The 576,716-nt window shown below is 37.5% G+C and overlaps 3 protein-coding genes across 12 annotated transcripts in view; 1 reads left to right on the top strand and 2 right to left on the bottom strand.

The window, feature by feature from the left end:
* The window catches only part of Gabrg3 (gamma-aminobutyric acid type A receptor subunit gamma3), a 581,387-nt gene extending 511,233 nt beyond the window's left edge, over positions 1 to 70,154 (bottom strand). The window contains exons 1-3 of the mRNA XM_021728962.3: positions 69,597 to 70,154; positions 64,049 to 64,197; positions 23,450 to 23,517 (exon numbers count right to left, since the gene is read on the bottom strand). Of these exons, the coding sequence (XP_021584637.2) occupies positions 23,450 to 23,517; positions 64,049 to 64,197; positions 69,597 to 69,649 (270 nt within the window). The 5' untranslated portion in view covers positions 69,650 to 70,154. The remainder of the gene's footprint in view (positions 1 to 23,449; positions 23,518 to 64,048; positions 64,198 to 69,596) is intronic.
* A 25,805-nt stretch (positions 70,155 to 95,959) lies between these two features.
* On the bottom strand, positions 95,960 to 171,812 carry Gabra5 (gamma-aminobutyric acid type A receptor subunit alpha5). Of its 8 annotated transcripts, none has more exons than XM_040274465.2 (11): positions 171,685 to 171,811; positions 170,015 to 170,074; positions 169,488 to 169,647; positions 154,687 to 154,808; positions 152,056 to 152,123; positions 151,732 to 151,952; positions 120,402 to 120,484; positions 108,509 to 108,652; positions 105,614 to 105,766; positions 101,943 to 102,154; positions 95,960 to 97,276 (listed from the first exon to the last, which is right to left on the bottom strand). In XM_040274465.2, exons 3-11 carry the CDS (start codon positions 169,571 to 169,573, stop codon positions 96,974 to 96,976), a joined length of 1,392 nt encoding a protein of 463 aa, XP_040130399.1. In that variant the 5' UTR covers positions 169,574 to 169,647; positions 170,015 to 170,074; positions 171,685 to 171,811; the 3' UTR covers positions 95,960 to 96,973. The 8 variants fall into 8 exon arrangements, with proteins under 8 accessions (XP_040130399.1, XP_040130400.1, XP_021584649.1 ...); XM_040274466.2 differs by lacking the exon at positions 171,685 to 171,811 and adding an exon at positions 171,375 to 171,671; XM_021728974.3 differs by lacking the exon at positions 171,685 to 171,811 and adding an exon at positions 171,409 to 171,671.
* On the top strand, positions 106,147 to 502,431 carry Gabrb3 (gamma-aminobutyric acid type A receptor subunit beta3). 3 transcript variants are annotated; one of them, XM_021728975.3, is made up of 10 exons: positions 106,147 to 106,480; positions 238,674 to 238,721; positions 284,692 to 284,783; positions 285,005 to 285,072; positions 437,432 to 437,652; positions 456,342 to 456,424; positions 459,349 to 459,486; positions 480,019 to 480,171; positions 486,257 to 486,501; positions 497,773 to 502,431. In XM_021728975.3, exons 1-10 carry the CDS (start codon positions 106,383 to 106,385, stop codon positions 498,106 to 498,108), a joined length of 1,482 nt encoding a protein of 493 aa, XP_021584650.3. In that variant the 5' UTR covers positions 106,147 to 106,382; the 3' UTR covers positions 498,109 to 502,431. The 3 variants fall into 3 exon arrangements, with proteins under 3 accessions (XP_021584650.3, XP_005316951.2, XP_005316953.2); XM_005316894.4 differs by lacking the exons at positions 106,147 to 106,480; positions 238,674 to 238,721 and adding an exon at positions 283,660 to 283,803; XM_005316896.4 differs by lacking the exons at positions 106,147 to 106,480; positions 238,674 to 238,721 and adding an exon at positions 284,370 to 284,562.
* Positions 502,432 to 576,716: the final 74,285 nt, after the last annotated feature.

Below are 576,716 nucleotides of genomic sequence, written 5' to 3'. Positions count from 1 at the left end.
GAAATCAGGAGCCATTTGAAGGTAAAGATTCATCAGAAGCTGGGCCTGATACAAAATAAAAAATTTCAATCTCCTTACTCAAAAGTTAAGAACCTGAAGACAGAGACATCAGAACATTAAAGCCCTTGTCTATGCATGAGCCACATCCTGACACCTACCTGAAGCAGCTGGGCACTTCTCATTAGTCTCTGACCTCTCCAAGCCACATTCTTACTCCAGTCTCTTAGTGCATATGTCCTAAAAAGAGCTACATGCCAAGTCTTATGGGCACTGAGTCAGAAGCATGAGGAGACCCTGGTGTGGTGAGTAGCAGGACCCAGGCACATGGAGGGAAACAGGAGCTGGCTATACTAGAAAAATCTGGTGAGGATGGGGACTTGTTTCCTCTTGCAATGGACAGCGGAGGGAGTTGAGGAGATATAGAGACAGCAGGCATTGTGAGGAGCAGGACCCTGCTATTTGGGCCATAATCTGGGTTTGCATTTGCCTAACTGGAGGATTCTGAACTACAAGAGGTTACATCAGGGTGACAGCAGTAATCCCCTATGACTCTGGGAAGAAATTTAAATTTAAAGCAAATTTCAGATGGTCATTTGAGAGGAAGACATCTTTCTTTTACCTGGAAAATTACAATGCCTGCTCTCCCTCAGGGAGCTGACTGATGTTCTGATTTCAAGGTACTGTGGATTGGTGACAATGGCAGTCTCAGGGGGCTGAAACCTGCATGTGTTTCTCATACAGCTACGATTTTCATTTTGATGAAGCCAGGAACTAGGTTTAAGAGTGGAAAGAAATAGGAACCCCAGCTTCCCTTCCAGCCTTCCCTGTGGAGGGTCCAAGATCTGGCTCCTTAGGCTATAAGCTCCTCAGCTCTCAGCCTGAGTTCTCCAGCAAGAACCAGTCAAAAGCCCTGTCTCTGAATGTAACCATGTCTGTCCTCAGGGTCTATTGTGGCCTTGGTATCTGGAGTTCAAGAGTGTTTCTCCAAAGATTCTGATGTCCGCCTGGCTCAAGTCCTAGCCAGGGTCTAGCTCACAGAATGGGCTAGCCTAGAAACCAGGCTGGTGTCATCTCTCTTTGTTTTTTTATTAGTTGTTCAAAATATTACAAAACTCTTGACATATCATATTTCATACATTTGATTCAAGCAGATTATGAACTCCCATTTTTACCCCCTATACAGATTGCAGAATCACATCGGTTACACACTAGTATGGCAGTATGTAAAAAAGTGAATGTGTAAATGGTGTCATCTCTTAAGAAGAGAGAAATTGGGCCTCTATGCCCTCACCAGAGGAAATTCGCACATGAGCAACATAAATGAAGTTCTTGGGTAGAACAGTGCAGATGTAGCCTGTGGGCACTGACACCACCCCCACCCCTGTCCCTTCCCCAGCAAGGATCCTTCCTGGTACCTCCTCCCAGGACGGACAGCACAGAGCAGCTCTCCCTCATTGACTGTTTGTTTTAACGTTACCAGATGTAAACATGTTATTCTCAATACATTTGCTCAGACCCCTGTTCATTGGATCCTCTCCTTTTCTGTAATTCAGTTATTTCACAAATTAAATTCTTATCTGGATTCAAAACATTTAACAAAATGACCTCCAATTAAAACCTAATAGATCCAAATAAAGACAAAGTACACAATTAAAGATTGTCTCCCAGGCAGAGGTAATCCATCTTGACTCCACTTTTAGCTTAGAAATAGATTTCACAAGGCCTCTTCCAGATCAGCAAAGTCAGTAGGAACCCAAGAGCAAGTACAGTATAATTTTCATCTCATGCTGCTTAAAGCGGAGTCTCACCATAACTCTCAGGAGCTAAAATTTCAATATTTTAAGGACGTTTGCAAAGTACAAATATGAAAACCTTAAAAGTGTGCACTGCCCAACATGTGCCAAGGATTGAAAATTCTCTTGGCCTTATTCAATAAACACAATGTTGATATAAGGGGAACTGACAGGCCTTTTCTTCTGGCTGAAGTTTTTTACATGCAGCAGATAAATGAGAACTGAGAATCATGAACACATATCTGACTTTTATAATTAATTATAATATGACCTTGGGGCTCCCTCTAAGCCAGGCTGTGGGCACATCTTTTTAATCAAAATGACAGTCAGTACCTAAGAATGGCAGTAATGAAAAAATTGAACCTCAAATACTTCAGTGATTCTACAGATAATTATGGCCCTGTGGCACTTAAAACAAGGCAAAAGTGCATCCCTGGGTTTTCTATATCCCTCTATAATGTAGCCACCAAGGCTACAGAGTCTCATTGCATACAGAAATACATGGCCAGAATATTCCTTCGGAGCACAGCAGTCTGAAGATACTCAATGTTGGGTTTTAAATGAATGTTCGGAATCTTATCTCTGAAGAATAATGGAGCATGAAAAAGTATGCACCAACTAGCTGAGTAAGCCACTGATACCATATGGTCCCTCAGAAGATATTATCTTATGTTGTCTTTCACCATCTCACAGCGTTGAGAAAGAGTCGCCAAAGAAAAATTTTAAATAAGTAAAATCTATAAAGCAAGAAATAAATGTAGCCACAATAACACTTTCACTTGGATATTATTTTGCCTGAAAGCATTAAATTACTCTGAATTTTGTTGGAGGGCTGCAGATGTGTCTGATTCTATTCTACTACCAAAAGGAGAAAGCTGGATGACACAAGATTTCTCTTCCACTTCAAGACCAGTGTGATGTTTTAAAGGCATGCAACAATTTTCAGATCTCCAAAAAACATACCTCATATGTTCAAGAATGATGAAACACCAACACACTGTGACTTTGAAACTGGAGTTCACAGAATGTGCTACTAATATATTAAAAAGCCAAAGAAGTGTGAAGGATCAGCTTTTTCCTGCAACATGGAGCTATGAAACAAAGATGAAAGAAGCAGGAGGGTGTGTACATAGATGATAAGGATGGATGAGACCAACCACTCAGTGTTTAGAGATTGAACACACAGTCTAGGAGAATCTATGGCTATTTTCATGTTGCTGGAGAAAATAGGACTGAATGGGGAGACACTGAAAAAGTAGAAATGATTTTTAAGAGGTTTAAGCACTCAACAGTATCCCATCCTATTCTCCAGCCCTTACTCATGATGCTCCTGTCTGAACCTGACACCCTGAACTGTTCTCATGTCTAAAGCCACTGCCTCCTTTGGCACAGCAAATACAATCAGCATCACTATGCCCAGGGAGACTGAAACAGTACTCCAAAATTAGCCAGTGGTTCTCCATGCATACTGGGTTGATTGGCCCATTGGTGCACAAAGTTTTGCTGCAAAGTGAATCAGAGCCTTGGGAGCCAAGATGCTTACACATGTGCATATGAGTCTGGACCATGTTCTCACTGCCCTAGGTTCCCTGCCTCTGAAAAGATGCCAGAAATTCTGATATCACATGCTCTAGGAGGACTAAATGAGATAATATGTGCAAAGCATTTAACACACATTGGAAACTTGGTAAATGCTAGTTACTTCCTCTTTCTTCTTCAGTGAATGTGCCTCTGCTTTTGATAAAGCGAAGTAGCACTGTTGCTGACATCTTCTGATATCTAGCAATTTCAGGAGATTTATGGTTTTGTGCTTTAGTGGAAAGCTGCTTAAATTGATTGTTGCCAAAGCATATATCATTTCATTCATTCTAGATAGTTTATCTTGCAGTAGATACTAGGAGGCCTCCAAAAAGAGAAAATGGATGAAGAGACCCTATTAGGCTGTGTGCAAACTAATAAATTTGGAGCATAACGAACTAACTTTTGCCAGTTTTTCCCCTGGTCAGAACAATGGGATTTTATCCTTGTTGGAGTTTCTTGGGTGTACCCTGCTGCACCCAGCACAAGGCCATTGCATCCTCCATTTCCTTCTGTTGAGGGAACCCTGAACATGACAGCCATCACTGGCTGACCTCTGCTCATTCCTCAAGTCCCTCAGGGAACCCTCTGTTGACTTCTGACCACAGTCCAGGTCCTGAAGGACATCACTACAGGACAGGTTTTCACCCTACTTCCACAAGTGACTCACTGGAACCTAAATAATCATCTATCATCTATTTTGGTGTTTATGTGAATTAATTAATGACTACTGCATCTTCTAGGGAATATCATCTTGGTTTCAGAGAGCATGTCTCACTTTTCTCTTAGAAGAGGCACTGGCAAAAAGCAGATGTGCGGTCCTTACCTTCTAAAACAGCTTCCAAACATCTACCCCACAAAGCATTCAGTCCTCAGGTATATGTTCATGTGTGGGCTGGCACAAGTGGTATGCTCCTATCAAACAGTATGGCCAAATTATAAACAATTGCTGCTAGAGTTTGAATTGTCCTCCAAAGTTTGTGTATACAGTGTAACAGTATTGAGAGGTAGTGCCTCTAAGAGGAGATCCATTAGGAGGGCTGTGCCTACATGATTGGATTAATATTGTTATCTCAGGTTAGTTTAATTATCACTGGAGTGGGTAGCTGATGAAAAGATGAGTTCGACCCCTTTCACTTCCCTTACCCTTCTCTCTCCCCTTTTTTCTCTCTCCTATACTTGAATATTCTCTTTTGTTCTTCTGTCTTCTCACATGGAATGACTCAAAAAGAAGGTCCTGGCCACAGACTGGCTCATTTCTAAGAAAGAAATCCCTGTTCTTTATAAATTACCCAGTCTCAAGTATCTTGTTGAAGCAGCATAAAACAGTCTTACATTTTCTTCTTCTTCACCCTCCCTTTCTCTCTCTCAAAAAAAAAAAAAAAAAGAAAGAAAGAAATCTGCCTTGTGGGGAAGCTCATGATCAAGGAACTGAAGAAAGCCATGCAAGTCCAACTAGGAACTCAGGCTCTCAGTCCAGCAGCCGAGGAGGAACTAAATTCTGCCAACAACCATATGAGTGATGCAGGAAATAGCTTTTCCCCATATCAAGACTTAAGATGACCACACATCCAGCTTTGTCTGAAGCTTGGGAGAGACCATGGAGCATAGAAGCCAATCAAACCATGCTAGAATTCCTGGCTACATAAGCTGTGAAGTAAGAAATGTTTAAGGTCAAGGGTATGCAATTACTCTGATTTGATCATTATACAATGTATACATATATGAAAACATCACAATGTGCCCCATATATACATACAACTGTGAGGGAAATCATGGATGTGTTCTAAGTTGTAAGAAACTAAATGTCCCAACAAATTTGATCTAATCAATAATTCTTCCTACGTTTTGCTAAGGAAGACTTCACTAGAGAGTGAGTGAATATTATAATTTGATGGAAAAGATGGAAATAATTTCACTAGGTGGAGAACTTCCAGACAGGGAAAGGTAGGTTCAGCTGTAAAAAAGAAAAAAAAATGTAGTCATTGACCATCTGGTAAGGGTCAGTCATTGATCCAGTGGCCAGTGGTATACCTGCCCTTGACAGCATACCACACAAATGCAACACAAGTCCTGTAGACAGGAAGGTGACAATGATTCTCTGATAAACATCTGGCACACATCTCCTAGGGCTTTACAGTCACACCAGCCTAGCCTAAAGTGACAAGGAAGGTCTTCTCCGGGGGAGGTCAGCCTGATTTAAGTCTGGAGGGCCATAATTATCCTGCTAAGCATTTAGGTACAGCAATAGCTAAGGTAGAAAACTTCCAAGTGTACTGTGGAAAGCCTGACACCCAAGGAGTCAAGGCTGACTGTAGAAGTACCAGGAGCATGGAAAGATGTGAAATGACTATAAGGAGTGACCAGGAGCTCCAAGGTGGGGGATGCTCCTGAAACACCACACCAAGACTTAGTGATATGTTGGATGAGGTGGAAGGGAAGGGGAGGAACCAGGGATGATATCCAAAGAAGATAATGGATATGAGACAGGCAAATGGGCATCCCAGGGAGACATGTTCTATCAGAAGGCTGCCAGGCTCACTTTGCCCAATCTGGGAAGTGACATGGCAGGCATGTTGATGAGGGAGATCCTGTTGTAGGGGCACACACCTGTAATAACTACAGTTCAGAAGACTGAGGCAGATGGATCATGAGTTCAAGGCCAGAATCAACAACTTAGCAAGACCCGGTCTCTAAATAAAATATACAAAAGTGCTGGGGATGTGGCTCGGTGGTTAAGCACCCCTGGGTTCAATTCCTGGTACCAAAAAAACAAACAAACAAACAACAACAAAAAAAAAAAACCGGAGGGATGGAGAGGGAGCAGTAGAAGGGGCTATGGTGTCCAGGCACAGGGATTTGCAGACTTGTCACCTGGCCAGCACACCTGGAAAAGATGGAAATAATTGTACCACAAAACTGGTGACAAGATACACTTGTAAAGTAAAGGCACTATCAAAGATGATTCCATGTTTACTGCTTTGCTTTCTTTATTTTTCATTAATTTTATTTTTGATTGACATATAATATTTGTACATATTTATGATGTTACATTATTTTAATTAACTAATTCAGTAAATGGACCTGCTGTTAAAAATATGGAAACCAACAAGTAAAAGTTTACTTAACAGAATGATTTAGGATGTTCAGTTTAAAAACTGTAACCTCACAAATAATCCAGAGCCCTATCCTCAAGCAATAGGGTCTTTCTGGCCAATTTCATTAGTCCAGAATTATTCAGAACAATTTCAGAAAAACAAAGGGGAATTGACTTCACATGGTCACTTTTTATATCATGTTAAATTCCTTTTCAGTGCTTAAAACTTAATTGCTTTATTCATTCACATATCTTTCTCAAAAATTCTAACTTATAACTTTGCAGGCAAGGCGGGGAAAAAAGGAAAGAAAGAAGCCACTATGTAAAAACTTTCTTTGATGACTCCAATTCATTTTCAATTTCTGGTATAGTTCAAGGATGAGTCTATCTTTTAGACTGCAGTATTATGAAAGAGAAGGTTAGAGCCAATTAGAGTCAAGAAACAAAAGGTGAGTGACTGCAAATCACTGGCAAAACTAATTGTTGGCAGGAAATTTTTAAAGTTTCTTGAATATTAGAAAATCAAATTTCCTTTATATGTCACAGATGCATAGAGTCACAGGCCATCAGCCTTGGAAGAGACTAGAGATGCCGCCATAGGGGCAAATTTCTTCTCCCCAGCAACCACCCCCTCCAACATTTTGGTTTTCCTGAGTCACCCCCAGAGATCTGGCAGCAGTCAGCTCTGCCTTATGGAAGGAAATGTGCAACATCCTGACATCAAGGCTCAGGTATTTGATCTATTCAGCTTTGTCCTCTTGCAGAATTTCAAGCGCTCTTCAGTGGACAACAGGTAGTAGGCAGGAGTTGATGCAGATGGAAGCCTGGCAGCCCAGCACCTCTCACTGCCCTGAGAGCACTGAGTGCTCCAGGTGGAAGTGCATTGACTGGACTCCACCTTCCTGGAATGCTTGCCTCACCTTCACAGGCCCAGCCCCTCTCGGCCACCCCAAGCTCTGGTACATCATTAGGTCCAGAGTCACAGGCAGTGGAGCAGCTATTTAGCCAAAGTAGAGATAGCCAAGGCAACAAAAAGAAACCAGGGAATGAACAGAAGTTGGCAGAAGTGGAAATGGGAAAAGCATTTCAGTGAGGAAGAAATAAGAAGAGAGTTTCTGATGTGAGTAGCTAAATAAATCCAAGGGAGAGCCACAGTCAGATTACAGGAGAATTGTTGAACCACAATGCATCATCAATGGCAGCCCCTAGGGGATGGACATGAGAGGCAACTGTTCTTCTTGCCTGCAATTTCTACTATTTATTTAAAACAAGCCCGAGAATATAGTTTTGCCTTGTAAGGATACAAAAAACTGACAGAAAAAAATTCTGAGCTTCCTTGAGAGTAGTAGAGCACTGTAACTAAATATTGGATCTCTCATTAGAGTTGAGCTGGAAAATGGATTTGGTATGCTCAGTGTTGTGAAGGGCTCCTTTTCATGTCTTCATAATATCTTTCCTATGGAATGGAAGGCCACTGGATTCAGTTTCCTTCTGGTGCTGTGATTCCTTATACACAACCACTGAGACACAACAGGGACTGGAGGCCACTTCATGGTGCTGGCCAACAAGACAGTGGTGCCTAATTGTGAGAAGATCTGCCCTCCTGTATCTTTCTCTCTTATTCAACAGGAGATTCTCAACATTTCTGGAACAGGCAAGCCTCAGAGTCCAACTCTCATATCCTGTTCTCAATAGAGCAAATAGTCTCTGCTTAGCCAAACATCGACGAGGTTCAAACTTTCTACTATGATGATACACTTCCTTGTAAAACGCAATTTTAGCAAAGACCACTACTAAGTCCATTCAACAAGAATTTCCCACCGTCAACCCATGATCACCCTCAGATTCTCATTCTCCAACCTTTTAGCTGATTACCTTGGCCTGGACTTCAGCAGGAGCCCTGATAGGTTGGTTCCACTAGAATTTGTCTCCTCTTAGTAATTTTCCACCTACTGACTGCTGCTTCTTGACATTACACCATGACTTTTCTTTGTGGTATGAAGAAGGGAGCCAGCTCTACACTGGGGTCACTTTCCCCTTGGAATAGTCCTGAATAAAATGTGCCTTCACCACTTTCCTTATTATCTGCTCTGGCTGACAAGTGTTTTTCCTCCAAAATGAAGAAAGTAGAGACATCATGCTAGTGTCCAGAGACTACAACTTTTCAAAACAGTTACTAAGTAGGTATAGGAGAAACATCATCAAAAGGCACTGAACTATGATTTTTCTTGTTGACTTTTACCACCTTTTTGCAAGATCCTCCAAGACTGTTTAAAATTCCAGGGATTATGTATATGTGTGTATATGTATATACACACAAATGTATATAAATATATATAAATGTGATAAATATACATAAATGTGTATATATACAAAAATGTGCATGTGTAAAGGTACACACAGAGGTTCTTAAATGTATTTATTGGCATATTTATTTTTGTTGCAACAGTTGCTGATAGAAGGAACATACTCAGTGGTGATGGTGGATAGACTTCTGAGAAGAGAAAAGGCATCAATGTGAACCCTGAAGAAAAAATGCAGTATGTACAGAAAGAAAACTAGAGAGTTTGCAAAAATTTATTGTTCGTTTCAAAATAGCCAAAGGAGGATTCTTAATGTTCCCAATACAAAGATTTAATGAATGTTTGAGGTAATGGATATGCTAATTGCCCTGATCTGATCCTTACATGTTATATATGTATATTAAAACAACACATGGCATCCCCAAAATATACACAAGTATGTGCCAAATTTTATTAAAAATATATTTTATACTGCCAAAATAGAAAAAGGAAAGAATAAAGAAAAGCTAGAGGATCTTTCCAGGGGGGGATAGGATGAGAAAGGCATGTATGGAAAGGGGTGTCTGGGGAAAAGCTGGGGGATCTGCGTGCATAGAACACTGTGTATCTGAGCGCGTGGTGAGGAGGACGCTGAAAGGAGGTGCACTGCAGAAGAGCCCCACTGCAGGCCAAGGAGCCTTCACTCCACAGGCACCTGGGAGTCTCCCAGGGCTTTTGAACAAAGGGGCAATGAACTCAGACCAATCTGCTCGATGGAAACAGTACACTCCTATGAAGGTTTTATGAGTGAGAATTATACACAGAACAGCAGATGAGGAAGCTTTAAAGCTAAACACAATGTAAGCCTGACAAGGGAGCGGGAAAAATAAATAAATAAAGATACCGAGCAAACAACTCTTTGAACAAAATCCCAAGTGTCTACTGTGTCATTAGGAGATACATTTCAAAACCTGCAGTGGTTGCCTGAAACTTCAGATAGTACCAAACCCTATAATTTAATGCCATTTCCATCTTAACTAAACACTTATCTTGTCCTGCCACTGTAACATTTGCAGTTTGAAGTGCAACAGCAAAACTAACATGAATTTATTTTTTTCCACAGATATGAGATTCATTCTTACCATAGATCTTAGTAACTTCAGTATATGATTTTGCATTTTTCGTTTTGTTTTTTTTTTATTTAGTAGAGAACTTTGGCCTTTTCACTTAAAGGAAGCAATTTACAGCTTCTCTTTGGTACCTTTGAACAACCAGCATAATTATTCTTTGTGCTTTGGGTACATTATTAAATAAAATAAAAATTACTTAAACACAAGCACTGTGACACCAAGAGTCATTCTGACATTCAAGATGGCTAATCAATGACTAACAGACAGGTAGATATATAGCATGGAAATACTGGACAAAAGGGTGTTTCACATCCAGGGTGGGATGGAGTGGGATTTCATCCCACTGGACAATTGAAATTTAAAACATATGGATTGTTTATTTTCTAAATTTTCCATTGGATATTTTCAGACCTTTGTTGACTCAAGTAACTGAATATCAGAAAACGGGAAGTACTGTATCGGAAGGGAAGAAGGGCAGCAGGTGGCAGAGGGAATGAAGACAACCCTCCCTCCCCAAAGCAGGTGGGAGAAGGATGGGCAGTGAAGAGAGGCAAGTCACTGGGAGTCAGAGTGTGAGTCCCAATAGCTCCACATGAGCATGAGGAGACATGAGAGGCAAATGAGGTTGTTACTCTTCCCAAGGGCTACATGGGAAGAAGGACATGCCTTACCAGACTACAGGTGGGGTAGCCATGTTTGCCCCATGATGTTTCACATTGAAGAGAGAAAATATGCACAGTTTTTACTCTTTCTCTGAAAGATGTTTTTCCCTCACTCATTCTTTGCCAACAGTTCTGTACCCGAGCTCATACTATATTGACATCATACTGACACCTCATCCCCCTCCTGCATCTACCCTCTACCCTGTTTTTTTAACCCCTTTAAGACAGACTCTCACAGTCCTGAATGGCCACACTGTATTGCTCACACTACCCCTCAGGCTGCTGTGAGAGTGGGGATTCCTGGAGAAAATGTGGTTCTTGTTTCTGAAAAGCATGAAATTCCAGAGTGTGGTTTGTGCAGCTTGTCCTGGCCTGAAGACCATTATGCTGATCCTAACACGAGGACCAGGTGAAGACACTGGTGTCCAGGAATGGTCAGCACAGGGAAGAAATTATATAGCACCAGGTATAGGAGGGTAGGCTCACTTGCAATAGGACCAGGAGAGATGATGATCCCTTTGATGCTGGAATCTAGAAGAATGCCTGGATATTGGGAAGTAATAAGACCTTGGCAGAAAATGCCATGACTGAGCATGAGACCTTGGGCAAAGTGATGTGTTGGTGATACCATGTCAGGTGGCTTCTGCATATTTCAGAAAATTCCTGACTACTCAATGTAAGTTATTTCTGTTATTCTCAATTTGGAATGATATTTATGGTCTTTTCTATAAAAATTATCAAGTTATTAGATGCTCTCTGATAAGTAAATAGTCCTAAGTCATTGCACCATAACCCAAAAGAAAACCATATTTAACTAACATGCTTTTGAACTGTGGCTTCATTTCCAGAATCCTAAATCATGCTAGAAGTTTAAACTGACTGACCCACATATACACACACTCCTTGCTTTCTTCCATTTTACACATGTTACTGGATCTCTCCTTCCAACTTGTGCAGTGAGGCAAGGCACACGCACACTGGTACACCCCTACCTAGTTTAAAAAGTGTCTATCATGGACACATGACCCACATGGTACAGGCAGCAGGTGTTATGAAAGACACAAAGATGCAATGACAGTCTTTGACTCTGGTCTCTCAAAGCTAAACTCAAAGGATAAAGATGTGTACTCCCAGATGACCTGTGCATTTAGTGCTCTGTGCCTCACATTGTTCAAATGCCAGATTGTATTAGTGGAAAAAGATGATCATGGTCCTGCCTTCCAGAACTTATACCCCTAAAAACCACCCACATCCCAAGTCTGTTATGCTGCTTCTTTTCCCAAACTGCTTCCTTCCTCCCTCCATAGATCCATGTTTCCCCACCCATCAACTAGAAGTCAGCTCTGAGTCATACATCCCTGTTAGATTGGGAACAAAGAGAAAAACAAATTCATTCTCTGGAGGATCTCTAATTCTCATAGAAGAAATGAATCTGAAAATGAATGTAGTTATCAGTCATTCGGGGCATCCTGGTTGCTCTGATGCTGTGATTTAGGGGTGGTGTGGTGCTTATCTTGACATGGGGGATTCAAGACCCATGAAAATTTCACTGTAAATATGAAGAGGGGTGCAGTAACCAGCAGGGTTGATGACAGCAAGTCTCCCTGCGAGGCACAGCTGCGCTTTTTTCTCCATAAACCGCTCTCAGCTCACATCTTGTGATGAACCCCAGTACCCCCCGCCCCTTCAGAGGACATGAACAACTTTGCTTCTCAGGATAGGAATTCCAGGAATTATTTTTCATATCCCTGGACCAGCTATGGGTAAATTTAGGCCCTGGATTCAAGTCCTATTTCTGCTTACCCTTTGTAGGCAGGTCTCGTGTTCTTGATTTTTAAGTTTGATGGAATTCTCCAACTCAGTACAGCTTGCTTGGGTGTGAATATTGTATCTCCCCCCATCCCCATTCATACATTAGAATCTGGTATTCAATGGGATTGTATAAAAAGAGCATTTGGGGAAGTGGTTAAGTTATGATGCAGGTTCCATCCTCATAAGTGGGATTGGTGGCCTTATTAGAGAGGTCAAAAGGAGTTGCCTTGTCCCTTTTGCCATACAATGACACATAGAAGGCACTATGTTGGAAGCATAGTGCTGGAGAATTGATCTTGGACTTCCCAGTCTTCAGAACTGTGAGGAATACATTTCTGCTGTTTATTAATTTCCCAGTCTAAGATTGGTTGTTATGGCAGCCTGGACAGACTGAGACAGGACTACTCCAATGACAGTGACAGAGAGTAGGATCAGAACCTGGCTGGGAGAGCTCACAATATTGCTGAAGAGTGATACAAATAGGGATGCCATGGGCTGCTCTGTGGCACCTATCACAGAGCACACCAATAAGGACGCCAAGGCCTGCTCTGTTGCACCTGTCATCAGATCTGTCTGGAACTCTGAATTCTGAAAAGGGAGCAAGGGCAGGCAGTGAACTCCAGCCTCCTAGGCCAGCAGCCAGCCAGTACCATGTAGGATGTAGCAACCTCTCATAAATGAAGAGAACCTGGGCCTGGCATTAATGCCAGGGTTGCCATAATGAAGTACGACAAAGTGGGTGGCTCAGGATCTCACCGTTCTGGAGGCTGGAAATCCAGGATCCAGTCAGCAAGGTAGCTTCCTTCCGAGGACCCTGAAAAAACATTGACCCATGCCTATCCTTTAGGTGCTGGGGGTTGCTGGCCATCTTTGACATTCCGTATCTTATAAATGCCTCATCTCAACGTCTTCCATCAGGTTCACACTGTTCTCCTTATGGTGTGTGTGTGTGTGTGTGTGTGTCCCAAAATTCTCTCCTTTTGTAAGTTATTTAGGAATAGAGCCCACCTTATTCCAGCGTGACCTCATCTTACCTAATTATAACAACCCTATTTCTAAATGAAGTGGCATTCTAAGATATTGAGGGATACAACTTCAAAATACAAATTGAAGGTGGAGGAGACATAATTCAACCCACAAAAGGTTCCATGGATGTGATTTACAGATGTAGATGTAGTCTTGCCTCCAAAGAACAGGGGCAAGTCTGGTCTTTCAACTGTTTGCATAGTCAGGGTAAAGCATTGTTTTTAAAGGTAAACCACACTGCATAACTACTGTTTAGCACCTTTCATGCATTTCCTCCTGAACCAAGAGTAAAATGTAAACAACTCACCATGGTCTACAAAGCCCTCCTGTGATCTGGCATAAACTCTTATGTCTAAGCTCTCTCCTTCTTCTTCCCAATTCCTATGTAGGAAACCTTCATGGTGTAGTCATACCTACATGTTTAATTTATACAGGTCATACCTATCTACTTGGAAATGTCCACGGTTTGAAATAACATTGTGAGTGTGTGGTGTTTCAATGTCTTAAATTATAGGGGTTAAATTTCATAAAATGTTTTGTCTTCATTTATTCCATTCACTATTTTGTTCCCATTATCTGATTTAGTATCTGCTCCACTGCAGATACCTAGTAATATTTATTGAATTAATAAACACTCTTAGGATGTGAACCACCTTTGACTTCTCCCAATCCTTATTGCCTACATGTATTTGATCATATCTTGGGAATTACATTTCTCCTCTCCACATCCTCCTCTATAGTATACTGCCACTACGCAGACTCAGAACTCACCATTTCTCACACTGAAAAGTCACAAAATTTCCTACCATGTTTCCCTAATTCGGTCTTCCTGGTCCCTACTGTCATCATCTACAATGCTAGAGATATTTTTCTAAAATATCCATGTGACCAATCACCCTTAGGACCTTGTCACCTGAACAAATCCTCAGCACAGAATGGCTGGGCTGTCCACCTATACTCCAAACTCACTGCTAGTATGCGCTCTGGTCATAGCAAATTGCTACCTTATCTGGATTGTGCAAGGGCTTGCAGGAACCTCCTCTGGGTGAAATGGAAGCAATTCTACAGATGTTTTCACAAGACATCCAATCCAACAGCCATACCTTTCAAGAAAATGTTTTGTTTTTTTTAATGCAACATAAGGATGTTCTTTTCAAAGACACACATTGTAGTGTGCAGAATGAGAAATATCAATTGTCAAGTACACAATTGAAGTGGAAAAATTTAAGATGAAAAGTAAAATAAGAATCTGTTCCTTCATTTGAAAGAGTTTGTGCATGAGATGACTAGTAACAAAGGCCAGCTGTTTTATTATTGCAGATAGCTCAGTGTTCTTAAATTGCTGAAAAGTTCACATCCATTTGTGCAGTGGACATGAGTGCATATTACAAAGTAGCATCTCTAAAAATAGTGAGAAAATCCAAGATACCAAGAAAACAAAGAGGAGACGTGATATAAGTTTAAAATTCATCAGTTTCTACATTGAAGACATACCCTTTAGAAGAGTTCTTACTGATTCCGCTGTTCTTTTAGGGATAGAAAAGAGAATTTGGTGGCCCTATAATTAAGGGAGATAGTCTTTAAAATATGATTTGAGATTTGTAAGCCTTAACTCCATCAACCTTAAAATTGGGTGATTATAACAATGGCCTCTTAAGTTTAATGTTAGGATTAAATTCTGGAAATACTGTGCAATAGTTTGGATTTTGAATATCCCACAAAGGCCATGTGTTAAAGGCTTGGTCCCCACGTTATGGTGCTATTGGGAAGTGGTGGGACCTTTAAGAGGTAAGGCCTATTGAAAGAAAGTTAGGTCACAGGGGTATATCTTTGAAGGGAATATTGGGATCCTAGTCCCTTTCTCTCTTTGCTTCACAGCCACCATGAGGTGAACAGACTTCTCCACCATGCACCATGATATACTGTGCTGCCATAGGACCAAAGCAATGGGATCAAGTTCTGAACACTCTGAAGCCATGAGCCAAAATAAACCTTTCCTCTTTTAAGTTGATTTATCATAGGTATTTTGTCTCAGAATGGAAAGCTAACACACAGTGGAAGCAGTGAATAAGTTGAGCTAACATTATTAAAGCAAGAAATATGCATCTTTTAACTGAAGAAATCGTACCCTCGAGACATGGCAGTGGGTATAGGTTTGCAGAGCATGTGTGCATTCATATATATAGACCCCCAATGGGGCATGCATGTGAGAGGCAGAGGGTGAAAATGATGCTTTATTCATTCATTCATTTGACAAACATTTATCAGGCCTCTGACTGAAACCTAGGAGTAGACATGTGACCAAAGAGACACTCGGGCTTTCAGCCAAGGCTCATGGTCAAATGAGCATCTGCTATAGACAGAGATTCTCTGGATCTTAGGTTAAAAGCGCCTTTCAAGGAAAGATTTTCTTTGGAGTTTTTTTTTTTTTTTTCTTTAGTACCAGAGATCATTCCCGCATGATTTGTGTGGCTCCTCCAGAATACTCTATTGATCAATAGAGCAACAAGCAAATTTTAATTACTATTATTTCTATTGTTACTAGCATGGAAAGAGCTTTCTTTTGTTGATAAATCACATCTTGAATATATAAGTTTAGTGTGAAAAAGTGTTATTTTTAATTTCTTAAAATAATATTAAAATTACATATGAGACCATCCTCTTGAACAACTGATAATGGGCCAAAAATTTCTATTAGTTTATTTTAATCAATGCATCAATATTCTCAGGGAAAACTGAAAACACTGGTCCCTACACCACTCTTCTTAAAAAATAACCTGAGGGCGGTTTGGGAGGTTCTCAATGCAAGAAAAAAATAATTTTTTAGTAAGGTTCCTTTGGGCTTTACTCTTGCCCCAAATTACTCCTTGTTATCTATTCCAAATTAAACCTTATTCCATATAAACTTAAAATATTGAACAGTTTATTGAAGAAGCTGTCCTTTCTCCAATGTATGTTTTTTGTGCCTTGGTTGAGAATTAGTTGGATGTAGACACATAGGTTTATTTTCCAGGATCTCTCTTCTGTTCCATTGGTCTCTTTGCCTGATTTTATGCCAGTGCCATGCTATTTTGGTTACTATGGCTCTACATTATGTCTTTAAATCAGGGGTTGTGATGCCTCCAGTTCTATGCTTTTTGTTCAGATTGCTGTGGATATTTGGGGTCCTTTGGGCTTCCACATGAATTTTAGGATTATTTCTTCTAGTTCAATGAAGAATATAGAATAGAGATGAATAGAGTTTGGGAGGAGTTGTAGGGGGTGGATAAAGGGAGGATGGATTTGATCAGTTATCACTCTGTATATGCATTTAAATATCACTGAACCTTAATGATATGTACAATTAATATTTTAATAAAAATAAAATGTTTTAAACATTTTTTCAAAGTTTGAAAGTTTTGATGGTATAACTTATACCAACACTCCCACTAAGAAAAAATATAAAACCTAGACAAAATACAAGTTAAAAAAAATCTTTTTGAAGAAGCCAAAAACAGAGCAGGCAGGCTCCCTGGGGTAAACTCCATTTCCCAATGCTGTTTCTCCCAGGAACTTGTCTCTTGTTGGCCTTGTGCAAAATGTGAAGGAGCTGGGCAGAGAGCAGCTGCTAAGATAAAAAATCCAGTTGAGCTTGAGGCAAAAACTGCAGTTCAGTCAAAACAGGAGGAGCTGTGATTTCAAAGAACACAGTAACAGAAAAGTGAGCCAAGATTAATGGTTTCCCCCTTGATCCATTTTCTGTCCACATTGTACAGAGTAAAGGGTTGAAAGCAATTATAAAAATGACTAAAAAGAGGAGCCAAATTTTAGCCATTTTATGGAGCTTTAATCGGGATCTCTGGGGAACCAGATTGGGAAGACCAGAGCCCAGCTGAGCTTCAACAATGCAGATCAGCTGCACAACAGCTCAGACCTTCAGAGAGGTGGGCAAACAACACATAAAACCTCTGCAGATTTTTGTGCACAGTCAAAATTGCCAGGCCTGTCAAAAAAATGGAACCAAGCATGAAAACAGACTATAGAAATGGAATCAGAGCCCAGATACTGTAGTTATCAACTGTGAATTTAATGGTTAATGTGTTCAAAAACACAGTTTGCAGAGTGGAGAATATAATCAGAGAAAAGACATCTATTAGAATCAAATAAAATTCGAGAGCTAAAAAGCACAGTCACTGAAATTAAGAACGCAACTGATAGCTTCAACAAATCACTGGACTCAGATGAAGAATGACTTAGGATGCTGAAAGAAAGGCCACAAGGTTTCCCACTAGTGAAGCAAGGAAGGCAAAAGTAAAGAAAAGATAGTATAAGCAATGGGACAAAGGGGACATGGGAGAAATATGTAACCTTCAAGTTCCTGGAACCTCAGAACTTGAGAAAAAGAAAATGGTGTTGAATCAATATTTTAAGAAACACTAGTTACTTCTTGTGGTAAGAACAGTAAAAATTGTCTTGTGGAGCTCTTTGAAGCTTCCAATGCATTAATGCTAAATTTATTCATTCTAAGGTACAAACAGAACCCAGTGTTTATCCCTTTTATTTAACTGTAATATTGTACCCATTGACAACTTCTCACCTTCCTGCTACTTGTCTCCTCTACCCAGGTGCTGATAATCACCATTCTACTCTTCTTTGAGATCAATTTTTTTTAAATCTCACCTAAGAGATCATGTGGTACTTGTCTTTCTGTGCCTGGCTTATTTCACTTAACATAATGTCCACCAGTTTCATTCATGTCATTGCAAGTGACTGAATTTCATCCATTTTATGGCTGAAAAATAGTCACTCATATGTTGAAAGACACTTAAGTTGATTCCATATCTTGGCTATATTACAAGTGTTCTCAATACAAAGAAATGGTAAATATTGAAGGTCATGGATATGCTACCCACCCTTGTTTGATTTTTACACAATGTACACGTGAATCCAAACTTGGTTAAAGTACACCATAACCATGTACAATTATTATATGTCAATCAAAAAGAAAAAGAAATAATGAGCAACAGTTTTGATGGAAGGGATCAAACCACAGATGCAAAAATTGCTATGACCCTTTTATGGAATAAATATGAAAAAAATCCTAAACAAAATTGGCAGCATATTATAGTAGCCAGCACTTCTTTTGGACTTTCCTGAAACTAAACACCTTCAAGAAAGTTCTACAGAGCAATAAATCAACCTCCAACAAGATCAACTTTTCTGAAATGGAGTTTATCTTCTACAGATCTTAATAAGGGCATAGCTGCCTGGTATCATTTCTTAAAGTTTCAAATAAAAGGGGAACAGAGCAGCATGAGGTTGGAGGTCCTCACATTTCCCCCATGACTCTTGTTGCTACATAATATCCCATGAGTTTTATTTATCATATAATGAAATTCTGGTGAAGTTTAACTTGTTCCCATGACTTACACAGCCACCCCCCATTAATTTATGGGTAACTCACATTATAGTTACATCATGCTGACTCACTACCTGTCTTGTACTACCTCAGTCTGGAGAAGCCACATATGGTATAATTCCAAATATGTGACATTCTGGAAAAAGTGAAACTATGAAAAATGTAAAAAGATTGGATCTCATCATAGGTCATGGGGAAAGAGGGGTGAACTGGGAGAGCGCAGATGATTTGGGGGGGAGGACTATGAAAGTTTTGGATATAATACCATAATGATGAACACATATCAGGGATCCTTCTGTCCAAATCCACAGGGTATACAGCATTGAGAGTGAACCCTAATGTAAAGGGTGCACACTGAGAATTCTCTGTACTGTCTATGCAAATTTTCTGCAATCCTAAAGCTTCGCTAAAAAATAAAATCTACTAATTAATGCTTTTTTAAAGGAAAAGCAATCCGAACACTAGACTCATGCTGAGCCTTTTCATCTCAAAGGTCTTGGTTAAAGCAGCAGCTATACTGGTGCATACATAGAGTTGCATTATCACCAGACTAACTGGAGAACAAGCCTGGGTTACCACCAAGTGGGTCATAATGAAATCCTTGTTCTGGAATTTCAATGAGCTTCAGTTAACTCAACACAAATAAGAATAGATTCCCCACTATGATCTATAGAAGACTAACTTAGATGAGACCAGCAGCATAGAGCAGGTACGAGAGCACTAGTTTTCTTCTTTCTTTTCCTAAAAGGCTACTTTAAGTGGATATTCTCAAAAATAAACCCACAAGCTCCCCTGCATGCTGCTTTAAAAAAAGAAAAACTGCATGGTCCTGAAACAGTTCGTGCACAATTCTGATGAGAAACTGTACACATTTAGAAATGTTGTCATGACAAAAACAGAAGCTGCTACGAAAGCACTGTGCAAAAGAATATTCTCCTGGTCCCATCTGAACGAATTCTAATCTCCTTGATAACTAGCAACAATGTTGATAACTGCAGGATAAACAAGACAATCAGAGTCAACCTATTCAAAATATTGAAATGAACCTTCATTTTCATTTAGCAGGAGGAAGGTCTGAAATTAAATCTTCAATCTTAATAATGTCAACAAAAAGCCAAATAGGGAAAAGGCAAAGAGGAAGAAATAGTCCTTGTCTTCCCTAAGTTACTGATTGCTAAGTGGCTGTTTGAGGGGAAAAATCATCATGCTATCAGGCTTTTGCTTTATGGTAAAACGCCAGTACAAATTTACATCCTGAAACCCTGCACACATCTCTAAATGGTGCTTTTTTTCCTGTAAATATTCTTTGTTTTAAGTCTCTCACATTTTTCTGATTATGTTTTTTTTTCAATTGATGATTTTGTCTTCAATACCCATTTACATAGTCAGTTCTCTACTTTTAAATTTTTATTGTTGGAAGGCTCAAATTTTGCTTTTAAGCATTTTATATTCTTTTACAATAGTATAACGTGGCTTCACAGATACAATGGGTTTATGTGATGTGTTCCCCAAGGAAAGAAGCAAAGTGTATCAAATGCAAAGGTAAGAAATTCTCATCCTTCAAGAGGCAGCATGGAGGCCCACACTTCAAAAGGCCTTGGACACCTCCCAAAGGTCAGCAAGATATTTCCTCCTCTGGGGAGCTCAGCATTGAGCTTTACACCTGGCACCTAATGCATTTGTGCAGTTTCTTGCCCCAGGGTAGAAATTCCTTCATCTTATTTTACCTGAATCCAACACAGTGCCCTAACACAGTAGAAACTGTTTAGTGAATGAACAAAGAGAGATACAGAGAGACTCACCCACAGAGAACATAGAAATTATATGTATAAACGTGTGTGTGTGTGTGTGTGTGTGTGTGTTTTAAACAAACCCTTGCCTACCCCATGCTTTGTTGAGCTGAGGTATGTCAGTAGTATATTATCTCTTCCTCATGAAATTAGATGCAGGTTGGAAGGACAGCAGAATAAAATAGACATTATTATTGCTGTGGGTATATACATGACTGCATGACCAATGTAATTCTGCAAGCTGTACACTCAGACAAATGAGAAAGTATATCCCATCTGATTCAAATGTATAATATATCAAGATCATTGTAATGTCATGTGTAACTAATTAAAACAAATAAAAAAAGAAATTAGATGCAGGAACGGCCTAGATTACTTCAGCTCTGCCAGGAAAGGACCGTAAACATGCCACTATTTCCAAAGTAAAACATTTGCTATTGATCAGCTTCTCTACTATTGCCTGGAGAGCTGCTTTGGTTTCACAAAATAAAAGCAGCAACATTCATTGTCCATCTTTTTACTATAGTAGAGTCACATTCTTGAAAGAAAAACATGGACTAAATGAAATTTCAAGACATTCAGGGCATTTTTATTGTTGTTGTTTTTTAAATAAGGAGGTTAAATGAAAAAAGCTTTATGTTCCTTCCCTGTTCCAAAAGAAACCCCTAATATTGGTCACTTGCTATATCTCTGTATCAGGATGTATGTGTTGCTTAAGCCCAAGGATTTTTTTTTTTTTTTTGAGAAGGAGGCCTTAAAATCCCTCAAGCCATTTTGATTAGGAAGTTCCTTATCTTTAGATGAAAGGGCCAGAGTTTAAGATTTTAAATCCTTAATGTCAAATGTGTGTCCTTACATGGTTGTTTTTTCTTTAAAAGGGTGAAAGGAGGTTTGACCAGAGATTTTGCAGGAGTTGAATTAAAAGCTAATCTCATGAAGTATGATCTGCACATATCTAAGATAGAAGTGGGCTTTGCACTTTTCCAAACACTGTGATCTGTTTTGGACAAACCTTAGGGCAAAGTCAAATCTTTGCCATGGCTTCAAGGCCTCAGCCTGAGAAGAAAGGGTGATACCCCATGCACCCACCCCCTGGGCATTCCTTGGGACATAAATCTCTCCCCAGTCCTGTCACACATGAAAAAAGCTTTATGTTCCTTCCCTGTTCCAAAAGAAACCCCTTTCCATACTGTCCTACCCAGCAAACTTTGCCCTGTCAGTCAAGTTTCAGATTGAGATGACCTCAGTGGAGAATCGTGTTCTGTTCTTCCAGTTTTCCTGTGGAGGGTGCCTAACTTTGCAGAGTTCTTATCATATGAGGGTAATATCACACACTTTGCATCCTCTTCTGACACCGTGATTTCCCGATGATTTCAACAACAAAGCTTAATACTGAGCACAGAGTAGATTTCAAAGCTATAAGAAATCCCTATATATACAAATGTGAGAACACTTTGTTAAAACAATTCGGTAACTATACATCTATAAAGGTACCTTTGTTTTCAGTGTTAGGCACAAATTACTGTAACATATAAAGCTGATAAATAAAATGCTATGTAACAAACATAAGCAAATAAAACTTCAGAATAATAAATAAATACATTAAGAAATGATTACTCTCACACAGTCGACTAAGTAATTACTTATCATGAAAGGGACTATGAGATTTGTAGCTTGATTTTATTACAAAAGCCATCTGTAGTCCATGGGCTGTATAAAGTAATTCTCTTTTATTCATTTTACCTTTATGTTCCAGTTTATTGATAGATGTTATGGAGATTTTTTATTAATTGGGTGATTGAACCCAGAACTTCAAACATGCAAATACATGCTATACCACTGAACTACACACACTCAGCCCCAAGAATGGTTTTTTTGAAGGATTTACCCATATGTATAATTTTACCCCTCAATGGAACCTTCATATCAACAAAGATAAGAACACTTTTAGAATCTGGCAGTGCAATCTTGCTACTAATTGTGGAGGGTTTATTTCCATCCACAGAATACTGCAATGAAAAGAAGACATGTGATTTAGCATTTTGGGTATTCCCTACTTTCAGTCTCACATGTCCCCCTTTCAGGACAAAATGTGTAGGAATGAGCACAGGAAAGGCCCCCAGCACCAGGCCATCTATGACATGGCTTGGGGCTACAAATGCAAGCCTGCTCCGGGAAACCTTCATATTCCCACAGGTGGAACACACAGTACGCATCCTGAAAGAGGAGGCTTGTATCTTATTTTACAGCATATCAGCACTCGCTGAGCAGCTAAGCACCTTTTCATGGGGAAAGACTTCTTTCACAGTAAATAATCCTTGGCTCAATTTGGTTGTAAGTCTGTAGAAACACCCTTCTCAAGGAAAGCATATACTTGATCCCATACTTTCTCCTGAAATAAATAAACAATGACAGCTGATGGACCCTCAGACATTTCCCTGAAGACAAGAGTATAAACTGGGTAATCACCAAAACCTTTCTGAGAAACACTTAAAGGCAGATCTTGTTAAACAAAAAACCAAAAGTAACAAGCTGACATTTATATTCACTCCTAATATTAAATAGCTCAATTAAACAATGATCACACAATTGCAAGTAATCCCATCTGAAAATCTATGTGCTGTAAATATCTGAACAGAGAAGAAGAAAGTAGGAACATTTCTTAATCATCAGAGCAGTGTCTCGCTGCTTACGTCACAAATTCTACCTCTTGATTTTTTTAATCATCTTCAATATTTAAACTACCAACAAATGCTATAGATTTAAGAAGTGAATTTTGAGTTTTAAATCTACATGGTAAATCTCAAGCAGAAATCTACAATGAGAATGTAAACTAAAAGGGGTGCTACAGTCATCAGATCAGAAAATAAAATCTTCTTACCATGTTTATTGATGACACAGGACCAATGCTGTTAACATAAATGTCAACATCAATTACGGTCGGTTTTACTGTGGAGAAAACACACATATGTTAATACTTTATGCTAGAAAGAAGAAGAGAGCACAATTCAATGCCCCAATGACTCATTCACTACTTACATCTCGAGGCTTGTTGGAAACATATGGGTGAATTTTTCTTTGGTATCTGTCTTGCATTTGCAATGCAAACCCTGCCTGTCTTACTTTTTGAAATTTTCAAGGAGAAAATCCTACTTGTATTTATTAAGTTCTAGGAAAATAAGACTTTATCCAATGCAAGTTGCTAGTGGAATGACTACAGATATTCTATAGCAGTACATAATTTTATAGCAAATATATGAGATAAAATATAAGACATTATATAAGTAATGTAATGTTAAAGCTTTGCTATAATACTAAATACTATCAGGAATGTACCAGTATTCAGGTTAGTTATCTATCACATGGCTGTCTAGCAAATTCCAAAGTAAAGTAACTCAAGACAATGTTCTAGTAAGTTCATTGCCAAAGAAAAATTTAAAAAAACATTGTTTATTGATATTATTATTATATAAAGACACACATATATCTCAGAGTTAAATTCTATAACTTAAAAATAAAGAAAATGTCAGTAAGTCAATTTCTCTTCCAAATCTTCCGTGCATTAACTTATGAGCATATAAATGTTATATGATCAGAAGATGTGATAGCTAATGTCGCACATCAGGGTTAAATCAGTTTGTTTGTCTAATGAAGAAACAGAACAACAATAACAAAAATAGTTTCCCCTTTCATGTCAGAAATCAAAATGAGTGAGTCCAGTAATGAGACTGCCAAGTCAGCAGACTTCTAAATCAGGGAGTTGATATCCTCTGAAAGGTAGGACATTCCCTTTCTCACCATTTAGTGACTAGCAAAGGAAAGGACAGAGGCAATTTCAGAATATTTCTGTCCAGAAGGAATATGAACAAGACTTAAGAAAATTTCCACATGGAGTTTCTATGGAAACAAGAGCAGTTGTATCTGCAATTATTTCAATGAGCCTTCTTCAATTTTGCTAAATATCTGATCATTCACAAATCGACTCTGCACTCCACTTTTCAGACTATGAGTAGCACCTCTGAGCTCTCTATCTCTTGTAAAATTGTGTATCCAATATAACTTGGGCAACAATTTTCATAATACACAAAATGGAACAATGATTCTGAATTTGAACAAACTCCTCAAACATCTGACAGCACAACGAAGTCATATTAGCTCTAAAAAGCTACCAGCATTTTTGGAAAGAACAACCCAACAAATGCTATGCACTACGTTCCTAGTGCCTGAATTTCATCAAAGCAGTATTCTACATTTTAGATTAAGCTTTACTAACAACTATGAGAATTAAGTATCATCTTTTTTCAACCTCACTAGATTCGATAAGTGTTCTGTCTGCAAACATTGCATAAACTTTATGTCATACAGAAGGCTGTAAAGTCAATCACTTGGGTACTTACCTTTTCAAGAGACATTTCTGGCAATTCTGCAATATTTACTACTCTTTAAATTTTCAGAGCTTTTTAATCTCATCACATTAATAGGACCTATAGATATAAAGCCTTAGGAACTTAAAGTAGAAAACAACAAATATATTAAGTACAATAAAGGTTTTAAGAGATAGAAATGTGGAGTAAACACACATGCACAAAACCTGAGGGAAGCTAATTGTTTTGGTACATCATCTCTTAAGCAGAATCATGCTAGCATGAATGAACTATTTACGAAAGTTGCTCTAACAACAGTACTCAGGAAAGAGACTGGCAGTTCAGGCTTTATAACTCAAAGACTCAAGATTCACCTCTGACAAATTACCTTTGACAAGGATGCATGGTCATCCAATGGGGAAATTAATCTTTTTAGCAAATGTGGTTGGGAAAACTAGATATCCATAAGCTAAAGAATAAAGTTGCATCCTTACCTTACGCCACATAGAAAAATAAACTGAAAATGGATTTAAGACCCAGATGTAAGACCCAAAACTACAAAAGTGTCAGAAGAAAGCACAGGGGAAAAGCTTTGTGACATTAGCCTTGGCAATAATTTCTTGCATTCAATACCAAAAGCTCTGGCAACAAAAGAAAAAATGGATGAATTTGACTCCATCAAAATTAAATCTTTTGTGCAAAAAAGGCACAGCAGAGTAAAAAGGCCACCCAGAAAATGTTTAAAATATTTGCAAATCATATATTTGACAAGGGTTACAATTCAGTTCAGAAAGAACTTCTACAATTCAATATTAAATGTGCAAGGAATGTAAATAGACATCTCCAACAAGGAGATAAATGAATGACCAATAATCACATAAAAGAATGATGAACAACTTTAGTCACTAAGAGAATATAAACAGAAAACAGGAGATACCATTTTTATGCTTTATGAAGGTTACTATTAAAAATAAAACAAAAAAATCAGAAAATAACATGTGTTGGCAAGGATGTAGAGAAATTGAAATCCTTGTGCACTGGTACTAAAAAGCAAGATAACACAGTCATGGTGGAAAACAGTACTGAGGTTCCTCAAAATTAAACAGAATTACCACGTGACCTAATAATCACACTTCTTGGTATTTATATAAAGGAATTAAAAGCAGGGATTCAAAACAGACATTGGTACACCTATGCTAACATCAGTGTGATTCACAGTAGCCAAAGGTTAAAAGCAATTCAAGTATTCATCAACAGATGAATAGATAAACAAAATGTGGAATACAATAGAATGTTGTTTAATCTTTAAAAGGAATTAAATGCTGGCACATGCTGCAACAGGAATAAGCATTGTGGATTTGATTTTGAGTAAATAATACTAATTACAAAAGGACAAATACTGCCTGAGTCCATTTATATGAGTTATCTGGAGTAGTCAAATTCACAGAGACAGAAAGTAGAATGGTAGTTGGCAGAGGCAGTAGAGAGGGGGATGGATACAGATTTTGAGATGGGTACAGAGTTTTAATTTTTCAAGATAAAAAGAGCTCTGGATGTGGATGGTGGTGAAGGCTGCACAACACTGTGAGTGTGGTTAACATCACTGAACTGTGCACTTAAAAATGGTTAAAATGTGGCTCAATTGTAGAGTATTTGCCTTGCATTCATACTGCCCTGAGTTCAAGCCCCAGTAACACACACACACACACACACACACAAATGGTTAAGAAGGTAAATTTTATGTTTTGTATATTTTACCACAACAACAATTTTCAAATGCTAAATCCTAGAGTAAGAAGAAGGATAAAGAATTGCACAGAGGTAGAAAATCTACGAATGGCAATGAGAAAGAACAATTCTCCCAGAGGAAAGAAAAAGTAGACTATTTTCAGTGTTCTGACTTTTGTGGGGCTGTCCAAAGGATTGATTTCTGTGTGGTTTGAGCTAAAGTGCTAAAAGAAACAAGCTAACAGGTTGGTGAACTCTGAGAACAAAGTCAAGGATGGCTTGGTTTCAACACCAGAGTCTGTAGAACTATAGACAGATATTAAGGAGTGCTCCAGTACATCAGTTTGTTATAACACCAAAGAAGCTGCAGTACTGCAGAGATATATTAGCGAAAGCTTCTGAGTAGGAATCAAGACACTTCTTCAATTACTTTAAATGAAAAAGTTCAGAGAGGACACATCTAAAGGAAAGGCTTGAGAGGTCTCCAGAACCTCTGGCCACTCTCATTGATGAAAGTCCTTTCTGTACAAAACTAGACCACAAAAAAAAAAAAAAAAACTAAGAAAGGTGGCTGATTTTTCAAATACCAAAGTCCCACAAAAGATAACAAGGCATATATAAATAAAGGAAAATATGACACAGTCAAAAAGATAAATTAAATCTCCAAATCTGACCCTAAAAGGGATCTATGAATTACCAGACAAAAACTCAAAAATACTGTCACAAGGATGACCAATTATATTTTTAAAAGCACAACACTAAATGAAATCAGTGAAATAATGCATGAACAAAATTAAAATATCATTAAAAAGCTGAGAAGAGAGAGCAAACAACAACTACAGCTATAGAATACAAAATTAATTAATTGAAAAATTCATTAGTGGGATTCAACAGCAGACAACCAAGCAGAAGAAATCAGCAACTTCAAAAATAGTACTTTGAAATTATCAAGACAGAAGAATAAAAATAAAAAGATAATAAAGAAAAAGGGCCAGAGGCAGAATCACACACCTGTAATCCCAGTAGTCGGCAGGCTGAGGCAGGAGGATAACGAGCTCAAAGCTACCCTCAACAATGGCAAGGCACTAAGCAACTCAGTGAGATTCTGTTTCTAAATAAAATACAAAATAGGGCTAAGGATGTTGCTCAGGGGTTAGTGCTCCTGAGATCAATCCCTGGTAACCCCCCTCCCAAAAAAAAGAAAAAGAAAAAAAAGATAAAAAGATAAATGAACAGAGCCTACAGACTTATGTACACCACTTTGGGAGTTCCAGAAGAGGAAGAAAAATAAAAAGGTACATGGAGAACTCTTTGAAGAAAATATGTCTAAAAACTTTCGAAGTCTGAGGACAAAAACTGACATACCAACCAAGGAGATAGAAGAATTTTCAATAAAAATCAATCTAAAGAGACGTACATGGAAATACACAATAAGCAAACTGTCAAAAGCCATAGACAAACAGAATCTTGAATGAAGAGACTTGCCATGTACAAGGATTAATTGTCATTAGAATTCTAAGTTGTCAAAAGAACAAATTAAATCTCTAAATCTGACCCTAAAAGGGATCTATGAATTACCAGACAAAAAATCAAAAATACTATCACAAGGATGACCAATTATATTTTTAAGAGCACACCACGAAATGAAATCAGGAAAATGATGCATGAACAAAATAAAAATTACAAATGGAACATTCTCCAACTTTGCAAGCTAGAAGAGAGTTAAAGGACAAAATTGAAGTGCTGAAAGAAAAAAATATAATGTCAATCAAGAATACTATATCCAATAAAAATTGTCCTTCAAAAATTAGGGGTAAAGCAAAATATTCCAAGATAAACAAATGCTAATGAAGCTATCACCACTAGATGTGCTCTATAAGTAATGCTGAAGGGAATCCTACAAGTCAAAGCCAAAGGATGAAAAAAGCAATATGAAAATTAAGACTTGCTTGTAAAGGTTAATATACAGAAAAATACAGAATCCTGTAATTTTGTAACATATGTGCACAAATCACCTTTAAATCTAGTATAGAATTTAAATACAAAAGCATCAAAATAATAACAAACAGATGTTAATTAATATAATGTACAAAGAGATAATTGTATCATCAATACTATAATGGGTAGGGAATAATTTTAAAGGAGTAGAGTTTTTATAATTTTAAGATATTTTATGTAAGTACAATGATAACCACAAAGAAATAAAAATGAGAAGAGAATCACAATATATTACTCAAACAAATCAGTGAAATAAAACAATAGGGCAGCAAGAAAGGAAAGGAGAGAAAGCTATAAACATGTAATGGGAGGAGTAAACAAAATAACAATAGAAATTCCTCCCTTATTAGAAAAGTCATAGATTGGCTGAATGCAGGAAAAAGAAAAATCCAACTAATTATGATCTACAGAAGACGCACACCTTAGATACACACATAAGGTCAAAGTTAAACAATGTTTAAAAGATCCGTGCAAATGGGCATAGGAATCTAACAAGAGCAAGAATAACTATACTTCTATCAGACAAAAAAGACTTGAAGACAAAACTGTCATTAAAAAAAAAGAAGAAATTATACAATGGTAATGCATATAATTCATCAGGAAGACATAATAAGAATAAATACAAATGCACCTGTATTAGACAGTTTACATATATATAAAGCAACATCAACTGAACTGAAGGGAGCAATAGGAAGTAACACAATAAATGTAGGACAGTCAAGACACCACTGTCACATGTTAAAAAAATGACTAAACAGAAGATAGACAAGGTAAAAGAGAACTCAAACACTAGAGACCAACTGGACTGAATAACCATACACAAAACACTATGCTTGACAAAAACAGAATATACATACTCTTAATTACAAATGAAACATTCTCCAAGATAGACTACATAGTAAGCCACAAAACAAGCCTTCACAAATAAAGAAGCAAAATAATGCAAAGTACCTCCTCCAACAACAAAGGAATGAAACTAGAAATCAATAACAGAAACAAGAAAATTGATAAATACAAGAAAATTAAACAACTCCCTCTTAAACAACTAATGGCTCAAGAGAAATGACAATGAAATTTAGAAAATAGCTCATGACAATGAAAAAGAAAGAGCGACATACCAAAACTAGTAGAATATTGTGAAATCAGTAATCTCCTTTAGGATATTAAAGCAATAAATGCTTACATTTTAAAAAAAAAAAGAGCAAAGATCTCAAATCAACAACTTGACTTTACATCTCAAGGATCTAGACACAGAAAAAAAAACAAGAAAATTTAATTAAAAGAAGGATATAGTAAAGATGAGACAGAAATCAATGAAACAAACAATTAAAAAAATAGAAAGGATCCAAGATGGCAAAGTAAAGGAAATACCATTTCTGGCTGCTCTGTGCATGAATCCAAGAAAGCAGTCAGGCAGCTTTTTTCTTTCTCTCACTTTCTTGTCTTTTTTTCTTTCCTTTTTATTTTTCTTCTCCCTCTCTCCCTCTTTCAACCTCCTAATTTTGACTATTTTTACTTCTTGTAATTTTCTAAATACATATATGTGTTTGTTTTTATGCATCCTCCTGTCCTCCCACATACTTGTCTACCCTGAATTACCTCCTGTCTATTCCCTGCTACTAAAGCTCTTCATTAGAGTTCTCCTCCAAATTTCCTAAGTTGTATTAACCCCATCCCCTCACATCTTTCCCCCTTAACATAACATATATGCTCGACCCCCAGCACTCTGTCCACCACCAGAAACTGTACACCTTTTATGAAACTACTGATTATATTTTAAATAATATTTGAATCCAACTTTTCTATTGAGACTAACTATAAATGTCTTAATAACATAATTTGCTCATATGTGATGTATTGTTGATATTGGGAACCGTCAACATTGTCCTTCCCCACAAAGGAAGGATCCTGGAACTATACAAGAGCACTACAAATCTATAGGGTAAAAACGATAACACACCAGTCCCACAGAGCTGGAAAGAAATGCGAGCAACATGAAAAGACAAGGGAAGAAAGTACCACAAACAATTCAAGACAACACATCATTAGAAGAATTAACAGCTACAGCAGAAAAAATAACAGGTACAGATTACAGGATATACATGAATCAGATGTTTTAGAATCTCAAAGAAGAATTGAGATATAAATACACTTTGACAATGAGCTACATGAACAAATCCAAGAAGCAAAATATTACCTTTACAGAGGGATAGAGGTTATACCAAAAAAAAGAAATCCTTGAAATGAAAGAAATAATAAACCAAATTAAAAATTCAAATGAGAGTATCACCAGCAGAGTAGACCACTTACACTTAGAAGACAGGACATCAGACAACAATGATAAAGTATAACATCTTGAAAAAAATGTAGACAGCACAGCGAAAATGATAAGAAACCATGAGCAGAACATCCAAGAATTATGGGATAGCATAAAAAGACCAAATTTAAGAGTTACTGGGATAGAAGAAGGCATACAGGTCAAAACCAAAGGAATGAGCAATCAGTTCAATGAACTAATATCAGAAAGCTTTCCAGACAAGAAGAATGAAACGGAAATCCAAACCCAAGAAGCCTACAGTGGAAAATCACAAGAGATCCACAACAAGACACATTATAATGAAAATGCCCAACATACAGAATAAGGAGAAAATTTTAAAAGCCACAAGAGAAAGAAATCCGATTACATATAGGGGTTAACCCATTAGGATAATGGTAGGTTTTTCAACACAGACCCTGAAAGCTAGACGATTCTGGGACAACATATTTCAAACTCTGAAAGATAATGGGTTCCAACCAAGAATACTGTATCCTACAAAACTAAGCTTCATATTTGAAGATGAAATAAAAACCTTCCACGATAAACAAAAGTTAAAAGAATTTACAGCTAGAAAACCAGCACTAAAAAACATCCTTGGCAAAATATTTCATGAAGAAGAAATGAAAAACAATGATAAAAACCAGCAGAGGGAGGTAGTACACTAAAAGAAAAACTAATCAAAGAGGAAAACCAAGTCAAGTTAAATAACAAAAATAAACAAATATGGCTGGAAACAGAAACCATGTCTCAATAGTAACCCTATATTTTAATGGCTTAAACTCACCAATCAAAAGATATAGGCTAGCATATTGGATTTTAAAAAAGATCCAACAATATGCTGCCTACAGCAGACTCATTTGATAGGAAAAGACACACAGGGACTGAAGGTGAGAGGTTGGGAAACATCATATCACTCATATGGACTGTGGAAACAAGCAGGGGTTTCCATCCTCATATCAAATAAAGTAGACTTCAAGCCAAAGTTAATCAAAAGGGATAAAGATGGACATTACATACTGCTCAAGGGAACTATATGCCAACAAGACATAACAATCATAAATATATATATTCCCCAAACAATGGTGCAGCTATGTTCATCAAACAAACTCTTCTCAAGTCCAAGAGTCAAATTGACCAAAACACAATAATCTTGGGTGACTTTAACATCCCTCTCTCACCACTGAACAGATTTTTCAAACAAAAGTTGAATAAAGAAACTATAGAGCTCAATAACACAATTAATAACTTAGACTTAACTGACATATATAGAATATATCAACCAGCATCAAGCAGATACACTTTTTTCTCAGCAGCACAAGGATCCTTCTCAAAAATAGACCTTATACTATGCCACAGGGCAACTCTTAGCAATACAAAGGAGTAGAGATACTCCTCACACATGTCTCATCAATAGTAATTCATCACCACGCATTTTATCAGATCATAATGGAATGAAATTGGAAAGCAACAACAAAATAAAGAATAAAAAATTCTGCATCACATGGAGACTGAACAGTATGCTGTTGAATCAACAATGGATTACAGAAGACATTAAGGAGATTAAAAAATTCTTAGAGGTAAATGAGAACACAGACACAACATATCAAACTCTCTGGGACACTATAAAAACAGTACTAAGAGGAAAATTCATTGCATGGAGTTTATTCCTTAAAAAAAGAAAAAGTCAACAAACAAATGACCTCACATTACATCTCAAAGCCCTAGAAAAAGAAGACCAAATCAGCAGCAAAAGCAGTAGAAGGCAAGAAATAATTAAAATCAGAGCTGAATCAATGAAATCGAAAAAAAGGCAACTGAGAAAACTAAAAGTTGCTTCTTTGAAAAAATAAATAAAATTGACAGACCCTGAGCCATGCTAACGAAGAGAAGGAGAGAGAGAACACAAATTACCAGCATATGTGATGAAAAAGGCAGTATCACAACAGACACTACAGAAATACAGAAGATAATTAGAAATTATTTTGAAATCTTTTACTCTAATAAAATTGAAGACAGTGAAGGCATTCATAAATTTCTTAAGTCATATGATCTGTCCAGATTGAGTCAAGAAGATATACACAACTTTAAACAAAGCAATATCAAGTGAGGAAATAGAAGAAGCCATCAAAAGACTACCAACCAAGAAAAGCCCAGGATTAGATGGATACACAGCTGAGTTTTACAAGACCTTTAAAGAATAACTAATATCAATACTCTTCAATTTATTTCAGGAAATAGAAAAAGAGGGAGTACTTCCAAACTCATTCTATGAGGCCAATATCACCCTGATTCCAAAACCAGGCAAAGACTCATCGAAGAAAGAAAATTTCAGACCAATATCTCTAATGAACATAGATGCAAAAATCCTCAATAAAATTCTGGAAAATCAAATACAAAAACATATCAAAAAGATTGTGCATCATGATCAAGTGGGATTCATCCCAGGGATGCAAGGTTGGTTCAACATATGGAAATCAATAAATGTAATTCATCACATCAATAGACTTAAAGATAAGAATCATATGATTATCTCCATAGATGCAGAAAAAGTATTTGACAAAATACAGCACCCCTTTATGTTCAAAACACTAGAAAAACTAGGGAAAATAGGAACATATCTCAATATTGTAAAGATGATCTACGCTAAGCATCAGGCGAACATTAGTCTAAACAAGTAAAATTAAAGGCATTCCCTCCAAAATCTGGAACAAGTCGGGGATGCCCTCTTTCACCACTTTTATTCAATATAGTTCTTGAAACACTGGCCAGAGCAATTACAAAGATGAAAGAAATTAAAGGAATAAGTATAGGAAAAGAAGAATTTAAACTAGCACAGTTTGCTCTTGATATGGTTCTATACCTAGAAGACCCAAAAAATTCCACCAAAAAACTTCTAGAACTAATAAAGGAATTCAGCAAAGTAGCAGGATATAAAATGAACACCCATAAATCAAAGGCATTTCTGTATATCAGTGACAAGTCCTCTGAAAAGGAAATGAGGAAATATTCACAATATCCTCCATTCACAATATCCTCAAAAAAAATAAATAAGATACTTGGGAATCAACTTAACAAAAGAGGTGAAAGATCTATACAATGAAAACTACAGAACCCTAAAGAAAGAAACCAAGTTAGACTTTAAAAGATGAAAATATCTACCTTGCTCATGGATAGGCAGAATTAATATTATCAAAATGACCATACTACCAAAATCACTATACAGATTTAATGCAATTCTGATCAAAATCCCAATAGCATTCCTCATAGAAATAGAAAAAGCAATCATGAAAAACATCTGGAAAAATAAGAGACCCAGAATAGCTAAAGCAATTCTAAGCAAGAAGAGGGAAGCAGGTAGCTTCACTATACCACAACTTACAGGGCAATAGTAGCAAAAACAGCATGATATTGGCACCAAAACAGGCCAACAGACCAATGGTACAGAATAGAGGACACAGAGACTAACCCACAAAATTATAATTATATTATATTGGACAAAGGTGCCAAAAACATACACTGGCGAAAAGATAGCATCATCAACAAATGATTCTGGGAAAACTGGAAATCCATATGCAACAAAATGAAATTGAACCCCTATCTCTTACCATGCACAAAATTTAACTCAAAATGGATCAAGGACCTAGGAATTAAACCAGAGACTCTGCGTCTAATAGAAGATAAAGTAGTCCCTAATCTTCATCATGTGGGATTAGGCCTCAACTTTCTTAATAAGACTCCTATAGCACAAGAATTAAAAACAAGAATCAATAAATGGGATGAATTCAAACTAAAAAGTTTTTTTCTCAGCAAAAGAAACAATCTGTGAGGTGAACAGAGAGCCTACATCCTGGGAGCAAATTTTTACCCGTCACACATCAGATGCAGCAATAATCTCTAGGGTATATAAAGAACTCAAGAAGCTAAGCACCAAAAAAAACAAATAACCAAATCAATAAATGGGCCAAGGACCTGAACAGACACTTCTCAGAAGAGGATATACAATCAATCAACAAATATATGAAAAAATGCTCATCATCTCTAGCATTCAGAGAAATGCAAATCAAAACTACTCTAAGATATCATCTTACTCCAGTCAGAATGGCAGCTATTATGAAGACAAACAACAAATGTTTGCGAGAATGTGGGGTAAATGGTACACTCATACATTCCTGGTGGGACTGCAAAATGGTGCAGCCAATTTGGAAAGCAGAATGAACATTCCTTGGAAATCTGGGAATGGACCACCATTTGACCCACTATTCCTCTTCTTGGACTATACCCAAAGGACTTAAAAACAGCATACTACAGGGACATAGCCTCATCAGTGTTTATAGCAGCATAATTCACAATAGCTAAACTGTGGAACCAACCTAGATGTCCTTCAGTGGATGAATGGATAAAAAAAATGTGGCATTTATATACAATGGAATATTACTCAGCATTAAAAAAGAATTAAATCATGGCATTTTCAGGTAAATGGATGGCATTGGAGAAGATAATGCTAAGTGAAGTCAGCCAATCCCCAAAAAACAAATGCTAAATGTTTTCTCTCATATAAGGGTGACTCATAGTGGGATAAGGAGGAAGAGCATGGGTGGATTAGATTAATTCTAGAGAGGGAAGAGGGGTGGGAGGGAAATGGAGAGGGAAGGGGATTAGCAAGGATGGTGGAATGTGATGGTCATCATTATACAAAGTACATGTATGAAGGCTTGAGTTGGGTGTTAACATACTTTATATACAAACAGAGATATGATAGTACTTTGTTGCATTACAATTCTTAATACACATATATACTACAATTTTTTCATATCTCTGTATATAATGTGTATTAAGAATTGTAATGCAACAAAGTACACCTATAACAGCATAAATTGACATGAACATACTTTATATAGAGAAATATGAGAAATTGTGCACTATATGTGTAAAAAGGATTGTAATGCATTCCACTGTTGTCATGTATTTAAAAAAATGGAACAGAAAGATTAGAAGAGCCTGGGTCCCTGATGGATGTATTGAACAGTTTATTTAGGCCTGGATTGCCTACCTTTGTATGGCTCATTTTGTAAGAAAAAGAAACCCCTATTTGTTTAAGTCAAAACACACACACACACACACACACACACACACACACACTCACACACAGGCTGATTCATAGTGGGGTAGGGATGGGGAGCATGGGATAAATAGATAAACTCTGGATAGGGCAGAGGAGTGGGAGGGGAAGGGAGGGGACATGGGGTTATTAATGATGGTGGAATGTGATGATCATTATTATCCAAAGTACAGGTATGAAGACATGAACGGGTGTGAATATACTATGTATACAAACAGAGATATGAAAAACTGTGCTCTATATGTATAATAAGAATTGTAATACATTCCACAGTCACATATAAATTTTAAAAAAGGAAAAATAGAGAAAAAAATCAGTAAAACCAGAGCTGGTTTTTTGTAAAGATCAACAAAATTTACAAGTCCTTAGCTAAACTAATTAATAAAAAAAGAATGAAGACTCAAGTACCTAAAATTTAAAATCAAATGAGATATTGCAACTGATGTCACAAAAATAAAAAGGTTTATGAGAGTATTGTGAACAATTATATGTGAACACATTTAATAACCTAGACAAAATGTATAAATCCCTAGAAACATACAACCAACCGAGAGTGAATCATCATGAAATTTAAAAAAAAAAAATCTTAACAGACCCATAATTAGCAAGGAGATTGAATCAGTAATAAAAACCTCCAATATAGAAGAGCTTAACACCAGATGGCTTCACTGGTGATTTCCACCAAACATTTAAGGAAGAATTAACACTAATCCTCCTCAAACTCTTCCAAAAATTAAAAATAGGGAACATTTCCAAACTCCTTCTATGAGGCCAGCATTGCCTGATACCAAAGCCAAAAACACTACAGGAAAGAAAATGATAGGCCAATATCCCTGCGGAATTTCAATGAAAAATCCACCCAACAAAATACTAGAAAACAGAATTAGCACATGAAAATCAAAATACACCATAACAAAGTGGAATTTATTCCTAGAATGCAAAAACTGTTCAAGATACAATAATCAATCAATAAAATACACCACATTTAAAAAGAAAGAAGGAAAGCATAATCTCAATCGACTCAGAGAAAGCATTTTACAAGATCCAACATCTTTCATAATTAAAAACCCCTGATAAACTGGGATTAGAAGAAAAGTACACCAACATAATAAAGATGTATGTAACAAGCCCATAGCTAACAGAAAGTTCACAGAAAACATAATCAAAAATGTAGAAAACTTAACATTACACACACAAAAAAAATCTATTAAAACTAATAGAAAAATTCAGTGAGGTTTCAGGATATAAAATAAATGCTCAAAAACCAGTTGCGTTTTAGCCAGGTGCAATGGTGCACACCTGTAATCCCAGTGGCTTGGGAGGCAGGCTGAGACAGGAGGATCAAAAGTTCAAAGCCAGACTTAGCAAGCCCAGGTTCTAAGCAACTCAGTGAGACCCTGAATCTAAATAAAATACCAAAATAGGGCTGAGGATGTGCTCAGTGGTTGAATGCCTTTGAGTTCAATCCTCGGTACCCACCCACCCCCCCCCACCAAAAAAATAAAAATGGATCAAAGGCCTAAATGTAGTACCTAAAACTAAAAAATTTCTAGAAGGACATATAGGGGGAAACTTCATGATCTTGTATTTGGCAATGATTTGTTGACTATAACAGCAAAATCCCAGGTAATAAAGCAAAACATAGACAAAAGGACTACAAAAGTTCTTCCCAGCACAATAGCCAAGAGGAAGAAGGACACTTCAGTAGATTAAAGCATGGATAAGATAAAACATGGCATAGCTATATGATGGAACATTATTCAGCCTTCAAAAAAGAAGGAAATTCTGTCACATGCTACAACATTAGGATATTGTGCTAAGTGAAATAAGCCAGTCACAAAAAGGAGAACTACTGGGTAATTCTACTCATAAGAAATATCTAAAGTAGAAAAAAAAATCCAACTGTGATATGCTGTGATTTTATTACAACTAATTCAGTCTAATTAGTACAAAATAGTTCATTTTCATTGAACTATTTCAAATTTATTTCACATTCTACTCTTTTTACCATTTTCCAGTATTACAAGTTGATTGATTTTTTTATTTGGTCTTAATAATAATAGCCTCATACAATGGTTTAGATTTTGAACATCCCTCAAAGGCTCATGTGTTTAAAAGTTTGGTCCCCAGCTTGATGATATTGGGAGGTGGTGAAAATTTCTAGAAATGTGGCCTCTTGGAAGGTGTTCAGGTCACTGGTAGTATGACTTCAAAGGGAAGAGTTGCATCCCAGCCACAAGGTGAGTAGTTTTGCTCCACCATGCATTTTCTGCCATCTCCATGTGGTGTCCCTACCAGAGGTCTGAAAGCAGTGGGTTTACCTGAACACAGAGTGGAACTTCTAAAACCATGACCCAAAATAAGCCTTTTCTCTTATAAGTTGATGGTCTCAGAAATTTGTTATCTTTACAGAAATCTGACTAATGTACTTCCTTTCTAAGCATAAATGGTAAATCTTACTCTTGATTTCCTACTTGCCTATCTTAATTCATTCAGTGCATAATTAGTGGGTGACTGCTGAGCTACCCAGAGTTCTAGAGTCTGAGACTAAACCATAATCCAGGCATAAATTCCCTACTTTTACAGAGTTTAAGTTTTACAGTAGAACAGACATTAAACGGGTAAAGTAATTAACAAACCAGATATTTGAGATAGTGATACATACCAGAAAGGAATAAAACAAGGTATTGAAATAAAGAGTGACTCTAGTGTAGGAAGGAATCCTGCCTTAGATACAGGAGTTCACCCCTGCCACTCTTACAGCCATTCTACCCTGTATGATTAATACTGAATTAACTGCAGTTGGTTTTGAATAAGCATATGACCCAGTTACATCTAATGAGTTATGAAGAAATATATATATATATATACAATTTTCATTCCAGAAAAATATTGAAATAGGGAAAAATACTTGAAGGGATTATAGTAAAGAACTAATAAAAACTGATGAAAGACATCAAATTACAGGTCCAAAAAAATCCAAGCCCAAATAATAATAAATATAAAGAAACCCATAACTGGGCATATCATTATCAAACTGCTGAAAATGTCAGTAAAGAAAAACAATCTTAGGAGTAAGCTAAAAAAAAAAAAAGAAAAGCAGAAATACTGCATAAAAATAAAATTTATCAAAATAATGGCTGTTGTCTCATAAGAAATAACAGAAGCCAAGAAAACAATAATGCAAAATTCTTGAACTTGAAATGCTACGGAAAAAAAACGTTAACCTCTAATTTTATGCCCAGAAAAATGTCCTTCAAATATCAAGATGAAGAACACATCTTCAGACAGAATAAATTCTGAGACTTAATCTCCATCAAATCTGCACTGTAAAAAAAAAAATCAAGGAAATTCTTCTTATTAGTAGTAAATTATAATACATGGGAGACTAGATTTTCATGAAGGAATGAAGAGTACCAGAAAAGATGGACTTGGCACTTGTTAGCCACTATTTAATTTAATTCAATCAAAATTTATTATGGCCACACTAGAACAAGTGATTACACTAAGGGAAAAATAAAGAAACACTAAATGTAATGCCTTAAGATTCCTGCTGAAGTAAGGAAAATAAGGCCTACATGTTTGTATAGAGAACAAAGCTAAAAATAATATATTCTAATAAAAACTGCACATGTATTATGGAGTTTACCATGGTTTGCAGAGAAATATTCATTGATGAAGTGACCTTTTGTAATGAAGATATAAATATAGTAAAAAGAAGATAACCCAGGCAATCAGACAGCAGAAATAGCTGCATAATACCAAATATAGATCATGGTTATCAAGTAGACTTCCCTGTCTTTAATTTAACTAGTATTAAACATGCATGAAAAAAGAAGGGAAAATATTTTTAGATGAATAGCTTAATTACTATGAAAATTTATTTAGAGAAGAAGAAGTTTGCATTTTATGTTGCATAATTTTAACAAGTAAAGTTTTTGTGTCATAAGTGACTTTATTTGTGAGATTTTCATTATGTTTTGTTTTGGTAGTAGTGGTGATTGAACCCAGGGTCTCATGAATATTAGGCAAACAATCTGCTACTGACTTACATCCCCAACTCCAAATTATTTGAGCAGCAGTAGAAAGCTGTAATGATAAGAGATGTGTAATCACCAGGCCAATTGGGACCTTCCATATATGTGAAGATCAAGACCTTGACAGACTAGCCTTGTATCTGATATTTCCAGAAGTAACTAAGTACTAATATTATCTAGACCCAAGCAATAGGTTTGGAAAATAAATATTAATACATGGAGATGGTGGTTGGTGCCATAAAAGGATATATAAACAGAAGAAGCTGAAAGCTCACCTACTGAAGGACCAAGTGATGTCAAGAGAAAGCGATGCCAGAAAGGGGTTAGTGGGTTAGTAGTAGAAAAGATAATTCATTGAAGTATAGAAAGGTTTTAAAGAGAAATTACCAAGGATCTACACGATGCCATAAAGAGAAAAGAGCATTTTCAAATGGGGTAAGACAATTGGAGAATTAAAAAAGGAAATTATGAGTAATACTCTCTGCTCTGAATTATGTCAAGGACCAAATGCTAAATAGAATGAATTAAGCTCTTTAAAACTAAGAGGGTCCTGTATTTGTGAGGAGTAATTTGGGACATCAGTGTGTTGTAAAATAGGGAGAAAATGAGAGGAGAAAAGGAAGAAGAGTGAAATTAAAGTAAACCTCAAGGGATAAGAGGTGACGGGGGAAACTCAGCAAAAGGTGTATAAATGAATCGATACCATGAAGCTTACCAACCCTAAGTAATCTAACTGCTATTTTCCAATATCTAAACTAATGTTTTTCAGGATCTTTTCCTAAATTCAGTACTGCCTAGGGGTATTATTTTGATAGTGAAGCTACTTTATTTTTTCCAAGTTAAAAAAGAAAACAAAGTTAATATATTTCTAGAATAATTAATTAGCTGCTTATTCCAACTTCGGAGTTGGAAGCCTTTCCATCCTTGTGATCAGAGCATTATATGATTGGGATCTTTCAAGTCAAAGTATTAACCACAATGGGCCAGGATTCCTAGGCAGGTGGGGGCAAATGGTTCTAAGTGTCCAACATATCAGCCTAGGATGTAACACATCAGCTTAAGTATGTAACATATTAGCCTAAGTATGCATCATCTGTAGCCCTGTTTGCCTTTTAAGACTGTGGGAAATTGGCAAGGGAATATAGGATTCCCACCTGAAGAACTCTTTACATCTTTGAGGAAATGCTTCACTCTGCTGTATGCATGATCACTGCAGCACGTCTGACCCTTCCTGGCTGCACTTTCTCATCTAGCTTCAACTCTGGATTGATGTCACTGTGCTTGGAACATCAGACTCAAAATGAGGTCTGTCTTAACTTTAAGGACACACCACAGTTTGAATGAGGACGGTCCTAAGTGTAAGATCAGCACTCATTAGTTGTCCAGTGGCATTTATATAACATGATGATGGTCTTTGGCAGTTACTTATTCAGTAAAGTCTAAGGCGAACGAATACATACCAGAAGTTGAAAAATATTTAAGTTTCCCATACCTTTCCCAACTTTTTTTTCTACCTGTTTACAGCTTTTGGTTGTTGTTGTTTATCTATATACCTATATAATTACATAGGCAGGTGCAGTCATCTATCTTTATTAGTGGAGTTTTATGGACCACCCTGAAAATAATTCCATGAAAGCTCAAGTCCCATATACAAATCAGGTATAGTATTTGTATATAGCCTACACAACACATAGCTTTTTATATACTTTAAATAATCTCTAGATGAATTGTAATAACCAATACAATGTAAATGTTGTGTAAATAGTTGTTATAATATATTGTATAAGAAATAATGAAAAGAAAGTCAAATCTGTATATGACAAGTCTGTACATGTTCAGTACAAAGCACTTTTTCCCCAAATACATTTAGTCTGTGGTTCATACCCTTGATATCTGAAGGGTATGCAAACCCTTCAGATATCAAGGAAAATGGGTATATATGTCCCTATATATGTACTGAAATATAACAATATTTTAATCTTCATGTGTTCCTTAAAAAAATACAAATACCTTGGTAAAACTAGTACTTTCCTATTTAGTCGAAAGCATTAGTACAAAATGAAAGGAAAAGTGAAGACTCTAAAGACAAATCCACCTCATCTGATTCCAGCACCTCTGGATTATTCTATATGGTTTCTGATCAATATCCAAGACAGGGAAAGAGTAAAGTCCAGACTCTGTCTTCTAGATAGTACCACGGGCAGCATCTGAACAGAGCGTGGTGCTCACCAGCTTGCTCTCCCTTCTTACCTCCCTACCTCTCTTCTCTGAGTATTCCCCACACCATGGGGGCTAGAGATGGACTGAGAATGGGAACAAATTTTGGATTTTCCTGTGACTCAGTCTCTCACTAGGGGCTGCTGTAAAGGCTCATGGAACCCATCATCATTTGAGCTGAGTTTTACCACAGAGCCGCAAGGCAAGTGTCTGCTCTTGGTGACCCCTGACAGCAAGCACGAGGCTGTTCTGATGGCCTCATTTGCTACATTAATATTATCTCTTTTTCTTTTCTTCCAACTTCAAAAAAAATTTACGTGTGCATCTTTACAAGGGGAAGTTAGTGGTAAAGGGAATTTGTGAAAAAAAAGAAAAAGAAAAAAAGAAAGTTGCCAGTACCCAACTATTAGGCAAGCATTATAAGAATTCAAGTAAACAGCAAGATTCATTAGTTTTATTTACAGAAGCCAAAGTGGCCTGCCAACTTCTAGTATAGCAGAATCCAGGCCACTATACTCTGGATTCTACTTTTCATTAAATCTCTGAGTGATTATCACTCAAAAGATTCCTATCCTATTTATATTGAGAGAACAAAGAAAAACAATCATATTTGGGGAATTAAAATTAAGAGCATGTGCATATTCTTTGAATGATAAAAAGTATTCACCTGAATATGCAATCCAAATGTTCAGACTATTAACAGTTAGCCACTAAGAAAGCCCAACACAAAAGTCCATGTCATGTATTACTCCACTTTATTGTGTGTGCAGAATAGAAAAATCTATAGTGACAGAAAATAAACTAGCGGCAGCCAGAGACTGGGGACATTGGAAGAATAAGGAGTCACTTCTAATGTGTGGTGGGAGTTCTTCTGGAGTTTTAAGAATATTCCAGAATAAGTAGTGAGTGTAGCACAGTTTACAAATACACTAAACCATCACTTCACTGTACACTTTAAAATGATGCATGTTATGTGAATTAAATTTCAATTTTCAAAACAGGAGTCAGTCATGGGTTTTAGCATTTTAGGTTCATTTTTAGCCTTCTAGAATAAACACTGATGCTAAATATTTAGTGACTATGTGCTAATAATGTATTTTATCAAGTTGATACACATTTTCAATATTTATTGTAAATGTAATTTTTGTGATTTCAAAAATGTATCTAAAATATGATTGCTTAGCTGGATTCTTCTAAATGACCCCTATAATGGAAATGCTTAAATAGTCTCAACTTTCTCCCAGTATCATAGGTACTAGTAGCTGTGATATGTTTAATGATTATTTGTATTATTCTCTATAAAGAGAGGATGAAAAATAGATACAATTTACTAAACATGCTTTTCCAAGATTTTGCTTTTGGAAAATATGTGAGTAGATAAAGCCTGAAAGCCCCGGGACAGAAGAAGAGTGGGCAGCTATGTAGGAGACCAAATATGTTATCCCCTTTCACCAGTGTTCTTGTTCACTATGCTTAAGCTTTTGCTCTAGAATAGTAAATACGAACAGAAAACACCACTGAGTGTCCTCAGAGTGTGAGTCCGGGCAGTAGCCTTCAGCAAACTGTGTCACATTTTAGGTCTGAGTAATGTGATGGCCAGAAGGTTCTGAATTTTTAAATAAAATACTGATTATTTCAAAACACTTGTTTTGTTGGAAGATTAGTTTTATTGGTGGGAATATTTTAAAAGTTGAAATGTTTTTATTGGTATGGCTGGGAAAGGTAAAATTGTTTCTTTTTTTAAGAGAGAGTGAGAGAGGGAGCGAGAGAGAGAGAGAGAGAATTTTAATATTTTATTTTTTTAGTTTTCGGCGGACACAACATCTTTGTTTGTATGTGGTGCTAAGGATCGAACCCGGGCCACACGCATGCCAGGCGAGCGCGCTACCGCTTGAGCCACATCCCCAGCCCTATTTCTTATGTCATCATTTTAAAATGTCTATACCCCACACATACAATAGATACTACACGATATTGGTTACTGGTCTACAGTCTGGATCTGAAGTCCCCTAAAGGCACATGTGTTAAAGGTTTGGTCCCCAGTCCAAAGTGGTATGGAGAGGTGGTAGTGAAAGCTTGGGAAGGAGGAGCCTTATGGAAGGTCCTTGGGTCACTGGGGCCATGTCAGGTTCTCAAAGGGATCGTGGGACATAGTCTTCTCCGGCTCTTTGCCACCTGGCTGGGGACGTAAGCTATTTGGCTTGCCGTATGCATCCTATTATTATCCAGTATCCCTCTCAGAGTTTTAAACACAATGTGTTCACCTGATCATGGACTGAAATCTCTAAAACCATTAATCAAAATAAATCTTTAATTGTTATAAATTATTTAACTAACACTCTAATTCATAATACCCAAATACTCCCTAAACTGTCTACTTTGCCCTGACCAAATCCTAAAAGGCTGAGTAAAGGTACCTACCTGTCTTCAAGGGAAAGTCCAACTTGCCCCCAGGTTTTGTTGTTGTTGTTGTTGTTGTTCATTTGTTTGTTTGTTTTTTGTGGTTCTGGGGATTAAACCCAGGGCTTTGTGCATGTGAGGCAAACACTCTACCAACTGAGCTAGCTACATCCCCAGCCCTTGCCACTACTTCTTAAATTAGTCAGTTGGTTCATTCAGGCTCAAGGACTGCGGAATCACATTATCCCACATTTGCCATTCTTCCCACAACCTATATGATACTTGTTTGGAAATATAGGGAGATAAATATTAAACCATCATGAGTACCACTAAACTAACAAATGTACATCCCTATCTTTGACAAACATGACTTAATAAGGAGTGTCCCAGTAAGAAAGTAGCTGAAAGGAAACACATAAATCCTCCTCCTACTCCTAAATTAAACCCCTCAAACCAGTGACTAAGAGATATAAGGTCCTGCAGAGAAATAATCAGCTTGCAACATTAAACTCGGCCAGGATGAAGGCCACTTCAGTTCCCATTCAAGATGGAATAATGGGAATTAGATTCACTTTCTCATATGAAACAATCAAAACTCAGAGAAAATATATGAAACAATGGGGCAGGGGATTAGCAAGGATGGTGGAATGTGATAAAAATCATTATCCAAAGCACATGTATGAAGTCATGAATTGGTGTGAACATACTTTGTATACAACCAGAGATAAGAAAAATTGTTCTGTATACATGTAATAAGAATTGTAATTATTCCACTGTCATTTATTTTTTTAAATCAATAAAAAATAGAGTATTAGGCAATGAAAACAGTGGTCACTAGAATTGGAAACAAGCAAAATTAACTCTACAATTACCCAATAATATTACTTTCAAAGTTTCTGGCTTGAGGCTCACAGCAAGCCACTCACACAGAGTTCAGTTGACTCCCTGAGTTTAGGGGATGAAGTTCAGAGTTTAAGCAGACCAAAGCAGTGACAAACAAAAATCAGAAAAGGGAAGAGCTCTACAGCAGTAATCACAGAGATCTAAAGAGGACCCTTCTTGGGAAATCAGTGCAAGTATGTGAGGAAGCCACCTCAAACCTATGAGAGAACTCTCTGAAAGAATTACAGTGTTCATAAGATAGACTGAAAATAGTCATAGTGCACAGGGATTTGTATAGAGTACTCAGGAAAACCTTGACTTAGTAGAGGAAAACTTGTAGCCCTAGAGTCTGCTAGAATACATCTCCAGATCTGCTTCCTAAACTTAAAAGGCAAACTTCAGAGGAGGAAATTGCTTCCAAGTAACTTAATTACACCTCAGAATGACAATCAAAAATATTTATAAGGGGGATCCAAGATGGTAGTCTAGAGGGAGGCTGTGACCTTAAAGTTATTAGAGGATACCTGACAGCTGCTCCCATGCAGGAATCCCAGCTGACGTGTCCGCACAGGTCCCCCAGCATCAGCACCTGCACAAGGCCTCCAGCCACTGCTCCTGGGTGGACCCCTATGTACAAGCCTGGGGCTCCCCAGGTCACCACCGTATTGAGATACTGCAACCACTGCCATAGTCCCCTTAATGCAGGAGCCAGCACTTGAAGACACCATACAGGGTCTGGAGACAGCTGTCTGCCACAACACTACACACCACAGAGCTGCATCTCCAAACACACCACCCAACACCATCACCTGGCCCACTCAAACACCTCATCTCTGAAAGCAGCCGCCTCCATCTTGGTATGTCTTTGTTGCCATCTTGGGTTATCCTTTCTACCACCATCATCATCGTTAGGTGGGGGCAACTCCCAGCTTGGCACACCAGCTTGGCTTAGAAGTAATATCTGAGGACCCCCAACTCCTCCATCTTCCCTGCAGCCACTAACCCAGCACAGTGCTTGCAGCTATGTGGCTAATCCGTAGCTCACAAAGCCTGGTCCTGATCTGCCTGATACAAAACAGCTCTTGGAGACAGGTGTGCAGGCCCCAGAGCACAGCCCACAAGACCTCAGGAGAGAGGTTCCCGATTGTGAAGTAGAAATGAAGGCGGTAAGTGAGATATAGTCTATAGACTAAATTAGAGACCAGGAATAGTGAGGTCTATAGGCAATATAAGGAGATAAGACCAGATGCCCACATCACACAAACAGGACCCAAAGGAGATCCTTGGGTTGCAGTCTTCCAGAGGGGAATGGAAAGTGCTATTCCCCACCTCGAAGAGTTCTGCCTCCAAGACCAAACCTCCCACCCAAATAACCTTCACCATCCTGAGGGTGGAGATACCAAAAACAACAGACAACCCCACCTACAGGATGAGAGATAAAACAGGAAAGATACTGAACTCCAACAGAAGCAATCCTTTCATTTTCTGTTGAGATTTTTTTTCTTTTCGCTTTTTTTTCTTTTCTCTTTCTTTTTTTTTTCATTTTGTTTTGTTTTCTCTCTCTTTTCCCACCCTCACATTCCCAACATTTGTGAAACCAAGTACTTTTCATGCTTAGGTTACTAAGGACTGGTTTATCTGAACAGTATATTACACTTTGTTGTATATTCTTTTATCTTCTATTTTTTTTCATTTTTTCTCTTTCTTAATTTCTGTATTTGTTTGTTCTTTGTACTCTCTCTATTGAATTCCTACTTACTTTTCTTCTCAAAATCTCTTTCTTTCCTATCTCCTGCTACTAGCCAACTTCAATTGATTCTTTCACACTTCCTAAGATCTAATAACTCTCTATATTATCACCTCCTACCTCCTTAACATCTCATCCTACACCCCTCCTCTGTTTCTCTCTTTGTTCACCATCAGAAACTGTGGACGCTTTTGCAAACCAACTGTTTATATTGTAGATAATGACTGAATTTACAATTTCTGTATATTGTGACAATATCATAAATGTCTCAATAGAAGCTATTTGGTTTAAAGCTGTTTATTGTTTATATTGGAATCTGTTAATATTGTTCTCCCCCTTAAAGGAGAGGAGAACAATATTAACAGACTGCATGGACACTATAAGCCTATAGGGTAAAAACTGTAATACCCTGGATCCGCAGTGCTAGAAGAGAAGACACATGAAAAACATGAAAAAAACAAGGGAAGAAAGTGGCCCAAACAAACCAAAATACTATGTTATAAGAATCCATGCCAACACAACAGAAAAAATTATAGAGAAGCAGTTCAAGATGTACATTAATCTATTCAGTTAATTAAAGGATGATATAAGAGAGCAAATAAAGGCAACAAAAGATCTCTTTGATAAAGAGCTACATAAGAAAATAATAAAGAAAGCAAAAGATTACTTAAATAAGAAGATAGAGATTCTGAAAAAAAAACTTTGAAATGAAAGAAACAAGAAACCAAATTTAAAACTCAATAGAAAGCAATACCAACAGATTAGATCATTGAAGACAAAACCTCAGATAACGAAGACAAAATATAAAATCTTGGAAAGAATGTTGACACACAGTGAAGATAGTAAGAAACCATGAGCAGAACATTCAAGAATTATGGGATGACATAAAAAGTCCAAATTTAAGAATTATTGGGATAGAGGAAGGCATAGAGTTTCAAATTAAAGGAGTGAACAATCTATTTAATGAAATAATATCAGAAAAATTTCCAAACATGAAGAATGAATTGGAAAATCAAATATAAAATGCCTACAGGACACCAAATGTACAAAATCACAACAGATCCACACCAAGGCACATTATAATGAAAATGCAAAGCATACAGAATAAGAAGAAAATTTTAAAAGCCACAAGAGAAACGAGAAGATCCTGGAACAACATATACCAAGCTGTGAAAGAAAATGAATGCCAACCAATCTTATATCCAACAAAATGAAGCTTTAGATTTGATGATGCAATAAAAACCTTCCATGATAAGCAAAAGTTAAAAAGAATTTACAGGGTCAGGGTTATGGCTTAGTGAAAGCACTTGCCTAGCATGCAGAGGCACTGGGTTCAAACTCAGCACTAATAAAAATAAACAAATTAAATAAAGTGTGCCCATCTAAAACCAAAAGAAAAGAGAAGAAAAATTTACAGCTAGAAAGCCTGCACTACAGAACATCCTTAGCAAAATATTCCATGAGGAGGAAATGAAAATCATCAAAGAAATGTATTACAATAAAAGAAAAAATCAATCAAAGGAAATACCACATCAAGTTAAATGCCAAAAATAAACACAAATTTCCGGGAATAAAAATCATTTCTCAATAATAACCCTGAATGTTCATGGCCTAAACTCACCAATCAAAAGACATAGAATGGCAGAATGGATCAAAAAAAAAAAGATTCAACAATATGCTGCCTTAAAGAGATTCATCTCATAGGAAAAGATATCCATAGAGTGAAAGTAAAAGGTTGGGAAAAAACATACCACTCACATGGACTGTAGAAACAAACAGAGTTTACATCCTCATCTCAAATAAAGTAGACTTCAAGCTAAAGTTAATCAAAAGGGATAAAGAAGGATATTTCATACTGCTTAAGGGAACCACACATCAACAAGACATAGCAATTATAAATATATATGCCCCAAACAATGGAGCATCTATGGTCACCAAACAAACTCTTCTAAATTTCAAGAGTCAAATAGACAACACACAATACTACTAGGTGATAATAACATTTCAAGAGTCAAATAGATAACAACACAATAGTACTGGGTGAAATTAACATGCCTCTTTTGCCTTTGAATAGATGTTCCAAACAAAAGGTAAACAAAGAAACTATAGGACTCAATAATACAATAATAATCCAGATTTAACAGACATAGATAGAATATTTCATCCATCAATCAGTGAATAAACTTTCTTCTCAGTGGTACGTGGATCCTTCCATGTACTGATAAAACAGACTATATACTATGCCACAAAGCAACTCTTAGCAAATACAAAAAACTAGGGATACTACCCTACATTCTATCAGAACATACTGGAATGAAATTAGAAATCAATGATAAAATAAAAAATACAAGCTCCTCTAACACCTGGAGACTAAATAAATATGCTACTGAATGAACAATGGGTTGCAGGAGGCATCAGAGAGATTAAAAAATTCTTAGAGGTAAATGAGAACACTGATACAAAATATCAAAATCTCTGGGAGACAATGAAGGCAGTACTAAGAGGAAAGTCCATTGCATGGAATTCATCCCTTAAGAGAAGAAAAAGTTGAAAAATAAATGACCTAACATTACATCTCAAAGCCCCAGAAAAAGAAGAACAAATCAATGCCAAAAGCAGTAGAAGCAGGAAATAATTAAAATCAGAGCTGAAATCTATGAAATTGAAACAAAAAAAAACAATTGAAAATTTGACAAATGAAAAGTTGGTTCTTTGAAAAAAATAAATAAAATTGACAAAAATTTAGCCATGCTAACAAAGAGAAGGAAAGAGAAAAATTACTAAAATTCACGTTGAAAAAGTAAATATCACAACAGACGGCACAAAAATGCAGAAGATAATTAGAAAATATTTAAAAATTTGTACTCCAATAAAATAGAAAATACTGAAGGTATCAACAAATTTCTAGAGTCATATGATTTGCCCAAACTGAATCAGGATGATATACACAAATTAAACAAATCATTTTCAAGTAATGAAATAAAGACACAGAAGTCTATAAATAAATAAATATTTAAAAAGAAAGTCTACCAATCAAGAAAATCCCAGGACAAAATGGACAAAATCAGCTGAGTTTTATAAGACCTTCAAAGAAGAACTAATATCAATACTCCTCCAATTACTTCATGAAATAGAAAAAGAGAAAACACTTCCAAACTCATTCTATGAGGCCAAAATCACCCTGATTCCAAAAAAAGACAAAGACACATCAAAGAAACAAAACTTTAGCCCAATATCTCTATGAACATAGATGCAAAAATTCTCAATAAAATTATGGCAATTGAATACAAAAAAATATTAAAAAGATAGGGTACCATGATCAAGTGGGTTCCTCCCAGGGATGGAAGGTTGGTTCAACATACAGAAACAAATAAATGTAATTCATCACATGAGTAGACTTAAAGATAAGAATCGTATGGTCAGCTCAATAGATGCAGAAAAAGCATTAAACAAAATACAACAACACCCCTTCATGTTCAAAACACTAGAAAAACTAGAAATAGCAGGAACATATATAAACATTGTAAAAGCTATCTATGCTAAGCCAAGACCAACATCATTCTAAGTGGAGAAAAATTGAAAGCATTCCCTCTAAAAACTGGAACAAGACAGTGATGCCCTCTTTTATCACTTCTACTTAACATAGTTCTTGAAACTCTAGCCAGAGCAATTAGACAGATAAAAGAAACTAAAGGGATACAGATAGGAAAAAAGAACTCAAACTATCACTATTTGCCAACAACATGATTCTATACCTAGAGGATCCAAAAAATTCCACCAGAAAACTTCTAGAACTAGTAAGTGAATTTGGCAAAATAGCAGGATATAAAATCAACACCCATAAATCAAAGGCATTTCTGTACATCAGTGACAAGTTCTCTGAAAGAGAAACTAGGAAAACTACCCATTTTACAATAGCCTCAAAAAAAACCTTGGGAATCAACTTAATGAAAGAGGTAAAAGATCTCTACAATGAAAACTATAGAATGCTAAAGAAAGAAATTATAGGAGACCTTCGAAGATGAAAAGATCTCCCTTATTCTTGGATAGGCAGAATTAGTATTTACAAAATGACCATACTTCCAAAAGCACTATGCAGATTTCATGGAATTCCAATCAAAATCCCAATGACATTCCTCATATAAATAGAAAAAACAATCATGAAATTCATCTGGAAAAATAAGAGACACAGAATAGCCAAAGCAATCCTTAGCAAGAAGACTGAAGCAGGTAGCATCATTATTCCAGACTTTAAAATATACTACAAAGCAATAATAACAAAAAGAGCATGGTATTGACACCAAAATAGACTTATAGACCAATGTTACAGAATAGAGGACACAGAGACATACCTATATAAATACAGTCATCTCTTATTAGACAAAGGCACCAAAAACATATATTGGAGGAAAAAATAGCCTCTTCAACAAATGGTACTGGGAAAACTGGAAATCCATATGCAGCAAAATGAAATTAAGCCCCGATCTCTCACCATGCACAAAACTCAACTCATAGTAGATTAAGGACCTAGAAAGTAAACCAGAGACCCTGCACCTAATAGAAGACAAAGTAGGCCCAAATCTTCATCATGTCAGATTAGGCCCTGACTTCCTTAATATGACTCCTACAGCACAAGAAATAAAACCAAAAATCAATAAATGGGATGGATTTAAACTAAAAAGCTACTTCTCAGCAAAAGAAACAATCAGTGAGGTGAATAGATAGCCTACAGAATGGGAGCAAATTTTTATCACAAACACCACATCAGATAGAGTACAATCTCTAAGATATATAAAACACTCAAAAATCTTAATACCAAAAAAAAAAAAAACAAATAACCCAAATAATAAGTGGGCTAAGGAACTGACAGACACTTCTGAGAAGATGATACACAATCAACAAATATATGAAAAAATGTTCAACATATCTAGCAATTAGAGAAATGCAAATCAAAACTACTCTAAGAATTCATCTCACTCTAGTCATAATAGCAGCTATTATGAAGACAAACAACAATAAGTGTTGGTGAGGATATGAGGGAAAAGGCACACTCATACATTGCTGGTGGGACTGTGAATTGGTATGGAAGACTTGGAATGGAACTATTATTTGACCCAGCTATCTCAATCCTCAGTTTATACCCAAAGGACTTAAAAACAGCATATTACAGGGACACAGCAACATCAATGTTTATAACAGCACAATTCACAATAGCTAAATTGGGGAACCAGCCTAGATGCCCTCCAGTAGATGAATGGATAAAGAAAATGTGGTATACATACACAGTGGTATATTATTCAGCATTAAAAGAGAATAAAATAATGGCATCTGCTGGCAATAATGGATGAAGTTGGAGAATATCATGTTAAGTGAAGTTAGCCAATCCCAAAAGAACAAATGCTGAATATTTTCTCTGATATGTGGATGCTGATCCATAATGGGGATGTGGTGGGGAGGACATGGGAGGAATGGAGGAACTTTAGATGGTACAAAGGGAAGAGAGGGAAAGGAGGGGTTGTGGGGTAGGAAATACAGTGGAATGAGATTGACATCATTACCCTGAGTACATGTATGAAGACATGAATGGTGTGACTCTACTTTATATAGAACCAGAGACATGAAAAATTGTGCTCTGTATGTGTACTATGAATTGAAATGCATTCTTCTGCCATGTATAAAAAATTAGAATAAATAAATAAACTTTTAAAAACAAATAAACATGAGCCTAGAATGTGAAAAAAATAAAAATAGTAAATTAAATGAAAAATATACAGAAGTGATAATACAGATCCAAGTAGAAATCAATGAACTAGAAAACAGAAAAATAACACATAATCTGAGGATTTGTGTGCTGGCTTCTGTATTTTAAAAAGCACCTTTTTCATTAGTGCATATTATATAGAAAAATGTTTTTCCTGGCATAATCATAAGTGTTTACAACATATTTTAATCATATCCATCCCCCCCTCCACCTTCCCTTCCCTTATCCTCTACCTATTCTTCTTCCTTTTCTCCAATAGTTTCCTTTATATTTTCATGTTTTCTTCTTTTCTCTCCTAGACTCCACATATGTGATAAAACCTATGATGCTTGTCTTTATGAGTCTGGTTTATTTCACTTAACACAATGATCCCCAGAACCATTCATTTTCCTATCAATGGCATGATTTCATAATTCTTTACAGCTGAACACTATTCCATTGTGTATCTACATCACATTTTCTTTCTCCATTCATCTGTTGACTGGTACCCATACAAACTTCTCCAGGCAATTCTGGTGCTGTGCCAGATCTGTAAGCTGCTGAACTAAAATTCCTTTAGAATCCCTTCATAGCACAATAATGTAGGAAACTATATTCTTTATTTCTACACTGTAATTTGTAGAACAGCCACCCGGTGCCTATGTGCATTGTAATGCTTTCTAAAGGGATCTGGAAAATATTGTGAATCCAGATGTTAATTGTAGAGTGATGAAAGGCAGGTGAACAGAAGTCTCAAGCTAAGACAAAGCTTTTATGATGCAGAGCAATCTAAGGGCTCTCTTCCAGCTCTCAGGAACCAAACTGAAAGAGAAGCCAAAATAGTGTGGGTCTGGGAACAACGGAAGGTGGATACCCAAAGTGGCCTCAACCACACCCTGGGACGGGTATGATTACTTGTAATTCTTACAGTGGGGCTTGGATGCAGGTTTAATTATCCCTTTAGAGACAAACCTAAATGGGGTTCTCACTGTGAATCTGCTAGTAACTGGTGGGAAAGCCCATGGAGTCTTTCTCCTTAAAATGCTGTCTAATCCACATGAAGCTATTTTGCTCAATTCCTGGACTAGTCATGAACAAACAAAAAATATATCATCTGTTATTCTATAAACAGAATGGAATGTTCAAATCAAGGCCAGTCACTAGGTTATACTTAGGAACATGTGACTAGAGTGGTTTGCCAAATCACATATAAGGAAAAAAACAAATAACTTATGCAATGAGTTCTCATTATACATTCCCTATAAGAAAAAAATCCTCACACAAATGATTAATGAACTGAACTGTTGGAAGGGCTCTAATGCACAGGATTCAACCTAGATAAGAGTACCATGGCAAAATCCTAAATGCTAAGGTGTGTTTGAAGGACCCTTGCCCCATACCATGGGGAATGCACAAAGAAAGGTCACCTGCCAACAGGTGTGTAGCTGAGGTCTTAACCCAGCGGCCTGAAGATGCCTAATTAGTCTCTCATAGAGATGACAGTTATAATTTCTCCATAAAATTGGTTCTCCACCTCCCCTATGCATTTGAATTAACTTTGTGGGAGAATCGGTTAACTAACTCTACAGTAATAGCTTTTACTTCAAGCACAGCAATTAAGAATGTCTGTTTCCTCTCCTCCTACATCTGTTCTGAGAGTGGAGTGAATACATTTGAATTATTTTCTGGATATACAGTAATTGCTAGAAAATGACAACTCACTCGGCCGTATGGTAGGCTGTGCATTTTATGGGAAGACTAACCAGGCTAAACTATATGTACAGGTTGGCATGGTTACCTGATGTGCATGGCAAAAGGACAGGAAAGTTGGACTTGAGCTAGCTACAAGGTCATCCCACAGTCAGCAACAAGCCTGGGACAATTGGTTGTGAGCTATCAGTGCCGGTGGATGCAGGGACACTAAAATACCTAGTGCTCTACCTTCAAACTCCCTTTTCCTCAAACATACAAGCCTTTACACTTCATTTGTATTTGTCCTTCATTCTTTTGAATAAAAACATTGGTTTACCTATTTTTCTCCCATCCTTCCTTGTCCCACCCCCCATGCTGGGGATTAAACTCAGGGTGTCATGCATGCTAGGCAAGTGTTCTAACACTGAGGTCCACTCCAGGTCCTCCTATTTTTTTTTTTTTACAATATGAAAAGAGTAAGAATGAAGGACAGTGGTCTACATCCATGATCAATCATAATACTTAATAAAACATTTGATTCTCTGCACAGCTCTCTTTTTACACATTTCAGAATTCTCTCAAATGAATTATCCCAACCGACACTCTCAAAACCTGGTGGCAGGACATGACAGGAGTGTTCCATTTACACACACCAGGACCAGCTCAGAAAGATCAGGGAAGGGTGGCTTTCTCTTTTTTGCACTGGCTAATCCAGTTCTCTCTCAGAGAGATTACATCTGTGACCAGTATTTCTGAAGTGTTCAGCTTAGAGTTGATGGCAGCTTCACTATGCTTATAATTTTTCACTGAAAGATATCAAAGAGCTGCATAAAAAAATTGTTGAAAACTATCTCTCACTTATACTTGGAATCAAAAAACATTGATCTCATAGAAGTTGAGAGTGGAATGGTAGTTACCAGAGTTGGGGGTAGGAAGGATGGGGAGAGGTCAATGTGAACTAAGTCACAGTTAAAGAGAAGTAAATTCTGGTTTGCTATTGCACAGCAGGGTAACTAGAGATAGCAGTAATGTACCATACATTTCAAACACCTAAAAAGGATTTTGAACATTTTCTCCACAAAGAAATAAATGTTTCAGGAGATAGATCTGCTTACCCTGATCTGAACATTTCGCAATACAGACATGTACCAAAAAACACATGATGCCCCATAAATTTTTACACTTTTTATGTATCAACTAATTTTTGTAAATCCTAGTTTAAGGGCCACTTTTTATTTATTTTAGCTGCTTTAAAATACATTATCTGCAACAAAACTCACTCCTGACCTACTTGGGTATCATGGCACCATTATTTGGTCATTTTCTCTTAACCCAGGTGGGCAGGAGCTTCTGCTGATTTTGCCAGTTGGAATGTAGCTGTGTCACCTCAATTCCCCTGAGAAAATACCTGGGTGTCATGTCCAGCATTGGCAAGCCTGAAGAAAAGCAGTCCTGAAGGGCATCTCCTCCAGTGTTCTGACTCAGGTGGGGTAGGTGCGTACCCCCAGAGCACCTCAACTCCTCGCCCACGCAAAGAGCTTCCTCCTAGGATATTTCTTCATTTTGTATTTAGAAGTTTTAACTATTCTGGGAAGATACACTTTAGAAAAGCCCAGGAAAGAAGTGCAGATATGCAAACACTCAAGTCTTCTGTCCATGGACATATCCACGGACATGGCCAAGAGAAGATTATTCAGATGTTCAGCCTGAATTAAGCAAAACTGTCAGTCACTTCTACACATTGTCCATATCTCCTCAGAGCATTATCCATTCACCTTTAAAAACAAATATATAATTTATCATTTTTTCTGAACATGATGTATTCGGCACAGACTGTCCAGATAAGAGGGCAGGAATTTGTATTCTCTAATATAATCTGTGTACAGGAAAGTGGTTTCTTGAAATCAGAAGAGAAAGAAATTCTCTGATTTTCTGCAATTCTTTTATTAAAAGGTTTTTTTTCTCCATCAGCCTTTCCCAGCTCACATGACAAGATCTGCTCTGTAGACAAATGACACCCTGAATGACCCTGAACCAGTAAAGGACATGGCTTTAGCATTACTTAAAATGATGGATAACTTAAGGAAGGGAACTGAAACAGATATATCCATAATTTAAAAGTTGATTGAGGAGATAGAATAGCTAGGAAAGTAGCAAGTATTTTTAAAACATAATGATCACAATTTGTAATATAAAAACTAATTAGAGGCTTCCACGCAGATACATTACTTCCACGAAACATCAATGAAACTGCACAATTCCTTCTATTTATTGTTAACGATAACAGTGATGAGACATTTAACATACTTCCTGATGTTGGACCTTGGGGCTGCCATTGGATTACATATGTCGGGATGTGGCAATGTATACAAATGCATTAATAATCAGGAAGTAGGAACTGTGTCCTCAAAAAACACAAGGACAAATTCTTGGCTGGGAATTTTAGAAAGTAAGTAATAATGTTGTAGAAACAGTTCTGTGATCACACCACATCATATAATCCTCAAAGCAGCACTTCTTACTTTGTTCACCCTCTTGTAAAAATGAGGAAAGAATGGTAGAAGAAACAAGGGAGTGACTGGCTCTTGATGTACCCCAGTGGGGAGGTAAGTGGGGGACAGGTTTTGAAGGAAGAATCCGCGTAGGAGATGACAGCAAGGCTTAAAAAAAAAGGTACAAGAGAGCTCAGTGAAGAAGTGTGAGACACAGGCCAGGCAACAACAACATTGAGGGTCCAGATGAGGGAAACAAGTTTGGTGTGCCTACACACAGAACATGTGATTCAGACTGTCTGGAAATGGAAGTGCAGAAGCCAGGAAGAGCCAGATAATAGCTTGCTTCTTTGCATCATTAAGGGACTTGGACTTTATCCTAGAAGCAAAGTAGAATTTTCAAGGGTTTCAAATTAAACAGTCTTAACTGACTCCAAAGTGGGAGCGCCAGTATCTACTCTTAAACACTCTTTGTAGAGCCCTCCCCCCCACCTTCCTACGCTAACAGAAGAACACAAATGCAGAAAGCATCCAGGTTACTACCCAGCTTCCCCACTGTCCCAGTCCCAGTATAGGGCTTGGGGCAGAGACAATGTTCAGGACACATTGGATGACTACCTGATGGAGCAAATAAAGATAAGGGAGATGAGCAAATAAACTGGCAATTACCATAAACTAATGATAAATCAATTTGAGCACATTATGTAAATATAAGTTCATGGTATCTTGATGATAAAGCATGATGGTTAGAGCAAATAAACTTGATTTGAAAAAAAATAATGAGAAAAGGAATTCAGATATTTATGGGAAGTTTGCCTTAAAGCACAGCTCTTCTGAGTTATAAAAGAATATGGTGTCTAATTCCTTTACCAGGAGATCTGTTTTTTGGCTATTATTGTTCTCTAATTGAATAGCTGCAAGTTGTTGGATTCTGTTCATCAGACACTAGCATTCAAACAACATAGGAAGATGCATTTTGAGAGGACTCAGTGATGATGAGCTTTCATCAGGCACTCTGCTGTCCCAAGGACCATGACAATGTGCATGGTGGTACTTTAAAGTCAGGAAACCAAACAGCAGCAGCATGCTTTATGGATTTATATTTAATTTTTTTTTTAAATCTCTTTCACTCGGAAAGCACAAGGCCCTTCTCATATGTAACAATGAATTACGAGAACCAAGTGACAGCATGTTATTTGGATATGGATGCTGTTTTATTTGGAAAATTCACAATTCTTCATGTGCACATTGAGAAAATACAGTGGTCTTTTATTATCTTGCCTTCTTGTGGTCAAGGACTGTCCGAAAGTAGGTGAGTACAGTATAGTAAGATATTTTTAAGAAAGAAAAACAGAGACTACATTAATGCAACTTTTATTCCAATATATCATTATAATAATTTTAATACTAGTTATTGTTGTTATTGTGCCTAATTTATAAAGTGAATTTTACCTTAGGTAGGTATTTAGAAGAAAAAGCATAGTATGTGTAGGGTTTAGTACCACATGAAATTTCAGGAATCCAGTAATAAAGGGTCTTGGAATATATTGAGTGGATAAAGGAAGATGGCCATAAAATCTCTAGAATTGTTCATTCTGCTTGCCTATTTCATCTTTAAGAACCTTAGTAATCTCATTCCAAGTTTTCCTCTGTGTGTCTAGTTGGGGGTTACCCTGTTTCTTAATAGGCTTGCCTTGTGTATTCTATAAATAGTGCAGTGGATAAGTGATCTTGCTGCAGTCAGAGAGATCAGTGTTGGAAGCTAAGCTCACTCATTTTCTTCCCATGTCCAATTTTCCCATCTCAGAATATGAATGTAAGGCACTTCACTGCATCCTAGCACACAAAGAGCAGAGTACCAACTAGACTAAACTTGCCCACAAATGAAAAATGTTTCTTGCTCAGGTTTTCTAATGTCAAGTATATTGTCTGACAAACAGTGATGAAATTAGTAACATTCTCTAAATCGTCTCATCTATGTGAATGCATGATAGCTGCCCACTTTTCACACTGGATAGACTTCCTTGATGATTCTTATGTGAAAAACTGATGACAATTGAATTTATGAACCTTGCACAATGGGAATTTAGATGTACTGCTCACTGAATGTTTTAAAGCTGGAAGGAAGGTGAGGAGTAATTTAGTACCTCTCATTCATTGCACAACAGAGGGAACTGAGGCACAGAAAGACGTTATGACTTCTCCAGTGTTTACTATAATTTGCATGCATTCTTAAACTCTCCCCACACTACCCACAATGACTTTGAATTTTATGCCTTTTGGAGTCAGGGTAATTCTAGATCTTGTTATAGGTAAATTGGAGTCCTGGGCTTGGAAAATTGGAAGGATGGTGTGGCTATATAGTATGAACACTGGCAAGCTTATGTGCTTTAAATGAAATAAAGCACCATGGAGAAGAAGAAACAAACCACAGACTGGAAGCATCCTATGAAAAATAGAACATATCATGCAATCCCCATGTTTCTCACTACTCTCATGAAGATGATGTAGAGCTATACCTGCTTGTGTGCACCAATTTTCTTATAGCCAAACACAGTATTCTTATTTTTAATTAGAAAGTATTTTTCAATCAAACAAGTGTTAATCTATCAAAACAAACAATAGAAAACGAGGCAGAAAATAAACAAAGACACAGAAGAACTTAACACTTTTCAAGTGCTCTAGAACATTCACCAAGATTGATCATATCCTGGGCTATAAATTATATATTAACAGGTTGAAAATGAGCTTTTATTTAGAGTATGTTATTGAATCAAAATGGAATCAAAATAGAAATCAACAACAGAAAACAAGATAATTCCAAAATTTTGAAAATTAAAAAATCATTTGTTTCTAAGTAATCTATGTGTTAAGGGACAAAAATCTTGGGAAATTTTTAAAAATACATTGAATTAAATAAGAATAAAAATACAACAAATCAAAATTTCTGGAATGAAGTTAAAACAATGCTCAGGGGACAGTTTAGAGAACCAACATTTACAAAACAAAAGAATGTCTCAAATCAAGAATCTAAGTTCCAAATCAAGTAGAAGACCACGCAAGCAGAAGAAAGAAAATAATAAAAAAAGCAAAATTTAATTAAATGGGAACATTAAAACAACAGAAAAATAATGAAACAAAAAGTTGACTCTTTGGAAAGGTCAGTGTAATAAGCTTGTAGAAAAAAATGAGAAAAGATGATGCAAAGTACCAAGATTACAAATAAAACAGGAGGTCATAATATGCCCAGCAGACATTTATGTGTCTTTGCATGTCAATTTGAAAAGAACTGAACAGTTCACACAAACTTGACCCCTTCAAAGAAATTGACCAATTCCTTGTAAAGCACAAACTACTGCAACTTAACCCAATATGAAACTGATCATTTGAATAAAGTCATTATTGAAATAAATTTGTAATGGAAAATGCTCCCAGAGAAGGCATCTCCTGGCCCAGAATGTATCATTGGAGCAGTCTATCAAACATTTGAGGAAGTAACACAAACCCTTACATGACACAAAATATATTCCAAAACACAGAAGGTGAGGGAGTACTTCCATACATATTTTATGAAGCTGGTATTGCCTGGCACCAAAACCAGTTTAAAAAAAACAAAAGAACAAACAAACCTATAGACCAAAGTCCCTCATGTACAGAAATGCAAAAAATTCTTAATCAAGTATTAGCAAGTATTTGCAAACAATAATTCAGCAAAGAATGAAAAGAATTTTTTTAAAACAGTATGACTAAATAACATGACTAAGTTTATTCCAGGTATGTAATACTGGTCATGTACTGGAAACAAGAAATCAATCAATACTATCCACCCTGTTAACAGGCCAAAGGAGAAAAAAAAATCACATGATTCTTTCAATTGATACAGTAAAAGCACTTGGCAAATTTCAATACTCATTCATGATTAAATAAATAAATAAGTCATAAAAGTAGTTATTTAGGAAAATTTTTCAATTGGACAAAGAACATATACAAAATACCTCCAGCTGATATCTTATTTAGTGTTGAAACACTGACACTTTGCTCCTAAGATCCATAAAACAACAAGAATGTCCCCTCACATCAGTGCTATTCATCATAGTGCTGGAAGTTCTAGCCAGTGTAAGTCAGCAAGAAAAGGAAATAAAGCACATACATATGGAGAAACAAGAAATAAACTTCTTATTTGCAGATGACATGATGGTATACATAGAAAACCCTAAGGAAACTTTCAGAAAAAAAAATCCTAAAACTAGCAAAACTCATAAACTTCAGCAAGTCAGAAGACACAATATCAACATACAAAAAGTAATTGCATTCCTGCATACCAGCAATGAACAGAGGAAAAATACAATTTGAAAATACAGTACCACTTACAATCACTCTAAAAAATAAAATACTTTGGTATGATCTAATAAAATATCTTAGAACTCATGTTAACCACTAATATAAGAAGTTAAAGATGATGTAAATAAATGGAGAGAGATTATGTTCATAGATTAGAAGACTCAACACAGTAAAGCTGTCCAGTTCTTTTCAAATTGACATGTAAAGTTTCAACACAATTCTCACCAAAGTACCAGCAAGATTTTTTGTAGATACAACAAGGTTATTCTAAGATTTATATGGAAAAGCAAATGTACTATAAGAGTTAAAATAATATTAAAAAGAGAATAAATTACTCTATCCAATTTCAAAACATATTGTACAGCTGCAGTAATCAGAACTGTGGGTACTAGTAGTGTGGCAGACACACAGATAAACAGAACAAAATAGAGAACACAGAAAGAGCTCATACTAATCAAGCCATCTGATTTTTCACAACTGCCTAAAAACAATTCAACAAGGACAGTCTTTTCAACAAATGCTGCTGGAGTAATAGGAGATTCATGGGTCAGAGGGAAGATAATAGATCAAAACCTCACACCTTTATTTTATATAAAAATTAACTTCAGTAATGATTTACAATGTAAAACAGAAAAGGATAAAATTTTACAAGAAAATCCTAGGAACTATAGCTACTCTTAAGAGTTCTTAGACGTTAGTCTAAAAAGCATACTCCATCAGCAGAAAATCAAGAAATTAGATTCGTCATCAATATTACAATCTTTCCTCTGTGAAGGAAAGATCCCATTGAGAGTATGAAAAGGCAAACTACAGAGAGGACTAAGGACTCATATCTGGAACTCTCAATAGAACTCTCAATACTCGAAAGTAAAAAGACAAATACATAAAACCAAACAATCCAACTTTTAAAAGGGCAAATAACATGAAAAGACATTTCAATCAAGAGGATGTGCTCACAACAAATAAGCACATAAAGAGAATTCAATTCCACTAATAATTAGGGAAATACAAATTAAACCACAATGGGATGTTAACCTATTAAATATCATATCTAATACAGCAGCTAAAATAAAAAAAATGGTGACAATGCCAACTGCTGGAAAGAACACAGAGACGTTGGATCCCTCAGATATTGCTGGTAAGGATGGGAAAAGAGTCCAACCACTTTGGAAAAGAGTGTGACGGTTCCTTGAAAATAGAAGTTGAGAGTAGAATGGGGGTGACCAGAAGCTGGGAAGGTGGAATGGAGGGATAAATGGGGAAAGGACATGTTCTATAGTTTAATTGGTAGGAATAAGAAGTTCTCATGTGCTTTTACATAGCAGAGTGACTGTAGATAACAAGTATGTACTATATATTTCAAACATCTAGAACAAAGGATTTTGAATGTTTTTACCATAAAAAAATATTTAAAGAGATTAAGTTTACCCTGATTTAAATATCACACAAAACACATGTGTCAAAACATAATATGGAATCCCATAAGTATGTATTTTTTGCCTCTATTTGAATCAAATGTATGATATGTCAAGATCATTGTATTGTCTTGAACAACCAATAATAAAAAAATAAAGTTTTCAGTGAACAAAATAAAAAAAAAACAAAAAGAAAATAAATTGAAAAAAATACAGTAATCATAGCAATTATACTCCTGGGCCTTATCACAAAGAATAAAATTGTATGACCACCCAAAAATCTGCATACATGTGGACCTATCATTTTACTTATAATAGACAAAACCTAGAAACAACCAAAATGTGCCTCAATTGATGAATAGATAAACAAACAATGGTACATCCATGCCACAGAGGACTATTCAATGACTATAATAAATTACTGATACACAAAACTGCTTGAGTGGATCTCAAAATTATTTTGCTGAATGAAGAAAAGTCAGGGGCAAGGGATATAGTTCAGTTGGTAGAGTGCTTGCCTTGCATGCACACAGCCCTGGGTTCAATCCCCAGCACCACCAAAAAAAAAAAAAAAAAGTCCAACTCAAAAGGTCAATGACTCCATATACTTAACATTCACCAGAGGACAAAAATATCAGAGTGGAGAACAAAATAGAGGCTGGTGTTAGGAATTTTAGGAAGGAAGGGAGGTGTGACTATAAAGTGACAGCAAGAGGGAATCTTTGTGGTCATGAATTAGTTCTGCATCTTAATTTCAATGGTCATCAGACTAATATATATGGGATAAAATGACAGAGAACCACACATAGACACATCAGATCCATGTTAAACTTCTGGCTTTACTATTATTCTATAGTTAGGAATTGTGTGATGCGTACAGAAAACCTCTGTGCTATCTTTGCAACACTTTGTAAATTTTATAATTATTTAAAAATAAAAACTTTAAAGTTTCATAATAGTATTTCCTATTGCAATAACAAACAATACTCACTTCCAATATCCGGCCTCAGCTTTTTATCATATTCTCTTAGCAATTTGTTAAGAATAAGAGTTACATCAGTGTCTTGGGATTTTGGAGCCAAGACCCACTTTTGGTTCGATGAAGAATCTTCATATTCATCCTCTTCCACCTTTCTGGACCTGTAATCATAACACAAAAATGTGACATATAAGTTGCAGAAACAGCAGCAGGAAGTGCCTTAAGTTTGTCCTTTACAAGTACCACTGAAATGGGTAGAAAGTCCCCAGTTCCCTTATTTCAACCACTCACATCAACTACAAAATTTAAAAAGTAAAATGAAGTATACATTAGAAAGAATTCAACAGGAAAAATGCAACTGCTACTAATATGGCATAATGTTTTCATTAAATGTCACAAGACCATTCCCTGTCCATGTTAAACTACAGCCATTGTGACAGGTAAATTAATGAACAGTCAATAGGCAATGGGCCATCCTTGAATGCATCTTGAGAAGCTCCCAAGGTCAAGGCACTAACCTTCCAGGGATTTGTCAGAGTTCACTTTATCATGTTGTCTCCACTTCCTACCACCAAAATCTCATTCTAGTTGAAGGTGAGAATAAATTTTGCAGAAGGGATTCATTAAAAATAGTTGGTTCTGACTATGCTTTTCTTGGAAACTGGAATCTAGGGCTTGAGGTAGGCATGCAGACATTCTGGGGTATCTTGCTTTACCAGCACTCTTGCCAGGGACAACAATCAGAAAAATGGTTGGTGAATATCCTCTGGCAATTTTACATGTTTAAGTAAAACACAAACTGATTCATTTCTTGAACAGCAGGCTACAGCGATATTAGGAATAAAATTTAATATGTCTTCCACATCTTGGATTCTTAATAAGTGGATCCCAATGAATGCTTGGGTGTCTCTGCTTGTTTTGCAAGGCTGAACATGGAGATTTCCTCTCCCAGCTGATAAACACCAACAGAGTAGTTGAACTGAGAGGCCTCAAGATGACAGGCAAGTTTTCTTAGTGAGTGAAGCCATCTCAACCACACAAACATTTGGGCTTGGAAAGCACAGTCTCTTCTTCCCTGAAGCAGCATTTACTTGCAGGTGGACTGTCACTGGCTGGCAGGAAAGCTTGTAAAACAAACCAATCACCTCCTTTCCAGTTTGTCAGTGTATGTGCCTTGACTATTTTCTCCTTCACAAGAGAACAAAACACAGAAAAGAAAACTGCATTGAGGTGGATTTGTCCTGACTGGGTATAGGCTCATTTCTGTTCATATTCTCAGCCAGGAAGCAAAAATGCCAATGCTACATTAGGGCACTTGGGCTCTGGGAGATGAGTTTCCTGAAGTGAATATTTACAACTGACTAAATGATCTATAGTGAACATGAAATTAGTGAAAATTATGAACATTTTAAAGTTCAACCCTTCTAAAGTCTTCAGAATCATATGTGTATATACTGTAATACATAAAATGTATATATGCATGTAAATGAGTCTTTTATGAGTATTAAACCATATGGTAGACCAGAGCAGTTTTCAGATACTCTAAACCTGGATGAAAACAGTTGTCTCTCCTTATATCCTGCAGGACTCCTGCAGATATCCAAAAAAGGGGATGCTCAAGTCCCTCATATATAATAGCATCATATTTGCAATAATCTCCAGATATTTTAAATCATCTCTAAATGACTTAAAGTTAATAAAATATAAATGCTATTTATATAGTTGTGACACTATATTATTTAGAGAATAATGACAAGAAAAAAAATCTGTATGTGTCTATCAGAGATAATTTTTTTTCCAATATATTCAATCCATAGTTGATTGAATCTTCAAATGCAAAACCCCTGGATGTGAAGGGCCAACTGTAACATGTTTATGAGACGCTGATATTGAATATATATCATGTCTTGTAGAATGACTTCTTGAATTCATTCTAGGCTGATCTTAAACTGTAATTGTATTTCTTGAATACCTATTTGCCACAGGTCAAAATAAAACATCCACAGAAAATATAAATTGCTGTGGATTTTTATTCACACTGAACACTCACCATCAATAAGAATTTATAACATTTAGGACATATATTCAGTAAGGAATAGACTAAACTGGTAGCAATGGTGCATACCTGCAATCCCAGTAATTCTGGAGGCTGAGGCAGGAGGATCACAAGTTCGAAGCCAGCCTCAGCAACTAGGCAAGATCCTAAGCAACTTAGCAAGACTGTCTCAAAATAAAAAGAATTGTGGAAGTGGCTGAGTGGTTAAGTGCCCCTGGGTTCAATCCCCAGTGGGAAAAAAAAAAAAAGTCAACATTCATAAGACTGATTTTTTAAAATAAAAATAGCATTACAGAATGTTACATGTTATTATAAGATGTTCATGTTATCAAGGGCAATATAAGGAATGTAAATTTTTATCATCTTGCAAAAACAAAATGAAGCGTGGTTTTACACAACTGGAAGCCAAGCATTGCCCACAGGACCCGGCAGATCATTTCAGATTTGGAGACTATAGAAAGGTGTTTGGAGACTGTAGAAGGCGTTTGAAGACTGTAGAAAGAGGCGTAACTCTCCTGGTGGATCATGCACAACATTCTCAGGACACCTTTCAACTCAGTCACATGCATTCCTCTCTCCCTCTGCCATGTCTCTCTCCTTTATTCCCTTTCTTCCCGGCCACGTTCCCCTACCCACCACTACAGAACCGGATTATAGTCTCTAGATTCAGTTATTTTCTACTGCCTCACTGGTCACATGTACACAGATGGAGCACACTCACCGGCTCCTCCTCATTACATGCACAGCCTTAGTTTCTGAAAATTACTTTGATCTACTTCAATAAGAGGTATTATAATGAGTCTAATTCTCCCTCTAGTGGTGGTGAGAGGGTTTTCCTGAAATTGCATAAGCTTCTTCCTAGTGTCCATGGCAAGTGAAAGTGGGGGAACTGAGAAGGGGAAACTAGGAATGTTTTGTCTCACCCTTTCAGGAGGGACAGCCAGGCCTCCAGCTCTGAAGCTGAGTGGCATAATGCATAGTCTGGGCAGGGGGAGGGGCTTTGACCCCTCAGCTGCAAGCACTGTGCTTCTCCAGATCCTGAAATGAAGCCTTATACTGCTCATACCAGACCTCCCAGCCCCACAGGAAAATTCCTGCTATGATAAAAAACAAATCTCACCTCAGTGGACCTACAAGCTGGATAAAACAGAACTTTTCTGTCTTTCTGACTTCTAAGTGAGTTACATATTATCTTTATGAACATTCTGTTACTTGGATTGTGGGATCTTAAAAAAAATCACTGAAATTCACTTTAAAAATAAATCAGTGATGTACTGTCGTTGTCACACAACTGTTCAGTACTCAGATGTTATTCTCATGCCATATACCTTCTCTTCATAGAGAAAGATAGAGGCAAAGTATGAAGTATTTTTAGACACTGAAAAAAGCTACTTAACCTCAGAAAGTAGGTAAGCATCCTTAAGGCATCCTCAATGTCCTGGTGTGATTCAGTGTGTTTTACTGTATAATAAATTTACCAATGGGGGGCTGGATGGGGAGCCCCATAAACTCAGAGAATTACTGATACACCAAGCACACAGGGTCAGAATCTTTTATCACAGAACTTCAACTCTAGGAAAGCATGCCAGAATGCAAATGAGAACACTTTCAGAATTAATAGCTATTTTGAAAGATGACACAGGGCATCAGATTATTTTACATGTCTGTAAAACCCAAAGAACAAAAGCCCTTTTCATAGGAGAGATACATGCAATAAAATTAGTATAAAATTTAGACTTTTTTTCCCAAATGATGTGCAATCATGACTAGCAGGCTGGGAATTCAGATAAAGAACATATGAAAATCAGCAGTACATTTGCCTTGGCCAAATGAAAGGATTCAGAATCCTAAGAGATTTTATGTGTGTTTGGGAATCCCCAGAAACCTGGCTGCTAACAATCAGATATTATGATATCTTCCTACTGAGCACAATGGATAATGAAGAAAATAGGCAATTCTAGAATGTTCGTCTATAGATCTAATAGTGGATTACCTAATGCTAAAACTACAGGTCATTTCTTTGAATTGGTGACAATAGAAAGGTCATGTAGATGTGACTCTTGGCATTTATGTTGTGACTAGTGTTGTCTACCTCCAAATAGACTTATCTCCAGGCTCAGAAGACTGCAAACACCACATTTCCATGTGTCTTACCAGTCCCCTACTTATAAAGAAAGAAACTTCATCTGAAAGGTTCAAGGGGTGCTCTGTCTCATTGAGAGTGCTGTCTATGAGTCATCAGTGGAGTTTGCCTTTTACACACAGAACTCAGCAAAGACCAGTGGTTTGAAGGAGAGGGCCAGGGTTTTCTTCCCGCATTTTTATCAGAGAAAGGAAGAAAAGAGTACCCTTCAGATTTTGTAGAATTTATTAATGTGTGTTCCTAGTTCCTTGTTATTTCATAAATATGAATGAAAATGCAAGACCTACTAAGCTGCAGAACTTGTGACCCACCAGAAAGGTCTGCAATTCTCTAACTTCCAGATCCAGGAAATGGACAAATGTCACAATTAGAGTGTTTGGGAAATAGAGGTGTGCTGTTATTCCTAGGGTTAGTGTAGGGGAAGAATCAGGGAGCTGCACTGATTTTCAAAGCGCAAGATAGTCTGCAAGATCTAGCCAGAGATCCAGGCTTGGAGACAGATCAAACCATACCCAGAAATTCTAGTGTGTTTACAGCAACAGGGCTTAACCCTTTGGATCCTGCTACCCATCTACCCTCCTGAGCCCTTTCCATCTCTTCCTGGAGGGTTTCTAAACTCTCATTAGCTGACTGATGTTCTGGGAGGAAGACTAAGGGTATTTATGGGGAGATCATTTTTTATATTACTAGTCAGAAGATTTAATAGCAATGTCAATATGCTTGCTTTATTGGGATAAGTGTATGCTTTTTTATGTGTGAGAAGTGGCTGATCTAGAAGGGCAGTGTGTATGTTTTGAGTGTCTGCAGGATCTGGCAGGGGTGTACTTTCAGAGAAGCAGAGCTCTAAGATGCCCACCTGGCCCCAATCCCTCCACTTCCCTCCAAACCCCTTAGCTGGTGTGGTCTAAACCGGGAAGCCAGGAAACCACCATTCTGGGGTCCTGGAAATTTTCAGAATGACAGAATTGATTGAGAATGTCGGTCAATGCCTATATAAGTCCCTGGAACATTTGGGATGGAGACAAGGGGTAGACAAGGAGATAGATGCGGTCAATGCCATATTGTTTATCAAACCCCCTTAAAAACCACCAGATCCTAAAAAAGGAAAAAAGAGTCAATTTATTTCTGAGTCTCCATATTTCCGGCTGAAAAGGGCTGCAGCCACCCAGCCTGGAGAGGCAGAAGGCTTTTCTGGGGATAGATGGGACAGGTGAGGTGCCGGCTGACTTCCCTGTCTCTGTGCCGCAACCTAGCCGACGGTCGGGCGCAGCACGGACTTGGAGCCGGCAGACAGCGCCCCCCGCCGCCCTCTCGCCAGGCTCCGGGCCTCCGGAGGATGCTGGGGACCCCGCGCAACTTACCGTGCATGCAAGCCCGAGAACAAGCAGAGGAGGAGGATCATCTTCGGGGCCATGGTGTCCTGGAGCTCGGGGTGTAGGGTCCCAGGCCTCGGGCTAAGGCTGCTTACTCCGGAGCGTGGACTTTGTCTCCACAAGCTCTTCCCTCGCTCGTTGCCTTCGCTGCCGCTGGCTGCTGCGCGACCAGGGCTCCGATCCACTACAGCGGGACAGGTGTCGGCTCCCTCTGCTAGCCGCGCCCCCGACGGCCGGCGGGTGTGCGCGCGGCTTCGCGGGGCGCACACTGAATGCCAGGCTACCGCGGCGCGCCAACCCCGCCCGCGCTCTGGCGCCGGGTCTGCGCAGCCGGGTGGCGGGGGAACCTGGCCTCGCAGTCTCTAGTCCCCACGCGGCGCCGCCCACCCCACCGGGAGCCAAGAACCCAGAGCCAGTCGCTGGTGCCTGGCCGCAGACTCTCCGCGGTGTGCGGCCGCCGCGCGCTCGGAGGTGGGGGCAGCGAAGCCCTTCCTTTGGTAGCGCCTCTGAGGCGGTCCCCGCGGGGAGGAGTTTCCCAAATTACACGCTTGACAAGGCGCAGGGAAGACAGCCAGATTTGAATGGACTCAAGAGTTTGAGGCCACAAAGGGGGCGGGGCTCCGTGGGGGAGGGGAGGTTGGGCATCCCGCGGGGAGCCAGAGGAAAGGTCCCGGGGATTGACACTTGTGGAGAAAGCTCCCGAGTTGGCGTTCCTCCTGTCATTTCAACACGAGGTAATTTCTCACCAGCGCTCCCTGACCTCCTGTTTCCCGCCTCTGCCCTTAGTCTTGGTTTGGAGATGCCATTGTAAAACGGTTAAGATGGCTAGCCGAACCGTCCTTCCATCCCACACGTGGGGCTAAGTCGCTGAACTTCTGTGCCTTACTAAGATTCTGTGGATTATTGGGAGCAAAGCACGCCCGCCCGATGTGTCCCTTGCTCATGGAAAAGAAACGAAAGCATACCAATTTAACAGTAAAGGTGAAAAATACTGGTAAAGGCAGGGAAGAAGGATCCTAAGTCAAAAAGGAAAAGATGTTCTCTTTGGTTGAACTAAGAAGTGCGCTTCATTCCATGAGTTTTCATAAAGATTGAAAGTTGCATTTTAGTTTTCATTGGTAACAATCACTCAGAAAACCAGTCCTTTATTATGTAAATATCACAATATCAACACAGTAAACCCACTAGGAATTTTGTTTTTTTATCCCCCCCCCAAAAAAAACCAAATAGTTCTTAGAAAATATTTTATATTTTCAACTACCATAGAATAGAATCATGGATAGAATCATGGAAGGTTGTGATAACTGTTTCTTCAATGGTTTTGTTCATAAAATATATAGAATAGTAAGTTGAGTTTCTCTGATGCTCTCCTCCTTGTTTCTGGATTCATCAACATGAACAGGAGCATAAAGTGGAGTGAAGTTGTTGGTGATGCCTATATTTTTGTTTATTTGTTTTTAATAATAGTGCTGTCACCTTGGCATTGTGATCTTCCTGTCTCTGTGAGGTCCTTTCCATGCCCAGCCTCTTCCCTTCCATGGGCTCTTTCTGACATCTTCTTCTGCTTGCCTGTCACTCCTACATCAGTGCACATGCCCACCTCAGATCTTGATTTCTATTGAGACTCCTGACATTCTTATATTTTTCTAGGGCCAAAACCTTACCACTTCTTGAAGCTTCAGGTGATTATAAACCTTAGTATAGTGTACCCTACTCTTTAATTTCTGTACCACACAACTGAGCCCACTAAAAATCAGTTGAACACAATAAAACCCATTATTCTATATAACAAAAATGCACTAATAAATCAGTTAAATGATGACTTGTTCCTTAATTGCTTCCAGAAATACAGTCATCTCTCAATATCCTCAGAGGATTGGTTCTAGAACCTCTAGGGATAACACTATGTGAGGATGCCAAAGTTCCTTATAAATAAAATGGATTAATAGGTACAGTTAGCCTCCTCCCATTACTTATAATACCTAATACAATATAAATGCTATGTAAAGTTATTACAATGTATTGTTTATAGACTAGTAAAAAAATCTATAGCTGTTTAGTAGAGACATTTTTTTAAGAAAATATTTTGTATCTGAAGTTGGTTGAATCTGAGATATGGAGGACTGCCTGTATGTCAAGTCTGCACATATTTTAAGTGTGCTATGATAAAAGGCTTCAAGTATAAAGAAACATTTTTATGTTTTCATTTTTAACATATTAATTGTAGCATAGGTAAGAAATAATCATTAGATACTGATAATTTAAAAGAGGCCAAGAGCCTATACAATGAACTCATTTTAACCCTCATAGTATTGTTCCCATTTCACAGGTGGAGAAAAGGCACAAATAAGTTGAGTCACTTCCCCAAGATCACACAGCTTGTAGACAGCTGATGGAAAGGGGGCAGAGACCTGAAACCAGTCATTGGTGTGGGAAAGTTAAAACTCAGGCAGTTCCAAGCATTCAGATGTTGAGTTCAATAAAACCAATATGTCAGTCTTAATAAATATGCCATACTGCCTCTCTGAATGGGAGCTCAATAGACATTGATTAGTTCTTTGAGCAAAGTTTTAGACTCTTTTCTGTGTTCTTTATTTTGGGGGTATAAATACAAATGCTTACAAGCTGTTTATAATAGAGATTGGTTCTTGAATGGTTTGTAAAATATCAGTATAATGAGAAGTGTACAGACACTTTTTGTTTATTTTTCGTAACAGTCTATGGAAAAGAAAATGTAATGCTCCTTTTACATCCCTTTGTTGTTATTCTTTTCCTTTCTTGCATATGCTAAATGTTATTATATTATGAATGAGTTCAACACTGATTACTTCTGGGCATTGAAATGCTTTGCTCCATTTATTGGACATAGTGGGTCATCCTGGTACACCTAATATTTTTACCTTGGGAAGCCCTCCTTGCCTGATGGTTTCTGAAAAAAAGGTTTGTGTGTGTGTGTTTTGTTTTCATTTGTTTTAAAACTGAATGAGTTGAGAAGGAGAGAAAATTCAAAGCAAGTTTTCTGTGCATAAGTGTGAAGGCAAAATACAAGGTCAAGAATTCTCAAAGGACAAGCTACCAGACTGATTTTCCTCCCTTGCCTACGTTGACCGGCGGGGATGCTTTTCAGAATAAGAGCATTAGGCACCCTCCATCCTGCCCTAACCTCACCACCTGTAGCAGAAGTTGACAGTTCCACTCCGGACGTGGGCATTACATTGCCCTCTCCTAGCTCCAAAGAAAAGAAAGGGAGATTAAAAAAAAAAAGTAAATAAAAAGAGCGGTACTTAATCATAAGGGGTAAGGGTTGGAGATCGATGAACAAAAACAAAGCACTTATATCTCTATAAATATCGAATGCACTCAAGCCATGAGCACTGTTTGCCATTCTCAGGTCCTCCACTCAGAAGGTTTTTGGGGAAGACCAGGGCTGGCCCGCGCTGCATGTGGGTTGAGCTGCAACGGAGCTGGAGGCGGGGAGCAACCTAAAGGGGGCGGGGAGACTGGCTGCCTTATGGGATCCTCTTGTGGCTTCTGCGAGAAATACTTCTCAGGATTCCTTTCATAGCTTCCCTTCACCTCCTACAGGCTCTAAGAAGCAAAGCCAGCCCTGGAGCTCAATGCACTTGGACCAATGTGTCCCTGATATTTTCTTAGTGGCTTCTGAGTTCTCTGTTCTGAATAAAATCTCAGCCATTCCCAAAATTAAATTAGGATGTTTTATGCTTTAATCCTTAAAAGAAAAAGCACCTTTCCCTCCTCAACTTTAAAGAAACTTATTATCGAGGAATAAGACTCATAAAAGAAAATGCACTAATCTTTAAAGTATGGCTTAGTGACTTTTTAAAACAAGTATATATTATAGGTGCACAAGTATTGTTTATATATAATCTATATTACCGTATAATACATTTTGTCCCTGCCTCTTCCCAATGTCTGGACTGTCTTGCAAGTCAATACTGACACTGACACTAGACAACACCTATTTGTCTTCTGTCACAATAGACTGATTTTGCTCACTTTTTCACCTCACAAAAATACAAGCATGTAGTTTCTTCTATTTAAAGGCTTTCTCTCAGCAGATACAATATGTGTGAGGTGTTCCCATATTACTGTGTGTAGCAATCATGTATTTTTTCTTATTGCTGCACATAGTATTTGATTGTGTGAATATACCAATCAGTATTTATTTGTTCCCATGCCAATGGGCATTTGGATTGTTTGAAACTATGAGATATCATGAATAATGTATCATGATGTAAACATGCATGTAAAGGTATTTCGGTGAATATATGTACTCAGTTCTCTTGGCTAGCTGACTAAAATAGAATTTCTGTGTTGCAACAAAGGCATAAGTTTACTGATAATAAATATTCCTAAAGACATTTTCAAAGCAGCTGTTTCCCTGCATCACCCACTGGCTATATAAGAGTCCCATAAGCAGCCTTGATAAAATGAGGCCTTGCCGTTATTTTTAATTGTAGCCATTCTGATATTTCCTTCTAGCTTTAACTTCATGAAACTCCTTTCAAATTCTTATTAGCCATTGGAGTATCTTATAGGAAATGTCACTTAAGTCTTTGCCTAGTCTTCCACTGAGCCTCACTTCAGCCCCAAGGGCCTCTTTTGCCTCTGTCCATTTCTAAATTAGATTGTTTGACTTCTGTTTAATTGTAGGAGTTCTTAGTGCATTTTGATGATGAACCCTTTAATGTGTGTGTGTGATGAATATCCTTTTTCAGTGTATTGCTTGCCTTGTGTGCTGGTCAGCTTTCCAGTACTATAACAAATATTTTTAAAAAGTTTTGTTTATCTGGACTCACAGTTTTGGAGCTTCCAGTCCATGATATATTGGCTCTTTTGCTTTGAGTATGCGCCAAGGCAGCACATCCTAACAAGGAGCATGTGGTAGAGCAAAGCTGCTTACTTCATGGTGACCAGGCAGCAAGAGAGAGGAAGAGACTAATGTCCAAGAGCACTACCCCAGTAACCTAAAATATCACATTGCACTCTACCACTTTTTAGTAAGACCACCCTAGGGACCATGTCTTTCACATATGGTCTTTGGGGGACTTTCAGATTCAAATCAGAACACCTTGACATTATCCCAATCATGTTTCTTTTTATGATTTTTGTCCTTTGTAACAAATCATTGACTACCCAAACGTCATAAAGATATCCTATTGTTTTCTTTCAAACACTTAATAAGAAAGTCCTTTTAAGAATAAGTTCCATTTCTAATTAATTTTAGTATGTTACCTGATGTGTGAATCAATGTTTACTTTCATCAAGATAAATAATTGATCTTATATGGTATATTTAAATATCATACTGAATTCATATAAATTATTTCCCATATAGGATGCATCTTTTTCTGGACTTTGTTCTCTTTACCTATTTGTCTATACTTGGTTCAATACTATACTTTTTTAAACTATTACAGCTTCAATTGCTCTTTATATCTATTACTTTTAGTAGTATGAACTTATTTATGTTTTCACTGTTCTAAGTTCTTTACATTTCGACATAAATCAGCTTGAAAATTTTTCCCAAAATTTTAACTATACAACAACTATTCACAAGCTTACAAATAAATTTTTGGGGAATAATATTTTTAAATTCATGTAATATTATCTAACCCACAGCTCGGAATCTAATTTTCCTATTGTTCCAATAACGTCTCCAATAGCCTTTTTCCCAGATATTCCAAGATCCCATTTGGAATCAGATGATTCCTTAGGTATCATGACCCTTCAGTCTCTTCTTAGTCTGAATTAGATTGTTAGCCTCTGTTGGTCTTTCATAATATCAGGAGTTTCAGTGGACCTGAGATTTTTGTAGAATACACCTTAAGTCTGAATCTGGCTGTTCAGATCAGATTCGGGTTATGTATTTTGGTCAGAAATATGACATAAGTAATGCTGCCTTTTTTCAATGTATCACATTAGGAGGTATACAATGTTGATTTGTCCTGTCTCAGGGCACACTGATTGTTTGGTTAAGTTGCAGTCTGCTAGCTTTCTCCACTATGAAGCTACGTTTTTTTGTGTGTTTTACATTGTTAACTATTCTTTGGGGAAATTATATGAGAATACTCAACTATTTTAGTTTTAACATGCATTGGTTGTTCTTGTTTGCTAGTTGTAAAATGGTGATTTTCTAGCTTTAATGTTCCCCCACATTTATTAGTTGGCTATTATATTATAATGAGGAGTTTCTCTCTTCCTCTATTATTATTTTCAGTACGGGGCTCATGACTTCTTGTTTTATCCACTGTACTTTAATCCATTTTCATCAATAGCTATTGTTCATACCATAACATCAGTCTCATAACTGTTACCCAAAACAGCGAAGTAGAAGCCTCTTCAAACTGACTCCTAACAATTCTTAGATTTTTTTAACCTTTTTCTCAATTGAAAAAAATTAAAAATTGAAATATTTTCTATCTTTATTGATGTGTTGTCAAATGAGACTATAGGTAATAGCAAAATCATATTATATATATTTAAAGTGTATAATGTATGTTTCGATATATCCATTAAGTAATGATCACCACAATCAAGTCAGTTAACACATCTTTCACATGCACCCCATAGTTATTTTCCCTACACTGTGTTCTAAGATGTTCTAAGCTCACTCATATTTTCTTTCCTTTGACCCTCAATTTTAAACTTTCTCCATGGTTCTTTTTCATGAAGAATGAAGTTTAGAAAATAAGATCTAATTATTCTGAATTATTGTTGACTGCTTAGAGACTTTTTAAAGAACAGAAGAAGAATATGTTTGTCATATATTGGGATCTAATACTGCTGTTTTATTATCTGTTGAGAGCCACAGCCAAAGGGGCCCCAGCAAACTTCCAGCTGCCAGCAAACTTCCAGCTGCTAGCTGATGATTGGCTCACAGCAGCCCCAGCAAACTTCTAGCTGCCAACTGATTGGCTCCTCTGCAGTGATGCTCATTGGGTTGTTTCCCCGCCTTTTAAGACCACAGAGCTGCTCATTGGGGGACTTTTTTGGCTCCGCCCACCCGACCCAGCCAATCCGCCTCAAGAGCAGGAGGAGCGGGGGAGGTGGAGAGGCTTGTGGGAAGCCGGTGGTGGCAGTTGGGCTCTGAAGGTTTTTCTGAAGAGCTGTGTGGTTTGGCATGTGTGTGTGTGTGTGTTCTAAAAATAAAGTTCATTTCTTTTGACAAGTGGCTCCTGAATTGTGCCCAGCCAGACTGTGGCATTTGGTGGCCCGTACGGGGAACAAACCCGAGACCCAGCCAATCTGCCTCAAGCTGGCAGCTATTATCTATTAGGATTAATGGGCTTATACTAATGTCGTTCATAGAATTATTCCTTGCCCTGAACATTTCCTAATTGTAATTCTCCTACAGTGAGATTCTCAGTTCTCAACAAAATTAATTTATTTTCAAATTTACACAACCTACAGTGCACACAACATAGTATCAGAATGAAGTGACCATATTGCAGTGAAACTAGAATGAGTTTCAGATTGTTTTCAACTCTTCTCATTCTCTTCTTTAAGAACACAAAACAGTAATTAAACTATTGTGCTCCAGAGCTTCTTGATTTAGTTTATTTTTGTTTTCTCCCTTTGAATTCATCTCTTTCTATTTGTATTCAAATTTAGAACTTTTCCCCCATTATTTTGTACTTTAATACAATTTTATTTTTGAGTATGAAAAATTTAACTTTGAAAATGAAAAATTTTAACTTGATTCCAAAAATCAAAACTACTCCCAAATGAATAAGAAATGCCCAGAGAAGTGTCATTCCACTACATCTTCCACTTGCTCCCATCACACACACACACATACACACAAACACTCTCTCTCTCTCTCTCTCTCTCTCTCTCTCTCTCTCTCTCTCTATCCATTTCTCATTTCCCTTTTTTGCCATAATATTTAAAACTTTTGAACATTTCTGCTTTAACTTCTTTAATAATATATTCAGAAATGTTCCTGTTAATACAACTTTATTAATTCTACAAGGTTACATAGTACTCTACCTATGTAAATATAATTTTAAATCAATCTACTTTATTTGGCTATTTTAGAGAAACAGAGTCCATTTTTTCATTATAGTAGAAATTAGAAAGGGAGAAAAATATCCCTATGGGGAAAGAAATTTCCCAACATTTGACTAAAGTATATATGTGCCCTTTGACCTAGAAACTTCTAGCAATTTACTCTGAAGGTTCATCTCCAGAAGTATGAAAATAGGCATGCACAAGGCTATATGTGTATTATATACAATTGTAAAATATCAGAAGCTACTAAAATAGTAACAACTCTGTGGTCTTGTTAATAGAGTAAATTTTCAATTTACTCTGTGTTAAATTTTGAATGTTATATGTTATGCTTAACATTTACATGTTAAATTTTACCAAAGGACATTTTATATTTTAGCAAATTATTTTTTCATGTCTTTGCAGTTTTTCTATCAGATATATTTTTGTCTTACCCTTGAATTGTAAGAATATTTATTTTTATATATTATAGGTGGGAGGCATTTTTCTATGGTATATTTTTGCAAATAATTTCTTCCCACTTGTCATTAGTCTTTTGGTGTTGCTTATATTTTTCTCCTCATGCAATTTTAAAAAAGTATTTCTCTAGTCCAATTTATCTGTATTTCATTGCATCTGAGTTGGAAACAGAAACTTTTCCCTTAGCCCCAAGTTATCAAAAATATACCCTGTATTCTGCTACCTAACTGATTTCATTATTTTTTGCATTTGTATATCTGATCCACCTGAATCATACTCTATGTGAGAAATGGATGTAACTTTAACATTTTCCAAATGGCTTCCAAATACCCCCACACTGTTGAAACCTTGACTTTGCCTCAGAGATTTGAAATACCACCACCATCGGGTACTACATTTTAACATGTACATGGATTGATTTTTAGATTTTCCTTCTAATTTACTGGCTGATTCTCTACCAATGTGCTAGAGCCACAATTTTGTTTATGGATACTTTATGTTATGTCTTCATATCTGTTTGGGCTAGTGTTAGCTCAGCTCAGTTTTCTTTTTCAGTATTTTCATGTTTGCATACTCAGTTTTCAAAATTCTCAACTGCCATAACTCCAAAACAAAGACTTTTTCTGGGATTCTATGAAATGGATAAATTAACTTATGGAGAATTGACATCTTTATAATGTTGTCCTATAAGATAACAAGGAATATTTTTTCCTATTTATGAGTATGTTACATAAGGGTTTCATATTTCTTGTTAAGTTTATTGGTAAGATTTTTAAATTTTTAAAATTTTTTTTAGTTGTAGATAGACACAACACCTTTATTTTATTTATTGATTGATTTATATGTGGTGCTGAGGATCAAGCCCAGTGCCTCTCACATGCTAGACAAATGCTCTGACACTGAGCCACAATCCCAGACCAAGATTTTTATATTTTTGTTTCAGTTGTCAGTAGTGTTTTCTTATGTCTTATAATGGCTTATTATTTGTGATGAGAATGCAATATCTCAATGACTTTTTTACACATGTATGTTTATCTGTTATTTTATATTGTGTCTGCTATTTTATATTATTCTTATATTTTGCTCACTTTCTTAATTTTCTTAATATTTATGATAGTTTTGGCATTGATTTTCTAGTGTTTTCCAGATTTACTAGCACATTCTCTTCAGATTGGGATAGATGTATTTCTTTGTTCCCAATGTAGTAGTTTTCTTTTATCTAATTGAACTGACTTAATTTTTTGAAGGTTATTTATAATTAGGAATCAGTGTGGAAACTTGTGAAGACTTTTATCAATGGAAATAATCAGATAATTTTTCTCCATAGGAATATTATTAATTTACTATTGTTGAACCATTCTTATATTTATAAAATTGAATTGTAAGTTTTATGTGTTTTGAAATAGTTTATTTGGCATTAGGATTAGGTGATCTCCCGCCCACGTCCCATGCGGGTGGTGGGAATGGTGTTCCCCTCTGTGGAATGGGCTGGCTGAGAAATAAAGGCTAAGAGAAATAAAACAGTGAAAAAAAATACAGAACACAAGACAGTAGTTTCAAAGCCAGGACAGGATGGGCAAGCTGATCAGATGGATTGAGCTTCAAGACAAAATGGAGCCCGTGCCTGCTTTATTTGTATCAGGAAACATCAAAGAGATCCTATAGAATGTTCTTCTCTAAAAAACGTTAAAGGTGGGTTGTTCAGTTCCTAATGGATTAGGCCCATCTTTGGAGCTACTATGAGGAACCTTCCTAGCAGAATAAAGGGAAAGGTCACATGCATTGGGTGACCTATTCCTGTGGGAGAGCCACAGAAATTTCCAAATGCCAGGCCTATCTCTGCCTGACTACCACGAGAGAAGATCCTCATGTATTTCACAGATGGCTTGCCACAGTGATCTTTATATGTGTGGTATGATTCCTCTCAAGGCATCTGAACTTTGTGTGTGTATAAGTTTCTTAATAATTTTCTCCTTTTTTCCTATGGAAAATGGACTCCTTTGCCATTCTGTGCCTAATCAGGTCAATTTCAGTATTAAAGTATATTTTCCCAAGAAATTGTCCATTTCATCGACATTCCAAAGCTTTTGAGTGCTGATGTGCTAAGTTGTCTCCTATGACATCTTTTTCCTATGAATTAATAGTATCATATATTTCATATACTCTCCTTTTCCCTGATTAAGTGAACATTTTATTAATCACCAGAGTTTTGATTCATTAATTACATCCATTGTTTTTGTATATTCTATATAATTAAATTCTACTTTAAACTTCAATTACCTTGTTCTTTCTTTTGATATTTTTGTTGTTGTTCCATAAAGCCTTTTGAAAGGGAATTCAGGTGTTTTGGTTATTGTTGCATTTTTCATGTATATGGATATGCTTCTAGTATGCTCCAACTCTAAATCTTAAACCGAGACAGTCTAAAGTCAAGGTGATGATAAGCATGATTTTACCAGGTATATTCCCCTAGCTCGTACCACAACTGAGATTTCAAAGGTCATTCTACCATCCTATCAAGCCAGCTGTTCTAGGGAAATAAGGAACATAGCAAATAAATACAGTAAAGTAAATATATAGTAAGTAAGTACAGCAAATTCCATAAAGAAGGGACCCACTGCCATACCTCATCTGTTGTGAAGTGAGCTGCTTGATCAGAGGCAATACTATGTGGAATACTGTGGCATTGGGTGAGTTATTCCCTGGTGCAGAGAAAATTGGCTATGGCAGAAGCATTATGGACAGGGAAGGCAACTTTATAACCAGAGGTTCTACTGCCACAGGAAGAACTGAATGCTGCCCCTTCCAAGATAGAAAGAGTTCACTGTAATCAACTTGCCACCAAGTAGCTGGCTGATCATCCTGAAATGCCATATCTAGGCCTCAGTGTTGGTTTATGCTGCTGGCATGTTGAGAACTCCACAGTGTCTATAGTCAGGCTGATGTTAGTAAATGAAAATTCTTATTGCTGAGCCCCTGTATGACTTCCATGCCTACAACTATGGACACTTTGTTCATGAGCCAAATGGGCAATGACAGTGGTAGTTGGAGAAACAGGCTCAGTAGTAGCCATAGAATGAGTAGTCTATCTGCCTAATCGTTAATATTCTCCCCTGTTAGGCCATCTGCTGGTGAACACCCACAAGGGACGTGTGTGTGTGTGTGTGTGTGTGTGTGTGTGTGTGTGTGTGTGTGTGACGTATCTTCACATTTTATGCACAGAGTGAGAGATCTATCTACCACCTTTCCCCCAGATCACCTTTTCAATAATATTCCAATTGTGTTCCCTTGAAGTAACTGACTGTCCAGTCATTTAGGGATCCTCATGTTCTGAGTCAATAGGCAAAAGTGACAATTGATATAATGACTGAAGTGTTTAATTCTGACTATCAAGGGAAATCTGGGCTATTACACAGTGGAAGTAAGGAAAAATATATCTGGCAGACATGAGATGCCTTGGGCCTCTCTTAGTGTATTGTGTTCTCCGATTAAAGCCAATGGAAGACTCTAGCAATCCAATTCAGGCTGGACAGCTCATAACCAGTGCCTTTCAGGAACAGGTCTTTGGGTCATCCCATTAGGCAACGAACCATAAGCAGTTGAAATTCTTGATGAGTCAATACGAAATGATTAGTGGAAGAAGGTCCTTAAACATGTCCGCTGCAACCACATGGCCAGTTTGAATAATTATAAATGTTTGCTCTTTATTTTAGTATAAGCATGTTTGTGTATATATACAAGTATTTTTGTTTTCTTCCCTCTACTATCCTCTGATATAAAATGTGCTGATGATAGTCATTTTATATCTCTTTAAGTTACAAGACAGCAAGTTATAAGAACGCAAATCACTGCAAATCTGCATTCCTGGAATGGGGGAAATGTTATCATATTTTTTCTTGTATTTATGTTAGTTGCATCATGTTAAGTAGAAATATGATTTTGTTATGGTCTTTATTTGGAGACAAAGTATAGTTTAAGGAGATATGTATGGTGTCACATTGACAAGGGGTGAACTATAGTGGCATTTTTATATGTCAATTTGGCTAGGCTACAGCCCGCAATTATTCCATCAAACACTGATCTAGATGGTGTCACGAAGGGATTTTTGCAGACATAATTAAGGTCTCTGATCTGGTGACTTTAAATTGGAAAGATTATCCTCAGTAGATCTAATTTAATCAATTGGAAAGACTTAAAAGCAAGAATGAGGCGAGAGAGAAAGTGTGTTCCAGCTAGCTCCTGATCATCTCTTCCTGATGACTTCCCTGATGACAGGCTTTGGACTTGCTTAGCCAGCCCTCACATTAGGGATGCAATTACATATCTGTATCCATCCTCTATATCCATATGTCTCCTACTGATTCTGCTTCTCTAGTTTTGCTCACGGTGAATATAAAAGTATGAATTATCACACTTATGGAGTGTGATAATTCTAGCAGCAAGTTAGGAGGGTCACAAAACAGACTGTGCTTCCTTGCAGAGACAATACCCAGGAAACAGGAAGAAGAATGGGTTCACATGAGGAGAGAGCCTACAGATTGGGAGAAAATCTTGATCGCATGCACCTCTGATAAAGCATTAAAGTCTAGGATATCTAAAGAACTCAAAAAAACTTAACACCAAAAAAATAAAAAAAGGGGGACCCAACATGGCGAGGAGGCAGCACTTTCAATACCTCCACAGTAATGGGATCAGAGAGACCCATTAATACACCTACATGCTACCTGCTGAGAAACTTCTAGCAAAATTCCGCTGAAAGGAGACCTGCTGGGAATTAGTAAGTTTATTGAGGTGTCAGTTTGTCCCAGACGAGTGAATCTCCGCCACGCGGCACAGGGGCCCAGTCCCGCCAGCCGCCGCCGAAAGGCCGCTGCTCACCTGGCGGCGAACGTTCGAACCCACTGCCTGCCCGGGCCCCTGCCGGCTCGGCTCTGTGAACCGCCCCCGGTGGTTCAGCGCTGCAAACGAACCCCCCCAGGTTCAGCGCCACAAACGACCCCCCCCCTCGGGTGAACAGCTCCCACCCGCCCAGATCTGCGAACAGCCTTGCCCGCACAGCAAACGGGCCCCCGCCCGCCTGGCTCTGTGAAGGACCCCGCCCAACTGGTGAAAGGCCCTGCCCGCCCGGCTCAGGAGGCGACCCATGTGAAGGGACCCTAACCAAGCCTTTATGAAATAGCGAACTGGGAGCTAAAACCAGAGATTGAGTCAGACCAGAGACAAGCCAGTCCCACCCCTCCCTTCGGATACTCCAGCAAGGAGCCAGGGGCCTGCCATAGCAGAGAGGGGAAGTCACCAGAGTTCAGCCAACGAGATTCCTTCCCAGCGGAATCTACTTTAGCATGTGTGTGACTCCCACCAACACCAGATACAAACAACCAGGAAACTTCAAAAATCTCTCCGTGGGCATGACCATAAGGGCCAAGGGACTCCCGACCCCCAACTCCCCCTACCGCCAGTGACGTGGGCGTGACTGTAGGGGCGGAGGGAAACAGAGAAGACTCCCCACCCCCAACTCCCCTAACCGCCAACAGAGAGGGTGTGATGGTAGGAGCGGAGGGAAACAGAGGGCACTCCTGACTCCCAACTCCTCCTACAGCCAGCAGAGTGGTCCTGATTGTAGGGGCTGAGGGAAGCAGAGGGGATTCTCGAACCCCAACTCACATTACCACCAGTGGTGACACCCAAGGTCTTAGCCGCCAGCTTCCCAGGGCATGCCCACCAAAGGGGTCCGGAAAAATTAAACTATTGACTCTCAGACCACAGCTCCACAACACTGGGGCTTAGATGAATGATAGAGAGAGTGCTCAGTTGTTCGGGAAATAGGGCACGCAGTGGGGCTGAAAGTGTAACCAGATCCTTGGGGAAGCGCCTCTGGTGAGCAGGACCTGGCTGGCTGGCAGGAGGAAGGGGAGGAGAGGCCAGAGAAGTGAAACGACTCTGGACTAACAGGATTGAGAGACTCCCAGGAGCCGCCTTACAGGGATTACTGTCGACACATAGAGGGCAAAACTCAGCTTGGAGGGCACAGCTCTGCCTACGGGAAGAGAAGAAAATGGATCTCTAAGACCTAATTTAATTTCTTATTTTATTTTATTCTATTTTTTCTCTCCCCTTTTCCTTCTTTCTTTCCCCTTTCAAGTTTTATTGTTCTTTCCATTCTCCTCTATTCTATCTATCTCCCTCTCCTTCTTTCTTTTTAAGAGCACCTTCCTTCCCCTTCCCCCAAACTTTCATCCCAAGCATTACGTCCTCCATTACATGTAATTGTCTAAATGCAAATAGGTGAATGTTTCAAGGCTGTCTATAGGGCTCCTAAATACCTAGCTATTACCAACACCCTGATCCAATCAACGGTTAGTATCCCTCTTCAGTAGAGCAACCTTCTAAAGTAGCCAAGACATACTAACCCTTATACCTTCATAGCACCTAACCTAAACATAAAGTCCTAAGAACAAACAACAAATCACTATATGCATACAGAATCGGGAAGCCCTTTATAAATTGAATGAATCAGCTTTAAAGTACGATAAAGCCCAACATCTCTAGGCATAATCTCCCACCACAAAGGAGAGACAACAGAGATATACAAAGCCAAAACAAATTTATAGGAGAAAGCAAAAACACAGCAGACAAACAGAGCTGGAAAGTAATGTGAACATCATAAAAAAAACAAGGGAAAAAAGGAGTAAAGACAATGCAGGACAACTTAAGTCTACAGGAGGACCTAGAAGCATCAGAAGCATGGATAGGGAAAGAACTCAAGACATACCTAACTCAGATGGAAAGAAATATTAGAGAAGACATGAGACAGCAAGTCCAAGCAATAAAAATATATTTTGAAAATGAATTAAACAAACAAATTCAAATGGCAAAGAACGAGATTTACCAGGAGATAGAGATCTTAAAAAAAATCAGACAGTAATCCTAGAAATGCAGGAAACTATAAACCAAATTAAAATTCAAATGAGAATATTACAAATTGACTAGATCAAGTAGAAGTCAGAACATCAGATAATGAAGACAAAGTTTATCAACTTGAAAAGAATATAGTCAACACAGAAAAGATGCTTAAATCCCACAAGCAATCTATTCAAGAGATATGGGATGTCATAAAAAAAACAAATTTGAGAGTCATCGGGATAGAAGAAGGCATTGAGATTCAAACCAAAGGAATGGACAACATATTAAATGAAATAATTCTAGAAAACTTCCCAGAGATGAAAGATGGAATGGATTGCCAAATCCTGGAAGCCTACAGGACCCCAAACATTTAAAATAATAATAGATTAACTCTAAGACATATAATTATGAAGATGGCCAACATACAGAACAAGGAGAGAATATTAAAAGCTATGAGAGAAAGGGGGCAGATTATATTCAGGGATAAACCAATTAGGTTAATGACTGATTTTTAACCACAGACTTTGAAAGCCAGAAGATCCTGGAACAATGTATTTCAAAAGCTGAAAAATAATGGATTCCAACCAAGAATACTGTATACAGCAAAATTAAGCTTCAGATTTGACAATGAAATTAAAATCTTTCACAATAAACAAAAACTAAAAGAATTCACAGCCAGAAAACCAGCACTACAAAGCATTTTGAGCAAAATACTACAAGAAGAGGAATTGAAAAATAGTGCCCAAAACTAACAGTGGGAGGTATCTCAGTAAAGGGGGAGGAAAATAACCAAAAAGTAAAAACTAGCCAAACTAAAATAAATAAATAAATAAACATGACTAGAAGTACAAATCATATTTCAATTGTAACATTAAATGTTAATGTCCTAAATTCACCAATCAAGAGACATAAGCTAGTAACCTGGATCAAAAAAACGAATCCAACAATATGCTGCCTTCAGGAGACTCATATGATAGGAAAAGACATACACAGGCTGAAGGTGAAAGGTTGGGAAAAATCATACCACTCACATGGCCCTCTGAAGCATGCAGGAGTGGCCATACTCATATCGAATAAAATCAACTTCAAACCTAAGTTAATCAAAAGGGATAAAGAAGGACACTATATACTTTAAAAGGAACCATCCACCAATAAGACATAACAATTATCAATTTGTATGCACCAAACAATGGTGCGGCAACATTTATGAAACAAACTCTCCTCAAGTTCAAGAGTCAAATAGACCACAACATAATAATTATGGGTGACTTCAACACACCACTCTCACCATTAGACAGATCCTCCAGACAAAAGCTGAATAAAGAAACTAGAGAACTCAATAACATAATCAATAACCTAGACTTAACCGACATATATAGAATATACCAACCATCATCAAGTGGATACACGTTCTTCTCAGCAGCACATGGATCTTACTCAAAGATAGATCATATATTATGCCATAGGGCAACTTTTAGTAAATATAAAGTTGTGGAGATAATACCATGCACCATATCTGATCTTAAAGGAATGAAACTGGAAATAAATGATAAAAGAAGGAAGGAAAAATCCTGCATCACATGGAAAATAAACAATATGTTACTGAATGATCAATGGGTTACAGAAGATATAAAGGAGGAAATCTTAGAGATAAAAGACAATACAGACACAACATACCGGAATCTATGGGACACAATGAAAGCAGTTTTAAGAGGGAAATTCATTTCCTAGAATTCATTCCTCAAAAAAAGAAAAAAACAACAAATAAATGAACTCACACTACACCTCAAAACCCTAGAAAAGGAAGAGCAAAACAACAGCAAATATAACAGAAGACAAGAAATAATTAAAATCAGAGTGGAAATCAACAAAATTGAAACAAAAAAAAACTTAAACTCACCAATTAAGAGACACAGGCTAGTAGAATGGATCACAAAACAAGACCCAACAATATGCTGTCTACAGGAGACACATTTGATAGGAAAAGACATACATAGACTGAAGGTGAAAAGTTGGGAAAAATCAGATCACTCATATGGACTTCGGAAACAAGCAGGAGTGTCCATACTCATATAAAATAAAATAGATTTCAAGCCAAAGTTAATCAAAAGGTATAAAGAGGGACACTACATACTGCTCAAGGGAACCATACACCAAAAAGACATAACAATCATAAATATATATGCCCCAAACAATGGTGCAGCTATGTTCATCAAGCAAACTCTTCTCAAGTTCAAGAGTCAATAAATGTTATTCACCACATCAATAGACTTAAAAATAAGGACCATATGATCATCTCGATAGATGCGGAAAAAGCATTCGACAAAGTACAGCATCCCTTTATGTTCAAAACTCTAGAAAAATTAGGGATAACAGGAACATACCTCAACATTGTAAAAGCAATCTATGCTAAGCCTCAGGCTAGCATCATTCTAAATGGAGAAAAACTGAAGGAATTCCCTCTAAAATCTGGAACAAGACAGGGATGCCCTATCTCACCACTTCTATTCAATTTAGTCCTTGAAATACTAGCCAGAGCAATTAGACAGACAAATGAAATTAAAGGCATAAAAATAGGAAAAGAAGAACTTAAAATATCACAATTTGCGGATGACATGATCCTATACCTAGAAGACCCAAAAGGGTCTACAAAGAAACTACTAGAACTAATAAATGAATTCAGCAAAGTGGCAGGATATAAAATCAACACGCATAAATCAAAGGCATTCCTGTATATCAGCAACAAAACTTCTAAAATGGAAATGAGGAAAACCATCCCATTCACAATATCCTCAAAAAAAAATAAAATACTTGGGAATTAACCTAACAAAAGAGATGAAAGATTTATACAATGAAAACTACAGAACCCTAAAGAGAGAGAGAGAAGAAGATCTTAGAAGATGGAAAAATGTACTCTGTTCATGGATAGGCAGAACCAACATTATCAAAATGGCGATATTACCCAAAGTTCTCTACAGGTTCAAAGCAATGCCAATCAAAATCCCAACGGCATTTCTTGTAGAAATAGATAAAGCTATCATGAAATTCATATGGAAAAACAAAAGACCCAGAATAGCAAAAGCAAATCTAAGCAGGAAGTGTGAATCAGGAGGTATAGTGATACCAGAGTTCAAACTATACTACAAAGCAATAGTAACAAAAACAGCATGGTACTGGTACCAAAACAGGCAGGTGGACCAATGGTACAGAATAGAGGACACAGAGACCAATCCACAAAATTACAACTTTCTTATATTTCATAAAAGGGCTAAAAGCATGCAATGGAGGAAGGATAGCATCTTCAACAAATGGTGCTGGGAAAACTGGAAATCCATATGCAACAAAATGAAGCTGAACCCCTTTCTCTCGCCATGCACAAAAGTTAACTCAAAATGGATCAAAGAGCTTGATATCAAATCAGAGACTCTGCACCTGATAGAAGAAAAAGTTGGCTCCGATCTACATATTGTGGGGTCGGGCTCCAAATTCCTTAATAGGACGCCCATAGCCCAAGAGTTAAATACAAGAATAAACAAATGGGACTTTCTTAAACTAAAAAGTTTTTTTCTCAGCAAGAGAAACAATAAGAGAGGTAAATAGGGAACCTACATCCTGGGAACAAATTTTTACTCCTCACACTTCAGATAGAGCCCTAATATCCAGAGTATACAAAGAACTCAAAAAATTAAACAATAAGATAACAAATAACCCAATCAACAAAAGGGCCAAGGACCTGAACAGACACTTCTCAGAGGAGAACATACAATCAATCAATAAGTACATGAAAAAATGCTCACCATCTCTAGCAGTAAGAGAAATGCAAATCAAAATCACCCTAAGATACCATCTCACTCCAGTAAGATTGGCAGCCATTATGAAGTCAAACAACAATAAGTGCTGTCGAGGATGTGGGGAAAAGGGTACACTTGCACATTGCTGGTGGGACTGCAAATTGGTGCGGCCAATATGGAAAGCAGTATGGAGATTCATGGGAAAGCTGGGAATGGAACCACCATTTGACCCAGCTATTGCCCTTATCGGACTATTCCCTGAGAACCTTAAAAGAGCATTTATAGGGATACTGCCACATCAATGATAATAGCAGCACAATTCACAATAGCTAGGCTCTGGAATCAACCTAGATGCCCTTCAATAGACGAATGGATAAAAAATGTGGCATTTATACACAATGGAGTATTACGCAGCACTGAAAAACGACAAAATCATGGAATTTGCAGGGAAATGGATGGCATTAGAGCAGATTATGCTAAGTGAAGCTAGCCAATCCTTAAAAAACAAATGCCAAATGTCTTCTTTGATATAAGGAGAACAACTAAGAACAGAGCAGGGAGGAAGAGCATGAGGAAAAGACTAACATTAAACAGAGACGAGTGGTGGGAGGGAAAGGGAGAGAGAAGGGAAACTGTATGGAAATGGAAGGAGACCCTCATTGTTACACAGAATTACATATAAGAGATGGTGAGGGGAAAGGGGAAAAAAAACAAGGGAGAGAATTGAACAACAGCTGATGGGGTAGAGAGGGAAGATGGGAGGGAAGGGGAGGGGGGATAGTAGGGGATAGGAAAGGTAGCAGAATACAACAGTCACTAATATGGCATTATGGAAAAATGTGGATGTGTAACCGATGTGATTCTGCAACTTGTATTTGGGGTAAAAATGGGAGTTCATAACCCACTTGAATCAAATGTATGAAAGATGATATGTCATGAGTTATGTAATGTTTTGAACAATAAATAAAATATTCTCACATTTAAAAAATAAAAATAAAAAATAAAAAGAAGAAAACAAATAACCCAATCAATAAATGGGCTAAGGAGTTGAACAGACACTTCACAGAAGAAATACAACTGATCAACAAATATATGAAAAAAGTGTTCAACATCTCTAGCAATTAGATAAATGCAAATCAAAACTACTCTGATTTCATCTCACTCCTGTTAGAATGGCAATCATCAAGAATAAAGACAACAATAAATGTTGGCGAGCATGTGGTGAAAAAGGTACACTCATACATTGCTGGTGGTACTGCAAATTGTGCAATCACTATGGAAAGCAGTATGGAGATTCCTCAGAAAATTGGGAATGGAACCACCCTTTGACCCAGCTATCCCACACCTTGGTTTATACCCAAAGGACTTAAAAATCAGCATATTATAGTGATGCAGCCACATTAATGTTTATAGCAGCTCAATTCACAATAACTAGACTATGGAATCAACCTAGGTGTCCCTCAATAGATGAATGGTAACGAAAATGAGGTATATATACTTGATGGAATATTACTCAGCTTTAAAGAAGAATGAAATATGGCATTTGTCAGTAAATGGTTGGAGTTAGAGAATATCATGATAAGTAAAATAAGCCAATCCCACAAAACCAAAAGCTGAATGTTTTCTCTAATATGTGGATGCTAATTCACAATAAGGTTGGGGGGCACTAGAGAAGAATAGCATTACCTTAGATTAGGTATAGGGAAGTGATGGGAGGGGAGGTATGGGTATGTGGGGATAGGAAAGATAGTAAATATATGTAATCTCTGACCTAAGTCTTTGATCCACTTTGAGTTGATTTTTAAGCAGGGTGAGAGAGATTTAATTTTATTTTGCTACATGTGTATTTCCAGTTTTGCCAGCACCATTTGTTGAATAGGCTATCTTTTCTCCAGTGAATGGTTTTTGGCACCTTTGTCTTCATGAGCATATTCCTGGTGATCTCTCTGCAAGTAGGAGCAGCATTGAGATCTTGGGACTGCATATCTGTTTTTAATTGTTATGTTTTCAGATATATGAATCGTTTAATCTTTTTAAAATGTCCCTCTTTGTATCTAATAGTATTTTTGTGTACTAAAGTTATTTTTTTCTTATATTGGTGTAACCATTCTAGAACTCTTGGGGTTACTGTCTTCATGGTATATCTTTTTGGTCTTTCAATCTAAACCTATTCATGTCTTTGAAGTTAAAAATGTGTCTCTTATTGACAGCAAGCAGATAGTTAATTCCCCCACCCTTTTTAATCCAGTGTAACAACCTCTGTCATTTATATGGTTGAGTTTATAACAGCCATTTTGCTATTCATTTTCTAAAGGTCTTTTATTTTCTTTATCTATGATTTTCTACTTTTTGGCCTTATTTTTATTTAAGGTTTTATTTCCCTTTATCTCTTTTCTTGTCTTCTAGGACTCTAACTATATACTGCTGGTTTATGTGATAGTGTTACATCAGTGTTTCATGCTGTTGATTTATTTTTCCATTCTTCTTTAATTTCTGTTCCTCAGACTGAGTAATACCTATCAACTTATTTTCAAGTTTGCTACCTCTTTATTCTCCCTGCTCAAATCTGAGACTCTAGTCAATTTTTCATTTTAGTTATTATACTTTCTAATTTCAGAATTTCTGTTGGGTTCTTTTTAAAAACTGATTTTGATCTCTTCTCTCCATTTGCTAATACATTGTCATTGTAATTTTCTTTGCTACTTTAAACATAGTTTCTTTTACTTCTTTGAATGTATCTATGATAACTGATTAAAAAAAAAAATATATATATATATATATATATATATATATTAAATCCAACATATCAGCACCAAAAGGGCCAGTTTCCTTTGATTGTTTTATTTTGCATACAGGTCACATCTATTTCTTTGCCTGTTTCCTAATATTTTCTGTAAACTGGACACACCACACATACATCTTAAGAGATTCAAAATCAAATCATTCTTCCCCTGAAAATTTATTGCTGATCCCCTCTCCTTTTTCTCCTTCCTTCCTTCCTTTTTTTTCTGTATTTTCATAGGGCTTTTCTTATTTTTTCCAATAACTTTCCTGGACTCATTCTATAGTATTTTCATTCACTGTATTGAGGTATTTTCAAATTTTAACTCTCATTTTTATTTTCAGTTTTGGCTTTGTACAGATTACCTTCACTTCATATCAGCTTAATATAAAAATTAAGGTTCGGCAAATGATTAGACACAGTATTTTCTTGAGTGCTTTATGTTAGCAAGTTTCTCATACTTCGTTATGAGAATCAGTGTGTGGTTTGTATCATTTCTTCAAAGTTCAGATAATTAGCACTTTTTTGGACACTTTCTTAACTGTACAAATATCAGTGTACATGAACACAGGCTTGCAGATTCTCGGGAGCATGTCAGAGGTTTTGATAGCTCCTATGGACTAGATCTGATTCCCTAGATCTTTCTTTGACCATTATGTTGACTTCTTTTTTGCCCCAACTTGTATCACTGCCTTGGGAAGCTGCACCATCGACCTCCTCTAATTGATGCTGATTGCTGTTGAACTCAACAATGCCTTGGGAATAAGATAATTCCATAGAGCTCCAAGTCATGTCAAATAGTGGCAAGCCTCTGGGAACGAAACTTTTTATAGAATTACAAATTAAATCAGCTCCCTCTGGTGGCAGCAAGATTGCTGGTCTTCATGGTACCATATCAAGGTCAGGAGATGGGAGTTAAATAGTTTGGTAGTTATTTTCACCAAACACTTAAAATTCAGAATTATAATTTCACATTTATAATTTTATAATTTGTCATATGTTATTTCTTATACTTTAAGAGTTCTGAAATGACTGCTTTGGATTATTTTTCCGGTTTTTAAAACTTTTGACAGGGAGAGGACTACTAAGAACCTCAGTTCACAATTACAAAAGTCTCACATCTAGATGATAAATTTACATGGCCACCCCACATAAAGGATCACACCATTACTCAAATCCAGACAGTTGTCACCACATGGTATTGTATTGCCAGAATTGTTAGGTCAACGATAGTTAAGTTTATAAAATACATGAAATTTTCATTTTGTAATACGTAAGAAAAAATTTTCCTGGGATAGGATATGACCACTATCGAAATCCCTACCTGAAGGGGTTTCATCAACTCAAGTCTACCCACTTTCCAGTATTCATTCCTTCAGTCAGTCCATCTTCACTGAACCTTAACACTGAGCTGCTAGAGGGATGGTGGGAACAACATGAAGAATGTAGAATTAGTATATTCTGTATGAGGTCAGTTAGAACTGATTACAAATTTTCCTTTCTAAGATATCACTTTGTAATATATACTGTTTGATACTTGGTTTTGCCTTTCAATTTGAATGCAGAAGAGCTATGTAATCCTATTTCTTCAGAGGTTTTTTTCTGAGTATGTCTTCAGAATTTTATTTCAGAAATTTTGAAGAGAATTTTTGTGTGTGTGTGTGTGTGTGTGTGTGGTTCTGGGGATCATAACCAGTGCCTTGAACATGCTAGGCAAGCATTCTACCACTAAGCTACCTCCCCAGCCCAGGAAATTTTTTTTGAAGCCCAAATTTCCACAAAGATCCCATGCTTATTTCAAAATAGGCTATATAGAGCCTTTGAGTTGAGGGTTGATAAGACTATTGAAAATGACAACGACAAACAGATAATCATGCAAATCTTTGATGAAATGAACCTTTTTGCACACTTCAAAAGCTCTCCCTTTCATCCCTGCAAACCTGTTAAGTAATTGCTATGATCAGAGTAATTCATATTCAAATACTCACCATGTTTGCTCAGGGCATTGATTGTCCCAGATGTGCTACTATTGTAAAAAAGACATTAAGACTAATTTTTAAATATTTAAAACACTGTTTTCACAGAGTAAACTGTGCCATTTCCAATTTTCCAAGGAAAAGGTTCTTTTTAACGTGAAGCTAATTCTTACAATGAAGGCTAATGTTGATTAAAGACTCAGTGTCATAGTTAGTTATGGTTTCTACTTGAGGTAGATCATTCCTGACTTAACCGCCATAATCATTCATATCAGTTCTCTGGAAGGAGCAATCTCATCAAAATACTTGGCTTCAGTCAGTGCATTTCCCCCACACCCCCTCTCTGATGGGTAGGGGAATGTTACCCAAACTTAGGACCATTCCATCAAGACCTGTTTCTAAGATCACAGTAACACAAATTTTACCCAAGAAAGGACAGATTTAAACATCATGTTTTAGTATTAAAAGAAATTCTTTGGGGCATTTTTTTAAAAATGTAGTACCGGGGATTGAATTCAGGTTCTTGTATACTTAGCTCCAGCCCATTTTAATTTTTGAGACAAGGATCTCATTAAGGTATTTATTCTGGCCTCAAACTTATGCTCTTTCTACCTCAGCCTCCCAGGAATCTGGGATTTATAGGAGTATGCCTCCAAGATGGTACCACTCTCTTAATAGAGTTTTCAAGGTCTTGAAGAAAGATTTTTCATTTTAGGTTACAATTTTGCTCAACACCAGTAACATTGTAGAAGCAATTGCATGGTGTTATGAACTGAGACTTAGGAACTCAGAAGTGCAACTGAGACCTCCATTTTATTCCTAATTTCTGATATGATTTTGAGCCCATTCATTTTCCTCCTTGGGTTACAGTATCCCAATTTATAAAGCAGAGATTTCCCATTTAATGAACCTACTTCACATAACATGTCCCATGAGAGACATACAGCACTCAGCACTATATCTAAGACATTAACATGACAAATAGATGAGAAGATTTATAATATCCCTACCAATCTTTGACAGAGAGCATTTGCAGTACTATTTTAGTTTCTCCAAAACATTTAAACCCAATTATTGAATGCAAACCAGAACAAGTTTATCCAAGGTTTTCCTGAGATGGACTTGTCAATTTCTAAGAAAGTACAGAATTAATTCTGATTATGGACTTGATATCTTCTATTTGAGGCGATATCAAAAGGGATGTTTGAATACCCTCGTTCTAAAAGTAGGACATTATAATTTATAATTACTTTCTGAAAATTTTGTTTCTTTCCCTGTTATCATTTCCCCCAAGCTTATTCTTTATTATGTTCTAATTAAAAATAACAAATCCTGAAATATCTGCAATACAAAATCAGAGATCTGAAAAGGAATATGCTCTTTTTTCACTAAATATTTAACAGTTTAAATTTTCAGCAGCATGTAATACAGTAAGCATATTTCTAAACTGAAGCTCAGCAAGGGTTTTCTGTAATAAAAGTTAGAACATGTAAAAAAAATCACTACAACTTGATAAGGAAGACATCCCATCCCATCAGGTCTGAAATAGTCAAGATGTACATTTGGTGGTAACTTACAGTATCTTTTTCTCCAAACTGCAGTACAAAACTGCAGTTAAAGAACATGTGAGAGAAATATAACAATGACAAATGAAAACAGGAACTTCATATTGAGCTTCAGGTTTGCTGTTTTTGTGACTTTCATGTTGTAATGTAATAGAAAGCACACACACTATCCTAAAGATAAAATCATCACTTGTAACAGGGAAATGCTTTTTATGGGAGCACTGAAAAGCGTCCTTCCTGTTACCATATTATTTGTGAAATCCTAAAACCGGTTATCCATGAGGTGATGGAATATTTGCATATTTAAAGAACCAGGGCATGTGATCCATTTAGACAGGCCTGCTTTTTTATATTATTGGTTAGTAGTCATAACTCCATTTTTATGAATCTGGAATTCCAAGTAAGCCATGGAAGGGGCATGCCTGTTGAAACTTATTCACACAGTAAGGAGAAGGTCCAATTGTAGTACTCTGCTGAGTGTTCACAGACTGCTAAAGGAAAGTGCAGAGCTAAGACCAGCAGTCACTAGACCCACAGAAAACACAATGGAAACACACTGCAGGAAGACTCCATCAAGTAGAGGCCTAAGGGACATTACATAACTGAGATGTAACAGGACAGACTATCTGGCTGTACCTGTGTGCCCTCACTATAGTCTAATCAAGTTTTCTCTCCAAGTCCTACTCCACAGAATTAGTTTGGAGCAGGGGGTAGTGGTAAGTTTTAGTTTCTTTTATTTTTTTCCCTAAGTAATTTCATGATAAGTTTCTTGTACATTGTTTTAAGGAAATGAGTTCACTTAAATGTGAGGTTCTTTTTAAAAAAAAAAAAAAAAAAGGATGTATGCCCAAAAGATCAGTTCATTTATTGTTTTTTAATGAACATTGAAGATTCATATACAAAAGCTAACAGCAATAAGTCAATCATGAAATACATACAAGGAAGTATAATGGAAAATAACTCAAGTTACAATTTCTCACCACTGAAGCACTACACGCTGATGGCAGCGGGAGGTGGTCAATGTTCTGGAGACTGTGAACATGTGGGTCAAGGCCAAGAATGTCATCAAACCTCTTTTTGTTTTAATATCTCCTTTTCTTTCTTGGTCATTGTTCAGTTAGTGGAGGGGTTAAAGTGGGGTGGGAAATAAATTTCTTCCGCCCCCACAACACACGAAAAAAAAAAAAAGAATTTTTAAGCCTAACTGCTTAGAAATTTTCCTTGGGGAAATATTTGGTAGGCTAATCTAGTATACTATATATTTCTGTTATTAAATTTCTCTGCATAAATGTTTGCCTATTCTATTTCATAATGTCAGATCATGCAGTACCTTTTTCAAATTTCAGAATAGTAAGAATTATCAAAGGCAATTGATTTTTGGACATAAATGTCCACTGTTTCCCTTTTAATGAAAAATGTGCTCTCTGTGATCTTTGTCTCTTGCAATAGTTGGTCAAGTAATAATCATGGAGCATTTCCTAAAATATTTATCTGTTGGGAAATCTTGTATGAAATGACATTCGAAGTATAAAAAACATTGTTAGGTAACACTTGGAACAGTTAAAAATATACTTATCTTGTTGTAAACTATCGATGTTGAGATACTGAGCATCTGAGTGTCAGAGTCATTGCCTTCTGTTTTTCTAGAAAGTTGTTTGCTTTATTTACCAATGAGACATCTTCAAAACATCTGAAGTTACATATAGAAACATCAAGGCAATATTATTTGTACATATTATTAAACATGCAAAAGTTTCCTGAAAGTGCCCAAATATGGAGAGTCCTCTTAGCTCATCCTCTCCCTTGTACCATTTTGCTGGAAGTATGGCTTCCTTGGTGTCTGGGAGTGTGGTGGCTTACTTTGGAGAGGCAGCTCCTTTAATCACAGGCTCCCTATTCAAATATGTCGCCCAGTAAACCAGGTTGAAAGTGCCAAACAAGACTGGGAATACAATTCGGGACATTTTATCAATCTTGCTGATGCTGTTGTAAGTCTTTTTGCTTTCAGAAGTCTTCTCTTCAGAAGGTTTTACAGAGACTGAAGATGCATTTGAGGTCCCAGCTGGGGTCTGTTCTTTTGGGATGTTTGGTGGGTGGGTCATCTTCCCAGTAGTAAAAGCATTTGTTGACTTATTTAGTATGAGGTCACGTTCCTTTTTCTGCAAAATATAATAAAAATGTAAGGACATGCCATCCGCAGGCAATTGACCCCTCACTTTGAAGGTCTAAAGATATACCTTTCAAAAGATGAAGAAATATCAATTCATCCCTGATAGATGGCAGGCCTCCTTGGAGTTCTAAGTCTAAATAACCCAAAGAGCCACCACCCAGGGAATATGTCATGAGCAAGAGTCAGTACTGATTTTAATGTTGGACATTTCTTGGAAATCTAGCATAAACTGAAGACTTCTCTTACACCAGAAATTAATCATCATTTCTTTACCTTTATGAGCATCAGTCAGATGAATGTGTGTGGTTACAAAGGAATCAATAGGAGAGCTCTAGAGAATGGGTGCTTAAGAATCATTATGAAATCTTTACCCTTTAGGGTAAGATGTCTTTCACTCAATACAGTGCTTCTGAGAATCATTCATGTTGTGGCTTATTTCAGTAATTTATTCCTTTGATGGTTGAAGGGCATTTCTTTGTATGAATATACCACTGTTTGTTTCTTATGGATGGATACCTAGAAAGTTTCTGATCTTTACTAATATAGATTCAGCAGCTGTGAACATTCTGTGACATGTTTTTTTGCTAGCATGTTTCATTTTTCTTGGGTATAAAATTCTAGAGGCAAGTAAGATTATTAATGGAGGAAAAAATCAGGATAGTGATTACTTTTGGAGAGGTGGGAACAGAAACTTCCTGCTAAGAGGCATAGTGAACTTTCTGGAAGCTGATGATGTTATGTACCTTGATATAGATCTGGAGCACATGGGTGTACGAGTTTGCCAAAATTCAGCAAAGGTAATCTTAATAATATAGTCTTTAATGCCATATGACTTTTACTTCAAAAACAATAAAACAACAAACCAACATGGAATTCTAGTTAATTGTCTACATAATGATGTATTTATTTAGAAGTGTACTGTCATCTGAAATTCATTTTGAAATGAATCAACATATAAGATGGATTGATAAATGAAATAAAGTAGATGGGGTAGAGAGAGAAGATGGGAGGGGAGGGGAGGGGGGATAGTAGAGGATAGGAAAGGTAGCAGAATACAACAGTTACTAATAGGGCATTATGTAAAAATGTGGATGTGTAACAGATGTGATTCTGCAATCTGTATTTGGGGTAAAAATGGGAGTTCATAACCAACTTGAATCTAATGTATGAAACATGATATGTCAAGAGCTTTGTAATGTTTTGAACAACCAATAAAAAAAAAGATGGATTGATGGATGGATTAAGGATGGACGGAGAGAGAGAAGACAGATGGTGATGACATAAACATAGTAAAATATTAATAGTGGACAGGTGTTCTTTGTAAATATTTTTAAACATCTGTATGTTTTAAACTATGCATAATAAAATGTTGGAGAATAGGTATTTTAATTACCAAAATAATTTAATCTCATTAAATAAAATCTGGAAAACAGGATAGAAAGTGAATTGAAATATATAATCCATTAAAAATAGGGGAAAGATACAGGCTGAGAGGATAAGAAAGGAGGGAGTAAGTGTAAGCAGGAAGAGCAAATGCTGGGCCAGGTGCAGCTGTAAGGAGGGAGTGGGAGGGAGGGGACCACACATCAGAAACTGGCTGTGTACAAACACGCACCGTCATCTGAGCACCATACCAGTCTGCCAGAAGGAATCAATAACCTTGCCTTACTGCTTTGGATGGTTCCAACTCTGGGTGTAACCAAGGAAAGAGGCACTTGAGGAGATACAGTGGTCCCTCAGTATTATGAAGGGATTGGTTCCAAGATCTGTCTCATCATCCCACAGAATTCAAAATCCAAGGATATTCAAGTCCCTGACATAAAATGGCTTAGTATCTGTCTTTAACCTAAGAACAACCTCCCATATACTTCAAAACATCTCTAGTTAACTTATAATACCTAAAGCAATGTAAATGCTTTGTGAATAGTTTCTTTACAGTAAGTAGTTTAGGGAATAATGACAAGAAAACAGATAACACAAGTTCAATGCAAACATTTTTTTTCCTCAAATATTTTAAATCTATAATGTTTGAGTCCAAGGATGCCATACAAAACCCATGGATTCAGAAAGTTAAAGGCACATCAGTCATGATAATGTGTGTTTTTAATTAAGAAGCATTAGCATCAGGAAGGAGCAAGTACTCAAGGACTCAAGAGAGTCTAGATTGTTATGGTGGACATAGAGGTGTACCAGAATCCCCTTCCAGAAAGAGGTTGCTGGCCAGCTGTGGGCAGTATTATTTCTTTCAGGAAACACCTTAGCTGCAGAAGCTGCCTGTCTGAGTCACATCGTTCTTGAGGAATCAGACACCTGGGATGGCTAAGTCCTGGCCATGGCCCCAGAATGCTTGCTCCAGAGCTTCCCAGTTATCCTCGGCTTTGCTGGGCCTGCATCACCCAGGGGAATGTCTTCTGCTGAATCTCACTTCCTCCTCTGTGCTTTCTCAGGCCCTCACCCCTGAAAACTACTTTGCACCTAAACCCTGATCTGGTGTTTGCTCCTGTAGATCCCAGCATGGGACAGAAGTGAACACAGTCTATTTTCACATCCCTTATATGTCTAAGGGCAGTTTACACAAGTAGATAAGCACTACGCTGACTGACTCAGTCATGGGCCTCCCCAAAAGTCTAATGTTTTCACTGCACAAAGCCCTACTGGAAGGAAGGCTGGAATCCCAGTACTGTGGTCTTCTGGGGAAAAAACACCTCATCTCAACATTCTACAAGACTGATGGAGGCTAGTTGGTTATTCTAGAAGCCCCCTCCTTCTTCCAGGTCTCCATTCAGATCTAGATCTAGAACAGTAGGCTGGCTGAGTGTGAATGTGTCAAATGATAGTAATGGTGACACTGTTGACAACATTCCACAACATTTCAGGTCTCTCCATTCACCCTGGGCTTTACTTTCCTACTAGACTCACAATCATGGACCAGACAACTTCAAGTAATGCACTGGTTTCTTGATAGCTCTTCTACTTCTGACTTAGCCATCTTCACTCTGTTACCGTGCACCATGGAAGACCTAGTAAGTTGGTAAGCATTTACCTTCCAGCAACCCAGACCTAGGTGCAGGAAGCATCTTTTCCTCAAACTCCTTTCTTGTTCCTTCCCCCATTAAATATCCTCTTTGGTTCCCCTTCATCTGTAGGATCAAGTTCAAATGGTTTGGTCAAGAACCTTCACAGTCTGAGAACACCCCATCTCTACAAATGTTTTCCTGGCTCCCTACCCATTGTCCACTGCAGTCAGATCAACCCTGTTCCTCGTAACACTGACACACCCACCAAACAGGTTCTATATGGTAGAAACATCCCACACTGGGGCAGGCACACACACAGGCAGCAAGCAGGGAGCAGGAAGCCCACCATTTGCCTACTTACATAAAATACTACGTAAAAGCACAGAGACTGTTAAAATAGACCTTGTGCATACACAACAGATTTATTTGTTCTGTGCATGATATAATTAGCAGTTTATCATGTGCTGTTTAATTTTCTATCCATGTACCATACTCTCCTACTCAGACCTTTCCTTCCCCTCTTCCATGACAAGGCAAGTTCTGCCTAGCCTTCTTCCAACAAAGTGAGCTGGACTTGGAAGTGGCACTTGCATGAGTGACAATGGAGCACAGGAGTGCACACTTGGCCTCGAAAATGAGAGAGTCAGATGGGTAAAGTCAAGTCAGACCTTTTGAGTTTTCTCAGGAAAGGAAATGTGTCAACTCTAAGAGCATACCCGGCTGTGGATGGGACAGAAATGAGTGCCCTCAATGGAACCAGTGTCCTGGGCTGGCAGTTACTAATTTGTGGTTCATGGTAGGGAAGTCAGGACATATAACTCAAGTCTTCTATAATGCCTTCTGGGACTCCTTTCAAGCAGATTTTCCAAAAGAAAGATCGAAGCTTATTTCTAAGTCTTCCCCAACGACTCTGACCTCTTCTCTCGGTACAAAGGATTTATTTGTTCTGTGCATGATATAATTAGCAGTTTATCATGTGCTGTTTAATTTTCTATCCATGTACCATACTCTCATCTCCCAAAGGATATGATTCAGCTTAGATTCTTGTGTAACTCTTTTTCCTTCAAATGTTCCTTAAATTTGGGCACAAGTCACCTGTTAAATACTTGATGATTAGTTGTTTTGAACAGAGGAATACTTTTCACAAAGCATGTGCATGTTTTAAGTTAGCCAAATCATTTAGTCAGTGGTACTAGGCATGATTGGCTGATGGATGCTCCCATGAGGCTGTGTGCCCTCTCTCTGGTTTGAATGCCACCCCGAAGAAGACACATTGCATGGGGAAGTGGCAAAAGATCAAGCAGGAGAATGAATCAATTAAAATCTGGACAAGTCATACCTGAAGAGATAGGAGTTATTTTTTGCAAAATTAGGCATGAATATAAACAAGTCCAAACCATTTAGCTAACAACAATTTTGACTGAATAAAATTGGTGATTTGAAATATATTAGAAAAGTGATCTGCTGTTTAAAAAAAAAGAATTTGTAAGGGACTTGAATATAAGGGAAGGAATCATTCTGAGGTTGAAGAAGAAGCAAGAAGGAGAACCTCATCTCTTATTTAGACACAGATTCAAGTATGCTTTCTTGGTCAAGGGAACCTGAAAGAACGGAAAAGGAAGAAATTAAAGCCAGTACCTTGATCTTGGCTGCTTCCAAGGCTTTTTTGCCATCCCAGGCCCAGCCTCTCTTTGTAAAGTAGTTGACTGTGGCAAACTCAATCAGCGCAGAGAAGACAAATGCGTAGCACACAGCAATGAACCAGTCCATGGCGGTGGCATAGGCCACTTTGGGCAGGGAGTTCCGAGCACTGATGCTGAGTGTTGTCATGGTGAGCACAGTAGTTACCCCTGCAGGTAGATTGGAGAATGGAAACAGATCAGCAGGGCCCTCGCTCGTCCTCTGCTACAACACTGCCAAACAATGACACAATTGTAACCCCGGCCTGTACCTGCCTCTGTCTAGATGTGTTCATAATATTTCAGGCATTCATTGCATTTTAAATATCACTTACTCAATATGTTTCTTTCCTCTAGAAAACAAACTGAGGAGGCCAGGGATTTTAGTCTGATATCTACATAGCTGTTTCTGCTTTTGCTTGGACCAAGCCAAGCAAATCATTGGTGCTTAATGAGGACATTTTAAGTGAATGGTGTGTCTTTGTGGCATTAGAACAATTTCCATTGGAAAAATGGCAATTATGTTCACACAGCATTTAGCAAAGTGTGTCACAAAGATTTGCTATGTGTTTTATAAGTAGTTGGTACAAGGCAAATTGATAAATTGGACTTTCTTTCCTTTGGATTAACCCAACCTGCAAAGTGCAACTGGAACAATGTATCAGTCTGAGCATGTCACTCCCTCAAAGAAGGAAAAACATCCCCTCAAACTGTTGTGCAAGGCACCTGCAGCCTCTAGGGAAATGTTATAGTGACCATACAACAAGGCCAAATTCCTTAGGGGGAAGCATTCCTTTAGAACTGCAAAATTATGGGTCACCCTTTGGAATGGAGTCGTGATTGCCATTTTGCAGGAGAAATCCTGAAGATATAAAAGCACTTAGCAATGTGCCCACATTCCCCAGCTGGTAAAGGAGACATCCCATCTTTGGAGCTAGGCCTAAAGCTTCAGTTTGTGTGCTTTCTACATGCTAACCCTGCCTCCCTTTCCAAAAAAGTTTTTTTCTGAATGGGTGTGTAACAGTGTTTGGGATGTGGGTATAAACATACTTGCTGTGGGTCAAACAGTGAATCCCTTAAACTTCATATAATTAAGCCCTAACCTCTAGGAACTCAAAATTTGATCCTATTTGGTAATATAGTCTCTATAGAATTAATCAAGTTAAAATAAGGCCATTAGTTTGGGCCTAGGTCCAATATGACTGGTGTTCATTACAAGGGGGGGAGGGAAATTGGGGGCTGGGGTTGTAGCTCCATGGTAGAGCACTTGCCTACCATGCTCAAAGCCCTGGTTCCATCTCCAGTTCCCTCCCTCACCATAAAAGAGGAAATCTGGAGACAAATAAGCACATGCTATAAACACTCGAGTTGTGCTAACCACAAGCCACAGAGCTACCAGAAGCCAAGGACAGAGGCTGGAAACAGATTCTCCCTCACCGCCTTCAGGAGGAACCAACCCTACCAACATCTTGGACATCCAGCCTTAAGAACTGTGAGACAAGAAAGCTCCGTTGCTTAAAACACCCAGTCTGTGGAACTTTGTTATGGAAGCCACAGGAAACCAATATAGTACCAAGGGAACATAATATTGCTGGTGGTCAGAGCAGTTATCTGTTTTCAGACCAAGTCATTTCTTAAAGATATTTATGTATATTCTTTGAACATAATCTCTGCATGGAATTAATGCTTAATGAGACATCATTAGACATCTTTGATTTTTCTTAGGAATCAAATAATCACTGTGCTTGGAGGAGGAATTCTGTGCCAGCCCCTTAAATCTTCTCAGGTTGCTTAACTTCTTAACATGCATTGGGAATCTCCAAGAGGAAACAGACTCTACCAGGCTTGTCCCCAGCCCATAGTGCTATTGGGAAGTGGTGGAAATTTTAGGATGTAGAGACTGGTGGGAGGTCTTCCAGCATTAGAGGCATCTGGGAAGCAGATACTGAGATCTCAGCACATTTCCCTCTCTCTTTCATTCTCTATCTCATATTCTGATCATGAGGTGAATGTTACACACTTCTGCTATGATGAGCTGCCTCATGGAAGGCCCCAAAAGCAACACGGTCAACTTACCATGGACTCCAAAACTCAGAGTCAAAATGAACCTTCCCTTCTTTTAAGTTAATTTTTATCTCAGGTATTTTGTTACCATAGTAAAAATCTGACTTACAGTGAATTTTAAGGTGAGAGTCAGAGATGTTCAACTATGTCCACTGTGCCAAGATACCTACTGAGCTACATCTTTCTGTACTGAAAGTCTTAGGAATATAAAATTATGTTGTTCTAGAATCTTATTATATAATAGCATCCCTCAGGAGATTGGTTCAAGGACCTGCTCAGATTCTAAAAACCTAAGGATGCTTAAGTTTCTTATATAAAATGTCAGAGTATTTGCATAGAATCTATATGCATCTTCCTATGTACTATAAACCATCTCTATATAATTTATAATACCTTATACAATGTAAATGCTATGTAATAGTTGTTATGCTACATTTTTGGGAATAATGACAAGAAAATTTTATGTTCAGTAAAGTCGCAACTATTTTTCAAATATTTTCCATCTGTAGTTGGTTGAATCAAGGAGATGGAATTTTTGAATAAAGAGGGTTGATTGTAAGTGTGTGTGTGTGTGTGTGTGTGTGTGTGTGTGTGTGTGTGTGTTTAATTTGTCACTATCATATTGAATATATAAACTGCCACATGGTGGTTAATTTTAAAGTAGTATTTACACTTCAAAGGAAATGCCTGATAACTTACAAAGTAGTACTTTATGAGCACTGTAAATATACTACAGCAAAATCTCACCTAAGAGAGATATATGCAGGCAATTTTAAACCTTAAAAAGTACTATCAATGAAAGGCTTTCCAAATGGGAATAATTATAAAAAAAACTATATATTTTTCTCTAAACTATCATTCATAGAGAAATCCTAAATCCCAATGCTTAACCTTAAATTCTGAATTAATTGGTCAATTTGTTTCCCAGATCACAGAATGGACAGGCAGCACTCGATGTCTGATGGATGTGTTAGCCAGCTTTCCCTTATTGGAACAAAATACCTTAGGTAATCAACTTTAAAAAAGGAAAGGTTTTGGGCTGGGATTGTGGTGCAGAGGTACAGTGCTCGCCTAACACATGCGAGGCCCTGGGTTCGATTCTCAGGACCACATAAAAATAAAATAAACGTATTGTGACCAACCACAATGAAAAAATAAATATTAAAAAAAAGGAAAGGTTTCACAATTTTGAAGGTTTCAGTCCAGAGTTGCTTTTGAGCCTGTGGTGAGGCAGCGCATCATGGAAGAAGTATATGGTGGAGCAAAGTTGCTCACCTATGGTGGCCAGGAAGCAAAAGAAAGAAAAGAAAGAGACCACTGTCCCACAATTTTCTTTGTGGACACAGCTCCTTCCCATTACCTAACTTACCCTGTCTCAGAGGCCCCACCTCCTAAAGGTTCTACTACTACCCAATAGTGTCACAGGCTAGAGACCAAGTCCTTAACATGGGCCTCTGAGGAACAATTGAGTCCCAAATTATAGCAGTGGCAGTGCTTTTGTTACATTGAAGGTGGTTATATCAGTCACAGAACACTGATGTCCAAGCCTGGTTTAGGGACACTCACCAAAAACTGTCCTGGCTGGGACGGATTCTCTGTTTAGCCAAAAGGATACCTGGGATAAGATCACTGTCATTATGCAGGGAAGGTAGGTCTGGATGACAAAGTACCCAATCTTCCTTTTCAGGTGGAAATGGGCCGTCATAATTGTGTATTCACCTACAAACAAGCAAATTAAGCAAATTAATGCACATCAGGCCTAACTGGTTCCAGCTCTAGTCAGGAGAGTCCAGGCCCCTCCCTCTATCCCTCCTTCATCTTGGACAAGGGTTTATTTGTATTATTTTGGTTAATGAGAGGACAGAGGAGGATGTATAAATTTCTTGACAGTCCTTTTATAAGTCCTTATAAAGTCCTTACTTATAAAGCAAGTCCTTTATAAGTAAGTCTTTTGACCCTCAGCCTTTGAATAGCCTTTGCTGATGGATGCTTTTCCTAGGGAAAATCAGATTTGTGTGTTTTACTAATCCCTGGTCACAATCTGTGCCATGTTCTGACCCGCCCCCTCGCATGCCACTGCAATCAGGATTTCAGGATTTAACCTTTGTCGAAATAGCTCGGAGTATCTCAGAGCCCTGTTGTGGGTGTACAGATTCTTCCTATTTCGCAGCTGAGGAAACTCCAGGAAGGTGGACCGACCACCATCCCCCAAGGGCTCTGTGCTTGCCCAGGCTGGTTAGAGGGTAACCAGCAGGGTCACTTCCTGACAGCTCCTCTCTTGGACTGTCCACCAGAGCGTCCTCTGATCTTTAAAGTCAGGAAAATTTCCTTGGGGATGTCCCAGAGCCTTCTCTGGATTTGCCTGGCTGTGTGGGAGGCAAGAGGGGACCTCCCACTCTTTGCAGAGAACGATGCTGTCCTGATGGTTAACTGGTAAGGAGCTGAGGTGGTGGGTGGGCTGCTGGTCGGAGGGAAAGTGAGGCCTGCTGGGCCAGAGTCTTGTTGCCACTTGAATGTGCATCTCCCTGGAGAGATGGGAAGGATGCTTTGACATGTGTATGCTGAGCTAACCTGATCTCAGGATGACACTTCTTTGGTTGAATTGCAAGGAGTCTATAGTATGGCTTGGGAGCTGGGCTACCCTATGGACAGGGAGAGGGCAGGCTTGGAGGCTCCACTAACCCAGACCCTGGGTAGGGTATCTCCTAGAAGGGGAGTGGTCTGCTGGTGGCATGTGTAGTGGGCAGTGTGTTGGGAGGTTGGAGGCTGATGCCAGGGCCAGTACTTACTGTGGGCTGAGTTATGTGAATGCTCCCGATTGCTTTTACTTACAATATGTCAAGAGATGAAGGAGTCATAAGGCAACATGTGGTAAAAATCTGCCCTCTTATAGACAGGGAGTCAAGTTCTCAGCAATGTCTGAGACATACTGCAGTGATGGGACATACTTTCCCCATAACCCCAGGGCAGGCAAGAGCAGACGAGAGGGGCTGAGTGGGCTCCGACATGGAAGAAGGAAACAGGGATAAACTGAAGGGTTAAGGGATACGTTTAGTGGAAGGACTGGATCATTAACATTGATCCAGATTTTCCTTTTCTTAATACTTGAAGAACACGTGAAATGCAATTCTACTTCTGTACACTAAGGTTTTGAATCACTCCCGTACTTTTGATTATTTTTTGTTGTTTTCAATTTATTTTTTTGAGTTGGAGGTAGTAAAATCAGGTGACACTTAAACAGATCCTCTTTGGAGAATGCAAAAGGGGGCAGAAGCCTCAATTATCAATTTTTAAAGAGCTACATGAAGCAAACACAAATGGTATCATCCTGCACAAATGGTATCATCCTGTGTTGACACCACAGTTCCAAACTTCTGCCATACCACCTTTTCACTCATTTTCATAAAATCAGACCATTTCTGTTTCCTCGCCCTTTTTTCATGGTAACAATTGGTGAAGCTATCCTGCCAGGCTCTCCTCCATCCCTCAACAATGCCATGCACAGGGTCCATCAGTGGGCCATGACCTGACCCTATGCAAGTGCACGTAGAGGAGGCAGACACAGACCTAAATGCCCTGTGTACTGCCTGCTAGTTACAAAGGCGAGTGTTGCAGACACACAGACACATGGTGATGCTGACAGGGCTCCCCTGAGGACATACTCTGAGACTTAGAACTCAATTGTACTTAGGACTTGTTCCATCCTTTGGGCTTTTTTCCCTCTGCTATGTGGGGACTCTCTGTACTCCCTTAGCCCTCTGTCCCACCCACAGCAGCCTTGTGACTGCTAGAGTCTAACCTGCTCTCAGGAGATGTTAGACCACACAACTTCAAGGCCCCAGAGATCAACTGCATGATGTTCCTTTGCCCTCTCCACTCACTTTAAATCAGGTGAATTCAGGTTTGGACTGCCCCTGCAGGTTCAGGCCAGCCCCCACAGCTGGGATTGACAGCATCTGCTTCCTTCTCAGTACCAACTCAGCTATTCCTTTTATGCTGCTTGGTTATATTTTCCCCAGATTCAACCCCAGGGAGATCTTCTCTGAAATGTTCAGAGCAGAGACAGGAAAGCAGGTAACAAGAGTATTTGTAAGAAGTCGTTTCCCTTTTCTGAAGAGACTGCACCTCACTGTTCAGGCAGGGGGTGTTATATAAGCAGGTCCACTCACCCCCAGGCAGGGCTTGCTTACACTGTGGCAAATGTACTACAGATTAATGCCTCACATGCTCTTTAATTCCCCGGATGCTGCAGCTGGTGCCTCTGTGTGTGTGTAGCTGCAGGGAGGGGTCTGTCCAGGAGCCCTTCTTTCAGCCAGCACTCATGACAGCTATGCTGTCAAGGATAGTGCTGCTGGCCAGGGCATGATGTGCCCCTTGTGGAGCCCCTGCAGAATGGGACACAGAACCCTGTGCTTCCAGAGGGTGTGGTGTTCTGCAGGTCCTGGCTGCACAGGCTCTCACCTGTGCTGGTGCTGATGTTCTCAGTGCCCACTGTCTGCCCCATCAGGTGGTACTGGTTCAGTCTAGAGCCATCTTCTGCCACCACCACAGACTTGGTGGAGCCATTGGTCCAGACATACACGACCTCAGAATTAGGATATGCATCTATGGGGCGGAAGACAGAAAGTGTTATGAACATGAAATCACTCCCAGCCTGGAAAATATAAAGAGGTTGAGAAGCAAGAGAGAGAGAAATGATGGGGACTTCTGGAAAGTTAATGCTGAATGACCTAAAAAGTGCAGGGTGGTCAGAATAGGGCCACTGAAGCTCAGGTCCTTCCCACTTTTGAAATGCAAAAGGCCTGGGTGTTCAGAAGCCAGTGCCCTCTGCTTCTTAGTATGTATTTTCTCTTTTAATGAAGCAGTGAGAATATCAGCTCTGCGATCAGATTACCTGTATCTTCTCCAGCTCTGTGACTTTGACAACTCACTCATCCTGTGCCTCAGTTTTTTCATTGATAGAATGAGCTAATAAGAGCACCTACTTCTTAGAGTTCCAGTATGATTGTGTGATCTACATAGTGACACATATGTGTGGCACACTGACAACTTTTGCTACTCTAAACCTTTCTCTCTGCAATAGGCATGTGCTATCAACACTGTCCTCAGGAGAAGGGTAGATGGATAGACAAGACCAGGTGCCCCCATGAATGTTACCTTACATGGCATGGGCACTGTGCAGATGGAAAGATGGTGCTGTATCTTAAAATCAGGAGATTATCCTGGATTATCCCAGTGAGCCCAATCTTATCACAAAACAGAGAACTTTCTCCAGCTGGAGCCAGATGAAGAGATTTAAAACATGAAAAATGTACTCAACTGGCCATTACTGACTTTGAAGATGGAGGAATGGAGACCCAGGGAAAGAGAACTCAAGGTGCAAAGGTCCAGGGGCAGTAGCATGCCTGAGATGCCTGAGGCAAAACAGAGCATACCTAGAAGAGGGAAGACCTAAGGCCAGATAAAACAGAGCTTTGAGGCATTTGACTTTTTCTCTGAGCCAGGAAGACACTGAAGAGGAGAGTTAAGCCAATTAAGTGACCTATTCAAATTTATGCAATAAAAGGACCCTCATATGAGTGAGTCAGGAGAGTAGAATGCAGGTGGAAAAGGGACAGAAATGGGAGAGTAAAATTAAAACAATCCAGGTGAGAGGCAATGATGGTAATAAATGAAGAGGAAAATAGAATACATTTTTCTAAAACATGCTCATGTAAGATACATGATGGGAGCTTTGAGAGGAAGTGTGTAGTTATTTGCACTGAGTAGACTGGCGAGAACCTGGAGGGCACTGACCTCTAGTGAAAGAGCAGTATAATGTGTTGGAAGAAAGAGACCTGTAATATGTGGAGCTGAGGGATGCTGATGTGTGTGGGGGTGGGAGCACACAAGCCCCGAGTTCATAGCAATGGTCTCATTGTGATGTCACCTGAGGCACTGGGCTGGGAGGTCACCCAGGGAATGCTGATGAATAAAAGAAGAGGATGAGGCACAGCTTCCCAGTGTGTTGTAGGGTCTAGAGTTTAAGGAGATGAGGAAAGCGGAGTTGCAAGCGGCCACCACAGCTGGGGGGCACAACAAATATGTTGTCACACGGGGCTGCACGTGATAGCCAAGGGGTGGCCAGAGAATCCAGCAGGGTTCATCTAGGCAAAAGTAGGTGTGTAAGAGCCTGTGTATTCCAGGACCCTTCAGGTGAACTGGTACACCCGCCTCAGTCTAGCCCCAGAACCTGCATGGATGCCATGTGGAGCCATGGCACCTTCAGAACAAGGCTGTGTGCCTTCTCTCCCAGCTCCTCCAACAGGGCATGACACTAACTCCTGACTGAGCAAAGCCAAGCACTGTCATACAAAAAAAAAAAAATACAAATGCTTCTGGAGCTGGGGGATACGTTAGAGACACAGGCTACAAGGACAGTCTCTCTCAGTAGGACACATGTTGTGGAATCCCCCAGCAGCTGTGGCAGCTGAAAGTACCTTCAACAGCCATTCTTAGTTCTTACATGCCAAACCATGTCCTGTCAGAGATTTTAAAAGAGAGAAGCCAGAGGAATGATGGAGATTATGCTCAAAGTGTGGAAGCTTCTTTGCTAATACACACAACTATCCAAATTCTTATTCTATGTGCAAACAAGTATTCATAATAGTCAAAAATTATAAAACAAGCATGTATATAGCAAATACAGGGCCATCCCATGCGCAGCTCACCAATATAGCTCACCATCCTGTTTTCCCAAGGAAGTATTCCAAATTTTATGTTTCTAGAAGCATTTATGTTCTGGGGATGGATTTACCCATATCTTTTCTACAAAATCTGTGTTTTTATGCGCATTTGATTAGTTTCTTTTCATTATAGAGCTTGATACAACATACTTTTGGATATATGCATCCCAAATATCTGCTCTAAATATGTAGCTCTTTCACCTTGTTCATGGCATTATTTGGGGGGCAGATAAATATTAATTTTAATGTAATCAAATCCATCATATTCTAAGTTAAAGTTTGCTTTCAGCATCTCTTTCCAAAAGCCCTCCCCATTGCTCTCTCATATACAACACTTGAATTATACAAGGTTTAATATGTTGCCTTAAGTATCTGTATTTAAGTATCAGATACCATTTCCCCGTGTGCATTTCAGTGTGACCACACAATCATCAGTGTGTCTTCCCCCTTCCCTCACTTGAAGTATCTGCTCTGGCAGGAAAGACTGCATATATCAGGAGCCTGCTTTCTCCTCCCTTGATTCTCTTTCCACTCCCTCTCCTTTCCCTGTTTCAAAATATTGCAATCATTCAGATGTCAGGAGAACATCCACAGGTAGGAGGGTAAGGCCCCCACCCTTCCTTCCTCAGGGGATCCTGGATGTTCTTGGCCCTTGTCCATCCACATACATGATAGAATCAGCTTATTAGGATTTATTTGAAAACAAATTCCTCAGGAGATCTGTACTGGAAACTAGTGGATCTAGAATATAGGTGAAACAAGTTTGGGGAAACAAGATGCCCCACCTGGAGTCTTTTCCATCATGGCATGATGTGTCCACTCATGAGTTCACATCATCTATATTGAAATATCTTTCAGTAAATTCATATCATGTCCTACACAATCACCTTGCACATCTTTTGATAGATTCCCCCCACCTTGTGATATGCAACACTCTTTTTTCATAACCAACATACCCTGTCTGAAAATGATGGCCATGTGGGGGGGGCAACTTACAAGTTTGCTGGGCTGGGAGCATGAGAACTAATGATGGGATCCTAATGTTGATATGCACATTAGTAAGATCTATACAGAAGTAAATAGAATAGCCATTTATTTATTTAACAATTGACGAGACACCCTGGAAGGCATGCTTAGCTCTTTTTTTAAGTGCATGTTGGGTAGTGTTCTTGTCAACCTTTTTCTAAAATTAGCATGACCTTCTCTTTTCAAGTTTTAGGTAATATAGAAAGGTGTTTTCACATGGACAACATTGGAGTTCTCCTAATGAAAATTCTTCCATTGTAATTTTCTTGTCTCCTGGGAAGATGTGCATTTCAGGGTGATGAATGTGTGTGGGGGGTAATGCTGCTCTTCCCCTTGGCAAATGGCTTTCTAAATGTCCAGTCACAGGCACCGTTGGGCATTTTCTGCAACTCCAATGGCCCCCTGGGTTCCACATAAATGACAGTGAGATTTCTTTTGCCTATTATGTAAATGTTGCAGAACCTTGAATAATGCAGGCCTGTGGATACTCAGACATGGATTTGAGCAAAGCAGTCTGGCTGGATTCTGTCCAGGCTGTAAGTGTGGATTGCATAGAAGAGGCTAATGAAGCAGTGTCCTCTGGGTAGGGAAAAAGCCCCGCTTCCTGCTGTCTCCAGACTAGCTCAGGCTGGTCCTGCACCTGTTATCCTGTGCACCTGTTCTGTATATTCTCCTCAGCTCATCTGCCTCATACCAGAGAAATCTCCTGCCCTGCAGCTGGCCTTGTACGGTGGCCTCAGTCATAAATGTAGGCTTCATTAACCACCCCTTCTTTCCATTTCCGTACCCACAGGAGACTGGGAGTTTGTTCCCTGGAGAGAAGTATGGTAGATCCCCACATGTCTTCGAAGATGTAAATGGGTTGGGAAACATGAATACCAAAGCTCATGAAAGGAGCTCAAAGCTTGGGGAAGTAAGTTTTGATACAAAACAGTTCTGAGACTTAGCTAAGATTATAGAAATTCATCTAAAGAGAGCCCAGAACACAGAAAATATTGTTTTTCTCATAGGTGACTACTTGATGCCAAGACTGCTAAGAAAGAAAAAGAAAAGGAGTGAGGACTAGCATGAGATGCTAGGGAGACAGGCAATGCCTGGGACACGGGGTGCTCTGGAGAAAGGTGAGATCCAGGGGCATAGATGGCTCCTAATGAGGAAGCAAAGGTGCTGATGGGAATCATTGCATCTCAGAGGTACAGAGGTGGAAGTGGTGGCTGGGACAGTCTTGGCCTGGTAGGGCCACTGACTCCCTATCCCATCTCCCCTCCTGAATGTAGAGCTGCGCATCATTTCCACTGTAGAACTGGGATGGCACATAGCTTCAGATGGCTCCTCCTCAGGCTCTGAGGCTAAGAAGCATGTTGGCCAGGGAGTGCACTGCCAGCAGGGAGGGCTGAGGGATCACCGGCCCACGTGGAGACCCCTGTATGTTACTTGGACCTTGCTAGGCATGAGTCTCTCCATTGCTGTGGGGTGGACAGGAGATTAAATTAGCAATATGTACCTTCCAGTCAAGATCCAATAAAATAGCAATTGTAAGTAGATAAAAGTCATTTGAAAGCACAGCAGACACTATCTACAACACATTATAATAATTCACATGTTTTTGCTTTCTAAACTCTTAAATATTAAAAGCTCTTTTGATGTGGATGATGCTAATAGCATTAATAATACCAACAGCAAGAGGCACTGTGGCCTCCGGCATGTCTGGCAATGTCAGCACAGAATCCTGAGTTTCACTCTCATCAAATTAAAGGTGGAAATAAATGACCACTCATGTCCATTTCAGCTCAGATGTTTAGCAACCAACACTAAACTCTTCTCTTTGGGTCAGCGATGTGGCATTCAATCTTTCAGCTGGGACAACAGTAAAGGAGGCAATCAGGTTTACTGTGCTATCATTTTTCATGATTTAGAGTCCTGGAAAACAACACTCACCCTCCTCTGACCATACATCAACAGGGCTGTGCAAGAAGGCTTGAAACATGTTCACTCACAACTGACTGGGGAATTCATCATCACTGCCCTTAAGGACTTTCCCCTCTGGTTGACACTTTCTGACCTCTTCTAGCATTGCAAATCTCTAGTAGAAGGTAGTGATAATCGACTGCTTACATAGAAGGCCTTTCAGAAGTCATGTGTTTTTGTTTAACTATTAATGAAATAAGAAATTATGATTCTGACATTCACTATCAGAATGAACTTGGACAACCTGCTTGAGCTCTAAGCCTCTTATTTTCCCACCTGTAGTTTTTGCAAAAATAACACCCATCTCCTAAGGGTTGTAGTGAGAACAAAGTGTATGCATGAATATTAAGTATTTAGAATATGCCCATCACACTGTAGATGCTTAATAAATAATAGCCACAGTGAGTATAACCATATGTCAAGAAGGATTTTTGCTTGGTGTCTAACCCAGTCTAAAGAAAAGAGATTTCTATTTGAATTTTCTCCTCCCTTATTCCCTCCCTCCCTTCCTTCCTTATTTATGTTGTGGATTGAATCCATAGGCTTCATACATGGTAAGCACTCACTCCACCTCTAAGCCTCCAGCCCTTAACTGAATTCTGATTGTCAGCAGATCTAATTTTTGAGGAAAATAGTCAGTCTCATTTGACAGACTGTGCAGGGACATCCAGGAACTACTAACAGCCATGCAAAAGGTCTGTGTTGCTCTGCATTAATTACATATGATGTTAGAGAAATGCAGGTTAGAATGTCACAAGTAACTAGTATCTTTGTGATCTGAAAATGTACAGCATTTGAGTTCTCTGAAGCCTATGTCTCTAGCTTCCCTCTCTCTTCTAAAACCAGGGTGGGAATAAGCATAGCAACTACCTTATCAAGACCCTGTCACACATTACCTGTATGACTGTAGTCTCCTGGGTTGGAAACTAAATCCATAACTGACATTGTGGCTTGCATAACATAGAGAAGAAAAGTTTGCAAAATATGAATATATTTAGATGTGGCATCTTGAAGGGTCTAGCAGAGGCCCAATAATCTTGCTTTAAATTTAAGAGATAAAATAAATCAAGAGGGTATTGCACAGCCTTTGCCTTATCCAGAACCAGTTAAGAGGTAAGTGAGCAATCAGCAGATGGGATGAACAGATAACACATCTGCCTTATTACCAACTATGCCACCACTGTAGATCATGAAGCACTTCACCAGCTCATAGTTAAGTCCTTGCAAAATTACACAGGGTCTGAGAGAACATGATAAAGAAACTATGCTCTCTGTGTTTGTGGACTTTTAGTAGAAATAGATCAGGAAAGAAGGACTGTCACCTTCCCAGCAGAAAGATGCTCTGCCTCAATGACAGGAGTAAGAAGCACTGAAGGAGGATGAGAGTCCTCAGAGAAAATCTCTTACATAATTTCCTCACTTTCATAAACCACTTCACTTTTTTACCTTCAAACCAGCAGCTTCTCCCAATTACGACCAGCTTTCACGTCACCTTGTCTTAAAATCACAGTGCTATCTTTGAATCATGCCCCTCTTTCATCCTACATATTCTGTTTTCATATCTGGCCAACAACTCCTCTCAGGTCTTATCTCTTCTACCTGCTTCTTGGGAATTTCTAGCTCTTGATGTCACCTCCAGGAACAGTCAAATCAGTATGTGGTTCCTTTGTTCAATACGCATCACCCGCTCTGCCTGCTACTTTTAGAAATACTTTTGTATTTATGGTCTTTCCTGTTTAGCTTGTAATGCCATTCTGCCAGTTCCCCAAAGGAGGCTTCCCCTCTTGTTAAAATGTATTTTTAATTGACAAATAAAAATTGTGCAAATTTATGGGGTACAAAGTGATGATTTGAGCTATGTATACAGTGCAGAAAGATTCTGTCAACATAGTTAATATATATCTATTACCTCACTAACTCATCATTTTTTTATGTGTGTGATGAGAACATTAGCAGTCAATTTTATCAGCTTTGAAATACACATTATTATCAACTGTGGTCAGCATTCTGTGTAATAGACCACAAATTCTATTCCTGTGGTCTACTGAAATTTTGCACTCTGAAACCAACATCTTCCTTGTGCCCATCCTTCTCTACCCACACCCAACCTCTTGGAACAATCCAGTCTCTTTGTTTCTACGAGAATCCAAAAACAAGCAAGATCATACAGAATTCATCCTTCTGTGACTTGCTGATTTCAGAGGAGGTTTCTCATGTCATTCTAGACCTGGACTAACAGAGGAGGGGTTTTCTGTGTTTTGCCCTTATTTCCATTATATCTCTTTCTATTCAAATCCTACCAGGTTCATTTCAGATCCCCATGGTGAGCTATCTTTTCTGTGAATCTCAAATGGCTTTAAGTTGCAAAAAGATATTTAATCCAATGATCTACATGTGTCCATCAGCTCCTCAGGAGAAGCTCATGGTTGATACTTGTGTGTTCCTCCTTGCACCAAGCAGAGAGCCGAATGCTTTCCATGCCTGCTACAGATCCAATGTTTGTGTCCCCCAGAAATTATATTGAAATGGAATCCTAAATACGATAGTATTAGGAGGTGGGCCTTCACAAGGTCATCAGGACATGTGGGTGGAGCCCTACAAGTGGGATTAGTGACCTTATAAAACAGATTCTCTTGCTCCTTCTACCATCTCCTCTATGAAGAGGAAGCAGGCCCTTAACAGCCACCAAATCTGTCATCAACTTGACCTTGGACTTTCCAGACTCCAGAATTGTGAAGAATAAATTTACATTGCTTATAAGCAGCCTAATTTATGATATTCTATTTTAGCATCCCAAACAGACTCTAAGACAGTCCCTTTAAAACAGCAGTTCTTTTAAATAGCAATTTTCCTAGTCCATTTGAGTGCCTTCTTATTGTGTCTTCACATGGAAGAAGGGCAATCAAGGCTCTCTGAGACTCTCATCACCCCATCATCTCCTGAAGGCCTCATCTTCTAATGCCATCACATTGGGGATTAGGTTTCAATACGTAAATTTGGATGGGACACAAACATTCAGACCATGGCAATAATCAAGTTTAACTAATTAACCAACACAGTTGATGAAACAATCTAAACTCAGGCACAACACAGAAAAAAAACTTCACTGTGTTTCCAAGACCTCAGGCACTGTGACATATTCACATCAGACTTGGAGAAACCTGGGTTCTAGATTGTGCATAGTCATGCTGAGTTGCTATATACTGGAGATGATGAATGCAACAGCAGGGTCATGATTCCACACATGTAAATATATTTACAGCTCACAACAGGGAGACTGATTCCTGATTTCCTAGATGCCCACCAAGGAAGCCTTCAGTTCTAATTTAGCATATATTTTCAGAAATCCAGATAAATTTAAAATTCAATGTTCATAAATCCAGATATTATCTCATAATTTAATATTTAATTCATTGTTCTACAAACAAAATGAGCAAAAGAATCAAGACATTTTCTTTTTTGAACAATTTTGATGTGTTTGAGCATTTAATTTCAAATGGAAACCATGCCATTATCTTTAAGGATTTCTGTATAGACTAGGAAACATCCTCTATAAGCTAGGACTAATTTCAACATTTGTTTGAATTCTTGAAGCTGGAGGCAGCAATAACAGAAATGCCTGCTGCTAATTCACTTCTGCATTAGAGAAACCAGAGCATGTGGCTCATTAGAATAACGACACATATTTGCATTCCTTTGTCTCCTAATAGCAGAGAACTGTTGGATTGGGTAATTTGAAACTCATTATACTATCACATTTAGCCTATGCATACTCAGATGCCTGTGGTATAAGTGAGCAACTTGGCCAAGCATCTATTTTTAGAAAATCCAAAGGATGAAAGGCATTTTGTAGAGTGGCATTTCTTCTCCTAAAATAATTATGTCTTGAACTGAAATCACATAAGCTGACAAAAAGCTATATTTATACAGTTTTCTATCTCTTGGTCATTGTATAAAACATGATATCAATAAAATCCTTTGAACTTTTTGCAAATTGTGGTCATTAACAGTAAATATACACTATTGATCGATATCTGAATCAACTCAAATCCATCTTCAAAATACTGGGCAGATAAAAAGAAATCTGGCAGGACAGTTCAAAACATCTACTGAGTTCGAGAAGTGCCTCTGCTAGTTTTATTCTATATATTTTGTATGATAGTGATCTTATTTAGTTTCATTGAATGTAGAAAGGGAAAAGATCCCACCAGCTGATTACTTCAGTTTTGAATGTGATAAATGATTTAACTGCAGTGGGTTGGCTGTCGAGTATGAGATAATTTAGTGAAGAAAAATTAGGTTGTCACATATTTTTCATCACCAAAAATTGCTCTCGAGTTGCTTGCCCTGAACACAATTACCATTAAATCTAGGCATCACAGTGACTTGAACTTATTTAACCAAAGGACATAGTACCACCACAGTATGAAAAAAACAAAACAAATAAACAAACAAAAAACCTTCAACTTTTCAGTGTTCTGTTTCTGATCAAATCAAAGCATAATTTTCCTATACTGAGAGTGGTATAATTTTAAATTATACAACTAATTTTCCTTGGGAGATGTGGACCACTGATTCTTTTTTTTTTTTTTGGTTGTTCAAAACATTACATAACTCATGATGGACCACTGATCTTCCTCCAGAGATGTGAATAAGTAATTTCCTACAAAAATGCCTTTGGAATCTTTAGTAAGTTTTTTTTTGTCACAAGCTATGATGTCCATAGTCACCCGGTGTAAGCAAGTGATTTAAATATATCCCGGTGACAATGCCCTTCTATTACATCATTCCCCCAAATAAATGTACATGCTAATCTCTCTTTAGCATTTGAAGACCATAGTTTGAAAAAAGACCAATTATTTCCATCTCACTTTACTTTTGGTTCATCACTCATACTTATCTCTCTTAAATTCAAAAGTCCCTTTAAAATGACAGAGTAATAAAACTCTTGGAGTCAAAAAAAGGCTCCACTTCCAGGAATGGCAAAGTGGCTGCTATGAGGTAACAACCATTAAGTCTGGACACCAATAAAAAAAATTACTCCCTGAAGGATCTGGAGAGAGGACAAGTACAGGCAGAAACTAAAGGGTGACACATGGAAGAAGCAATGGCTTTTCCCTTAAAAGGCTGTGTGTCAGTACTGTGAGGTGGCGCTAAGCTTCAGACAGGATTCCTCAGTCTTGACGGTGTGAAGAATCAGAGGAAGAGTCTGTAGTCGCCAAGGCAATGCAGCTGGAAGGTGAGACATCAAATCCTTGAAATTAAAAGAGCCATGGGGAGGAAGCCCCAAGTGTGATATATTCTGATGTACAAAATCTGCACCCAAATTTCTGTCTTACCCCCACACTAGGTATTTGCATGCATGGAGCATGGTCCCACCAGCCCAACAAAGGTCAAAGAAATACCTGACATGTCAGCTGCTGCCTGCCAGGGAAAGGCAGTCTGGAGTTTGAACTCAGCCAAGTTAATTGGTTTTATATATAGAAGTATGATTATAAATAGAAGTGCAAGTGTAAATAGAAGTGGAATATATAATTAAAACTCTATAGATTTAACAGAATCCAGAGTCCTTATAAAATAACCAAGTAGAGCATGCATCCAACATCCAGGCTTTGAATCCTTCCCTAGGGACAGAAACCTCACTTCACCTCATACAGTTGATCAGGGAATCCGCAGAGTTAGCAAATCTAGACACCAACAACTGGGAACAAGGAAAAGGAGTAGGACGAGGGCCTACTTGGACTTTCAGTCACCACAGTCCCATACCCTTCCCAAGCTCAGCTCAGTGTAAGTGGATGCAAAACACCAGCTCCCAGATTCTTCCTAGGGAGGGAGAGGCAGATCATGGATCTAGCATCCCAACTTTTCTAGGTGCTACACAGATGTCTGGCTTCCCATGGAGCCTGCCTTTGAGCACCAAGGGGACTCAGCACTACCCAGTCACCTAAGAGCCAGTGAGAACAGAGATGGCAACTGGTCTCACAGCCCATGCCACTGGTTCAGCACACAGCAAACAGGGAGAAAACCCTAGATCTCAGCTGCTCTCTGGAAAAGAAAATAGTTGGATGAAGCATCCCATAATACAGCTTTTCTGAGATGCCCGAGGAAAAGGTTTCAGTCTTGTTAGTTTCTGAGTGCCAATGAGACCCAAATACCTTGTGGCTGTTTAAAACAACAACAAAAAGACGTAGATTGGATGAGACAGAGATCTCCAGAGTATCTTGCCAGAAGGACTGGTGAAGGTCTTCTCCTGAATATAGTCAGCTCAGTTAGACTGGGAAGCCTCCTCCCCCTTAGCTCATGTGTTAAAGGCTTGTCTTAAGGGTGGGATATTGGGAGGTGGTCGAGCCTTTGGGAGATGGAAGCTTGTAGGAGGTCTTTATATCTCTGGAATACAAACTCAAAGGGGACTATGGAACCCAAAGACTTCCTTTTTTTCTTGCTCTCTGACTTATGATACAGGTGGCCATATTTTCACTTTAAAGACAAGGAAACTAATGTGGCAAGGACAAAGCACTCTCTAGTCTTCTCTGATTGCACCATACTGTGCTCATACACAACCTACATTCTTCTCCATGAATGTGGAATTGACCTCAAAAGTATATCCAGGGTTCTTACTTATGAAAATAACTTACAGCTGCCAAATTTCAGAGGGCAAGCATGGGCATCCATCGGGAAGTCTTCAAGTTGCATGGGGCACTCAGCAGAGATGGTCAAGCTGAAAAAAAAAGAGATCAGACCTTTAAATGATTCACTGTCTACTGAGCAGCTGCCTTGTCCCAGAAAGCCATATCAAATACTAATTTTAACAAATACCTTTTGTGTTATTGTTTAAAATGTCTTCACTAAAGTACCTAAATTTGCGTAGTAGTAGATGAGTATCATTCAGAAATAAGGCTTAGAATCAAATCCACTCAGCTTGGTATGTGGTTTCTCCCCTCCCATCTATATACATAACTGCTTGTAAAACAACTAAAGATGCACTTAAAAGTATTTACTCTTTGTTTCCCATCCCTTATTCATCATTATCTAAAAAGGGTTACCTTGATGAGGCTGAAAATATACACATTATCTAAAATAGCTCATGAGCTCAAAAAAATGTAAATCAATGTAGATAAATGCACACAGTTTTACCAGAACCTGGCTATACTCATTGTTTAATAGATTGATATGAAACCGTACAGTAAGTAAATGTAGGTTGCAATAGGAATGCTCTGGTAAAACTGAATTTGCTTTTTAATTCAAGCCTAGTTTTCCTAATAATAACACCAACAACCACCACCACCATCACCAATAACTACAATAGTGATAATAATGACAGTGGACCTGTTTGTGCCAGGAACTGTTTTGAATGCTTTACCTACGTTCACTCATGAAATCATAGCAGTATGATTAGATCCCTTACTATTATGACCTCAGTTCATGGAGGAGGAAATTTAGTGTGTAGAATAAGGAATCAGACCCTAAATGCAAGGCTCTCATGGCAAGATCCTCTGCTGCCAGCTTTTGAGTGCAGAGGCTCCCTAAAGGCATCTGCTGCTTGCCACACAGCCACAGGCTCTGCTCTGGAAGAAGCAAGTGCACTTGCAGAGCTACCACATGTGGGAATTCCATGGTCTGCACAGGGCTTGAGGGTGCTCCCCAAAAGTTCATATGCCTGAAGCTTGGGCCCCAGTGTGGGGTTATTGAGGTGGTAGAAGCTATAAGAGGTGGGGCCTAATGGGAGATGATTAGGTCACTGGTGCCACTGCCTTTGTAAGGCCTTAATGTAGTTCCTACAGGACCCCAGTTAAAAAGTGACAGACTGGCCCTTGAATCTGGAGTCCTGTCTTACCACAAGGACACTTCTGCTCATGCCTCTACCATTGTGATGTCATCTCCATGAAGCCCTCACAAAAGACTGAACAGATGGAATCACCTGACCTTGAACTTTCAGTCCTCAAAACAAAAATCTCCTTACTTTATTCATTACCCAGCATCAAGTATTTTGTCATAGTCACAAAAAATGAACAAGAATTTTTATTTATCTTACAGACCTTTTTCTAATTAAAATTCCAAATTGTATTGAGCTTATCTTCTGTTTCTTGATTTTCTTTCCATTATTTAAAATAAAATGAATTATATAAAATGAAATCATAAGACAAAACATTTGACTTCAAATGCATGTTGTCTACTTCTAAAGCAAATAATAATTCCATTTTAAATAGCACTATGGTCAATGCCTCATTGTATTATATTTGAACACTGCTTAAGCACCCAGGAGGAGAATCAAAATGTAAAAACATTCATTTTTACCTTTATTACTTCCTCCTATTAATATAGATTAAACTATAATTATTAGATTGGGCACATAATTCACACTTGCTGATTGTAGACTGAGTAGTCAATGCGTGCATTGTCTGATTGAAACTAAAATGTGACCAGTGGAAAGAGGTCTGTGCCCATCAGGAGAGAGAATTCTCCATTCACAATACTATGAAAGACAGTCCCTCAAATACATAGAGTCCCAGAGAGCTATAAGTACAAATGGACAGAAGTCTCATGTTGAAGCAAGGAGATGATTTTTAAAATGGCATATTCCATGTATATTCATAAATTATGAGAAAATACAGAAAAAAAATAAAAAGGATAATTACAAATACCTACAATTTTATTGTGAATTTACTTGGTACAGGTAACCCAGAATTCTTCTATATGTATGTATATTTTCTTTTCATTCCTGGTATTTAAAATGCATTCTTTTTTTAAAACCCAACATTAGAGCTGAAGTATTTCCCACATTACTAAAATCTACATAATTGTGACTCTGAGGGACTGAATTTTTAATTCTAGCATGCATGTGTATGTGTAATAACAAATAAACTGTTGTTAGATTTTTACATTATTTTGCATGACTGATAATCTGCAATGGATCTCTTCAATCATAAACTATGAAAAAAAGGTACATTCTAAGAGACTATGAAATGGGTGAGGTAAATAGAGATTCACTTACTACAATTATGAAAATTAGGAATGAAAAAGCATAGTCTGTGAGAGTGGTATTCAGACAACACAAAGGAAATAATGTTGGTTTTTTTTTTAACGTGGTTGTCAGCAAACTTAAGCAATTTGTTGAGTAAAACAATAACAAACAGAGAATTTAAATGACTCAGATATAATCTAGAGAATAAAATCACAAGTGATCTCAGAATATCTAGAATTTCCTTAAGAAGCAAAATTTTAATAGAGAACCAGGACAGACAGACATATATATATATCTGTGAGAGCAGGTTCAAAACAATAAATGTGAGAGCACGTGGAAAGACAGGGTAGTAGGGGCTCTTTGGGTGGGTTTATGGCCTCCCTTCTAACAATTCATGGACCAGGGAGACAGGAACACCCAGGGCCCACCACTGGAGCAGTGCGGGGAGTTCAGGGGGAGAGGGTAGTTCAGGTGATTCTGCCTCCACCCAGCTTGAGTACTGAGCCTGCAACCAGCAGACCCAGCTCTGAGTCGCCCCCTACTGACGACATCATGGGTCCACTCCCATCCCCAGGGCAGATGTGGAGATGGTGCCTCAATGGCAGAATCTTCTTTTCAGTCACAGCTATGTCTCTAAGACACCTTAACTGGGGTTCTGGTTCCAGCAAACACTCAGTTTCCACTGGATCTGTAGACTGCCCGGAAACCAGGTCTATTGGCTGAGTTCTTGACAACTTGATGACTTGCGATTAGCTCCTCCTTTCCTTGCTCTGTGCTGGTCTGCTTCATTCCACCTTCCCACTCCAGGTACCACAGTTCAGAACCTCTGTTGTCCATCCCTATTTGTCAGAGCAAGCCACCCCCTAACATACACACACACACACACACACACACACACACACACACACACACACACGTACCCAGGAAACTTGATACCCCCCTTGGGCACACTACCCATTCCTGGATTACGACTGGTTTCCTGGCCAAGACCATGCACTTACAAGGGGAACCAGAGCCCTGTGCCTGTCATGGTGGGATTCACTCTGGCTGGTTGATTCCCAGAGCTACCCATCTCTGGAAAATCACTGCACTGACAACATTTAAAGGTGGCATTCTGCAAGGAAGTCACACCAAGGTCTACTTTTAGCATACTGTAGGAGTGAATGTGTCTGCAGGTACGTGCATGTGTGTGTGTATGCGGGTACGTGCATGTGTGTGTGTGTGTGTTATAAGGAGGGCAGGGCATAGTAAGAACGTGCAAAGACAGGTCAATAGAAATTAGCTGGATATTATGGTTTAGATATGAAGTATCCCTCATTAGCTCATGTGTGAGACAACACAAGAAGCTGAGAGGGAAAATGATTCATCAATGTACTAATCCCCTGATAGGGATCACCTGATAACTGTAGGCAGACACGGTGTGGTTGGAGGAGTGGGTCAGTGGGGGAGTGCTTTTGGGGTAGATATAGTTTGTCCCTGGTGAGAGGAATCTCCCTCCCTCCCTGCCTCTCTCTCTCTCTGCTTTCTGGTGCCATGTTTCCAGCTGCTTTCCTCTACCACACCCCTCCACCATAATATTCTGCCTTACCTTGAGCTCTGAGGGATAGAGCCCACCTTCTATAGACTGATACCTCTGAAACCAGAAGCCCCCGAATAAACTTTTCCTTCTCTAATCATTATTATCAAGTCTTTGGGTCACAGCAGCAAAATAGTTGACTGAAATATATATATAAAATATATGGATCTATATTAAAAAAAGATTCTTTAAAATGCTTCCAGTAAAAACATAAAAAAAGAGTGCTTTCTATAATTACCACCTCAATAAATGATTAAGTTTCAATGATTAGTCCTCAGTTTTATAGAGCTCCTTAGAATCAGAATCTAAAACCTCAGAAAAGTATACTTCATCTATGAAAGTGTCTAACAAATGAATTAATTATTCAGATAAGTCCTCCAACAGCAAATGTTTCAGCCTGAGTGAGAGAATAAATTTAAAATTCTTGATGCCTTTAAATGTCTCACAACAATGGTTTGTGCTTATGTCTCTAGAGGGAAACTTCTATTCATGGGGTCTTTGAAATGTAAGGGCCTTGATGTATGTCCAACCTCCTTCACAGAGAACTGAGATCAAAGCCCTCTAGGAATGGTTGACTATCATAGCTCAAAAGTGCCAGTCAGGTTACTGAGTCCAGGAATTCAGTATTTTTTTTCCAAAAGTCCAATTTACGTTTTACTTCTAATTTCTGTTAAGACAGTTTAAGCACTGACTTGTTGGAGCATAAGGTCCCATTTGTGAAAAACCTCTTAATTGTAGGGTAAAGAAAGACTATTTTGTCAATTAAGATCATTGTTCCGTCTTGGATTTTTATCATCCTAATTGAGATCTGACCAAAAGCAGCAGCTCACAGGTGAGCACTTTAAGACAGATAAAACAACCAAATTCTAGAGTAGCTTTAGCATTGAATGAACTAACTCTTCCTAACTCCTCTGGTCAAGTTTTCTCATTTGAAAAAGAATGATAACAGCAATTGCTTTTATAACCAGAAAGAAATAATTAATAGTTACAAAAAACTGGTTAAAAGTGTTGGTCCAAGACCAGAAATTTAATAACAATAAGTAATTGAAGAAAGTGTCCAGATTCCTAGCCATATTCTCTTCAGATTTGAGACCTTCTCACCCATGTAGAAATACAGCACTAATGCAGTGGAAGGTAGTGCCATGCTGGGCAAAATAAGAACTATGCTCACCTGCTTATGTTCTCAAGCACAGAAACCCCAAGCCTCTGAATGCAATCTCACATGGAAAAATGCTCTGCAGATGTGATTAGTTTAAGGCTCTTCTGAAGGAGAGGTTTTTTCCTGGATTATCCATGTGGGAACAATATAATCACAAGGGTCTTTATAAAGGGGAGGCAAGAGCATCAGTTTCAGAGATGCGATGAGGGAAGCAGAGGTGGGAATGATGTGGTTGAGAGCCCAGGAATGCAGGTGTCCTCTAGAAACTGGAAGAAGCAAGGTAAGGATTCTCCCCTAGAGCTTCCAGAAGGAATGCAAACCTGCCAACACCTTAATTTTAGCCTTATAAGATTCTTTTGGGGTTCTTGACCACCAGTACTATAATATAATAAAATGTGCTATTTTAAGCAAATAAGCTCTTGACAATTTGTTACACTGCCAACAGGTAACTGATACAAATTTTGATATCTGGAAGAGGGAAACTATTGTAATAAATTTCTGAAAATGTGGAAATGGCTTTGGAATTTGGCAGTGGGTAGAGGCTGGAAGGAAACTGAGATAAATAACAGAAATCCTACATTACCCTAAATAGACTGTTCCTAGACACATGGGTGTTAAGGACTCTGTACTGAGGATTTGCAAGAAAGTGATGAGCATGTATAGAAAACTTATGCTGTCATTGAGAATAGCTAAATGGCCAAAAACATACTGTTGTTAGAAATACAGAGATCAAAGGATCTGCTGGTGAGAGTCTGAAGGAAACGCAGAGCAGGCTGTTGGAAACTGTAAGAGAGAATACGACTGTTGTATAGTGAGAGAAAGCTTGGCTGAACTGTATCTACAGTTATGCAGACAGCAGGACTTACAAACAATCATAGTAACATAAATAATGGCTCCTGAAAACATAAGGTCTTCATTCCTGGAGCATGTAAACATTACCTTTCATGGGAAAAAAGGTCTTTGCAGATGAGAATAAGTTAAGGGTCTTGAGATGAGGAAGTCATCCAGGTGTGCCCTAAATGCAATCATCTCTTGAGACAGGCAAGAGATGAAACACAGAAGAGGGAAGGAGATGAAAACAGAGATGACAGATGTGAGGTGCTGAGTTGCTGGCTTGAAGAGGTAGGCAGGAGCCTTGGGCCAAGGAATGCAAGACAAGGACTCTAAAAAAGGTGATGAATTTTTCCCAAGAGCCTCCAGAGAGCGTGTGGAGCTCTGCCAACATCTTGATTTTTGCTCCAGTGAAACTGATTTCAGATTCATGTGCTCCAGAAGCTTAAGAGAATGAATTTGTGTTGTTTAATGCCAACAAATTTGTGGCAATTTGTCATAGAAGTCATAGGAAGCTAACACAATGATGAAAGTTCGTACCTACAGGAGGATATTTCCAAGCCAAGTGTTGAAGTTGTGGCCTGCTTTCTTTCTGCTTCTCATAGTAAAAAGTGAGGGGCAGAGGAGAGAGATGGAATGGAAAGTTGCTAATAAAAGAAAAGACCCTGAATCAATGATTTGGATAACTCTTAATTTTTCTAGGTTGCAAAAGAAAGGAAATATACTACAATTATGACATTCAGTGTCAGAATGGCCTGGTCTTAAGAGAAAAACAAGGGAGTCATAGGACAACGTTATGCTCATGCATCTGAACAACACAGAAAGCTTTCTGAGATTATTAGATGTGTGACTCAGGGGCCGCCTCTGTCATGTAAGTGGAAGCCAGAGATGAAGAGGGGATTATCCATGAACAAGCATAGAAGAGCTGCTTGTCAAATGGCAGCAACATTTGAGACATCTATGGGAGACCCATGAGATTCTCAAAAATTTTACATTAACAGAAACACTGCTGCATTGGACTGAATGGGACAGAGGACACAATGAAAGAATGTACCAGACTCCCAACATCCTAGAGGCAGGAAACAGGTTGACAACACTCAGCTTCAAATATGTGCTACCCTATGGAAAAGGAAGGAGGCTCCAAGGCCACAACCTCAGACACACAGGGCAGGACCTCACATCACAGAGCTTTAGTGCCAGGCCTTGAAACCTAATGTCGTTTGTATGGCTGGATTTAGAAATTGCTCAGAAATGGTGCTTCCTTTTTCCCTTACCATTTTCTCTCATTTCAAATGGGAAGGTCTATTACTGCTCCCTTATTCCTGTTTCAGTATTGCATTTTTGGAGCAAAGAGCCTCCTGCTTCCTAGGTTCTACAAATTCACAGATGTAGAGGAAATGTGCCTCAAGATAAATCACAGCAGATCCTCACCCAAAGCTGATTTAGACGATTCAGATGATGAGATTTGAAACTTTTGAGCTGATAAATTTTAGTTGAGATTTTGTACATTAATTTGATGCTGTAATATGTTGAGTCTTTTGAGGATATGCAGATGGAGTTAATGTAGTTTGATTGTGGGATGGACATAAATTTGGGGGTCCAGACTGTACATGAGGCAGGAAAACTAATGCCCTTAATCCTAATGCTCCCTTACCTATGAATATATCCTTATGTAGCAAAAGGGCCATTTCAGATATGATTCAGTTAAGGCTCTTGAATACTTGCAAATGCATGTTTATTACGGCTCTATTCACAATAACCAAGACATGGAATCATTCTATGTGTCCCTAAAGCTGCATAAAGAAAATAGGGTTATATATATATATATATATATATATATATATATATATATATATATATATACACACACACACACACACACACACACACACACACACACATATATATATACACACACACACACACACACACACAATAAAGCATTATTCATCCATGAAGAAGAATGAAAATTATGCCATTTGGAGGACTATGGAAGGACATCATGTTAAGTGAAACAAGTCAGACTCATGAAAACAAATATTCCATGCTTTCCCTCATACTTGGAAACTAAGAAAAGATAACCTACAAGTAAAAGAGGAACTTTTAGGGAAAGGGAAAAGTAACTGGGAGTAGAGAAGCAAGAGGGAAAGAAAGGGAGGGCATGCTCAAAGCATGATATATGCTTGTGCAGAAATGTCACAGTGAAACACATTAATATGCTTTAATAATTATAATTTAAAAAGTTAAGACTCTTAGAAATGGGGACACTCTCTTGGATTCTCCTGGTGGGCCCAATGTCATCAACTGCAAGCTACTGGAAAGGGAGAGACTCATACTGGAGGTAGAAAGTGAGGTGAGATAATGGAAACACAGGAGAGTGAGCAGCATCATGACCCATGGAAACAAGCATCCTCCAGAAGCTGAGAAAGAGAAGTAAGTGGGATCCTTCCCAGTGAAAAGCAACTATGTGGCAATGTGTCATGGCAATGGTAGGAAATTCATACAGCAGTTTCCATACAATAAGACAGAAGTAATATTTATTAATTGTATAACCAGTTGCAACTATGCTGAATGTTCCCTAAGTTTTATTGTTGTTCTGGAGTTTTAGGAGTTGAATCCACGGACTCTCATGTGCTTAGTCAAGTGCTCTACTACTGAGCTGCACCCTCATCCCCACCATGGAAGTTTTTCACAAAGCTGACAAGGAAATTTGGAAATATTAGCCAATTTATAAATACTCACAAAGTGTTCGTGTCAATGAAAATACAGACTCGGTTAATGAAATCAGTACTTCACACAGTGTCCTGACCTGATGAGTATTGGCCAGCAGACCACACCTCTCTGGAACCACACAGGCAAGGCACTGCCTTTCATAAAGATGCTACCAGTGACTCTCAGGCAATATTTGAAATCCTTTCGGGGGGGGGGTGTTCTGAAAGTCAATATTAACATGTATAAAATGACTGATGCTATGGAAAAGAAACAATGTTTATTTGGTCATGATGTTTTTACAGCCTTAGGAGCCTGAAAGAACACATCAATGCTTCATTCAGGTGCCTTTCTAGTCCCCAGAATTGTATCCATCTGAAAGACTGCAGGGCTCAGAGGTGCAGCCGCACTGGTAGTGCCCACCTGGCCTCAGAGGAGGAGCAGGCTTATCGCAGTGTGGCCTTGTATGATGCCTCTGGTTTACCCACACAGGTATAAGGCTGAACAAGTCTGTTCAATACTCTAGCAAGGAAGAAGCCACAGAATTCTCCTGGTTCTGTACCTGAGTCACATCCTGAGATATACTAGAACTATAGATCCACATTTTGTGCTATGGCAAGGGGGCATTGAAAGGAAGCCCAGCTCTGAGAATCACATACTCATTTTTCCTGTATTTGACTCATCTCAAAATTGGCAAATGAAGAGACATCTATCCACATCTTCAATTACAAAAAAACTGGCACACACATACACACAGACACACACACACACACACACACACACACACACACAGCAGGCCTCTGTATCCATGGAGCTTCCACCTCCGTGAATTCAATAAACTAAGGATAAGAAATATTCTGAAAAAAAAATGCATCTGTACTGAACATGTAGACCTTCCCTTGTCACTATTCCCTAAACAAAACTGTTTAACAATGATTTAGATAGTGTTTACATTGTGTTTGGAATTTTTAGTAAGTCAGATGCTCTTTTAAATTACATTTAAAAAATGAGTATATAGATGTTATACAAACACCAAGAATTTTGGTATCTATGGAATATTTTTGTATCTATGGTATCTCTAGAACCAACCCTCCCAAAATAAGGGCAAGTGTAGGGTGTGTGTGTGTGTGTGTATGTGTGTATGTGTGTATGTATGTGTGTGTGTGTGTGTGTATGTGTATACGCAGGCATATGTGTGTGTATAAAAAATTAAAGTCACCAGTGCTAGGAATACAGACATTCTTCTTTCTCCTTCAGAAACCTTCCCAGGTATGCTGCCTAATGCTAAAATCCCACCCTGTTGGAGTTTTCTCCCTTACACTCCTTCACTAAGGGGAAAAACAAAACAAACAACCCTCAAATTGTCTTCTAAAGAAAAGAATATATGAACATATTTGTTTTCTTATAAACAATCACTAACATGATGTTCCACTTGTATTATTTTGTGTACCTGCTAGGAATTGCCAATGTTCATGGGAACCTAACTACAATTTAGAATACTATTTTGAAGAAAAATACATTCTAAAGCTTAATTAAATACATAAAAATTGAACATTTTAAAATATGAATGTTGATCAGCCAAGAACAGTGTCTGCCTCATCAGGAAGATCACTGCCAGGCTGACCGATGCCTGTCTTATTACTGACTGGTGTGGGTACTGGTTGTGTTCTGTGATGGTTGTGCATCCACTGTAACGGATTGTCTTGGATCCAGGCTGACTGCAGGACTAGTTTCTTTCAGGAGCTGGGCACTGTACTTGTCCTGGTTTGCCAAGCTCCTTGGGGATTTGTGCCTTAGCACTAACCCTGAACCCATCCAACTCCAAGGCCAGGAGTGGAGTCGGGGAGTATTGCCTGAAATGAAACAGAGGCAAGTCCAAGCAGGGGCTGTTGAGGTGGGAGAGTAGGAATAAGCAATAGAGAGCTGGAATAAAGTTCACAGTGACCTATTTTAAACAATAGAATTTAAATTTGGTGAACACAATCTTTTTAAAAAATAGAACTTAGTGTATTATTTGAAATTTTAAAGTCTTTCAAGAAAGATTATGTTCAAATGATACATGTTTTCATTTACACAACTGTAGCATTCCATGCTTTAAAAAAATTGACTACTGAGATGACACAAATGTCTTTTTGGAAATGGATCTAAATTCTACAACTCACTTCAAGCTTGAGTTACAGAATTCATAAGTTGTTTTATGGCTAATTAATTTCATATGCTTGAATATAATAGGATGTATGGGACACCAACCAGCAGAATTATACTGGACTAAAAGTGAGGTCTGCACTATTTATTAGAATTTTCATTCCCCTTCAACTGTTGGAAAGATGTCACCAACTGTTATTGATGTTGGGAAATTAGCATAAGTTTGATAATTTTGAAAAGCTAACATATTTCTTATCCTACAGGGACATAAGCTTTATTGAACTGTTTTGATTAATATCACTATTTGTTTTTTCATTACTCATGTCCTGAAGAAGGCATCATAATGATGGGTGTGAGAGTGGGAATGTTTTGTTTAATTTTTTATGTGTATTTATATACTCAGCAATAAATATACCTTAACAGGTCAAATGTGGAAAAATAAACATAAGCCTGAACAATAAAATTTGCTGCAAAAGAGGAATATCACAAATATGCAAAGGAGTTACTTTCTCAAAATGAAATTCAAAGTTTAACTTTGAGAAATTCTTTGAGATATTTCTTTAAGCATAAAGCATAAGACAAAGAATAGCATGACATAGAAGAAAGCAGATGGACAAGTCTGTGGAATCAAACAGAGCCAGCTTCTATGATTCAAAATTCTGAAGCAGATTCCATTATATAGGAGCTATCTTACAGTATTATTTAAGGTATTGACATACCAACTTAAAATATGCAGCACAATGCATGACACACTGTAGATGTTTTAAAAACTCTAAGGAAGAAACGAAGGAGATATCAGAAACATTGGCAGATTGGGGGACTCCAAAAGTCTGTCCATCCAGAATGACCTGGCAAAAATTATAAACATCAACCTTTGTTTGAATTTTGGAACCTACAAAAAAAAATCTTACAACAACTAGAGGGATACTCAGTGAAGACAAAAGCACCTGGACTTCAGTAAGAAAGTTCTGAGGCATTTTAAATTACCAAGTACCATCCCCTGCTCTCCAAGTCTACCATAATCCTTGGCAATGGCAGCCCCATTCCTGGTGCAGGTGGCTGGTAACAGAAGCAATTCGAACCTTATTATCAAATGATATCTGTTACTTGTTTTGATCTATCTGAGGTTCCCTGCTTTTGTTTTGCCTGTATCAGAGATTTCCCAGACTGATGTCCTTTCCCAGACAGCATTTGTCTAAAATCTATCCACAGACTCGGGGAGGTTTTTTGATGCTTTTTCCCCCAAGGGGGAGGAGATGGTTTTCATTTTGGTTCAAGGCATTTAAAAATCTGTAGGATAACTATGTAACCACTAAGCTAAAGAAACAATGGCCCCATTTGACAAACAATATAGAATTTACCAAATTAATGGAAAAAAGAAAATAAACCTCAGCAAGCATTCAATATCTATAACAAGCACAAACAACAAATACTATGAAGGTGATGAGGATAGAATTTTCAGAGTTACCACATTACAATTTTTTAAAATGCCTATTTTTAATTAAAAAACAAAGCCCATGAAGAAACAAAGATAGGCTATTTAAAGTGAAAATAAAAATTAACAGAAACTCCCTGAGAATACAAAGACATTAAACTTCTAGGAAACAAATTAAACCAATTGTCTTAAATACCAAAGAACTAAAGAACACCACGCACAAAGTAATAATAAAGGAAGCACAGTACCCAATATCTCAACATACAGAGTACAAGTGAAGAGAGAGAAGTTAGGAAAGAACCAAACAGAAACTCTGGAGGATAAAGACAAGCAAACGAAGCAAAAACACAACTGAAGCAAACAATGTGCGGAGAGTTTCAACAGTAGAATGAAAAATATTCATCAAACTTGGAGGTAAAGTAAAATGAAATTATCCAGTCTGAGGAGGAGGAGGAGAAACAGAAAAGAATGAATAAAAATGAACAGAGTCTCAGAGAGGTCTAAGACACCACCAACATTACCAAATCAAGGACACAGGAAGTCCCAGAACAAGAGAAAGGGAGAAAAGAGAAGGAATAATTGAAGAAATAATGGCTCAAAAAGTTCTAAATTTTATAAGGAATATAAATTTAACATCTAAGAATCCCAGTGAGCTCCTGGTAGGATAAAGTCAAAATAGATATAGATTAAAATACATTATACTAAAATTGTCAAAAGCCAATGATGAAGAAAGAATCATGAAAGAAGCAAAGAAGAAGCAATATATAATGAACAAAGGTACCTAAATAAGATTAAACTGATGATTTCCACCAGAAATGATGAAGAGGCAGTGCAATGGATTACTGAATGTGTTTAAAGAGAAAAAGCTATCAACCAAGAATTCTATTTCCAGCCAAACTATGCTTCAATATTAAGGAGAATTTAATATATTCTAGATTAAAGGTCACTGAAGAAACATTAAAAAATCAATTAATGTAATCCATCAGATCAACAAGCTAAAGAAAAGTTGTACAATCTTACATTAGATGCAGAAAAGGCATTCGACAAAATCCAATAACCATTTGTGACAAAAACTTACAGTAAACTAAAACTACTGGGGAACTTCCTTCACATGATAAGAATTATCTCCAAAACCCTACAGCTAGCATAATTAATGGAGAGAAATTCAAAGTTTGCTTCTCAGTTCAGAACTGAGCAAAGATATCTCCTCTCAACACCTTTTCAACATCATTCTAGAAACCCTAGCTAATAAAATAGGATAAGAAATGCAATTTAAAGATATCTACAGATTGAAAAGAAAATTATAAAATTGTCCATAAGTACAGATTATATGACTTTCTATGTAGAAAATATAAAAGAACAACAATAATAATAAACTCCTGGAACTAATATACAAATTAAGTAAGGTCAGTGGATCCAAGATTAATATGCAAAATTCAATCATTTTCTCACATATCAGCAATGAGCAAATAAAATTTAAATGAAAGACATATTGCCATCCAAAATTGAAATATTTATGTAAAAATCCAACAAAGATGTACATGATATATGTGAGAAAAACAAGAAGACTGATGAAAGAAATCAAAGAACTAAATAAATGGAGGGAATTTCCATCATCATTTATAGGAAAATTCAATATCACTAAGATGTCAACTCTTTACAACTTGATCTGCACACTCAATGCAATTTCAACTAAAATCCCATAAAGTTATTTTGTGGATTTTAACAAATTGATTGTAAAATTTATCTAGATAGACAAAACACTGTGATTAGTCAGCACAAGATTAAAGAACAAAGTAGGAACAGTGACAGTACCAAACTTCAAGGTTTATTACAAAGTAACAGTGGGGGGTAGAGGATGGGGCTCAGTAGTAGAGCACTTCTCTGGCATGCATGAGGTCTTGGGTTTGATCCTGACCATAGAGAGACAGATAGACAGATAAAGTGACAGTAAACAAGTCAGTGCAGAATTTGTGAAACAATGGACAAAGAGATTAATAGGAGAGAAAAGAGGGTGAAGAAATGACCCACAAAATATTGTCAACTAATATTTGACCAAAAAGCAAAGGCGATGCCCTGGAAAACCATAATCTTTCAATAACTGATGCTGGGACAAATAGACATTCACAAAAATCCATTCAAAATAGATCACAGGACCAAATGGGAAATGCAAAACTATAAATCTCTTATAAGAATAAATGAATAAATTTATTATCCTATGAGAATAAATGACCTTGAGTTTGCTAATGACACCTCAAATATGATAACAAAGGCACACTCTATGAAAGAAAGAATTGATAAGTTAAAATTCATTAAAATTAAAATTTCCTAATCAGAGAAAAAATTAAAACACAAGTCACAGATGGGGAGAAAGTGCAAAGACATATCTGACAAAGGACTGTTAAATGAAATATTCAAGGAATTCTTAAAACTAGACCACAAAAAGGAAACAACCCAATTAACATATAGTTTAACAAACCAACCTTAGAAGTACCTCACCAAAGAAGACATAGAGATGACAAACAAGCATAGAATACTCACATCATATGTCATCAAGGAAATGCAAATTGAAACAATGAGATGTCATCACATATTTACTACAATGACCAACTCCAGTACACTGATGATAGCAAATGTTGGAAAGCATGTGGAGAAAGAAATTCTCAGTTTTTGCTATTGTAAATGCAAAATCATACAGCCAGTCACTTTGGAAGTTATTCTGGCAATTTGCTACAAAACTAAAAAAAAAAAAAAAATCTTACCGTAAGATCTAGCTTTGTGATCCTCAGTATTTATTCACAAGAGTCGAAAAGTTGTGTCTACACACAATCCTTCACAAGAATGTTTACAGTAGCTTTTTTCACAATCACCAATACCAAGCAACCAAATACGTGCTTTCATAGGTGAATGGATGAAGCATACTATATCCAGACATAGCAATGGAATATTATTTGGTACTAAAAGGAAATGAGCTTTCAAGCCATGAAAAAATATGGAGGAAACCTAAGTGCACATTAGTAAATGAAAACAGCCAGATAGAAAGGTTACATATTGTATGATTCAAACTACATGATATTCTAGGGAAAGGCAAAACTATGGAGAACATGACTGCTGGGGTTTGTGGGGAGAGAGGGATAAATAAGTGGGGCACAGAGGATTTTTAGATCAGCAAAAAATATCACATGTGATACCATAATCTAGGTATATATCATTCTAATTTTGTCAAAATTCATAAAAAGTATAACATGAAGAGTAGACCCTAATGTAAGGGGGAATGATGGCATGTCAATATAGGCTTGTCTATTAAAACACATGTACCACTGTAATGGGGAGAGGGAGGCAATCCCTGTGTGAAGGCATGCAGAGTAAGGGAAATCTCTGCACCTTACTTTCGACTTTTCTGTAAATCAGAAACTGGTCTGAAAAATCAATTATTTTATAGGACTTAATAAGTTGGAAGAGAGTGTATAAAGGAGGTTGTATTTGATTGGGGCATGCTCAATACACATATGAGTATATTATACTAAATTCTATTATTATGCACAATGAATACATGTTAACAAAAAGGAAAATAAAATCAATTATAAAATTTTAAAATATATAAAAAATTAAAATTTTTTAAAAACTAGGAAGTTCATTACTTAGTAACTTCCATTTAGTAGACTTGACATATAATAAATGATAAAGGCAGTCCTGTATGAATAATTAAAAAAAATACTAGACAATAATTCAAAGCTACTGAAGAAAATAAATGACAGAAATTGCATATATAAATACAAAAGATGGTACTATATTATTATATTTTTAGTTTTTAACCCCTGTTTTATTTCACATGTTTTTTCCAAAATTTTTTAGTTGTTGATAGACCTTTATTTTATTTTATTTATTTGTATGTGGTGCTGAGAATCGAACCCAGTGCCTCACATGTGCCAAGTGAGTGTGCTACCACTGAGCCCCAGCCCAGCCCTATCCCACATGTTTTAAAAGACAAATGCATAAAATGATCATTATAATTCTGTAATAATGAACATACTTTGTACAAGGATGTAATCTGTGACAACGAATAACATAACAGGGGACACGGCATAACAACAAAGTTTCTTATACTATATAAAATAAGTTGCTGTTAATTCAAACTAAGTTGTTATAAATTTTGATGTTAAACATAATCCCCAGACAAAACATTAAGAAAATAATTTTAAAATATGCAAATAATAGAATGGAAATAAAAATTATATACTGGGAAAAATTAACCTTAAAAGAAGGCAGTAACAGAAGAATCGCAGAACAAAAAATGAATAAGACATATAGAAATAAGCAGAAAAAAATAAAGAAGTCCTTCCTTGTCAGTGATTACGTTAAATGTAAATGGATTAAACACTTTGATTTAAAGGCAAAGATTGGCAGAACTGCTGGGCACAGTGGTGCATGTCTGTATTACCAGTGGTTTGGGAGGCTGAGGCAGGAGTATCATGAGTTCAAAGCCAATCTCAGCAAAAAGTGAGGTGCTAAGCAACTCAGTGAGACCCTGTCTCTAAATAAAATACAAAATAGGGCTGGGGATGTGGCTCAATGCTCAAGTTCCCCTGAGCATTGATTGGCAGAATTGATAAATAAATATAAATTAATTATATACTGCCAATAAGAGACACATTTTAGTTCCAAAATATATTATAAAGTTGAAAGTGAAATGAAGGAAATGCATTCCATGCAAATCATAAACAAAGAGAGCTTTAGGACAAAATTTGTTAAAAGAAACAAAGAAAGATATTGTATAATTTTGATAAGAAGTTCAATTCATCTAGAATACACAGAAACTATAAACATAAATGAAGCTCACAATAGAATCCCCAAAATATCTGATGGAAAAAATGATAAAATTCAGAGAAAATGGACTATCCTATAATAATAGTGAGACATCAATAACCCATCTTAAATAATGGGTATAGCATCAAGACAGAATATTGAAAAGAAAACAGAGACTTCAGCTGCACTATAAACCACCTGGACTCACAGACACATAAAGGACACTTGATCTAACAAGGGCACAATACACATTGTTCTCAAGTGTGCATGAAGCACTGCCCAGGATAGACCAGCTGGCAACAAAACAAGACTCAAATTTAAAAACTGTGAAATTATACAAAGTATCGCTTCTGACTGAAACATGGATTGAAACCAGAAATCAATACCAGAAGGAAAACTGAAAAATTTATGAATATGTGGAAATTAAAGAACATACTTCTAATGAAGAAATGGGTCAAAAAAATATAAGAGAAATTAGGGAAAAGAACAATTTTGAGATGAATGAAAACAAAAATATGACCTATCAAAATTTATGGGATATGGAAATAGTAGTTCTCAGTAAAATTTATACCTAGATACACTGACATTTAATAAGGAAGATCTCAATTCCATAACCTAACTTCACATACAAAGGAACTAAAACAAAAAGAATGAGCTAAATAAATAAAGCAGAGAACAGAAAGAGAAAAGCTTGCTGGGCTCACAGAAGAGTCAGAGGAGATGCTGACTGGTGATGGGGAAGCCAATCTTCTGTATTATAGATGCTGCTGCTTTCAATCTTTAAATCCCTTCTTCCAGATTTCTGAGCACCTCAGATAACACACGAGCACTTCTGAGTTGCTATTTATGCCACTTTATGTGTTATACTTTAGCAACCCAGAATCTTTCAAATGATGACCTCAGGTTCTTCCTTGGTAGAGCTGGTAGGAAGGGTGTGTTGATGTATGTGAGTGTGAAGATGAAACTTTATACACTAAGATTCTCAGAAAGTGGCCTAAGAGAACCTCTCCAGAGTGGCGGTGCAGCAGTGCAAGGACTGGGGGGACTTCGTCCATTGCCTTTACTCCCTGGGCAGCCAGACTTAGTTTTCTGTATTCAGAGGCTGGATGGTCTGAACTTTCTATCTGCCTTTTCAGAGACAGTAATAAAATTCATGGTTATTCAGAAGCATCATTAACCCATGTACACAAAGACACCTCAGAGCCTTTACAAAGAAGGAAAATACTTTCCAAATTATCCTTAGGTTTCTGCATAATGTAGGGCAGAGAAGTGATCAAAAGGTACAAGGCTCCAGAGCAGTGTGAGGTTGGAGAATAACACAAGGGACAGAATGATGTCCATTTGATAGCCCAGGAGGGAGAAGTGGGAGGTGGGGAGAAGAGCATCACCCCTTGGCATGGAAGGAAGGTAGAGGTTTGCTGGGCTCTCATGGAGACCCTGGACCCAGCCTGGCTCACAGGACTAAATGGACATCTCCTCTGGGCTGAGCACTGTGAATAGGCTCTTTTAGCTTATATTTACAACCCTAGGGGACAGGTACTTTAACTGTCATAACATAAGGAGAAATTTATTAGTAGCAGAGCTAGGATTTCAATCCAAGCAGAATAGCTCCAAAGCCTACACCAAAGTTAAGAGTAGAATCCAAAATTTACAAGTTATTTCACAGGCTGAAACATCCTAAATCCTGAACATCCTAGAGATTCCTGCAAGGAATCAGAAAGACTTTTACAGTTGTCTTTGCACCTGTATTTAGAGGGAATAATAAGAGACACCAAGAGCCAGGCATCAGCTGAATGACAGTAGCAGCCCTCTGGGGAAAGGTGAAGAGTTCCAGTGGATGGAGGGGAAGCTTTGGTAGCTTTGGACTACAAAGAAAGGCCAAAGTTTTGTGGCAGAAAGAATGGAAGGGGGTCAGCAATAGACAGAACCAACTGGTTAACAAAGAACTAAGCAAGCAGCTACAATGTAAGAACAACTCTGGGCTGCTGCAGACCTCAGCAGAGGGCACAAGAGAGAAGCCTGCAGTCCACCAAGAAGAAAATCAGGGCTTGAGGGTACTTATTTGAAGGCATATAAGCAAACAGAAGTAAAACCCATGGAAACAACTTATTTTCCAGAAGAGCAACTCTGAGATTGGAGGACAAAGCCTTGGAGGAACCCTATGTTCTGTTCATCCAGCTGTGTCTCTAGGTCCATGCAGCTTGGCAAGGTCCCATGTCTCTGTTCAATCCTTTACCAAGCAGGGCAAAAAACGTGTGCCCAGGCTCCTCATGGGGGAGCACAGCACCCACCTCGGGTGCCTCAAAACGGCACCCTCTATGTAGACTGGGGAAAGCAGTGGTTCTGATGACCAGAGGGTACAGGAAAACAGGTCCACGCAACCAAGAACGGTGAAGGCAACAGATCCAGGGGAGGGAAAATGGGAGAACAGACTCTAACCCGGAGAAGATCCTGGGCAATGTGGAACTAGCTTTTATAAGTGGGCAACAAGGGAAGAACCACAGTCTGAGAAAACTGCCTGTTGTGTCTTTTAGGGAGGCAGACAGGAGCCTCTCTGTTATGGTTTGGATGTGAGGTGGCCCCCAAAAGCTCAGGGAAGTTCAGAGTTTCAATGATTGGGTTAAGACAGCCTTAGCCTAGTCAGAGCATTAACCCCCTAGTAGGGATTAACAGGGTGTGGCTGGAGGAGGTGGATCACTAAGGGCGACTTTTGGGTTTATAGTTTGTCCCTCATGAGTGGGGCACTCTCTCTGCTTCCTGGTTACCATGAGCTGAGCTGCTTTCCTCCTCCACACCCTTCCACCATGATTTTCTGCCTCACTCTGACCCAAAGTAATGAAGTCTGTTGTCCAAGGACTAAGACCTCTGAAATAGTGAAAGTCACAGATACTTTTCCTCCTCTGAAACTGTTCAGGCAGTATTTTAGGTCCTAGAGGCAAAACAAAAAGCTGACTAAGACACCTTCATGCAGGAGGATCACAACATGGCCCTCACCTGTATCACCTCGCTGATGCCTCTTCCAATTAAAGGAGATGCCTAGAGGGACCATCCTAACTTTCAGATGAGGGTGGGGACTCAATGATGACGTTGGGTGTGCAGTGGTGGAACCACCCACAGACCCTCAAGAGGTCTGGAGGGATCCGTGTTCCAGACCTCTGCCAGCCTCTCTTTAAGGAGTCAAAGAAGAGGATGGGAATGTGGCTCAGCTGTGGAGCATCTGAGCCCCAGAACCAACCAATCTCTCTCTCTCTCTCTCTTTCTCTCTCTCTCTCTCTCTCACACACACACACACACACACACACACACACACACACACACACACACGCTCACTCACTCACTCACTCACTGAGAGTGATACCATTGAGAGACAAGTGTAATAGATGGAAACATGGAAACATGAACCCCTTCCAGGTGGGGTTTGTTCGACTTCCTTCCTCATGTGAACGCTGGGGCTTGCTCACACAGAACTCCAGGTGCATGACTTCCTCCTAGGGTGGCCTGGCTTTACCCTCCAACCTCAGGATCTCCTCACCTGCAGTGAGGAACTACTGTAGCTACTCCACCACTTCTGGGGGGTAAGGGGACGTGCGTAGGGAATTGTGTGGCCTGTGAAGGTGGTCAGGAAAGCCTACAGAGGTGGTGCTGGCCTACACTTTCCCTAAGGCCAAACCAAAAGGAATCAGCCTTGCCCTGATCCTTGTCCATAAGAAGGTCTTAACTCCTGCTGTCCCCTGGCCTCCTTCCCAACAGCCTGAAGCACACATTCACATAACTGCATACTGACTCCTGAAGCCATGGTTCTGCACACGCTGGTCTCTGTGTCCAGAAACCCTGGCAGCCCCAGCTCAGGCAGGGCCACATTACCTCCTCCACCCAGTCTCACCCCCTGAGGTCGCCCTGTGGACTGCCCTGCTCCCCAGCCCCTAAGGCTGAGCGGGTGGTTCCATGGATGGTGCTGGTTCAACTTTTTCCACACAACTTTAAGTGGGTGAAAGGAGGGAGCAAGTGGAGAGGAAATGATGGCTACAGGATGGGCTAAGCAGTGTGAGAGGAAGGGCAGGGCCGCAGTGCAACCAGCCCAGCTCCCCACCTGGGCTAGGTACATAGGTTACACAGCAGGAGACTGGCCAGACTGCCTTCCCCTCCTTATCCAGTAAGAGTCGGGAGATGGGAGCCCTTCTTCTCATCACACACCACACACAGCACACAAGCCCACTCACACAATCACAAACACACCCCCACGATCACCTTCTTACACCATACACACGTGCACACAACTGTACACACCACACTCACATACACACCCACTCACACACCAACACTCATCACAACTGCACCCCACACACACCCCACATACATACTTTAACTATACACTATACCCATACACACACCATACACTCCCACACACACACACCCACTCAGATACCACACTATATACCAACACTCACACAGCCATTCATGCTCACTCACACATCCACACTCACTCATATACCACAAAGACACACTCACACAGACAACCACTCCCACAAAAACACACTCACATTCTCCGACACCTATACATACTCTCTCACACACATGTACCCACACTCCCTCAAACACGACACACCCCCAGATCACACAATCTCTCTCTCTCACACACACACACACATACCCATGCATACTCAAAAAACATAACGCACACTCATACACCACAATCATACACAACACTCACACACCTACATACAGATACATATGCACGCTCACACACACCACTCCAACTCCAGCACTACTGTCCTCAGTGATCATTCCTCCCTGCAGATGGCAGGGAGGGAGGGGTCCCCCAGCATTACTGGAAATCCTGGGTCACCCAGGCAGGAAAGAACAAGACCCAGTGTCTTTGGGGCTGATGGAGCACACTGCATGCAGGCTCAGGTCTGCCGCTGGGCACCTGGGGAAAAGCTGAGCCACACACCCTCTGGCTAACAGTCACACAGAAGTCTCTTTGGATTGTTTTCATCTGTGCCGGATATCTTCATTTAGCCACATCAGAGACTGCACAAGTGTAACATATTGAAAATGGAATTCAACGTTTCTCTGACACTTTCAGGAAAGCCCTGGTGCCTTTCAAATGTTCCCATTCATTCACTCATTCCTTTGTGTCATTATCTTGGGGAATGGTATCACTTTGCAAGACAGACCTGGGAATCATTTCTGACACCTCCCATTTGTCACCAGTTTTAAATCTATCAAGTCCTGTCCATTCACCTCCAAAATGTCACAGACATGGTCTATTTCTTCCATTTCCCTGGGTGGATCATAATCCCCTAAATTCCTGTTCCCTCTGATAATCCTAATGCCTCCAATCATTTTCCCCACACACAAAGTTGCCTCAGGTTTGATTCCTCAGCCTCATGCCCAGTACACAAGGATGAACCCCACTCACTCACTGGTCTTCACCCACCTCCTTAAACATATGCTCTGTGGACAGCCACGCACACCTCTCCTCTACCTACCCAATGCCACATCATTCCTGAAGTGACTCCCAAAGAAAAGCTTCAGTAGAGCCAGTACTTCAGCCAACCCCAAGGGCCCCTCCTATTAGTCTAGCCCATGTTCTTTTTCTTCTCTGTGTTTTAATTCCAACAGACTAACAATTCCATGCTATCAATTAATAGTGTGTGTTCACTGACCTTATTAATATTGTGTGAAGTACTGTAGAAAAAAATTACCTTCAAGGGCTACGGGTGTAGTTCAGTGGTAAAGAACTTGCCTCGTATGTATGAGGCCATGGGTTCAATCCCCAGGATTGCCAAAAGTAGAAAAATAAAAATCAATTTTAATTAGGAAAAAAAAGTTCAATAACAAAAATTAAATTGGCAATATATTATTTTCTTGTTGGATGTCTAGGAAAATATTTATGGGTTTGACCATTCATACTTCTAGAATAATGCTTTAGAAAAATCAGCCTATTAGGAATGTAGCTTCAATACTTTTAATTTTCCTTTAAATATCTTGAAACTTTGCTTAAGTACAAAGATTCCCTGAGTCTTTGTTAACTGCACATGTGACACAGCTGAGAGCAGCTAGCTACTGCTGGTCTAGGTGGGGTGGACACACATATGATCAGGGTTCAAAGTGGAAAAAACAGGATCCCTAAAAATGCTTCTGATTCTAAGATTGGGCTGAATTTCCAAAGGAACTCTGTGGCAACACCAAGGTCCTATACATGTGCTGTCCATTGTGGAAGCCAACATTCACACCTGGCTATTGATTGAGGTGTTGCTAATATGCTGAATTGTTAATTTTATATAAGGTTAATTTTTAAATGTCATAGGTTTCTAGTGGTTACCAAATCAGACAGCACACATTATAAAAGGCAAAAGCAAGACTCTTGAGATTCCAACCTCCCTGGGAAGCAATTTGGGCATGGAGAACTCTTTTGCAACTTCTTCCACTTCACATCAGGCAAATACCTAATTATTTTCCAGGTAAATATAGAAATCCTCACTGCATTAGTTGCATTACTATGAGACAATGACTAGAATTTTCTAATGCCTATTGTTGTTGGCTGATCTGAGGGTCAACTCAGACTCAAGAACCACACGGATGACAGCATGCATGAGATGAGACCATTCATATCTGCCAATTAAAAGGACCACACTCTTAGTTGAGATTAGGAGGGCTGGTCCTTCAACCCTTCCCCATGAGAAAAAGAGGATTTTTTTTCTTTTCTTCTTTTTAACCAGCTTTTGACATTGACTCAGAACCCCTGTTCCAGTGCCTGGGGTGCAGGTGCAGGCTGGCTGCATGACAGGAAGGGCTCTAGGCTAAGGACAGGCTTCCTATGTCCTTCAGAGGAATGTGCTACAGAACCACAACACCTTTCATTTCCCTGGAAGTGCTTCAGTAAGAGCCAGTACTTCAGCAGGGCCCTCTGGAACAGTCTGTCCTGTTTTTTCCTCCATGCAAATAGGCATGGCGCCACCTAGTGGATATTATTTTCAGTCTGTTAGCTGAACAGAGAGTGTGCAGGTTGCTTAGGTTTTTTTTTTTTTTTTTTTTTTTTAAGAGAAAGAAGAGAGAAGAGAGAGAGAGAGAGAGAGAGAGAGAGAGAGAGAGAGAGAGAGAGAGAGAGAGAGAGAATTTTTTTAATATTTATTTTTCAGTTTTCAGCAGACACAACATCTTCATTTTACTTTATGTGGTACTGAGGATGGAACCCAGCGCCCCGAGCATGCCAGTCGAGCGGGTTACCGCTTGAGCCACATCCCCAGTCCTTTCTTAGGTATATGTTACAATAGGGACAGGCAAGCAGGTTTGGCATTTTGGGCTTTATTGATGGGTGGATTCCTGTGTATTCACTTTTACCTGCTTCATGGGATTTATTTATTAATTGGGATAATGATGGCACCAAATTCTTATGGTGTTGTGCAAATTCAATGAATTTGTTTTTCTGAAGCACCTGGCTTATAACAAAAGACACAGAAATTTTTTGCAAATTAATGAGCTCATCAAATCAAGTGATCCTTTTGATTTAGACATAACTGAATGCCTGGACTTTTGTGTGTGTGTGTGCATGGCAGGAGGGTATTCTGGATCAAAGCCCAGAGCTGAGACTCTAGTCAACTTGGCTTTCAACCAAGAATGTTGGAACTTGTGTCCCTATGCATGTAAGTGGCTCTCTCTAAGAAGGTCCCTACTCAGGCAAGGGAGACTGACATGTCAGCCGTGCAGAAGCTACAGCTATTACTAGGACTGGATGTGTCCGCAGCCTTTGAGATACTGTAAAATACTTTGAAAGAAAGCAAAAAATGTGTTAGAGATGGTCCATTTGCAAAGTATGGGGAGGTCCTTTGTGAGATGTGTGCTCAACAGTCCAAAACTATGGACTGACTGTAGCAATTGTGAAATAAGACCCTCTATAATAGACCAAGAATAATTCTAGTCATGTTTTTGAACCAAATATGCAAGAAATATATGTTTAAATGACTTCATTTGTATTCTGCAAGTACAATGTTTTAGCCAAATATAAGCTTGAATCTTTATGAAACTGGCACAAACCAAAGCACTGAGCTTGTTTGCAAAAGAGGAATTTCTCTGGGTCTCCCTTCTAAATCCCTCAAACTGAGGTTGAACAGAGAGACAACCTCACTTAAGAAAAAGTGGTCCCATTCAGTCCATTACTGTTCATTCCTTCACAAACATGCATTTAGTTCCTCTTTATTGCCAGGTGCTGAGATCATATGGAGTACGGCTGTCTGTCAGTAGCTGCAGGGAATTGGTTGCAGGACACTTCATTTTCACATTCAAAGTATCAGAAAGGAATTAAGAGAGACAATCTCTACTCCCACTGTTGGTGAAAGTCAAATTTGTGCAAATTTTACAGAGAATAATTTGAAGATATATAAAAAAGATTTATCTTTTGTCCAATTCCTGCAATTGACCCAAAGCATATATCTGCGTGCTGGAATCACAATATTATTTATCAAGTGAAAAAAGGAAATAGGATGAAGTTTTGTTATAGATACACAGAATTTTGTTACAGAATATCCACATGATGAAATGTGATGTATCATGTTTCAGAACAAACTCTAAGACACAGAAAAATGTCTTCAATACATTTTAAATAAATATCTACCTAAAGAAGTTTTCAGAGATTGATACCACTTAAAAACCATAGGAGACGCTGTAGGTGTTCACACAGAAATGCACATATGTATGTATGTATGTCTATACACAGAGACACAGGCACATGACCCACTCCCAGATATTAACATTGATTCTTGTTGGCTTTGATATCAGACTTCTTGAATTTTTTAATCCTATTTGTTTCTGTCATTATAAATAAGTATTACCGTGAAATTTCAAGATGAGTTGGTTCACAAAAGCAGATTTTAACTGGACATTGATGTGTGTATGTATATATGCTTGTTCATACACACACACATATCAGTGTCTAGTTAAAAAATTATAGGGCTGGGGATGTGGCTCAAGCAGTAGCGCGCTCGACTGGCATGCGTGTGATCCGGGTTCGATCCTCAGTACCACATACAAACAAAGATGTTGTGTCCACCGAAAACTAAAAAATAAATATTAAAAAAAAATTCTCTCTCTCTCTCTCTCTCAAAAAAAAATTTAAAAAAATTCTAGCTATATATATTCAATTTTCTTCAAATACATTATCCATAAACCAAACAAGTGTAACACAATTTCTTCCAAGTGAGTTTCTTGGGTTACTTTGCGTGTTGTGAATCACCAAACATAAATGTGACTATGCTGCCCTCGAGTGGCCATTCGAAGAATATGCTTATTTGCTAGCTGTTCTCAAAAGAGTCTTAGACCCTATAGCTCTTCCACATTGTCAGAAAAATAATTAATAATAAGGCAACACAAAGGAAAAAAATTATTCTAAGAGATTAATATGAAATTATCAAGGATTCCTGGCCACTAAATTCAAGAACTTGAAGTTTAGTCAGCATAACCCCAAGGTACATGATCTTCTCGATACCTCCTATTTCTTCAATGTGTGGCAAATATTTGCCCATTTAATGATGAAAGTCTAAACAGAATATAAACAGATATAAGAACTTGTCTTCCTCAAAATAAAAACATCACAGAAGAAAACACTGTGCACAGAAGATGACGCAGAGTGGCATTCGATACCTGACTCTGGTGTTAGGCTACTCAGTGCTGTGTGCTCTGTTACAATGGGGAAATGGTTAACATTCTAGAACATTTACCCAGATCTTTCCCTCAGTTGGACAGAGTGAGGGTGGGCAGAAGAGCTCTTATGAGACAGACATAATCATGTGATTCTAAGAAAGCCCGCCTCCTAAGTAAGTCCTTGCTCTTCTGACACTGAAGACTAAGACAGGCCCCTCATGGTGCATCCTCACAAGAGTTTGCACTTCTGGAGAGTGAAAAAGAAATAGAGATGAAAGATGGCCATGTCTACCAGCCGTGTCTACCAGAGGTAATTACCCTGCAGCAAAGGGCTTGTCTAGCAGGGAATCGGAACCCATCTACTAATGACCAAAAGTTCTATCCGGAATCAAAAGCAACTATGAAAGTCGGCCATGGTGACAATCATCCATCAATATCCTGGATGGACTAGAGCTAGTCTCTTACTCCTCCATCCCTGCAAAGGAGGCCAGGATGGAGTGACTGCGCCACCATGCCTAATGTTTGAAACTCCGCTTTGGAGATGGCTTTGTAAAATAGATCTATTTGCTGAAAGACTCTCCAGGAGTAATTGTTCAATCAGATGACTTTACCATGGTGTGAAAGTGATACACATTTAATAGACAATATATTTAAATTTTGTATTCAGCCTTTTCCTGGGCTAGCAACATGCCATAGCAAACCAAATCACAGCCTCCTGTCAGCAACAGGATCATGAGGGAATCTGACATTCCACTGTGTGCTGCGTTGCTAAGCTATGACATTTGGGGTAAGTGCATGAAATGCATTTTCAGCTTATGATATTTTCAGTTTACAACAAGTTTATGTAAATGTAGCCCTACTGTAAGTTTGGGAGCATCTGTACTGTAAAATGTCCTTTTGAACAAATTAATCCATAGCTGGGCACAGTGGCAGATGCCTGTAATCCCAGCGACTTCCGAGGCTGAGGCAGAAGATCGCAAGTGCCAGATCAGCCTCAGTGACTTAGGGAGGCCCTGAGCAACTTAGAGAGATCCTATCTCAAAATAAAAAATAAAAAGGGATAGGGGTGTGACTCAATGGTTAAGCACCCCTGGGTTCAATCCCCAGTATTCAAAGAAAGAAATAAAGACATTAGTTCATATTAATTATACAGAATAGTGGGTTTCATTGTGGCATATTCATATGTGGGGGGGGGAGCATGGGAAGAATAGACAACTTTAGATAGGGCAGAGGGGACAGAGGGACAGAGGGGAAGAGAGGGGGCTCGGGGGTAGAAAAGACGGTGGCATGAGATGGACATCATTACCCTAAGTATATGTATGAAGACACGAATGGTGTGACTGTACTTTATGTATAACCAGAGATACGAAAAATTGTGCTCTATTTGTGTAATATGAACTGAATGCATTCTGCTGTCATATGTAACAAATAAGAATAAATAAAATAAAATATAATTTTATCAATATGATTGAACCCAGAGCCTCAGGAATACTAAGCACTTGCTCTACAACTGAACTACACCCCCAGCACCGAATGTTCTCTTTTGGAGGATCCAGTGGGAAATGTTTGTGTCTCTTTTGGGGCTTACACTGAGTAGTTGGTGAACTGTACCTTTCAACCCTGTAAAGAATGACCCATTGGTCATAGAAAATTCTTCATAACCAACGTTGTCAACTAACTCTAGGCAAATGCCTAAGGTTGTTTGACAGGTATATTAGGATCAAATGGCATCTGCAGCTGACTTTCTCTTGGCTTCTTTTAAATCCCCCATGAAAATAATTCCATCCTGCTAAACTGTGTATATCTTTGAATTCTCATTTAAACGACTTCTGGGATGTGATAGGAATTTTACAATACAAATCTTCTCCAGATACAATTACTCTGAAGCTACATTTTTAAAGATGGTAACTGCATTTCTAGATATTTGTCTTAGACTAAAAGGGCATCACACAAATCCTAGTTTGTTTTACACTTTCATGTTTCACTAATTACAAAGTTTAAAGACACAAGATGTAGCTCCGTGGTTAAAGCCCTTCTCTAGCATGTGTGAGATCATGGGTTCAATCCCCTGTAGCAGACACACACACACACACACACACACACACACACACAAACTAAAGACACAATGTTATTTAAAAAATTTACCAGCTTTTATATTTCTTCCAATGTTTGACATCACAAGTCATGTCACAGCAGATACCTTTGTACATGAAGCGTAGTTCATGTTTCTAATAATTTCCTTAAGATGGAGACTAACTGGGAATCACTGGATCAGGGTACCATTGGTTTTACAAGGTGTTTTTGACAGCTTTCTGTTACTAGAAGAAATACTTGAGATAAATAAACTTATATAGAGAAAAAAGGGTTTTTGGCTCATAGTTACAGAGGTTTCAGTCCATGACTGATTGTCCCCTTTGCTTCGGTCCTGTAGTAAGGCAGTACATCATGTGGAAAGTGTGTGGTGGAGTCACACCACTCACCTTATGCCAGGGAGTGAAAGAGAGAAAAGGAAGGATGTGGAGTCCTGCAATCCCATTCAGGGGCACACCCCCATTAACCAGAATACCTTGGCTGGACTCCACCTCTTAAACTTTCCACTGCTTCTCAGCAGGGTCACCCTAGGCATCCAGCTTTTATCACTTGCACCTTTAGAAGACATTCAAGATCCAAATTAGAGCACAAGTCCTGACAGGCGTGGCCCAGTGCTGAAGCCAGAGGCCGTGCCCCAAGTGCCCCGTGATGGGGTGGGGCACTGGGACATCACTTCACGTGATTTCTATTTTTAACAGGTTCGTGTTGCCCTCTCATCATTTTGGCTAAGTCAGTAACATGCAGTATCACCCCCTAGCTCTAGCTTCACCACATTAAAATTCATAGCACCTTGAAGAGGAACTATTTCCAATTCCCAAATGTTGTATATGACTGAAAAAGAAAACTCATTATCAACTTTGCAGCTCATTAGCAGAATTCTCTGCATCAACAACCCCTCATTACTGCCGACAAGTGGCTCCCATTCTCACCTCTCACTGACTCCCTTCTAGTTCTAGGCATGACACTCTGAAGAGGGTACTAAGAAATCTACCCTACATCTAATAGTGCCACATTCTTCCAATTGTCAAATATGAGCTCAGACCTGAGCTCAAATTCTCATCCCATCACTAGCTGTGTGACCCTAGGATAATTCTGAGCCTTGCTTTCTCTGAGTGTTAAAGGTCATGGTGTCATCTGGCTAGCAGGGTTCCTGCAGGGCTGGCACATGGTGCTCAGTAAGAAGCCCCTCTCCCACCTCTTCCCCTTCTAATCGGTGGTCCTACCTCCCACCACCAGATTCAGGCAGTGATACATCGATGGTAGCCTCCCAGTGTATTCCAGAAATACAATCGCTCATTTCATGCTGCGTTGTTTAGGCTTTGTACCTGACCCCCGTGACTGGGTGATAAGAACTAAGGACAACAATCCAATGGGGACTGTTGTATCCTACAAAAAACACACAGGCACCCCCACAATGATCACACTGAGTCAATCCCTCAACCCAGCACCCTGGGTAGACCCAGCAGACTCCTCTGCCACCACACAGGGTTCTGCTCACAGGCTGAGATCGCACTCTCCATACCCTCTCTTTTCCTCGGGAAGGTGACCAAGCCCTTATTCTCAATTTTGGCAACATTTCTTAGTTTTTCAATACACTTTGCTTCATGGAGAAGGAACTGTCCAAGGGCAATGATGCCCACAACCCACACATCCATCAATGGGAAGAACATGCACAAGATCATTATAAGGAAAAGCAAGGTACAAGAAAAAAAGAATGAAATGCACGGGTTGTGTCTCAAGACTGCTCATGGGAGTTCCTTATGGGGTGATGACGAGAAGGAGAAAGTTCTGTTGTCAATCAGGTTTGCATGTCAAAGTGTTACTCAGAAAATACATGAGAAAATACAGCCTCCAAAGATGACAAGAGCAATATGAGTTTCCACTATGATTACTTATTTTACATATGAAGTTTAAGAGATTGTAGCAAGAGACAGGGAATTCCATAAACCCACATCTATCCGTGTGCTTTATTTATTTATTTATTTTTTCACTTGGCTTTGGTGGCTTTTTTTACATTTAAAAAAAAAATTCTGAAGCTGACTTAAGCCCACCCTGAAAGTTTTGAGAAACTAGAAAGGAGCCTCTCTTGATGGTCAATTTATTGATTTACTGAAGGAGAATGAATAATGCAGGGGAAAAGATGACTAATGAACATTTGAAACCAGAAATACTGAAATTTAACCTCAGCCGTGCAATGTAATCAAAGTTTATGAGAAATGGACTTTTAAAACTTGAAAAGGTTGCATGACTACAACATAAAAAAGGATTATTTAAAGGTTTCAATGAAATTTTTATAAAATAAATTTTCCCTATCTTACATTATCTGGGTCACTAATTCCAAAGATGCTCTTGAACTAGAATAATTTAAAAAAAAAAAGTACAAATAACTAATGGCTCTGAACCCACAGGCGCTAAAGCAAAGAACTGTCATGAGCTGTGGCATGGGAAGGGCAAGAGTATGAAACACTGAAACGCACCACGCAGGCTGCAGTCCCTGAAACCCATCCTCAGACGGATTGGACCCCAGGACCTTGGGACTGGCCGGGTGACCTCGTCCCTGCACTGAACCCTGGCTGGGCCAGCTTCCCCCATCCCATGCCCTCGCTCACCGCATGGTGTAGAGCAGAGTGCCATCGTCCTCCAGGCGCAGCAGCTTGTTGGGCGTGGTCATGTTGTGCGCGATGGACTTCTTCCCGTTGTGGAAGAACGTGTCTGGGGTCCAGATTTTGCTGGCAAGGAGGTTGTTGAGAGGGAGGCGCTGCATGGGCCCCTTGAACCGAAGCCTTTCGTCTTTCCAGCTTTGCCGAAAAAACACATCTATAGTGTATTCCTAATGCAAAAACGAGGGGACATCTGAATCCAAGAGGGCAGCGGCGGAGTTCTTGAGGGGTCTATTTAGAATGATCTAGGAGGGGCCAGGCCCCGTGACCTACCATTTCCGTGTCGGATACAGGACCGAAGCTGGTGACGTAGATGTCAGTCCGCACCTGAGTGATTCGCTCTGAAACAGAGACACAGGTTGCTCCGCGCACGGACTCACCCTGCACCTCCGTCACACTGTGTTTGGGCATTTATGATGTGTTTGGTAAACCTAGAGGGCTGGTCAGAATACCCAGTGGAACTAAGCTGCTCCAACTATAACGCAAATAAAATGTCCATCACATAAAGAAAGCCCAGCTTGGCTGTCATTGTACTTCTGCCCTCCTGGGCTGTCTTTCTGCATAAGAGACCTGCTGAGTCTCCCAGTGGGAGCTGGGTAGTAGCATAAACACCTGAGCTTCAGCTTCTTCCCCCATAAACCTGGAGTAAGAATGCTAACCTGCAGTGCATAAACAGTGCTTTTGAAAGAGTTGGACAATTCAGGATGGGGGAAGCCGATTCAGGGGTAGCTCCAGTTAAGGAAAAAAAAATGGAGCCACCATGTAGTCTCCAGGGAAAAGAGGAATGAGAAAATGCTCTGGGTGTGCTCTCAGACAAGGACAGCTCTCAGAAGGGAAGACCCACTTCTCCATGGATGGCATTTCAATGGTTAGAAATTTCTATCATGGGAGACTACTGTATCAGCTAAAATTATTGGAAAATATGATAAAGTGATACAAGTGGTTAATAATATTGGGGAAATTTTTGTGTGTTCTCTGGGCACCACTGAGGCCCAGTAACCCCTGTAGTACAAACCACATTCAGAATGTGCTTCATCCAGTGTTGGGTGTTAAAGGACCCCAGACTTCCTGATGATATCCCCATGGGCTCAGATCTTTTCTCTCCCAGCATCTCCTTGCAGTGGACATCTACTTTTATGATGTGTATTTGTACATACACAGGTGTTTGGTGCTTTGTGGTTCTGGTGCCTGTCTCCCCACTGAAACATAAGCCCCACTGCACCCTGAGATTCAGGGTATCCCATTAAGCCCTCCTGTGTATCCTCAGGGCCCCCAACCTGCAGAGTTGTAAGGCAGGCTGCAAGAACGGAGGACAACTCAGCAGGTCTCTCTATGCCTTGACCTCACTGAATATGTCCAAAAGGGACAGGAGTGCTGAACACTGGGGCCTGGGAATGCCATTCAGAGGGCAGACCAGACATTGTCAAGGAGTCTTTTCCTTCCTGAAAAGTCGGAGAATGGCAATTCATGCTTTAAGTGAATCTCCCTTTAAAAATGCAAATATCAGAGAATTAAACCTTTTCCTCCAGAATGTGTTTGCCAGAGGGTGTCTACTTCACCTAATGAAGCAAGTTCAAATGCACTACATCTAAATTGGTTATAGCCAAACACATTAAACGTGCCTGGAAACTGCACACTATCTTCACCATAAAATTAGCTGTGCCAGTTGTGCCCTGGAAGAACAATCCATTATCAAGTTTTTTTTTTATTTTTTTATCGGTTTCTCTCAAAGCACAGTCGTCCTTCCCTTATCTGTGCTTTAACTTTCTGAAGTTTCAGCTACCCAGTGTGAGCTGAGATTCAAAAATAAATCTGAATCTCAGCTGGGGTTGTGGCTCAGTGGTAGAGCACTTGCCTAGCACATGTGAGGCACTGGGTTCCATTCCATATATAAATAAATGAATACAATAAAGGTCCATCAACAAATAAAAAAATATTAAATGGGAAATTCTAGAAATAAGTAATTTGCTCTAAAATAACTTTTACTGCAGTCTATTGTTATAATACTCATATATTGTTATAATAGTCTTGTTATAATACATTATTGTTGTTAATCTCTTATAATGCCTAACTTATAAATTAAACTTTATAATGGGTATGTATATACAGAAAAAAATCATAGTATATATAGGGTTTTGTAGAACCTACAATTGCAGGCGACTACTGGGAGTCTTGGAACATACTCCCATGAATAAGGGGAGACTATTATAAATATTATAATTATGGCCAAAGTCAAAATCAAATTTACACCCCGTAAAGATGCAAAAAACAATACTGGACAGTGGATTCAACACTTAAGAACTGCTTCTCGAGATAAGCCAATCCCAAAATGTTTTCTCTAATATTCGGATGCTAATTCCCAATAAGGTGGAGGCACTAAAGAAGAATAGTGTTACCTTAGATTAGGTAGAGGGAAGTGATGGGAGGGGAGAGAAGGGGATGTGAGGATAGGAAAGATAGTAGAATTAAACAGACATTATTACTTTATGTATATACGTGACTACATGACCAATGTGATTCTGCAACATGTACACTGAGAAAAATGAGAAATTATATCCCATCTATTTATATCAAAGTGCATAAATGCATTCTACTGTCATGTATAACTAATTAAAACAAATTTAAAAATTTTTTAAAAATAACTGCTTCCTCACTAAGTGAATAGGACTTCTGGGAAGAAGAGTTTGCAGGGACATTTTAGGGAGACCCCTTCCCCAGCTCTTTGCATCTGGGAAACAATAATAAAGGATACAGGGTCCTTGGCAAGGAGGGAGCAACCATCTCAGGACATCCAGATGTGATGGTTCTTTCAGGGGTTGTTTGACTCACAGTAACCCAAGCTGTAGACTGTGGTTAGGTTTTTCCTGGGGCCTGGCCGGCCTCCTCCAAGAACAGCATACTTACCTCCCAGCCCAGGCCGCAGTCTGTTGTCATAGCCATCCAAGAGCCCATCCAGGATCCTTGTAAATATTGTGATGTTGTCATTGGTCTCATCTTTTCCAGAACTGGTTGGCATTTGTGAAAAGCTTTATGAAAGAGAAACAAAAGAAAAGGTTAAAACTTGTATTGTTTCTTACAAATTCTTCACAAGATAGAGAAATCCAGGTATCCTATGGCAATTTTTCTTAAAGGGGGACATTGGGGAGAGGGAGCTTCCATACCACCTCGTTACTATTTTGCTGTCATAAGCCTTAGTTCCTGAATATCCTAAGTTCTGTTTTGGACTGAATGTGCATCACCTAGCATGACAATCAAAATCGACCATTCTTGATTCTGAGGAGCTGTTTATTACCAATGTTTTAGCTATTTAAAAAAACAAGTTAGGCACTGCACATGGACTAGCAGGATTTACTCCACTGATAGGGGATTTCATAAATTTGGTTTAAACACAGAAAATCAGGGTTCAATATCACTAGTAAGCCTTCTGCAATGAGCACTGGGGTGAGGAGGGGGATAGTGAAAAACTTTCACCCAGGTTGAAAGATAAGGCTGGTCTTTCTGAGTCTTTAGTTGAATTGGGAGCATTTTGTGCTGTGAATAATACACCAGAATTCAAGTATTTAGTGACACAAGTGATTGAGTCTGTGATACATCTTTGGGCTTCTGCAGCCTTCAGTGCTGCCAGCTCATGGCACTTTCTGTGTGTGCCCACACATCAAGAGCCAAAAAAAAAAAAAAACCTAGAAGAGCAGACTGAACCTTCAAGGATGATACCAGAGGGTCATTCTGAGTTTGTTCAATGGAGTGAAGTTATCCAGGCTCAAAAAGCTTATGTAGATGGAACAGATGGAAACCAGAATGATCTGCTTAGATGCAATCAATGAAAATGAGCAATTTTCAAGAACCGGATAGGACAGACACATATAGATTCTGACCTCAGTGTCTGCCCTTGAGCAGATATGGACAAGCTAAGGAAGTTATTTTGGGGGAAAAAAGGTCTACCATCCCAAAAGACAGTAACATGACTAAAGAACATGCTTTCCACCTCTGGTTCCTGTAGATGCTTTGAGATGTGCCAACAGCACTTGACTTACACATTGGGCTTGGCTGCAAGAGCTCAGAGGACTCTCTGAGCTGAAAGCCAGATGTGACTCCCAGAAGTAAGCCCTCTTGGCAACGGGGGAAAGAATGCCCTATTCCTGGTACTTCCCTTAAATGCTCAGCTGTGGGGCCTCAGCTGTACTTCATAATCATTGAAATTAGAGCCAAGAGCCACCATCCCTCTGTGGAGGGACACTGAAGTCAAAATCAATGTTTGCCTGCCCCACCCTGTTTTTGAAAATTGGTCATTTTCATTGATTGCATTTATACAGATCAATTCTTTACTGACCCTAAAGCTTTTCCTTTTTGAATGACACAGTAGAAAGATCCCTTGATTTAATTTTTACATTGCCATTAAAACACATATAGAAGTTCTAGCAAGCTAAAATTCAGTCCTGTTAGTAAAGAGCCCACAGATATTTTACTCAGTGATTCAGTATTTAAAAATATTAAATTACCCTTTTTTTCTAGCATACATGGTAATTTCACACTTTAGAGAGACAAAAAACTAAGCCACACAAAGCTAATGCCAGAATGAAAAGTCTTGACATCATCTTGGGCTGTGTATGAATGAATGTTATATTTGGTCCTGGCTCAGTTAACTAACTGTGTAATGATTGGTCAAACAGATCTGGTCTCAGGGTCCACTTCTCATGGCGTTCAAATTCTTAACAGTCCAATTATTCAATTTTAGGCTATATCCAAGTGCCTAGTATTTAGAAGGTACTTGCTGCCTCTTTAACATACAAATATACACCAGTAAAAAGAAAATCAAATTCTTTCTGTATTCATGGATTCATTTTCTGCTGTTTTAGTTATCTGAGGTCAACCGCTGGCAAAAATAGTAAATGGAAAATTCCAGAAATAGACAAATCATAAGTTTTCAATTATGTGTCATTCTGAGTAGCTTGATGCAATGTCATGTCAACCCACCCAGTATCTGAACCATCACTTTGTCCAGTGTATCCTGCTGTATATAATATCTGCCCATTAATCTTAATAATGGCCCCAAAGTCCTAGAGAAGAGATGTTGGCAATTTAATTGCTGTATAGTATTATAATTGTCCTATTTTTTATTAGTTATTATTTTTATCTCATATTGTGCCTAATTCATAAATTAAACTTTTAAGTATGTAGATATAGGGAAAAAAACATCATACATATAGGATTTGATATTATCCTCAGTTTCAGGCATCTGCTGGAGTTTTGTCATGTATTTCCTGCATTTAGGGGAGAAGTACTACATCTTAATGTTTCAAGGAAATTTTTCTAAGCTATTCCATTATCCGTTGTGAAATGTTCTTAAATTACATTAGATCTGAATAGCCCTGGCTGTTAAGAGACAAAGACTTGCCTACATTATTGACCATTCTGAGGCTAGATCTGTAGAGATGTCTTTTGAGTGCCACTCTCCTTGGCTTTGTCCAAGAGGAAGGACAAACGTTTACTGGTCCACTAGTTTCAGGGAATCACCGTTCCACCCTGAATTTCACTTCACAAATACCCAAATCATGTCTGATAGCAACAGGATAGGATTAAGAATTCCAAAGCTCAGCTTTCACTTACTGGTCAAAACAAGAACAAAACAAAAAAACAGAGTTTAAATATGCACATAATTATACTTTTTCTTGGAGAAAGAGCTATCCTTAACCCTGTCTTGCCATAATCACTCCTTGTATTTATCTGTGGGCCTGCATATGTTAGAAGCCAGGGCTGAGGACCTGCAGGGTTTTTCCTTCACTGTATTAACTAAAGATAGGTGCTGAAGTAAGGAACAGATTATTCCAAAACTCCCTGAAAATGCCTCCTAGGATAGGAGCAATATCATTTTATTGTTTGTTTGCTTTTTGTTTTTTCCATGAACAACTGGGAAGCTCTCCACATCTATAGATTAACCTCAAAACTGATTCAGCCACAGAATATGGTTAAGAAATTCACCACGTTGACAGCCCTGAAGAGAAAGACTCTTGCTTGATCACTGAACACAAATGCTGTGTTTTCTTAGCCCCCGGTACTGTTGTCCCTTCAGGAAAAGCTCACAGATGTCCGGGGAACTTGCTGGTGCTTCTACCAAGCTGCACAACCTTTAAGAGCTTCCTCTAGGATTAAGAGTAACCTCAGCTTGCTTTGTTCCATTTGGGTTCAGGGAAAGTACTTGAAAAACAAAATAACACAGACATCCTGCGCTCTGCTATCAGTGAGTAACACCGAACACAGCAGTGTGTAATGAGTGAGTCCTCCCACATTCCCCCTTCCCACTGAACACTCACTCCAGTTACGGTCCAAGGGCAGGCTTGGTCCACTGGCATTCCCATTCAGCTTTTGTTAGCCATACTGAATACAACCCAGGAGCTCTGCTCACCTTTGGGCCCACCCTGAGTGTATTCCTGCCTCAAGGAGAAGCTAAAGGCTCTGCTCTTTGGGGAGAGGATTTTTGTAAGATGTTATTTACTTAATGGTCTTCAACATAAAAGGAATACTTGAAAATTTGGGTGACTCACACTTGATTTTAATGAGAGTTAATTAGTTAGGTTCTCTTGAAATATGAACTATTTCCTTATATTTGCATATACTCTTCAAAACTGTCATATTTACTCCATGTTTTCAGTTCTAATATTTTCAGATTATTGATCTTTCAGAAAAGAATAGTGTCATATCTTGGTACCCATGGGGGACTGGTTCCTGGACTCCTTTTATGGAAACCCAAATCCATAGATGTTCAAGACCTTTATATAAAATGGTGCTATATATGCATATAACCTGTGCATCTCATCCTATGCACTTTAAATCATTTCTAATTTAAGTATAACACCTAATATAATGAAAATGCTATCTAAATAGTTATGTTGTATTATTTAGGAAGTAAAGATGAAGGAAAAGTCTGGATATGATCAGTACAGGTTCAAGTTTTTCACCAGTATTTTCAATCTGAGATTAGTTGAATTCACAGATGCAGAATCCATGGATATGAAGGGTCCACCATGAAAAACCCATCCATCCTGTTAAAAAAAAAATTCCCATTTTTTTTTTACATTTCTTTGTGTAAGTATTACTAGTCTATACAAAAGATACAAGGAATGGGTTCCTAAACTTTCTGGTGATTTGAAATGAGGACTAGAGATGTAGCTCAGTGGTAGATTACTTGCCAAGCTTGCCTTAGATCCTGGCTCAATCCCCAAAACTACCGGAAAAAAAGAAAAATGGAACAGCAGGAGGAGGTGAATGAGGTGATGGTGTTGGAGGAGGAGGAAAAAGAGGAGAAGAAGATGGAAAAGATATAGAAATGAGGTCAATGGCCTCATATTGTAGCCTGAGAAAGGTACTGGTTGCAGGATCAGCAGGGACAGGACTAAGGTGCTGAAGAGCCATGGAAATCCCCGGGGTTTCTTAAAAGGCTATGCCATGGCACCCAGCCTAATGTGAACTTCTGGGTCATTTATAGATTTTTGATGAAGTGGAGTGGGGAGCTGGTATCCATGAAATTTGATCCACTAATGGGTTTATTTCACCAGCAAAGTGCTTAAGAAAAATAAATTGTTCAGGAAGGGTAAACCTTTGCCAACTTCTCACCTCTCCCTGTTGTCCCATACCTGGCCTTTTTGAAATTTTGATTTTGAGACTCTTGCATTAGCTTCTTCCTGACTTCTTGGCTCTGGAAACTTAGTTTTAATTGATCCAGGAGAAAACAGGCATCAGTAACTTTTAATCCCTCTCCCTGCCACCACCCTTGTGACCCTCCTGTGCAGCCAAGGTGGAAAGTGAGTGCTCTGGGGCTAAGCTAGAAACAGAAAACTGCCATGTGAACCAACTGACAACATGACTCCAATGGCCTCCCAGATTCTCTCTCCTCCATTACATCTTCAGAGAGGCCCTGATTGGGCTTGGTACTTATTCCAGCTCTATGACTACTGAATCCACCACGTGCCAGGTGTTGTGGAGAGAACCAGGGACCCAAAAATGACCTACAGGGCCTGAGTGTTTTCTGCAAGAACCTTTTGTGTTCCTGGAGGTTTTTCAGTAGAATATGGTAGGAATCCAGTGTCACTATGCAAGACGTTACAGGAACACAAGGGAGAGAAGACTCAACCTTTGCCTAGGTTCAGGGGAGAGGAAAATGAACCCGAGGCTTTAAGAATGAAGACTGTGTCTCATGTCAAGGAAAGGGGTACAGAAGGGAATTGTCAACAGTGACCCTGAAAAAAGAAACTGTAAAAAAAGAAACATACCCTCTTTGCAGAGGGTATGTGAGAACTCTGCTGAAAAGGGCAACATGAGGATTAGCTCGGTATAAGATGATCCAGGCCCTTGGTTCAACCACCAGCACCACAAAAGCCAGCAATTGGTGGGCAGGTAGGCACACACTAAACCATGACCTCTGTGTGCCATGCTACACATCTAGGTTCTTCCTGGGGGTGATAGGGCCCCTAAGCACTTTCCTGGAGCACTTGGGCAGCTTACAAATGACAGATGTGGACAAGGCAAGACCGGAGGCACAGAGATCAGTTACTCAAGCCATGGAATGGGGATAAGAGGTGGGATGAATGAGTATCATCAGCTGAATTTTTCCCTTCCATCCCTCCTTTTTTCCTTCCTTCTTCCCTTTCTTCTCTCCCTCCCTCATTACTTCCTCCCACCACCACTACCTTGTTTTCTTTTTTAGATAAGGTTTTCTATGTTTCCCAGACTGGCCTGAAATTCCCGAGCTCAAGAGATTCTCCCACCTCGCTGTTCACATGGCTGGGACTGTAGGTACATGCCACCAAGCCCAGCTCATCAGCTGAATTTCTGACTGGGGAGTGAGGGAGAAGGAGGGGTCTAAATAATAGGACTGGAAGTGCAGAGGAAGCTTACTCCCAATTAAGCCAACTACCAACACAGGGTGAACTCTGCTGCAGAATTCACTCATTACAGCTAGCCTCCATATCTGCAGGCTCCACATACTCAGATTCAACCAACCACTGATGGAAAATGTTCAGGAAAAAAAAAATGGCAACTATACCGAACATATAAAGACTTGTCCTCCTTTTCATTATTTCCTGAACTACACAGTATAACAATTATTCGAATAGAATTTACTTTGTATAAGTAACCTAGAGATGGTTTAAAGTATACAGGAAGATATGCATATTATGCCATTTTATGTAAGGGCCTTAGCATGGTGGATTGGGGTATTAAGATGGGATCCTGGAGCCAGTCCTCCATAGACACTGAGAGACAACTGTACCCTGGAGAGGGGAGTAAGCAAGGAGATTGACTGATTCATTGATTGTACCAGGGATTGAACCCAGGGGTGCCTAACCACTGAGTCCTATTCCCTGCCCTTTTTAGTATTTTATTTAGAGACAGGGTCTCGTTGGATTACTTAGGGCCTACCGTGCTGAGACTGGCTTTGAACTTCAAATCCTCCTACCTTAGCCTCCAGGGCTGCTAGGGTTATAGGTGTGCACCACTCTAGGTGTGCTGGTTGGGTTTTGTTTTTTACTAAGATATAAAAGGATCTTTCTTTTTGAGAAACTTTCAAGGATTCTCTGTCAATGTACTGATTCATTTATCCATTAAGGTTATAATCTCTGATAAGAGGAGTAATGTGTTGTAGATTCCATCTTTAAAGGTGCTTTATTCTACCAAAATATTTCCTTACTATAGTATTTTAGAGGGTAGACTTTAGCTCATAATTTCTGGTGAAGAATATTCTTCTGAGTGTTGTCAGACCACAAATTGCACGTGTAAAGACAGGGCATGTTGTATTTCTTGATGGTACAATCTCTGCTTATATTGACAGCCATGTTTTATTTACATAAAATGGGATTGATAACGGCTACTGCAGACAGTTTTAATGTGAAATTACTTTGGGGGTTGAGCAGATTGGTTTTATGCTTCAGCTTATCTGTCTTCTGAAATTGCATTCTCCCCCCCAGTATTTGATTGCTTCTGGGAAATATATCTTCACTTGTTTGTTACTTGAAGGTCGTTACATAAGCACCTCTAAATGGCACCATTTTGTGATGTGTTTCCTCAACTGTGCATTAGGCACTACTTTAGCTAACCATATTTAAAACAAAATGCTATGTAAAAGGAGAGCGGGCAGCCATGGTGGACACTAGCTGGATGATGAGATTAATTCCAAGTTTCTAGATAAGAATCTTTCCCATTTCAAACTGGAAAACTCAAAACTTGAAACACATATTTTTTTGTGGTTAAATTCCTATATCATGGATTATGCCAGAACTCTTAGGTTCCTCCCACTCCATCTGAAAGAATCTCCCAGTCCTGCCCTTCAGTTTCCCAGATCAAGCACAAGTCCATCCCAGCTCACTACCTCCCTATGAACTCTCTTGTCCTTGACTCTTCTGCCTGGCTCAGAATTCTGTAGCCTACAACACAGAACCTAAATCATACAACCCTATAGGCCACACTGCACCCCACCCCACCCCACACCACCCATGTTCCCCGGCTCAGCACCTTCCTTTGCCCATCCCACAGCTATCCCTTGCTCCCCATCATTCCCATCAGCAAGCACATCTGATATAGTACCATGGGTCTTTAAGTCATTCACCCATGTTCCCTTTCAGCTGTTCTCTGTGATTTGCTCCGCTTCTCATCAAAACTCATTGGAAGAGTTATTTGCATTAGAAATCCCTGCTGCCTCTCCTTCCTTCTCTTGCAGCAGCTCCTCTCTAATCTCCACCACCTGCATCCCAAGAAAATCTCTTTCCTGAAGGCCAGGAATGAACTCATGGCCAAACCCAAAGGTCAAATCTTGATCTTCATCTCAGTGGACCTGTGAGCCACAGGTCTGAGGTTCCCCTCCCTACAACACTTTCTCCACTTGGCCTCAGGACACTATTCTCTTTACTCTTCTTCTTCACTTGCCTCTTCCTTTTGGTCTTGCTTCTCTGCTCTTATCTTCCTGTCTCCAAATACTGTAATATTCCAGGATGTAACCCAGGGAAATCTTTTCTGTCTGTCTACACTCAAACTTTACTCAATCTCATCCAACCCACAGAAGTGTATCAAGTCTAGGCATGCAGTCCAGTCTCTCTTTGACCTCCAGACCTCTATTTCCAATGGCCTGCCTGGCTTCTCCGCCTCGGTATCTAACCCATACCTCAAAGGGCTTAACATGTTCATAACCACGCTTAGGATCATCTCTACCCACACCTCTTCTCCACTGCCTTCTCTACTCCACGACAAGCAATTGAACCCATCAGGTTTTCAGGTCAAATACTTGATGTGGAGAGGTCATCATCCTTGGTCCCCTCTTTTCTTATGCCCACACCAACCCATCAAGAAATCCTACTGGACAAAATAGTTCCTCCCCAGGGTCATTATGACCTTGTTGCTTCTTCCTTTTCTCCCCTCTAGCCCCACCCCAGATTCTATTCCATTTTATTTACTCAGCCTACTGAGTGAGCTTTAAAATATAAATGGCATCATTGCCACATTTAAATCAGATCACATTTTTCTCCCGCTCCAAAACACTCCATGAACTGGGCCAGGCATCCTGTCCCATAATCTGTAGTCCCAGTTACTCAGGAAGCTAAGGCAAGAGGATTACTTGAGGCCAGAATTTCAAAGACCAGCCTGAGCAAGACACTGAGACTATCTCTAAAACAACAAAACACCACTCAACCACTCTCTCTGATCCTCAAGATAAAAATCAACTGATGCTATAGTCATCATCTACAAGGTCCTCTGACCCAACTCCATCCCTTCTTCTGATTCTGCTTTCTACCAATCTCCCACTTCCCCATATCAGTCCTCTTGTTGTTCCTAATATGCCCAGAAAGCCCCTGCTATATCACCCTTGCCTTTGCCACCATCTCTTCCACCTCATCTCCCACCTGATCAGTCTTCCCTACAAATAGCACTGCTCACGACCTCACTTCCCTGGGACCACTGCAATAGCCTTTCTTCCCTGCACATTCATTACCCTACTCTGAATTGTTCTTTGTAGCCGTCATTATAACTTAGCTAATACTTATTTCTCTATTACCAGTTTTGAACCAGAATATACCCTCCATGAAGACAGACTCCACTTTGCCCCCTGTGAGACCTCAGCATCTAGCATAGTGCCTAGTACGTGGTGAGGACCCCATACATGCTATAGTAGCAGCAGGGAAATAGTCCCCAAGAAGCCCATGCAAGGGAGGCTTTGCATATGTGGTTCCATTTATAGCCCTTACTGAATTCAGGCACAGCTTGGACACCACATTCACCCTCTGGGTCTAGTAAAGGTCAGGAGTGGCCTGGTCAAATACCCAGAAGGAGGGATGGTATGAGCTTAAGACAAACACACACACACGCACACCTCCCCCATGCCCACCTCTGTTTAAGCACTTGTTTAAGCATTTGGCATAAGTTAAACAGTTGTCCCTTGCATCAGTCCTGAAATATAGGATCCATTACTATCCCTACTTTGAGATTCAGAACTGAGAGGTAGACAGGTTACATAACTTCTGATGTCACAAACGTAATGTGTAGAAACAGAGATCACAGTCAGGCATCAAGACTGCCCAAAACAATACTTTATGCTCCCTAAATGTTTGGCAAGGATTTTGAAACAGGAAGCAAACTGATAGTGATGACCCATTTTGTTGTTGTCACTAAAACTAAAATGAACTGGCCCTGGGTTTCATTAACTTCTAGATTCTGTCTTTTTGATTTTGAAATGGCTTTTAAAGAAATACACATAAAATGGATTTCTCAGGGAATTGCTAATGCCTGTTTCATAGCATGTCTTACTTTTCTGGGACCTTCTGTACACCATTAAATTTCATAATCCATATCCTGTACTGGGTTTTATTCAGGCTGTGTGGTAGACCGACTGTTTTTATATTGGTGTTATTTGAATTCTAAATTTAAATATTCTTCTGTTACCGATATGGAGATTTCCCTCCCATTCATTCCCTTTTCATGACACTATAAATATTAGGGCATTCTGGAGAAGGCTTCAGCATCCTTGAGATGGACCCTAATACTTCCACTTTCCAATGGCAAAAATCAGACGCATCTCTCTAAGCTCTGGAGCCTGAGCTCTTTATATCCACAACAAGAGGATTTTGTGAAAATTAAATGGCACACTTCTTAAAATGCATTGTGAAGATTAAGGAGACACACCTATAGACACACCTATAACTCACTGCTGAGAGGGTTTTACGATGAGATGTCTTGTTGCTTTCAATTCTAATACTTTCCTCTGAAATTCCACATCAACTGGAATATACATCTTATGCCACTGAATCTTTATAAAAATCAAAAAACCCCACATTCTCCTTCTCCCCTTGAACTGAGCCAGTGACTCATTCTGGACCTGATTGCCAGCTGGTGTCAGCAGAGAGCCGTATCCTTCTGAGCTCTGCTCGATGCCTATTGGCATGATGAACATGTAAAAAGTTACCTTTATAAAGTATATAATTCAGAAGTATTTCCTATCGGTGCCTTAAGAAAAAAAAAAAAAAGAAAGAAAAAAAGTTGGGCATGACTGTGCAGCCAGGCTGCGGTCACCTACTTGTCTTGCTGGAGCTACCTACTTTTCTGATCTCTAACTCTCCCTGAGCCATTGATTCTGTTCCTGCTGACTGCTTCAGTGCTGCTTTCTGAGTGTTTTCATAATTGTTATAATGACTGTTTGTCCTGGGCCTTATGAACCTGCAGCTGTAGGGCAGGAAGAATTTGTCATCGGGGATAGAGAAGAGAGAACTTTCCATTGAAGAAGACATTGTGAGTGCCTGCATGATTCAGAGAAAATGTACTTTCTGCTCTAGTTAAGAGAAGGGAACTGTCCTTGAGTATGTGTCTGCAAAGGCCCTGTACATGAGACCTAAAGTCCAGGCTGGCACACTTGTATAAATAAAGAATAGCCCTCTCTGTTTATGTAGGTAAGGGATTTCTGCAAGGACCTGCTTTTAATTCCCAATTATAAAATACTGTTTTCAGAAGTCTGTCTGAATTGCACTGCTCACATAATAAAAATCCCAACACATTCTTTTTCAATGGATAAATCCATGAAATATACTTAATGCAATTAAATGAATGGAATTGGACTTAACCTTATGATTGACTGAATAATCCTCCAAAGTATCTTGCAATTATCATGGGTCTTCCAAGTTGGACAATGTATGACTTTTTCAATTGATGATAAATTAATTCCAGTTCAAACTTAATAGTATATATTTTGGCATGACATTGATTGCAATATTGTTTCAGTGCTATTTTTCTTCTCCCATGTACTTTAGGATACTGGTTTCATTAAAATAATTATAATGGCTTAAATAATCCCACATCTTCAAACGGGCCATTGCATAAGGCTGACTCTCAAATAAAATCTCTGCTCTGTTGTATGCTGATACATGCTCTGTTCTATAATTTAACAATAATAGCAGAATTATAACGGCTATTAAAAATGAGCTGCTGGTGACCAAATAAATTCAAGGATTATGAGGAAAAAAAAAGAAATAATACTCATGTTATTTTCAAAGCAATTTCACATTAATTATATTATCTAATTTCAAATATATTTCCCCTCTCACAAATACATTTCCTGGTTGCCAGATACACATGCTTTTCAAAAATCCTGTACATCAACTCTGTACAAGCACAAAACCTTACACATTGCCTCTTTCCTTCCTCTCTCCTCTCTGATTCACTCCTTACCCCCTGCCAGTTCTCTGACCTCTTTTGTGTATTTACAGGTATCAGCATTTCTCAGGGCCTTTGTTACTTCCCTCTCACTTTTGTTTTGAGCCTGATCACATAAACTCTTTCTTTGGGGGAAAAAACACAAGAGTTTACTTTAAACTCATTCCCACCCCTAATCTCAGAGTACAAGGTCCTCTCTCTGCTCAGAAGCAAGAGAATACCTTTCAGAATTACACCCCCCGCCCACCCCATCTATATTAGTTTGCAAACCAACAGTAGTCAAATAAGGCAGCACAGGAAGTAACCAGACACAATCACAGAAAGCCTGCTGAGTAAGGAATCCCAGCAGTTACAGGCTTTATGAACTCCCCAAGTTAGCTATTTCTCCATCCCATCTTCCACAGCTGTCAGAAGAGGCTAAGGATGCTCATCTCATAAGACTGCTCCTAAGATTCACCTAAAACATAGTCATAAAAATAGGGGCTGTACATTGTAATAGCTGCTATTCTATGAAGATTTAAAGTCAAGCAAATGTTATGAAACTTTGGGGTTTGACAAAATTATTCCTACATATGTTTGGGTAAAGGGAAAGTGAGAGGAGCCTCATATAAGAAGAGAAATAAGTAGATATTTGATATCTTTTATGATATCTTTTGTGGCTGTTGAAAAGTACATCCTGCTGGACAGAATGTGTGCAACTCGACTTCCTACTTCACTAAAAACCCCACTTTATCAAAAGCAGCTGAACACCCAGGGTTAAGCATTAAAAGTACTCGAAGAACCTGTAATGATGTAATGATGTAAAATTCCACTTACAGAGATATTGTCTAAATGAAATGATCTCAAATAATTTAAAATATTGTAAGCCAAATATGTTCACTACAAGAAAATCTATAACAGCAAAATCAGAAACAATGTAAACATCCCAAATTAGGGAAGTAGTAAACAACAGAGCATTCATGCATAGTAATAAATCCATCCCTTTTAAAATCACACATCTTAGATTTTGCAATAATAAAGTGACAGGTCTGAAAAAAACTACGCAAAAGTTAATGTGCAGTATGATCCCAACTATATAAACGTATGCACAGAAACAGGCATATTAAAATGTGAAGGGTGATTGTCTCTGGTGGTGGAATTATGGGCACTTTCCATTTTATTAGGTATGGTTTTATCAAAACAATCAAAATTAAAATCTTCTCCAACAGCTAACTTTTTAGAAAGATTGAGGAGTACCTTACCACTTTCTTAGTGTTTCCTTCCAGCACATAATAATTACCTCTCTTATTTTGAACATGATCTTGGAAATCTATAGGGTTAACTAAGGAATAAAGTATAACTGCTTCTTATGGCTACACTTCACTTATATGTTACTTCCTATTCCAGACTTGAACCTTCCAGGAAGTGTAAAAACTTCTTACCTATTCAATGAAAAGTCACAATAATATGTTGGCTAAAATATTGTAAAGAAACTATATGTTGTCAATCCTAGCATACTCTTCACTTCCAAAATATCACTAAGAATATGTAATATATCAGTAAGCAAACTGACCACACAATGCATTAACTTGCAAAGTTGAATACTTGGTAGGATTTCATTGTACACGCCTTCCATTCAAAACTTTGTGAGCACCACAGTTTATAGAATTTAACACTTGGGGAGAACTTGGAAAGAAAATCTGCATTTAGCAGTTAACAAAGACAAGGCCTGGGAGGGGAGGTGTCCAAACAAGCAAGGAAAAAATAACATACAACACTTCTCCCCAGAGAATACTCGATTGGCTACAACTTATACCGGTTTCCATTAGCAAACATGGGCTGTTGGGCTCATGCTGGTGAGGGATGGGCATGTCCTTAGATAAGCTATGCTGGAGAAAGTCCTCCTTGAAGACTCAGGCCTGTGCCCAGGTCCCAGTGCACCTGGGCTGCAGTCACAGCACTTGGAAGTCTTAAGTTTCTACCTGTCTGTCTGTCTCTTTCCCTCTCCCCTCTCTCTTCGTCTGCTCACATCTGGAAGGGTCAGAAGAGCAGAAAATGCCCAGAGCACAAACAAAATGTCACAGCCCCCAAAAGGATCATCTCTGTTTGCCAGACAACAGGAGTTTCTCTGGCTATTGGAGAGCCACTTAATAGTCTCCATCCTTTTAAGATTTATACATGTGAACAGTATAATGTGAAACCTCTGGAGCCTGTTTTTACAGAACTAATGTTTTGGTGACTTTAGTCCTGAAATTTAATTTCTTAATCATATTCCATAAGCTTCAAGCTGCAATCCTTTTGATTAGCCAGAACAGTTCTGGAGTGGTGGGAGAGAAGAGGGAGAGGAGGAACATCGGCCTCCTAAGAGCATGCACATGTCATGTCAGTTAACAATAATTTGATGAAAGAGAAAATCAATACACAGAGACTAATGGCCAAAATGAAAGGTTAATGTAAATGATAATGCTAGAACTTCAGGGGTATCTTTCAGATTTTCAGACCTGTAGTTTAAGATGTCTGCCCCTGCACGTGAATGGGCTGTTCCAGGCCGTTGGCTCAGGCCATGACTACTTTGAGTCCTTTTTCAATGCCACATACATACACAGCAAAGACTGGGCTTGAAAGGCAAATTCAATTGCATAATGGAACCAAGGAGAGTGATCAGAATGTTGCACACCAACCGCCCTGTCTAATAAGCAGTGAATGTCCTTTACGCAAGCGAACTTCTGAATCTTGTTTTAGCCCAAGTAGGAGGAAACACAGCTTTTACTCTGAAACCATATTTGGTTTTCATTTCTGAAAACATTATCTGCCTCTTTTCTTGGACATACTGCTGGAGATCCCACACCAGGGGCAGCCTTGCTCAGGAAGAAATCATAGGTCAGGAGCAAGGACCCTTCATATATTTACAACAAACTGAAGGGCAGCAGACTGCAAAGGTAAAAAGCAAGGGCTTGCTGAATTGCTGTTCTGCTCTACAAGGTTCCAGAAAGGTACCACTGGCCCCAAAATTACAAAAATTAAAACTAGAAGGGATAACTTACCCAAAGTGACTGGATAAGTTCATGGAAATACAAAAAAGAAGGAGGTTTTTAATCATGATAAAGCTAGAGAACATTCCATTGTCCATTCCCAATAAGATTATAGTTGAAGCAGATAAATTTGGAAGAATAACTGTTCTTTTCTCCCAACTTGATCTTGAAGCTGAAAAATACACAAAAAGGAAAAACATGAACATGAAATTTTTGCGTCACTACACTGGAATCAATCATAACAGCTCCCACACAACCATCGACAAAGCAAGGAAACCTGGCTGTCAATCCCAGGACAGGCATACACCAGGTGTTTTCTACTTCACTAGGCAGTTAGGTTGGGTGTAAAGAAAAGTTACAATAGGAATCAATTTTCATTTTTAATTCAGAGTGCAGAATCATTTTAATTCATTTTCCCATACCTCAAATCCTATTTTACTTTTCAGTATGTAATTAAATGACCCATTAGTCCTATTATTAAAATAAATCTGAGCAACTACGTTTTGTATGCGCCAAATCCACAAGTGGAATAAATTTACCTTTCTGAAATGTCTGCCACGCGTTCAAAGCCAGCCAGCTACTCCTTGTTCTGCAAGGTACTGAGAGAAAGTATGTGGAAACAGGGGGGAAAAAGCACGTTTAGGAAACAAGTCTTCTACAGGATTACGATAATGTAATAACTTTCCATAAGACAGCGTTGCCACTTTCTCAGTATCCTGCCTCCATCACTAATTTAATAATCAATGCATTTGGGAAAGTCACTCAGTTCTGTTCTGAGCCCTAATCAATGCATTGAAATCCAGGCAGACACCATCCTTAGGCTCAGCAACTAACCTTAGAGAAGGCATATATTTCTTAACATGCGCATAACGCAAATAGGTGTTCATGATGCATGAGCAGCCCAGAGTTCGAAAGGAACGTTTTTCCTAGGAGACCCCCCCAAAACTCCAGAATTGGGAAGTACACAACAGGTACTTCCACCTCAGAAGCGAAGGCCTTCTGTGACTCCAGTAAAGAAGGACAGTGTGCCATGCGGTGGTCGCCTGACCCAGGGCAACTCGGAACAGCGAGCACGAGGCGCTGCATGCGGGAAACCCGGGCGGCTCCTCCTGCAGCCCCTCAGCTCTGATCAATATACCCCAAAGAAAGGCTGTACTCCACGGTCCCCAGGTTGCCGTGCAGGCTCTCCAGGGCTGGTGCACCGGGGCAGGTGGGCGCGGGGGAGGCACTGCAGAGCCGCAGCCTCCGCTACTCCGGTACCCGCCGCCCGACAGGGTCAGCCACCCGCCGGGTCCGCAGCGGCGAGCCTAGCGTTTCCCTCTACCCAGCCCTTCCCGGCTCGCTCCCGCTCTCGCAGACCTCCCTTGTTCTTGCCCCGAGTCCAAGCCCCGTGCCCCGCCAAGCAGCACCTTCCTCCTGGGCTGGGACCGCTCGGTGCAGTGGAGGCTCCGAGTACCCTGGCCTCGAGCAGCCCTCGCGACACGCGCGCGACACCCCTGCGGGGCCCGCGCCCACCCCGCAAGTAACACCAGGACACCGCGCGCCTTGGAGCCCCAGGGCTGGTAGGGGCCTTCCAGGTGGGCGATTTCGTCCCTCCGATTCCCGCGACAGCGGCTGCGGGGGTATCCTATCCCCCAGTTCCTACCAGGGACCCGTAGGTGCTGCGCCCTGAAGCCCCGTCTGGCGGAGCTGCGCCGCCCAGGATGCCCATGCCCTCCCGCGCCCGGGTTGTACCCGCAGTCGCCAGGGGAAAGTTTGCGCTGCGGCTGCCCCTGGCGCCCCGCCTGCTCTCCACTTATGCTCCCTAGCCATGCAACACAAGGCTCAGGCGCCGCGAAGAGAGTAGTGCCGGCGGAGCCTGAGCTGCCTGTCCTTTCCCCCCAGTCCGCATCTTCTTACCCCACTGCCCCGGCCCGGCGCGCCCGGGGCTTACCCTGCGCGCCGGCCCCGAGAGGCGAGCCGTCGGCGAGGGTGCATCCTCCTTCTCCACAGCCTGCTCTCGCCCCGTGGCAGGAGCGGAAGGCCGGTGCGGCGTCACCGCCCCATGCTGCCAGCGCGAACTTCCCCAGCGATCCCGGGTGGAGTGGATCCGGCGCCCCGCGTTCCCGCCGCCGCCCTGCGGCTGGGCTCTGCGCCGCGCCTGAGGCCGCGCGCTGCCCGGCTGCAGATCCCCCCAGCGCCCCCAGCGCACTCGCGCGCTCGCTCTCACCTCTCCTGAGCGCCACATGTCGTCTCCGGGTTTGGAGGAACGTCCCTCTGCAGAGACGCTCCGGCAGAGGCCGCCAGAATCTCACCAAACGCGCTCTGGGCCAAACTCACGAAGGGGGAGGGCTCAGGGCCCCGCGGTTTGGCCTGGTTTGGGATAGGCCATATTTCTAATGAAGTTTCTTGAGGCCCCTAGGAACATATTCTGTACTCCCCTGGAATAACCACTGGTCCCCTTTTTAGAACAGAAATAGAAAGATCGTGTCAAAATCAGCATCCTATTCTATGATAACGGAGGCCTTTGCTTTGAGAGCTTTCCTCTTCTGGGGCCCTGCATAGCACCTCCCTAACATGACCTCAGTCCTCAGTGGCCCCCCTGTATATCCTCATCTCTTATTCTCTTCAAAAAGAGACTGGCTTGGGAGAATCCTTTTTATTCAATTCATAGATAATAATTAATTTATTGCTTCGGAAGGAAAAGCCAGAGTAAAACTGGGGATTAGGAGGAAACCCTTGCTCCATTCCAGTATACAGTTGAGGTTTTCTGAAGGACATTTCCTGCGGAGAAGCCATGGTATGACTAGGATGGGGCTCAGGGCCATGGCCTCTCCAGATTTGAAAGTGGGTCTGGGTCAAAGAAAGGGATCTCCCCAGTAAATCCTCTGGGGACACAACTTCAGGCACTGACTTCAGGTGACAGAATATACATGGGCTTTATTGTAATTATGTTGGTCTCCTGTGTCAGTGGTATAGTTTCTGAGATGTGAAGGAAGCACTAAGGACACCTGGGCAGACAGAGGCCTCCTACAAACAACATCAGCACTAAAGCAACACATTCCCCAACTGCAAGACCATAGTGTGCTGTTTCCACAGGAAGTAGGTACTTCTTGTTGATGAAAACATCAGGGAATAATATTTAAGATTTAAAGTAAAAAACCAAGACCATGGGAAATTTGTATTATTGCTCCATATCTTTTGAGAAACTGCATTAACAGTTTCTTATAGGACAATAATTATGAGGAAAGGCAAATTTCTAAATTTACTCTAGAAAAGATCTTTAATTTTCCAGAATATGAAGCCCCTCAGTTTTCCAGTTATGTTTAACCCAGGGTATGATAAATCTTAGCTACCTGTTGTTATTTTTGAACACATTCCAGAAATTACAAATTTTACCCCAAATGAGAAATTGCAAATAAATTCCAGGAACACGATGTGAACACATAAAAATGTGGGAAAAAATATATATGAATTGTTATTCTTATGACATCTTTGGTCACAGTTATTAAATAATTATGGGTTCTTAAAGATAAATAAGATGCTCATTTGAAAGGGTTTTCTAACTCTAAGATGGATGAATTGAACACAGACATTTCTTCATTTTCTGAGTCCTCAAAAGATTTATCCTAAGATAAAATTCCTTGAAATTTGCTGTAGTTTGTCTTATGTGTCCCACAAAGGCTTGTTGGTTACAAAGGCGTGGTCCCCAACCTGTACTGCTATTGGGAAGTATGGAACCTTTAGAGGTGCAGTGTAGTGGGAGGAAGTTTAGTCAGTGGAGGTGAGCCCTCAAACAGGATATTGGGATCCCGTCCTTGCCTCTTCCTCTCTTTTTCTCTTCCTAGCCTTGAGGTGAATAGTTTGGTCCACTACATAGTCCTGCCATGATGTGCTGCCTCATTGCACACCCAAGAGCAGTGGGGTTAAGCAACCATGGACTGAAACCTCCAAAACTGTGAGAAAAAATAGACCTTTCATCCTTACAAGTTGTTTAATCTCAGGTATTTTGTCATAATCATGTAGAACTAACAATAGTCAAAATTATTAAATTAAAAAGAATAAATATGTTTTTCTAATAAGAATAATGTACTTTTCACCTATTAGGTGTTGGAATTACAGGTTTAAGTATTACAAAAACAGATGTTCTTCTCATAGAATTAAACAACATAATGCAAATAAATAGGTTCAATTGATTAGAGAATTTAAATCTTTATAGATTGTCACACAAAGCCATCCAGCTTATTTTTGCAAAACAAAAGGTAAATAGGGATTTCTTTCATATTTGTAAGTCACAGATGTTAATTCTTACTGAATGAAATATCAATTGTAACTGAATGTGTTCCTTTAATTGAGGGCATTTAAAATTTCATTGGTTATTTTTTAAAATTTTCTATCAGTTTCAAATCAACACATATTCTACATATGAAAATTACATTAAGTAATATTTGCTATTTAAAATTGTATTTAAACATGTTTCTTAAATGCTTTCCTCCTTCCTGTGATGAAGTGGTATCTCAATCTTTCCTCATTATGTTCATGTAACATATAAGAGGGCCTCATGTTAGATGGGCTGATTACCTAAGGGGATGGTGAAATGATAAGACAAACCACAGTATCATGGAAACTCACATTAATAATACTTACTAGCATTTCAATAACTTTTGGTTTAATGTGGAATTCAATGATTGTCCTGAGAAACAATGGCCTATCATTTGAATTTTCATTTGTTCCATTTAAATTTTACCTTTTATTGAATCAAATTAAGTCACATAGTTATACTTCTGGAGAACAGTAGAGGGCACCCCAGTTTCATACAACCTCAGTATTGGTGGTCTGTCATTTTGGGTTTGGAGTAGGAAACCTTAAAATAGCTGAACTTGGGGAAGATGGGCAGTGGCTTGACATTTACCCTAAAAACAGAAACAGTAACTCTGTACCTCACAAGACACCAAGCACATACTGCATCTAGAACAGAGGCTGAGAAGAGTGTTTCTTTATGTGAGTGGGTGTGGCAGAGGTGCTGAATACAAGAAAACCAAATCATATTACTGAGATCATGAAGAATCTGCCCTTCCTCCAGCCTCATCCACGTTATGGAAAATGGTAGAATTTCCTTCTTTGTTAACACTGAATAATATTCCATTTTGCCATCCATTGTACACAGCACATTTTCTTTATCCTTTCACCCATCAACAGACATTTGAGTTGCTTTCATAATTTGGCTATTGTAAAAAATGCTGAAATGAACATGGTCATGCAAATATCTCTTTCAGATAATGCATTAATTCCCAGAAGTGAGGGCTGAGGTGTAGTTCAGTGATAGAGCCCTTGTTAAGGATGCATGAAGCACTGGATTTGAAACCCAGCAAGGTATATATATATTGTGTATGTGTGTGTGTGTGTGTGTGTGTGTGTTTGTGTTATATATATACATTCCATTTATTCATTTATTGCTAGATCATATGATAGGGCCAGAAGTTAAGGATAGGGGAAAATGGGGAGACGTTGGTCAAAGCGTACAAATTTTCAATTATTCAGGATGAGTAAATTCTGGAGACCTAATTTGAAATTTGATAAGTGGGTAGATTTAAGATTTCTCATGACAAAAGAAGAAGGGGAAGAAGATGAAGAAGGATGAAGGGGGGGAGGAGGAGGCAAAATGAAATGGTAACTATATGGGAGGATATATAGGTTAATGAGCTTCACTGAGGTGATTATTGTACCCATGTATATGTATATTAAATTGTCACGTTGACCACCATTAAGACACACCAGTTATACTTCAATAAAGAAAAAATAATGTCCTCTGAGGAAGAAGAGCTTGGTTAAGGTGAGAAGATGAATGTTCTAAGCTGAGAGTCCACACTGTAGAATAAGACACACATATGGAACTGTGTGCAATTTTGTATTACTGAAGAAGCGAAAGCAAGGTAAACACAGAGATGAGTCAGGTGTACAGAAGCCAGGCTTGGGAAGACAGGACATTTGGGACTAAGAGGTGGACTTCCTCCTACGAGCCTTAGGGAGCCATGGAATGTAGTTTTGGTGTCATGAGAAAAACAAGATGCTAGAAAAGAATCACCCCAGCAACTATGTACAGAGAAAGCTTTAAGAGGAGGCAAATCTAGGCTAAAAGCAAATATGGACATCCCAGGCACAACACAGGGACAGCCTGTTGGAGGAATTTAATGATTGAGTCACTTCATCAATGGAATGAAAAACTCATCGATTGACCTGTATTCAAAGCACACTGACTTAGGGGTTCTTCGCCCAAACAGAAGCAAGTGGACCTTGCTTGTTAAGGAAAAAGAAAGGTGGAGTCTGACTGGGAGAAGCAGGACAATTCCTAGGAAAGATGGCAGCTGATTTGGAACCTAAAAAAAAGAATGGGGACCAAAAAAATAACAGAAAAAGCAAAAGGAAGAGTAGGAGCAGAGGACTCCAGGTGATAAATGCTGTGTTTATAGGAAGCACAGTCTGAGTATTTTCAATCCATATTTTATTTCTTTATTTTTCTCATTATTTAAATTAGAACTCTCAAATTAGTTATTTCAAGGGTACATGTAGATGACAGACATGTTTTAATTAGCTGACAATATTTTAAAATACAGTATTTGAAAACCAGATTTTCCATAAATGAATGCATTCATTCATGAATATCTCTAGATCTCTGGATTTTAAAAGGGAAGAAAAACCCACAGATTCAGCAACGTTAGCACAACTTCACATCTTTTTGCCTCACCTCCACCTACTTATATTGGGCATGGGCTCCTCAGAGTAACATAGAGTATTCTTTTTTTATACTGAGCTTCATTTATATAACTTGGAAAACAAAGGCAAATGAGGTTTTAAAAATATTTAAGAATTTTTAAAATTCTAATTTTATTTCTATTAGTAGTTATATCTTTATAATTTTATATTATTTTTATTTTAGTGGTGATGCTGGGGTTATACATATCTTTAACATATCACAGTCTACCTTTAAGTAATATCGTACCATTTTATGCATAGTGTGATGGAACTAGCAAAAATGATAATTAAAATAGCCATTACAACAATGTGTTTAGATTTAATTTATATAGTACATGAATAGCATATACTATAGCATATGAATCTTACAGCACAACTCTATCACGAAGTATAGTGTATCAATCTTGTAACAATTATACTTCTATTTTTCTTTCCTGTCTTATTTGGTAGTGTTGTAACTTATTTCTTCTATATTCAACAAATTGCATTGCACTGTAATTATCGATTATTTCTTAAATGGATTTTCAAATGAATAAAAATTTTCATATTGAGTATCATTTTAATTCTACTTATAGAAATTCTGTTTTTGTTCTTTTTTGTTGTTGTTCTTTTTAGTTATACATGACAGTAGAGTAGACTTTGACATGTTTATTCAAACATGTAGTATATCTTACTCTAATTAGGATCCCAGTCTTGTGGCTGTACATGATGGGGAGATTCTCTGTGGTGTATTCATATATGATTACAGGAAAGTTACGTCAGAGTCATTCCACTGTCTTTCCTTTTCCTGTCCCCCATCCATTCCCTTCATTCCACTTTGTCTAATCCACTGAAATTCTGTCCTTCCCTCTCACCTCCCTTATTATATGTTAGCTTATGTATATCAGGGAGAACATTCAACCTTTAGTTTTCTGAGGTTGGCCTATTTTGTTTAGCATAACAGTCTCTTGATCCATCCATTTACCAGCAAAAGTCATAAAGTCATTCTTTTTATGACCAAGTAATATACCATTCTGTAATATACCATATTTTCTTCTAATATTCCATTTTGGTAGATATACCTGAAGTATTTAAATTGGTTCCATAGCTTAGCTATTGTGAATTGAGCTGCTATAAACATTGATGTGGCTGTATCCTGAAATATGCTGATTTTTAAGTCCTTTGGATATGTATATGCTAAGGAGTGGGATAACTGGGTCAAATGGTGGTTCCATTCCATGATTTCTGAGGAATCGCCATACTGCTTTCCAGAATGGTTGAACCAATTAGCAGTCCCACCAGCAATGAATATATGAGCATGCCGTTTTCCCCATATCCTCACCAACATTTATTGTTACTTGTGTTCTTGATAATTGCCATTCTGACAGGAGTGAGAAGAAATTTTAGTGTAGTTTTAATTTGCCTTTCTCTAATTGCTGGAGATGTTGAACAATTTTTCAAATATTTGTTGACCATTCATATCTCATCTTCTGTGAAGTGTCTGTCTGTTTGGTTCCTTTGCCCATTTATTGATTGATTTTTTTTTAAAAAATGGTATTAAGTTTTTTGAGTTCTTATATATCCTGGAGATTACCACTCTATCTTAGGTGCATGTGGCAAAGATTTTCTTCATTCTAAAGGGTCTCTCTTCACACTTGATTACTACTTTTGCTGTGAAAAAGCTTTCTAGTTTGATACCATCCAATATATTGATTCTTGATTTTAGTTATTATGCAATCTTGTTAAGGAAGTCAGTTCCAAAGCCCGCATGATGAACATTTTCTTCTAGTAGTTTCAACATCTCTGGTCTAATGCCTAGGTCTTTGATCCATTTTAAGTTGAGTTTTGTGCAGGGTGAGAGTGAGGGATTAAATTTCATTCTGCTACATACTGATTTCAATACTTTCCAAAGCCCTGTACACATTTAATGTGATTCCTATTAAAATTCCTGTGACGTTCTTCAAACAAATAGAAAAAGCCATCATGAAATTCATTTGGAAAAATAAGAGACCCAGAATAGCCAAAGCAATCTTAGAAAAGTGAAGCAGAAAGCATCACAATACTGGACCATCAATTATACTACAGACCCATAGTAACAAAAACAGCATGATATTGGCACCAAAACAGACATGAAGACCAATGGAACAGAATAGAAGACACAGAGACAAACAATTATCATTCTTGTATCACCAACCATCTGTAATGAATTCTGTAACTTTTTCTTTCTTTGAAAATTTTTTTTCATCTTCAGTTTTGACATATACTATTTTCTCAGGTAGAATTATGGACTGATAAGTGTTTTTGTATATAGTTCTTGTGTGTTGTTGTAGACAGATACCTTTATTCTATTTATTCATTATTATGTGGTGCTTAGGGTTGAATCCAGTGCCTCACATGTGCGATGCAAGCACTCTACCAATGAGCCACAAGAAAAAAAAGACTTTATATCCTAGCCTTTGGATATAGTTTTAAATTCTCTATGTTTGTTTTCTGCCTTGTGATGATTTTGGCCAGATGTCTGCTATTGTTTTTCTTTTTATTTCTCTGTACATAATATGTTATTTGCCTCCATGTCTTATTTTACCATTTTCTTTTTTAAAAATTTGTTATATATGACAGAAAAATGCATTATAATTCATATTACACATCTAGAGCACAGTTTTCATCTCTCTGGTTGTGCACAAATAGAGTTACATCCTTCGTGTCTTCATACATGTACTTAGGGTAATGATGACCATCGCATTCCACCGTCTTTCCTACCCCCATTCCCCCTTCTTTTCCTTCCCACCCTTTTTCCCCTTTGCCCTACCTGGAGTTCATTTAATCCCCCCATCTCATCCCACCCCCCTGCAGCATATTATGGATCACCATCCTTAAATCAGAGAAATCATTCCACATTTGTTTTTTGGGGGGGATTGGCTAATTCCACTAAGCATTATCTTCTCCAATTTCATCCATTTACCTGCAAATGCTATGGTTTTATTCACTTTTAATGCTGACTAATATCCCATTGTTTATATATGCCACATTTTCTTTATCCATTCATCTACTGAAGGACATCTAGGTTGGTTCCACAGTTTAGCTATTGTGAATTGTGCTGCTATAAACACTGATGTGGTTGTGTCCCTGTTTTTAAGTCTTTTGGGTATATACTGAGGAGTGGGATAGCTGAGTCAAATGGTGGTTCCATTCCCAGATTTCCAAGGATTCTCCATACTGCTTTCCATATTGGCTGCACCAATTTGCAGTCCCACCAGCAATGTATGAGTGTGCCTTTCCCCTCACATTCTCGCCAACACTTATTGTTGTTTGTCTTCATAATAGCTGCCATTCTGAATGGAGTGAGATGATATCTTAGAGTGGTTTTGATTTGCATTTCTCTAATTGCTGGAGATGTTGAACATTTTTTCATATATTTGTTGATTGATTATATATCCTCTTCTGAGAAGTATCTGTTCAGTTCCTTGGCCCATTTATTGATTGCGTTATTTGTTTTATTGGTGCTAAGATTTTTGAGTTCTTTATATATTCTAGAGATTAGTGCTCTATCTGACATGAGTGTGGTAATGATTTGTTCCAAACTAGTAGGATCTCTATTTACCTCACTGATTGTTTCTTTTGCTGAGAAGAAGCTTTTTAGTTTGAATCCATCCCATTTATTGATTCTTGATATTAATTCTTGTGCTATAGGAATATTATTAAGGAAGTCAGGCCTAACTGACATAATGAAGATTTGGGCCTACTCTTTCTTCTAATAGACACAGTGTCTCTGGTTTAATTCCTACGTCCTTGGTCCACTTTTAGTTTTGTGTGTAGTGAGAGATAGGGGTTTAATTTCATTTTGTTGTATATGATATGGATTTCCAATTATCCCAACACCATTTGTTAAAGAGGCTATCTTTTCTCCAATGTATGTTTTTGGTGCCTTCGTCAAGTATAAGATAACTGTAATTATGTGGGTTTGTTTCTGTGTCCTCTATTCTGTAGCATTGGTCTACAAGTCAATTTTGGTGCCAACACCATGATGTTTTTGTTACTATTGCTTTGTAGTATAGTTTAAGGTCTGGTATAGTGATGCCACCTGCTTCACTCTTCTTGCTAAGGATTGCTTTAGCTATTCTGGGTCTCTTATTTTTCCAGATGAATTTCAAGACTGCTTTTTCTATTTCTATGAGGAATGTCATTGGGATTTTTATGGAAATTACATTAAGTCTGTATAGTGCTTTTGGTAGTATGGTCATTTTGATAATATTAATTCTGCCCATCCAAAAACAAGTTGGATATTTCCATCTTCTAGGTCTTCTTTAGTTTCTTTCTTTAGCATTCTGTAGTTTTTGTTGTAGAGAACTTTCACCTCTTTCATTAAGTTGATTCCCAAGTATTTTATTTTATTGATGCTATTGTAAATGGGGTAGTTTTCCTCATTTCCCTTTCAGAGGATTTGTCACTAATATATAGAAATGCCTTTGATTTCTGGGTGTAGATTTTGTATTATGCTACTTTGCTTAATTCATTTACTAGCTCTAGAAGTTTTCTGGTGGAATTTTTTGGATCTTCTAAATATAGAATTATATCATCGGCAAATAGTGCTAATTAGTGTTCTTCTTCACCTATCTGTATCCCTTTAATTTCTGTAGTCTAATTTCTCTGGCCAGTGTTTCAAGAACTATGTTAAATAGAAGTGGTAAGAGAGGGAATTCCTGTCTTGTTCCAGTTTTTACAGAGAATGCTTTCAATTTTTCTCCATTTAGAATGATATTGGCGTGGGCTTAGCATAGATAGCTTTTATGATGTTGAGATATGTTTCTTTTATCCCAAGTTTTTCTAGTGTTTTAAACATGATGTGTTGCTATATTTTTTGAATGCTATTTCTGGATCTATTGAGATGATCATATGGTTCTTATCTTTTAGTCTATTTATGTGATGAATTGCATTTATTGATTTCCGTATGTTGAACCAAACTTGCATCCCTGGGATGAATCCCATTTGATTGTTGTGCACTATCTTTTTGATATTTTCTTTATTTAATTTGCCAGGATTTTACTGAGAATTTTTGCATCTATATTCATTAGAGATAATCGTCTGCAGTTTTCTTTTTTTTTCATGTGTCTTTGCCAGGTTTTGGAATCAGGGTGATAATTGACCTCAAAGAATGAGTTCGGAAGTCCTCCCTCTTTTTCTATTTCCTGAAATAAATTGAAGATGGTATTAGTTCTTCTTTCAAGGTGTTGTAGAACTCAGATATGTTTCCATCTGGTCCTGGGCTTTTCTTGGTTGGTAGGCTTTTGATGGAATCTTCTATTTCATCACTTGAAATTGATCTGTTTAAATTTGTATATCATCCTGATTCAATTTGGGCAAATCATGTAACTCTAGAAGTTTGTCAGTCTCTTCAATATTTTCTATTTTCTTGGAGTACAAATTTTCAAAATAATTTCTAATTATCTTCTGTATTTCTGTAGTGTCTATTGTGATAGTTCCTTTTTCATCATAGGTGTTAGTAATTTGGGTTTTCTCTCTCCTTCTCTTCGTTAGCATGGCTGTGGGTCTGTCAATTTTATATATTTTTTCAAAGAACTAGCTTTTTGTTTTGTCATTGTTTTCAATTGTTTCTTTTGTTGCAATTTCATTGATTCCAGCTCTAATTTTAATTATTTCCTGTCTTCTGTTGCTTTGGGTGTAGACTTGTTCTTATTTTTCTAGGGCTTTGAGATGTAAATGCTAAGTCATTTATTTGTTGCCTTTTTCTTCTTTTAAGGAAAGAACTCCATGCAATGAACTTTCCCCTTAGAACTGCTTTCATAGTGTCCCAGAGACTTCAATATGTTGTATCAGTGTTCTCATTCACCTCTAAGAATTTTTTTAATCTCCTCCCTAATGTCTTCTGCAACCCACTGTTCATTCAGTAGCATATTATTTAGTCTCCAGGTGTTGAAGCAGCTTCTACTTCTTATTTTATCATTGATTTCTAATTTCATTCCATTATAATCTTATAGAATTCAGGGTAGTATCTCTACTTTTTTATATTTGCTAAGAGTTGCTTTGTGGCATAATATATGATCTATCTTAGAGAAGGATCCATGTGCTGCTGAGAAGAAAGAGTATTCACTCATTGAAGGATGAACTATTCTCTATGTGTCAGTTAAGTCTGTTATTGATTCTATTATTGAGTTCTATAGTTTCTCTGTTCAGCTTTTGTTTACAAGATCTATCCAGTGGTGAAAAAGATGAGTTTAAATCACCCAAAATTATTGTGTTATGTTATATTTGACTCTTGAACTTAGAGGAGTTTTGTTTGTTTGTTTGTTTTTTTCTTTTTTGATGAATGAATGTAGGTGCTCCATTGTTTGGGGCATATATATCTGTAATTGTTAAGTCTTCTTGGTGTACAGTTCCCTTGAGCAGTATGTAGTGTCCTTCATCCCTTTTGATTAACTTTAGCTTGAAGTCTACTTTATTTGATATGAGGATGGAAACCCCTGCTTGCTTCTGCAGTTCATGTGAGTTGTATGATTTTTCCTGACTTTTCACCTTCAGTCTGTGGATGCCTTTTCCTGAGATGACTCTCTTGGAGGCAGCATATTTTTAGGTCTTTTTTAAATCTAATCTACTAATCTATGTCTTTTGATTGGTGAATTTAGGCTATTAACATTCAGGGTTATTATTGAGACATGATTTGTATTCCAGCCATTTTTGTTTAGTTTTTATATTTAACTTGACTTGGTTTCTCCTCTGATTAGTTTTTCCTTTAGTGTAATACCTCCCTCTGCTGATCTTCATCATTGTTTTTCATTTCCTCTTTTGTAATATTTTGCCTAAGATGTTGTAGTGCAAGTTTTCTAGTTGTAAATTCTTCTAACTTTTGTTTATCAGGGATGGTTTTTATTTCATCATCAAATCTAAAGTTCAGTTTTGCTGGATATAAGATTCTTGGTTGGCATCCATTTTCTTTTAGAGCTTGGTATATGTTGTTCCACGATCTCCTGGCTTTGAGGGAGAAAAATTTGCTGAGATATGAATTGGTCTCCCCCTATATGTGGTTTGATTCCTCTCTCTTGCTGCCTTTAAGATTCTAACCTTATTCTATATGCTAGGCATTCTCATTATAATGTGCCTTGGTGTAAATCTGTTGTAATTTTGTACATTTGGTGTCCTGTAAACCTCTTGTATTAGGTTGTCCAATTCATTCTTCATGCGTGGGAAATTTTCTGATATTATCTCATTGAAGAGATTGTGCATCCCTTGGTTTGAAACTCTGTGCCTTCTTCTATCCTAAAAACTCTTATATTTGGTCTTTTGATGCTGTCCCATAATTCTTGGGTGTCCTGTTCATGGTTTATAACTATCTTCACTGTGTGATCCACTTTATTTTCCAGATTGTACACTTTGTCTTCATTATCTGATGTTTTGTCTTCCAAGTGATCTAGTCTGTTGGTGATGCTTTCTATTGAGTTTTTTTATTTGGTTTATTGTTTTCTTCATTTCAAGGATTTCTGACTTTTTTTTTTCAGTCTCTCTTTCTTGAAGTAATCTTTTGCTACCTGTATTTGCTCTCTTATCTCTTTGTCGTATTTGCTCATTTAGGTCATTCTTTAATTCACAGATCATTTTAATTATGAAACTTCTGAACTCCTTCTCTGACATTTCATCAACTGTGCTGTCCATGGGTTCTGTTATTGTAGTGTCCTGGTTTGTTTGGGGCACTTTCCTCCCTTGTTTTTTCATGTTGTCTGTGTGTCTTCCTTTCTTGCAGTGTAGATCTGAGATATTACAGTTTCTACCCTATATTCTTGTAGTATCCATGCAGATTGTCTGTACCTTACCTTGATGTTGGGCTGACAGACCCTGCTGGTGTCCTTCAATGTATGCTACTGCAACTAAAGGTGGTGGCAGCAATAGCCAAGATAACACAAGATAATAGTGGAGGTGCCCCAAGATGGACGCAATGTCTTACAGAGATGGGGCTAAAAGGCTGGGCCTTACATTGTCTTTAGAATGCCTGCTCTGAGATGCAGCTTCTTCTAGGCCTGTCTGATGTCAAGTTAGGGGCTACTGTATGGGAAAGGCTATGGCGATGTCTGCAATGTCCCAAGATGGAAGTGGGTTAGACTTGGGCTCCATGGTGAACTTGGACCTACCCTGGGCCTGGGTCCCACGCATATCAGTGCGGGTGGATGTGGGCCAGGCCTGAGGTCCTGCAGTGGTCTGCTAGTCAGAAAGAGGTGGTCAATATCTGCTTTTTTTTGTATTGTAAGTTATACCATGTGATTTCTTTTTTCTGAGTTTCTAGGTTTGGTTGTTTCCCATCACAATGTGAACTCTGGAAACTATTCAGTGTACAGTTCCCCAATTATTCTTCACTGAGCCTATGGGGTTTCCTTCTATGAATGCATAACTTTCTACTCATGAATAAACTCAAGGCATTTCTATTACATTTCTGCAATTATAACTTCACACTGTCCCCTTCTGTTCTGCATTTTACCTCAAAAGTTTCAGTTTTCTTATCTTCCTGATGCTAATATTTGTATCTTCATCTGAGGGATTCTGTGTGTGTGTGTTCTTTATTTAAGAACTACTTCCATGCTGGGTGCTGTGGTGTAGTAATCCCAGTGGCTCAGGAGGCAGAGGCATGAGGATCACAAAAATCAAAGCCAACCCAGGCAATTTAGCAAGCCCCTAAGCAACTTAGACCCCATCTCTAAATAAAAAAGTAAAAAAAAAAAAAGCCAGAAATGTGACTCTGTGGTTGAGTGTCCCTGGGTTCAATCTCTGGTTAGAAAAAAAAATCTACTTCCTTTCAGAAATTAGGAATAAATATTGGATTTACCTTTTTTGTCTTCTTTTCTCAGGGACTATGCTTCTACAAACTCTTGCTTAGTGTTGGAAATAATTGTTTTTTGTATCTTGAATAGTGTTCCATGTGTTTATAGAGGGAGAATTGAGTTGAGTCCTAATTACTTAATCATAACTCCATATCTTCAATTTTTCAAGTGTGTGTGTGTGTGTGTGTGTGTGTGTGTGTGTGTGTGTGTGTGTTGGGGAAATACTGGAGATTAAACTCAATGTACTCAACCATGAGCCACATCCCCAGCTCTATTTTGTATTTTATTTAGAGACAAGGCCTCACTGAGTTGCTTAGTGCCTCAATTTTGCCAAGGCTGGCTTTGAATTTACAATCCTCCTGCCTCAGCCTCCGGAGCAGTTGGGATTACAGGGGAACTATGTTTTAATACTCTTCCCCAATGAACCTTTTACAACAGAAAAACATGCAAAATATTCTTCTGTCATAGATAACTATCCATTATTTTATTTACTTTTGATAAGCAGAAAATTCAACATTCATTTCAAATGATATTTTATGAACGAATAATTTTCCCTGCTTAGAAACAATTCATTTCATGAACTGAACTATTGCCATTTATTTATACCTTCCTCTGTTGGTGATCACTTGAGTTGTTTCCAATAGTTTGCTATGGCATTCTGGGAACATTTGTAAGGGTTTGTTTTCTTTTCCACATTTTTTATTGGTGTTTATAATTGTACAAAATGATGGGATTTGTTGTTACATATTCATATACACATATGTATATGTATGTATGTATATGTGTGTATGTGTGTATATATTTAATATATATTGTCATATTTTATATGTGTGTGTGTATATTTATATATGTATATATATATGATTTGGTCAATATCACTCCCTAACTCTTCCTCCCTCCTTCCTCACCTCCTACTCATTAGTCCCTTTCCTCTACTGAGTTCCTTTTGATTGTCATAGATCCACTTCCACCTTTCTTTTAGTTTCTCCTGTCTAGTTTTTGCATATGAGAGAAAACATACAACCCTTGACCTTCTGAGTTTGACTTATTTTGCTTTACATAATGGTCCATAGTTTCATCTATTTTCCTACAAATGACATAATTTCATTCTTTTCTATGGCTGAATAAAACTCCATTGTGTATACACACAACTTTTCTTTATTCATTCATTCCTTGGTGGACAAACAGGCTGGTCCCACAATTGTGAATTGTGCTGCTATAAACATGGCATGTATTGCTGTACTATGATGACTTTAGTTCTTCAGGATGAATAGTATGGAGGTTCCTCACAGTCTACTCATGGAACCACATGAGTAGACTGTGAGGAATCTCCATAGTGATTTCAGTAGTGGTTGTACTAATTTAGAATCCCACCAACAGTGTTAAAGTGTTCTTTTTTCTCCACATCCTCTCCAGCACTTATTATTTGTGTTTTTTATGACTGCCATTATGACTGGCGTGAAATAAAATCTCAGTGCTGTTTTGATTTGCATTTCTCTAATTATTAGTGATGTTAAACAATTTTTCATATATTTGTTGGCCATTTGTATTATTTCACTTGAGAAATGTCTATTTAATTAATTTGACCATTTATTATATGGATTATTTGATTTTGGTTGTGAAGTTTTTTTTTGAGTTCTTTACATATTCTAGACATTAATCCTCTTTCAGAAAAGTAACTAGCAAAGATTTACTCCCATTCTCTAAGTTCTCTCTTCACATTCCTAATTATTTCCTTTGCTGGGCAGAAGCTTTTTAATTTGATGCCATCAAATAAGGGTGCTTATAAGGTAGGATTTCTCAAACATTTTGGCCTTAAAACCTCATTATATTCTTATTTATGACCCCATTATTCTTTTATTTATGTGTATTATAACTATCACTTTGTTTGGAAGAATTTTTATTTTATTATACTTTGTTATGTATGACAACCGGATGCATTACAACTCATATTACACCTATAGAGCACAATTTTTCATATCTCTGGTTGTACACAAAGTAGAGTCACACCATTTATAGCTATCATTTTTAAGCACTAAAAATAAATTGAGGTTAAAAAATCTTGTTTATTTACTTAAAAATAACATTATGAGCTGGGCACAGTGGCACAGGCCTGTAATTCCAATGGCTCAGGAAGATAAGGCAGGAAGATCATGAGTTCAAAGCCAGCCTCAGCAACTTAGGAACTCAGTGAGACCCTGTCTCTAAATGAAATATAAAAAATATATAATTCCCTGACCAAAAAGAAATGGAGATTTGGATTAGTGGTTAATCGCCCCTGGGTTCAAACCCAGCACCAAAACAAACATACAAACAAACAAACAAACAAATAAATAAATGAAAATAGCATTATGTATAAAGATGAATAACATTTTTACTAAAAATAACTACACATTTCAAAACTTTAGGACAACTGACATTGCTTTACATTTTGAAAAATCTTTTTCAGAAAAAAAGTCTAATTGAAAGGAATTGGATTCTCATATCTACTTCTTTATTCAATGCTCTCTTTTGGTTGAAGTACTAAAAATTAATCTAGCTTCAAACTAATATGTAGTTGTAAGAGGAAGTAAACTTTATAAAGGTTTTCAGTAAGCTAGTATTCTTGAGTATTGTACCAAAATTCCACAGTTGGTAGTTTCTCTAGCTTTATTAATGAGTAATTGACAAACAAAAAATTTATATATTTAAGGTATATAATGCAATGTATTGCTATAAATATACATTGTAAAATGATTACCAAAACCAAGCTACTTAATGTATCTGCCACCTCACATAGTTACTTTTTGTTTGTGTTTGTGTGTCTGATGAGACAACAATATTTAAGACCTATTCTCTTAACAAATAACATATTTTCTAAAATGCTAGTTACAATGTAGACACTTATAATACAAAATAAACTTTTCATACCTTGTTTTAATAAAATTCACTGGCCAATTCAAAATTGATTCAAGAATTCTCAGGAAGCAAGAATAGAGGCAAATTTCCAAAATTTCATAAAGACCACCACCAAAAACAACAAAATCTTACTTATAATATCATACTTAATGTTGAAAGACAGAGTGCCTATTCCCTTAAAATTAGGAAAAATGCAAAGGATATCTTGTCTCATCATTCTGTTCAACTTAAACATAGCACTAGGAATTATAGTAAAAGCAATAAGGAAAGGAAAAAAAAGATATATAAATTGGAAAGGAAGAAATAAAACCATCATTTTGTGCACATTACATTATCATCAACATAGAAAATTACAGAGAATTCCAAAGAATATACAAGAGAAATGAATAGTGATATATTGATTGACTTACTACTATTTAAATGAATGAAATGTATCTATTTATAAATAGTAATAAATGGATTCATTTCTGTGCATTAGCAATTAATATGTGGGAACCAAAACTGAACACTTATTACCAGTTGTGAAAAATAAAATGTATACGTAAAACTCTAAAAATCATATACAGGACATTTTGAAAACTGAATCACTAATTAAATAAATTTTAAAAGCTAAATACATATAGATGTAACATTCCCACCAGCAATGCAAAAGCCATCAAGTTGCTCAATATTGGAAAGATATCTTATTCTCAGATCGACATAATATAATTTCTATCAGAATACCAGCAAGATATTTTGTACACGTAAACTTTTTCTAAAATCTATGGTATAAAAAAATCAGAAATATTTTAAATAGGTAAAGCCATTTTGAGAGGGAAAAATAAATTGGGAAGAATTGCACCATAATTTGAAGACTTACCGGGTAAGTCTTAATTAGAACAGTATTTTTTGATGGAAGAGTTACATAGACAGAACAGAGTAGAGAATGCAGAAGTATACCCATGCATGTATGACCAATTTATTTTCTCTAAAGGAACAAAAGCAATCCAATGGAGAAAGGATTGATTTGTCAAAAAATGAAACTGGAGCAAGTGGAAATTCAAAGGCAAAAATAATGAATCACATACTAAACCTCATGCTGTATACATAAGTTACTCAAAATGGATTGTAGACTTCAGTGTATAACCTGAACTATAAAACTTTTCAAAAAAAAGATAGGATGAAATTTTGAGGACCTAGGACTATGCAAAGGACTCATAGATAGAAATGAAGTGAAAAGCACACAAGAAAAGCATCATTAATTAGATTCACCAAAATTAAAAACTTCCATTGCATGAAAGATCCTGTTAAGAGCATAAAAAGGAAACACTGCAACAAAATAGGAGAATATATTTGCAGAGCACATGTTTGAAAATGGAGTCCAATCTAGAATATATAAAGGATTCTGAAAACCCAACAGCAACAAAACAAGTAAAAAAAAAAGTCAAATTAAAAAATGACAAAATTATATGAAGAGATTATTTCAATAAAGATGATAGGTAGATGGCAAAAAACATTCAACATATTAATTCTTAGGGAAATTAAAATAATAATGAAATATCACTGAACACCTATAGAATGGGTGAAATAAATAAAAATAATATTATCAAAGACTGATGTGAGCTGGGGCTGGGGCTCAGTGGTAGAGTGCTCGCCTGACACACATAAGGCCCTGGGTTTGATCCTCAGTATCACATAAAAATAAAGGTACCTTTTTAACAAAAGAATTCAGAATCTATAAAAAAAAAAGACTGATGTGGATTCAGAGTAACTTGATGGCTTTTGCATTGCTGGTAGGAATGTTAAATGGTACAGTCTCTTAGACATGAGTTTGGCAATTAAAATAAATTAACATTTATTTTTCCATATGGCCCATGAATTGAATTCTTGGGTCTTTATCCCAAAGAAACAGAAATATAGTTACATGCAGAAATTTGCAGAGAAATGTTCATAGCAGTTTTATTTATAACAGCCAAAACAGGAAACAACCTAAATTTTCTTCACAAGAAAAAGCATCATTAACAGGTTAATGGCCAAACAACTGGTATATCCATACATAGAATATAGGTTGAGTATGTCTTATGTGGGGCCAGAAATATTTCAGCTCTTTATGATTTTTTTTTCAAATACAGATATATTGGGGATGTGTGCCAAGTCTATATATGAAATACATTTATGTTTCATACACACCTTATTTATCTGGACTGAATTTTGTACAACGCTTTTATGCATGAAGCAAAATTTCATGGTGTAGAATTTTCCACTTGTAGTGTCATGTCTGTGCTCAAATGTTTCATATTTTGGAACATTCTGGATTTCATTTTTTTTTCTCTTAGGAATGCTAAATCTGTACTGCTGAAAAACAAAAAGGAATACATCATATCAATAAAAACAACTTAATTCCTTTCTTCAAAATCTATATGCCTTTTTTTTGGGGCTAATTTGAGAGTTAAGTCAGATTGACCCCATTCTGCTCAAGATATCTCACCCTGAGTGAGCAGTTGCCTCCCCTTCCTGTAAGAGCCCACTCTAATAGAAGCTGACATCTCTACCCACTTGCACCTCGACACAATCTTTAAACTATGGAGCTTGTGCTGACTTACTTCCTGAGTGGGTACAAGAGGTGCAGATTTCTGAGAATGTACTTATGACTCTTCTTGCTTCTCCCATCCGCCCCACTTTGTTGTTTTTCTGTTTAAATGACCCCTCCCACGCACACCTGTATTCATTGTCTTGGACTACAGAACTGTCTGCCTTCTGCTCCCTTGGCACTTGCCAGAATAAATCTTTTGTCTTTTTTTCAAAAAGACATGGAGTTTTATTTGGAATGTTAGAATCGTACCTTAACACTTTTATTTCCTTTTCTTGTCTTACTGCACTAGCTGGGACGTTTCGTAGGACATTTAGTGTAAGGGGTAAAAGAGAATACTCTTTCCTTTTTCACCCTCTTAACTACTTTATTTTTCAATTGTAAGTTTAGGCCAAAAATCAGTAAATATTGCCATACTGTGCAAATCTAGACTATTGCTTATTTTTGTAAACAAAGTCTTATTGGAAGACAGCCATTCATTTACATATTGCGTATAGATGTTTTCGCGCTGAACAGCACAGTTGAGTGACTGGATAGAAACCAATAGCCTACAGAACTACTTATTCTCCAGTTCTTTACAAAAAGGTTTTTCTGATTTGTTTATACTGTTTGCAGTGGTAAAGATTAATTATATGTTTGCACTCACTTCTTCATCTATCAGTGTGTATACTGATTCTATCCTGTTATACTGTTTTTCTTCTTCCTTTCTTCTCTTCTTCCTTATTTGTCAATGTTTCCTGTAATGATTTGAACAATTTCTACTTTAAAAATGTTTTCCATTAAAATTTTAAGTCCAACATTAATCAGAATCCAACTTTCAGATTAAGGGCATAATGGAATGTAAACACCTATCATTCTGCACATACATACCATTTATGTTCATTATTTTTAAACTTCTTATTTTAATAACACCATGAGTTAGACCCTTCATTATTGTATATTTTGTGCAAAAAAAAATTTAATTTTTGTTTTTACCATTTTCTCAGTATTTTTGCCTGTTGAAACTTTTTTTCTTTGAGTGTTTTATATTTCTTCTTTATTTCTGTTTTGATTTCCTTGGCATATGTCAGCTGAAGTGAATACCCTCTGTTTTTGTTTTGTGTGGGGCCTTGTTTTCCAATCTGAAAATCATCTTGAGTTCTTATTGTTGAAAATCAGTTTTTCTAGGACTGTGATTCTACATTGGCATTTATTATCTCTCAGCAATTTAAACAGTTTTTCATGAACTTCTGACTTGCATTGTTGCTATTTCAATAAATTTTCTATCTTTTCTCTTTTTTAAGGTAATATAACTTTCTTTTTGTTGTCTTTTAGGAGTCTGTCTGCCTCTTTCTTTCTCCCCTTCTATATTCCCCCTGTCCTTCTCTCTTCTAATATTTTCAGGTATACTCAATGTGTCTAAGTATATATTTAAACATTTTTCTCCTATATAGGATGTTGTTGTATGCTTTTGTTTTTAATCTCTATGGCTTTTGTGAATTTTAATAAGTTTAGAAAAATTTGTGCTTCTCCCTAGTTCTATTAATTTTCTCATTTTGGAATATTTTTGAACTATCATTATGACTTCTCACTCTGTCCTCAGTATGTCTTAAACTTGCATATTTTCTACCACTAGCTTTCCTGTGCTACATTTATTTTCGTCAGTTTGCCCATTTTCCCTCCTGCTGTCTCATTTATTTAAGACATGTATAAGAATTTATTCTTAATGAAGACATTAATTTTCTAAAAATTGTATTTGGTTTATTTATTAAATCTGGCTTATAATTTTTAATAGTTTTGTATTCCTTATAGACTTTTTATTTTATCATTTTATACATATATTCAACATAATTTTGTTTTTGTAATGTATAATAAAGCCTGTATGCTTATTTTATATAGATATCTGCAGAGTTTGACATCTAAAGTCCTGATGTGTCCAAATTATTTTCCCAATGACTATTTCTCTCTTAGTGTCTTATTTACTTGGGTTGCATAATTGTGTATTTATCTATCTAACTGATCCTACAGGCTATATTTTGGAGTGTTCTTCTCCAGTGGACACTTGATTTTTATTTTCTATTTGTGTTTGATTTTTCAGCCTGGGTTTACATTAATCTAATTTTTGTTGTTGTTATTGTTGTTGCTATTTTGAATTTGTTTTTCTGACCAAGCGGGAATGTAAGGTTGATTTATAAACTTAAAGGCAATCCCATGGTCTCCTATTTCCACAATAAGCACGCGTTGTTCCCCTCTTCCTTCTATTTTTTTCTTGTTGGTTTTATTGCTGTTATTATTTTTTCTCCCAGAAGCCAGAACAAAATACTTTTCATACCTTTCCTTTGCTGGGAAGCAACTTCCTCACTAAGATTGCAGAGGTTTACATGCTTGATTTCATGTAGGAATATCAGGTTGAGTCACAACTTCCCCCTGGTCCAGTGCTTGGCTATTTGAGCTATTTGGCTATTTGAGCTTACTGGTTCCTGCAGTGTTATTGTTTGGATATGATCACCCAGAAAGTTCATGTATCAATTGATGAATGTTTACAGCTGAAACGATCAGACTATGAGAGCTGTAACCTAGACAATGAATTAATCCATTTGATGGATTAGTAATTTAAAAGGAGAACTGTATTGAGTATAACTGAAGGCAGGTAGGGTGTAGGTCATTGGGAGCATTCCCTTGGGTATTGTGTATCTACTACCAATCTGCTTACTCTCTATCTGCTTCCTGGCTGCCATGAACTGAGAAACTTTGCCCCGCCATGCACTTCCTTTCTGCTATGCTATCTTGGGCTCAGAGCAATGGAGTTGTCCACCCATGTACTGAACCTCAGAAATCTTGAGTCCAACATGAATTTTTTTCTCTCCTAAGTTGTTCTTGCCAGTTATTTTTGTCACAGTGATGGAAATCTGACTAACACATGTAGTATATGATCTTGGAATTTCACTTGCTTTCTAATAAGTACATCACTCCTGGTTTGTTATAAATTATTCTTTCTTTATTTTTGTTGTGTAGAGAACCAATTAGAGCAACAGTTATGTTTCTAAAATAGATGTCTATCTTCTATTTAATGCCTTTTCTGATGTGGTTTGCATTTTAAAATGTTTGGATTTTTTTTGTTGTTTATGCAATTTTAAATTTAACAAAGGCAAAAACACTGGGCTTTAATAAATGTATCAGCATTTTGATGATAAATTTGGAGTTTGCACCATATAAGCTGTGTTTTGTGAGCTCCAGTTAGCCAATACAGTGTAAAGCTTGTGAGCATTCATGTTTAGCTATGAATAAAAACACAAGAAGCTCAGATAGTTCAGCAAAAAGCTCAATAAAATCAGAGTCAAGATCACTATATTAATGCAAATTTTATGGCTATGACATCAAATAGCTACATTTCTCCAAATTGAAAGGGAGGAATGTGGACTAAAATTACATTTCAATATCAGTTAATTTTAAAGGGAAAAGTGAGACCCAAGTCTGTTTTTCAACATTTGTATGAGAAGTAGAAAATTAATTATTTATCTTGGACCTTATATAGCAAGATACATGGAATTCTGATGTAACCACTCACAGACACTAAAGATAACTTCCATATGTGCTGCTAAAAGAAATACTCTTCAAAAACAAGAATCTGGAAAGTCTGAAAGTGAAGGATAGAAAAGAAAAACTATATAAACACTGACCAAAAGAAAGCCAGTATAATCATATCCTATCAATGTCAGATAAAGTAGACTCTAAGATAAGGATTATTTCTAGAAATAAAGAGAGGTATCTTGTAATTTACTAGGAAGATGTAATCATTCTAAATTTGTAACATTTTTAAAAATAGGCTCAAGTGTATTTAATGTGTCAAAATTGTCAGAACTAAAAAGAGAAACAAGAATCTCTAATCATCATACAAGGTTTGTATTTACTATCCTCAGCTACTGATATTAAAAAGAGGGCTGAATAATAGAACATTTAAATAATTTAATTTTAAAAGCTGATTAAATTTAAACAACCACACAGAAAGAACCACACCATAAAATAGTTCGATTTGGCCACAAAGCAATGAAAAATATGATTTCAGAGTTCAGTGGAAGGAAGCTGAAGATCAAAGCCAAAAAATACACAAATCCCAAGGAATATTTAAAAAGAACACAAAAGTACCTCAAAATATTTGACTATTAACTAAAAATATATTTGTAAGTAACTCACTGATCAAAAAAGAATCTACAAAAATAATTTAATTGAATGATTTTTTTAAAAAAGATTCTACATCCATACTTTTGAAGACAAATATACAGAGAAAAAAAAAAGGCCCTAAAAATCAAGAGTGTATGGATAGAAAAGCAAATTAAATACAAACAAAATAAAAAAGAATATGTATATTAAAAGGAGCATAAATAACTTAAGAACAATATTTAATAGAAAAAGTCAATAAAATGAGAAATTAGTGTAAAGAAAAAAATCAAAATGATTCACCCTCAACAAGGCTGATCATGAATACAGCAGAAAAGATACAAAGAATTGCTCTTCTGAATGATAAAGTATAAACATTATAAATCTCACAAATGACAAAACTTACTAAAAGGACAAATTAAAAAGATAAGTATGAATGCATTAGAAATAATAAAATCAAATCCTTGATAAAAATGTACAAAAGAAACTCTAGGCCTGGATTCTACCAAATATTTTTTTAATATTTATTTTTTAGTTGTGCATAATACCTTTATTTTGTTTATTTATATTTATGTGGTGCTGAGGATCGAGCCCAGGGCCTTGCACATGCTAGGTGAGTGCTCAACTGCTGAGCCACAACCTCAGCCCCTCTACCAAATATTTTATGAAGACAGAAAACAAATATTTCACAGTTTCTACTAAAGAATAAAGGAATATTTTCTAACATTTTTATGAGGCCAATCTGTAATACAATACTTAAATGAAAATTTTAAAAAGGAACAGTTCTGGATAATATTCTTCATAAACATAAGGATACAAAAATGTAAATGTTATTGTTCAACAATATTCAGCATTTATAAGACCAACTGGGACTTATTTCAGGAATCTTAAGTTAGTCTAACAGCTGCAAATCAATTCTTTAACTTGCCAGTAAAAGTAGAAATGAATAAATCTTACTTTCACTTCTGTAAATAGACATGAAGTTTAAGAATCTTTCATAATTAAACCCTTAACGTGTCATATTTAAAGTATAAATCTAAATAGCAATCAGAGAGGTTTTCCAAAGATTCATGATATTGGAAACAGTGGAGCACTGCATTGTGTTGGGAATACACACGTCATAGTTAACTACAGGCATATTCAAGGAGGTTAAAGCAAGGGGAAGGTTTTAAGGGCAAAAAAGGGAGAAATTTCCACAAGTTATTTTGATACTCTTATGGTTTAGATATGAGGGGTCCCCAAAAGCTCAGGTGTAGGATGATTCAAGAAAGTTGAGAAGTGAAATGATCAGATTCTGAGAACTGTTATCAGTAGGTTAATCCACTGATAGGAATTAACTGGGTGGTAACTACAGGCCGGTAGGGTGTGGCTAGAGGAGATAGCTCACTGGGGGTGTACCTTTGTGGTTTATATTCTGTCTCTGGGAGCTGAGCTCTCTTTTTTGCTTCCTTGTTGCCATAGCCTAAGCTACTTTCCTCCTCTGCACCCTTCTGCCATAGTGTTTTGCCTCACTGTGGTCCAAGCAATGAAGTCACCCATCCACAGACTTAAGACTTCTGAAACCATGAGCCCGAAATAAATTTTTCCTTCTTTACATTGTTATTTCTGAGTTCTTTTGGCCATAGCAAGGAAAAAGCTGACTTCAGATACAAAATCCATTAGCCTTGCAGACTCAAGGGAATAGTTGGCATGAGCTTATTGGTGGAGGTATCCATGTTGGCAAATGTTCTGCCCAGAGCATCTAGTCTGAATTGTTGCTGCCCTAGAGAATATTAAATATTGTTATAGAAATCTGTGCAGACATGAAAGACAAAGCATCAAGTGCTTTTACAACTTGAAGAAGTCTCTTTTGGGCTTTTCTGGAGTCCTTCTGAAAAGTCCTTCTGAAGAGCTCTCCTCTGCATAACTACCTGGCTCTTATTTTGTCTGACAATAACAATTTTGTTTAGGTACCATCTTCATATGCTTATATGAAATGTTCAATATTTATTTTTCTTGGCTTGTTTGAAGTAGCCAACAGTGTGTGTGTGTGTGTGTGTGTGTGTGTGTGTGTGTGTGTGTGTGTATAAGTTCAGGAGGTTGGGAAATATATTAATTATGTGGAATTAAGTTAGTCATGGTAGTGCATGCTTGTAACTCTACATACTCAGGAGTCTGAGGTAGGAGGATTTCAAGGCCAGTCTGGATGATGTTGCCAGAACTCATCTCAAAAAAAAAAAAAAGTTTTGCTTATCATTTCTATTATACCTAGTCTGAAGAAATCATTTAAAAGCGGTATTAGAGAGAGCACTCAGTTTGCAAAAAAACTCCTAGATTTTAGTGCAGCCCTCTTCTATCCTATAAGTATCCTTGGAAACTTGACCTCTCTCTCTCTAATTCTAACTGCTTTGTGAAAACCAAGGGCATAGCTTTTCCTCAGAACTTTCTAGAGGAAAAAATGTAGTGTTGTGTATGAGAGCACTTTTAAAGTTACAAAGCAATATCTAAATGTGAAGACATTTTTACAAAAGTTAGAACCACCATTCACATTCAAAGACCAATATCTTGCATTATGTAGGAATTTTCATAATTGAGAACTTGTTTTAGTATTCAAAGTGACAGAACTATTATGCATCAATAATGTACTCTGATAATTACTATTTTGTTGTAGTTTGACTATTGACTCATTGCCAATTGGCTTGTTGACCACACTCAACAAGCCTAGAGTGGCTCTAGCACCGATGATGCCCTGTGAAGGGCACCAATCACAAGTGCTGGGTGCTGTAACCTTATAGACTTTCTCTACTGTGTGTCATCTTCTTGGGCCTCAACACAGAGAAATTATGTCATTATACTTTGTCCTAGCAATTATCATCACACAGGTGTGAACTTGCTTTTTGCTGGCCTCAAACACATGCTAGTTTGAAACAGAAAAAAAAAAAAAAAGACGAAAAACAGCTCCAAACTTCAATATTTTCATCCTGTACAAAAACTAACATTATATTTGGATTTATTCTTGGATCCACAATGCCAATTCAATCAAAGAATTAACCAGGTGGTAACATAGATTGAATATTTAAAACCCAAAAGTCCAAAATTAAAAATATTCCAAATTTAAAACTGTTTGAGCTCAGATGTAACACTTCAAGTAGAAAATTTCACACTGTGAAATTTTGTTTCATGCACAAAATTGTTAAAAAATACTGTGCAAAATTACCCATAGTATATGTGTATAAGGTGTATATACATAAATGGAGTTTGTGTAGACTCACGCCCTGTCTCCAAGATCTCTTATTATGTATATGGAAATATTTCAAAATCCAAAACACCTCTGGTCCTGAGCATTTCAGACAAGAGATATTTGACCTATGGTAATATTTTGGTCACTTTCCAGGAATATATAATGTAGCTAAAATTCTAAATTCCTTTAATATAAATACCACCAAAAAACTGAGTAAGTGGTACTGGGTACAGTGGTGTATACCTGTAATCCCAGCTATTTGGGAGGCCTCTGAGACAGGAGGATCACAAGTTCGAGGCCAGCTTTGGCAACCTAGTGACTCCTTGTCTCAAAAAAAAAAAAAAAAAATTGAAATGGCTGGGGATACATGTCTAGGATAGAGCACCCCTACGTTCAGTACTCTTTCTACATAAACAGTAAACAGGTTAAAATTATTTAATATATGAATGAAAATACATTCTTTACCCAATTGTAAGACTATAAAATTTAGACTACTTTCTAACCTTTGAAAAATATTTAAGTAAAAATATAAACGATCTGTCCAATGATCTTTAGGATAATTCCTAAAGATCTTATACATACTTGAGAAATATTAAAACTAAAAGCAAATGAAAGAGTTAAAAAAAAGTTTTAAACAGATATAAATCATCTGTTTGGTTTTCCAAATGTATTTTTACTATAGATTAGGCCATTTTCCCATAGAGGTTTATACCTCTTAAAATGTGAATTCAAGATCCCAGCATGATACATTTATTCATCTTTTTAAAAGAGAAATCTCAGTTCTCCTATGCTCATTTGTATGGACATGAAAAACATAGAGAATGATTTCAGTTAAGCTCAGTGTACATCGTAAGGAAAGTGACATATGGTATTATAGATGAAATTTTACTTCTGAATTAAAAATGATCATCATTGAATGGGAATTAATCTGAAAATTTATTCAATGGTCTGAAGTGGCCACCTCAAAAATTTTGGTGGGACAAGAAGGTATAAAAATAAACAAAGAAAGAGTGGGGAAAAAAAGGCATAACATCAACAATGAAATAAGGCATCAGTATATATAGCTCCTGGCTGTAAGAATGCTTAAGTGGTAAGAATGGGGCAGGAGTCTGTAGGTAAATGTCAGAGGTCACCTGCTTTATTAGTATCTCTTTCTTGATGTGAGTTGATAGTGGTTCTCAAGGTCTATAATGCTTCTTGGTGGTTCCCAAGAACTACCAAGTGATAGGTAGCCTTTATAACTTCTGAAATTCTTTATAAGTATATAGATATGCAGCTGTGTTGAAAAACCAGTATTATTTTTGATATTTGTAAACCCTTAAATTTTTAAACACTTCACATAGTAGACATACTGAGCAGACAATCCACGGCAGTCAAGATTCATGTGACAAAAGGTAGTCACATCGTTGTTTAAATTCAGATTTGCTTCCTGGTTTTAGTTTGTTCTTCGATAGTCCTCCAAAAAACCCATACATTTGCTTACTTAATATTGTAAATAATTATGCATAGTCATATTCTTTTTTTTTTTTTTTTTTTTTGGTATCAGGGAATGCACTCAGGGGCACTCAACCACTGAGCCAAATTCCCAGCCTATTTGGTATTTTATTTAGAGACAGGGTCTCACTGACTTGCTTAGCACCTCACTTTTGCTGAGGCTGGCTTTGTTCTCTCAATCCTACTGTCTCAGCCTCCTAAACTGCTGGGATTACAGGCTTGTCCACCATGCCTGGCTTGCATAACCACATTCTTATTAAAAGTTATATAGTTTACTGATACAAAATATAGTGATTTCCATACAATTATAAGGGCATAGGTTGTAATAGAAATGGTTTTGGATATGTGTTTGTGACCAATTGCTAACTTGGAGGATATCACTAACCCTATGCTATAAAGGAAACGTAAGTAAAGACAGACAGGTGCTGAACAGTGCACAAGTTTAGGACAAAAAGATGGATTAGGAGTAATGGACAACAATATACCAATCAGTGTTCTTTTGGCATTTGATTAAGCTTCCATTTACAAGTGCATTTCCTCTTGAGGGACTTATATGCATATTCTTCCATGACTGGGAATAGTATTGCCTTTCAATAATAATAAAAAATGTACAAGGAATTAGCTGAGATGAATACCTACATTAAGAAGTCAGTAAGCTACTTCTAATTCTCTAAAAAATAAAATGTTAAAATACACAAGTAAAGATAATACACTTTGAAAGAAAGCAGGCTTCCATTTACATTTCCATAGGCTATTCACACCTTGGGGGAGGGGAGGGCAAACCGGTGTTCCAGGGACCTTCACCAAGTCCTTCTTCCTCAACTCTGATTAAGATCATTAGCATTAGTGTCTTTAGTCTGGGGACCCATGCAGGGGCCCTCACCAATCAAACCATCCACCAGTTTACACTCCCCCTTCATGGCTTCCAGCACCTGCCCTCCATTGATGCCATTTGGTCTTACTACCAATGCCCATTGTGGCCAAATCTGTAAGGGCAACCTTCCCTCTCTCTGTTCAGTTAAAGTTTGTTAGAACACAGGTCTGTAGCTTTGCATACTCTGACATACTTTGCATGTGTATATTCTTGGGCTTAGCCTTGTATCTGTACAGAGAGAGAAACTACAGGCCATCCATGTGATAGAGTTAAGACTGACTGGCACCCACTCTCTCCTCTGACATTGGTATTCTGCTCATCCCTCCTTGCATTACATACTTCATGGAATCATTTGTTCCCCTGAAAAAATGGACTTTCAGCAAAGCCTTCCTCACCTGGACTTTAAAAGTGCCAGGTATGAATCCTAGAGAGATCAAAGATTATATTTACATCGAAATCCTTGCTTCAAGAATTTATTATATAACCAAAGTTGAAAAGTTCTTGATCACATATGACTCTGAGATCATATGTTTCTAAAACTTATTTCCTATAATATTACAAGAAAGAAATAATTTGATAGTCATAACTATTGTAGTAAAAGAATAAATCAAATAAATGTTTTCAAGTTAGAAGATGTAAATTTATGACATAGATAAACAAAGATCCATTGTTTGCTTAGTCTTACTGCACAAGAAAAAAATTGTACTTCTTTTATGTACTATAAAAAGTGAACGGAAAACAAAAACCTAGAAGACAAAGACCTTGCTTATTTTTGAACAAAATGGTAAGACAATTATTTACTTTTTCGTTCTGTACAAAAGTTACATGTAAAAATGGTCCTTTTCTCCCCTTCCAAGCATATATTTCTCTGAAAATTCAAGTATTAATGAGTTATGATTCAGCAATGGCCTGGTAGGAATGGAATACTCCTGAAAGAGACCTGATATGGTATAAGGTTGCAAAGCTGGAAGAGTGAGAAAGATTTCATTTTCTCTGTTAAAAGTTCCACTGTGGGTTGAGTATCCCTTTTCTGAAAGCTTGGGACAAGAAGTATAACCAATTTTAGACTTAAAAAAAATTGGACCATAATAGTGGTGTAATCAAGCATCTTGGGGGTAGCGCCAAAGTTTAGCCATTTATTCCTATATTGTTTCACATACACCTTATATGCATAGCCTGAAGCTTATTTTATATAAAAATTTTAGTGTAGCTGCATACATGAAGTCAGGTGTGGAATTTTCCTCATGTGGCATTGGCCCACATAAGTAAGTTAGTTCACTTTTTGGAGCATTTCAGGTTTTGGATTTTTGGATGAGGAATGCTTAACCCATACCACCAACCTTTCCAATGTTTTGTTTTCAGGGGAAAGGGAGAGGTAGCAGCCATAAAACCAGGAAAGGCAGAGGTGAAGGTAGACAGGAAGGGCCTCCTCTCCTCATGCCCTGAGTAAGTGATGCTGTTTCTGAGCACTGTACAGGGGCTGTTCACCTCTCCAAAACTGATTTGTTCCAAAATACAGCAGTTCTTTGATTCCTGGGAATGGTTCTGCACCTATTTTTTAAATGTATTTATTATTTGGGATTCACAGCCTTGTTTTTCAGTTGAGATTGTGTTGCTTAAAAACTTATACAGAGTAGTGCTCTTGTCATTAAAATAAAAATTTCACTGGGCAGGATGGTGTGTAACTGTATTCCTTGCGACTTGGAACCCTGAGTTTGGAAGGAACACTTGCGCTCAGGAGTTCAAAGCCAGCCTCACATAGTCCAACAATCATCATAATAAAAACTTACACAAAGTTAGATTTGTAAAACCTAATGAGCTTTCACAGTTCCAAATGTTTTTTTTTTTTCCCCCCTCAGTGAAGGAGATAAATTGTCAGTTTTATAGGCTCTAAGACATGTGGCACAACTTAGAAAACATTCAACAACTGGCACTTGTCCTTAATATTGTCATTTTTGGTATTAAAATATGTGGTCCTTGTACACACACAAACACACACACACACACACACACACATACAACACACACATAAACAAGAGGCCACTATGTCCAACAGAATTACATAAATAAAGAGCTGAATCAGGCAACCACAGCATACGATGGCATGCAGAGTGATATTGGTAGTATTCATAGCAAGGCCAAAGGACACAAAGAAAAAAGGGACAGAGGCATTAGAGTGGCCAGCAAGGCTTCTTGAAGGTGTGTAAGTTGCTCTAGGTACAACATAGAATCAATCATTACAAAGAAGTGAAGAAATTCAAATAGCACATGGCCCCTTGAATAAGTTATTAGGGCAATTGTAATGAAGGAGAGTGATGAGTGCTTGGCCTGATATGGTGATAATAATCAAAGGGAGCACAAAAGCATCACATCACTTTAGTCTGTGATACACACATTTATTTTAATAAACTATATTTGATATTTGCCACTTCACAAGGTTAAATAATCATTTTCATTGAAAATTCAAGGGAAAAAACACAGTAAAAATAGCAAGGATTTTACTATGTTGGTAAGATTTTGAATAATTTAAAAACAAATATCTAACAGCAAAAAAAAATACAATTTTTAAAATAGGTAAATGACCTGAATAGATATTTCTAAAATGAAGATATGCAAACAGCCAGCAAGCCCATGAAAAAATGTTCATCAGTAATCATCAGGAAATGCCAGTTAAAACCACAATGAGGTATGATCTCACCCAAATTAGAAAGGCTAAAGTAAAAATGGCAATTGTAATAAGTGCTCATGAGAAGGCAGAGAAAAGAAAGCCATCCTACGCTATTGATGCGAACGAACATAAATGTATATGGTTATTAAGGAGAATGACATGGAAGTAACCCCCCCAAAAAACAGAGGTAGAACTACTCAGATCCTGCAGTAGTCAGGATATATAACCAAAGGAAATGAAATATTTTTGTCAGAGAGATTTTCATTCCTTTGTTTATTACAGCACAATCCACAATAGCTAAGAAATGGAAAACAAAACAAAACAAAAACCGAAAGTGTCCATCAGTTGATGAGTAGATAAAGAAAACATGCAGATTCACTATGGAATACTATTCAGCCATAGAGCATTCTGTCATTTTCAATAACATAAATGGAACTGGAGAATAATATGTTAGTGAATTAAGTCTAGTACAGAAGGACAACTATTTTCTACTTAAATATGAAAATTAAAATTTGATCTTAAAGAAGTAGAAAAGAGAATACTGGTTACGAGAACCTGAGAAGGATGTGGGGGAGAGAGGTTGGTTAATGGTTATAGAGTGTGATGTCTTGGATATGAAGTATCACCTGAATAGCTCATGTTTTGGACACATGATATTTAATAGGAATATTCAAAGGTGAAATGATCAGATTATGTGAGCTATAACTTAATCAACGGGTTAGGATAAACTGATAATTTGAAAATAATACTGCACTGGGTAGTAATCATAGGCAGTTGGACTGTGGCTGGAGGAAGTGAAACACTGTGGGCATGTCCTTGGGGATTATATTTTGTTCCTGGCTCCTTGTGGTCTCTCCCTCTATGCTTCTTGGCTGACCTGGGCTGAGAAGCTTTCCTGTATGATGTTTCCACCATGATATTCTGCCTCACCTCCGACCCAGAGCAATGAAGCTGACTAATTATGGACTGAGACCTATGAAACCATGAGCCTCAAAATAAATGTTTATCCTTTAACTTGTTCTTGTCTGGTATTTTGGTCACAGGGACAAAAAGTTGACTAACACAGAAATTGGTACCAGTAGTGGCATTATGGCTGTAACCAACTTGACAATGTTGTTCAGAAGCCTTTGGAACTAATATGAAGGGAGATTTGGGAAAACGTTTGAAGATAGGTACAGACTAGAGAAGATTTAGAACGTTATACTCAGAGCTCAATGGGTGATTCTGGAGTAAGTTTAGAAGACCAGAATGCAGACTGAAATGTGGACAGTAAAGACCATACTCATGAGGTTTCAAAGGAAAACAAGACTCAATTTGGAATTGGACAAGAGGCCATTCATGTTAGATTCTGGTGAAGAACTTCTCTATATTTTTTTCTATGTCCTGAGACTATGTAAGGCCAAATTTAAAGGTGATGGACTAAGTAATATGGTGGAAGAAATTTCAAGGCAGTATAGCATTCAGGCAGTGGCATAGATATTGCTAGAAACTTTTAGCCAGGTTTATGTGAGAATCAGGAGCAGACAGCAGAGACAAAAGATTTTACCAACTTGCAGTTTGGCCAGAGAAGCATATATAAAACTGGGATCAGGAAAGTTGTGTTTGCTAAAGAGACCTCTAAAGAGAAGCTGAGTATTTTTCAGAGAGACGATACAGAAAGATGTTGTGAGGGCATCTCAAAAATCAGTAAGTCCATATTCATGACAGCTCAGGGGTATAAAAGTGAAAACTCCTGGAACCCTGGAACCCTTCTATAGAGTAGACTAAATACATTTTGCATTGTGATCTGGCCTGAGTTTTGGGGGGCCATAGAATGTTTTAGTCTGGATACAAAGTGTCTCCTAAAAAGTTCATGCATTAGGAACACAACATCCAACATATCAATGTTGAGAGGTGAAATGATTATTTCATGAGAATTGTAACCTAGTCTGTAGATTAGCCCATTTGATAGATTAGTAATTTGAAAGGACTACTGTACTGGGTGTAACTATAGGGAGGTGGGGGGTGGGAGGAAGTAAGGCACTGGATGCCTGCCTTTGAGGGTTATATTTTGTCCCTAGAGACAGCAGAGGCTTCTCCTTCTCCTCCTTCTTCTCTCCTTTTCTTTCTCTCTTTGCTTCTCACCTGCCATGAGTTGAGTAGCTTTCCTCTACTATGACCTTCTGTCATGTCCTGCCTTACCTCAGGCCCAAAGCAATGGAATCGGCTGACCATATACTATATTAAGACCTCTGAAACTGTGAACCCCAAATGACCTTTTCCTCCTTTAAAGTTGTTCTTGTCAGATATTTTGGTCACAGCAATGAAAATCTGCCTAATATACAGGGCTTCTGTTAGATGGGAGGAATATTTTCTAATGTTCTAGAGCACAGTTGGAAAACTACGGTCAACAACAATTATTTAATGTTTTAAAATAGCTTGTGAAGAAGATTCTGAATGTTATTAATATAAAGAAATGATAAATGTTTAAGGTGGTAGATACACCAACTACACTGAAATTATCATTACACAGTACATATAACAGTACATATATATATGTATATACATATATATATGAACATAGATACATATATACACATATACACATGTATATTCATATACACATGTATACATATATAAACACATATATAAACATATATACATATAGATTTACTGAAATGTCACATTGTACTCCATAAATGTATATAATGTGTATAATAACAATGTGTCAGTTGAAAAAAAACTATATTTTAACAATAAATAATATTAGTAATTGGTTCTCCTTTAGAAATAAGTATCATTGTAAATTAATCAAATATAACCTCTTAGAACTTCAGTGATGATGAAGGTTTTGTCTTTCACTTTGATTTTTCAGTTGAAAAATGATCTCATCAAAGGATCTTCTATGGATCGTTAATATTTGAATGAACTAGGGTCAAGAAATTGAAATGCTAAATGGAATAGGAAAGAAAATAACGAGTAAATGAAGAGATATTCACTTTCAGCAGGGGCAAACTACATAACTCTAACCAACCCTTTCACGGAAAATAATTAGAAGGGCTGCATAGATGGTTGAAAATCTGCCTGCAGGCAACTGAGACTTCATAAGTAAGTGAAGAATTAGGTCAATATCCAGAAGATGATTGTGGCCCAAGTAGTCAGTCGGGAAAAGAATAAATGTACCAATTGCCAATAGAGTTTGATAACTCAAAATAACATAGAACTATTAAAATTTATTCTAAAAACTCAAGGCATAACATTTTTGAAAATCAGTAAGCATAATTTACTACATGATGTAGACTATTAGAAAATTATCATTACCTCAAGAAAATATCAAGAGAATTTACTTAATATAAAGGAATATTTTTTTTCTAAAAGTTGACAGCAAATATAGAGATAAAAGAGTAGAAATGTTTCTTTTAAGATTAGAGGCAAAACAAAGATTTACATTATTCTTATTTTTATTCAGCTTTGTACAATAAGGCAAGAATATAAAATATAGAAAATAAGAGAACTATAGTTTTAATTAGATTTTATTACTATGTACACAGAAAATCCAAAAGAATACAGAGATAAATTATTAGAAATAGCAAATAGGTTTAATAATTGCTGAATAGAAGATTAATATATAAAACTAATTTTCACTTCAATATGTCAGCAACATGCAAGTTACCAATGCTATAGGCCATCTTGACTTAATTATATTAACATAACATTGCAGCCAAAATCTTCAGAAAGTACCCTCTTTTTTAATTTTTATATTGTACATACTACTTCACCAAAATATAGTGTATGCTGGGCTAAACAAGTCTCAGTAGTTCAAAAGAATTGAATCATACAGAATATGTTCTCTGTCAACATGAAATTAAATTGGAAGTGAAGAGCTAAAAGATTTCTGGTAATGCCTCTAAATATTTGGAAATTGAAAACACATTTCTTTGTGTTTTGCAGTTCAGAAAAGAAATCAAAAAGACCATTTAAAAAATAACTTAAATTGAGTGATCATAAAAATATATTAAAATCTGTGGGTTAAAGTGGTCCTTACAGGAAAATTTATAACTTTAAGTGGTTCTTATAATTTTAAGTTTCCTAGCCTGTGCTTGTAACTTAGTGGTAGTATACATACTGACCACACATGAAGCACTAGATTCAATCCCCAGGACCAATAATGATAAATCAGATAAACAAATTTTATTTTCCCAAGAATTCACTTTAGAAGCTAGAATTTTTCATTGATGCTTTTAAAAGCAAGTAGCTGCATAGTAAATAGGAAAGACAATAATAAATGCAAGAGCAAAAATAAATGAAACAAAAAATTTAATTTAGAAGTCATTTGTGAGAAAAGATTAATATAAATTGATGGAAAACAAGAATATACATACCAGTATTTCCTGATAGAGTAGATGTTAAATTAGCTTTATAATAAATTGTTGAAGTAAATATTTTTGTTTTACATGTTTAGTTTTAACAAAAGTGTTCTCAAAAATAGAAGGAAACAACACATATAAGCACTGCCGTGGTTTGGATCTGGAATATCTTCCAAAATGCTCATGTGTTGAAATCACAGTATGCATGGCAGATGTGGGGATTTTAGGAAACGATTGGGCCATGAGAGCTGTAACCTCACCAGTGCATTAAACTATTTGATGGATTAATAATTCAAAAAGAGTAGGGTACTCCATCAAGGTCTTACCAAGAACCAAGAGAAATTCTGCAGAGGAATTTCAATCACATCAATGTGAAAGGCGCCTTCCTTGGAAAGAAAAACAATCAGCTCTGGATTGACAAATGGTAAGGGAAGAAGGAAATTGACTCCTTTTTGTACTGTATATTGTCCTGGACAAAACATAAGTGAGAGTGTTCCTGGTGCTTCCATAACAATATGAGATTCGCCTATACTCATTTTTCCAACAAAGTTATTATTCTGGAGAATGGGTGTCTTAGGTGAAAAATGTATCTGCAGAGTTTGGATGAGGTCAGGCCTTGCTTGTTTGAAATTTCAAACACAGAAAAATGAGTTAATTCCTGAATGAAATGACATCAGGTTTACATCAAGCTCCATTGATTTAGCAAGCCATGCAAGTTTTTCTTTTTTTTTCCAAGTATCATAAAATTTGGAATGATTTCTGTTTCTGTAGAAAGCACGTTTATGGATGGGTAGAGGAGTTATTCCCTTGCCTTTTTCAAAGGAAAGGTACCACCCAATGCAATGTTACCTTTGCAGGCTTTTGGTTTTGTTTTGATTGAATGTTTTCCAGGCTTTGGAATTCTGAATTACTGTCATCTTTTGAAATAATGCTGTGCTAATTCAAACACCAGCATAAATTAAGGAGCTTCTTAAGTGCTTAGAAGAAATTAACATCAAAGAGCCACACAGTTAAAAAGAAACATAATGGGTTTCCCTAACTAAGCAAGAAGTCTTCCATTACGTACTCAGTGTAAGAAGCTGTTGTACAGTGACTCTAATAAAATGACTCTGGAAGTTCCTTAGGCTGTTTCTACCAGAAGAAGAAGAAGAAGGGGTACAGGTTTGGGCATCAGGCAGATTTGGGTCCAAGCACTGATACTGCACCTGGGTAACATTGGCTAAGTGATTGAGGACTTTCGATCCTTCATTTCTAAATGGGGCAATGACGGTGGTCTCATAGGAAGAAGGTGAGGATGTGAAGACAGTGTGCCCACATCACTCATGTCCCCAGTGACTACAAGTGTTCCCCCAGACCAGTCTTTAGCATGCTTGTCACTTCATGTTTATGCAGGTATTGGCTCACCTAAGTGGGATGCACTTTAACACTAAAAGGGAGAGAGGTTCAAGCCCACAATAAAAACAAACAACCTTCCTTCCTCACAAAACAACATGACTTACTGCAACCTTTTTGTAGTGCTACAGAAAACATCATCCCATGCTCTGGATCTATATGAGTTCCATGCAGTTACCCATCTTGTCTCTAAGGCATCTCTTCTTAGTGGAAATCAGGGAGAGACTCTCTCTTTATGCCAGGCATTTCCATTTACTAGTTCTGACACATTGTTCAAATCATTTCAACTCCCCACGTTGCAGCGTTTCCATTTATTGATGCAAAACAATGCTTGCCTCATTGAGTCTACATTCTATTGGAGAAACATTTTTTAAAAAAGAAGGGGGCGGGGAGAGGCTGCTTATATACAGTCAGGCATCACTTAATGATGAGGATTTCACTTTGGCGGACTCAAAGGTTTCATCATTCGAAGAATCTTCCCATGTCTGTGATTATTTGTTAACCCCAAGGCTGCAAAGGTCCCAAGCATACTGTTTACTGATCCCAAAGAGAGAACTTAGAGGACTCAGCAGTCAAGTTTTAGACATTTTATAACTTACATTCCTCAATGGTGGCAGGCTGGGATGCAATGGAGAATTGCATGGTGCCTACAAGCAGGGGAATATATAGAATTGGTTGCATGCCCACTGCACACATGGCTTTCGTCAGATGTTTTATGAGTACATTGTTTTACTTAACAACCAACTTAACTCTTCAGATCCTCTCCCAAGGACTGAAGATAAAGGAAGTGGCCAGGTTCCCCTTCTCCATTTCCCTGGTTCCACATCTTTTAGAGATCTTCTTATCTCAGGAACTGATAAGTGTTGAACCAAACATAATTTTTAAAATATTCAACACGAAGTGACATGAAGTGGGTTCATTGAGGAGATACAGACAGGTTGAACTTGCAAAGATATTTAAGATCTCTGTGCCTTGTCTTCTTCCAATATAAGGAAAATATCTGTTCAGGAACAATAAATAAAAAGCATAGTGAATTGTTTGACAATTTCTAAATATGAGAGAAGTAAATTTATGGTAATGTCATTAGGTCATTGTGCCACCCTTTCCCTGAAACATCAGTACAAGTGCAATTTAAGATAGTAGTGACCATGTCAAAAGAGAAATTAACAGGGTTTGGATTCAACTAAGTTCATCAGTTTCTGGTTTAAAGAGATGCAAGATTGAGACTTCTCAGAGGTCATATGCAAATGAGTGTTGTGACCATTTAAGAGGGGTGGAGGGGAATGGAGTGACTCCCTAAGTAACTTAGCACTAAAATCTCTTTTTCAAAGAGAATTCACAGGAAAAATAGGTTCTTCTTATTTCATGTATGCATAACAGAAACCAGGTGAAAATGATCGTGCTCCTACTACAATATAAGTGTACTGACTATGACTCCTGGGTCAGGTATGGTGGTTGTGGCAGCCTGGAAATGAGACCAGGGAGTCAGCCACATGCCTCTGAGTGCATCCATTCTCTCTTCTTTACTTTGGAAATGATACCAGTGTCTGGTGTTGAGGCTGTGGTGAGGGGTATAAAGTACTGAGAGCATTTGTACAAGTGCCTTTGCCATGTGAATGCTACGCGACAGACATCATATTAGTCCTCTACAAACCTCTGTGAGGTGGGTGCTACAATTATTTCATTTTTATATTTGAAGAAAACAGAGCATAGACATTTAAGTAACTGATATGGAAGACACTCTTGTAAATACAAAGCAGAAGACCAGAATTTATATGTATTCTCTGTGAATACACGCTATCAAAATAAATGGCAGCAAACTCATGTCAGATTGGGGATCAAGCTTTGCAGAGGGGTGCTGGGTGACTGCCCTGAGCCTGTGACCCATGAATACTGTGCAACCATTTAATGTACATATTAGAATTATTAACTTGTACATTTCACAGTTTGGTGTGTCAATGGAATTTAATACTTTTCCACCCAAAAGACTGGCCTCACTTCTGGAAATGGTAAAAGAATGTGATAGGGATACTATTGGCAGTAGCTTGCAAATATTAAGTACTGTGGGTTTTAACTGGGGCCTTTCACAGTCCCCTGGAGATTCACTTTTCTGTTATATGTTTCTCCTTGTTCCTGTTCTTTCAGTTTTTCTTGATAAGAGAATATTTATCCTGTACATTCTAAACACTTTGTGTTGCAATTTCTCTTGGTATTATACAATATAAAATTGGGGAAAAAAAGGAAATACTTTCTAATGTCAGAATTTAATGTGTTAGGATGTAAGTGGGGCCAAACACATGTTTTAAGTATCAGGTCTTTCTCAGTATCTTCAGATCATAAGGGGAGTTAGCTGTAATGCTTTTCTATCCACAAGGCTGGCTTCACTGTACACATATCGTGTGGAAGTAACCAACCTCTGAGTGTTTTGAATTGGATTTTAAGACATTTTTTTGTAAATGATAAATTAATTATAATTTAATAACAATGTTAATAGTTAAGAATAAATAATTTTCATATTTTAAATATTAGATATTATTAGGGGCATTTTAATATTACTAAATGATTTTATTAACTAATGCTGCTAATGACTCTGCATTGAACATGTATTCTGTATGTATGTCATGTGTTCTAGATATGTCAAGTAGTTATTTTGTTAATCATGATATTCAAATATTTATAATCCTAGTAATGTTTTGTCTCTTTATTGGCAGATAAGAGAAGTATATTAAAAGTATCCTAGTATTATTGTGGATTAATTTCTTTACATATGTATGTGTATCTATCTATCTATCTATATATATATTTCAAAATGTATTTTTGGTATGTATTATTATATGGATACAGATCTCAAAAATTTTCTTCTTTTTTTTTTATTTGTATATGACAGCAGAATGCATTACAATTCTTATTACATTTATAGAGCACAATTTTTCATATCTCTGGTTGAATACATAGTATATTCACACCAATTCATGTCTTCATGCCTGTACTTTGGATAATAATGATCATCACATTCCACCATCATTAATTACCCCATACCCCCTCCCTCCTTCTCTGACCCCTCTGCCCTATCTAGAGTTTGTCTATTCCTCCCATGTTCCCACTCCCTATCCCACTATGAATCGACCTCCTTACATCAAAGAAAACACTGGGCATTTGTTTTTTTCATATTGGCTAACTTCACTTAGCATTATCTTCTCCAACGTCATCCATTTACCTGCGAATGCCATGATTGTATTCTCTTTTATTGCTGAGTAATATTCCATTGTGTATATATGCCACCTTTTAAAAATTCATTCATCTATTGAAGGGCATCTAGGTTGGCTCCACAGTTTAGCTATTGTGAATTGTGCTGCTATAAACATTGATGTGGCTGTGTCCCTGTAGTATGCTGTTTTTAAGTCCTTTGGTTATAGACCTAGGAGAGGAACAGCTGGGTCAAATGGTGGTTCCATTCCCAATTTTCCAAGGAATCTCCATACTGCTTTCCATATTGGCTGCACCAATTTGCAGTCCCACCAGTAGTGTATGAGTGTGCCTTTTCCCCCACATCCTTGCCAACACTTATTGTTGTTTGCCATCCTGGCTGGAGTGATATGAAATCTTAGGGTGGTTTTGATTTGCATTTTTCTAATTGCTAGAGATGATGAACTTTTTTTCAAGTATTTGTTAATTGATTGTACATCATCTTCTGGGAAGTTTCTCTTTAGGTCCTTGGCCCATTTATTGATTGAGTTATTTGTTTTATTGGTGTTTAGCTTTTTGAGTTCTTTATATACCCTAGTGATTAGTGCTCTATCTGATGTGTGAGGGATAAAGATTTACTCCAAAGATGTAGGCTCTCTATTCACTTCACAGATTGTTTCTTTTGCTGATAAGAAGCTTTTTAGTTTAGTCCTTCCCATTTCTTGATTCTCGATTTTAATTCTTTAACTAAATTAGAGACTTTTCCATTCTAAAACATCCATTTGATCTGAAATAAAATTTTTATATTTAATTGTCAGCTAAATATTGGAATTTAGTTTTAACCATTTACAAGCATGGTTGGATACACTATTAATATATGTTCCAAGGGAAGCTTTATACATCAAAAAGTAAGTAAAAAGACAAAGAGAATAATCTCCTTCATATTATCACACAATTAAGAAAACACCTTAGAATAAGTGTAAGTTCTCTGTAAGTGTAAGGATCTTAAGAAAATATAATCATAAAATTTCATTGATGGAAAAAATAAAAGGAGAAAAAATATATGTATGTATGTATATATGTTTACATATATCTATGGGAAACACATCAATTATATATAAATCAATTCAATTCATTTCGATTTTTTCTCTTTCTCCACCACAACCACTTTTTGGCACTTTTCCTCATAGCGGAGTGATACAGTTCTAATTAATGGGGCACAAGAGAGATGGCCTGGGACTTCCATGAGGTAACAGCAATATCTGCTGGCGCCGTCCTGTGGCCACTAGGAAAACTGCGTAGAGGATGGCTTGAACCTTGCAGGGGGTGGATGGAAAGATGGGCGAGCTGCCAATCAACCTATTCTGGAGCAGTCCTGACTCTGGTCTTCTTGGTGTGGAAATGGTAGATGCTTTCTGCACAAGCCAAGAGAGCTTAATAAAGAAACTTGGGCATCAGAAGATATATATATATATATATATATATATATATATATATATATATATATAAAATATGGATAAAATAAAATATATAAAAACTTTTCTGTGAGACACAGAAGACGCAACTGTATAGATAGACTGGTTGCCACAAAGTGAAGCTGTGAAGAAGCTCGCTGTCTGGCAGATTCCAAGAGAAATTCTGGACTCACAGGAAGCAGAAGTGCTAAGAGACAAGAGGGAGAACTGGGGCTGAAATTGAGAGATTAGCCATACATATGAAAAAGCCACACAAAATCACCCAGAGCTGGATGTTCTCATAGAAACAAACAAACAAACAAACAAAAAATAGGAGGCTCATCCTCTGAGGCAAATGAACAGACATAAGTAGATACCTGATAGATATTTATTGAAAAACTGAATTAAAAACTTCCTAAAATTGATCATATGCCAGCATAAGGCTTGATAGAAGATGTCAAAAAAATCAGGAAGAATATATCAGATTTTAAAAATATCCAGATTCTCAAATACAAACACTGCATTTAAAAATTATGCACTATACATTCTTTTCAGGTACACATCCAATATTTCCAAAATTTGGTCATATAATGAGAGGGAAAGAAAGTATCAGTAAATGTTAAAGAACTAAAACCAAACCTCTTGTGGTTTTTGATCACAATGGAATTAAAATAAGACATGAGTACTCCACACTTACACCACTATATTTGAGAATTAAGACAATGTTTTTAAGGGTGGGAATGTAGCTCAGTGATAGAGTACTTGCCTAGCATATATGAGACTCTGAGTTAGATCTCCAGTACTATGGGGGGGGAGGGGAGGAAGTCCCCAAACCCAAAGATGTTAAATGATGTAAGAGAAAAATATTTTTTAAAATCAAAGTAATAAAGGAAATATCATGAACCAAATAATAATGTAAATAAAAGATATCAAAAGTTCAAAAGTTATGATATGTATTAAAGTTATGTTTCTATAGAAATTTATAATCTTTTTTAAATTGATTGTTCAAAACATTACAGAGCTCTTGATAAATCATCATTCATACATTTGACTCCATTGGGTTTTGAACTCCCATTTCTACCCCAAATACAGATTGCAGACTCACTTCTGTTACATACTCACATTTTTACATAATGGCATATTAGTGACTGTTGTAATCTGCTACCTTTCCTATCCCCTACTATCCTCCCTCCCCTCCCCTCCCACCTTCCCTCTCTGCCTCCTCTGCTGTTGTTCAATTCTCTCCCTTTTTCCCCCTCCCCCTTGCCCATCATAACCTCTTATACTTTTGTGTATCATTGAAGGTCTCCTACCATTTGCATATCCTTTCCCTTCTCTCTCCCTTTGAAATTTATAATCTTAAATGCATATAAAAAGCAAGGAAATTTGAAGAACAAATCCTGTAAAAGAACTTTTGCTACCTTTCAAGATGGAGTTTCAGGATCAGACTTTATTTAAAACAAAGGACAGTCAGAGATGAAAGTAGAAAATGTTTTCAAAACATATACACATGAAAGACATATCAAGAATAAACAAAGACCTTTCAAATTCTGTTAATAAGAGAGCAGATAATGAAGTAAAATAATGGGGAAAATACTTAAACAAGTACTTCACCAAAGGAGACATGCATGTAGTAGATAAAATATGGAAAAAATACTCAATAATATGGGTTATAAGAGAAAAATAAAGTATAGCTGTACTGTCATAATAATATCTATTAGAAGAGAGCCAGAAGATTGACTATATCAAGTGTTAGTGATATTGTTGGAGAATTAGAATTGGAATGCAAAATTATACAATCTTTTTTTTTTTTTGGTAGTACTGGGGATTGAACCCAGATCCTCTCATATTCTAGGCAAATGCTCTATCACTAAAATACACTTCCAACACTTTTTAAATTTTATTTTGAGGCAGGGTATCATTAAGTTGCCCAGGAAGGCCTTGAACTTGTGATCCTTCTGCCTCAGCCTCCTCAGAAGCTGGTATTGAAGGCATGCAACACAGTGCTAATAGTCATTTTGGAACACAGTGTGCCAGTTACTTAGAGAATTAAACATAGTATTACCATGTGATCCAGCCTAAAGAAATAGACAAAAATCATTACTATCACTACCTCTCTGTAGCTCTCTATTGGAAGTTCCAACTACAGCAATAAACAGAGAGGAAAAGATGTAAGAACTGCAGAGGAAAAAAATGATATAATCATGTACATAGAGAAAACAGAGTAGAGATACAAGGGCTATTGTTTGGATCTGGAGTTTCCCCAAAGTTGAAAACTTGCTCCCAAGTCTGTGGTACTACTGGGAGATGATGGAACCTTTAAGAGGTTGGTTCTCAGCCCTTTACCTTTTCTCTCTTTGCCTCCTGGCCTCCATGAGTCAAACAGTCCATCCCCACCACGTGGTCCCTGTTATGTTGTCACTCCTCAGGCCTAAAAGGCAAGGGAATCAAGTGATCATGAAGCATAACTTCTGAATCCATGAATCAAAATAAACCTTTTCTCTTTTTAGCTGATTACCTCAGGTATTTCATCACAGTGACAGAAAGTGGACTAACAAAGTTAGTCAGCTTTCTGAAAAGTATATTATAATGAAATATACTTGTGAAATAAATTATGAAAGCTTGATGCTGGCAACCAAGGAAAAAAATATCTTTTAGAAAACCTATTTGCAGTCTGATGAAAAACACATTAAATTTTAGTAATAAACAAAGAATAAGATGGAAACATTCCAAATAACCAAGAACATCCTCCACTCCTCCAGCACCAGGCAAATAAGCATTCTCTAATAAGTAATTTGTAAAAGACTAGCCCTGTCTGTGGCATAGCACCCATGATGGAGAAATTGTAGATGGTTGGGTGGTGGACACACCTCTAGCAAACCAACTCCTATCCCAAATATATGATATCTCTGGAAGGATTTGAAGCCTCCCTTAGTCCATTTTCTGTTACTATATTAGAATATCATAGACTGGATAATTTATAAAGATGAAATAGTCATTTCTCACAGTTCTGGAGGCTGGGAATTTAACATCAAGTTATTAACATCTGAAGAGGACCTTCTTGCTGCATCATAACAAGGCAGAAAACATCATATGGCAGAAGATGTGAGAGAGAGAAAGAGAGAGAGAGAGAGAGAGAGAGAGAGAGAGAGAGAGAGAGAGAGCGAGCGAGCGCATGCAAGGAGGAAAAACCCATTCCTGTAGTAACAAATCCACCTTCATGATAATGGCATTAGCCCATTCACAAGGACAGAGCCCTCACAACCTAAACACAAACACTATCACAATGGCTATTAAATTTTGACACGAATTTTAGAGGAAACAAACATTCAAATGATATTTTGGGTACACTGAAGCAAATCATCCTAATAACACACATCAAATCCATATCAGGTCCTACCTAGGTTAAATCAAACCACAACATAAAAGTACTCTTTTCTAGGAATAAAATCTATCTACCTCCTATTCAGTTGTCCCATAAAATGTCCAACTCTCAACAATAGCAACAACAATAAAAAAATTCAGCCAGAAAAAGACAAACTGATTATTAATAGTAGGCTAAAACTTGACACAGACGTTGAAACTATCACAGAGGGAATTCAAAATGACTATGATTAATGTGATGAAGTCCACAATAGCAAGTGTTTACAAAATGCAAGATCAGACTACAACAAAGCTGAAAACTATGAGAAGCAAACAGAAAATGATGAGACCAAAAACCAGTCACAAGAATAAAGAATGCCTTGAGTAGGATCATCAATAGATTTAACCAAATGAGGAAAAAAACAGGGAACCAGAAGAGAAAGAAATAGAAATGACTCAAACTGGAACACAAAGAAAAACAAGGGTGAAATAAACATAACAGAAGATCTAATGGATAGTAGGAATATCAAAGTTTCAATATGTTTATCATTGGAATCCAAGAAGGAGAAGTGAAAGAGCATGCAACAGAAGAAATAGCTGAAGAAATAATGGCTAAGATATTTACAAAATGAATGAAAGACACCAAGATACAAATCTAAGAAGCCATAGAATATCAGTCAGTGATAAAAGAAAAGCAAACAAATAGGCATATTTGAACTAAAATGATAAATGTGAACAATAAAGAGAAAATCTTCAAGGCGGCTACAGAAACAAAACATTAAATTAAAAGGACAAAGATAGGCAGAACTGCAAACTTGGGAATCTATGCAGCTGAAAGACAGTGGAGTGACACTTTCAAAGTGAAAAAAATTAAAAAATGAAGAGAGGCGGGGATGTGATGATGGACGTTCAGTACAATGTCTAATAATTTACAGTATAAATTTTCTATTTTAACAATGTAATTTCCTATTTTAACAGACTAAAATGACAAACACATGATCATCTGAATAGATGCAGAAAAAGCACTAGATAAAATTCAAAAGCATTCATGATAAAAATTCTTAGCAAAAATCATTTGATTGTATAAAGCCCATGAATAAAGAGGAGGAGGAGAAAACACGATCATCTTCATTTATGAAGAACAGTCTTTCAAAAAGATACAACATCTTTACATAATTTTTTTTAAAAGGCCACTCAACACGTTCAGAACAGAAAGGAACTTTCTCATGTTGATTAAGGGCAACTGTTTTTTAAAAAAAACCTCTGATAACTGAGACTGTGATCAGGAATAAAATACTTATGAATATATTCAATCAAGGAAATGCAAGTCTTGTCCATTGAAAACTATAAAACATTGTTCAAAGAAATAGCAGGGGAACTAAATGATTGGGAAGACATTCCATGTCCACAGCTGAAAGATTATTTTCTTTCTTACTTTTCCTTCCATTCTTTTCTTCCATCCTTCCCTCCCTCCCTTCTCCTCTTTCTCTTCCTTTACTCCTTCCTTCCTTCTTTCTTGTGGTATGGGGGGACCAAACCCAGCCTTGCACATACTAGGCAAGTGTTCTACCACTGAGATGATTTAATACTGTTAAGATGGTAACACTCTCATAATATGATCCACAGATTCAATTTGATCCTTGTAAAAATATCAACTCTTATTTTACATTTTTTTCAAAAATTGATGTGTTGATCCTAAAATCAAGGGACAACAGATGCCAAAACAACCTTGAGGAAGAAAAATAGAGATTGACAACTCACGTTTCCTGATTTCAAAATGTATACAAAGCTACAGTAATCAAGACTAAGTGACATTGGCATAGGCTATACATATAGATCAATGGAGCCAAATTAAGAGTGTAGAAATAAAGCCAGGCATCTGTGGTCAATTGCTTTTTTGACAAAGTTATGAAAAGCACTCTGAGGAAAAAGTTTTTTAAATAAATGATAATGGGACAAATAGATATCCACATTTAAAAGGATGAATTTGGACCCACAGATCACCCTGAATGTAAAAATTAACTCAAAATATATTAAATCTAAGTATAGGAGATAAAAGTATAAAATTCCTAGAAGCAACTGTAGGGATAAACATTCATGACTTTGAATTTGGCAAACATGACATTAAAAGTATAAGTAACCAATGGAAAAAAAATATAAATTAAGCTTCAACCAATTAAAAAACTTTTGATCATCAGTGAATGCTACCTAGAATATTAAAAGACAACCCATAGAATGATAGAAAATATTTGCAAATCATGTATTTGATAAGTGCCTTGTGTCCAAAACTCAACAATAAAAAAGATGAATATCCCTACCTTTCCCCCCACCCAGTGCTGAGGATTAATCCCATGGCCTCTCACATGCTAAGCAGCTGCTCCACCATGGATTTACATCTCCAGTCCTACCCAATTTTTATAATGCACAAAAGATTTGAATAGATATTTCCCAAAAAAGTTATTCAGATGGCCAACAAACATGACAAGATGCTGAACATCACTAGTCACTAGAGAAATAAAACCATAATGAGATACTATTTTGTATCACAGTGTTGGAGAAGATACATGCAAATTGGAATGCTAACACTTTGCTGCTAAAAAATGTAAAATGGTATAGCCATTGTGAAAAAAAAATGGGGCTGAGGGTATAGCTCAGTGGTAGAGCACTTGCCTAGCATGCACAAGGGCCAGGATTTTTTGCCCAACACACACACACACACACACACACACACACACACACACACACGAGTTAAGATAGAGTAAATTATGACCCAGCAACTCTACTCCTAAGTACATACCAAAAATAATTGAAAACTTACATTTATACAAACATGTGTTTATGAATATTCATTGAAGCATTATTTATAACAGCCAAAACCAAAATAACACCACCACCACCAACAACAACAATAACAACATAACCAGAAAACCAGCCAAATGCCCATCAATCGATGAGCAGATAAACTAAACATAATGTGGTATACCTATAAAGTGGAATATTTATTTCAGCCACAAAAAGCAATGAGGTACTGATACATAATACAATAAGGATTGATCCCAGAAACATAATGCTAAACAAAATAAGCCAAGTGCAAAAATCACATATTGTATGATTCCATACATATGAAATACCTAGGATATGCAAATCCATAGACCTAGAAAGTAGGTTTAGAAGATAATAAGGGAGGAATTATAAGGTAGGGGGTTTTAGTGAGAACATGGACTTGTTCTGAAATTAGATAGTGATAGTTGCACAACACAGTAAAATACTAAAAATTTCTGTTATGTATTATAATAATTAGACTGATGAATTTTCTGTCAAGAATATGAATAAAACAAATAAATAGAAAAATCCTAGCAAACTAACTATTGAAAGGCATCTCCTTAATCTGATCAAGGTCATCTGCAAAGAAGCTGTAGTTTTTACCAGTCTTAACAGTGAAGAAATGAATGCTTTGGAACAGAAAGACAGCTAAGAAGCCCCTTCACTTTGCTCCTCAGCAACATTTTCATGGTATTCCTAACCAGTGCACTGAGTCAAGAATAGTCCTACATATTCCAATTGAAAAAAAAAAGACCTGTTCACATTTATATAAAGTACTTGTTTAAAAAAATTCAAAGTAATCTCCAATAAAGCTTTCAGAATGAGTTTATTGGCCTAACAAGACCAATACAGAAAAGTTCCCATTATTTCTGTACACTAGCAATTATCAAAGAATATCTAAATAAATGCTTATGTTAAAAGGTCAATCCTCCCCAACTTGATTGATAGATAAAATATAATTCTAATCAAAATCTGAGGGAAGTTTTTGTCACATTCTTACAAAATGACTTGAAAATATAAGGATAACCAAAGGGAAGAGCATAGCCAGCACACTTTTTAAAAAGAACAAATTTGGAAGGTTAAAACTCCTTGACTTTAAGGTTTACAATAAAGCTGTAACAACCAGGAGAGTGTGAAATTAATGACAGTTTCCTCACTTAGATCAATGAAACAGTAGAAAGTCTAGAAATATACCAACATAAGTCAGTTTAACCAACTTCTGGAAAAAGCATGGAAAAAATTCAATTGAAAAATAATGGTACTTTCTTCAAATAGTGCTGGGAAAATATAACATGTATATATTTTTAAAAACTTTCACATACTTACATCTTATACAAAATTATTCCAAATTGGATCATGAATGTATATGTAAAACATTAGATGGTAAAGTGGCAAGAAGGAGGAAAAGCTGTATGAGTTTGAATTTGGAAAAATATATTTTAGACATGACTTTAAACACATGATTAATAAAAGGAAAAGTTGCTTTGGCAACTTTGGGCAACATTGGCTTTCAGGAAAAACATTTCTCTTTGAAAATAATGTTAAAATAATAAGTCAAGGCACACGCTTAAAAATATTTTGAAATCACATATCAAATAAAGGAATTTACCAGATTCAGTATCTATTTAGAATATAGAAGGAAGTGTTAACACTCAGAATTAAGACAACCCAATTTTCAAAACTGGGCAAGAGATTTTAACAGATATTTACCTAAGAAAATATGTGAGTAGCATATAAGCATATGAAAAGGTATTCCAGGTCATTAATCATTAGAGATGAACAATGTAACCCACATTGAATTACAGTTCCACATCGATGAGATTGGCCACAATTAAAACAAAAGCAAAAACTGATCACATGTCCAGTGATATGCAAAGAAATTGGATCTATCATACATACAAAACAGAGGGGATTATACAGATTCTATACCTCATTTGCTTTTAGGTAGGTGGGGCTTTACAGTGAAATGTTAATTTGAAAAGTAATATTAATGGTACAGTAAAGTATTAATTCGAATTAACTAGTTGTATTTGCACCCCAGAGTTTGTTACCTTAAAACTCAGGGTTACTAATGCTGTAAGAAGCACGAACTAGTTTTGTGATCAGAAAAACAAAGGTCATTGAGAAGAAGGCAGCAGGAAGATACAAAAGAGGTAGAGATCATTATGGAAATGGAGAGAGAGGATGGCTTTTCACAGAGGAGCATAGTAAGCAAAGGTGCTAAATGTGTTGTGAGAAAGCTTATACAATTGTGATCAGTCATAATAATTTCCTTGGCAATAATCACTAGTTTGATTTTACAACAAATATTTCCATTCCAAGATTGATTCTGAAGCTTTTTCTCTGATGTGCTACTGGTGATGTTAGACTTTCAATGGCATCTACCACTTACATTGCAATTGATTGCATTAAAAAGGCTTTGCTAGGCAGAGAAATTCAATTTGCTAGTCATTTACTCCAAAGATATTTTCCTTAGCAAGAAAAAAAAATCAAAAGGTTTCTCATCACTGAGAAGATTAAGAAAGTTTCAGGGCCTGAAGATGGGGGAGGTTTGGGGTGGGAAGATGGGGAGGGGTGGTTGAATATAAAAAGGGGAACAAGAATCAGAATAAAAAATTACATTTTTGAAGAGCAAGTCTGTACTATCATTGACACCTTTTCTTTTCCTAATCACTGTTGAATGTTCAACATTGTTAAAGATTTCATATTTCCAAGAAAAATAAATAGCAGTGTAACTGCTAATATGCTTATTATGGACTATACTTGGTTTTTGATATGGTCGTTATGTAACAGGTACTCTCCTAATTGTTTTAATTTTTCTAAATATATGCTTGAAATCACAAGTTTTTAAAAAATTTTAAACTAAAATTTCTTATAATAAGTTAATTTTAAGTTAATCTATAATTCATCATCCTTTTGTTATGAAATGGCATATTGCACTTGTATACTACAAAAATTAATTCATTATTTTAACACTCAGGGTTATACAAAGTTTTGTATTATGATGTCATTTAATAGTATTTTATGAGCATTTTCTTATGTCATTAAATATTGTTCAAATATATGTTATTATGCTTTGTTAATATCTTTTATGTCTGTTTCTTTATTTTATTCCCAGTTTATGTATTAAGTGAAATAATACATATGTCTAGGGATTTAGCTTAGTGGTACAGTACTTTCCTGGCATGTGCGAGGATCCAGGCTCAATCCCCAATATCCTTTGAAATTAAATCAAATATTTTCTGTATTAAATAAAATATTTTATTTTATTATGTGTATTTATATTTTTATATTTATATGTTCACATATTTATATTTTTATATATCTATGAGTAAAATATAGTTTTTTAACAATTTCTGTATTGTTGGATACACACTACTGCTAGTATTTTATTAATAAAAAGTTTTTAGATAAATACCATTGACAATTAGCTATTTTTGCAAATAGAAATTGCCTCATGATATTTTCTGTAGACAGATTCTAACATATGCTATTACTGGTTTAAAGTACACAGAATTTCTTGAGGCTCAAATAGACATGAAAAAGAAGTATCATTTATCACAACAATGTATTGGAGCAATTGGATTACAGAACACTTGGCATCAATAGTTAAGATTATTCTTTTCAGACTCATTGATAGGAACAGTATCATTATTTTGAATTTCGTATAACTTTACATAATACCGAATTTGCATCTTTTAATTTTATATTCTTATGTGCTATTTTTGTGAATCTATGTTGATTTGTACGTTTTTTCCCCAGTTTTATTGATAAATATATTTCATATAATGATAAAATCAGTTCTTAGTTAAATACATGTCTACCAGTTTTCCAGAATAATAATCTGCCAAAACATTCCTTTGTGCCAAATTTTTATCACATTTTCATCAGCAATGCATGTGATCAAGTTTCCCAAAATCATTTTCAGCATTGAATGTTGTCAGATAATTAACTTTAGCCATTCTGTAAAGTGCTTTGTTGTAATTCTAGTTTGTGTCTGCCCCACAGCTAATCATCTTGAACACATTTTCAGGTGCTCAATTGCCATTCATACATCCTGTTTAGTGGAGTCTCTCTTCAGGTCTCCTGATTGGGTTGTTAGGCTTTTACTGTTGAGTTTGAAAAGTTTTTCATTCAAAATTGATACATGGGCTTTATTGGAGATGTGGCTTGCAAATACTATCCACACTCCATCCATAGTCCATTTCTTTATCCCACTGACTGGGGCTGCTGTAAGATAAAAAGTTTTCAAACTTTAAATATTCCAATTTATCAAACTTTCCTGATATGGATTGTACCTTAATGTAATATCCAGAAAGTATTTTCCTAGCATTAAATCCCAAAGATTCTCTCTTGAAAGTTTTCTTTCAAATTGTTTATAATCGTATCTCTGAAACCTAGGGTAATGACCCCCTCTCATTTAATTTTTGAAAAAGCTTGAAGCAGGTCAAGGTTCTTTTTTTTTTTTTTAACCTATAGATATCCAATTGTTTCAGTAAATTGGTTAAAAATATCATCATTCATACTTCTATTCAATCAAATGCTTTTGCATTATGCTCAAAAATCAATTGGTCTGGGGCTTGGGATGTGGCTCAAGTGGTAGCACACTCGCCTGGCATGCGTGAGGCACTGGGTTCGATCCTCAGCACCACATAAAAATAAAATAAAGATATTGTGTCCATCTAAAATGAAAATAAAATAAATACTTAAAAAAATCAATTTGTCTGATGACAGTGAAAATGGCAGAGTAAGGAGCTCGAAAAATTCTCTAGTCCAAGAAAGCAAAGAGAAAACTGGCAAAATTGTCAGAATCAAGTTTTTCAGAACTCTGGAAATTCACCAAAAACTTGGAGCAATCCAATGAGGGTTTATTAAAGGAAAAACAAAACAACAAAACAGAATATTGACAAGGATAGCTAGCTATGTGGCATTTTAGCTTGCCTAGTTTCCATCCTCTCTCTTCAGTTCCAGGGTACCCTTGAAAGCAAACAGCCTGGCAGTCAGCAGAGAAATCAGAATGGGGTTTTTAACTCCTTCGGAATCTCATTCCTAGTAAATGTTTTTTGACCAGTCTGGTGATTCTCTATAACCATGGGCTAAACCAAAAGTCTAAAATAAAAAATTGGTTAATGAGACGTCCATGGGAACTCTGAAAAACTCTGACATACTGCTAGGAAGAAGTCCACATATAAACACAGGTCTGTTTGCAAGCTCAAGCTGTGACCATGCACAACGAAAACATCAGAAGGCCTTCAGCAAGCTCACAGTTCTGGCTGACTTTACCCTTGCTCAATCAGGAAGTAAAAACTAAAGTTCTCAAATGCCTGGCTGAGAATTGAAGGTTAGCATATAACATTCACAAAGCCATTTGGCAAAGACCGGAAATATTTGATTCCAAGCGTTTAAAGAAACGTCTGCTCGAGCATTAGCTGACCGCTGGTTTAACTGAGCAGAGATTTCAGCAGCTACAAACAAAAAAGAAAATAGAAAAAAAAAGCAAACAGATTTTACAAAATTAGTTCAGGAAATTCACTGAGCAAACTGAGACAATATAAACTCTAGGGAGGATGGAAAATATGATGGTTAGAGACAATACATTATATTATTTAAAATGCCCATTTTACACATTTTATTTTTTAAAATTTTTAATTGAATTTTTAAAAATAAATGACAGCAGAATGTATTACAATTCTTACTACACATATAGAGCACAATTTTTCATATATCTCTGGTTGTATATAAGGTATGGTCACACCAATTCATGTCTTCATGTACTTTGTATAATGATGTCCATGATATTCCACCATTCTTGCTAATCCCCTGCCCCCTCCCTTCCCCTCTCACCCCTCTGCCCTAGCGTTTGTCTATTTATGCTCCCCCTCCCTTCCCCACTATGAATCAGTCTCCTTATATTAGAGAAGATATTTGGCATTTGTTTTTGGGGGGATTGGCTAACTTCAATTAGTATTATCTTCTCCAGCGTCATCCATTTACCTGCAAATGCCATGATTGTATTCTCTTTTATTGCTGAGTAATATTCCATTGTGTATATATGCCACAAATTTTTTATCCATTCATCTACTGAAGGGCATCTAGGTTGGTTCCACAGTTGGCTGTTGTGAATTGTGCTGTTATAAACATTGATGTGGCTATTCCCTTGTAGTATGCTGTTTTTAAGTCCTTTATAGACTGAGGAGAAAAATAGCAGGGTCAAATGTTGGTTCCATTCTCAGATTTCCAAGGAATCTCCATAGTGGTTTCCATATTGGCTGCACCAATTTACAGTCCCACCAGCAATGTATGAGTGTACCTTTTTCCCCACATCCTTGCCAACACTTATTGTTGTTTGTCTTAATAATAGCTGCCATTCTGACTGGAGTAAGATGATATCTTAGAGTAGTTTTGATTTGCATTTCTCTAATTGCTAGAGATGATGAACATTTTTTCATATATTTGTTGATTGATTGTATATCCTCTTCTGATAAGTGTCTGTTCAGGTCCTTGGCCCATTTATTGATTAGGTTATTTGTTTTTTTGATGCTTAGCTTTTGGAGTTCTTTATATAACCTAGAGATTAGTGCTATATCTGATGTATGAAGGGTAAAAATTTTCTCCCAGGATGTAGGCTCTCTGTTCACCCGAAAGATTGTTTCTTTTGCTGAGAAAAAACTTTTTAGTTTGATTTCATCCCATTTATTGATTCTTGGTTTTAATTCTTGGGCTATAGGAGTCTTATTAAGGAAATTGGGGCCTAATCCCACATGATAAAGATTAGGGCCTACTTTTTCTTCTATTAGACACAGAGTCTCTGGTTTAATTCCTAGGTCTTTGATCCACTTTGAGTTGAGTTTTGTGCATGGTCAGAGATAGGAATTTAATTTCATGTTATTGCCTATGGATTTCCAGTTTTCCCAGCACCAACTGTTGAAGAGGCTATCTTTTCTCCAAGGCATGTTTTTGACATCTTGGTCTAATATATGATAATTGTAATTTTATGAGTTAGTCTCTGTGTCCTCTATTCTGTACCGTTTGTCTACCAGTCTGTTTTGGTGCCAATACCATGCTTTTTTGTTACTATTGCTCTGTAGTATAGTTTAAAGTCTGCTATAGTGATGCCACCTGCTTCTCTCTTCTTGCTAAGGGTTGCTTTAGCTATTCTAGGTCTCTTATTTTCCAGAATTTCATGACTGCTTTTTCTATTTCTATGAGAAATGCCATTGGGATTTTGATCAGCGTTGCATTAAATCTGTATAGTGCTTTTGGTAGTATGGTCATTTTGATAATATTAATTCTGCCTATCCAATAACAAGGTCTATCTTTTCATTGTCTATGGTCTTCTTTGATTTATTTCTTTAGGGTTCTGTAGTTTTCATTGTATAGATCTTTCACCTCTTTCACTAAGTTGATTCCCAAGTATCTTATTCTTTTTGAGGCTATTGTAAATGGGGTAGTTTTTCTCATTTCCCTCTCAGAGTATTTGCCATTTTATTTTTTATTAGTGCTTTATATTTATACATAGTAATAAAATACACACTTTAAACAAAAAAATTGAAAGACATCAAAAGAAACTATATATATGTATGTGTGTGTGTGTGTGTGTGTATGCCAGATATACAGATATATATGAAAGATAAAAAGAGAATACAAAAGAAAAATCAATTCATATAATCTGTCCCTGAAAAAGAGATGGTAAACTCACAATAGAAAGACTTTGTTTTTTGTGGGGCTGGGGATGTGGCTCTAGCAGTAGTGCGCTTGCCTGGCATGCGTGCAGCCCAGGTTAGATCCTCAGCACCACATACAAACAAAGATGTTGTGTTCACCAAAAACAAACTAAAAAAAAAAAATTAAAACATTCTCTCTCTCTCTCTCTCTAAAAAAAAAAAAAGAAAGAAAGACTTTGTTTTTAAAAAAGCTATTTTAATTATGTTCATATAATTAATGGAAATTATTTTGACAGAATTAAAGGAGATTATAAGAATAACATCTTACCAGATAAAATAACTATAAGTAAATGATGACATCACAATTTTGAAGACATAAAGAACAATAATTGAAAGGAAAAATTCACTACAGTTTTTTTTAGATGCAGATTTGAACTCCCAGAGAAATAATTAGGAAACTCAAAGACATAATCATTAAGATAAACTATTCTAAGAAAGAGAAAGAAAAGAGTAACAGGACTGAAAAGATCTAGGAGACATAATCAAGCATATCAACACATACAAAACGAGAATGCTAGAAGAAAAAAGGAAAATTTTAAGACACAATGATTTTAGATGTCCCAAATTGTGCCTAAAGATGTTAATGCACACATGGAAAAAATTCTGAGTAGGATAAACTAAAAGAATTCTACAAATAAATTCATCATAATTAACCTATAAAAGAAACAAATCCAACAAGTGAATCTCAAAGATAGAAAAGGTGACATAATTCATAATGTACTTGGGATCCTCAATAAGGTTAACAGATAATTTCTCATCAGAACCATGGAAGGTAGACAGCAGTGGTATGACTTATTCAATGAAACAAAGAGTAGTCAAAGAAGAATTTGATATCTAGCAAACTATTATTCAAATCTGAAGAAAAATTTGAGACATCTTAACAAAAACTAAAATTGGGAGAATCCATCACTTGCCAGTCCAACCTATGAGAAATATAAGAGAAAAGACCACAGGATAATATGAAAGAATATCAGAAAATAATTTAAAATGAGAAGACATAGTGAGCACTAGTAAGGTAAGATATACGCACATGTATGTGTAGAAGAGATAATATATGCTTTTTAAAATACAGTTTGTGTCCTATCTGAATTTAAAACATGATTGCATAAAACAATAATTATAAATCTAGATTAAGGAGCACAAAGTATATAAATAAATCGTTTGAATGAAAATAAGAGCACAAAGGAGGGGGGAAATGTTAGAAGAGGACCAACTTTTTTTATACGACTACAAGTAGTTGATATCAATTTAGTCTAGGTAGGATAAATACAAATTAGCATGTTAATTTTAATCTCCTGGGCCATCACTAAGAAAATAAGTTTAAAAATCTAAAATAAATGAAAGAGAATTCAAATGTTGCATTAGAATATGTTTATATAACACAAAAAAAGTTGTGATCAAGGCATAGAGCAACAACAAAAGATCTAAGAGGTATAAAAAAAACATCAAAAGGCAGAACTAAATCTTACTGCATCAGTAGGTGCGTAAGTATTAATGTATTTCACACTCCAAATAAAATGTGGAATTGGTGGAAAAAAAAGATAAACATGGTCCATCAATATGGTGTCTGCAAGAGAAACACTTGTATGAGAAACCTTTAGATATAAACAGAATTCCTATTAAATTAGTGGATAAATAAAAATCACAATGCAGAAGTAATCAGAAGAAAAGTAAAGCAGCTACAATGATATCAGGAAAACAGACTTTTAAGAGAAACATTTTGTAATAATATAGAATAAAATTTTATAAAGATAAATGAATCAAGTAATCAGGAAGATATAACAATTATTAACAAAACTGAATCTAAACATGAAACCCTTATTCATTAATAATAGGCAGTCTTCAATACCCTAAGCTTTATAATGATAGTATAACCAAAAAAAAATGAACAAGGTAATAGAAGACTGTACAGAAGAATAAACCTTCTAGACAGATGTGTCTAAAATACTTTATACAATAACAGTAGAATAATGTTCTCCTCAATAGAACATTATATAGAATACTTTATATTTTAGCTCACAAGTTAAGACAAGAATTTGAAAGTGCAGAAATCATGAATAGTAAATGTTCTAACCAAAATGGAAAAAATCAGAAATCAAAAGAGAGGAAATTTGACGAATAAATAAATATATGGAAGTTAAAGGATATTGTCCTAAATAAAAATGAGTCAAATTATGATTTACAAAGAAAATTATAAAATACTGTAAATGAATGTAAATAAAGAAATGATACAACTTATTGAATGCTACTAACTCACTACATAGGAAAATATAATGTTTCAACACACACACAAATACCTTTTTTAAAAAAGAGAGAGAAAGATAAGCCAATAACCTCACCTCCAGTCTTAAGAAACTTGAAAGAGAACAAATTAAACCCAAAGCAAGCATATAAAAGGAAATAATAAGATTAAAATGGAAGTAAGCAAAACAGATCATAGAAAAACTGTAAAGATTAATTAAACCAAACACTGGTTCTTTGCAAAAGTTAACAGAAAAGATAATAATTTACCTAGACAGACCGAGAATAAAAGAAAGAAAACTCAAATTGCTGGATTTAGGAATGAAAGAAAGAACAATACTACTGACCTTACAGAAATAAAAATAATTATATGGTACTACTAGGAACAATGTTATGCTATCAGGTTAGAAAGGCTAGATGAAATTAACAAATTTATTTTAATATACAAACCACCCAGACAAACTCCAGAAAAAATGGAAAATCGAATGATACCTACAGCAGGCAAAGACCTTAGGTCAATAATCAAATTTGCCTGTTGAAAACTGAAGCAAAGGTGTTACCTTCTGGATTCTACAAAATAATTTTTAAAATTCACATCAATCTTTCACAACATGTTCCATGAAAAAAACAGAGAGAACACTTCCGAATTCATTCTATGATGTCAGTATTATCCTGTTATCAAAACCATATACAGACAGCACAAGAAAACTATACATGGGATTTATGAACATAGATGTGAAGATGCTCAACAAAATGCTAGCAAATCCAATCCAGCAACATATAAAAATAATCCTATATCATGAGCCATTGGTATTTATCAAGAAATTTAAGGTTGTTTGAACACACACACACACACACACAAAATAATCAGTTTGTTTAAATTATCATCTTAGTAGAATACAGGACCAAAGCCACAGGATCATCTCAATGGAGAGGAGAGGCATGTGATAAAATCCAACATATTTTTCATGATAAAAAATTTATTAAAATAATAATAATAGGCAAATCCTCAACCTCATTTAAAAAATTACAAAACCTCACAGATAACATAATGTTTAATTGTGAAAGATTGAATGTTTTCTAAGGTCAGAAATAAGATGAGAATATCTTGTGATTGACTGCCACTTCTAATCAGGATCGTATTAAGCTTCATGTGAGAGCACTATTTTCAGAAGGGAAATAGAAAGCACCCAGATTAGAAAGAATCAAATAAAACTCCATTTGTAGACATGACATGATCCTCTCTATATAAATCATGTGAGATACAACTAAAAACTGATTAGAACTAGGAAATCAGTTCAGTAGGTTTGCAGGAAATAAGAGGAAAGTCAATTATGGGACTATATAATAGAAATGAACAACCCACAATGAAATATAAATTCCATTAACAATAGCATCACAGAGAATAAAATACTTAGGAATAAATTTAATGAAAAATGTGCAAAACTTATACTATGCAAGATGGTGCACTGAAGATGTACCAATATGCTCAATCTGATCCAAAGAAGGGAAATAGACGGGGAAAAAAATGAGTAGAGGTCATAAGAACAAATTTTTTTCCTGTAAATGTCCAAAAGCATTCTGTTTCCAGCAAACTCACTTCAAACAAAAGGTTAAAAATAAAACAAAGGAAAGTGATATACTAGGAAAGAAAATAATGTCTTGAAGAACAAAATTTATGCCAAATTTCAACAAGGAGAAATATCATGTATTATTTTTAAAATCTAGAAAAAGATATTATTATTTTGAGCATATGCACCTAGTAATATAGCCTATTAATGTATATAGGAATACTGACTTGAATTGCAAGGTTAATAAACAATTTACCTCATCCCTTTCAGAATTTATAAATAAAGCAAGCAAAAAGAAGATGAAAAAAGAAACTCTAAATTCTATAATTAATATCCATGAGCCAATAGATATACTTTGAATACTATATATAGCATAGAGAAATTACATCATCTTGTAAAGTATGCATTATTTAAGTCATAAAGAACAGGCTTCAAGCAGTTCCAAACACCATATCATGTAGATTTAAAAAAAAAAAATTTTTTTTTTTTTATGCTTAGTCTGTACTGGGGATTTAACTCAGAGGTGCTTTACCACTGAGCTATATTATCGTTAGTTCTTTCAATTTTTTTTTTTAAACAACGTCTTACCAAGGTTGGCCTCAACCTGGACTTGAACTCCCAAGTAGCTAGGATCATAGGCATGTACCAGTATGCTTGGCCAGATTGTTGTTTTGAGTATAATAAAAAGTTCTTGTTAAAATCTCCCATTTGAAAAAAAATTGTATTTGTGAGATTGCTTTCAATATAATTGCATTTATCATAGTATTTACAAAATTATTGTTAATAAAAATGAAATTTTTGTATATAATTCAATGAATTTTCACCCATTTATCACTTTGTATAACCACCACAATTAGGACACAGTATAATTCCGTCACTGTTTTTTATAAACTGAATGTTTATGCATAATCCAAAATCTATATTGACATCCTAATCTACCACATGACTGTGGAGAGGACACTTTAAGGTAGTGATTAGGGTAACATTAAGTAATGAGTGGAATGCCAATTCAATAAAGTTAGTGTCCTCGTAAGAAGAGACAAAAAGGAGTTTGCTCACTCTCTCTCTCTTTGCACATACATTGAGGAAATGTCACATGAGAACACAGAGGGAAGGCAGCCATAAGCAAGCCAGAAAGAGAGCCCTTACCAGGAACTGACCTTGCTGGACCTTAGTGTTGGACCTTTAGTTTCATGAGTGTTGTTTACAGTTGTAAATTTCTGTTGTTTAAGCCATCCAGTCTATGGAATTTTGGCAGCTGAACAGATGAATACACCATTCAAAACTCCATCTCTGACCCCTACTAAACACTGATTAGATCTCTATCACCATAGTACTTTTTGAAAATGGCATGTACCTGGAGTCATGTGGTATATAGCAACAATAGACTTGCATATTTTAATCAGCATAATGGCTTAGACATTCATCCAATTATTCAGTGTATCAGTAAAGAATTTCTTTTTACTAGTAGGTAGTAATTCATCCAGTAAACATAGCACAGTTTGTTTATTCATTACATATTGAAGGAAATGGAGTGTTACTAAGTTTGCGTGATTCTGAATACAGCTACTAAGAGGGTTGTTGTGTGAAAATACATTTTTATTTCTTGAGAGTAAGTACCCAAACATGGAATTGCTGATTTTAAATTAATGGTATCATTTTTAATTCCATAAGTATTTACTCAACTGTTTTGAATCACTATGCTTTATTTCATTTTTTTTTTGTCACTGTGACCAAAAGACCTGACAAAAACAATTTTAGAGGAGTAAAACTTTATTAGGAACTCACAGTGTCAGAATCTCAATTTATAGAAAGCTGGCTCTATCGCTCTCTGCTCAAAGTGAGGCAGGACATCATGGCATAATGGTTTAGTGGAGGAAAGCAGGTAAAGACAAGGCCTCCAAGTAGCATAGAGAGTCACTGCAGACCAGACACAAAATAGACATGCTACAGGCACTCCCCAATGACCCTCACCTTCCCCCAGCCCTATTGTTACCACCCAGTTAATCCCTACCAGGGGATTAATGCACTGATCAGGTTTAATCTCTTATGATCCAATCATTTGACCTCTAAGATTTCTTGCATCATCTCACACATGAACTTTTGGGGAACACCTCATATATGAACTATAACACATGGCTATCGCATTTTGCACCTCCCCATACCATCTCTGATAGTTTCAGCTGCTCTGAATCATTGACACTATAATTTTTTAAAGAGTTTCTAACTGCTGAGTAGTAGTCCACATGTGATTTTAATTTCTATTTCTTTCTCTTCATGGCTAACAAGTTTGAACATATTTTCATGTGTCATTTACATTCTTTGGTAAAATATTCAAGATATTTACCCATTTTTAATGAGGTTGCTTGATTTGTTACTCAGGTCTTTTTGATTTTATGACTTTCTTATATTCTGGATTTTTTGTGTATATGATTTGCAAATAATTTATCTTTAAAAAATTTTACATGACAGTAGAGTATATTTTGAAATATTACAAATACTTAGAATAAGTATAACCTGTTTCAATTAGAATCCCATTATTGTGGTTATTCATTGTGTGGAGTTACAAGGGTCATGTATTCATACTTGTGGATAGGAAATGTATGTCAGATTCACTCTACTGACTTTCCTTTCCCCCATCCCTTCCCTTCTTTCCCCTTTTACTAGTCCAATAAACTTCTAATCTTCCCTTCTCATGTTGTAGATTGCCATCCTCATATCAGAGAGAACCTTCTGCCTTTGGGTTTTGGGGATGGGCTTATTTCACTTAGTGGTTATATATTGTCCCAGTTCCATCCATCTACTGGCAAATGCCATAATTTCATTCTTTTTAAAGGCTGAATAATATTCCATTGTGTGTGTGTATGTGTGTGTGTGTGTGTGTATAACATTTTATTTATCCTTTAATCTCTTGTAGGGCACCTAGGTTTGTTTTATAGCTTAGCTCTTGTGAATTGAGGTGTTATAAACAATGAAGTGGCTGTGTCACTGTACTGTGCTGATTTTAAGTCCTTTGGATAACTGTGTGGATAACTGTGTGGGATAACTGTGTGGTTCCATTACAAGTTTTCTGAGGAATCTCCATACTGCTTTCCAGAGTGGTTGCATCAATTTGCAGTCCCACCAGCAATGTATGAGTGTACCTTTTCCTCACATCCTTACAAACATTGATTGTTGCTTATATTCTTGATAATTGCCATTCTGACAGGGGTGAGATGGAATCTCAGTGTAGTTTTGATTTGCATTTCTCTAATTGCTACAGATGTTGAACATTTTTTTAAATATATGTTTTGACCATTTGTATTTCTTCTTCTGTGAAATGCCTGTTCAGTTCCTTAGCCCATTTATTGATGGGGTTATTTGTTTTTTTGGTGTTAAGTTTGCAAGTAATTTATCTTGATATGTAGTGTCACTTCAGATTCTGAATCCTTCATTTCTTAAAACAAGTGCTTAAAAATTTTATTAAGTACAATTTGTCACTTTATAATGGCTTGGACTTTTGGTGCCATACTCCAAAAATTGTTTGCTGAATCTCAGATCATGAAGATTTTATTTCCTGTTTTCTTCTAAAAGTTTTTTATAATAGAAAATTTTAGATATATGATTAATTTTGAGGTAGATTTTGTGTGAGTTATTCGGTTTATTTGAGGCATAATTTTGCATATTACTGTGTAGTTATTGCTTTTTATTTTTTATTTTTTAATTTTGACACAGGATCTTGCTAAACTGTCCAGCCTGGTCCCAAACTTTCAATGTTCCTGCCTCAGCCTTCTGAGTAGCTAAGGTTAAGGACATGTACCACCATGACTACTGACAACAATCTTTTGCCAGATATGCTTTGGTAAATTTTTACACTCCATAATTTGTCCAGTAGTTCTTCACTAATAAAATACCATTTAAGTTAGTTTACTTTGGGATTGTGCTGATGCTAAAAATGTAGTGATTTCTCAAAATTTATTCTTACATTTAAAATTGTTTTAGCTGTCCTATTTCCTTATTATTTTCATATGAGTTTTAGAATAGTTTGTGTAGCAGCACAAAACAATCCTGCTGAAATTTTCCATGCATCCATCAATTTGGAGAGGATATAAAATCTTAAATATTAAAACTTCTAGTCCATTAGCATGGTTGGTTTTTACATTTATTTATCTCGTTTTTATTTCTTATTGTCTTTATAGTTTCTAGCATAAGTATCATGTACCTGTTTTGTTCCATGCATATAGAAATGACATATTTTCAGAAGTACTATAGTTGGACTTGTTTCTAAATTTTTGTTTTTAATTATATATTGCTTTTGTAAAAAATATGATTGAATTTTGTTATAATGATGTATCGTAATATTGTCTATTTATGGGCTGCAGAGATGCTAGATTGTAGATTCTATGGATTTTCATTTTTTTTGTCAGCTTAAACTAATTTCTAATTTCAATAGATATTTAGATATTTTCTCTATGGCCCATGGATTTTTTTAAATAAATGTGTTATTTGATGCTTTTATTTACATATATTCTTGTTATTCTTCTGTTATTGATTTATAATTTAATCCTTATATGCTCAGAGAATATATTTTAACTTTTCTAAACTGTCTTAAAATATAGAGAATATGAAAACATATGCATCTCCATTTTGTGGGTGGAAGGTTCTTTAAGTGTCAATTATATCCAATTGGTTTAAGGCACTGAGTTTATATCCTTACTGACTTTCCATAATTTTTCTGTTAGTGCAAGAGAAATATCAAAGAGGACTTCAAATTTAGTTTTCCTTTAAACTCTATCAGCTTTTGTCTCATGTATTTTGAATCTCTGTTGTTAGATGCATGCACATTTAAGATTGCTATTTCTTCTTGATGATTGGTTAGAAATGATGGTGGGACATGATGAACATTATTATCCAAAAGTACACACAAATTGGTATGAATATACTTTGTATACAACCAGAGATACAAAAAATTGTGCTGAATATGTGTAATAAGAATTATAATGCATTCCACTGTCATATATAAAAAATAAATAAATAAAATAAAAAATAAAATTTATTATCACTATATCCTGTTCTATTTATTATTGGAAATTCCCTCAGCTCTTAAGTTTACTTTGCCTGATAAAGTCACTCTAGCTTTCTTTTGATTGTGTTTGTATAATATATTGTCTTGCATCATTTCACTATAAACCTATTTGTATCTCCATTTTAAAAGTTAGCTTCATGGCGCTGGGCATATATCTCAGTGATAAAGCACTTCCCAAGTGTAAAGGAGGCTGTGAGTTTGATCTGCAGTACTATGATAATAAACAAATAAATAAAACATTAAATAAATAGCTTCCTGTAGGCAGTGAATTTTAGGGTCATTTTATTAGTTTATTCTAATAATTTCTTTCTTTTAATTTCTGTGTAGACCATTTACAATTAATATAAACATTGATATGTTTGAACAGAGTTCTTCTGTTAAAGACCCCCGTCCAATGAAAGACCCCCGGTATCCCTGTCCAAGGAGAATCACACGAAACACTGGCTGCAAAAGCAAGAGGTTTGTTTATTGGGACACAGGCACCTGCGGGTGCCCAGCAGAACCTCAGCCGGAGCTTTGGTGAACTGGCACACGGGGCTTGGGGATACAGATTTTTATAGGGTTTAGGACAGGTTTCCCGCAGGAGGGAAGCAACAGGTTTCTTATTGGTTTGTTTAAATCTAGCATATAGGCCACCTAGGGGGTACAGGTCTGCATTCCAAAAACCACAGGTCTGCATTCTATTCTTTCTGTTCCTGCTTATCTGTTCCTGTTTATTCATTCATGCCCCAGGATGTGGGTGCTCTGTTCTTCAACCTGTTGTCTGGAAAGCATGCCTGGTGCCTGGTATCTTGGTTTCATATCTTGGCCTTAGGTAACTGGGCTAACTGGGCTAGGGTCTTTCACTTCCATTTTATTATTTTTTTTTCTTTTTACCTGCTCTGTGTTGATTCATTTCTTCTTTTAGCCTTCTTTAGATTCTTTGAACATTTTCTTTTTGGTATTCCATTTTAAGTGGCATTTTAATTTCAAATATACCCTTTGTATGGGTAGTTTTGTAATTGCTCTAGATATTACAATATTCTGAATTTTCTATTATTTAGAATCTATTTAGGATAAAAACTTTGCCTGTTCATGTGGGATATAGGCGCCAATCCAGGTCCCTTTAATTTATTTTGGGTACGTGCCTTGCATATTTTCTGTGTTCTACAAGTCTATGTATTGTAAGATATTACTTTATTAATCACAGAAAATCTATTCTAGTTTTACCACATAACTATTCACTTGTGTTTTTCCTGAATTTTTGGTGCCTCTCATTATCTAGATGTTGTTATCTGTACCTCCATAATCCATTTCTCTTTGCTTTTCCTTTACACTGTGATCTCCTAATCCTTTCATTCTGCCATTGAGATGCCTTCATTTGCAAATGACTTCATTTGCAGTCATTTACATTTGTTTACCCATTTTAACACATTCTTTCTTAAAACCATCATATATTTCATAACTAATACTGAATGGAATTCTTTTTTATATCCCGTTTTCCATCCTACCACTGTTTTCTTGTTTCTTTGGTATACCTAGTTGGCTTATTTTTATTCTTTTTTTTTTTCATCTTTTTCTGTAATTTCACTTAATGTGGAAAGTGATGTCCAGTTATTTCTTTTTAAATTTGAATGTACTTTATGGATATCCAGTGATTTTATCACGAAGCTCATACTCTGCCAAAGCAGCAGCACACCAAGCTGGAAGAGGTTATTGGAGGAAGGCTGTAGGCCACAACCTCAGGTTGTGTCCTTCCACATTTTTTTTCACTGTCAGTTATGGTCTTATTGCCTTTAATTTTGCATTTTTCTTACATGAGTTTACTTTAGTTATTTTTCTTATTTTAAATGACATTTTAGCATAAAAATACAGTGCCCTACATAGGAATCAGTAGTTTTTATTCATGATGACAAAGATAGTGATGACCTTTTTTCAAATGCACCTGGTTCATTCTCACTTTAAGAACTTGAAACTTAGTATTCCTTTTGTTTCTCTGTGAATTTCACAGATAACTTCTTCCATGGCTCAAATTTCAATTTAAAATATGTCTCCTGCAAATTTCTTTTTTTTTTCATTCTATTTATTATGACTTCCCTTAAGTAATGTTATATTAGTCTCTTTTATTTTTTATTGATTTAAAAAAATGACAGTGGGATACATTACAATTCTTATTACATGTATACAGTACAGTTTTTCATATCTCTGATTGTATATAAAGTATGTTGACACCAATTCATATCTTCATACATGTACTTTGGATGATGATGTCCATCACATTCCACCATCCTTGCTAATCCCCTGCCTCCTCCCTTTCCCTCCTACACCTCTGCCCTATCTAGAATTCATCTATTGGACCTACCACTTTTTTAAATTATATTATTTATTTATTTTTTCTTTAGGTCTCATCCATTAGAATTTAACCAGTGATTCGATACCACTTTAGCTATCATTAGAGCTGGACACAGAGACTAAGCCAAACTAATCTATGTGTATTATTCTTAACAATGTGTGCATGTTTCTTTGATATTACTTCTTGGATTTTACAGGGACTTTTTTCACTAATTAGATACAATTTGAGAACGTATATATTAAAGAAATTTCAGAACTTAGCCATAATTTTGAAGCTTCTATTTTATCTTTCTTTGTATTTTTTTCCAGGAATGCAGTCAAAGAACATGGGAGACTTTATGCCATTTATGAAACCAGGTAACTGTATGATACCTGTATTTCATTATTTAAAGTTTTAAATTTCTTACTGATGCTATAAGTATTAATTGTCATTGTATTATTAACTTGTAAGTTATCTCACATTTTGAATTTTTTTTGAGACATCTACCAAAATCATTCTAAAGGTTATGTAGAGACTAGTCAATGAGTAGTGTAAAATAACATCACCTTAATTTATCTTTTATAATTTTGCTATGATTTTAAATAAAATTAATTGAATTCAAATGGAGAATGTGATAGTAGGAATTGTGTATCCAGGCTTAAAATTGAGTGGGTTGGCACTGGAGGAAGCTTTAGAAATCTTCATTTCAAGTATTTGGAAAGGTATCCTACAATGGTTAGACTTGTCCAAGATCACACAGCTTCTTAGAAGCAGAGTTAGGAAAAGAAAATTCATTTTTTAATTTATTACCATGTCTTCACATTGTCTCATATTTTCTAGAAAACATACTTATCCAGTGATTTTGTGTATATAAAATCACATTGGCCAACTGGTATTCTGTTGGAAAGGAATGACTCTGAAAACAAAATCTTGCAGTGCATCTTGTGAAGCCCTGTATTTAAAGGAAATTAATTGAGTAATAATTCTTCTTTGTCTTTAAAGATTCAGCTACAACACAACTTAACATTTTAAAATTCTCTACATATCATCTGTTCCCAACCTTTGCACCCAATTAGTTAGCATCCAAATTTCATCCTGCTCTGGTCTCACTATTTATTAATGCTTAAACCTTTTCTGTGTAAAAAACTAATAATTTCCTCCCCCTCTCCCTCCCTCCCATCTTTATTTCCATATATCCAGATTGTAGGTATTATAGTACTATATTTGAACTATAGTAATTGGTCAATGTTTTGGTACAATTAAAAATCTGTTATTAAACATATTATGAAATATAATCTATTAATAAAACATTATTAAACATACATTCATAAAATTTTATTAAACATCATTTATTAGATAATATTTTGTTTTCTCATCTCAATATTTCTTTAGGACAATTTCTTTTGTTTTTTTGCAGTACTGGGAATTGGACCTAGGGATTCATACATCCTAGGCAAGCACTCTACTATTATGTTGCATTCCCAGCTCTTTTGTTTTGAGACAAAAAAGTTGCCCTGTTTGCTAAGTTGGCTGTTCTTGAACTTGTGATCCTCCTGTTTCAGCCTCCTAAATAGCGGGAATTATAGTCATGTGCCACCAGGCCTCATAGAACAATTAAAAAAGCAGAATTTTATGATGAAAGAATCGGAAGAGTTAAAATTATTCATGTGTTTGTGCAGAAGTATGTTTAGTTATCATTATAGAAATAAAGAACTCACAGGTAAACACCTGTGAAGTGACCAGCTAGGTTAGGAAATAAAATATTAGAGGCAGTCAGAAGCTTCACTCCATCCTACCCCAGTCTTCCCTCTCCTTCTTACCAAAAGTAACCAATATTCTCTCACTATGTGTTTCAGGATGGGTTTCCTAGAAACAATATTCTTCCCAAGATGAGAATTCTTTTGTCACTGATTTATAGGGGGACCACTATTAGAAGAAGCATGTGTGGTAAGAAAACAGGTGGAATATGACAGGTGAAGAAAAATGCAGGAAGATGTGTTTTGGAGAGGTCTAGAAATTAAAGATAATCTCTTAGAAGCCCAAAGATTAGACACCATCACCACAGAAACTTAGAAAAGGACTGCTTTGGGGAAGGGACATAGCTGCTCAGGCATCTCCAGGGGAGCCAGAGCCTGGGAAGATTCTGAAGAATGTTACAGTTTGATGTGATTAGCACCAACAGTGCCTCTGAGAAACAGTGAAGGAAACAGCACCAGTATCATGTACCATAGTCCATGCTTTACCCTATGCAGATCCATTTCCTTCTCACACCAAGTCTCTGCTAACTAGCCAGTTTCTCAAGAATTCTGAATGATCACAATTTCTAGGAAGGCTTAACAGAAGATGTTTTGCCTTCTGTTAAGCCTTCCTAGAGCTTAATGGTAGCCCACATTGCTACCATTATCCCAAAGGCCATAGCTGATAGGCATCATCTCCATTTTTTACCATCACATACTTCACTGCCACCTCTGCTGGGTCAGAGAGTCTGGGGAGTCCAAGCCCATGATCACTATGACCTTGTCAGACCATTTTTGCTATCCGTTTCAACTGGAAATTAAAACTTGGCATGTGAGCACCAAGAGATGCTCCAATAGGTCATCTACAAATAAAATGTACCTTGCCTGAACTCTTCCTCTTCATAATGATGTGGATCAACTTTGCTTCCAATATGGCAACAGTATTTTTAGCCCACTGGTTTAATGCCACCAGAATCCCAAAGTAACCAGACAGCAACCATATCTTTAAGCTTACTGAATTTACTAATTTGTTCACTGGTAGAAATGTTCATTCTCTGTGGTCTGTGACATGCATACCCATAGTATTCCATAGTTTGCATTAGGTTTCACTCTCCATTGTATATCCTTTGGGTTTTGACAAAATGCATCATTACATACATTTACCATTACAGTATCATATAGAGTAGTTTCAGTGCCTTGAAACCCCTTTTTTCTCAGCTTTCCTCATCCCTGCCTCACTTTGAGAACCACTAGTCTTAACTATCTCCATCATTTTGCCTTTTCCATGTCTTGTAGATGGAAACATTTGGTGTGTAGCTTTCTCAGCATGGGTCTTTTCAATTAGGTTGTTCAGTTTCTTTTGGTGGCTTGATCACTTGTTCCATTCTTTTATATATATATATATATATATATTTTTTTTTTTTTTTTTTTTTTTACTTTTTTGAAATGGGATGTCACTATGTTGCCTAGTCTGGTCTTGACCTCTGGGGCTCAAGCATCCCATCTCAGCCCGCTGAGTAACTGGGACCACAGGTGCATGCCACCATGCCTGACTAGCTCATTCTTCTTTTATCTTTCAATAATCTTCCATTGCATGAACGTTTGTTTATACTTTAACCCATTGAATGACATCAAGTTTTGACAATTATGGGTGAAACTACTAAAAATGTTCTTGTGCAAATTTTTGTGTGAACATGAATTTTGGTCTCAAATGACTACATATAGAGGAGCAAAATCGCTGGATCAAATGGCTAGAGTACATTTAGTTTTGTAAGAAACTGCCAGTCTTTAAAAGTGAGTGTACCATTGTGTATTTAAATCAGCAATGAACTAGGTCTCCTGTTGATCCACATCCCAGCCAGCATTTAGAGTTGTCAGTTTGGGGATTTATTCATTCTAATAGAGGTATAGTGACATTGCATTGCTGTTTTAATTTGCAGTTCCCTGAAGATGTTTGATGTTGAACATCTCTTCAGATGCTTATTTGTCATCTGTGTTATTTTTGGATGAGGTATTTATGCAAGTCTTTTGTCTAATTTTAATTGGTTACTTAGTTTTCTTATGGTTGAGTTTAAAGAATTTTTATAGTTTTTTGATACCAATACTTTGTCAGATAGGTTTTACCAAGATTTTCTCCCAGTTTGTGTCTTATCTTTTAATTCTCTTAATTGTGCTTTTTACAGATTAGAAGTTTTTTTAATTAAAATCCATTTTTTAATGTTTTTCTTTCATGGATTGTGATTTTGTATTATATATAAAAAGACAACACCAAGTGCAGGGTCACTTATATTGTCTCCCATATTAGCTTCAGAGTTTGTATTTTTGCATTTTGTATTTAGGTCTATAATTCATTCTTAATTTTTTGAAAGAACTATTTGTTGCATATGGATACCATTTTCTAGCATCTTGAAGAGGCTGTCCTTTATTGAGTTATACTTGCTGTATTGTTTAATGTCTGTTGACTACATTTGAGTGGGTCTACTTATGAAATCTCTGTTCTCTCCCTTACTCTTCCACCAGCCACTACACTGTCTTGATTACTATGGTTTTACAGTAAGTCTTCAAGTCACTGATGTTAGGCCATTGACTTTGCTTTTATCCTTCACTATTATGTTGGTGATTATAGGTCTCATGCCTGTCCACATAATCTTCAGAATCAGTTTGTCAAGGTTTATAAAACAACTTTCTAAGACTCTGATTCTGCTGTGCTTGGTCTAATCTATAGATCTAGTTAGGAAGAACTGACATCTGAAAAACTGACAATGAGTCTTCTATTCGTGCACATGAAATATTTCTCCATTTATTTAGATTCTCTTAAACTTTTTTCTTCAGGTTGTAGTTTGTAGTTTTCTTCACATAGCTCTTGTACATATTTATCCTTACATTATTGCATGTTTATGATAATGATTGAATAACTTTTTGGTCATACTATTCTTTTATCCATCAACATAAAAATTATAAGAACATTCTTCTACTAGTCTAATAGGAAGTATTTTTCTACTACACAGGCAAGTATTATTATTAACTTTAATTCTATATACCTTTAAGTTCCCATAGTTATTGTTATATTTGCATTAGTATATGTTTTATTCATTTGCTATTTAATTAGAATTGCCTATTTACCAAATACGTAGCTTTCAATTCCTTCCTATATGACCACATTTCTCTTAGCAATTATATTTTCTCAACTGAAAAGATTCTTAGTGTATCACATACTCTGAATGTGCTGGCAATTTCCCTAAGTTTTTTTTCTCTCTCATGTATCTCTATTTTTCCTTCAAAAGTGAAGACTGTTTTTAGTGAGTATAGAATTCTTTGTTGGCACCTGTTTTCTTTCATCATTTTAAAGATCTCCTTTCATTGTTTTGTTTTCCTGTTTCTATTGAGATGTTGACTCTCAGTCTTATTGCTGCGCTGTAATTTGTCTGTTCTGGGATGTGTTTGCAATTTTGTCTTTGATTCTCATTTCCCAAAGTTTTACGATGATGTGTTTAAGTATGATTGTCTTTTTGTTTAAACTGCTTTGGTTTCATAGTTTTTGAAAATCTATGGCTTAATCTCTTTTACCAATTTTAGAAATGTCTTAGTCATTAACCCTTCAATATTGCCTGTTCACCATTATATTTGTTTTCCTCTTCTGGAACTTTAATTATGACTATGTTACACTGATTTTTACTATGCTTGACACACTTTCTTTTCTTTTGTGCTTTTTTCATTCTTCGTGATTCCATATAGCTACTTCTTACTGGTCTATCTTCCAGGTAAATATTTCTACCTTCATCTTTCTGAAATCTGCTTTTTGATCCATTTCAGTTTTAGAATTTCTATTTACACTATGTTTACATTTTAATTATTTATTTTTTTTTGGTTCTAGATTTTGGAATGCTTTTATAGTTTTGAATAATGTAGATGTGTATTTTAAAACTTACAATTCTCAAATAATTGTTCTCCAAAACAACATTCAATATGGTAGCTATTAGACACATGCTGTTACTTAACCCTTTAATATGATCTGGATGACTGAATAAATAATTTTTCATTTTTAATAAATTTAGATGTAAATGGCCACATGAAATGTGTGGCTAAGATACTGGACAATACAGTGCTAGGTAAAATTCTTGCCTAGCATTGTGTATTAAATACTGCAAATGTTCTATCTGATATTTCTTCTCTATCTGGTAGATAGAGTAGGAACTCACTTCAATGCAATCAAACATGGAGCTGAGTTTCATTGTCTTTGCTCTTTTTCTGTTTACCTTTTGTCTTAGTTTGTATTCCTCCAGGGTCAGAAATTAAAGTCCAGTGTTTTCACATTGACATCTCCCACCCTCTGGCTCCCAAGTCTAGTTTTTGTCTCTTCAGAACAATGAGAGTTCTGATAGCCCTCTGAAGCCTTCCATCCTGGTGCTACCAGCATTACATTTAGCTTCTCTGCCTCTTGGCCCGTGCTGTGTAGAAAATGAAGACTGTTAGGAGACTAATAGGTCACATTCTTAGAATTATTTTTCTGTGCTCCTCTTTTTTACCCCCCTAGGACCTTGGTGTCATAGATACTGAGCCTATGGTAGCTCTGATCCTCAATTTTTATCTCATCAGCCCTGTGAGATGTCTAAAAGCTCTTTTCAGCCTATCTTCCCCGTTAACAGTAGCTTTCTATCCACCCTCACAGCCTTCCCTGCCCCACCATAGCTAATGAATCACCAGTTGGGCTGTCTTAGGACAGACCTTAAGATAAACATTAGAGCAAAATAAATGTATTTGGGGGATACAGGGGATATTGGTAGTGGCATGGAGAAGTAATATAAAGAAGGGAACATAACTAATTGATGTTCTATTGTTAAGTCATTTACCACAATAAGCAATTGGAGTTGAGTCCTTCAGTAAAACTCTAGAATCTAATGAAAAATACACTTCTCATTTGTATCATACCCCAAACCTGAGGAATTTAACATGTTTTTAAATCAACTCCCCAGGTTGACTTTGAGAGAAAGGCAGTGTCAGTATTTGCCCCACCTTTACCCCATGTCCTTCTTGGAGTAGTCTTTTAAGGCTCCCCAAGCCTCTAAATTATGAGACACTGAGCTGCACCTACAGGCAGTTGGATGTCTGATGAAGCAAATCGAAAGGCTGACAGAGAAAAACCCACATGGCACAGAAGGTTAGGCTCCCTGAAATAAATATGTGTTCTTTTCAGAATTTTGGCCCCTCAAGTCCTGGCTTCCTTAATAGCTCTCAAGCACTCTCTCACACATACATATACATGTATTCTATTTTTAACCTTTTTTTCTTCTTCTTCTTCTAAGTGGGAGGATTGGCCTGAAAGCTAGTCAGTTTTAACTGACAGTTGAAACCTCGGTTGCTATATTTCAGATTCTAAAAGTATTTTACTGAATGATTTATGTGTCTGGACACTAAAATATCTTTTTATTGATTTGGAATTTGGATAACTGTGACCTGATTGGTACCAGTTAAGGTATTTTTAGAGACCATCAAGCCATTTTTAACAAATATGGATTCACTAGAAACTCATTTCCTTATCTGAGTGACATACTGCTGTGTGCTCTTTCAGTTAAAAAGGTTTTCTACTGTGTTTTTTATTTCTTCACATGTGATTATATATGAAAAAAATAAAGAAACAGTATAAACAACTTGTCTGATATTGTCCTTCTACACATTTCATTGAGGAAATTACTTGGAAAACAAAATGGAAAATGCTAAGTAAGAGGAAGATTTCACCCTGGTCTGTATTGTTTATGCTTGCAGAATTTTAATGTTCTTGGGCTTGGTTCCAGACCAGAACATCACCCTGTTGCTCAAAGATCCTGGCCTCTAACTTGCTCAGAGCTCAGTTTCTCTTTTGGGTACTGCAGTTGGTGTCAATTCTCAAACTCCCTGAGTATTTGCTGCATCTTGACTGAGTTTTACCACTGAGTGACAAGTGTCATGCACACCTTCATTTGGTGTCCCTGATACTCCCCACTAAGCTAATTCCCTGTTCCCCAGATAAGCTGCCCATCACCTGGCATGATCCTGAGAGCACAGAGCATGCCCAGCAATAGAATCAAAGCAGAGAGTTTCTATTTCAGAAGTCACTGTGCAGCAGAAGGACAATTGTCATGGCGGTAAGTTCCAGAAATATGTATTAAGCAAGGAGTAATTTGGTGGACCAATTGTCATCAAGCATTTTTGATTGCATACACAATCAGCGAAAATAATTCAACACTGCCCAAATACACATTATGTTCGTCATGAAAAACATTCACATAGATGAGATTTTTTTTTTAATGTCAAAAAATTCTGTTTCCCTTCCTGAGGGGGACCAGAATACTGATTCCTCATGGAAACTATTAACCTGGACAAGGAGAAAGTTGGATACTAGGAAACTCAAAGGCACTGCAACTAGAAGTGTTCCATAGCAGGAGCAGCCAAGGTCAGGTCTTGGGATAGAAGTGACGACAGGCAAACTTCCTGAGAACACAATCACTGAACTAGCTTCTCCCAGGACAAAATCCAATTTCAGAGGAGCTTAACTTAGTCCTGTAAGCAGAATAGTTAATGAGCAGCTTTGAACTAAGTGGAATATTTAGGGAATTAATGTTGTTTCCAGTGAGCAAAACCCAATAAATCCTGAGCTTTTGCTGAGCTTCTTGGCTTTCAAAACCGCTCATGCAATGCAATACATCTTTGACTCTGCAAATACATTTGTATCTGTTGTACAACAACTAACTACATGTGGGTGAATTTATTTTATCCTGTATGATGTAATTTAATCTAATTTTTCTTATAGCAGAAATGAAGTATAGCATGACTTTTATATTACATTATTTGGATTGAATGAGTGAAATCTGATATTGGCTCTTGTAGTTAATGTTAAATTGGGAGACAAATAAAGCTATGGATCATAGTTATAAATACTGGAGTGGATTTCCAGGGAAACTTTTCATTTATGCTTCTGCTATTCAGTGCTTCTTGTATCATCCATGTTTAGCAGTAACAACAACAACAGCCCTAATACTGTGAAGGTCCCACTAATATATGTGCTAAAATGAACCAAAGGCAGAATACAGAATAAAATCCCTGAAGGAGGAGATGTTAACAAGGATTCTTGCAAATATTTTTGTAAATGTGATGCACAACAATGCATTCTGCCACATGATTCTTTTCACATTCAGTTTAAAGGGATAACATCAGGTAGCTTCTGTTTAATTTACCTTTATTTTTGGTGCTTATCTATTAATACCATTCTTACAACAGTTTGATTTCAGCAAGATCATATAATGAGAAAAACTACAACTATTCTCAAACCAAAGCACTGGAGCCATGAGAAAGTAGCATGTGTTTAATTCATGGTTGTGTATGTCTGCTATATCATGACAAGAATCATGAGAAAGTCTGGTTTTAACATTACAGAAGTATGTTTTGTTCTGAGAGTATCTGCTTCCCCCAATTTCAAAATATATATACATACACTGTGATTATTAAGAGATTAAGCAAAATCTGTTATTATTACAACATTTTTTTGTATTTTTTAAAATCTGGAGACAGCATCTCACTGAGTTGTTTAGCACCTCTCTAAGTTGCTGAGGCTGGGTTTGAACTTGTGATCCTCCTGTCTCAGCCTCCTGAACCACTGGGATTACAAACATGTGCCACACCACCCAGCTGATTATTGCAATTTTTCTATCTACTTTTTCCCTACTTAATATCCACCTGAAAATTTTGCATCAACAAATTTAAATATCAGAGTTGTGTTTAGTTCATACATGTAAGAGCATTAGGAAATGAGCCATAGAAATACATCAAGTGATTTGAGGTTCTACATTCAGTCTCTCTGTGTCACCTGATCTGTGTCATCTCTGGAACATGATGGTGGGACAATGATGTTTCCAATGCATATGGGGACAAGTGCATGGAGTACGACATACACGGCATACGTTAAGGGCATCTGAGTGGCAAGCCACTCCCCTCATGCTAGGCCCCTGAGTGGCAGGCTGCTTACCCCGTAGGCACAGTCCCTGCACTTGCTCCATGGCCCACTTCTCGATTGGTGGCTGCAAGGACAGTTAGCAGAAGTTGCATTGGTGGCTGCCTGTAATCTGTTTAGCTACTTCCTAAATACATATACATGGTAACTGCACAATAAAATCAAACTTGCTTCCTGCTGGGTCTCCAGAGGTCTTGATTAGCCACTCTGCAGCCACACTCTCCTCTACCCTGTTCCGTAGACCACCTCGATGGATGAGAGAGAGCCCACACAAACATAGAAGCAGCTTATCTGTCCACTCCCTTTAGGAAGTTTGATGGGCTCAGAATTATGATCCCCAGAAAAGAAAGCAAACAAAATGAGCCTTATAATCACTGAAAATTCTACGCAGAGGTAATTCCCAGACTTGGCATTGGAAGGGAGGCTCCAAAGGCAATCTGGCTACTTTGTGAAGATAAGGAGTGGGAATGGAAGATTGGAAAGACTGAGATTAACTGAATTGGGACAAAAGTCTGAGAGAACCTGAAGATAAAGAGCTTCAGAAATATGGCTAGGACTATATTTAAGTCTGTGGTTGAGCATTGGTCTGCACATACTTGAGGTAAAACTCCATGCGGCCAGGCAAAGAAAAACTTGAAGAAAAGATTAAGTCCTAGGGAATTCTAAGTCAAAAACAAAACAAAATTGAATAGCAAGCAATGACACACACCTATAATCCCAGCAAATGGAGAGGCTAAGGGAGACTGAGGAAGGAGGATTGTACATTCAAGGCCAGCCTGAGCAACTTGGTGAGACTCTGTCTCAAAATAAAAACTAAAAAGAGCTGGGGATATAGATCAGTGATAGAGTTCCCCTGGGTTCAATTTCTGGTACTGAAAAATCTTCAGAGATCACATAGGACCAATAATTATTTGAATTCCAAAAGCCAGAGTGCAGACAACTCTCAAATACATGAGGTATTAGTAGAACCAAGAAAGATAATGTTGGCTAAGTCAGACCTTGAGGAAAATCCACCTAGCTCATAATGAAAATAGCTCAGAAGCAAGTTTCAAAGGCATCAAACTTTGAAAAAATCAGAAAGTTCAATCAAGTCAGAAGGTTCAATCAATCTTTATAGGAATAAAACAAAGCTATAACTCAAATATGTACAGTTTGAAGTTATAGCTCAGGTGTAGAATATTTGCTTAGCATGCATAAGGCATGCATAAGGTTTAAAAAGAAAGAAAGAAAGAAAGAAAGAAAGAAAGAACAAAGTAAAATTCACAATATGTGGTATATCACTGCATTTAAATTATACCTCAATAAAAGTTGACTTTAAATTAAGAAGTATTTCATCTCAATATATTTTTAAAAATTGGTAGAATTTAAGGGGCTATGCCTCAGTAATAGAGTGTGGGTTTAGCATGTTCAGGACACTGAGTTCTATACCAGCACCACCAAAAACTAATGAAAACACCCAGGCACAATGGCACACTCCTGTAATCCCATCAATTTGGGAGGCTGAGGCAGGAGGATTGCTAGTTCAAAGCCAGCCTCAGCAACAGGGAGGTGCTAAGCAACTCAGTGAGACCCTGTCTCTAAACAAAATACCAAATATGGTAGGGGATATGGCTCAGTGATTGAATGTCCCTGAGTTCAATCCCCAGTACCCACCCTTCCCCCCAAAAAAATAATGAAATCAAAATTATAAATTTTAATACCTGTTAATTTTTTTTAAAGTACCAATTTACTAATAAGACATAGCTTCCCAAGCCCTATAGTAGGTCTCTACTTCCATTATAGTTAATCATGTAGAATTAGACAAATCTCCTTTAAATCATTAACACCTGCTACTAGTATTTGTGTTTAATGGAGTACTGGAGTTTCTAACCAGTATTAAATAAAGAAATTAAAGATAAAGAGAAATAAGATGAAAATTAAAACTTTTATATAGTTATTCTCTACATATAAAGTCACACATTAACAATAGCAAGGCTTGATTCAAGCCTAGGTATTCTAACTCTGGAAAATTTGGATTCCCCACTAGTAACTAATTGGAAAATTTAACTTTTAAGAAAGCTATGATTTATAGTAACCAAAACTCCCATCAGGGCTTGTGTTAAAAAGCACTTTTTTTTTTTTTTTTTTTTTTTTTTACAACTGAGAAACATCATTACTAAACACAGGTGAGACCTTGGGGAAAATATCAAAATTTCTTTAAAAGTCATAGAGAAAGCCTAAATAAATGAAGAAATATGTAAATATTTCTCCTTAAAAAGAGTAAAAAATATGGCATTTCTCCTTAAAAAGAGTATAAATTCAACATGATATCAAGTACTCCACAGGACTTTTTGTGAAATTTGATCTGATGATAATATGGATGTATGGAGATGTATGGAACCAAGAAAAGATGAGAGAACTGGAGAAGTGGAAAGTACACACCCATCTTAACACAGTTCAGGGGTTACATCAGACCTATGCTAAATTAAAGGTGGTACAAAACAGGTAGTAGGCTGATGCAGTAGATTTGAGACCCTAAGATACAGCAGCAGGAATGCATAAATGGGACGGAAGGGGTGATGCTACAAGGCATAGAGTTTAGACTTACTGAGACATGATGCTGAGACAACTGGCTACATACATGTGGAACAATCACATTAGAACTTTACACCTTCCCCCAAACTAGCACCAGATAGACCCAAGACATAAAATCCAGAAGTAATAAATCATAGCTCTCCATACATCTCCAAACATCCACATAGTGAAAGTTAATAAAACAAAATAAAGGAAGGGCTGGGGGTGTAGCTCAGTGATAGAGCACTTGCCTGCATGCTAAAGGCTTGGGTTTAACCCCCAGAACAACAAAGAGAGTTTAAAAAAAAAAACTTGAAAAACAAAAGGAGAGTGTCTTCTTAAAAAAAATTATATATATGTATATATATATATATATAAAACTTTATTTATTTATTTATTTATTTAGTTATTTATTTATTTATTTATTTATTTTTATGTGGTGCTAAGGATGGAACCCAGGGCCTTGCACGTGCGAGGCGGGTGCTCTGCCGCTGAGCCACAACCCCAGTCCCAAGGAGACTGTCTTGATAAGAAAAAGATGTTTCTTAAGTGAGACAGGCATCAAAGCACACTCTGTAACCGTGAAGACTGATCAAATTGATTCTAGTAAAAATTACTACTTCTATATGAAAAATGTGAAAAGAAAGCCCAAATTAGAAGATACATATATATGTTATTATTTTTAACAAATATGAAAGTAACTGCAAGTTGATCGGTAATGTATTACCAGTTTGTACTTACATAATTGCAAAAATTCTCTGATAACAAAAATTCTCTGATAACTACTTGTGACAAAGTAGGGGATATAGTAGTTTATAATGTATAAGGGGCTATAGTTTATAAATAGGTACATCCACTTTGGAAAGCAATTTGCCAATGCTAGCCAATTTGAAAATATATGTAGTTAACAATTCCATTTCTTGAGCAATTTTCACCCACCAAGAACAGTAGTAGAATACTTACTTCAACAGCATATAACAGTAAAAACTAAGAAACAAAAAGAACTTCTCAAACCCTAACCCTTCTTGTAAGAACACTATGTTAAAAATTAAATAAGTAGGGGCCGGGCTGTAGCCCTCTGGTAAAGAATGTGCTTAGCATGCACATGGGCCCTGGGTTAAATCCCCAGAACTCCAAATAAATAAACATTCTGTGGTAGAAAATTAACATCTTTATGTTATTGGATCTTTCTAGGCAGGAATAAGGTGTTAACTTATTTTCTTTTCTTTAGCCTATCTTTTATGTAAGTTTCAGCTTTGTAGTTAAGTTTATTCCAAGAAATTTTGTAGTCTTTATAGTTACTTTTAAAAAAAAGATACAATTTTTAGACCTTTATTTTATTTACTTTAGGTTTTTTTAAATGTTAACTTTCTAATGTCACTTTCTTCCCTTCCTCCCGTTTTCCTTTCTTCCTTCCTTCTTTTTTTCCTTCTTTCCACCTCATTTAGTTCAATTTATTGTTCTTTTAAAAATGTATCAATTTTAATACTCATTTAGTCCCCAAATTTTATTTTTTATGGTCTAATAAGCTAATTCAAGGCACTAATGTTTATATAAAATATGGGTTTGGGGGAAGGGCCACTTTTCTGACAGTTTCTTCCTTCTAAATATTTAGTTATTTTAGTTTTTATTTCTCTTAGTGACTTCACTTTTAGGTGAAGAGATATTTTGCCTATCCTTTAGTTGTAAATATGTATTGGGTATTGCACATTGATTCTGATTTTAAAAATGTGTAGATATTTCCTTTTGCATAATACATAGTCAATTTTGTGACTAATCTGTGTGTGTTTGCAAAAATTATTTTTAGTTTGCATACATGTATAATTGTAGTAGGTTATTTTTTCTCCAAGATACTTAGATTTGTTATTCAAATCTCTTATATTTTTATTTATTCAAAAAGAACTAGATTACAGTTTCTCAATAATTGTATGGGCCTGTCAATTTTTCCTTACATTACCATTTATCTTTACATTTACTTTATAACACTATACTAACATCTTTACAGAGGTAAAATAGGAATCAAAACACATGTTATACGGGAATGTTGGTGATAAATCATTTCCAAAAAGGGTGTGTATTTCTTATGTTTTAGACAAAGAGTTAGTGATCTTGGAAATAAGTCATACATTTGTCTGAATTAAAAAAAAAGTTGAAGTAATATACTAAAAAGCAGAATGGTCATGCTAAAGAGTGAGATAGATATGTATATATATGGGGTTAGAAAAAAATTATAGTATAGAAGTATTAAGTTTGAAATTTTACTTTTCTCCAGACTCATAGCATAATTCAAAGATTAGGAGAAACAGAGGTTAGTAGTCAGTGTCCACCTCTTTAAACCTCAGCTTCCTCTCTTGTTTGATGGGTGTTAGAGATGAAACCCTTCCTGCATTGTTAGCAGGTTTATTTGGGGTGAGATCCTGCATAAGAGAGAATATCTAAATGCAGGATAGTCTGAATCTTCATAGTAATAAGTTTTAGCCATTATCCCATAAACTAAAGTATTTATGACAAAGATTTAATTGACTTAAAAGATTCTTACAAATCAATAAGAAGAAATACTACAAACAAACAAAAAAATCAATAGAATCATGAACAAAGGAATAGCAATTCATGAAGTACAAATGGAGTATGAATACATGAAGAAATGTTTGTGCAACAAAGATGCAATAATAGATGAATGAATAACTCAACAAATAAATAAATATAATACACCTTATATTTTATATAATAATTAAAAATCCAAGTAAGACTAAAATTAAATTCTACAGGCAATGTATAAATTATACACTAACAAAAGGGTCATCTTTTGTTTCCAGTGTGAGCAGGACACATACAAAACTTGATTTTCAAGGAAGGAAAATTGTCAGCAGCCTCCTGGAGTATCAAGTCAGTACCTTCTGGAAGCCTCAGAAGAGCACATCATTTAAACTCACAATGACAGTTTCAAAATTTTATCCCAAGGAAAAAAACATACAATATTAAAATAATATTTAAAAAATAATGGCATCATGATGCGGTAGTTATAGGAAAGAATTTGAAATGAATTATGGATCCAAACATAGGGGCTTTGAAATAGATTGTTATAAAAGAATTATTATTCAAGTATTATTAATGATTTTGAAGTGTGTTGAATGGTATATATTTGAAAATGTGAACATGCTTAGGTCACTGGTATATAATACATGATGAATATTAGAATAATATTAAATAGCCACATTGATATTTAAAAATTTGGCTATGAACTTGAGATTAAACAAAGATGCAAAAATGTGAAAGGTCTATTCTTAGGAGAGAATAAGCCAATTTGTAGATCACTTTCAACTAACCTATGTATTAGAGCTGGAGGTGTAGGAAAATGGTGGTAGAGCATTTGCCTAGCATGTTGAGGTTCTGTGTTTAATCTCTAGTTCTGAACCCATTTTTAAAAAGTGTAGCTTGATCGATATGCTTAGCTGAACAGTGTCCTCCACAAATTTATGTTGGCACAGAACCTCAGAATATGACCTTGCTTGTAAGTGGGATTTTTGCAGATTTAATTAGTCAAGAGAAGGCCATGCTGGGTTGGGGTGAATCCTCATTCAAAGACCGATTTCCCTGTGAGAAGGATTTGTGAATACTTGGGGCATAGAGACCAGAGTCTCTGCCTATGAAGCCTGGCTACACTGGTTCTCCAAAAGACTAGAATCCTCAGGTTGTTCCTAACCACTTACAATTTTGGCTTAAGGGTTGAAGAAAATATTTCATAAAGTCTAAAGGGATGTGAAAATTAATCACAATGAAATTTTCCTTACGATATGAATCTCTGGAGAAAAACACATATTTTACTCCCTTTTTAGTGCACCGTTTCAATGTCTAATAAATAGCATTCAGATGTACTTATTTTTTTCAATTTAAGCAGAAGTGTTTATTTGTTGTTGTTGTTCAATGCTGATGATTGAACCCAGGGCTTCATGCATTCTATAAGTGTTCTACCATTGAGCTACAGTGGCAGCAGAGCAGAAGTGTTAGCACTGTCTTGATTAAGTCTGACATAATATTGTGAATGTTATTACTTACATTTCAGAAAATGTACCACACAAATTCAAATCTAATGAAAGTATGGATCGATTTCAGAGAAAAGAAAATTCTCAGGGGCATAAAGAGACACCACATAATAATAACTTTTATAACATTAAATTATTACAAAAGGGAAAAAAATAATCTACAAGAGGAAAAAAATCTCAAAATGAATAATCTAAACTCTCATTAAATTAGAAAAAGAATGGCAAAATAAGCCCAGGAAAATTCTAAGAAGAAAATAAGAAAAAATGATAGTATATATGAATAAAATTGAAAATAGAAAACAATAAAAAAGACACATCAAACAAAACCCAATTCTTTGAAAATACAAGTAAAATTGAGAAGCCTCTACCAAGATTAACAAACATAAAGAAAGAAGATACAGAATAATAATAGTAGTGAAACAAGGGATATCAATAAGGTTCAACATGTATCAACAACATGAAAAACTACTAGAATTAGTCAATATAAAACAGATAATTTAAATAGTCTTGTAAGAAGCTTAACTAATGAATTAAAAATGACCAAGTAAGAAATAGCCAGGCCCTGATGGTTCCACTCAGAGATTATTCAAAAAATTTAAAGAAAGAACACAAATTCTACACAATCTCTCCTAAAGAAATAGAAGATGAAGTATTTCCAGCTTCTTTTATAATAGTAATATTGCCTGATACTGATACATAAGCTACACAAAGATATCATGAATCAAACAAAGCAAAATAACTAGACATCAATATCCTTCATGCTACAGTTTAGATATGGAATATCCCCCAAAGGCCCATGTGTTAAAGAATTAGTCCCCAACTTAGTGCTGTTGAGAGGTAGTGGAAACTTTAAGATGTTAGGCCTAGTAGGAGGTCCTTATGTCATTAAAGGTGCGAAGGGGAACTTTGTCTTCTCCTTCCATGTCCTGACCATTTTGCTCTGCCTTGCAGTCCTACCCTGATGTGGCACTGCAATATCAGGGCCAGCCAATCATGGACTGATGTCTCTTAAACCATGAGTCAAAAATAAACCTTTTTTCTCTATAAGGTGATTATCTCAGATATTTATTATACTAATGGAAATCTGTTTCACATACTTAATAAATACAGATAGGACATGTTTAGTGAAATAAGCCAGATACCAAAAGTCAAGGTTCTTCTCTTTCATAAGTGGAAGCTTGGGAAAAAAAAATACTTTGCTTTGTTTTTTTCCTTTGCTCTTAGAAACACATAGAGTACTTCAAAATTACAGCTTCAGGGACACAAAATCTAACTCCAAAATCTGCTGAACACCCTGGGGAGAGCCACAGTTCAGGAATTTCTAGGCATAAATGGCAGAATAGGGCTGGGGGTATAGCTCAATAATGGAATACTTGTCTAGCATGAGAGCACTCAGGGTTCAATTCCCAGTTCCAAAATGAAAAAAGAAAGAAAAGAAGAAAAGAAAAAGAAAAAAGGGTAAAGAGGTTTGAATATACATCTTACATCTTATACAAAAGATAAATCATGGGTGAATTATAGATTTTAAATGGAAAATGGAAAGCCATAAAATTTTTAGGAAATAACACAGGAGGAAATGTTTAGAAGCTAGGGATTGATGAAGAGTTCTTAATTCATTAAAAAGTGGTTTTGTTTTCATCCTTCCATTACTATAATGAAATGCCTGATGCAGGTAAACATTATAATGAAAAAGGATCAATGTTGAAAGAGGAAGAAGAGGAAGCCAGAGAGAGACCCAGTTGCATAATTACTTTCAAGAACTTCTCCCTGATTAACTCAAGGACTTCCTATTGGGCCGCATCCCTGAAAGATTCCATGTCATCCCACTACTGCCACTCTGGAGAACAAGCCTTAAATATAGGGAACTTTGTGGGGACAAACCTTATACAAACCATAGTATAGAGGGATACAACTTCATAAAAATTTTTAAAATTTTCTATCTGAAAAAAATCTGAAAAGTCAATCTTAAAAATTCAATTAAAAAGTGGAACACAGGTAGACATATTTTACCCAGTGGGTATATGGTTGACTAATAAATACAGGAGAAGGTTTTTCAACATCACCATCCATTAAAGCACAAACTAAGACCACAATGAGATATACTTCTGCCTATAAGAACAACTAATTTAAAAAATAATAACAATTATTATGTATCAATCAAAAATGAAACATAAAAATTAGTGACAACATCATGATGGAGAGGATGGAGAGAACTAGTTCTCTCATTGTGGTGAACATGTAAAATGGTACAACCATTTTGGTTAAAAGTTTAGTAGTTTCTTTTAAAACTAAGCATTGTAAAATGCAGCAATTTCACATCTACACATTAGTACTTAAGGAATGAAAATTTATGTGCACATAAAATCTGTACAGAAATGTTCAAAGCAGCTTTATTTTTGTAATAACCAAAACTTAGAAGCAACTAGAATACCCCCCAATAGGAAGAAGAGGAATATACCCATACCATGGAATACTGCTTAATATTAGCAATAAAAGTGAATGAACTTGGATAAATTTCAATGCATTATTTTGGGTGAAAAAAAGCCAATCAGAGTTTGAGTCCCCATTTGTAACATCCCTAAAATTATGGGATGAAGAACAAATGGGTGGTCTCCAAGGACTGGGAAAGGAGGAAGGGAAGAAGAGAGTTGTAGCTATCAAAGTGTATCACATAGAATCTTTGTGATGGAACTTTTCTGAATCTTGACTATGGTGATAAGCAAACTACTCCTATAACTAAACTGAATAAAATTAACATGCACACACATACACACATACACACAAGCACATAAATTGTGTACATGTAAAACAGAAGGAATTTGTACCAAGTATTTTTAGTAATAATAGCCATTTCCTGATTTTGATAGTATATTTATGTTATATTTAAGTAACCACTGGGAGAAACTGACTGAAGATTGACAATAGCCCAAGCAATGTCCATAATGTGATTGTTCATTCCAGGTCCATCACATTTCCTTAGGAATTCTCAAGGTAGGCAGTTGATGCTGATTCTGGCCTCTTATTACACAAAATATTAGAGATGACCATAATGGTGGCAGAAGTTAAGCTGGTGGTTCACATTTGCTTTGATTCTTTATCTCTTGTTATTGTATTAAATCACCAGGGCTATTACTAATAAGATATGGTACCTTCCCTGCAATACTTTTAAGTGCCACAAGATAATGGAACAGTAAGCATATCAGGCTGTTGCCTAAGAGTTCATGTACAGTTATATTACTTTTCATTTGCAATTGCAAAAGAAATATCTTTAACATAATAAAAAACTTCATAGATTTCATTTGCCTCTTTAACCATTCTTTAAAAGATTTTAACCATTCATTAAAAAGGGAAAAAAGACTCAGTATGCTCTAGGAAATGAAAAAAAATAAAATAAACAAGTAAAATAAATTCAGGGTAGATTTTTAAAAATAAAAAGTATCAGGGATGATTTATTTAGATAATAAGATATATATATATATTCTTTCTTCCAAGTGATCTAGTTGGTTATGATTTCTATTGAGTTTTTTATTTAATTTATTATATATATATATAATGTTTATCTAAGGTACCAGAAAGAATTATTTCAAAAATATTTAGAACTAAAAGAAAAAGTTCACCAAGCTTTGCATTGCAAAATTAGGTAAGAGTCAGTAGGTTTCTTTCACACTTCCACTGTACATTTAAAAAATATAAATGGAACTGGGCTCAGAACCTGCCTATAACCTCAGCTACCTGGGAGGCTGAGGCACGAGAATCACAAATTTGAAGCCAGCCTGGGCAACTTGAACACTGTCTTAAAATAAAATAAAAAGGGCTGAGGCTGAAGCTCAGTGTAGAGCACTTGCATGATATATGCATAAGGATCACAATTCAATTGCATATATATATATGCATGAATGAAAGCTTTGGTCCAAGGAAGGTTAGTGTGGGGATGGTGATTAGTGAGGATAAGATGACTGATAGAGGTTAGAATTTTTTGTATTGAAGAGATTGTGCATTTCTTTGGTTTGAAACTCTGTGCCTTCCTCTATCCCAATAATTCTTATATTTGGTCTTTTGATGCTGTCCCATAATCCTTGGATATTCTGTTCATGGTTACTAACTATCTTCACTGTGTGATCAACTTTATTTTCCAGGTTGTATACTTTGTCTTCATTATCTGAAGTTCTTTCTTCCAAGTGATCTAGTCAGTTGGTTATGATTTCTACTGAGTTTTTTATTTAATTTATTGTATCCTTCATTTCAAGGATTTCTCACTGGTTTATTTTCAGAGTGTCTATCTCTCTCTTCAAGTAATCTTTTGCTACCTGTATTTGCTCTCTTATCTCATTATTGGAATGATCAATTTTTGCCCATATTTGCTCATTTAGGTCATTTTTTAAATTCACAGATCATTTTAATTATGAACCTTCTGAATTCCTTCTCTGATATTTTGTCAACTTTGCTGTCCGTGGGTTCTGTTACTATAGAGTCCTGGTTTGTTTGGGGCAGTTTCCTCCCTTGTTTTTTTCATGTTGTCTGGATCTGAGATATTACAGTTTCCTCCCTATATTCTTGTAGTACAGCAGATTGTCTGTACCTCACCTTGATGTTGGGCTTCCAGAACCTGCTGGTATCCTTCAATGAACGCTACTGCATCCTGGATCTAGGTCCTCTGCAAATTGATGTGGGTGGATCTGTGTTGCTGGGTTTGACCTCCCTCATGGTCTGCTGGTTGGAAGGGTTGGTCCTTCACCAGAGGCTAGGCTCTGATGGGTGTCTGCCCCACCCTGGGAGGGGTGGACCCAGCCTGCTGTGCACCTGGAACCGGCACAGGCCTATGTGGATGGATCTAGAATTTTTCTTAGATGGATGAAAATGTTCTAAAATGTTTGTGATGTTGGTTGTAAAACTCTGTGAATACACAAAGTTTAAGGAAAAAGAAAGGAATAACATAGGGAAAAGCATATAAAATATTTTTTATGAAAAGCAGCATATGATGATTTATAATGTACTAATCAATAAGAAAAAAAGTTGTTTTTTCTTGTCTAAGGGCACACTAGATATAAGTGGTCAGAAAATATGGAAAGATGTCTAAAATGACAAGTGAACAGGGAACTGCAAATTTCTACTACACTAATATTTCTTTTTTTTTTTAGCAGTTTGGCAAAGATGTAAGTCTTGTATTACAGAGAATTAACAATTGCTTAGATCAAAGGGAAGTTTCAGTATCTGCTACCATAATTAAAAATTGATAGAGTCATTTTGTAAAATAACATGTCAATATTTAGTAAATGTGGAAATGCATATATTCTTTGATATAACATGATTATTTGTGTGCTTGTATAAATGGACTGGACCAACTTATTAGTAAAGATAAATCTAAAAACCAAAATCAAAAGTAGGAGTTCTAATGATATGTAAAGCCTTTTGGTTACCTGGGAACCATCCCTGAACACATTAGTTTGTCAGTGAAAACCTGCTGCAGGTGGTCTCTTCCAAGTCCCTCTCTTTTCTGGATTTCACTGATCATTAGTACCCTGCACTTGAAGTTACTAGTGGGGCAGGTGGAGGTAGAGGGTGGGGCTGGAGGAAGGAGAGGAGCATGTGAATTCCTCTGATAGAAATGTGAATGCCTGTTACTCTGCAAGCCAGATTCCCCTGATGTGGTGGAAGGCGGCTTGGGAGTCTTTCCTCCCTCACTACCTGGGTGACTTTTCTTGGAAGAGAAGTCACTGCCATTAGTAATGGGTACAGGACATCCATAGCTCTACTCATCTGGTCTATCTGATGATCCTGTGTGTGTGTGTGTGTGTGTGTGTGTGTGTGTGTGTGTGTGTGTGTGTGTATGCACATGCATGTGCGCGGGCCTCAGTAGGGTTCCGTTCCGATGTTAACACTTCTGTAAAGGGACTCCCAGTTCTTTCTCAATTCAGCCTCACCCCATTTTTATGCTTCTCTGGTTCAATCTCAAGGAAGGAAATGCTCTCTGCAAGGTCTTATCTCAGATTTAGTTATTTCAATATATCTCAAGGCACTAGAGGAGAAGAACTGTTTCATTCATGTTTTTGTCTGACACATTTGTTCTCACAAAGTATAGGATAAGGTAATTCTCAAAAACCACTTGCTTAGCTTAAATTGATGTTTAAATGAAGAGAGGAAATCTAAAATAAAAAGTCCTTAGACTTGCTCTTAAAAATTCTGGATAACATTTAAAAATGTATTTGCTTAAACTATACATATTTCAACATTTTGTTCTATTATAGAGTGAAATAATAATAAAGTTGAAGCTTGAAAAAGTAGTTTGTGTTCTCAATATGTATAATGTATTATATTGTATACTGCATATATACATGTATAAAGAATACATGTATATATGCAGTATACAATTGTTGTTCTTTTAAAACACACAATTTACTAATATTGTACCATCTAATAATATAGAATGTTGAAATCCACAGTGTTTATGTTCATATATTAAACTTAATAGTGTATCAGTGGCAGATCACTTGCCTAGCATGTGTGAAGCTTTGGGTTAGATATTCAGCTCCACAGATTAATTAATTAATAAATGAAATGAAAAATAAACGTGTCAATTCCCTATTCATATGATCTCAAAGCATTAAAACATTTATTAATTTGGCCTATGTCTTCATAGTATCCAGTTTGTACTGGTGAGTATTCAGTCATCTCTTCAATGTGTCTGATCTTCCTTATTATTACAATCAGGTTAGGAAAGTGATTTGTACAGAGAAAGATATGATAGAAGGAAAGGAGAACCATGACATCAATCTTAAAAGAAATTGATAATCGTTTTGAAAAAGATGATTGAATGATAGACTTTTAAAAGACATTTTTAAATACCTTATCATCTAAAGTAATATCTCAGAAATGCACATTAAATTATCTTTAATTTTAGACCTTTCCATTGGTATTTCTTGAATAAATAAAACCTTAGTGAACCTTCGAGTAACCTTAGGAAGTAAAATTTTTCAGGTTTAGAAGATAACAGCAAACTGTATTTTTTTTTTTTGACTAAAAAATGTTTTGCATCATCACTGACAATCCTTTTTGTCAGGGCAATTCTTGTCTGCTCTTTCTTCAGTTAATTAAAAACAAATTTCAGCAGGTCATATTTATTTTCCTTTTTCCATTGACATTTCAGGAACAACTAGTTCTAGGACAAAAGTTTCATAATACCCTCTCTAATTGGGATGTTATTATGGGTATAAATGTACTTATGATATATAAACCTGTTTTACTAGTAAACTTATGAATTAAGTGGAACACTGAGAAAAGAGTGTTTTGCTACTTTCAGATTGCTGTCCCAATTTTTTTTTTTTTGTACCAGGAATTGATTCCAGGGGCACTCAATCCCTGAGCCACATCCCTAACCCTTTTTTTATTTTATTTTGAGACAGTTTCTTGCTAAAGTGCTTAGGACCTCACTAAGTTGCTGAGGCTGTCTTTGAACTTGTTATCTCCTGCCTTAACCTCCAAAGCTACATGCACCGTGTTGCCTAGCTCTCTTTATAATTCTAATTGCCATTTTCCTAAAATTAAAGTCAGCTCAAAATATCTTCTTACCATAATAAAGTAGTACATTCAACCATATTTGTGTTCCTAACAAAATTGACTGGAAAAATTGAACAAAATCTGTAAAAAAAACAAAAACAAAAACAATAAGCGGTTCTATGCTCTGATATCCAAGTGAAGGGAACCAAGAGCCCCACAATTGACCTGATGCTTTGCCTGGAGTCCTTTACAGTCTACAGTGTAGTGAAACCAGACACAATCACTAAATTAAGAAGACAGAGATCTGAGTTCTGAGAGATTTCAGCACTCTAAGTTCAAGACAACTGAATGAAGATGTGATACCAGTCTTGGAGATCAGGAATGGGTTCTTGTTCTTTGAGTGTTGAAGATTAGACATCAGAGAAATGGTGAAGCAAGTATAGAAAACAAGTTTTATTTAAGAAAAGAGATAGTGACCAACTTCTCTGAAGAGAAGGAGGCCCAGAGCTGGGTGTCTGCGGGAGTGGATGTGTCTTGCTTTTTTATATAGATCCCAGACTTTTTGCCCTTCTCTTTTTCTCTATGTGCATGCCTAAGGGCAGGAAGGAGCAGGAGCACAGAAAGTGATCTAACCCACAGTGATTGGAAGTGCTGAAGGGCCATGCAAGAGGCTAACTGTTAGCAACCCATTTTCTTTGATAACCAGCCCTTATCCTATCAACCTCCCTCATTCATTTTCCACACTGACGGCTAGACCTTTGCCTACAGTCTCAGTTTGTAGGGGAAAGTGACATATCCTGTCCCCTTAGGCCAGGGAGGGCTGCAGTCAGGTTGCTTTTGGGCAAAGAAAGGTTTTGTGCTTTGGGGGGAGGGAGGGTCAGCACTGTGGGTTCATTTTATAGGATTATCCTCTTAACCTTGTGTTCCCACCATCCTCATCTACCTTTTTCCTTCCAGAGGGAGAATGTTAGAACAAGTGAGCTCCAGATATCTGGGTCTCTTGGCATCTATTGATGAATGCTGAGCTGTGCTACTTATATAGGATAAATATCCAAAAAGCTAAAGAATTATCAGAGATGTGCAAGCTGTAAACTTTTCAGAGGTTATACAAAATTCTGTGACTTTCAAGTTCTAACTGCCAGAAGGGAGAGTCCTTGTTAAACACCAAGGGCATTCAGTGGGTATCCCAGAAGGATAATTATTTAGTACTTTGAGTAAGGGCTTTAGACTTTTCCTTGAGAAAGCTTCCAAACTACATTTGGAAAGATCAAGTTGATCAGTGCAGAACTTAACTGCTGGAACAAAGATCAACACTCTTTAAAAGAACATAACAAAATCCAACACAGAACAACATAAAATTTATTATCATATTAAGAATCAAGAGAACATTACACATAAGCAACAAAAATAGTCATTATAGATAGTCCCAGAAATGAGAGAGATGGTTGCATAAACAAGTTAAAAAAAAAAGTGTTAATGATTTTCTTCAAGAGTTTGAAGGAAAAATTAACCCAGAGATGGCAACAATGGAACATAGGAAAAAAAATGGAAATTTAAAAAATTTTAAAATGATCACATTATAGACTTGATTAAAACCAAATTAGAGCCAGGGGGGTGGTGCACACCTGTAATCCCAGCAGCTAGGGAGGCTGAGACAGGAGGATCATGAGTTCAATGCCAGGCTCAGCAAAAAGTGAGGTGCGGAGCAGCTCAGTGATACCCTGTCTTTAAATAAAATTTAAATTAAAATTTAGGCACTGGTCAAGTGCCCCTGAGTTCAATCCCTGATACCAAACAAAAAATTAAACACATGTAAAAAAATTAGATACATATAACAGAACTTAAAGATATTAACAAAACAAATTCTCCAAATTAAAGCACAATGGGAATAATAGACTAGGGGTGATGAGAAAAGAGGGGTCAGAAGAGAGAAAGATAGAAAGAGGGAGAAAGGGATTCAGTGAACTGTGGGAATATATCAAAGTGTTAAGCATAAATGTAATTTGAGTCCTGGAATAGAGTAGGAAAACTAATTTTAAAAATATTAGTGAAAATTATTTTAATAAGATGAAAACTATAAATACAGAAATCCAAGAAGCTCAAAGAATACCAGGAAGTTTAAGCTAAAGGAAAAATCATACCTAGCAATATCATAATTAAATTATAGAAGAAACAAGTCTTAAAACCAAAAGGTGCATATAAATATATCACGTATGTGAAAACAGAGACAAGAAATTTTGCTAGCTTCTTATCAGAAAGAAGAAAGTCAAACAATAACCGAATACTATTTTTAAAGTGCCAAACAAAACCATCTTAGACTTTCATATTTAGCAAAATAATCTAATGAAAATATAATTAAAGATTTTCAGGCAAACAAGAGCAAAGAGAATTTATCATTAGCAGATGTACACTAGTAGAAATGCTATATAGTATATTTTTTAGGCAAAAGGAAAATGTTAGCAAATGGAAAATTCAATTTTCACAAAGGACTAAAGAGCACTACAAAGAGCAAATGTGTAGGTAAATATAAAAATGATATTATTTTTAAAATATTGCTTAAAATATATATTTTAGGCATAATAATGCACTCTTATGTTTATAATATAAAATTTTAATATAGGAAAACAGCACAGAGTTTGGGAATGGTGGAATTGCCCTGTTGTAAGTTTCTTAAGTTAAACATTAAATGGCATTTGCAGCATTTAATGGTAGACTAGGTAAAGATGAATGCTGTTAAACCTAAACACTAAAAAAATAAAAATAAGAAGGTACAGTTAATAACCCCAAAGTCCTGAAATAAAAATAGATTTGAATGCTAAAAGTATTATCTGACTTTCTGAAAGGCAGAGAAGGTGAGAAATAGCAATAAACAGATGAAACAAACAGAAAACGAATAACACAATGCTAAGCTTAAATACTTTCATTTCAGAAATTACACCAAATATAAAGTCTAGACTTACACTGTGCTCTATGGTAACTGTTAGCCACTTGGGCTGTTGAGCACCTTAAACGTGCTTATTCCAAATAAGCTGTCCTTCAAAAGCCAAGGCCTCTGCAGATTTTGAATATTTACGATGAAAAAAATTGTCATTCATATTTTACACTTATTTCAGGTTGAAGTACAATATTTTGGATATATAGGATAAGCTAAATAAAATATACTGCTAAAATTAATTTCACTCGCTTTTAATTTTTAATATGGCTAAGCAGAATACAACAGTTACTAATAGGGCATTATGTAAAATTGTGGATGTGTAACTGACGTGATTCTGCAATCTGCATTTGGGGTAAAAATTGGGAGTTCATAACCCACTTCAATCTAATGTATGAAATATGATATGTCAAGAGCTTTGTAATGTTGTGAACAACCAATAAAAAAAAAACAACAACAACTATTTATCCAACTGAAAAAAAAAATTTTTTTAAATTAAATGTGTGGATTATGTTAAAATCCGTCTAACAGCTTTGAACTAGGTACTCTATTTAAAAGACAAAATTGTTAGACTTCAGCAAGAAGCATGACCTAAGCAAATGAAGTGCACATGAAAGATTTTAATAAGGAACAGAGAGTTTGAAGGTACAAATAAAATTTATCCTATAAGAGCTGCATTGTATTTTATTTTATTTTATTTTTTTAGTGAGAGAGAAGGAGAGGGAGAGAGAGAGAGAGACAGAATTTTTTAATATTTATTTTTTAGTTCTTGGCGGACACAACATCTTTGTTTGTATGTGGTGCTGAGGATTGAACCCGGGCCGCACGCATGCCAGGCGAGCGCGCTACCACTTGAGCCACATCCCCAGCCCTGCACTGTATTTTAAAACAAGAAGATCTCAGTCAAATATACTACCAATGATACAAAGGGACATTTCAAAATATAGAAGAGGCAATTTATCAAAAGGATAAAACAATTCTGCATGTTTATGCAGTTTCAAAATACATGTAGCAAAATCTCAGAGAACTGAAAGAATAGACAAATAAATAATGACATATAAAGACATCAACACTCCCTTCACCATAACTAATAGGACAATAGAAGTAAACCACTGATAGCAACATCAAAAAATAATAAATTCCGGTTAGGATGTAGAAGAAAGGAAACTCTTATGCACTACTGGTGGGAACATATGTTAGTATAGCCAGGATGGAGAACAGTACGGAGGTTCTTTAAGGAGCTGAAAATAGCCAGGTGTGATGGTATACACCTGCAATTCCAGCAATTCTGGACTAAGGCAGGAGGATTGCAGGTTTGATGACAGCCTGGGTAACTTAGTGAGATCCTGTCCCAAAATAAAGAATACAAATAAAGCCCCCCCTGGATTCAATCCCTGGTACCACAGGAGGAAAACTGAAAATAGATCAATCATATGATCCAACTATTCCATTTGTGGGTGTACATCTAAACGAATGATGTCAGCATATCAAAGAGATACCTGCATGCCCATGTTTGTTGCTGCACTATTCACAACAGCTAAGATGTGGGAACAACCCAGATGCCCATCAACAGATAAATGGATAAAGAAGATCTGGTACATATATACAATGAAGTATTATTTAGCAATAGAATAAACATCCCTCTATCATTTGCTACAACGTGGATAGAACTGGAGGACATTGAGTAAAATAACACAGACACAGAAAGACAAATACCACATGTTCCTTTTCATATGTGGATATTAAAATGTTGATCAAAATGTATAATGGTGATTACTGGGGACTGGAAATAATAGGGGTTAGGGGGAGGGAGATGTAATCTCAGATAAAGGCCACTCAAAAAGAGTTAGGTAGAGGTAATAAGTTCCAGGGTTCTACAATGATTGCATAGAAATTGGAAATTAATTGAAAACATTTCTGAAAAATTCACAAATATTTAGAAATTAAATAGCACTTAAAAATAAATCTTAGTTAAATAAAAAATCAAAATTGAGGAGATTCCAAGATGGCAGGCTAGAGGGAGGCAGCATCCTGTGTTGCTCTGTGACCAAGATCTCACCTAGTCGGAATACTGCATCTCAGAGAGTGTAAGAGGATCCCTATACAGCTGATTTCCACAGAAATCACCAGCACTGTGACCCCTACACAGGGCTCAGAGCCTCGGTGTTCAAGTAGGACTCCGGACCCCTGGCTCCCGAAACCCAAAGCCCACAGTTCTAGCCCACGCACAGCTCTCAAGTGGCTTACCAGAATCACCTATCAGCACCTCTGCAGAACTGAAGACTGCATTCTGCTCCCACTCTGGTCACTTGGCTACTACCTATTCACAGCACAATGCCATCGCCTGACTTCCCCCACCTCATCAGACACCCTGGTGCTGGAAGCAGACTGACTCCATAACCTTTCTCACCATATTTCATGGAGGCAGCTCTCAGATAGGATCTCCATCTGGCCAGGTACCAGGTATCCAAGCCCCCACCCCACCCAACAGCAATAACTCAGCACAGTGACCCATCAATACAAAAACACTTCCCAGTTGGGCAGGTGTACACTGTGACCAGGGTGCCACCCACCTGGTGTGAGCCTGAGTGTGAGAGGTCCCGCAGGTGGGAACTGCTAAGTGAGAGTGGATGGGACTAAAGTTTGGAGCTTAACAGAGAGACCAGGAGCTGGGGAATATCCAGGCAAGAGAGAGAGACAATACCCGGTACTCAAGTCAGACGAGCAGTCCCCAAAAGAGACCCAGGAGGTGTAGTCTCCCTGTAGAGACTGGCGGGTGGCACTCCTTACTTCCAGACACCCTACAACAGGACCAGTCTTCCCACCCTGGTTACCTACACCATCTTGAGGGCAGAGACACCAGCTTAAAATAGAAAACCCCACCTATTGGACGAGAAGAGAAACAGAAAAGATATGGATATCTGAAACTAGCAACAACCCTGGTTTCTTCTTTGAGTATTTTTTCCCCTCTTTTTCTTCTACTCTTCTGTCCTCTGGCCCTCACATTCCCAACATCTGTGAAACCAAGAACTTTGCATGAAATAGGATTTTAAGAATGGAGTCATCTGAATAATATAATATAGAGGTGTTGTGTATGCTCCCCCTTTTTCACTTTTTTCTTCTTTCATTTTTCTTTCCCCCTCCATTTTACTATTTTAATATCCTGTATTTCTCTAAATACATATGAGTGTTTGTTTTATGTACTCTACTGTCTTCCCACACACTTGTCTACCCTAAATTACTTCCGGTCTATTCTCTTGCTACTAAACCTCTTCATTAGATTTCTCTTTCATATTTCCTAAGATATATTAACTCTATATCCTCACACTTTTCCCCCTCAGCATATCATCCTACACCCCACCAACAGTTCATTGCCCACCATCAGAAACTGTAAACCTTTTTATGAAACTACTGATTATATAATAATTGGATCTAACATTTCTGTACATTGAGACTAAACTTTAAATGTCTTAATAACAACAAATTTTTCATAGGTGAAATATTGTTGATATTGAGATCAGTTAACATTGTCCTTCTACATAAAGGAGGGATCTTGGAACCTTACAAGAGGGGTAAAAACAATAACACCCCAGACCCACAGAGCTGGAAAGGAGGACACACGAACAACATGAAAAGACAAGGGAAGAAAATACCACAAACAAATCAACAATCATAAATATATAGGCCCCAAACCATGGTGCAACTATGTTCATCAAACAAATTCTTCTCAAGTTCAAGAGTCAAATTGACAACAACAAAGTATCTTGGGGAACTTTAACACATCTCTCTCACCACTGGGTAGCTCTTTCAAATAAAAGTTGAATAAAAAAACTATAGACTTAAGACTTAACTGACATATATAGAATATTTCAACCTTCATCAAGTGAATACAGTTTCTTCTCAGCAGCACACGGATCCTACTCTAAAATAGACCATATAATATGCCAAAATGCAACTCTTAGCAAATACAAAAAAGTAGAGATACTATCATGCATTTTATCAGATCATAATGGAATGAAATTGGATACCAATGACAAAATAAAAAATTCTCCATTACCTGGGGACTAAACAACATTCTATTGAATGAACAATGGGTTACAGAAGACATCAAGGTGAAGATTAAACAATTCTTAGAGGTAAATGAGAAAATAGATACAACATATTGAAATCTCTGGGACACTATGAAAGCAGTACTAAGAGGAACATTCATTGCATGGAGTTCATTCCATAAAAGATGAATAAGTCAACAAATAAATGACCTCACACTACATCTCAAAGCCCTAGAAAAAGAAGAACAAATCAGCAGCAAATGCAGTAGAAGGTAAGAAATAATTAAAATTAAAGCTGAAATCAATGAAGTCAAAACAAAAGAAATAATTGAAAAAATTGTCAAAACAAAAAATAAATTAAAAAATTGAAAAAAATAAATAAAATTGACATACCCTTAGCTACCCTAACGAAGAGAAGGAGAGTGAAAACTCAAATTAGCAGCATACATGATGAAAAAGGTAATATCACAACAGACTCTAAAGAAATACAGAGGATCATTAAAATTATTTTGAAATCCAATAAAATAGAAGACATTCAAGGCATTGACAAATTTCTTAAATCATATAATTTGCCCAGATTGAATCAGGAAGATACGCAATTTAAACAAAGCAATATCCAAGTGATGAAATAGAAGATGCTGTCACAAGCTTACCAACCCAGAAAAGCCCATGACTGGATGGATACACAGCCGATTCCTACAAGACCTTTAAAGAAGAACTAATACCAATACTCTACAATTTATTTCAGGAAATAGAAAAAGAGGCAGTACTTCCAAACTCATTCTACGAGGCCAATATCACCCTGATCCCAAAACCAGGCAAAGACACATCAAAGAAAGAAAACTTCAAACCAATATCTCTAATAAACATAGATGCAAAAATTCTCAATAAAATTCTGGCAAATTGAATGCAAATACCTATCAAAAAGATTGTGCACCATGATCAAGTGGGATTCATCCCAGGGATGCAAAGTTGGTTCCACAGAAATCAATAAATGTAATTCATCACATCAATAGACTCAAAGATAAGAATCATATGTTCATTTCAATACATGCAGAAAAAGCATTTGACAAAATATAGCACAACTTCATGTTCAAAACACTAGAAAAAACTATGGATAACAGTAACATGTCTCAACATTGTAAAGGCTATCTATGCTAAGCCTCAGGTCAACATCATTCTAAATGAAGAAAAATTAAAGGCATTCCCTCTAAAAACTGGAACAAGAAAAAGATGTCCTCTTTCACCACTTCTATTCAACATAGTTCTTGAAACACTGGCCAGAGCAATTAGACATATGAAAGAAATTAAAGGGATAGGATATACATAGGAAAAGAAGAACTTAAATTAGCACTATTTGCTGACGATATGATTCTATACCTAGAAGACTCAAAAAGCTCCACTAGAAAACTTCTAGAACTAGTAAATGAATTTATCAAAGTAGCAGGATATAAAATCACCACCCATAAATCAAATGCATTTCTGTATATCAGTGACAAATCCTCTGAGAAGGAAATGAGGAAAACTACCCCATTTATAATAACCTCAAAAAAATTAAGACATTTGGGAATCAACTTAATGAAAGACGTGAAAGATCTATACAATGAAAACTACAGAACCCTAAAGAAAGAAATCAAAGAAGACCTTAGAAGATGGAAAGATGTACCTTGCTCTTGGATAGGCAGAATTAATATTATCAAAATGACCATACTACCAAAAGTACTATAGAGATTTAATGCAATTCCAATCAAAATCCCAATGACATTCCTCATAGAAATAGAAAAAGCAACCATGAAATTCATCAGGAAAAATAAGAGACCCAGAATAGCTAAAGCAATCATTAGTAGGAAGAGTGAAGCAGGCAGCATCACTATACCAGACCAATAGTAACAAAAGCAGCTGGTATTGGCACCAAAACAGGCCAGTAGACCAATGGTACAGAATAGAGGATACAGAGACTAACCCACAAAATTACAATTGTCTTATATTAGACAAAGGTGCCAAAAACATACACTGGAGAAAAGATAGCATCTTCAACAAATGGTGCTGGGAAAACTGGAAATCCATAGGCAACAAAATGAAATTAAACCCCTATCTCTCACCATGCACAAAGCTCAACTCAATGTGGATCAAGGACCTAGGAATTAAATGAGAGACTCTGCGTCTAATAGAAGAAAAAGTAAGCCCTAATCTTCATCATGTTGAATTAGGCCCCAACTTCCTTAATAAGACTCCTATAGCCCAAGAATTAAAACCAAGAATCAACACATGGGATGGAATCAAACTAAAAAGTTTCTTCTCAGCAAAAGAAACAATCTGTGAGGTGAATAGAGAGCCTATATCTTGGGAACAAATTTTTACCCCTCACACATCAGATAGAGCACTAATCTCTAGGGTATATAAAGAATTCCAAAAGCTAAGCACCAAAAAAAAAAACAACAACAAATAACCCAATCAATAAATGGGCCAAGGATCTGAACAGACACTTCTCAGAAGATGATATACAATCAATCAAAAAATACATGAAAAAAATGTTCATCATCTCTAGCAATTAGAGAAATGCAAATCAAAACTACTCTAAGATATCATCTCACTCCAGTCAAAATGGCAGCTATTATTAAGACAAACAACAATAAGTGTTGGCAAGGATGTGGGGAAAAAGGCAAACTCAAACATTGCTGGTGGAACTGCAAATTGGTGAAGCCAATATGGAAAGCAGTATGGAGATTCCTTGGAAATCTGGGAATGGAACCAACATTTGACCCAGCTATCCCTCTCCTCCGTCTATACCCAAAAGACTTAAAAAGAACAAACTATAGGGACACAGCCACATCAATGTTTATAGCAGCAGAATTCACAATAGCTAAACTATGGAGCCAACCTATATGCCCTTCAGTAGATGAATGGATAAAAAAATGTAGCATATATACACAATGAAATATTACTCAGCAATAAAAGAGAATAAAATCATGGCATTTGCAGGTAAATGGATGGCATTGGAGAAGATAATGCTAAGTGGATTTAGCCAATTCCCCCACAAAACAAAACAAAACAAAACAAATGCAAAATGTTTTCTCTGATATAAGGATGGTGACTCATAGTGAGGTAGGAAGGGGGAGCTTGGGAGGTATAGATGAATTTTAGATAGGGTAGAGGGGTGGGAGGAAAAGAGAGGGGGCAGGGGATTAGCAAGGTGGTGGAATGTGGTAGACATCATCATTCAAAGTCCACATATGAAGACATGAATTGGGTGTCAACATATTTTATATACAACCAGAAAAGTTGTGCTGTATATCTGTAATAAGAATTGTAATGCATTCAGCTGTCATTTATTTTTTTAAATCAATTTTAAAAAAAAGAATCAAAACTGGTAAAACAAAAAATGTAAAAAGTGTTATAATTTAGCAGTAAGTATTATCAACGAAATTATTTCACAATTAAAAAAATGTCCTAGGGATGCAAAGAGATAGGAAAATAGTAGAATAACCTTGAATTTTGCATGAAAAAAAAAAGTGAGAATGAACTAAATAAAAATTGAGAAAACATGGGCTGGGGATGTGGCTCAAGTGGTAGTGTGCTCGCCTGGCATGCGTGCGGTCCGGGTTCGATCCTCAGCACCACATACAAACAAAGATGTTGTATCCGCCGAAAACTAAAAAATAAATATTAAAAAAATTCTCTCTCTCTCCCTCTCTCTCTCTCTCTCTCACTCTCTCTTTAAAAAAATGAGAAAACAATTCATTTAAATATTTGAAAATACCATTAATATCTTTAAATTCTCATATTAGAAAAGAAGATTTAAAATCATTAGTCTAAATTTCCATCGTAAGCTAGAAAAGGAACAACAAAGGAAACCCAAGGTAAGCAGAGTAAAGGAAACGAAGATAAGAGCAGAAATCAATAAGATACAAGGTAGATAAGTGATAGAGGAAATCAATAAAACTAAAAGTAGATTATTTGAGAAAAATCAATAAAATAGAAAAACCTCTAGCTATATTTATAACAAAAAAGACACAAAAATCCAACATAAGTAAAAAAAAAAAAAGGGAACATAACTACCTATATTATAAACCTGAAAATTCTAGTTAAGGAATGTTTTGCATATTTTAATTTTTTTTAGTATTTTTATTAATAAATTGAAAACTCAGACAAAATGGAAAAACTTCCTCCAATACATAAATTAATAAAGCTGCCATGAGAAGAAGTAGATTTCTAAATAGGCTATGCCTCCTAAAGATATGGTACTTTTTACCAAAATATAGAAGCCCAGAGGACTTTATCACTGATTTTGGAAGATGTTTAGAAGTATAACAATCCTTCAAAAAAAGAAAAAAAAATCCTTCTGTGCTTGACCTGGTGGTGCAAACCTGTAATCCAAGCAAATCTGGAGGCTGAGGCAGGAAGATCTCAAGTTCAAGGTCAGCTTTGGCAATTTAGCAAGACCCTGTTTCAAAAAACAAAACAAAACAAAAAGTCTTGAGGATGTAACTCAGTCATTGAGCATGCTCTGGTTCAACCTCCAGTACCAAAAATACAATAAGAAATAAACATCTTTCAAAAATTAGAGGAGGAACAAGCACATATGGAACTTCACTTTAGGATATGAACATTGGACTGATACAAAAGCCAGACAAGAAAAAGAAATTATACACTGAAATGTTCATGAGCACAGACACAAAACTTTTTAACATAAATATTAGAAAAGTGAATGGATCAGTATGTAAAAACTATTAGTAATATGACTAAGTAGTGTTTATCCTAGGAACAAAGAGATTGCTTGACATTTGAAAATCGATGTAATTTTTCATGTTTAGAGAATAAAAGAAAATACACATATACACACAGGCACGCGCACACACACACAGTAAAATATAACACTGTTATTGATAAAATCTTTCCAGAAAACTAGGATGAGAGGGAGATTCCTTAATGTGATAAAAGGCACCTGCAGAAAATTTCTTTTGCTTTTTTTTTTTGTGTGTGTGGATATGTAAGTATTCAGCCCTTGTATGTACTATGGACTCAACCAATTGTGGATTGAATATATCTTTTAAGGTTTCCTTCTTTACTGAACACAGGCAGACTTTTTTCTTATTATTTTCTACACAATAGAGTACAGCAACTATTTATAAAACATTTACATTGTTTTAGATATTATGAATAATCTAGAACTGTTTTAAAATGTATAAAAGTTTGTGTTTGCATTTAGGCAAATACACACCCATTTCAATTCAAGGAACTTGAGCATCTTCAGGTTTTTGGAACCAAACTTTCACAGACACAAATAATAACTGCACACACACACACACACATTAATATTTATTTAAATATTGTAAAAATCATCAGTTCACACTGATGCTTTCTATTGTAATCTCACATCACATGGGTTATTGTCTTTCATAGTTTCATCTCCCATCATCAACAGATAGAAATCTGGTTTCTATGATCCTTAATATATTTATTTGATCAATTCTTTGCTATGTAGTCAATCTTGCTCCTTCCACCTGTGAAAATTCTCCCCTCCTTGCTCAAGTTCGAATTCCCTATTTTGAGCCATACCAATATTATTGATGCCATTCTTACTTTGCTTGGGCTGTTTTTCTGTCAGATTACCCAGCCACATGGATGCCTACCTTATCCTCTCATCTTGCACATGTCAATCCTTGGGATATCTTCCTAATACTGCCTGTATTCTAATCTCTTATTCCAGGTTGAGGCACCCTGTGTGGATGTTTTTCCCATCCTGCTCTGGCTTAAACCCTCACATGGTCAGTTTCCGTGTGTGGAAACTTTCTTTACCCTCTGAAACTCTGACTTCTAGACCCGATTAACCCTCCATGTGCTGACTTCATCATTTTCCTTTGGCTGTGATTTCAAACTCAGTCTTATTGTCGATACCCATGCTAGGCTCACAATCTCCTTCTTACTTCCTTTGTTTTGACTGTGTTATAGTTTAGAACTGAAATATCCTTCAAAGGCATAAGTATTGCAGGCTTGGTCCCCAATGCAGGTTCTGTTTAGAGGAGAGACTATTGGATAGTGAGACCTCTAATCTTATAAGTGGGCTAATTCATTGGTAGGTTTATAAGTAAACCTACTAATGTGTGTGTGTGTGTGTGTGTGTGTGTGTGTCTGCAGTTATTATTAATTATATGTCTGCAGTTGGATGAATTATTGAGAATTGGTGGGAACTATAGGAGGTATGGCCTTGTTGGAGGAAGAAGGACACTGGAGGTATGCCCAGGAAGGATATATACTGTCCCCATCCCCTTTCTTATTCTCTCCCTCTCTCTGGTTACTGGCCACAATGAGGTAAGCAGCTCTATTTCACCATTATTTCCTCACCATCATGTTCTGCTTTACTACACGTCCACAGTGATGGGCCAAGTGGTCAAGGACTAAAACCTCAACTCAAGGCACAGGGGCCATAGAATGTTTTAAACAGATCTTAATGGATTATTTTGAGGGAAGCACAGAGACCAGAAGATTGATAGGAATGCACACAGTATTGACTGTGCACATGAGGTTTCAGATGGAAATGAGAACTCTGATGAGAATTCATTCACACTACATTGTGGCAAAGAACTCATCTATATTTTGTCCAGGTTCTGAGACTTTATGAGAAGCTGAGTTTAAAGGTGATGGACAAATTAATGGACAGAGTAAATTTTAAGACAGCACATCATTTAAGCTGTGGCATAAGCATTATATTTTTCCAGAAAAGATAGAAAAGGAAGGAATAAAACTATCTATATTCACACACCAGACAGAATATCTCTTAGATACAGTACTAATGAATCTACTAATTCTATTAAAATAATGAGTACATTGAGTAAAGTTGTAGGATGTAATGACATACAAAAGCTAATCATATTGCCTTATGCTAGAACCAGCAAATGGAAATTGAAAATTACTATGGGAATAAATTTTATGAATCAAATGTAGGACTTCTACCCGGGTATTTTTGTCATTTTTTTTCATTGATATGACCAAAAAACCTGAGAAACATAGACAAGGAATAGAATATTTAGGCTCACGCTTTCAGAGGTTCAGTTGATAGTCTACTGACTCCATACATCATAACAGAAGTGTGTGGCAGAGGAATGCAACTCATGACATGGCCACTTGGGAGTAGAAAGAGCTCTACTCATCAGGAGCAAAATATAAACCCCACAAGTACACTCCCAGTGACCTACCTCCTCCATTCACACCCTATCTACCTGTAGTTATCACTCCAGTTAATCTGGGTCAGTAGATTAATTCCCCGATTAGATTACAACTTTCATAATGTGATAATTTCACCTCTAAATGTTGTTGCTTTGTCTCACACATTAACTTTTGGGGGACACTTTATATCAAAATTGTAGCATTCTGTCACTGCCCCCCCCCAAAATTCACATTTATGCATACGTTCATGCCCATCCCACAATGCAAAATACATTTTGTTCTTTTCCAGGAGTGCCCAGAGCCTTAAAGAATTCTAGCACTACCCAGAAGCCCAAGTCCAAATATTCCTGAGACTCAAGGCAAACCCTCAGCATAAGCCCCTGTAAAAATCAAAAGCAAGTTACATATATCTAATGCATAATGTCACAGAGCAAACACAGAAAGAAACATAGAGCATAGAAAGAAGGAATGGAATAAAAACAAGGCTGAAATCCAACTGGGCAATCTAGTCCTGTGTCTAGCATCTGGGGCATTCAGCACTCTGGTGTTCTCTCCAAAATGTTTGCATAACTCCACCCTTATGACTTTGCTGGTTGCAGTCCACATGGCCTCTCTCTTGGCTTGTCTCTGCTTAATTCCTGCAGGATTTGGCAGTCAATCCTTCGTTACTGGCATCACTTAATTTTAGGGGTCTCAATAGCAACTTCAGCTTTCTTTTCACATCTTCATGCATCATTATTTAAGGGGAAGCCCACAGGGACTCTGCTCCTGCTTCACTTTGCCCGGCTTCTCAGGCCTTCCTTTGAAATATCAGTGGAAGCCTTCACAATCCCTTAACTCCAGCATCTTGCATTCCAGCAGAACCAGCACCACGGGACTGATGTCAAGGTCTTCCACCATCTTGAATAGTAACCAAGCTTCTTGGGATCATGGCTGTATCAGCCTCTGAGCTCCTGGATGTCTGAGCCTATGATGTCTTCTCAAAGACATTTTCACTCTTATACCCTTGAGCCTGGGGTGGGTGTGATCTTGCCAATTCCTGAGATATTCTCAAGTCATCTTTCTTATTGTTTCTGAATAAAGCACTTAGCATCTCTTTAGTGGCCACAGTTTCATTAATAAACACACTTTCCTTAACTCATAGTTTTATGGCCAAAATTCAAGTTTTTCCAATCTTTCTGCTCTTCTCTCTGTTTCTGATTATCACAGCAAACTTGGCTGAAAGTCAGCATCACTTGAATGCTATGCTGCCTTGAAATTTCTTCCACCAGTTAATTAGTACATCAGCTTTAAATTCAGTCTCACGGAAAGTTTCAGCACACCCGCAAAAGGTAGACCACCTTTTTTTGCCAGAATGTAACATCAATGGCCTCTAGACAAATTTCCAATAGAGTCCTCCTTCTCCTCCAAAGCCTCACATGTCCAGTCTTTATTTTTACACAATCCTATTAGCAATCTGGTCTTCTGATCTCCCACTGAAACCATCCACTAAGATCCACTTAACTTATTCTAACATTTTTTCCAGGCCAAGTTGTTTATAACAACACTACATTTCTGTTACCAATTTTTGTTTTAGTCATATTTTTATCACTGTGACAAAACAACAACAACAACAAAACACCTGACAAGAACAACATATTTTGGCTCACAGTTTCAGAGATTCAATTTATCATTAGCCAACGCCATAGCTCTTTGACCCAGGTAAGGCAGAACATCATGACAGAAGGGCATGGGAGAAGAAAACACTCCAAACATGGCCACTGAGAAGCAGTGAGAGCTCTGTTCACCAGGAACAAAATATACACACCAAAGGTACAAAAATTGACCTACCTCCTTCAGCCACACCCTATCTGCCTAAAGTTACCATACAGTTAATCCATATCAGTGGATTAACGCATTTATTAGGTTACAACTCTCATAATCTGATCATTTCATCTCTGAGTGTTTATGCATTGTCTCACACATGAGCTTTTGGGTGACACTTCATATCTAAATCATAACACAGAAAACAATAAAATATTTCTAAAAGAGTATAGATGATGTAAGTGAATAAAGAGATATAGACTTCATAAATTGGAAGTCTCAATATCATCCCTCGTCTTCAAATTAATGTAATCTATGTAATATAAATCCCATTATGCTTGTTCATACAAATTGAAAAGACTATTCTAAAATGTGTGTAAAAAACATAAAGACATTAAAAAGACAAAACAATTTTAAAGAATAAGAGCACAATTGGATGAGCTATGCTATGTAATTTCAATACTTACAACCACATTAATTAAAACTGTATGGATTAGTGTGAGGACATACATATAAATCTAATGGAACCGTATAAATAAAATAGAGTAAAAATTCACCTACACATATAAAATTAATGAATTTAATAAAAATATAAGGGTGACTCAGTGGGGGTATTATGGTTCAGATATGGGATATCCCCCAAAAGGTCCTGTGTTAATGCAGAAATTTTGAATGTGAAACGATTGAATTGTAAGAGTTTTAACCTAGTTAGCCTGTCCTAGCTTGAATCCTAGGTTGGTAATTGTAGGCAGGTGAGACATGGCTGGAAGATGTAGGCGGCGGTATGCCCTGCAGGGTTTGCCTTTCCTGGGGTCCTTTCCCTTGACTTTCTCTGCTTCCTGGCCTCCATCAGCTGGGTAGATTTCCTCCTGAAGGCCCTTCTGTCACACTGTTCTGCCTCACCTTGAGCCCTGAGCAATGGGGTCAGCAATCATGGACTAAATACCATAAGCCACAGTAAACTTTCCCTTCTCTATGTTGTTCTTTTCAGGTATTTCAGTGACAGTGATGGAAAAGCTGATTAACACAGGGCTAAAGAATAATGTGTTTCCAACAAGTTATGTGGAAACAATTGGATATCCACACGGAAGAAGAGAACCTTGACCACTGTCATATCATTAAAAATAATTCTACAACATATCACAGATCTAAATATAAATGCTGGCTTTTAAAATAAAACATAAAGAATATCTTAACTTTGGATTAGGCAAAATTTTAAAAGGTAGAATACCAACAGTCTAAATCATAAAATAAAAAGAATGATAAATTAAACTTCATCTAAATTAAATTTTTATTTTCTTTGAAATACACTAGTTAAAAATGGAACAGGGAGGCCACAGCCTGAGAGAAAATGTTCATATCATATATATCTGACAAAGGACTTGTATTCAGAATATACTAAGAATTCTTCTAGTTCTATAAAAAAGATAATGCAATTAAAACATACGGAAAATCTATTTTTTAAAAGAGAAGGTATGGATGACCAATATGCAAATGAAATGTTCGTGTTTAGGTACTTACTTTCCATTAGTGAAAAGTACATTACACATACAATGGCCTGTCACTTATTAGGGTGATAGAGAAGGTATGACTTAGACAATTCTTTGTGCATTGTTGGCAAAATGTAAAGTCCTTCCATTTCTTTGAAATATTTTGGCAGTTCCTTATAAAGCTAAACATGCACTTAACTATGTTTCACTCTATTCCTAGGTATTAATCCAAGAGGAATAAAACTGTATGTCATTACAATGACCTGTATATAACTCTATTAATAATCATTAAGACTTGAAAGTTCCATCAACAGATAAATAAATAAACAAGTTGTGAAATTGTCATATCTGGAATACTATTCAGCAATAAAAAAGAACAAACTATGGAACTGTAGCAACATAGGTAAATCTTAGAAACACACTAAATTAATGAAATCAGGCATAATATTGCAAATACTTCATAATTCTACTTATAAAGAATATTTAGTCCAAGGAGAGGCTTAAAATCTATAATGAGAGAGCTTATGTAGAACTGAAAGTGGCTTGCAGATTAAAGTTTACATGGGAACTTTGGAGATGATAAAAATGTTCACCACTTCATGCATTTGTGAAGATATATCTAACTTACATGTAATATTTTTCAAAATGTTATACCTCAAGTTGAAGAACTTTTTTTTCAGTACTGAGAATTGAGCCCATGACCTCACTCAGGCAAGCACTCTACCCTTTTATTTTATTTTCAGACAGAACCTCTTTAAGTTGCCAGGTTAGTTTTAACCTTGAGGTTCCCCTGTCTGATCTTCTGGTGTAGCCAACATATTGGGTGTTGCCACTATGACTAACTTGAATAATTTTTAAAAGAGCTTTAAAATATATAGCTAAAAACTTTCATACTATTGATAAAAAGGTTAACTCTATATAATTATGAGGCAAATACGACAACTTAAAAAGTTTGGTTCAAGGCCTTTGGGTCATCCAAAAACTCACAAGCATAGCCTAGGTAAAGTTGATTATGTGTTAACTCCCAGTTATGTGCTTCTTTCTTCCTTTCTATCTTAAGAGACGATGCGCTAATTTGTTTTGTTACTATTACAAAACACCCAAGAATGAATATTTTATAAAGAAAAGAGGCTTATTTAGTTCACAGTTTTTGAGTTTCAAGGGCATGGCACTGTCACTTGCACAGATCTTATGAAGGCCTGTGGTGGATAGCATTGCAATGGTGGGGACATATGTGAGAGGAAGAAATCATATTGACAAATAGAAAGCCAGAATGAGGGGAGGTGGCAGGCTCACTCTTTTCTTTATCTTCTCTTTCCTCTTTTCTCTCTTTCCTTTTTTTGGGGGCGGGGGGGGGTGTTGGTGCTGGGGTGAAACCCAGGGTGTTGCATGTTGTACATGCCGGGCAAGTGTTCTACCACTGAGCTCTATCCCCAGGCCCTTAGGCTACTCTTTAGTAACAACTCTTTCCAGAAAACAAACCAGGTCCCATGAGAATTATATTAATTCCTTATGAGATTGATGCATTAATAACCTAAATACTTCCCATTAGTCCCTACCTCTTAAAAGTTCTGTGATCTCCCAACTCTGCTACAATGAGGACCAAGATAACTCATGAGCTCTTTGAGGAGCAAACTACATCAAAGGCATAGAAGCTCAAAATGATTCTTGTAGCTGGTTTAATATCATTTCATTACAAACAAAATGGCATTTACTTTCTTTTCTTTTACCATGAATATTTACTCATTTTGGGCACCTAGAGTCTTTTTTTCTTTCAGTGAAAAATAAATGATAATAAGAATTTGATTATGTTTCCTGCTGAATTGGCTAATACAAAATCACCACCTCATTAAGTTATGGAAATATTCTTGATTTCAGTAACCCTGGTAAGAGAGCCGAAGAATGTGGGTGCTTGGTGTTCAGTGCTCAGTAACCTCCCAGATAACTGTTTATGTGCAGGGAGCTGACCCTGAAGTGGGTGCTGAGGACTTGCACATCTGGTCTTTATTGTGGGTGTATGCACAAATCAGGCAGTGAGTGTACTGAGGAGGTATGTGCCACTATGTGAAGGCCTTAGAGCCTTGTGCATCTGGATCATACCTGTATACACTAACAAGTTTTTTTTTCTTTTGCTTTCTTATTTAAAAAATTGTTTTCTAAGTGATATTTTCATGACTTACCAGTTGATTCTTAACTTAGCTTGGGTTTCCTAGAAGACATATCTTAAGACAAAATGTAAGTGGTGTGCCTTACTAATGAAAACAGGAGTGAAGATAAAAGGGATGGAGGAATAGAAAGAGGGAACAGTGAAACATGTGTCATAAAGCAGGCCAATGCTGAGTATGAAGCACAACTGGTGGATCTATCTCACAAGATCAAATTTGAGAGACCAACAACTACTGTCTCTCAGGACATTTCTTAGAAGACAATAAAGGGGAAGCTTTTATCCACTGACTCCTATCTTCCATCAGACAAAGGTCCACACTATGAGGTTCTAACTTGCTTGGAATTTTAGATTATACAAAAATAGGTACTGAACAGGTCCTGTGCCATCTTAGATCTCTTTATAAGTTAAGAGGGTGGAAGGTGGGAAATGACGGCAAGCAATAGGGACATGAGATGAGCCATGAAGGCTTGTTTCCATTTAAAACTGATCAGAGCTCCTGCAGAACTGGGTGCTGAGGCAGCAACAGGGGTGAAAAATAAAGTCAAGAACCAGAGAGAAGGAGAGAGACACAGAGATCCAAACCAATAAGATCCAACGTAGTGCACAGCTGGATAATAATAACACTTGTAGTGTGTTTTTGCAAGTCTTAGAGCATATAAATCAGCAATGAGGGGGACAATTCTTTCTGTTATTGGGTTTTATTCAAACACCTTATTTGCATTGTTTACCTTTGGTAGTTATGATCCCCAGCAGGGTGCTTTTATAGAAGAAGTGTGTGCAAACAAGAGAAATAGATTAAATCATGAATATAGGGGTGTGTGTGTGTGTGTGTGTGTGTGTGTGTGTGTGTTAGCAGTGTTATCATTTTGCAGATGATTTCATTGCACTTAAAAGGACACAGAATATGAAGCAGTTGTGAATAGACTTTTCCAGAAAATAATTAGGGAGCTATATTTATCTCTAAATCTTCCAGGTACTGCAGCCGCATTTGCCATTCCAAAAATAAAAATGCTAATTTTTAGAAAAGGCAAAGATATTTAAAATTAATGAACAGAAACATTACAACTTGAGAATGAAGGTTTAGATTTAGATATTTACCTATATAAAGCCACCATGATAGAAAAAAAGCATTACAGAAAACATTTGTCTATACTGGAAAGTAGTTGTGTATTATTAACTATTCATTAAGTCCTGGAATGGCCTGAAGAAGTCTATAGAATCCAACATTGAGCTTGATCTGTGGGTTTTGTTGGCTGACCACAGATGGATTGAGTAATCATCTTCCTCAATATTAGTAGTCTGGGGTACAGGGAAATTGTATTGAGAATCATCACTAAAGAAAAATAAACAATCCGTGGCCATGGGTGAGCACCCCTTAGGCACACAGTGGTGGTACACGGGGAAGGTTGGAAACTGGTGTACACCAGTTTGTTTCTTGGCCACTGTACCAGAGGTTTTTTGTTTGTTTGTTTGTTTTGTCTTGTTTTTGTTTTTAATGAGAGCTAAAGGATGGAGGCCTATCATAGGGAAAAGGAGGATTCTGGACTTATATTAAGAACCACGGACAGCTCCTGGCTGCTGCAGAAAAGGCACATTATCTTCCCATTCCTGACGTAGTCCAGAGTCTCCAAGTCTGATTTGGATTCCAGTTTACTGACATAAAAGATGAATATTCAACATTCTCTTTACCATTCATTTAATTGCATTTATATGAGCAGGAAGAACTCAGGGATCTCTTGAATTGTCCAGGGGTGAGGTTGAAAGGATAGTTAAGGAACCAATTTTTTAACATGGTTATATTTTATAAATAAATAATTGGGCCGCCATGCAAGGGGCTGGAAGATCAGGCGGGAAAGCCCGGGGGTGGGGGTAGGGGCGGGGATCCCCACGTCGTCGTTTGAATGCTGAGTGACTGTTGGGAAGAGCGGATCCCACCCAGGTTAGGCCACAGGAGCAGCGCCATGTGCTCTGGGCTCCTGGCCCTCCTGCTGCCAATTTGGCTTTCCTGGACCTTGGAGACCCAAGGCTCTGAGCCCCGCAGGTGAGGCGGGGGCTTCCCGGGGTTCCGCAGCCTCCCTCCGGACGCAGTATCGCGTAGATCCGCAGCCGGAGGCGCAGTATGGCACCCCTGGCTCCAAGCTGTACTGAAACTGATTGGGGGTCGGGTTGAGAGGCTCGGAATGGGGTTTGAAGGATGCGGGTAGCCTCTCCCTAGCTGCCGATGCTCGCGCGGCGGTAGCTGCGGGTCCCCTCCCTCGCCCTGCCGCAAGGAGCCCAGAGGAGCTGGCTTGGTGGCCGATTCCCGGCCCCGCCTGGCGCCGCGCAGCCGCGGCTTCGGCCCGCAGTGTCCCGCCGGGCTGGCCGCTACACCCTATAGTCTCTGCGCTCCGAGTCCTGCGTGGCGGCTGCCGAGGTGGGAGAGGGCGCCTAGGGTCGGGGCCGCCGGGCAGCAGTGAGCGCGGGGGAGGGCCAGGAGCTTGGCGCGGCCAGCTCCGCCTCCGACTCGTCCTGCCTCCTCCCCCTCCCTTCGCTCCCGCGCCTGCTGCTCCTCCCCTCCCCGCGCCCGCTCCTCCCCCTCCTCTACTCCCCTTCCCCCTCCGCCCTCCTCCGCTCCCGGCCAGCGCGGCGGCGGCGGCGGCGGCAGCAGCAGGAGCAGCCCCGGCTGCGGGTCGCGACGGCGGCGGGGCGCCCCCTCCCCCGTGCCGGGGCGCGGCGGAGGGATGTGGGGCTTTGCGGGAGGAAGGCTTTTCGGCATCTTCTCGGCCCCAGTGCTGGTGGCTGTGGTTTGCTGCGCCCAGAGGTAGGGTCGCGGGCGGGTTGACGGGAAGCGGGCCGGGCGGCGGGCAGGGCGCACGGTGTGCGCGCCGGGCGCTGGCGAGTGAGCCACCGCCTGACCCTGCTTTCTGTGCCTCCCTCCTTTTCCCCCCAGCGTGAACGATCCCGGGAACATGTCCTTTGTGAAGGAGACGGTGGACAAGCTGTTGAAAGGCTACGACATTCGCCTAAGACCCGACTTTGGGGGTAAGTGGGATGCGCGCTGTTGTTGCGGGAAGCGCAACCCACCGCGTTGGCGGCCTGGGTAGAAGAGAGAGGCGGGGGCTGCATCCGCTAAGCTGCAGCGGAGTGGGGAGGGGTGGGTTGTATTTCATCTGCGCCCCCTCCCGGGATAGTCCCCCATTCTCAGAGCCGCCCGCACCCCTTACCGGAGCCTGGCTGATCACCGTGTGGTGCGCTTCCCGCAGGTCCCCCAGTCTGCGTGGGGATGAACATCGACATCGCCAGCATCGACATGGTTTCTGAAGTCAACATGGTGAGTGCCTGCCCTTCCCAAGGCTGTCTCTGAGGTCCTACCCTGCTGTCTGGGCCCACTGGCATCCACAGTGCTGGGCCAGAGGCCTCCGGAACCCGGCGGAGTTTCCTGGGCCCGGGAAGGGAGCCGCGCTCCTGGGAGCGGGCCTTTTGCTAACCCGGCTTCCTCCACATGCTGAGTGTGTATGGGGGTGTTGCAGGCGTTGGAACCTTGCGGAGGGCGCACCCTGCCTGCAGAAGGGGTCCCGGGCTGGCCTAGAGCCCTGCTCTCACAGCCGCCCTCGTGCTCAGAGCTCCTCCAGCGGGCTGTCACCTGGTCGCTAGGCTTGCCTAGTGCCGTCTAGCCTCCTTAGCAACAGGCGCTGGGGAACCGGGGAGTGAGGGGAGATGTGGGGGTGGCTCGTATATTCTAGGTAAGAGGTACTTAAGGTTTCCTTTGTTGTCATTTGGCAAGAAATACTGGTAGCTTGAGAGGAGGGGGGGGGAGGTGTGTGGAGGGGTGGCTTGTGTATACTAGGTGTGACTCAGGTCAGTTCATTGGTCTCAGCTTCTTTCCTAAGTTAGGCAGGCTTCTGAATCCTGAGAACCTTGCCTTCAGCTCTGCCGGTCGCTGTCCAGGGTGCTGACGGAGCCCTGCCTACCCAGAGAAGTAAAGGGCCCGAGCTGCAGGCCTTCTCTAGAAAGGGGCAGCTCTGCCAGGAGAGTCCAAGGCTAGTGTTCTGTGTGTCACTTAGGGCTTATGTGAATGCTGGCAGGATTCATTATTCTGACCTGTGAAAAGCAGAGGTCAGTATTCTGAGGTGCAGAGAGTGTGTCAGAGACTTTTGCCCACAAAGCTTTTTAGGGCACCAGGGAATGATGAGATAAATGACCCCTTTCATTTGTTACTTGAGCTGAAATGAGATTTGAAAACAGGTTTGATTTTTGTGCTGAGTGGAACTTTAGAAATCCTAAGAATAAGCATTTGGAGAAAAAAAATGGAAGAAACCATTGACAACTTTTCTTTTGAACATACAACACTGAGAATATGAGGCATGGTTTTAGAGAATATGAGGCATAGGTTTCTCAACTCTGATGTACGTCAATATCACTTGGGGGCAAACTTGTTTTTAAATGCATGCTCTCTGTTTCTTCACTCCAAGGGATTATGATCTAGCTGGGCCAAAGTGGAGTTTTCAGGTCCCAGCATTTAAAACTGGTGCTTTAGATTATTTTGAAGCTGGTATTTCATGCACAGAATTTTGAGAAATATTGCAATAAGTTATAAAAATATGAACGCATTAAAATAAACTAAAGGTGTTATTTTATATGGACTTTAATGAAATGTATTTTAAAATATACACAACTGAGGATTTCACAGGATGAAGTTTTTGACTACATTAAAATATTTTCATCACATTTTCACTTTTAATCTGAATTTGAAACAAAATATAGTGTGAGGGGCTTGGAATGTAGCTCCGTCGCAGAGCACTTGCCTAGTATGAACAAGGTCCTGAGTTCCATCTCCAGCATTGAAAAAAAGAAAAAAGAAAAAGTTTGTTTTGTAAAGTATACCACTTAGGACATTTATATATGAAGGCAGTATAAGTATTAGCAAAACACATGGAAAGAATGTTGCTAACTTTCATTAAAATTTAACATTATGTATATTTCACTCATTGATAATTTTATGAAAATAATTCTGCTCAAAAGACATGCTTTATTATCCTAAGGGAACAAATTTTTTATATTTAAGATTCAGTCTCTTAAAACTGGTTTTCTTAATTAGGGACATCAAATTCTCTAGAGAAGAAAATTTAACACAATAGTTAATGGATATTTACTGGATTTTTCTATCAAAAATTATTATATTGAATGTGATGGAAGAGAAAACGTATTGAGTGACTCTTTAAGAACCCTATACAATATTAAAACAACCAGAAGAATATCGGGAATATATTATTGCAGACCATTACACATTCTGTGTTACTTTTAAACTTAGATATCTATTTGCTCTGGTATTGTGCTGATAGTTGATACATTTAAAAACTTTATTATTTTTGCCTTAATTTATGTTCCATGAATCAATGTGTTCCGATTTTCTATGGGCTCAATAATTTAAAGACAAATTGAACATATAGGCCATGATACTGAATAGTCTTTAAGTATATATCCTATAGCAATCACAATGCATAGCATAGCTGTGGTATTCTTGCATTCATTTTTTTCTCTTGCATTCTCATGGTAGTATTCTTTTTTCTGTCTCTGTAAACATAAAATAATTGTAGACAAAAATTGAGGATTAATGGGATTGGATACTGTAGGCTTTTGGAAAGATGTGACTGAAAGCCATTTGAAATGTGTTCTTCCTACAAGAAGCAGATTAATCAAGACCAAGCTGTAGAAAATTCTGATTTTCCTTAATATATTTGTGTCTGATAATGGCTGTTATTTAACCTATTATTACAGGAACTTCAAAGGTAGCAATTGTTGAGTGTTACTTTGGGAGTCACATTTTATAGGGAAAGGACAGAATATTTGAGTGTAAGATTAGAACTACCACTCAATCACAGTTCTTTGAAAACAAATTGTTTTATTAGGTTTTATAATTACACTAGTCATTACAAAAATTGTTATAAGTATGGATAAAGAAATGGTCACTAAATAAGATATGATTTTCCTTTAAGGGTTTTGTAACAGAAGTAGGATATGAGAAATCCCATTCTATTAGAAGAACAGATGAAAGTAGCGCGCGCGAGAGAGAGAGAGAAAGAGAGAGAGAGAGAGAGAGAGAGAGAGAGAGAGAGAGAGAGAGAGAGAGAGAAAGAGGGAACTTGGAGGAGAGAAGTCTTGGGAGAAGTTATTTTGATGTAGAAATCTTTATGAAACAAAGTATATTTAAATTGGATGAGGGAGATGAATAGCATTCTGAGATTGTCATAGGAGGAGGAAAGAAAACGGTAAAGATATAGATGGATGAATGGGCAGGATCAAACTCTGAATGGGATAATTAAGAGAAGCAATGGGGAAAATACGACAGACCTATGTACACCTGAGCCTTTCTCCATGATGCAAAAGAATTCAGGTGATAATTTTTGGAAAATAAGAAGAATACAAATGGTAAACTTTCTTAAGCAGTGATTGATAGAATTTGGGACGTGCTTTTTAAGATGAATGTTTTGGCCAACATGTAAATTTAGACAGAGGAGTAACAATGGCAAAATTTTTAAAAAAATATGGATAAATGATCATGGAAGTGATACTGGGGATCAAATTGAGAGCCTCCTGCCTTCTAGGCAAGTGCTGTACCATTGAGTGACATCTCCAAACCCCATAAATAATTTTTTGAGAATCCTTTATAATGAAATTTTTAAAAATTCACAGGTTTCAAATAAAGAAACTGAAAAGCATGTGTATTTCAAACAGGAGAAATATGCATAAGCTTGTTCTTGAGATTTTGGGGGGTGACTGCAAAGAAGGACAACAAATTTTGCACAGTAGTAATAGTGCTGCTTTTTTCTTTAAATAACTATAATATGCATTCTTTCTAGTAGTGCCTGCAGATGATGCCTCTCATCTTAAATAACAAATAGGTAAATTATATATGTGCATATTCATCATTCATTTGGTATTTTGTAAAAACAATGTAAGAATGGATTTGAATATTTTAGTATACAGCATTGGTTTTGCCATAGCTTGTTTCGTGGATAGTGGACGTATTTCACATTTCCATGTTTTCCCAAATCTTACAATTCTCCTTTTCATGCTCTTCTTTTTAATTAGCTGACCTAACAATGATCAAAAACCATTTTGTTTTACATAACCTATCTTGTTTCTCTTAGTGAGTGCCTATTTGAAAATTTCTGGTAATCTTTTAAAATTATGCATGGTTATATAATTATTGAGATTTAGACCATAGATTTTAAGTGAAATTGTGTATGTGCAAGTACATTGTCTCCTGAAAATTACTGTATATTCCTGTTGTAATTTTGATGCTTAGCAGTTGTCCTAGTGTATAAGAAACACGTGTTGGATATACAGATGGAAAGATGAACCAGTGTATGAAGATTATTGAAAAATATAGGATACATAAGGAAATATTGAAAAACAAAACAGAAAAACTTAAACATGATATTTTAAAATGAATTCTTTGTTATTTATTAGAATGAATCATTGATTTGTTAATTCAGAGCAGAAGCTACATGTACTTACTTTTTGCTTCATTAAGTATAAAGCATTGGGGACATAAAACTAGATTTAAACTCTAGTAATATTAATTCTAATTTCTATGATTTAACTAGCACTTTGTTATTACTTATATTTAATTACTCCATTAAAATTTACTCAATTCTAATGAAAATGTAACTACAGGATTATTTTTTCCTGATTTCATGCACATAAATTATAAATTGCCATCCATTTTTTAAAATTAGCATTCCTTTAAGCAACAACTAATGTGTATGTTTAGTTATTATGAGCTGTATTCGTCTATTATGCTAGTTCTATTGTATTCATTTTTCACTTGTTGCATATTCTTCTCATAAAATCCACATTTTTATGTGAGGTGTGAAAAAAGTGGCACATAAGAGCATAGTTTTAGCACATTTTTGAAATGTTACTTTTTGAAAATAACTTTGGAGTACATCATTGAATAGATACGGTCTACTCATGTACAAAATCGTATACACCTGGGCCGGTGTATGCATTTATGCTGTCATTTTATGTCTTTGTCCTTTTTTGAAGGGAGGAAAACTCAGAGAGTGGTTCTTGACTACAGTAAGCTAGGATCAGAGATTTGGAGAATTCATCTTTTAGGCATTTTTTTTTTTTACTAAATTTGCATGAATGAACCTCTCCTTTCCCAGTTCAAAATCTAGAGGTTTCTTTGCCATTGGTGAATGCGCGAATGAGAGCCCATCCTGTCCAGCACCTACCCAGGTTCTCAGGCAGGAGGTGCTGAATCTCAGCACCAGGTGGTGTACTTAAGAAAATAGTCCAGGACTAGAATTATGGGTTCTGTTTCCAAGTCTATGGCAATGTTTAGCCTTAGGCAGGTAACTTAATCATCAGTAATTCCACTGCAGGCTCCCAATCACTCATGGCATGTGTGCAGATATTAAAGCCCTACCACAAAGGGATTAGCTCTACAGAGAAAATCACAGTAAAGACAGCAACAGGATCCTACTTTAGAAAGTCTTCCTTCACTGATTTCTTCCATAGAGATATGGACATTTTCAGAGTTTGCATATGAATTGTTATTAGCAATTTAAAAGAAGGAAATGTGCTTATCCTTTTATTATAAAGCAAGCTGGGGGATGACTCAGCAGAAAGGAAGAACATTTTGCTGACCCAGTTGGGGGTTGGAAAACTGCTTACATGGAAGGTGCTCCTGGGGTAAGGTCCATAGTGTGTGTGTGGTGTTTGGTTCCAGGTTGCTGCATTTGGGAGGTAAGGTTGTTTATTGAGGACATTACTTTACACTGGCAGTATGTTTCATGCATAAGTTATGATCATACATCAATGCTGGGGCACTGATAAGAAAGCATATAATGAACTTTAGAGATGGATGACAACAATACCTTACATAATATGCTCTTTATGAAGAGAGGTTTGTGTTTAATATTAGAAAGAATGGTATAGAGAGCCCAAAGCAAATGCTTTTTGTATTTCCCCTAAGGGAGGTTGTAAAGCTTATGTTGTTACATCTCTTAAAAAAATGAATCTTACACTTTATTGCCCCGTTGCAGATGCCCTCTTTCTTGAGTCTGTGTGGGGCTCAGCTCAGGATTCTTATGTGTTGCACATAGAAGACACTCAGGAAGTTTTTAGTTTGAATTGATGGTGCAAATCTGCTTATTTACATGTAGTTAAAGAACAGTTAAATCTGATAGCAGATTCAGTTTCTTTTGAGAAATTAGGACCAACTTCTGCTTTCAACTCCAATGTTTGGTCTTTCAACTCCAATGTTGTTTAGACAAAAATACAATAATGGTAAATAAGTTAGAAAAATAACTGTGCTTCTTGGGCTACTTGACAAAGGAAGGCAGCTTATTAATTTGGTGCTTGTTTAAATGAAAAATGGCATAGGTGATAATAAAGAGAGTTGTGTTCTTTTCATTAAATGTGTGTGTATAGAAACCAAAGAAATGCAAAGGTTAAGATGGCAAGTGTAGAATACTGCTGGTTGTCTATCTTGGAATTAATAGCTCAAATTTAGGACAGTAGACCTCATGATATTCATACAGCAAGATGGATTCAATACTTCATTTTCCAGCCTATTATCTGTGATATAGCTCTCCTTCCATAGGTAAGGGAACACTTTTATTAAAAGTGTGGCTCTGTGTCTTAGAGTGCATACTGATTTTTGCATTTTGAAGAGTACCAAACATTTTGAGTAAATAAATGAAGCCAACCAAGCATTTGAAATCTTTTAAATTATTTTATAATACACATTGAAGTGTAACTTAGTGAGTTGGTAACTGGACGTTTTGCACACTGTTTAATAATTTTTAACATGCTGCAGGTATTATGTCATATTTGATTATCAAGCCTGATGATCCAGCTGGTTAAGTAGGCAATACAGGTATTAACCACATCTCCATTTTTCAGATGAGAAAAGAGGCTCAGGAATAGCGCAGATATTCTCACTCTCATTAAGTGGCACAGATGTGATATTTTCATCACATCATCTTGCTAGCAGATGACAGAGATGCTCTCTCAGGGTTTCAAGGGATTTTATCTTGGTCTATGACTTTCATACTACCTAAATTAGATCCCTCTTTTCTACTTCCCCATGAACCTTATTCTTTCCTTATAACATTTATTGCAGTTGTAAATATTATTTGGGTGGATGTATTTGCTCAATCTTTCCATTTCTTTCCTCATTAGACCAAAAGGTGTAAGAGGCAGGGCTGTGTCTATGAGCAGTACTCACATAATGCCTCTTATTGATAGGTACCTATTAGATTTTTGTAGAGAAAGAATATGAATGAAGAGTAAATGAATAAACATAAATGCATGAATAGATATATAATTTTACAGTGAAATATTTTCACAACTAAGAATTTGGACTAAAGACTGAGTCTTACACTCTAAATATGATGTATTCAATTTTACTTCAGGAGACTTAATTCAAACAGAATTTGAATAATTGTACCCACTATCATACCTTTAACTCTATAATATTCAGTAGCTGTGTCCTTCTTCACTGGAGAGTTTTATTCTGATTTTAAAGCAGGAAAAAGAGTAAAATATTGCAGTGGTCCTATAAAATTTTGCTGATGTAAGGGTTGGTGTGGATATTCTAAACATCAACCACTGGTACTTTTTTTTAATTCAGAATTTTGTGTCTACTTGAAAAACATATGTGGGTTGAGCCTTTCTATATTATAGGGAAGTTCTTATTGCTCTTTTCATAAGAGTTCACTGGGTTCTGTGTTTCCTTTCCATTGTCCCATAAGCAATACAGTGGAGCTATGGTATTTTTCAATTGTTTGCTAGTTTTACAGTGTTTTATCTCTGGGCCATTTATCCTAGCCATATAAGAATATTCTATATGAATATAAGAATATTCTCTAACTGCAAAATTTGGAAAAATAGGAATATGATAGATCTTATGTATTGGTGATTTGTTCTGTGCCATCATCCAGGACAGAGTTAGCCTGTGATCTGTTTGGCTTGAGGACAGAGATTTCCCTTATATCTTGGGTTTCAGGAGACCATATTAAATAGAATCCATTGTAAGTATTAAATGCTGTTTTTCTCTCTCTGTCTTTTTTTTTTTTTTTTGTGGTACTGAGGACTGAGTCTCATGTGTGGCAGGCAAGCACTTTATGATTGAGGTATTTCCCTAGCCTTTACTCTTTGTACTTTCCAGTGAATTTAAGTATCACATGGAAGCATTTAAAACAATTAAAATTTGAGCATACATGATGTTAACATTCTTATTCAGGGTGAGGAAAAATAACATTAAGACATGAAAACATCACATCTCTTTAAATGCCCTAATTTGTGCTTTATTCAATTTGAAAGAGGATGCAGATTCTATTGATTACATCATCATATTTTATCCCAGTTGTATAATAAGATAATTCCTTTTATGTAAGATCTTTGAAAAATCTACATGCTTTGATTCATGATCTGAAAACTATTTGCCTTCTTTTATTTCATATTAGTTGTAAAGGATAAAAAGTAGGCTGATTTAAAGTTACATAGCCCTGATTGTGTTTGATACCTATATAGAAAATATTTGTTAATTATTTGAATACACAAAAATGTTCCTTTAAAATTTTATTTTAAAAAGTCTTTATGAATGTTTATTTAAATGGGATATAAGGAACAAGTTTTCTAGGTCACCCACTATTTCATTATGTGTGTGTGTGTGTGTGTGTGTGTGTGTGTGTGTGTGTATGAATATCAATCTATCCAGACCAAAGATTGTAAAAGAAACAACAATTTGGGTAATTTCTTATAATATTATTAATTGTTTGCCAGTCATACTGATTCTGAATATCCATCTAAGATACAAACCCCTTTGTCAGGTCAAAAGTAGACTAGAATGGATATCAAACTCAGTGCCTGGCACATAGGATTTTCTGAGTAAATATATGTTAAATGAGTTTGTGAAACAATTTACCCTTGCCATAAAGCTATTGTATTGCAGAGATTTCATTATTTGGGTGTGTGTTTAACCTGTAAAATTAACTGTAACTTGAAACATGAGGATCTCTGTGAACTTGTCACACAAAAGCATCTGAATTATGGAAAACAGTACCATCTCTGTTGTCCAAAATGATGGACCTCTAAGGTTTTGAGCTATTGTGAAGATCCCAGAGCTATGTTCTCTTTAAGCATACTTTCTCATCATTGATGTAGGGTCTGCAGAATGCTTTGCCTTTCCAAAACAGTATACATGTTAGAAAAAGGTTGGAGATAAATGTTGGAAGAGCAAACTGATTGTACTAATTCCTTTTTATGCTGTTGAATATTGTACAGAAAAATTCACTGGTATGAGGGCATATTTGAATGTGCCTTTGAATGAGTTTTCATTTCTGAATCCTTTCTTTGTTTTGGCCTTGGGCACCAAAGTTCCTTGTGAGAATGCCATTTCTTGTGGTACATGTTAAAATAATGGTTGCTTAAGAGAACTGTTCTATAGAAGGTTAGTGTGTGCTCCTTAATCAAAGTGTTTCTGCTCTAATAATATTGGAAATCATGTTAAAGAGATAAAATTATTTTCCTTGCTTTAGGAATTGTCAGGACCTTTAATAGGCTAACGATTTTTGTAAATCTTCATTAGAAAGGTGAAGAATTCAACATTTTCCAGATATGTTTGACTGGAGGGATGGGACTTTATGGACATCTTCTCCTTCCTCCTTCTTTTTCTTCCTCCTTTCCTTCACTCCTTTCTTTTTCTTTCTTTCTGGGATGTCAGAGATTGAAACAGGTCCTGGTGCATACCAGCCAAGTGGGCTGCATCCCCAGCCAAACAGATTAATTTTGGGAACAAAATACAGCTTCTTAAGGCTGTTGGGCTTCAGTATTTTATAGATAGAAGTATTGGAAACCTAGAAATTACTTCTGGGGCTGAGCAGGGGGAGCTGGCGGTGTTCTGATGTTGCATTCCACTAAGGAATGTCTCCTTCTATTTTTGGACATATTTCACATTCAGTTTTTATGATATTTATAGAATTGTGTCTATAACTTACGGTTTGAATGTGTCTCCTGGAGTTCATATGTTGGAGTTTAATCTTTAAGGCATTAGTGTTAGTGGTGGGACCTTGAAAAGGTGATTAGAATTAATTATTTTATAGCAGGAATGGGTTCCGTATAAAAGGATGAGTTCCATCTCCCCTCCTTTCCCTCTCCTCTCTTTTACTTTTCTCTCCCCTTCCTTCATTCTCCATGAAACGACACAGCAAGAAGGCCCCTATAGATGCAGGTCCCTTGATCCACTGTGCACCTGTACAGGGCTCAGGATTTTTCACACCTGGTAATAATGGGCAAGTAAATTGATGTTGATTCAGAAATGTAAAGAAATTTAAAAATCTTAATTGCAATTGTCTTGTTTGTGTATTTGTTTTTCACATTTAGAAGCACAGATTACTGGTTTTAAAAATGTGGTTTAGGGCCTGGGCATGTGGCTCAGTGGCATAGTGTTTGCTTAGCATGCTTGAGGCCCAGGGTTGAATCCCTAGCACTGGTGGAAAAACAAAAAGGAAAAAAGGACAGTTTTTGTTTTGGAAACATAATGCTCATCTGTCTGTCGGTCTATCTCTTTATCTATTTATGTATTTATCACTATCTATCATCTCTCTTTCCTTTTCTCCTATGGTACATGTCTTTGTTAGCATTATATCATATTGCTGCAAAGCTTATCTTTATTTATCCATGTTTGAGATTTTACTTTATCACATTAACTGTTTGGAGTTTTAATTATCTAGGGAATTTTCTCCACATTTGAGGGTATTTTGCCTTTAGAAACCTTAGAGAGTTTAACGTGCAAGATTGCCCTCTGCAGTGGAAAAACTTAGTATTCAGAGTACTTAAACCCCAGGGAAGATTTGCATGAATTTTGGTGAGGTATTCATACTCTGGGACTCTCAATTTGATCATCTCCTTTAATGAAGATTCTGGAATGTATATTCTCTAAGTTACCTTCCAGTTCAGATTTTGTGTTTTTTAGAGTTGGTGAGCAGTTTGAAACATAGGGAATCTTCTATTTGCCTTCCACATAGTGCTACTATTTGTCATTTGATACCTCCTGTAGTTTAATTAGTTATCCAAGTAGTGATGAGCAGCGTCGAGCTACTCTAATTTGGCAGTTTGTAAATTTGTACTTGAAGGATGGCCAGTGTGAAATCTGGGAGCCATTTTTTTTTGTGTGTGTGTCAGTCAATCTATGCTGTGTGCTGTGAGCCTTAGACATTTTGTACATAAACAGCTGGGATTTAAAATATGCATCCAGGATGATTAATTTTCAGGTTTCAAACATAGCAGTGTTAATTATGTTTTGGTCTGAATTGAGAATTATTAATTCGTGACTGAAACCAGAAGTGGACTATTACAATGCTTCTTTTGTATCCAAAGGATAACCTTTCCATTATCACTTGAGAACCACACAAAATCTGGAGATGTCTGAATCAATGCTACTCAGTGACAAATTACCCATATTCAAATTTTAAAAAGTTCTACATAAATTTAATTCATGTATCATTTTATAATCTTCTGTGGTATATCAGTATTATCACAAAACATCATTTTAATAGCTCATAAACTAGTCCAAAACAAAAGACATAGACTTGTTGTTGTCATCTATACTGTCACATTTGACCAGGATGACTATCCTGCATTTAAGAAGATAACAGCTTAAATCTCAAAGGTAAAATTTGCATATTACAACATCTCTACATAAAATAAAGTTTTACTATGTTCTAATAATTTTTTTGTCTGAATAAAAAAAGAATTCCATATACATAAAATGGAAACTGTGAGGATGAGATTTTGGCTTGACTGTACTAGATATATGCAAAGAGATAAGTAAAATTATTAAATTTTATTTGCTAAGAAGAAAATGTGGATGTACGAGTTCTTACATAATTAGGAAACTACCTATTTAGGATTATGTAGATCAAAATGCATAATGTGATCCAAACTTGGAAGTAGTCAGTGACCTCCCCCAAATAATAATGATTATGACAATAATAATGTTTTTAAAGTGTTTAGCTCTTATTGTTCTTTTTGATTGTAGATGAAATCCTGCTAATAGTGGATTGCAATATCTTGATAGAGGAATATTTAGCACAATCTAAAGAGAGTAAATGAGTAGTTTCCTAATATAGCTCTTTGAAATAATTTATCTGCAGAGTTCCCCATATATACCCACATATATGGTACTCAAGGTTTCTCTCTCTTAGAAGAAGGAGGGGTGTGACTGATGCTTTAAAGTTCAGACATTAAAAGAAGCAGGCATCTTTTTCTAAAGGTAACTGAATTAGCACACCTAGGGTAGAGCCAACTCTTAGAATCCGTGGGTGGGTACAGATCACAGCAATTGGCTGGTTTACAGAGATAAAGGGAAAAGGTCAATTAAAGGAGCAGATGCCCTGTGTGGTTTCTCTGCTCCCTACCTGAATGACTTTTATCTCTCATTAAGAGATAAGCAGTGATGATTTTGCCTGCTAGTTTTGTCACTGGAGGTGGTCTGAGGAGGTCTCTGGCAGAGGAAACTTAATTCAGGATGTTTGGGTCCTTGACAAATGGTGTAGAAAAGAATTTCTAGATGTGTCAGATATAGAGGCACAGAGGCTATCTGCATGCCTACCTTCGTTTCTCCCTCCAAGTTGGATACCTTAAGAGGCAATTTGTTTCAAAATTATTTTCTCCTTTCATTCCTTCTCTCAGTTTCTAAAACAATTAAGGGAAAATTTTATTTATTTTCTCACATCCCTTAGAAGACAGCAGATGGAATTTGTTAAACAAAGACTGACAGGATAGCAAGCATCTATTAATTGACATCTAACCTCCTGGTATATCCACTTTGGCACAAGACTGAACTTGATTATGCAATGATGTGCAAACAGCTCAAAACTTGCTCATGTGACAATGTTAACAGAATCCTCCATTTAACCAGTGGAGGGACTCAGAAATCAGTCTGTCATATTACTGAGCTAATTTCTGTGTCTATTATCAGAAAGCTGAGTGTTTCTACATCACACTTCTACGAAGATTGATTTGGTGTGGATACCTGTTTATAATGAAAATTGTGGAAACAACAACAATCACAACAAAACTCCAAAATTTTAAAAAAAGCATGATATAATTTCACTATACTGTTGAGACTTTTGGGATGGTAGAAAAGTGGGGCAGAAAAGACTGGTTTGGGGAATATGTATGGAAAGACACTATTTTTGTTGCTTCAGAGTGAAGTACTGTTAGTAATTCACTCTTATTCTAACAGATTGGTCTGAAATAGGCTGTATGCACCAGCACCTTGTTATTTTGTAGGTTCACACTGGAAATATCTGGAAGGAAGCAAAGCACTTTTTTATAATTTTCAAAATAACTGGTATCACTTAGTAATTAGGTCTAGTTTTTTCTTTATGACTTGATTTTTTAATATAACTGCTCTATGTTGACAAGTGTGCTCTTGTGCTGCCTCTCTCCTTCATCCTAAAACTGTAGATTTAAGAAGTGGCTTAAGTAATATGTAATTGCACTTATAACCAGGAGGAGCCCTGAATCATAAATCCAAATGATGATACTTGTGATTTTCCATGTTTCTCTGATTAAGTGCACCTGTATAGATGTTGCCTAGATCACTGCAGACTTTCCACATGGATGAGTTCTCGTGGACACAAACAATCATTGAAGAAACACATGAAGAGGATGCTTGATGTTAGCCCAGGAGTGAGTGAGCAACCAGTGAGCCAACTGAAGAATGTATGAAGAATTAAAAAGGGGGAGAAACTTACAGACAGTTGGGCATGGAGATGAGAGACATACATTTAGCCATTTCTGATAGTGCTTTGCAAAGATCTTGGGAGAAAAATGGAAAAGTTCATTTGGGACGCTATAACAAAAGACCATAAACTTGGTGGCCTTTCAACAACGGAAATTCACTACACATAGGTCTGAAGGTGAAGGTGTGTACAGAGTCTCTGTCTGGTAAGATTTCCTCATTCATGGACAGAGCCTCCTGTGTCTCCACATGGCAAAAGGGACCAGACAGCTCTTGGTTCCTGTCCGAAAAGGTCACTCACTCCATTTATGAGGGATCCCATCATGATGTAGACATCTCCCAAAGACCCCACTTCCCAATACCATCATTTTGAGACCTGACCTTTCAAAGCCTGCAAATCAATTTCAGAGGGTAAGGCACACAATCATTCAAACCAGAGGACTAGAAGGAATGGAAAAGACTTAAGGGAGCTATGAATGGAATAAAAGTAGAAAAAATGGTACAATTATTATAACCAACAGGGGCTTTATTTCCTTAAATATTTGGAATACTGGGATATCTTACCACATTTATTTAGAAAGTAGAGTTACAGTTGTACTTATGTGTCCATGGGGGTTTAGTTCCAGGAGCCCTACAGATACCAAAATCCATGGATGCTCAAGTTCTTTATATAAAATGGTGTAGTATTTGCATATAGCCTACATGCATCGTCCTATATACTTAAAAATGTGTCCAGATTACTCATAATACTTAATACAATGCAAAGGATCTGTAAATAGTAGTTACAGTATATTGTTTGACAAGCAAAATATATGTATGTGTGTGGTTACAGATGCAGATTTTTTTCCCCTGAATATTTGCCATCTGTGGTTGGTTGAATCCATGTATTTAACTGTGAACACAGAGGGCCAACTATATGTTAGTCTGTACTTTGCAAATCGTTGTATTCTGTTTTGTTCTGCACTCCTTATGTTTAACCTTGATAAAAGTGGGACTGCTGAGGGTGTTGAACTCCCTGAGACAGAAACTGTTGTGATCCTGGTGGCAAGCACCTCTGGTGGACTCTGGTAAGGAACCTGTGCTGAAATGCCCAGTTGTTTTTAGAGCTGCAAAACTTACATGATGCTTTGATACATGTTTGTTTCAGATGTGGTGGGAGGAAAGAAAGCAGGAAAGAGAATGGCTAAATAAAAAGGAAAGCAGAAATCCTCTCTTACCTAGAGTTGAACTCTGAATGATCACCACTCCCCTGGGTTCTTATACAGTGTACATATGTGACTTTACAATAGAGTCCCATATTCTTTGACCCTGTGTGAGGTGTAGGAACTTTTCCCCTGTAAAGAATGCTTTTGTGTTTAAGATGTGAAATAAGACCCACCTGGCTGGAGTTGATAAAGTGAACATTTGTGATGAACTTTGGTACTTGCTACACCTTCACTACTTTTACACAATTGTGTTTATTATTATTTTTAAACATTTATTTTTTTAGTTGTAGTTGGACACAATAACTTTATTTATTTATTTTTATGCGGTGCTAAGGATTGAATCCAGGGCCTCGAACATGCTAGATGAGCACTCTACAGTTGATCCACAACCCCAGCCCAATTGTATTTATTATTTTACAAAACTAAAAAAGTTATTTTCCCACCAAGGAAATTTATTACATATAGAGAATATATAGAGAGGATTTCTGCCTTCGTTTTTACTCAGCTGTTCTCCTTCGTGTTTTCCTCCTTCCCACTACATCTGAACCAAGCATGTACCAAAGCATCATGTAAGTTTTGCAACTCTGCAAACACCTGGGCATTTCAGCACAGGATCTATTTCTTTAAGTTTTTCATGCACATGTACTATACATGTAATATTAATACACTGTAGACACAAGTTACTATTGTTAGTACTTTTTATCGTAGCTTTATATTTTAGAGACTCCCAGTCTATTGAATGCATTTTACAAATATTTCAAAAGCTATATAGTATTTTCCCTTTCTTTCTTTTTCTTTTTTTGGTACTGTGGATGAAACCCAGGGTTGCTTTAACCACTGAGCTGCATCCCCAGTCTTTTTTATTTTTTATTTTGAGATAGGGTCTCACTAAATTATTTAAGGCCTTGCTGAATTGCTTGGCTGGTCTTGAACTTGTGATTCTCCTGCCTCAGCCTCCTGAGTCACTAAGATTATAGGCATTTGCCACCATGCATGGCCCCATATAGTATTATTATGTAGTTGAAGAATATATTCTACATAATTGTTTCCTATTGTTAGTTATTTTGATAGTTTGCTCTGATTTGCTAGACTAAGTAATGTTTAGGTGAATGTCCCTGTGCAATGATTATTGTATTATAGATCATATCATGAGATATATTTCATTATTCAAAATATTGAATCAAGTGATATGAAATCTTAAAGGTTTTTGATACATGTAACCAAGAAACTTTTAAGACAAGATCTCTCTATTTGGGCTTCTGTTGAATTGCCTAAAAACAGTCTACATCTATAATTCTGGAGTAGGATTCTGTTGAATTCTATAGCCCATCAACTGTTAAGATTTAAAGCTAAAACTTAACAGAATCTCCAGTTCATTCTTAATTTTATTATCTCACTGATAACAAAAAATACAAATAATTTGATTTTATACTACAATTGGATTTATCTTAACCTTATCTTTGGCATTCTGACAGGTGTAAGCAGCAGAGTACACAAGTTAAAGCCAACAACTTGAAGTAGAATTAATGCAAATTCCGGAAATAAATTTTACACAAGAAAATAAGAATTTCCTTGGAAGTCAGGCCTAAAAGGTTGGAAAAAAAATTGTTAGGGGCTTTGATGTCACAACTGACCATTTTTATCTAGAGGATTGTAATCTTAATTTAATCCCATATTTTATCTCAATAACTGATCCTTTGGGCATTGGAGTAGGTGGGGCAGCTGGTGAATCAGATATAGAGAAACTGAAGACCAGGTCCCGGCATAAGGGCTCATCATCACTATCTACCTCTGGGGGAGAAAGAGGTTCTGGTAGGTGCCTTTGTTGTGGTCTTTATCAGGAGTGTGGTGAAAGTGGCTTCCAGAGAGCATGATGATTAATGGGAGATAGTGTTTAACAAACCATTAGTTTACTTTGCCCTACATGAGTAACATTTTAAGGGACAACTTTCCATATAGTTAATGAGAAAATAAAAAGTCACACATCCTTTAATCTGATCCAAAATTTGGTCCACTGATGCAGAGAAAAAAAATGTTAAGTGCCCATTAACATTTAATTAGAAAGGGAATTTGGATGAAGTTGGATTTTTCCACATTGAGTATGAGATGAATGGGTTACCATTTTTCCTTACTACCTAAATATTAATCCTTATATCATGTCTAGAAATAGCATTACATCATTTCCCCCACTTTTTTAATATTAAGGCCACACATTTGACCCAAGGTGCTATTATGCTTTTAGAAAACATTTTTTTCTACTAGTGTCACCTTCTCTCTCTCCCATCCTTACCATTATTTCTGCTGGGTTGGAAACTGGAGTTTGAATTGACCTTAAACACCTGGCTCTGTCTCCCAACCTAGACCATAAGAAAATCCATTTCAAGGACCTCTGTCCTTTTAAAATTGTGGGCATTGCAGTTCTGTCCAACCTTCAAAAAGATGTCGATGTATGTACCACAAGCAAACTCACCCACTGGAAGAAAATGGTCCCTGATAACAAAATGTCTTCAGAAAATGTTTATTATTTTATTTTCATTGTCTTCATCACTCAGAACATTTTCTGTCTTTAAGACCTTCACTGTGACTTTCCATCTTTCCTGATAGTTGTTGAGCTCAAATTTTGTTTCCCTCAGAAGATGAACAGATAGGGTTAGTTCTCTGCCCTGTAACGCACCACATTTCAGCCTCCACGTGTTTCCCAGATAAAGATCTCCTTTTCTTCCTATCTGGAATTCATCTTTCTATGCTCCATACTTTGAGTTTTCCTGTATGTACATTTTTCTGTATCCTATTTAGCATTGGTAACTTCCTCTCCATTAGGTCCCTACATTTATAGTCTTTTTCTTTTTGCAGTCCTGTTCATTTAATCCAGGGTCTCATGCATGCTAGGAAAGTACTCTACTACTGAGCAACATCCCTGGCCCTTTCATTTAATATTCACATGGGAAGTAGAGAGTGTGTACTTAAAAGACATACCAAGCCCTTCACTTCCTAACTGTTGAATTCTTGTTTTACAGCCATCTTCCTCAGCTATTTCTGGGACCTGTATCAACCCATAGCCCTTGCCTATGCCCTTCCTCTTGGCTAGGCTTCCTAGAATGTGCCTCATCTTGTTATCCTAAGTATGATTTTCATCACTTTCCTTTTATCCAAAATATATTTATCTAATCTTTCTTGATAATTTTGGTAATATATAAAGTTTCATCCTTTTCCCCCATGACCCTAATTTGGAGCCCTCAAGTGCGGTAATCTATGATATCTTTATTCTGAGATTCCCCTGTGTTTTGATTTCCCTTTCACAATAATTCTACTCTGTTCTTCCTGTTGTATCTTGGTTAGGAGCCACTGGAAAATGATAAGAATATGAGATGATAGATATGTCAGTTAGCTTGATTTAATCCATCTGCAGTGTATATATACATCAAAATATCCTGTTGTATACCATAAATAAAGTCTATGGTTTATCTATGATTTTTGCATTCTTGGATTCGAACAACTGTGGATCAAAATTACTTGAAGCTGGGCATGGTGGCACATGGCTGCACTCCCAGCTTCTTGGGAGGCGGAGATAGGAGGATTGCAAGTCTGAGCTCAGATCATGTCTCAAAAATAAGAAATACAAAAAAGAGGGGAAGATTTAACTCAGTGGTAGAGTGCTCATGCTTGAGATCCTGGGTTTGACAAAAAAATATCAATTGAAAAATTAAAAAATACAAATTAAAATGCAATTTTGAAACTATTTACATAGCATTTGCCTTGTATTGTGTATTATGAGTAATTTAGAAATGACTTGAAATATGCAGCAGAATGTATGTAGGTTAGATACAAATATCACTCCATGCAGATTGCAGAATCCGGAAGGATGGTCTTAGAACTAATCCCCCACAGTTACTGAGGGATGACTTTACATACAACATTTATCTGCCAATTAAAAAATACACAATTTTTTGAAACCTCTCCTCACTGCAGGGAGCAAACGGTGAATGGTTTAGAAGTGATTTTGTAATTGTGCCAGTTGACAGAAAGGAGGTCTGTAGACCCCTGTTTATTCATCGCTGTCTCACCCTAGGTAACTACACTGTTAAAAAAAAAGAACCAGAAGAAAGAGGTAAAGAGACTGAGTATGAAAAAACAGGCTCCTGGTCTGCTCATTAAGTGACATGGCGTTGTTCAGTGTTTAAAAATGTTTACTTATTGGATGGACTGGGATGCCATCTCAGCTAATGGCTATTGAATATGTACCCCTCCTCCTTGCCAAGCAACCATTAAAAGTCATGTTATTTAGTATATCTGAAAAACAGGATGCAGTTGACTGAGTGTGATGTAAGGACATAGCTTTTTTTTCCTAAAAAAATGAAAATCTGAAATTAGCTAGAGAAGGAACAGACTTAGCAATATGAAACCTAGAGAATTAAGGATGAAATTTGTGCTCTGACCAAAATTCATTTCCTGGGGTGCTGACTCAACAGCAGCACAAGGCACCCAGTGAAGTAGCAATGAATTAGATACATCATGGGTTATTTTCCACAAGGTGCTTTGAAAATATTGGCATATGATGAAAATTAGAAGCTAAATATCAAGTTTCAAAGCAGAAGGAGGAGGTGGAGGGGGTTAGGTTAAGATCCTTAACATTATGACCTTCTATCCTTCTATGTGTATAGAGAGGTGTTTTTTTTTTTTTTTTTTAAGGAAGGAAATCCGATCAGTATTGTTATTATGGTTGGGTCTTGTTCCAAGATTTGGAGACCGTAGACTTTGGAACAATGCAGCTCTCCATCTGCAATTGTTCTGGACACATTCCTGTGCATTTCTGGTTTGAATTTCCACAATGAAATTGTTGCCAGTGGATGTTTAAAAGGTTATTATTTTATTTTAAATATTTGATTAACATGAATTGTTAAATGTGGTTTGTTAAGGAAAGGAATCCCATGAGTTCTAGATAGCATTACCATCAAAAACTGTTCTCCCACCCAGGCTTCTTAAAATGAAGTGTACAAAAGCTTAGATTTGAGAGAACCCTGGAAAACATGCATTATATACGTTTCAACAGTAATAGTTCTTAAATCTTTCCATAATGTAGGAAGGTTATGAAAATCTATAGATTTCATTGTTCTTAGATGATAATTGTATTTCATAATGCATAATCTTGGAGGTAAAAAGGGCCAAATACTGCATTGTTATTAGAGGAACTTGCAAAAAATCTATAGTTAAATCCTAATGAAACATTTAAAATAAATAAACTTCAAAAAATTGCTGTTATTTCCTGATATTTCTGAATTCTAATAAGTTCTCAGCAAAAAAGTAGTAATTTTCTTAATAGCTCAATATCACAGCATTACTTTGACCTCTTTTCTGGTCTGCATTACAGGTTTGTCACATCTGTGACCATTTTGTACCATTTATGAGTTAAGCATTTAATGAAATAAATTCCATCAAAAACTACATCTTCAACTGAATAGAAGTATTTTATTATAAAGTTTTAACTTTACTTAATCAACAACAGCTTCTTTAAATCTAATGTAAACATATATTTTAGTTAATCTTGATTCATTTGTCTCTCCCTGGTCTGCTTGATTCTTGTTTATTTAATCGAGCATGCCTTAAAGATAGGTACCGTGCCAGCTGGCTCCTTTGCTTAGCACAATGCAAGAAAAAATTTAAAAACATAATATATCTTTTCATAACAAAAAAGTTGCTATTTCTATGAATGAGGGCTAAGCCTTCATGTTCTCCGATTGCTAATTGAGGGCTTGGGTTGGATGGATAATGAACACCCACAGATTATCGAAAACCTTATTTTAGTAGATAGCATATACTTCTTCCTTTACTGAATCTCTTCCAGAGTTGCTAATGACTAACAAAAGAGACCCATTTGAATCTGGCTCCTTCTATTTCCCTGCCTTTTTTTCTGGTGGATATGCTAAGTGAGAATACAATCACAAGTTATAAAGGCAGAGGGAAAGATGAGATGGTAAAAAGAATTAATAGAAATTAAAAAAAAAATCTAAACAGATTTCCAATTCTGGCCAAAATGGTGTAGTGTACTCCCTCCAAGGCCCTCCTTAAAACAATGGCAACAACAAAAAACATGGACACGGGATGAACATACTGCCTAATGACATCAGAACTTGAGGAAGGAGGTTATATTGAGTTCTTTCAGTTTCCTTTTTACCTTTCTTATGTCCAAGACTTTGCCCTGGGAAGTAGGTAACCTGGAACTGCTGACAGAGAACACAAACAAATACAAAGCTAAAAAAAAAAAAAAAAAAACCCAGCAAGAAAACGTTGGCCTCAAAGAATAGAAATCTTTTCGATTATACCTCCCCTACTCCATCCAAATGCCAAAACCAGGGTTCTCTCAAATCTATAATTTCATTTTAAGATACATATAAAAAAAATGCAAAGACTTCCTTCCGGTGGTTGGGCACGGCTATGCTGGGAGCTGATCTTCTGCTCACCACCCAGTAGAGCATTTCCCAGCAGAAACCATATTCAGAGTCATACAGCAAACCTTGATACAGCTAAAAAAAAAAAAATCCACATCATACAGTTTGTTTCCCAAGCTTAATGTAACCAACCAAGAAATGAATGACAGACAATAGGAAAATCTCTGAAAGCTTGGAAGTCAAACAGTGAACTTTCAAATGAGTCATGGTTCAAAGAGGAGGACTCAAAAAAAAACATGAAGAGGTCTGTAGTATTTTATGAAAACGATAATCCAACATATAAAAATTAGGGGTACACTGTTAAAACAGTACACATGCAGAAAGTTATGGTGATAAATTTTTATTTTTTTTTAAAAAGAAAGTACTCAAATTTAAGTTTTCAAAAAGTTGAAAAAAGAACTAAAAATAAACCCCAAACAAGTAGATTTTAAAAGCAAGAATTATTGTGATTGAGGGGTGGAAGCCGTAGCTCAGTAGTAGAGCATGTTCCTCGCTGTGTGATGCCAGTTTCAATGCCTGGCACCAACACAAAGAAAGAAATTGTAAACAACAGGAGAAAAAAAAAGAGAGAGAGCAGCAACTAAATAAGAAGTTGGAATTTTAAACACAAGTCATTTAATTTGATAAATTTTGGACAAAAATAAAAAGATGAAAGACATAAACCACCAACCCCAAAAATGAGCAGGAAGTACCACGATGCATCCTGCATGTGTTTAAGGAATATAAGGGAATACTGTAAACAACTTTACTCACAGAAATTCAGCAATTTAGGAAAAAATAGATGAATTTCTTAAAAAGCACAATTACTAAAACACTCCCAAAATGAAATAGATAATCAGAATAGTCCATTAATGACTAGAGAAATTGAATTTGTAATTAGAAGTTCCCAAAAAAGTAATCTCTAGGCACAGATAATTTTACCAGAGAATTCTAAAGTACATTTAAAGAATTATCAGTAGTTATACACAATCTTCTCTAGAAAATAGAAGAGGAGGGAATCATTCCCAACTCATTTTAGGAAGCTAGTATTACACTGATACCAACACCAGATGAAGATAGTGCACAAAGGAAACTATTAGAGAATAAAAGCTCTCAAGAATGTTGGCACAAAAGTCTGGAACATAATAATATTTGCAAATCATATCCTGCAACATATCAATGGAATTATATACTGACTAAATGTGATTTATTTCAGGTATACAAGGCTGGTTCAATAAATAAAAAATCAAACAATGTACCTATCATTTCAATAAATAGGCTTGTGAAGAAAAATCATGTATACAGAAAAGACATTTGAAAATACAGTATTTTTCATGGGAAAATTTTTCAGCAAACTAACAGAATTTCTTGAATTCTGCAAAACACCTATAGCTGTGACCAGATACTTTCCCCGTGAGATTGTGAACAAGGCACGGATTTCCACTCTCACCTTTCTTATGCTAGGCACTATTGTAGAGCAAGAAACACAATTAAAAGGCATATAGATTAAAAAGGAAGAAATAAAACTTTCCCTGTATGCAGAGACAGGGGTGGTTCTCTACACAGGAAATCCCAAGGGACTTAAATTAAAATGGCTAGAACTAATAGCATGAAATTCAGGAAGGTCAAAGGATCCAATATAAACACAAAACTCAGTCATATCTACATACTAACAATAAGCATGTGGAAACCAAGAGTATAGTGAAAACAGAACAATTCGTAGTCATTGCAGGAAAATGAAATACTTATATATAAAGTTAATAAAACATGTGCAAATCTTATGTACTGAAAATTACAAAGTGCTGGTGAAAGAAGTGAAGAAAGATCTAACCCAGAGAGAAATCTCCTGTTTTCATGAATTGGAACACTTGCCATGGTAAGACACCAATGCTGCCCTATCACACTATCAATTTTATGCAATGCCTATGAAAATCTCAGAAAAATTTTCTTTGTAGACACAGGCCAACATATTCTAATATTTGTGTGGAAAATCATAGATTTCAAGTACAGCAAAAATAATACCCAAAAAGTGTTTCCCTTTTTGGGAAGGGGACACTATGCAATGACTCCACTTACTGTAGAACCAGAATAATAAAGAGGGTGTAGTTTTGATGGAGGGGAAGACACAGATCTGTGGAACAGAATAGTGAGTCCAGCAATAGATCCACACAAATATGCTCAACCAATTTTTAAAAAGGTTCAAAAGCATTTCAGTGGAGGAAATAATAGTCTTTTCAACAACGGTGACTAAGCAAAGAAACTTTGACCAAAACCTCAGACTTGAACACAATTCTACACAAAATGGACTTAAGCGTAAAAGTGTAAATTGCAGAAGAAAATATAGAAGAACACCTTCATGACCAAGGGCTAAAAGACAAATCCTGAGACTTAATACTGTAAGCATGTGTCATAAAGGGAAAATTAATAGATTAGACTTCATCAAAATTAAAACCTTTGCTTTTCAAAAGACTCTGAAAAAAATGGAAAAAATGAACTATGTACTCAGAGATGATATCTATGACCCATGAATTGACAAAGGGTTTGGATTTGGGATATATATATATATATATAACAAGTCTCCAAATTTAGCAGTAACAATTCAATTAAAAAATGGGTGAAAGAGGGCTGGGGGTGTAGCTTAGTGGCAGAATGCTTGCTTAGCTCTCCTAAGGCCCTGAGTTCCATCCCCAGCACCAAGAAAAAAAAAAAAAAAGGCTAAAGATAGGAGCTGACATTTCACAAAAGAGCATATACCCATGGCGAATAAGCACATGAAAAGATGTTCAACACCGTTAACTACTAGGAAAATGCAAATCAACCCACAAATGAGATATTTCTAAGCACGTATCAGGATAATTATAATTTTAAAAAAATGACAACATTCAATGCTGGCTAGAATGTGAAGAATCTTTATCACTTGTAAATGGCAGGTGGAATTGTAAAATGGCACAGCCACTTTGGAAAATAAATTGGCAGTTTCTTATAAAATTAGAGAGGTGGTTTCTTTACAACCCAGCAATTGTGCTTCCTGCAATTTGTACCAGAGGCATGAAAACCTATGGTCACATGGTGGATTGTTAAACCAATTGCGGTACATGAATACCATGGAATACTACTCAGCAATAAAGAAAAAAAGAACTATTAATGCATGCAACAACAACTTGCATGGATTTCTTGCAATTATGCTTATTTAAAAAGCCTAATCTCAAAAGGTTATATACTGCATTTTAGTTACATAACAATTATAAAATGATAAGCATATAGAGAAAGAGAGTACAAAAGTGGTTGCCATGGTTTGATATGGCGGGAGAACAGGTGGTGTTGGGTTTGGGTATGAAGAGGAAGCAGAAGGGAGCCTTGTGCCGTTAGAACACATCTGTAACTGATTCTAGTTACAAAAATATTCACATATGATAAAAACACACTGGCCTATAACTACCCACCATACAGACAAATGTGTGCATGTATAACTGGTAAAATCTAAATGATACAGAGGAAATATTGCTGCAGTTTGTTCTCAAGTGTTCCTTAGTTGCTTATGTGTTAAAGGCTTGGTTGTCAGCCTGTGATGTATTGGGAAGTGGTGGAATTTTAGCAAGTGAATCCTAGTGGAAAGAAGTTAGGTCACAGAGGGAGGGTTGTGCCTTGAAGGGATTATTGGGAGCCTGGTCTCTTCCTTTCTCTCTGCTTCCTGGCTACCATGAGGTGAGCAATTTTGTTCCACCATGCAGGCCCTGGCATGATGTACTGCCTCTAAACAGGCCCCAAAGAAATTGAAACCATGCACCAAAATAAACCTTTTCTCCTATAAGTTGATTATCTCAGCTATTTTGTCACAGTGACAGAAATCTGACTAACAGGAAAATTGTTTTATTATACTAAGGTTGTATAAGATGTTACCATCAAAGAAATCTGGGTGAAGGGTACATAGAGCTTTGCAATAAATTTTTTGCAGCTTCTTGTGAATCTGTTTTTATTTTAAAATAAGAAATGTGAAGACACAAATATACATACATTATACCCCCCCACACACACTCACACATAAATATACATATGGGGTTGGGCTCCAAATTCCTTAATAGGACACCCATAGCACAAGAGTTAATAACAAGAATCAACAAATGGGACTTTCTTAAACTGAAAAGTTTTTTCTCAGCAAGAGAAACAATAAGAGAGGTAAATAGGGAGCCTACATCATGGGAACAAATTTTTACTCCTCACACTTCAGATAGAGCCCTAATATCCAGAGTATACAAAGAACTCAAAAAATTAGACAATAAGATAACAAATAACCCAATCAACAAATGGGCCAAGGACCTGAACAGACACTTCATAGAGGAGGACATACAATCAATCAACAAGTACATGAAAAAATGCTCACCATCTCTAGCAGTCAGGGAAATGCAAATCAAAACCACCCTAAGATACCATCTCACTCCAGTAAGATTGGCAGCCATTATGAAGTCAGACAACAACAAGTGCTGGTGAGGATGTGGGGAAAAGGGTACTCTTGTACATTGCTGGTGGGACTGCAAACTGGTATGGCCAATTTGGAAAGCAGTATGGTGATTCCTGGTAAAGCTGGGAATGGAACCACCATTTGACCCAGCTATTCCCCTTCTGAGTCTATTCCCTGAAGACCTTAAAAGAGCGTACTACAGGGATACTGCCACATGGATGTTCATAGCAGCACAATTCACAATTGCTAGACTGTGGAACCAACCCAGATGCCCTTCAATACATGAATGGATAAAAAAAAAAATGTGGCATTTATACACAATGGAGTATTACGCAGCACTAAAAAATGACAAAATCATGGAATTTGCAGGGAAATGGATGGTACTAGAGCAGATCATGCTTAGTGAAGCTAGCCAATCCCTAAAAAACAAATACCAAATGTCTTCTTTGATATAATGAGAGTAACTAAGAACAGAGCAGCGAGGAAGAGCAGGAAAAAAAGATTAACATTAAACAGAGACACGAGGTGGGAGGGAAAGGGAGAGAAAAGGGAAATTCCATGGAAATGGAGGGAGACCCTCATTGTTATACAAAATTACATATAAGAGGTTGTGAGGGGAATGGGATAATAAACAAGGAGGGAAATGAATTACAGTAGATGGGGTAGAGAGAGAGAAGATGGGAGGGGAGGGGAGGGGGGATAGTAGAGGATAGGAAAGGTAGCAGAATACAAGAGTTACTAATATGGCATTATGTAAAAATGCGGATGTGTAACTGAAGTGATTCTGCAATCTGTATTTGGGGTAAAAATGGGAGTTCAGAACCCACTTGAATCTAATGTATGAAATATGATATGTCAAGAACTTTGTAATGTTTTGAACAACCAATAAAAAAATAAAGATCCTTTGCATCTTGAGTTAGCATTTTTAACGAAAAAAACATATAAAAATAAATATCAATAAGTGAAATTTACCTGGAAAATATAATTAGAAAATAATATTTTCAGTGTTATGAGTTTTATACTAATTATTTTCATGAAAGTTTTTATTATTGTTGATATGTTAAATTGAAAATAATTTCCATTGTATTTGATAGCACTGTTTAAATTTCAAAAAATTGTAAAAAAGAGAAATAGACTATGTGGGCATCCAGCTGTTTTTGTGACTCCTATCTAGTTTTCTAAGTGAAATATCTGAGATTTTTTTTAATGTTTCCTTTTAGTATTAAATGCAATTACTCAAACGCTAGGCCCTTATTTATACCAAATTGCATGGATAAGTTCATGTAGATGATGCTATTTTTATGTGCCCCATTCAGAAAAATCTCACCCTGTGTTAAACGCGTTCTCTTTAGATTATATTGAGCTTGGCTGGTATTTTGGTGGGAGGCATAGTCTTGATCACACTGGGAGGGGAATTAAGCACATAGGACTTTTTTTTTCTTTTTTTGTGATTGACCCCATTTTCTCCCTTAGCTTCCCCATCTGTAAATGCATTCTCTTTTCTACTTAGTGGGGAGAGTGAAAAAGGAATTTTTTTTTCAAAGAATCCTGAAATGCACTTCTTAGAGATAAATGCTCAAAGCATACAAATTGCTGTTGATATTTGTTTGCATATTCATTCATGTCTAGTGATCAACCCAATCACAACTTTTGAGTCAGTTGCTGTTTGTATAGCAGAAATTGAAATGGTACAAGGTAAATGTTCATCAGGAAGAGTGAATTGGCAGAGGGGGAGGAGAATCATTGTGATGCCAGAAAATGGCCTTTTCTTATTAAGGCTGTCCTATACATTTTGTTTAGTAACAAAAAAGACAAAAACTAATGGGGTGTTCACTTATCATTTTGGATTTTCTTGGTTCTGGCATTGAATGTGCATTGATCTAATGAAACCTTTATGGGAATACCTTGTTATACTCTGGCATCATTCTGAATTGAAAAGCATAATATATATCAATAACCAAGCACCTACAAGGTATAACAAGTTAAAGGTCATACAGTTAAATATCCAGTCATCTATCACAGTAGGAATCTCAGAGAGATTAAGTAAATTGCTTCAAGCCACATGGTTTGCATGGAACCAAGTTTCAACCCCAACCCCAAACCTTGCCACTATAGAATTGAGAGCTGTGGGTTAGGGGTGTGGGCTGAGTAGAAATAGGAGGAAAAAGGAAAAAAAGAGTACCATCCATTTCATGGGTACCAGTTTCATGAAGAAAATTAAATCCAATGAAAACATAATGATGAAATGGTAAGCCTTGATTTTGAACAGCTCTTCATCATTCCCAAATTAATTTGTAACTAATATATATTTCCAACTGAAATCCTAAGTTTTGGCAGAGACTTGATAAATTGATAAAGTTTACTTGGCAGAACAAATGGGTGAAAATAGAAAACTTGGGGAGAAAAAGTTTGATTATGAACTTTGCTTATGAGGTATTTAAAAAAAAAGTATGACATCAGAACAGGGAAATCACAGCAGGTACTGGCATATACCCTGCATGCACACACACACACACACACACACACACACACACACACACACACACAACACACGTGCACTCATGCACTCATCCTCCCTCAACCCTGTGAGGTAAGCACTGTTGTCATTAGTGGTGACATCTTTATGATGAAGAAAATGCAGGCACTCTCAGTTCTTTACTGCTCCACCTGGAATCCAGAGTGGATTCTCTTGGGCTTCTCATGGTATCTCCACCTTCTGTGCACGTCCAAGAATGCATGTGTGTGTTGTGGAACCTGGGAGGATTCTTTATTGCTTATTGTTTAGACCAGGAGACTTTTGAGAGTAAAAGAGGGCATTATTAGTGCCTAGCAGGAACAAGTAGGAGGAGCCCAGGCTTGTCTGTAAGAAGTGGGACCGCCAACTGTCTTTAAAGTAGGTGTATATTCTCTTGTCAGATAGGCAATGCATTTCACAAAGGCAGACTTGAAAGCCTCCTGTGAGGATTCAAAAGAGAGAGTGTGGGGCCCCAGGCATGGAAGGAAGAGAGGCTTTGTGAAATGCCCAGAGGGAACAGCACAGTCTTTCTGGAAGTTTGATGCTACAGAGTAAAAGTGAAAGATAGTCTTAGAGGGAGACCTCATACTTGGGGGCTGTCTTGGCTGTTGTGGATGTCAAATTCAGGGTGCTCCTTTGTCTTTACTTAATGCCACTTCTCCTTCCAGAAAATCAGGTCCCCAGTGCACAGAACTTGTTCCCTGTTGGGAGATGTCCTTTGATCTTTGAAGAACCAGCCTGTCTTCTGCATTTGTGGTGACTGATTTTTTCCTATCCTCTTGGGCCTCTGAGCCCCACATCTACCTCAGTTGTACTTTTCTGTTTCTGTGGAGTGTTGTCTCAGAAGTGTGTCCACTGCTGATCTGCCTGCTACTGCAGGATGGAGACCTTAGGTAACCTCCTGGCGCTTCAGCTGAGCCTGGGACCAGAATACAGCGAGAATGGTGAAGGTGAGGATATGAGTCATTTGGTTGTCCCTGGGAAACTCCAAGTGTTTGAGCAAGAGTTGCAGAAACCAAAACTGGCTTAAAGGAAGATGATCTTTGTTGGCAAGTTGATTCTATACTGGGGCATGTTCGAGAAAGAGATAAATGAGCAGCGTGTGCAGGTGTGGTTCAAGAGGTAGCAAGATCTGAGTTAAGGTGTTGGCTGGAGGACTTCTTTTATATTCTGAAAATAAGAATAGATTTTATTTTTTATTTTGTTTCATTGTGAGAGAAAATCTTTATTCTTTACTTTTGAAGGATAATTTTATAAGACAGAAAATTCTAAGTTGCTCTATTTTCCCCCAAGACTAAATTTTATTCTAACCCCATTTATCCTCTTTCTATTTTATAAATGCCTTTTAATCTTTTCCTCATAAATTTCTGTATTTCACTTTTCTAAAACTGTGGTCGAAGCACACCAAGTAATTACTGTTTAGAAATGCCTGGTCTGTGAGAAAAGGAACACTCCATCCCATCAGCTGCTTCACCCACTCATTGCAACTTGACCACCTACTTGGATAGAAAAGGGAATTAATTAATGCATTAGCTCATTCAACTACTATTTATCAAACACCTACTGAGTCCATAATAGATTTCTATTTCTGAGCGCCAATTTTGGACCAACCGAATTCTGTGAAAAAAATTAATGCTTTCTGTAAAAAAGGATAAAGCTATCTTGATTTTATTTTTTTTCTGTTGCAGTGCTGGGGATTAAGCCGAGAGACTTGTGCATGTTAGGGAAATGCTATATCATTAAGCCACACCACAGCCTTTATCCTGATTTGTTTTTTAAAAAATCATTCTTTCTGATCATCACTTTTGACACAAGCAGACACAAGACTACCATTCACAAAGCTGTGATCATGTGGTGAAGCACTGTTGCTGTTTGAGAACGAGCCTATGGGGGTTTCTATAGATGCTGTCCTGATCTAACATAATCATGGTAAGATGGCCCCCATGGAGCAGGACAGTGCTGGGCCACGGGAAGCTGGAGGGAAGTACCCTGTCTGTCTCTCTCTGCATCAGCTGTGCTAGGACCATGGAGAGCAACAGCACTGGACACTGATGAGCTGGTGGGCTACCTTAGGGTCAGTTCACTAAGCCCAAATACCAACTTCTATCTTTGATAGTTACCTATCGGGGGTTGTTGTTGTTGAAATTAAGCGAAGCAGGGCTGGGCAAGGTGGCATGTGCTTGGGGTTCTAGCTTCTCAGGAGGCTGAGGCAGGGGAATCCCTTGAGTCCAGGTGTTCAAGGCCAGCTGAGGCAACATAGCGAACCTCCATGTCAAACACAAAAACAAATAAAAACTAAATAAGACATATTACTAAAAGTGAGTACTGTATGTGCCGAGAATATCCTAGATTCTTCTTCCTCATCTTTTCCATTTACCTTGTCAAATGTGAGAAACTCAACTTCTCTTCCTCTATTATGTAATCTGCTGTGTTTGATGAAGTTGTGGCGTAATCTTTCCTAGGTGAACTCATCTGACACTTAGGACGTCTTAGCTCTGGTATTTAGGAAACCTGGATGGAGAGTAGCATTGGTTCTTCCCAAAGATTGAGGTTCAGCTTCTCTTGATGGCAGCTGCAAAGCTCTACCTTCTTTGGGAGTTGGGGATTCCAAGATAGGTGTGGGAGGTGGTGACAACAATCAGGGTCACAGAGTGAAGACACATACAATGAGGGGATGTTAAGGGGCATTGGTGACTGTCAGAGATTCAGTCCTGTCTGTGAACTCCATGTGCAAGAGCATTTGTTTAGTACTTACTCCTTGCAAATATTTTGTATTTTTATTGATGTCTTCTTAACAAAGTTTTAACCTAAAAGGAATTATAATTCTCACCATAAAAAAGGGCCAAGGACAGGACTGTCTGAGTCATACCTCGTGAATGAAAAATCCATACAATTTGTCAATAAGTTGAAGACCTTAAAAGAGGTAGAATCATTTGTTTAGTGACTTTTCTTTCAGCAACGAATCAGAAACAAACTAAATGGTCAATGAGTAGTGTACAAATTGAAATGATAGACTAGTATATAGTGATAAAAATTCAGGTCTTCAAAACTATTTATTGATGGGAGAATGCTCAAATATAGTTAAGTAAAAAGAGCAGGGTATCAAATTGTATGAACATTTTCTTTTATTTTTTTCACAAAATGTTTTGTTTTTATTTTTATTATTTTTTTTGTAGATGTACATAATGGTAGAGTTTATGAACATTTTATGAACAGAATGATCCTTCAATATTAGGGTATATATGTCATACATATGTGTGTGTATACATATATACTTATCCATATATGTGTGTGTAGTATACAGTATGTATATGTATATGTATGTATGTACCTATATAAATAGAGGGAGAGCAAAAAAGACAGAAAACTTACTGCAAATCAAAATATGGACATTTTCATCTGAATAGACCACAGGAAGTTCTTCTCTTTTATTCTGTACACTTCTTGTTTTTTAATTTTATTTCTTTCCTGTCCAGCAACTGTTCATTAATCACATATACCTTTGCAGATGCATGAGAACTAACTGGCAGAGTCTCTTCTTCCTGGCCTGCAAAGTTCATCTTGAGCTTCAGTTTTTATCTTGATGAAAATATTTTCATTTACATAGCCCTAGAAACAAAACCCATCTAATGTCAAATCATTTCAGTGACTAATTTCATAATCCTCTTATTTTCCACATTCAGTCCTATTGTGCACTGAGTTTTTTCCCTGGGTGATCAAATCATCACTGTACTGGAGGTCCCAGCCTTTTGAAACCTACAGCCGAATCACAGACACAGATTGCTTTTGCAGTCAAATGTTTCACAAACCAATCAGGGGGCCTCAGCTGTGCTCATGGAAAAAGGTGTACGGGGTTTCCCTTCTCATCTGAGAGTAAGACAGCATTTTAGAGAGGGTACTGTTGTCCCTGGAGGCCAGGTGGTGATACAAGGAGCTGAGAGAAAATGAAGAGGGTTAAACCGCGAGGGAAAGGCCGTGCTTTGCCATTTGTCATCCTTATTGGAAAATACATATTTCCAGACCTAACTCGGCACTGATAGATTCTTTTTATTTTAAGGGTATTCCTCTCCTCCCATCCTCTTCAAGCCCATTCTCTCCTTCTCAGAAGTCAAAGCTACTTGTTGTTTAGTTATCAGTTCATTCTCTGGGCCTTCACGGAGTGCTTGCTGTCTGCTGATCCTCACCACAATCCCCACTGCGGGAGGTTGAAATGGCAACACATGCCAGCCATATGCTGTGAAGAACGTTAAGGCCGATGACAAGCTGCATGTAAGAAGCAGGCGCTCCTGTAAGATTTTATGGCTTAGTGATGTGACGGCTCAGTTTGTGTAACGTTAAGTGACTCATGACTGTGACTACGACTTTGCTTTAGGTCACAAAGCTACCCTGCGCTCCTAAGCCACAGCTCTGTGGTGCCCCAGCCCATGACAGCTCAATTGTTGGCCTTCCCATAGAAGAATTGACCTTCCTTCCTGAAGCCCAGGGCTTCTCCTTGCACCGGGTTGGTCCACAGAGTGACATTGGCAATATGCTTTCATCAAACTCCAGATGAAAGGTGCCTGATCTGAACATTGTGCTAAAATTTCAGAAAGTATAGTCCTCGAGACAGCAATTTCTGTCATGTTTTATTATTTTATTCCCTATAAGCTGTTGGGCAAAGGAAATTCCTTCTACTTCAGGTTGAAACAGTGTAAGTTAGGACTTAAAATTTTATCATATATCAAAGGTACATTCTCATCTCCTAATGGGAGAATAACTATAATTCTGCCAAAGATACTGTCTTATGTGAGGAGCTTATTTACAAAAAATAATTTTGTTGTTTTATTTGGTTTAAAAAAGGTAAAATTTATCATCTTGACCATTTTTACGTGTATAATTCACTGGTATTAAATACATTCATCATGTGGAACCATTGCTACCAGCCCTCCCCATAACTCTTTATCTTATGTAACTGAAACTCTACTTTCATTTCAATAACTTCCCATTCCCCCTTTTCCACCGGTTACCACCATTCTACTTTCTGTTTTTGATTTTGACCTCTTTAGGTACCTCATATAAATGGAGTCATTTAGTATTTGTCTTCTTTATAAAGGTCTTCTTTCACTTAGCATAATGTCCCCAAAGTTCATCCATTTTATATTATAGAGTGTATCAGTATTTACTTCCTTTTCGGTGTGAATAATTATTATATTAAATGTCTAGATCGCATTTTGTTTTCCTGTTTATCTGTTGATGGACACCTGGGTTGCTTCACCATTTTAGCTCTTATGAATAATGCTGCTATGAACATGAGCCTACAAATACCTCTATGCTTAATGTTTTGTTCCAAGAGTGTTATCATACAGGTCTTAACTGTACAGGCCATTTATCCATTTTGAATTCAGTTTTGTATATAATTTTTATGAGGGTCTAACTTTATTCTTTTGCATCTAGATATTCAGTTTTCTCAGCACATTTGTTGAAAATACTGTCTTTTCCTCCTTGAAGGGTCTTCACAATCTTGTCAAGAATCACTTCACCTTATGTGCCAGGGTTTATTTCTGGGCTGCTCTATTATTCTGTGTATGTGTCTTTAGATAGGATCATACTTGTTGGATAACTGTTGCTTTGAAGTAAGTCTTGAAACCAGGAAGTGTGAGTCTTTCACCATTGTTCTTTTTCAAGATTATTTTGATTATATATAGAAATTCAATTGACTTTTGTGTGTTGACTTTGTATCTTGAGAAGCCATGTGGATTTCAGGATGGGTGATTCTATTTCTGCAAAAGATGTCACTGGGACTAGGATAGGGATTGTAGTAAATTTGTAGGTCACTTGGGGTAGAATTAAATCATAATAATAGGAAGTATTACAATTCATGAACATTAGATGTTTATATATTTATGTCTTCATTATATTCTTTATATTGTTTCACCAATATGTCGTGTGTGTGTGTGTGTGTGTGTGTGTGTATGTGTTACTGGTTACTGGTGATGGAACCCAGTGGTGCTTTTTTTTTTTGCCACTAAGCTATATCCCAAGTGTTCCCCCACCCAGTTTTTGAGACAGGGTCTCTCTGAGTTGCCAGGCTGAACCTCAGACTTGCTGTCCACCTGCCTCAGCCACATGTGCCACCATACCCAGCAATGTGTCATAGTTTATATTGTGTAAAGTTTTTAATCTCCTAGAATATTTCCAGGTTATTTATTTATTTTTTGATGCTATTATAAATAAAATTATTTTGTAATTTCTTTTTCTGAATATTCATCATTAGCATATAGAAATTCAATTGACTTTTGTGGGTTGAGTTTGTATCTTTCTATTTGCTGAATTCATTTATTAATTCTAGTAGGTTCTTTCTTTCTCTTCCTTTCATTTTGTGGAATTGTTAAGAGTTTTCTACATACGATTTCTACATACAAGATCATATCATCTGCAAACAGTGATAATAAGAATTATATTTCTTCTTTTGAAATTTGGATGACTTTCATTTCTACTTCTTGCCTTATTTTTCTGGCTAGAACTTACAGTGCTCTGTTGAATGGAACACAATGGCACCATCTGAGGTCCTTGCCTTGTCTCAGATCTTAGAAGAGAAGCTTTCAGTCTTTCATCATTGAGTGTGATATTTGTTGTGGGTTTTTCATATATGATCTTTATTAAGTTGTTTCTGTTTTTAAGGCTCTTCAAATATGATGGGCATCTTTGTGTTAATGATTCATTATTCTGGAAATTAAATTATAAAAAGAAACATAGCTTATGGGTGTGATATATGTGCATATATGTGTGTATCTATGTCTCTCTGACTACCCATCCCCTCCTCACCCATTCATCTCTCTACCTATCAATTGATTGCTCTATCAGAACTTGATCTAATTTGATAATTTCTCAAAAATTTATATTGATCTTTTTACCAGGAAATAAATGTAATTAATATGCAAATATCATTAATTTCCCAATTTATCCATCTTATCTTTTCAACAAGTTTGTTTTGGAAAGCAGTAATAAATGTAATGTTACATGCAGAAATAAAATGCAGACTATGGAAATAGAAATATGGGGAGAGGCCATTATCTTACGAGATTTGTCTCCTGGCTTAGCTGAGTTTTCTAAGAGGTTGAAAAATAAGCTTGTGTTGATCTTCATGCCCTGTTTAGCACACCTGTGTGCATCTATGTCCTCCACTCTTCATTCCATGTATTTCCAGCAGGAACTCATGAAGCTGAATCTTTCTGTGTATACTCACAAGTGAAGTCCCAGGAGCCAGCAAGGCCCCAAAAGGGTTTTATTCAACTTGAGATTTTATCAGGGATATTATTCTGGCGTATATAATGAAAAGTAATCCTGTCATTGGTTGGAAGAAGTAGTCTGAAATTTCAGTTGAAATTTTCAGTTGAAATGCTCATTGTAAGTAATATTTATTTGTATATGCCTGCTGGCTTATTAGCTTCATGATGTTTATTTTTATTGTATTAATGTTTGATTATTTCCTTCATTATTTTATTTAATAGTTGCATAGGTTGCGTATGTCCTACAAACTATCTTCTCTTTTAAACAGGTAGAACTCTGATTCAATGTCATTTACAAGCATAACCTTTGAATGAAAGTAGAGTCATAAGTTCTGTTAGAGAGAGAGAGAGAGAGAGAAATTGTACCACTCATATTGGTGCAGCTGAGAGTAAAGGGGACTTTGTAGCAGCAAATAAAATGATCTACCTATAAGACTAAATGTTGAGCCTGAGTTTTATTCATAAACTGATCATTAAAAGTTATTTGTCAATATTTTTTTGTAAACTACATGCATGTAAGAAGTCATTTGCTGCTTACAATGGTCCTATGAGGAAAGTATTTTAATATTAATGCAGCTTTATATGTGAGGAAACTGAAGTGTAATTGGCTTAAGTAATTTGTTCCATATTGTACAGCCAGCAAAATGTAGATGATTTAAAGTTGGACATCTGGCTCCACTTTTGGTTCTCACCTTATATATCATATTACTTCTTATTAGGTGATACATTAATACTTGTACAAAACACGGGGATAGATTTCAAAGACATAAAATGCCCTAAAATGTAAGGGAAGAGCAATGTCAGGAGGGCTCAGCACACCCTTGTCATGCACAACTCCATGGCCTCTGCAACTCAGTTTCTTTCTTTCCACCGGTAGACGTGACTGTGTGTACCCACAGGTCTGTGGGATGCTATATGTGTGTACTGGGAAACTGTAGTTTTTATTCTGTAAGTCATATTTTTCTCAGGTCTTCTTGATTACTGAATCTGGATCTCAAAATTCCAGGAGATGGGACACAATCAATGGAAGAATAATATATCTTCTCAGCTTGGACTGTCAAAGCAAATATTTGCTAACCTCCTGAGGAATTAAATATTTGAAAGCCAGACTTGTTCTAAATTCCTTTTGTGTACTTTGGTGTTCCTTCCCTAAATATGGTGACACACCCTTGCCTGTGAGGGATACTTTCCAAGACTCCTGGTGGATGTCTGAAACCAAAGACAGTACCAAAACCTCTATGTACTATGTTCTTTTTTCCCCAGATACCTATGATTAACTTTTTCTTTTCAGTTAAAGGAACTATTTTATGACTTCTCTTTGACATATCTGAGTTACCAGCACCAATACTCTTGTGTTTGGAAGACAATTAAATAAAATAAGTGCCACGATCAGGACGGGCAATCAAGCAGATTCTGGGGAGGGGCAAAAGAGGATAAGAAAAATAAAGACTCACACATGCAGATGATTTTGAAGATAAAGCTGGGGTCAGGTGGAGTGCTGCTCACTGATGGAGAAGTAGGTTTAAATATATCCCAGCAATGTTTATTTATATATGTCTCATTATCAGGTTAAAGACTATGCAAGCGTTATTCTTTGTATTCAGGAGAGTTACAGAATGAAAAACATCTATGTAGCTTTTTCATAGTTGCAATCTATAGGTGCAGTGCGCAATGTTAAGAACTTTGTGTAATACTCAAGAAAGTCCATTGTTTAAAGTTACCGTTAAGTAGGCAGCTTCAGGAGTAGCAGGGCTGGTGAAATATTGTGGTTGTGTAGCAGGAGAATTTCTCCATTCCCAGGAGCTATGTGCCTGAGATCAAGGTCAAGACTGATAAGACTCTTCTGCAGAGCCTCCTCTTGTAGGGCATTGCCATAGCAGCTAGGCATCCTGCACCCTTACCCAGAAACATTCCCAGGCACCAGGCATGCCACAGCTATGAGGTCATCAGAGACCCCAAACTCAGACACTTCTCTCCCATTCTCTGTCACCACTCTCCACAATAAAGGTTACTTGAACAGAAGCATTGAGATGCCATGACAGTATAGACTACTGTATAGAGTCAATACTCCTTCTGCCTAATATGTGTCCAGCATCCATTGTATAGTACTTCATGAGCACCTCCTGTGTCAGATCTTGTTCTAGGTACTGAAGTTGCATCAATATATAGACTAGTCCTTGCCATGCTAGAGCTGACAAGACAATAAACTCACATGGAAGTAAAGACCTAGTGTGCTGGAAGATAACACATTGAGCTGTGGAGCAGGTAGGGACTGCAGGGTCAACAGTGATCAGAGAAAGCCCTGCTGCTTGGGTGAAGTTGTAACATGCACCCAAAAGAAGAGAGGGAAGAAGTTATACAGAGTCCTGGATGAAGGGTGGAGAAAATAGAAGGTCTTGGGCTGGGATTGCAGTTTAGCTGAGAAGGGAAATCTTGACCTGATCTGTTTCTGACCAAGGGTATTTGGAGAAGTGAGATTTTGACAAAGTAGAAAGTACTTCCCTCAAATACATAGGGGCCATTGTCCACATAGTCTATACTTGTTTTCAGGAGATACATCCAAGACCCCAGTGTATGCCTAAAACAACAGAGAATTCAACCTTATATCTACTATGTTTTTTCCCAGACAGGTATAACTGTGATAAAGTTTAGAATATGCATTAGTCACAGTAAGAAATTAGCAATAATAATTAATAATAAAATGAAATAACTATAGCAATATACTGTAAGAAAAATTATTTAAGAACTTATGAATTGTTTATTTCTGGCATTTTCCATTTAATAATTTCAGACGAACCCAAATCATGGACATTCTACGTGATATCTTGCCTGTCATCCTCAAAAGTGTCAAGATCATGAAAGAGAGAAAGAGTGAGGAAGTGCCCAAGATTCAAGGAGACTAATAAATGCAATGTATGATCTTAGTTTGGATTCTGGTCCAGAAAGAGGCTAATATGGATTGATAGATGAAATTTGAATAAAATCTCTAAATTGGTAAATAATATACTGCTATTGCTATTGTTGATTTTGTGATTTTTATTGGTGTGTGAAACGCTAACATTTGAGGAAGCTAGACCAATTGTATAAGGGAAATCATTGCACTAGTTTTGCAGTATTTTTGTAAGCTTGAAATTATTTCAAAGTGAAAAAATTAAATAAAAGGAAATTAGAAATAATTCACATGTCACCATTAATTGCCAATCACTTGCTTTAGCTCTTTTTATTTTAAAGTCATAAACTTATCTAAACACTTTGCCTAATGCTTGGAAAGATAGCTGGAGTTAAAACAACTTATAAAGTTTTCTAGGAAAATGTTTCATCAGGAGAAACCCTTTGTAAGCCTTTGAAAATTCAGACTAAATGCATGTCCTCTGGGGAAGAAAGCACCTTTCCCTAAGAACCAATTCATTCTGTAGATGTCTGTTGGAGAAAGAGGCACCCTAAGGGACAGGGATGAATGGCAAATGCATCTGTGCTCTAGAGGATTGGGCTCTAGTGACTGCATTGGCAGGTACAACCAAGTTCAACCTACTATGTTGTGTGCACCAACTGGTTGTGGACAGCATGGGCTGTGGCAGCTTAGATGAAGAAGAGCCATTTATCCCGTTAGATTCATTTTTCATGGAGAAAAGAAGAGTTTCAGAACGAGTGACATTTCAGGAAGATGGGAAACATACATATCCTGGGGCAGAAGTGTTTTCTGAGTGAAGAGCTTTCCATAAGTAAAGACAAATGAAAACAAGAAGCTTGGCCTGTTGGGGAATATCCAGGAGAGCTGTACATGTTGACTGTGACAGCAGATGAAATGTCGTGGGGCAGGGGTCAATTTTAGATGGTAAGATGCCCTCCTGAGAAATTCGCTCATTTGAGGGGAGGGGCTTGGATTTAACAAGGTGTCATTTTTGTTTCTAAGATTCTTTATTGAAAAGAAATCCAAGGAACAGTGGTACAGTTATTTCATATCAGTCATTGGATCAGTTTTATTCATCTGCAAAAAAAAAAAAAAAAATCCATGGAGCATTAGGGACCACAGGCCTGGAAGAGCAGAGAGAGGAATGGTGGGCAGGGATGCCCTCCTTCCCCAGACAGACATTTCTGTTTAGCAGTGTATTCCTCACACTCCTGGTGACCTACATCATTTTCCAAGCAAATCTTAAAGGTTTCCGACTGACATTTCAGAATGCTTTGGTCAGTGAACTGGAACGCTGAGGAGAATTCATGGGAACAGTGACGATGGCTGTGAGGCCAGGTGTTTGTCCACATTTGCACAGTCCACTTCCTACCCATGTCTGTTTAGAGCTGCATCCGCATGCAGAGCTGCATTCTGTCTCTGTGTTTGGAGGTAATTACTCACTTAAATTAAACCTGAGGCTCATTGTTTGCAAAACTATGGCAAAATGAATGCCAAAATGATATTTCTTAGTATAAAAATAATTACCCTGGGTGGGGGTTATATTCTAAGATAATCCATACTTATCAGGATGTAGAATGAGATGGAATACCTACAGAAAAGCAGAATACAACATCCAGAAGGCTCAAGTTATTTTTACCATGGGAAAGGTTAAGTAATGTCTATAGGGTTGTTCATTGCACACATAATTTTATATTGTGACCTTGTGAAGACAAATGATAAAATGAATTTGATAGATTTCTTCTGCAAGTGGATTTGCATTTTCCTATGAGTTTTCTCTGATTTGTGTAAACTTCAAGATCTCCTCCCCTTACACCTAATCAATGTGCTAATCAGGAGCACAGTACTGGGAATCTTCTCAATGGTACAGAGGCCCATTTGAATGACATTTTGGAAGCTATTCTAAATGTCTGAAGGTTGAGAGCTTTTGTATTATTATGAATAATGAAGTTACTCTCTGAGGGAAATAAGTGATGTAATCTAACAGAGTGAAGCTGATGGGTGCCTGAGGCAAAACAATAAGTACTGAATGGAAGTAAAAATTACTGCTGAACAGAGAGACCCAAAGGATAGGTGAGGATAACTGGCATACAGAACATCAAAGGTGTCCTTTGGGTCCAGTGAATCATATTTGAAAGCACAGAAATTAGGTTAGAGGAGTCAGAAAACCCAGATTCCTATGAATTTTTCCTCTGTCATCCTACCCATATTACTTTTGAATGAATCACTTTGCCTCGAGTCTTGGTTTTTCTCCACTTACAAGTCAGATGTATTGACAAGAAGATATGCAGAGGTTTCAATGCTATCAACTTTGAATTTCTGTCAAATTATAAGGCCTGAAATTTAATATATAGTTAGTGAATAAGTTGCCTTATAATTTCCCTCTTCCATTCCAATCACAAATAAGAAGAGAGATGAGGCCAGTTTTGATTTTCATATGGTGTCATATGGTTTATATCCTACTACCTTGCCTATTTTACCAAGCCCCTAACTGACCCAGAATAAAAACCAAGCAGAGGTGTCCATGAAAGCTTTTCATCCTGATCTCAAATTTTGCCTCTTATACTTGTTGATTGAAATAAAATCAACATAGTCAAGAACAAAGAAAATTACATTTATTTGGAGCTAATTAGGATTGCAGTCTGGGAAAACACAGATTTAAACAATCTTGAAAATGTACTCTGAGATTTACAAAATGGCAGCTATATTTATGGCTTTAAACCCCAGGAGGTTGAAATTACATCATTTGTTAGTCATGGATTGCAGTTGGTGTTGGCAAAAGTTAAGGTATCTTATTAGAGGTGAACTGGGTGCAATGGCAGTTTCTGGGCAGTCGGTGGGGAGGGCTGCCTTGTAGGGAAAGTCAGGAGAGGTCAACAATGATGTTTCAAAGTTTAGCTCTCATTGGAGGAGGGCTTATCTGTAGCATGGTTCAAAGACTGAGGACATAGCTGAGATTTGATTAATGGTGGCCTCCTGACTTTTTTGCCTTGGAACAATGCTACTTCATTTAATTATTTTCCTTGACATAAAGAAATAATCCAAACGGCGGCGGCCCAGACATCCAAATGACATGGTGCTTAAGTCTTCATTCTGTTGGAGAGTTCTGCAGTTATTGAATCTTTTTAGAAGGGATCCCAGTAAGTCAGGGTGCTCCCAGACCAAATGAATAGCCTTCAACCTTTTTAAAACTACCCAGTTTATCCTTCTGAGCTGCCTGTGTTGAAGACTAAAGTCCTAGTTGGAGAAACTATCTGAGCCATGAGAAAAGAAATGAGTGAAATTAGGTGAGGTAAGATAATGTTGGATTCTTTGCATGGGGCCTGCATAAATGTGGAGCTCATTAAAAAAAATAGATTGCATTGCAGTGGAAAGAATGCGAAAACCCACTAGGAAAGTGATGTTGACTAGATGAAAAACTGAGCTTGTGTGAAGCTGTGGTTAGAAAAATAACCTATGACTCCATCAGGAAGCATTAAGTGAACCACTCCACTGGCCCTCTACTGGCCCTCTTTTGGCCATCAGCCTTTTTTCTTTTTGGGGGTTCATAAATGCTTCTACTTAGTGCTCCAGGCATGGACAGTATAACTGAAAACTACCACTTTGGGCTCTTTCCTGGTGTCTGGGCTGACTCCTCATGGAGCCTTGTGAAATCACATTGATGCTGTCCTTCAGGGGTACTGTGGACTTTGGAGATGGGCTGTGTTGTGTGTTAGTTTTTGTGGTGCACGCTCTTGGTTGCAAGGAGGAAAAAAAATTAACTCTCCTCTGTCTTCTTGGCTCCTAGTTGGAAAAGACCCTTGCAACAAAATTTAGGCAAACAAGAGGAAAACAGAAAATTGTAATGTATAAACCCCCAGTATCACTTAAAAATGAGAAAGTATCAGAGAGGTATCTCAGAATTCAGGCTTAAATCTGAAACTAAAAACAAAGAAGAGTGTGGTGTGGGGAGGCAGCTTTGTGGAAGTGGCCAGGAAAAGCAGTAAGTAAAGGTAGGGTTTTGTTTGGCAGATTGAAGCTGGTTCCTACTCCATGGCCTATTTCTAGGGATTTAGAATCCTCTTCTTCTTGGTGCAGAAAGGGAGACACCCTTATGAATGGAGATTTCCTTTTTATTTGTGAGCTCTCTTAGGAAAGGGTCACTTCTTTTCTGCTTCCAGAGTTTTTCTTGTGTCTGCAGTTTCTCAAAATAACCAGCTCCAAATCATCCTTATGCTAAAGAGGTGTATTTTGGGCTTCTCCAGGAGGTTCAGCCTCTCTGGTCCAGCTTTTCTGAATCCAGCAGTATTCTGCACTCTGACAGCTATGGTACCCCACACTTCCAGATGCCCTGAAGGAGAGCTGAGAGGGGGGAACCTCTCAGTGGAAGGAAGAAAAAAGCTTCACAAAATGTAGTGTTTACTCACATTTGCAACGTTGGGATATTTTCCTCCTCAACGAGATCTTGTTTGTATCTGCTTTTGAGGTTTTTTTTCTTTTTTGGATTCAGTGATGAAAATGGACTTTTAATTTTTTTAAATGAAATAAAGAGAATTGTTGGAATATCAAGATGAATTTATGGTTTTCATGTTGTAGCACTTGCATTATAACATTCCCCTGTTCTTCCTCTAAGTTCTTCTGTTCCCATTTCCATTTTGAGGAATCTTTTTTCTTTTGATGTAACTGGAAGTCTTTGGGGATTGTGTTCTTAGCTCTTGGTATTTGTGTACAGAAGGCTTAAGAAGAAGTCATATGACAAGCCAAGAATCAGAGAATATTCAGTATTCCTAAGAGAAAATTTTTGTGGTTTAAGTAAAGTCTGATTTCTTTTGGTGGGAAGTGGAGAAGAGATTGGACAGTGCCAGTTTTTGTTTTTTTAAAAAATGTCACTCTGGATGTCTCCATACTCTGAATGGTTCCCACTTTCACTTGACTCCTCCTAAGTAACAGTACCTTTGAATCTCCACACTGCCCTTTCAGACCCCAGAGCCTACCATACTGTGTGATTGATGTAGTGATCTCATAGCCAGGAGAAAAGTAATGACCACTAGCAGCTGATATAGGTGACAGGTAATACAGTTTTTGATGATCAGTCAGGATTGGGAATAACCAGTTTTGTTAATGGTATCGACTATGGGGTTGATTCTTCAATTTAACCCTTTTGCTTTCAGAAAGAAAGTGTCTGTGATTCCTTGAACCAATCTTTGAATTCCATAATCAGGACTAAACTTCCTGAGAGGAGCTGCACCCAGACTGACAATCTGTCACATTTTGTGACAAACAGCTGCCAGTATGGGGCAATAAGGCACAATGCAGGGATCAATGTGTTCACACCTTGAGGCAGTTTAAAACACTGTGTTTGAACGATAATAAGTGTCTGTTAACTTGTGCTGTCAGTCATTTGAAGCTCAATATTTAAAACTTGGCTTTTACACTGGGATATTGCAAAATTGAGCATACTAAGATGTGATAAAATTAGAGTATTAGCACTCTTAATGTCCAACAATTGTTTGAATCATCGTTCTATGGATTATTCGTATAATGATTTTATGCCTGATTTGAAGCATGAAATTGAAACTAAGCACATTCTGTTTGTAGAGCTATCAACCTGAGTTTCTAGAAAGAAAAGCATACCTGTCAGGGCATGTATGGCTTCCTGGAAAAGTCCACACTGAACAGTCATTCCTCTGTTCTTCAGTTGGTCTTTCACCTGTGTAGCAAACACTTACAGAGTTCTACTGGGAGCCTTGCATGCAGAACAGTGACTAGGGAGCTTACAGTGATGTTATGGAAACATTACAATCAGGACTGGTGTCTGTCCATGTGGGCAGTGCATAAGAAAGTGCACTCACCATGCCTCAAAGGCAGGAACCATGAAGAGCTGGACTGAGGGCCCTGGTGAAGAGGAATGGGGAGGGCATCTCAGCCAGAGGAAAGAGCTTGTCACTGGGATGTAAGATGGGCAGGCTGACTGCGGGGTTGCAGAGCAGTGTGGGGAGAGGCAGACTAATGAGGTGGGTCAGCTCCATTCATGTGGGGCTTGCAAGCCGTGCTCAGGAGGCCACACTTCAGCAGTCAGGGAGCACTGAGGTGTGCAGCTTCGGGAGTAACGGGATTAAGGTGGCATTTTTGAAAAATCATTCTGGCCACCTCATGGAGGATGACAGATGGTGGGTGGTGTTCTGAATATTTGAGCTGGCTACAAACATCCAAAGACTTCTGCCAAGGAAGAAAAGTAGATTATCTGTGCCAGCTGAGTAATATCTATAGACAAGTTTACTAATAAGAAAATAAAAACACACTGAGCATTGTATTAAACCTTAATTTGTAGGTGAAATGCTCTGCAGGGTTAGCGTGGGTTCTTACAAGCACTAAGAGAAATAGGCTATGAAATTGTTACAATATGGTCCTTAACCCACTTTTACCTTGGACTAGGTTATTAGAGGAATTTCTTGTTAGTTTTTAGGTGTATGTAGCTTTGAGAAAAGATCACCAAACATGATACTGCTATAGTTAGGTTATTATAAGGCAAAGTGGGCAAAAGGGAAAGAATGAGACATAAGTAGAGATAAATGGATTGTAGACATATGCAGGCCTTGAATAATTAAGAACTCCCCTTCATGCAAAATGATTAGAGGGAATCACATCATTTAGAGGGACTGAGACATCTCTATCTTTGGGCAAAGATGCAAAGGGTTTTGGTTTGATTGTATCCATCAAATAAATGTCTGCTTAAGGTCTTGGTTGTAGAGGCCAAATGCTAGATTGTCAAGAGTAAAATCTAGCCTTGCTTGTAAGACATGTCTGTTCTACTGAGAGAGGAGAAAGTTATAGGATTAGGGAAAACAAAACAAGTAAATAGGGTAAAGAATGAAGCTTTACATATACTGAGTCTGGGGTATATCCATCCAATTAGCAGATTTGAGAGGCCATGCTAAAAAATAATGTGGAGTTAGACAGGGTGGTACACACCTGTAATCCCAGCAACTGGACTTGGAAGGCTGAAGCAGGAGGATTGCAAGTCAAGGAAAACCTGGGAAACTTAGTGAGATCCTATTTCAAAGAAAAAGGGAAAAAAAAGTGGGGCCTGGGTACATAGCTCAGTGTTAAAATGCCTCTGGGTTCACGCCCCAGTACCACACACATACATGAAGTAGAGTTCTAGTCCTGGATGGGCCTTATATAATAGACATGATTTAGACAAAGAAAGAATCCAGGATGAAATCACTTGTGGTTTGAGTGTGTCCATCCAAAAGTTCATGTGTTGAAAATTAATTACTAAGTTCATATTTGAAGGTGGGGCTCTTGGGAGATAAATATGAGTAGATGAGGTCATGAGGGTACTTCTCCACAATGGCATTAGTGGCTTTATAAGAAAAGGAACAGAGACAAGCTAGCACGCTTGCTCTGTATCACAATGTGATGCCCTGTGTCATGGCATGATGCATCAGAAAGGTCACTATCAGATGCTGAGTAGATAGATGCTACTGCTATGCTGTTGGACTTTCCAGCCTCTGCATCAGAAGCTAAACAAACCTCTATTTTTTAAAATAAATTACCCAGTTTGTGGTATTCAGTTATAGTAACAGAAAACAATGACAGTGTCTTCCTCTCAAATTCACAAAGCATGGTAGTGGTACAGTGAAGAGTGAATAACCAGAGTGACCAGATGTATAGTGTTTCTTTACACATGACCCACATTACCAAGTCTTTGGGAAGCTTGAAGCTTGGGGACGATATCTTCAGGGCCTGTCAGTCATCAGAGCTGAAAGTCTCATATGGTGTCTGCAAACTGGATGGACTGAGAGAGAGAAGGAATGGGCTGGTGATCCAAATAGTTGGATGGCCTTTAGGAATTCATGGCAGCAGTGAGAACCAATATGTGGGCATCTAGGGGAGATGGGATTTGCAAGTTAATGTGAGGTGGGCTGCATGAAGACAGTAAAGATAAGGCTTCAGAAGAGTGGTTCAGTCTTGTCCACTTGGGACCGTGGACACTTTACCCAAATTCCTGAGCATAAACTCTGCCTGGCAGTGTGAGGAGGAATTGCAGTCATGTGCCATTTAATGATAGGGATAAGTTTTGGGAAATGTGGCATGAGGTGATGTTGTCATTATGAGATCATCACAGGACTGCTGCACCTTATTAGGCAATGTGATCTTATGAGACAGTTATTGTATATCCAGTCCACTGTTGATTGAAACATTCTGTGATGCATGACTGTGCTGAGTTTTGCATGGTAAAGGAGAGAGATGAAGTTTGGGTTTTGAGTGACTTGGATATAGATATACCATGGTGCAGGAGAAGAGGGCTGAGGTAGGGTTTCTAGGGGCCTGTGGCTCTCTCTATAAATATGAACTTGAGTATACCTTCATCAGCTTCACAGAGTTCACCAGTCTGCCTAGTTTGTTGGATGCACTTTCTTTAATGCTCTGCGTGGATTTCCACTTTCAGTCCTAGTGAATACCCCCTCACACACAGTGCTGCTTTCAGTCTGAGGACTATGAGCATAGTGTATTGGGATGTTGAGCCTATTTTTGTAGTTTTTACCCTCTGGATCTTTAGGAGAAAAATCAATCACGATCTTTGTTTTCCATCTCAACCTTAACATTTTGAAGATGAGACTTTCCTGTTTCCTTCTCAGGAGTTGGAGTATTGATCCGCTGATGTGTAACTTGACTTGAATGTATTTGCGTAGGAGGTGTGGGGAATTCCTGCACAGTGCAGCTCTCTCTTCTAATTGAAAACCTGCCACTGCTTTCACCAGACCTTGTGTTCTTACCAGGGCTTATTCCCTGTAAGGGCTTGTTTTTGTGTTAAGAAGCTATAGCCAGTCTGGAAGTTTTAGAGCCATCTATAGAATGTTGAGGTCACATTCTATATATTATAAATGAGCCGCAATAAAGAATGCTGTGTGCCAAATCAGGAATGTTATTAATAGTTTACTAACCAAGGAACCAATTTTTCACATGAGGCAACAGGGAATTCATGCTGTGTACATGCTGTTAGGGTATTACACATTATCATAGGACCAACACAACGAGCCCCATGCATATTAATAACATATCTAGCATCTTTACATTTGTATTTTCATCTCAAGAACCCATTCTATATGTTTAGGTCTGGTAAGAGAATAAAGTTTATAAATGGTTCTTATTTCATAATTCGTTCAACATAATTACCAAATGCTAAGTCATATCTTTCTAGTTCCTGACTTGGCACAAAAAGACTTATTGTCATAATTTGGCATCTTTGTGCAAGTCTTATTACATTGTGTGGGTTTTCTTGCCTCTGTCTTCTGGGATGTAGCACATCCCACACACAGCTGCAGGGAAGAAAAATTCTCAACTGTGGTATCTGTTGCTCTGCTCCCTGCTTGGTTCTTGGAGAGGCTTCTGAGAACCTTCCAGACTCAATTGACTTTGCAACCCAGAAATGGTGACTTCAAACAATTTTTTTTTTTGCTTTTCTCTGCCTTTTCTGATGCCTTCTAATAACCATCTCGTTTTCCACCTTTCATCCTGCCTTTGTCCAATGAAGGTGCAGTTGTGAAAGCTTGCTTGCCTTGGAGAAGGGTGCTTTTCCCCGCAGCTCACAGGTGCACACCCTCCAGGCTCAGTCTTCAGGAAACTTCCCATCCATCCTCCACTGACTACTCCTGCTTTCTTGTCCTCATATCCTTGGTTTGTGTGGGTAATATAACTGACACTTTGTTTATTGCACTTAACTGCTATGTGACTTTGTAATTTTTCACATGCTGTGCTTTTTGGGATATGTTTTATCACCCTGAGTCAGGTGATGGTTTCTTTTTTCTGTTCCTTCTGCATCCTCTAAGAACTTAGCATTCTATGTGGTCTTCGGTTTTATATCCAAGTTGTGTTTGTCAGACATTTTCTGTGAACCCAGAACAGTCCTGGGTGATTTCCAACAATTTCTTAGTGATTGCAAACTAACAGTGAAAATGATAATGACAATGGTGATGATAATAATAATAATACATCATTATTGGGGAATTATTATACTTCAGACACTGTACCCAGCAAGTTGCACATGTCATGTCACTTCACCCTCAAGACAGCACCAAAGCTGGGACTGTTCCAAAGCTCTTTTTACATACGAATATGCTAAGGTTGTTGGGGTTAGGTAAGTTATTAAAGGTCATACTTGTAGATATTCTGCACATCCTCTTCTACCACGTTTTTTGTGTGTTTAAATGGGATGATAAGACCATTCTCCTGATCTTTGTTCATGTTGCCAGCGGGGGTTGGAGTTTCCTTCTGGTTAGAGCTCTTCTCAGTACAGTCACCTCATCCTCACCATGGCCTTTCTACTGTTTCACAAATGATGACATTTGTGTCCACTCCAGGGTTTTTGAACTCGTGCTTCTGGCTTCCCAGCATGCTTCATCCCTCATCTGTACCAAGTGCCCTCCTCAGTGTTCAAATCTATGTTCAAATGCCTCTTCCTCAAAGAGCCCTTCCGGTATCTAACACAGCTTTCCCTCCATCCACTCACTTTCTTACCTTACTTTGCTATGATTTTCTCAAATTGATAAGTGTCAAGATTGCATTACTTAATCATCTGTTTGTTTCTTTGTTTTCTCTCTCCCATTACAATATGATTTACTAGTTTCGGTGACTTATGTTGCTCACAGCTACCATGAGAAAGGAAAGGCTTTCTCTATACTAAATAGAGCTAAAACAATTCCAGGGAGGAACTCAGATTTTCTTCCCACACTTTGCAGCTCAGAGTAGCCAGTCCTGCTGTATTCATGGACTTTATGCCCTATGACTCAGAAGAATGTGGGGCAGGCGGGGGATGGGGTGTGGGAGTAGCGTTGGCAAATTTAGACAAGAGTCAGTTGAAATTGCCCTTATGCAAAACACAATAGAATACATTTATAACAAGGAATATGAAGCAAATGGAAAATGGTGAGAAGTGTGGCTAGTCAACATGCCACATCTGTCATGGAGCTATAGTATGTGTGATCCACATAATACCTTCCGAAGTGTCAGGGAGCCAGCATAAAATGGGAAGCGCTGCTATATGCCAGTGTCTTTAGGGGGAAAAAAAACACCCTAATACTCAGGAAATGTATGGTCATTTCTGATCCCACAGCCAGTGAATATCCTTATAGAAAAGGTGCTCTTTTCCATATGAACAATGTTCTCAAAAACATCTTTAAATTAAACATTTACATTTTCTTGGCCTTTCCTCATTAACATTGACTAATGGCATCATTCCAAAAAGATGCTTGATGGAATCCATTCACAGAGGAATCGGCTCTATAATGCTCTAGATTGCCTTGGAATAGATTTTCTTAAACTTAATAGAATATATCAAAAAAAGGGCATAAGGTATTGGCAGATAGAAGTCATGAGATATAATGCATGCTTGGATTAAATAAGATGACAAATACAGTCTCCCAGAAGAACTGAGAGATGCAACATAAAATGAAAAGTGGTCTTTATTTTTATAGTTTGGATCTTAAATATCCCCAAACCTGATGTGTTGTTTGCCAGCCTGTGGTGCTTTTGGGAGGTGGTGCAACTTTTAGGAGGCAGGACCTTGTGTGAAGAAATTAGGTCACTGTGAGTGTGCCTTTGGAGGATATATTGAGACCTGGCTTCTCTTCCTTGGTGTATACTTCTGAGCCACTATGAGGTGAGCAGCTTTGCTCCACCACATTCCCAGCCATGATATTCTGCCTTACCATAAGCCCGAGTGGTGGGACCAAACAACCATGGACTGAAATCTCTGATTTTGTGGGCCAAAATAAATCTTTTCTCTTTTAGGTTGATTATCTAAGATATTTTGTAATAGTGACAGAGAGCTGATTAACACATCTGTTATGAAAATGAAAATTGAACTCATTAACTGGGAGAAAATATTTTTAAAGCCATATATCTGATAAAGAATTTGTGTCCAGAAAGAACACTTATAATTCAATGACTTTGAACTCAACATAGTTAAAAAATGGGCGAATTATTTGTATTGGTATTTCCCCAATAGTTTGGCAATATTAAGGGTTGGAAAGCATGTGGACAAACTGGAACTTTCGTACATTGCTGGTGGGAATGTAAAATGGTGAATAATTTTAACTCAGTTTGAAAATTTCTTAAGAACTTTAGTGTAGACTTACCATATGACCTAGCAATTCCTCTTCTCAGTATCTTCCCAAGAGAAATGAAAATAGATGCCTACACAAAGACTTCTAAGCAAGTGTAATTAGCAGTATTATTCATAACAGCCCCAAACTGGAAATAATCCAAATATCCTTCAACTGATAGATGAATAAACAAAATGTCTTATCTGTGCAGTGAAATACTATTTGGCAATAAAGGGAATGTACATGTAACATCGATGAACCATAGGAATATTATGATAAGCTAAAGAAGCTAGACACAAAAGATGACCTATTATATGATTCCATTTATATAGAAAAAGCAAATCCATAGAAAGAATTATCAGATCAGGGCTTGTTTTAGGCTGGGGGTGAAAGTAGTGAAAGTTTGCATATATACATGTGGGAAATTTTTGTGATCGTGGAAAATTTATAAAACTAGATAGAGGGAGGATTGTTGCCTTACTATATATATTTACTAAACATTATTAAAATTATTTTTAAAATGGGTAGTTGTTTTATGTATAAAATATCATAAATTCTTTTAGAAAAGTAAAAATATCCATATGTGCTTTTAGCATACAAGTATCAATATTTTAATTTTACTTAGAAAAATAGTGCAAACTTTCAAAATACACATAATAATAATGGCAATAAATAATAATAATAATAATAATAATAACAACCACCACCACAACAACTAGGAGGTGATGGATTCTTTAGGAGGTGGGGCCTATTGGAAAGAAGTCATGCCATTGGGGGCATGCCTTTGAAGGTGATATTGGAACCTAGGCCCCTTCTTTCTTCTCTTTATGCTTCTTGGTTGCCATATGATTGAACACAACTTCTCTACCACACACTCCTGCCATGACATATGGTGCTGTCACAGACACAAAGCAACAGGGCCAAGAGACCATGGACTAAAACCTTTGAATCCAGGAGCCAGAATAAATTCTTTCTTCTCTTAAATTGACTATTTTAAGCATTTGGCTAGATCCTACCAACTTATCAGTGGAGTGGATTTAAAACTATCCTCATTTTATGGGCAAGAAAACTGAGGCGTAGAAAAGCTAATTATGCAGCTTGCCTAATGTTGCACAACTTGTACTTGATCATGCAAACCCCCATGCTCTCTAGAATATATCATGTGCTCTTCTGCCTCAGGGTTTTTGCACATGTTTTCTTTGCAGAACACTTTTGTAGCTGTCTCTTCCCTATAAAATTACTACTCATGTTGGAGTTGAGTTGCATTGTCTATTCTCTGGAGACATCCTTTTCCTCCTTCCAGTATAAGACAACTCCTTCTCCTCCCCTCATGTGCTACCCTAGCACCTGGGATTCTAGCACCTGGGATTCTATTGAGCCACCCATCTTTTGTGCTCAAATCCCTATTTCCCCATTGACTGCCCACTGGAGTTAAGGAACAGTGTCAGTCTTACTCCTTACTCTGCCTCATTGCCTACCATTGTGCCTGGCACCGATAGGGTACTTCTTCCTGGCCTTATCTGATATACACCTGTGTTTAGCAGGAGTTTGTGAACAAGTGAGTTTAATGGTTTAATTGGTAAGTGTCATCTGTGCACCTGTTCTCTCCTTTTGCGTTAAGAGGTCAATGGAGCCATGACACAGAATGCATGCTTCTTGAAGGAAACTATCAGTTAGAACAATCAATAGTGCTCTTTAGATTAAACTCTAGAAGAACATGAACATTTTCGTTTTCATAGAACATCTTTAAGAAAACTAATATTCAAAGAAAAATTTTGGAAGTTCCAATATGGTCATCTATTTTTTCCCAGGACATTTTTTTCCTCCCCTCCTCTGCAGTTCTTCCATTCAGTGTAACTTCAGCCCTCGTTATTAAATTGAAATTTTTTTGTGTGGAAATTGCCCCCAACCACATACTTGCAAATTTAAGTTTGTATTCAAACTGTTTAAGACTGTAGCTCCTTGTAGTTCTTGAAACCTTAGTCCATGGCCGTGAACCCTAATTACATCTGCAGCTGAGAAATATGTGTTGCTCTGTTTGTCTTAAATATCTCAAATGCACCACTTTCCATTATAAATGGAGTCTCCTTTTCCTCAAACCCTGTGTTGTTGGCCTTAGGTGATGGAAAATCACCTAAAACAGAAACTCAGGCTCATCCTTGACCTCTTGCTTTCCCTTCAGCCTGTACCTATAATTAGACATTGACTCTGAGTGACTCAGTATCCTAGATACTTCTAAAGTCTCTATCCTCTTTTCCATCCTAAATGCCATCCTAAAAGCCATTTCTTATCTGGACTGTTTTAGTCATTTTCCAGTTGGTTTGCCTGTTTCTGGTCTTACTCTCCATCTTCCATGTTGGCAATATGATCTCTCGTTAACGCTAATCCTATCTCCTAACTTTCTATTGTGGTTGAATATGTCCCTCCCAAATTCATGTATTGGAAACATAATCCTCAAACTCATCTGTTAATGGTTCTTGAAGGTGGGACCTTTCGGAGAAAATCAAGATTAAAGGAGGTCATGAGGTTGTGGCTTCTTTGATGTCATTAGTGGCTTTATAAGGAGAGGAAAAGAAATCTGAGCCAAATGTTTGCTCTGTCTCACCATGTGATGCACTTTGCCATGTTATAATGAAGCAAGAAGGCCCTTCCAAGATGCCATGCCATGCTCTTGGACTTGCTAGCTTCCAGAAATGTGAACTAAGTACATTTCTGTTGTTTATAAATTACTTGGTCTTAGGTGTTTTTGTTACAGCAATAGAAAATAGACTAATACATTAACTTACAAAAAATTTTAGGAACATATGTTTATTGTAACCAAGGGCCTTATCCATAATTTTCAGCACAGATGCCTCATTCCCCACAAAACTTCTCTGGCTTTCACAGATACTTTCTCTTCTGTGATCCCAAAACATCTGGCACATTTTGGTTAAAATATTTATTGAATGTGAATCATTATGTATTTTACTTCTTTTCTCCCCTGTGGTCTTTTGCTTCCTGGCTATGAAGTAAATGTCTTTGCTCTGCCACACTCTTCTGCCATGATGTGCTGCCATAGACAGGCCTAAAAGCAGTCATGGAGTTAAACTTCTGAAACTGAGCCCCCCCAAAAATTTTTTCTTACAAGTTGATTATCACAGATATTTGTCACTGTAATGGAAACCTGAATAACACCATCCAAACTTCTACCTCCACTGCCTCTCCTCACAGACTCACTGTGGGTAAAGGAAAATGGCTGGAAGGCTAGAATCCCTTTTATTTTCATGCAGAGTATCTGTAGGTACAGACACAATACATACTAGCTTAAAGATTCTTTGTTGAGTAAATGAGTGAACAGATGGCTAAATGAATAAGTGAGCATGACATTCTCATCCTCCTAGAAAACTCTTGATGACTCTACTTCTCTCTTGTGTTGAGGTTCTTTGTGTTTGATATTTATCTTTATTCATGCATTTACTCTTATTTTGTTGCTGTTTTAACTTTGAATATTTCAAAACATAGTAACATAGATAGCACCAGAAAAGAGAAAAACAATTTTTCCTTCAAATTGTAATTAGCACATTTCTTTGTGCACATTGGGTGCTAAATGAATGTATGGCAAAGGAATGAACATATGAACAAAACATACCATGCCATAAAATAAGCAGGATCAGGGAAAAAATAGATTTTGAATGTTGCCTAGCTTTTTGAAAAGAACATCACAGTATGACTTTCCAAGGAAAGTTTTCTAGGCTCTTGTACCCTATATAAAGAACTCTTCTATATGAAAATTTGACAAATATGTGTATTCCTCATATCTTATTTGCTTCTGTCCACATGGAAAGTATTGTCTTAAAAATGGTTTCTGGCTCAATTTTTGTGCTGAAACCCCAGTAGTTTTGAAGTTGGATAAAATGAAGCATCTTTTGGTTGAAATTCACTGGTATTGAGAGGAGTGGGACATTTTTTATTTTGCTTTAACATCTTTTTTTTTGTGAAGAAATCAAATATTTTGTTTTGTGTTTTCAAGAACTTGTTTGAGATATGATTGACATACATAGACTGTGTCTGTTTAAATGATGCCATGTGATGAATTTTGATGTCTGTGTACACATGGGGAGTCATTACCACATTCAAGGAAATAAACATACTCATCACCTCAAGAGTTGCCTTTTTCTTCTCCGCTCATCTTTCATGTCCTACCTATCTACAGTGTCCTCCCCATCACCTGCACTGATTGGAGCTTCCTAGATGTTATATGTATAAAATCATGTTAAAAATCTGTTGTTTTTCTGTGATTTTTTGAGAGAGAGAGAGAGAGAGAGAGAGAGAGAGAGAGAAATTTTTAAATATTTATTTATTTATTTATTTATTTATTTATTTTAGTTTTCGGTGGACACAACATCTTCATTTTAATTTATTTTTTTAATTTTTATATGGTGCTGAGGATCCAACCAGCACCCCGTGCATGCCAGATGAGCACACTACTGCATGCCCTCTGTGATTTTTTTTGATCAGCATAGTTTTGGAGATTTATCCATCTTTGAGTACATAACAATAATCCGTTCTATTTTGTTGGTGAATAAGATTTTATTATGTGGGTGTACCAGACTTTATCCATTAACTGTTGAAAGACATTTTGAGTGAACTATGTGACTTCTCAAAATTGATAGTTTGAGATCCTAACCCCTAATGTGATGGTATTAGGAGGTAGGCTTTTTGGAAGGCTCTGCTCTTATAAATAGGATTAGTGCCCTTATAAAAGAGAGGGGTCTTTTCCCCTCCTATCATGGTATATCTTTGTAAAAAGATAGGTCTCTGTGAAACAGAAAGTTGTCCTCATAAAACAGCAAATCCATTGATTTTAGACTTTCCAGTATCTAGAACTGTGAGGAATAAATTTCTGGAATTTATGAGACATCGAGTTTATTGTATTTTATTATAACAGCCTGAATGTTCTAAGACAGACTGTTTCTAGCTTTAACTATTAAAAAGGACTGCTATGAACATTCATGCACAAGTCTTTTTATACAAAAATTTGTGCATTTAATTTCTCGTGGGGGAAAGCTTATTTATGTTTGCTGGATCATATGGTATGCATGCATTTAACTTTTTCTGAGACTATCCAAATGATAAAGAAAATGTGGTACATACACACAGTGGAATATTACTCAGCCTCAAAGAAGAGTGAAATTATGGCATTTGTGGTAAATGGATGGAGCTGGAGAATATCATACTAAGTGAAATAAGCCAATCCCCAAAAACCAAAGGCTGAATGTTTTCTCTGTTAAGCGGATGTTGATCCATAATGGGATGCAGGGGTTGGGGAAGAATGGAGGAACTTTGGATTGGGCAGTGGGGGGTGTGGAGGAGGGGAGTGTGGGGATGGGAAGGATGATGGAATGGGACAGACATTATTACCCTATATGCATATATGATTGCATGACCTGTGTGATTCTGCATCATAGCCAGCCAGAGGAATGAGAAGCTGTGCTCCATTTGTGCACATATATAATATGTAAAAATGCATTCTGCTCTCATGTATAACTAATTAGAACAAATTAAAAAAAGAAAAGAAAAAAGAAATAACCCAAATGTTCTCTACAGTTGCAGTGCTGTTTTATGTTCCCATCAACACTGTGGGAATGTTCCAGTTCCTCCTTAACCTTGGAAACACATATCATTGGTCTTCTTTTATTGGTTCTTCTTAGTTATACATGACAGTATAACCCATTTTTATATAATTATATAAGCATGAAATATCTTATTCTAATCAGGACCCCAGTCTTGTGGATGTACACAATGGTGAGATTTCACTGTGCTGTATTCATATACATACATAGGAAAGTTTCCGATTCATTCCACTGTCTTTCCTTTTCTACCTTCCCTCCCTTCCTTTCACTCTCCTCTGTCTAATCCACTGAACCTCTTCGATAGCTATTCTCAAAGATGTGCATGGTTCTAATTTGCATGTTCCTAATCACAAATGATAAGATTATTTGCTGGATTTATATCTTTTCTTTTTCATTTTTTTTCTTTCTTTGGTGCTGGGAATCAAATCCAGGGCCTGGGACATGCTGAGCACTTGCTTAACCATTAAGGTACACTGCCAGTTCCTATGGATGAGGTTCAAATCTGTTCGAATCTGTTGCATAACCGACAACCTTCTGGAGTTGTTTTCTTAATGAAATTTAAAAGTTCTTTATGTATTTGGATAAATTCTTTATCAGGTAAATGTCTTGGTAATATTTTCTTCCATCCTCTTAATACTAATAGTATGTTTTGAAAGACCACCATTTTTCATTATAGCAAAATCTTGTCAGTTTTTCTATTTTGTCTTGTGCTTTTGCTAGTGAATCAAAGAAATCTTTGCCTAACCTAAGGCCATAATACTTTTCTCCTATGTTTACTTATAGAAATTTATAGTTTAAATTTTATAGTTAAGTCTATAATCTCTTTTTATTCAACTTTTAGATAAAATACAAGGTATACATTGAAATTCTGTTTTATCATTCATATTTAACAGATATTGCAGTACTATTTGTTGAAATTTTTGTACTATTGAATTACCTTTGTCAAAATCAGTGTTTCATATACATTTGGGCCCGTTTCTGGATCTTATTCTGTTTTGTTGATTAGTTTGTCTATCTTTATGCTAATACCACAGTATAATAATTGTTGTAGCTTTAAAATAATTCTTGAAATAAGGCAATGCTATTTTTATGATTTTCACTTTTTAAAAAGTCATTTGGCTTTGTTAGGTCCTTTGCATTTCCATATGAATTTTAGAATATGTTTGTCAACTTAAAAAATGTCTGTTGAAATTTTGATTGGAATTGCTTTGAATACATAGGTCACTTTGGGTGGAATTGACATTTAGCAATATTGAGTTTTCTAATTCAGGAACATGATGTATCTGTCTCTTCATTTAGATCTTTAAAAATTTCTCTCAGAAATGTTTGGTAGTTTCCACTATACAGGTCTTTTATATCTTTTGTCATATTCATCTCTATTTCTTACTTTTATATGCCGTCTGCCATCATATATGGAAGATTCTTCTTTTTTTTTTTTGGTTTTATAGATTCCTTTTCAAAGAGCAGTACACTTAGAACATTTAAATACAAGTCCAGGAGAAGTGCTCTGTCATAGGATGATTGAGAAATGAGTTCTCATTTCACCACACCCTCCAGTATCATATGAATCTTCTCTTGGTGAGGAAAAGGAGTCTGGTGTTTTATTCATATACATCCTTCTTATCTATAATGTAATCAACAATCTATTGTGGACACATTAACTTTTCTGCATCTACATCAGGAATTTCAAACACAAATTTGTCTTCCATGGCCATGATCATCTCCACTTGGTCTAAACGGTCTAAGCCCAGGTCTTTCATAAAATAGGAATTCACCAAAAGCTTTTCTGGATCAGTCTTTTCATAGACTTTCAGGATGTTCAAAACACAGTCCTTGATTCCCTCTAATGTCAAAGAAGGTGTATTACTGGCAGCACAACTGTCTCTCCCTGAACCTGTGTGAGCACAAAGGCCAGCGAGCTGTATAGTCTCATGCATTGTCTGGCCCTGGGGGACATAAAGGCATACTGAGCAACAGGGCCAGAGCGGTTGAGATCTGCAGCTGGTCAAAGAGGAAAGGAGACAGAAAGGACAGGAGCCACCACCATGTTTCTACTCACCCAGGATGCCATATATGGAAGATTCTTCATGGCAATTTTCACTTGTTTATTGCTAGTATATAGAAATAATTTTGTATGTATTGATCTTGTATCCTACAGTCTTGTTAAATACATTTACTAGTTCTAGTAGTTTTTTTTGTAGTTCCCATTGGATTTTCCCATTGTTTGTTGCTGTATATAGAAATAAAATTGGTTTTTGTGTATTGATCCTGCAATCTTGTTAAACATGTTTATTATTTCCAGTAGCTTTTCTATAGATCCCTTGGATTTTCATGTCATCTGTGAATAAAGAGTGTTACTGCATTCTTCCCAATTTGGATGGCATCTATTTCTGCTCCCCCATCACCATTACACTGGCTTGAATCTTCTGTTCAGTGTTGAATTGAAGCAGCAAGAATAATATCTTCATCTTGTTCCTGATTTTATAAGAAAATAAGTCAGTCTTTTCAATGTTTGTTATGTTCAGTGTAGTTGTTTCAGATATGCTCTTCATTAGATTGCAAACATTGTTTTCTATTCCTGGTTTGTTGAGTTTGGAGAATGAGGACTGGATGTTGACCTTTTTTTTTGTAGTTGATGAATCTGTCCCTTGCATCTGAGTTGTTGAATGTGTTAGCATAAAGTTGCTCATGACATTCCCTTATTTTCCTTTTTGGCATATATAAACTCTGATGTATGGCTCTCATTTCTGGTATTCGTAATTTGGGCTTTCTCTGTTTCCCACCCCTCTTATCTTTTTGATAAAAGTTTATTGATCTTTTTAAAGAGCAAACTTTTAGTTTCATTGATTTTCGTAGATTGTTTTTGTTTTCTGTTTTGTTCATATGTAGCCTGATCTTCATTATTTTCTTTCTACTGTCTTCATCAGATTTAATTTGTCATGTTTTTCCAGTTTTACAGGGGGGAAGCTAAGGACATTGATTTGAAATCTTCTTTTCTAAAAACAGACATTGTTGGTTACCAATTTTCTTAAGTTCTTCCTTAGAAACAGCTCACAGTTTTGATATGTTGTGTTTCTAATTTCCTTCTGTTCAAAAAGCTTATTTACTCTTTCTGTATTTTTCTTTCAATCTCTGTATTTTATTTTGTTTAGTTTTGATGACTTGGTCCCCAAATTTACTTATCTTTTCTCCTGCAATATCTAGCTATTCCCTTTTGTGTATTTTTCTTTCTTTCTTTTTATTTTTTGCAGTGTTGGGAATGGAATCTAGGGCCTCTTGTGTGCTAGGCGCGTGCTGTACCAGTGAGCTCCATCCCCTGCTCTGTGTATTTTTCAATACAGATATTATAATTTCTGTTTCTAAAAATTCAATTTTTTTATGTGTTCCATGTGTCTAGGTAACTTTTTAAGTATACAGAAGAGAGTTATAATAACTTTTTAGCCCATGGGTGCTAAATCCTAACACTTTTTAAAGTTCTGGGTGTTCCATTTTGATTCATTGATATACTTTATTATGGGTTGTATTTTTATTCTCCTTTTTATGCCTAGTAATCTCTGTTTGGATGCCAGACATTGTAATTTTAACTTGCTAAGTGCTAGATATTTTTGTCCTCTTATAAATATCCTTGTGCTTTGTTCTGGGACACAGTTTGGTGACTTGGAAGCAGTTTTATCCTTTTGAGTCCTGCTCATATTGGTTAGTCAGGACTAGAACATTGCTCTATCCAGATTTAGTTTTTCCCTGTTTCTGAGGTAAGACCTGTGTTCTCTACCTCATACTTATGAATTCTCTTCTAGGGGGCACTTCCTCTGTTCCTATCCCTGAAAGTTTCTTTTTAGACTGTGAAAAATATTCCTGTAATATTGTATTTCTGCATCTTAATTGACATTTGTGTCTACTTATCCTTTTTTCCATTGTTTTGCAATATTAGCTTCATGTGAATTTTATCACACTGGATGAAAAATGACATTGCTTTCTTCTTAGTTTTATTGAAATTCTAATTATTTAATCTAAATTTGGTAATTATGCCACCATTACTAGAGGTTCAACAGAGCTCATTCAAAAATAAATGCAATGTTTTTGTCATTTTTGTTGTGGTTGTTGAATCAAATTTACTCTATCAGCTTTCTTTTTCTCAGTCTTCAAAACCAACATTTTAACAGATGAAGTTTCTGACAGCTGAATGCAGGAGAATAAACACGCATCTGTTAACACAAGCTAGGCGGGAGTCTTTAGGGAGCTATGGGGGAAAGGCAATAATGAGCTTAAAAGAGGGAGAATTAGCTCCATAAATATCTCTCCTATCCCATCATTTCCCCTACTATCATCTCTCCTCCCCTCTCTCTTCATTCTATTTCATCTCTTCTCTCTTGGATGTGTATTTTTTCCATCACTTTTTTTTTCATTTTTCCTACTTTCTATTTTTATCTTTTAGACAGTTTAATTCTCTCTTCTCCTTTTTTTCTTGTTGCAAGTCCCTTGTCACTAAAATGCTTATATTCAGAGAGCAATACTGTATAAATGTGTGATAATTGCAATTCCCTGAGCATGGGAACACAACAATCAATTGAATTCTAATAGATTTCACTCTGGCATTCATAACTAGTCTACAAAAGAAAAGGAAGAATAGCTAATAAAAAATAAATAAATAAATAAATAAATATATATATATATATACTTTAGCAAGAAACAAGCCCCAATATACCCCACTCTAACCTCAGTAACATCTATGAGTGCATACTTTTGGATTTTTCTTTGTGTTTCTAATTCCCAGAGGCAAACAAGCTAATGACATTAGTCATGTCAATCCATCTGTCCCCTTTTCCTCTGGGGGTATAATCAGTTGACATTTCTTTGGCAGTTGGAGAGGCTAACCTGGCAGCTCCCTTTGCATCTGTCTTCTCTGCCTATAGTGCATGGAGGTTGTTGTATTACTTGGCTAGGCATCTTTCATGGAGGCTTGCTTAGCTGAGCTTGGACTCCTTCATTAGCTCTAAGGTGATGAAGAAGGTGGGGTGAATTGCAATGCCACATGACTTCTAAATTCTTTCTTACATCTGTAATTCAATAGAAAAATAGAGACATTTTATGACACCTACCTTGATCAAGGCCCTGAGCCAACCTGGGAAAAGCAATGGATATAGAGTTGCAAATGCAAGTAGAGCGTTCTTATCTGGACTTCAAGGAGCTTATGTTTAAGACTCAATTTTCTTCAACTGGGGTTTGTATGATTTATAGGTCAGTGGCTTGAAAGATGTTTGTACTGGAGATGGAATAGATATTTCAGTCTCTTTTTCCAATTCAAGTGAACAGACTGGATTTTCTGAATATGCTCACTAAAGCTTTGTACTGGGGAGAAAGAGAGTCATCCCAGGCAAAAGTGGGTGTAATTTGGGGTATGTGCTCCTTGTTGCCTGCATCCTACTTCCCTGCAGCATTTAGAGAAGTGCCTGGAAGAGTGTGATAGGGTGGAGAGGGATAGAAAGACCTCTCTCAATAAGGGAGGGAGGCTTACTCTTGGTGACTAGGATTGAGAAGTTAGTTGGTAACTGAAGAGATTGTGCTGTATTGACTTTGCTTCTTTATTTATTCTCAATTTATATACATTTATTCTCAAGTAGAAATCCAGTAGTGTAGTGTGACTTATCAAAAAAAAAAGGGAAAAAAAGAAAACAAAAACAAAAAAACAAATACATGTAAGTAATACTTATTTCCAAGGAATTCAAATGAAAATCACATTATTTTAATAATAAGAAAAGGCTTATGAGTCAAGACCATTATTGAAGTAGGACAACATATTTCTTTAAAAACATTTTTACCAATTTTCTGCTTAAAAATAAGAGGAAATATTAGAATTGTACTTCCCATGAATTTAGTATTCTAAAGAATCTCTGAGGATCTGAGAACTGCAAGGCCATCAGTAGGTGAAAGTATCCCAAAGAGCCTTATATGTCACATGATTTTGAATATTGTGCATGGGTTTGGATATAAATGTGTTTTAAGCACATGGTTTGTTGTATCATCTCTCTCTTTCTCTCTCTTTTTAATCTCCCCAATTCAATTTTATCACTTTTGCTGACATTCCCTGAAATTCACTGCATATTAGCCATTTTCTAGGGTGCGATGCTACGGTGTCAGAGTGCTCAGTTTTTTCTTGGAAACATTTGACATCTAAATCTTGCACTCTCAGTAAGATTTGGGTTCACCTTGAACATGGTGAATGGGCCATTCGTGCACAAGGAAGTGTGGCTGCTTATTGCTGGGAGGATGAGAATCAGATTGCCCAGAGCTGTGCCAAGATAGGCCTGTGTGGATTCAGGCTACTGCTGATCCAGGGTTAGGTGAGAGTGCATACAGATGTGCTGCCTTCATATCCATTCTGACTGTGTACAGAGGTTTTTACTAGGCATAATACATTTCCATTCCTCAGAGAGGATACATTATTCTTGGACATAAGATTTCATGTCCCAGAAGTGGGGTGGAATCCTACATATTTCTAGCCCAACATCTTTGAGCCTCCATTTACTCACCACTGAGATGACAATAATAATAGCAGTACTGACACTACCTTAAAGGAGGTTGTATGTAAGATGCTTAGTGGATACATGAGAAAGTGTTGGCTATTAATAAAATAGAGAACATATATAAAAATTGATACTAGCATACCCATAACAGAATGCCAGAGAATACACCATTTATTTTATCAATGTATATGTGCCTGTGGAAAGGAATTGGAGGAAGGAGGGAGGGAGGGAGGGAGGGAGGGAGAGAGAGAGAGAGAGAGAGAGAGAGAGAGAGAGAGAGAGAGAGAGAGAGAGAGAGAGAACATCCATAACTGAGACTCCTAAGAGTTCAATATGGGAAGAAACCTCAAACAATGTCACATTTTCATTGTAGGCAGAAATAATTGAAGTTCCATAACACTGTTGCTTTTGTTTCAATATCTATTTTGTGTGGTAGTTTCTCACTCAGAATTTACTTACTACTTTGTTAGAAGTCTTCATAAGCTTCCAGAAAAGACATTATTGCCTTTCAGGTCCTAAAGATGAGACTCTTGGATTTATTGTCTCAATATCCAAAAAACAAACAAAAAAGGGGGGTCTCTGCTGTCTGTGAAGTTTTCAGGATGCAGGAAGAACATCTGGAAGGCATTATCATTTCATTTGTCTGTAATCCGTAATTGTTAATCTATTGTTGCGCTTATTATTTTGAATATCTATATATTAAATCAATTAAAAGTAAGAAAATAGAAGCTTTTATGTTATCTTTACTTATTTGTTCTTTTTTTTAACTTTTAGTAGTTTTTTTTTATTTCCCTTTTAAAACTTCTGTTATATCATTGTTGTTATCTCTGATACATTTTGAAAAATTCTCCTTTGATGGGATGTATCATATCGGTATCTAGTAGATATTAATCTTGTCAGGAAGTGGGTATAACCAAGCATTGCTTTAAGCCCCAGCATTAATTCACTTAAGCATTTATTTATCTTTTTTTTATTTTATTTTTTTTTATTGTTGGTCGTTCAAAACATTACACAGTTCTTAATACATCATCTTTCACAGTTTGATTCAAGCGGGTTATGAACTCCCAACTTTACCCCGTATACAGATTGCTGTATCACATCAGTTACCCTTCCATTGATTGACATATTGCTTTTCTAGTGTCTGATGTATTCTGCTGTCAGTCCTATTCTCTACTATCCCCCCTCCCCTCCCCTCCCCTCCCCTTTTCTCTCTCTACCCCTTCTACTGTAAATCATTTCTTCCATTTGTATTATCTTGTCTTACCCCTCCTTTCCTCTTATATATCATTCTCACTCCCTTTCCCTCCCACCTCTCATCCCTGTTTAATGTAAATCTTCTTCTCAAGCTCTTCGTCCCTACCCTGTCCTTGTTTACTCCCCTTATATCAAAGGGGTCATTTGGTATTTGTTTTTTAACGATTGACTAGCTTCACTTAGCATAATCTGCTCTAATGCCATCCATTTCCCTCCAAATTCTATGATTTTGTCGTTTCTTAATGCAGAGTAATACTCCATTGTGTATAAATGCCACATTTTTTTTTTATCCATTCATCTATTGAAGGACATCTAGGTTGGTTCCACAATCTTGCTATCGTGAATTGTGCTGCTATGAACATCGATGCAGCAGTGTCCCTGTAGCATGCTCTTTTTAAGTCTTTAGGGAATAGACCGAGAAGGGGAATAGCTGGGTCAAATGGTGGTTCCATTCCCAGCTTTCCAAGAAATCTCCATACTGCTTTATATCAATTTTCTCTCGGAAGAACTTCTTTTAACATTTCTTAACAGTCTACTGGCAATAAATTCCCTCAACTTCTGTTTGTCTTTAAAAGTGTGTTTCTCAGATAAAATAAAAATAAAAGGACTGGGAATATAGCTCAGTGGTAAAGCACTGCTGGGTTCAATCCCTAGGACCCCCCCCTCAAATTCTTAGAGATTAAATAATGTGACCATACCATGTTTCTCCACCATAAAAGTGAGCATTGCAAGCTTTCTCATATCCTCTAAATTAATTTAAAAGTTTCACGCAATTCTAACCAAAATCCAAATAGAATTCTTTGAGACTGAGGCTACAGCCAGCCCCTCACCCAGGCATGACCAACCATGGGCTGAATGAACAAAAAGATATGGAGAAATTTAGACAATGATGCAATCAAATGAATTTGGGAAAGAAAGTAACGAGAACTCAGACTCCTAACTAAAGCCTTCCATAGACAACAGTGAAACAATGTATCATCGTAGATTTATTGGTTTTGTTCCTTTTAAAAAAAAATTGTGACATTGTTTATTGTTTTATTCCAATAAAGTGCTTTTTTTTTAAAAAAAAGTGTGTTTCTCCTTAAAATTCTAGGTTATTCATTCTCTTATTTGAATAATTTAAATATTTTATTCTACTCTCTTATTTTTATGGTTTCTGAAGAGAAGTCTGATGTAATATTTGTATAATGATATTTCCATTACATGTACAGTAAACCTTTTATAATTTTCCTGTGGCTCTTGGATATTCTGTTATGTTTCCATTATTCTCTTTTTTCTTTGATTTTCATTTTGAGAAGTCTCTATTGATATGTATTTATGTTTGCTCTTCCATTCCTTAGCTATGCCTATGAGCCATCAAAGGCATTCTTCATTTCTGTTACAATGTTTTTGGTTTCTAGAATTTAAATTCTTTTTTAGAGTTTTCCGTCTCTATGATTACATTATCCCTCTATTCTGGGGTATTATCCACACTTCCATTATTGCCTCAGCATATTAATCATAGTTATTTTAAATTGCTGTCTGATAATTCTAATATTTCTGCTGTGTCAGAGTCTGATTCTGCTTCTTGCTTTGTCTCTTTATGTCTTTTAGCATCTTATAATTTTGGGTTAAAAGCCAGACACAACGTATTGGGTAAAGTAAACTGAGCTAAATCAGCTTTTAGTGTAAGATTCTATATTTATCTGGCTATGTGTTCAGCTGTATTTACTCTGCTGTAGCTGTAGATGTCAGAGGCTAAAATTTCATCTAGTGTCCTTGTTTTTCTCTCCCCTGTTTTCTTAGGGTTTCCCTCATCATTCCTTCTCTTGTTTGCCTTTTTTTTTTTCTTTAAGATGGGTCTTACTGTATTATCCTGGGTATTGATTTTGAATTCCTGGGCTCAGATTATCTTCCTGACTCAGCTTCCTGCGTAGCGGGGACTGCAGCAGTATGCCACCTCACCCAGCTGAACACTCCTTCTTGAGTAGAGTCTGAGCCTTTCCATTGTAATCCACTGTTATTTTACAGAAGCCTCATTGGGGTGATGGTAGGGTGTCAGGGGAGGAAAAGGGTTTTGTAATCCTATTATTAGGTTTCATGGTTTTAGTAAGCCTGTTGCTTCTAGGCTATAACCTTCACTAGTGCTCAGATTTATTTTATTTATTCTTATGTGGTGCTGAGTTTCAAACCCAGGGCCTCGCACGTGCTAGGCAAGCGCTCCTCCATTGAAACTCAACCCCAGTTATCATATTTTTTTCCTCCTCCTTAGTGAGATAGGAAGATTAGACCAGTATACATTTGGGAGTTTCCCTTCCTTCATATTTGTTAGGGTCTCATAAAGTAGCTGTCCTTTAAGATTGGCTTTTGTTAAGGAGAAGGTTGCCTCAGTGATGTATTTCAATATAGTTTCCCCCACCCCCACTTCACCCTGCTGGAAACAGAAGGAGATTTTTATGCAATCTTAACCATGAGAGCTTGGTGAATCTTCTGGTTATATAAACTCAGCAAGTGTCGGTGTGGGGGCTCTTATAAGTCTCAACCCTCAGTAATTTGTAACTATCAAGGTAGACCAAGCTCCATCTCTAGAAAGAAGTCTATACTGTTTTAATTTCCCCAGCAGCTACTGGCTACAGTGTCAGTTTCTGCTGTTCGTGAGCTGTGATCCTTTGATTCAGTTTGTCTTGATCCAGTTTTCAGACCGGTGGTTTGTCCTATGGCCTCATTTCTTGGATGGATCTCAGAGTTGCTGGTTTTCCGTTTGTGCATGTTTTTCTTATGAGGACAGTGTTGACTCTTAAGCTCTTTACAGGTTGGAGTGGAAAACAGAAGCTCCCCTCCCCCCGTGGGTGGTAGGTAGACTCTTCTCCAGGGCTGTGAAATAGCTCTCTTGTTGGTAGGAACACTGCTCTGGTAGACCAACCCTTCACAGGCCAACAAGGGCACCTGAAGTACCTGTGCTTTTAACATTTTCTCATAGGAAAAAAAAATTGCTTCTATTTCCTTTTCCATGTTTCCTATTTATGTTTCATTTTCCTTGAGAAACTTGGAGACAGTGGAGATCTGGGCCAGCGCTGGGCTCTGCCTCAGTAGGCTCAGTGAACTCAGTAATCTCTGTATTTCTCATATCAGAAAACAGTTACTAGTACTTTTGTTCTTCTCCTGAATGTGATGAGAGTCAAATAAAACAGTGTACCGATGTTCTTTGCAATGTGAGTGAAACCCCTATGTTTTTCTGTACTAATTTAGTTTGATGAGGTGGAACTATCAGGACATGAATTCCTCATCATTTTAAAGGCAGTCTTCAACCTGTGCCTTTCAAGCAGCACTTTTCTATGCAGTTCTGGTGTGGTTGGATTCTCATTCTGTATATATAAGATGTCTCTTAGTATCTACTGAGGATTGGTTTCTGGAACCCCACCCACCATAGATTCCAAAATCTGTGAATGCTCAAGTCCCTATGTAAAATAGCATAGTATTTGGCCGACTGTAGAGTTGTTATATCAAATAATCTCTGGAATACCTTACTACCTACCAAAATTTGAATAGTTATTATGTAGTATTGTTTAGGAAATAATTACAAGAAAAATGAAGATTTACATGTTTAGTACAGGTCCAAGGTGAGGCAGAACATCATGGCAGAAAGGCGTGGTGGAGGAAAGCTACACCATCCATTGCTGGCCAGGAAGCAGAGAGAAAGGGGGTGGGGATGCAGAGAAGAAGAACCCTTCCAAGGCACTCCCCTAGAGACCATCTTGTCCTGCCACATCCCACCTGCCTACAGTTACTACACAGTCTACTTGAACTAGGATTGACTGATCATGTTACAGGTCCCATTATTTAATCATTTCAAATCGAACTGTTCCTGAATTAACACAGAATCTTTTGGGGACCCTTCACATCCAAACCGTAACCTCTTATTTTTATTTAATATTGAAATACACTTCAGTTGGACACTTTTCCACCCAGACTTCAGTTAACCAGAAAAGGAATTGTCTCTGAGAAGAGAAAGAACACCTCTACAAGATTAATTCATGTTGGAAAGCAAAAAAACAAACAACAAAAAAAGATACTTGGGACTTGAAGCTAGTTAATGTCGAGTAGACCATTGAGGCAGAAATTAGAGGTTGGAATTGAATGTTCATTTGGATAATTTCCAACTCTGCTTTTTTTTTTTTAATAATTCTCTTTAATTTACTAGGAACTAATTTATATGAACTACTAGGAGGAATCGGTAAGTTCTAATGTAGCCACTGACCTTGGGTGTAAGGCTCTAATGAGCAGGTTACTTATAATAGACTCGATGTAAATAGTATAGCTTTATTATTATTCATAACACTGGAGGGTACACCACATATTTGTAGGATCCTTTTGCCCTTATTGCTGGATCACAGTCTTTGTGTAAAGAGTGGGTTGTGTGGGCCTATTACTGAGTCATTCGCAAGACTTTTGTTTGTTTCTGTTTTTCACCTTGTTGAGAATTTTGAAACAACTTTCCTCCTAAAAATTGGGTCTTGATATCAGTCGGTCGGAAATTAATTAAGTAGATGAGCTGAAACCCAAGGGAAGAGCAGATAAGTAACCTTATTCCCTGTAATTCCTTTTTCATAGAGATGAGGCCATTAAACAAACTGTGATTAGATTCCTCTTTCTTCATCCCCTCCCTGGAAGAACCTGCTCGAAACTCCCTTAGCCACGGGTCATTTACTTTTGATCGATCTGCTCCATTCTGTGAGGCTGCCAGCTGAGCTGGGAGAGCTGCCTGTGGGCAGAGAGGAGGCAGTGAATGGAAGGGACACCTGGTGGGGCCACTGTAGGCTCCCTGGGGTGGCTCTGTTGTACTCAGCCATGTGGAACTCCCTCATCCTCTTCTCTGTCTATTGTTCTGGTTTCTTTCTTTCTTCCCCTTTCTTCTTTGCCTTCTCCATTGTTCTTTCTTTCCATATTAGGAACCTATTTCACTAAATCCCCTCTTTTCTCTGTGTTGTCACAAAACTCATACAAGGTGAAAAGTTGGTTTTATAGAAGTCGAGAGTAGAGAAGGGATCCCTAAAGGATAGGAAGAATAGGGAGGGTGAAGGCATTAAAGGAAGAATGGATAATGATATCAGAATACAGTTAGATTGGAGGAGTTAGTCCTAATGGTCTTGCTGTAGTTTGGACATTAGATATCCCCTGAACCCAAAGGCCCATGTGTTAAAGGGTTGATCCTCAGCTTGGTGCCATAGGGAGACAATGGAAACTTTAACAGGTGGGGTCTGGTGGTAAGTCTTTAGGAGTATGCCCTTGCAGGGGATTATGAGACCCTAGTTTCATTTTCCTCTCCTGTTTCACTTCCTGACCATGAGTTGAGCAGCTTTGTTCCGCCATGTGCTTCCACTGTGATGGGTTACCTTAGCCACAGGTTCAAAGCAATGGGGTCAATCGATCATGAACTGAAACTTCCCAAACTGTCAGCTAACAATCTTTTTTCTTTATAAGTTGATTTATTTCTAGTATTTATTATAGTGTTGAAAGCTGACTACCAGTGCTAAAGCACAGTACAGTAATTACAGTCTACCACATTTTGTTATTTAAAAATAAGTAGAAGAGTTCAAAGGTGCTCAACAAGTAGAAATGACAAGTGTTTGATGAAATGAAAATGCTAATTTGATCATTACACAATGTAGACATGTATCAAATTATCATACTGTACTCTACAAATATGTACTAATATGTGTCAACTACAGATAAAAACAAGGGCTGAGAGTATAGCTCAGTGTTAGAATACTTGTCTAGCATGCACAAGGTCCTGGATTTGATCTTCCTATGAAAAAACCAAAAACCAAAAAAAATATATTTATATATAATTTTTTTTAAAAGGAGAAAATAGGGAAAAGCACATGAATCTAAGAGGAACACAAGAGATGTGTGAAAAGATATAAAAGAGAGAGTGGAAAGATATAAAAGATATAAAAGAAAAGGATGAAGTCTAATGTCTCAGCACCTTCTCAGACTCTTGCTGGCTAACCAGCGCTAAACCAACTCTGAAGAGAAAAGGATGGGAGGGAAAAGGGATAAAGAGTAGGCAGGAAAAGCTGCTTTCAGAAAGAGAAGAAAGAAGGAGGGAGAGTGAGGGTTGAAGGGGGCTGGATGGTACTGAAGTCTGAGAGAAGAATCTTCAAAACAAACACAACTGTCTAGAACTCATAGGTTCCCACTGATGTGGTCATGTGTCTTTTGATGATGGGTCTTATATAATTCTGCACACTCACTTCCTTCCACTGTCCCCTTTGCTTGTCTCCCATGAAAGTTTGCCACTTCATTAACATTTTATGTTAATGTTATGTTTATGCTGATACCAACATGTCAGGGCTGAAAGGCAATTTGTACTTGTCTCAAGACTTCACTTTCTTGATACTCAAGATGTCATTTCTTTCTTATTTGCCTAGAGTGAAACTATTAATTTTTCTTCCAGTTTATTTGTAACTACTTCTGCACATGAATTTCAGTTTACTCTCTCATTTTCCAGATTGGTAAAGACGAGAGCTGCATCTAATGGGGCTATGGCTAATGTTGCATTTTAGACATCACTGAGGGCTGCTGGTTTAGGTTAATTGTGCAGAATGGTGAGATGGAGTGAGCATGCTTTCCAGTTTTCCTTTGGGTGTGTATAGAAGCATTTTGAGGTATCAGTAGCAGGCTGGGACGAAGATCATAGAAAATGTAGTGGAGGAGATCTGGACTGCTCCACCCTGGGGTTTGGAAGAGCTTAGTTCTCACACTGGCTGTTCTGGGCCAGTCACATCAGTTATAAACCACTGAACTCACTATCAAGAGGTCTCAGGATTCCAACACCCCATCTTTATTCTGTAGGCATGTAATGCAAACAGAATGTGTTGAAGTTGCTATCAGTATTTTTAAAGAAAGATAATTATCTGAGTATGATTCTTGCTTTAGAACTTGCATTAAAAAATGAGGCTTAAATAAACTGATGATAAAGAGGGAGCTGAAGTTTTTTGACAAGCTGTGCTTTACCATCTTATCAACAGCTTAGCCAGACTACAAGATAATGCAGTAGCCAGACAGCTTAAATGGTCTATATAGACCATTTTAGGTTCTTTGGGTAAAATTGAGATGTTCTACATCAGTAGCAAACCATTAGTGCCTAATTTTACAAATCATTGGAATTTCTCAGCTATTCATGGTAAATATGGGTGTAATTCTCAGCCCAGTGAACTAAAGCAGTGAATGTCTTTTAAATGGTATGGTGAAACCGGTACTGAAATGAGCAATAACTGTGGAGACAGATCATAGAAACTGCACAAATGATATCAATGGCACACTTATGGCACTCACCACTTATTGATCCCTTTAGGATATGATAAAAGAGTTTTCTTCTTTACTTTCTTCATATCACTTGACCAAAGACATATGAAATGAAAACAAACAACGTTAAAAACAGCATTGGTATAGAACCATAGAAGCTTGTCCGTGAAAAGTTTCCAATGAGGTACTAGATCAACATCTTATCTATATAGGTGTGCCCACTGAGGTTTGGAGTAGGAAGGGCTTGGCTCTGAAGAGCAGTCAAGTCCTGGTGCTGGTGTGGAATGCAGCTGATCAACATAGAACGTGTAGTGGGTATTCACTCCATCTGTCTAGTTGATGTAGCTTGTGTTCCAGGTTAATGTTTACACCATGTCCAGCCCAACAGTTTCTCTGATAATCAGATTTGCAAGGGTTAAGTTTTATTTGGTACCTTTAATTACCTTTGCCTTTAAGTGATGCCATATTTTATTTTAGTTTGTGATGATTACTTAGTTTGAGCTTTCTACTCACATCACTAGTCTTGTGGTCTTCAGGTCACAGAGAAAACTGCTTTTCCAATTTTGTTTCTTTTGTTTTTGTTTTTTTTTTTTGGCTATAGATGATATGTTATAAGCTCAGGGAGTCTTCCTCAGTAATAGGCTGTTCATTGGACATAGAAATAATGTTCTGAAAAGATGAAAGTCTAATATTTAAAATAATATGTGTTTATTCTAGGTAATTATTTGGTTTGAAGCTGGACTTCTTTTTAAACACATTTTCTAGTGATGTGAAAAAAATATTCATAAGAGAAATACTTATTAAAAGTCTCAGCTAGTAGGTTTAAACAAATGGGACCAGACATCCTGCAGGGCAGCAGGAGCAATTTTGTATGAAAAAAGGAAAAACCTGTTAATATTCTCCTCTAGTTAGTCAGACTTTTATCAATTAAATGAAAAAAAATAGAATCTAGTGGTTGTAAATATTTTGCACAATATAATTTTTTGTCATTCTGAAAAAATACTTGGAAAAATGGGGGGATGGAAAAAAGGAAGGAAGGAAAGAGATACTGTGAGAGAATGTAAGAGGCAGCCAGGGAGTAGGAAAAGAGAATAAAAGAAAATGTTAAAAATGAAAAATGATGCTAGGATAGGTCAGCTCACTCTTGTTTGGGGCAAACTTTTCCTGTTAGTCTTTTCTCCCTTTTGTAAATAGGAAATTCCTTCTACTGTTATATGTATAAATGAATCCATGATTTAATAGAGTACTTGGAAATTTTGACATCTTCACTGAATTCCATCCCCCCCGCACATACGTAATCATATTCTTTTAAAAGATGGCATTGATACGTTTCATGTGAAGTAGCTTCAAAATGAATTTTGAAAGTTAATATGAAGGAGAAAGCTAAGTATGTAAGTATTCAGTCTAGAGGCATCTGAGGTCAGAGTGGAGTCATATGATAGTGGATGGAGGAGGAAGATAAGTGCAGTGACACGGTCAAGATGAGCCTCCCATGGGACACCCACAGAGATTCATCTCATCACACAGCCTGCAACATGGTGAAGGAAATTCCCTCCAGCGTGACAGCCAGCTCAAGGCCCCAGTGAGCCTCTCAGGGCAGAGTGGTGTGGTACCCAAGAGTTGGCAGAGGGCTGTGCAAGTCATCTGGTCTGTGTCTCTTTTGCTGAGGTAGTTGTTCCACCTCAGTGCTTTCCCAGATGCACTAGTATTGATAAAAAAAAACTTCCATTTACTGGCTAAGTGTGATACTCCATGCAGAGCTTTTATTAAGCAGATTCTTTCTCAAGATGGCTTTTGCAAGTTAGTAATTCATAGCGAGTCCTAGGTGGCATCCCTGGCCAGGCTGCCCTGTGGCCCAGTGGCACCAATGTGTTAACATGCTAAGGATCCTGCATTTCAGCACTGTTCTTGGAGCATTACCAGTTGCAGTATGAAGTAGCACCACTGACATGCTATAATCTTATGAAAATCTTTTGACTGGGGTATATGTTTGTGAGTTATAAAATTTTCACCAAATTAGTTGTTAGAGGACAGGGATATGGCTCAGTGGTAGAGTACATGAGGCTAAGGCCCTAAATTCAATTCTAAGCACGCATGTGCAGGCACACACACACATTGTTTAAGCCAAAGTAAGACCACCTGTGTATTCTGGAGCTGCCAATATCTATTTTTGCCTTCTGATAGAAGTTATATGGCTTTTAGGGATTTCAGTATAATAAAAATTGCATGATTTGGTATTTATTACACTACACAGTTTTGCTGAGGGAAGGAGAATATTCTCAACAACAGCAAAGAGGTGAAAATATGCCCCAAATTTCTGTGATCCTGCTCATTGATAGTATGTTTGTGAGTCAATCATAGCAATAATTTTGACAAGTTAGAGGTCTACTCCTACTATTGCTAGCTTCCTTTAATAGCTTATTTTGAATGATCTGTTTCATAAATGTATTTAAACTAATGTTGAACCTAATTATAGTTGTCCCTTGGATTTCTTTAGATGATTAAATCCCAAATATAAAATGATGTAGTCTTTGCCTATAACCCATGCACATCCTCTGTGTACTTTAAATCATCTCTAGATTACCTGTAATACCTAATGCATTGGGAATGCTGAATAAATAGTTGTTATACTGTATTTCTTGAAGAATAATGACAAGAAGAAAAATGTCAGAACATGTTTAACACAGGTGGTGCAACCATCATAGGCCTAACTACATAGTATAACTACAGAGTGTATGATCCTTCATTGTTGAATCCTTGATTGTTCAAATCCTTGTATGTAGAACTTGTGGATTTGGAAAGATGACTGCATTTCTTTATTCTGAAATACCTCTTGAGATAATCTCGGTTTTTTGTTACCTACTATTGCATATCAGTTTTTGTAAATTATATCTTTTAAGCTCATGTGTGGGGTAAAACAGAGATGAGTATTTCTAAAATATGCCAAAATTCATTTTTTTTCCTCTTGTAAATTGTTCTTTCATAGACTTGGCTCATCTCTTTGTATCTCCCATCATGTTATTCATATTAATCATCCATATATTTGTTCCTTCACCACTAACTCTCTGTGTTGCAAGTTTCCTTAACTCTGATATTCATATTTTTAGTTTGACTCCCTCCAGAAGCAGAACCAGAGAGAAGAATGTGAGAGTAAGTGCTTTTATTTGGTTATGGCTTTGAATGCAGGGGGGAGTAGTGGGGCAGTGATACTGTCAGGGAAGGCAGCTAAAAAGTCCTCATTATTAATCCATTTACCAGTGACTGGAGCCTAATCCCATGAGAAACGGTGGGGAAAAGTATAAAGCTCATGCCTGAGCATCTTCCCACCCAAGAGAGATGGGAAGATGCACAGTATGAGTGATACACTGATAATCATGGAAGGGTTGCTTTGAGGAACACATGCATCATTATGTGAAAGATGATTTGAATAAACAGGACCTGGCACATGGCAAAGCTCTCACTATCTGCCAGTTTTCATGATTTAATAACCATGATATGTTAGCTTTTTAGGAGAGCTGTACACTAGCACTTCATTAGATCCTAGGGTACCCAGATGAATAACATGTGGTCCTTATGCCCACTAAACTTATAATTTAGAGGAGAAGCAAGCATATGAAGAGACCAATGTAGTGACTCTGAGGACCAAGGAACAATGACATTCTGTCTGAGTGAGCAATCTGTTCCTCATGGATACCTAGAGCTGAAAATAGGGGGTTTTCACAGCTTCCCAGAAAAAGTCAACCAATGAGCCTGGTAGGGATGATAAAGGGCATATTCAGCCGAGAATACTGTAGAAGAAATATGGAACAGTGGAAAAGATGGTGTCTTAGAGCCAACAAAGCTTTAGTCATATCTGGAGCAGGAAATTTGGGAAATTAAAGAAAAATACCAACTTCAAGTATATGTGACCTGTGTTTTGGAAGGACACCAACATTTGATTTAAAGCTCTACTTTTACTATCTTGAAACTCTTAATAATTTTTGAATAAAGGATCTTGCATTTTAATTTTCATTGGCCTTCTATAAGTTGTTTATCTGGTTCTGCAGAAGAGTGTTAAGTATGGGAGAGATAATAAGAATTCTTACAAACTCTGCTGTGTTGTTAATTTTATGTGTCCAACTTGACTGAGTCATGGGGGGCCTAGATATTGGTCAAAATATATTCTGGCTGGGTCTGTAAAGGTTTGGGGATCATATTAACATTTGGATAGATCAAACCAGGAATCTCACTCAGTCATAGAAAACATATGATGAGTGCTAACATTTATGTCCCGTGGTGCAAAAAGAAAAGGAAAGATATTGATAACTATTTTATGTGCAAACTTATGAGAACTCGGTGGGCCAGTGATGACAGGAACTGAAGACAATGACACCAAGAAGACTTAGGATACCAAATCCCTGGTGCACTTGTCTTCCCATACACGATGATTCCTCTTATACCCCAGTCAATTTCATTCCCTTCGCCTGGCCTGCCTATAACTGCATTTGTCTGTTCCTACCATGTGGCTACCAGACCTTCACCCAGCAGATATGGGGGCGGTGCAGGATGCTCATGTTGTCCATTCAGTGTCAGTTTCCATCCTCATGAGTAGAGTCTTTAGAAGACATTCTGAAGTTATTTCTCACTCCCTTTCTTGGGTTGCAAAATAAGAGTTTGGAGGCATACATTTAGTAAATAACTATATTAACTTATACACACATACCTTACAGTCTTACCTACTGGGTCTTTTTCTTAATCTCACTCTTAAAAGTTCTGCATTTCCCCCAACATAATAACATGTAGTAACTTGGAGGTGGACTTTAACCCTCATCCTTCTAGGCCTGGAATGAAAAATGCTACAAACTCTATGCCTTCCCAGAGAGTTCGTTCATCCACAAGTGTCTAGAAAGACAGGCAGCATTCTTTCTACCATTATTTTCTTTTCCATAAGCCAACTCAGTACTCATGAGTGTACAAATTTATATGATTTTTATCATGGCTTACTTTTTTCATAAGGATGGTATGTTTGGTGGGGAAAACTATAAAGATGCCCCCCCACCCCCAACTCTAAGTACATGCTCCATTCTGGCTTCCTCCTTTCCTGAGACCCCAGGAAACAGGGTGGAAGAATGTCCTCCCACATCAAATAAGTTTCCTTAGGTCTTTATTCCTATGGCAGTTTGGAATCTAGGGGTCGGTGCAAAGTTGGCAATCTTGTCCATGTACTCATTCACTCATACTTTAAGGCATTCAGACTGCATCAGTAATTAGGCAGGGAGCCTGTGATGAAGAAGAGACAGGCTGACTTTGCATATGCTTAGCATAACCCTTGTTCCCCATCCAGCAATGAGATGTTTCCTACCAGGACCTCTGTTAATGTGGGCACTCTAGAACTCTGGGTGGGAACTTCATCTTGAATTAAATCCAACCCTCAGTTACCTAGATGAAGTCCTAGCTCATGTATGTAGTTAATGTTTTTATTATTTCATGATAGAGGGCTCCTTGACAGAAGAGGGATTAGAAACCATGACATACAACATCCAGTGTTGGCACCTAGTGGCCTTGCTGATCCAATGCTGCATTTTGTAGTAGCTTTTACTATGTTAGAAGCCTCTTTTGAGTAAGGAGCAAATCCAGGACCCAATGAGCCCACTGTCTGGGGACAGTCGGGGTAGGCCATGCTCTTTGGTATCTGACTGAGCCCTATAAAGGCCAGATCAAAGGCCATGTTGGCAGGTGCTTCTATTCCTGTGAGATGAGCTATGGCCTGGCCTAAGGAGTCCTTGTGTCACCAAGGGTCCCATGGGGGACTGACAGGAATGTCTGTAGGGTAGTGATGGGCCTATAAATCGAGGGCAAGAGACTGTCATTTGAGTGCTTCATGTCCTCCCATCTCATAATCTAATAATAGTAGCCCCTCCAGGGATGAGGGAATGTGATCTCCAACTTGATAAAAATCAGTCACATCAAATGCATTAAGGTATAAGGAAAGTGACCTGTCCCAAGTTACCGTGCCAGTTAGGGGCAAAGCTGGGACCCAGAAGTCATAATTCCATCTCCACATCAGGCTCCTATCAGAAGAGTGAGTTCTCTATCCTATTAAATTTATGCTTCTTCATTAAGGGAGGAGTTAGGAGTTGTCTGATGAGCAACTCAGCATCAGTAGATCATGTGTAAGGTGAGGCCAGTTCTAATCTTTTCATGGGCTATGCCAGTATTTCATCTTGCTCCATGGTAAGATTTAATGTGCTTTCTGCCAGGAAACTAATGGGGAAGCTTAAGGAAACCTGCTTGATATTTCTGTCCGAAATAATAGCAAAAAGAGCCAATTGTATGAGGAATGGGAAGGAAGAGGAAGGTATTCAAACATTAGGTTGGTCTAGAATTGCATATGAATTTTATTGAGGGCATTGTGAATATGAAGGTGAAAGTCAACTTCATGTACTACAGATGAGTCATTGCTGTCCCAGCAAGATAGTACTGAAATACAAGAAACCAAAGATCAGATATTAACATTAGACATTAAAAGGACAAACCCAAGGGTGAAGCATTTGAATCAACAATTTAGTAAGCTTCCTTAAGAAAAAAATGCAAGGACTTGGAAAATGTTCAGGAAAAACAGAAGCAAGGTAGCAAGTCATCTTGAGAATATTTCTCCAAATGCTGTGATAATTTTATATAAGAAAATTCTCTTTTCTTTTTTTTCTCTCTTTTCATGGAAATGGAAGGAGACCCTCATTGTTATACAAAATTACATATAAGAGGTTGTAAGGGGAAAGGGAAAAAAAAAACAAGGGAGAGAATTAAATTACAGCAGATGGGATAGAGAGAGAAGATGGGAGGGGAGGGGAGGGGGGATAGTAGAGGATAGGAAAGGTAGCAGAATACAACAATTACTAATATGGCATTATATAAAAATGTGGATGTGTAACCGATGTGATTCTGCAATCTGTATATGGGGTAAAAATGGGAGTTCATAACCCACTTGAATCTGAAGTATGAAATATGATATGTCAAGAGCTATGTAATGTTTTGAACAACCAATAATAAAAAAAAAAGAACCTAGTGGAAGAGCTGTCCTTTCCAATATGGCGGCCAAGAGCCACAAATGGATACTGAACCCTTGAGAGGTGGTTGTTCCAACTTCAATGTGCTATCAATATAAAATATACACTGGATTGGGAAGACATAGTTAAAAAAATAATACTGGGAAATGTCTCATTAATATTTTTTTTCTGTTGATGACATGTTGAAGCCATTCTTTACATATGCTGTTGAATAAAACATATTGCACCAATTAAAAAAAAGAAAATTCTATTTTTACATCACCAGAAATATGTTTCTAAGTTTAAAAGTCTTGAGGATGTCGGATCTTAGTTAGAACCAACACAAATACATGATTTCTATTGTGTAATGTGGAAAAGTATGTATATTCTAATTCTGAAAAACAACCAAGGATCCATCCTCTGTGATGAGAGTTAGGACAAAAACTTTATCAGATGTTCTGACTTTGCATATACTTAGCATAGACACCACACAAACAGGAATCACACTTATGGTCAGTTGCAGCAACTTGCATCTGACAATATGTTTATCTTTCCCACATAGAGAGGAAGAACATCAACTTAGATATTATTTATGTTTTTAAAGATCTAATTCTGAGGGGAAAATAATAAGCATTTAGAATCTTACATTGATTTTTCTCTCTGAGTAAGGAAATGGAGGGCAAATACATCATGTTTTGAGACTGAATTTTGAACCAGATGAAGAATGAATCCAGGATGATTATATCCAGAACTGCTAATATTAGACATGCCAATGGTTGGTTGGTTGGTTTATTTTGCATTGTGTCTAGAAGATTTAAGGTGGCTTACAAAAATACATAATGAACGGTAAGATTTTTACAAGGAAGAGATTTAAAATCAGGCCAAAAGGAAAAAATAAATGATATGAAGCTCCAGGGAAGGTTAATCTTAAAAAAAAAATGAATGTATTAATGGATGCTTCAACTGCAAGAGGAAGGACATAAGTTTGGTTCTTTTCTCGAAAGAAACACAAAGAAGAAGACAGGGCAGTTATCTGATAAGAATGTGGTTTTCATGGACCTGGGCCTGAGGAAAACTATGGGACCTCAGAAGAAAGAACTTGTCCTGTGTTCTCTATGCCCTACCATGTACAATGATGGGTCTTCTTCATGGTGATATTAGTGATATGAATAACCATGCCCACTTGTTGAGCATTTCCCTTGCCCAGTTCTAGGACAAATGAGCCATGTGGGGTCTGTAGTGAGTGGTCAATGATTTGCTCTTTTGTCCATCTGACCACCAAACCCTGGCTGTTATGTACCGGTCATTAATGTGGCAAACAAATTTAGGGCATTTTACTTGAAAATAAGCATCCTCTGTGCCAGAAGATATGTTAACCAATGATGTTAAATGTATGTGTTTTTAGTCTACAATAGAATTAGATGTTTGAATCAAAAAGGGTCAATTGTATGACCAGGTTATAAGGCAGTTGCAGCATATGATACAGGGTTAAGTGGACAGTTCTTCCCATGGGAAGACTCAGTTCCACTGGAGTGATGAAAGATCGGGGAACCAGGCATCAGTGGTCTTCAGTAGGATGCTTACATGCATATAGGGAGAATTGTTTTAAGAGTTTGGCTCGTGAAATTGTGGAAGTTGGCAAGTCTGATTTCAGCAGGGTGGGCTGGAGACCCAGGGAAGAAATGATGCTGCAGCTCAGATCCAGAGACAATCTGTAGACAGAATTCCTTCCTCCACTGGGGCATTTCTGTCTTTTATTTTAAGATCTCCAGCTGATTTTACAAAGCTCACACTCATCATGGAAAACAGTCTGTGTTACTCTAAGTCTACTGATTTAATGCTAGTCCCATTCAAAAACTAAATTCAAAGCAGCATCTAGATTGGTGTTTGGACAAACATCTGGAGACTATTGCCTAGCCATATTGACATTTTGAATGAACTGTCACACTGTGTTTCTAGAACATTGAAAGGAAGAAGCTAAGGAAGTTGATCAGTGGAGTAAACTCTACCTGGCCTTGGTCCAGGCTAATTTTCTTTCTGTATATTTTAAATGTGCCTTAGGGAGTGAGGAGTAGATTTATGCTATGGGTTTCATAGTGAGGAACCTGGCCCAATTTGTGCCAGCTTCAGGCGTTAGATCTTCATTTGATTGACGTAAGAAAGAGCTGGAGGGCCTGATGACAGGATGGTCTGCTTTCCTCATCTCTGGATGCTTCCTGGAAGCAGTGAGATCGACTCTTGGCTTTGATGTAAGTAACTCTTCCTGGATTTGGGATGGTTCTAGATCTAGTTCTACCTAAGTTAGTGTTTACCTTTAGATTTTGTGATCATCAACGATTCAAGTATGTCTTCGTTCTAAAACAAACTTGAGTAAGTACACCAAAAATGCAAATAACATAATTAGGTCAAACCTGAATTTAAAAGTGAGGAGGAAGAAGAGTGAGATGGGGACAGACAGGATGACAGTACAATTGACACTATATCATAAGGCAATACACTTAACCACATCAGAGCAAAACTCTAATATGTATGTGTGAATTCTCACGAGCAGGTAAGTGCGATTCTCACTGTTTTATTCTGAAAACTTGGGGAGATATTTTAGAAACACAGACGTCAGTAGGTAGTCTCTTAATGAGGTCAGAACAAAAAATTGCAGTGGACTGTGTAGCCACATTGATTAGTGAGTGAGAGACTTAGAAGCAATTTAGAGGGGAACTTTCCCATGGAGAAGAGTTTATATTTTCATTATTTAAAACATTTAAGGTGAAGTGTTGGTTTAATTGCCAGTGATCTAGACAGTATTAACACTGGCTGAAGATGGACGCTGAAAGTCTTGGGGCCAGTTCTTGGCCTCATATTTCCTACAGACCCACAGGCCCAGCTGCCTGGGGGCATTCTGTCCTGAGGGGTATCTGCAGAAAGCAGCTTCCACCCAGCTGTGCCACTCACCTTCCTAGTGGAGGTTATCTTACCCTTCACAGGAACTAACACGAATATTTCATTGATTTCCACTTAAAGGAACTTTACAGATGCTGGGTTCTTCAGGTTCTTGAACTGAATCTGGCCTTAGTGAGGTGAAGTTTCACATGAGACAGGGGAGCAATGGTGACGAGGGCTCTGGTAAAGTACTCTTCCCTCGATCTGCATCTTGGATGTCCTTCTGAGCCTGCCTTGGGATGGTTTGAGGGCTGAGATTACATCAGGTTGGTTCTTAGGTAATTCTCTTAGACTGTTTCTCTTTTTGTATTTTGTTTTCTTACCCCCCACCCCACCCCACCGCCCATTCTAGGTCTGCCGTCTCTGCTCATCTCCCTCCAGGTCATTGTCTCCCTTCCTCCTGGCTTTCTCTTTCTTTTCCTCTCTCACACTCTCCTACCTCTTTCTTCCTGTCTTGTCTGTCTGTCTGTCTTGGTCTGTCTTGTTCATGCTCTCACTTACTCTCAAAATCAGGTTCCACTTCGCAGGGAAGGAAGGGCTGGGACCTGGGCAGGATGTTGCCAGAATCTTCCTTCCCCCCCACTCTGCAGTCAGGTTCATTACCCACGCTGTGATTGTTCAACGCTGGGAAAACATCATTCCCAGGGGCCTGAAGGAGGTACCAGGATGTGAGCTGATCGATTTAAAGCAAGAAATTGTCAGCAGAATAAACATAGCAATCCACACGGCCAACTCATTCTGTCCCTGTAATCAACCTCCTGAGATGCGAATCATAATGAGAACGTTGCTTGGGTGAGTGAAGATGAAAACCAAAAAGGATCGAGTGGGTCTTATAAAGAAGTCTGAAGAGAGTCTGAGGGACAGTTTCATTCCAGTCCCTGCATAATACTGTTCTCATGACTATTTTGGGCTTTCTGTGCTGCCATGCCTTTTTTTTTTGTTTGTTTGTTTTTGGATATGTCACTAGCACTACTCGGGTTGCCAAGATGCTCACCACCCAGCCCAGTTTTGCATCATGCTTTCCCTGGGTACTTGACTGGAAAAGTTCTTGTCTATCCCATTTTCATGTGGTAGTTTAGGCTGGTAGGTGCTTTTTTTTTTTTTTGAGCCCCTTATTGCCCTCATATGTGCTGATATCAGGGTGAAATTAGGAGGACAATTTTGTTTCCCTGATCTACCAAATTCTTATGGGAACTTCATTATAGTCCTCAAAGACCGACAAGAAAGGAACACAAGCTATTAATTATTAAAGCAGTTTCGAGAGTCAACTTCAAAGTAAATAAGCAAGAATTTAGAGCAAAGAGATAGTTCAAAAAATATGACGCTCTGTATTAATGTACTGTTGCAATTTTGGTTTACTTTACTGAAAATTGCCTTCTTTCCCCCCTTGGAAGATGTAAGGAAGATCGTTCCACTTTTTCTTCTTCTTCTGGATCTCTAAAAATTTGGTGGTTTTAATCAAATTCAGATTTGAGCCTCAGAATTCAGCAAGTGTCTGAGTAGAGATCAGGGTTGAAGAACGGAGGTCAGAGCCTTTGGTCTCCTGTCTTCAGGGTTTTCTTCTCTTCCCCTTCCCCTTCCCTTTTCTCTTCCCCTTTCCCTCTTCCCTTCCCCACCTCCTTTTACAAAGGTCTAATAACCTCACTGTCTAAGAGGTCAGGACTGAGAAGACTTATAGAGTAACTGATTGAAAATAAATGAAGAGTATTTATACTATCCTTTCTATACATCTTTGCATTTAAATAGTCTGTGTTTGAAATGAGCCAAGAGATAGTCTTCTAAGTGGAGAACTGGGGCACCTTTCAGCCAGGTAAGGGACATATTTGGGGGCAGAACAGATTTTTCTCTCTCTAAAATCACCCTTTTTCCAGTCCTGTCCATTTGAATTAAAGGACTTTTAAAGATGAGATTGAAGAAAAAAGTAATATAGGACTGGGATGTAGCTGAGTGAGAGAGTACTTGCCAAGCATGCATGAGGCCCTGGGTTTCATTCCCAGCAACACACACACACACACATACACACACACACACACACACACACACACTCACAAAGGGGGGGGGGCGGATATAGATATCAAAAGAGGCAACTATGATTAAGCATCAAGCTCATGGGGGCGGTAAGCCAGTTCTCTACTTCATGTTATTTACTAAATGTGTCTTCAAACCTATCCCCAACAGGCTTGATAAGACCAGGAACAGAAATGAAGAGAGAATGCTTAAAGCCTGAACGTGTCTTTAGAAATTAGAGTATGTGTAACTCAATCTACTACTAGTCACAAAGAAAATTGAAGATCTGCTGAAACAAATAGTTGGAAACAGGGACTCTAGACTTTGTAGCTTTACAACATGCTTTCTAGGCATATGAAAGCAAACGTAGAGAATCCAGTGGTGACTTTTTTTAGGGGGAGGGTACTGGGGGTTGAACTCATGGGTGCTCAACCACTGAGCCATATCCTGTCCCTATTTTGTATTTTATTTAGAGACAGGGTCTCACTGAGTTGCTTAGTGCCTCATTGTTGCTGAGGCCGGCTTTGAACTCAGGATCCTCCTGTCTCAGCTTCCAGAGCCACTGGGATTACAGGCATGTGCCACCGTGCCCAGCCAATAATGACTTTTTAAATGGTATAATTAATTATCTCAATTCTTTCTTTAAAAAATTTTTTTCCCATATTTTCGCTGTCTACAAAGATTCTCTCTTTGACCAAACTCTAATCAGGCTCTTCCAAATCTTCTCAAGTAGGCCTGGACTTTGGGGTATCAATGTCTATCTCTTTATAATTCAGTTTTATCAAGAACCTTGGGTTGCTAAGTTAATTTAACTAGAACTCCCCACCCAAAATATCTGACCATCCTTGAGATTTCATCAGGTTCCCACAGGTGATCACCCTGACCTGTCTTTAATAAGAGTACTGTTATATCATCTTCATAAGAATTATCCTATTCTTGATATTTTCACTTAGCAATTTTTCCATCCACTGACTCCCCCCCTACTCTGTGCCTCTGCCATAAAGTTCCACTTTCCTTGTTGGATTGAGAGTTGAGCCTGACATCTTTCTCCTTTTCTGCAAAACCCTGGGATTCTTATACCTATGGTGAAGGCTCTGAACAAAGTCAGCCTTACTGTACTTTAATGAATGCCATGGGTGTGTTTTCTTTAACACTTCTCAGTCTATTCCATTTTAACACACACACACACACACACACACACACACACACACACACACGGTTGAGACAAGGGTATTCAGTCCTTTCATGTTTCACCTGGTTCCTGGTTGAGTTATTTTCTTTGGAGTGGGCTGGAGGATGGAAGGGGAATGTAGAGATTGTGCTGTAGCTCTGTCATGTGTCCACTCTCAAGTAGAGTAGGACCCTGAATTAAAACAAAAGCTTTGGTTTTATGAGCTGCAAAAGATCTTTAACCTTTTTTTTTCCGGTTGTTGTTGTTGTGTTCAGAAAATTGGGAAAAAGAAATAGCAGTACCAGGAGAAATCAACTCCGCAATTTCTACTGGACCCAGGGCTCTCGAGTGTAATTTAATATTCAGTGCCTCATTAAGAGACCCAAGGACTCCTGAGACTTTAGAAACCACAAGTAATTATTTCACAGGAAGGCCCGCTAGCTTGATCATTTTGATCCTACCTTCTCAGGGAGAAGGAAGGCAGATGCTTGGATTACACAAGGTTAACACTTTATGGCAACTTGGTTTCATTTGATGTATTACTGTGCACGGAGCAAACATGGCATGGTCTAAAATTAAATCATCAATTACGTATGTTATGTATTATGTCTTTAAGAGAGGACTTTGTAGAGGAATGCAATTTTGGTCCTGTAAGCTTTGCCCTTTTTTTAAAGCCGTGATCTCCTGTTGACATCTTTGACCATAATTTTGCAGCTGTTGCCTGATTCTAATTTCATTATTTTGGGATTGTGTTTGAGCACCTGTCCCTGGTTTCTGCTAAAAGGTAGCTCTCTAGAGATTGCTTCCCACTATTCTGTTTTTCTTAACATCACTCATTAGTCTCCATTACTACATTATATACATATGCATTCATTTGTTCATTATCTCTTTCTAGAAACTCAGAGCCATAGAGAAGAGTTTAATATTCCTCTTTCCCAAGCCCACAGTGTTTAAATCAAGGTTTCAGGAAATACTAACAAACAAAAGGATGAATGAATGATTGAGTGCATTAATATTTTATGGGATATTAATATGCCTACTCCTGGAACTTGATTTGGCATTTTCTGCCAGATAACATGCTTTATAGATTAAGAGAGTCATGAATATATGTCTTTAAGAGTGGAGTTACATAAAAATACTGCTAGGGTGAAAGATAAAAATAGAAAAAGAAATCTGCGGGGCTGGGGATGTGGCTCAAGCGGTAGCGCGCTCGCCTAGCATGCGTGCGGCCCGGGTTCGATCCTCAGCAGCACCACATACCAACAAAGATGTTGTGTCCGCCGAGAACTAAGAAAAAATAAATAAATGTTAAAATTCTCTCTCTCTCTCTGTCCCCCTCTCTCTCTCACTCTCTCTTTAAAAAAAAAAAAAAAAAAAAAAAAAAAGAAAAAGAAATCTGCTTTAATATGGAGATTTCCCTATAGTGGATCATTAATTAACTTGTCACTTTCTAACTATATTTCATTCCAAAAAATAAAAGCCTTGGACAGTTTTCAGCGCTATGGTGCTTTTCTAGATGTATTTGCATGCACTAGGCATCTGCTACAGGAGGGCTAGGTGGGCCTGACCTTCCCTCCTGCCTCGCACCTCGAGTCTTCATGTGATACACGTGGCTGCTTGCTTTGTTCTGAGCAACTCTGCTTCTAGTAGCCTTCATGGTCATGGCTTGCAGGGGCATCCTTACTTTGCTGCTGAGTTCTGAGAATTAAAGAGTAATTCCCTTCTCAAGGGGTATCATGTGGCAACTGACACTATTCAGTTGAATTCAGGTTTGGGATTACTGTTACCTGTCACTATTTCAAGTGCCTTAAGGGATAAACCAGAATTAGGTAAACAGGTGAAAGTGCTGGCATCTCCTGTCACTAATAGAGATAAATGTGGTTGCCACAAGAATTCACTTCCCTGAGAGAGAATGCAAAGAGAATAAATACGCTGCAGGTCTGGATTCAGCTGTTCACTCTTATGGTTTAAAATAATGTGCTAAAATAAACCTTGTCATCAATTTACTTACATCCACACAAAAGGAAGGAAGGAAGGAAGAAAGAAAGGAAGGAAGAAGCAGTTACACTTTTAATGTTTTTTTTTTCCTGAGCTGTATTAATGGATGTTGTTTCAGAAGTCTCTTGAATTAAAAAAAAAAAAAATGCCTATGTTTGTTTGGTATCCAGTTTTTTTTTTTTTTCCCTTCAAAATGAGTGGGAATTAGTCTCAGCAAGAATAACCTCAGGAAAACACCATAGGTCAATTTGTAGGTCGGACACACCCTGATTATTTTTGCTTGAATTGTAAATTCCTCCAATTTGTGTTCTTATTTTAGATATCTAAACATAATGAACCTTAGAATTTAAGTTTGTATAACATCATATTGAATACCTAGGAAGAACTATTTTTTTTCTTGTTCACTTTTAGTGTTTTTTTCTCTTTTATTTAATCCCATTTTATTATTCTTCCTCGTCAAATATTTTTCATCTATCTGCACAAACATGCTGTCTCCACTTAAATAACACTTCTTGAGAATTCCCCCCTTTATGGAAACTTTAATTGAGGTATGTAAAGTGGGAGGTCTTGCTAAGAAAAAATTAAATGACATTGGACAATATAGAAGAGAAAAATCTTTGCTGATACCCTCTTCAGTTTAATGGGTGGAGGGCTTGTAGGGGAAGGGGGACTGGGAATTAAACTGATAACAGATAGATGAACAGCACACAAACGCATTGTTTTGAATTTTATGTGCATGGAGGCATGACTAGAAGTGAGCACTCCAAGGAGAGGCATGTTTTGAGAATTCATATTTCACTTTAATAGAGAACATAAGGATAAAGACCATTTACAGGAGGATAAATGATTTTTAGGAATAAATGCATGGGTCCTTAGGAGAAGGAGGGGACCCAGGGTGGTTTGTGAAAACCACCTGTCTGGGTGTGGTGCCCGATGCACCCCTCCTTTACTGTTCTCTGGTTGATGAAACTCTTGGGGAGGAGGCCTAAGAGTTGAATTGTTTTAGGGGTATCTGTTCAGGGAATGTAGAGAAAGCTTCCTGCATTTGTTGATTCTCAAATTTCTTCCTTTATTTGAGAGTAACCCTTATGTCACTATGGCACATTGTGGCTTCCATCAATAGTCTTAAGTGTCCAAAGAAGGGAAGGAGGCAAGGGAGGTAGCTCACTGGTAGCTTAAGGCCTTGGGATTGAACTGCAACACTGGGAATGGGGGTGGAGAGGAGAAGGAAAATAAGATTTAAAAACTTAAGAAAAAAACAAGCTTGATACAGAGTAATGATTCCATATTTTTTTTTGATTGGTGTGATCCCTCATTCTACAGTGAAACTATTTGTCGATATGTATCAAAGTGAATTTTCAAATTTATAGATGTGAAAATGAAAACTAACATCCCCCTTGGATCAAATAAAATCAAACTCTTGCAGGCAGTGGCTGGGAAAGAAGACAGAATTTCTGGTGTATGATCTGCACAGTGCTCAGAATCCTCACTACCCTGTCCCTGTGGCATTAGGGAGGAGAGAAGAGAACGGGAGCATCTACTTTGGAAAACTCATTTCGGTTTTTTAATAGTAAAAAGTAAATTGAAAACATGTCAACCATAAAATTGATGAAACACAACAAAGTCATTCCGAGATTCTAGCAGTAAAACCAACCCAAATTAATCAAATAAGGAATTTATCATTCTTTAATACGACTCATCCATAGAGCATCCGCAGCATTTACAAAGCACACAGCTCTATTATTACAATTTCTGTTCATCTCTTGATGGATGTTTAAAACTTTCAAAATAGCAAAGAAAAGGTACAAGCCTCGTCGATTCTTTTTCAGCAGTATTGGTTTAATCAGAGAAGTGGGAGGAATGTATCCCTGATCCAACCTTACTGGGTCTTCCTGCCCTTCCTCGTATCACAAGATAGAAGCTCTTGGAAGCACTGTGATATAGCACTTTTTCTTTCTTTCTTTCTTTCTTTCTTTCTTTCTTTCTTTCTTTCTTTCTTTCTTTCTTTCTTTCTTTCTTTCTTATGAAAATACAATGATCTTGACATATCATACATTTGAATCAAATGGGGTATGAATTCTCATTTTTCCAAGTGTACAGGTTGCAGAATCACATTGGTTATAGGGCCATGTATATACCTACAGCAATACTAGTGTCTATTTTACTCTGCTGCCCTTCCTATCTCCCCTCCCCTCCCCTCCCCTCCCATCACCTCTCTCTACCCAATCTAATGTGACACATTTCTCTTTTTTATTCTTCCCCCTCACATCATCATACATGTATTTTGTATGACGATGAGGGTCTCCTTCCATCTTCTGTGCAATTCTCCTTCTCCCTCCCATTCCCTCCCACCTCTATTCCCTATTTAGTGGTCATCTTCTTCTCATTCTCTTCCTCCCTACTCTATTTTGAGTCACCCCCCCTTATATGTATTTGAAAGAATGAATTTTGGTTTTGATATGAGTTTGTAAGATGCTTGAAAAACAGAATGAATTCTGTTTATTTCAGATAGTTTAGTGACAGAAATTTCTTCTAATTTATTTTATTATGGAAAAAAAATGTAAAATGTAACATGTACCTGAAAGGACAATGATCAATTCAGACTGTTGTGGGAATATTTTTGGAAGTAAAGGTCCCTTTTTCCTCTTCTTGATTGGTATGTCATTGTGAGAATTTGTATTTTCTTGTCTTCATACATCACAGCATTTTTTACTTTATTATATGACGTTGGTCTTATCATTCAGCAGTCAGGTATCTCATAGCCTGTTAGGGACTCTTGGTAATGTAGGGGCAGAAAAGGGTGATGCTTTCCCTCACTCAGCATAAGGGTCATGGAAGATACTCCTATAAAAGGGACAGGTTACCAAGCAAAGGCACAACAAATTTATTTAATCAAAGTTTTATGTGACAGGGGGGCTTTCAGAATAAAGATGCAAAGATCAAAGGGAAACTATTTGATTCTATGCTTGGGTCCAATGAAGCAGGGACATTGTGGAGAAAGATTAAATGAACAGGGTGTGAGCTAATGGAAATCAACTGAGTGGGGAAACCCAGCACGGTCTCCTTTTGTCCTGATCCTTCTTGGACCCTCGGCTGCAGCCTTCATTCTTCCTTAATATGCAGCAGGACCCCTCTGGAATGAGGATCTTTATTTCTTTATTTTTAGGTATTACAGAAAAAAGTGAGGAGAAATTAGATTAACGCTTTTAGATTTTTATGGCTGGATTTAGAGGAAAAGGAATCTAGTTTCTCTGACTCTCCTTGGGTTGTAGCAGAGGGACTTCCAGTCTCAGTAATTTGCCTTGGGGGAGTTTCAAGGAGCAAGAGGCAGGAGACAGACATGAGGGAGACTGTTTCAGAGGCCTTGACCTCGAGGTCCCTTTCTTGAGCTCCAACGATAATGAAAGGCCTTTGGAGAGAAAGGCAAAAGCTTAAAAGAGAGAAAAGAAGGCAAAATAAGAAAAGCCAGTATAGAAATTTTCAAAATTTCATGACTGTGTCTTGAGTATGCTTATGTCAGTTTTGTCAAGTTTCTCTCAGTGTGGTCATCCTTCTTAGTTTTTTTTTTTTTTTTTTTTTTTTTTTTTTTTTTTTTTTTTTTTTTTAGTATCAATAGTATCATCCTGCTAAATCCTGTGTTTAAAATTTCTGATGTTGACATTTATTGTAACAACTGGAGACTGGGGGTCTAGTAAACATAGCCCCAGAGTCATGTTACTGCCGGGCAGTTTGGGGAGCTGATCTGTCTTGTAGTCCCATGGTGCTGCCTTGTGCACAGCCCTCTGCTCTTCTCATTCTTTCTGACTTCCTGAGGCAGCCTGCCAAGCTGTGCCATCCTGACCACCCATGCTCAGCATCCCCGCCTCTCTGTCCACAGCCAAGAAGAGCCTGCTGACATCAGACTTGCACCTGCACCCTCCTGGGACTCATCTGGCAGTTCTGCCAGCTGCCCAGAGGCAACTTGACTCAGTGTGGGGCAAGATGCCCCAGACTGGGTCCAATCTCTTTGACTCAACCTGCCCCTCCTGCCACAGGGTCTGTCCTAGGGGCAGCTGCCCTCTTTCTTCTTCTAGCCCTTTCCTCCCCTCCACTTTCGCCTTGAGAATCTACCCCTCTCCTGGACACCTTTGCCTTGGCTGCTTCCTTTTGTGTCTGCACCACTGTCCTGTTCCACTGTAATTCCAGCTTGGCTGCTATCCCACATTTTGTGCACAGTAGAATCTCCATGCTTACCTGGCTAGGTGCTGCTCCACCTGAGCACTTCCTGCCCTGCATCCCAGATTTTGTTCAATGAGAGTCTGCTTCTCTAAGCCAGAGCAGTCTGCTGTGGCCAGGCACACCAAGTGAATAAATAAAGTCAAATACTCTCTTTCTCTCTCTTTTTACTGACACAAAGTAATTATACATATTTATGGGATATAGTATGATAATTTGATATGTGTATACAATGCATGATGATCAGATCTGGATAATTAACATTTTAATCTTAAAACAGTCCTCTTAGTTATTAAAAAAAAAGGCAAATGTGAGCATTCTTAAATCAGACGTTTTTCAAATATTTGTTCATTCAAGTGCAGCCCATATGTACTTAGCTTTAGCCATGTGTATAGTATATGCTAAGTAATATCCAATAAGGCAAAAGAAAAAGAAGATCAGTTCCTCCTCAGAGGAATTAGAAGCAGCTCAGGTCATCTTCCTTTGCTACCAAAACTTACAGAAAAGATTCATGTGAGTTTTGTTTAATATCTGTTATTATCAGTACAGGCTCCAAACCTACATTCAAGGTTACAAGATTGGCAGATGGCAATTGCTTGAGTATTATCTGTGTAATGTATATTTTTGTTTATATAATTAACTTACTTTATTTTTCCTGGGCTATATAGTAAGTTTTCACAGTCAATCTAGAGATTTAGGTTGGTAGGTGTTATTATCTCAAATATCTGTGTGGAAAATCAGCACAAATTTAATCTTTCAGTCCCAAGTGAAATCTTTTCAGGAAGATGAAGCATTTATTTTCTAACAATCATATCATCAGATGTTATTTTCATTTTTTCCATAGCACATATTAGGTTGAAAGTTGTTTTAAAACCAAGTTTTATGAGAAACTTGCAGACGTTCACTTAAATAGACTCCATTTAGATAGTGCTCAGAATTACTTCAAGCTTATGTGCATCTTACCTGCTTCTCTCAAATAAAGGGAGCTTTGGGTTGTAGTAATACAGTTTAGGAAAGTGTAAACTTTCTTTGGCCTTGCTGTCAAATGTAACATAAAAACTCTAATAACGTATTGGATTGCAAAACCAAACGTAAACCTGTTTTGTCATTGTATTTCAGATTTCTCCAGAGAGAGAGAATCAACAGGATATATAGATATATAGATATAGATACTGATACAGATATATGAGGGGGATTTATTGGGGGAAATGGCTCTTGAGATTATGGAGACATAAAAAATCCTATGACAGCCTCTCTGCTAGTGGGAGAACCAGGGAAAACTGTAGTGTGCTTCAGTCTGTGTCCAAAAGCCTCAGAACGAAGGAAGCCCGAAAATCAACAAGGACCCCGCAACAAGGATCTCCAATAAAAAGTGAGGAAACTGAAGCTTGGGAATGCCACCGCTTGGCAAACACACAGCCAGGATTTGAATTCAGGCTGTCTAAATGTTCGAGATACTTTCCTAAGTAGTAAGGACATCATGTAATTTAAAGAGAGAAAATTTTTATGATGAGCAAAGGGCAAGATGCCATACCATCACAGCACAGATGTACTGAAACAAGTCAAGTGTATTGAGAGGTGAAGAGGAGATGAAGAAACCAGTGGGAGAGCAGGAAGAGGGAAACAGAGAGACAAAGATAGACAAAAGACTTGCTAATGGAACAGCAGTGGGCCTGGCTGTGGGGAATCCTACAGTTGGACCCTAGGACTATGGACCTGCCATCACCATGGAGACATGTACCAGGAGGCAGGCGTGGTGGCTGCCTGGATCCACACCCATCCTCATTCTGTGCAACATGGTTTAGACTCACTTTTCACTCAAGGGCATCCTGAAGAGGATATGTTCATTTATGAATCAATCATCCATGCATTCAGCTAAACTTGGTTTACATTTGTTAATTCATACTCCTGTAGAACCTTGAGGAATATTGAGTTTGATATTTTGAGTACCTGTGTGTATACTTTTTGCAGGATGAGATTTTATTTCGTACTTTCTCAGATGATACCATCATAGAACTCACCATTTTTGACAAGTGAATTCTATTTTTGTTGTTGTTGTTGTTGTTGTTGTTTGGTTTGAGAGAGGGTTGCTGGGGATTGACAGAAGGTCTCGTGCATGCCAGGCAATTACCATGCCATTGAGCTACATCCCATCCCCTTATTTATACAGTTTTAAATCCTAGCTATGTGTTATTTTATTGAATAAACATTAGTCCTCCAAAGCATTGATCAAAGAACTATCTCAAGAAGATAATTGATGGGGGAGGTGTTTATGGATCATTAGCTCTTAGCAATAACAAATATCCCAACTCATAATTAAAACGCACAGAAATTACATCCATTCTATCAGGAGAACCATACACATGAGGACGAATGTTCTCAAAGAACTAGTAGAAGCTGATGAGTCGTGGTGGGATCGAGTCAGCCTCTGCTGCTGACCCTGGTAGGCCTTTGAAGGACTAATTGATCTGTGCCTGAGTGTCTCTCTGCTGGTTCAATTTTTTTTTTCCCTCATCTCTGGCTTCCAACTCTCCTCTACATTTTTAAAATTTGTTTTTAATATACTTTCAAGGTCTGGAGTTCAGATGCACTCCTGGATCCCTGAGATTTCTTGGAAGGCTGCTTACCAAAATTCTTCTCTTAGAACCAACATAGTTAAAGGCTCCCATGAAATAGAATTCAGTTATTGGAAGAGAAAGGCATAACCCTTATTGCAAAGAATGTAAGGCAATAATAAGTTCACTGTAGCTCACAGTAAATGCTCAACCATAGTGATAACATTTTGTGAGATCAAAATGAAAACCTTGCATTAAAGAGCTGAAAACACACAAAAACCATAAAGAGTCATATAGTAAGATCTTATACAAATTATAGTATCAGAATATTTATTTTCTACCAATCATAACATCAAAAGTTATTTTCATTTTTTCCATAGCACATTAAATACATTTTGATTCCAATTTACTTTGCTAAGTTAAATAAATTGCATTTATTTTGAGTAGATGTTTTCCTTACTTCCTTGTTCACATGGACAACAACAGAACCTGGAATGTAGGTCTCATTACCACTTACTCTTTATAGTTATGGAGATTGTGGCTCATGGAAGAAGGGCCACATGGTAAGACAGTAGCAAAGCCTGGAGTCTCACCTTAGGGAGATTACAGAGACTGCAGTCTTCAGACCACTGTTAAATAGGGTATCTTGTTTTCTTTTTCTAGAATTATCTTTCTCAAATCTCCTTTTGATTATTTCTCTGATATTCATAGTAATCCAGTACAAGGGCCTGGTCTACTGCTCTTCATGCTTTGCTTTTGCACTGTTACACATAGGTGACAGCTGGGCCACCTTATTTTAAGCCTGCACCTGGACTTCCTACCTCATACTGGATTCTCCAGATCAACAATTCCCAAACTTGAGCATGCATCAGAGTGCTTTGGAGGGCTTGTTCAGACATTGCTTGCTGGGTGTCTCCCCCATAGTTTCTAAATATACCATTCTGAATGAGACCTGAAAATGTGTATTTATTACAGTTTGCCAAGTGATGCTGATGCTGTTGGTCTGGAGATCCCATCTGAAAATCATTGTCTTAGACCATGGTCCCCCAAATTTTAATAAAACTCTTTCAACTCAATGATGGGTGGGTGCCACATTTTTTAATGCCAAAGAGAATATACAGTGAATTCCAGAATTTAAAATAAATCTGATGTAATAATACTCTTTGTAGAGGACTGATGCAGTTTAAAATCACCAGGGCCAACACTGTGTCTTTGAAGTCTGCACATTCCAGGGGCAACTGTTTCATGCTGTAGGAGGTTACCATTTGGACAGATCCATCATGGTGGACTCTGCATTCTGTCCAACTGCAGCTTCGTTAGTCAGAAAAGTTATGATGAAAGGAAGCAGGTGAAAATGTCCTGGAGTGTGTCATACCCCAGATTCTCCTAGAAACAGGAAAAAAAAATCATGGCCAACATCCATGATCTTCTGAAGTCCTAGGGGGTTATACTGCTTAGAATTCACCCCTGAGGCTCTTGTGTTGCAGACTTTAGCTTCGAGTCCTGCTTCTGGTCTAACCCAGCTGTGAACACTGCAATACCGACCTCTGTTTTCCACCATTATAAAATGGGAACCATAATACTTATTGCTTTAAGAGGCCGAAGTGGGATAATGTTCATGAATCATAGAGCAGTGTGCCTCCGGTCAAAAACTGTCCTATTATTTTCACATTGAAAGCAAATGTTGTGCACTAGGGAGGGGGAATGGGCATGAGCTCTTGTCCTGGCTGAGGTCATTTTCAAAGGAGAACAATGGCCCTTTGGCCTCCCTGGGAGAGGGAAGAGATGAGTGTTCTGACCTAGAGGTGGCTGTAATGGGAATAGTGGGTCTTGATCCTCCTGCCCAGTGCTTTCTGGGCTATAAAGGGATTTGTCTCAGAGTTTCTTCTTCCTGACACATTTTTCCCTTTGAGGACATGCTTAGTCTGCACAAACCCTTCCTCCTTCAGGTGAGGGGGTTCCCTAAGCTTTGAGTCCACATCTGTCCTGAGTCCTCTAACTGACCTAGTCTTGTAAAGTGTCAGAGAAATTCCCGAGGAGGCACTAAATTGCCTCCCTAGCGCCTGTTTCTTGGCACCACTTTTGACAAGTCCCAGTGATTAATGATAGACGTAACAACTGTCAGGCTCTGGGTGGCTTGCAGACCATTTCACATCCTTCCCTGTTAGCCTGTTGCTTCTGAACTGCCTGGTGTCGAAGAGCAAATGGCCCGTGACAAGCTGACAGGGTCACTACAGCCCTCACCTCCCCCTGTTTTGCAATCCTGAGTGACTTCAGCTCTGCACGTACAAGAAGCCCAGTATGCTGCTGGTGAATGGAAAATACATTACCTCTAACAAATTACTTTTCAGAAAGAGATACAATAAGAATATTCAGTTCTCACTTCCCATCTGCCATGTAATAGAAATACACTACCCAGTTGGTGCCTTAAAAATTGTTTGACCATAAGTAATATGGTACTTGGGTAGAATGGAGGAGTAATGCTTTCATCTGAACAATTCATTTTCCCTGAAACCTAAAAATAGAATCACACTTGGATAGATTATGGAGGAGCTTCGCAGAGGCCATTTTTCAGTGCTATTGTACTTATGTAAGCTGCTTTCTTCTAGGCAGTGGCTTCAGGCTGAAAAGCAACTGCGTGCATGTGTGTGCGTGTGTGTGCTTCAAAGGATAACAGTTTAAGGTCAGAAGGTTTCCACTTTAAATTATCTGAGCTGGAGAAAGGTTTTCTACTCATAACCCTACTTGTCTCAGTGGCTTACCATACATGCCACTTTTACACAAGTGCATGCCTTTTATTGTCATCCATTGAGAAGATTCATGTTTGTGTTTACTGAAGGCAACTCTGTAGTTGTTCCTAATTCTGTCTTGTAAAGTAGCTCATTAGCACTTTCACAAATAAAAAAAAAAAGAACATCTAATCAATCCTGTGTGGCTCTCTGATAAGGCTTTATTATTTCCATTTTGAACATTAGGACACTGTGGCCCAGAAAGATGAAATGACTTGTCATAAGTTCCCAAATGATTCATGTGGGTGCTGCTGTGAGAATTTGGGGTCCTTTTTTTATCTGACACCACCCTCTTTCATTTTGTTTCCCCCTTGTCATATGTGTGAAACAGAAGGTCACTTTCTGTAGTAAGAGAGGATAAATCTATACAAGAATATTCACTTATAATTACCACTACTACTACCACTACTGAAAGTACTGAAAGGATACTTTTAGTTTTTTTTTTTTTTGTAATCCCAGTTTCTTAGTTGTATATTATATTCAGGTTTTGAGTAGTCCTTTAAAAATATATGCTTATTTTGTAATTTTTCATTATGATTCTGTTGCATTATGAGAAGACAGGATTCAGTTCTGTGGTCTTTGAAATTTCTTCCCAAACTGAGAGAGGTACATTAGTAAGAGAGAATGAATTAATAAATAGAGAGTAGGCTTCCAGTTCTACAAGAGGGTAGCTCCCTGACCTCTTTCATATACGTAAAGCTCCCTAGAATAACAGCATGAAGCACAGGAAGACTCTGAAGGTGGGCAGGAAGGCAGTCTGACTCAGACCTCAGGCCCAAGAACAACCTTTCATGAGCAGCATTAATTTTTTTGGGGGGGGTCTGTTCTATATCACAGATGCAGTGCTGGAAAGACTGCAACATGAATGTGTCAATAAAGTCAAAGCTCCAACTAAAGCCAGGATCCCTGGGCAGAGGGCCAGGAAAAGGGTGGCCTAAAGAAACAGAAAATAGTTTTGGTTCTGCCAACCTGTCCTTTCCACTTCCATGCTTAGACACTGGCACTGAACTAGGAGATAATCATCAGTGTGCTCCCCGTGCAGCAAAAACAGATGACGACATTTAAATTCCCCCACTAGCGGTTTTGATGGACTGATCAGGGAGCTGATCTTCCATCCCTCACCTGACTGGGCAGACGATCATGCTCCCAGTTCCCAGTCAGGGTGACGCTGAGGGGCTCAGTGGGGAAATGCCTTTTTCTCTGATTCTTTTACTAGGCCAATAGGAATCTAAAGTCTGCCCTGACCTAGCAACAATAAAAGTAATCACAAAAGATCCATTATCTTGTATTAATAGAGATCTGGAAGAAAGGACTATGGGACTGGAAAAAAAAACAGCTGGGAAATTTTCAAATTTGGCAAAAGACATAAATCTACAGATTGAAGAAGCTGTGTGAATCTTGAAAAAATAAACACACAAAAAAATCATATAAGAAATCATCAAAATCAAATTTCTGAAAAGAAAAAAAATAAATTATGAAAGCAGCCAGAGGAAAAAAGGAGGGACCATAATATGAATGATTGTGAATTTCATATTCAGAACCATGGACAGCCTAATGTCAAGACACATTTTTCAAGTGATGAAGAAAAGAAATGCCAAATGTGATTCCTAGTCCAACAGAACTATCCTTTAGGAAGAAAGGGGTAACGAAAGGTATTTTAAGATGAGGGAAAAATAAAAGAATTTGTCCCTAGTAGACTTACCTCATTCTTTATAGAATGTTTCTTTTAAGAAGTTCTCTGAACAGAAAGGAACTGCTAATAGAAGAAGATAGCACAATGGAATGAGAGCATGAGGGATAAATACAATAGTCAACTCTCTCCTTACGAGTTTTAGGACACTATGGTAATAAAAAATGAAGGGTATAATCTGATATGGTACTCTATGAATTTAGACCTTTCTATTTTAAAATATGGGAAAGTAAAAAGACTTAAATAATAGAAGTAAGGTTTTTCATCTTGCTCAAAATGCCAAGTACTGATGTCAGTAGGATCTTGATATTTACTCATATGTACATTAAAACTTAATTGTCAAAACATAATCACTAAAAAATACAAAGAGACATCATCAAAAGCAGTATTAATAAATCAAAATAGATTTCTAAAAGAATGTTTATGTAACCCATAAAAAGTCAAGTAAAGGGAAAGGGAAGGATGAAAAGCAGAATAAACATACAGAAAATGAAATAAATGGGAAAGCTTTAACCGAAACCTATTAATATTTATTTTAAATATACAAGATGAAAACAGAAGATTGTCAGAGTAGATTAAAAGCATGGTGTAAATACAGTGCATGCTTTCTAACAAACTTCAAACATAACAGCATAGGTAGATTGAAAGTAAAAGGATAGAAAAAGATATATCATGAAAGATTAAACATGAGCCAGGCAAGGTGGTGCGTGCCTATAATCCTAACAACTTGGAAGGTTGAGGCAGGAGGATTACAAGTTTGAGGCCGATCAGCAGCTTAACAAGGCCCTAAGCAACTTAGTGAGAACCTGTCTCAATAAAAAATAAAACGGGTTGGGGCTGTAGCACAGTAGTTAAGTGCCCTTGGTTCAATCCCCAGTACCAAAGGGGAAAAAAAAAAAGAATAGAGGAACATTACATGACAATTAAAAGATGAATTTACCAAGATGACATAACAATACCAAATGTGCATGCACTACACTAAAGAACATGTAGTTCATGAAACTAAAACAAACAGATCTGAAAGGAGAAATGGACAAGTCTGCAGTTACAGTAGCAGACTTTAATACCTTACTTTTATCAATTCGTAGAGCTCCTAGACAGAAAGTCATATAATATCCCGAAAAGTAATAAAATTTAAAAGTTAATCATTGTTAGAGGTTAGGAATATTGGTGGGAGAAGTTGGTGTGGCTTTAAACGGGTCATGAGGGAGGCTTGAGGCTTCAGAACAGTCCTTTTTCTGATTGGAGTGTTAGTTATATCACAAGTCTATGCACGATAAAATTGCACAGAAACACACATACACATGACTGCATGTAAAACTGATGAAATCTAGTAAGTTCTGTGGATTGTAACAAGATCAGTTTCATGCCTTTGATATTTTACTGGAAGAATGCAAGATGGTATAATTGGTAAAATTGGGAATAGGGTAGGTGGGACTCCCCCCTCTTTTTTTTTCTTTTGCAACTTCCTTTAAATCTGTAACTATTTCAAAATAACTTTAAAACAAGCAAAGGACATATTTCAGCACTGTAGGATTCTGGGGTGTGGAGTGGTTGCTGGAATTGCATCCATATCTTTGGTAGTACTTTAGCTGTCATCACAGGAATATATCTCTCTTTCTTGACCCGAATTGGTCTGAGGTTGTAATGACACTGCTCTGAATTGTACTCATCTGTTCTGTGATTTAGAAGTGAAGGATTTTCTCTGTGACTGCAGAGGCAAAGATGCACAAGTGGGTTTCAGGGCCATGGGCACCTGGCTTCTGAGGCTGTCCCTGATCATCTGTAGAGAGGCACCATGGCAATAGAGCTGCACACAGTAATTAGGCCTAATTGTTGTGAGGTTTTACTCAAAGCATCAAAGCTAAAAATAGGTCCATTTGTTCCCTGATGCAGGTGTAGCAGCTGTGGAAATGCTCCTGGCTGCAAAAGGGGTAGCATAACCCAGTGCTGAAAACATGTGGTTGGATGCATCTATTCATGGAAGTGACTATGGCCGAACATCCCCACTTGAACCAAAATTCTTCTGTGTCAAAGCAAATAGAAAGTTAATCATTTATATCTGCTTGGCTCTCTTTTAGAACTATCTTTGAAAGCCCAGAACCTTTGAAAATCATAGCATTACTGCTTTTCTATGGGAATAGAAGTGCTCATTTTCTTTGTAGAAATGTGGATAAAGATTAAAGGGCAAAAGTAAATCAATTGGGGAGATGCATTTCTGGCAGACATACCTTTTTTATGTGCTTTATAAGTTCTAAAGCTTCTTTTCATTCCAATGGACTACATTTTGATTTTGTGTGTGTGTGTGTGTGGGGGGGGGTACTGGGAATCTAACCCAGAGCCTTGTGTGTGCTGGGCAAGTGCTTTACCAGGGAGCTACCCTCCCAGCCCAACAGTTATTAAAGATGACATCTGATTAAAGTTAAGAAACACAATGAAGATGAGTCATTACAGAGGTCATATTTTACATCAGTCTTGTTATAAAACAAACATGATTGCAAAATTTATACTCATTGATTTGACTGTATTGGCTGAATTTATTTGAATACTCAGTCTATTGTGTAAAAGGACAATTTTCATGTGGTTTGTGGCAGGCTGGACCTCCCCTTAGGTTTAACAGCTATGTGATGAATTTCACAGAAAAGGAGTCAGATACTTTCCTAGACAAGGCACTGGCATAAGGACTGGGAGCACATGATTTCAGACTGCTCCATGCTGGTAGTTATACATCTTGATTTCCATTCCCTCTGCCAAGGCTGCCGTCCATCTGATCTAATGAGTAGCTATCTATGTATCCCCTCTCATGTCATTTCTTCACTGAGTGGCCCTCTCCCCACCTTGGGCTTATCTTTACTGCATCCCGTATGCATTTCCCTTCCCACAGCTGAGTCCCTTATTGCTCTTGATTCCCTCGAGCTGTGTCTATTCAGAGAATACAGAGGTGCTGCTTTTGTCTATGTTGCCCAAGTGCCTGGCAGTGTGCCTCACCCAGAGTAAGTGCTCAGCACTTATTTGCTGAGTGACAAGGGAACAGAATGATTAGAGGTGTTCCCTGTAGACATTTAGGAGGAGTCTTGCATTACAGGTGCTCAGAATTAAAAGGAAGCTTTGGTTTGGCTTGGATCTTAGGTGCTATTTAACTCTGTACCTCATTTTTAAGGAATTTACAAATAATCAGGGGGAGGCAAAGAATTGTGTATGTGTGTGTTTGTGTGAATCTTTGTGGATGTGCATTTGTGTGTGCACATGTTATTTGTGTGCAGATGTGCATGCACTTGTGTGAGTGTATTGTGTGTGTTGACGTATGCATGTGTGTGTGATGGTTTTCCCCTGAGCATGTCATTGCTGAGAATTGAGCTGGTAATCAGGAAACTTGAGTCTCCTTCATTGTGATTGTCTCAAACTCTTGTGTACTAATCATTATTGAGGGAATATTCTTTTGAGTGCTTTTACAACTCGGATTATCACTCTGACATTTGATCTTAACATCATAGCTTATGAGTGTGGTAGTCTATCAGGCCCTGTCTTACTTTGCTTGTTAGAAGACTAAGTCTCAGCATTGTGACTAGGGAAGAAGGATCTAAAACCAGAATCATTTGCACCCTGGGTGCTTCCCTTAATAATGTCCCACAGATTTTGGCTTCTGCGTGGTGATTGTTTTCCATTAGATAAACAGGTCTGAACTTCTGCCAGATTGTGGGAATGGTTTTTACTGTCAAAACATTTTGGGCAGTTGGCAGTCAATTTTCTTTCCAAATTAGGCAAATATTACTGGAATATATTTGCTTTTTATAGACATTTCAAAAGAAACAAGAAAATGAACTTGAGGTTTCACAACCTCCTGCCCATCTGAAATTGGGGGACTTTAGCCACAATATGGCAAAGCTGTGTGTTACGCATATACAGTTGCTGTAGAACACTTGTAATTCTTGTAATCAACTAGATTTTTGGAGAGTCCTACTATTCATATGTGCATTTTCCCTTTTGAGGGTAAAGTTCCCTGAAGTACATGTTTTACAGGGATTTCTTCATCTTCCCTAACAATACTGGCAGCAAGATTTTTGTTTGTTTGTTTTTGGATGTACTGGGGATGGAATCCAGGGCCTCATATGTGCTAGGAAAGCACTTTACCACTAAGTTACATCCCAGCCTCACACTTTTGCAGTGTGCTTTCTGTGATCTGCTGTGTGCATCCTTTCCAGGGAATGGCTCCAAGGCAGCTGGTGCCTGCTGTGGGAGTGCTGGGGCCATGCTGATGAACTCTTCTCCCAACAAAGGGCATGCTTTTCTTCCTCTTTTCCAACTCTCTTTCCACTCTCTGTTAAAATTACCAAGTGAACATGTTTGGAAGATGTGACACTCAAATCAGATTTGTTTATAATAAGGTCAAAGATTGTTCACTTTTTACTTTGCCATTGTCATGATACTTAAATGGTTTTAAAATAATTAAAAAAAAAACTTAACTTTAAGGAACAGCCTAGGGTGTGCAACATAACACGGGCCCCTTGCTTCATCCAGCAGCCTCCCAGTTCCACCTCCTAAATAGTCACTCCCAGGTCCGAAGAGCAAAAATAGAGTGGACAAAAGCCCTGTATTCATGTGAGCTAAAGAGAAAGTAAAAATTAATTCCAGGCACTGAAACAATTTGTAGGACCCAGTTTGATCAATTTGTCTTAGTATAGTTTTCTCACCTGTACCTATTGTCCAAAGATATGTCCTATGACCTCCTCTGTTAGTGAATTTTAGGTTCAAGTACTGTGGTTCATCAGTAATATATCAGTTCTGGGGATGTTTGAAATTAAAATGGCCAGTTCTCATTCACATGCCAATCTGCATAGGCAAAAGAATTCTTAGTGTCAGATCACAGATATGAAAGCATTTCTGCAAAATCTGTAGATACAGGCAGTGTTGGGCTATGTAAAGGATATGGACCAGGTAATCAGATAGACTACTTTAAGCACCTATAGTTTAAGAAAACGCTTTTAAGTGAAGATACCTACAAATTGGGGATGATATCCCTTGCTACTTGTAAGTCTGCTGTGGGAATGGAACAAAGTTATCCATATAAAGTAGTAAGACAATGTCTAGGACATAATGTCCTCTCATTAACCCTTCCCTTCCTGGCCTTCAGCTCACTGTGTTTATTTTCTGGGATTTCATTTGCATGTAGATATACTGGGTGGCTAGCTTGTCACTTAACATCGATTCCCTAGATTCTCCTCTGTAAGTCTCCATTACCAAACCAGGACTAATAACTGAAGTGTTAGTGTTTCATCATCAAAATCACTCAGCACTTGGGTTTCAAGTCATATAATTATAAACCATGGACCACCCATTTTCTCTGTAAACTTTTGAAAATTAGTCAGGAGAGGCCACTCACCACTGGATAATAACAGCTCAAGTATGAGGAATATTTGGTTATAGAAGCACTAATAAAGTACAAGAGGGTGGTCTTAAGCCCACTCCTGCCCACAACAAATTCCACACTTCTGGTATCAATTAAAATGAAGGGAAACATCTTTTTATTTCCCCTCAGAAACTACAGTTAAAAAGCCAAAGAAATTCAAAGACTATAAATTCTGAAATATTATATTGTGTTTCCCTTCTTCCTAAATATAAAAGGGGAGGGCATCACTTTCTACTCTGAGACAGATCAGCGTTACTAGGTAGGAGCACTCTTATCAGAGTTTCAATCCTTATTTGAAATACCATTTGTTGGGACATAGACCAAGAAGGGCCTGAAAATTCAGGAAAGAGTTATTTTTGTCAAATCCTGTGTTCTACAATAATCAGAATAAAATTAGCAAAGATTAATCAAGTTTAAGATGATTGTACCAAACAAATCATGTCCCTGAGGTTTTCTTAGAGATCTGATTTTCTCAGTGTCATTTCATTATTATTGACAGAATTTGCTATTTGTGAAGTTTAGGAAGGATGAAACCAGTTTTTTCTTATGAAGTCAGTACACAATTTATATTTTCAGAGCAATTGGGGAGCAGATGTAAAGGATGAACCACTTTCTCCCTTCTTTTACAGATGAGGAAACTGAGATCCAAGCAGGTAAGTCACTTAGTACTGGCAGCTCTTTAATCTCAGCTCAGGCAAGTCACCTCTGCCAGGATGCTGGAATAGGCTTTGGATTTGGTAACTGTTAAAGCATGCATGTCAAAAGTCACAAAGACAGAGAAGAAAGATAACACAAATAGAAAAAAAACTAACTTGTCCAAATGTGTTAGTTTAGAGGTTCAATCACCATAATATACAAAAAGTACTATGGTAAGAATAACCAGAACTCTCAGAGTAAAGGGGGAATTTCCCCTACTTATGGAAGAGGAAGAAAATGTGCAACTTATGTGTGGATGGTAATGAGAAAATGCAAATGAAAACAATAATGAGCTTTTCTTTTTTCGTGGAATAAATAGACAAAATGTGCAGGTGCCTGAGGGGTAAAGCCAGACTTTGTCCTTGGTCCAGACAGGTTCCTGGGACAGATTCCAAGTGACCCCAGCTATAAAATGTGAGTTCATTTCCATTAGACATCCTGCAGAGTAATAAATGTGTATCTTTATGAAGGTATCGATCACCACATTATTTACAACAGTTAAAAAAGGGAGTTGTTTACATAAATTACATTACGTCCTTGTAATATATTATGCATATAAGAGATCTTTAAAGAATTTTATCTGAAATGAAGCACACAGCACAAAGTGCTCAACATAAGTATGACCCCTAAAATATTAAATTATTTCACACATATAACATAAAAACGTGAAACAATTCGCCAGAATACCAATATTTAACCAATAAATAACCAATATTTATCTCAAGACAGTAGGGTGCTTGTTTACTTTTTCAAACTTTCATAATAAAGTGGAATTATTGTTATAATCAGAAAAAGAAATCCACTCATTTAAAAATAATTTGCAAAGTAAAATTTAAAATCAATCCATGTTTAGATTACCTTGATTTGCCATAAATTTAAAGATTTTGAAGTCATCAAATCTCCTGTGTTCAAGGTTCATCTTTTGTAGATCACATGAAATAGCTGTCTCATATTTCATAATGATGTTATTATCTGGTGTTCTTTGAATTTAGGATTTATTGTTTTAATATTCAAGCAACTTATTCATACCGAAAATAATCTGTTTAAGTACTTTTCCAAGCTGCTTCCAAATTTTCCAGTAGCTTTGAAAAGAGGAACTTATCTAAATACGTATACTGCAATTCATTCCTTCTCAGCTTCCCATTTATTTAAAAATGAAAAAGGCTAATGACCGATGTTTATTTGATAAACTAAGGACTTTACGTGCCCAGTTAGTCTATTTTTCATTACCATACTGAAATGCCCTACGCAGGAAACTATATAAAGAAAAGAGATGTATTTTGGCTCACGATTCTGCGTTCAAAGTCAAATGCCCATATCTGGTGATGGCTTTTCTGCAGGCAGAATCCCCAGGAAAGAAACAGGGAGCCTCCATGTGTCTGGTCTCTCTCCCTTTTATTATAAAGCCACAAAAATTCAATAGGCACCTCCAAAAGACCTCTCCTCTAAAATCCATAGTGGGATTAAGTTTCCACTTAATACCTCACGATAGGGTTTACATTTCAGCACAAACAATGGGAGACACTCCAACCATATGCAAACTCTAGCATGTGACCTATGCACTCTCTTTACTTATATGTCTAATGTTCTCCCTCTAAGTCACTACCCTTTCTCCAATCACTTGTTTATGGCTTACTAGCTACCTAACACTTATCACTTGAGGATACAGTCTCCATTTGCTTTGCAGGATGTTCGTCTCTCAGAACTGTGGTCCTGGAAGGAGGTAGCTCATATCTCATGAAATGATTATTTTGGCTTAGCGGGGCCTTGTGGGGTCATCTGCCTGCAAGGCTCCACTGTTCTTAGGAGGTTTAGGGCAGTGACTGGAAACTTCTAGGACTCACTTCATCAGATTGTAAAAGCTGGCAGTTAAATATCCCTGCAGGACTTGCAAATTCCTTAGTTATTCTTATCTTTGTGTCTTCAGCCTTGAAGGGGGAGGATTCTCAGCTTCAGATGATCACTTCGTTAATGGTTAACATGTCTATGTGCAGAATTGAGCAGGAGTCTGACCCAAAGTTTAAGGTAATAAAGGAGATAGATACAAGGGAAAGTCAGAGATGCCAAGCTTTATCCTCTTAGTTACCTTTGGGCAAACTCAAGTGAAGAATCATTGTTTTTAGCAAAAGCAGCTTCTGATTTTCTGTTATAGGTATACCTTCTGATTATTATCAGCAAGGAACTGAATGCACTGGAACCGTACTGACACTAATATTAAAGGAACAGTTCCAGTTTGCTTCTGAAGATAGGGGTCTTCTGAAAATTTGCTTCTCTTTCCCTAACATCTAGGCTTACAATAGCATTATACAAATGTTGGTAGTATTAGATGGAGTACAGAGTCCTATTTGCTATGTTCATTTAAATGTGCTGATGATGGAAACATATGCTAAGTGAATGTCATGGGTTGGAGGGTGCAGTTCTCTAGAGCAGTTGATGGTCTTCAAGTTCCAAATCCATACCTTAATTCATGTTCTGTGGTTGCAGCTTCCTCTACAGAGTTCTAAAATTTGACACCCACCTCCAGACAGGACTGATTTGTGTCTGGAGATAGAGTTGCTGGCCCCATGGAGGTTAATTGCTTAATGTAGCACTCTGGAAATTCACACCATTGTGGTATGAGATGTGCCCTGTTATAGTCATTTAAAATGCAGATTGACTGAGATAGGGGACACATACACAAACACTGGTGTGCGTGTATACACACACACACACACACACACACACAGATATTTGCAATATTTGCATTGGAATTTGCATTTAGGATTTAGGAAGATCCTCAGGGATAGGAGTTGGGAGGAGGAAAATACAAGGGGAGGAAGAGAGAGGTTTGCAGCCCCTTAGCATGGGAACCTGGGGTTGGTGCCTGGATGGCTTATGTACATGATCTGCAAGGAGGCAGGCCTGAGGATGAATGCTGAGGCAGAGTGGCACCTTTAGCTCCCGCAGGTGGGCTCACTTAGGGAACAAATCTTAAGCCTTGGGAGAAGGGTAATGGGACAGCACTTGTCAGAAACATTCAAGGTAACAGATTGCTTTAGGATGAAAATGATGAGGCCATGAAAAAGAGCATAAAAGTAGCTATAGGGAGAATTACGGATAAGGAACAAGTGACAGTGCTCACACTTGGATCTGATTTATCAGACAGATATCTGGCTTGACTCAAGCCCTCCAGCTCTGCTCTGGGATTCTGAAACTCCTTTCCTGGGTTTCAAGTTGTAAGCAGGTTTGCCAGGCTTTCCTGACAGATTCCTGTGGGCTTATGAGGATCAGCCAGAGAGGCTTCCACTGCCATGTGGTCTTCACTCAATGCAGGATGGCTTTGGGGAAGGTGACATCTCCTTCCAGCAGCACCAACTCTCAAACACTGTAGATTCTTGCTTGAGCATTATTTGATCATATCCAGTTTATCTGTCCAGAACTAGAGTCCTCACAGAAGGTGGTCCTTGGGTCTCAGTTTCTTTAAGCTACCAAATGCAAGTGATGAACAGGATTCTTTCTAATGATATAAGTGCTATCAGTGGGAAATAATCTAATTATTTCAAGTGTTCTGACCTTTATTGTTTTTTTGTTTTGCATGAAGAGTTTGAAAAATACTGGCATGCACTGCAAAATATAGGAAAATGGTTCTTGTGCTTCCCCCCCGCCCCGTCTTTTTTAGACTCCTGTTTTAGGAGAAAGATATGTCAACGTGTTTAAGAGCAATTCTGCTCTATGTTCCTAAAGAACGTTAGTTTTTAAATGGAATAATAATTATTTGCTTTTTACCTGCATGTTCTAATTGAGCATACTGAATATAGTTCTTCTTTGAAACTCTAATTCTCAAAGGATTTTGAGCAGCTCAGTAATTTTTCTATAAATTGCTGAAGCAAAGGTTCTTTTTGTTCCGAAGGTCTTCATCTCTGTTAAATATAAAATGCTTAATGATTAAACAGTTGCTCAGTTGAATAAAACTTTGAAAAGGTGTAGTGCTGCTTCCCATTGTTGAAGTTAATCAAATTATTATCCCTGAGGGATAATAAAGAAAGGGATAAAATGATTCCTTAGCTCTGTTTGGTGTAATTTGTTGTAAGAAAACCTTATAAAATATTGTCATTGTGACAATACTGACATATTTTCTTGAGAAGTGAATTTCAAAATTACTTGGTCCCCTCTGCATGGAACTTTTCATCATACAAGGAAAATGACATGGTCAAACGGTGCTTGAACCACCAGCATGTTTGAGAGTTGGGGCTGCCGGAGGGAGATTGCACCACTTAGCCCCATGTGGGTTGGGCTGGCCAAGAGATATTATGGGAGAAAACCTATTATTCCTCTGTTGACTTTGGAGGAATTCAAAGAAGCCAAGGTTTTTCCATAGGTTCAGGCCTCGGGTCTGGGGCAGGTGGGGGGAGGGGACAAGGCTGCCCACAGATCAGGACAGGACACACATTCAAACAGACTGTGCTCTGAGAAGGAGACTGGGGCTTTGATACCAGCCAATAACCCTTCACTGGGACTTGATTTCCTTCAAGGAGGAGTGTGTTCATTCATTTTGTGCTGTTGTAACAGAATATCATAGATGTGGTAATTCATAATGAACAGAAATTTATTGGTTCACAGTTTGGAGGATAGGGAGTCCAAGATTGAGGGGCCATCAGCATCCGTGAGGGATCGCTTCTTTGTCATCTCATAACAGGAGGACAGAGAGCAGGGAGAAGGTGAGAGAGCATGCACTGAACTTCCCGCTTTATAATGAACTCAACTCCCTTGATGATGGCATTAATCCCATTCATGAGCATTGAGCCTTCCAAGCCTAATTACCTCTTAATAGTCCCATTTCTTAATACTGTCGTGATGATGACTATATTTCATCGTGATTTTGTTGTGGGAGGGGGCAGGGATGTTGAAACCCCAGCCAGGAACTTATTTATGAATACCAAAGATGTTCCATGGTTGTACTATGGTAGGCGTTTCTGCCTTCCCTGTATCCAGAGAGGTGCCAGAACTTCAGGGGGAAAATGTGCAAACCTTAAGATACTGGCAGCATCCAGGGCAAAGCTACTGGTGGCTTCACATCATGGGGACTTGCCTCTCTTCAGTCTTTCGTGTCCTCCCAGCTGCTTTCCTTACTCATGTAGAAATTCCATCTTGAGGTCATGCTTATCCCTCAAGAACTCAAATCCAGATCTGTCACCCTTTCTTCTCAGGCCTGGCTCTTCCTAGTGCCCCTCTGATCTCTCCCTATGATCCTTTAGGAGTCTTATCTCAGGTTGAAATCAGGAACTCTCACATGGTCCCCTCACCCTCACATGCTCTGGCCCTGTTCTATGGCATCTCCCATGCCTTTGCCCACTGGCTCTTGTCTTCTGGATTCACTGAACACCCCTAAGTGTGCTCTTGTCTCAGCACCTTCCCTTGGACTCTTCCTTTCGCCTGGAATGCCCCTTTCCAGCATCATGTGATTCTCATTGTGCTTAATTGTTGCATTTTCCTTGGTTCCTTCTCTGCCTCTTCCATCAAAAATACCAGTCTTTTCTCCATTGCTTCTGATTCTTTGCATTTTTATTTAAAACAAAGGATACATTCCATAGTTCTTTGTTTTTAACTTGACCATACAAGAGGGTCTTCATTGTGTTCAGTCTATTTGTGCGGCTCTGGCAGCAGTGCCTGTCCGACAGGGCATCTCAAACAGCCAGTGATTAAATGAAGTGTGATGGGTTTCCTCTACATTATGAGTCATCACTTTTCTTAAAAGTAATGCTTATACCATCTTCTCAGCTCATTTCTGTCTGGTTCTCCTGGATGTAACAATTTCCCTTTCTGTTATCCTTTTCCCTGAATCACGGGTTCTGTGAAAGGTTGGACAAGTGACTTTTAGGCATTCATTTGTCCCAGGGGTCACTATTTCTTTAAAGTCCACTCTGTGCTACTAGAGTGTCTCCCCATTCATGTCTCTGCTGCTGTCAAGCTCCTGAGCACTTATTTATGTTGGCATTATGCATTCTTAATTCACCAAGAAGCAGGTCCACTTGATCTGGAATCAAAGGGGCTTTTGATTGACATTTGTTGTCCCTGAAGGAGCTCTTAAAGTGAAATAAGTCTATCCCCCCAAAAAACAAAAAACAAATGTTCTCTCTGATATGTGGATGATAACACACGATAAAGGGGTGGGAAGAATAGAAGTTCACTGGATTAGATAAAGGGGAATAAAGGAAAGGGAGGAGGATGGGAATAGGAAAGATAGTAAAATGAATCAGACATAATTTTCCTATGTTCATATATGAATATATGACTAGTATAACTCCACAAAAATAGGAAGTTATATTCCATGTATGTATGATATGACGTAATACACTCTACTGTCATGTGTATATATATATAGAATAAATAAAATAAAATCATAATGGAAATAATTTTAGAAAAGGAGCTCTTGGTTCAACAGAGTCCAACACAGAAGAAAAGGATCACTACTCTTGCAGTATTGAATAGGATGTGATCGGAATTAATGGATGAGCCTAGCTGCTTGTGAGGCCTGAGGAGTTCAGCAGGTCCTGTGGGAATAGATGTGGGGTGTTAGCTTAGGGACTGTGGTGGATCCTGATATGGTTTTAGAGGTTTCCTTCTAATGGCTTTAGGCCAGAATATGGGAATTGCTTCTTTAAATGAATAGGGATAGGGATATAGCTCAGTGGTAGGGTGCTTGCTTGTCTAGCATACACAAGACCCTGGGTTTGATCCCCAGCATTTAAGATGACAAAGAAAACACCCAGGACAGCACACAGGCATGTAGCCCACCAGATCTCTGGTTAAGAGCTTCAGTAACCTGGAACTAGGTGCCTTGGCAACTCTTCATCATGAAAAAATGAGGAGCAAACATGTTGGGGAGGCAGTTCGCTTGAGGCAGTTGAACTAGATTCCTTGGATTTTGCTACAAGTAAAGATGATTTTATAGTACAGAGTCAGAGTAAAATCTATTTTTAAGGATAGAAATAATGAATTACATATGTAATGTAGGCCTTCTATGTTCAGATATAGACATATTGCTCTCTATCTCGCCTTGATGAAAAGGCCATTATTGGCTATAATTTAGTCTGGACTGGGTACTTTGCAAAAAAAATGGCAATAGAGTTGTGGACACAAAATTCTTAATGTGGAGGAGAATGCAAAATATTTCTTGTCGTCTACTAAGGGATCCAACAGCCTCTACCTCAGATCTGTTGGGCCAGGATGGTGTTCCTCAGTGTGTTTGGTCTCCTGCAGCTCTACCAATTACCTCATATTGCAGGGCTGGCATTTATGGATACTGATGGCAGAAGGGTAAGGTCCCTTTAGGATGGTGTGATATTCAACTGCAGAGCTTTTATTAATTTTTAAATTCAGTCCCTTACTCTAAGACTCATTTTACCATAAATGCCTATAAAAGTTTTTTTTTTTTTTGGAAACACTACATGAGGTCATAAAACATGTCGGGTTTGAGCAATAACACTCATAAAATAGAACTTTTTATTTTCAACTAAAATTATAAATGAAAATATTAAGGATTTCTTTCATATATCATATATATGACATATATATGCACACATGTAATCTATTATATATATTATATATTGCACACAATGTATGTGCACACACTATTTTGCATACACACTGTGAAGGGTGTGATGAGGAGAAAACAGTTTGTCTGCTCTTTTTAGCTGCTTGAATTAAATTCCATTCTGGCAGTTTCTTATCCAAACACCAATATGTTTCTTTTACCTACACTATACAAAATATAAAGTTCATCTTCTGAATGTGCATCATCAGGTTTCTGTGGTCACACGTTAACAGCATCTATTTGCTTAAAGGACAAGAGCCAGAAGAGTGGGTGGTTTTACCATGAAACCTGACCAAGGAAGAGTGTTGGATTTCATTTTTGCAAGGTGGAATTTGAACATGATTGTAAGCAGAAGAAAGTATATCCAGGAGAGAGAGAGAGAGAGAGAGAGAGAGAGAGAGAGAGAGAGAGAGAGAGAGAGAGAGAGAGAGAGAGAGAGAGAGACTTATAGCCATAAAGAAAGGGACAAGAGCCTGGAGGAATGGTTTGCTTATCTCTGCTTCCTCTTCTTCCTCTCTTTTGGTAAGTTCCTATTTCTCATTTACATTTTAATGCTAAATGTGAAATTGGATGGCTTGCAGATTACCTGATGTTTCCTAGATTCCAGTCCCCAGTCTTTGTCTGCTGTATATCAGAATGCTCACTGTCCTTCAAAGCTCGGCCTGAGGGCCACCTTGGGAAGGTTCCCCAACGCCTCCACCCAGGAGCCCCACATTCTTAGCTCTGATCATCCTTTAGCCTGTGTGTCTCCCAGAGCAGTTTTCCTTCCTGCTGTGTTGTATAATCTTGTGTGTCCTTCACACAAAGCCCACCTGATGATGGAACCACTAAAGTGTTATTTGCTTCAAAATCTAGTTCAATTTCTGCCTCCTCTCTGGAGCATCTGAGCTTCCCACGTCTGCATTGTTTTTGTCTTTTTCTGACTGTTCAGAATGCATTACTCTTTAAAATAATGAATTGCTCCCTTCTTCAGTTACTGATCACAATGTTCTGAGCTCATGGATGGATTTTAGTAGCAGACTTCTCTCGACACAAATGTGTTCAAAAATGCCGTCAAAGATCACTTTATTCATGGGTTTTTATCTATTGTTCTAGAAAGAACAATGAGAAACTTCCAAAATCAGACACTTTCATTATTAAATATCCTTTAAAGAATCCACAGCAATGCTAGATTAGGTGATTAGAAAGTAATCAACAATGCTAGAAACCTAGAACATGTTAGTTTTTATATGTCAGTATGCATGTTTATTACCAATGATATTCATGGTGAAAAAGGAAATGATCAATATAATGATTTCCTAAGAAGCAGTATTATTCTGTTTTAAGAGAGACACATGGACATTCACTTGAGGAGGTAAAGGTCTATATGTTTCTATTCATATACTGTATATTGAATACCATGATATATATTGAATACTATGATATTCCATCAGAAACCTAAGAAAACAGAGTTATCCCCTGTGATTTATACAGTCTCAAGAATGCCTCAGAGCTCATGAGTATTGTTCCATTGCTAACCAAAGGAAGAAGGGTTCTATTTGGGACTTTACTATAGCAGGAACATTCTTTGAAACAATGGGTGTGACCTTGTTTCTATTTTGAAGGAATTGGATAGATTGCATCTATATCATCGATTGTTACTTTGTTCTTTCTGCCCCCTATTTTAAATTCAATATTTTTAGTTGAATTAATAGAAACAGAGAGTATTTTCCAAGGGTTCATGGGTGAAAGAAATGGGGAAATGTTAGACAGTTGATCAAAGGAATCAAACTTTCATTTATCAGAGATGAATAAGTTCTAGAATGCAACCACATGGTGATAGCAGTTAATAATAATGTATGATGTATTTAACTGTGCTTAGAGTGGATGTGAAATTTTTGTACTACATGTATAAAAAGATAACTATGAGATAATTGAAGTGTTAACTAGCCTGATTGTGCTAATTTCACAACGTATATGTATATCAAAACATCACACTATACACCTTGAATATGTACATTATAATCTATCAATTATATTTCAATAAACTGAAAGGAAGTAAATGAATTTAGCATTTTTAACACATTAGCAGCCCCTCTCAGTTTCCTCTTAGTAGTACCTGAGCATTTATTTTACACTAAAAGCAATGACCTTGAATCTGTGGAAACATTGCAATACTTCTTAGTCTCATCAAGGATGTAAAAATATCTGTGAAAATATTTTGGTTTAAAATAAATAGATTAAAGAAACTATATGAAAGTTCGTGTGTGTGTGTGTGTGTGTGTGTGTGTGTGTGTGTGTGTGTGTTGTGAAGACTCAACTTTCTGCCTCCTTTTTTTTTTTCTACTTTACATACAGGGGGAAGGGGAATATTCCTTTGTGTTAAAAAATGAAAAGGAAATAATATACTTTTACATATACTAATCAGAAAACTGCATTTGTGATTTCATAATTTGTCCTCTTCTCCATAAAATGTTTCACCCTGGGGCTTTGAGCTGTTCTGAAGACATCTGGAGCCATAATGTCCTAGAAAGCTTCATATCAGGAACCCACAGGGAGCTATGAGCTTAGTGGAACCCAGGCTAACTAGAATGTTTTGTTTTTCATAAAAATCCACTGCTTTGGTTACAAAATGAACTGTTTTATACCTGACACTATCACCCACATGGTGTAATGATAGTCAGTGAGTCTTCATATTTCATGATACACCAGGAGAGACAGGTCAGCGCCACCTACTGGTGGGGTGCCTACTCCATCCTTCCAAGGAGATGCAGGGCAAGAAGAGAAGGTGGACTGCACAACTCTGGTTCTTATAGCCCTGTGTGCCCAAGGCTGTGCTGATGATCATCCCAGAATCCAGGACACTTGACAAAACATGGTGCTCTTACTGCCTGGGTGTTGGTAAGTTTCACCATCCTTGTAGAGAAACCTATGCCTAACTCTTAAAATAGTTTCCTGTGCTAATGCAAAAAAAAAAAAAAAAAAGTGATCATATATGCCTTGAAAGATAAAGCCATCTTATGGGAAACTTGGAAATATTGCAAAGTAATCACAGGATAGAGAAAAAGTATAAAACACCCAGTTACTTCTACTTCAGGCACAGGGATCACGGCAGAGATAGCACTGATAGGGATTGTGGTCTGTGCAGAGACATGGAGGCTAATCCTTATGGCTGAAACTGGGGCAAGACGCATCTGAGACATATTCTCCTAAATCAACTTCACAGGCTTATAGTGAGAATCAAATCAGATGGAAAATAAAGGAGTTTTCGAAAAAGCACAGAATTGACTAAAAATAGAAAGAACATAATTAAATTATAATGATCCTGATAATGGATGAGAGGGTCTAACAAGGATGAGATTTGCTTTTGCACCCAAAAGAACCAATTTTCCTAAGTGTCTTTTTTTTTAAGCCTAAAAAGCAAAATATAAAATATATGAAACAATAGTGTTCAAAACACTGGATATCAGATAACAAATGATTGTGATCCTAAGAGATTAAAAACAAGCAAGTGAGGCCCTGTGAGTCCCTAGTTCCGTGCCTTTAGAGCTTTTGGGAGATGATATAGGGAAGAGAACCATGCAGTGCCTGTTGGTCTCCATACATAGGAAAGGCAAAGCCGAGTGTCTGGGAACACCAAGACAATTAGAATTCACGAGAGAGAGGACTTGAGATAGAGAGCTCAGAGAAACCCAGAGACTTTCAGTGGATCCTCTTCCCTTATTCAACAAAATATTCAAATCAGTGCCAGCATGTGAGGAAACTTTAAAAGGCCAGGGGAGGAACAACCCCAGAGGGCCTTCCAGCTCATACAGCATTAGGAGCTGCCTAGCTTGCCTGCCAGACTGGAAACTTCATGACATATGGGCATTGGGAGGAGTACCATTCAGTCGAGATGGTGGAGAATAATTGACCATAGCTTGTGTCACTCTCTGGTCTCACCTAATAAATCTCTTTAAAAAATATTTTTTGGGACCGAGGACTGAACCCAGGGGTACTTTACCACTGAGCTACATCCCTAGCCCTTTTTATTTTGAGACAGGGTCTTGCTAAGTTGCTGAGACTGGTATTAAACTTGCTATCCTCTTGCCTTAGCCTCTCGAGTTGCTGGGATGATAGGCATGAAACACTGTGCCTGACCAAAATTTTTCATTTTTTTCCCTAATTTTTAGTTTTAATTTAATATATTTTTTTTAAAAAAAATAGTATCTAAAAGAATAAGACCGTTTCCAAGATAAATAAATTGCACCCCAGAACAAAGGTCAAGAATTAACAAAACTCAACAGTACAAAGCAAGTTAAAATTTATAATATTGGGAATTTAATTAGAACTTGTCAGCCATACACAAAAGCCTTAAAATATGAGCTAGAAAAAATTTAAAAAAATTAATCAGTCATAATTGCCTCAGGATTGACACAGATGTTGGAAATAACAATTGAATGCATTTGAACAGTACTTATAGAGCTTCTGGTTCCGGCCAGGACGGAATGGATCTGTTCCTCCTGGGTTCTCATCTCTCATAACTAAAAATTCCTGAATGTCATACAACAAACATATCAAGAAGGCTTTGAAAGAGAGAAGGAAGAAGTAATGCTGTCTGGGGATCGTGAACAAGGCAGAGCAAGACATTGGTAGCCAAGGCTAGTTGCCACTCTGCTTCTCCTCATTTCTGTCAGTGGGGCCCAGCAGGGAGCTGGGTTTCCACTCTACCTGAAAGCAATAAAGCAGGGTGAGCAGCTGCTGTGGTTTGAAGGTGTCCCCAAAGTTCGTGTATTAGGCACCTAATACCCAATGCAACAGGGGTGGGACTTTTAAGGTCTTCAGGCTGCATTAAGGCTATGATTGCTGGAGTGGGTTAGTTAGCATGAGAGTGAATTTGTTATAAAATCAAGTCTGGCCTTTTTGCTCTCCCTTGTGCATGCTGTCTTACTTTGTGCCATGGGATGACACAGCCAGAAGGTCCTTGTCAGTTGCCAGCACCTTGACATGGTACTTCTCAACCTGAGGAAATTGAAGAAATAAGTTTCTCTTCTTTTTAGCTCAATTATTCTGTGGCTTTCTTTTATAGCAACACAAAATAGGCAAAGGCAGTAACTGTTTGCCCTTCACCTACCTGATGTCATTGGAGAACATCAGGATTTTCATCTTATATCCCAACTCAGAAGCACTGGGGTCATACATTGGGGCCAACCTCTTTAATCCAAGAAGGTTTCAGTGGTACCAAGAAGCAGCTGAACTTTCACCCCAATCCATCCTCAATGAGGCAATACCCATCAAAGCCCCACATTTATGAGGGTGATGCATGTGGGAGCCCATGGGAAAGTGTATTCACACCTCCCTGGACCCGCAGCTGGACTGCAACATGGGACTACTTGTTAGGAAAGGAAATTAAATGGGGTTCAGAGTCTCACCACAAAATGCCCTAAACAAGCAGCAGATAATCAAAATGTCTCTCATCATGCCAAGAACCAGGAAAATCACAACTTGAATGAAAAAATACAATCAACAGATACCCAAACTGAGATGAATTGGATGGTATAATTATACAAGGATTTTAAAACAGCTGCTGTAAAAGTGCGTCAATGCACAATTACAGACATTCTTGAAACAAATGAGGAAATAGAGGATCTAATCAAAGAAACAGAATTTTTTAGAAAGCAAAATTATAGAACAGAAAAATATAATAACTGAAATAAAATCACACACACACTCTTGCTCAATAGTCGAGTTAGAATGACAAAAATAGAATCAGTGAACTTGAGGACATTTCAACAATATTTACTCAATATGAGCAACAAGGAGCAAGTACACTGGGAAAAATGAAAGTGTCTTAGGGACCTGTGGGACAATGACAGAGAGCTAACATCAATATTATAAGAGTTTCCAGAGAAAAGAATAGAGACTGTAAAGTACTTGGAGATTTGATGGCCAGAACTTCCTAAATTTAGCAAAAGGTATAAACATGCAGACTCAGAGAAACCAAGCCAATCACAAATAGGATAATTTCAAAGCAATCTATGCCAAGAAATGTCGTGAATTTCTGAAAACTTGAAATAAAGAATAACTCTTGAAAGTAGCCAGAGAAATATGATATATACTTACAGAGGAACTCTGATTCCAGTGACAGAAAATTTTTCATGTGACACCATGTAGGCCAGTAGAAAGTAATTCAATTGTTTTCAGATACTAATAGGAAAGAATTATTAACTGTGAATTCTATACCCAGTGAAAATATGGAGGAGCAAATACAATCTCAGACAAAGAAAAGCTAAGAAAATTCGTTGCTAGCAAACATATCCTTCCAGTAGGATGAAAGAAAATTTTCTAAATAAAAGGAAATGATAAAAGAAGTCTTGGACATTCATAAGGAAAAATTTTTAGAATACATTAAAATAGAAATACAATAGGCTTTTTACTTCTAGTACTATCTTAATGCATACTAGATAGTTGAAGCAAAAATCTCTAATCTGTTTGATAAGATACTAAATGTATGTAGAGTAAATGCTTTTAAAAAATTCTTTGTAAAAGTAAGAGAATAAACACTTTCAAATGAATGTAAGACTTTTGTTTGTTTGTTTTTAATTTTGGTGGTACTGGCAATTGAATCCAGGGCTTTTGTACATGTGAGGCAAGTACTCTACCAACTGAGCTATATCCCCTGCCCCTGAATGTAGCACTTTTACTTTCCACTTGAGATGGTAAAATGTTGATACCAGTTAACTGTGGTTACATTTGTATATTGCAATATCTAGAACAACTACTAATCAATCAATAGAAATAAATCAATATAGAATCCTAAAAGTTTCAAACAGTTCACAGGAAATTATACAAACAAATAAATAAGTAAATGATAGAGTCACGGGAAACAGAAAACAAATAATGAAACGAACAATGTAAGCTCTAACATATCATTACTTCCCTTCAATGTGAGGGATAGAAGGAATTTACCTCAAATCATAAAGAACACATGTGTCAATGCCAAAGTCAACATCATAGTGAATGGGGAAAGTTGAAAGCATTTCCTCTAAAATTACTAACACGACAAGAATGTCCACTCTCACCACACTTATTTCATATGTACTTGAAATTGAGATGGGAGGGAAAGAGAGAGAAAAGGGAAATTGCATGGAAATGAAGGGAGACCCTCATTGCTATACAAAATTACATATAAGAGGTTGCGAGGGGAATGGGAAAATAAACAAGGAGAGTAATGAATTACAGTAGATGGGGTAGAGAGAGAAGATGGGATGGGAGGGGAGGGGGGATAGTAGGGGATAGGAAAGGTAGCAGAATACAACAATTACTAATTGGGCATTATGTAAAATTGTGGATGTGTAACCGATGTGATTCTGCAATCTGCATTTGGGGTAAAATTGGGAGTTCATAACCCACTTCAATCTAATGTATGAAATATGATATGTCAAGAGCTTTGTAATGTTGTGAACAACCAATAAAAAAATAATTAAAAAAAATAATAATAATAAAAAAAAGAAAAAAAAAGAAATTCTAACCACAGCAATTAGATTAGAGAAAGAAATAAAAGGGATGTGAAAGCAAGAAGTCAAATCTTCTCTGTTTGCAGATAGAATGATCTCTAGTTACGAGACCCAAAATGCTCCAGCAGAAGACTTCTCTTCTAGAGCTTATAAACAAATTAAGCAAAATAGCAGGATACAAATCAGTGTACAAAAATTATTAGTTTTCTATACACCAATAATGAACCCACTGAAAAACAAATCAGCAAAACAGTTCCATTCACAATAGCCTCAAATAAACAAACAAACCCTAGGAATACATCTAAACAAGGAGGTAAATGACCTCTACAATGAAATTTATAGAACAATGAGGAAAGAAATTGAAGAAGACACCAGAAGAAGGAAAGACCTCCACTGTTCATGAACAGGCAGAATTAATGTTATTAAAATAGCTAGACTACCAAAAGTCACCTATAAATTTAATGCAACACTCATCAAAATAACAATGAAAAAGCAGTCCTAAAATTTGTTTAGAAGAATAAAAGACCCAAAATAACCAATAGCAAAAGCATTTCAAACAAAGCACAACAAAAACGTCTGATGCTGGAGACATCAAAATACTAAGACTTCAAATTGTATACACACTTTTTTTTCAAGTGCCCACAAAATGTTCATTAAAATAGACCATATCCTGGTCCCTGAATTAAGCTTCAGCAAATTTGAAAGTATGGAAATTATACATCGTATGTTCTTTTACCATAGTGGAATAAAACTAGAAGTCAATAACAGGATGAAAATGAAAAAAGAAAATTTCCCCAAAATTGTACATCTATAAAAGACACTTTTAAATAACCTTTGATTCAAAAAGGAATTCTTGGAAGAAACTTTAAAAATATATAAAGCTGAATTAAAACCTAAATGCACCATATCAAATTTGTGAGATGCACCTAAGGCAGTACCAAGTGGCAAGTTTATATCAATAAAAATGCTTACATTAGCAAGGAGGAAAGGCCTCATATAAAAAAATATAAGTTCCTAATTCAGGAAACTAAAAAAAGGAAATAGCAAAATTAGATAAAAAATCAAACCAAAATAGGACAATAATAAAAGTAAGAAAAAAATACTCAATGAGATAAAGGAAAAAAATAAAAGGAACAATAAAAAGTTACTTTTTAAAAATAATCAATTAAATTCATAATTATTTGGAAAAAAGTGACAAAGAAAGAAGACACAAACCAATAGTATCATAAATAAAGCAGGAAATACCACAACAGATCTTGCAGCTGTTGAAAGGATAATAAAGATGTTGTTAGCTTGGGGGATAGAGCACTTTCCTAGCATGGGAACAGCTCTATGTTCTGTTCCCAGCACAAGGACGAAAATAAAAGAGGAGGAGGAAGAGAAGGAAAGAGAATGATAAGTGAAAGCCAGAAACTACTAAAAACTTAACCCCACGATGATTTATGGAAACCTTCTAAGCAGAGCCAATCCTGTTCCAATTTTGCCAGCAGTGCTGACTCTGACATAGCATGGAAGAAGGTGTGTGTTCCTGGCAGTGAAGTGAGATGCTCTGGGCTGGGAAAAGTCCAGGTAGGAATGTAAGGGACCTAAACTGAGGTAGTATAGAGAGGAAGGAAGTAATCGGAGAAAATAAGGGCAGGGCAACTGATGGGAATTAGTAGTTGTTCAAAATTGTGTAGGAAGCAAGGTGGTAATCGATGACCCTTTCCAAGTTTTTAGCTTATATGAGGGTAAAGATGCTATTGATTAACATAATGAACTCAGGAGGACTAGGAGGCTTAGGGAGGATAGTGGTTCATTTGTGGGTGGACTGTGTTTTAACTGTAGCCCAAGTGACCAGATTATATTTGCTGGAGTCTGTTCATAATAGGAGCTGAGCTCTGAGAAAGATCTGCATGGACTTATTACAGTCAGGTGTCTGTTTATACAGTATGTCTCAGCGTCATAAGTCAATAATAGCAACAGATGGGCTTATTTTACTTAGCATGATATTCTCCAGTTCCATCCACTTACTAAAAAATACCCTTTTACTTCTCTTTATGGCTGAGTAATATTCCACTGTGTATGTATCACATTTTCATTATCCATTCGTCTATTAAAGGACACCAAGATTACTTCCATAGTTTAGCTATTGTGGATTGAGCTGCTGTAAACATTGCTGTGGCTGTATCACTGTAGTATGCTGATTTTTAGTCCTTTGGGTATAAACCGAGGAGTGGGACAACTGAGTCAAATGATGGCTCTATTCCAAGTTTTCTGAGGAATCACCATACTGCTTTCCAGACTGATTGCACCAATTTGCAGTCCCACCAACAATGTATGAGTGTACCTTTTCCCCCACATCCTCACCAACATTTATTGTTACTTGTATTCTTGATAATTGCCATTCTGACTGGAGTGAGATGAAATCTTAGTATAGTTTTAATTTGTATTCCTTTAATATGTAGAGATGTTGAGCAATTTTTTTTCAAATATTCCCTGGCCATTTGTATTTCTTCTTCTGTAAAGTGCCTTTTCAGTTCCTTTGCCCATTTATTGATTGGGTTATTTGGGGTTTGTTTCTCTTTTGTTTGTTTGTTTTTTGTGTTAGGTTTTTGAGTTCTTTATATATTCTGGAGGTTCACAATAAGGGGGGTGGGTAGGGAAGAATAGAAGTATTTTTGATTAGACAATAAGAATGAAAGGAAGGGGAGATGGGAATTGGAAAGGCAGCAGAATGAATCAGACATAACTTTCAATATGAATACACAACCAGTGTAACTCCACATCATGTACAACCAGAGGAATGGGAAGTTGTACCCCATGAATGTATAATATGTCAAAATACATTCTACTGTCATGTATACATAAAAAAGAAAAACAACAACAACAAAATGTAGCAATGGAGTGGACGGACAGGGATTGCAGCTTGTCTATCCGTCTTTAAGGGCATCTCAAGAAGGGGCTGTGATGGAGCCAAAATCAAGGTCATTAAGCCTGAAGAAGAGTCAATACCATGGACCTGTGATCAGCAGCAAAGCACATCTGAGAGTACCAGCAGAGAGATGGATTTGGCTGTGTGGAGCTCAGGGTTTCTGCAGGGGAAAACAGAGGAGGCTGGAATAAGAAGTGGAAGGAGCAAGTTTCGCAAAGCTGTTGGTCAGCACTCCAGACTGAGAAACAAAAGCCTTCGCCTACATCATGACGTGAAGGATGCCTCTTCTCTCTCCTGCTTCCATCAACAGAACAACAGCTACAGGGAGAAAGCCTCGGAGGACTGCACCTTTGAGGATAACCCCACACAGAGCCTGTGCTTCATCACAGCTGGGTCAGGGGACCCTCAGAACTTACTTTTCATGTTCCTGGTGTGCTGAATCGGGGACTGCTGATGCCTTACAATGTCAGGCACATTCAGCTTGGGTCAGTTGATTCCCCGCTGGACTGCTGCCAGCACAAGTGGCCTGGGAGGGAGTGGGCTGGGGAGGGCCTCCTCCTCCTTTCTGTTTGCAGCCTTGGCATTTTCCTTGATGACCTTGCAGCCAGACGTTGCTTTCATCCAGCACAGCTTTCTGCCTTTCCCATAATGGTCTTCCTCTTCCTTCTTCATTACTCTCTGTATCTCTTTCACCAGCCTTTTCATACCCACCCCCTTTCTAACCCTGGTCCCTCTTGCCTACCAACATTTGGTGCTTTGCAGGGGAATCTTCTCTGAGTCCTAAAGTTACTCTGGGTGGGCCTGTGTGGGTTCTTCCCCTGTGACTTCAGAAAGAGCCAGGGGACACATGGACCCAAAGGAGGATAGATGTGCTCAAATTAATTAAGCTACTAATTTGGACCCTCGTCAGCATCTTGCATGCTGATGCACTCTGTGCTCTGGAGGTTGTTTGCTGACTTGCTCTGCATGAAGGGGATTTGTCTTCACTGCAGACAAGGGAGATGGTGAATGAGGAGAAGATTCCTACACAGTTGTGGAATTAAGATTATTATAGGAACAGCTGCTCATATAAGAGGAGTTTTTTTTTCTTTTCTTCCTTGCCTTGGGGCTTTACTTCTTCACCCATAAGACAAATAAAAAAGCGGCTAATGATACTGACTTCACATTTAGAACTTTGAGGACTCTCAGCAAATAGCAGAATTAGACATCAATTAACCTTTTTAATTATTTTAACTGTGAAATTAAGAAAGCTTCGAGACTAACCTGTAAAAGCCTTCTGTTTAAAATTGAATATGTGTACACACAAACATAGGAGCATGCACACTTTAGGCATGTACACACACACACACACACACACACACACAAGTATACACTCAGCTAAATGTGATGTAGAGCCACAAGGTAGCTTTCTAAAGTGCGGATCCCCTCTTATTTTGTGGCTGTATGTCATATTTGGAAGTACAGATCTAAGACTGTCGCCCAGGCTGTCAGTGTGATTCAAGGGTCTAACAAACTCTCTTGCCCCTCGTAGCTACTTTTGTTACCTTTCTTGTTGTTATTTATCCTTCCTATCTTACTTTTTACCATTGAATCAATGGAATAAAAATGGCAGGTGGTATGAGCCTACTTTATAAAAGACACTTTCTAAGTGCATTCTCCTCACAACATCATCTGAAGAACTAAGTGATCAGTGTTAGCTTTTAGCCAACATCATCCTCTTTCCCTTATAGTTTGTTCATCAAATCCCACTTTTGTTCATTTATTACCTGTAGATAAGGAAACTGTCACCTCACCTCAGGATTAAATTTTAAATAATCATGACAACCCATTGTCCTTGGCTGTGATTTGGTGAGATGGTATATTAGGCACCTTTTTTTTTTTTTTTACTATAACAAAATATGTGATATGGACTACTTAAGAAGAAGAAGAGGACCATTTAACTCACAGTTCAAGGTTTGTAATCTAAGATCTGGCAGCACCATCAGATTGGCTTTTGGTGAGGGTGGTGGATAGTGGAACATTTATGGTAGGAGCTCATGCATGAAAAAGTGACTGCATTTTAAGTAGGAACATAGAGAAAGAGGGTGAGTGGGTTGGGCTTGTTCCTGTTACACCAGCCCTCCTGAGAATGACTAAAGTGACCTGAGAACATCCCCAGTAACCCAAGAACCTCCCCATAGCCCCTAAATCCCAAAGATTCCACCACCTACCAGTAGTGCCACCCTGTTAACGGAGCCTTCAACCACAATGGATGCTTGGGGGGGGGCATTCAAACCACAACCTACCATAGCAAGTGGTGTCCATGTAATACAGTTGTGGACAGAAATGTGAGCAGTCTCATGGCTCTTCTGGGAAATCTATCCTTTTAACATGAATCATGAGGAAGACATGAGACTGTCCATGAATCTGTGACACGTTACATGTGATGGGATGTGTTGCTGCTTAGTGGGGTCCTGTTACAGCCAATTGGATCCTAGCCTGAGGAACAGACAACTTCTTGGAAGGAAAAAGCAATAATGATCCCATGTGCTTGAGGACATCATTTAGTCACTTATTGAAACAACTCTGAAGTAGTCCTACTTCAAGACTTCTCATGGCAGATGTATTAATCAGCAATGGCCACAAATACGTGGCACAACAATCTGCCTAAAATACAGTGATTTCAACTTCCCTTGTCTGCAAGCTGACAAATTTAGACTGAACCCTGGTAAACTTGATTCCCAGTTGCAGACTGGCTCCAGTTTGCTGTACGTGTCTTTCTTCTCTGGACTAGTGGGCTTGCTAGGGGTTGTGAAGTCAGAAGTGCGAGCAGGCAAGCCCAACGTTGTAAGTACAGTGCAAGTCTTTGCCTGCATGATGTCTCCTAATATCCTGACAAAGCAAGACCTCAGGCCAAGCCTCACATAAACTGGAAGATGAGCACCCTTGGTGAAAATCTGCAGACATGGGACAAAGGATATGAATACAATGAGGGATGAAAATTGGGAACAATAATACAGTCTCCCAAAGAGATAATTTTCCTTATTGTTTAAGGCAGTGTAGATGAGCTCTTGTAGCTGGAGGAAAGCCAAATAAAACTTGTGTCTTAAAATAAATAAAAGTATTTGGACATTGTCAACAATTGGGGTGATCTTAGGAAGTCACGTAACAAAGATTATTTTAAGAAAACTAAACATGAAAAATTATTTAGGCTTGAAATATAAAAATAGGTTTCCCACTTATTTTGGCCACAAGAAAAATCAAAATGGTAGAAACTCAGTGCTCTGCTCTGAAGTCTTGAATGGGAGCTTCCAGCCTCTCGACTACGGCCTTTCACCTTCCTCTTTCCTTCAACTCTCCTGGGTGATCTTTCCCTCCTCCTAGGTTTGGTCCTTCCCTCAGTGTCACTCTCTCCATCCCAGTTTTCCAGATCCCAGAATCTCTCACCTGTCCAGATAGAGCTAAGTGCATGCAACTTGGGGTAGACCCCACTCACCTCCACCTTACAACTGCTGTGGGACCCTAAGTAAGTTCAGTGACCCATGTCTCGATTTTCTTTACTGGGTAAGACAAAAATGTGAGCCCTGAGAAGAGATGATATGTGCCAAGCATGCAGCATGGCTCTGGTCATGAGCTGTCTCTGGAAGGTATAGTCCTGATGTCCTGATTATTCTAAGCTAGGTATTATCAAGCTACTGAAGGTGGCTGAACAAAAGCCACATAAATTTGCTGACTGGCTCCACTACAAAGTTACACTTTCAGTCTCTGTTGGAGTCAAAAAACTGCTCAGTATTTTGTTTTGATTTTGTGCCTCATTATTTCTAAACATTGAATTAGACAATTTTATCTCACCAAATTTTGTAGAAGATTTGGAAATTACAAAACCTATTAAACACTAAAGTTAAAAACCCTGGATCCCATCTCCCAGAGATAGTTGTGCTCCCATATTTTCACATTTCAATGTATTTTATTGTATTTATTATCTCTATCTATCTATCTATCTATCTCTAATTTCATGTGCACACGTAGCTTTATAGCTATTCTACTTTCTTCTATGGACTCAGAAAAGTTTCCTTCTTCATTTTAGCTCATTTTCCCTGTGGTAGCTGTTCTGCAACTGACGTCTGTCTTGAAGCTACCACAATTTGTGCCTGTTTTTTGCCACTCCTGCTGCTATACAAATTATCAAAGGCTGGGCTATTTATAATAAAATAGAAATTTTTTTTCCTCAAAGTTTGGGAGGTTGGAAAGTTCAAGGTACCAGCAGATTGTGCTGTCTGGCTGTCTGCTTTCAAGATGACCTCATGTTGCTCTGTTCTTGAGTGGTAAGGGAGGAAGAGAGAGATGACTGCTGTGTCTTCATGTGGCAGAAGTGATGGAAAGGCAAAAGACCTAGTTGGTCCCCACCTGTGCTTTTATGAGAGCACTCATTCCATTTATGAGGCTGTATCTCCCCTATCATCACCTTAGTGATTAGGTTTCTTTTCTTTCTTTTTCTTTTTTTAATACCAGGATTTGAACAAGGGGTGCTAACTACTTAGCGACACCATCAGCTGCTGCCCCCGCCCCCTTTTTAATTTTTAATTTTGAGACAGGGTCTCACCACATTGCTTAGGGCCTCACTAAGTTGCTGAGGCTGGCTTTGAACTTGTGATTTTCCTGCCTTAGCCTCTTGAGATGTTGAGTTGACAGGCATGCACCACTGAGCCTGGTGATCCATAGGCTTCAACATGTAAATTTTGGAAGGATACATACATTCAAACCACAGCAATGCCCCCGGTTACCAAAGAATCATTTTCTGTTCCCTGAAGAATTTGCAGGGAGAGAAGCAGATGTTACTAACCATCTTCTTGTCTACCCAGAAGTTTTGTGTGTTCTCTTATAACTTCTGTGTCTTCTCTTGTCTGTTAGCTCTTTCACTCTGCTCAGTTTCTACTTCTTCATTTCCCTTTTCTGAGATTCAGTTTCTCCCGCCACTTCCTCTTCAGCACCACTAGCTCCAATTTCTCCCTGGCACCCCACCACTCATCCTAAATACTCTCCTTTCTTTCTACCCTACTGCTATCAAAATTCTGGCCACTGTCTATCCTTCTCTTCCCTACCAGAGAGGAACTGTGGTCTCCACATTCACAATTTTCTTTCCTTCTCCAACCTGGCAGTGCATCTTTGGGCTTGTGCCTAATGGTTCTCCAGAGACTTTTCTTGCTAACCTTTCCTATGACCCTCTGGTTTCCCAAACCCATGAACTCGTTCCAGATAGCCTTATCTCATATTTCCTGTCATAAGCTCTTGACTTCCTGTGATTCCCCACTGCTTGGTTCTCCTGTTGCTTTCTCTCTGTGCCTCCTCAGTATTTTTAATTGATGAATTCCCCTTTGCCCTTAAGGATCAAAATATCCCCCCTCCATACCCACTTAAAATTCCCCACTTATTTTAACTTTAAAACTTTAGATCCTTGCCTCTATATATACTGCTCCACAGGTACCTCCTGTATGCACAGCAGAAGATTCTGACAATGTAATATTACTCTATCTTACAAAGGAATGAAATTCTGACACATGCTACGATACAGATGAACCTTGAGAACATTACTCTAGGTGAACTAAGCCAGACACAAAAGGGCAAGTATTGTGTGAGTTTACTTACTAGACTAGTTGAATGTCACAGACGCAGAAAATAGAATGATAGTTTCCCCTGGCTGAGGGTAGAGACCTGGAGAGTTGTTGTTTAATGGGAAGTTTCAATTTGGGATAATGAAGGAGTTCTGGAGATGGATGGTGGATGCCCCTAATCTGTACACTTGAGATGGTTAAGATGGTAAATCTTGTTATGTTTATTTTACTGCAAAATTGGAAATCAATAAGGCAGATTTTTTTTTCTTTTAAGCTGACTAGCATAGCTCTGGGAGTGATCACAATTTTAAGGAAGCCCTTGCTCATATTTGAGCTGCCCAACTTGCAGCATGGATGAACTACATACTTGGGCTCCTTTACCTTGTCCTCAGTACTGACCCAGCCATACTGCTCTGGGATCCTGCCTTTCCCTACAGTCTTGGCACGCAGTTGGTTTCATCTTTTGAAGATGACTGCTCTTCACTTTTCCCTATCTTCTCTACTTCAAATTAACTTCTTATAAATTAAAAACAAATAAACAACAACAAAAAATCAAATTATGCACACTCGTCTGGGAATGAATGTCCTGTCTCCTTTCTTTGACAAGCAAATTTACAGAAACATAATTTTTATATAGAGACAAACTCAAAAAGGACCCTAGACCTAAGTTTAGGAGCTGAAATTATAAAACATTTAGAAAAAGCAACCTAGGATTAAATCTTGCTCAATTTGGGCTCAGCATTGTTTCTTAGATATGACATCAAAAGCCCAAGTCATAAAAGGAAACACTGATAATTTGGACTTCATCAAAATTTAAAACTTCAACTCTTTGAAATACTAAGAGACTGAAAAACAATCCATAGCCAAGGAGAAAAATATTTGCGATGCATAAAACTGACAAGGGAATTGTATTCAGACTCCATAAATAACTCTTATAACTTAATAATAAGCAGAAAAATGAATTATAAAAAATATTAGCAAAGGATCTGAATACATTTTTTTCCATAGAAGTTATATGAATGGTCATTAAGCAGAGCAACACCATTCGTCATTAGGAAAATGTAAATTAAAACTACAATCAAATGCTATTTCATACCTACTGGATGTCCATAATAAACAAGCAGATACATATACACACTAATAAACAAAACAGAAAAAAAAACCCACAATCAACAGAAAATACCAAGTGCGGGCATGGATGTGGAGAAATTGCAAATCTTATACTTTGCTGGATATTATGATTTACACATGTGCCCCCCAAAAGCTTATGTGTGAGACAGTGCAAGAAAGTTTAGAGGTGAAATGATTGGGTTTTGAGAGCTTTAACCTAATCAATGAATTAATCCCCTGATAGGGATTAACTGAATGGTAACTGTAAACATATGGGGTGTGGCTGATGAGGATGGGTCCCCGAAGTGTGTACTTGGGGTACATATTTTGTCCTCGTTGGGCAGAGCTCTCTCTTTGCTTCATGGTGTGACATCCTGAGTTGCTTCCCTTTGCTACACTCTTCTGCCATGATGTTCATGCAAATGTGTGAACAAACTAGTTTATCATAATGTAATGATCTTTGACAATAAAAAATGAACACAGATCCATGCTACAATGTAGATGTGCTTCAAAAATATTATGTCATGTGAAAAGAAGCCAGGCACAAAATACTACATATTGTATGATTCCAGTTATCCAAATTGTCAGGAAATGATAAATCTACAGAGTCAGAAAATGGATTATTGTTCGCTTAGGATGATGGGGTGTGTGCAGGGAGTCCCTGAAAATGCAGATATGTTTTTTTTGAGGGGGGTGATAGATGTTTTTTTGAAATTAGACAGTGCTGGAGAATGTTCCACTTTGTAAATTCTTTTAAAATTATTTAATTGCCCCTTTAAAAGAAGTGAACATTTCTATATGTAAATTATACCTTACTATCACTGTTAAAAATAGATCTCATTATTTAGTTGGATATGATTGAAATGTGGAGGGAAATTTTAATATATTCTTAATTAAAATATTAGGTGTGTTGAGAGTGTTCAGTTTCTGTTGACAAATCATTATCCTGGGATGCACACATGCATACACACAGAGTCACACAAAGAATGGCTGAGTGAGGGGCTCTGCACCAGAGGAGGAACAAGGGTAGCTTTTGACTTATCCTTTTAGCTCATTTAAAAAGTTTTGCTACAAATGTATAGACTAAAAAAATTCTTTGAGATTCCACCACATGCCCTTGTATCCTTGAGATAGAACTGCTCCCATTATTGTCCTACCTTTTGTTAAATGCTTCTAATCCTCAGTCCATGCACCTGTAAGGTAGCATGTACTTGTACTGTGTGTGTGTGTGTGTGTGTGTGTGTGTGTGTGTGTGTGTGTGTGTGTAAATACCTGGTGTACTGGAGCCATGAGGACCCCATTGATTTTTTACACATGATGAAATTTCTCCCATGTATATTCATATTTAACTCTTGCCAAGACTACCCTCTGGAACTGACAGTATATTAGTCTTCTAGGGCTGATAGACAAAAGTAGGTTAAATAATAGAAGATTATTTTATGAAAGTCTGGAGGCTAGAAGTCCAAGATCAAGGTTTGGCAGGATTGGTTTCACCTGAGGACCATGAGGGAGAAACTCTTCCAGGCCTCTCCCATATCTCCTGGCACTCTTCAGCATTCCTTGGCTTATAGAAGCCTCAGCTGGATCTCTGCCTCTTTCTTCACAAGATGTTCTCCTTGAGTGCGTGTCTGCCACCAGACTTCCCCTTTCTATAAGGACACCCAATCATATTGGATGAGGGCCCACCTTAATGCCCTCACATTAACTTAATCACCTCTGAAAAGAATCTATCCCTAAAAAAGTAATAATTTCTCAGGTATACAGGATTAGGACTTCAACATATGAGTTTACAGGGAACAAAACTGAACTTATAATAGGGAGTTACCTCCATTTTCCATGTAGCAGTAAGATATGTTTTTGCACAGTTTTGAAGTATGGTATAGCTTTCTTCTGCTTTCACACAAAAATAAAAATTCCTATCAGGAACATATAATTCTGGAGTAACAATCCTGCTGTCCTCTTCTGGTCTGAACCTTCACCTGCCTGACTGGTGTTCCCTTCTGTCACATCTTGCCTTGGTTGTCTTCAGTCATCACTGTTCCAGGGAGCTAGCCTATGTCTCACAGTGTGATATTCCTATGGATATTTGTCAGTGTCTGCCTCTCCCATTGGATTTCACAAAACCCCACTGTCCATTGTCTGCAAGCCAGAAGATGCTAAATAAATATGTGTTGAGTGAATGGAGAAGGATTTACAGTTTATATCTCTGCATGTTTTTTTGTTGTTGCTAGAACTGAACAAGACTCCCAAAATGTCTTATTTTCTTCTTTCTCTTTGAATCGGAAGCCCCTCTCCCACATATTAACAACAGTATGCAGTAGGTATCAGGGCTCAAGAAAATGATAACCAAAAATGGCACTTGGCATGTTGATAATTTCAACTAAAGAAGTAAGCTCAAGATCTCTTTGATCTTCTCTAAACCCTTTATTCATCTCTCACCCTCTTTGTGTCCTAAGGTACAGGTAAAGGGATTCTCTGATGTTCCTTTTTATAACTAAGGAAATTCTCTAGAAGGAGTGCAATGATCTTGGACACCTCCTTGATATCTAATCAAACACAGAGGATTAACTCATGGGAAAAGGAGACAAAAAATATGATATCCTGCTCAGAGAAGCTTCACTACCTGCAACTACCTATTCCCTTGAGGGGTGTTATCTGAAGGACTTACTTAGCATAGCATGACAGACTCTGTCCACAATGTGTTTCGTGCCCTCACTTCCCATGATCTGTAACTCCCTCAAGAGCCCCCAGGCTCCTGTTCCATCCTGTCACCATCACCCTTCAGAAACTTGTAGTTCCTACTTCTTTCTGTAGTTCAGAATGCTATTTAAGCTTCAACCATATGGTACCACTTTGAGTGACTCCCATGTACTTACATGTTAATGAATTTGTGTGCCTCTTCTCTTGTTAGTATATTGTCAATTCATTTTACAGACTCAACTTGTTGAAATGTCAGGTAGTAGTTAGAAAAATTTCTTTCACACTTAACATTAATGCTGTTAGATAAATAAATGAAAATGTAACAGAAGATAGAGGATGTTTGCACCTTGGAGTCTAGACTAATAATCCTATGTAAGAATAAATGGAGGGCTGAGGTTGTGGCTCAGTGGTGGAGCACTTGCCTAGCATATGTGAGGCACTGGTTTAGATCCTCAGCACCACATAAAAATAAATAAGTCTATCAAAAAAAAAAAGAATTAATGGGATGATCCCTCCACCACCCCCCCCCCACACACACACACAAACATCATCATTAATCCAACTTACTGTGTGCTGAGTCGCATATTTATTTTATCTCATCCCCTTGTTCAGAGGGAATGACAAAATAGTAGCATTGACCTCTACTGTAAGGAGTCTGAAGACACCGCAGTGTAACATTTACTCCTGCCCACTGTTGAAGGCTGCACTTTGATGCTCACTGCTGCTATTTTCAGAGTTTGGTCTAGTAATTGATTATGTCCTTGAGGATTTGAGATTGCCTGTTGGATATGTTCAAGATGGACTGCTCTACCACTGATGGCTCCTTGTTGCTTTATAGTATTTGCTCTTCTATTCTACAGTCTTTCAAAATCCTGAGGCTCTACATGTTTTCAATCCTCTATCTTAGGATGGATGCATGGAACAGTTCATAGACAAGTAGAGAACGTAGTACTTTTTACTTGGAAAAGTGTTATATAGGGCTGGTGCTGTTTTGGAGAATCATAAGATCTTATGGTTGAGGAGTCTTGCCAGTCAATAAGGGTAGCCTTCCTATTTTAGGTGAGGAGTTGATCAAGTCCACATTGGAAGAGTCCAAGAAAGCTTGATGGTCAAGATGTCATTTGTAGTAAAAGAACTGATGAGAAAATGTAAGAAAAAAGTGTGAAGATGAACAGAGAAACCCAGAGGCACTCAGACAGACTGCATTGGTGCATTAGAGAAACTAACCTCAAAGCTAGTGTGGGAATCAGATTTTATAGTTCCCATGATGGGCAAGAGAAATATTTAGTTGCTTGAGGAGAATAGATTTCTAGCTCTGCTACTGATGTTCCCTGTGTGCAGTAACTGACAGATGTAGAACAGGTCACTAGGGCAGGATCCACCTTTCAGAGCCTGGGAAACACTAAATGAAGTGTACCAGGAAGTCTCCAGGCATAGAGGGGACACTAGGGGGATGAGTCTGTGTCTGGACTGTGGACATATTCTTTGTTCTGCTTTGGATATGAACCCAGAGTGAAGTAGGGTTGAACAGCAAGAACTAGAGATGGTCCTAACAAGGTGGCCTAGGCAGGGTTGTCCCCATTGTCTTCTGAACTGCCAGAGTGTGAGGAAATGAGGATAAAGGAAACAAAGGAAAATATTTTATAACTTCAAAAGATTTTGATGAGAGAGAGGTAGAGTTTGAAGAGAATGTATAAAATTTCAAATACTTTGTGAAATACCATGTATTCTTTGATATACTTGGAAATTAAAAATGAATAGAAAATGATGAAGGAAAAAACCTTATTGAATGATTTGAGTTCATGAATAGATGATTTTATTTAATAAATGCTTGTCCACTGACTAACCCATGTGCATTGTTCTGGCAAATAACTCACAATATTTAAAAACTATTTATCAGTGCAGCTGTGATGGCTATGATGCATGTGCATGCACATACACACATGTCTGTGGATATGTGTGTGTGTGTGTGTGTGTATAGGCAAATAGATATTTAGATGGATATAGACATAGAATCGCAAATGGACTTTTATTGAACAATAGTTCAAAGTGTTCTTTATGTTTCCTATTCTTTTGCAGGGTATGTGAGAACTGCATACCTAGGGTTCAGGCACTGTGTCAATAATTACACAGCTTATCGTACATGTTTTCCTTTCTGTGAGTTTGGAATGGGATATATGTTTATATGTGTGTATATATATTTGAGCATTTATGCAAATATGCATTTAAATATATTTAAACAAATATGTAAATATTCATATATGTAAATATATATCTATATGCAATTAATTTACACATACAGTCAATCTTCCATATCTGCAGGTTCAACTAACCATGAGTCGAACATATTTGGAAAAAAATTGTATCTGTACTGAATATATACAGACTTTTCCCCATGTTATTCCTTAAATAATACAGGATAACAACTATTCCCATAACATTTACATTGTACAAGGAATTACCTATGTAATCCAAAGATGAATTAAAGAATACAGGAGCAATAATGTAGGTTATATGCAAGTATAATAGTATAATAAAATAGTATAATAGTATAGTATAATAATAGTATATATTATGTAAATATACTATACATAATATATATAGTATAATAATATGCTATTATTTGCATTGACAGTTCTTAGAATTATCAAGGGTCCCGGAACCAATTACTCATGGATATGGGAGGGCAAAGATATGCACTGTATACTTACAACTGTATGCACATGTATGTGTGTGTATTTTTCATACATGTTCCCATTGTTCTTTATTCTATTACCACTTCATCACTGCAGGACACACTGAAGCAATGAATGCACAGCCCAATGGCCCTGACCTTGGCCAGACTATGAACTGGTAGACTGGTATTGGTGCCTTAAGTGTGGTTCAAAGTAGTGCTGATGAAACTGACCAGAGGCAGATATGGCTTCCTGTCAAGTCCAGCAGCTTCAGTAACAGGAGTTCAGAGAAAAATAATGTAATACTGGAATCCTTAATTATCATCAGGAGTTTGCATTCCATAGGAATGCTCACTCTGTACTTCAGTGTCCTTAACTTTTGGCATAATGTTTGAATCTCAGCTATACTAGTTCATTTCCCCTCTCTCTCTCCTTCTCCCATCCACATGTGCATGAGCACACTGTCTCTAGGCCAGTCTAGAGGGAAGGCATCACAGCAGCATGGAGAAGTGAGGTGGAGAAGCTTGGTGGCTGGAGCTGTCAGGCTCCAGGGAACCTCCCAACATTTGTGTCAGCTCTGGGAAGTCCTAGCATAAAGTGATTAAGTTCTAGACATTTTTCTCTGGTGCATGCCCTGCATTGGAAAGCAATCAGATCACTGTAGGCATTTAGTCATTAAGATGAGTTTAGTCAAGGGCTGCAGAGGCTAAGAACGACATCAATGGATCATTATAGATGTCTGTCTCTTAGTACTACTGTGTTTAACCTTGACCATAGCTTATTAGGATATGGTGTTGGATTTTGAGTCAGAACATACCAGTAAATAACTAAAAGGATTGTAGTTTTTGTGATATCACATCCTATACATTTTACGTTATGACAGTTTTAAAGGTGAATGAAAAGCAAGTGAATCATGACTGATTCAATTACCAGTTGTTAATTATATTTCTAGTTATAAATTATAAACTCTAATTCTGATTAACACAGCAGCTAATTAATTGACATATTTGGCTATGTTACAACTGAATCTGGCATGTACAATTCCAAACTCATGGGGGAGAAGGAAAGGTACCTATAAGCTGTGTAATCATTCACACAGTGGCTGAATCCTAGCTGCATGGCTCCTGCACAGCCTGCAAAAGGATGGAAACATAAAGGACAGTTTGAATTATTGTTCTTGCACTAAAAATAGTCTATCTCCTATCCAACTTAAGGCAACTCATATGGAAAACCTGTATTTTAATATCCAACATTACTCACAAAATCAGGAAAATGTACAATTAGCTTGATAGTTGATGCTCTAACCAGTGCCTTGGTGAATAGGGACCTTTTGCTGCTTTAAATCACCATCTGGATGCTACATAAAAGTGTGCTTTCAAGGGCCTCCAGTGGAGTTGTCTTGGCTGGTCCAGGACTCTGCGTCATAACCCCTTTGAACTCATTTGAATGTGAATAGCATCGGAGATTACATTTAACAATTCCACAGCTCCCAGCTGAGGAGTGCCCTTATTTTATTAAAATTTTGCTCTTCTCTTTGACTAATTTAATAGCCCATGTTTATTTACCAGCTTCCTAACCAAAATATGGTCACTTCTATAGTCAAATTCATGCATTCTTGATTTCTGTTAACACCAAAGACATTTCACCTTCTCTTTGTGAACTAAATCTTCTACCTATGTGGGTGATATATCTGCTTCAGGATGGAAAGGGAATAATTAGAAATATCTGATTATATTTACCAGGAACAGGTATTAGAGAAATCAAAATAAGTATAACCATCACTCATCAGCATAAAGAAATTGAACATATAAGAATGTCTAAATATCATGAAAATAAAGGACTTCTATATGAATACACTGTTGGATGCAAAAAAATATCCCTTATGACATGATATAAATAAGAAAGTTATCCTATACTGAATCAGTAGTGCTTGGAAATTTTCATTTCTATTCTGCATTTTACTGAAACAGCTACTTGGTGGGAAGTTAACAGCGCATATTGGGTTGGTGGCTATGGCTATTTATATCAACAGGCCCTGGAATGAGGAACAAGGCAGGTTGCTGTTCTGAAACAGTCCTCCAACACCTGTGTGGCAATGAGCTGAGAACCTGTGCTGCTAGAGCCATGTCCTATGTCTTCCTACTCTTATGGTTTGGGCAACACCATATTGGCATCCATTAGAGTCCCGGAAATAAGTGGAAGACTGTGTTCTTGCACCTCACTCAGAACAGACTCTCCTCAGATTGTGGGAGAGCATAGTGGGAACTGTTCTTCTGCCCATGTTTCAGTACACATGTGCATGTTTTCTAAAAATAGATTGTTGATTATAGGAAATAGAGTTTTCTGATTTTTGTGAAGCTGAAAGGTTTAAATCAAAATAGTAGTGAGACCAAATACAAATGGTATAAGACTAATAACAAGCAAAATTAAGCATTACGAATGCAACTTTTAAAAACCAGCAGCTCTGGGCTTTACTTCCTGTGAATCTGACCTAGTGCAGCTTGGGTGGGTCCTCTGACTGCATTAGGGAATAAAATGAGAAAAGAGACGGAAAAATAGAGTTGTCAGGAGAGCAATTGGATAAGATATCGGTGCTCAAAGACGTCTCTCATTTTCAGTTAGAAATGGGAATTGTCAGCTAAATAGATTTTGTTCAACATCTTAGGAATGGATAGGACCACCTTGGAAGAGAGGAAAGAGGAGAAAAGGAACAGAGATCAAGCTTGAGGGCAGTATAACATTTAGACAGAGATAGGAAGTACTGGACACCCCAGAACCCCCTCAAGCAGAATAGTAAGTATAGTACAAAGGCAAGAAGAGTGGGTGTCTCAGAGTCCGTGCAATAAATTAAGGGAATATGCTCTTTTTTAACTGTGACACCTGCCCAGATACTGATTCAAATGAGGACAGAGGAGTGTCCTTTGGAGGTATTTGGGTGACCTTACTGGGACTAGCCTGGAGACAGAAGCAACCTCTTGGTAGACTAATCAGATGGGGACTTCTTGTCCAATTAATGTAGCCGACTAGAAATTCTAGAGAACTTTCCAATAGAAAGGCATTGGAGATTGTGAATAAACTAGATACAATTTATTTAAATGTATTACTGTATTCATAAGGAAATTTTTAAAAGCCCCAGGAGTCACACAAAAAGGATAGAAATTGAGACAGAAAGGTGAAAATGAAAATGCTGTAGTGTACATTTGGAAAGTAGAAGGCCTGGGTCCTTTGCTCTTGTGAGTGTTAATTGCCAGTCCTAAACAGAAGACGGGAGAACTGGGGAACTCCACAAGGCAGAGGGTTAAATGAAGGCTTCACAGAACTAGTGCACTCACAGGGATCCACAGAAAAGAGTGTCATACAACAAAATCTCTACCCATCCAAGGATGATAACAAGGAATTGTGTGTCTCCTGTGGTCTTCAGGTGGCCAAGAAAGCATCCTCTGTGAGAATTTATATCACACGCCTGTTCTAATCTGGATTTGAGGTTTGTTTTTATACTGCAGAGAAATTTTCACTGAAAGTGACCCAAGATTGCCAACCAATCCGGAACACTTAGTGGAAGCATATTTAGTCATTTTCTGAAGAGATCCACCAGCTATCCAGCTTATACAGAACTTCTACATGTATGCAACTCCTATACTGTGCTAGGTAGGCACTGTCCATGGTGCTAAGTATACTTGTGAACCAAAAATATAGAAGAGATAGGACCTCCTGCAGGCATGCAGCTGATTCTTTCAAGGGGGGGGGGAAGGAAGGAAGCATAATAAATATGTGTAATAAATAGATATATTATCTAGAATATTATTGGGGTTAAAAGGATGAGGGTGCAGAGGGCAAAGTTTTATATGGCCAGGAAAAGCTTATTGGAAAGGAGAGTTTGAGCAAAGACTGACAGGTAAGGAAGTCAGACAGAAGAAACAACTAACTCAAAGGGAGGAGGATGTTTGGGTTGTTTGAGGAACAACACAAAGGATGCTGCTGCTAGAACTAAGTTAGCAAAGGTGACAGTAGCAGAAGATGAGGTCAGACACAGGGTGGGCCTGCATGTCAACTTGGGCTTTACTTTCCATGAAACAAGGACCCACTATCTAGTTTTGAAGAGTAAATAATTGTGATTTCCCATAAATCTCTCAGGCTGCTCTATTGATAACAAGGCTGTGGAAAAGGGGGTATAAGGAATCACTTAGGAGGCTAGTAGAGTAGGGAGCAGGAGAGAAAGGTAGGCTAGATCACTACCAATAGTGATGAGAAAGGATGGATCAAAGGTTTGTTTTTAATGTGGAGTGTACAGAACCTCAGATGAATTGTTGGAGAAAAGATGAGAGAAGAGATGAGTGAAAAAATGATGGTGTGGATTTTGACTCCAATAACTTCAAGGATGGACTTCCATCACGTGAATTGGGAAGACGGCACAGGATCTGTTTTGAGGATAAGATCAACAGTTCAACTGAGATGTGATAATGGAGTTTAATAAGTATTTGGCTGAAGATCAAATATGGGAATCCCAAACATGGATGGACTTCAAAGCCATGAATCTAGAAGCAATCACCGAGAGAATAAGTGCAGGTAGTGAAGAGATCAGTTTTGGTTGAGTGACTGGGTAGACAGTGGTACAGAAAAAAGGAACAGTGGGGTCCTCCAACATTAAGAATAAAAAGAGGAATTGAAAGGAGAAGCAAAAAAAGATAGGCCAGTTAGGAAAAAGGAAAAGCAAGAGAGTCTGTGTCAAGAGTGGCAGAAAGTCAGATTTTGTCCTACTTGCAATCTAACAAGCTAGCTTATCACAGTTTCATGGACGCTAGAAGATCTCATGGGTCAAAGAGAAAGGACAGTTCATTACTCACCCCAAACCCAGCTAATTAATTTGTAGGCATGGTGCAAAACTGAGAGTATGGGGTAGTTTTGTTTTTCAAAAAACAGGAATGAAATGCCATTGTTCTGTATTCAAAGGATTGACACTAGTGTTTCTCACTCTTTCAGCATCCTGCTCAATTAGATTCACAAAAAAACCTGCATCCCAGTTTCTTTCTGACTATCCAGGTTTGATTATAATATCCCAGAGGATAAGACTACTTAATGCAATTCCATGCTGAGATGCCAATTCAACTATTTCTGCTGAAGATAATAATAATTCAGAAAAAACAACTATTAAACTAATATTTTTCAGTTTTATGAAATGTACTATTCTTAAAATAGTAATTAGTCTAACAGCAATATCCTAACAAGTTTTGGGCTGTAACCAGAAATAGACATGATCTCAAAAATTAATGGCTTCATGACTAAAAATAGCACATCTTCTTAGATATTGAAAATCCTTTAAAATGTGTGGCATCACTAATCCACATGATTTATCTTTGCGTGAGGAAATTCACTGAAAAATTCTGATAGAGAGGCACCTATACCAGGACACTTGGATTTTCATAGTGTGAGTGGAAGAGAGGGGACTTCTTTTAAAGCAAAAATATTCATTATTTTATGATAAATAAATGTTTTTCTTTCTATATAATTATTTATATATTTTGTTTTGGTTTTGCTGTTTCTGCTCTTTTTAGGGATTCAAAGAGATTAATTTTAGGTGAAAATCAGTTCAGCAAATCTAGCAATGCAAACTCTGTAAGCCCTGTAAACTAAGAGATGTTATTCACTATTTTAAAATGTAGAATTCTTAAGCTCATGATCATTTGCAGTTATTATACTTAAGCAAAGGATGAGCACAGAGGCATGGATTGCCGGGGGTTGATAAATCACACACAATCAGAATGTTGACAAGTCACTCACCAGTCTCTAGTTATAACATTATCCCAGTTGTTCAAGTATCTTTACAGGATTGAAGGCCCTTTGTCTACATATTATGCTATTTTTCATAGTCAATTCACAGAGTATCTTGGGATAAACAATATAATTTGGGAACCACTGCATTTCCTTTTGGAAGTCTATTAATTGAAAATATTTGCTGGAAAATAAAACAGTGTGTCTGATTATGCACATACATGCACACATAAACACTTTATATAGTGAGCATAGTTCATATAGATACACTCATTTTAAAAAAAAAAAAAGGAGACTATGCAGTGACTCCCTGGTTTACTAGCACATTCCAAAAGGTCATTCATGTAGTGTTTGTGTGGCATTATAATGTATGCTCCCATATAGAGTTAACACATCTGGTCATCTGATATATTCTCCTGTTTAAACCATCATGTATTTGAGATCTGATGTTAGGTGTGGTGTGCTCCAAACACGACAGCTAAATATTCTTCTAGGACACAATTTGGGAGTTCATGAACTCCTCTTTGAATCTGTTGCCATGATGACATCAGTGGAAACACTCTAACCCTTGCTGTTGCTACTGCTGACCTTCTGATCTGATTCCAGATATGGATGACATTTGAGAAGTTATATCAACAGAGCATAGCAACTTAATGAATGTTGAAGGTTACGATAAGAAAGAAGGAAAAGACCTGCATAGTGCTTCTATTTTTGGTTTGATTGAGTGGGTAGATGGGTACATAATGGATAACACATTTGGGACAGAAAGATAATGAGTTAATTTTGGACGTACTAAACTTGGGGTGCTCTGGACAGAAAGATTCAGCTGTATCTATTCATGAAAATATCTGAAAAGTAGAATGAATCAAAGACCACTGATGGAAGAACAAAGCTCTTGCTGTGGTTTGGATAAGTGCCCCCAAAGGCCAACATAGTAAATTCCTGTGGTGCTACTGGGAAGTGGTGGAACCTTTAAGAGGTGGGGCCTAATGGGAGGAAGTTAGGTTATTAGGCATGTGGGCCTTTGAAAGGTATATCAGGACCTATATTAGTCAACTTCTAATTATTGTAGCAAAATACAAAACACATGAGAAACACAACTTAAAAAGAGGAATGATTTATTTTGACTCACAGTTTCAGAGATTTTAGTTCAGGGTAATCTGTCTCCATTGCTGTGGATCTGAGGTGAGACATGGCACCATGGCAGACAGGATGTGGACGTGGTAGATCAGAGCTACTCACTTTAACAGCTGGAAAACAGAGAGTAATAGAGAGAAAGGGAGGGAGGGAGGGAAGGATGGAGGGAAAGAGAGAGAAAGGGCCAGGAATGAGATGTAGTCCCCAAGGGCATACCCTCCAAGGACTCACTCCCTCCAACTAGATTCCACCTCCTCTAGTTTCTACCACTTCTCAACAGTCATCAATAGTCCACTGATATCTTGATGTATCAATTCATTTGTAAGATCAGAGCCCTTATGATTCAATAATTTCCCTAAATCTCTGTCTCTGAGCCTCGCTGCACTGGGGACCAAGCCTTCCTCACATGAGCATTTGGGTGACATTCTAGGTCCAAATCTCAATAGGATCCTAGACCCTTCTCTTTCTTTTGCTTCCTGGCAACCAGGAAGTGAGCAGCATTTTTTCACCAAATGCTCCCACCATAATGTACTGCCTCACCACAGGCCCAAAAGCAATGGGTCAACTGACTACAGAATGAAACTTCCAAACTATGAGCCAAAATAAATCTTTTCCTCTCAAAAGCTGATTTTCTCAGGTGTTTTTTTTTTTTTTTTTTTTTTTTTTTTTTTGTCACATTAACAGAATTCTGACTAACACATTGCTGGAAAGTGTTCAGGAATGTGAAATGAGGAATGGTCCTTTCTCCCAGCTCCTTGGTTCCTGATTTGGGAGAATAAGTAACCATTTCTTAAAAAAGTCTACAATAGAATTCCAACTCCCAATTAAAGGAGGCTGCAGAGATGACATATAGTGAAAAAAATGCTTATATGGAGGGGTCACTTGACTATAAAATTTATTTTTCTAAAGATTTAGTGGGGAGGTGTGGGCAGGAGGTAACCCTTGTAGCACTGGAAGGGTGGCCCAGGTTATGATCAGCCGCAGCCATTAGGCCAGACAAGGATGGCTGATGGTATTTTCATTTTTATTAGTGTTATAGCTATTATGATTTCTGCTTAATTTTAAGCTATAATTTCAAAGTAATTTCACAGCAGGATAAAGCTTTTGAAAGATCTAGTGACCTGATAGATTTATGGAAACAAGACTGTGTCTGGGCTGTATTTGGATATTGGGTAGAAGATGGAACTTGGTACTTGAGAGCAAGGGATGGAACCTCATTTAGAGGGTATGAAGAATTCTAATGTGTGAGGCTGAGTGTTTCTTAGCCACATATTTTCCTTTGTGATTTGGTGTGGAATAATATATTTGGGTGCTTTTATAGTGGGTGTTGGAGGGGCATCTTTCAGGGGTGACTGTCTTTACTCTAGGATGAAGGAAGAGAGAGTAGAATTTTCCAATTGCCTGTTCTAAGTCCAGCATGGTGGGGAGCATTGTTAGCTCAGTTAATGGCTAGAACACTTTTGTAAAATGAGCATCTTCACCTCATCTTTACACAAGAGGTTGCTGAGAATCTGAGCAATTAGGTAACTTTCCCAAGGAAGGCACATGGCAAGGATGCCAACCATGCCAACCCAGTGATTCTGTCACATCCTGTTCCACCCCACCCTGCAAAGCTGGTGAACCAGCACCTGCTCCTGCTGGAGAGTCTATTTAGCTAAGGGCATTTCTCTTACATCTTCCTGATTCCTTAGCTTGAATTTGCCCAACTTCTTCTGATTCTACAATTCATTTTTTGAATGTAGGTCAGTACAATTGCTTTGCTTTTCAAACTTGTTTAAATCCGAAAAATCTCTGCAGTATATTTTCATACTTGTAAACAAACTTTTATGAAACAATTCCTATCCTATTCGAATTTTTCAGATGGCTGTAGGGAACTAGGAGACATATCTATTTTCACCACCTCTTTTAGATGTCATGCAACAATAACTAGTTCATCTTATGAATTATTTAGAATTTACATGGATAAATGAAAGACATACTGTGGCCATTTTGGCAGGTAAAATGGATATAGGAAGATTGAAAACCTCAGTGACTTTCTTCCCCATTTTCATACTCTCCCTCTTGCAAATATGCAGAAGTATATAATTTAAGGAGCATTTCACTGGTACCTCCAAAGCTTTGCCAAAATAAATCTGTTCTTAAAAATCTATTTTCTCAGGTATTTTGTCATAGTAGCAGAAAGCTGACTAACACAGCCCTGGAAGATGGTCAGGGCTTAGTTAAATGCCCCTCAAATATACATTTCTCTTGCATCATTGTACACTTATTGCCTCATCACACTGTGGCCTTTCTGATGCTAAAAATTCAGAATATGTAGCAGGCAGTCTTAGCAATTAATAGTGACTAGACTCAGGTATGAAGTGTGTACAGGTGAAAAAGGAAGTAATGCATTTCTTGCCCATGGTAAGGCTCATGGCTGATTTGTCTATAGCAAAAGACAGGTTAACAAAAGAAAAACAACAAATTTATTGGACTGTAGATTTACATAACACTGGAGTCTTTAGATGGAAGACCCAAAGTCCCAGGGTGAACTGTCCTTTTTTATGCTTAGAGTTGATGAAGCATGGATGAATGTAGAAATATGATTGGATGAAAAGAATGTGAACTGATAGTAATAGAGGAAGGGAAACCATGGAGGCCTAGAATCTAGCCTCTCTTTGCAGCATTCGTCTGTTCTGGTTATGGAGTAGGACCCTTTCTGAAATAGGGCTTTTCAGACTTACAATTTTAAAAAAAGGAGGTCAAAGAAATTTTTATGGTGAGCACTTACACCGAAAGATGGGGGGGAATCAGAGTAATATTTTTTGGGTTTTTTTGACTATTGGGAGGAAAAGGGGTTCTGGTTTCTATGACTCACTTTGCTTCTGAGGAGAATGAAGGGGGGAGATGGGTAAGCTGATAAGGTCAAAAAGAGATATTGCTTCTGAGGTCCTCACTTTGGGGCATCCTTTTCTGAGCTCCAACAGGTGGCTCCCCTTGTTTTCCAGGCCAATAGGAAGCTAATTTGATACTTGGACATTTTGATGATAAATCTGCTCTTAATTACTCTGATTTTCTTTGGTTCAATTTTATGTCTCATTCCCCACCCCCAGATTGTGAACTACCTGCCATGTCTTTCTTATCTTTGGATGCCAAGCCTCCAGCAGGTCTGTTGGTCCATGAATGCTTGGAACAAAAAGGAAGAAGGAAGAGAGGGAAAGAAATATATGATTAGAATATTAAATATTCATTTTAAAATAGAGCAGATTTGAATTTTCAAAATGCATTTTGTTAGTAGAAATGGCATAATTTTCACAGCCTAAACTTAGTTGCAGGAATTCCTGCAAAAGAAATACTCACCACCTAATGCTTATGTAAGTTTCTCTGAATAATTTCCCATCTTCCTGGACCTAAGAACAACTTACCTGCAAGGTTTGGTACCATAAACTTTGCTGAACCAGATGCAAATGCAGGTGTCCTGTGGTTTTTACAGCTGCAGTGAAATATTTAAATTTGGTTTAGAGATTGTATTTCTTTCTCAGAAATGGCAAATTTTTCTTCATTTCCTGTGCTGATGAACTGAGTCAATTACTTAATTTCAGAATAATGAACAATATTTTCACTTACAAATAGTATGCTTGTCATTTTAATGTGTTCAATGCCAAGAGATTTGTACAAGAAGGAAGAAACTTTGTTGTTTATCTTATATTCCAGTTACTTGTTTATATATTATATTTCAGTTATTTATTTGTCTTGTTGGTTGTTTATATATTATATTCCAGTATAATTGAGCTGCTTCAATTATACATCTAAAAATGAATGGAATTTTTATTCTATTCTTTTGCTATTGGTATTGCAACTTAAATATTCTTGGGAGATTTTGAAAAGACAGTTACTTGTGCATAAATGCCTGATTTGTGGGTGGCTTATGTTCAAGAATATTTGCTCCCCACCCACAACTAGCAGGTCTCCTGCAGCTAGAAGAGCTTAGCAGTACTTTCCTCAACTGCCCAAGTGGATCTCCCACCATCCCTGCCCCTTCCTACTGCTACAGAAAAATCCTGGTTTCTAACCACAGAACCTGGATTAATCCTGGTGCCTCACTCAGGAACTACATCTTTAAACTTTTACAGAAAATAGTGTTTTATAATCTGGAGCAAAACCTAATAACCCTTTTGTCATATTTCTTTGAATGAGAAAAAATTGCAGAAAGGCAAATGATTTACCAATCTCTAGTATTGCTACCATTCTGTGAAGACATGTGGAAGAAAGTGAGAGCGTGTGTCTCCTGTTAACTGATTTGATACACAAACAAAAGACAAATGGAGAAAGAAGACCTGTGGTTTCTTTAGATCACCAAAGGACTATGTGATTTCTAAAAAGAAGCCCAGAGGAACAAATGATCATGGATTCAAAATGATTTTGTAAAGTTGTTTTTAAGAAAGAACCTTTGTTTTGATTCCTCCTTACTTGAACCTTTCTTTTTCCTGCTAATCCTAAATACTTCAGAAAGTTTTACAAAACAGAGAGGGATTGACAAGACACTCTATTATCTAATGATTTTGATGATGTACTATAGTTTAAACTAACATAATTACCTGAAATAGCTAATATATATGCAGTATAATCCAGAGATTTCCAGTTCTCAGATACACTTGGGTTTTCTACCTCACTGCCTGAGCTCTTGCACAGGGATTTGAATCTCAAAGCTACAGTGTTCACAGGAACCCATTCAAGTGTACACCAGATAAACCAGGAGGTTTTCCAGTAGGGACAACACTTAGACACAGCTGGATCTGGGAGAGCAGAGGCCCAGAGGGGTCTCAGCATGTGTCCTGGTTCAGGATTCGCAGACCACTTTCAGGGGCCAATAAGACTGAAATGGTACAGTCTATACCACTAGAAACCTGGCCAAGGATCCCAAGAGACCAAGGATGATGGCAGTGTGTAGGCTTCCCCAGCAGTGTTCCCTGGTGAGCCTATGGGTTTGGACTGCTAAGTGAACAGAGAGGTCTTGAGGTAGAGAAGTTCAGGAGGTGGGAGGTCTCTGCCTTTACCAGATACTTCCAGTTATCTGGTGTCACCCCGATTTCAGTGTTGGCTTGCACCTTAACCCAAAGCCAAATATTCTGAAGGTAGACAGGTCTGGTGAGATGCCTGCTGGCAAAATGGGCGAGTCAGTATTCATGCACGTTGCACTGAAGGTGTCACTTAATTAACTTCTAGGTGAGATGTTTCATGAATGATCCAAATGGTATAAATCTCAACCCTCCCTCAAACAGTAGCCTTCCATAATCAAGTTACATCAAGTTATAACCAAAATAAGTTTGGTAAGGCTAGAAGTCGAACTAAAGCTGAAAAATTTGGGGTGTTGTAAGGAGTGGAGCATTAGTCCTCTTCAATCTGTAGGGGTTCCCCCACAGTGGAGGAGAACTCTGCATCTTCTGCACACAGGTCCTGTTCTCCACAGTCCCATCGACAGCTGCTATTTCTGTAAGCTCTGACCTTTTCGGCCAATACCCCCCTCCGTCTGCCAACACATTGTTTAAATGTGCTGATATAGCTGGTTGTGCCACAGCCAGGAGTTGGTGCCAGGAGACAGCCTGTCTCATGCTAGTGCCGGTTAATCTAATTAGGCCTGCCCTCCCAGTGCAAGGTTCCAGGAGTCTGTGCCCACCACACAGGGAGGGGCTTGATGCTCAGGCCCTCTCCCCTACAGAGGCCACTCCTCCCCTGGGCTGCCTCTTCCCTAAGCATCCATGCCCTGCTCCTCTGACTTTTACTACTAACACCCCCACCACCACCACTTCCAGGTGGATCCTACTTCTCTTGGTGTCCCTCCCCTCCACACTCCCCATCCATCCCTGCTCTCACTCACTCCCTGCTCCCAACTCCCAGTGTCACATCCTTTCTCACACTGTCCTCCTAAGGCCCCTGCCAAAGCCCATTCTCAGTTCCTCCCTGAACCCCACTGCTCTCTACTCTGTTCCTCTGTGATGTAGGGCCCTGGGTGCTTAGGCCTCCCTTATGAAGGACAGAAGTGGGAAAGGAAGCTACATTTAGGACTTCTGCTACCTTGGGAGAGGCTCTTGGTGTCTCAGGGAGTTCAATGCCCCCAGGTACCTGAAGACCCCACCTTGTCCCCATGGGAATCACCCAATGGAAGGGAGTGGAGCCGCCACTGTGGCATCACCACCAGAGCCCTCACCAGTACAACTGGTTCTGATTTCCAGAACCCTGAGAGCCTCCGAAAGCTCTGCCTTGGAGGACTGTCATTTCAGGATCTCTGCTGTGCTCCCTTCTTTCTCTCTAGGGGTTCCTTCCATCTGGCTGCCTTGTTTTGGAGGGTGATCATCCTAGGGAGAAGGGGAGGGTCTCAGACCAACCTGCGGAGCCACCTCTTTCTATGCCTTGTCCTCTAGCAGCTGGCTTTGTGAAGACAGCTGTGATGTTAGTGACTATCAGGACCTACCTTGTCAAAAGTCCAGACTCATGACCTTTTCCTCAAGGTTGAGGTTGTATACTTCTTTTTTTCCAGGAAAATGGCCTGGGTTGTCTCACCCAGAAATAACTGCTTTTTGTGACTTCTGTATCACCTCCTGTTTAGTAACGCACTGGATCCAGATTGCTTTTAGATCGCTGATACCTGCAGTCTTTTCCTCTGGTAGACGGCTAATTCCTTAGGGCCCAAATTGCATTTAGTTCATCTGTACCTCCCAGATGGTAGGCACTCAACAAATATTTATCAAATGACTGAATAAATATCTGAATAAACAGATATATCCCGTGCAGCCTGAGGGACTGGCAAAAGAGAGGGCTTTACCAGCAAAATTGGTAGAGTTATGGGCTGAGTCAACGAACAGTATTGGGTGACTGTCTCATTTGGTGTCTCCTGGCACCTCCCCAACCACCTTCTCAGCCATCATCAGGCACCGTGGCAGCAGGGGTCTGTCTCATGCTTGACCAGGGTGGCTTGCCTGGCTGTTCTTTGAATGGCCTCACCTTTGCTAACCATTTACTATCTGTAAACCCAGGTATTTCCTGAGTCCATCTTGAGTTTTTAGGTCAAAAAACAAAAGCTTAATTCTCTATCTTCATCTTGTCTTCTGCAAGGAGTCCAGTGCCCTTCTTTTCATCCTCCACAGCCAAGATTCTTCTTAATTCCTGGAGCTTTTATCATGTCAAGGTGTCTTCTGTTGCTGGGAATGGAATGGCCTCTCCTTGTGACTGTGCTCTTTCCTTTGATCCAGGCCACATCACTCCAAATGTGAACATTGGCAGCTTTTCCGGCATCCTTTGGGGAAAAAAATGTATACTTCTAAAAGACAAATGTGTACAGCAGCTGTGCTGATGTTTGTGGGGACAGGACACATTGAGGGTGCCATGCTTCTCATTTAACCTGAGGAATACCTCAGTGCCTTGATCCTCCACACTCCAAGACCATTGCAAGCATCACCCCCACTAAACAAAGCTCATTTCACTTTATTATGCAGGACTGCTTTTCTCCCCATTCCTTAGGGTGTTAGCCCTTGAGGGAGGCATATCCAACTTCCCAACTTCAAATCTCATTTTCTCCAGTTACTTGTACTTAAAAGGGTTGGGGGATAAGCAGAGGAATAACAAATCAATTCTCTAATTTTTTATTTCCTCATCCATTTGGGTTAGTAATAGTAATAAGAATAATACAGGCTTTATATTTAATGAGATGGTAGGGTGGCTGGGGATATAGCTCAGTTGGTAGAGTGCTTGCCTAGCATGCACAAGGCCCTGGGTTCAATCCCCAGCATCGAGAGAGAGAGAGAGAGAGAGAGAGAGAGAGAGAGTAGTATGAGGCCTAATGTAATATTAGACAGGAGCAGAACACATCTGTGGATCCCTCCTGAGCTTAGTGCATGTGACACTAGAGACACAAACTTCTGACCCAGTGTTGAGAGGAAACAAAACTGAGGCGAGTGAACACCAAAGTACAGACAAGGCTTCCAGGGGGATGGGGGGCTTCACCTGGAGGAAAAGGAAACAGCACTGATTGAGGGGGAAGTCAGACTGGCCCACAAACAAAGGAGGGGTCCAAGATTTATTCATGTGTGGGGATTGCAGGGTAATCTATAATTGGGGGATTTTTTTTCCACTGGTCATGGGAATGGTTTGAAAAGATGTTTTCCTTTTAATATTTTTTTTAGTTATTGATAGACCTATTATTGTTTATATGAGGTGCTGAGGATCAAACCCAGTGCCTCACACATGCCAGGCAGGTTTGCCTCCACTGAGCCATAGCCCCAGCCTCTCAAAAGATGTTTTTGTATCTTGTGTCAACATCCTGGCCTTGAGGAAAGGGTGGATAATTTATCCCGGGAACTTCCCTTCTTAGTGCCACCTCCTGGCACAAACATCTTGGCCTTGTGATAATGTCAGGCTGCTGGAGCTGCTGAAGTAGCACATTGGTATATATGGAAAGAGACACATGTGAGGCTTTTAACAAGTAAGAGGTTAAGAGACCAGGGGTTTGTCTCCCTCCTTCCCTTTTGTGGTGGTCCCCCACCTTTCATTCCCTCATCTAGTCTATCCTTAGAAACATTACAACAAAGGCTTCTGGTTTTTATGATGTACTCCGTGTCCATGGCCCATCAGATTGTTTGGACCATGGCCAGGGGGTAGGGAAAAAACACTGTCATACTTCGGATAGGTAAAAGGTCATGAGTTAAGGCTTGGCCAAGTGTTTGCCCTTTTCCCCCCATAACGGTCCCTAACTGTCTTGCTTATCAATGCACATCACAAGAGGCAGCAGCATGGCTTCTTGTCAGTAAAATCTTCCATTCACTGCCTGGCAACTGTGCAAAGTAATGAGGGAAGGCGTGGACGATTCCACCATCCCCTGCCTTTTATCTACCAGTGTCAGAAGGGGAAAGAAGTGGGCTACTACTGATGAGCATCACCATAGATGTAATTGTTGGTACCTTACAAGGCAGAGCTGATGCAGTAGGTTTGGACTTGAATACTATTTTTTTTCTTCTCTCTGTTCCCTGTGCTCTTCCCCACAACCCACCCAAGTCATATCAGCAAATGCAGAAGACCCAGATGTGGTGCTGCTGCTGGTGTGGAGAGCGACACCATCCAAAATAAAACCCCAGCCCGTCTCCCAGCACACACTGTTGTATTCCTCTTTCTCATGGAAAGACATGTGAGGGCCTGTCTGAAGGGGGCTCTGCCAAGAGTGCTAGACTTCATGACTCAGGGGCCAGGAGGTGGGGCTGGGAATTAAGGAAAGAAGCAAGTGAAACTCTTCTGTTCCAATAAGAAAAGAGTTTGGAGGGTTATATTCAAACAGGAAATCCTTTAGCTGACACTGCTGATTTGTTCCCATCTTCTTTATGCCACCATGACTTCATATGATTTAGTTAAAGGCCCACCCCTCTGCAAGTCAGTGGTGATGGCTGGATGCGACTGTGCACTGTGGAGTTCCACTCTTTACCTGATGTTCTACTTGAACGTTTTATCTGTGAACTTGCAGGACATGGCTAGCTAGGAACACTCCTCCCACCTGTTCTCCCCTCTTTCCTACCAACAAGCACTTTGTGCTTCACTCTGGACTCCTTACCACTTTCCCTTTTACCCATTGAAAGTACCTTTGCCATCCAGATTTTGTTTTCCCTGCTTAAGTGTTTTAGGATATAGGTTTTACCCTTTGGATATGGTGAGTCCCACAGATCAGGAATCAGCTGCCCTTGGCAGGATAGCTGGTTCCTCCCAGTTCCTAAGAGGAGGGGAGACCCTATACCCTGTGGAGCCACACAGACACGGGGTGGGGGGGGGAGGTCAGGAGGCGGAGGGAAAGGGGCAGCTATAGGGAAGGACTTTATTGTGGTTTCTCTGGGAAGGAACAAGGGAGATAGGGTAAGCAGGCTCAGGATTGGTAATTTCAGGTCTCTGGGGCATACAGACTTTGGTCTGTATACCTTGGTCCTGTGGGGTGGTGAATAGTGGCCTGGATAGGACCTCTAGGGTCAGCAAGCCCCAGACATTAAAATATCAGAATACAGTAAACAAAGACACATGATTGATACACTGGAGAGGATCATTTTTTCTACCCAGAAACTGTCATTGGCTTTGACTGGTTGCAAAGCTAGCATTTGAGTCCACTTTCTGATCACTGACTTGGAGTGCAGCATTGCCCACCACTCCATGAACCCTGTATTCCAGCAAAACAGCACTCTTCAGAGATCATTAGTACTGTAAATGTGAGATGCCCAAGCATTTTTTTCATGCCCTCTGCCTACTATCTAGCTAAGTGAGACCTATGTTTAGAGCCAACTGCTCTGTGAAAAACTTTAATTGGAGGTGGGAGAGGTGGTGAGCATCCACACAAGTAATGGCAGGCACAGAACTCTGCCCATGAAGTGCCTGGAAAAAAGTTTCCCCTTTCTTGTCATCTACTCAAATGCTACCTTTCCTTCAAGGTGCAAATAAAACCTCTCTTACTTCATTTACTATTTTTTTATCTTTATTTTTAATGGCACTGAGGAATGAACCCTAGCCTTTGCACATGCTAGACAAGTGCTCTACCACTGGTCATACTGCCAACCCCATAGATAAAATCTCTTAAAGCTCCAGGTTGCTGAGTGCAGTGGCACATGTCTGTAATCCCAGAAGCTCAGGAGTCTGAGACAGGAGAATAGTAAGTTCAAAGCCAGCCTCAACAATGGCGAGTTGCACTAAGAAACTCAGTGAGACCCTTCTCTAAATAAAATGCAAAATAGGGCTAGGGATGTAGCTCAGTGGTTGAATGCCCCTGAATTCAATCCCTAGTACCAAACAACAACAACAATAAAAATACTCCAGCTCATTTGGATTTCCTTGCCTCTCTCTGTTCTCATTATTTTGGGCTTTACCATTTTAAAACATATTGCTCAGCATGTATGAGTTATCTTACTTCCTCTTGCTGTGCTTGACTAAAGACAAGGTTGACATCTGATCTTTATCATTTTCCAACCTTCTATACTCACTGTTGAGAGCAGTAATAAATAGGCGTTCTTCAACTAGCCACACCCAGAACTGCCTGGTAAGACAGCGTAAAGAGTGTTGGATGGGCTGTGGGAGGATGTTCAGGATGAACTCTTGAACTGATTTTTTTATCCACCTCTCACCATCCATAAAGTAAGGGTATTTGCAGACATGACCTGATAGTGTGTGGATTCAGAAAGCCACCTGCCTGGAACAGAGGAAACTTTTTCTTCTCTGGCTAGAGAATTTACATGCATGCCTTTGATTTTTCAGCTTGGATCTTTACACAGTGGAATTTGGAATGTCTTGTGACTATAACCAAATTTTCAGACTTTATTATCCAGAATTGAATAGTGATTGCCAAAATAAAAGAAAGAATATATATATATATATATATATATATATATATATATATATATATATTGCCCACATCTTAATTACAACATCTTATTTGCCCTTTTACCATTTTCTTCTCACTGAATCACCTGCTATGCTGAGAGAAAGAGAGAGAGAGAGACAGAGAGAGAGATAGAGAGAGAGATTGTAGAAAGAGCTCAACTGTTGTGGGTGGTTAAAACATCTGTCTGCCTAGTGGAAGATAGTGCACTTAGGGGAATGATCAGATTCCCCGCCAGCACCCTGATTTTATGTTTTTTTTCTTTTTTTCTTTATTTCTTTGTGGCTATCTCTTAAAAGGCAATTTGTCTAGTCTGCTTCCTAACTAAATAAAACAGACCATTTATATGCATGACACACATCTGTTCATATACTGTACCCATTAAACCAGGTATTTGCATTCATAAGGAAACAACCATTGCTTCCCACCCTGCCTTAAAATGATATCTATTCCTCCTGGATATTCATTATAGAGCTTGGATTTCAACCTCAATGTGGCCAATCATGGAGGAATTACACCTATGGACAGGCAGCAACTAATCTTTCTTTTCTTTTTCTTCCCCCAGGATTATACCTTGACCATGTATTTTCAACAATATTGGAGAGATAAAAGGCTCGCCTATTCTGGGATCCCTCTCAACCTCACCCTTGATAATCGAGTGGCTGACCAGCTATGGGTGCCTGACACATATTTCTTAAATGACAAAAAGTCATTTGTACATGGAGTGACAGTGAAAAACCGCATGATCCGCCTTCACCCGGATGGGACGGTGCTGTATGGGCTCAGGTCTGTCTGCCTTTTCGGGGACAGTTTTACAGTTCCATAGTTCATTGGCATTGAATTTCTCACTTGAGATGACTATAGTAAGTGAGGCTGTGTCCTCATATTAATTAGGAAACATGCATAAAATACTTTGAGCTTTGCAGAAAAAAAATCTTATCACCCCAATATTTGGGGCATTACTGTTACTATAAATAGACATCAATTGCAAAGCAGCCTCCTTGAGTGGATTGTATATAATTGGGTTGCCATATCTAAGAGCACAAATTCCCCTAGGATGGTTTTCCTGTATCATAGCCACAAATGCCTGTAATTAATATTGCCCTGACATACCAGAGATTTTAATAAAGTTTTTTTCCGAAGCTATTTGAACAGTTGCAAGATTATAAGGTATATTCTCCACGGAGTTTTATCAAGATAGTGCCACGAATATTTATGGGAATTACTAACTGAGAGGCTTCCTGATGAGAAATCTCTTTCTCTAGGTCTTAGAATGCAATCACTCAAATCAGGAAGCCAGGTTGCTTTCCTGAACCTAAAGGAAGACCTGGGCTTCCCTGGTTGCTCTGGAAACCAGGAGACCTTCCCGGGGTGTTCCACTACTGCTAGGGGTTAATTCTTTTGAATATCACTTTGCTAAATGGTGCTCTTAAAAACCTTTGGTCTCTTGCTTTGATTTTGCACTGATTTTTGTTTTGTTTTGTTTTGTTTTGTTTTAGAGGAGGAATAGTAGTATTAGTAGTAGTAGTAGTAGTAGTAGTAGTAGTAGTAGTAGTAGTAGTAATAGAATGTATGTGTATGTCTCTTTTTCAATCTCCTCACCTAAAAGTACCTCTGAGGCCTTCTAGTAATGGTTCAAAGTTCTGAGTTAAACACCTATATAAATTGGAGTCCAGAGTTTTCTAATGAGACTCCAGAAGCTCAAAATGAAATCATAATAATATGTATTGAAATTCACACCACTGTGACTTGTAGTGCCTCAAGCTAAGTAAAGTGAATTACTTAAGATTGCCTTGAATAGGAAATGACTTTCTCAAAACTATACTACTACGGAGGAAGTTGGGGTTTCCACCAAATCAGACTTTTTAACTCTAAGAGAAAAAAGAAACATGTGTAAACCAAGCCATGGTGTTATTTTATAAAAATAATTCACAGCTGGTTGAGGTGGCACCTGCCTGTAATTCCAGCTTCTCAGGAGGCCGGGGCAGGGAGCCTGTGAGTTTAAGGCTAGCCTCAGCAACTTAGCTAAACCTCTTCTCAAAATACAAAATAAAAAGGGCTTAGGATATAGCTTAGTGGTAGAGCACCCCTGGGTTCAATCCCTAGTACCACATGCATACAAATAAAGAGTCTAGCCTGAGGTTTCTTTGAAAGGTCTTCAGCATTTTATATTTTCCCGCAAAAAAATGAGAAATGTTGTTATAAAATTATGGAGGTTCTGACAAGTATATCTTTTGTTCAAACTATTATCCAAAAGTCATGTGAACATTAAATAAGGAGTCCTTTACCTTCCCTGTAGTTCCCAAAAAAGATTTAAGCAGAACAAACCAGTAGGTATGTGTGAATGGTACGCATGTGTATGTATATGTGTTCATGTATGTGTGTAGTGGGGGGAGCAACAAGCAAATATCAAAAATTAATCTTCATTTTTTACCTTTTAAGCCAAACTTGCTACTTGAGTTTGCTCCATTTTTATTTCTGCATTCTTCATTTTCATACCAGAAGAAGAGTATGTCAGGATGCCTTTGTTAAAAGCAGAGAGCTTGAACTCTTTTGGAATAAAGTTTTATAATATGCATGAAAGTGCTGTAGTAAGTTTCCAAATTTCATTTCAAAGTGTTGGACTTAACACCACAAAACAGGGATGAAAAATTTTGTCTCTAACACTTGTCCTGTAAGTTTATATGAGAAAGTTAAATCATAATGGAATAATAAGCTATGGGAAACTTTTAGCAATAGACTTTATGCAGTGACCTAACAAACAATTATTCTAGTCAAGTTTACATCCATTATGCCTCTCAAATAGCCTCTTACATTAGAAAATGGATCTCTAAATATGTAGCTATTTTTATTTAAGTGTACTCTCAATATATACCTTAGATCTTTATTTTGAGCCTTATGTTTCTGAAATAATTCTTCAGGTTTATGTGAACCTGGACAAGTTGTCATAAAGAAACTCTCCACCATATTCTTCATGTGCTCAGCTTCATACTGTCATCTGACTTCTTAGAAATTGGCTAATATAGAAATTTCTGCCTTGATATTTTTTTAAATTGTTATAGAGATTAACTTGAATTTTTGGACAAAAATCACACTGATCATTAAAATACTGATTATTTTTAATAATTAATATATATATACACATTCATTCTATGCTATTCTCTATAAACTTTGTTGATATTTATGTATAAAACAAATTTTTTGTTTGTACAAACACAACACACACATATCATGGTTTTTTATTTAAAAAAAAAATAAGGTGTGAATGCTTACGTTGATGGGCCACCCTTTATACAATCTTTGACCCAAAAGCTGACTTCTCTTTTTGTTGTTGTATTTGCTAAATCATGTTGGTGACCTGGCAGACCAAGGCTGGGCCAGTGTAGGTAACTCAACAATATATTATAAATAAAGTACAGACACTCCTCAACTGGCAATACAGTTGTGTTCCAAAAAACTCTACATAAATTTAAAATATTATAAGTAAAAATGCATCAAATGCACCTAACATACAAAACTTTCTAGCTTTGCAACATAGTTCTGTTGTAAAGAGTGTCAGTGGCTTCCCCTCTTGATTCCCACAGGCTAACCGGGAGCTATGGCTCACTGTCACTGCCCAGCAGTACCACAGTCTCAGAATGCATACTGCTAGCCTGGAAAAGGATCATAATTCAAAATTTGAAGTAAGATATCTACTGAATGCATATAGCTTTTGCACCATTGTAAAGCCAAAAAAATGTGGATCAAACCATCTGTCAGGATCATCTCTACTGTGGCCTGAGCCTGGAGGAGATTGGGCACAGTTGAGAACACCAAAGTTAGACTCTCCATTCTGGAAGGATTGTATACACTGGGGTTGCTACTGCTCCCTTCCTTACAAAATGCTCCTGAGGAAGAAAGCTCCTTTGGAACAGAGATTGCTTTATGGCTGGCTATGGGTTTGAGTTGGATTGCCTGAATTTCTGAGACCTTAAGGTTGGATTCTTTTCACCACTGATACTGTGCTTGACCCTCACCCTCTCTATCCACCAGTAGCGTGAACTGCTAAGTCATTCTCCACTTAGCTCTTTTGGTCTCCACTTCCTATACATGCCCAGCCTTTGCAGTACCAGGATCAATGAGGGCTTTTGCTTTATCTGGGACAGATGAAGATCTTTGGCTGTGGATGAGCCATCCATGACGTAGGTTCATATGTCAACTTGGCGTTATTCTGGGGAATTATTGATCCTTAACTCTGAGGACTCCAGAGTAGTCCCAGACTGCTCACGCAGATGTTTGAGAGTGATTGTGCTCATTGAGATAAAAGGTTATTGTAAATCATGAACCATTTTTTTTCCTGAGTCTTCTAGCCCTTTCAACTTGAAACTTTGGCCCATACTAGCTTATGCTTACCACTTGAACTTAGCTGATCATGATAATGAACCAAACCTCTGGCAAAGGCCCAGCTCACCATGGGAGGCCAGAGGATGGTCTGCATAGAGCCCATTACCATCCTAATGCAGAATATAGCTTCTCTGAAGGTTCTTGGGCATTAATACCCTTTAAGGGATCAGGAAGATCTCTGCTGACTAAGACTCATGGGCCTTACCCCTGTCTACACCATAGCTGCTCTGTTTCCTGCTGCATGGAAATTTTCTGCTTTCTTTGAGAAGGAGGGGTGTCAGTTCTTTTATTTCCTCATCCTACAATGTCATTGAATGTCTCACTTTGTGCCATTAAGCATGTTTTATAATGTGGTCTTTTTTATTTCATCTGTTTGCATTCATTTCTCTGATACTAAAAGGTTGGCAAGAGGGTTGCAAATATAATTTGATTTGCTCCCAAAACACCTGGGAGCCTTAAGTTAAGTGATCTTTATCAAAACAAAGTAATTCTTATTTTGCCTGAAAAGTTTATTGCAAAATCTGATGGAAAAATATATTGTAATTTTCCTGCTTGATGTTAAAAATTGCTTAAAAATGTTAAAGTTGCCATTCCTAAACTTAAAATGCTGGATGCAACATTAAATTGAAACTAGAACTTACTTCAAAAGATTCAAATTAAGTCGTCTAATGGGCTTAGGTAGCATCTTATTCCAAAACTGTATTTTATACAGTCGTTCTGCTCAACTACATTTTTTTGTGGCAAAAAGGATGCAAGCTCAGGGGACATTTGGGCACACATGACTGAGTGCAGATGTACCTAACTCCTAAATACCCATTTTGTCACCATCTCACAATTACTTTTATGTAACTAAGTAACATATTGATTAATTTCTTTCCAGAAGGGACTATGTCAATTTATATTCCCACCAGCAAACAAGCAATATATTAGTGTTAGGATTCTGACACTTGGATTGGGATTTATGATTATGTAGGTGAATGTAAATAATCTATCCCTTTTCTTCATCTCTCAGGACTGGAGAAGATTCCTTTTCTCACTTTAAATTCAGATTTGTACATTTCTAACCCCAAACCCAGCATGTTCCTTCTTTCCTTCTTTATAAGGATTTTGCATTTTCTCTTCACACTTCCTCCTTTACTCTCATTTGATGATGTTACCTCATACTTTAATTGAAAATACAGTGATTTCTTCACCTTCCCCTTACAAAAAGGCCATCTCCTAGGCTTATTTCTCACTCTTTACCTCCTGTCAAAATTGGAGAATGAGTCTCTGACCAGTTCAACAGTCAGTTTCCTTTCTTGGCATCCTCTCCCTACTCAAGACTCCTGATTCTAGCTCTTCCCTTGTTAAAATGATTCTCCCTCATCATACTTCCACGATGTGAACTTTCTTCCCACTCTTCAGAAACATCAAGAATGTCCCTGTCTCAGTGCCTTTGTACATGCTCTTGGCTAGATGTAGAATACTCTCACTAGAAATTCATGTTTGACATCATTATAATGTAATCGTATAGTTGAGATCTCACTCTCATAAAGACAGCCCTTCTCTAATGAGCTCTTCACTTTCTATCACATCACATTCTTTGATTTTATCATTGGACTTATCCATATTCCACATTATCTTGTCAATTTATTGCATGTTTTCATCCTTGATGAAGGAGAGCCATATGAAAATCGAAACTCTCAGAGAGCTGTTTCCATCTTATTTATTATGGTACCATCAAAATCTTGAGTATGGCTGAGTATAGTGCATGCATGTAATCCCAGTAGCTCAGAAGGATAAGGCAGGCAGATCTTGAGTTCAGAGTCAGCCAGCAAATTAGAGAGGCCCTAAGCAACTCAGTGAGACCCTGTCGCTAAATAAAATATTTTTTAAAAAAAAATGGCTGGGAATGTGGCCATGTCCTAAGCTGCTCTTCTCCTCCACATTCTTATCCATGATGTTCTGCCTCGTCTTGGGTCCAGAGCATTGGAATCAGTGACAGCTCTGCCTGAGGCCTCTTGAAACCAGGAGCCCTAAATAACCTTTTCCTCCTCTACCTTGTTCTTGTCAGGTCTTTTGTTCACAGTGAGGAAAAAGCTGACTTACAAAAGGCAGTATGGGCATTTTAACAATATTAATCTTTTCTAATCTGTCAACATAAGGTACTTCCCACTTATTTATGTCTTCTTCAATTGTTTCATCAACATTTTATAAGTTTCCTTGTATGGATCTTTCACTACCGTAGTTAAATTGACTCCAAAGTTTTTTCCCCCCTTTTTTTAGTTATGGTAAATTGGATTGCTCTTTTGATCTATCTATCTATCTTTCTTTCTTTCTTTCTTTCTTTCTTTCTTTCTTTCTTTCTTTCTTTCTTTCTTTCTTTCTTTCTTTGGTGTAGTTCATTATTAGTGCATAGACATGCTCCTCAGTTTTTTCTGTTGATTTTGAATTCTGCAGTTTCAATATATTTGCTTTTTAGGTCTATCAGTATTTTGGTACAGTCCATGGGAATTTCTATATATAATATGTCATCCATCACAAAGAGTGATAAAGTCATTTCTTCCTTTCCTGGTTAAATACTTCCCCCTTCCCTTGCCTAACTCCTTGCCGGTACTATGTTGAATAGAAATGACAAGAGTCTGAACCCTTATGTTCCAGATCTTAGAAGAAAGGGTTTTAGTTTTTCACCATTGAGTATAATGTGGCTATAGGCTTCCCAAATGTGGGCTTATTGAGGCACATTCTTTATATATTTAATTTGGTGACAGTATTTTATCATGAAAGGAATTTGAATTTTGTCATATGCTTTTCTACATTTAATAAGATACTCATACGTTTTCCCTTTATTCTGTTATGTTAATGTAATGTATCACATTTACTGATTTGCATATGTTGAACTACCCTTGCACCCCAGGGATACATCCCACTCGATCATGGTGGGTGATCCTTTTATTTGTTGTTGAATTTGTTTTGCTAGTGTTTTGTTGAGGATTTTTACATCTGTGTTCATTAAGGATAATTGCCTTTAATTTTCTTTTCTCCTAAATGTTCTCATCTGGTTTTGGTATCAGGGTCTCACAGAAAATGTTTGAAATTATTTCTTCCTCTTTGATTTTTTTTAAGAATTCTACTAGATTGAGAAAAATGGAAATATATATATATATATATATATATATATATATATATATATATATATATATATATATATATATCAGAAATGAAAACTGGGTATTACTACCAAATTAGATAACCCAGATGAAATCTACAAATTCCTAGAAACACACAATCTACCAAAACTGAATCGTGAAGAAAATAAAAAATGTGAGCTTCTCAGCAAAAAAATGTTCTAGACAACATGGCTTCTCTGTTGAATTCTACAGTTAAAAAACAATTAACACCAGTTTATTAAAACTCAAAACTTTTCCATAAAAATGAAGAGGAGAGTGAAGCCTTCCTCTACTGTTCTAGGAGGTCAACATTATCCTAATTCCAGTGCAGACAAAAACACTACAAAAATAGCAAGTCATTAATTCCTTATGAATAATAATGCATGAATCTTCAGCAAAACATTCACAATTTGAATTTAGCAACATGCACCTTAACTAAGCAGGAGTGATGCCTAGAATGTAAGGATGATTCAACATGTGAAAGACAATCACTGTACATACCACAATAATAAAGTGAAAGGGAAAAAAAAGCATTTATGTTCGTATCAATTGATGTAGACCAAATATTTGACAAAATACAATACACTTTCCTGATAAAAACACATTACGCCAGGAATAGAAGAAAACTTCCTAAACATGATAGAATTGTATGTGGAAAAACCTATAAACTGACATCTTACTCATTAGTGAGAGTCTTAAATCTTTTCCTCTCAGATAAGACACACACACACACACACACACACACAAAGTCTCTTATCCCTAAAAAAATGAATTTAGCAAAATTGCAGCTTACAAAATCAATACATAGAATTCAGTTGCACTTCTATATAATAATAATAAACAATCTAAAAAGGAAATCCAGAAAGCAACCCCATTTATAGTGGTGTCTAAAAGGACAATAACATTAGGAATAAATTTAGTGATGGAGTCAAAAGTCTTGAATGATAAAAACTATAAAACATTGTGGAAAGAAACAATTTGAAAAAAGACATTGAGTAAATGGAAAGGCATCCTGTGTTTATAAATTGGAAGATTTAATATTCTTATTGTGACAATGTGGCCTGCCACTATGGCACATGTCTGTAATCTTAGTGGCTTATAAGGCTGAGGCAGGAGCATTGCAAGTTCAAAGCCAGCCTCAGCAACTTAGCAAGGATATGGCTCAGTGGTTAAGTGCCCTGGGTTCAATCCTTGGTACCATTAAAAAAAAAAAAAAAAAAAAAGACAGTGTTGTCCAAAGCAATCTACACACCCAACACAAAAATCCCAGCGGCAACTTTATTTGTTGAAAAAAAAAAAACCCACCTTAAAAATTCATGAAGAATCTTAAAGTATTTCAAATATCCAGAAGGGTGTTGTAAAACAAATATGGAGGTCTCACATTACCTGATTTTAAAGCTTACTACAAAGCTATGATTATCAACACAAACTGGTATTAGCAAAATAATAGATATATCATCCAGTGAGATTGCACAGAGAACCCAGAAACAAATTCTGTTGTGTATAGCCAAATGATTTTTGACAGGATGACAAACTATTCTGTGGATAATTGACATCTTTTCAACAATGTTGCCAGGGAATACTGAAAATCCACATGTAAAAGAATAAATTTAGACCTTATTTTTAATATATCAAAAAATTAACTCAAAATGGACCAAAGGCCCAATCCTGAAAGCTAAAACCATGAAACTCTTAGAGAAGAAATAAGAGAAAATCTGTGTGGCATTGGAATTAGCTCAGTTTTGGATATGACACCAAAAGCATAGCAAGAAAAGAAAAAATATATAACTTGGACTGTATCAAGAGTAAAGATAGATGTGCATCAAAGGATCAACCAACAGAATGATTCAATAACCTGCAAAATAAGAGAATATATTTATAAGTCTTACATCTAATTAGGAGTTAATAGAAAGTATATAAAGATCTCCTGGAAGCCAACAATAAAAATCACAGTTCAAAAATTGGCAAGGTACTTGAATATACATTTCTCCAAGGAAGTTACAAAAATAGCCAGTTAACACATGAAAATATGTTCAACATTGTTAGCCTTTAAGGATTAAAAATCAAAACCACAATAAAATACTATGACACAGACATTAGGATGACTATTATTTTAAAAATTGGAAAAGAACAAGTGTTGACATTTGTGGAGAGATTAGAACCCTTAGAGATTACTGGTGTGAATTTAATGTGGTTCAGTCACTGTTGAAGTGGTATAATGGTTCTTTAAAATTTAGACATAGTTACCAGATGATTCAGCAATTTCACTTATAAATATATACTGAAACAAACAAAAGTGACTCAAGGAGATATTTGGACATTTATATTCATTGTAGCATTACTCAAAATAGTCAAAAGTTAACTCAAATGTCTATCCACAGATGAATAGGTAAACAAACTGGAACATTATTCCATCTTAAAGAGGAATGACACATGCTAAAATATGAGTGAGCATTGAAAACAACACAATAAGTTAATTCAGCCAGGCAAAAAAAGAACAAATATTGCATGATTCCATTTATAAAGTATCTAGAAAACGCCAATTCATAGCAAGAGAAAGTAGACAAAAGAAAACCAGGGGCGGGAGGCAGTGGGTAATGGGTGTTATTATTTAATGGGTTCCGTTTCCATTTGGATATTTGATGATGATTGCATAACAGTGTGAATGTTCTTAGGGCCACTGAGTTATACAATTAAAAATTGTTAAAATGATACACGTTATGTTACATATATTTTATTCCAATTAAAATTTGTTTTAATGTTTCATGTTCAACTTTATGTTTTTTGATTGCTCAAATAAAACTCAGTTACATACCCATTTCATTTCCTTTATATCAGTCATTATCTGTTTTCAAAGCTCTGTTATCTTTCTCTGCCTTTGTGGAGGTTTTTTAAAAGTTCTCCATCTCTTTTCTACTCAAAGTATGTTCCCCAGTTCTGCAGCAACATTGCCTGCAGACATCCTCTGGGAAACTAGGAAGTATATAGACCCACCCCACACATTGTGAATCACATTCTGAATTTTAACAGGATCCCTCAGTGACTTGTGTGCCCATTAACATTTAAAAAGCCTTCCATATCATTAAATAATTTCCAGCACTGTCAGTTCTGTCTTTGTCTTCAGACACGTTTCCATTCAACATTTGTGGCTGCAGTGGCTTGCATTCTTCTCTTTGTTACAGCTTCTTCTGTCTGTCTATGCATTCATTTCAGGCTGTTCTTTAATTACTTTCCTCTGTTCTGGTTTTGAAGAGGCCATAGCCATTCAGATATTTTGGTAACCAGACACATAACTTCCAAATTGTTCAAATTTCAACTTCCATGCTTCCGTATTATTTCATAGGATATTCTTGCTTTTATTCACATAGTGTTTATCCATAGGTGAGCTAGGTCCATTTGGACAAAGTGATCTTCTAGTGACAGTACAGATATGGTAATCTCAGCCCTTTCAGTCTCACCTTCACATTGGAGATTTCAGTCTCTAGGGTATAAATCTGAAGATCAAGTGAATGCACACCAATTGTTATGCTTAGTTGATATTTACTTAAGGTATATCTTTCTCTCTGACTGCTAGGTCAGGAAGTCAGACATGGTGTGTGGGAGAATCCTGAGTGACATTTTCCAATCCAGTGTGCAGGGCTTCCTCTAACTGTGAGGACTTCCTTCAAGGATCTGGTTCTCATGTGTAAAAATATATCGCCCAAGTCACTTTCACCCAGGGAGTTGTGTTCCCTAAGGTTAGAGAAATCAGAGGGATGCGGAAGGTGGAGGGACATGCATTATTGTTCTAACCCTGCCCAAAGGTACATTGTGTGCTGATGGAGATAGTCTATAATCTGCACTATATAGTTACTACCAGCTAGTCATATTTGCCTATTGAGCATTTGAACTGTGGCTAGTGTATCAGAGGAGTCGAATTTTTAATTTTATTTAACTTAAAATTTAAAAATCGATAGTCACGTATGGCCAAGTGGCTGCCATTTTGGATAATACGGTTCTGGAAGGTATAGTCCCCTAGTGCCATAATTAGATCCAGAGAGTTAGGTTAGCTCAAAATATTTTCCTGATTTTTCAAATTGTTTTCTTCTTCAGAGGGCTGAACCTGTAGTATTTTCCTTAAGAACTTCTCAAATTCATTCACTCAGACAATTCCTTCTCTGGCAGGTGCTCTAGGAATCTACACTTTTTTCTTAGTTTTGGTTTTCAGTATTATTGCCAGTTTGTGCCTTTGTGTAGCTTTATCATCATATTGTTTGCAAATTGAGAGAAGGTATGTCAGGTGTGTGTCATTTGTCTAATGTAACTGCTCATTTTACAAAGATGACTACTCCTAAAGCTTAAATATAGAAACAGATGTTCCTATTTTAGGAACATGTTATCTATTAAGGGTTTTGCTATATATGACATTAACCTGGAAATATCAGGTTATGATTCCTATTTTATGATGATTGATGTTCTTCTGTGTATATAGTTAGTCACGTTGACTATTGTATTCGTTACCTATTGTTTCAACAGTGCAGTGTAACAAACAGCTAGAAGCTTCAGTGCATAGAACAAGTGCTCATTGCTCATTTGTTTGGGTGATTAATGAGCATCTCTGGTGACTCTGACTGGTTCACTCAAAGGTTGGGTTTAAGTAGCCCTTCAGCTCACTGGGCTGATGTCTGAGAAGATGAGTACTCACCTTAGTCCTGCACCCTGTGTCAATACTCCTGTTAGGACCAGCAGATTCACCTGTGCATGGCTTTCTCACAGGGCTTTCTCACAGCAGAAGGAGAAAAGACCAGAAACAGAATGCTTCCCGGGACCTAAGCTTGGGACTACCACACTGCCATTTCTATCCATTCTGTTGTGTAAATCAAGTCATAAAATCAGCACACAGTTAGAGATAGCACCTCTATAGTGAAAATACCCTGGGAAGAAAACAGAAATGTGCGATGCTGAAACATTGGCCTGTGCCCTGTCACTTCTCCACATTTCTCCATAAGCTCTTGCTTAAGAAAATGCTTGGTCTAAATTATTTGATTTAGGTACTTAATCCTAGTATCTGAGTTCTTAGTCTTGAAAGAAATAATAGCTGCCTCTGCCAACCAATGCACCTGGCATCCGGGAAACCAGGAGTGAAGATTTGTGTGAGTTGCCACAGAGAGATTCTAAAGACCTGAGGGTTACATATAAATCAATAGCCTGCCTGTGGTGTTATGCTTTGGTCACAGACACAACTATTTCCAAGAAATGTTGAACACTTGGGAATCCGAGTGCAACCCCGAAGTTGCACAGAAGCTACCACTAAACTGCTCCCAGTTCCTATTAGTTTAACAAGATTGTGACCAGAGATCTAGGGCTTCCATAAAAGGTGCATTTCCCTGCAGCTAAAGCCATAAAATTTACTTATTTGATGCTGCAGGATTTAGCTCTTCTGATTCAGTTCTGCAAGATTGAATACTACAGGTAAGTATTCAATTCTGCAGCGTAAGAATTCATAGAGAACACTTGACCATTAAAACAGGTGAGTCTCATGTTTAACTGTCTTAACCAGTTAGCACACAGAGGCTTTCAGAGGGTCAGTAATCAAGCAAGATAAGAGGTCCTATCGAGAAAGTTTGATAGAGGATAGGTGTCCCTACTAATCTTAACATTTGGGAACTTAAAGCCAAGAAGGGCCAAACTACCTTTTCCTCTTTCCATTTTGTTTGAGTCACACTTCCTTCCCATTGCTGATCCTTGGATCTCCAAAGTCATTCTTCAGTGAGTGTTTATAGGGCACTTGCTATAAATAAAGCACTTGATGTTGTTCTAGGCACTGAGGAGATGGCTGTGAACAGAAGAGACAAAGCCCTACACTGATGAACTCACACGGGGGTAAGCAAGGGGTCTAGTCAACAAATAGGTGGATGCTTCCACTTGTAGTTGGGGCTGAAGACAATGAAATAAAATGAGGAGAGGTAACTGAGATTAGCGTACTTTAGTTCTGGGGGCCTCTAAAAAGTGGTCAAAGATCTTGCCACCAGGGACATTAGAATAGACACTCTCATTGCATATTTTAATCTGTCCTCTCCAGGATTTACAGTAAATCTAAAAGATTTATACAAATGGTGAATGAAATTGTGTGCTTTGCTCAGTTCACTGTAAGTATGAATCCCGGACTTTACCCCTATTCAGCCTTTCTCAGCCACACCAACACAAAGGACTTTAGTACCTAGGTTAACAAGTGGATATTTCAGACACATGTTTGTGGTAGTAAACATGTTCCTGACAGCCCAAAGTGGCATTGCCACCACAACCTCTACCTGTAGAAAAGTCTGTATTTGTGTAATTACATGAAAAATTTGCATCTGCTCTTATTATGATTTTTAAATTGCTGAATCTTTAAACATTGAAGTGCTGAAACCACAGTATATTTCCCAAACCTAGTACAATTGAGACAAAATGAAAATTCTTCAATAATGAAAGAAACGGTCTTGACTTCCTTGGCTCAGGCTTCCTCACTCAGTTGTGCAGGGAATGGACACTAAGTATAGTTTTCAGACAGTGTCAGAGGATGAGTGTCATCCTGTATCTCATAATATGATTTCAAACTTGCTGGAGACTGTGTTCTCCTTAGAACAAGTTAAGTTCTTACTTTTTCATACTTCTTTTAAACATATATTTAGGCTTGCACTTTTTATAAAGTCTGGATTATCTAATTTACTGTTCTATAACAGGTAGGAGGCTGGATTAAATTTCATTACATTTAATGCAGGAGTAGTATAAAAAATAGTTACCTTCTCCATACTTATATTTCCTGCTTGTTGTATATAATGATAATATTACTACATACAAAATACATATATGACCATAATATCCTCCTGCTTATGATCCATGTATATCTATATTTTTATCTCTATCTTGATGTCTATCAAAATTTTTCTACCCTATTGTTTATTTGTAAAATAAGAACCTGTTTTTCCTGAGTAGGCCTTGGTGAGTTGAATATATTTTGTTCTTTTAAGATAAGAGTAATGTCCTTGGCCCACAGACACTTCTCAGAGGAGGACATACAATCAATCAACAAGTACATGAAAAAATGCTCACCATCGCTAGCGGTCAGAGAAATGCAAATCAAAACTACCCTAAGATACCATCTCACTCCAGTAAGATTGGAAGCCATCATGAAGTCCAACAACAACAAGTGCTGGAGAGGATGCGGGGAAAAGGGTACACTTGTTCATTGTTGGTGGGACTGCAAAATGGTGCAGCAAATTTGGAAAGCAGTATGGAGATTTCTTGGAAAGTTGGGAATGGAACCACCATTTGACCCAGCTATTCCCCTTCTCGGTCTATTCCCTAAAGACTTAAAAAGAGCATGCTACAGGGACACTGCTGCATCGATGTTCATAGCAGCACAATTCACGATAGCAAGATTGTGGAACCAACCTAGATGCCCTTCAATAGATGAATGGATAAAAAAAATGTGGCATTTATACACAATGGAGTATTACTCTGCATTAAGAAACGACAAAATCATAGAATTTGGAGGGAAATGGATGGCATTAGAGCAGATTATGCTAAGTGAAGCTAGCCAATCCTTAAAAAATAAATGCCAAATGACTTCTTTGATATAAGGGGAGTAACTAAGGACAGAGTAGGGACGAAGAGCAGGAGAAGAAGATTAACATTAAATAGGGATGAGAGGGGGGAGGGAAAGGGAGAGAGAAGGGAATCTGCAGGGAAAGGGAAGGTGATCCTCAGGGTTTTATAAAATTACATACAAGAGGAAGTAAGGGGTAAGGAAGAAGTACACAAGTGGAATAAATGTTTTACAGTAGAGGTGGTCGAGAGAGAAGAGGGGAGGGGAGGGGAGGGGTGGGGGGATAGTAGATGATAGGTTAGAGAGCAGAATTCATCAGACACTAGAATGGCAATGTGTAAATCAATGGAAATGTAACTGATGTAACCGATGTGATTCAGCAATCTGTATACGGGGTAATAATGGAAGTTCATAACCATTCTGAATCAAATTGTGAAACATGATATATTAAGAAAGATGTAATGTTTTGAAAGACCAACAATAAAAAAAAATAAATTAAAAAAAATAAATATGAAATATAAACAAACAAAAAAAAAGATAAGAGTAATGCCAAAGACATAATAGGGTGTAGAGTTCAAGCTGCTAGGATCTGAAAGTGGCACCTGCCTTCCAGTGGCATTGTGAACACAGCCAACCTAATTACTCTTTCTAAGTCTTTTTACTCTGCAAAAAGAAATAATGATAATACTTCTGTAATGTGGTTGTTGTGAGATTAAATGCATGTGTGTTAATGTACTCGGTACAGACCTAGGCACTGAGCAAGCACTGAGCTCATGTTATATAAGGTACAAATAGGATTGGCTGCTGTCCTGGACAGCAAAAGGATGAATCAGCACCCATCTCTACAATGCTATCCAACCTTTTATTCCTCATTTCATTGGATAGCATTGTAGATATATATATATATATCTTTCTCTCTCTCTCTTTTTCTCTGTCTGTCTCTCTCTACCTCTGTTCATGTTCCTTTTGCTTGGTTTTACTTTCCACATTCAGCATCCTCAAAGTATGGCTTATTTGCAAAGAAAGTACATATATAGATTTCTCCACCATTTGGCCATATCTTTCTGTTTTTCTATCAGAAACATACCTTGCAGCCTCTGAGCACTACTGTCTCTCAATCAAAAATCAACAAACATCAACAAAGGATCTACTGGTCTATTAAAAAATAATACTGCAGAGATCCTCATCCTATCATATCTGATTCTAGTTACTAGCTTAATAAATATTTCTTAGGAATAGAGTTTTCAGATTACAGAGGACTGTAGAAGTGAAATTATGTGTTGGTTATAGCCTCCTCTTGGGACCCACAAAAAATTCTTAGGCAAAAATATCAGAATGTGTGTGTGTTGAAGTTTACATAGATGGAACCCAGGTGTCTCTATGGTCTATCTATGTTATGTCATTTCCAGTTACTCAAGCCTTCCACTCCAGATGAGGGCTTTGTGGCTCAGTAAGGGTTCTGGCATGCTGCAGAGTTTTCTGGGTCTCTCTTTTTGTTCCCACATGTTCTCTTTTTTTGTATTTCTGTCCCAGTTGCCCAACAGACCCCATTCTTTCTTCCATTTGTTACCTGGGAACTTAGTTTTTGTAGCATGTGCGGGCTTTTGTGTCACACTCTCCACACTGACAGGATTTTCTGTGTATTTCATCCAAAGGAAAAAGAGTAGTGGAAAGCATGTCGATATATTATTCCTGAGGTAAATGGAAAGTGTTTCAATTTATGGCAGTAGTATACCAAAATAGATGTGCACAAGTCCTGTATTGTGGGAAATAGCAGGAGTTGGTGAGATGCAGTGAATGATCTAACCAATTATTCTAGCTTTCTAATTTCCCTTCAACCATTTCTATAAAACACTCTACATAATACTACAATAAATTGAGATTGCTGCATTAGGTACCTTCAAACTATTTCAGTTTGTTTATGTGGTTTGGTGGTGTTGGTGCTGGTGTTGGTGTTGGTGGTGGTGGTGGTGGTGGTGGTGGTGGTGGTGTGTGTGTATGTGTGTGTGTGTATTTTAGGGATAGTTTGGGGAAAATGAAAAATAAAAGATAAATAAATAATAAATAACAAATGATAAGAAATAATAATCTCAATTATTTACTGTCCAAATGAAAGGTACCAAAGCATGTAGGAAAATTTAAAATTCTAACATTTCATTTGAGGTCATTTTCTCTTCATAAAAATTTACAATTTTAGCAGAATTTTGTTCTCATTTTGCCTTTATAGGCATCTTGTGCAGAAGCTGGGTTGTCAAGCTGCCATAAAACATGCCAGAATTTAAAAGTGCAAGGCTGGAACTTCAGTTGGCTGGGAAATAAGATGTTGCAGAAAAATATACCAAAGAGCTATGTGTTTATTTGGGGTTATAGAATGCAGTGCATTCCTTAGTTCCAAGGCAATTGAAGTGTCATGACATTTGGAGGGAAAAAAAAATCCCTCAATTTTCCCATTGGTATAGGTCATATGGTGTGTATCTGTATGGATATACAAGCTATTTGTATAGAAAAAAGTTCACATTGAAATGTTTGTCAAGGATGTTGGTATTCTTCCTCACTGCTTCTCTTAGCAATTGAAAAGTAAAACTTTCCTAAACCTGCTGCTAAACCCGGTGCTCGTAGAAGGGCATACATTTCCCCATTATTCCCTTAGAACCTGCATTTAGGTTAAATGGTATAAGTCATTCAGAACTGGCAGGTGGTGGTGTTTGACAGTGTTTTGGTTAGGGTGTGTGAATAGAAATAATGCTTGCTTACATTGCCCTAAGTATTAGTAGTGTTTTCAAGAGGTTTTTTTTTTTTTTTTTTTTTTTTTTTTTTTTGGTGTGTGTGTGTGTGTGAGAGAGAGAATATTCACGATGATAGCTGGCCAGAGAAAGCTAAATACCGGGCTTCAAGTAAGGTGGAATCTGAAGAGCAGCTGGGGGATTCAAGACAACTCTTGATCTGTCAGGAAAAATACCTCTTCCTTCTTATGACCTACTACTGATGGTACATAGCCAGAACTGCCAGTTGTTCAGTAACTGCATAAGCCTTAGTAATGCTGCTCCCTGGAGATGTGGAGTACTAGGTCGTGACTATTGCTGTCTCCTCAACTATGAACTCTGCAATTTCTGTAACACTGTTATGGTTTAGCATACTTTGCTCATAAGCCACTAAGTCTCGACTTTGCAGGCTCCCTTCCAATCTTACCTTTGTAGTTTAATTCATTTCCATGAAAGACTTCCCTTTAGCTCTGTTCTGCCTTTTAACGAGGCCACTGGTATCCGTCCTTGGTTCAGGTCCCACCCAGTCCAGTCAGTTTCTGCAGTGGTGGGGAAGTGTTGAGGTTCTGGAGAAATTTAGTGTAAAATATGGTGGCTTAAGTGTTGTGTTTTCACTAGTGTCTTTGAATAGGTTGGTTTCCGTAAGAGGAGGCTGTAGACATGGTAGAGAATGGACTTATTTCTAGGTGTGTTATTTTCCATTGTGCAGTTGGTTTAACCAGAGCCTGGTGGAGGCTTAACTGTCTTGAGGCCATGATATACATTCTTTCTTTGGTTTTAATTGTCACCAAGGAAAGCTAACCCACTGAATTTTCTTTCGTAATCAATAACAGAGAAACCAAATAAATGATAAGATAGATGTCAACATGATGAGAAACTCTACTTATTTACAATCCCTCTCAACACACAACTATAATAAAATAAGAAAAAAAAACGCTTTGTTAAAAGTTTCAAAGTACAGTCTATGAACATGTAACTACTTTAACACTCCACATGGAAAATCAAAGAATTAAATCTTAATCAGTGTGTTCCTCACATAAGGTCTCTCAGTACTAGAAAGGTTAGAGAGCTGGTAGACCAGGAGACAAAACAAACATTGAAGGTAAGAACTTCTTTGGAAACCATTAATTATCAAACATCAGCAAGACTCAGTGACTAATTTCAATGGGATTTTAAGTCTTTATTATAATACCTTGTCTATAGTTAATAATGTATATTTGAAAATTACTGAGAATAGGTTTTGAGTATCCTTGCCACACAAAAAGATAACTATATGAAGTAATACCTCATTTTAACATTTCACAATGTATACACATTTTAAAACAGTGTTGTGTTAATACAGCTATTAGTAGATACAATTTTTATTTACTAATTTAAAATATTAAAATAAAATGATGGTTCTGTTGTTTTTCTTGATAAACTGATCTAGTTTATCTCTATTCAAGAGTTTGTTTTCATTCACATTTTTCTGTGTATAGTGAAAGGTGTTCAGTCATGTGTACCCCGGAGAAGGGGGCCATACATGGGGTAACACATGGTTATCAAGAAGCAGTTTTCCTGCTATATTACTCAGGCCATCTTTAATATCTCCTCTTGCTCTATGTATTTCAGAATCACCACAACAGCAGCGTGCATGATGGATCTCAGAAGATACCCACTGGATGAGCAGAACTGCACTTTGGAAATTGAAAGCTGTGTGTATCTGTGTCTGGGTTTCTTTTTCTTCCAGTTTGTGTTCTAGATCTCTTTTTCATTATTTAGCCTCTTTTCCAAGGCATTGATAATGTTCCAGGCATACTTTTTAACTACCCTAAAATATAGTTCTCCACTCTGCATATTTCACAGTCATAACACAGAGAGACAAACAGACACAGGGAGAGATAGAAGAGAGTTAGAGAGGAAAAGACCAATAAAAATAGCAAAATAGAAACAGAAAGAGAGGAAGATGGAGGTGGGCGGGGAGTGCTTAGTACAGAGAGAGTTCTTTGTTCTAATCTGATTAAAAGACTCTGTTTGCTGTGTTGAAATATAAGAAAACAAATGTTCCTCATCCTGGTCGATTCAGTGAGAAGAGAGCAAACACTGCGATGCAATTTTCTTAAAATATGTTTCATCATGCATGAGTGGCTATACGGCTGCGACCCTGGACAGTCAGAGTAAACTCATTTCCCATTAGGATCTGAGCTCTACAAGCAGGCCATTTCTGCATCTTGGCAATTTTCTTCAATTTGAGGAGTATTCAGATGCTTTATTGGTAATTCAGTGCTGAGTACTTCCATGTCAGGGATGAGAGCCGCATCTATAACATTTAACAAGCAGATGTCCCCCTGCTACCTGAACCACACCTCCTGGCATATGGGGATGTTTTTGCTGTTGATCTTGCCTTATCACAGACTGGTTTATTTTTAGTCTCAATTGGATTGAGGGTTATCAATGCTTATACTGAATTTTGGTGATTAAGTGACTTTGACTTTGCAATGTCTCTTGATGCAAAGGAAATGTCCCTGCACAAGCAGATGAAGAAATTGTTTGTAGGGGAGTTTAGTGTCCAGGTTCTGGGTAGAGCCAGCCACACTGTGCCCCTTCACTTCCATACTCTGTCACTGTCATGGTTTCTGAAAGCTGTGCTTTCAGAGAAGATGAAAGACATAAAATCATGTCAAGTGATGCATAATTGAATTATCTAGGGACATTTACCATAGAGAACAGAAGGCTCAAGGGAAGGATGATGATTTCCCAACAGTTGAAGGATGAGCCTAGGAAGTTAAATGAATTCTCTGTGGCCAGGGGGCATGACTCCAATGAGACAGTGGAAATTTAAGGAAAGCAAATTTGGGGTCCAAGTAAGGAAGCAGTTTTCATTCCAACTGCCTGAACACACAGTGAGTGATTTCTGAGAGTATGGATTCACAGTGCAAAGTGTGACTGTGGGGAAAGTAAGCAGGAAGATCTGCTGTAAAAAAAAAAAAAAAAAAAAAAAAAATCCCACAGTGTGTAAAGACCCTCCCTTGCTCCCTTACAGAGAAGCCATGGTTAAAGCACTTGAGTGAAAGAGGGATTGTCCCAGTTTTCTGGTGGCTCACTATGCATGTCTTGGTATTGGGTATGGAGAAAAAAAAAAATAAAGATGTGGCTTTTTTTCCTAACATCAAGGCAAATTCATTGACCATGAATTTATTCAATGAAGCCTTGGAGGACTTAACTCTGTACACGTACTTTTTTTTTTCTTTTAATTTTTGTTTTATTTTTTTTTTGGTTTTTGGTACTAGGGATTAAACCCAGGAGCTTGTGCATGCTAATTAACCATGTGCCTCCCACCGAGCTACATCCAGAGCCCCTATGCAGTCATTGTTGTAAGCAAGGGGATATATAGAGAAGGCAGTCTAAATGCAAGTGCCTGTCTTCTTGGAACTTATATTCCAGAAAAGACAGAAATGATTAGACAAAAAGCAAAATGTGGTAGATGTTTTGAAAAAAAATAAAATATGACAGAAGGGTTGTGAGTAATTCTGAGTTTCCTGGGGAAGTGGAATCTCAGGAAGGGATTCTACAAGAAGGCTTGAAGTTAAGATGCAAACATGGGAAGAATGAGCTGTGTGTTTTATTAAAGATTGTCAAGGCTGCCAGGAGAGAATGAGACACAAGGAAGTCAGAGGGAAGGAATTTACAGAGCGAGGACAGCAGATCTGACTTGGGAAATGGCATTAGCTATGGACACAGTCATCCTGTGGCTTTGGTTCATTCATTTGATATCAAATATTGAAATGAAACCATTTTTTGGTGTATGTTCAAATACAAAATGTGTAATATTGAAATATTTTTCTTCAGATTTGTATTTTATTTGATCTTATTTAATGAGTTGACCTAATCTTCTAGGAGACAACTGGATTTTAAAAATAACACTGGACTTTTGTTATTTACTCATTCTCAAAAGCATCAATTAATTACTGAATGAATGTAAGCTCTGGGCCAAGAGCTGAGTTTGGAGTTATAATCCAGCAAATAATCATTACTCTTTCTGATGAGACCACCCATGCAGATCTCTAAGGGCTAGGAGGCTCCCAATAACAGGCATTTCTAAGATTGGCAAACCACCTGGCTAGAAAGAGTCAGCAAAATCATCCAAACATTTCACAGAGAACACTACTTTTGCTCCAAGAGTTCATCTAATCAACCACAGATTGGTTAAATTTTCCATAGTCTCTCAACCTTCTATTTGCACTTGAGAGAAGGTATCTCTCCAGGATTTTTCAGACTTGAGTTTTCCTCTTTTACTACCATCTTATCTGCTACTGTTAAGAAGGGTTTTAAATTCACTTCTGTACGATACCCACACCAGTTCTAAAGTTAGACTTTGCCAAAAGATCATTGTTTAGAGTCCTCAGTCTCCCCAGTTCCTCTGCTTTTCAAGATCAGCCTGGTCAAAGCAAATGGCAAAAGTAACACAAGAGTATTTGAAAGTTAGTTCTTTGGTGACACTTCTTAGAGACAAGCACATTAAAAAAATATTCAAGGATGGCAAAGCCATTACTTCCATTGTATTCAAATTTCTTTAGCTGTACATTTATACAAAACGATATCTCATATGCACCATGTCCTTTCATCTCTCCCCTGATAGATGGCTACACCACGGATGACATTGAATTTTACTGGCGTGGCGGGGACAAGGCTGTCACCGGAGTGGAAAGGATTGAGCTCCCACAGTTCTCCATCGTGGAGCATCGTCTGGTCTCCAGGAATGTTGTCTTTGCCACAGGTGAGCCTTGTGTCTGCTCACAGTCCCTTTGGGACACTGACTGAGTTGCTGTGATAGTCTCCTTATGAGATGTGTGGCCACTGACTAATAATAGCACTTGGCATTCACAGAAATACTATCATTAGTAATTTGCCATCACAACTTCTTGAATCCATATCTAAAGGGAATTGGTAAGCTTTAATGGATAGGAAGGATCACTTATGAGTGAGATGTTCTCTGGGCCTTGCTATTGAACAGTTACAGAAGGGAGGGTAATGTAACCAGCCAAGGTGTGATCAGAAATGCTCATGCTTGGGCAGATAAGAGGGCATTGGTGGAAGGGGGAAAACAAAGACCAGGGAGATGGCTAACTGTCCTCCTAGCAATTAGCCATCTTTTTTCTGACCCAGGCTAATGGTCAGCCTTGGTGGTCCAGGAACTAGGGCCATGTACAGTTAGCCTTGCCTCTTTGGACATGATCTTCTTAGCCTGATTTATTATCTGGTTAAGGTTGTCCTAGCTGGGCACAGTGCCACATGCCTGTAATCCCAGCAGCTTGGGAAGCTAAGGCAAGAGGATCACAAGTTCAAAGCCTGCCTCAGCAAGGGAGAGGCACTAAATAACTTAGTGAGACCTTGTGTCTAAATAAAATTCAAAACAGGGCTAGGGATGTGGCTCAGTGGTTGAGTGTCCCTGAGTTCAATCCTCAGTACTAAATAAATAAATAAATAAATAAAATAAAAGATTGCCCTAGCTTATAATTCATTGTTGTTTTCTTTTCAGCTATCCAAAGATTGAGACATTGTCTTCTGATTTTCTCTCTGTTCTTGATAATGTTTTATTAAATTGTAACCATGTATCTTTTACAATGTGCAGTGCTTTTTTTGCGGGAGTAGGTTTATGTTCTTACTGAATGCTGTGCATAGTAATTGAAAGAATAATTGAAAGTGCTTTGCAAACTATAAGGTATTTCCAGGTCTGCAAACTCTGGGCTGAAAATACTAAGTGAAGGCAAAGCTGTCCATCAAAAAATAACAAGTGGGTAGAAATTCCAGTCCTGTGATGGTACTCATGAAGCCAGGTGGTCTTCTACTTCTGTCCATTGCCTGTGGGTTGAATGCTTCTGACCCATAGCCACCTGCTGCCCCTTTGCCTACCTAAGACTGATTCATCTCATCTTAATGCCACTATTGGGAGGAAGCCTTTTTGACCTGCTCCAGTCCCAAGAACTCCCCAGTTTGGGTTAGGTGTTGCTCTGAATCTCCAGAGTGCAACACCAACCCCATTCATCACTGTGCACAGTTCACTATGCCTGTGACTGCAAGGGTGCATCTCTCCTAGGAGGAACCTGTCTTGGTCATAGTTTACTTCTTTCTTGCCCCCAACTTACTTAAAGCTGGACATTATAGCAATAGTCATTGAGTTAGCAAACAAGGGTCAAAATTATCATCCATATCCCTCCTTTCCACTCCTGCCTCTTAGAGCCAATAGACATGATGAGAGAAAAGCTTGGGTTTTTAAGAAACCAATCATGTCAGTAATCATGTCTGTTTTTCATGAAGGGTTGCTTTATCCTCTGTCAAAAGAACTCTTGCAAATATCCTTGCAGCCTCTATAGGGGACCCTAAGGTGCTCACCTTGGGTGGGTGTTGAGAGCCAGCAGGAAACTCAGGCTTAGTATTAAGGAACTGAGTCCACAATCAAGAAAATTGCTCTATTGATGTATTAAATAAAATCATTTCTTCTAAAACTGGAATTTAAGCTGTTCTATGTGCTCAGAATTATGAACAAAAGTTCTGCTCAGAATACAGGTTAGTATTCTGACAGAGGGATAAACCTGGCCATGCCTGGTTTGTCTAGAAAATTGCAGTTGTGGCCATGAGGGTGCTACCACTAGTGATCACTGACTGCATTTTCCTGCAGCCTCATCAGAAAACCTGATGAGGTGTTCGTGGAGGGTACATAGCTTCCACAGGACACTGCAGTCCCTTGCAATGACCTTCTTGAATCCAAGTGCAAAACTACTTGGGTCCTCTCTTGTAGGTATAGTCTCTGTCGTCTGTTGAAGCATATACGTACCACACATCCTAAACATATCTGGAGAAAATATACACTACACATTAGGGGTAATCTTTAAACTATTTGTAAATCCAGGAGGTGATCAGAATGCAACATTATGTCTTTTTTTCCAACACCTTCTGAAGTCCTGTGTTTGCCATAGGTAGCACAGAATTCCTTATGAATCATTTAGAAAACTGCATCTTCCAAAAGCTTATGCTTTAAAATTGTTCTACTTTCCCCATACATGAAGAAATGGCATGAGCCTCATTTTCCTAAAATATTTTAAAATTAAGCATTATCCTAGTTTATTTTCTTTTCCACAAGTGTTCTGAATTAATGAGATTTAGATCAGCAAATGGGATTGAAGGGTTTGCTAGCCTGGGAAAGAATTAGGAGAAAAGAAAGGCTCTGGGAGTTTACTGGACCAGGAAGGATAGACAGTAAAGATTTTACATGACTCCATCTACTTCTGCTTTCATCATGGTGTGAACACATGGCAGGATGGTCGGCAGAGGCTTCAGAGCTGAGAGAAGCAAGGGAAGCAATGGGTTTGCAAAATTTCTGGGAATGCTTCTTCTCAGAGTCATTCAAGGAAGATTTGGTGCTTCATCCACCTTACTCATGAGTTCCTTTGAGGACTTTGTAGGGGTCCCTTGCTGTGCTTTTCTGTGGGCACCACCTCTGATCCACCTTTTGGATAATATGGGGTTGCAGGCTATAAGACAGAGGACACACGTATAGGTGAGCCATGACTATTCACTCAGGAACTGGCATGAACTAGTGTGGGATCAGGCCTTGAGAACAAAGAGGAGAACAGGTGTGTCTTGTCCCATGGGGTTTCTCCCTGGCCCTTCATAGGTTCAGAAGATGACTTCTTGTCTTCTCTTATATAAGTAGGTGGTTGGCAGGAATTAAGTCACAGTGGGAGAAATCACTGAAGTATGTTCAAGAGATGATATGTAGACTTTAAAAACTTAGACCTTGAAGCCAAACTGTTAGAGCTTAAGTTTAGCAGTGTGATCCACAGCAGGCTTATTCAATTTGTCTGTAAATAGGGATAGTGATATTGTCCATTGGATAGGATTTTTGAGAGGATTATGTGAGTTAGTGTAAATACAGGATCTAGAACAGCACCCGGCCCATACTAAGCTTTATAAACTATTGTGATTTTAAAAGTGCAAGACCATGAATGAGGCACATTTTGAGGAGTCTGAGAACAGATTACCCCAGGAGTTTACTAGAACTTTGTATATGAGGAAATTATGACATTATTCTCTGGAATTATTGGACATCAGGTGACTGAAACCTAATTGCTTGAGGAAGATTAAAAAAAATGGGGTCAAGATGACAGCTACCATATTGGACATGCAGTTTCCCAGCCTCACAGCCTTCAGAATTCAATTTTCCCCTCCAAACTTCTTGCACCAAAGCCTCCTGTCCCTGTCCTCTGATAAAGGTTCATTGCCTCCAGGTTCTCATTTTCTCTAATGAGAATGAGCTCTGGAAATACCTGAACTCAGAAGAGTACCAGAAGCCCTGTGGTTCTCCTCTTGTCCCTGCCACAACCAGGGTGTGTACCCCCACAATGAACTTGATAGACCAGTATTCATTAAGAATAAAAATGCTGTTAATCCTTACTCCCTCTGCTGGGATCACGAGTTGCAGGTCGACTTTAGGAACCTAAAGCTCTTGAATTGATTTGTCTGCGCCCATGTGGGAATCCTCTTCCGTGCTCCACATACAAGGAGTCTGTGCAAAGCAGCATGGGAAGTTGATCCAAGACATCCTGAAAGCCAGAGGTCATGGTCTCTTCAGTTACCACGTTCCCTGGGTGGAATGACAGGACCTTGACTTCAGTACATCTCTTAGATCTGTGACTGCTACACCTCCCGCCCCTACCCTAATTTCAGGTGGCCCTTGATACCCATGGTATAGCTGGAAACAGCCAAAAGAAAGACAAGCGGTGGGGACTCTATCAGGGCAATCTCCTAGAAGAAAGCAACCCCCACCTGAGTCAGTGCCAAGGTGCCCCTTGCACCATCTGCTGAAGCCTCTTCCACTGAGCAGACCAGCCCCCACCCCCATCACCAAGGCTCCATAATTGGGGAGGGAGCCTGAAGGATTAGGAGATAGTGCCTAAGATTATGTGGTGGGAAGTTACCATGTTCGGTGACCAATGGCACACCCAGGAGTTGTTGAAGGGGATAAATGCATCTGAGGTCGAGGAAGGGCAGTAGGATGTGTATGGGAAGCCTCAACGCCTATATGCTATAAGTAGGTGGGCTCATCTGTTCTGTTGTTTCAAACTTCTGTCAACTCAGCTTTTCCACAATTAAGCTGTATCTCCATCTCTGCAGAAAATAAAATATCAAAAATTGTTTGGAATTCGTATTTATATCCTTAATATTTATCCGAGTACATAGTCCATTCAATAAACAGATAAATTAAATGAATAGTCACTGAATCAAGAGAAGAATTATAACCATTAATACTCAGTAAGTATTCAATCAAACAATTTCTTCAAAAGAGATAATATATAAATAAATGACATTATAAACACAAATACTTACTCAAATATTATACATTAAAGAAAAAGTCATATAAAGCTACCCTGGGTAGAAAACATACCTTTGCTCAGGAAGACAGAGTTGAGTTCTATAATTGTGTTTTAAAGAAGTGAAAGAACTAGTTGAGTTAATTAATATAAAAGGAAATTATTTTGGTCCTTAAATATGATTCATTAAATGTGTATTGTAAAAAGTGTTGGCACTCATTTAGAATTCCAAAGAAAACAAAAAAAAAAGACTGCCTTACTTCTAACTTCTGACTAAAATGATGGCATGGTATTGTAATTTTATAGCCCCTTGTTTTAAATATTTGTTTACTAAAGTCTTTGAGAAGCTGGTAGTTGAAAAATACATCAGCTTAAAGCATAAGAAAAATATAAGAAAATGAGAGGCTGAGAGTGTAGCTAGTGTGTAAGAGTACTAGCCTACCATGTGGAAGGCAGAAAAAAAAAAGAACAAGAAGAAGGAAGGGAAAATAGAAGTGATGAGGATTTTATCAAATGTACATAATAAAGCTAGAAATTATTTTTCAAGGTTCCTGATGCATAGTGACCCCTGATACATTTTTTAACAAAGATTCCAAAAACTAGTCTTTCTAAGCTTTAAATGGTAATTTTGCACATTTTTACATATTCACACTAGAAGAATTTTTACAAAGTAAATGTCAATATGTAAATATTTTAGAAAAAGTGTAAAAAATATAATAGTGAGATGGCAAACACTGTCTACAGCACCCGTCTAGAGTACTAATATCCCTCCTCTAGGAGAGCTGTGCTCTTATGCAGGTTTCTAAAATCTAACATTGGATTTGGAGGCTCCCAAATGTTAACCCAGATCCTATAATTTCTTAATCCAACACCAAGAATCATCTATAACAAGAAATGAACCTTCTTTGTACACTCTGGAGATTAGGGCTCTATCTGAAGTGTGAGGGGTAAAAATTTGTTACCAGGATGCAGGCTCCCTATTTACCTCTCTTATTGTTTCTCTTGCTGAGAAAAAACTTTTTAGTTTGAATATGTCCCATTTGTTGATTCTTGATTTTAGCTCTTGTGCTATAGGTGTCCTATTAAGGAATTTGGAGCCTGACCCCACGAGATGAAAATTAGGGCCAACTTTTTCTTCTATTAGATTCACAGTTTCTTGTTTGATTCCTAGCTCCTTGATCCATTTTGAGTTAACTTTTGTACATGGTTTACAGAAAGGGATTCAATTTCATTTTGTTGCATATGGATTTCCAGTTTTCCCAGCACCATATGTTGAAGATGCTATCCTTTCTCTATTGCATGCTTTTAGCCCCTTTGTCTAATACAAGGTAGTTGTAATTTTGTGGATTGGTCTCTGTGTCCTCTATTCTGTAACATTGGTCTACCCACCTGTTTTGGTACCAGTACCATGCTGTTTTTGTTACTATTGCTCTGTAGTATAGTTTAAAATCTGGTATCGCTATACTGCCTGATTCACACTTCCTGCTTAGAATTGCTTTTGCTGGGTCTTTTATTTTTCCAGATGAATTTCATGATTGCTTTTTCTATTTCTTCAAGGAATGCCGTTCTTATTTTCATTGGCATTGCATTAAACCTATAGAGTACTTTTAGTAATATGGCCATTTTAATGATATTAGTTCTATCTATCCATGAACAAGGTATAACTTTCCATCTTCTAAGGTCTTCTTTTATTTCTCTCTTTAGGGTTCTGTAGTTTTCGTTGTATAGGTCTTTCACCTCTTTTGTTAGGTTGATTCCCAAGTATTTTATTTTATTTTATTTTTTTGAGGATACTGTGAATGGGGTGGTTGTCCTCATTTCCATTTCAGAGGATTTGTCACTGATATACAGGAATGCCTTTGATTTATGCATGTTGATTTTATATCCTGTCATTTTGCTGAATTCATTTACTATCTCTAGAAGTTTCTTGGTAGAACATTTTGGGTCTGCTAGGTATAGGATCATGTCACCCGCAAATAGTGCTAAGTTAAGTTCTTCTTTTCCTATCTTTATGCCTTTAATTTATTTCGTCTGTCTAATTGTTCTGGCCAGTGTTTCGAGAACTATGTTGAATAAAAGTGGTGAGAGAGGGCATCCCTGTCTTGTTCCAGATTTTAGAGGGAATGCCTTCAATTTTTCTCCGTTTAGAATGATGCTAGCCTGAGGCTTGGCATAGATAGCTTTTTTTTTTTTTTTTTTAGTTTCTGGCAGACACAACTTCTTTGTTTGTATGTGGTGCTGAGATAGCTTTTACAATGTTGAGGTAAGGTCTGTCTCCTTTACCGAGTGACCATGAAGTCCATAACGTATAATTATTTTTTCTGGGCCTATTCAAATTCTCTTAAGAGGAAATCCAAGTAGTTTGCTTGAGAAGATAGATAGCAGGCCACCTAAATGGTATGTCCCCAAGTAAAAAATTGTTTTAGTAAATACCGTTTCAAGCACACGGTGAATTTTAGTAGCCACTAAAGATAATGTTTATGAGACTGATCAGTGATATAGGAAACTATCCACCATAAAAAAAAAAAAGAAATGAACCTTCTGCCTCTGATCCATCCTCCATTCTGCAGCTATGCATAGCCACACCACCACATGTCTTTAAATAATTACCCAGCGGCAAATTTTTGACAGCTGCTCTTTGCCTGAGCATGGGTCCCTGTTTAACTGCATTGTCTCCTCTTCAGTTTAGCCCTTAAAATCTTTATTGTAGTTGCTGCATTTAATTCTTCTTCTCTCCTCCAGTCATCACTCCTACTTTCTGCCCCCCAATGTTTGTTCCTATCACAGACTCATTTGATATATTTTCTTTCTCTCTTTACCTATCCAACTTCAGTACATTCATCAGTGAATAGTTCAAATGCCAACCCCTTTACTTATTCATCAATGAGGGACATTAATGTTTGTAAATACATTATCTTAAATTTTTTGAAGTATGAGAAAATGAGGAACTGGGGATGTAGTGCAGTGGTAAGAGTGCTTGCCTAGTCCATGTGAGGCTCTGGGTTCCATCCTTAGAACTGATAAATAAATAAATGTAAAATATAAAAGAGCTTTTCTGCCAGTTATCTTTTTGTTTTGTGAAGCTTTGAAACTTGTTGGGTATCATTTCTTTGTTACCTGTCCTCTCACACTTACCTGTCCTCTCACACAGATATTCAATAAATATAGTTTGAGTGTATATATTTGTTCATAAGCATGTGCTCAAAAGTTCCACAAAATAGCCAAATACAGATTCTTCTTGAAAGTCAAACATGAATGAGAAAAAAAAGGTAATGGATTATTTTAATTAGGACAATTATACACATTCACTATTCAAGTCTTCTGGATTTCTTGGAAAATCCTGGATTCTTACCACTATTCATTTTTGACACAAAATGATATTTTTTAAGGGAAGTGCTTATGCAGTGAGTAGTTAGATAATCCTTTGGTACTACCAAACCTATAATCCAAACCTGTACATGGGTTAGAGTTTTCAAGAGAAAACAAGGATAGATCCAAAGGGATCCATAGGAAAAAATAGAAACAAGGAAATAATAGATTCTTTCTTTTCTATAGCTTTCCATTACCTAGACTTGAGACTACATGGTATTTTATTTTTGGTTTAATCATTAAAATAAAGAACAAATTCATCATTGTATTAGTCACCTTTTCATCACTGTGAACAAATTCCTGACAAGAAAAACTTAGAGAAAGACAAGTTTATTTTGGCTCATGGTTTTAGAAGTTCAGTCCACGGTCAGTTGGCTCCATTGTACTGGGCCTGAGATGAGACAGAACATTATGGAGGACGAAAGACAAAGAAAAACTGCTCAACTGGAAAGCAGAGAGAACAGAAAGAGCCAAGGACAAAATATAATCCCCAAGGGCACACGCTCAGTGATCTACTTCCTCCAGCCACACTCCACTTGTCTATAGTTACTGCTCAGTAAATTCTTACTCCATCAAATGGATTAATCTACTGATAGGTTACGGTAGTCATAATCTAATATTTTCACATTCCTGCATTGTATAGCAGGAGTTTAGGGGAAAACCTTATATCTAAACCGCAACAACTATAGTCAGTAGATATCAATGTGAGTGATCCACTTCTGTAAGTTCCTAGGGATTTATGGGTGAGTTTTCAGGAAATAGTGAAAGCAGACTTTTAAAGTAAGTGAAAATTTACTTTCTTAAAATGATTAGCTAATTTATTTTAATTAGGTATATATGACAACAGAATGCACTTTGACTCACTGTACACAAGCGCAGAACAACTTTTTATTTCTCTAGTTGTACATATTGTAGCATTATACCATATGTGCACTCATACATGTACCTAGGGTAATGATGTTCATTGCATTCCACCATCCTTCCTGCCACATGCCCCATTCCCACCCCACCCTCTCCTTTGCCCTATCAAAGTTCCTCCATTTTTCCCATGCCCCCCCCCACATTATGGATCAGCCTCCACTTATTAGAGAGAACATTTGGCCTTTGGTGTTTGGGGATTGGCTTACTTCCCTTAGCACAATATTCTCCAACTCCATTCATTTACCTGCAAATGCCATGATTTTATTCTCTTTTAATGCTGAGTAATAGTCCATTGTGTGTATATACCAGAGTTTCTTTATCCATTCATCTATTGAAGGGCATCTAGGTTGCTTCCACAGTTTAGCTATTGTGAATTGAGCTGCTATGAACATTGATGTGGCTTCGATACTACAGTATGCTGATTTTAAGTCCTTTGGGTATAGACCAAAGAGTGGATAGCTGGGTCAAATGGTGGTTCTATTCCAGGTTTTCTAAGGAATCTCCATACTTCTCTCCAGATTGGTTGCACCAGTTTGTAGTCCCACCAGCCATGTATGAGTGTGCCTTTCCCCCACCCCACATCCTTGTCAACATTTATTGTTGTCTGTATTCTTGATAAGTGCCGTTCTGACTGGTGTGAGATGAAATATTACAGTAGTTTTGATTTGTGTTTCTCTAATTACTAGAGATGTTGAACTTAGATCTTCAAAATTCTTTTGATTAAAACCTGAAAAGGTATTGGTTTTCTAAATGAACTTTGGGAATACTGTAAGAAATTTGTTTACTGATTTTAACCTTTAAATATAATTGGTTAGAAGTTATGATTTGAACATTTCTCTCAGAAAAATATTTAATAAAGCAAATATTATATTCTTTTTTATCATGAATGGAATTTAAACCAAATTTTCAAATAATAATTTCAAGGAAAATGTTTTCACTTTTTTGTGTGCTTGCTGTTCAGTTACATATAAATGAACATGTTACTAAAGTATTTGGAATGTGCCAAAAAAATTACTTAAATGCCTTTAAAGCAAACAATTTCCAATTTATTTTAAAAAGTGAGAATCTTAAGTAGATTATCAAATCTCAAACCTTAGTTGATGGACCTTCTAACAGTCTCTAATTAAGCAAGACACTCGATCCTACGATAGATTAGAATTATTCTCATGTTTTAATATTTTATACAGAGCCTTTTATAAGGTGGTATTTATAACTTTAATGATCATCTTTATAACTTTTCTATATGTGCACATATGCAAAAATGTTAAAAATACAAATATTCAGCTAGTGAATGATCAGGAAGTTAATCATAATGTAACTACCATCAGAGCAAGAAGTAGAACATCTTGATATTCAAGGAGTCTCCACTACAATTTCTCCAAACTTGATACTCAAGAAGTCTCCACTACAATTTCTCCTCTCACTCCTTTCCAAAAGCAGCCACAATCTTATTATCCTTTAGCTAAGCTTTCCTGGTTTGGAGTCTTATTTAATGGGATAACAGTCTGGATTATCTTGTGATTGCCTTCTTTAATTCAGCCTTAGTTTTTGGAACCCATTTGTGTCTCTATAGTTTATTTATTTTCCTGGCTCTACTACTGTTTAAATAAGTCAAAGTTTATCTATTCTGCTTCTTTTGAACGTGAATGAATAATCTAAGATGAAGGTTCTTATACTTGTCTTTTTGAAAACATATACATATGTAAATGTTAAGTACATACCTAAAAGTGAAATTGTGAGTCTTCAAATTTAATCAGATATGCCAAACCATTTTCCAAAGTGACTGTACCAAGTTACACTCAGAGCAGTAATTTATGAGAGTTCTCTTTGCCAATGCTTGACATGGGTATTGTCTGATAGGGGTTAGATGTTATCTTGTGGTTTTAACTTCCACTTCTCTGATTACTAGTAAGATTGAGTACCTTTGCTGATAGCCTGTTTGGAGATACTTCTTTGTGAATTGCCTATGAAAGCCTCTTTGTGAACTGTCTTTTTTCTTATTAATTTATTGAAATTATTCATACATTACATATGCAACTTTATTACAGGTTATATATGTTACCAAAATATGCATTTTACATTTGGAACTATAGTCCCTCTGAAATTTATTTATTTATTTGTTTGTTTGTTTATTGTGAAAACTGTGCAGTATGGGTCAACTTTCATTTTATTTCCCAAATACCACTGCTCTGCAGGCAACATCTTTGTCATACTTTTATGTATACATATGTGTTTGGACTTTCTGTTCTGAGCTGCTGGTTTGTTTGTTGATCTTTGTACATCATGGTACTCACTGGGTTATCTATCATCTTTAAATAGAGCAGATCCTTCTCTTTTTATCTATTCTGTTTATTAGTGGCTTGTTTATTCTCAGCCTTTTTCATTTCCCTAAAAATGTCATAATCAGATAACTAATTTTCTTGTAAAAATGGCTTGGCATTTTATTAGGACTGCATTAGTTAATTTAGTGAAAAGTGACATCATTATAATTCCTCCAATTTGTTCATATTTTCTCTCTCCATTTATTTAGGTCTTTAATTTGTCTCAGTGCCATCTTACAGTTGTCTGCTTAGAAATCTTATACATTCTTGTGAATTTGTCCCAGATATTTGACACTTTCCGATGCTATAAATGGTAAAATATTTTAAACATAATTTCTCAGTCTTGCATATTTGCAAGAAAACAGTGATTTTCTATTAAATCGTCTTTCAAATGTACTTATTACTTTTAATAATTTCTTTGAGATGAAACTTTTACTTTTCCCAATGTAGGGACCAGAGTGTACTTTCACTCCATATTTCCTCATTCTAATTTCCATTAGCTATTGTCATTCTCTATTATAATTTATGTACTCTTCAGACCCCACTCAATATTACAATATTATTGTTAAATGCTGTAAATGTTCACTTAAATATAATTATGTAATTCTTTGTTATTTATTCTGCCTTTTTCTCCAAGTCACTCTCTCTGAATGTGTTCCTTCTGCCTAAGAAAGGATATTTCAAGAATACTTTCTTTAATGTAAATCTCCTGGTAACAAATTTCTTAGTTTTTTTTAAGTGTCTGTACAATTTTGACCTGCTATATGATGATTTTCTCACATAGGATGTGCTTATTGGTGATAGAAATTTATGTTGGTGTGTTCTGTTTGCTTGTTTCTGCATTTGAAGATACTGTTTTTGTCCTTAAATTCGATTATTTCCATTGAGAGAAAAAAATGTAGGTCTAATTGGTGCTACTTTAAAAATAATCTATTTTTCTTACCTCTCTAGCTGCCTTCATGTTTTTTATTTTTGTCTGGTTTTCGTTGGCATTATCAGAATGTCTAAATCATAATTTTCTCTATAACAATTTTTCTTGGGGATTATGGATCTTGAATCTCTTTGGCTGGCAGTTTCTCAGCAATTTGGGGTCACCATTAGTCAGCATTATTTCAAATACTGCATTTGCTTCATTCTCTCTCTCCTTTTTCTATAATTCCAATTATACACATGTTTAATCTACTCTCTGTATCATCTGTATATCCTCCTTTCTGTATTTTGCATTTTATTTTCTCCTCATGCTTCACCCTGGTAATTTCTTGCTGACATCTTTCAGAGAGAGGCATCCAACATAAGCTTCACCCCTTTCTGGGACTCAAGATAATTCTGATTCAGTCTCTGTATATACTTGAGCCCTTTGGCTTTATCTTTACATTTTGAGCAAAGCTCTGTGTACAAGTGTAACTAATCCAAATACATGGGGATGTCGCTCCCCTTCTTCATGACTTGTCTCCAGTGTTTGCTGGAGTCTATTAGATATTCTGCTGAGCTTCTCATCTTCCTCATCTAATGCTCTAGATACCTGTGTCCCCTCTCTGTTTTCTTTCTCTCCCAGATTTTGGTACAGATTTTTTTACTGATTTGTTTTCTATCTCATGATTTCAAGGAGATAATTTTAAATTTATTCATATTTCACAATCATTTCCAGTACACTCAGACCTCTTTATTTGTGGATTCCATATTTGTGAATTTAACCAAGGATCGAGAATATTCAGAAAAAAATAGCACTTGTACTAGACATGTAAAGTATTTGTTTTGTCATTATTCCCTTTGCAATACAACATTGGACATCAAGAATAATCTAGAGATCACTTAAAGTATACTGAAGGATGTGTATAGGTTCTGTGTAAACACTATATCATGATGTGTAAGGGACTTGAGCACACACGGATTTTTACTTCTGTGGGGGTTCAGGAACCAGACCCCCAGAGGTATGGAGGATTAGCTGTGTATGAATTATCTATTCTACAACATCTAAATAGTGTGCTTTGATTTTCACCCTCTTTATTTTTCCAGAAGAGTTTATGGTTATTTCAATATCTAATTCTTATTTAGTTGGCTTATTAATACATGTAAAAAAGGATATTTAGGAAACATTTTTTATATTCACTTTCAGGAAATATGATTCATTTAATTTTATAGTTTTATGACAATATTACATACAGGAAGCATTTATTCAGATAGTGTGCTTTTAGGGAAAGTATTTTAAAACTCATTGTCAGGAGATCTGAGTCTTTGGGTGTAATGGTAACTAGCTGTGAAAATGTGTGCAGAGCACTGGAATAAAAGACAGGTAATGGGATTAGATTCAAAGAAGTACTTAATTAAATTTGTTTCAATGAATATAAACAAATATACTTAGATAACAATCAAACCATTAAATATCACTGAGAACATATGGATCAGCAGATTAAAACTGTGGGTTTTGTACTGACTCTGAATGTGCGACCTGCAAACCAGCAAAGTTTATGATGTATAGTTTGTGCCAAATCTGAAGTTTACTCCTAACTTTTTAGTTTTCTTTGAGCTGAAAGATTGAGTTTTTTGCAAGATATACAGAGAACTGATTTTTTAATATGCTTATTTAATTATGTGCTTTTTCTCTTTCTCTTCCTTTTTGTTGTTGTTGTACCTTTGGATAATAATATATTCTGACTTTGTTTCAAAAAGTTTGGCCAAGATTAGAAGAAAGGCAAAGAAAAGAGTCCAAAATAAATGATAATGAAGCATTTCATTTAAAAGATATGAATTTTCTAATCTTTGAAGATCAGTTTCCAAAATGCTGTTTTCGCTTATTTACTAGTGATTATGGAAAAATATGTATTTTTTCATTAGAGAGAGAGAGAGAGAGAGAGAGAGAGAGAGAGAGAGAGAGAGAGAATCTTTTTTGTAGATGGACACAACACAATGCCTTTATTTTTATGTGGTGCTGAAAATCGAACCCGGGTCCCGCCTGTGCTAGCCGAGGGCTCTACCACTGAGCCACAATCCCAGCCCCCAAAATTATATATTTTTTAAAGTTCATATATCCCATCAATAATTGATGAACTTCAATTTCTCTTTAATAGATCATTCATGGATACTAAAGTTTTGTGATCAAATTGTTGCCCTTTGGACCTTTAAAGAAAGATGTTATAGGCATGGATTAGATATTAAGTGGTGAAAAAACAAAATAACCATTTGCATCTTATTTATAATTTATTTTAACCTCAAATTCTGAGACAAATCCATTCTTTTCTCCTATTTTTCCCTATTTTGTTTTGTCCACACCTCCTACCCAGGTACTATCCCTAATTCCTTTATCCAAAATTGCAGACCCAGACCATGCTGCCTCCCAGTGCAAAAAAGGAGCTTGCCTATCTCACCTTGTTGCTGTGAGATCACTTTAAGAGTTCCTAACATATGTGTCACTACAGAGGACATATATGAAAGAAAATTCATTGCCCTATGTCTTCACAAAAATAATTCTTATCTACCTTAATATTCTGGAGTTGCCTTTAAGATGTCCATATTTTTAGAATATGTTTAATGATGAGAACACACTGATTACAGAATTGAGCGTAAAAGTTACCAAAGAGAGAGGAAAAGGAAAAGAAGAACAACTGTATTTTTAAGCATGTTTTCATTTTTTGACTAGATAATATATTTTATACTTTATATGAATTAAGCCTGATGATTGCCAATTTAAACATGAAGTAGGCATTTTTCTTTATAATAATTTTTTGAGATATAATTTACATACTAAATCATTTTCCCATTTAAAAATATATAACTGAACACTGGTTAGTGTGTTTACAGCTTCACAACCATGATCACAGTAAATTTTAGAACATTTTTATCACTTTGAAAGGAAACCATGTACCTTTTAGCAGATATGTCCTTCAACCTGCTTTCCCCACCCTTGACAACCATTAATCTACTTTAGTTCTCTAGACTAGCCTATTCTACACATTTTCTATAAATGGAATCAGGTCATTTAGTCCTTTGTGACTGGCTTCTTTCACTTAGTATATTTTGAAAGTTCATCCATGACGTGGTAAATACTAGTCCTTCATTATTTTCGATGGCTAAATAATAGTCCATTGTATGAATACACCACATTTGATCTATCCATTTATCAGTTAGTGAACATTTGTGTTGTTTCCTTTTTTTTTTTTTTTTTTAAGCTGGTTGGAATTTCTCTCAGAAAATGAACTGGTACTTTGGCATGGAATTCCTAGGTCATGTGACTCTCTAACCCTTTAAGGAACTGTCAGGATGTTATCTGAAAGGATGGCACCCTTTATACTCCCAACAGCAGCATCTGAGAGATATAATTTCTTCACATACTCACCAACAGTATCTGTCTGTTTTATTGTAGCTATCCTAATGGGTATGATGGGGCATCTTATTGTGGTTTTAATTTCCATTTCCCTAATGAATAATAATATTGGGCTTCTTTCATGTGCTTATTAGCCTTTTATACATCTTCTTTGGAGCAGTAGCTATTCAAAGTCCTTTTTCCATTTTTTAATTTATTTTTTGGTAAGCATTTGTAATGTATTCGACATGCAGGTTCTTTATCAGATATATGATTTGCAGATATTTTCTTTCTATTCTGTGGGCTTTTTTTTTTTTTACTTTCTTGATGGTATCCTTTGCAACATAATAGTTTTTATATTTTGATCAATTGTAACTTATTGAATTTTTGCCCTGATTTTACACACAAGGAAACACAGGGTATAAGAGGAAGCCCTGATTTAGAACAATTTGTGTTCAGGAGGCCGTATCTCTGCCTGTTGGCTCAGCATTTTATACACAAGGAATCTCTCTCTCTCTCTCTCTCTCTCTCTCTCTCTCTCTCTCTCTCTCTCTCTCTCTCATATATTTCTTTCCCTCACAGATTTTTTCAACATATAATAAAGTGACAAGTAATGGCAGTGAGAAAACCAGTAGCACTATTTATCAATTTTAGGCTGTATTATAATGCATAGAGTAAATTATTAATGAATAAGACAGCATGATAAAGGACCCCAAAGTGGCACTGAGAGCTTCTTAGGCAATGGGAAGAGCCCCACAGCTGCTGCCTTGATGGGAAAAGAGTGTGTGTGCATAGGTCAGCTCTGCAGCAGTTGCTAAAATGTCAGCTTGTTACTTTACAGATACACTGGAGTGACTCTGTTCACTCTGAAAAATTGGCATGATGCTCATTGTGCACATTTTTAATAAGTCTTCAAAAATATTAATGTCTAGAGAGTGATATAAATTTAGGCTGGATTAGAGATCCAGAGCCTGGTTTTGGGCATAAATTTTAATGCATCTGGGGAAAAAAGGTTGAGATCAGCATCTTCACTAGATGGTTTTGCCAAGGAAGCCCTGACTTGGAACGATGCTCTTGTGTTCGGGGGCTGCGCCTCCGCCTGTTGGCTCAGCATCTACTGGGGTTCTGGCCACATCTGCATTGCCACACAGGCATTAGGGCTTCTGTACAGTCTGTAGTAATTTTGGAATTTCTGTTTTGAAGGATATATCTGTGCATAGCTGACTCACCACTTCTCAAATTTAAATTATTAGCCACTAAATATGATCTTCTGGTAGTTTTTCTTTCCCATGGATATAGACTATATCAGGGTATCTTGCCAACACTAGAATATTCTTTAACAGAACTACAAAAAAGACTTTTATGTACTCTTTAAGATGCATATCAAGTAGTGAAAGCCTTTGTATAGAAGAATATGTCTATTTGTTTGACGATTCTGGTGTTTACTCATGTTCTGAGGTCCCTCGCCACCACTTTGGTGTCCTTAACATTGGTAGTTCTCATTCTTCCTTGCATGAAGAAATCCTAATCCACCATGAGCATCTCAGGTGACAGAGGGAAAGCCTTTCTCAACCATTTCATTCACATGCCCAGGAATATAGGTGTATCCCCAGGGTAGCACATATTTCACCTTTACCAAGGTGGTATATGAGCTAGTTGACTAGAGCTTTGATTATTCTCTCATTCCTCCTTGTTGCTTGCTCTACTCACTCTTCCCACCTCAGAATAGGATCTAGGGGGCACATGCTGAATGCCTCAGAGCTTTGCTGATGTGAAGTGGCATTTTACTTTTATCCAGTGGATATGTTGCTGACCAACACAGAAGAAAAGGCTACATTTTCTTAATACTAAATTCTGTGCCATGCCTGTTTTGGTAAATTTCCAGAGATTCATGTGTTTTTGAATATTCTCTTCTTAAAGGTCTTTACAACCTACAAGTGTTTGATTATATGGTCTGTCTGTCATTATCCCCCATGTTCCAGGGGCAAGTTTCCCAACAGAGTGTCAGTGCTGCTTTATTGCATGGGTGTCAAGTTCAGCTTCTGTTGGAACAGCTTCACTGAATATGTGTTTTCAAAATATTAAGACACATGACTTGGAAAATGGAAAGTTGGGAAATGCAGTCAGTTTCATTGTCATTCAAAAACCTCTGTTGCTTTTCCCTGGGACAGCATTAAACATTGTCGTTGATAATATAAGGATCGGCAATAAGACTTACTCAGGCCAATGGGATGTGACAGGCAGTATGTGTAGCTCTAATATTCAATAAGTATATTGAAAATTTTGTGTACTAAACTCAGCTAAAAAGCCACATAAATAAACTAAGTATTTCTATTTTTAATTCTTTTTGTATATAAGTGATTTAATTCATAACCTGTCATTGTTTAGGCATTTATGTACATGTTGCCGTATGTGAAAAAAAATACATGATTTCACAAATTTAACCCTGAGAACTGTACAGCTTACTAAAGAAGATATTATTATGGTATACACTCAAAATTAAACTTTTAATAAGAAAGAAAATAATTCAAGAAAGTGATCATTTACACTTGGAGGGATGAAGAAGAAAGGAATCATGGAAGATGTAGCATTTGACCAAGGCCTTGAAATATGGATGGGAGAAGACATTATTTTAAGAACAGTGAGTTTGAATCAGTAGAGTCAGGAAATACAGACAATTATTTTGTGTCTGGGATAGCAGTGAGTTTCAATGCTGTGCTTCTGAAATGTGTGGAGGGAGCAGTGTCAGGGGCCTAGAGATAGCAAACCCTGTGGCGAGGGTCCTCAAATAGCGTGTCATGCTAGTGTTCCATATTTACACAGAATGGAATGTAAAACAACAGAGCTGTACTAAATCCATGGAGAGGGAAGCCTTATTCCATTAATGGTATTTCAAAAATTGGTTGTATATGGAACAAAAAGCCATACTTTTATGTTGTGTGAAACTCATAATCGCCAACTCTCAAAATAAGTTTGTAGATAGATTGTGAATTTTTATAAGCCTAAAAATCAAAAGAAGTGAAATGGATAAATGCAATCACATGCAAAAATTTAAGCATCTATATGGCCTCCACTTAAAACTATTTTAAGTTTTAAAATGAATAAGTAGGAAAATACTTGCAGATGATACAAGTAAGGATTAGTATATGAAAAACTAAGTGAAAGGTAAAAACAGTAAGAGGAAAAAGAAATGAGAAAAAATAAATAATTATGAGAAAATAAGATTAAATACAGAGGACAAGCAAAATATTTAAAGAAATCAATCAAAGGGACACATTTGTTTCTCATGAGAATTAGCAAAAGTGAAGAGATATACAATACTATCAGGCTTGCAAGGCAAGATAGGTGCTTTTGTAAAGTGCTGATACTGTCAGGGTACATTGGTATGATTCTTTTGCAAGATATTTGATAATGTATATGAAAGCCTTAAACACTGGCTTAGCAAGTTATCTTTTGGCATATTCATCCTAAGGAAATAAGCCTAAATGGATCAAAAGAGCTCTGCTCAAAGATATTTAGTTTTATAAAAATGGAAATCACCTAAATCTATAGCATTGAGGAATTGGTATTTATAAACTATAGATTTCATGTGTATATATTTGATGGAAATTTTGAAATTGTGTTTACAGTTTGTGACAACCATGAAAATATTTATGTGATGATGATGATGTGATACATGCATTGATCAGAGAAGAAACACACACACACACACACACACACACACAAGAAAAAACTGGAAGAAATTCCCCAAATTGTTAAACTTTGTGTTGAGTTTATTAAGTGCTTTTTTTTCTCTTTTATATAATCCTGGCTGAAAGTGTAGTTGATAATATAATAGGAAGCCAGGGTATAAAACCATTCATCTTCTACATAAAGGTAATAGTTATATGAGTGAATCAGACTGCAAATGAAAAGAATGCAGGGACAAACACAGACAGAGACATGGAATAACTTCTGGAAAATGCATGTATTTGGGGGAAGGAGAATAGGACTCTGTCAGTCTTACAGAAGAAGGAATAAGAAAGGCAAGGTCTCCTGAAACTAAGAATAGAGGCAATGTCAGGCAAAGTGGACCACCCATCAGCAAAAGAGGGAGGAGGATAACGGAAGTTGGCAATTGGCAAGGCCACTGAGTTTTCATGGATGGAACTTCAAGCAGTTTTGTGAGAATCCAGGAAATAAAAGACAAATATTACACTAAACATGACATCCCAAATGGGCTATCTTCTCACTCTTTAATAGCGGTAGTGGTAGAATTCTAAGATGTGCTTTCAGAATGAAGCAATAAGGTTTATTGCTAGATTCTGCATATAAGAAAATGGGCAGAGGGTGGGGAAGTAGCTCCGTGGTAGAGTGCTTGCCCATCCTGTGCAAGACGCTGGCTTTAATCCCCAGCACCTCCCAAAGGAAAGAGAAAAGAAAAAGAAAACAGACAAGTATTTCTCTAAGGATCTCCTTAGTACCTTTTCTGTGGCCAGAAAGAGCTTCTCAGTGTATATTGTTGATCTCCATGGAACTGAACTTCTCTGCCCCTCTAGTTCTCAGGATGCCCTTGAACTACTACAGTTGGTCTAGGGTCAGTGCCTCCAGTACCTATGCTCAGAGTCCTCTGGATGACTGACAAAAGTTGTTTTGCCCAGTAAGTCTTAAGTCGAATCTCCCTTATCAACAATGGATGAGAAGGGGACAGTCATCCATGAAAAAATAAACAAGGTAATTGGCATTATTCTGTATTCTAAGTTTAAAACTTCCCCCAAAGTTTTCCCAGGGACAGTTCCCAGCTGAGCATTTAGCCTTAGGAGACTATCCTCATTAGTCAGTCAGTCTATCTTTAAAAATAGACTGATGTACACTCCCTTTTCACTTCCATAAATACATTCAGGTGGGTAGAAGCAAACCCCGGGGTTGTGGATTGACCCTCAGTCCTTGGGCTTTCCTGATGCATGCTGTTGACCTGTGGAAGTCAAAGCAAAACCGTGTCTGTTTAGTCTCTTCACCAGAATAATATCCTTGTTGGTTTACTACAGGTGCCTATCCTCGACTCTCACTGAGTTTTCGGCTGAAGAGAAACATTGGATACTTCATCCTTCAGACTTACATGCCCTCTATACTGATCACTATCCTCTCGTGGGTGTCTTTCTGGATTAACTACGACGCATCTGCAGCTCGAGTTGCCCTCGGTAGGTGCTGCTTTTAACCAGCATCTAAACTGCAAAGTGACAATGTCATATGGTATTAAGGGAGTTTAAAGGCTCTGGTTCAGTGACGACTTTTTGACATCCCGACACCAGTCTTGTCCATATAGTTACTTTTTTTTTATCTTGAAACACTAATTTCATGCATGATTCCCTTGATGTGTTAATTTAATTATAAGGCTCAAATATGAATTTTCATGCCCATGAAAGGGAAAATATGCTTGTAGAATATTTGCATAATACAACTATTTTTGACACTAATTTTAAAGCTAGGATTAACATCTCCTGCTCAAAATTATTCCATGGCCCAGAAAGCAGACTTGATTAATTGTGTATTCTTTTTTAAGTAAGAAAAATAGTCAAATACTATAGCATATAATTGGAATTACACAATTTAATGAACATTAAAATAGGCAATTAGATTCTGAGTGGTTCCCAAGAATCTTAGTGATCTTTTCTGACCCTTGGTTATTTGGCAACTGGATTATTAGCTGGTGTACAATATATCTTATAGGTTTCAATATTATTGTTAATGTTGATTTTTAAGGGAAGGCCTATAGGTTCAGAAGCATCCTCTACTCAGCTAATTATTATGAAACTTCATGAACAAAATAAGTATTTGAATACATTTTAGGCAAGTACAGAGCTGATGAACAGTCTCCAGGCCATTCATCCTTTGTGTGGGGTTGGATTTAATTCCTGAAAGTGAAATTAGCAACAGTACTTTTAAAAATTGATGGAAAAGCATTATCAACAATCTTGCTGATAAAGTAGTTAACAGAAAAGCATAAAAATTCAGGGTTCAAATTTTCTCATCTTGCATTCATTTTCCTGTTTATCAACATTCTTCAGGCCTTACATTGATTATCATTTTTTCTTAGAGAGAGAGAGAGAGAGAGAGAGAGAGAGAGAGAGAGAGAGAGCATGTGTGTGTGAATGTCCTAGACTTAAGCTATGTGATTTGCACAGTTGTGACTTGAAGATTACACTTTGTCCCTAGGAAATAGCACACAAGTGTAGTTTAAGGGAAAAAAATCAGGGAGCTGTTCCTAAAGGTGTTTAGGTGAATTTTTTTTTTGAAAAAATACTTTAAAATGTCAAAAAACTAAGAACAACCTTGTATGAATTGTTATGTATTTCTAATGAGTATGGCAAGCAAAATTCTCTTTAAAAATTCTCTAGAAGTTCTCCACAGCCCGAAGTGAATGCACTGTAACCTCAGTCTTATGTAGGTTTTACTTGGTTTTCATTTTAATATTTCTAGATTACTCTTTGTTAAACCATTTTCATTTTTCTCATTTGCAAAAGTCAGACGTACAATGAATTTGTAAGATTTCCAAATTTTGTGGAACCGTGTGCTTATACAATTTTAGGTTGTTCCTTTTAAGAAAAGCAATACAAAACATGTAAATGCAAGATTGCTGGGTTCTCTCCCCAGACCTAGAAGAGGTCTGTGCAAGTGGAGAACTGGAGCTGAAAGTACTTTAGCTTCAGAGTGAATATCTGCAGGGACTTTGTGATTAACTGCAGACATTAGAGAAATATGAGCACCAAAGAGCCATAATTATCTGGCGTCATCAGGGGTGAGGTGTACTGAAAGTGTCAATCTTTTAAGTTTCCCAGCTACTACAAATTCTATACCTTTTTACTTGTAAAATATTGTCTTCCACAATATGAAACAAGATAAAACAGGTAATCTATCCAAAATGGGTTGTAATCAATCCAACCTCATTATGATATATGACAGTAGATTCTACATTTTCTTGACACAGCATTATTATTTCAGGCCTAAATTATGTCTCTGTGGCTTTGTGAGGATGAAGAAATGTTCTGGATGGATTTCCTAAGGTTTCACCACTAGAGTACTATCAGTTTCTTCCAGGTTAGAGATCAGAGATGCAGGCTGAGGGGCAGGAGTGAGTAGGTATTTATGAGTCATTAACTTGAGGCCCAGAGGTCAAGAAAAAAGATATGATCACAGGGCTGCAGGTCCAGTAGGTCCAGTCCTGCTCTCAGCCTTGGACAGCACACTTATCCCCTCTGTCCCTCCCACCAGCATAAGATCTCTCTTAAATCTGTCTGCAGGTATATAACCCAACTGGCTAAGGAAAATATGCATTAAGGTCAGGAATATAAAATATCATCATCATCATCATCAAAACAACAGCAGCAAAGATAAGGCTGAAACTTATCAAATGCATTCTCCACTAAGGCTGTTAGCATAATCACCTATTCTGCAGAAGATCCATTGCAGAAGAGGCAGATCCACTGCTCCCATTTTGCAGAGCAGGAATATGAGGTACAGAGAAACTAAATGAATGGTATAAAGTCACAAAATTACTAACAGTCAGAAGAGAGATGTCAGTACAGTTACTCTAACTCTAGGGCCTCTCCCTTAACCACTGTAGGTGCTCTTGTCCTCCCTTATCTTTGCTTCCCCTTTCTGCCGTTTTAGTTAGCCACATCAACTGTGATCTGAAAATATTCAACTAGAAATTCGAGAAATAAACAGTTCATGTTTTAAATAAATTTTATTACAATATATTATTATAATTGTTCTCTTTTATTATTAAATATTGTCACTAATCTCTTAGTGTGTCTAATTTATAAATTAAAACATTGCCATAGGTGTGTACATATAGGAAAATCTTAGAGGTTAGCACTATCTATGACTGCAGGCATCCACTGTTTGTCTTGGAATATATCCTTGTGGATGAAGGGGGACTACTTCATTCCTAATGTGCCAATAGACACAACATTGAAGAGTTATTTGGTCTACTGCATTGTAAACACCATGGATTTTTTTAAAGGAGAAATAAAGCTAAGCAAGTATTATTATTATTATTATTATTATTATTATTATTATTATTATTATTGGATCCTGCTATAAGAGGATATGGCCATGGTTATCAGTTTGGGTTGGAGAAATCTCCATTCTACCATCTCCTCCCTGATCATCTTGTTTCACATCATGCTTTTTGAAATACTTGGAGTGCTGTTTGCATTCATCCCAGAGGGTTGCACTATGGTAAATACATCTGATTTCCAAATGAGGTCATGACAGTGTAGCGTTTGCACAGACAGAGTGGTGCTTAGCAAGGACCTGACCCCCAGAGATATTGAACTGGTAGTGTTAACAACCACCACACTGTGAAACATTGTCATTAGAGGGTCTCCCTCAAAACCCTGAAGTCCAGTGATTGGTAAATAACAGTATCTGTGTTTTAAGGGTGGAATTGTATAGTAATATAATTTAGGCCACATTATTTGGATCAAAAGAAAGAGAAATAAAATGTTTTGATTATATGATGCTCATAAAAGCTACTTTTATTTCATAGTGATATTTATACATGCATTTTTTGAAATAAAGTATTTCATTAGCATAATCTAAATGAGAAATAAATTGAGGCTAACAATCAGTGGAGAATCATACCAGCCTGGTGAGTGTACAAAGACTGTGAAAGCCACTACCACCCAGCCAGTGCTCTAGTCAGATGTGTCTCCTTAGAAGGTAGTTTAAGTCCAGGAAACCTAAAGCCACTGAAGAATTGTTTTCTGAGATGTTGTTAGTATTAATTCCAGTTAGTATTTATTAGCACATAACCAATGCTTTTTAGACATTGTCTTTAGACTTCTTAATAGCAACTGATAATTGAGTTGGAGTTGGACTTTGGGTCTGTGCCATGTCACTCTGCTATCCATGCTGTGAAACACTATAGTACCTTACTCTCCATAATATCTTAGATAGCAAGTAAAACAGAAGAAAAATTTTGCAAATGTAGACGGAGAGTTCATATGAGCCCCAACTGGAAAGTCAGGAGCACTGTGTTAGTTCATTTTTCATTGCTATACCCAAATACCTGAGGCTGGGTAATATGTAAAGAAAAGATATTTATTTAGCTCACTGTTTAGTAAATGTTAAGAGCATGGCAGCAACTTCTGCTCAGCCCTGATGAAGTTTACCTTGACAACCTCACAACTTTACCTTGATGGCATCAAGGTGATAGTACACCTGAGAGGAAGAGGTCACATGGCCATATGGGAAGCTAGAGAGCAGGGAGGGGTCAGTTTTGCCCTTTCAGAATGACCCACTCTCTCAATAACCAAGGTGTCCCATGAGACTACTTAACCCCTTCTGAAATCAGTTCTCCAACCACCCAACAAACTTGCACAAGGTCCCACCCTTTAAAGATTCCACAATTTTTAACAGTGCCATTCTGGGGACCAAGCTTTCAACATATGACACTTTAGGGGTGGGTACAGTCAAGCCATACTCAACCTATAGCAGCCATTCACTAAAGAGTCTTATTAAAGTAATCCTTGATCCTGTGCTGATGGGCATCGGGCCAGATCACAGCCCACACTCCTCAGGATCTCACTGACCAGGCTGAGATCCTGTGAGATGGACTGATTTGTCCTCATCTAGGTTTTCAGCCCATTTCCTGGTGATATCTACTGAGGCCTGTGTACACATTCCCATTCAAACTTCTCAGCTAGAGAGGCAGAGTACCAATTAAAGAAAAGCATTCAGGCTTCCCAAATCCATTTGGAAGGGGGAAAAAATAGTAGCAGCAGCAACATTACAAAAATTTTGAATAATGTCAAGAACGCTTAATTTTGTAGCATTTGTATGGTGTTTTTTTTTCCATTTATTTGTAAACTGTAATTATCCCATTGCCATGTTCAAATTTTAAAAAGTCCCCAGGTGCACATGAATGTGATGTTAAAGGAAACTCTTAAAATATTCTAACATCTTAGATTTCCATACATTCCATAAGCAATCGTGGTTTGCAGTTACACATAAAAATAGCTTCCCCATTCTTCAGTTCTCTTCTCTGCTGTTAGTAGCAGAGCAGAGCTTGGTGGAGAGAGAGAATTTGTTGGAGATAAGGACTTGGCTCTCTTCCCTGCTCTTCAGCTTTTCACAGGCAAACTGTGCTCTGTAGTCTCGAGGTCCTCCCACGGGACACAGAAGCTCAGAATTCATGCCTCTGAAGATGGAGTAGGAAACCAGAGGGCTTCAAACTAAGATGCTTAACAAATGGCTGTTTTTATAGTGGCCTGGGCTGTGACTCAGAACCTCTGTCTTGGGATTGCTGACCTATCAGGCTTGCACTGCATCTCACAATCGGGTACAATAGTTAATTTTTAGCTTAGAGAGGTTGAAAAAGTCTATTACTGTGTGAGGGAAAATTGTAAAATATGGGTCTTAGGTTTAAAGACTAAACTGAGTTTCATTAGGGAAACAGTGAGATCATTCACACAATACTATATAAGTAACTCAGCAAAATTACAAAAACAAATTTTAAAGAACTTGATCAGTTGTCACAGAGTATGACAAGATTCTATAATATGAGCAATACCATTACCCCTTGATATAAGCAAACCTTTCCTGAACAGGTTATGTGTAGTACAGGCTCTTGATTAAGGAAGGAAATAAATGACTGTGAGATGGTCAGTCCTTGGGAACTTTGCCCTACTGCTTCCTTATCTTTGAGCTGATAAGTGGACCTCATCCTAAATGACATATTATAATGATGATGATAATGGTAATAATAATAATAATAGTTCATTTTCTCATTTCTCTTGCTTCCAGTTGACACTGAAGTTGGGATTTATTTCTCCTGACAAGCATCATTATCTGTCTTCTCTCCAACCATTGACCTCATCCTATTCATTCTTCTTCCTGGGGCTTTCTTATCAAGACACTTATTGCTTTATATTGAATTCTGGATGATTTTCATTTCTTTGAACATTCATAAGGAGCACATTCTTTCTAGCGTCCCTACATATCTATCCTTCCATTCTCAAACATCCATTCTCTTTATTGGTAAAGTGTGTTGGAGGCAATACCCCCACATGGTCTCACTTCCCCAGAGTAGAGATGTAACACTGCTGTTATGAAGTGTGACAGTGCCGTGTACATGACACACTGCAAGCTCCGTTGGTTCCAGTTGCCCAGTAACATTCAGTCGTGTTATCCAAGTGCTTTAAGGTATTTGAGAAAACATAAAAAGGGAAGACCGGAGCAGCAAAACCACAACCACTCAAAGCTCTGTTTGTTTCCTAGGGATCACAACTGTGCTGACGATGACAACCATCAACACACACCTTCGGGAAACTTTGCCCAAAATTCCCTACGTCAAAGCCATTGACATGTACCTGATGGGCTGCTTTGTCTTTGTGTTCCTGGCCCTTCTGGAGTATGCCTTTGTCAACTACATTTTCTTTGGAAGAGGCCCTCAAAGGCAGAAGAAGCTTGCAGAAAAGACAGCCAAGGCGAAGAATGACCGTTCAAAGAGCGAAAGCAATCGGGTAGGCCCCCCACCCCTGCAGCACAACAGTTACTGAATTTAACTGCATGACATTTGAATGCCAGTTGTGTGGGCTCGTTGATCATAATCTGAAATGTTTCTTTGTGCAAGTCACCGAGTTCACATCAAACCCATGTTAGTACAGATGCTGGAGAAGTTAGCATCTTCCCAATTTCCTATAAAAAGAACAGAATGGGTAGATCCTGGAATGAATGAAACTTTGGAGCATGGGGCCCAAATTTAATGTAAGGAAGCATCTCTCCAGGATGATTCAGTATTCCAGTTGTAAAATTACTGATTTGAACTTTAGCCTGCTATGGCTCTAGGCAGTATAGTAGACAGACATGGCACTTGCCACCCTTCTTCTGGCCCACGGTTCCCTGGAGAAAAATCCAAAGTGCACAATGAAAAGGCTGGGGTTGTGGCTCAGCAATAGAGCACTCACCTAAGCATGTGCAAGGCACTAAATTCGATCCTCAGCACTACATAAAAATAAATAAATAAAATAAAGGTATATAAAAACAAAGAGCACAATAAGTGAGCAGGGCTCTGTGCAGGTGGTTTTGGGGAGGAGCTGGGTGTATTCCACAAAATGTCAGGGCGGGTGGTACCTCAACAGCAGTGGCCCAGGAGGACGAGGAGGACATACTGCCTTGGGAAGCCCTGGGCTCTCTCTCCAAGAGAGCACCAGAGCACAAGCCAGGTATGCCTCCTTCACCCAGCTCCTCATGCAGTTGCATCCTTCTAATCACAAAGTGACTTTGTCATTAAATATCACTTCAATTTATTTTAAATGAAAGCAGTGGTTTATTATAATTGCAAACAATATTTTAGTGAAAGCACATTGTAGTTTCTAGATAATTTTTCTTTTTCATTAACTAATTTATTTATTTTAATTAGATATATATGACAGTAGAATTCATTTTGATTCATTGTACACAAAAGCAGCACAACTTTTCATTTCTCTGGTTGTACATGATGTAGTGTTGCACCATTTGTGCAGTTATACGAGTACCTGGGATGATGATGTCCATCTCATTCCACCATTTTTCCTGCTCACATGCCCCATCCCCGCTCCACCTTCCCCTTTGCCCCACAAAAGTTCCTCCATTTGTCCTATGCCTCCCCCATTAAGAATCAGCATCCACTTATCAGAGAGAACATTCAGGCTTTGGGTTTTTTGGGATTCATCTACTTCGCTTAGCATGACATTCTCCAACTCCATCCATTTCCCTGCAAATGCCATTTTTTTTCTCTTTTAATGCTGCTATATATACACAATATCCCATTGTGTATATATACCAGAGTTTCTTTTTACATTCATCTATTGAAGGGTATCTAGGTTGCTATGAAAGGTATCTAGCTGCTATGAATATTGATGTAGCTGCGATACTACAATATGCTGATTTTAAGTCCTTTGGGTATAGACGGACCAAAGAGTGGGATAGCTGGGTCAAATGGTGGTTCCATTCCAGGTTTTCTGAGGACATCATTATCCCAGGTACACATAATATTTCCATACTGCTCTCCAGACAGATTGCACCAATTTGCAGACCCACCAGCAATTTCCTTTTCCCACACATCCTCGATAACATTTATTGTTGTCTGTATTTATGATAACTGCCATTCTAACTGGTATGAGATGAAATCTTAGAGTAGTTTTGATTTACATTTCTCTAATTACTAGAGATGTTGAACATTTTTTCATATATTTGTTGATCAAATGCTCCTCATAGAGGAAAAAGTAGTCCTAAATCTTCATTATGTAGGATTAGGCCCTGACTTCATTAACAAGATTCCTAAAGCGCAAGAAATAAAATTAAGAATTAATAAATGGGATTGACTCAAACTAAAAAGCTTCTTCTCAGCAAAAGAAATAATCAATGTAAATGAAGAGAGAGCCTGCACTTTGGGAGCAAATTTTTGCCACGCCCATCAGACAGCACTAATCTCCAGGATATATAAAGATCTCAAAAACCTTAACACCAAAAAACCAAACAACATGATCAATAAATGGCTTAAGGAGCGGAACAGACATTTCTCAGAAGAAGACATATATTTGATCAACAAAGATATAAAAAAATGTTCAACATCTCTAGATAATTTTTCTAATTGATCATTTCACTTCTTTCATTCCCTCAAATCCTCAAGAATATATTTCAACTTGTTTACAGATTGGCCTTGTTCCTACATTTCTTTTGGTTTTTAAAATTCCCATTGTTAAAGCTTCTTCTGTCTCAAGACTGTGGAGATTTCCCTGCACTTTCCCATTCCATGGTGGGTCCGCCCCTCACAGGGAGTGAGCAGCTCCTTGGAGTATTGCCTATGCCTGCGGTGGCCCAGAATAGTCTGCAAATGTTCATGAATGAATGGAGGCATGTTAAATGAATGTAAATGGCTCCTTTCCTTTCAGCAAAACATAAATAGAGTTGGTCTGAAAAACCCAGGATCTGTGAATAAAACTAGGCTTTCTATAGGCAAAATTATCTTGAATTTCTTACTGGAAAATATACTCAGTACCATACTGCTATATTTCTAAAGAGGTCTGCATCCTACTATGAATACACAATTTGCTTTGGCCGTGCTGTTTCCAGGGAAACTAGAATTCGTCACATCATTATTGTTTCCATGACAGAGGCACACATACACACACATACAAATACAATGCTGTCTCTCCAAATTCCTTCTCTGTTTAAACAAATTATGAATTTATTTTCTTTTCTCTAAATTGAAGCTGTTTAGAATGGTCCAATTGTTGTGCTGCAGAAATACCTTTTTAAGAGTGAAGCATGAAATTTTAAACAAAAAAGACAAAAAACAAACATCTCTAACATCCACTGAGAAAATTAGCAGAATATAGACACAATATATTATAAATCAGATGCAAAGGAAATTTTCAATTGACTCATGAATCCATTTTTTGTTCTTCGTTTGTCAAAAAATTTGCTTCTCTGTTTTCCCAGAGGTTTTGGTAACCCTTTAAATGTTGATATTTTTCAAAAATCTGTAATTGTTAATCAGCTCCTAAGATGTGAAGTCAATGTGAAAATGTATGTATTCTAATTTTTGATGCATATTTAATGCTTTTAAAGATAAGGACTAAAAAATTATTCCTGACTCACCTAAAAATGTAGTGGTAATTTTTAAGTAGAAATTAACCACCCAAAAATTTTATATCAAGTCATGGGGAAGAATATAAGAAAAGTGGGAAAAGTATCAGAGACCTTATGCAAAACAAAAATGTCACTATACATACAGAAAAATAACTTCAACTGTCTTTTGCAAATATTGAGTCATTAATTTTTCCTCTAACACGTGGGATTTTTATCAGTGTGGCCAGCTATACCCTGTAGCTTTTCCCTGATAGCTACTGGCTCTATAGTAGGGACTTGGCTTATCTTTGTCTTTTCTGAGACCCCTGAGGCATGTCAAGGTGAGGAAGTAGCCTTGTGGCTCCAATAAGGAAACTAAACCACCAGTAACTGCCTCTAGAACTGTAAATTTATTGACCCTCCTGAGAGACCATGAATAAATTTTCCTTATATGTAGTGTCATGTCATATTCTAACTCAGTAATTGATCCATGGATGTTTGAAATGTTTGCATACTCACATAATTCCTCCTTAATCCAGTGATCTAATGTAAGCCCTGACTTTAAGTGATTTGTGCTTATGGTGTATTTGTTCCTGAGTTGTTTCTGTACCCAAGAATTAGTCTTTAGTTACAATGCACACATTATAGTTACGAGCCTTGTGGTATTTTCCAAGTTGTCCAGTTGGTATTTAAATTTCATAAGATGTCAAGAAGTCAAAATTCCTGTCAAGAAATGAGCACCACAGATTCAATACCATTCCTACTAAACAGCAAGATCTTGTTCCTTACATGACAAATTCTGTCTTATTCTTCTAAAATTAGAGTCTTAACTGAAGCTGGAAGGTAAATAGAGACAGAGAGAGAGCCACTATATGGCATTCTAGCGACATATTCCCTGAAAAAGGTCAAAGACCCCTCTGTGTATTCTGGATATTCTGGATAAGATATTAGGTTTTTTTGTTTGCTTTTGTTGTTGTTGTTGTTGTTGATGTTTAAGATTTGCACCTGTCAAGGTTCTAGAGCAGGAAGAAAAACTTCATTGAAATCGATGATTCTAATTATAGTAGATATGAGATGGACCCTTGAAAATAACAAGTATTCATGAAATGTGTTAAATTGAAAGTCATTTGTCATTCGATATAGGGAATTACAGAACTCATATTTCACCACAGTCATTTATATTTTAAGACCTACAATATAGATGATAGAAAACGATGAGCATCTCTTTTGGAAATGTTTGTTTAAATTTTTTAGTTTCTAAGATTTAACACATTTTAATAACCCTGTAATCCTTTCAGGAAAAAATTTTCAGGTGATTTTCATGTAAATTTTCTATACTTTGGTTCACTTTTTAATGAAACCATGTGAGTGTAAAACTATAAGGATAAGGAGCCCAACTGTTTCCCAATAAGATTGTATTAGTTATTATACATTTACGGTGTTTTGTATGTTAGAATAAGGCTTACCTGCACTGTTGTTTCCAAGTGTCCATCTACCCGAAATAAGAATAATGCAAATTTCCAACAGTTCCCCAGTCCTATGGCACGTAAGACAGCTACAAACGATTCATAAAAGTCCAATGCATTCAAGAGCATTTTAGTTTTGCAAATAATTAGTGAGATTCATAGAGAATTGGGTGTAGCTTCCCTCAGGTGAAGCTTACCTCACTAGAGTTCAAAGGCAAAGACAAATATACAACATGGACCACAAAGTTTTGGGACATTGATGCATGCAGATTTATCACTAAATCTTGAAAACTCAACCCAACACGCAATTGGCCTCATTTTTATGTGTTCTCCACTCACCCTGTGCAGTCTCTGAGATCACCATATTTGTTCTCATCCCTTTGTCAGCTGTTACCCTGTTCTCTCTACCAGAACATCTTTCTTCTTGCCCAGTGTCTTCCTCTCCTTCAATCTCAAGGCAGTCATTTTCCTTTACGGCATTTTCCTTGATTTTTTCCCCTACCATTTGTCTGAATTCTGCCTGTCACTCCATACCCCAAACACTGACTTTGTTCCTGTTTTTCCAACTTCTAAGACACATTCTCTGTGCCTGTGAAATGAAAAACACTTAGATCCCTTGTGCCCACCAAGCCTTCCCCATTTTGTAGTATCCAGTTCCTGGCATGTACCAAAATACACATGGTATGATTCCCAGGTGGCAAATGTTCATGTAACATGTATCCATGAAAGTGTGGCCTTTGGTTCCACCTGACTGGAGGTGTTTTTGTTTTTGTTAGGTTTGGTTTGGTTTTGTCTTTCCAATTTCCTAGTGAGAAGAGACAGGAAAACTCACAAATGTCATGTTTTGGGGTTTTTTAAAGTTCCTTTTTCTTTGGTACTGGGGATTGAACGTTGGGGTACTTAACCACAGAGCCACATCGCCAGCCCTTTTTATGTTTATTTTTAAAATTTTACCTTAGTTCAAGACAGGGTCTTGCTAAGTTGCTTAGGGCCATGCTAAATTGCTAAAGCTGATTTTTAATTTGCAATCCTCCTGCCTCAGCCTCTCCAACTTCTGGAATTATAGGCATTGGCCACTGTACCAGGCTAAACGTCATGTTTTTTAAAGCCAGGTGAAACTGAATCATTAGGATTCTTAAAGTACATCATTTCTTTAAGAAAATATAGTTCTTTCCTTGGTATTTTGTTGCACAAAAAAAAATGTTAATTTAGATCTCTTAGATTTTGATCAAAGAAGATTTTTCATACAGTCTTTCTGAGATTAAGATGGTATTTTTAAAAATGTATTTAAAGGGCAAGATGCAGTCTTTTTAAAAATGTGTTTGCTGATTGTTCAAAGTTCTCACCTGCTAGATTCCTTGAGGGTGAGAACCTTCTCATTTTTATGTTTGTGGTCCTGAACCAGGTCCTTGGTGATGGCATATAGCAAGTGTGCAGCCATATTTTGCACGAATATTTCTGGAAAAGCCCAGGTTCCTCATGTTCATGTCTCCAGTGAGATGACCTCCTGAAGCGGACCCTGGAGCTTTCATCTCGTGGTTCTATTCTTTAAAACATAAGATAGAATACAGAGAACCATTTTCTAGAGCTAAATAATGTTTGACAGTTTTTGTCCCTCTCTTGAAAAAAAAAACCAATTTCAGTTTTCTGAGATTCCAATTAATAATATCATTATTATTGAAAAGAATAAATTCTATATTTGTATTTTAAAAATAAACATTCGTCTTCCATTTGGGGTTATTGTCTGATTCGCCCTCAGGTACATATTATTTTTAAACATATCAGCTTACCATTTAAGTAGACCTGTTTAAAATGTTGGAGACTTAAATAAGACCGAATTGAGTTTGTTTAATAAATGACCTCAACTTATTTATTTTCATTAAGCAGTGACCAAAAGCAGATATTTGGTGGAATGTCACCCAGATTTATTCCAGTAATCTGAAGTAATGGAACAAAAAATGAATTAAACAGGATCCAGCTCACTGGCTGAATTTCTTCCCCACCCCTTTATCCAGGACAAGATGTCCAGTGTGAGCCAAAAGATTCATTCCCTCACCATCCAATTCACTTCTCTGTGGCATAAAGCAAGTTGGAAGATGCTGTGGGAGATAAAGACTAGTGAGACAGGGTTCTTTCCTGCAGAATCTTTTATACAACTCACCTTTGCTTGGGTAAAGGCCATCTCATATGTCCATGTCCTTTTCCAGTGTCCTCCCTTTTATATCCAAAGCAGGTTCAGTTCACCCACTTCTTAAGGAGAGTGAATGACTACTGGCATTCCACAGCTGACCCTATGTGTCCTGCTGCCAGGTCCCAGCCCAGGACACACTCCTTTAGTCTGCTCACCTGTTTTAGCCATGCCTCAATTTATCTTGGGCTTCTCCTCCCACATCTCTTGGCACCATGAGAGAGTCTCCTGGATGATGCTTCCCTGGTCCTGAAAACAGCAAACAGACTTTGTCATTGAAAAGGTTTTACTGTTCATCAATCCAGAGGAAGATGATAAAAAAGAACAGATACCAAAGTTTCAAAATCTTACTGATGTCTAACATTCCCAGTACTTTTGAGATATAGAAACATCATTAGAATTTTCCTGCCACTGTATAAAAAGTAAGAAAGATATGCTTTTTTATCATTGACCCTTCCTCCCCATAATACTCTTTTGAAGGGCCTGCTCCCCAACATATGTGGACCATTTGCATCTCCAAAGCCCCAACCTGGCTGTCTTCTGTGCTAAGAGCCTGCTGAGTCCCTGAAGATCCCCATGGTGACACCCTTCATCCTGTAGTTCACAGACAACATCTTTTAGGAAAAGCAAACATCTCTGGGCTCAGGACCTATTTGCAGCTATGTGGGTATTCATGTTCTGAGGCTCAGTCAGAGTCAGGAGTTGAGAGGTCATGGTGGGGTCTGAATGGTAAATAACTGTCTCTCCACTCCTCACCACCCTCAGAGCTGCCAAAATATAGGATGGAGCAGGTGGTAGACAAGCATTGTGCTGTTGTGACCACAGCAAGTACACCATGGTGACTTCTGGCAAATACTGGGACTTGTGGTGATGGCAGGAGGGGAGCAGTTCTCCACAACTCTGGCCTTTTCTTTTCTAGAATGCCCTAAGGGGAACGGAGACCAGTCCACTGAACTCTAACTAGAAATCTTCTCTACACTGTCTCCTTTCAAATTCAACACTTACACCAGCAAACTTGAGCTGTGCTTCAGAAATATGTCATTTTTCTACTTAGAAATCACATTTATGTTTTGTTACCAAAAGTGTAAAGTTGGAACTCCTTAACCTGACATACAGAAAACCTTACTGGCCTGACTCTGGTCTTCTTTCGCTAACATTACTAGATGTCCTTTCCTATTATAAGATGACATGAAGACGATAATAAGCTGAGCATGTGCCAGGACCCTTGAGTGTGAAGCTGTTATCTCCAAAACTTGAGTACCATTCGGCTAATTTGTCTCTCTCAAAATACATTACTTAATCTTTGAACTTTTGCTTGTGGTCCTTTCCTGTTTTTGTTTGTTGTTTGTTTGTTTTTAACTAGTGGTGGGAATGAAACCCAGGTCCTGGGGCACTCTAGACAAATATTCTACCACTGAGCCCACTCCCAGTTTTCTTCAACTCATTTTTGGAGCCCACTGAAAATACATCTTTCTCTCACCTCTTGTAGTGGTTTGGAATATTGCTGTGTCAGATTTCCACAAACTTAGGTTAAAGCAGTGCCCATTTTTACCGCACAGTTCCTTAGGTCAGAAGTGCAGGTCATGGGGGCTCAGCTGGGTCCTCAGTGTGTCCGTCCGACAAGACTTACATCAAGAAGGCTCTGAGGATAAATGTGCTTCCAGGCCCATCACGGGGTTGTCCACATGCAGATCCCGGTGTTGCAGGGTGTCAGCTGTGCCTGGCCTTTGCATCTCCTGGCTGTCCTATTCTTTCTATCAACGATAAATTGAGTCTTTCTTAGGCTGTGCATCCCTCTGTTGCTTTCATTTCTCTGACTCTCTCTTCTGCTTCTCCCTGGAGAAAGTGCTCTACTGTTCTTATGAAAACTTATGCTTCGATGGGGCCCACCTGGATAATCCAGGATAATTTATTTACCTTAACGGCTGTACACTAAAAAGTTATGTTGTAACTGATTCACAGCTTCTGGTGAGTTAGGTATGAACTTGCTGGGGGCCATTGTCGGGATTCCCTCACCTCACCTCTGCGAAGCATAGCTAAGTGACCTTTGGTGGTATTCTCAAACACATTGTACTCAACTTAGCGTCTTCTTGGGTGTCCTTGTGCCAGAGCCTGAGCGGCCATTGGATGTTTGCAGCCCTTCCTGAGCCCCTACCAACTTGCTGTCTGGAGCTATTCCACTTGGGGTCCTAGCCCCCTAGTCCTGCTCCAAGCTCCAACAAACCCCTCTCTCTCCCAATTCAGGAGTTGTGCGTGAGTCCTCTCTGCTCACTTCACCACCCTCTCATCCAGCCCAATGTCTTTATTGAGATTAAGGGGCAATACGAGGTGGGAAGACTCAAATTAATATAGTAACAAATTATTCCTTCACAAAATAACTAGGAATTATGGAAGAAGCCATAGATGTTTGACCTAGTGCAACAAGAAGAGGTAGGCTTTCCACAGACAATGAAAGGGCAAGGAAGATGGCCCACCAGGCAGAGGAATGGAAGGCAGAGGGGAATGGACAGAGCATGCTAGAGTGAGTGCCCAGGGAATAGTGGCAGAGGCTGAGAGGCCATGGCACAGATAGGGAAGCGATGGTCTCTTGCCAGCAAGGATTCCACTCAAGTCCCCAGCTTTGGGATGTTTCACTGCAAATTCCATGGCAGACCCACCAATAGATAGACCACTGGAATTGTCATGAGAGATCAGAAACTGTATTTATCACAGAATAAAATGTTATTTTAAAGTTTGGCTCCATGGTAGAAAGGGACTTTAGTCTATTTTCAGTATATCCCATAACCAGGAGGCTTCCTGCCAGGACCAGGATCTGTCAAGGAGACCCTCCATAAATAAGAGTACGTTATCTACTCCACCAAAGTCATTAGGAGTGTCCTTTGATCAGAGGACTATTTGCTTGCTTCTCCACAGTAATTTGGCAATTTGATCTCATCAGAAAAGGGACAAGCAAGCAGGGAGTGTAGCTCAGTGTTAAAGTGAAGTGCATGCTTATCACACACAGGCCCAGGGTTCAATCCACACCACCCTAAAGAAGAAAAGAAAAGGGGGAAATTGAATTCCAGAGAATAGATGAGTATACAGTAGTCATTTTTTTATACCAGGAGGATCCAAGAGCCTCAGTGGAAGCTTGAAAGCACAGATAGCACAGAAACCTGTATACACTATATGTTTCCAACGCACACACAACTATAATGAAACTTAATATATTAATCAGACACAGTAAGAGATTAACACAAACAATAACAATAAAATGATATATTCAAAGTAAGGTGAATGTTTTATTAATATATCTTATTGTACTGTATGTACCCTTCATCTTCTAGTGATGATGTTAGATGACACGGTGCCTGCTTGATGAGGTGAAGTAAAGTTGATGACATCGTGATGTAATGTTAGGCTACTGTTGATCTTTTGACCACAGCTTCAGAAGGACTGTTGAGTCACAAGGATGCTTGTTGAATTTAAGTTGGGGGCAGGTGCTATGGGGCATTTTAGTTTTTACCCAGTGTATACTTATGTATGAATAGTTATAACACCTAAGTTAGGTATTAATCTTGAAAAGCATTTGTGATTTAATTTCTTCTTCAGTAGGACTTATATCTATAATATGAAATTGCAATTTGAAAACCTCCCCTCCCCTTACTTTCTCTAATCTCTAATCTTTGTGTGCATTTTTCTTTCCTTCTTTCTTTTTCAATTTTAAACTTATTTATTTATTCTAATTTGTTAAACATGACAGCAGGATGAATTTCAATTCATAGTACACATATACAGCACAATTTTTCATATCTCTGGTTGTATACAAAGTAGAGTGACACCATCTGTGTCGTCATACACATACTTAGGGTAATGATGTCCATCTCATACCACCGTCTTTCCTACCCCCATGACCCCTCCCTTCCCCTCTCTCCCCTTTGTTCTATCTAAAGTTTCTCCATTCTACCCATGTTCCCCCCACCCAATCCCCACTGTGGATCAACATCCACATCTTATCTTTTCTTCCTTCCTTCCTTCCTTTCTTCCTTCCTTCCTTCCTTCCTTCTCTTCTCTTCTTTCTCTCCCCTCTTCCTTTCCTCCTTCCCTCTCTCTGTCCCCCCCCTCTCTCACTTGCTTGTTTTTTTATTATTACCAGGGTTTGAACCAGGGGTGCTTAGCCACTGAGCAACATCTGCAGCCCTTTTTATGTTTTATTTTGAGACAGGGTCTCCCTAAGTTGCCTAGGGCCTCAGTAGATACTTGAAGCTGATTTTGAACTTGTGTTACTCCAACCTCAGCCTCCAGAGCCACTGCGGTTGCAGGTATGCACTCTGGGCCTAGCTATGAGAATTTTTTAAGTCAAGGAAATAGAGTATATAAACTGCATGTAAATGTCCAACATGACATTTTCCTGAGTTTGACAGATATACAACTTCTCTTGGATATAAGACATGATTAGGTGACATCATTCTGTCCTAGGTTTGCATATAAAAGTTAGTTTTGTGGACATGTCAGCTGCCTCACCATGTGTATTTTCTTCCAATTAGGTGGATGCTCATGGAAACATTCTGTTAACAACACTGGAGGTTCACAATGAAATGAACGAGGTTACAGGCGGTGATACCAGGAATTCACCAATGACCTTTGACAACTCAGGAGTCCAGTTCAGGAAACAGAGCATGCCCCGGGAAGGGCATGGGCGGTACATGGGAGACAGAAGCATCCCGCACAAGAAGACCCACCTACGGAGGAGGTCTTCGCAGCTCAAAATTAAGATCCCTGATCTAACCGATGTGAATGCCATAGACAGATGGTCCAGGATCGTGTTTCCATTCACTTTTTCTCTTTTCAACTTAGTTTACTGGCTGTACTATGTTAACTGAGTGACTGTACTTGATTTTTCAAAGACTTCATTTAACACTGAGTGAAATATTACCCTGCCTGTCAAGTTTTTATACCTGTACACACACACAGACACACACACATGCAGACACACACACACACACACATATATACATACGCAATTGTATATATATGTGAACTTTCTCAGCATATATATAAAATACACGTGTATATGAGGATGTATGTGTATGTGTTTATACACACAGGTGTGAGCACCCATGTGTATGTCAAACAAATACACATACATATATACATTTTGCAGCTATGGACAATTTAACACAGGATGCATATTAAAGAAAGTCATAGTTTTTTCTTTTTTAATGAAAGGGACAAGTATCATCTAAATATTTTGCCTTGAGAATGAGGGTGTGAAACACAATATCATCCCAAAATGTGTCTTTTATTATCATAAGTTAGATGTTTTAGTTTAAAAGTCAGAAAGAAATCCTTAGTTAATCTTCAGAAACTCATACAGTGGTATCTCTAGTTTAAAATGAGTCACACACTTCATATCCTCTCTCTCAGTTTACTGAGTGAAGCCTGCTGGCTTTTTGGGTGATGGGGTTTGTTTTCAGTGGGTGTACTTTCTCGGTCATGCTTTAGTGGATGAGGTGAGTCGCTGGCCATGCGCTTACCTGTTGTCTTAAACGTAGATAGGTCCCATGTTGACGTCTGAACATCCATCTTTTGAAACCCATTGGGAATGAGTGCATCTCATTGTAAGTACTCTGATATCCAGCATGTGTGGGTTTTTCATTGTTGTTGTTGTTCACTCAGAGTGGATCCAGCTTAACTGTTGTGTGGGAACACGGTGGCACGTTTTGGCAATGACATTCAATCACCAAAAATGTGCTCTACATCTCCTATGGATTTCTAGGCCTGATATCCAACAGAAAGCATAGACGTCTCAGGTTCTTTGTTACTCTAAGGTAAAACCATCTAGGCTGATTTTCCCCCTTGCAGTTACGTTATCATTCATTCTTATAACATTGTATGTTACTATAAAATATATTTGCATAATATGCATACATATGTATATTTACCAAGGTTTTGTTTCTTATGCTTGCTATCATGGCAGCATGCAATGTCATATTTTCCATTATGTGATGTAACTACTTTCTGTTATCTAGAAATTAAGATTGAAGCTAAAACACCTCTACTGTTCGCTTTCAGAAACTAAGAAACATCCTCATGCCTTTATTTCTGTATCTGACATGTCTCATAAGCACATCCAACTACTCCTAGGCTGACTAGGATTCTGCAGGAACACTACCAGTACACACCACACATCACCCAACGACCCATGACCGTTCTCTGAGGCAAAAGAGGGCAACCTGACAATTAACACAGTCACTTTTGGTTCCTTCTAATCCACAGCCTCATCAGTATTTGGACTTTTTAAAGCTCGTAGAAACAAGACAAGGTGCACCGGTTTCATAGACGCAACCTTAACTTACTATTTAGATGAGATCTTTCTAAAGAAAAAAAGATGATATATTTTTTGTAAACAATATTTCTATCACAGGCATCCATAAACTGAAATGACTACAGTTGTGCAAACAGGTGTCACAGTGAAGTTCAGCATTTGGAAGACAAAACAAAAAAGCAAAACATGCAGGAAAGAACTGCTAAATTAATACTTTATCCCCAAATGCCACATACACCTCACCCTCTCTGTTCTGTTCAAAATGAATGACCAGAGTCTGGTCCAGAGCTCAAGTGACTAGTGTCAGCTTTTTCCAAATAGGTAGAGGCCCTGCCCTCCCTGAGGATGGGTGTGGTGTGGACTGTCACCATGAGCGGACCACGACTTGATTTTTCTTTGGTGGCCATAGCAACCTTTAATTTGTGGGAGTCCGTGACAGTTCACAACCCACCATCAGAGAAAAACATGATCCACAAAATCTCATGCTAGAGTCAATTACCAATTTTTATACCCGTTTCCCTCCTTCATTACTTTCTTCAGCATCTTCTCCCAACTGCGCTCTCTGGTTTTATTTTTGTCAGGAGATGAGCCAGTGATATCTTGGTCTTTGGCTTCTCTCTGGCATTTTTTTTCCATGGGTAACAATGGGGGAATTCTAAAAGTTCAACAGATTGGGGAAAACCTTGTAAGTGGCCTTATCATTGTTAACATGTAAAAGAAAAAAACACACAAAACAAAACATTTGAAAAGACCTTATCCCCTTCAATACTTCAAGTATCTTTTTTGTGTATCCAGTAATTAAAGATGTGAGCTACACATGAGGAAGAGGGACCCCAAAATGCAAACGAACCTGGACAAAAGCAGTTGATGATTGATTTTAAGTGTATAATTTATACTATTCAGAACTGTGACATTAATTCTTTCTGGGAGAAAAGATATTCAAACATTTTTTTTGATGCACAGTTGAGGTACCCAAATATCAAAGGCAGAGACCCCATGGGGCTCAAAAGAGCAGCAGTCTACTTCCCAAGGTTTTCTGGATTTAAATTTGCATGGTATAGTCATAATAGCTTTTGAGCTTTTTATATGCATTTGGCACCAAGACTGGGATCCACAACTTTGTAGACACTGCGATGAAGTTAACATAATAGCTATACTATAAATAGTGTTTGTAACTACACACACATACACACACATACATACATATATTCTGTAAAAAAAACAACAACAACAAAACACAACTTTTTAAGATCCTTGGGTATGTGTTTGCTTTATCCATTTCAGAAGGAAATTACTTTTCTTCTAATGAAATTATTTTATAGCTTCTCCATTTTTAAAAGTTGTGAGAAATATTGAGAAGAGAATTCTGGCTGTGTTAACACAAAAAAAAAAGAGTTGAATCTGATTCTCGGTTCTGTTAAAAATGACCTCTCATTACTCCACAGTAGGTATTGGAGCCAGCGAGTGACAGTGTTAAGGAGTTCTGAACCCGGATCTCTGACATTAAAGTGAGGTGGCTGTTGCCCACACCCAGACCTCTTGAGTAAGGAGAGAAAAGTTTAATTTGGAAACAAATGAAATTTCTTTCTCAACAACTGAAAGGAATAAACTGTTAATTTTCTCAGTAGTCCTGTCTCCAAAATGCTTCACAGGGGGCTCGAAATGTACAGAGGAATCTTATGATGACAGTTTGCTATTTCCCATATTCAAACGTTCTAGAGACAATTCAAGAGCCCTCCTACATAAACCCCTCCAGAGAAAGACTGATCAGACTTGAGTCATCTTCAGAACAAGTGTCATTCCTGTTCACCGACCCCAGGACTGTCGAGGGGTTTCACTGTCTATACCATGACACACTCATTTCCCCCCTTGAGTCTCAAATGAACTAGAAAGTATGTCATGATAATATTCCCATCAGGTTTTAAAGTGACATGTCCATCTGCAGCATCGTGTGTTTCTAATGCCAGCACTGGAACTTTGACATCTTCTGTCACTCCCATCCAAGGCACTTCTCTCCTGTCCAAACATGGAACTGACATTTCCACCAAGGAGATCATCTCAGAGGGGATGCCAAACAAGTTGGGGACAGATTTTAAGGGGACAGGCACATGGCAGCGGTAGGTGTTCATGTTCAGCATCTAGTAGGTAAACCATTGGTGTTTGTCCCATAAGGGTATGTTCTAAAAAGAGATGTTTCCAACTTTAAGTCTCCTGGCTTGAAAGTATAAACCATTCCATCATTCTTAATTTAACTCTCCACCTGAAACCAGTTCCTATTTCTGGCCATTTTATGAAAGCCAAATTTAAAAAAAAAAAAATTGGTGAAATCTTTGTTACTCTTGAATCTAAGTTGGCTCTCATCGTAGTGTGAGACCTCCCTGAGAGTAACATTGAATTTGGGGCAAGGAGTTGCCCAGGTGGAATAAATTTTCCCAGGACACTAGCTAGTGTGCCTTGGATTGATTACCTCTTCTACTGCATTGAAAGGTGCCATGCTTTCCTGAATTACTAAATTCCCAACACCTGGGTAAACAGTGGCCTCCCAGAGAGTGGCTCAGGTACCATGCCTCTCCCTGGGGACAGCCCCATGAACATGTTTTGTCATTCTTGTCTCATTTTTCTACTTCACAAGTCAGTGAGTGTGTTCAAGGTAAGTACAGAATTATTCTAGTAGGAATAGATGATTGCTGTCATGATCAATTCCCATGTTGATTTCATTTCATTGTAAAGATAAATTTAAACCCGGTTTTGCTTAAGCACATTGATGTAATTTTTGGTATTATTTGACATGAAAAAAAAAACAGCAAAATTGAGTGATAGATACAATATGAAACTTGTTGATGAATGAATTCAAGTTTATTAAAAAAGGACTAACTGACTTAAATGTGAAGACTGATTTTTTTTTCTTCCTTGGCTATCTCTTACTGAAATGGTATGGCTATTTAATCCTGGTCATTCTCAGTTGTACATATGCATTTGGGTTGTGCTAGAAGTAAAAGGAATTGAGCCTAAAACTGATTGCATAAGAGACCAATTGAACTTTGACTCAAAATTTTAAAAAAGGTTGCATTTTAGTTTGAATTTCAAAGGACAGACAGACACACCCAGAAATGTCTGACTTTCTGCAGGTGAATCTTTTGAGAAAAATAAAATTTAAATTAAAGGCCTGGGAACAAGTCCATCAATAACCTCTGGCCAAGGTGGCATTGATCATTATCTTTAGTTCCTTCATTTACTTTCCAGGAAGAAAGCAAAAGGCAATGTCTTGGATGGATGGATGAATGAATGAATGAATGAATGAATTCAGATTTTTGGACACCTCAAACCAGACAAACTTAAGAAATATATCTCTAGGCTCCCAGAGAAATTGTTGACTCATCTTCAAACATGTCAAGAGGAAAGTTCAAAAAGGTTGAAAGTCTCACAAAATGCACTCAGCCAGTTGGAGTTTAATACCAGGTTTACCTTCAAATTTGTATACTTGAAAAAACATTATGGAACTCCTTCAGTAATTTATTACAGATTTGATTTTCATTATTTTTGTGTTTCATTATATGAAGAAGCCTTTTGCATTCATGGTCTTCTCTGGGACCCCGACTTGGACCTATCTCAGACTATTCTTTTGTCTGTGATTAGACTCTTCCTTTGCCTGTGGCTAGACTATTCCTTTGTCTATGGCTAGAACATAACCACATGGACACTTCTCATCCATGACAATATTAAATGACCAATAACTGCAGGAGAAAGGATTTCAAATGCTGACTGAATTTCTTCAAGCTTCTTCTAAAAAAACATCCTTCTTTTGGTCCATGGAGGAGGCCTCCCTGAATGTGGAGTCCAGTTATACCCAGATTTCTTACTTCCCTGGCCCATGGCTGACATGGCCCACATTCACCTTTGGCAGTTTTATAATTCTTGCTCTAACTTCCTTTTTACTAGCTTCTAATGGGTAGAGACTGTCAACACTCCTTGGAATAGGAACATGTTTCTTCAGAAAAGACTGACTCTTTGAAACCTATGATACATTCTTGAGGTAGGACCATTTAGCCTCATGTAGGACTAAATCAGCAGCAGTGCTTGATTGAGGTACTGCTTGTATTGAAGGGACACACTTCCCATGACCCTTGCCTCTTAGATAAGCATGGTCCAATTAGAATCAACACAGAAGCAATGCAGAGGATACAGGTATATAAAATGCAAGAGACTGAGACTGGGGCATGGCTCAGTAGTAGATCCAGTGCATGCACAAGACCCTGGGTTCAATCCTGAGCAATAGTAATAATAATAACAATAATTCACTGCAATGGAAGACCACAGCATGGTGGGTATAAGTGTGTGCATCTTAAAAACAAACAGGGATTTAGGTGGTAGCCCTGAGTCATTTTTATTTATTTATTTTTCTTTCTAATATTCAATAATAGTAGCACATATTGTGGGATACAGTGTGATTTCAGTACATGTATAAAATATATACAAACCAAATCAGAGCAGTTGTCATTTTTCATTCCCTTATTACTTCTTTATGTTTGGAGCCTTTAAAGCTCTTCATTGTTACCCTTCTATGCTGTAGAACATTAGAACTTATTCCTTTAACCTAACTGTATTTTTGTATCTGTTTTGGTCTACTTTGAGACCAACTTTTTTCAGCTTCCACACATGTGGGTCTCCTTCCCCTTCTGAAAGAGAACATACAATCTTTGTCTTTCTGTGTCTGGTTTGTCTCACTTAACAGAATGTCCTCTAGTTTCATCCTTTCTTCCACAAAATTTATTATTTTTATGGCTCAATAATATGCCACTGTGTATATACACCATTTTCTTCATACATTCAGAAACTGATGGGCACGTAGGTTGATTCCATATCATAGTTAATGTGAAAAGTGCTGCAATCAACATGACTGCCACTTTTAGATAAAAAACCCTGTTTCTTTTTCTCATTTTCTACCTCCCATCTTGTCGGCTCTAGCTATACTTTTACAATATCAGGGTTGAAGATATTTACACTCTGCCTGCAATCATAGAAATATGTGTCTGCCATTAATAGTATGTTTACAGATTAAGTCTGAAAGTTGAAAATGAAAAACCCAAATTTTTGAGATATACTTTGCATATTGTTTTATTTTTATTGTAATTATTCAATCATAGTTACAAAAAGAATGGGTTTCACTGTGGCATGTCTGTATATGCATCTATTGTGTTTTTATTATATGCACTCTGCTTACTACCCTATCTTGTCCTCTCTCTTTCCCACTCTCCCCCCGGTTCCCTTCTTTTTCCACTTTTCATTGTTATTATTATTTAGTTTTTATGTATGGGAGAAAACATGTAACATGTTTCTGGGTCTGGCTATTTTCTCTTAACATGCTGTTCAGTGCCATCCATTTTCTTGCAAATGACTTGATCTCATTCTTCTTTATAGCTGGATAAAATTCTACAGTGTATAAATACCATGTGTTTTCAATCCATTCATCTGCTACCAGGTACCTAGGCTGATTCCATATCTTAGTTATTGTGAAAAATGCTTCAGCATATGTAAATATGGGTATGCTGGTGTCTTTTTTATGCTGACTTCATTTTCTCCATTTATATGCCCAGGAGTGATATAGGATGAATATCCAATGGTAGATCTTTGCTAGAATTTTCAGGAATCTCTAAATTGTTTTACATAGTGACTGTGCTAAATTATATTCACACCAGTGATATATAAGGGTTTCTTTGCCTCCAAATCCTCTCCAGTATGTGAATTTTTAATTTTTTATCACTATTATGACAGAGATAAGATGGAATCTCAATTAAGTTTTGATTTGCATTTCTGATGGTCAAGTGTGTTGAACATTTTTTTCATATATTTACTGGCCATTTGTACTTCTTTTTTAGAAGTGCTTGTATTTTAAAATTTTTTTAAATTTGTTCACGTATTTATTGGGCTTTTTGTTAACTTTTTTTGAGTTCTTTCTATATTCTGGATGTTAATTTTCCATGAGAGGAATAGCTGGCAAATATTTTCTCCCATTGAAGGTTGACTCTTCATTCTGTTGATTGTTTCCTTTGCTCTGCAGAAGATTTTTAATTAATGTAATCTCATTTATCAAATCTTGCTTTTATTTCTCAAACTCATGGAGTTTTATTTGAGAAATTATTTCCTATGCAAATATCTTGCAGTATTTCTCCTGTTTTCCTCTAGTACTAGTTTCAAAGTTTCAGGTCTTAAATTAAGGTCTTTGATCCATTTTAACTTGACTTTTCTGAGAGAAAATTATCTAGTTTCAATTTTTCTTCATGTGGTTATTCAGTTTTCTCAACATCTTTGGTTGAAGGGCTGTTTTGTCTTCAACATATGTTTTTGGCCCTTTGTTGAAAATCAGATGACGATAGATGTTTAGATTTATTTCCGAGTTCTATGTTCTATGGTTTTGTTTGCAAATACCATGCTGTTTATTTTTAATTTTTTAGTTGTAGGTGGACATAATATCTTTATTTTATTTTATTCTTACAGTGCTGAAGATCGAACCCAGTGCCTCACGCATGCTAGGCACATGCTCCACCACTGAGCCACAACCCCAGCCCACCATGCTGGCTTTCAACTATGGCTCTATAGTATATTTTGAAATCAGGTATAGTGATGCTTCCAGCATTTGAACTACACTTTTATAAGTACAGTTCCAAGTTTAGCATTGGGTTAAATATGTTAAGATAATCATTAGAAAATGGAGAAAACCCTCAGATACTGTAGTTTTTCTGCCTGGAAAATGGGATTCATTGATTGTCTGTGAGATAGGGTTGTCCAGTCAGTTATTACTGCATGGATGATGCTTAAGATATTTACATTTCCCAGTCCAACCATACTGCAGCCGGGAGGAGTTTATGTAGAAGTTAATTCTAAAGTTGAAAACCCATTGAAAATCTTATGTCATTAAAATTATATTAATATTATTCAAAGCAGAGGTAAACAACTTGCTTGGTATTCTTTCCAGTTTTAGAAGTCCAATGTCTCAATCTTGGGCTGTTCGAAGACTTTTATTCCTAAGGTCCAGTTCAGATGAATTACTTTGCCTACATTCCTTTAACTGATCCAAGGCACATAGCCCTTACGTTTGTTATCAAGACTTTCCTGGGTTTAATTCCTCTCCATCACCCACAAATACCCATTCTAGTGTCTCTAATTTCCACTCTTCTTTTTTAATGAGGAAAGAGTGCTATATTTTCTTAATCTGGTATATAAATATAACATTTTTCACTACTTCAGTCATTACATTTAGTGTTGGAAATCTTTTCTAATTTCCTTCATGAAGATATCCTCCTCAGTGTTGACTCACTTCCCTTGTGAATTAGAGCTGTTCACTTTTTGGACCTGTTGCAAAATCCTTGTCCTATTTCATTCCATTAGACTTCTGGATTCATTACATGATTTTTTTTTTTCAAATAGCCCATGTCTTTCTCTTTTTTGATTTTATGTCCTACATCAACTCAGTTCACTGTCAGTTAATAAGGTTGTATGTGACAGAAAGTTCTTGAGGTTTTAAATTCTTTCCTTAAGTAAGGGTAGCTAGGTATTGACTTGTGGATGAAAGTAATTTCCCTTGAAATTTGAAATAATTGTTCTATTGTATTTCAGCATGCAGTGATACTGTTAATGTGTTTAATGTCAGACTATCTTTGTTACACATAGTTGAGTCATCCCCTAGCTCTTCACTTTCCTATTCTCTCAAATTGTTCATGGCTAAAGGGAGACCTGATGATATATTTCTGGTATTTTATAAAGTAAATCTTTTTTTAAACTATAGTGTTGGATCTTGGGTGAACCTCAATCTAAAACACAATTTTTCTTAGCTCTAGACATTTTTTCTATTTTTTTTAAATCCTTTTTTTTCATATGCACCTAGTCAGATTTTGTATTTAATAGTTTAATCCTTGTCTTATTCTGTTTTCTGTTGCTGTAAAAGAATACCTGAGACTGAGTAATTGATAAAGAAAAGAAGTTTCTTTTCCATCACTTTTCTAGAAGCTGGAAAACTCAAGTAGTAGCATTTGGTGTAGGCTACATGCAACTTAAACTCATGACAGAACAGAAGGGGAAGTAGACCCACATGAAAGATATGAAATGGGGGTCAAATCTCATGACACATAACCCACGCCATGGAGAAAAACATTAACCCATTCTAAGGGTTTCACCACCAAGATTAAAACACTTTCAATTGTCCCTATCCTTTAACACTGCCACATTAAGGAGCTAGGCCTCAACGTAAGTTTTGGTGGAGATAAAACATCTCAAACTATCAATTCATAGCATGTAGTCTTTCTGTTATATTCTAGGATTTGTTTTGTTTTATTTTTCTGTTAGCTATGTGCTCTGGGAAATTTGTCTTTTAATCATTCTACTTCACATCAATTTTTCACTTGAGTTATAAATTACATAAAAATTTAACATATTTAAAGCATATAATTGAATAAAATTTGTCATGTAAAATCATCATCACAATAAAAATTGTGAACAATTCATCTCAACCCCAAAAGTTTACCTGTGCTTTTTTCTTTCTAACATGTATAACCCACTTCATTCCTGTTCCAAGAAGAGAATACTGTGCCTGCAACACGTAGTACAGTAGAGATAGAGATTAGTTTAATTTCTCTAAAATTTTATCTAAATGAAATAAAATGCTATATAATTTTTTTCACTTGTCACAGCATAAATATTTTTAAATCTGTCCATTTTGTTGTGCATATAAATAGCCAATATATTTTCCTGCTAAGTACTGTTCCTTTGTATATCTGTACCACTATTTATTTATACATTCATATGTTGATAAATATTTGTATTGTTTCTGCTTTTTGACTCTTATCCCTAATGCTACTATGAACATCCATGTAAAAGTCTTTACATGCACATATGTTTAATTTTTCTTGGGTAAATACCTAAGAGTATTATGGTGTATGTCTCACTTTTTAGGAAAAAACCAATTGATTTCCCAAAGTGATTTGATCATTGTACATTTCACCATTTGTGTATAAAAATTTCAGTTCCCCCATATACTCCCCAACATTTGGAATGCTCAGTCTTTTTAATTTTGTTCATTCTAAGTGTTATTTCTGTTTGGGTTTAATTTGCACTTTCTTATTAACTACTGATGTTGAGCATCTTTTCTTGTGCTTATTTGTCATTTCTTTGTCTTTATTAATAAAGGGCTTGTTTAAATCTTCCATTTATTTTTAATTGGTTTGTTTTTTATAGCACATTTAGAGTTCTTTACATATTTTGGAAACAAATCTATATCATAAATATGCATTGTGACTGTCTTTTCTTAGCCCATGGATTATCTTTTTATTTTCTTTGCAGTTTTCTAGAGAGCATACGTTTTTAAACTTATCACAGTTCAATTTGTCTAGTTCTTTCTTCTGGGGGACACACATTTGTTATTGCATCTAACAAATATTTGCCTAACAAGAGGTTAAAACAGATTTTCCCTTATGTTGTCTTATAGAAATTTATAGATTTAGACATTACACATAGACCTATGACACATTGAGTTAGTAATTATATATTGTGTGGAATATAAATAAAATTAATTTCTAAGTATGTGTATCCACTTGCTCAGCCACGATTTGTTGAAAGAGAAACTCTCCCCATTGAATTTTGCATTTGCATCCTTGCTGAAAACAAATTGTCACGTATATGTGGGTCTCATACTCTTTTATACTCTTTCTTCTGTTTCATTTGGCTATATTGAGGTCAATACCACACTAACTTGATCACTGTAGTTTTATATAATGAGACTTCAAATCAAATAGTGTTAGTTTATCTAACTTGTTATTTTTTTAAGTTACTTTGGCTATTTTATGACTTTTGCCTTTTCATATTAATTTTAGAATTGGCTTTTTAACATAAATATAAAACAAATGAAAACGTTTTGGGAATCTGATTGGGACTGCATTGAACGTTTTAGATCAATATGTGAAAAACTGACATCCTAACCACGATGAGTCTTTTAACTCATGAATGTACTTATTTCTGATATATTATCCTTTTTCCATATCTTTTAATGTGACTTCCTAAAATTAAAAAAGGAATCATCTATTTCCATAATTCATATTTGTCTATAATTTCTGTTCTTATAATTTCTTTGTCTAGTTTCAGCATTAGGCTGATTGTGGCCTCATAAAATCTATTGAAATTCTTATTTCCTGTTCAATTTTTATGACATAGTTGTGTAGAATTGGTAATAATTTTCCTTAATATGCGGTAGGTTAAAGCCATCTCATCTCTTGAAGTGTGTGTGTGTGTGTGTGTGTGTGTGTGTGCGCGCGCGCACGCGAGCAGGCGCGGATGTGTGTGTGTAGTGGGGGAAACTTCTGCAATACAAGTGAAGTTCTTTCCTAACTATCACTCGTTAAGTGACCTACTTCCTCTGGAATGAGATTTGATAGTCTGCAACTCTCAGGGAAGCTTTCTGTTTAATAAGTTGCTGATTTTTTTTTTTTGGTGTGAAGATTATCCTTTTAATATATATGGAAAATGTAATAATATTACATCTCTCATTTCTGATATTAGGATCTATGAATTTTCTATTCTGATCATTCTGGATAGACATTTATCACTTTTTTGATTTTTCTAAAATATGATGTGGTTTTACTAATTTTCTATTAATTTTTACTTTTCTATATCATTAGTTTCCACTTTGATCTTTATTATTTCTTTCTTTCATCTTTGAATTTACTTTGCTTTTACAAAGTAGGCTAGCACCTAGTTTCTTGAAATAGAAGCCTAAAACATAGAAAACTTCTATTCCCTTTGAATATAGATGTTTGAAGCTATAAAATTTCTCGTAAATACAAGTTTAGTAAAATCTCACACTTTTATGTGCTATATTTTAATTTTGGCTTACCTCAAAATATTGTCCAATTTATCTTTCAGTATCCTCTTTGATGTATGAGTTATTTAGAATTTGTTTTATGTAGTAGGCAACTACTTATGCATTTCTGGATCCGTTTTTTTTCTAATTTAATTCCACAGTGGTCAAAGCTTAGATGTTAATATTGGCTTTGAACCTTTCAAATCTATCAAGACTTATTTTATTACCTAGAATATAGTCTGTCTTAGTCAATGTTTCATGAGCACTTGAGAAGAATGTGTATTCTGTTGTTGAACAGTGTGTTCTATAAATGTCAATTAGGTCATGTTATGGGATGTATTTTTCAAATTTTCTATATCCTTACTGATTTTCTGTCAACTTGTCTTTGTATTATTAAGACAGCTATATTGAAATTTCTGCTAAAAAATTTGGATTTGGCTATTATTGTATTTCTATTAGTTTTTGCTTCATGTAACGTGAAACTTCATTATTAGCTGCATAAACAGTTAAGATAATCATATCATCTTAATGAATCACTTGTTTAATATTATGAAATATAGCATTGATCTTTATTAATTTTCTTTGCTCTGAATTTTGCAATGATTCTTTGCTCTGAATTTTACAAAGACAATGCTAACTTCAGCTTTATTTTTAGTGTTAGCCCAATATTAATTTTTCTACTTGCTTTTTTCTTTTTTGGTACCAGGAATTGAACTCAGGGGTACTAAACCACTGAGCCACATCCCCAGCCCGATTTTGTATTTTACTTAGAGACAGGGTCTCACTGAGTTGCTTAGCACCCAGCAGTTGCTGAGGTGGCTTTGAATTCACGATTCTCCTGTCTCAGCCTTCCAAGCCATCTATTTCCTTTTAACCTATAACCTATCTGTCTCTGTATTTTAGAGGCACATACAATTGAAATGTGTAGGTATAAAAAATTGCTTTTTAAGATCCAATATAACATTCTATGCCTTTTAATTTGGATACATAGAACATTTACATTTAAAGTCAATATGTTAATATTAGGTTTGTGTCTACCAGTTTTCATTATTTTTTTCTGATTACATCCCTGTTATATCATCCTATTCTTGACTTGCATATCCTACATTCTCTTAAATTGCTCCAAGAATAATACAGGTTTTCTTAGTTCCTAAATTGATCTATATTTAATGCTAATTTTTAAAGAATTTTTTAATGTTTATTTTTAATTTTCAGATTGGTAGTACTCTAAGAGTGATGATCTTTTCTTACTCATTCATATTTTAAATTGGATTTGATGTAGTTCCCTAGGTTCTTTTGTTGTTGTTAGCATATATCACACATGGTTCTTTCACAAGTGGTTTTTTTCTAAAAATACTAAAACTAAATCAGGGATCTTGATATGTTTCTGGGGGTTTAGCAGAAATCACTAAATATTTTAGGGTCAATAAATACAAAGCTGACTTACATGTGAGGACCCCAATGTAAGAAATAATGAGACATTACTTTCTGGGCTGCTTAGTCCTAAGAGGCTAGCTCTTCATAAGTAATTATTTTTTAATTTCTTTATTAAACACGGAGAGTTGTTACTGCTTATTTATTTGTTTGCTTTTTTATAAGTTACATGGTGCCTTGTGTTGGAGGGAAGAGGAGAGAATAATGGTGAGTGTGGAAAGTCAGTGGAGCTGATGGTCCCTCACAGAGATTTACAGTAACTTCTCAGCTCTCTGGGTGCCTCTTTCTTATTCTGCTAACATCCTTTATGTTCATACTTGTACTGAAACATTCCCCTTCTTGACCACAGTGCTCTGTTTTATGACGTGGGAGTGTTTTCTCATATTAGTCATCAGTAGGCTACATCCATTTTTCTTCTTTAAGAGTTTGTTTGATATCAGTTGGTCATTTTTGGTTAACTTTATTATGATGTTTGATTCTTTTTCATAATCTTACATTAATAGGTTGTCATAAAATACCTTTGCTGAGTCTGTCAAATTGATTTAGAACCTTTAAAACTATAATTCAAGATAAAGCAGATAAATCTTGACTTTTTTTATATTTGTTTTGGATTATCATGGGTCTAGTTTTTGAAAAGTTGGAAAGATATCACCTGAGATAAAATCAGAGTACTTATTTATATACTGACCTATTTATATATTGACATATATATATATATATATATATATATATATATATATATATATAGGTTACATGTTCCTGTATCTTCAAACTACAGCCAGTGAGTCAGCCTTTGAACCACAGTTTTTAACAATGAACTTTTATTGGCACAAAGTTGTACTTATTTGGATATTGTCTCTAGCTGCATTCATGTTATAATGGCAAAATTCAGCACTTGTGACAGAGATTACATGGCCTTTAAAACCTTTCTGGCCTCTGTAGGCAAATCTTTACAGATTGCTGCTTTACAGGATTCTGGAATCAAAAGCAAATAGTTCATCATCTAGCTTTTTAGTTAGAATCACATTCCAGCCTTAGATCCCCAAAAGCTTTTATCCTCAAATAATTATTTTTATTTTTATTATTATGAGCTGAATACAATGACATTTTCCAGTGTACTACCTTGATTCACTATATCTTGCTGGCTCTGGGGTTAGCCAACTATTTCACTTCATTTTTACTCATTTTTTTTTTGAGCAGCCAAAAAAATGTTCAGCGGTATGACTTAAAAATAGAAATTCAAATTCTATATTTTAAAATAAATCCAGTAAAAATTTATTTAGTATTATTGCTTCAGAATTAAAATTATCTTTCTGACCTAAAAGGCATTAATTACTGCTGGATGCCCCAAGTTAGCAATTCCTCTCTTTCAAAAGAATAAGTTCTCGTGTATGGGAATGAGAACTGCTTTTGTAATGATTTATTACCTACAAGTTTTATATGTATTACATTCACATAAAATAGTATTATATCTCCAAATAATACATAAAAAACTAAAGGGAAGCTTCAGAGACTTGAGTCTTTGAAGGACAATGTCCAGCTTCTACAATCCATACATTAAAAAATATATATATATATCATTTGTGGAGACATCTGACAACCATAGACTGAATATGTCTCAAAGGCATCACAAGGCATTACTCAGAATATGTCTCTAGGCATCCCAAATAATTTTAAACAAAGCTGATTTTTTCTAATAGTAAGACTTAAACTTGAATGCAGAAAGTCAATGTAACTAAAAACCAATTATTTGAAAAGAGCAACAAAACTGACATATCTTTATGTAAAGTTACCAAGAAAAAGGAGAGATTAGTGAAATTACTAGAATCAAAAGTGAAATAGAAAATGCTATACTGTCCTTTCAGAAGTAAAAAAGGATTGTAAAGAAAAACCAAGAACAATATATACACAATGGAATATTACTTTATGGCATTGCAGGTAAATGCAGGCAGTTAGAGAAAATCATGATAAGCAAAGTAAGCTAATCCCAAAAAACTAAAGGCTGAATGTTTTCGCTGATAAGGGGATGCTAATTCATAATGGAGGCGGGTATATGATGAGTAGAGCAACTTTGGATTGGCCAAAGATGATGGAGGGGAGGGAAGAGGGCATGGGAATAGGAAAGATGGTGGACTGAGACAGACATCATTACCCTAGGTATATATATGATTGCATGAATGGTGTGACCCTACTTTGTGAACAACCAGAGGAGTGAGAAACTGTGTTGCATTTGTATACAATGAATGGAAGAGCATTCTGCTGTCACATATAACTGATTAGAACAACTAAATAAAAAAAGAAAGAGGTCTATACCCAAATGACTTAAAATCAGCATACTATAGTAACACAGACACATCAATGTTTATAGCAGCTCAGTTCACAATAGCTAAACTGTGGAGGCAACCTAGATGCCCTTCAATAGAGGAATGGATAAAGAATCTGTGGTATATATACACAGTGGAATATTACTCAGCATTAAAAGAGAATAAAATCATGGCATTTTCAGGTAAATAGATGGAATTGGAGAATATCATGCTAAGTGAAGTAAGACAACCCCAAAAAACAAAGGCCAAAAGTTCTCTCTGATAAGTGGATGCTAATCCATACCAAGGAGGTGAGGGTCATGGGAAAAATGGACGAACTTTGATTGAGCAAAGGGAAGGCATGGGTGGGGAGGGAGCATGAAGGCAGGAAAGATGGTGGAATGAGATGGACATCATTATCCTAGGTACATGTATGACTGCACATATGGTGCAATGCTACATCATATACAACCAGAGAAATGAAAACTTGTGCTGCAATTGTGTCCACTGAATCAAAATGCATTCTGCTGTCATATATACCTAGTTAAAATAAATAAATTAATATTAAAAAACCATGAACTATTGCATATCAAAAAGTTAGATAATTTTGAAAAAAAATAGGTAAATTTCTTAAAACAAACATTTACCCATAATTTTTAAATTAATTTCTTGTGGATGAACACAATGGTGAAATTCAATGTGGTATATTTACATAGGTACGTAGGAAAATTATGTCAGATTCATTTCACTGTCTTTCCGTTTCCCATCCCTCTCCCTTCCCTTTGTTCCCCTTTGTGTAATCCAATGAACTTCAATTCTTCCCTCCCTTCCCACCTTACTGGGGACCTTTCCACATATCAGATTTGACTTTTTTCTTTTGGACCGGCTTATTTCACTTAGCATTATAATCTCCAGATCCATCCATTTACCAGCAAATGTAATAGAGGATAGGGAGCAGGAAGGTGAGGGGAGGGAAAGGGAAGGAAAGATACTAGGTACTGAATTAGAACAAGATATAGCCCATGATACTTAGCATTGTTAAGGTGACAATACTCCCCCAACTGACCTACACTATATATATCAGAACTGACTTTATAGGAATTGACAAGATGATTCTAAAATTCATATGCACAAGATGCAGAATACTCAAATGACCCTAGGGAAAAAAAAGAACAAATATAATGGTTTACATTTCCTGATTTCAAATTTTACACAAATCCATGTTAATCAAGACAATGTGGTACTAGCACAAACATAAACATATAGATCAATTAGAATTGAAAGTCAAGAAACAAATTTATATATCAATTGTCAACTGATTCTTGATAATGAAGCGAAGGCCAATCAATGAATAAGAAACAGTGTTTTTAATAAATGGTATGAAGACGGTTGAATAGTCAAATGAAAAGGGGGAGATGGACCCTTCACATCATATGTCAAAATATACTCAAAAATCGATCAAAATTCTAAATGCAGAAAGTAAAATTGTAAAAACTTCATAGGAACAAATTTTTATAATCTTGTAATTGTCAAGGGATTTTTAGGTAAGAAACCAAAAGCCAATTACAATGAAAATATATAAATTGGACCTCATAAAATTAAAGTTTTCTGTAACCCAAAGAACACCATCAAGGAAATAATAGACAAACCACAGAATGGTATAAAATCTTTTTTTTAAATCATTTATCTGAAAGGACTTCTTTCTGGAATATGTAAAGAACATTTACAACTCAATAATTAAAAAATAAATCACCCTATTTAAAAATGAACAAAGGATCTGAATAGATAGACCCAAGGAAGAAATAAAAATAACTAATGGGCACTTGAAAAGATGTTCAATATAATTGGTTGTCAGGGAAACAGAAACCAAAATCACCGTGGCATACCACTTCAGACTAGAAGCCAAAACATAGATGAGGATATGGAGAAATTAAAACCTACCTACACTGTGAGTGGGAACATAAGACGGTGCAGCCACTTTGCAAAATAATCTGGCCATAGGTTTATGCCCAAGAGAAATAAAAACATGCAATTTAAAAACTTGTACATGAATATTTACAGCAGCCTTATTCATATCAACTCAAAGGAAAAATATCCCATATGTCCATCAATGGATGAGTAAAATACAATGAGATATTATTTGGCCATAAGAAAGAATGAAGCACTGATAATAAGCTTCAGTGTGCACAAACCTTGAGCACATTACAGTGAGTGAAAGTTGTCAGTGACAAAAGACCACTATGTGAAATCACACTAAGTGATTTCATTCATATGAAAATTTAGAACTGGGAAATCTCTAGACAAAAGTAGATCAAAGTTCTTCATTGTTGACTGTGGTTATGGTTTCATGTGACTTTGAATGTATTTAAAAAAAAACAAAACATTGAATTGTATGCTCTCCATAGGTGAATTGCATGACATATTACAATAAGCTTTTTAAAATTGAAATTGACAAGTAGTTTAAAAAATAAAAATAACAGTGATTTTGATCATATATGTTATTTTTTTTCACTTTCAAATGCTCTGGAGGTAACCAGCTGAGAGCAAATAGGGCAGTCTCAAGCTTCAGGGACCTAGACTTCCTTCATTTTATTGTTCTCAAGATTATGTCATAGTCAATGTGTTGGGGTGCCTGTCATAAATCTGACTTTTTATTAACAGGGAAAAATAAGAGGAAAAAAGATCAAGTTCCTCCTCTTTTGATGACACACCCCAGAGTTACATGTACCATAGTTAGCCATAATTTAATCAGATGGTCATATTTATGTGAAAGTGAAGATGGTAAATATAGACTTTATTTATTGTTATCCAAGCAATTTCAGTTCTAAGTAGACATCAGCAGTCTCTGCCTCATGAACAAAGTAACTGATTAACGTGGTCACAAAAAAAAGCAATGTTCTATGAATATTAAAAATGACTTTCTTGCCAGGCAAGGTGGCACACACTTGTAATTCCAGCCACTTGGGAGGCTGAGACAGGAAGATTGTGAGTTCAAAGCCAGCCTCAGCAACAGTGAGACACTAGGCAATTCAGTGAGACCCTGTCTCTAAATAAAATACAAAATAGGGCTGGGGATGTGGAACAGTGGATTGGTGTCCCTGATTTCAATCCCAGTGCCCCTCCCCCAAAAAAGAAAAAAAAATTTACTGAACATGGAGTAAGAGAAAGAAAATATTAAATTAAAAATACAGAAATTATAGCAAAATGTTGCATATTAAGGATTATGCCATGTATTTAGTATAATAAAGTATTGAAAATAAAGATTTTATAAACTACAGAGAACCAACTTTAAGCTTCAAGAAAGCACCCTGTTTTAGGTAGCACTGAGGTAACAGGAAAATAATGAGGTTTGACTTCTCCACATAACAAAGGTGATTAAGGTGCTGGAGGGTAAACATTAGAAAAACAAGAAAAGATAAGCTTATTCAGATGCATTGTAAGTTCAGGAAACATCTACTTCCTTGTAGATCTTGCCTCTGCTAATATGAAATAAAAATATATATTACGAAAGTTGTCAGGAGCAACACAATTTGGGAATAAAATAGATTTTATTATTAGGCCATGAAAGCTATAAAATCATCAGATACAAGGGCAGTTAATATGGTTGTTCAACCTATAACCTTTTTGCCTGACTTTGCATATTAACACAATGGGTGATGTGTCACAAAAATTTGGCAGTCAGAGGTGTTTATCTTGAACTACACCAATGGCAATAACCCGTGAAGAACCAACCATGTAATAGCCAGAAGAGGTATTGAAATTTAATGTGATAATTCATTTTTGCATTAAGTTTAAGTGCGTACTGAACAAATAGAATAATAAATTTGTATTCTCACTCTTAGAAATTTAAAAATAAATCTCATAATTTAAATAATAATAAACATTATAAATGGTGATTTATAATAATATTCTTGGAATCTGAAGGAACTCATTCATAGGTAGAACTTATTTTCAATTATATGGGAAAAGAAGACAAGTAATGTATGTGTATACAAACAACAACCAAACTTCCCCAATGTTTCTTTAGCTTTATTAAGATGTTACAATCCCAAAAAAACAAATGCTGAATGTCTTCTCCGATGTAAGGGGCGGGGGGGTGACTCAAAATGGGGCAGAGAGGAAGAGCATGGGAAGAAGATTACCTCTACATAGGGAAGAGGGGTGGGAGGGAAAGGGAGGGAGAAAGGGAATTGCATGGATGGTGGAAGGAGACCCTCATTGTTATACAAAATACATGTATGATGATGTGAGGGGGGAAAAATAGCATTACCCTAGATTAGGTAGAGAGAAGTGATGGGAGGGGATGGGAGGGGTTGGGGAGATAGGAAGGATAGTAAAATGAAACAGACATTATTATTACTGTGTGTATATATGTGGATGCATGACCAATGTGATTCTGCAACCTGTATACTCAGGAAAATGAGAAATTATATTCCATCTGATTCAAATGTATGATATGTCAAGGCCTTGTGCTGTCATGTGTAATTAATTAAAACAAAACAAAACAAAAAGATGTTATTGGAATTGCATTTAAGAACCTTCAATGACCTCAAAGAGATCTGGGTTTAATATCAAACCTACTGGGTAATTAATGAGTCCTTTAGAACTTAAATTGCCTCCAGTACAGAATGCTAATCCCCTCCTCAGATGGAGAGGAAATCACTCAAGTGCTGAGACCACACACATCTCCCATTGGTGACTGGAAGTCTGGGTTAGAAGTATGGAAGCCAGGTGAGGGGCAAAAGCTCATACCTGTAATCCCTAAAACTCGGGAGGCTAAGGCAGGAAGATTGCAAGTACAAGGCCATCCTCAGCAATTTAGAGAGACTTAAGCAACGTAGACACTGTCTCAAAAATAAAAAGTAAATAAAAATGGCTGTGGATGTAGTTCAGTGACAAAGTTTCTGGATTCAATCCCCAGTACCAAAAAAAAAAAAAAAAAAAAAAAAAAACCCATAAATCAGATTTCCTTCTTGCCCTGTCCTTGGCGGCTGGGTGAGCCTCTCTGGGCTTTACTCTCTGTCCTTTCCTTTCTCTACATGGGACTAAGTACTGCCATGGGACTAATAAGCACATTCAGATGAACGAGTAATAATCTCTCTACCATCAGCTCTCATTTATCACAGCCAGATAATTTGAATTTCAAATTATCTCCAGAAAGCCTCTCTTTTGAATATTTATTGACATTTCAACAACTCTTCTTAATTAAGTAATTTATTGGAATGAACAAGATCTTTGTTTACTCTAGTCCAGCAGAAGCGTAAAGAGTCAAAATAACACCATTCCTGCTCTGTGGAAGACATCCAGGAGAACCTTGCCAAGAAATCTTGGTTATGCTCGAGGTTGGTTACTTATTCTTCCAACGGATATTGGGTGCCACATAGGACAGACATGCTGCCAGGCACATGGAGTAAAAATATGCATGTCCTGCCTTCAGGAATTCAAGAATCTCCTGGGAGAAACAGACATTTAAAAAAAAAAATGCCTGCATAGAAAGAAATCTGTCTTATAGAAGGTGCAGTGGAGAAGAGGAGAACATGTCTAGATCAGTTCCACTGGAACAAAAAGTATAATAAGAAGAGGAGATGATACTTGAGCTTGGCCTTGAGGCAAGTCAGACAGTGCACTTTTGAAAAACTGAGAGATGGGTGGACCTCACGGGGTACTGCAATGTGCCACATACAGAAAAGATCAGCTCTTTGTTCCTACTGCAGGTTTCAGAGTAGTGTGTTCTTCCTTTTCCAACAGATGGTGGATCACAGAAGTAGGGGAAGGCCCATAGTGGGTGCATTCTTTAATGTAACAGGTTGTGGATCCTGAGACTATCAGGGGTTTCTGTTTTCCTACTTTGATGTCAAACAAATTGAAATAATGTAATTGTGTCTGTATAATTTATTATTCCAAGTATTTGATGTTGCCAGCAGGTCAACTGCATTCTTGTTGCACCCCATTAGCCTTTGTTAGAATTGCTAGGCTGTACAATATTTATTCCAGGAGCAAAACAGATACATCACTACTTTAGTTGTCATCTGAGCAGTCCCCAAAAGGAATAATAAGGGATTCCAGTATTAGATTTTTACATACTTTATCTCATCAGACAATGTAATTGTTTTTATTAATGGTTTTTTCCCCCAAGTATCTGTTAATCCCATTGACAGATTGAATTAAGAAAAACAGCTTATTTATTTTTCAATCTCTGGTTTGTAACAAAAATGACTTCCTTCTACTTGAGTCAGTGATTCTATTCTGATTTTGTATGATCTATTAAATAAGTCACTAATAAAAATTGTTTCCTTTGTGTTCTCTGATCAACACATTAAGTACCTTAGGTATTTATTTCACATTTGTCATGATTAATATATGGAATATTTGCTTTAACTTTTTTATATTCAGTGCAAATGATTAGAGAATAAGTATGTGTAGAGAGGTAACTAGTTAGCGAGGCACAGAGACATTATCCAGATGGGATGCTGGGGGTCAGAGCACCTTTGAGTAGTATGAGAATTGTGAGGTCATTTTCCCCTGTACCTATATAGGGCCTGCTTGAAATCCTAACCTTTTTTCTTCATTTGAACTTTCCATTGAGGATTTCTTTTTCTAAAAGCAAGTCATTTTTCTAAAGCTGCTTTGAACAAAACGATAGGGAAGAGCCCCCTCTGCAGAGTGGGGAAGGTGGCAAGGCAGACGGTACTGTGTGAAGTCTGTGCATCACATGCCATCCTGGGTTACACGAGGATATTGTCCCTCTTTCCCTCACCCTTTTATAGTCTCTTCTCCATTTACTTCCCCAATCTTAGAAGTGTAAATGGGTGAAAGATGTGCATATATCGCTGTGCCCTGGATCAATAGATGGCTCTGCATCCTCATTACCTTCTGAATGATGGGTGTCAGGCTATTCTCACTGATGTGGGAATTGGATAGGGGTAATTACCTAATGCAACTCCTCAGGACAAATATTAACATTGACAGGAAGGAAACCAGACTATAAAGGTCAAAACCATGTCACCTGATTTTTCTGACAACAAGTACTATGAGACAGAGGTTTTCCCTTCTTTGAAATATTCAACAATTTTTGTTGTGTGATTGTAATGAGAAGCATGGATTCTACTTTAATTTATCTTGCACATGATTATCTAGATTAGATGATTTTCTTCAAGCATAAAGAATATACCAGTTCTTTGTGAACAGGAAAGTGTATTTGCCTCTGTCAGTAATATTAAAAATTAGGAATACAGTTTTGAAACAACAGCACAGTTCTGTTGAAAAATCACAGCCTGTTTTCTTCTTGTCTAAAATTCAGATTTAGTTGACATGAATCAAAAGAATAGCCTCAAATCAAAATGAAACAAAATCTTATAGCATATCCAGATTGTTTTCCTTTAAAGCGAATCTTTGCCTTGTCCTGTGCTGACAGCTCCTGAGCAGGGTGGGCCTGAGCAGGTCTCAACTTCCACTACTTATTGGGGTTGTACTCAGGTAAAAGGCAGTGAGAGGTCTCAGCTCAGAATAGCTTCGGCCCCAACCCACTGGGAGCCATGCACAGGAGAAGGAGCTAGCTCCTGCAGCCACATCAGTCCCTGGCCTGAGTCATGGAGGATATGACCCTTGTTTGGAAGAATGCAGCTCCTGAGAGAATGGAAGGCTGTAAGAGGTCACTGTCTGCCCACAATATGCCTCACTAAAGCCTTTCAACAATGCTTCAGGCAGCTACCATGAAGGTAGAATTCGTGGCCATTTGTAAAGAGCAGCATCTTTGATTGGCATACATCTTCAAAGATGGAGCAGTCAGTATTGAGCTCAAACCAACAGATCCCCTCTCAGCAGTGACCTCCTTCTAGAGGCTCCTATGTGGCCTCTGTAAGTGGCAATATTGCAGCCTTGGTAAGCAGCAACCTTGTTGTTATGATGTTTGTCTTAGTCTGTTTGGGTCGCTAAAACAGAATCCCATAAATTGGGTGGCTTTTAAACAATAGAAACTTATTTCTTGCAGTACCAAGATCAAAGCGCTGGCAGATATAGAGTCTGGTTTTACTTTGTTCATTGATAGCTAACTTCCTCACAGCTGTCTGGTGACACGGTTGAAAAGGAGTGGGGGGACTTCCTTGGACCTCAAGAGCAACTCTAATCCCATTCATGAGGAATCCACCCTCATGATCTAATCACCTCCTCCAAACCCTCATCTCTTAACACTAACACATTGGTGGGGCAAGATTTCAACATGTGAGTTTTGAGGAGACAGAAAACTCATACTTGAGCATTATTCTTGTAGCAACTCTTCCTGTCATGCTGAAGGTTGGATGGTGAACCATCAATGTGCCACAAGTTCTTTGAAACTAAGGTACATAGGGGGCTGAAGCCTTTTGGTATAACACACATGAGAATAGGTAAGAATGCAAGGAAAAGAAGAATAATGAAAAAAAAAAAGGGCTTTTTAAAAAATTTTTTGGAGTGGAGATTGAGCCCAGGAGAGATTTACCATTGAGCTTCATCCCTGTTCCTTTTCTTTTTTTTTTAACATTTTTTTTATTATTAGTTGTTCAAAACATTACAAAGCTCTTGACATATCATATTTCACACATTTGATTCAAGCAGATTATGAACTCCCATTTTTACCCCATATACATATTGCAGATTCACATCGGTTCCACATCCACTTTTTTACAAATTGCCATACTAGTGTCTGTTGTATTCTTCTGCCCTTCCTATCCTCTACTATCCCCCCTCCCCTCCCCTCCATCCCTGTTCCTTTTCATTTTGTGACAGGGTCTTGCTAAATTGTTGAGGCTGGACTTGAACTTGAGTTTCTCCTGTCTCAGCTTCCCAAGTCTTTGGGATTACAGGCTTGTACCACCATGCCCAGGCCAAAAAGGAATTTCTTAACAATAAAAAGAAAAGTGACTCTTGGGTTCCCTGGATCATATAGGACTTATCTTATTAGCTGAGCAAGGGTGCCCCAGCTGCTCTGCTGTGACACATTCCCACATTCCTAGTGCTTAATTGTCTGGAATGGGATTTGAGTGCCATCCACACAATGGTCAGAAACACCTGGGTGGGTCTTCTGGGCCTGGAGGTGCATCAGGTAGAGCTACTGCCACATCAACATTTCAAATGGGCAAGTATACCATGCTCCACTCTTGCCTCTGATGTGTCCAATATAGAAATGCTTCAACAGGAATTTTCTCAAAAATATGATTCAAAGTTTTACATTTTCACTAGGTGTGGTGGCGGAATGCCTGTAATCCAGAAGGCTCAGGAGGCTGAGGCAGGAAGATCGGGATTTCAAAGCCAGCTTTAGCAACTTAAAGAGGCCCTAAGCAACTTAGTGAGACCCTGTATCAAAATAAAAGATTTAAAAGGGCTGGAGATGTGGCTTACTGGTTAAGTGCTGCTGGGTTCAATGTATTTAGTATAATCAATTATTGAATATAAAGATATTATAAACTTTATTCAGCCCAGCACTTAGCAGGTTTCATGAGGCATATGCTGGCAAAGCTGATTTCACTTATGGGAGCTTCCTTGGCGCACAAAATAAGTTTCCTGGGTCATGGGTAATTACTGAAACAGAGTAAATTTCTCAAAGATTCCTCTGTATCCAGGACTGATTGGAGTACTGAGGATGAATTGTGGGAGGTCAGTCCAAAAATTACTGCTTACAGTGGCAGTGGAGGGGATGAGCAGCCAGACAGCAGCTTCTCACAGATGCTGACCTCATTTTGGGTGGATATCAGTCCATGTAAAAGAACTAACCAGATGCTTCCTCAGATCGTTGACTGGCCACCAACGCTCTAGAAAAGACCTGAAAATAAATGCACCATCGTTTGGAGAACAACAGGCACTAAATAAAGATTGATATCCAATGTAATATAGCGCTTAATATCTCCATGGGAAAACTTTGCAGGGAGAGGATAAAAGATGAACAGCCCAGGAAGATCTCAGTCTCTCAGCTTCAGAAGATGAGATGGATATCTTTACAAAGTGGCTGATGTAGAAGCTGGCCAGGGAGACTCATTTCTTCCCTGGTAATCCCACCAGTGTGAGAAGAGCCAAAATGCAAATACCAAGAGTGTTTTTTGGCTTCCTTGGCTTCGACATTGTTTTACAAGCTACAGATCAGATCCCAGAGCAGGATTTGAGTAACTGCATCTCAGTGACTCCTGCTTGAATCTCCTCTTTTAAGGTAGTGATGAGTGACGTCTCAGCCTTACATGTAGTTTCTGATTTAATTGCAAGGAGGTCAAATAGCAATTTTGAAAATGATCATTTGGAGATTCTTCTATGAGCTGGATAATGTGCAGGGTGCTTTCTTATTATTTTATTGTTTTCTGAAATCCTTATCGCTGTTATAGAGGAGTACAATTATTAGCTCCATTTGACAGAGAGGAAACTGGCAGCCACTTTGCCCAAGTCACATACTAAGTTGCTTGGCTGAAAGACTGTGGGTCTGGATTGAGTTACATGTTGCTGATGGGTAAAAGGTGATTAATGTCCTCATTACTAATTTGTTCCTGTGTAATTAGAAAGTTAGAGATTATGGGAGCACAAATGAGAGAGTCCTAAGGCAGTCTCCATGAGACAAAGACTTCCTGGTTTGCATTTTGTTATGTATTGCTAAGATGACACAGAAAGGACTCTGTTATCTGATGTTTACTATTTAAATGGATACCTTTGAAAATTAGTCTTTAAAGGAACTAAATATAATCTGAATATTTATAACATTTTTCAATTTGTGGTCATAATAACTTTACCTCTAAGCAGCAAGACTTTAAAAGGACCTTCAAAGTGAAGGGTCTATGTGTAGTTTCCCGAAGTATCAAAGGGTGATTGAGGGCAGTCCAGAGGTTTCAGAATGTCCAGTGGGTCTGTGGTCACATTTGAGCAATTCTGAGCTTAAGACACCTGTTCTGTAAGAGCAAGCAAACATACTTCATCCTTATAATTCTTGGCAAGAACAAGATATGCCCTCTGTTCTGGAGGGAGGCACTGTCTAGTATCTAGGCCTATTTGTTACAAAAACACCATTAAAAAAAAATAGCCCAGGAGAAGGAAGTTTGCTACAAGATATGGAAAAACACTGTGGAAAGTTGCCTCCAACAGGCATGATCTGGGGCCTGTTAATGCAAACTCAAGGGCCCCAACTGTACTTACTGAATAGGACTCTCTAGAAATAGGCTTAAAGCTATTGGGTAATTCTTTGAGAAGCATTGGTTCTACTGCAGTGCCCTTGAGCCTGATTAAGTCACTCATGCTGTGTTGATTACCCATGTGCTTTTTGGTCCAGTAGGCTGGATTCTGTATCTGCAAATTGGATCCACACTTGAGTTTACCCCCACACCCTCGATTGCAGGGCCTTTTTCTTCACCACATAGTCCTGAGTTAATTTTATATTGCTGAACTCATTGATGTGCAATCTTTTTCTTTTAATCTTACACAATTATTACATTGAAAATGCAGATGACAGTTTTGACATTCGCAAAAAATGTAGTTTTAATTAGCATGTTGATTGCTTGATCTGAAAAGCCAGATGCCTAAATATCATGAAAGGTCGCAAGAACGAATCCTTGGTTTTCATCTTTCAGCATTCTAATTTTATTGAATTAGAAGTGCTTTAATTAAGTTGCATTAGAAGATGATTTTATTTAGCTTCCCACCCACTTTAAAAAAGATTCTTTAGGATAATTTAGAAATTCAAATTTTGTAAAAGGAAGGAAAATAAAATTACAAGTCCAACCCATATCCCTTTTCTTTCCTAGTAGTGATTGTAATAAAAGCTCAGTGACTTCCCTTTCTGAATAAAAAAAAAATGTAATAATATCAAAATATGGGGCTGGGGATGTAGTTCTGTAATAGAGTACTTTCCTAGCATGGGTAAGATCTTGTGTTCCATAATTTGATGCAAACAATTAAGAACACAAATTTAAATGATTCATCATTTAGAAAGTGGTTTTAGCAAAACTATCATCTTCATACTTATCTGCCTGGTTCTCAGTGCTTCATATATTCTGAATTGTTTTTTCCACATAAGTACAAATACCATGTCCAGTTAGGTAAGCTCTTCACAAAATAACTTGAAGTTAAAATATTATCAAATCTCCCTGGATTTCAAATCAAACAGTTTTCCAGAGGAACTGAATTGTGTGTGGGCGTTTTTGTTCTTTTTGTTTCACTTTTTAAAAAGATATATGACAGTAGAGTGTACATGTGCATATATTATACAAGCACAGAGTATAACTTATTCCAATTACAATCCCGCTCTCGTGATTGTACACAATGTAGAGTTTCACTGGTTGGGTATACGTACATGAACATAGTTCAATTCATTCCACTGTCTTTCCGACTCCCAATCCTCCTTTCTTTCACTACCCCCACCCAGATCAATCCAATGAACTTCTATTTTTCCCCCTAACTTATTGTGTGTTAGCATCCACATATCAGAGATAACATTTGGTCTTTGGTTTGGGGGATTGGTTTTTTTCACTTAGCATGATAGTCTCCAGTTCCATTCGTTTACTGACAAATGCCATAATTTCACTCTTCTTTATGGCTGAGTGATGTTCTATTGTGTATACATGCCACATTTTCTTTATCCATTCATCTGTTGAAGGGCACGTAATTTGGTTATTTTGAATTGAACTGCTATAAACATTGATGTGGCTGTTGTCACTGTAGCATGCTAATTTTAAGCCCTTTGGGTATAAATTGAGGAGTGAGATAACTGGGTCAAATGGGGGTTCCATTACAATTTTTCTGAGGAATCTTCATACTGTTTTTCAGAGTGGTTGCACAAATTTTCAATCCCACCAACAATGTATGAATGTAGCCTTTTCTTCACATCCTCACCAACAGTTATTGTTGCTTTTTTTTATTTGTAGATGGACATAATATCTGTATTTTATTTATTTTAATGCAATGCTGAGGATTGAACCCAGGGCTTCACACATGCTAAGCAAGCACTCTACCACTGAGCTACCCCAGTGCCTGTTCTTGTATGCTTGATAATTGCCATTCTGTGTTTTTATTCTTGAGGAAATCCAATGCAAGCTACATCAAAACTGAGTTCACTAAATGCCCACTCACAGTTCTCATCTCCTCAACACTAGAAAAAAGAATAAATACTAACAAAATAATAATTGCAAAAATTGAGATTCAATTCAAATTCATAGTGAAACAATTTCGAATCTTCTTGTGGAACATGGTCCCAATTTTATTATTAATTATGGGATATTTTATCTGAGTTCTGAGGATTTGGGTCATTATATATCCTTTTCTTCCACTTGCTTGAAGTGCTTCAAGTAGTAATTCATTTTCCTTTCTGTTCCATCTACAATTTAACAAGCAAAATGTTAAGGTTTTCTGATTGGATTGTTTCTCCCTAATACAATATAAGAATGTCTAGTTAAAAAAAATCTTTATTTCAATCAGATAATGATTTTAACCTTCTCTAATGCAAATAATCCACCCAGTTTTTAAAGTGTGGTCTTTATATGCATTGATTAATAAGCATGGTTAGATTCACTTCCCTTAGTATACCTGCTTCATGAACTGTGTCTTGCCAATTTTATTTGTCCAGAATCTAATGTTGGCATAAGCAGGAACAGAGTCCTCACCTTTTACTCCCAGGCAGATATTCTGAAAGCAGAGCATCCTGGATTTCTGGTTTCATGTAAAAAGCTCAGCAGTTGGCATTCACCTCCTTACAACAAGAAAAAAAAAAAAAGCCAACAGACTAAAACACAGTGACATTTCCTAGGCATATCAGAAAACTGAGGTCACAGATCAGAGCACCATTCCAAAATCCAGAAAGACACTGAACACAGAGATTCAGAGCTGTGATGTGCTCATCTTCAGCAGAGGCTGCTGGAGTGATAAACTGATATGGACACATAAATGGTGGCTTAATTAATTCATGAAGGCTAAGTTTAGAATAATAGAAGACTGAGAAATCCCTGGGGTTACAGTCTTAGGGTAACCACCATAGGCATACTTCCAGGTTCTCATGTGGAGATCTGAGAAAAATCCCCTCATGGTTCTGGCAGTAGCCTTGAAAAAATAGCCTTTGGGATATATGCCCAAATCTTTTTTTTTTTTTTTTCCATAGCAGATACCTCCACCTGCTCTCCAGGGAACATGATATTACAAGCCTTGCCTCAGCTGAGGGAAGGGATTCCTCTCACTCCAGCTTCCTATTTCACCCATGGGGTGGGGCAGGGAAGAGCGGAATCAAGTCAATGATATAGATGGGGAATGTTACAACCAGGAAAGGAAGTAAGGGAAGGGAGGGAAATAGAGCACAAGAGAAATGCCTGTGGAAGTCACAGCCCAGAGCATAAATCTACTAAAGACTGCAATTTCATGGTAAGCTTTTAGAGTGCTATCCCTCCAGACCTTACCACTGCACCAGACAATTCTGGTATGATAACTGTGGAGTATAACTTGGAAAGCTCCAGAAAATAGACTCTTTCTGAGACGGTCTTAGGGAGGTTCAAAGTCAGGAGGACAGAGAGAAACGGACACTTGGGAAAATGTCACCTAAAGGTACTGCAAACATCAAGCACAGAACAACTCCTCTCCAAGTTAGGATAAACACTCACATCAAGAGCCGATTTACCTCAGTTTCTAGTACCTGATACGACATATCCAACTTCCTCAAAAACAGGGAAAAAATCACAGGGTGCTCTAAAATGCAAGAAAAAAATTAAGTCTGAAGAGTCAAAGCAATATCAGAACCAGACTCAGATATAATACAAATGTTGAAATTAGGCAGGAATTATAAATAATGCCAATTAATATGGTAAAGGTTCCAAAAAAAAAAACCCAGATAGTCAAAAGACAGATAAATAATAGAGACAGATTTAGAAACTCAAAGAAAGAGTCAAAAAGAAGGGCAAGAAATTAAAAAAGAAAAACCAACCACAGTAATAGAAATGATCCTTTCTTTGAGTTCTTTGGCCTCTTTCCTTGGTTCCTTCTGTTAAGCCCCAATCTCAGTGTTTGCTAACAGTAATTTTTGGATTTCTTTAAGTGTATTTTTTCCACTTCTATACTGGCCAAGTCCCCTTCACATTTACCAGGAGTCAGACAAATTGGGCAATATCTAGCCTGATTCCCAGTGTTCAGTAAACTTTCTTTTGCTACAGCTCTTCTGGAAGGATATACAATATATTGCTTCTAGAATGCTCCCTGGCATCACCTTACCCACAGAAATTTAATTTGTGAAGATTATATTTTCTGAGATATAATGCACCTGTACTTCTTCCCACCCTCTGAATAATAAAGATGGAAGGATGAGAATACTTCTCTAGCTAACAACAACAAAACAGAAATTTAGTGCTTAAATGGACCATTACCATATTTTACATTTTTAGATTTATGAGAAATATATATTTCTTAGATTTATGAGTTGAGTTTCGAGTAGGACATTCAAGAGATTACTTTTTTCGTGTTCGTTTGTTTTGGTATCCAGGATTAAACCCAGGGGTGCTTAACCATTGAGTCACATTTATGGTCTTTTTTTCAAAGAATTAATTATTTGTTTTTATTTTGAATTAGGTCTCACTAAGTTATTTAGGGTCTCACTAAGTTACTGAGGCTGACCTTGAAATTGCAATCCTCCTACCTCAGCCTCCCAACCCACTGGGATTACAGGCATGTGCCACTGAGCCCAGCCTAAGAGATTATAATAATTTCAACTGGGCTTTCAGATGGCATTTTAACAAAAATGATGCATTTTAACTCTTTTTCATTGACCTCTTTACTACAGTTCGAGTGTAAGATCCTTGAAAATTGTGGCAATCTGTTGTCAGTCCTATTTTTTTCAATATTTCAGTAAGCTTACTTGTGTTCCTGGATATTCAAGGGATATTATTGATAAGTTTTAGAACCTGTGATCAGTGAGTTTTTAGTCTAGTAGAATACTAAATTGGAGTTCCAATGCCAATGCTTGCACTATTCATGAAGCACAATGTAGAAGCACACATGCATAGACAGAAGATGAATTAATTAGTCAGATTGGAACTCACACTTAGTTCCATGTCTGGCAAAATTAAGTCACAGAAGTCTGCATCCTGCGCCCCCAACACTGGAGATAAGCCAAGCACATTATCATATAAAGGCACTGAGAAAACTCTGTAGCAAGCAGGGTTTCTTGGATTTTCTAGGTTTGGAACAACACTTTGGCTGTCACTTAAGTTGATAAAAATAAAAAGGAATTGAGAAGATAAAAAAAGGCAATATCACAGGAGACCAGGAATAGTACATAAAGTCCAAATTTGCCACATGAGATTAGCGTTGAAAAGTAAAAATCTGAAGCTATTTCCTCCACCTCTAGTGGAGGTGTCTTTTCCTCCATGTAAATCTAATGTTTTCCTGTTTCTCCACACAGACAAGCTTTTCCTTTTAACTCTGCTCATCCCTCCTTCACACAGGAGTTTGTTTGGAAAAGAGGCTACTCTGTCCCGGGATACATGCTGTTGTTGTTTGCATCCAACTCCCATCCTAGTTTCCTGACTCAGATTCTCACTGTCTACTTCCAAATGACCCAGCATAGGTCAACTGTCCATCCTGGTAGGTAGGGGACATATGGGGTTTGTAGGGTTGTGGGAAAGACTGGTTTTCAAAGATGAGATTTGGGGCTCAAGCTCAAGCTTGTGGCTCAAGCAGTTGCCTGGCATGCATGCGGCCCAGGTTCGATCCTCAGCACCACATACAAACAAAGATGTTGTGTCTGCCGAAAACTAAAATATATATATATATATATATATATATATATATATATATATTTAAAAAATATCTCTCTCTCTCTAAAAAAAAAAAAAAAAAGATGAGATTTTGAGCAGGGGGGAGAGAATTGGCGTATCCATCCACTCTATTTCTCATCACTTCATAGCCCAGGTTTATTTGATGGTGAACATTTCTTTCACATGAATGACACCTATCAACATTCATTACAGATGGCACTCATTGGGAAGTATTAGCATAAACAAAATGGGAACATATAAGAAGATCATGTATGGACACACCTCTTAAAGATTTTAACGAGAGAGGAATCCTGGATTGGGTTAGCATTTGCCTCCAATTTTATATGAAAATGAATGTTATCTTTTATACAACAGGGGTTGATGTGTGTACAATGAAAACTAATATAGTAGAACATTGTTATGTCTTAAAAGAGAAAAAAAATTGTTCAAGCGCATAACCTACCTCACATTCCACTGGCTTCTTTGCTGAACAAGTTGATATAAAGAAAATGGGAAAAGCAGAAGGGAACCCAAACCAATTTTATTAAAAATTTGGCAAAGGCCTCATACTGTAATTTGAAATTCTCTGGTAAGAGTTGAATATGTGTCTATGATTTATACTTAGGAGGTGTCAGCGAACTCTCAAGATCTCTTGCTTCCTTCTCTAATTATTTTGTGCCCACCTCTTTAAGCACTTCCTTTGTAAGATCATAACCACTGTGATCTGAGGAAAGACTAATCTGAAATACAACTATAAGTATTATAGAAGACTCCTTCTATAATAGTAAGGTAGATAGTAAGAAACAAAGGGTTTCTCTCCCTGCTCTATACCCAAGCCTGTACCTGGCTGCCATGTGGAAAGAGAGAGAAATAACTGACTAGTTCTCCAAGATCTGCTTCTCTTAGCATTGCCAAGCATTCATTTCAACAATGGAAGGTAGAGCAAGAGGGCATAGCACCTTGACATTGTACTCTGCAGGGTCAATCTTATGAGGAAAAAGAGTCAGACACACATTAAGTTTATGTTCCATCCAAGACACCTGACCCCACTGAATTTCACATTTCTCAAAAAAAAAAAAATAGGTATACCAATTCTGCCTACCTTGAGCATTGAACTTCAATACATGATAATAGACTTGACATGACTCATTATATGTGGCCCATAACCCAGTGATTTGAGGTTCCAACCAAACAAATTAACTTCTCCCTTTGCATGTGATGTTCTAGTAAAGGGTAAAGAAGAATGGGATTATTTCCTCCCTCTCCCATTATGGAAAGAATGTGGGTAGAAGAAGTTCCTTCTTCCCTGTAACAGAGGCAGAAATATGACAACAAAGGGAGTCTGTTCCCCTTTCCTTGTGTCTTAGTTAGCTTTTTCACTGCTGTGACCAAAAGAACTGACAAGAACAACTTTAGAGGAGGAAAAGTTTCTTTGGTGCTCAGGATTTCAGAGCTCTCAGTCCACAGATAGCCAACTCTGTTAATCTGGGCCCGAGGTAAGGCAGAATATCGTGACAGAATGAGGTAAAGGAGGAAAGAGGTTCAGAATATGGCAATAAGGAGACAGAGAGCACTGTGCTCATCAGGGACAGAATACATACCCCAAAGGAATGTTCCCAGTGACCTACCTTCTCCAGTCACATCCTACCAGCCTACAATTACCACCCAGTTTATCCGCTTCAAGGGGATTAATGCACTGATGAGGTTTTCATAACCTTACCAACCTCTAAACTTTCTTGCATTGTCTCACACATGAGTTTTTGGGGGAAATCTCATATCTAAACCATAACACCTTCACATTTTGCACTACAGGGTCAATCTTAAGAGTTAAGGCACAGGTTAAGTTTATGCTCCATCCAAGACACCTGATCTCACTGAATTTCACATTTCTCATAAAAATAGGCATACCATTACTACCTACCTTGAACATCATGTGAAAGCTTGAGGTGATAAGATGCATGTCATGTGCTTCATAAATTGTTAAAGTAATAAAATAATTCAGTAAATGTGAGCAATTATTATTGCTGTTACATCATATTTTATGAAGTTAAGTGCTTTTCTCGATGCCAATTCTTATGCATTCAATAAATTGCACAGTCTTATTCATTCTAACTATAAAACTATAAAATAACTTGAATGGATAGATAAATTGAATGGAGAGAATCGATTATTTCATCACTTCACAAAGTGTGGGGACACGTTTTAACCAGAATGATGTCATTTTCAACAAGATGATTATTTTAACCTGTGGGGACAAGTACATGGAGTACTGCATACATGGCATACGTTAAGGGCATCTGAGTGGCAGGACACTCCCCTCATGCTAGGCGTGTGAGCTGGCAGGCTGCTTACCCTGTAGGCATAGCCCTGGGCATGAGGCTATGTGTTGCAGTCCCTGTGCTTGCTCCACGGCCCACTCCTCGATAGGTCGCTGCAAGGACAATTAGCAGGAATTGCATTGGTGGCTGCCTGTAATCTGCTTAGCTAGTGCCTGAGTATATATACATGGTAACTGCATAATAAAATCAGACCTGCTTCCTGTTGGGTCTCCGGAGGTCTTGATTACCAACTCCACAACCACACTCTCCTCTACCCTGTTCCGTCGACCTCCTGGTTGGACGAGAGAGAGCCCACGCAATAACCTAAGGTGGAAACGTTAAAAATTGGTACGATTAGTCCTTGGAAAATCATGAGTTTCCATTGGACCTATTTTTTGTTTCTGAGTTTTTTAAGAAGTTCAAAATATTTTTGAGGACTTATATGTTACAAAACTCTTATTCTTTTTTTTTTTTTAGCTATCTTCCCTCCAAAAGAACAATGTCTATTTTTAATAAAGTAAAATAGGTTTTATTCTATAATTAACATGAAGGCCCATTGGACTATTAATAAATCTGAGATATAATAAGGAATCTCAATCATGTGATTTTTCCTGTATCTTGAAATATTTTTTAGTTTTTATTATCCTAGGAATTTTTTCACAATTGAGCATTAATTACTCACAATAATGCTACAACTGTTACAAAATAATAAGAAAGTGAAAGGATGATGATGTGGCTGATGGAATGTACCTCCCAAGATATCCATGCCAGACACCCTGATCCCTGGGAATATATTATGCTACACCATATACGCAGTAGGGAACCGTAAGATATGGAGACCATTCTGCACCCTCTGGATAGAACTATCTTATCATGTGAGCCCTTAAAAGCAGAGAATCCTCTCTGGCATAGAGTCAGAGAGAGGAGGTAGAAGGAAAAGTTGGAATTTGTTTCTTCACTTTTTCATTGAGATTTAGTCATGAAAAGTAATCAGGAATTAGCTCCTACTAAGTTTCTCTACTTACTATCTATATAATCTTATTTGTTACTAAAACAAGGCATATTTCACAAAATTCGTGTGGGGCATAATGAAATAAGGGTCTACAAATGCTATGTAATATGGAATACGGTTATTAGCTAGTCACATGGCACTGAGAAGTGACCTCCCTGCTCACTCTTCTCAGACTTACACTTGCCCATTCTGGTTTCGTTAGTTTCTCCTTTGGTTGGTGAAGATTCCTGAAAGAACTTACATATGGTTTCACTTTCTTTCATGCTTTTTCTGCTTGTCAGAAGTCTTGGCACATAAAATCAGTAAAATATAAAATCTCTTTACTAAGAATCACAGTGACTATTATATATTGCCTGTTAGGACAGAACCTATGTCAAGTCAGAATTTCTGACATAAATAGTTTGGCATTTTTTTTTAAATTAATGATTTGAGCTCATGTTTACCTATCACCTGTCATTAGGTAAAAGTAAATGATTAAAACATGAGAAATATAGATATCCATCTCCAACTTCATACTGAGTTTAGAGAATTCAGAAATATATATGTATATATGTACAAATAATTCATATATATATATGTGTGTGTGTTTTCTTGTAGTTTAACTCCAACATCAATTTTAGTCATATTCAGAATAACCCTTAATGGTAAGCTTTAATGGTGGATATCTAAAGCTTTTCATACAAATTAATCTAGAGACAGTCCTAAACAGAATAGGTGTTAAGTTCCTAATGGTATTACTCAAACTCATAGAATAAATTGAAATGCTAGAAATTTTGCTGCTAATTTTATTAAGTTAGTAATCTCTCTGAAACTTTCTGACTTGGTCTGAAGAAATCGGAAAATTTACATTCTTATTCTTCACTATAGAGCAAGATAAAGTAAACACATGATTTCCTCAATATTTTCAAGCTACTTTAGGTATGTAAGATATACACCAATATCTTCTCCAGGCTCTGACGGGCCTCCTGGAAACTCCATATCTTCTTCATCTGCAACATTGATCAGGAAAAAAAAAAAAAGTTTACATAGCATTTATTCAGTAACACACAAACACATGCACATCTGCAGGCTTTATAAAATCACACAGCACTGGTTCAGGCAAATGAGAATTGAATTTTTCTAGCTTTCCTGTCCCTCTCCTTCCCTCCTTTTCAGAGGGAGCTAGTTAGTGGCTGATGAAATCTTTCCCTATTTTCTTCAGGAAATACAAGTGGTCTTATTTGATTAATGTGATAAAATTTGTATTAGTGAAATGTTGGAGGGAAATATCTACTGCATTTGTGTAATTTAAATTCCAGAGCAGTTACCTACGAACAAATAGGAGAATCTTACAGATGCTGCTATAATTATGTAGAAAACACAGGGTAAATGTAATCAGTAAAGTACGCTATTAATTTTCATATCTGTTTACTGTATTGTATTTCTAATCAGATACACTTACTTTTAAGATTCTGTTGTCTGTCAATGCTTTTATATAAAAATGTAATTGCTTTTCATGATTAGTGTGAATAAAATTGATTAGTTTGTATTTTTTGTCTATCAAAAAAATGAGAAAAACATTTTTAGATATGTATCTATCTCCAACTTCATACTGAGTTTAGAGAATACATAAATATATATGTACATATAATTTATATGTTTATATGTACATATATATTATCCCATTGTCTTCCATTTTCCTTCTCCATATTTTTAAATCTTTATTTGTGTGACAGTTGTGGCAATGTTAAAGGGTCTATAATTCTGGCTAATCAGGGACCTCAGTTTGGATCTGAGTTTGCCATGCAAGCCCTGTGCTGCCATGGGTAGGGCAATGAGAATTTAGAAACTGTTTTTTGATTTTTATCTAAACAACATTATGAAGATAAATATGATGATGGACACAGAATATGTAGCTTGAGGTACATAAGTAGTAGACCAATAAATCTTAGAATTATCAATATCATGTGGACATTATGGATCACAATGAAAACGTCTCTATTTGCAGAGTAAAAGAAAAGTAACAAGTTACATTTAGTTTTCCACTGTTTAAGGTTGTGCTATACATGTTAAGATGACCTGTTTCAAAATTATACAGCGCCAGAGGTAAAATTTCAAAATTATTATTCTTCTTTACCAATTTTAGCCACTTGAATGAGGAAAGTTGTTTTTAATTTAGCAATACGAATAAAGAATACTGAAGAACTTGAGAATCCAGGTTGATGGTGTGTGCTCGTGGGGCATTCTTTCTGGGACATCTTTAAATTATCATTTGACATCTCATAACAAATTTCTCCTTATGATTTTGAGTTTATACCTAGTAGATTTTAAATTCTAACAAATGTAGCTATATTAAACAAATAGGAGGCCTACTTATAATGATAAGGGTGCTAGAGTTTCATAGAAATTAAAACTATCAAACATTCTGAGAAAAAGTCAAATAGAATTGGGAATTCCAAAGGTTTTAATATTTTAAAGTTAAAAATGAAACATTTTTAACTCAATGGGCTCTTCAATACTGGACCTCCCAAAGAAGTGAAAATTTAGCAGATATGTTTCTGGTGACCTGAGGTATTTGAAAACAGTTGAAGTTTGTCAGGACCAAATGAACATACATTATGGCTTCCCCCATGGCCGATTCTTTGTGCACATGGGACATGTAGAAGGAACTCTTCCATGAGTCAAATTCAAATCACCAAAACTTCTCAAGAGGAATGCACTCTCTCTCTCCTCTTTCTAAGCACACCTCGACCAAATTCAGACTTCACAAGTGAAAATCTGGTGTGACCTTTTCATCATAAAACAATGAGAACAAATATTTCCAGAGCCATTATATTTTTAGAGCATTCAAACTTTCTACCAGTGAGGTAATGGTATTATTTTCAAATGGTTCTCCTATTCGTAATGTATGTTCTTTCTTTACATGCATTTATTTAACCAAAATTTTATTCAATATATTTGTCTAATTGGTACCAAAGTATCTATCTCAGTCTAATCAATCAGAAACATTGTCTACCACATAAAATTATTTTGATCAATTGTCAATTACTGACAGTTTTAGACTGACAGTGGTAATAGATTTGCCCTAGGTTGACTATCTTCTATTTTTAAAAATAAAAGATTATAAGTTTTCACATCTGTTTCATGGATTTATTTTTAAATTGGCAGATCAGAAATTTAGTTAAACTTCTTAACTTTATAGATAAAATTAAATCATTTAACAGGTACTTATGCATTTCCTTTTGAAAAACCTTTTAATTTGAAATGATTTTAAACTTATACAGAGTTACAATAACAGTACATAAAGTTCCTGAGTACCCTTCACTCATCTCCCCCAAATGCTATCACACATGACCATGGTAAATTAATCAAACTAGACAAGTGCACCAGTAAATAATAAAAGCCATTCTTGGTTAATATTTTACCAGTTTTGAATATCATCCTTTTCTGGTCTAGGATCACACATTGCATTTGGTTTTCATGTCTTACTGATTTTTTTTTTCTTTTCTAAGACAGTTCTTCAGTCTTTCATAAATGGTCACAGTTTAGGCTTAACATCTGATTCTTTCTCTTGATTAGATTAAAGTCACCCGTTTTTCTTTCCTTTACTTTTCTGTCTTTTTTCTCCCTTTCACTTTTTGATTTTTTAAGGCAATGACAAAAGTGTTGTAATCTTTTTAGTAAATCATATCAAGAAATACATGATGTCTCATTACATCTTGTTCACTTGATTGACATGGTATCTGATGAGTTTCTCCCTATAGTAACTGTTTTCTCCAGATAATTAATCAATACTTTGAGAGAGATATTGGCACTATGTAAGTATCTAGTTTTTACTTTATTCCACTGATTTTGACATCTATTTGTGCATCTCACCTACAGCAATCCCACTGTTGTGTTTGCTTTGTGGTGATTTTTGTATTTATTTTTGCTCTTTCCATATATACTAACTGGAATTCTCTGTAAGGAATTCAATTTATTCAATCATATATACATATACGTGTATATGTATATATAATATGAATGATTGAATATATATGAATCATCTCTCTCTCTCTATATATATATACGTATAATCTCAGTATTAACTGAAATGTGTACATGTGTATGTGTATATGTGTATATATATAAAGGCCTATTATCATTATTCACTTTCTTGATCCGATTCTCCCAACTTTGGTCATTGGGCACTCTTTCAAGTTGACTCCTATATCTTTAAACCTGTCATCATAGCACTTCCTTACTTTCTGGAACTACAAGGTCTTTCAGGTATGTCTTGTATTTTTGCTGTGGAGCATAGGAATCACACACTTTTCTGAGGCACCTTGGTTCTTTCTACTGGACAACAGTAATAAGAACTAAGTTATAAGGCTAGCATATAACTCAATAGTGGCATAGCATATGCTAAACTTGCATAAGACCCCAGGTTCAATCCCCAGCCTCCCTCTTAAAAAAGGAACCAATATATTTGTGCTATGATTGAGAACCTATTAAATGCTAGACTCTATTCTAGGAGTTTGATAAATAATAGGGAAAAAAATAAATCTTGCATTTGAGTGTGGAGCTTGCATTTGAGTGTGAGAGCATAAGTACTTCATCTATTCAAAGAAGGTGCTAAGTGCTAAGGGTAAGTGTGAGAAGGAAGGAAAGAGAAGCTCTGAGGGTTGATATCAATCCAAATGCAATAATAAATAGAGAGATCAGAATGGGCCTAATTGAAAAGGTGATATGTGAGCAAGTACTAGAGGAGTTAAAGAATGTGTCGTGGTCAACTCTCTGCTGTAACAAAATACCATAGCCTCCGTGGCTTAAATAATAGATATTCATTTCTTCCACTCTGGAATTTGGTAAGACCAAGATTAAGGTGCTAGCCAGTTTAGTTGTTAAGACCCTCTTTGTGGCTTGCTGTGTATTCACAAAGCTTTTCCTCAATATGAATGTGGCAGGGGGCTGAGGGCACAGATATCTTCCTCCTCTTACAAGAGTAATAATCCCACCACATTAGTCCCATCTTGGGAAAAGGCTTTAGCATATGAATTTTGGGTACACAAACACTCAGTCTGCAGCAGAAGTTGACTGCCAAATATCTGGATAAAGCACATTCAATAAAGAAAAAGTCTATAGAAAGTCTGTATGTGTGAGAAAAGCTGTGTACTTGGGGTACATCAGGAAGGCTGGAGAGAAAGAGGCAGGAGGTGAGGCCCAAGAGATAAAAAGGAGAAACAGAACCACTTGAGGCCAAGTCACTCAAGGCCCCAAAGGTCATTGTCATTCCCTAAACTTTGAGCAGAAAATAGTTCACTTGTGATGAAGGTATTTTAGTTATAACATTAATTGCTACATGGAGAATGGACTACAAAGTAGCCAGGGTGGAGATAGGCAGACTAGTCTGACTATGGAAGCAATCCAGGTAAAAGATATGGGCAGCTCAGGTTGAGGGGTAGCAAATGAGGCCATCTTAAGCAGCTGGATATCTTGTGTATTTTGATGTAGAGGCAATGAAGTTTTTTCTTGAATTAGCTGTGAGATATGTGAAAAATAAAATAAGGGTCTGGCTTGAGTAACTAGAAAAACGGAGTAGTCATTTTCTGAAATGGGGAAGGCATTATTTAAAGCAGGTATTGAGAAAAGGATCAGAGACTTCATTTCTTTACTTCTTACCAGTGTTTAGCTCATCATATTGTTCTCATGATTAAACATATGTACGGTGCATGATAGTATATGACATATAGTAATAGCTAAACAGATTATTATAGTTTTTAGTATATTCATTGGTGATGTGTTAATCAACACCTCAAAATCATTATTTCTGAGATGTCTCAGAGTATACGGTGGGAGAAGAGATTGATGGAAAGGACTGAATGTTTTTGGAAACTAAGAGCGTATTAATTATCTAATTTTGCAAATGAGTCAATTTTGTACTGAAGTAGTAAAAAATTCTTTCAGATTATTCAATTTCTCAGCTTCCTTAGCACAGAATTTGAGAGAAAAATAAATGTTTATATGCTAAAGTCACTAATATTGGGGTAGTTCATTATAAGAGCATAACCCATTCTAACGAATGATGTAAGCCGCTTTGGAAGGCAGTGCTGTGCTGATCTCTAGTTGAGAACACTTTCCATTATTCTATGTGATATATGATTATGCAGCTTTAAATATCCCTTAATAAATTATGACAAGAATGAATGAGATGGGGTCTATAAAGAAAGGCAGGAGCTTGGGAGAATGATGATTATAATTATGGGATAGAGAATCAATCTGTTGCAACTACCAATTCCTGTTTCCTTCCAGGTGTTAGAGTTTGAAAATAAAGAAAAGCTTTCAGGGCCTTTACCTAGGCTCCAGGCGCCTGCCCAGCTTTCTAGAAAAACAGCCTCACCTTTTCTTCTAGAGTCATGTGATCTTGAACAGGAGCATTTTCTAACATGTATGGCAAGATATTAGAAGACTCCCTTTTTATTTTAGTTTTTTTAATTGCATCAACATATGTACCTAAATAGTTTAAAACACTCATACAAGGTTTATTATTGAAAAAATACTGTAAACACCTCTTCAATATCCTATCCCACAGAGGATTTTGACATTTTAAGTGTTTCTTTTGGTTTTATTTTTGTTATCTCTATAGATAGTATGCTTATGTTGCCACTTCTCAACTTTTCAGTGTTTGACATTATCAGAAGAGATTTTAAGTCCGTCTCCTGTTTCTGCCAGCACACACACACACACACACACACACACACACACACACACACATACTCCATTTCCTTATCTCCAATCTTCTCAATACAATTCTATTTAAATCAATATTTATTAATTACAATATTGTCTTATATAAATGCTATCCATAGCTGAACTGCCCAGCATACATTTACTTTTTTGTTCTTTTTCTTTTTCATGTGTTGTTATCCTCAAAGTCAATCGCTTTATTTTCATTTGCTTAATTTCTTATGAAAATTGTCAGCACAGGGCCCACTTTTCCACAAATGTCTAAATCTCTTTAAAATACATAGTTCCATAGTCGTAAAGTTCCCCAAGAGACTTCAGGCCTGCTCCAGTGTTCAGTGGGCCTCCCAGTGGCCATTCTGTGCCCTCCTTACAATCCTTCCTGGCTGGGATGGCTGGGTCCTGGATGCTTGTACCTCTTCATTGAGTTACCTTCTTATTTTGTTATGGCTCCTTCAGATAGCTTCTTGAGAAAAGGTAGAAGGGAGGCACATTGTTTTAAACCCTCATATGTAATAGATAAGTTTCTTCTATGCTTAAACCTAGAAAACTTTTCTTCAGAATTTTGAAAGTTTCCTTTATTGTTGGCAGCTTTCAGTTTTGCTACTGAGAAATACAAAGACATTTTTATTCTTCATCTTTTGTACCTGACATTTTTTTTCTCTGAAAGCTTCAGACATAGTTGTTCCCAGAACCGTGATATTTTATAATGTTAGGCTTGATTTGATTTTTTTAAAAAAATCTACTGTGTTGAGTGCTTTATCCATCTTTTGAATTTGAAATTTGTGTCCTTCAATTTTGAGACACTTCCTTTAAAAACCTAAAAAAAAAAATCTCTACTCTTTTAATGCTTTTTTGCTTTCTGAAACTGTTTGAGAATCAGATCTCCCTCTATTTTTCTTATCATGTATTTGGCTTTATTTTTCAATATTTGGGAAATTTCCTAATCTTACTGTTTACGACGTTCACTGAATTTCCCTATTTTTATTATCTAACCTATTTACTGAGTTTTACACATGACTTAATTTTAACTCACAGGAACTCTTTCTTGATTGTTTTTTTCAAGGCTTTATTTTTTTAAGAGAAGTTTTAGGCTAATGTTAGAATTGAGAATAAGATACAGAGATTTTCCCCCTGACCCTACCCTACACATACATAATTACCCTCCCACCCTCCACCTGGCCAATATGCACATGGACCAGAGCAGGATACTTGTTACAACAGATGAACCTACATTGACTCATCACAATCCCAGAAAGTCCATAGCTTACATTGGCACTCACATTTGGTGGTGTGCAATCTAAGGGTTTGGGCCAATGTACATCGGCATAGGTAATAACATTGAGAATATTTTCACTGCCTTAGAAACCCTCTGTGTTCTACTTATTCATCACTTGCTCCTCACTAATCTCAGGCTATTTTTGACCTTTTGTGTCTTTGTAATTTTGCCTTCTCCAAAATGTTATATAATTGGAATCATGCAGAATATAGCCATTTCAGATTGGCTACTTTTACTTAGCAATATGCATTTATCCTAATTGTCTGGTTGTACCAAAGAGTGTTTTCTTTTCTTTTTTTTCCTCCATTCACCTACTGAAGGACATCTTGATTGTTTCTAAGTTTGGGCAATTATGAATAAAACTGCAATAAACATCCATGTGCAGGTTTATAGCAGAGCTGGACATAAATTTTTAACTTCTTTGGGTATATAACAAGGAGTGTGACTTCAGAATTATATAGTAAGAAAGTATTTAGTTTTATAAGAAACTGTAAAACTGTCTCCCAAAGTGGCTATATTGTTTTGCATTCCCACTGAAATTTCCCTTCTTTTTTTCTTTTCATTTTTTTTCCTTTCTTGTTTGAAGTGTTAGGAATATAACTGAAGGCCTTGTACATGCTAGGCACTCTACCACTGAGATATATTCCCAGTCCCAATTGCACTGCTTTTTAAAAAATATTTTTTAAAACAACTTTCTGTTCTCAATTCAAAGATGCAATATCTTCCTTTTTCTTACTAAATATATTATAATAATAATATAGGTCAGAGGTACTGTAATAGTAATTTTGTAATCATTAAGTTTTATTTCTCTGCATGATTTCTTTTCAAATACTCTTTTTCTCTATTGGTAGTTTTTGATCCTTTTCTTTGATAAAAGAGAATTCCCTCAGATATCTGATCATTCTTGCTGTTTGTTCATATTTTATGATGGGTCCCCAAGATCTGTTCATGAAAAGGTCAGTGGTGGGGCTTTGCAAAGTGAAAATGGAAAGGGTGACTTGATTGACTGGGGCCCCTGGTCTAATCATTGTGGTGGGTTTTTCAGCTCAGTCTACTTGGAATCCCTGCAGATGGTGGCCTGGAGTTAACAACCTACTTTATAGATTTCTGGGAATCTACTGGGGAAGAGGACTAGAGGATGCAAGATAACCATATACATTTTCACCTTTGCTGCGTTTAGAACTGTGCCTTTCTCTCCAGCCTCAGCTGTTCCAGGTGCCCTGTGTCAAGCAATTCTTTGTGGTACTCTCATGAGAGAATAAACTGTTGAACTTCTACTGGTTCACCTAGCCATTTCGCATGTCTTTTGGAGGTAGGAAGGATATCTGATAATGTCACAGTTTTTTAAACAGTGTTTGTACCAATATATAATGAGCTTTTACTTCCAAAGCCATCAAGATACTTCTAAATTCCTGAGGTTTTGGAAATTCTGAGTTGACATAAAATTCAGTTTTCTGAATTACCTAAAATAGTTTTCAGTTTTTCTTTGGCAGTTATATAAACACAATTTCCTTTTCCTTTGTCCAAGTATCTGCCTGTATTTTTTTGAGATCAAGTTTTTATCTTAGTAAAGTTTTGTGAAAAAAAAATTAAATTAAGTAGGTGTGTCTAATCAGCCACAGTTTGTTGAAGGGCAGCAATACCTTAAAGTTTTAACGAGTATCTTAAAGTTGAGGAATGTGGTGGGTCACAATTGAGAATATTTTTTCTTTTTAGGTACAGATGCTAGTAGAGTGTATTTTGACATATTATATGTACATGGAGTATAACGTATTCTAGTTAGAATCCCCTTCTTGAAGTTGTACAGTATATGGAGTTTCACTGTATTCATATACAAATGTAGAAAAGTTATGTCAGATTCATTCTACTGCCTTTCCCATTCCCATCCCTCCTCCCTTCCCTTTCTTCCCCTTTCTCTACTCCAATGAACTTTAATTTTTCCTCCCCGCACTTATTGTGTGTCGAAATCCACATATCAGAAAGAACATTTATCCTTTGTCTTTGGATAACATTTATCCTTTGTCTTTTGACTTATTTCACTTAGTGTAATTGTCTCTAGTTCCATCCATTTACTGGTAAATACCATAATTTCACTCTTCTTTATGGCTAATATTCCACTGTATATATACACCATATTATCTTTGTCCATTCATCTGTTGAAGGTCACTTAGGTTGATTTTAATTGACCTGTTATAAACATTGAGGTGGTTGCATCACTATACTATGTTGATTTTAGTATAGTATAGTATAGTATAGTATTGTATAGTATAGTATAGTATAGTATAGGAGTGGGATAACCAAATCAAATGGTGGTTCCATTCCTAGTTTTCTGAGGAATCCCCATACTGTTTATCATAATGGTTGCACCAATTTGCAGTCCTACCAGCAATGTATGAGCATACCTTTTTCCCCATATCCTCACCAACATTTATTGTTATTTGTATTCTTGATAATTGCCATTCTGACTAGAGTGAGATGAAGTCTCAGTGTAGTTTTAATTTGCATTTCTCTAATTGTTATAAATGTTGAATATTTTTTCATATATTTGTTGGCCATTCATATTCTTTCTTCTTTGATGTGCCTGTTTATAACCATTCTTTTGAGCATTTTTCTTATTTTCACTGATCCACATTTACCATGTCTTATTATGGCATTGTGAAGAAAATTTTAACATTGCCACATAAGCTGAAATAAATTACCTTTATTATCTTCTAGCATCCCATCTAGGATGTCATGTTATTATATTTACTGATATCTCCTTAGTTTTCTGTGGAATAACAGACTTTCCTTGCTTTCAATGTCTGAAAATTTTGAGGAACATCTGGTGGTCATTTGTAGTCTATGCCTCCAGTTTAGGCTTATCTGACAATTTTCTCATGGCAAGATGATGTTATTTCTTTCAGAGGAAGATCAAAGAGGTAAAGTGCCATTTCATCATATCACACCAGGACTAGAGTCCATTAACAGGGCTTATATTAACCTTGAGATTTGCCAAGTTTCTCGATGGTTAAAGTTACCTTCTCCCCATTTCCTTTTTTCTTTGTCAGTCACCAGGGGCTGCGTGTACTAGCAGGTCATTATGTGCTGTAAAGGTCAGCCCTACCACCTTGCTGGGAAGAAACTGCATACATTATTCAAAATTGTCTGCATAAGAGATTTGTTTCTTTCTCCTCCTTATTTATTTATTCAATGATTTGCTTATGTCTGTTTGGGTCCATATATATTTAACCTATTCTTGGGTTATAATCCAATACCACATTACTTATTTGGTGTCAAATTGGCTTTGGCTATTAGAAGTCTTACAGTTGACTTTCATGTCCATTGACATGTTTAGGTCTTTGTGTTTTCAAGCATTTTTTGTTTGTTTGTTTTGTAGGACTACAGAGTTCTTCAGGCTCATCATATATATTCCCTGCCTCAAGCCAAGAATGATCCCTGACTCCTTCTTGTGGAGAATGGTACAAAAAAACAAAATAAAACAAAACAAAACAAAACAAAAACAAATCTGGGTCCTTGTATATTCATTACAACATCACTGCTTCTAGACTTTCAGTGAACTCATCTAGGAAATGTGTGCCTGCATATTAAGCATGCGTGCGCATGCACACGCACACACACACACACACACACACACACACACACACACACTCTATGTATAACCATATGAATCTGTTTTAAAGTAAACATGACTTTATATTAATGTCACAAACTAATCCAGAACCATATGAGTTATCCTCTCCTTTCTCTCTTGCATATCTGTAACTTCAGCCTCTCCAGCAGGGAAAACCTGACTCCTACCATCCTCCATTCATTTACTTCTTCTTCCAGTCACAGAATACATGTATTTAAGGCAGTTTCAATATTATTAACCCTTACTATGTAGTACAGACTATTGAGAAGTTCCTTTTGTTTTTAGTCTTCTAATTCCAAAGTTATTTGCTCTCTTCTGTAAGTCTATGACATGCTTTGATAGTACTATTAAATTATTTTTCACAGTTTGCATTCAATGTTGGGCCTCCCAATGATTCCATATTTAAAAATAAATTCATACATCAAGTTAATTTTTTTACTATACAATTCAAAAGGTATTGATAAAACTCATACCATCATGTAATCACCACTACATTATGGTGTTAAATAGTTCTGCCTATAAAACTCTCCTGTACTTCACAGAGTCAGCACTCTGCTTCCCTTAAATACCTAGGAACCTCTGAAATGTTTTCTGTTTCTATACTTTACCTTTTCTAGAATTTCATATGAATGAATCATGCAGAATGTAACCATTTCAGACTGGTTTCATTCCCTTAACAATATAAGTTAAATATCTATCAAATTGTGTGGCTTTACAGCTCATTTCTTTTTATTAATGAATAGTATTTCACAAATTTATCCATTCATCTATTGAGAGACATCTTGGTTACTTTCAATTACATTGATATATTATACACATACAGGGTATAACTTGCCAAAACACATTCTATTGTTATATATAATTAATAAGAATAAAAATTAATTAAAAATTGAAAAATGGGTAAAAGAAAGCAATGAACATACACAAAAATAAATTAATTAACCAATATAATGGTCATATAGTGGTATCTTATTGTGTAATTTGTTTTTCTTCAATGACAAATATTGTTGACAATTTTTTAATATTTTTATTTGCCATCTGTATATCTTTTTTGCTAAGGGCAACTGTTCAGACTTTTTCCCCTTATTTTTTTTTTGTCTTTCTTAAAGTTTTTTGTGAAATAATTGAAACTTTTGGAAAAGTTGTAAGAATAATATGAATAACTATTATAAACCTTGACCTAATTTCCCCAACTTACCAATTTCAACACTTACATCATATTTATATTTCTCCATATTTATCTTTACTTCCTCCTTGTCTCTATTTCTTCTCTCTCTCTCTCTCTCTCTCTCTCTCTCTCTCTCTCTCTCTCTCTCTCTCTCCTTCTCCCCCTCCTTTCTCTATCCTATCTTTGTGTAGTATACTTTCAGACTCTTATTATGTACATACAAGTGTAGGAAAAATTGGAAAATTAAAGTTTTAATGTACTATCCTTCTTTATCCCCGATAATCTTTCTTGTTCTGATGTCCATATTGTCTCTATATTTCTTTGGATGAGTGTTACCATAGTATATCCTTTCTTTTCATTTACCTTAACCTGAGTCTTTATGTCCACAGTGGGTTTCTTGTATACAATGTATATATGTTAGGTCTTGTTTTAGTATGCAGTCCCACAACCTGTGTCATTTAACTGCTCTGAATAGACCATTTATAGTTAAAGTGATTATTGATATATTTGGATTAAAATCTACATAGCTTTTGTAACATTTTAACTCATTGCTTTTATCTCTTGCTTGCCCTTCTCCCTTTTCTAAATCTCCAGTTTTAATTGACCATTTTATGTTATTTTATCTTGTCTCTTGAAAAGCTACCTATAATTCCTTTAAAAATTAGAAATAATCATAGAAAAAAATGTATATATTTTAAAATAATCTATATCTTAAGACACATACACATTTTAAGATACATTTTAAAAATAACATACATTTTTAAGTAATCTAAATCCCCTTTCAAAGAACAGTAGAGCATTCCATGCATGAGATGGGAGCCTTATAGCAGAACACTCCTACTTCCTCCAATCCTGTGTCACTGTTGTCATTCATTTCACTTGTTTTTATGCTATGATCACAAAATACATTGTTACTCTTACTTCTTTAAATAGTCATATTTTAAAGGTCAATTAAGAAAAAGAAAAGTAAAATATTTTTATTGTGTATTCATGTGTTTTTGGATGCTCTTCTTTTCCTTACGTAGGACCACGTTTCTGACTGGCATAATTGCCTTCTGCTTGAGGCATTCTTTAACATTCCTCCCTGGATAGGTATTGGCATTACCTTCTTCAATTTTTGTTCATCTCCAAGAGCTGTTATTTCCTCTTCACTTTTTCAGGGTAATTCAATTAATATACAATTCTATGTTGGTGTGTGTTTCTCTTTCAACATTTTTAACCTTTCACCCTACTTTTTTTCCAATCTCATTTTCCCTGCACGATACTTCATACGTTCGTTGTAATGTGCATCATCATTCCTTTGTGTTCTGTTTTCCTTTAGCTTTTATGATGTTTTCTCTTTGTATTTGGTTTTCTAAATGTGATAGGTAAGGGGACTTTCTATTGCTGTCTTCAGGTTCACTGATTGTTTCCTTGGTTGTACTGAATCCTCTGATGAGTCATTGAAGATATTCTTTATTTCAATAATTTTTTTCTAGCACTTCCTTTTAAATATTCTTTATAATTCCAGTTTTGCGGTTGAAATTACCCATGTGACATTCATATTGTTTATTTTTTCATCAGAACATTTAATATATTAATTATGACTACTTTAAATCCCTGATTTAAAAACATTCATAATAAACATTTTTGTTCAAAATGAGACTGAGTCTGATTGTTTGTCTCTCTAGACTGTGTTTGTTGGTTTTTCTTTTTGGTGGGGATGGTGCCAATATGCCATGATCTGTTATCTACTGTTTAAACTACATATACCGTTTAGGATAATATGTACTAAAACACTGAGGTGAGATGTGATTTTCTTGTCTGCTGTCTTGGCTTTGGGACTTTGTTCTCTACTGCTCTTTAGGCAGAGTCTGTCTGGCAACTGTTTTATCTGTGGTCCTCTGTTGCTGGTAGTGACCGTTTGTTCCAGTGGAGGTAGGGTGTGGAAAGGTGATGCCCAGAGAGAAGAAGAGAGTCTGTGCTGGACATGACTATAAGTTTAACCATTTTTCTAGCCTAGTAGAGCATGTGCACACAGAGGTGGGAAAGAAGATTGGAAATGCATCTTTTATTTCCTTCCCCATCTTTTCTTCAATTTGCCCAGTCTATTTCTTTTTGGACCTACTTGTTATGAATGCCTTGTCCATTTTCTCTGTTAGTCTTTATAGAATAATTTCTCATTGTTTCTTCATGGGAGATAAATTCATGCTCACATGAGAAGTACAGATGCTTTCCAAGCTGGATTCACAGTGGAGTTAATGTCCCGAGAGACCCATCATTAAGCTGAAACTATTCTAAGCTGAAAATGCACTTACTGCAACTGACCAACTGAATACCACTGCTTAGTCACACAGCACACTGTAGAGTCTCAGTTGTTTCCCCTCATAACCATGTGGCTAGCTGGGAGCTGTCACCTGCTGCTGCTGGTCAGAGTCAGGAGAGGAACATGTAACAGATGAGTAGATCAAAATTTAAATTTTGAATTATGGTTATCACCTAATACTTATAAGTATTGAACCATCCATAAAGTCGAGAAATCATAAATTGAGCCATTATGAGTCAGCTCTGTACCTCAGTCTTGAGCTAGAAGAAGCAAAAGAAGATATGCTTGTAATCCTCTCGGTAACTAAGAAACTGCACAACTCTATTAAATTGTGGTCAAGGCAAGAGAGCCTACCAGTCAGAAAGAAAAATGTTGAATAATCTCTTCTGTAGGTAGGCAAATACTTCTTCCTCTGGCCAAATAGCATAGTGAGCCATCAAGAGCAGGTAGGGAGACATGGGCAACAAATGTGACAGATTAAGAAAGGTTTTCAGAAGCCTGGGGTTTTAAAATAATTCTATCTAAAATGCTGTTGTCAACAATCCTTTTTCCCTCATAAGATCATGAATAAAGACAAATGTACAAATTAGATCAAATTAGAGCAGCGGGAGGGAGTTCTATATTTCACTTGAGCTCAGCAGCTGGTTCGTTGTTCAGCATCTGTCAAATCTCGTTACCACCAGTTCTGAGCAGCATCTCTAATTCACTATTTTCACATAAGAACAAGAGGTTAGGTAACACAGCTAATTGGAGTGAGATCAAAACATATGTAAAATACCAAGCAGTGAATAAAGTTTTACTTTGGTTCAACTGTAGTTTCTCTCATTCACATGGTTAAAAATAGCGCCCAGTAAATCTCTCTCACTCCCGCTTAAGTGGGCTCATGCTTTGGCAAGTCTTGCTGTTTGTATTACCTTCTCAATTAGGAAAACATCCTAGTGTGGTTTAGAATGCCTTGATTATTTTTACTTTTATTACTGCATTACAGTTATACATAATAGGTTCATTTTGACAGATTCATACATGCATGGAATTTGATTTACTCCATTTCAGTCCCTTGGGCCCTCTCTTTCCCTCCCCTCCTCCGTCCTGCGATTCTCCTTTCTTCCTCTCATTTATTTATTTATTTTTGATTGGTGCTTTATAGATCTACCCAAAGGTGACATTCACTGTGGTATATTTATATATGCTCATAGTGTAATTTTGTTAAATTGATTCTGCATTGTCTCCCTCTTCCAGTCCCTCCTGTCTTCTTCTCAATGTCCTTCTTCTGTTCCACTGATCTCCTCTACATCTTTATGATATGCAGTCCTCTCTCTTCCCCGCCCCCATTATTTTCTATAGCTCTCAAATATGAAAGAAGACATTCAACCCACCCTTGATTTACTGAATCTGACTTATTTCACAGAGCATGATGTCCTCCATTTCTATACATTTAACAGCAAATGCTATGATTTCATTCTTATTTATGACTGAGTAAAACTCCATTGTGCATATATACTACATTGTCTTAAACCTTTCATCTATTGACAATCATCTGGACTGGTTATGTATACCTTGGCTATAGTGAATTGTACTGCTAGAAACATGGATGTGGCTGTATCCTTATAGTATGCTGATTTTAGACCTTTTTGGATAACTACCAAAGAGTGGGATAGTTGGGTCAGACGATGGTTCTATTCTGATTTTTATGGACTTTCCACATTGCTTTCTGGAGTGGTTGCACTAATTTGCACTCCCACCCACAATGTATGATTGTATCCCCCCATCCTCACCAGTATTTATTATTATTAGTATTCTTGATATTTTCCTTAGAATATCTTGATTTAAAAACAAATCCTGTGTGATTTAACATGTCTTAACAAAAATGAATATTATCTAACACTTTCCCTTTTACCTTTCTGCCTCAAAAGAGGGTAAATGGGAGGACATTTGGCAGCTCTAGGAGCCAAGGAAATTACCACAAGATTGTTTAACTAGAAAATTTACTGGAAATTTCATCATGTCCCCACTTAATTTTTTTTTAAAGAGAGAATGAGAGAGGGAGAGAGAGAGAGAGAGAGAGAGAGAGAGAGAGAGAGAGAGAGAGAGAGAGAGAGAAAATTTTAATATTTTATTTTTTAGTTCTCGGCGGACACAACGTCTTTGTATGTGGTGCTGAGGATCGAACCCAGGCTGCACGCATGCCAGGCAAGTGCGCTACTGCTTGAGCCACATCCCCAGCCCCCCCGCTTAATTTTTTATTCATTTTATTTCTTCTTTTTAGATATACATGACAGTAGAGTGTATTTTGACATATTTTACATACATAGAGTATAACTTATTCTAGTTAGAATCTCATTCTTATGGTTATACATGATGTGAGGTTTCACTGGTGGTGTATTCATATATGAATATAGAAAAGTTATGTCTGACTTGTTCTACTGTGTTTCCTATTCCCATCCCTGCTTCCTTCCCTTCATTTTCCTTTATCTAATCTAATGAACTTCTATTCTTTCCTCCCTCCACCCTGTTAGCATCTGTGTATCAGGGAGAACATTTGACCTTTGGTTTTTTGGGGATTGGCTTATTTCACTTAGCATGATGGTTTCCAGATCCATTTATTTACCTGCATAAGTCATAAAGTCATTCTTTTTTATGGTTGAGTACTATTTAATTGTGTATATATACACCATATTTTCTTCATCCGTTTATCTGTTGAAGGGCACCTAGGTTGGATTCAGAGCTTAACTATTGTGAATTGAGCTGCTACAGGTTGGTGTGGCTGTGTCACATTTTTTTGTTGTTGGTTTTTACATTCTGGGGGTTGAACTCTGAGCCTAGGGCATGCTAGGCAAGTACTATACCACTATGCTCAATACCAGCCATTTTTTAGGTTTTTACTTTGAGACAGGGTCTCTCTAAGTTGCCCAGTAACTTGCTGTCCTCTTGTCTCATCATCCTGAGTGGCTGGGATTATAGGTGTGCACCACCACACTCAGCTTCCAATTAAGTTTTGAGTGCCCAGAACCAGAAAATCTCCAAATATTGAAACTTGTCTCAGAATGTCACTTAAGATGGTTTTCACCATTTTTTCTTTAGGTCATCTCACGGTTGCTTCTGTAGAAAAGGAACGGGTAGGGAAGATTTTTGAGATGAGGGATGAGACTACTCCCCAGTAGGCCACTTGCTACTGTCTGGCTGGACACAATTCACGAGCCACTTGTCAAGCAGAAACGAACTTTATTTTTAGAACACACTCGCAGCACCACAGGAGCTCTTCAGGAATTCCCTCAGAGCCCAACTGCCACCACCAGCTTCTGGTGAGCCTCTCAACCCCCCACTCCTCCTGCTCTTGAGGCCGATTGGCTGGGTCGTATGGGCGGAGCCAAAAGAGTACCCCAATGAGCAGCTCCGTGGTCTGAAAGGGCGGGGAAACAGCCCAATGAGCATCACCGCAGAGGAGCCAATCAGCTGGCAGCTGGAAGTTTGCTGGAGCCCCTTTGGCTGTGGCTCTCAACAGCCTCTGAATTCCACTCTTGGGCAAAGACAGGACCTCAGTTTACCTGGATGCTTCCTTCTCAAAGGGAACAAGACTGACATTTGTAAGAGCTAGATACAAGCTGGAACATTTCACACATATTATCTGTCAACAGTGACATGTTTAGCAAAAGAAAGCATTAGAAAAGAGTTGTTATGGTTCAGATGTGAGGTATCCCCCCAAAACTCATGCAACAATTTTTAGAGGTGAAATGATTAAGTCATGAGAGTTGTGACCTGGTCAGTGGGCTAATCCACTCACAGATTAACTAGGTGTCACTGGAGGCAAGTTAACTGAGGAAGTAGGTCACTGGGGTATAACTGTAGGTTTCATATTTTGTCCTTGGTGAGCAGAAAGCTCTCTCTTCTTCCTGGTTGCCATGTCCTGAGCTGATTTCCTCTGCCATGTTTTTCTGCCATGAGGTTCTGCCTCACCTTGGGCCCAGAACTATGCAGTTGACGGACCATGGACTGAATCTCTGAAACTGTAAGCCAAAATAAAATTTTTCTCTTCTGGTTGTTTTTGCCAGATTTTTGGTGATGAAAAAACTGAGTAAAGCAGGAATTCAGGGAAGGTTTAACTGTGAGTAGAGTATATTGTGCTATTTTTCAAAGTTATATGAGAAAACTTGGACTTGTAGTTATAGATTAGAGGATTTTATCTCAGCAGGAAGAGAAATGTACACTATAACATGAAACAAGAGTCTAGGAAAAAGTTACCCATTGAGTAGAGTCATTTTGAGGAAAGGTGGATAATTTAATATTAAAATCTATAAAAATGGGATAATACAGGTCCTCTCCTCTAGCCTGCCCCTCTTGGCCACTGGATTGTGCCCATGGTGTACAGAGGCCTCAATGCTCTGAATATGCCCTCACCTTCCAAACTGGTTTCTCTAATCATCTCCAGGTTGGCCTCTAAGCAAACATATTTTTAAGGACCTTTCTTCCAATCTCTAAAAGGCTTTAAAATCCAATATTAGAATTTTAGGAAAACAGTTACTAGTTTTAAAACAAAATGAGTATGTGTTCCGCATACTTGGAGAAAGGAAAGTTCTGTCTTTAGGATCTGGTAGCTCCCATGACATTCTTCAGTACAAAATATGTGGCCTTGAAAGCCATGTTAGAAATTTCTATATGAAAAGCCAAATCAGGCACTAAATCTTAAAATGTGACCAGAAACTTCTGTAAGTTATTTCTTAATGTATCTTTACATGAAGGAAACATTTATCAGTTTATGTATTATGTGTGGTCTGTTAGGGAAAGGTCACACTTTCAAAGAGTCTTCTCTCTCCAGTATATAAGAACAATACTGATAAAGTTTTCTTCATTATTTCTCATCTGACTGACACATTCCCTTGTTCTGGGCTCTGAGTGGCTATATTGGCTTATGGTCAATTTTCAGAGAAAGACCTCAAGACTAAATTATAAATAAAATCTAATAATACAAATCACAATACAAGGTCATCTAATTGACAGAGACTAATTGTATCCTGGGTCCTAGCAGCAAGGGAGCTAAGGGAATAAGGGTTTTTATTTAAAAATTTCTCCAAATAGAAGGCATGTGGGGTACAATCAAATCTTCATCATCTACTGTTTCTCTGATTGAGGAATAAAGAAGCAGAAAAACTTAACAAGTGTGAGATGTTCCTGGGCATATCATGCAGCTCAGGATGGACAGGGCATTGGCCAAAGTGAATCAAGAACAAAATCAAAGTATAGTCCCTGAGAATCTTGACCCAGTACTGCCAGAAGACTCAGACCCTGGCCTCAGTGAATTCCTGGGTCACAGAGGCATAGAGTTGGGATTTTCTTTGAGATCTTGCCAAGCTTCAAATTACCACCCCAGTGCCTCAGTGATGAGTCCCTGTGTTAGTTAGTTTTCCTTTACTGTAACAAAATATTTGAGATAGTCAACTTACAAAGAGGAAAGGCTTAAATTTGGCTCACAGTTTTGGAGATTTCAGTCCATGGTCAGTTGGCACTATTGCTTTTGGATCTGTAGCCCACATTATGGCTGGGGCATGTGGTGGAGCAAAGCTGCTGTCCTCAGGGTCAGGAACTGAAAAATAGAAAAAGGAAAGAGCTGGGTCCCCCTATCCCCTTCTAGGGTGTGATCCAATGACCTGAGACCTCCCTGAGGCCTTACTTTGTAAAGGCTTCACCACCTCCCAGCAGTGCCCCAAGCTGGGGAACAAGCCTTCAACACGTGGTCCTTTGAGTGACATTTCAGATCCCTATCTCAGGATGCACCCCAACCCACTCAGTGCCTCAGCAAATGTAGGACAGGAAGATTATAAATGAGAGGTGGCAAGTATTGTCTAGGGCATGATTTTTGTTGTAAGGACTCATAAATTGACTGAATAACAAGTAGTTTCACTTTTGCTAGCAAACACAGAGACATCAGTCATGCCAGCAAGTATCTGAAATAACTGAATGTTAATATTTTTCTTTCATATACTTAAACTCATATTTTATTTAAACTCATATTTTGTTTTAATATTTGAAGTTAGACAGTTACATAATTTATTATAATTATATACTATATTTCATATGACATTTTAATTAGTAGGTAGCATGAGAAAAATTAATTCTATGATACGGGCTACTGCAAACAGAGACAATGGGTAGATAATGATAATAAGGTATCTGGAATCTACAGAAGTGGAACTTACAGAAACAGAAAATGAATGGTGGTTATCAGAGTTTGGGTAAAACCAGTGGGGTGATATTGATTGAAAGACACAAACTCACAATTTTAAAGAGAGTAAATTCTGGAATTAAACATACAGCATGGATGGTGATAGGTGTGTTGATTATTTTGATCCTGTTAATCATTATGCAATGTATATCAAATCATCACATTGCACACTTGAATATATATAACCTTTGTCAATTAAATGTTTTAAACAAAAATAAATAAAAGAAAAATAAGAAAAAGATATATCAACCTTTTGACTAATAACCCCTGCTTTTCATTTCCTTTAAGATGAAAGATACCCTTTTCAAACGAGAAATATATACTCAGCGAATGAATTTTCAATTGGCATAATTAAGTAGGGGACTTGAAATTCCTGACCAGTAGAGTGGTAAATAGAAAATTGCTTGGTCTTTTTGTCTCAGACAATGAATGCCCAGGAGTCAGTGTGAGTCTGTGGGATGGAGAGCCTGGTCCAGTAGGTCCTCATTTTGGCTAAGGAACTACAGCTTTAGGAAAAAGTGTAACAATTCTTTCTGGAATGTTTGCTTCTGAGCTCAGAGTTCCTATAGATGGATAAATGATTTTTCTTTCTGAATCTCATTTCTCTTTGCTATCATGAATAAACTATGTCTCTGGCTCTGTTAGCTATCTGCCTCTTGGCCTCAGATTTTCTGGATCTAGTTTCTTGGTAGGTGTATCAGTCCATTTTACATTGCCAATACCAATAACAGTACCACAGACTTGATGAGTTTTAAAGAAGGCAGTTATATTTTTGCTCATGGTTCTAGAGACCACATTTGATGGTCTTCCTGCTGGCAGTGACCTGAGGTAGTGCAAGGAGTCTGCTGACAAGGGACAAGAAGCATGCAAATGCAAGTGTCTTCTGGTCTCCTCCAGGATTCAGTCGTAGGGGCTTCACTCTAATGACTATATCTAATACTACCTATTTCCCAAAGACCCCATCTCTAAGCACCATCATTGGATTAAGTTTCCGCTGTAATATCTCTGAATGCAATTAAATTTGAATAGATGGATTCTTAGGGGACACATTCAAGCAATATCCAAACCATAACAATAATTTGGCTTTCCTTACTTAGGATTTGAGAAAATGGCACCCATGTATCAAAACAGCTTTTATTCTAACTTCGTCTCAGCCTGCTAGTGAGAAACAGGGCACTCAGAATTTGTCCAGGAACCCCAGTCTGGCCAGATTAGATGAAATTCAGCAAACAAGTCATCAACCCCTTGCACAAGACCCTTTCTTAATCCCTCCCTTTCTGTGTATCCGTCCCCCTCTGATTTCCTTTGTTTTTATCCACCACCTCCCCCAAAGCCCTGCTCTGCCATTTCCTTTCCAGTACTGGCCAGTTCTTCCTGGATGCTCAGCACTTCCTTCTTCCCTCTTTCACATGGGGGAGTGGGGGAATACTCCATATTTTTTATGTGGGTAGGAAGCAAAAACTATCCTTGTAATGTGTTCTATAGAAGCGGAATGTGATGACAAGAGAGATAGTCTGCTTTTTTTTTTTTTTTTTTTTTGGTTCAGGTAGACATGAACTCTCACTATATCAGACCCAAGAACCTGAGTTAGGAGCAGGCTATCAGGCAAGCATCTGAATTCATGGCTGGGATAGGATGTACAGAGGTCAAATCTCTGGTTGTACAGTTTGTTTGGGTTGCCATAACAAAATACTATAGACTGGAGCCCTTAACAACAGAGAACTATTTTCTCACAGTTCTGGAGGCTGGAAGGCCAGGATCAAAGTGTTGACAGGGTTGTACCTGAATCCTGAGGCCTCTCTCCTTGGCTTGTAGAAGGCCACCTTCTCCACGTTCTTCCTTCTGTGTTCATCTGGCCCCACTCTACTCTTCTTATAAAGATAGAACTCACGTTGGATTAGAACCTACCCTAATTACCTCATTGAAAGCTTATTACCTCTTTAAAAGGATCGTCTCAAAATTCAGCTGCATTGGAAATGAAGTCTTCGCCACATGGCTTCTGAGGAGACACAATTCAGTCTATGACACTGGGCAACAAAGCTTCTGCCTCAATCTAGTGTCGATGGAGAGCAGGCCACAGACCAGTGTAGTGAGTGCTGTACAGCCAGGTGGTGGTGTCCCACTGTGCTAGCTCTGCCACACAGGTCTGGTCAAGTAGCTCCATGTCAGCTTCTTATGGCCTTCTTAGAGAAAAACTCTTAGCACAATGACAAGGATTTTGAATGACCTAGTGTCTTAGTTTGTTTAGTGTTTTGTGACATAATGTCACAGACTGGACAATTTATAGTTCATTTCTTACAGTTTGGGAGGCTGGAAAGTCTGAGGTTAAGACATCAAATCTGGTGAGGATCTTGCAGCCTCATAGTATGGTAGAAGGCACCACATAGTGAGAGAAATGAAGTGGGGCAGCTCAGTTTTTTCCTCCCCTTTATGTAAGCCACTAATCTCATCGTGGGAGTCCCATTCTCATGACCTCATCTAACACTAATTACTTCACAAAGGCCTTACTTTCGAATATCATTGACAAAAGAAATTGGGGATTAAGTTTCAGCACATCATTTTGGGGACACATTCAAACCACAGCAGGGAGTGAACTCTTAATTCCAGCCCACTCTAAGCTGCATAACTACTGTTGTCACATTGAGGACTCTTAACCTTCTCAATGTGTAAATCATTCTCCTCAAAGTGAAAAAACATTGATGGGTTGAAAGTCACCATTCTGAACTAATTATGTAAATCTATGTGACCAAATTATATCCATGAGAAGGTTCAGGCAGTGAAGCCATCACCTGGGAACTCATTTGAAATGCAAGTTCTTAGTCTTGCCACAAACCTACTGAAACAGAAACTCTGAGGGTGGAGCCCAGTAAGTTGTTCCAAATAGCTCTCCAGGAGGTATGCATAGAAACTGAAGTCTGAGAACCGATATTAACACAATATAAAAATAAAGGTGAAAAAAAGACCTAACACGAAACATCAGCTTTGCATCGTAACTATAAACCTTCTTGTGCCACATCTCCCACTTCCTTAAACATGGCACTATTACTCTGTTTATCTAGAAATCAAGAATAGTATATGTTCATGTGATTGGAAATCTGTTCTTTACATATGTAGGACCCAGCCGCTGGTCAAAAGTATGTGACTTTACTATCCCAACTATGATTTCCCTGTATTGAAGTGTTACTCTAGGGCCAGCTTTCTGGACAAAATCCTAAAGCACATTAGCCTCTGTCATACAGTGAAATGGGGTTTGCAGTGCTAATCAATGGAAATCGAGCTTTCTGTTGCCATTACTTGGCCACAACTACATAGGGGCACATGATCTCTGTGCCCGCCTTTCTGATGCCCCCAGTCAGCATGAAATGCTTCCCATACAAATGAGTTGCCAAAGAACTCTTTCAGCAAACCCTTTTCCAGTTTGAAAATAAGCCACTTTCTGCTTGGTTTAGAGACCATGTGTTGACAAATGCAAGCATTTAATATAGCAGATTCCCTTCAGGATGTTGTCTCAGGCCAAAGAAACGTGTTGGGGTAGCTTGAGAAAGTTTTTTAGTTCAAACATCATATAATGCCACATAGCTAGGAACTATAGTAAATGTTTAATTTGGACTCTGTGAGATCACATTATTAATGATTAAGGATCGATCCAGGATCAGATACCCACTCTACTATTTTGGAGGAAACAGCTTTGGGCCATGAACCTGTATACATCTCTGTGTTTTTATCTACGAAATGAAGATATTCATCATTCTTATCTCATAGGGCTCTTTTAAGATTCAACCTTGGTAACATATTTAAATAATTTTGCTTACCCTGACACATCCTGAGTAGCAGCTGCTATCTCCCATAAAGGAGCTGTACAGTGGGAAAACTTTTCCTTCACACTTACTTTTTATGTTCAGGACCCATGGCCCTGTGAATTAAACTGACAACAGAAAAAAATAACAGGAGATAAAAGCATAACACTTATTAATTTTTAAGTTTATATGCATGCTGAAGTCAGAAAAAGAAGTGAGTACTGAAAGAAGTGAGGCAATTTGAGAATTATATGCTATCTGAATAAGGGACAGGGAGGTGGAGAAAGGCAACATAAGAGAGAAAACAATTTTCAGAAAAGATAAATGAGACTTTAGCAGAATAAATGGGAGACATGAGAGGTTGTACCTGTTGCAGTTTGAATGTGAGCTGTCCCCCAAAAGCTCATGTGTGAGACAAGGCAAGAAGGTTTACAGGAGAAATTATTGGGTTGTGAGAGCCTTAACCCAATCAGTGAAACAATTATCTGATGGGATTAATTGAGTGATAATTGAAGGCAGGTAAGGTGTGGCTGGAGGAGATGGAGCATTTGGGCGCATGTTTCGGGGGGTATATATTTGTATTTGGCAAGTGGAGATCTCTCTCTCTTTCACTCTCTCACTCTCTCACTCTCTCTCTCTCTGCTTTCTGCTCATTGTGTGAGCCGCTTCCCTCCACTTACATCTTCCACCACGATGTTCTGACTTACCTCAAGCCCCGAGGAATGGAGTCTGCTGTCTCTATTGAGATCTCTGAAACCGGAAGCCCCCAAGTAAACGTTTCCTCCTCTACTATTGTTCTGCTCAGATCTTTCAGTCACAGAGGCAAAAAAAAGGCTGACTAAAACAGTAACAATACCTCTGTGAGCGTGTGCACCAACTTTTCACCTCCTCGAAGGGAAGATAACAGTTGCTTCTAGGGAGGGGATTTATGACAATTGAGTTATTTAGAGAAACTCTGCTTTAGGCAGAGAAATGATTTCAGATTCTCAAATACCTTCACAGCTCAGAAATCATTCTTAGGCCACACTGGCATATTGGGGGTGGCCTATCCATATGCCCATCAGAGCACCTAAGGCCCCTGTCTGGTTTGGAAGCTGAGTGGAGGATGTCTTTGTGAGCTGTGTTCACAGTGTCTTATGTTCATTTTGAAGGCGGGGCGGGCGTTAGGTATCACAGAATAGAAAGTGGGATACTGGACCTTCCTGCATCCAGCTCTGTCTTCTCACCCCTACTTGTGGCTCAGTTAAGTTTTCTCTGTTTTTAAAGAAAACAGTAAAACAGGAGTAAGGGAACAAAATAAAATGGGCACAGAGGATCTGTGTCCAAGGCTGGCCAAGGTAAGGGAGGAAAGATGTGCTGCAGAAGAGAACAGCAGACTGCAACCTAGACACTGAGGTTTCACTCACACAGGTCCCCCGCTGACTCATCCCTCAACCTGTTTTCATTCAGACCCAACACGAGAACACTAGCTGATTGCTAAGATGATTTCCATGATGTGATTCCAAGGGTATTGTTTATTTATTTATTTATATTTTTGGTGACATATCCTAAATGTTTTCTTCCCTCTTTTATTTACTGGAAATATATGTGCTGATTGAAAATATTTTTGCTTTAAAACCACACACACAAAAGAGGCCTGAGAAAACTTGGAGGTGATGGATATGTTTATTAGTTTGATTATGGTGATGATATCTTCACTGAAGGTCAGTGTTCAAACTCACCCCATGGAACACACCAAATATATTCAGCTTTTTGTATATCAAATATACCTCAATAAATCTGTTTAATTTTTTTTTTTTTTTTTTTTTTGCCTTTCCATTTAGACAACATCTCTACTGGAATGGCATCTTAGCTCAGTCTCTCTTGTTGCATGCATTGGGAAGAAAACTACAGATATAAAATGTTAAATAGCATATTTAACATTAACTCAGAATCTTTTCTTCCTTACCTTTCAATCTTAACTGGCATGGTTTAACAATATTAGCTGTAGCCCCCTCACTTTTTCAACAGAAAGTTTTAGTCATTTCATTACGTTTAGATGAATTGATACTCTAAGTTGCTAATTCTTTCCTTTTGATTTTTATGAAAGCTGTAATTCTTCAAAAAGAATAGAAACTGAAATCCTCTTGTGTGCTGTTAAAGAAAGTATTCGTTTCAAAGATCTTGCTAAAGAAAAAATGTTTCACTCTATGAGATATAAAGAGTAGACCCATGTTCTATATTTAATCTAAAAGAACATCACTTATTTTTTTCTCTGTAGAACAAGATGTTGTGGAGGTCAGTCGTTGAGAGATCTTAAAAATCAGATCTCTATTTTAGTAATGGGTCTTACATTGACAAATTTATATAGTCTTTCATCTATGAATCATTTTCGTCAAACACAGGACACAAATTTTTTTTTGCATGTTTTAAAAAAGATGCTTCCAATGACAAAGATGCTGCTAATGTTTACATACTGAACCAAATAACTTCCACTCAGGATGCTACTGGGATTGGCACTCAGAGTAGTCCCCTGACCCTGGAGAGAAAGATAATGACATGCTCAAGGAAGTCAGCAGTAATAAGAAATTTGTGTGTGCTACAGATGTTAGAGCAAGGCGCACAATCTTCTGTCATTGTGCTTTGGGATTTCATTTTCGGAGAGTCCCCAACATATGGTTATTGGACTTACGATGTTTTCCCCACTTTGTAATGGTGCAATACACATTCAGTAGAAACCATATTTTAAATTTTAATTCTGATCATTTTCCAGGCTGGCAGTATGCTGTATGATCCTCTCACCATGCAGGGCAGCAACGATGAGTTTCAGCTCCCAGTCAGCCTGATGATCGTGAGGGGCAACGGCTGACTCTCCAGCTGTTTGGCAAGCTAGTAGGTGTGTGGAATGTACTTGAATTTAATTCCAACATATGAAGTGTTTTTGAGGACCTAACCTTTGTAGGTCAAGGTACATCTGTATTTGCTTTAGCCATCTGTAAAGCCCTGGAAAAAGTGGGTCTGTAGTGTTCCGGGAAAGGGCAAAAAAATACCCAAGGATTCTACATTCAAGGTAAGGGAATCAGGATGGCCTCTTGGTTTCTTTGTTAAAATAGCTCAGCAAGACAAAGCCAGAAGAATCAGAAGAATCAGAAGAATCAGAAGGAGGAGAACACTCCTCCTTCTGTGTCCAGGTCTCTGGAGTCTCCTGGCTCCACTCTTGCTGGCCCTCATCCGTTCACTCATTCCTTCCCTTGCTCATTTCTTCCACCAACTGTGATTGGTACCTCCTATGTTTTAGGGGCTGGTCACTGGGAACAAGTAGTGCCTGAGACATAATCACAGGGACACCATTCTAGTGATTGGAAGGCAGCTGACAAACACACTGGGGGAAGAGAAGGAGGAATAGGCAGAACACTAGACGATTTTTGGTTCGTTGAGAAAACTTTTTATGATCCTATGATGATGAGTACACATCATTCTTTTATTTTCCAAATCCGTCAAAAAAAAGTCCAACACCAAATTCAACCACATGTAAACTATGGACTCTGGATTATGGACTGCATCAATGTCAGTTCATCCCTTATAATAAACGCACCACTCTGGTGGGGGATGTTAACGAGGGAGGCAAGGGGTACGTGGGAAATCTGGGCTCAGTTTTGCTGTGAAAATACAAGTGCTCTGAACAAATCTGTTAGAGAAACAGATAAAAGTCATCGTCAGATAGTGGGACGTGCTCTCTGGATAACAGGGCTACCTTGGTTACCATGGTGTGTGCTGCTGCATGACTCCTCTGACATTGTTGCACTGCACACTCTGCCACCTACCCTTGTGTGGAGCTGTGCAAACTAGTGCCCCCAATGGACTATTCAGTTTGGGAGAGTGCAATGCCAATACTGTTTGATGGGTAGTTTGGGAGTGTGGATATTGTATTTTTTCCTTGAAAGGAAAAGAATCTCTATAGCTAACAGGGGCTAGAAGGAGCTTATCCAACTCCTCCTTTGCAGAGAAGATTGTATGGACAGTTTAAAATTCACAGAGGACTATCAGACCCTTACAAGTTTCTAAAACCCAAGGGATAGCTGGGTAGTTTTAAACAGGTGCATTTTGGCTGATGGTCCCTACTGAGGTATATCCAACCCTGCTATGTGCCTGGTGAAGCTCCGTCTGTGCCTTTTGGTTGACTTCAGAGGAGCAGCACTCCTGCATGGTGGCTGTATCTCTTGGAGAACTTCTTCTCCTGGTCATACAGAATATCTCTCAGAGCCAAGCATATAGAACTCATAGAACTAGCCTCCATTCTCTTGTCAAGTATTTTTTTCTTAAATTCCAGTCTTCTCTCAGATCTCTGCCAGGTGGATGAGTCCTTAAAATGCTGACCTTCTTAAAATCTCTTTGTAAAAATAATCTCATTTCTCTGTTTCCATTTTTTTTGCTGTGTAAGAATTTTTTATTTTTTTAATTTAATTTTTTTTATTTACGTATGACAACAGAATGCATTACAATTTTTATTACACATATAGAGCACAATTTTTCATATCTCTGGTTGTATCAAAGTATATTTACACCAATTTGTGTCTTTATACATGTACTTTGGATAATAATGACCATCACATTCCACCAACATTTAGAAACCCATGCCCCCTCCCTTCCCCTCCATCTCCTCTCCCCTATCTAGAGTTTGTCTATTCTTCTCATGCTCTATCTCCCTATCCCATTATGAGTCAGCCTTTTTATATCAAAGAAAATATTTGGCATTTGTTTTTTGGGGATTGGTTAACTTCACTTAGCATTATCTTCTTTAACTCTATCCATTTATCTGCAAATGCCATGATTTTCATTGCTGAGTAATATTTCATTGTGTATATATGCCACATTTTTAAAAAATCTGTTCATCTATTGAAGGGCATCTAGGTTGGTTCCACAGTTCAGCTACTGTAAATTGTGCTGCTATAAACATTGATATGATATTTTTAAGTCTTTTGGGTATAGACCCAGGAGAAGGATAGCTGGGTCAAATGGTGGTTCCATTCCTAGATTTCCAAGAAATCTCCATACTTCTTTCCATATTGGCTGCACCAGTTTGCAGTCCCACCAGCAGTGTATGAGTGTGCCTTTTACCCTACATTCTCACCAACACTTATTGTTGTTTGTCTTCATAATAGCTGGAGTGAGATGAAATATTAGAGTGGTTTTGATTTGCATTTCTCTAATTGTTAGCAATGATGAAAATTTTTTCATTCATTTATTGATTGTTTAGTGTTAGAGATTAGTGCTCTATCTGATGTGTGAGGGGTAAAAATTTTCTCCCAAGATGTAGGCTCTCTATTCACCTCACTGACTGTTTCTTTTGCTGAGAACAAACTTTTTAGTTTGATTCCATCCCATTTATTGATTCTTGATTTTAATTCTTGTACCATAGAAAAAGCAATCATGAAATTTATCTGGAAAAATAAGAGAACCAGAATAGCTAAAACAATCTTTAGCAAGAAAAGTGAAGCAGGTGGCATCACTATACCAAACCTTAAACTATACTACATAGCAATAGTAACAAAAACAGCATGGTATTGGCACCAAAACAGACTGGTAGACCAATGGTTCAGAATAGAGGACATAGAGACTAACCCACAAAATTACAATTATATTACACAAAGGTGTCAAAAACATGCATTGGAGAAAAGATAACCTCTTCAACAAATGGTGCTAAGAAAACTGGAAATCCATATGCAACAAAATAAAATTAAACCCCTATCTCTCACCAGGCACAAAATTCAACTCAAAATGGATCAAGGACTTAGAAATAAAACCAGGGACCCTGCATCTAATAGAAGAAAAAGTAAGCCCTAATCTCCACCATGTGGGATTAGACCCTAACTACGTTAATCTGTTTCCATTTCTTGTTTGAAGAATTAAATCCTTAACTGTAGATAGTCTACATACATCTTGTGTACAACTAGACATGCATGAATGGTACAGTTCTCTCCTCTCAGCTATAGCTTCTCTTCTGGTGCAAGTGGGAGGGTCAGGTGCATAATCAGGAGAAAAGGGTCATGCGGTCTCAGAAAGAATTTGGGGGATGTTAGTTTTAATAAATGAGAAGATGTCAAAACATACAAAAAAATCTAGCAAGGTCATGTGATATAGGTTCACAAATGCACACATACTCAAGGCACACTTCAGTTTCTTTTGCTTAAGAATAGATTAATTATTGTGCTTGGTATTCCATCACTTGAATTCCTAAGTAGGTTATATGTTCCCTGGATGGGAGCCGACCTCAGGGAAGCAGAGTTCAGTAGTAAGTTCTCCTAGTAGTATATCAGCTCTGACCTAAAGGAGAGAAATGGTAAGAAATACAGATTTCCTCCCCAGTAAAAAACCTTCAATGTTTTTAAAATTCTAATCTCAACTCAGCAGCTTGAGAGGATGAGGCAGGAGGATCGCAAGTTCAAAGCCAGCCTCAGGGGCTAGGGTTGTAGTTCAGTAGTATAGTGCTCACCTGGCACATTTGAGGCCCTAGATTCGGTCCTCATCACCACATAAATAGAAATAAATAAATAAAATAAAGTCATTGTGTCCATATACAGCTTAAAAATAAACCTTAAAAAAAAAGCCAGCCTTAGCTAGAGCAAGTTGCTAAGCAACTCAGTAAGACCATGTCTCTAAATGAAATACAAAATAGGGCTGGGAATGTAGCCCAGTGGTCTAGTGTCCCTGAGTTCAATCCCCAGTACCAATAAAATAAAATAAAATTCTGAGCTCACATTGAGATAGGTGTTAGTGGAAATTATGGCATAGAGAATCCTTTAAGATTCAAGTTTTGAGCCCATCAATACTTATTGCCATGAGTGTTTCTCAGAATGGTGCAAGAAATATCTGAGTCAATGTGCCTAGGCAAATGCAAGACACCATACCTGGCACAGTGTTTTAGTCAGCTTTGCATCACTTTAATGGACTACCCAACATGTCCCGACCGGCAGGACACATCAACGTGGGCAGCGAACCTAGATGGGGAGGAATGAAGGGACAAGAGACACGAAGGGTGACAGCAAGACAAAAGTTCTGATCAAGCTGCAAACTTTTATTGTTCACACAGGGGTATTTATGGGCTGGGGATGGGGGAGCTCTCTTATCGGCAGTTGCTAGAAGTCTTTACAAGGTGAGATAGCGCAGGATGTCTCAGGGAGATGGATGGCTGCAGGGTGTCTCCCAGGCGAGATGTCTCCTAGGGGGCTGTTTCTTGTAACTGTCAGGCTATTCTTTGAAGGAGAACTCCCTTTTGGTCCCTGGCACCAACTGAGTCTCTTAAGAAGAGATTCATTTAGCTCATAGTTTGGAGTTTGAAAATCCAAATGGTATGGTGTAGGCTCTGTTCTGAAAGCTACCTGTTTTAGTTATCTTTTTGCTGATGTGACCAAAAGATATGACAAAAACAATTTTAGAGAAGGAAAATGTTGTATTCATGATCTCCATCCATAAACAGCTGGCTCCTTTGCTCTGGATCTGAGATGAGGTAGAACGTCATGGTGGGAGAGTGTGGTTGGGGAGAGCAGCTCAGGACACCAAGAAGCAGAGAGAGATTCACCTTGACTCACCAGGGACAAAGGCATGGTCCCAGCACACCCTACCAGCCTATAGTTTTCACCCAGTTAATCCATTCAGGTGGGTCAGTGCACTGATTAGGTTAAGGCTCTCGTAATCTGGTCATTTCACCTCTACACTTCCTTTCACTGGCTCTCACATGAACATTTGTTGTATTTAAACCATGACATTACCCCCTTGGCATCCCCTGATGGTGCAGGTAACAATGGTTGGAGCTTTTGCTGGAGCAAGCAAGTGATTGCATCCCAAATCAAGAGTGGAGAGGATGAAGGGGCAGGGTTGCTCCTTTTAAAACCACCTTCTTGTAAGAACTCAAGGGGTCCATGAAAACTACCTTCTTCCATTGAAAGCGTACCCCCAATGATCTAAGGACTTCCCACTAGGTTCTAACTCAAAACTTCCACTTACTCTCAGTAGTTCCACCCTGGGGACAAAGCCTCCAAACTGAAGGACACAAATAATGTTTAAACCACAGTAGATGGCAATCCAAGGACACAAAATCAAAGCCACAGAGTGGACTGGATGCAGCCAGAAGGTACTCTCTTCCACCTGTGCAATGTCTACAAGAGGACTGCTGTTAAGATTTTCAGTTTGTCTATATGTCTAGAATTAAATTGTTATTTACCAAAAAGTCAATTACTTTATTGTGGAAACTTGTATGCATTTTATGGTGACCTTCAAATCTTATTATCATCATCATCATCAACACATATTAATTGCACAAATTAATGGGTTTCACAGTGACATTTTCATGCATGCATATATGGAGTTTTGATCATGTCTAATTTCCCTTTTTCTATCCTTTCCTGTTCCCTATCTTCCCTGTTACCTGATCCCCTTCCAGACCCTAATTCTCTAACAGTTTCTGTGCTACTTTTAGACAGTCTCTGCATATAAGAGAAAACAACTGATATTTATCTTTCTGTGTCTGGTTTATTTCACTTAACAAATGGATTCCAGTTTTTATCCATGTTCCTGAAAATGATGGGGTTTCATTCTTCTTTTTAGCTGAATAAGGCTTCATTATACACACACACACACACACACACACACACACACACACACACGCACACACACGCACACATACACACACATGGTGTATTTTGGTACTAGGGATTGAACCCAGGGACAGTCAAGCACTGAGCCATATCCTCAAACCTTTTTATCTTTTTATTTTGAAACAGGGTCTTGTTAAGTTGCTATGGGCCTCACTAAGTTGCTGAGGCTGGCTTTGAATTTATGATCTTCCTGCCTCAGCCTCCCAAGCCACTGGAATCACAGGTGTGCACCATGGCACCCAGCACATATTCTTTATCCATTCATCTGTTGATGGATACCTAGGCTTATTCCATATATTTACCATTGTAAATAGTGGCATAATAAACTTGTGTATACAGGTAACTCTTTTGTATTCTGACTTCAGGGTTCCTATATATAGGATCCTTTTTCCCACAACCTTGACAGCCATTTTGATAATAGCCATTCTAACTTGGGTGTGATTGAATCTCAATGTAGTTTTGATTTGCATTTACCTGATGGCTAAAGATATTGAGTATTTTATGTATTTATTAACCTTTGTATTTCTCCTTTGTGAGGTTTCTATTCAGGATTATGTCATGATAGTCCCAATTTTATTTAACATTGCTACAGTGCTTTACATGATGTGAGTTAGTAGAAGAAAATGTTTCCTTTAAGAGTCTAACATAAAACCAAACAGTAAAGTTGGTATCACAGGATATATATTAGTAGAAGCCATGAGATTTTGAAAGATAAATATGTGAACAATTTAAAAATAGGATTCAACGTATTACATACTTGATCTTTATCTCAAAATCCTTATCTATTCTCAATGTTGTTTAGGATTAGTGACAATTTTTAACGTTACTTGAGAAAAAATAGATCTCTATAAGTAATAAAATTATTCAACTCTATTTAAAATATTATATCTGAAATATCTTTAAAAGGAAGTCTTATTAAAAACTCTCCAAGTACTAGGAAAAACTCTTTGATGACTATTGAGATCAAAATTATGTTTATCAGTTTCAATTTAGAAAGTTACTGAAATAATATCAGGAGGAAATCTCTCATTACCTACTCTTCTGCTGTATAATAATCTATTTAAAAATTTTTTTCTGTTTATAAGTAAAATGAAAGCTGACCATTAAATCAAAATTGTCTTTGCAAAATGGGAAATCCTGGTTAATTTCCTTTCAGATAAATCTGCAAGCCAGATGACTCCCTCTCTGTGTTCCAGATCCTGTCCTATTTTTTACCAGAGATGAACTGGCAAAGAGCTGCTGTGACATCTTGAATTACTAAAACAATTTCATCCGTATAAACTGACAGCACATTGGCAGGTGTTCCATGGAGCATGGTCGCAAATAATTTACCTGGAGCTACCATTTAAAACAAGTGTAGACAGCACACAGCAGGATTTAGTGTCTTTAATTTCCGTGGCAGTGGGATGCTTATTTGCTCTTTTAAACAATTAATTCTAAACTGTACTTGAGTCACTAATATTATTATCTGTATAGGTGGAAACATTTTCAATGGCAATTAAAATATTGCAAGTGTGTGCATGTGCATACACCTGCACACACACACACATACATGCACAAGCCTCAGGATATTTGATCTGGAAGGTCGTTTTGCAATCATCCAATCTGATTTGGCAAACAGGACACCAAGGTTTGGAAAAGTCACATGTTCAGCCTCTTCACACAAAAGACATGGCAGAACTGGGAACTTGTTCAGTTCTGTAGGGACAGAAAGGTGGGAAATGTTATCTCACTCTTGATAAGGCCCACAGGTGATATTCATATAACTAAACAAGTCAACAAGAAAAACGTCAACAAACCTACTATTTGAGTTTTTACATGACATAGGAGCCTTCAAAAATGAGGATCCAGTCACCCAGGACAAACTGTCCATTGCTATGCTTAGAATGACAAAGCACTGGCAACTGGGTAGAACTCCAACTAGGCAAAATGGGTATGACCTAATGGTAAGAGAGAGAGGTGGGGAACCCAGCAAGGCTTTCTGCTCAGATATCTTCCTCTCTGGTAGACAGCAGGACCTCCTAGAATGAGAGTCTCATGATCAACTATCAGACAAACTAGATCATAGATTTTCTTTACAGCCAGCACTTACACAGAAAGATGGGAGGAGATTAGGCAATAATCTGGGTTTTATGGCAGGTTTGTGGGGAATGAGTTCTAGTTTTTATGAGACATCTTAGGGTCAAGGAATTCTGGCTTCTACTTTGTGGGAGAAAGGAGAATTGAAGAAAGAAGGTCAGGAGAAGGTTAGAGAGAAAATTTGCTTTTGAGGATTGTCCAGTGTCCTTAATTTGTAGCCAAAGTGCTAGCTTTTGTGTATCATTTTCTGAAAACCAATAGTTCTCTGGATGCAGACCAATGTGTCAGGCAACTGAGCAATATTCCACCTGAAAGTTCCCATACATAAGAATTTTAGGCAAAAATCGATTGTATTTTAAAAGATTTTCTTATTCTTTTAGGTGTGATAATATGGTCAGTTAAATTTTTCCTCTTCACTGTTGCAAAAAAAAATCTACATTATTCATTATTTCAGCTGAAGTAAAAACTTAAGTCTGTATTTTAAGCCATGCCTATATGATACAAGCAGTGACTTTCTGAAAAAATATTTCAAATCAGTTATATGCCATCAAATTGACTTAATTTCAGAAATTAATAAACATTGGAAGTAATTTTTGAAATTGTTCTTGGTTTTCCAGTCAAAGCTTGACTGAACTATCTTTAATAGCTAATTATATATGTTAGGGTTCACTGCAAGAACATTGAAACTTCAATTAAAAAAAAAACCTTTATTGTGCACATGTAAGTTTTATAACATGATGTTATAAGATATATGTTGCTCTGGTTTAGCTATGATTTGTGTCCCTCAAAATGTTCATATGATTACAGGGTTGGTTCCCAGGGTGGTACTATTTAGAGGTGGTGGAACATTTAAGAGATTACTATAGGTAGTTTTGTGAGATATGAATATGTTAATTTGAGATGGGATCTAGTGGGAAGTCTTTAGGTCATTGGGGGTGTGCTCTTTGGAAGGTAGTTCATGTGGGACCCCCCTGAGTTCTCACAAGAGGGTAATTATAAAAAAGCAAGCTTGACTATTTCATCTTCTTTGCTCCTGCTTCATCTCTCTGTTTCTGTAATCACTTCCTTGCTTAGGCATCTTCAGCCACCAATGTTATCCATGCTATGAGGTGATACAGCCAAGGATCATTCCTGCCACAGAGTCTGCACTAGGCTATTTGGACTTTCAGTCTCCAAAACTGTGAACTAAGTAAATCTATTCTTCATAAGTACCCTATGTCAGCTATTTCATTACAGTTTCATGAAGTTGACTGATATAACTAAATAGTAAAATGGTTACTATTGTAACCATTGGAATAAATTAACATATCCATCATTTCAAATAGTAACCCATTCTTCCCCCTAAAACAAGTGTAGCTAGAATCTACTCATTTCCAGTCAGTGAAAAGAATGATGAAGTAAGAATTAGTAGTTATCCCAAATTCTGCATTAGCAGCACCAAATCATAACCAATTGTGTCCTTTGTATTTCCTTTTTTTAATTTAAATTTCTACTCACCAGAGTTTTCTTAATATTCTTATTGGTAAGTTAATTCTTTGTTAACCAGAAAGTCAAATCAAGCTTAACTTTCCATTTCTTAACTTATGGTTAATAAGAAATTTACCTCAGCTTACTATAAAAGGAAGATCGCAGAGAAAATGCTCAAGTTTTCCTATGAGATTTTCTTACATTCTTTGTACACTTGAAGGAAGGCAACATATAGGATAATCAATGACTGTACGAGTCAAAGGTATAAATAAAGACAGCTGACAAGGATCTTCCATCGGCAAATCTCCAGAAGGCTGCCTAGCTAAAGTGGCTGTCATTTTTAATGAGCCACAGATCATTATTGTTGGCACCAGGGAACAATTTAAAAATATTCATTAGAGTTGATGAGAAATGGAGAATGGAACCAGAATTATGCTGAATATAACTTTGTTCTTAATGTGTGTATTGTCCTAAAGGCTAGAGTTTACCTCCTAGTGCATCTGAGGAGTTAAATAAGCAACAGAGCTGAGCCGAAGAAGCCTGTGAGAATGAGGAGATTTTGATATAGCACCATCCTCCATTAGAAGATGATTAGTGTGATGATTTTAGTAGCTCATTGCAAGGGGAAGCAAGAGACAGCAAAGTATACCAGCTAACAGGTCAATCAGAGATTGGGAAAATTTGTTTTGGTTCCCAAAGTCACTCATTATGAGATCCATGTAGAAAGCCATCAGATTAGAGATCTTACAAAATAGCTACTCCATAAATATTTCTTGAATGAATTGATGACTGATAAAATGAGTCAATGTATAAACGAAAAGGAGTAAATCAAGAAAGTTAACATCTGAACCATAAAAAAAACAGGCTGTCAATATTAGGTGTTTGTGGTAAGGAGAATCGAAGATGATGAAATAGTAGAGTTTTTAAAGATTCTGTTCTCACAAATTATTTCACATTTTCTCCAACTAAAAATGTTCCAAATGCCTAACAAAATTAAAATAATGTGTATTCTCAGCCAGGCAATTTGGATACATTATCTACTTTATGTCCCAATAGGCTCATTACGTAGATAATAGATATATCACCAATTAGATTAGAAATTAATGCCTTTTAGGACAATAATAACAAGCTCATGATATCACAAATTACAAATTCTAGGATGAAAATTTGAATTCTCTAATCTGAAGCCCAAGTCCTCATATTTTACTAAATGGGTACTGCCTCATAGATGAAGAGCTCATAATGTAAAAGTCAATAGCGTTGATATATTTGAAAAATATTTATTGAGAGAAACATGTCAAAATATAATTTCACATTATAATTACAAGTTGATTTGAAGTCATCTTTTTTTAACTTGATTATTATTTTATTTTATTTTATGTACCAGGGATTGAACCCAGGGGTGCTAAACCATAGAGCCATATCCCTAGCTCTTTTAAAATTTTAAGATAGGATCTCATTAAGTTGCTTAGAGTGTCCCTAAGTTGCTGAGGCTGGTGTTGAACTTGGGATCCTCAGTCTCCCAATTCTCTAAGATTACAGGTGTGCCACAACAGGTCCAGCTTAACTTGGTATATTTTTTTTACAAAGAAAAATTTTCATTAAAAATTTGTTCCCATGATGTAGGCTCCCTATTTACCTCTCTTATTGTTTCTCTTGCTGAGAAAAAACTTTTTAGTTTAAGTAAGTCCCATTTGTTGATTCTTGTTATTAACTCTTGAGCTATGGGTGTCCTATTAAGGAATTTGGAGCCCGACCCCACAATATGTAGATCAGAGCCAACTTTTTCTTCTATCAGATGCAGAGTCTCTGATTTGATATCAAGTTCCTTGATCCACTTTGAGTTAACTTTTGTGCATGGCGAGAGGAGGGAATTCAGTTTCATTTTGTTGCATATGGATTTCCAGTTTTCCCAGCACCATTTGTTGAAGATGCTATCCTTCCTCCATTGCATGCTTTTAGCCTCTTTATCAAATATAAGATAGTTGTAGTTTTGTGGATTGGTCTCTGTGTCCTCTATTCTGTACCATTGGTCCACCCGCCTGTTTTGGTACCAGTACCATACTGTTTTTGTTACTATTGCTCTGTAATATAGTTTGAAATCTGGTATCCCTATACCGCCTGATTCACACTTCCTGCTTAGAATTGCTTTCGCTATTCTGGGTCTTTTATTTTTCCATATGAATTTCAAGATTGCTTTATCTATTTCTACAAGAAATGCCGTTGGGATTTTGATTGGCATTGCATTAAACCTATAGAGAACTTTTGGTAATATCGCTATTTTGATGATGTTAGTTCTGCCTATCCATGAACAGGGTATATTTTTCCATCTTCTAAGTTCTTCTTCTACTTCTCTCTTTAGGGTTCTGCAGTTTTCATTGTATAAATCTTTCACATCTTTTGTTAGGTTGATTCTCAAGTATTTTATCTTTTTTGAGGATATTGTGAATGGAGTGTTTTTCTTCATTTTCATTTCAGAAGTTTTGTCGCTGATATACAGGAATGCCTTTGATTTATGCGTGTTGATTTTATATCCTGCCACTTTGCTGAATTCATTTATTAGTTCTAGTATTTTTTTTTTGTAGACCCTTTTGGGGCTTCTAGGTATAGAATCATGTCATCCACAAATAGTGATAATTTAAGTTCTTCTTTTTCTATTTTTATGCCTATAATTTCTTTTGTCTGTCTAATTGCTCTGGCCAGTGTTTCGGGAACCATATTGAATAGAAGTGGTGATAGAGGGCATCCCTGTCTTGTTCCAGATTTTAGAGGGAATGTCTTCAATTTTTCTCCATTCAGAATGATGCTAGCCTGAGGCTTAGCATAGATAGCTTTTACAATATCGAGGTAAGTTCCTGTTATCCCTAGTTTTTCTAGTGTTTTGAACATAAAGGGATGCTGTACTTTGTCGAATGCTTTCTCTGCGTCTATCGAGATGATCATATGGTTCTTATCTTTGAGTCTATTGATGTGGTGAATAACATTTATTGATTTCCGTATATTGAACCATCCTTGCATCCCAGGGATGAATTCCACTTGATCATGGTGCACAATTTTTTTGATGTGCCTTTGTATCTGATTCACCAGAATTTTATTGAGTATTTTTGCATCTAGGTTCATCAGAGATATTGGTCTGTAGTTTTCTTTCTTTGAGGTGTCTTTGTCTGGTTTCGGAATCAGGGTGATGTTGGCCTCATAGAATGAATTTGGAAGAGCTCCCTCTTTTTCTATTTCCTGAAATAACTTGAAAAGTATTGGTATTAATTCTTCTTTAAAGGTTTTGTAAAACTCTGCTGTATACCCATCTGGTCCTTGGCTTTTCTTGGTTGGTAGTCTTTTGATGGCTTCTTCTATTTCATCCATTGATATTGGTCTGTTCAAATTGTGTGTCCTCTTGACTCAGTCTGGGCAAATCATATGACTTAAGAAATTTATCGATGTCTTCACTATCTTCTATTTTATTGGAATATAGGTTTTCAAAATAATTTCTAATTGTCTTCTGTATTTCTGTAGCATCTGTTGTGATGTGCCTTTTTCATCCTGTATGTTAGTAATTTGAGTTCTCTCTCTTTTTATCTTCGTTAGCATGGCTAAGGGTCTGTCAATTTTATTTATTTTTTCGAAGAACCAACTTTTAGTTTTGTTAATTTTTTCAATAGTTTCTTTTGTTTCAATTTTGTTGATTTCTGCTCTGATTTTTTACTCCTCACACTTCAGATAGAGCCCTAATTTCCAGAGTATACAACGAACTCAAAAAATTAAACAATAAGATAACAAATAACCCAATAAACAAATGGGCCAAGGACCTGAACAGACACTTGTCAGAGGAGGACATACAGTCAATCAACAAGAACATGAAAAAATGCTCACCATCTCTAGCAGTCAGAGAAATGCAAATCAAAACCACCCTAAGATACCATCTCACTCCAGTAAGATTGGCAGCCACTATGAAGTCAAACAACAACAAGTGCTGGCAAGGATGTGGGGAAAAGGGTACTCTTGTACATTGCTGGTGGGACTGCAAATCGGTGTGGCCAATTTGGAAAGCAGTATGGAGATTCCTGGGAAAGCTGGGAATAGAACCACCATTTGACCCAGCTATTGCCCTTCTCGGACTATTCCCTAAAGACCTTAAAAGAGCTTACTACAGGGATACTGCCACATCGATGTTCATAGCAGCACAATTCACAATAGCTAGACTGTGGAACCAACCCAGATGCCCTTCAATCGATGAATGGATAAAAAAAATGTGGCATTTATACACCATGGAGTATTACGCAGCACTGAAAAATGACAAAATCATGGAATTTGCAGGGAAATGGATGGCACTAAAGCAGATTATGCTTAGTGAAGCTAGCCAATCCCTAAAAAACAAATACCAAATGTCTTCTTTGATATAATGAGAGCAACTAAGAACAGAGCAGGGGGGAAGAGCAGGAAGAAAAGATTAATATTAAACAGAGACATGAGATGGGAGGGAAAGGGAGAGAAAAGGGAAATTGCATGGAAATGAAGGGAGACCCTCATTGCTATACAAAATTACATATAAGAGGTTGTGAGGGGAATGGGAAAATAAACAAGGAGAGAAATGAATTACAGTAGATGGGGAGAGAGAAGATGGGAGGGAAGGGGAGGGGGGATAGTAGAGGATAGGAAAGGCAGCAGAATACAACAGTCACTAGTATGGCATTATGTAAAAATGTGGATGTGTAACCGACGCGATTCTGCAATCTGCATTTGGGGTAAAAATTGGGAGTTCATAACCCACTTAAATCTAATGTATGAAATATGATATGTCAAGAGCTTTGTAAGGTTGTGAACAACCAATAAAAAAAATTAAATTAAATTTAAAAAATAATAATAAAAAATAAAAAAGAAGGAAAAAAAAGAAAAATTTTCATTACATCTTCTCCTAATTTTAGTTCATCAGAAAGGGCTAGTGATAACAATATCCGCTGTGATGTTGAATGTTCAAGACTGTCTGTAGCTTTTATATTTGAAGGATAGTATATTAGAATAATTCTTAATTGTAGTAGCAAACACACACTAAATTTTATAATGGCTTACATACTAAAGTAGTTTATTTCTCACTCACTTTAATAGTACAAAATGGATTCTTCTGTTTGGAAGACAGCTTCCTTCCAACTAATTTTCCTAAGGGCCCATACTTCTCTGGTTGCGTGACTCTGCAGTAATATTTACTTTAGGCTTACAGAGTTGCACAGTTAGTAGTTAAATT

Source organism: Ictidomys tridecemlineatus, chromosome 5, assembly GCF_052094955.1.
Source record: "Ictidomys tridecemlineatus isolate mIctTri1 chromosome 5, mIctTri1.hap1, whole genome shotgun sequence".
Taxonomy (NCBI): domain Eukaryota; kingdom Metazoa; phylum Chordata; class Mammalia; order Rodentia; family Sciuridae; genus Ictidomys; species Ictidomys tridecemlineatus.
This window is presented reverse-complemented; position numbering and strand designations above follow the sequence as displayed.

What these genes read in the sequence shown, in the direction of transcription:
- Gabrb3 (XM_021728975.3), top strand. Translation starts at nt 106,383, where the DNA reads ATGTCCCAGAGCCTTCTCTGGATTTGCCTGGCTGTGTGGGAGGCAAGA. An exon ending in TATGCCATTTATGAAACCAG is followed by an intron (nt 238,722 to 284,691) that starts GTAACTGTATGA and finishes TTTTCCCCCCAG; the next exon opens with CGTGAACGATCCCGGGAACA. An exon ending in TGCAGCTCGAGTTGCCCTCG is followed by an intron (nt 480,172 to 486,256) that starts GTAGGTGCTGCT and finishes TTTGTTTCCTAG; the next exon opens with GGATCACAACTGTGCTGACG.
- Gabra5 (XM_040274470.2), bottom strand. Translation starts at nt 169,573, where the DNA reads ATGGACAATGGAATGTTCTCTAGCTTTATCATGATTAAAAACCTCCTT. An exon ending in CCCTCTGAAATTTGGCAGCT is followed by an intron (nt 108,653 to 120,401) that starts GTAAGTTATTTT and finishes TCCGCCCCATAG; the next exon opens with ATGCATATCCTAATTCTGAG. An exon ending in GAACATCAGCACCAGCACAG is followed by an intron (nt 105,767 to 108,508) that starts GTGAGAGCCTGT and finishes GCTTGTTTGTAG; the next exon opens with GTGAATACACAATTATGACG.